Source organism: Mustela putorius, unplaced genomic scaffold (assembly GCF_011764305.1).
Source record: "Mustela putorius furo isolate JIRA1106 unplaced genomic scaffold, ASM1176430v1.1 tig00537248_pilon_pilon_pilon, whole genome shotgun sequence".
Lineage (NCBI taxonomy): Eukaryota > Metazoa > Chordata > Mammalia > Carnivora > Mustelidae > Mustela > Mustela putorius.
Genome location: NW_025422387.1, coordinates 13,445,878 through 13,909,087, shown reverse-complemented (window position 1 = coordinate 13,909,087; position 463,210 = coordinate 13,445,878). Strand labels below are relative to the sequence as shown.

At 47.3% G+C, this 463,210-nt stretch overlaps 8 protein-coding genes, 1 long non-coding RNA gene and 2 other non-coding genes across 24 annotated transcripts; 8 read left to right on the top strand and 3 right to left on the bottom strand.

Moving 5' to 3' along the window:
* Positions 1-52,025: 52,025 nt before the first annotated feature.
* Positions 52,026-55,111, bottom strand: LOC123390146. The gene is made up of 3 exons (XR_006604770.1): positions 54,942-55,111; positions 52,516-54,250; positions 52,026-52,148 (listed from the first exon to the last, which is right to left on the bottom strand). It is a non-coding gene; the product is annotated as an uncharacterized LOC123390146 (long non-coding RNA).
* A 137-nt stretch (positions 55,112-55,248) lies between these two features.
* On the top strand, positions 55,249-77,983 carry MSI1 (musashi RNA binding protein 1). 4 transcript variants are annotated; one of them, XM_045073655.1, is made up of 15 exons: positions 55,252-55,432; positions 55,602-55,642; positions 56,207-56,288; positions 56,387-56,471; positions 59,343-59,384; positions 60,965-61,057; positions 64,640-64,688; positions 65,926-66,008; positions 66,479-66,596; positions 69,214-69,294; positions 70,609-70,665; positions 73,578-73,646; positions 74,452-74,606; positions 75,029-75,092; positions 76,186-77,983. In XM_045073655.1, the coding sequence occupies exons 1-14, from the start codon at positions 55,374-55,376 to the stop codon at positions 75,068-75,070; spliced, it is 1,056 nt and encodes a 351-aa protein (XP_044929590.1). In that variant the 5' UTR covers positions 55,252-55,373; the 3' UTR covers positions 75,071-75,092; positions 76,186-77,983. The 4 variants fall into 4 exon arrangements, with proteins under 4 accessions (XP_044929592.1, XP_044929591.1, XP_044929590.1 ...); XM_045073654.1 differs by having other exon boundaries at positions 55,254-55,432; positions 74,419-74,606; XM_045073657.1 differs by lacking the exon at positions 70,609-70,665 and having other exon boundaries at positions 55,249-55,432.
* An 11,066-nt stretch (positions 77,984-89,049) lies between these two features.
* Positions 89,050-96,016, top strand: PLA2G1B (phospholipase A2 group IB). The gene is made up of 4 exons (XM_004753363.3): positions 89,050-89,157; positions 92,168-92,327; positions 93,050-93,177; positions 95,808-96,016. Exons 1-4 carry the CDS (start codon positions 89,124-89,126, stop codon positions 95,930-95,932), a joined length of 447 nt encoding a protein of 148 aa, XP_004753420.1. The 5' UTR covers positions 89,050-89,123; the 3' UTR covers positions 95,933-96,016.
* Positions 96,017-98,192: 2,176 nt separating this feature from the next.
* Positions 98,193-112,988, bottom strand: SIRT4 (sirtuin 4). Its single transcript, XM_004753361.3, has 5 exons — positions 112,947-112,988; positions 110,071-110,568; positions 106,233-106,527; positions 105,927-106,137; positions 98,193-100,974 (listed from the first exon to the last, which is right to left on the bottom strand). The coding sequence occupies exons 2-4, from the start codon at positions 110,565-110,567 to the stop codon at positions 105,985-105,987; spliced, it is 945 nt and encodes a 314-aa protein (XP_004753418.1). The 5' UTR covers position 110,568; positions 112,947-112,988; the 3' UTR covers positions 98,193-100,974; positions 105,927-105,984.
* Positions 112,989-118,294: 5,306 nt separating this feature from the next.
* Positions 118,295-118,435, top strand: LOC123390160. Its single transcript, XR_006604812.1, has one exon. It is a non-coding gene; the product is annotated as a U4 spliceosomal RNA (small nuclear RNA).
* An 806-nt stretch (positions 118,436-119,241) lies between these two features.
* LOC123390159 lies at positions 119,242-119,382 on the top strand. Its single transcript, XR_006604811.1, has one exon. It is a non-coding gene; the product is annotated as a U4 spliceosomal RNA (small nuclear RNA).
* A 17,273-nt stretch (positions 119,383-136,655) lies between these two features.
* Positions 136,656-182,663, top strand: PXN (paxillin). 4 transcript variants are annotated; one of them, XM_045073684.1, is made up of 16 exons: positions 136,656-136,828; positions 164,071-164,312; positions 171,599-171,825; positions 172,128-172,243; positions 172,610-172,746; positions 172,844-173,045; positions 173,798-173,933; positions 175,621-176,481; positions 177,682-177,957; positions 178,203-178,517; positions 179,144-179,242; positions 179,519-179,689; positions 179,800-179,973; positions 180,774-180,855; positions 181,024-181,172; positions 181,907-182,663. In XM_045073684.1, the coding sequence occupies exons 2-16, from the start codon at positions 164,300-164,302 to the stop codon at positions 182,171-182,173; spliced, it is 3,225 nt and encodes a 1,074-aa protein (XP_044929619.1). In that variant the 5' UTR covers positions 136,656-136,828; positions 164,071-164,299; the 3' UTR covers positions 182,174-182,663. The 4 variants fall into 4 exon arrangements, with proteins under 4 accessions (XP_044929619.1, XP_044929618.1, XP_044929620.1 ...); XM_045073683.1 differs by lacking the exon at positions 164,071-164,312; XM_045073685.1 differs by lacking the exons at positions 164,071-164,312; positions 175,621-176,481; positions 177,682-177,957; positions 178,203-178,517 and having other exon boundaries at positions 136,662-136,828.
* Positions 182,664-187,036: 4,373 nt separating this feature from the next.
* On the top strand, positions 187,037-191,230 carry RPLP0 (ribosomal protein lateral stalk subunit P0). Its single transcript, XM_045073641.1, has 8 exons — positions 187,037-187,150; positions 187,428-187,529; positions 188,686-188,861; positions 188,974-189,061; positions 189,182-189,328; positions 189,440-189,625; positions 190,486-190,626; positions 191,000-191,230. Exons 2-8 carry the CDS (start codon positions 187,476-187,478, stop codon positions 191,159-191,161), a joined length of 954 nt encoding a protein of 317 aa, XP_044929576.1. The 5' UTR covers positions 187,037-187,150; positions 187,428-187,475; the 3' UTR covers positions 191,162-191,230.
* Positions 191,231-192,449: 1,219 nt separating this feature from the next.
* GCN1 (GCN1 activator of EIF2AK4) lies at positions 192,450-252,953 on the top strand. Its single transcript, XM_004753348.3, has 58 exons — positions 192,450-192,496; positions 197,816-197,918; positions 202,124-202,187; positions 202,727-202,858; positions 203,402-203,510; positions 207,118-207,216; positions 207,311-207,445; positions 208,324-208,392; positions 208,515-208,623; positions 209,312-209,386; positions 209,639-209,767; positions 210,539-210,589; positions 210,933-211,031; positions 211,244-211,417; positions 214,022-214,174; positions 215,385-215,477; positions 217,183-217,258; positions 217,414-217,573; positions 218,379-218,568; positions 218,650-218,774; positions 219,523-219,701; positions 220,017-220,110; positions 220,694-220,807; positions 220,900-221,098; positions 221,971-222,126; positions 222,585-222,766; positions 224,048-224,128; positions 224,479-224,622; positions 226,006-226,133; positions 226,351-226,540; positions 226,752-226,822; positions 227,477-227,642; positions 227,993-228,187; positions 229,546-229,792; positions 230,247-230,368; positions 230,702-230,816; positions 231,611-231,790; positions 233,945-234,165; positions 235,398-235,466; positions 235,672-235,810; positions 235,900-236,096; positions 236,297-236,439; positions 237,456-237,573; positions 237,685-237,900; positions 239,623-239,787; positions 241,041-241,202; positions 241,479-241,571; positions 241,790-241,933; positions 242,029-242,298; positions 242,543-242,656; positions 243,079-243,309; positions 245,948-246,141; positions 246,282-246,396; positions 248,351-248,447; positions 248,800-248,948; positions 249,466-249,573; positions 251,429-251,647; positions 252,273-252,953. The coding sequence occupies exons 1-58, from the start codon at positions 192,479-192,481 to the stop codon at positions 252,396-252,398; spliced, it is 8,016 nt and encodes a 2,671-aa protein (XP_004753405.1). The 5' UTR covers positions 192,450-192,478; the 3' UTR covers positions 252,399-252,953.
* Positions 252,954-262,766: 9,813 nt separating this feature from the next.
* Positions 262,767-279,727, top strand: RAB35 (RAB35, member RAS oncogene family). Of its 2 annotated transcripts, XM_045073717.1 has the most exons (6): positions 262,781-262,979; positions 268,567-268,617; positions 271,125-271,248; positions 275,658-275,782; positions 275,876-276,000; positions 277,373-279,727. In XM_045073717.1, the coding sequence occupies exons 1-6, from the start codon at positions 262,928-262,930 to the stop codon at positions 277,499-277,501; spliced, it is 606 nt and encodes a 201-aa protein (XP_044929652.1). In that variant the 5' UTR covers positions 262,781-262,927; the 3' UTR covers positions 277,502-279,727. The 2 variants fall into 2 exon arrangements, with proteins under 2 accessions (XP_044929653.1, XP_044929652.1); XM_045073718.1 differs by lacking the exon at positions 275,876-276,000 and having other exon boundaries at positions 262,767-262,979; positions 277,373-277,479.
* A 620-nt stretch (positions 279,728-280,347) lies between these two features.
* On the bottom strand, positions 280,348-387,445 carry BICDL1 (BICD family like cargo adaptor 1). Of its 7 annotated transcripts, XM_013056610.2 has the most exons (12): positions 386,918-387,445; positions 378,699-378,914; positions 307,253-307,369; positions 306,373-306,384; positions 304,369-304,515; positions 304,106-304,210; positions 297,870-298,049; positions 297,018-297,236; positions 295,788-295,931; positions 289,676-289,806; positions 284,638-284,758; positions 280,348-281,845 (listed from the first exon to the last, which is right to left on the bottom strand). In XM_013056610.2, the coding sequence occupies exons 1-12, from the start codon at positions 387,344-387,346 to the stop codon at positions 281,684-281,686; spliced, it is 1,983 nt and encodes a 660-aa protein (XP_012912064.2). In that variant the 5' UTR covers positions 387,347-387,445; the 3' UTR covers positions 280,348-281,683. The 7 variants fall into 7 exon arrangements, with proteins under 7 accessions (XP_012912064.2, XP_044929651.1, XP_044929649.1 ...); XM_045073716.1 differs by lacking the exon at positions 295,788-295,931; XM_045073714.1 differs by lacking the exon at positions 304,106-304,210.
* Between the last annotated feature and the right edge of the window lie 75,765 nt (positions 387,446-463,210).

Sequence of the window (463,210 nt, the reverse complement as noted above, 5' to 3'; positions counted from 1 at the left end):
TGAATTGCATCCTCATTTCCCTCAGGAGTCTGCTCAGAAGTCCTCTGTTCAGAAAGTCCTTCCCAGACCACCCAGAAGTGAAATAACTCCTCCCTACCCTGACACTCTATCCTCCTTACTGTGCCTTATCCATCTTCATAGCACTTACCACCATCTGTTGTATTAAATATTTATTGGTTTATTGTCTGCTTTCCTTCACCAAACACCAGGGGGCACGGACTGTTTTGTTCACTGGTATGAACCCCACACTTGGCACACAATAGGCATTCACTGAATATACATTAATCCCAACCAAGATCCTGTGAATCAGATACTATTCTACCCAATTTCATATAAGAAAACTGAGACTCTGGGAGGTGTAGGAAATTGACCACAGTCAGAATCTTTACACAGGTGCTTTAGACCCAGACAGTCTGGGACTCAAGCCAGTTCTTTTAACCTCAAAGCCATACAGGGTTTGCTTTAGGTAGAATGATACCAAGCCTAAGAGGTCACCTTGTCAAGTTCATGCTGATCTGAGGCTCTGAAAAGAAAAGGAATAGCTATCTGATTTCTGACATCAGTGGGTTTTGGAAAGAAAAATATTTCAAGTCGTGGGGTCCTTGAGAATGGACAGAACCATCAAATGTGTCCTCAGGGTACTGAGGTGGCAGTCGCCAGCTTGTGCTGCCTCTCACAGTGACCCCCAGCACCAAGCCTCTCTGTGCAGGGAGCCTCCCCAAGGCCACGGCCAGCCAGGCCTGGATTTGACGTCATCCTCTCTGGCAGCTGGCGATGTTTATGCTCATGCTGAAGCCACTAAGGTCTCTGGTGCTCTATTTCCTTGAAACAGGGAGCTGGCAGGTGGACATCGCAATACTAGGGGCAGCTGATGAGGGGAGGCATGGTTGTTAAGACTGGGGGAGGCTTCCTGCCAAGGACAGGGCTTGCTTAGGGGAAAGCTTATCTAGGTACTGCTTGCTATTCCTAATGTGCCTTTTCCCAATAAGAGCACTAATTCCTGGACTAATAAATATTTGTCTGCTAACAGACTAATCCTAGGAACAGACACTGAAACTTTTTTCAAAGCCTACTGCAGGGGAAGCCAGGGTGTTACGACCAGCACCTCCAACCTCTGAATAACTTATCTGAGCTGTTCAGTATCATTAGCTCCTTTTTTTTTTTTTTAAAGATGTTATGTATTTATTTTGACAGAGAGAAATCACAAGTAGATGGAGAGGCAGGCAGAGAGAGAGAGAGAAAAACAGGCTCCCTGCTGAGCAGAGAGCCTGATGCTGGACTTGATCCCAGGACCCCGAGTTCATGACCTGAGCCGAAGGCAGCGGCTTAACCCACTGAGCCACCCAGGCGTCCCATTAGCTCCTTTAATTAGGGAATCAACTGTGTCCCTGGACTGGGGTGGCAGAAATGATCCTCAATGGAACACCCAGTCTAGAGGGAGAGACTGACAAATAAACAGTTATTACAACCCGTGTGACAGGTTCTACAATGGGAGGCAGTGCAGTATAGCATGCACTTTGGTGTCAAGTTCAAGTCCCAGGTCTGTTCCTTACCTGTGTAATCAAGGGGAAGTCAAGTTACCTCTTAGATTTTCCACCTGTGAATTAGAGTCATTACAAGGACTTAACAGAATAAAAGTTATTAGCTAACATTCATTAAGCACTTACCGTCAGGGTGCCTGGGTGGCTCCGTCGGTCAAGTGTCTGCCCTGGGCTCAGGTCCTGGGATCAAGTCCCACATTGGGCTCCTTGCTCAGCAGGGAGTCTGCTTCTCTCTCTCCAATTCCCCCTGCTTGTGCTGTGTGTGTGTGTGTGTGTGTGTGTGTGTGTGTGAAATAAATAAATCTTTAAAAATATATATTTTTAAAAACCCACTTAGCATGTCCTGGGCCCTTCACAGCTACAACAGTCCTATAAGATAGGTGCTATTCTTATCCCTATTTTACAGAAGAGGCAACTGAGGTACAATGGGAGATTAAGCCATTTGCCTAAATTTCACAGCTGAGTGTGAAAGTGACTGAGCCAGGATTCAAATCCAGAAAATCTGGTCTTAAAACTTGCATGTTTAGGGGTGCCTGGGTGGCTCAGTGGGTTAAAGCCTTTGCTCAGGTCATGATCGCGGGGTCCTGGGATCAAGCCCCACATCGGGCTCTCTGCTCAGCGGGGAGCCTGCTTCCTCCTCTCTCTCTCTCTGCCTGCCTCTCTGCCTACTTGTGATCTCTGTCAAATAAATAAATAAAATATTTTTTTAAACTTGCATGTTTAATTACTGTGTGATACTGCTTCAACAACTCAAGTAATGTTAGCACAAAGTGGAATGCTCAAAAATTGTAAACTATTATTATTACTGCCATAATTAAGAGGAGGTGTAAAAGGTCTTGGAAGCAGAGCATAACGGCCTGGATTATAGAGGGGCAATACAGGAAGTCTTTCTGTAGGAGGTGACATCTACGTCATGGCTCCTTCCCAAATAAATATAAATGAGTCAGGGACAAATTTGAATTGGGAGGGAGATAAAAAAAGAGTTTTCCAGGCAGAGAGAAAAGATAAGGGTACTATATCTGGAATTCCAAACAGTGCCTTAAGGCTGGAGGTGTGAAGGCATGGAAGGAGCAAGAACTTAAAGGGTCCTGCAGGTGGTACTGAGTTAAGATTTTATCTGAAGGGTACCGAGAAGGCTTGGTTTTAAGCTAGGAGAGAGATGATCAGCTTTGCAATTTACAAAGATCCCTGGCTGTAATACACCTGAAGGTTTGCGCAGGGGGCTGGCTGTGAAAGTCTGTTTCTTTGGGGGCAGTTAGGGCAGGCAGAATAGTGTAGCTTGCCAGTTAGAGCACCAGATTCAGACCCTGAGCCTCCTCAGTTGACTCTCTTGGCCCTAGCCCTCCCTACTCAGGGACCTACAGCAAGGCACTTATTTCTCTGATACTCCTTTCTTCATTTATAAAGAGGCCAACAACTGGCAATCTTGACAATCTGTTGTGAAGTTAAACGTGATAGTTAAATGGAATGTGGGATGTGCACAGTGAAGGTAACTATTATTTATTTCCATGGCTCCCCCACCCCTCTGAGTAGTTTTTGGTGAGCAGACCACAGGTGTCATCCATCTCTTTATTCCCATAGAACTTGGGACTCAATTATTTCCCCCTACTGGTCCCTGTTTGTGCTCATACACATGTCTGCACCTGAAGCTTCTCTGAGGCTGGCCCCTCCTGGCTAGAAGTGCTCTTCCCACCCTGTTGTCCATCCACACACACACTCAGTCCTCTCCTACAGGCAACCTTTCCTGAGTAAATCAGGGCTCCCTGTTGTGGTCCCTCAGTGATGTTTAAGCTCACTGTACTGTGTATGAAGAACATTCTACGCCCTCATTTACACTCTGAGCTCCAGGACAGCCTCTCCCCTTTTCCCCCCTGATTCTTCTGAATTCCATACAACACAGAGCAGGCATAACAAAATAGTTAAGAACTCATGTTATTGGGGCACCTGGATGGCTCAGTCAGTTAAGCATCTGTCTTCGGCTCAGATCATGATCCTGGGGTCCTGGGATCCGCTCTCAGCTCAGCAGGGAGTCTGCTTCTCCTTCTCCCTCTGGCCCTCCCCCTGCTTGTGTGTGAGCTCTCTATGTCCAGCATGGGGCTCGATCTCACAACCTCATCAAGAATTGCATGCTCCGGGGCACCTGGGTGGCTCAGTGGTTAAGCCGCTGCCTTTGGCTCAGGTCATGATCTCAGGGTCCTGGGATCGAGTCCCGCATCGGGCTCTCTGCTCAGCAGGGAGCCTGCTTCCTCCTCTGCCTGCCTCTCTGTGATTTCTCTCTGTCAAATAAATAAATAAAATCTTAAAAAAAAAAAAAAAGAATTGCATGCTCCACTGACTGAGCCAGCCAGGTGCGTCTCACTTTCCTTTTCTATGTCTCAGTTTCTTCATCTCAGAAGGAGGAAGATACTAGTGCCTACGTCCTACAGTTTTGGGGAGGACTGAATGTGATGATGTGCGTGAAAAATCTCAGCACCTTGTTCAACAAATAGCAATTTGCACTGCATTCTTATTAACCTTCCACTGTTAAGTTAAAAGCAAGGCTGGTGTATGTTATGTGAAATATATCTCAATAAAGCTGTTAAACACAACAAAGCAGGCTACAGAATGTTATGAAATGCATGTTTCCACTTTTTATAAAATGTACCAAGAAATACTGTAAAGACTATACTCACATGTTAACAGAAGTAATGTCTCGGCATTAATTTTCTTTTGAAATTTACTGCAATGAATGTATATCACTTGTGTTATAAGAACAAGGGCTTTTCAGGGGCGCCTAGGTGATGCAGTCGGTTAAAAGCCCAACTCTTGGTATAGGTTCCGATCCTGATCTCATGGTCATGGGATTGAGCCTCCACCTCTGGCTCTGAGCTCAACGTGGAGTCTGCTTGACATTCTGTCTCCCTCTCCATCTGCTCCCGCAATTCATGGTCTCTCTTTAAAATAAATAAATCTCAAAAAGAATTAAAAAAAAACACACAAAACACGGCTTTCACCAAAAAGCAGATTATGAAGTTGCTGCTATTCTTCCCATGAGACCATAAGCCCCATGAGGACAGAGACCCCTTCGCCTCGCGCAGGAAAGACGCTGAACAAACATTGACGCAAGGACTCGTTGGGGGTGTCTCTGGGACCCGCGCCTGCAGTACCGCTCTCTCCCTGTGGGTGGCAGGCTCCGCATGTGCGGGCACCGCCCACAAGTCTGGACGGAGAACAGTAGTGTCTGCGACCTTCAACGTGGCTGTCCGACCTCCGGATCCCTGAAGGAGAATGGGAGGTGGAACCTGCGAGAGGGATAGAGGGAGCCCGACTCGGGCCTCAGGACTCCTCCTCAGTGCCTTGCCTCTGAAATTTTTCCTGCATCTTCCTTGGATTGGAACAAAAAAGAGAAAACTCCACTTCCTGGAGAATGTCCCCACCTCCAACTCACCCCTGAGTGGGAGGCAGACAGGAGAGACTTGACAGGCCCCCTGGATTGGAGGTGGAGGTGTGGGTGGCGGGAGAGAGAGAGAGAAAGAAAGATCATCCTGAAAATCTTCGCCTTCCTTACTCATAACTCACAGGGCACTGCACTTGGCATTGAATAACCGTCCCCACCCAGTAGCTCTTTGATCTTAGGTGGAAGGTGTGTTGGCATCTTCATTTGCAGAGGAGGGCCCTTGTGGCTTAGAGAGGTAGTCCTCACTTAGTGAGACGGAACTCAGCTGTGTTTGATTCCAAATCTCTTCCCTTGACCCTCCCCTGTGTGTCAAGCTGAGATTATCCTTGGAGGGGGTGTGTGCCCATCTAACTTAACATTAAATTATTAATATTAATAGCATCTATCTACCCTACCCTTACTGCAGTACAGGCATTCTACATATATTATCTCATTTAATTTTTCCAACAACCCATGAAGTAAAAAGTACTATTATTCTCATTTTAAAGATGAGGAAACTGGGCCTTGGAGAAGCAAAAATTGACACAACTAGAGATAAGCTTTGAAAGAGGCAAGATGCAATGCACAGCTCTCTGACTCCAGTCTTTTTTTTTTTTTTTTTACACTCTACATCTAGCGTGGGGTTTGAACTCATGACCTGGAGATTAAGAGTCACATGCCTCCTCTCCTCCTCTCTCTCCCTGCTTGCCTCTCTGCCTACTTATGATCGCTTGTCTATCAAATATATAAATAAAACCTTTAAAGAAAATAAAAAACAACTGTTTAAGGGGCACCTGGTAGGCTCAGTGGGTTAAAGCCTCTGCCTTCGGCTCATGTCATGACCCCAGGGTCCTGGGATCAAGCCCCAGATCAGGCTCTCTGCTCAGCAGGAAGCCTGCTTGCCCTCCTCTCTCTGCCTGCCTCTCTGCCTACTTGGGATCTCTGTCTGTCAAATAAATAAATAAAATCTTAAAAAAAAAAAAAAGTCACACACCCCACTGACAGAGCCAGCCAGATGCCCCCAGTACCTGCTTTTTTCTTTTCTTTTTTTTTAAAAGATTTTATTTATTCATTTGACAGACAGAGATCCCAAGTAGGCAGAGAGGCAGGCAGAGAGAGAGGAAGGGAAGCAGGCTCCCCGCGGAGCAGAGAGCCCAACTCGGGGCTCGATCCCACCTGGGATCATGACCTGAGCTGAAGGCAGAGGCTTTAACCCACTGAGCCACCCAGGCGCCCCTACTTGCTTTTTTTCTTAATAATTATCTAAGTATTGGAGTATCGAATAGGTAATACATCTACATAGTTCAAATCACCAAAAAATAAAAATAAAGAAAATAAATAAATAAATAAACAAACAAACAAAAAAATCACCTCCCATCCCTGTCCTCCAACCACAGTCTTATTGCAAAAAAGGTCACCGTACTAGAGATTTCTAATGAATCTTCCCAAGATATTCTGTGTGTAGATGACTACCTCTTACACACTCACCACTGAGTTTCTAAAACACAGGAAGGACCAAGTCCTTTTCTAGAACTGAGTATGAGTCCTCCTCACTGACTCTTCGGACGGCCAGAGGTATGGCCTCCTGGGAGAACCTCTAGGCACTTTATGTCTCAACCACGTAGGTCTTCTCCAAGCTCTATATCATGTGTCATCTTCCCAGCCTCCTGTCTCCAGCTTCTCTCCAACTGTTCCAACTGTTGTGATCTCTCTGCCCTTTGAGGCTCCCCAGTCAGAACCCATCTCCCCTCCCTCTTTGCCCCCAGAGGCCCTACCGCCATCTCTCTCCTTGCACATTTCATTATCCTGTGTGTGATGGATGGTGTGATGGATGGTTGTCTCCCTGTCTGGCTCTCCTGCTAGATTATCAATTTCAGGCATCTCTTGTCAGTGGTTAGGTGGCCTGAGAACAGCACTACCATCCATGCAGTCCCCACACTAACAAACTAGGGATGGGTCTTTCTCGTTGTCTTCTTCCCCTTCATCCCTGCATCTGGTCAACCACCAACTGGATTTTACCTTAGAAATGTCTCTCCTGGGGCAACTGGGTGGCTTAGTCAGTTAAGCATCTGACTCTTTTTTTTTTTTAATATTTTATTTATTTATTTGACAGAGATTACAGGTAGACAGAGAGGCAGGCAGAGAGAGGAAAGGAAGTAGGCTCCCTGCTGAGCAGGGAGCCCAACGTGGGGCTCGATCCCAGGACCCTGGGACCATGACCTGAGCTGAAGGCAGAGGCTTTAACCCACTGAGCCACCCAGGCGCCCCAAGCATCTGACTCTTGATCTCAGCTCAGGTCTCAATCTCAAGGTTGTGAGTTCAAGCCCCACATGGAGTTCAAGCTCCATGCTAAAAAAGAAGAAAATGTCTCTCTCATCTTCTCCATCTCTGCTTTAGTTATGGCCACTGTTCTCTCTCCCTTGGGTGACCCTTCTAAAGCACAATTCTTCAATGGCTTCACAACCCTTCAATGGCTTCCTGTTCCCTTAGACAAATCCCTTATTCTGACCTCCACCATCCTGAAGGATAGAATCACTGCTTCTCTCCACTATTTTCACCAAGGACACATCCCCTGAGCTAGCCTTCTTTCTGTTTCTGTTTCTATTTTTATTTCCAACCTCAGGGGCTTTGTTCATGCTGTTCCCTCTGCCAGGAGTGCTCCTTCTGCTCCTCAGCTCCCTAATGTCTAAGTAACTTGGGAGCTCCGTGACAGCAGGGACCTTGTCTGCTTTGCTCACTCTTATATCCCAACACCAAACACACTGCTTAGTCAATATTTTTTATTTTTAAAAATTCTTTATGTTTCTTTTTAAATTTTATTTTATTTGCTTATTTGGCAGACAGAAATCACAAGTAGGCAGAGAGGCAGGCAGAGAGAGAGAGAGAGAGAGAGGGATGAGGAAGCAGGCTCCCTGCCTAGCAGAGAGCCCAATGTGGGGCTCGATCCCAGGACCCTGGGATCACGACCCCAGCCGAAGGCAGAGGCTTTAACCCACTGAGCCATCCTGGTGCCCCATAGTCAATGTTTTTTAAAAGAAGGTGATTCTGCTTCTTTATTTTTAAGAAGATTTTATTTATTTATTTGAGAGAGAGAGAGCATGAGCAGGGGTAAGGGCAGATGGAGAAACAGACTCCCAGCTGAATGGAGAACCCTATGCGGGACTCCATCCCAGGACCCTGAGATCATGAATTAAGCTGAGATCAACAGTCAGACACTCAACAGACTAAACCACCCAGGTGCCCCCAAATTCTGCTTCTTTAAATTTTGACGCAACTAGGGAACCTGGCTGGCTCAATTGCTAAACTTCTGCCTTCGACTGGGGTGGTGATCCTTGCTCGGCAGGAGGCTGGTTTCTCCCTCTCCCACTCCCCCTGCTTGTGTTCCCTCTCTTGCTGTGTCTCTCTCTGTCGAATAAATAAATAAAATCTTTAAAAAAAATTTTTTTTGACACAACTTTGAGACTCTATCAAGCAATATAACATATCTTCTGTTTTTATCTGACAATATTCAGCACTGTAGGGCTAGAGCCTAAACTCCACCCAGGTAATCTCCACACCCCCATGTCTGTGTCTCCTGTGACAGGTAGTACACTAACAAATACTAATTCTTCTTTAAAAAAAACATTTTTTTTACCTTGAAAATTTTTATTATTATTTTGCTCTTGTTGTTCTTCTAATGACAAAAGAAAATATGCCTGTTGTAAAACTTCAGACAGGAGTAAATTAGAATGTAAAAGTCCCCTGTGGACCCACCCTATAGAGTTATCCTTTGATTTAAATGGCACCTTTAACCATGTTTCTATTTGTAGACTTTGCAGGAGAGGAAGAGAAGAGAACCTGGCCTGCCCATCGTCAGTTCCTCCCCTTAATTCCTATGCCCCATCTCCTCCCTGGTTAAGCACACAGCATCGTTACTGACATTATACATTATCCGTATTGAAGTTGGCAGACATTGGCACAAATGGCTCTGATGGGAGAGGAGGTCTATTTAAACCTCACCTGTGATGAAGGCCACTCTGACACTTCAGTCAGACTCTAGGTCTCCATTCAAGTTTGAGAACATCAAATGAACTTGAACCCTGCTGCAAATTGGTGCAATTAAAACACGTGATGAAATTCCTGGTCAAACTGAACCCAGGTTCATATCTTGCCTTCATCACTTCCTGTGTCACAATTTCTGATCCTTGAACAAGCCAACCTCATTCCCACTTCAGGGCCTTTGCCATTGCTGGGCCCTCTGCCTGGAACCCTCTCCCTCGGCTTGTCATGTAGTGTGCCTCCCCTTCCAGGAGAGATCTTATCTGGTCACTTTCTCCAAAGGTGAAAAGGTGATACTTGTCTTTATCGCAAGGATCATTTTTTAAAATAATTTTTTAAAGTTTATTTATTAAATAATCTCTACACCCAGGGCACCTGGGTGACTCCGTCGGGAAAGAGTCTGCGTTCAGCTCAGGTCATGATCCGGTGTTCCAGGAATCAAGCCCCTCAGGCTTCCTGCTCCCAGGGGAGCTTGCTTCTCCATCTCCATCTGCAACTCCCCCGTTTGTGCTTGCATGTGTGTTTGCTCTCTCTCAAATAAATAAATAAAATCTTTAAAAAAAAATAATCTGTACACCCAGTCTCAGACTCATGATACTGAGATCAAGAGCCACAAGCTTTTCTGACTGGGCCAGCCAGGAGCCATGCAAATGTCATTTATTTTTATTTTTTAAAGATTTTATTTATTTATTTGCCTGAGAGAGAGAGAGAGGGAGAGCACAAGCAGGGAGAGCGGCAGGTAGAGGGAGAAGCAGGCTCCCTGTTGAGCAAGGAGCCTAATATGGGACTCCATCCCAGGACTCTGGGATCATGACCTGAGCTGAAGGCAGCTGCTTAACCAACTGAGCCACCCAGGCGTCCCACAGGTATCATTTTTAAAAAGATATATTTTATTTGTTTATTTGACAGAGATCACAAGTAGGCAGAGAGGCAGGCAGAGAAAGAGGGGGAAGCAGGCTCCCCACCAAGCAGAAAGCCCGATGTGGAGCTCGATCCCAGAACCCCAGGATCACGACCTGAGCCGAAGGCAGAGGCTTCAACCCACTGAGTCACCCAGGTGCCCCAATTTTTTTAAAAAAGATTTATTTCTTGGGGCGGCTGGGTGGCTCAGTGGGTTAAGCCGCTGCCTTCGGCTCAGGTCATGATCTCAGGGTCCTGGGATCGAGTCCCGCATCGGGCTCTCTGCTCCGCAGGGAGCCTGCTTCCTCCTCTCTCTCTCTGCCTGCCTCTCTGCCTACTTGTAATCTCTCTGTCAAATAAATAAATAAAAATCTTTAAATAAAATTAAAAAAAAGATGTATTTCTTTATTTGGGGGGGAAGGGACAGAGGGAGAGGAAAAGCCTCAGTCAGACTCCACGCTGAGTGCAGAACCTGATACAGGGATCAGCTCACTATCCTGAGATCAAGACATCAGGTAGAACCAAGAGTTGGAGGCCCAGTCTCTACCCAGGTGTCCCAAGCATCACTTTCTTTAGTAGCACAATTCATAACCTCTGTTTTTTTTTTTTTAAAGATATTATTTATTTATTTGTCAGAGAGAGAGAGAGTGAGAGCGAGCACAGGCAGACAGAGTGGAAGGCAGAGGCAGAGGGAGAAGCATAACCTCTGTTTGTTTGTTTTGTTTTGTTTTTTAGTTTGGTTTGTTCTTCATCTCTCTTCCATTAGAATGTGAGTTCTTTTTTTTTTTTTTTTTTTTAAGATTTTACTTATTTATGTGTGAGAGAGAACGTGAGCGGAGAGAGGGATGGGGGGGGGCAGACTCCCCACTGAGCAGGGAGCCAGACGTGGGACTCAAACCTAGGACTCTGGGATCACAACCTGAGCCCAAGCCAGGCGCTTAACGAACTGAGCCACCCAGGCACCCCTAGAGTGTGAGTTCTTTGAAGGCATTTAATTTGTTTGTTGTTGTTGTGTCTCCAACACTTTGTGCTGTTCCTGGCGCCTGAATGCTAACACCCAACACTTTCTGTGGTCCTGCTATGTGTTAAACACTCTTCCTAGCATTTTGTAGAAAAAGTCAGTCTATTCTTTAAAAACATAGCAAAACAAAATCCACAGAAATCCACAAACGAACAAACAAATCTCTTTGGAGATTGTAGGTATTATTATTAGCCTCCTCTGCCAGAGGAGGAAATTGAAGTCTTGGAAAGTCAAGTAACATGTGTCCCAGGACAAGTAACTAGAAAGTGGCCCAGGGCAGATTGGAACCCAGGCTAGCCCGCTCCAGGATCCTATCTCCCACCTCAATATGAGTTATCAGTGGGGACCACAAGAGTCATTCCAGCTGGGACAAGATCCCGCAATTGCTCTGTAATAGAGCGATCCAAGGAGCAGGTGTGCTCTGGAGCCCTTTACAAAGGAATTCTCCTCGACTTATTCAAATATCACCGCTTGCTGCTGGGTGCTATGACTCTAGATAGAAGGCCTTAGTTCAAACAAACAAAGGCTTAGCATTAACAATGGAGGTGAAAACAGCATCCAAATTAAAGGATGATCGGTTTCCGCCCACCATTAGGCTGATAAGAGAAACCTCCAAAGTCCTGGGAGACCACACCAGCCCCCCCACCCGCTGACCAGCCGGATTCCCTTCCACGCCCATTTTCTTCCTCCAGAATGGGATGAAGCAGATGCTTCTATCTGAGAAAGCATTGGAAAGCAGTCATTTCCTCTGCAAAGTCCTTCTGATCACCTCAGGCTAAGCCAGCTGCCTCTTCCCCCAGGCGCCTGGTCTCATCCTTCTGCTAGGTTCTATCTTTTTCTCCAGGTTTTCCTGACTGTGGTGGCCTCCCTAAAGGCAGAGAAGGGCTACTTCATTGCTCTTTAATTCCTTCCTCTTGGCTGGTTCACTCCTACTCCCTCCTCAGATTTCATCTTAAAGACCACCTCCTCCAAGAAGCCTTCCCTGGCAACCCCCACAATCTGTATAGCAAACTTCTCTGTGCAATGATCACTTGTTTGCTTATCTAGGTCGCCCCGCCCTCCACCCAAGGGTTCCCACACCTCAGCATCTAGGACTCGCCTGGGGGAGCTAGTAAGATGCAGATTCCCAGGCTCCAACCTCAGAGAGTGATTCCAGAGACTGGAGTGGGGCCTGAGAATTTGCCTTGTAACCACTCACACAGTGATTCTGGTGTGAGGGTCATCAGAGGAATCATGCAATAAACAATTGCATGCTTGAGGGCGGGGGACCGTCATCTTCGTGAACCCCCAAGAGCCAGTCTGAGCCTGGCACATAAGAGGTGTTCATACATGATGGTTGAATGAACGCTTGAATGAATGAATGGCTACCAGCCTTATAATACCTTCTCCAGATACAGCAACTTGAGTTTGACCTTGAAACAGCCACATGAAGGTCATAGGTTTATACTCTGCTGGAACAGGGGTGGGAAAGTGTTGAGACTCGTGTCCACAGGGCTAAATTGGGAACTAAGGATGCTTCTTCTTGACTTGACTTGCAACATGAGCAACTTATTTGCTCTCTAAGCCTCAGTGTCTTCATCTGCAGAACAGAGATGGTAATATTAATAACAATCATACTTGCCTCACAGAGTTTTGGAGAGATGAAATGAGGTAAAGTTCTTAGCACAGTGCCTGGCCCAGAGGTGGTGTCCAAAAACTTCTGGATCCTATTATTATGGGTGCTGTTATCATTACAACTATTTTTTAAAAATATTTTATTTATTGGGGCACCTGGGTGGCTCGGTGGGTTAAGGTCTCCACCTTCGGCTCAGGTCATGATCCCAGGGTGCTGGGATGGAGCCCCATATCGGCCTCTCTGCTCGGCAGGGAGCCTGCTTCCTCCTCTCTCTCTGCCTGCCTCTCTGCCTACTTGTGATCTCTGTCAAATAAATAAATGAAATCTTTAAAAAATATTTTATTGATTGATATGAGAGAGAGAAGGAGAAAATGAACTGGGGTGGGGGTGAGGGGCAAAGAGGGAGAGCGAGGGACAAGCAGACTCCCACGCTGAGCACAGAGCCGTATGCAGGGCGGATCTCAGGACCCTAAGATCATGACTGAGCCAAAACCAAGAGTCAGCTGCTCAACCGCCCCCGCCCCCTAGGCGCCCCATCATTACAACTTTTAGCATCAGAGCTAGAAGCGTTCTCAGATCCTCCAATTCAAGAGCTTCCTGCTCCAGTTTCCATGGATTCCTCTCCTTCCCCAGGCAATCTATAGCGAGGGTCCAGAAGGGTGTTCTATGAACATTCAGAAATAGAGGACACAATTGTGTCTGTTCACATTTCCTAAGAGAACCCTAACTTCTAAGTTAAAGATGGAGAGACTGACACCAGAGAGAGAGAAGGGGCTTTGCTCCAAGTTTCTTCATTCATTTGTTTGTTCATTCATTTATTCACTCTTCATTTCTTCGACCAAGCACTGAACATTTCCCGGAAGGCCTTCTATGTGCCAGGATCCAGAGGTGAACCAGACACAGTCTCTATTCCTTAACCCCTACCTCACACCTGGAGGCCTCTTGTCCTCAATTGTTAAAAGCTCAGTACTTGTATTCTGATTCCTTTGTTCATGCAATGCCCTAGGGGTAAGTTAGGCACTTAGATTAAGTCTAAATTCTTGCCCCAGGTTGAAAACCCTGTTTTACTTTGAAGCCTTTATTTCCCTTCTCCAAACCTCCTTTTCCCCACCTGTAGAAAGGGGGTAATAACGTCTGCAGCCCAGAGTAGTTGTGAGAGATAGATAGGACTTGTAAGTGTTTTATTTTTTTTTTAAGATTTTATTTATTTATTTGACAGACAGAGATCACAAGTAGGCAGAGAAGCAGGCAGAGAGAGGGGGGAACGCCCCGTTGAGAGAGCCCAATGTGGGGCTCAATCCCAGGACCCTGGGGTTATGACCCAAGCCGAAGGCAGAGGCTTTAACCCACTGAGCCACCCAGGCGCCCCTTGTAAGTGTTTTATAGACTGTAAAGTGCTGTGCCAATATTAGATATTACTGGCTGGAGAGAGATGAAATAGAAATCAATAAATAATTAAGAACTACAAAACCCCCTTCCTCTTTTTTTTTTTCCCCAAATAAAATATTCTGTAGTAGGAGCTCTTATGTAATCTGATCAGATGAGTGGTTGGTAAGTTTATTGAAAAAGCCCATCGAAACAGGAAATGGTAAAAGTAATACTTACAACCCTTAAATATTCTATTTTAATGTAAAAATCTATTGCTATATATTCATTCGCCGGTCTTTTGATGTAGGTCCAAAGTCTTGTCTTTGAGCCTGATCTGAGCCAGCTGGTTGGAGTTTTCCCACATCCTTCTTACGGGAACCACTCCCCTGAGCTTCTTAAGAGTTCATGTAGATCTGAAGGCCCTCGTTGTCCAGATTTTTAGAATTCCACCTCCAACCCCATCCTAGAGTCTCTCATTGTCTACACCACACCTGACCCAACTAACTTCCCCTACAATCAGTGTCTTATGACAAAATTTTATTTTTTGGTCATCCTGTATAACCATAGTGGATCAGGCTGGGGCTTTGCTTCTTTCTTTTCTTATTTCTCATCTTTTTTCCCTTATTGATTTTGGTTTAGAGAGAAGGTTTAATTTACAGCAATTATTAGCAAAAGATACAGAGATGTCTCATACGCTCCCCATCCCAGCCCATGCATAGCCTCTCCTGCTATCAAAAATACATTTATTGGAACTGATGAGCCCACATTGACAGATACATCATCACCCAAAGTCCAGAGTTTACATTAGGCTGCATTCTCAGGGTAGTGCGCTCTATAGGTCTGGACAATTGCATAATGACACGTACCAACTAACTTTTAAAGAATCTTTCCAGAGCATTCGACTGGGTTTATGGAAACAAGTTTTCTTTTCCAACTTCCATATTATCAATTTGTCACATACAATGACATGATTTAGTAACAAGAGTAACTGACAGAAGAACTAACCAAGCTGACTCTTGGGAGGCTCACAGTCACGGCGCTAAATTATCAGGAGGGGTTACTGGCTGATCATACTAGGAATGAGTCCTCTAGCCGCTGTGGACATGACATCGTTCTGGGTTTTGCAGGAGGCAAGATGCGTGTTGGTTAATCTGGGGAGTCAGCTTCAGGGAGTTCTTAATCCAGTGAGCTAGTTAATCCAGAAAGCTTCTACTATACCACCTCCTATAATGAAAAGTCATTCTCTGAGTAATTTGCAAGACCAAAGCAGATTCTGCCCTTCCTTCTTATATTTTTTAGTGGTTTTTTATTTTTGCACCTTTAAAATGGGTGAAAGCGTTTTTTTTTTTTTAAGCTAATTAAGAATATACAGTCACATATGCCAAGTGCTGGGTGAATATACTAGACTTCAAATTCTTTGAATCTAGCCCATTGTAATAGGATAGGCTGGACGTGACATAACATGCCGGAGTGGGATAATGACAGTGGAGAGATCCTGGTATTAAGCAGTGGTTCTCAAAGTGCGCTACAGGACCGAAGCAGCAACATCACCTGGGAACTTTTTAGAAATGCAAATTCTCTAGCTCCACCCCGGACCTGCCGCATCAGAAATTCAGGGGTGGGGCTCAGCAATCTGTGTTTGAACAAGCCCTTCAGGAGATTCCGGTGCTCCCTCAAGTGAACAGATGTTTCCCCTCCCAGGCTTATCATTTGGATGCTGTGTGATCTCAGACAAGTCACTGCACCTCTCCGAGCTGTTTCCTCCCTGGAGGATAAGAATGATAACAAAACTACCTTACAAAGAGATTGTGAAGATTAAGTGAGATAATACATGTAAAATGCAAAGTACTGTGCCTGACCCACAGCAGGAACTCAACATTAGGAAGAGCTGATGTTATCATTAGATGTTCACAAGGAGTGGCTCTAATTAGGGGTCAAAACATTTGAGAGAAACAAGAAATGGTGTGAGATGTTTTTAAATGTTTCTGAGCAGCTACACGAAAGCAAACACTTTGACCTCATTCTGTCCTTTTGCCTTTCTAATAAACTTGTTGAAGTAGGTATAATTATACTCTCCCCACTACCCAGATGTGGAGACTGAGGCTTGGTGAGGCTGAAGGACAGCTAAGAAGAAGAGCTAGAAGCTGACCACATCCATGTGCCCCATGTGTCCCAACCCAACCTCTGTCCCAACAGATGCAGGCAGATTGGCAGGTCCCAGGACCAGCCCCCACCCCTCCAAACCACCTGCCCTCCAGAGTCCAGCTGTTCTCCTCCCACACCCCCTGCCCCGTGCAGGAGAAGACTTGAATTTTCTGCAGGAGTCATGGCAGGATTGGTTTCTAGGTTCTCTAGAAGTCAAAACTTTCAACTAATCGCTGCTGCACCAGCATTTCCTGGTTCAGTACCCTGGTCCACTTCCACTTCTGCTGCTTCGGACCCTCCCCCAGCTTCAGCCAACACCAGCATGAAACAGTTTTGAACCTCAGACCAGAACTAATAAATCATTAGTTCATCGGATATTCCACCGGTGGTGTTCCAGGCACTGGGAGGCACAGAGATGAGCCAAACAGACAAGGGCCCTACTACGGAGAACCCGAATATTCAAATGAAGGACACACAGAAGCAGACAAATACTACACGATAGGGTCAGTACAGACACGGGAAAACCACCTGGCTCTGTGAGAGCCCAGAACAGGCTCCTGATCCAGTTCAGAAGTGGGAGGGGAATCCCGGAAGGCTTCCTGGAGGAGGTGACCTCTGCGTTGCTCGAGAGGTGTTCGCCTTAGTGTTTCAGCAATTTCTCATTTTGTGAATGGAAAAATGAGTCCAGAAGAAATTATTTGGCTCATTCATTCATTAAAGCAAGCAAATATTTCCCCAGTATCTCCATTTCCCCAGTACCAGGCCCCGAGCCTGAAGATACAGAGGGGAATGAAGAAACAGCCCTGATAGAAGCCCCAGACACCCAGAGGACCACACCCACTCAAAGCCTATTAGCGTCTTTGGGGGGGGGGGGGTTGTACTAGTTTTTGTTTTTTCTTTTTTAATTCTATCATTTTTTAAAAAAGATTTTATTTATTTATTTGACAGACAGAGATCACAAGTAGGCAGAGAGGCAGGCAGAGAGAAAGGAGGAAGCCGGCTCCCCGCCGAGCGGAGAGCCTAATGCAGGGCTCAATCCCAGGACCCTGGGATCATGACCTGAGCCGAAGGCAGAGGCTTTAACCCACTGAGCCACCGAGGCGCCCCTAATTCTATCATTTAAAAGTCGGGTTATTGCAGTATGTTGCAGGTAGAGTAAAATTCTCCCTTTCCAGTTGTAGAGTCCTGTGAGTTTTGACAAATACACACGGTGCTGGGACCACTATCCCGATGAAGAAAGAGAACATCGTTTGCAGCTTATCCGACTTCCTGGGTCCAAGTTTACCGCCCGATAAACCGCGGAACCCGGGGCAGGTCCTCCCCTCCCTGACCCTCAGTTTCACCATCTGTAAAATAGGGACCGTCAAGTCTCTGTCACATGGATAATGGGAAGATGCCGGGCACACAGTAAGCACTCAATAAATACCCGTTGTCACTGGGATGTCCCTCTCCTTCTTCCCCGGTCTAGCTCTCCCAAGCTCTCCCTCACCCTCTGGGTCTCTGTCTCTGTCTCTAAATCACGCGCGCGCACACACACATACACGCGCGCGCGCGCGCGCACACACACACACACACACACACACACAAAGACATTTTTGAAGCCTCTTGTTTCTCAAAGAGGTTTTATTTATAGGCCGCGCCTCATTGTGAATGTGAAAAGGAGAAAGCCCAGGCCCTGCGTAGACCTTTCATGTGTAAATCAGCCCGGGCCAGGAGCACCGGGGTCACCGGGAGGAGGATTTCACTCTTAATTACTCCCGGAGAAAGCGGGCGGGAGCGCGGCCCGGGCGCAGACTCCACCCTCGTCCGAGGGAGGCCTCGCTGGGAGCCCCGCGCCTGCCGGGTCTGGGCCCCTCGCTCCGCAGGCTGGGGAGCGCCTGCTCGCCGGGCCCGGGTCGGGCGCTTCCTGGGCCTGGCCTTGATTTCTGCTGAACCCCGGCCAAGGCAAAGGCGCAGGTGCCTCCGGGGAGCAGGGCCCCAAGTGGGTTTCTTTGACGCCAAGACGTTTGGACGTGGAAAGAGGGCAAACAGCTTTGGCAGAGTGGGAGGTAGGGAGCGATGGTCTGCGAAAGGGGAGGCCTTCCATTAAAAAAAAAAAAAAAAAAAAATTCCCCCAAAGGTCTTTTATTCATTCTTTCTGTTCCTGTGTAAAAATAGCATGCTCTAGAAAAAAGAAGTCTGGAAGTATTCTTACCGGGCCCTGAATGTTGTTTACTTCTGGGAACGAATTTGGGAGATGAGGAGAAGGACATTATTAACATTTTTAATAACACATTTCTTTATTTTTTGGCTTGGTACAACAACTGTGTGTTGCCTTTCGTAATTAAAAAAGAGATACTTTTCATAATATCTGTGATATGGTTTTCTCATGAGAAAAGAAATTCATAACTAGTGTAAAACACTGAGAAAAATGAAGTATAAAAACCACCTCTGATCCCACCCAAAGAAAGTCACTTTTAATATTTTAAGTATAAGGCCTTTGATGATTTATTTCTACTCCAGGTTTTTCGGTTTTATTTTTGTGTGTTTGTTTTGCATACTTAACACTGCCCACTTTTGGCGCAACTTAACACATTGAGGGTTTTTTCCCATTTGTCTTTTCATGCGTCTTACATATATTTATGTTGTCGGATGGCAATATCTTGAAATTTAAAAATACACAAACCCTTGGGCCCCAACAATTTCACATCTATGCTATTCTTCAGATATACTCAGAGGGGTGGGAAAAGGTAAATAGTACAAATGAGTATGTTCATTGTCCCAGTGTTTATAGAAGCATAAGCTAGCAACAACGTTCATGTTCACCATCAACCTCTATGGTCACGAGTAGGGGATTAATTAAAGTATTATGTCACATTAGAGTAAAATGTTTTGTAGCCCTTATAAGAGAATATCATACATGTCAACATAACCTCAGATTTATACTGCAAGTTTCAGAATAATTTATACTTATAATATATGTATTCAGAATAATATGTGTATGTGATCTATTTATAAATGGATAATCATACCTAAGAGTGTATGCACAGAAAATGGAAAATTTCTGGAAGAACACACGTGAAACTGGTAACAGTTACCCTTTGGGAAAGGAGACTAAGGGGTAAAGAGAGGTCAAGAACTTTTACTTTTCACCTTACACTTTTGTGTACTGGTTGAATTTTTCTCTTAATGTAAGCATACATTTGTAATCTTAAAAAAACTAATAAAAATGTAGCCTGGCTATATATAATTCTAATATATGTTTATTAAAGAAAGTACGATTTTCACTGAATAAACACCAAGCTTATTGAAGAAACACAGCATTGATCAAAGAAAATACAATCCCCTATACCATCCAAAGACAAGCGCTGTTAACATTTTGGTTTATTTCCTTCTAGTTTTATTTCTAAATATATTTTGTTAACTTTAAAAAATATACTTAATGGAAAATATACACAAACGATGCATTTGTACAAAAGTTAGAAAATAAATACCATCAAACCCTGCTATTCAGAAATAACCACTGTTTACATTTTAAAGTATAAACTTTGAATGCTTCCCTGCAGCGTTTTCTTTGGGGAGTTGATTTTGTGTCTGCTTTTTTTTTTTTTACACCATTCCCTCTATATATGTAAATTTGTGTTTTCCTTTTATTCATTCGTGTATTTTTATATCCTTTTCCATGTTAATATAAGTGATTCACAAATATAATTTTAATAGTTAGAAAATATCCCAGCCATAAACAAAGAGTCCTTCACTCAAACATTCCCCTTTTAATGATCGCTAAGTTGTTTCCAAGTTTTTGTGATTATAAACAACTCGGATGAATGCTTTATACTTACATCTTTTCCTCTAAGTCAAATAATGTCCTCATATCTCAGCAGTAGAGTTACTAGGCTAAAGGGTATGTGTATTTTTCAGGCTCGCTCTCTTTATTTTAAGATTTTATTTTTGAGGGGCTGCCTGGGTGGCTCAGTTGGTTAAGCGACTGCCTTCGGCTCAGGTCGTGATTCTGTAGTCCCAGAACTGAGTCCAGCATCAGGCTCCCAGCTCAGTGGGGAGTCTCCGTCTCCCTCTGACCCTTTTCCCTCTCATGCTCTCTCTTACTCTCTCCCTCTCTCAAACAAATAAATAAAAGCTTTAGAAATTTTTTTTATTTTTAGGTAAGCTCTACACCCAGTGTGGGGCTCAAACTCACAACCCCCAGATCAAGAGTGACATGCTCTACTGACAGAGCCAGTCAAGCACTCCTATTTTTCAGGCTCTTAACAAGCATTGTGCAGTTGTTTCTTGAATATATGACAGACGGAGATGTTCTAGAGGGGGAGAAAAGATGGGAAGGGGAGGGTTCAGCTGGCCAAGATTGAGTGGGAACACCTGGAATTTCTATTTCTCTGCCTGTCTGTTGTGGCTTTCTGCTTTCTCTCCTAACACTGGAGCAACTACCCCCAACTGCTGAGCCTTTACTTTGTGCTTTGCACTTTACATTTGCTTCTCATAAGAACCCTAAAAGGTGGGTGGTCTCATCATCCCCACTTCACAGATGAAGAAACCGAGGCATAAAGACAGAACTGTACTTCCTAAGGACACGTAGCTGGTAAGCGGCATGGCTGAGATTTGAACCAAGCAGTTGGATTCCTTTTGCATGAATTTATAGATGGACCAAACTCTCATTTTATAGGTAGAAAAACTGAAGCAAGAAAGGGGATGGGAGCTGCCCAGAGAAATAGTCTAGCTCAGATTGCTGGACACTTTCCCACTATGCTCCATTGTCTGCTCACAGGGCGCTAATCCAGGGAGTCGGGACTGAAGGCACTCCAAAATTCTTTGTCTTAAGAGAATCTTTCTGTGGGGCTTCTAGGTTCCAACAAAACTTAGAGTCTCTCAGAACCACAGCTCCAGCTGTGTGTCTCCCCTCCAGGGCTGGGTGCAGCCTGTCCATCGTTTAAAGAAAGGAGAGAAAGCAAAAAAAAAAAAAAAAAAAAAAAAAGGAAATAGCAGTTACGCACCCACATGCCCAGGCATGGAAGAAATTGGGCAGCCCCAATGCATGTTCAGCCATGGCCATTCCATGGTTAGAAGTATGAAGTTTTTTTTTTTTTAGATTTTATTTATTTATTTGACAGAGAGAGGTCACAAGTAGGCAGAGAGGCAGGCAGAGAGAGAGGAAGGGAAGCAGGCTCCCTACTGAGCAGAGAGCCCGATGTGGGACTCCATCCCAGGACCCTGAGATCATGACCTGAGCCGAAGGCAGCGGCTTAACCCACTGAGCCACCCAGGTTCCCCAGAAGTATGAAGTATTAAGATGAACAGAAAAGAGACGAGTGAAGAGAAGGAAAATGCCCAAAGGAGTGAAGACCACAAAAAAAGACAGTGGAGGAGATGATGTCTGGAAGAAGTGATTTGGAGTCTGCTGTCCCCTCAGGTAAGCAAGAACTCAATACCCTGGGCTAAGTTCCCACTTCAAAGAATTGTAGGGAGTCTGGCTTAGAAGTTCCAGCCACTGCATTTCACAGATGAGGCCTCTGTGTCAGAGAGAAAGAGAGAGAGAGGAAGAGAGGGAGGAAGAGAGAGAAAGACTCTCCCCAGGCCACAGAGCCGGCAAGTGTGGGGTTCCGCCATTGCCTCTGACATTGCCTTCTGTCAAATTGTCCCATCATCTCTTGGCTGGAGGGCAGAGCCCCAGGAGGTGAAGATCTAGATGGGTCTTCCTTGCTGAGGGCTGGGCTATGCTCCCTGCTTGTGTGGATTCAGATGCTCTGATGTCAAGGATGGAGAGGCAACTAGTGGGATGGAAAATTCCAGGAAGGCCAGGACAGTATCCATCCATCCATCCATCCATCCATCCATCCTTCCTTCCTTCCATCTGTCCATCCATTCATTCATGCATTCATATATCTATTGATTTGTCTGTTCAATTGTCAGTCCTTCTCCTCATCCATTTGTCTACCTTTTGCCATCCATGGGACATCCATGGGTATCCATCATCCATGAGGGGGCACTAACCAATAGTCACAGGAACATCTTGGTTAAGAGTGAATTCTGGAACCAGACTCTCTGAATCCTGGCTCCACCACATACAAACTCTGTGTGACATCAGGCAAACTACCTAGCTTCTCTGTGTCTTGGTTTCTTCATCTATGAAGTGCAGATAACAATATCATACCAACCTCATAGTGTTGTTGTTGTTGTAAGTGTTAAACGAGTCAATCCACTTAAAGGACTTAGCTGGTTCATAACACTGGTTATTACTATTCAAGGATGTGCAAAATGGGATCCTGGGTTTGACCCTGGGTGTGGCAGAATACAGAGGCAAATGCAAAGAGTTTGGTTTGAGGGCCAACTCAGGGAAAGTTGAGGTTCTGCTCCTTGATTCACTGCTTTCAGGGTCCTCGTTTGGAGCCCAGTGATGAGACGAGGTCAGAGGGGACCCCTTTGGCTGTGGTCCCCCTTTGGGACAGAGGCATGTATGTCCCTAGCGGCAGGAGGCGTAGGTCGCTGATGGCTCACAGGTGAGTCCCTCTCTGCCGCTTGCCCATAGTTGAGAGGCGCTGTCACGCTGAGGTCAAGCCCCCCTGTCAGGGCAGCTCATGTCCTTAGACTGCTCAACACAGGTGTAAATCCTCAGCCCGTCATGGCAGCTTGGGGCAGCTCTGATGGCTCATCTCAGCTTCTCCTCTCTTCCAGTGCGGTGGCTGAGGGCTCCATGGAGACCGCATCACAGCCTCTATCTACTCCCGCTTCCTGCCCTGCACAGCCCCACCGGGGTTAACCCAAGAACACCTTCTAATAAAGTTCTGCCTGCTAATCTCCATCTCTGAGTCTGCTTCTCAGGAAACTGACCTGTTGGAGAAGAACACAGCATCATTTAGGGGCTGTTCACTGGGTGTAATATACACAGAATTCCTGGCAACGCACTCAGGAAGTAGGTACTTTTTATTACTCCCATTCGCAGATGGGGAAGTTGAGGCACACAAAGGAGCAAGGGTCTGCCTAAAGTCACAGAGCTGGTGTATGGCAGATTCAGGATTCAAACACAGCAGTCAGGAGCTAGAGTGTATGCACTTGACCTCTAGGCTACGCTTCCTAATGAGGTTCTTTTAAAAATATATATATTATTTATTATCTTTTTAAAAATATTATTTATCATCTTTTTAAAATATTATTTATTTATGGGGCACCTGGATAGCTCAGTGGGTTAAGCCTCTGCCTTCAGCTCGGGTCATGATCTCAGTGTCCTGGGATCAAGCCCTGCATCACATCAGGCTCTCTGCTGGGCAGGGAGCCTGCTTCCTCCCCACTCCTCTCTGCCTACTTGTGATCTCTCTCTCTGTCAAATACATAAATAAAATCTTTAAAAAATATATTATTTATGTATTTGACACAGAGAGAGCGAGCGAGCAAGAGAGAGCAAGCACAAGCAGGGGGAACAGAAGGCAGAGGGAGAAGCTGTCTCCCTGTTGAGCAAGGAGCCCGATGCGGGACTCAATCCCAGGGCCCTGGGACCATGACCCAAGCTGAAGGCAGACGCTTAACCGACTGAGCCACCCAGGCACCCCTTCTAATGAGGTTCTGACCGAGCACAGGAATTCAACAGGGGGTAGGGTGGGTGGAGATGTGAGTGTGTGAATGGAGGGGATGCATGTATTTTGGGGGTCACAAGTGCACACATGTACCTGTGTGATTGCATGGGTGCGTGCTCTGCTGGCTTGAGGATGACTGAGCAAGGCGTGTGGGAATGTTATGTGCACAAGGAGTCCCCCATTCATGATCCCACAGGACTCATCTCCCAGGTTTCTCCTCTTTTGTGTTGGTACACAAGAGGCACGAGTGTGTGCATATCATGGTGGGGGCTGGGAGCGGTGCAGGATTTGGATTCCAAAGCCAAATTTCCATTTCCTTATTCCCACCATGCCTCTCGACATTAGGTTAGTTCTAGACCGTTGGAACATCAAGCTCTGTGGAGTAGAGTTGATAAGAGAGACAGGGAAGTCAGAATGATGTGATTGGCATCAAAGGCAGCCACCCCAGCCTTTGGTCCTGCCCCGCCTCCAGTGAGGGTGGCTGGTGTCTTTTACCTCAATTGGGGCCATCTAGCGATGAGTGGGAGAAGGCTGTGGAGTGAAACCTTTGGGTTTGAGTCCCAGTTTTGTCTTTTGGTGTGTGACTTCGGCAACTTACCTCCTCTCCCTGATCCTCACTTCTCCTTTAGAATGGGAGTCTGATAATAGTAGCTACATCACAGGGTTTGTTATAAGGCTGAACACCTCTTGAAATAAAACTGAGCCCATAGTAAGTCTTCAATAAGTGCTACCTTTATTATGATTTTGAACTCATGCCAGGCAAGTAAAGGGCAAAGGAAAGTGCCTGAACTGAAGGCAGGTGCTTAATGGACTGAGCCACCTAGGCACCCCTCATGCCCATTTTGTAGATGAGGAAACCAAGGCTTAGCAAATGAAGTAATTTGCCCCAGGTCACACAGCCAATGAGTGACAAAACCAGATATCAAAAGTGGATCTCAACTCAGTTCCAATGTTCTACCCAGCACAACACAGCTGCCTTCTTGTTTGGCCTAGAAGTTTCTGGGTTGTGACAACTTACCTTGGAAACTCTGTTCAACACAGATATTTTGCTGCCCACATGTTTTTCTCTCATGTTGCCTACTCATAAGAGAATATGTAGGGATTTGCAAGTGGTCAGATTTTAGGGGGAAAAAAAAGTAGACATTTCTCTTTGGGCAGATGGAAATACAAGCGAGACAGTTGAGACAGTCGAGTGGGGAGCTCTTAGAGGAAAATGGGAGGTTCAAAAGGCAATTAATGCTTCTGTCTGAAACTGTAAACAGATAGTTACTGGCTCTGACACCACCAGCACACAGACAAAAGGCAGACAGAAACAGCGCACCACAAGGAAGCTGGGATAGACTACGCCCAGAGTGGAAATTAAATGTTTTCCTGAAAGCAGAAAGGAAAACCATGGTTAAAGCCAAGCCATGACTCTAAGTCTGTGACTCCATGGCAGTATAAGTTTAGTGAGTTAAAGGCCCATAATTTGTACCTAGGTGTTGTGAATCTTAAAGTCTTACTCGACATTCTCTCTTGACCTAAGTTTGTAAAACAAAAGTAATAATTAGAACTGAGTCTTCAACACACACTGTCATTTTAATCATATATATATGTATGTATATGTCTATATGTGTATATATATGTGTGTGTCTATATATACATATATGTATGTGTGTGTATATATATACATATATATGTGTATGTGTGTATATATGGAGAGAGAGAGAGGAAAGTAAGGAGAGAGAGAGAATCACTGACATATTTAGTTAGAACTTGTGGTTGTTAGCAACAGAGAACTGAAACAGATGAGAACAAAAAACAGTTAATTTTTTTTAAAGATTTTATTTATTCATTTCACAGAGAGAGATCACAAGTAGGCAGAGAGACAGGGAGAGAGAGAGGAGGAAGCAGGCTCCCTGCCAAGCAGAGAGCCCAATGCGGGACTAGATCCCAGGACCCTGAGATCATGATCCGAGCTGAAGGCAGAAGCTTAAACCCACTGAGCCACCCAGGTGCCCCAACAGTTAACAATTAAAAAAAAAAAAAGATTTTATTTATTTTTTTGAGAGGGAGAGAGAGCAAGCACACAGGAGGAGGGGGAGCGGCAGAGGGAGAAGCAGACTTCTCCTTGAGCAGGGAACCCAATGCAGGACTCGATCCCAAGATGTGGAGATTGTGACCTGGGCTGAAGGCAGATACTCAGCTGATTGAGCCACCCAGGCACCCCCAAAAATAGTTAATTATTATTATTAATGGCTCACAACTGGATCGAGGCATTCAAAGATTTCAGTTAGTATCATTGCCATGTCTTGGCTCTGCTTTCTTCTGTGGTTTTGTTCCAGGCACACAACCTCCTCCCCAGGATGATAAGATGGCCCTCAGAAGCTCCAGGCTTGCTTTCTACCCCTGGTGGAAAAGAGTTTGCCTGCTTCCAGCTAAAATCTCAGGGTTCCCTCTGATTGGCTGTCCTGGGATCACATGCCCATCTTTCAACCAATCCTTTGGTCAGGCTGAATCACCAGGGTGAAATAAGTCCCATCCAAGGTCCAGAGACTGATATTGGCAGAGAGAGCTCCCCAGAGAAATTGGGGTGCTTTTTCCAGTAGACAACACATGTTCACCATCTGGTAGTTCCTGCCTCTCTGTTAACCAAGCCTAAGGAGAGGCTGTCAACAGGAATAATAATAATAATTAATAATAATAATAATAATAATAATAATAGCTATTTCTTACTGAGTACTCATGATGTGCCAGGTATTATGCTAAATCCTTTCAGACATTATCATTTTTACTCTTCACGTTATCATAGTTACTCCTCATATTTATTCCTTATCATCACCTAACTTCATCAATGAGTGAACTGATGCTGAGAAGATTTTCGGAACTCGTCCAAGTTCATACGGATCGTAAGGAGTGGAAACAGGCAGGCCTTTTCCCAATCCTGTGCTTTTAGCTTCTCTGGGAACCACATTCAGAACTGGTCTGTCTCTCAGAATTGCCAGCTTCCTCCCAAGAGGAAGTTCCAAGGCTTCTAAAGGGCCACCTTGCACAGGCGACCGGCCCGGTGTGGGAGGGCAGATAGCATCCTGATGCTCTCTTGGAGTCGTTCTTGATTCTCAGAGAGCTTGTCCTGGAGCCGCGCCACGGACCTAAGTGCCACGGGCACGGGGTACAGAGAGATTCGACAACAAGAGAAGTCCGATCCAAGGCTTATGGTGGGTTTAAGGGCCTGGATTAGTCCTACCCACCAGGAGTGTAGGGAAAAAGAACGTGCCAAGGAGGGGCTGTGTTAGGTTTGATCCCCTGTTCTGCCACTAACCACTAACTAATGGTAAAAATTCCATTAACCTCGCTGAGCCTCCGTTTCCGAATCCATAAAATGAGCATAACCGCTTCCTCAGAGGGTTGTGAGGATTACATTGCATGCGAGGTAATGCCTGCTTGTCACCCCACTGGTGTCCCATGAAGTTAGTTCTCTCTGCATTATCCCTCTTGCCCGCCCCTTGTGAGATTTAGCAAGGGACACACAGCAAGGAGAGGAAGGAAAGCACCTTCCAACTCTCCTGGCCCCCTCCTGGCCTCTCCCCTTCTCCTCCTCCTCCTGGGTTTGAATCCCAGCTCAGTTGTCCTCTTCCCAGCTTTGTGACCTTGGGTAAGTCCCCGTCACCCCCCTCCACTGAAGAACACACCTCCCTCATGAAAACTCACTCTGTACTTTTGCCTGGCACATGGCTTGTTTATTCTCCGAGTCTGAAAGGGTGAAAGGGACAGAGGCGGGTGGTTTAGGCTGCTTTGGGCAGGGCCTGAGATGTCTGGTCAGCAGAGGGGCCCTCTCCACTCCACTTCCCATCTCCTGAATAATTCATGACAAACAAAATGGCTGGCCCAGACTTGGGTCCTGTCCTCCCTCCTCCCCGGTCTGGGGAAGGGAGAAAAGTTTCTAATTACAGGTCAGCCGCCTGGCTGCCTGTGTTTCCCCCCCCCCCCCCCCCCCCCCCCCCCCCCCCCCCCCCCCCCCCCCCCCCCCCCCCCCCCCCCCCCTCCTGGGCGCTGCACACAGGGGGTATTTAAGGGAAGAGAGGGAGGGGAGGGGCTCAGTCCCAGCCCCTTTCCAGAAGGAACTCAACTCCTTTTGAAATTGCAGCCTGGGCCTCTAAGGCCCAGGGATAGACTATACTGGAGTGGGGAGGTGGCCGGGGGCAGTGTGTGTGGGTGGGGGGTGGTCGGCACTTAGAATCAGCAGGAAGGGAAAATCTCACTGAGGAGCCAGAGTGATGTGTCCAGAAAAATGGCAGGTCAAGGAGGGGAAGACCTGGCACATTTGCCCAAGTCCCCTGGAGAATATGGCCAGGTTGAACTTCAAAAGGAGGATATCCCGACCCCAAAACCATAGCCTCTCAGCTGTCTTTCAGTTTCTTCCCATGTAAAATGGGAAGAAACATAGAACCTACTTGACAGAGTGGTTGGGGAACGGCATGAGAACATATATGTGTAGTGTTCAGCCCACTGAGAGACATACAAACTCAAAAAAATATGCTTCCTCTGGGACGCCTGGGTAGCTCAGTTGGTTGAGCAGCTGCCTTCAGCTCAGGTCATGATCCCAGCGTCCTGGGATCGAGTCCCACATTGGGCTCCTTGCTCGGCGGGGAGCCTGCTTTTCCCTCTGCCTCTGCTGCCACTCAGCCTGCCTGTGCTCGCTCACTCTCTCTCTCTGGCAAATAAATAAATAAAATCTTAAAAAAAAAAATGCTGCCTCCGAGGGGAGGTCAGTAAAGGACGAGGGTGATAGAGAAGGTTCAGGTCGTGGGAGGAAAGAAAAATCACTGATCAGGGAGTTTAGTATAGTGATTGAGAGCAAGGACGCCATATATTTTCAATTAAAAAACAAAACAAAGGGCGCCTGGGTGGCTCAGTGGGTTAAAGCCTCTGCTTTCGGCTCAGGTCATGATCCCAGAGTCCTGGGATTGAGCCCCACATCAGGCTCTCTGCTCAGCGGGGAGCCTGCTTCCCCGTCTCTCTCTGCCTGCCTCTCTGCCTACTTGTGATCTCTCTCTGTCAAATAAATAAATAAAATCTTTAAAAAAAAACACAAAAAACAAAAACAAAAAACCACTAAGGACCCCAGGACTAGGCTGCCTGTGTTCAATTCTGACTGTGCCTCTACAAAGCTGTGTGATCTTGGGCAAGTTGCTGTACCTCTCTGAGCCTCTGGATCCACTCTCTGTAATAAATGGTGACCATTTCCATTGGTGGAGAGTGGGTGGATAAAATTCCAGTCCTCACAGAGCTTACAGCTAGAAAGATGCTCCTAACCAAGTGCATTTACTGAATGCCTACTGTATGCAGCTCTGGCCCGCCCCTACTATATCACGGAACTCATAGTCTACTAGAAAAGCCACACTAATCTAGAACACAGTACCGTGTGTCCACCAGGTACAGGTCCTGTGCACCATGCAGATGTTCCCTCCCCTCAACTTCCCAGCATTCACCCCCATTTTATATATGAAAAGCTCAGAGGTCAGGAACAGAGAAGGGATTTGACGCTAAAGTGGGGATCATTCGACAGCACGGATGAACCTCCAAACGGCATGTTAAGGGAAAAAAGCCAGACACCAAAGAGTATACATTGTATGATTTCATTTACATGAAATTCTAGAAAAATGCAAACTAACCTATGGTGACAGAAAGCAGATCAGTGGTTGCCTGGGAACAGGGAGTGGGGGCTGGCGGGGGATGGGGGGAGGGCAGGCATTGACTGCAAAGGGGCACAGGGGATCCTTTTGGGGAGATGGAAATGTTTTACATTTGACAGTAATACTAGTTCCATGGGTGTAATCATTTGTCAGTGCTCATTGAACTGGACACTGAAAATGGGTGCATTTCACTGCATGTAAATGCTATCTCAATGAATCTGATTTTTTAAAAAAAAAAGAAGAGGGGGGAAACAACTGCATCGGACCTCAGAGTCCTGCAACCTTTCTTGTATTATTTGAATGTCTGATTTCCAATTCATTTGTGGGCAGAAACTAACAGCTTTAGAATGTAGCAAAATGTTCACAAACCCACTAGTTCAGATCAACAGATAGACCTTGGGCACCTTCCTTGTGCTGGGCACAGAGCAATCAGCCCAGTGGGGAAAACAGAAGAAAATGGGCAAAGAGGCACAGTGCGCTGCAGTATATGTTCTGATGGGGTAGGGGAGACATCAAAGGTGCACCTACTGGGCCGTAGTGATGGATACTGCCCCAAGACTGGGCCTTGGGATAGTGAGGACCCCAGGCTCTGGGATCTAATGCCTGGGTTCAAATCCCCACTCTGCTTCTTGACCATCTTATGAACATAGAACGCTTCAGTTTCCACCTCTGGAAAATGGGGAGACAAATAGCTCCAACCTGAAGGGCTGTATGAGAATGAAGGAAGACAGAGGATATCTCATGCTTGATACAGTGTGCACTGTAAATGTCCAATAATTGTTAGCTGTTCCTATCATAAATGAAGAGTCAGGAGCTGGAGGGTGTACAGAGAGAGAATGGGACTCCCTACTCGACCTGGAGGTGGGAGAGGGGTCAGGGATGCTCTCCCAGAGAGGTGATGCCTGAGGATGAGTTGGCCAGTTTAAGTGGCCACAGGGGCAGGAGGGAGTGGGGAACTGCTCAGAGCAAATGCTCAATAAATATTTGCTCAATAAACAAAAAATAAAATAAAGACTGTGCAAGGTCTGCCTGTAACCAGGGGGATAGAAAAGCCTGCCAGGGCAGACTGGGGGGTCCTCAGGAGGCCGGATCTGGGTGGCTGGCCCCACTGGCAGGCTTTAGAGTTTTCTGGAACACAGGACACTCCTTGGCCTGACCCAGCACCGCCCCGTGTGCCCCGCCCAGTGCTCCAGAGGGGATGTGGACACCCCCAGACCTCAGACCTGGAGCCCGCGGGAGGGCGAACGTTGGGGTGGGCCGGCGGGGCGGGGGTCCTCCGGGGCCTTCTCCCCCTAGCGAGAATGGCCAAGTCCCTGCGAGGCGCCTCCCGCGTCCCCGTTGTCCGAGCCACAAAGGGCCCGGATCAATGGAAGGCGGGAGCGGCCGAGGGGCCTCCTCTTTGTGCGGCTGTCTCAGGCCTGTTTGCACCGCCGTCTCCGCGCCCCCATTGATCAGGCATGTGGAAAGATTCCGCCTCCCGGGCTCCCTTTGTGGCCGCGTTGCCAGGCTGCGCCCGGCGTGACTGCACCGCGCTGGGCGCTCCCGCCTGCGGTGGGCACCGGGCTGCGAGACGGGGCGGGGTCCCAGGAGGGCCGGCTTGCCAGATTCAGCAAATAGGAACACCGGACGCCCGGTTAAATTCGAATTTCTGATAAACAACGAGTAAGAGCAAAAATGAAAAACTAAAAAAACAAAACCGAATGCATTTATTTTAGTGTAAGTATGTCCCAAATATTGCATGGGGCATACTTTTACTAAAACAGTATTTCTTTGGGCAACCCTCTGGGGTCCCCTCCGTCTTTGGGAGCTTGGTACTCTATCATTCTATAAACTTTACTATCAAATAAATAAATAATATTTGTCTGAAAATCAAACTTACTTAGGCATCCTGTATGTTATCCGGCGTCTATGAAAGGGGAAGCCGACTACAACTGCACTGCCCAGCATTTATGCTGATACCTCTCCTGCCTTCAGTCTCTGGAGTTTGTTTGCTGTTGCTTTTTGACCATAGTGTCGTAACTGCTGAACTACCCGTTAGAGACGATCTTTCTTTACATGGATTTTTTTTTAATTTGAAAATTATTAACAGTAATTTCCTGATGCATAGTCTACATACATTAATTTGAACAAATATTAAGTGTATCTCCGGGTGCATTTTTACCGAGGCAGACCCCCACGCGACTGCATCCAGATCAGGATATAATGAATCACATCACCCCAGAAGGTTCTCTTGGATATTGCTTCCTATCCAGACCGTCCCCTGTTGGCAGCCACTATTCTGACTTCCGTCACCATCGATGAGTTTTAGTTGTTCTGGAACTTCATATAAATAGAGTCCTTTAGGATGTACTCTCTTGAGTTTGGCTTTTTTCACTCAAATTATGTTTGTGAGATTGTCCTGTGTTGTGGCTTGGATCAGCAGCTTGTTCCTTTTCTCTGCCTGCTGGGGAGGGTTCCATTGTATGGCTGGACCACGGTTGGTTCGACCGTTCTCTCCTTGATGGATGTCTCAGCTGTTTCCAGGTTTTGGCTACTCTGAATAAAGCTGCTATGATCAGACTTGTACTAGTCATTGTATGGACTTAAATATATTTAACCTAAACAATACTATCTGTGAATTCATAGCCTTGGAATGCTAGTTTCATTTTTTACCCCTGCACATTGAATATATAACTATTCCACATGTTTATGTGAGCATTTTTATTTATTTTTTTAAAGATTTTATTTATTTATTTGAGGAAGCAAGAGAGAGCACAAGCAGGGGGAGCAGCAGAGGAAGAGAGAGAAGCAGGCTCCCCACTGAGAAGGGAGCCCCACTCAGGACTGGATCTCAAGATCCTGGGACCTTGACCTGAGCCGAAGGCAGCTGCTTAATCAACTGAGACACCCAGGAGCCCTTATGTGAGCATTTTTATACCAACCAAGCTCACCTTGTGCACCGTCATTGGCCAATGCCGACCTACAGAATCAAGGTTAAGAGAACAGACCGGCTTAGGGTGGATCCTAGGGAAATGAGTTAGCTCCTTTGAGCCTCAGTTTCATCATCTGTGAAATGGGTCATCTGTGGTAATGCCAATTGCCTCACAGGACAGTTGAAAGGTAAAATGGGCTAATGCCATATAAAAGGGCTCAGCACAGGGCTGGCATGTAGTGGTGCTACGTTAGAGTCCCTATCAAACTTTGAATTGATGCCTGCCTTCATTCCACTCTCCTTTCAATCCTTTGAGGCAGGTACTATGATTATCAATCTATTTTACAGATGAGGAAACCGAGGCTTGGGAGACAACTATGCCATCACTTGCCCGTGATGGCATAGTTAGCAAGAGACAAAGCTACCACCCAGTGTGGTTTCCAGACCTGGGGAAACGGGGAGCAAGGAAGGATGAGTCTCAGCGCCTGGAAAAGAGAGCTCAGTGCCTGGTACCTTCTCCTTCCTGCCTCTGTGTCCTCTAACAGCAGCCAAACTGAAGCAAGTGGCTGTGGGGCCTGGGTTTCCCTTTGGAGACTGGAGAGAGCTGGGTTGGACATTTCCAGGAGAGGCCAAGCCTCCTAGCCACAGGGCAGGTGGGAGGACAGGCAGGGCGAGTCTGACAGGGTAGGGGGGCGGGCAGAGGAAGCAGGAAGCAGGAGGAAAAGCCCAACCCTCTAGCAGAGCTGCAGCCACAGCCGCTGGGCAGAGCCAGGCATCAGCTACCTGCCATCTGAAGGGCACGGGAACTGCTGATCTCAGGCGATTAGCATAACAATCCCCGATCTAGCGTCCTCGGGGCCCAAAGCTGGGTCTGCACAATCCCATTTCAAGCCAGCTCTTTCTTTAGCTGGCTAATTATGGGGGGGGTGGTAAGTGAGGGGGGGAGACACGATCTTCTTAAAGGGCCCCTACACCCAGGGCCCAGGCTGGGGCTTGGAGCAGGGCAAGGTCCCAACAATACCTTCAGCTCTGGCAAAGTGTGGATGCCAGCACCTTGGGCCATAGGAAAAATGACTATCCTCACTAGGGATTTCCTGTTTCGACCCTTCTTGGCCCCATTAGTGCACAACTCTTGGGTATATCCTGTTCACAGCTGTATCCTGGCGCTTGGCACAGAGTAGGTGTTCAAATAAGTCTCCAGCACAGAGCCTATGGCTCCAGAACTCAAGATTCTACTTACTGATATAATGAGGCCCCATGCTGGGTGCTAATGGAGAGCACTGAGATAGCCTCACCTTTGCAGGTTCCTGAGGGTCTTCCTTCTGCCCATTCCCACCCTCAGGGTCCTGACACCCCCCCCCCACCCCACCCCTTGACCCTCCAGCCTCCTGGCAACAAAGTCAAAGAGCCACCTGGGTTAGAACAGGCAGAACACAGAGATAGATCTGCGTTTGTCTTTTTTTAAAGATTTTATTTACTTATTTGACAGACAGAGATCACAAGTAGGCATAGAGGCAGGCAGAGAGAGAGAAAGAGGAGGAAGCAGGCTCCCTGCTGAGCAGAGAGCCCTACGCAGGGCTCAATGCTAGGACCCTGGGATCATGACCTGAGCCGAAGGCAGAGGTTTTAACCCACTGAGCCACCCAGGTGCCCCAAGATAGATCTGCGTTTGAATCCTAACTCTGCCACTTATCACCAGCGTAATCTCAGGCAAATATTAACCTCTGAGGCTCAGTTTTTCTCATCCATAAAATGGGGACAACCAAAATTTGCTTCAAACATTGTTTATAATCATTCAGTAAAATACCTCATGGGAGTGCCTGTCACATGGGTGGGGCTCAGAAAATGGGAAACCTTCCCCGCCTCCCATAGAACACCCACTGTGTTACTTGTTACCAATGTGGCTATAGTTTATCGGGTGCCCATCATATACGTAAATTCTCTCTTCGACCCATGAAACGCCTCTGCGAGGTGAGTTCTACGCTATTTGAAGAAAGAGGAAAATGAACTCAGAGAGGCAAAGTGACTTGCCCAAGCCCACTCAGCTAGAAAGTTTCAAAAGGAGGCATGAGCTCAGCTGACCCCCAAAACAATGGCTCTTGGGGGAGGCGTGGAGGGTGATGAGAATTATTGGAGCCACTACCCCTTTTCCATTCAGCCAGCCAGTGACTCTCAGTTCTTTTGATCATGTGTTGTGTGTTGAGCTTTGTGCTAAGAACTGAGGATAGAGCTGAGTGCAAGATGGACATATTCAGTCATTCTGCTCTCCTTGAGTTGACATGTGACAACAATCAAGTAATTTCTGTGAGTGACAAGGGCCTTGAAGAGAGTAAAATGAAATGATTGCTAGACTCATGGGGGTCCAAGAAGGCTTCTCTTGAAGTGCTACTTGAACTTTAGGATAGCCTTTGGAAGATGGGAAGAGGGCAGGAGAGGGTACCTGAGGAGCGAGTGCAAAGGCCCTGGGGCAGGGTGGGGCTTTAAGTGTCTCAGGCACTGAAAGGCAGCTCTGTGGTTGGAGCACAAGAAGAGAGAGTAAGTAAGAGTGGGGTGTGAGGAAAGGGGGGGGGGGAGGAGGAAGGGCCCTAACAAGGCTGGGCTTATGGGACTCAGTAAGAAATGTGGATTCCCTTCCCTTCCCTTCCCTCCTAGCCTACTATTTTCCAGGCACTGGGCCAGGGGCTGAGGGCCTCTGAGTTTCTGCAGGCTTCTCCCTCTCTCCCCATCTCCCCTTCTCTCCCTTCCCCCTCCTCTTCTGAACAGCTGCCCCACCCCCACTGGTCCAGCTCTCCCCTCCCCACCCCATCCCATCCCCTCCCCCTGACAATGAGAACGAACCCTGAGCCCAGCTCTCCATAGCATCGTCCCTTTAAGGAATCCCTAAATCCGGACACCCCTCTCCTCCCCCACCTGAGAACCAATTAGGGTTCCCGAATTCAAGTAGAGGCTTTTGTGTGTCACGTGTTTAGGGAACAAAGCCCTCTCCGGCAGGAATAAAAGCTTCTATTCAGGACCCGGTTTGTTCTCATTCTAATCGTTTCCACTTCAGCCTAGCCTCCTTCGCGGGTTCCCAGGGCCGCCCAGCTTGGCCTCACCTTCCCGCCTCAGCACCCCGCGTTAGAGCCCTATCCAAAGGCAGGTGGCCACAGACCTGGGGCTCAGCCCACCTTTTCTTCCTGAAAGATCATATGATGCCAGCCAGCTCTGAGCTGGGCCCTGCGCTCAGGGCTTCTCATGCTTCTTCCTGCAGGACGGATACTATCTTCAATGCACCAGAAGAAACCGAGGTGCAGAGGGGGTAGGGAACTTGTCTGAGGTCACACAGCTCGTAAGAGGCGGAGTCTAGCCTCTCCAGCATTTTGCTTCCGTACCTTCAGCTGGTCCTAGAGTCACAGAGTGAGGGAGAAGAGAGCCATCATTTTCACAAAGCCCCCGGGACCAGGCACCTGCTGAATATTAGCGACTCCTCAAAATGCCGTGGGAAGAAGCAACAATGGAGGTCAAAGTCACAGAGGAGTGTCTGGCAGGAGGGGAGGTGGAATTCAGGACTCTGAAGATGGAGAGATGGGGAGAGTAGGGGACTTTCAGACAATGGAGCCATTAAGAAAAATGTATTGATATGGAATTGTCATTGATATATTGCCAAGAGAAGAAAGGCAATATGCTGAGTATAACATAATCCCATTTGTGTAAAAGAGAAAGGAAATATCTGCACATAGATACCCACATACACATACTGCATGTCCCTATATGTATATAGAAAACATTTGAAGAAGAATACATACTAAACTGTAGTATCTGTGTTCATTTCCTTTGGGGGAGTACAAATGGGAAGCGGGACAGAGGTCATTTAGTACCATTCTGTGCTGTTTAAAAAAATATATTCTCGGGGCGCCTGGGTGGCTCAGTGGGTTAAAGCCTCTGCCTCGGGCTCAGGTCGTGATCCCAGGGTTCTGGGATTGAGCCCCGCATTGGGCTCTCTGCTCGGTGGGGAGCCTGCTTCCCTTCCTCTCTCTCTCTGTGTGCCTCTCTGCCTACTTGTGATCTCTGTCTATCAAATAAATTTTTAAAAGTCTTAAAAGTTTTTTAAAAAATATATTCTCTTATCATGATCATGTATTTCTTCCATTATTTTTGTTTCATTGAGGTTAACTTCATCATTTTAAAGTGCACAACTCAGGGGCTTCTGGTGGCTCAGTCAGTTAAGCATCTGCCTTCAGCTCACTCAGGTCATGGTCCCAGGGTCTTGGGATGGAGCCCGGCATCGATCTCCTAGCTTAGTGGAAAGCCTGGTTCTCCCTCTCACTCTCCCTACTGTTCCCCCTGCTTATGCTCTCTCTCTCTCTGTGTCAAATATATAGATGAATAAGTAAAGTGTACAATTCCGTTGCATTTAGTGTATTTACAATCTTGTGCAACAATTCCTTCTATCTACTTGCAGACCATTTTCATCACTCCCAAGTCAAAGCCCACACTCATGGAAGAATCAACCCCCTCATTCCACCCTCCCCCAACCGCCCCACAACCACTGACCTGTTTTCTGTCTCTATGGATTTATCTATTCTGGATATTTCATATAAATGGAATCATAAAATATGTGACCTTTGGTATCTGGCTTTTTTCACTTAGAAAAATGTTTTTGAGGTTCATCTGTGTTGTAAAAGGTGTCAGCGCTCCTTTCCTTTTTATGGCTGAATTATATTTCATTGTATGGATATGCCACAATTCCTTTACCCGTTCATCCCCCTACACACTTTTTTAAAAAAAGATTTTATTCATTTGACACAGAGAGAGAAATCACAAGTAGGCAGAGAGGCAGGTAGAGAGAGAGGGGGAAGCAGGCTCCCCAGAGCAGAAAGCCCCATGTGGGGCTCGATCCCAGGACCCTGACATCATGACCTGAGCAGAAGGCAGAGGCTTAACCTACTGAGCCACCCAGGCGCCCCTACCCATTCACTCCTTGAAGAGAGTTTGGATAGCTTCCCACTTTTGGCTACCTTGAAGGGTGTTGCTAGAATCATTTACGTACAAGATTTTGTTTGAATACCTGTTTTCAATTATCTCAGATATATGGCTAGTAAATGGGTCAGAGATAATTCCATGTTAAATTTTTGAGAATCCACCTTAGTGTTTTCCATAGCACCACACCATTTTACATACCCATCGTGTACAGAAGCTTTCAACTTCTCCACATTCTTGCCAACTCTTGTAATTTTCCTCAAGTTTATTGTTTTATTTTTAAAAGATTTTATTTATTTAAGAGAGAGAACAAGAGATCACAAGCAGGGGAAGCAGCAGAGAGAGAGAGAGAAGCAGGTTACCCGCTGAGCAGGGAGCCTGATGCGGGGCTCCATCCCAGGACCCTGGGATCATGACCTAAGCCGAAGGCAGATGCTTAACTGACTGAGCCACCCAGGCGCCCCTTAAGTTTTATTTTGTCTTTTTTTTTTTTTTTTTAATTATAGCCATCTTAGTGGGTATGAAGCGGTATCTTATTGTGGCTTTGATTTGTGTTTCCCTTATGATTAATGATATTGAGCATCTTTTCCTTCCTTCTTTCTATTTTTTAAAGATTTTATTTGCATATTTGTTTGTTTGTTTGTTTTAAAGATTTTATTTATATTTTAGTGTAATATCTACCTCCCCATGTAGGGTTCGAACGCATAAACCCTGAGGTCAAGAGTCCATGCTCTACTGACTGAGCCAGCCAGGTTCATTTTAAAATGAGCCCCCAATACATAAATCTTTAAAAAAAAATTGGGGCTGCCTGGGTGGCTCATTCTTCAAGCATCTGCCTGCTGCTCAGGTCATGATCCCAGGGTCCTGGGATCAAACCCCGAATCAGGCTCCCTGCTCAGCAGGAAGCCTGCTTATCTCTCTCCTGCTCCCCCTGCTTGTGTCTCTTTGGCTGTCTCTCTCTCTCTATGTGTCAAATAAATAAATAAAAACTGTTACAATATTATCAACTATATTCCCTATGTTGTACATTACATCCCATGTCTTATTAATTTATTATTAATTTGATAACTGGAAAATTGTACCTCTTAATCCCCTTCACCCATTTTGTCCAACCCCCACTTCCTTCAGACAACCATCAGTTTATTACAGACATTTTTTTTACTTGCTCTTTGGCCATTTATGTATCCTCTTGGGAGAAATATGTAGCAACTCTTTTGCTCATTTATTTATTTATTTTTGAGTGGGGCTCAGTGTGGGGCTCAGTGTGGGGCTCAAACTCATGAGACCAGGGTGCCTGGCTGGCTCAGTCACTACGGGACTCTTGATCTCAGGTCCATTGAGTTCAAGCGGCACATTGGGTGCGGAGCCTACTTTAAAATTAATTAATTAATTAATCAAAATGGGTTGTCTTTCTATTTTTTTACAGATTTTATTTATTTATTTGACAGACAGAGATCTCAAGTAGGCAGAGAGGCAGGCAGAGAGAGAGGGGGAAGCAGGCTCCCAATGGAGCAGAGAGCCCGACGCGAGGCTCGATCCCAGGACCCTGGGATCAGGACCTGAATCGAAGGCAGAGCCTTACTTAACCCACTGAGCCACCCAGGCGCCCAGGTTGTCTTTTTATTACTGAGTTGTAAGAGGTTTTGTTTTGTTTTTTTAAGATTTTGTGTATTTATTTGTCAGAGAGAGAGAGGAGTGCACAAGCAGAGGAAGGGCAGGCAGAGGGAGAAGCAGGCTCCCAGCTGAGCAGGGAGCGGGATGAACCACTCCATCCTAGCACCCCGTGATCATGACCTAAGCTGAAGGCAGATGCTAAGCTGACCGAGCCACCCAGGAATTCTATAAGAATTCTTTATATATATTCTGGATACTAGACCCTTATCAGATATAAAACTTGCAAATATTTCTTCCCATTCTGTAGGTTGTCTTTTCACTTTCTTGATTACGTCCTTTGATGCACAATCAAAGGATGTTTAATTCTGATGAAGTCCAATTTTTCTTTTGTTGCTTCTGCTTTCAGCACATAACTAAGAATCCATTGATAAACCCAAGATCATGAAGGTTTACCCCTATGTTTTCTGCTAAGAGTTTTAGTTAGTTTTAGACCTTTGACCCATTTTGCATTCATTTTTTAATATGGTGTGAGGTAGGGGCCTAACAGCATTCTTTTATAGGTAGATATTCTATATAATTATTTTAACCCTTGTCTTTTCTGTCTTAACCAATGACCCACAAATTTTTGTGATTATACATTCCTAACAGGAAACAATCTTTGAGCCCATATTGCTAATATATGTAGATTTACCAATTCATACGAAGGTGTCCAATTATGCTGTGATCATAACTATGTTATAAAGCATACACGAAATGAGTTTTTAAAAGATGAAATAGATAAAAATACATCTAGAAGGCCTGGACTTTTCTTGGTGTATTATTTTGAGTTCTGCCAAGGCGCTCAACCCTTTCTGGCACCTGCTGGTCCTGATGACAGAGTGCGCTCAGCAGTCCTTCTAAAGGGGCAGCTGGAACTGCTGTGGTGTAGGGGGGGAAGGAACCCTCCAGAGTGGACCTGTCTTCCCTCTTCTAGGTCAGTAAGTCTGATAACAGAAGGACAAGTGCGGGAACCCTGGCTCTATTTCCTAGTTGTCTAACCTCAGGTGAGGAGCTTTGCCTTCCTGAGCCTCAGATAATAGTCCTCACTTCATAGTGTGGCTGTGAAAGCTCTGCGAGGGTATATGAAGGAATGCAGGGTCTCACACTTGGTCACTGCTCAGTTAACCTTGATCATTATTGACTCTATCAAGGAGCCAGATTCTGACAGACTTTCTGTTATCTTCTGCCAGCTAAAGAATTCAAGGCAGGGGGCGCCTGGGTGGCTCAGTGGGTTAAAGTCTCTGCCTTTGGCTCAGGTCATGATCCCAGGGTCCTGGGATGGAGCCCCACATTGGGCTCTCTGCTCCACAGGGAACCTGCTTCCCTCCCTCTCTCTCTGCCTGCCTCTCTGCCTGCCTCTCTGCCTACTTGTGATCTCTGCCTGATAAATAAATAAAAACTTAAAAAAAAAAAAAAAAGAATTCAAGGCAGGAACCCCTTAGCGGAGGAACTGAAGGAAGAGACAGGAGAGGGAAGCAGGATATAAGGGCCTGACCCCGCTCTCGCAGAGGCAGTGTGCCATAGCCGCTGAGTCATACCTGTAGAGGAGGGCCTGGTTGAAACCATGTGATCTTGGCCAAGTGGTGACACCTCTCTGAACCTCAGTGTCCTCATCTGTCACATAGAGATAATAATAATTATATCTGCATCGTATTTATCTGAGTTCATGCAGTAGCATATGAAAGTGCTTACCCAGAAATAAGAGCTCGATAAACAACAGTGATTACTATTATCTCAGTGCCCCCTCCCTTATCTGCAGGGGATACATTCCAAGAACCCCCAGAAGATGCCTGAAATGGCAGATATCACCAAACACTAGGTACCCTGTGTCTTTTCCTATACATACCTACCTATGATAAACCTTAATTATAAATTAGGCCCAGGGAGTGATAAACAACAAGAATTAATAATAAAATAGAACAATTATAGGGGCGCCCGGGTGGCTCAGTGGGTTAAAGCCTTTGCCTTCGGCTCAGGTCATGATCTCAGGGTCCTGGGATCGAGCCCCACATCAGGCTCTCTGCTCAGCGGGGAGCCTGCTTCCCTTCCTCTCTCTCTGCCTACTTGTGATCTCTGTCAAACAAATAAAATCTTTAAAAATAAATAAAATAAAATAGAACAATTCTAACAATATACTGAAATAAAAGTTATGGCAATGTGGTTTCTTTTTTTTTTTTTTAATATTTATTTATTTGAGAGAGAGAAAGTGAGACAGAGCATGAGCAAGGAGAAGGTCAAAGAGAGAAGCAGGCTCCCCGTGGAGCTGAGAGCCCGATGTGGGACTCGATCTCGGGACTCCAAGATCATGACCTGAGCCGAAGGCAGTCGTCCAACCAACTGAGCCACCCAGGCGTCCCAGCAATGTGGTTTCTTTGTCTCTCAAAATGTCTTACTGTATTAAACTCACCCTTGTTCTTGTGAGGATGGGAGATGATCACATGCTTCTGTGTTGGCATGCTGAGGTGCGTGATGTAGGGTTAGGCTACTATGACTTTCAGAGGATCCTCTGCTTCCAGACCCACATTGGATGGCAGGAAACTGAAACCGCGCAAAGCCAAATGGAGGATAAAGGGAGGGAGGAACAACTGTGCTTGAAGCTTAAGGAGGGTAACTGGTCTACCACAGTATTTCCTTATTTGTTCATTCTGCGAAGATTTATAGAGTGCCTACTGTGTGCCAGGCAAATGATGGAGAATAGGAAAACAGTCCTTAATTTCAAGGAGCTTAGGACCTAGGGATTCACAGACGTTAACCAAGCAGTCCACACACACAAATGCACACGATGACAGGTACTACAAGGGAAAAAGTGGGGAAAAGGCGTAGGAATAAGAGATCAGAGAAGTGATCAGGGAACGTCTCATGAGAAAGGGCCTTTTTTCTTTCTTTCTTTCTTTTTGAGAAAGTGACATTTATGCCCAAATCTGAAAGATGGAAAGGAAGTAACCAAGCGGGGAAGGGAGAGAGGTGTTCTAGAGGTGGAGGGGTGGGGGGACCACGATCAGGCTGGGGTGGGGGGGTCCTGGCTAAGATGAAGGTGCTCCAGGCTAAGCCAGGACCGCAGGCTGGGCAAATGGCAGGGTGCTCTAGGCAGAGGGCAGGGTGCTCTAGGCAGAGGGCAGGGTGCTCAGCAGAAGAAAGTGCTCCAAGCTGAAAGATGGGTGGTCCAGGCTGGAGGAAGCCTGTTCACAGACCCCCAATTGAGAAAGAGCTTGGGAATCCCAGGCTCTGAAAGGCCAATTGACCCGAAGGTGGAAGGGAAGTAGGATGTGGGGGACCCGAAACTGTAGAGAGAGGTGGGAGCCAGACTGTATGGGGCTTTGTGTACCTGAAAGAGTTTGGATTGCATTCCAGCAGTGCAGGGGAGCCACTGGGGCTGGGACCAAGGACAACAGCTGCTGCTTCTGCTTCTTCTTCTTCTTTTTAAGATTTTATTTATTAATTTGACAGACAGAGATCACAAGCAGGCAGAGAGGCAGGCAGAGAGAAAGATAAACAGGCTGAGCAGAGAGCCTGATATGGGACTCGATCCCAGGACCCTAAGATCAATGACCTGAGCCGAAGGCAGAAGCTTAACCCACTGAGCCACCCAGGCACCCCAACAGCAGCTTCTGGATGATCGGAGATGTTATTGCAGACACCTTGCTGAAGAGGTAGTGCCTAGACTTGCATGGTGAACAAGAAGATGGGTAGAAGTGACTGAATTCAAGAGCGGTTTACGGGCTCTGGCTGACTCGGTAGAGCACGAGACTCATGATCTTGGGTCATGAGATCAAACCCCACATTGGTGGCAGAGTTTACTTAAAAAGAAAAGGTGGGGTGCCTGGGTAGCTCCATTGGTTGAGTGTCCAACTCTTGATTTTTGGGTCAGGTCAGGATCTCCGGGTCGTAGGAGCAAGCCCTGCTCCAGCTCTGTGCTCAGCACAAAGTCTGCTTCTCCCTGGCCCTCTGTTCCTCCCCGCACTTGTGCTCTCTCTCTAGCTCTAGCTCTAAAATAAACACAATTAAAAAAAAAAAAAAAAGAATAGTTTGGAACCCGCTTGTACTCAAATTCCACCATCTTATATCTTTGCTCTCTGTACCTCAGTCTGGGCTGGGGCGTGGAGGCGGGGATACTAAATGAGTCAATTAAGATAAATTTTTAGCAGAGGGAAAGGGAGAAGCAGGCTCCCCCTTGAGCAGGGAGGCTGAGGCGGAGCTTGATCCCAGGATCCCAAGATCATGACCTGAGCTGAAGGCAGACACTTAACCAACTGAGCCACCCAGGTGCCCCCTGATGAGCCTTAGTGTAGACCCAGCACCATGACGGACAGTAGAAGCCGTGCAATATTTGGGCAGATGGGAAATAATCAATTCGCCCAACACAGGCACCCCGTGGCTCTCCTTTGGCGATTACCCACTCCTCTATTTCTGCCTTCCTGATCCAGCACACACACTAACCTTCCTTTTCCCCTCCAACCCCATATATTCTCTCTCTCTCCTGTGCCTCCAAAGCTCTCTTAAGTTCCTCATATTTTGCTTGATATAATTAGTCCCTTTAGGACTCATTCAGGAATGTTTATTTTTATCTATCTATCTATCTATCATCTATTTTTCTAAACTCTTACACTCAACATGGGACTCAAACTCATGACCCCAAGATCAAGAGTCATATGCTCTACCAACTTAGCCAGACAGATACCCCAAGAATGTTTAGATAATGGGGCACCTGGATGGTTCAATCAGAGGAGCATGGGACTCTTGACCTTGGGGTCATGAGTTCAAGCCCCACGTGAGGTGTAGAGATTACTTAAACAAATAAAACTTAAAAAAAAAAAAAGACACCTCTAAAGTAAGTGACCCAGTGGAAAAGGCATATTTAATTTGTTCAATGAAAGTGAAGTTGGAAAGATGGAGCCCAAAGTACGACCTGTGTGACCTTGGCCAAGACATGTCTATCTGATCTCTAAGTTTCTCTATCCGTAGAACAAGAAGGGGACATCAGATGTTCTCCATGGTAGCTGTTCTCAACCTTTTGAAATTGGGGCACTCCTGATGAATGGATTCCCATGTGACACTTGCTTCCATGGGCATTCAGATAAGAATGCCCAAGGCTCTATGTAACCCACCTCTTTCTTTTACCCTCAAGAGAGCACGTCTGAAGGCCTGGGAGCAAGGGTGATATTATTTATAGGCATAACCTTGAGTCCCCTCTTCTGCATCTGCTTACTTCTTTTCCTTCTTCATTTACTTAGTTATCTGTTATAAACCAAGTAAAGCATTTTCAGCCTTCAGTAGAGAAAATGGTTAAAAATACCAGACCCGAAGCTAGGGAGACCTGTGTCGAAATCCCCTCTTTGCCACTTCTGAGTGAAGTGACCTTGGGCAAATTGTTGAGCCTTGGTTTCCTGGTCTGTAAAATGGGAGGCTCCTAAGGGCAATCAGCCTCAGTAGGGCTGTGAAGAGGCTTAAATGAGATCATGCCAGAAAGTTCTTAGCACCATCCTAAGCATTTGACAAGGGCTCAGTAAAGTTGTCAGTACCTACTTCTGTTATTAGTTGCAAGTTACATGTAACATACTAGAAAACCAGGATACAATACTATAGATGGAAGACCAAGCTTTTTTTTTTTTTTTTTTTTTTTTTTTTTTTTTTAGTAAGAGAGATGGGGAGGGACAGAGGAAGAGGGAGAGAAAGAATCTCAAGCAGGCTCCACACTCAGCGCAGAGCACAAGGCAGAGCTGGATCTTACAGCCCTAAGATCATGACCTGAGCCCAAATCCAGAGCCAGATGCTTAATTGACGAAGCCACCCAGGCACCCATGAAGACCAAGCTCTTCATAAGATTCCACCAACTGATCTTTTGTGGTTTTCTAACCCAGTCTTGGGGATCCTGAGTGCTGGTGGATTTTCCTGCTAAGATGAGAAACAGGTTTATGGATATCACCCATTCTTTCTTTTCCTGGTTACTCTATCCTTACTCTCTCATTTTAGCACATTATTATTATTATTATTATTATTTTAAGTCAGCTCTACACCCAACCTGGGGCTTAAACTCATGACCCCAAGATCAAGGCTGCATGCTGTACTAACTGAGCCAAGCAGGTTGGCTCCCAACTTTAGCCCCCTTTTAAATTTTAAAATTTTGCCATTTCAGTAGTTTCATTTCCCTTTTACCGAGCTATAATTTTCACAAAATAAAGTGCACAAATTTCAAGATTATAATTTGATAAATTTTTATATATAACCACAACTCAGATTAAGATACAGAGCTGTGTTGCCTACTACAGAGACCATTTAGCACATGGGGCAACTCGATACTTGAAATGCAGCTGGTCTGACCTAAAAAGTCCCATAAGCACAATATATACATTGGATATAGAAGACTATAAAAAATGAATGTAAAATATAACATTGATAATTTTATTGTATATTTATTATATATTATATATTTATTATATATTATATGCTGAAATGCAATGCTTTGAATATATTATAAAGGTAATTTTACCTGTTTCCTTTTACTTTTATTATTTATTTATTTAAAAGATTTTATTTATTTATTTGACAGACAGAGATCATAAGCAGGCAGACAGAGAGAGAGGAAGCAGGCTCCCCACTGAGCAGAGAGCCCAACGCAGGGCTCAATGCTAGGACCCTGGCATTATGACCCGAGCCAAAGGCAGAGGCTTCAACCCACTGAGCCACCCAGGCGCCCCTCCTTTTACTTTTTTTTTTTTTTTTAAGATTTTATTTACTTATTTGACAGAGAGAGCTCGCAAGTAGACAGAGAGGGAGGCAGAGAGAAAGGGGGAAAAGCAGGCTCCCCACTGAGCAGAGAGCCCCATGTGGGGCTCAATCCCAGGACCCTGGGATCATGACCTGAGCTGGAGGCAGAGGCTTAACCCACTGAGCCACCCAGGTGCCCACCTTTTACTTTTTAAATAAGGCTACTAGAAAATTTTAAATTACATATGTGATTCACAGCTGTGAATTGCAATTTATTTTATTTATTTGTTTATTTAGCTATCTATTTAGGGTAAGAACACAAGTGTGGGGTGGGGCAGAGGAAGAGGGAGATTGAGAATCTCAAGCAGATACTGCACTGAGCACAGAGCCTGTTGGGCTTGATTTCACAACCCTGAGATTACAACCCTGAGACCTGAGCCGAAATCAAGAGCCAATGCTCAACTGACTGAACCACCCAGGCACCCTGTGTCTTATTTCTATCAGGCAACACTGGTATAGAAAGATTTCATCCTCCAGAAAATTCTCTCTTACTTACCAGTCAGTATTTGCTTCTTTTCCCCCAAAGATAAACACTGTTCTGACTTTCTCTCCATAGGCTCAGTTTGCCTGTTCTAGAACTTTATGTGGATGGAATCATACAGTAGGTATTTTGTGTGTACTGGCAGTTTTTGATTAACACATTTTTTAAAAAAATTTTACTAACATATAATGTATTAACACATGTTTTTGAAATTCATCCATATACCATTCATTTGTTCCTTTTAATTTTTTGCATCATATTCCATTGTATGCGTATATCATGGTTCATTCATTCTCCTACTGATGGACATTTGGATTGTTTCCAAATTCTGATTGTTGTAAATAATGCTGCTATTACTGTTCTTGGAAAAAATCCTTAAATAGTCTCTTTCAAATTATTTTTACTATGTTTTTTATTTTATTTCTTTTCTATTTGACAGAGAGAGGGAGATCACAAGTAGGCAGAGAGGCAGGCAGAGAGAGAGGGGGAAGCAGGCTCCCTGCCGAGCAGAAAGCCCGATGCGGGACTCAATCCCAGGACCCTGAGATCATGACCTGAGCCGAAGGCAGAGGCTTAACCCACTGAGCCACTCAGGCGCCCCTACTATGTTTTATATTTTAAAATAAATCCATATTCAAAGAAAAAGTCCATATACATAGCAACATGCAATATATACACCACCCTCTTGTTAATGATTTGATGTTAATGGTTTATGGTTTGATGTAAATCCTTTCAGACCTTTTCTTCCACATTTAGAATCATATACTATTGCCGTTAACAAAATTGTCATTTGGTGGTTTGTTTGTTTGTTTTTAAGATTTTATTTATTTATTTGACAGAGAGAGATCACAAGTAGGCAGAGAGGCAGGCAGAGAGAGAGAGAGAGAGAGAGAGAGAAGCAGGCTCCCTGCTGAGCAGAGAGCCTCATGCGGGGCTCGATCCCAGGACTCTGAGATCATGACCTGGGCTGAAGGCAGAGGCTTAACCCACTGAGCCACCCAGGCGCCCCTATTTTTAAATTTTTTTATTAACATATAATGCATTTTGGTGGATCTTGTCTTGGCTGCCTCACCCCTGGAGATGACTGCATAGCTCTTGATCTCTGCCCCTCTTGTTCTAAAGTTTATAAACCAAAACTGGAAAAGATGTAGGAAGAGCCTAGGGAAGACAAATATATGGTGCTCCTTCCACTATTCCCTGATTACCTGTATCCACAGCAGACATTGCTAATCAATCATAGCTTTCTGTCTTTGCCCAGCCCTAGCCACTACTAATCAATAGAAAAACTGAAACCAATTTCCCATCTCTGAAATAATCTGGCCACCTTCCATTTTGCTGATGAATAAACTAGGTAGGACTTAGAGAGGGGAAGAGCCTGCTTCAAGGTCAGAAAGGAGCCCCAGCCTCCTAACTCCCTGTCTAATGTTTTTTCCTAATACACTCGTGGACTCCAAAAACTAAATCCCTGGGATCCTGAAAACCCAGTCTCTAGGGAGAGGACATTTTGTTCCCCAGGCAGAGCTCCTAAATGGAACCGTCCTCCAGCCAGCCCCTCACCTTTATGCCCTGAGTGTAATCAGAAGCCTCTGCCAACAGGCTGGCATCCCCTCCCCCCACAGTCACCACTGACAGACCTGCGGTTTCTGTTCTCCAGGTCTGCAGTTTAGTTTCCCAAAATAAACATTAAAAAAAAAATAAAGGAGGCATGCTCTTAGCATCTTTGCTTTCAGCCCCAGAGTTGTGGAATTATTAACTGACCAGACTAAATCAAATAGTTAATTACAGCAGAGACGCGACTTCAGATGCTGAAACCATAAAACTCCAAAAGCATCCCCCCCTTTCACCAACACATCAAACCGACTCTGGCTGTCATTGGAAGCGACAGTGAGAAAGTGGGAGAGTCAGCAGGTCTGGACAGAGTGTGGGTGTTCTCAGCTGCACAAGCAGAATAGTTTATTTAATTCTCTCCCTGCCTAGGCAAGGGGGAAAAGTCAGAGGGAAAAATAGGGACAGAAGGTAACATCATGTTTGAGTCAGGTAGAGCTGGGTTCTTAAGACTGGCCCCCCCACACTTGCTAGCTGCGTGACCTTGGTCATGTCACTTCAAGTGTCTGAGTCTCAGTTTCTCCACCTGTAAGACAAGTATATTAATAGAACCTACTTTGTTGGATTATTGCACCGATGAAAATGACTTGGTTAAAAAGATATATGGACAACTCTTGTGAATATGAGTCTCTTGATTGTGAGCTCTGTGAGAGTGGGAATAGCTGTCTGTCTTCTTCACCATCGCGTCCTCTAACCCTTGCATGATAACTAGTTCTAGGCAAGTAATTAATAAGCAATTATTAAGCCCCCAGTATAAGGTATGGTCTTGAGGTTGGGGATGATCATGGAAGAGATTGCAAAAAGGCTTACCAAAGGGGCGCTGCCCTTGAGTAGCTCTCATTCCAGCTTAACAGACAGTCCAGTTCTAGTAAGTGGATTGTTATGCATTGAATACGTAGTTAATATAATGTAGTAGTGTCTGGTAGAGATTCTAATATCAGACTTGAGTTCAAATCTCAGCTCTCCCACTTGCCACCATTCTGATCTTTATTGGCAAGTTTACCTGTCAAAGCTTCTGGTTTTGCATTTGTAAATAAGGGCCTACTTTATAGGGTTATTGTAAGGATCAAAGGAGTTTCCTGAAGTGCTTAGTACCATGCCCAGAACATAGTAATTGCTCAACAAATCTTAACTACCACTTTTCTCATCTACTAGGTGACTTTGGACAAATTACTTAACTTCTCTAAGACTTGTTTTCCTGCTCAGTAAAATAAAAATACAACAGTTCCTACTTTGAAGAATTGATGGGAGAATGAAATGAGAAAATCCCTGAAACGTGCTTAGTATGGCATCTGGCATAGAGAAAGTACTGAATAATTTCTAAATGATGATGATGATGATAAAAACCAGGTGCTGTGGGAGAACAGAGTAAATTCATCTTAATGGATAAGCGCTGAGATAAGAGAAAGGTTTATAATAGGTAAGTGATTGGGGGTAACAATTTCATTGAGATAAAATTCACATAAAATGCAATTTACACATTTAAAGGTGTATTTCAACTTTTTAGCACGTTCACCAAATTGTGCAACTATCACCATAATCAATTTTAGAATGTTTTCATTGCTCCAAATAGGAAACTATACCCATTCACTGTAACTCACTTTCTATTTTCATTCCCCATAGAGCTCCCCCTGACCCTCCCAAGCTCTAGACAACCACCAGCTCCCTTCCCATTTCTGTGGATTTGCCTACTATAGACATCTTGTATAAATAGAACCACACAATTTGTGAACTTTTGTTTCCGGCTTCTTTCAGTTAGCATAATGTGTTCAAGGTTCATCCGTGTTGAAGTGTGGATCAGTAGTACATTCTCTCTCTCTCTCTCTTTTTTTTTTTTTTAAGATTTCATTTATTTATTTGACAGAGATCACAAGTAGGCAGAGAGGCAGGCTCCCTGCTGAGAAGAGAGCCCAATGTGGGGCTTGATCCCATGACCTGGGCCCAAGGCAGAGGCTTTAACCCACTGAGCCACTCAGGCGCCCCATCAGTAGTACATTCTTTTTTATGGCTGAGTAATGTTCCATTGCAGAGAGTTGATAGATATTTGGGTTGTTTCCACTTTTTTGGCTATTATAAAATAACGCTGCTTTCATGTACAAGATTTGTGTTGATAATATTTCCATTTCTTGGAGGGTGTACACCTAGGAGTGGAATTACTGGATTATAGGGTGAGTCTATGTTTAAATGAGCATCTGCTTTTCTAGACTGTCATATCCTATACTGTTTTATGTTTCTACCAGCAATGTACAAAGGTTCCAATTTCTCCACATCTTTGCCAACACTTGTCATCTATCATTTTGATTATAGCCATCCTGGTGTTTGTGTGGTGGTATCTCATCATAGTTTTGATCTGTTGTTGTTTTTGATTTGTATTTTCTGATGACGAATGATGTTGAGCATCTTTTCAAGAGCTTATGAGCCACTTATAGACCTTCTTTGGGGCGATGTCTATTCAGATCCTTTGCCCGTTTTTTAAAAGTTTATTTATTTATTTAAGTCCTCTTTACACCTGACATAGGGCTCCTGATCTTGAGAATGAGAGTCCCATTCTCCTCCCCTGAGCCAGCCAGGTGCCTCTCCTCTGCCTATTTTGTTTCAAAAGATTTTATTTATTTATTTGACAGAGAGAGAGAGAGTAAGTACAAGCAAGGGGAGCAGCAGGCAGAGGGAGAATCAGGCTCCTCACTGATCAGGGAGCCCAACACAGGGCTCAATCCCAGGACTCTAGGACCATGACCTGAATGGAAGGCAGATGCTTAACCAACTGAGCTACCCAGGCACCCCTCCTCTGCTCATATTTAATTGACATTTATTTTTCCATTTTTGAGTTATATGGCTTCTTTGGATATTCTTATATAAGTTCCTTATCAAATATATGACTTGCAAAAAAATTTCTTATTCTGTATGTTGTTTTTCCACTTTCTCCATGGTGTTCTTTGAAGCACAAAAGTTTTTAATTTTAATGATGTCTGATCAATCTTTTTAAATAATTTTATATCTTATGGACACCTGGGTGGCTCAGAAACTTAGGTGCCTGCCTCAGCTCAGGTCATGATCCCAGGGTCCTGGGACAGAGCCGCACATCATGCTCCCTGCTCACTGGGAGCCTGTTTCTCCCTCTCCCTCTGTTCCTCTGCCTGCCTGTGCTCTCACTCTTTCTCTCTCATATAAATAAATAAAATCTTAAAACATAAATTTGGATCTTACATTTAGGTCTTTAATTCATTTTGAGTTGATTTTTGTATATGGTGTGAGGTAGAAGTACAATTTAATTCTTTTGCACAGGGACATCAAATTGTCCCGGCATCATTCCTTGAAAAGGCTATTTTCCTTTATCGAGTTGTGTTGGTATCTTAATTAAAAAAATCAGTTGATTGTGAACATAAGGGTTTATTTCTGGACTCTCAATTCCATTCTGTTGGTCTTTTTTTTTTTTTTTTAAAGATTTTATTTATTTATTTGACAGAGGGAGACATAGCGAGAGGGGGAACACAAGCAGGGGGAGTGGGAGAAGGAGAAGCAGGCTTCCAGCCAAGCAGGGAGCCTGATGTGGGGCTCAATTCCCAGGACCCTGGGATCATGACCTGAGAGCGAAGGCAGATGTTTAATGACTAAGCCACCCAGTCGCCCCTTTTCTGCTGGTCTGTAGGTATAGCCTTTTTTTTTTTTTTAATGTTTTATTTATTTGTTAGAGAGAGTACAAGCAGTGGGAGTGGCAGGCAGAGGAGAAGCAGGCTCCCCGCTGAGCAAGGAGCGGGATGCGGGACTCTATCCCAGGACCCTGGGATTGTGACCTGAGTTGAAAGCAGGTGCTTAACCAACTGAGCCACCCAGGCGTCCCTGCAAGTATATCCTTATGCTGGTCCCTTGAAGGTAACTGAATTTGAGCTGGGCCAAATTAACTGGACCTAGGAATACAGAGTCACAGAGCTTCCTTCTCTTTCCACAGTGCTTTAGAATTTTCAAGGTGCTTTCATACACATGAGAGCACCCAAATCTTGCAGCAACTGAGAGAAAACATGGACGCTCGAAAGGCTTAGTGGTGTATCCCTAGACTGACTCAGCCAGAAACAGTGACCAACCTGTCACGTGCTCTCATTACCCTGGCCCATCCCCTCCTGGTTGAGTCCAGAAATTTGGGAGAAGAGAAACAAAAACAAAAACAGAAACAGAGAAATATTAGAGCCAAAATGACAGGAAGTGTGCAAAACACATATTTGGCTCCTAATCAGCTTATGATAAAATTTCCCTTCTCCTGTATGGACAAGACATGGAATGTTCTGGGTAATCCATGGTTTTGCTTGGGTCTTTGCTCCTTCAAAGAATGAAAACACAGTGAAACACTCTCAACACCAAAACCACATGGACTGTAATTTAATCTTTAATTTTGTTGTTGTTGTCATTCTAGAAGACTCTTCAGTGTATTTTAAAGCAATGTTTCTTCAAGAGTGGTCTGGAGAAAACCTCAGCTATCGGCATCATCTGATAGAGGCGCTTGTAAAAAAAAAAAAAAAGCATTCTTCAAATCTCCCAGGCATCCTGTGTCAACTGAAAATCACTGGGTGATTTTTTATGCACATTAGGGTTTGGGAACCACAGTTTTAGAGCAATGAAAGTCAAATTATGAATATCTATTATTATTGCACTCAAGAGATGCAGACATTCTTCTTAAAAGAGAGCTCTGGATCACAATAGTAGATTAATGTACCTCATTCCTACAAGTCTTTGCTAAAACATCACCCCTCCCTATAAATTTACTGATTTAAAATTGCTTATCAACCTCTTCTCCATGCCTCCTAACCTCCCTATCCCCCTTCCTGTCTCCACAGCTGACATATTATTTATTTACCTATCTATTTACCTGTTTGTTAGCTGACTTCTGTCTCTAGAAAGCAAGTTTCACAAAGGTAGTGCTAGGAATACGGCATTCAAGGTGATGTCTGGCAGGTCGCAGGTGTTCAATAAATATTTGTAGAAAGAATGAAGGTACCAACTTGCATCAGAGTGCTTGGGCATAATGTCATTTGTCCCTTGGGTTTCTGGAAAGGATTTTTTTTTTTTTTTTTACACTATAAAGCAAATTATTCTTTCCTTCTTGGAGTGAAGCTTGGTGTGTGTAGTAGGAGAGAGAAAGAGCTGGAATGGCATCCTCTAATCTCCTAATTCTGGAGTCTGGGCCGGTTGCTCTGAAGATCATTTTTCCTTAATACCACTGAGATCCTCAATTTACTACAAGGATCATGCATTTACAGCTGCATTGTCCTATGAGGGCTACCCCTACTGGGAACAAAGTGGACTGAAGCAGCTAGGCTGAGATGAACCTATGGTAGCAGGTTCATAAGTCCACTGTGCCTCAAACCAGGTAGGGACAACAACTAGATGAGATGCTGCCCCTTTTGAAAACCTGAATGAGAATGCTAATCAATGGATCCTATCTCCATGTACCATTCATGCCGCCTCAACTGGCTCTAAGTTAACGACCCTTACCTGCTTCCTATCCTCCAAGCCACGTGTCCAACATCATCAGCACACAAATCAATGCTCACTTGCCCCCCACCCCTGCCCCGCACCTCCCCATTGGGCCCATTTTACCCACAAGGGACCTGAAGTTTAGACCTACCAATAGCCCATTCCCTAACACCTGATTCGCTACCTGCTGACCCTCATCTGTGTCACTCCCAGGACACACCTGATATTCCAGTTTGCAGTGAGGTGGTGAGAAATACCCTGGGTGAGGAGCCCTCCCCCACCCCCAGTCCAGGGGATGCTGAGAAGCTGTGGGGTAAGTAGGACAATAAAAACAGGAAAAAGCAAGTTTGTTTCTAGTGTTATGCGCACAGGGTGGCAGGATATACCTGCTGAGTGTTCCCAGAAGGTCCCCAAGGAAACCATTAACTTGAGTCTCTCACTGTTCTTACATGTGGGGTGGCTTGGGGGAGGGGGGGAAGGTATATTGAGAAGAGGGGGATGGGCACCATTCCAGAGGTCAGGGTTATGCCGCACAGAGCTGCTGTGCACATTAATAAAAGGTAGATGACTGAAGGATGAATGTCAGGGTGAGCAGCAACGGGTTTGTCATCTAGGGTTGTAGCTGGGTTATATAGGGTGGATTTAAGGTAGAGAAGGGGGAAGGAGTGGGAGGTGAGTTGGGAGGGAGGGGCTCCTGTGGCAATGAGATCCCTAGCAGGGATCGGGGTGTGGGGGGAGTGGCTCTCTTGGCCTCCAGCTTTGACCCTTTCTTGGCTGGTCTCAGCCAGGGAATCGAGGAGAGGAGATGGGTCTGATGAGCTGGGGACAGGGAGGGTGGCCTCTAGCCCTGGAGCTGATCAGAATGGATATTAGGGTTCCCGGGCTGGAGGGAGTGAGTTTTGGGGGAGGGCGAGGTGGCTCCTAGGAGCCTAGGGTAAAAGTATGGGAGGGGATTTCGGAGACTCAGGAGATGGAGGCGTGGGGAGGAGGAAGCGAGAAGTGAAGGCGTTTGCCTTCTTGGGGAGTAGGTCTCAAACTGAGGCGGACTGAGAGAAGTTAACTCCAAACGCAGTGGGGAGGCAGCTGAGGTGAGGGTCTTCCAATCCGAAGAGGCTGGGCTTAGAACTCTGCAAAAGAGGTGGGGGGTCATTCGGAGGGGAAGGTGCACAGCGGAGCCGGCGGCCTCCTAAACTGGAAACGGGAGGTTCTAAGCGGCACTGACCTCTCCCCCAGCCTCGGTGGGGAGGACGGGTGAGCGTCGGGAACCGGCTTTCCCGAATCCAAACAGAAGTCTGAGTAGGGCTGACAAGTGAGCCAGGAGTGCGAGAAACAGTGAAGACTCCTCACACTGGGGGGGTGCGGGTGGCATTAAACTGGAAACCCGTACTTGAAATTGGGGGGGGGGTCCTCAATAGACCATACAGGAGGGATTTGGGGGAGCTAATAAGTATAGCAGGGGCCGAGAAGGGATTCAGGAAACTGACACGGTTTCTACTGGGGTGCTGATGGAGTCTTCCCACTCGAGACGCGAGGCATTGGAAGGGTCCCCCAGATTGGATACAGAGGATATGGGACACTGGGAGTGGGCTGAGGGCGGCTGAGGGGCAGCCCTGAATCAGGCTCTGAGGAAATTGAGGGCAGCTTCTCATTCCCACTGGGGGAATGGAGGGCTCTTCACCAGTTGGAACGCGGGGCGCATGGAGGGGGGCACTGGGGCTATCTCCCTCCCGACCCAGGGAGATTGGGGAGCTCTTAAATTCTGGATAGCGGGGACCTGAGAGGGAGAACTAGGGGGTCCCCGATCCGGAACCGAGCTACCTTGAAGGCACCGGGAAGCGCTTCATTCCGGGAGGGCGTTCCCACGGCCCGGCCCCGCGCTGGGGTGGGTGGGGGGTGCGGCCGCGCCCTGGTCCCGGCCCACCTCGGGATTCGGGGTCTCTCTCGCCCTCGGGGACCCGAGAGCCCGGTGGGAGCGGGGTCCGGACGCCGCCGCCTCCGCGGGCGCCCGGGCGCGCGGGCGAGCGCGGGGCTTTATGCGCGCAGGGCGGCGGGGGGAGGAGCCGGCAGGTCGGCCCCCGGCGGGCCCTCCCCTCGGCCGTCCCCGCCCGCCCGCCCGAGCGGGGTCGGGGGAGGGGGCAGCATGGCCTGTCCGTCCGGCCCCCTTCGCCGCGCTCCTCATCTGCCCCGCGCCGAGCGCTGCCGCCGCCGCCGCCGCCGCCGCTCCGCTGCCCGCGCCGCCCGCGGCTCCCGATGGAGACTGACGCGCCCCAGCCCGGCCTCGCCTCCCCGGACTCGCCGCACGACCCCTGGTACGGCCCGGCCCGGCCCGGCCCGGCCTGCCCGGCCCGCGCCCGCCCCGGCCCCGCCAACATGGCCGATCCGGGTCGGGCCGGGCCTCCCCGGGGCCCGGGCCCGCGCCCCCTGCGCCCTGGCGCCCGGCGCTCACGCGGGCCCTTTGTGTCTCTCCTCCTCCCGCAGCAAGATGTTCATCGGGGGACTCAGTTGGCAGACTACGCAGGGTGAGCGAGTCCGGGAGCGCCCGCCGGCCAGGCAGGGCACCCTGGACCCCCCGGCGCCCCGGAACTGGACACCCCAGCCCGGCCCTGCGCCCTGCTGACCCCGGGCGCCCCCGCGCCCTCTTTCGCGCCCCGCCCGGGGACCCCGAGAGCGCAGGGCGATCGGCGAGCGCGCACGGCCCAGCGGGTGGAGGGGAGGAGATGAGGGGTTCAGGGGGCATCGGGGGGGTGGGCTGGGCCCCCGGGACCCGCCGGCGGCAGCGCCAACTCCGCTCGCACCTGCGGCTCAAACTTTTGTGAGGCGGCTCCCGGAGCGGCGGGAACCCGGCCGGAGCCGTCCCCCCTCCAGCCCAGCTCGGCCCTCGGCTTCCTGGAGCCCCCGTGGGCGCCAGAAGGCTCCACGGGAACTGGGTGAGGGCCACGGGGTGGGGGGGGGCAGTGGAGAGTGCGCAGGCTGCTTGGCGCGGGGGCGGCCGGGCCGCGGCGGGGTCACCGGGGGCAAAGGACGGGGGAAGGGGGGAAGGGCGCGGGCCCCGAGCTGGTCCGAAGGCGGGTGTGTGGTTACAGAAGGGCTGCGCGAATACTTCGGCCAGTTCGGGGAGGTGAAGGAGTGTCTGGTGATGCGGGACCCTCTGACCAAGAGATCCAGGTGAGCCCCTCACCCCCTCCTTCTGCTCCCGGCTCGCCCCCCTCCACCGCCACTCACTGCCTTGTAACCATCTGCCTCTCCCTCACTACCGCGCGCAGGGGTTTCGGCTTCGTCACTTTCATGGACCAGGCGGGGGTGGATAAAGTGCTGGCGCAGTCGCGGCACGAGCTCGACTCCAAAACAGTGAGTGGCCCTCCGGGCGTCGGGGGTCCTTTGGGAGAGGGAGGCCGCCGGAGGAGAGGGGGTCAGGACTCTCCCCAGAGGACAGTTGGATGGGGTTCTGAAGGAAGGAAGGAGTTTTCTGAGTAGAAGGGCTACCAAGCTCCGAAACTTTGTCACTAGAGTCGGGGGTGGTGGGGAGTGGAGAAGACTCCCAGGCCTGCGGTGAGATGCTAACATCCCCCAGCCCCTCCCCGTACCTACTAATCTTGGTGCCTCCCGGAGCAGCTTGGGGTGGGGCTAGGTCCCTCCCCTAGCCCAGACTGGGTGAGTCAGGGTTGCAGAGACCCACCCCGTGGCTTCTCTGGACTCTAGTATTTGACTCCCCACCACCACCGTTCCAAACCAATAGCAAAGCATCACTGAGTCCCCCTCTCCTCCCCTCCCCTTTTTGGTCTATGAGCTCCCCGCTTTGTGTGGAAGACAGGAACCTGCTTTGCCCATGAAGGGATTTATGAGAAGGGGACTAGCTTGCCTGGAAACAACCCTTCTGAGGGCTGGATCCGAGGAGAGGCTGCTTTTCTGGCATTCAAACTCCTAAAACATTTTACTGCTGTCCCACTGCTCCCCAGTGTCTTGGGCCCTCCAGGGGGCGCTGGCCCAGGCCCCTGCTCTAGGGGAGAGGGAAAAGGAGAAAGTCAGAGGAGGGGTTACTCTGTGATGGGGTGACCGGAGGCCAGGGGGCTGGGACAGTGTGATCTCTCTCCACACTCCCCCATTCTCCCCCAGCTCTGGGCCTCCCTGCTTGGGTCAGTCCCTGGCTCCTGTTTACCTGTAACAATAGCCGGTTGTGCCCAAGAATTTGCTAAATTACCGCCTGTCCCCAGCTCCTGTTATCTCTGCCCAGTGGCTCCCACTCCTGCTCACAGTAATGAGCAAATGAGGGCAGGCCTCAACTTTGCCGGCTCTGAAAGGATCTTCTTGGCGCAGAGTGAGTGACCCAAGCTGGGAATGGAGAGACAGTGGCCTATTGTTTTTGGTGATTATCTGCCATCAAGCTGCCAGTTCTCCTACCATCCCCTGTCCTCAGAATGCACTGATGGCTTCAGCAGCGCTCAGGAAGCTGAGATTTAGGGACTGGGGCTTGGGAGGGGGGGTGGGGGCGGGGTCATGGAAGATTGATAAGGAGAAGAGAGAAGAGGGAAAGGAGGGTGTGATGGGCATCCTTCTGGGGTTTGGGACTCAAAAAGGCAAGGGCTTTGTGTTTGGCATTCGCTGGCCTGGGTGGGGGGGGGGAGGGAGGTTTATTGTGGGGAGTCTATTTTGGGTTCTGACTTTCACCTTTTATTTACTTGTTGGGTTTTATTTATGTTACCAGCCGTGAGTCAGAGTGGAGGTGGGGTGTGTCAGGGTCGGGTGTGCGTGGGTCTGTGGGACGTGGCTTGGGTACCATCTCCCCATCAGGGTCTGCGCAGGGGGACTGTCTGAGGTGCTCTGGTGGCTGGGGAGGCTGCTTCCAGGAGAAAGAGAAGGATGAAAATGTCCGTAGAGGTACGAAATCACATCTTCAGACAGGGGAAATGGGCAGTTGTGATTTCCCCTGGAGCCCAGTGGGACTTTGGGAGAGAGGAGACATTGCCCCAGCATGGATTTTAGAGGTTCCTTCTTTGTGGGCAGGTCTAGTGGGAGAGCCCAAGGAGGCCGATCCCTGGTTCATGCCATTTAGGCAGAGAGCAGCCAGAGCCAGTTGCCTAGAATGAGGCTGAGTTTTGAACGGAAGGAACAAGGTAGACCTTCCCTGCGATTTGCTGGTGAACTTCTGAGTGATATCCACCCAAGTGGGTGGCAAGAAACTCTGGAATGACCAGGCCCCATCGGTCCTACATTGATCACCATGTCTCTTGCCCTGGCTTTTGCTGTTTATCAGTACCCAGGAGCACCCAGGTGCATCTTGCTTTTCTCCTTTGGTTGTTCACAGCCAAGGGCAAAGGTGGCCTGCTGGCAATAGCACCTTTGTTTGCTCAATGAAGGGCAGTTCACAAAGGGCTGCTTTCACCCCTGTTATCTCATTTGATTCCCCATGGCTGCCCCTGGGAAAAGTGCGTGTGATTACCCCCACTTTGCAGATGAGGGAACTGAGGCTAGAAGGACGGGCAGGTTGCCAAAATCAGAGGCTTGGGCTGGAACCCAGAATTTCTGATGGAGTCCAAGTCCCATGTCCTTGCACGTTACCAGAACCCGCACTCTGATTCACTCCAAGCCTGGCCGCATTTTCGCTTGCAGCCTCAAAGAGAGCTGTGAGATGTCGATGGTATTGAGGGAATAGAACTGAGTCCATTCCTGGTGATTTATGAACTCTCACCTTAAAGCAAAGAGTATTTCCATCCACAAGGCTTCCAAAGTCTGGATTGCATGCCTCACCTAGACAGGTACCTGCATGAAGTCATTTAGGTGAGAAGGGCCCTCAAGTAGTACCCTGTGCTCAAAGGAGTAAGACTTTGCTTACTTTGTTGGGGTTCCTGCTGTGAGCCAAACACCTTGTCAAGTGCTTTGTAAGCATTATCTCAAAGAGTCTGGGGATAAACCCTTTGGGATGGGTGTTACTGTTTGCCTGTTTTGCAGGGGAGCCTGGCCCGGAGGCTCAGAGAGGTTAAGTAACTTGCCCAGGGTCTCACAGCTGGGAAAAAATGTAAGTGGGATTTGAACCCAGCAGCCTGGCACTAGGGCCTAAATGCTGAACCACTTCACTTTTCGGCTAGAGGCTGTGGTGATTCCTGTCCCCTCTGTGTCACCTCTGTGTCCTGGGATGAGAGAAGTCTTCAGGGCTGAAGGCTGTGTGCTTACCCATCTGAAGTGCGAGAACCAAGGTCCCTTTACCTCTCCCTTCTCTTTCAGATTGATCCCAAGGTGGCCTTTCCTCGGCGAGCACAGCCTAAGGTGGGTATGTCTGTGTCTGGGAGGAGTCCTGTTACTTCAGGGTGGGGGTCTCCCTAGCATTCCCATCTATGGGAGATGCTTCTGGAACCTCTGTTGGGAGTGTTTCTGGAATAGACTGGGATGGGAAGACATATCCCTAATGTCCTGGCTTTGTGAATTGAAGACATCCTGCCTCTTTCCATCTGTGCTCTGGGATGAACTGGGAGGGGGCTGCATGTGTTGGAAGAAGGAGGAACCCCTCTGGGGGATTCATTGTCCTGTATTTGAAGCCAGTACCCTTCAGATCCTGAGTCGACTTCTGTCTGACCTCATAGATCACAGCCTCTAAACCCAATGCCCCTGGGGAGGTCAAACCCAGGACAGACACCCCCTGAGGCTGAGCTAGAGTCAGGCCGGGGAGCTGTCTTTAACCCCCAGTCTCCTTCCTACCTACAAGTTTGCTGTATTCAGTTTGCAAAGGGGGAAGGGAGCATGGAGTTGGTCACCTGTTGTCTTTCAACTTGGGTGAGTGACTGCCCTCCCAGTGTTTTCTTTCTCCGGTGTGGTGGTGAGTTTTTCTGGGTGTGTGTGAATTCTGAGCAGTTGAGCTATATAGCATTCAAGACTTTTGGTGCAGGGTAGGGGTCTGAGATTTTATTCCAGGCCTCAAGGCTACTAGCCAAATCTTAAATTTTTAAATGGTTAAATATAGGGGACAGGAAGAAGGGTGATTACAGAGCAGGGAGCGGAGGACCCCTGAGTCTACTGACTCGGGTCCTAGGACTAGGTCCTCCTCCAGGAGATCTCTTTCCCCCTTTGCGAGGGATTGGGTAGGAACCAGGATGCTTTAAGGTCTTGAGCCAGTGGCTTCCACCATGGTGCCCTGCTCCCACCACAGCAAAGGGAGAGGGACAAGTTGTAGGAGACAGGAAGGGGACATCTCTAGAAGGATCCAGCAGAGGGCCTGAAAGCAATTATGGAGCAGGTATTGGAAGGAAGCCGCACCAGGGAGCACATGGTCGGAATTGGGTTAATTCCATTAAGCAGTTTGGTGACAGAAGGTGCTTTAGTGTTAGGATGGGGCTGGGAATTGCTGTGGATTAGCCATGCGCTCCTGGGGTAATTAGGACCATGTGTTCTTCCTAAAACGGGGCTGGGGCCACAGGGCTGCCAGAGGTTGGTTTGGGAGGAGGTTGAGGAGGAAAATGTCGGCGTTGAGTTCAGGGTAGCCCTGTGATGGGCTTCGGTCTCTCTCAGGGGTGCTGGTAGGGGTCTCTGAGTTACATTATAGGTCTGGGTCACTAACCTGCCCCCTTTCCTGCATTGGTCCTTATGGAAGGCATTTTCCCCTACACAGACCCCAGGGATGGAGGCAGGAGGGAGGCACACTCAAGCCAGCCAGCGTGTGGGGTGCACAGCTGCCCATGACAGGCCTAGAGGCGGGGGTCCATGGGGGAGCTTGGTGGGGGGGGGTGGTTCTGAGTAGCTAGGGCCACAGAGAGCTTGTCAGCTGGTGCCCTGGCAGGAGGGCTCGAGCCCCTGCTGGTGGCAGTAGGCCACAGGACTCAGATGCCCACTTTCTCATTCCCTCCCCTTAACAGATGGTGACTCGAACGAAGAAGATCTTTGTGGGGGGGCTGTCAGTGAACACCACGGTGGAGGACGTGAAGCAGTATTTTGAACAGTTCGGGAAGGTGGGTCAAAACCGGGGGTGCTTGCTGGGGGTGCTTTCGTGGGCTATGGAAGCCCTGCAGAATCAGTCAGTACCAGGCAGAGTCCAGCCAGGTCATTCCAATTCTTGCAAAAAAAAAAAAAAGTGAAAAGGGGACTGGGTCCTTTTGTGGGTGAGGCCAGGCTCCTGTCCTGTCTGTGGGCCCCAGCCTCTGGACACAGCCCCAGGGAGAGAAGTCACACAGTAGCTGTCCCTGTTGTTGCCCTTCTCCTGTGTTTTTCTCTTGCTTATCTTCATTCTCCCAAGGGAGGCCGCTCTCCCCTAGCCAGTTCAATCTAGTCACCCCTTAGCCTCCTGGGAGTTTGCACCTGTCCAGGCCATGGGCGGTTGCACCTTCCCCCACTTCTTCCTGGTGAGGATGATAAGGAGGCAATAAATATGATTCCCCATTGCACTCAGCACCCTGCTTGCACAGGTGGGAGCTGGGGGGAGGTGCTGATTCCCTAGCTATTTGAGGGGGGTCACTGAGGAGAGCACCCTAAATTCCTGATCAGGCCCAGCAGATTGGCTCTCAGCTCTGAAGTGCATTGAGCTTAAATTTCTGGACCGTTTAGTTTACGAAGGAGATGTGGCATCGTCAGACAATAGGGTGTCCCCAGAAAGGTGAGTGATGGGAGCATCAAGGCCCCATGGGGATATGGCAAAGAGGGGGCCAGGTTTTAAGACTGGTGGTGAAGGAGGGCTGCTGTGCTTAATGCTTAATGTCCCTGGTCTTCCATAACGTGAGACAGTCTACAGGCTTCGTCTCTACCTGCCCATCGAGGCGTTTTCAGTTGCCTGCTAGGCCAAGGGCGGCAGCCTTGGGAATGGGATGTGAGCTGGGGACTGGGTGGGTTTCCAGGGCCCTGTCTCTAGGGGAGAAGAGGAGAGGGTGGGAGGTCCCTTGGCCAGCGGCTGCAGGCGGCGTGGGGGCCAGAGGCCTAGGCTCAGGCGCCTCCGTGGGGACCCGGGTACAGGACGGAGGGCAGGTCGGCGGTCTCGGCCCCAGAGGGAAGGGCGCTCCTGGGAAGCAGCAGGCCCGCTCGGCTCCGGCGGGGTGTCTTTGTGTCTGAGCGCCGAGCATTAGAGCTCGCACTAATCTGATCCAGCAGCTGTGATTGGAGGCCGCCTGCCCCCGGGGCCGGCGTTGCCATGGCAACCGGGCCCCAGGAGAAGCCGTCAGCGGCCGCGTCTTTTGTTCGGGCCTAAATCGGCGTTGGCATGTGAAACCGGCCCGGGGAGGCCAGGGGGAGCCGGAGAATAGGCTGCCAGGGAGCGAGGGGGACAGCCGGGAATGCCAAGGGCCCCGCGGCGGGGGGCCCCCCGCCCGGATCGAGGGGCCGCCGCCGAGGGGGGAACAATGGTCAGCCGCCATGGCTGCCACTCAGGCTTAGCGGCCGCCGAACTTGGCGGCTCCCACTGGTCAGCAGGCCCTGGCCGCCTCCCCTCCCCCTGCCGGAGCCCCCCTGCCCCCGGGTTCCCATGGAGACCAAAGCCTATTAAGGACACTGGGCTGGGAGCCTCCCTCCCCTCAGCTGGCCCCAGGAGGGGACACCAGTGGGGGTCCCCTGGACCCCCAGTCACTTTCCTTGCTCCATGCCCTGGCCTCAACCCCACTGCCTCGATAGGGGTCTGTCCAGCGAAGGCCGGGATTGAAGGATCTGGGCGGCCAGGAATGGTGCATTTGGATGGTTGGGTGAAGGAAGGCCAGAAGGGCTGTGGATTTGGGCTGAATCACTCTGTGGGTCAGGCAGGAAACTGGAGCTATATAGGATTAAGGAAGTGGGTGTGGCTTTTATTCATTATTTCAAAAATAATTACTGAGTACAAGTCAAGGTGCTAGATAGGATGGCCATCACCATAGCTGACCTGGGCGCTGTCCTCAGGGAACCTTCAAGAGCAAGGGGTATTGGGCTGTTCATTCTCTTTCCCCCATGTGACTGTGGGTAAGCCCCTCCCTAATAAAGGTCATAATAGCTATTACTTATTAAGCACTTACTGTATCCCAGGTAATGTGAGTTCGTGTTACAGGTGCTATGTCATTTATCTCCTCTATACAATTGATAAACACTGTTACACCCATTTTACAGATGAGGAAACCTAGCCCAAGGTTACCCAACCAGCAAATGCGTGATCTTGGATTCCATTTCCAGTCTGTCCTACTTGCAGCCTGTATTTTTATCACAACTGGATTTCTGGATTTCTCTTTTCCATTGTTAAAACAAGAGGGAGGGAAAGATGTGCGGAGCCCAAAGTTTCTGTCCAGTTTGGCCGGTCTAGCTGATTTGGGATTAGATGCAGAATGAGTCCATAAGGATGAGAGTGGCAGGGCTACTCCGGAGCAGGAAGCTCCTTGGGGAGGGGAGGTGTCATTTCCCTCTGAGATCCTCCAGGGACCCCGCTGCCTCCTGGCTTAGTCCTGGATCTCCCAGGGCAGCGTCAGAGACCTGGTGCTGCTTGGCGCCTCAGGAGAGCTGGAGGACCACCCTGTTCAGAGGCTGCCTTCGCCACTTTAATGAGGCAGATAACAGGCTGGAAAGAGAGCCAAGGAGAGTGGAGGAGAGGCTGTACCCAATGGCTTCAGGAACTTTTCCTTCATCCCTTGGGTGTCTGACCATTTGGGGGAGGGTCAGCAGCTAAAATGGGATGTGTGTGTTGGGGTGGAGGGATGGGGATGGGCAGGGTACAGAAACGGCCCTTGATTTCCACCAAGGACAAATCAGACCTTAGCTTAACCCCATGAGGTGGCTGACATTGGCTGAAGAATTAAGAGGACAAGGAGGAAGTACCAGCTGTAGGCAAAGGGAAAGAAATGAGACTGCAGGAGGGAAGCTAAAGCCTTCGGCTGTCCATGTATCCAAGGGGGTGGCTTGAGGGAGTAGCAAGAAGAGAAGACTGGGGTGCGAGGGAGGGGGAATCATGTAGCCCACTCCCCTTCCTCAGCCCCTGCCCCTCCCCCAGTCAGTGGGAGGCAAGCAGTCCAGGCACTGAACTCTACTTGCTTTAATTACAGCCTCTAGCAAAAGGAAACCTCAATTAGAGGAAAAGATCTGTACCAGCAGAGGGGAGTCAAGTCTGGCTGGAGTGGCTGCTGTCCTCCTGGCCTTTTGCAGAAAGGGAAGAGGCTTTCATTGCCCCGTTTCTATCTTGCTCCCATATTTCCTTCTTTAGCACCCACTCCGTGCCTCCTCCTCCTCTCAGGCTTGGTCTAGGATTTGCTGTGTGACCTTGGTGGGTGACTCTACCTCTCTGAGCCCATTTCCTTATCTACAGAATGAGGTTCTTACATTGCCGGGACTGTAGAGAGGATGATGGGGCCAAGTGGCAGGCACGTATTTGGTGCTTCATATTTGCAGGCTTGTCCATTGAGAATCTGGTGGTTGGTTGGGCGGTGCCTTGGCATCCAGGTGGGGTAGCGGTTGGAAAGTCCTCCCCTGCACTGGGAGCAGGTTCAAAGCGAAAGCCTAGCCTGCACGAGAGGCACATGGGTGTGGGAGCCCCTGCTTCGGCTTGTGGGGGGGTACCCTGGTCTCTTGTGGGTCCACCATGGCAGGCTCTGTTTCAGGTGGACGATGCCATGTTGATGTTTGACAAAACCACCAATCGGCACCGAGGTGAGTGTGGCGCCCTCCCCCTCCCCAGGCCAGGCTGGGGGCTTGTGGTCAGTCAGGGGGCTGCAGGTCACAGCTGCCCTTTCATCTTGCCTCCTGACATCCTATCCCCAAGGATCTGCATCCTCTCCGGGGCCTGGTCTTACAGAAGGCTTTTGTCCCGCCGTTTCCTGTGCTAGAAACTCGCCCAATTGCAGACACCCGAGAGGAGCAGAGGAGCAACCTCCCCCTTCCAAACTGAGCCCTCCCCACACACCCCCACCCCCACCCCAGCCTCTGTCTGCCCAGCCTGTGTCTGCTGGGGCTTTACCTTGTCCCTGGTAACCAGAGCTTAGGCCAGGCGCCCCAGGGTCAGGCTGACTGCACAGCCTCCAGCAGTCTGCTCCTGCGTTCCACCCCCACCAGCGGGCTGAGCCCAGCCCCCAACCCCCTTGCCCCTGAACCTGTGAGCATCTGGGCCACAGTGTGCACTGCCTGGTTGTTTTTTTCTCCCGGGGCCTTGCCTTCTGAGAAATTCCATTCCAACCCCTGGGGCACACCCGGGAGGACATGGTTTGTTTCTCCAGTTGCTTCAGGGTGTATTAGCCTGTTTGGGGATTGGGGTATGTGCTGGGGTGGGTAGGTGTGTATGTATGTGTGTATTTGTATCTGTGCGTGCAACGGTATCTGTGTCTGAATATTTGTATGTGTTTGGTGTGTCAGGGTAACTCTTCACGTGTAGAGGGGGCCTTTGTGAGTGCTGCCAGGTATCTGTATGATATATGGGTCCCCAGGTGTGTGTGTGTGTGTGTGTGTGCGCGCATGCGCACGTGCATGTGCACGCGTGTATGGGTATCTGTCATACATATATGTGACCGTGTACAAATATAGGTTTGTGTGTTTACGCTTCTGTGTAAATGTACATAAGTGTTTGCGTGTGCTCTTCCTGCCTTTGGAAAGCACCTGAGAAGGAGAAAAGGCATGTGGAGTGTATTTTCATGATGGCTGTAATGCTTTCTAATTTGCTGTGTGACCTTGGACAAGTCACTTCACTTCCATGAGCCTTGGCTTTCATATCTGTAATGCAGGGGCTAGAAACCCTGCCTCAGGAGGCCGGGAGTTGAAAGGTTCCCAGGCTGTGGGCAGAGGCTTTTGTTAACTCTCAGGCACTGGCCTGTAAGAGAGGAATGCTGGTGTGGTATCACTAGGGGCTGGGTTTTGACCATAAACCCTAGTTTTTGTCCCCACCTTTGCCCTGTAGGGTTCGGGTTTGTCACGTTTGAGAGTGAGGACATCGTGGAGAAAGTGTGCGAAATCCACTTCCATGAAATCAACAACAAAATGGTGAGGAGGGACCGGACCGGTAGAGGTGCAGAGAGAGACGGGGCAAGGGGTTCTCAGAGCTTCTAGAGGCAGGCACAAGGGCATCACAGTCCTTGGGCAGAGCCGGGTTCTCCTACCCCTTGAAGATCTGGACACTGAAGCCTGTGTCTCCTTGTGGTTATAAAACATGGCTGGTGGAGGCAGAGAGGCCCGATTAACCTTTCTCACTCTACCACTTGCCAGTCTCTTCCTTAGGCAGATGACCTCCTGCTTAGAGCCCTTTTCCACATCTGTGCCCGTAGTACCCCCCTCACGGGTTTGGTGTCAGCCACTACGTACGGCCTGCAAAACCATTTACGTAATCTCTGGCACCCAGCAAGCACTCCATGAATAGTATCTATGAACCTAACAGACAGGAGGCCTGCTAGGGAACCAGAGGGTCTGCAACCCTGCTGTCTGGAGGCGGGACTAACCCTCAGGTCTCATTGCAGGTGGAATGTAAGAAAGCTCAGCCAAAAGAGGTGATGTCACCAACGGGCTCAGCCCGGGGGAGGTCTCGAGTCATGCCCTATGGGATGGACGCCTTCATGCTGGGCATCGGCATGCTGGGTATGTGCTAGGCCTGCACCTGTGGCTACTTCCTACCCGGAACTGCTCCCAGGGCTCCCAGGGGCTGCGTAGGTGTTGCCTCTCTTCTGTGGGCTGCCCTCCTGCGTGAGTCCCTGGGCGGGAGTGGGGCCTGAGGAGCTCAAGCTTCCCAGCCCACCCAGGGTGGGGCGATTTGGTTGTGGGGTGCTGCCCTCTGGCGGTAGCCAGAATATGGCCCAGCTGCTCCTTCTTCATCGATCCTTCTGTCCATCTGTCCACTTGTTCATCCATCCATCCATCCATCCAACTCATAGTGATTGAGCAACTATAAAATGCAGAGCAGTGTGCCGGCAAAGAGAGCAGTGACTTTCCTTGGAGCTTTGTGGTCTGGCAGGGAAAACAAGTAAGAATATGAATAAATAGGGTTGGATGGAGTTTAGGGGGCGCAGAGGGCATGGGCGTAGGGAACTGGGACGGAGGTTTGGAGAAGCCAGAAAGAAAGTTCCATTTAAGTTGAGGGCTTTGGGTTGAGTTGGGTACTAGTTGCAGAAGGTCAGGGGAGAAAGGAAGGGTACAGTGTTACAGGCAGAGGGGAGAGCATTTACAAAGACCCAGAGACTTTGGGGAAGGCAAAAAGAAAGCAGCTGCTTCTTGTTCACTCAACTGATACCCACTGAGCAGTTTCTGAGACGCAGGCCCTGCCCTCCTGGGCTTTCCCATCAAGCAGGAGGCAGGAGTCAGTAGGTTCATAGCATAGCGTCGGGAGGCTGTGGGAGATCCAAGGAGGCACCCAAAACCCATCTGGTGGTCCGGGAGGCCCCCTGGAGTAAGTGCAGGGCACCATGAGCCTTGGAAGGTAAGCAGGAGCCAACAGTGCAGGGGGCCCACAACGAGGGGGGGTGACGTCTGAGCTGGGCGCCCCAGGAAGCTCACTGTCTCCCAGAGAGACAAGATGCATACACAGAGAAAGAGAACTGTGTAGAGGAGTCTTTTTGCCAGGAACGGAGGAAGGGGAGCTCTGGGAATTCAGAGGTGGTGGTGGGGGCACGGGGGCCATGGCATGGGCTAGGGGTCAGGATTGGGATCACAGATAAAGTGGGTGAGGAAAGCAGCATCCACACAGGGCACTGTTTTGCTTGAAGTTTTCTTTTAACTCTCTATTCGGAAGTAATTTCAAACTTTCAGAAGAGTTGCAAAAATGTGATACAAAGAATATTCATGTACCTTATGGTTAATACTATATCCCATTTGCTTTTACCCATTGCTCTCTCTGTATGGGTATATATGTGTGTATATATAAATGTATAGACACACACACATAATACACTGGTGGTTTTCCACTGAATCATCTGAGCTTAAATTACATGCATTATGGCCCTTAGCCTGTAAATACTTCAGTGTGTTATTTCCTAAGATTAGAGGTCTTTCGTCCATGAAGCCACATGATAATAATCCACTTCATACATTTATGTTTTTCCAATATTTTAATCTATTTCCCAGTTTGATCAGTTGGCCCAGTAATGTTCTTTATAGCATGTTTTTGCCCCCAGATAGGATCCGGGCTAGATTCCAATATTGCATTCAGTTGTCTTGTCTCGTTAGCCTCCTTCGGTCTGGAACACTGAGACCCGTTTTCTTTTCAAGGTGATTCATTAGCTGGTTTCGCCCCATTTTAAAAATGACAAAGAAGGGAAGAGGGGTTAAGAGACTTGGAACCAGTTAGCTCTGAATGCAAATCCCGGTGACACCATTATTGCTCTCTTTGCTTGTTGTTATTACTCTCTGATTTTTCTGGCAAAGCTGCAGTTACATATTAGCTGCATACATGTAGCTGGAACCAGGGGCTTGTCCTGGAGATAAGAAATAAAAGATGGGGAAGACAGAAAATCAGTTCTTTGAAAAAACCCTGAGAGGTGCTCCTGGCTGGCTTAGTTGGAGGAAAGTGTGACTCTGGATCTCAGGGTTGGTCCTGAGATTGAGCTCTGTGTTGGGTGTGGAGATTACTTAAAATAAACAACAACAACAACAACAAAGCCGTGTTCAGATAATGTTATCTTGGTGCTCTGGGGAAATTGATAAATATTGTAACTAATTGGAGGGAGGAATCTTGTGGAATGACCTCTCCAAGGAGGTGACATTTGAGCTGGGACTTGCACAATGACAAGGACACAGTCACAGGAAAAACTGGCAGGGGGAGAGTGTTCCAGGCAGAGGAAACAGCCTGTGCAAGGTGGAAGGAGTTTGGTGGCTTTGAGAAACAGCAGGGAGGCCAGTGTGCCTGGAGGAGAGTGTGGATGAGGACAGAAGGGAGGCAGGAGCCAGAGCACCAAGGGTCTTGGTCAGGGTTTGGACTATTCTCAGCCAGTGTGGCATCTCTCTGAGCCTCAGTTTTCCCCATCTATAAAATGGGGTTCCTGATAGTACCTGCCTCTTAGGATTCCTGTGAGGCTTAAGGAGAGATTGAAATATGCAGTAAGTAGCCTTAGCCCAGGGCTTGGCATGCAGAAGGTTTTTGATAAATGTGGCTGTTATCTGTGCTGTGAGGTGGGGAGGGAAAAGAGTGGCTCAGATCCTTCCCTGCTGAGCAGGGTCACAGCACTAGGTGAGGCCCCTGACACTAGCCCCCTCATCCTATCAGGTTACCCCGGTTTCCAGGCCACAACCTATGCCAGCCGGAGTTACACAGGCCTCGCCCCTGGCTACACCTACCAGTTCCCCGGTAAGTCCTGCTTGGTTGTCCCTCTGCTGCCAGCATGTCCCCAGTTCCCCGGGCAGTCTGACTCCTCAGGGCGGTGTCTGGGGGTGCATGGCTGGGGGAGGAGGGGTCTGCCTGCTGGAGGCTTGGAAGGAAGGGCATGTCTGAGGAAGAAGCACCTCTCCCCACCCATTCCCTCTCCCACTCCTCCCCAGAAGGTGGGAACCCCCCACCCGGGGACACCCCCCCCCCACGTGGTCCTGCATGGCACGGTTCTCTCTCAGGCAGATCTTTGCCTGCATCCTGCCTTTTCTCCCCTCCTCAGGCCATTCTGAGTTGCCACTTCCACCAAAGAAAGCATCAGACTTGTGGTGGAAGCCTCCCTGAGGGCCAACGCCAGCTGTGTCTTTTATGGTCACACTTACAATGACCTCGTGCTCCGCTGAGTCCTCTAAAGGCTCACAAGACTCTTCACGCCCCCCCCCCCAATGCAGAAAAGCAATCCAAAACCTTGATGATCATCACCCTTATTTGTAATTCAAAAGTAAAAATAACACTAGACCTTAGAGTAGGTGTCAGGAAGCCCAACGCAGCTTTGAATTTTGCCATGATGGGTCTTCAGTGTTGTTTTCTTTGAAATATCAGACATCAAATTTTTGCATGATTTTTTTTCTTTTTCCATTCTGGGTTTTTTTTTTTTTTTTTTTTTTGGTGGGAGGAGCCTTTTTCTTTTTAAGAGAGTCCCTGAGCACTTGCATCCTTTGCCTCTTGGGCTGTCCAGTTTGGCATCCTTCCTCGACATGATGTTGTCTAATCCTGACAACACTCAACGGAGGGACGGACGTCCTCATCTTACAGGTGAGGAAACAGTCCCAGAGAGCAAAGCGACCCATGCTAAGACGACCCATCATCTAGAAGGATGTGGAGCTGGGAACCCAGCCTGAGCCTGACAGGCTCTGAGGTCACGGTTTTTCATCAGTGCTGCCTCGCCAGCTCCTCCCCACAAACAAACAAACAAACACACAGGAGAAGAGGAGGATTCTGGTTGGCATTTTGGTGCAATCTTAACATCTTTTAAGAGACACCAGAACAGTCCCTCTGGCATTGGCCAGCGCCCAGGGTGTAGGTGGCAACTCTGCCTGTTCTTTTTCTCTCTGTCTCTCCTCTGCCTTCTCCACCTTTGCCTGCTGGGCACCGTGCTCTCCCCATCCCAGTTCTGGGGTCCTGTGCATGGCCTCTCCCCCTACCCAGTGTCCCTGTGGGTTCACCCGTCCTCCCTGGGCTGTGCCCCAGGGGCCTCCCCTGGATCTTCCTAAGCTGTTTTACGTTTCATTTTAGAATTCCGTGTAGAGCGGACCCCTCTCCCGAGCGCCCCAGTCCTCCCCGAGCTTACAGGTCAGTCGCTCGGATTTCCTACACCTCATAGGCCACACGGGGAGAAAGAGAAGGACCCAGGGGCCTTCCCTGGGGAAAGCTAGTGGGACCCTTTTCTCCTGTCCAGCAGCGCTCTGGCTGTGGGGACAACAGACTCTGCCCAGGCCCTGGCCAGTCTGTGTAGCTCATGGCCCTGAAGGGTGGGGCATGGGGCCAAGTTCAGCAGATGGAGGAGAAATCACTCATTCATCTATTTGGCAAATATTTATCTAGCGCCTCCCATGTGCCAGGCACCGAGTAGACTAGACTCTGGGATTCAGCAGTGAAGACGCCAGGGCCTCACACTCAGACTAGAGTGGGCCGGGTGGGGTCTTGGACACACTCGGGTGCGCATGCCTCCACTCTGTGCCAGCTGACCCTTGCCGGGAGGGGATGCCCACCTAGTACTCGGAGATCTCAATTTCTGAGGGAAGCCAGAAACCCAGCTTTTGCTTCTGAATGGATTTTTCAATAGTTCTCAGATGTTGGCAACGAATTCGAAATTGTTAAACCACTGCCGGCCAAATGAAACCTTTGTGAGGGCCAAATCCAGCCCTCAGGCTGCCTGTTTGCAGCTTCCGAACAAGCTGCCTGAAGGCGCACTTGGCCTCCTCCGGAGCCATCTCTCCCCCTGCAGCTTTTGCTTGGGACCGGCAGCCCCTGCTTGGGGGCTGGGGGCGTGACCAAGTCTGGGAGGAGGGGCGGGGCATGTGCAGCGAAGGTGGGCTGCAGGGGGTTTCTCTGTTCAACCTGCTTCTCCCCCCACCTCAACCCAGACTCTCCCCCCCAACCTGGCCGTGTGTGGAGGACGTGAGCATGGATGCAGCTTGCGATGACACCTTCCTTCCAAGGGGTGCTCGGGGGGTCCCCCAAAATGGGGAAAGGGGCAGAAAACTAGGGGGCGAGGAAAGGGGAGGGAGTAAAGAACCCTGCAGGTGGCGGGTGGTAAAAGCCTCTCCCTGAGCAGAGTTGGGTTTGACCCGCCATGGGGGTGTTGGAAGGAGGCTTCTTTTCTCCTCATTTCAGAACTTTGTGCTGAGGACCTACTACGTGGGTTACTCAGCCAGGCCCCAGGGGCATGGCAGGGACAAGACAGGGCCAGGCCCTGCTCTCACAGGACGTGCAGTCTAGAGAGGAAACCAAATACTTATTATATAAATGAGTAATTCCTTACAGTTGTGATAAGCAGTTACTCAGGTTGGCTGCGCTGACTTTGTGGAAATGTCTAACCAGACCAAGAACCAGGCACCAGACAGAGCCCAGCCCCTGCCCTTAAAAGAACTGAGAGAAGACAGGTCCTCTCAGCGGCTGGGTTGGTGCAGGGGAGGGGGTTTTCCCTGGAGGCCTGGAGTTTGGACTCTTCTCTTGCCTTCAGGGGTTGTGGGTGTTTCCTTCAGGCATTCAGGAGACATTTATCATGCCAGATGCTCTTCCAGGTGGGGATTCAGCCATGAATGAGACGGACAAGGTCCCTGGCTCCTGGCGCTGGTAGTTCAGTGGAGAGAGACAGCAGTAAATAAGTAGACAAACAAATGAATGAAGTAATTGCAGAGGGTGAGAAGTTCCACAGGGAAAATAAAACCGGGAGATGCTCTAAGGCCTTAGGGCCAAGGGCAGGAGGCTGCCTTAGCGAGGGTGGCCAAGGAAGGGGGACGTCAGGGTGAGGAGCCAATTGTATTGGCTCTTAGGCAAGGCTCCTCCACAGTTTAGGAATCATACTGTCCCCAGACTTTAATCTCCCAGACCCAAGGCTGTTCAGAGGCCATTTCCGGAGTCCCTAGCCCCAATCCAATACCAGTTCTGCGTCAAGGTCACCAAAACAGCCCCACGGGGTGCATTTTGGAATGGGAGACTGTATTCCTGAGGGCAAATGCCAACTCAGGACTCTGGGTGGGGTGCGGCCTCAGGGGCTGCAGTGGCAGAGCCAGACAGTAGAGGGCGCTCACCCACTACCGCAGCCCCAGGGAGCTCCAGGTTCAAGCCAACCCCTTATTTAAGAAGAGGAGCCCATTAGGGCCGCCTGGCTGGTTTAGTCCTTAGAGCATGCAACTCTTGACCTCCAAGTTGTGAGTTCAAGCCTCCCATTGGGTGTAGAGATATCTTAGGGGTAAAAAGAAGAGGTTCCTTTTACTCCTTCAGCATTTATTAAACACCTACTATGTGTAAGACAGGGTGCTGGGCGCCATGGAGGTGGACAGCAAACAAGGATATAGCAGTATCTGTATCTGAAGAAGGGAACCAAGAAAAGGAGCTAGGGGAACTTGGGGGAGATAGTGGTCGTTTTCTCGGGAAACAGAGGGGAGCCCTGAGGCGGGGAATTGGGTGCATATAATTTACCAAGGGTGCGGCCTCAGGAGAGGCAGAAGGGCTGAAGCCCAACTGTGGCCTGGACTGGAGTCTGGCTTCCTCCCGATCCCACCAGGAGCTCTGAGACAGGCACTGCATCTCAGTGTTGGCCCCACCTTGAGGCAACAGGCCTGGCTTCTCATACCCCATGTCAGTCAGCCACTGGCTGCGGTCGCCTGGGGTTGGGTTGCTGGCCATCACCTCCTGGGGGCCTCTGGGCTAGGTGGTCCCATCTGGCCAACGGCACTCTCTAGAAAAGGGGACATCGCTCAGAGCAGCTCAGGGTGGGGTGCCCCACTCCCCACCTTGTGTTGTTCAGGTGTGTCACTTGAGTTTGGGGGTGGGAGAAAACTGAGGTTGAGTCCGTTGCTAGGAAGCTGTCCACTCTCCTACCTTTCTCCACCCATTCTGTGGGTCAAGGCACAGCTGGTGCCCTAAGGGAGTGCCTTCTGCCTCGATGCGGATGCCTCGCTGCCCAGAGGGGGCCTCCGTTGTCCACTCCAGTCCCCTCACCCAGCACACTGAAGTGCCCATACCTTTCCTTTCAGCCATTCCTCTCACTGCTTACGGACCAATGGCGGCAGCGGCGGCAGCGGCAGCTGTGGTTCGAGGGACAGGTGAGGACTTCTGGGGTGCAGGAAGCAGAGGAGAGGTGTTCGGGGCAGAGAAGTCTAGAGGGGAGAGGAGGTAGCTACTGACACCCTTTTTCAGAAGGACTTATTTATTTATTCCTTTGCTCCCCAAGTATTAACAGAGCACCTGGCAAGCCAGCCAGGAAGGAGGCTCCTGTCCTCCAGAGCTTACAGGCTGGTGGGGGCATCAGGTGTGACAGAGGCAGGCATTCTGAAGGACAAGCCTGCTCTGCTGGAGGGAGCCTGGTACCAGAGGTGCTCATAGCCAGAGCCTCTCAGGAAGGCTTCCAGAAGGACACACCCCTTAACTTCCAACTTGAAGGCAAAGTGGAAGAAAAGTGTCCCACACAGAGGCCAGTTAGCCTGGGGGGAGTACAGGATCAGGGCATGTGGAGGATGAGCAGGAGGAACCAGGTCCTGGGAGACACAGAACATTGAAGCAGTGGAGCGATGTCAATTTGGGGAAAATGCACTGGGCTGCCAGATGGGGGAAGTTAGCAGGGGCTCAGGAGGGGAGGCCTGGAGGTCAACGGGGAGGCGACAAAGTGGACAGACGAGCTGGTGGCGGTGGATGGACCTGGGGAGACCTCCAGGGAGTGGACCCACTGTCCCGCTGGGATGTAGAGATAAGGGAGAGGGAAGGCTCAAGGTCATGTTAAGTGGGTGGAATAGGTTTTGTTTGCGGCCGGGGTGGGGGGGGTGTTGTGGGGCAGCAGTGGGCGCCGGGGCTATCACCGTCTTCTTTCTGGGTTGCCAGGCTCTCACCCCTGGACGATGGCTCCCCCTCCAGGTTCAACTCCCAGCCGCACAGGGGGCTTCCTGGGGACCACAAGCCCTGGCCCCATGGCCGAGCTCTATGGGGCAGCCAACCAGGACTCAGGGGTCAGCAGTTACATCAGCGCTGCTAGCCCCGCCCCCAGCACCGGCTTTGGCCACAGTCTTGGGGTGAGTGGCCAGTCCTGGAAGACTCACAAGTTGGAGGAGGCAGAGGTTTTGTCTGTCTGCAGGGGCAGAAGGGGGCTGAGGGAGGATGGATGGAAAGAGACGGTCACCAAGGGGGAACAGTGGGGCTCATCATTCAATCCGTGGGCCAGGCATGAGGTGGGCTCTGGGGATATCACGCAGGCACACTGTCTCTGGCCACATGGAGGCTAGATTCTAGCTCAGGGGTGCCCTCATTTTAACCAGGGTACTGGTAATATCAGATCCCAAGCCCTACCCTAGAGTGTCTTCTCCTGCGTTTGCAGTGGGGGCAGTATGACAGACAAGGGTCTGTTTCTCACCCTCGGTGTTCCTCAGAAGAAAGGAGCCCCTGGGCCTTCTCTGCATCCCTAGGAATTCTAGGATTCAAATTCTTTTCTCCCCAGGGCCCCTTGATTGCCACAGCTTTCACCAATGGGTACCACTGAAGCAGGAAACAGGTGGCAGGAGGTGAGGAGGTGGGCCAGGGTCTGGGGTGGGGGTGGCACTGGGGAGGCTGGCACCGGGCAGCGCCGTCTGGCCCGCAGACCTTGTCCCCATCTTTATGGAGCCCACGGTGCAGGGCGGAGACAGAACTTACATGACCTCAGTGGTCAATGAACCTGAAAAGCTGCTCAGCCTGCTACATAAAAAATGTAAATGAAAACCACTAAGACAGTCCATGCCACCTGTCAAAGATTTTTTTTTAAGATACCTAATGCCCAACATTGATGAGGGTGTAGGGGAAGCAACAGGTAACTTGTCTCAGGGTTTCCAAAGGGCAGACTGGCACTGTTTATCCAGATGTTAAACATTCATGCCCTTGACCCAGCGAGTCCACTTCTAGGCATTTATTTAAAAAACTGCAAAAAATCGGTGTACCTGGCTGGCTCAGTTGGAAGAGGGTGTGATTCTTCACCTCAGGGTCTTGAGTTCAAGCCCCATGTTGGGTGTAGAGATTACTTAAATAAAATTTTTTTAAAAATTTAAAAACTGCAAAACACTGAAATGTCCATCAAAGGGAGAGTGGGTAATAAGTCAGCATATGCATACACCAGCATATTACACAGCCATGAAAACGGGATGCTGTCAGCATACATGCATGTCCAGAGAGAGAGAGAGCGAGAAGGCTGTCCACATGGTCACAGAGGGATCCTGGGTGAACCTGGGGCATTTTGTTTGTTCCTTCCTGCATTGATTCCAACGACCGTTAGTGGAACACTGTTTCAGGAAAGAGAGATGTAGGAGACAGAAAAGGCCCCTCTTATGCTACAGACAAAAATCAAGTGGACCAATGATGAACTTCCAAATTACGTGTGAAGAGGCTGCTTGAGATTAGAGGTTCAGAGAAAGTGCCTCCGAGAAGGCGAGAGGGCGCCACTTGAATAAATCCAGTCATGTAAAAATCTAGGGAAAGGGCATTCCTCACAGGGAACAGAGCCTGAGAAGTGTGTGAACAGAGCTCTGCTAGGAGAGGCTGCGGGCGTTCCAGGAGCCCCTAAGAGAGGCGGGGGCGGAGACAGGTAGCCGCCCTGCGTCCCCCTAACCTCCTGCTGTGTTCCAGCGCCCCAGCCTGCAGCTGACTGAGGACCACAGTGAGCCAGCGAGGGGGCGGGGACACCTCAGCCGCAGCCGCCGCCCCCTCCCCCCGCAGCGACTCGGACCGCTACTGCCTGCCCCCCACTCCCTGGGCCCGGCCCCTGCCCTGCTGCCCCCGGACAGCGTCTGGCTCCCCTACTAACCTCCCTCTCTTCCGCCCTTGGCTCCCCTACCCCACCTGCCCCTCCTGCCCGCTTTTATTTATTTTGGATTAGCCGGTTGCCCCCCACCCCCTTGGTTCTCCCCTCTCAGGTCTGTGCCCCTCCCTTCCTGCCACGCCCCCATAGGACCCTCCCCCCCCCCCAGAAGGCTTTTGTATTTGTGCATAGCTAGAGTGAGGGCGGAGGGGGTCTGCTATAGGCCGCAAGCCCTATGCTTGTTTTTTATTCTGGTTTCCCCTCCTTTTCTCTTTACTTTTTTTTTTTTTTTTTTTTTTTAAGAAACCGTTTTTTAAACTATTTCTAGGTTTGTGAATGTGAAGCCCCAGGCCGCCGGGGGCAAGGGGCCAGGTGCCCCCCACCAGCTGAGAACAAAATGTCTATGTGGGTGTGGGCCCCTGGCCACCTCCCTCCAGCCCTGGAAAGGAGGACAGGGTTGTGTGGGCCAGGCCAAGCCCCTGGAACCATCCCGTCCTGTATCATATGTAAATACTGTGAGGTGAAGCCCCTACCCCTCTCTTAAGACCCCTTGGGGGTGAGGGCATTGCCTCACCCCACCTGGCAAAGGTCTCCCCCTGTGTTTCTGTCTCCTCCTCAGACACCGTTACTGTAAGCTTGCAGGCCTCAACTGTGGCCAAGGCAAGCCCGCTCACTCAGGCCCTAGGGGTCAAGGCCTTGGGCCTGCTCACCCCAAAAACCCAGCGTGGGGGCAAGGGGTGAGGAAAGAGAAGGGCTCGCCCGGAGCCACTGCTGGAAAGGAATTAACTCTCCAAAGGTCTCCCTCTGCCCCCTAGCTAGGTAAGGCCTTCATGGTTTCTGCTCTGAGCCTCCCCCCCCACGAGCAGGCATCTAGGGGGCACTTTGGGAAGGGGTGGAACCCAGGGGATAGCAAAGGGCTTCTCAGGGAACCCCCACATTTTCTCACTGAAGTTTCCCACCAGGATGGTCCCATGGCCAGAGCCCCTTGGCAGCCCGAGCCCCCCCAAGTCCCCTTCAAAGGAAAAAAAGGCTCAGGGTCTGACTCTTCATGAACAGTGAGTGACCTGGCTGGCCCGGCAGGGCTGAGGCCTACCTGCCTGTTGTTGTCCCTCTCTCCCAGGTCTGAGGCTGGGGACCTAAGTTCTCTTCCCTGTCATAGTTCCCATCCCTGAAAACCCCCTTTGGAGAGTTAATTGTCTGTGTGAGGTGCTTAACCTATTAGCCCTGAGAACACAAAGCAATAATCTTTGTTACTGAGATGCGCGGCTGTTCGTGGTTTTGTTTTTGGGTTTTTTTTTTTTTTTTAATGTTTCCTAATAAAAGAGAAGCTGCATTTTATTGGTTTTTATTTTTAATTTTCTACACGTTTGAGCTGAGTCATGAGAGACTCAGCTTCCTTCTCCTCCCTTGTGACCCCATCCCACCCCCTCTGGGCCCCCCCATGGGCTCAGGGCCCTGGAATTCCATTTTCTGATTTGTTTGGGGAATTTTTTTAAAAAGATGTTACACGGTGTTTTGAAGCCAGCAAGTTACCACCCTCCGGTGTCTCTTCTCTCCACATCTGTAACTTCTTTTTCCAGGTTTTATTTTCAGTTTTAAATTCCTAATAAATTATTTGAAAACGGTGCTGGCTTTGTGAGTCTCTTCCAACTCTGTGTACGTTCAGGTCCAAGTACCCCGGTGACAGCCTGTTTTCTCCTACCTTCTGTTCTTCCCCTGAAAGTCTACACTTTCCATTTGACCAGCTTCCATTGACAACTTCTTGAGCAGCCTCAAAGCTTACTGTTGTTGATGACATAGAACTTCATGCCTATTAAGATGGCCATTATTATTATTTATTTATTTATTTGACAGACAGATCACAAGCAGGCAGAGAGAGAGAGGAGGAAGCAGGCTCCCCGGTGAGCAGAGAACCCGATTCGGGGCTTGATTGAGGACCCTGAGATCATGAACTGAGCTGAAGGCAGAGGCTTTAACACACTGAGCCACTCAGGCGCCCCTGGCCATTATTTTTTTCAAAGGGGAGGGGAGGGGAGATAAGTATTGGTGAGGATGTGGAGAAATTGGAAACCCCATGCATTGCTTGTGGAATGGAAAACGGTGCATCTACGCTGAGAAACAGTCTGGTGGTTCCTCAAAAAGCTAAATACTGAATTACCATATGATCCAACAACTCCACTCCTAGGTATATACACCCCAAGGAATTGAAAGCAGGGACTCTCATACTTACACACCAGTGTTCATAACAGCATTACCCACCATGGCCAAAAGGTGGATACCATCCAAGTTTCCAACAACAAATGAATGGGTAGGTAAAAATGTGCTCAGGCCATACAATGGAATATTACTCAGCCAGAAAAAGGAGTGAGGCGCTCGTACATGCAGCAACCCTAATGAGGGCCACCTGGCTGGCTCAGTAGGCAGAGCATGCAACTCTTAATCTCGGGGTTGTAGGTTCAAGCCCCACATTGGGTGTAGAAATAAAAATATATTTGGGGGCACCTGGGTGGCTCGGCTCAGGTCATGATCCAGGGTTCTGGGATGGAGCCCTGAATGAGGAGGCTCCCTGCTCAGTGGGAAGCCTGCTTCTCCCTCTCCCTCTTCCCCTGCTTGTGTTCCCTCTCTCACTGTCTCTCTGTCAAATAAATAAAATCTTTTTTAAAAAGGGGGGGGCGTGAGTGGCTCAGTAGGTTAAGCCTCTGCCTTCGGCTCAGGTCATGATCTCAGGGTCCTGGGATCAAGCCCGGAATCAGGCTCTCTGCTCAGCAGGGAGCCTGCTTCCTCCTCTCCCTCTCTCTGCCTGTCTCTCTGCCTACTTGTGATCTCTCTCTGTCAAATAAATAAATAAAATCTTTAAAAAAAGAAAAAAAGGAGCTTGCAACTCTTAATCTCAGGGTGTGGGTTCAAGCCCCACGTTGGGTGTAAAGATTGTTTAAAAAACAAACAGGGGTGGGCACCTGGGTGGCTCAGTTGTTTAAGTGACTGCCTTCGGCTCAGGTCATGATCCTGGAGTTCCAGGATCGAGTCCCACATGGAGCTCCCTGCTCAGCAGGAAGTCTCCTTCTCCCGCTGACCTCTCTCCTCTCATGCTCTCTCTCTTTAAAAAAAAAAAAAAAAAAAAACCAGGGGTGCCTGGGTGGCTCAGTCAGTTAAGCATACTCTTGATTTTGGCTCAGGTCATGATCCCAGAGTCCTGGGATCGAGCCCTACATCGGGCTCTCTGCTTGGCAGGGAGCCTGCTTCCACCCCCACCCCTTCTGCCTACCTCTCTGTCTACTTTGTAATCTCTGTCTGTCAAATAAATAAATAAAATATTTAAAAAAAAAAAAAGTTCTCTTTCCTGGGGTGCCTGGGTGGCTCAGTTGGTTAAGCCTTGGCCTTTGGCCCAGGTCATGATCCCAGGGTCCTAGGATAGAGTCCCAAATCTGGTTCCTTGCTCAGCGGGAAGCCTGCTTCTCCCTCTCCCTGATGCTCCCACCTGCCTGTGCAATCTCTCTCTCTGACAAATAAATAAAATATTTAAAGAAATAAGAAATATGAATAAATGTTAGTTATCTGTTGCTATAGTCGAATATTTAAAACAAACAAAGAAACAAACAAAAACTTAGCATTGGACCCTTTGCTCCTGTCGCCTTTAAGAGAATCTTAAGAGGGTAAAGTGGAGGGCACCTGGGTGGCTCAGTGGGTTAAGCCTCTGCCTTCAGCTCGGGTCCTGGTCTCAGGGTCCTGGGATCTAGACCCGAATCGGGCTCTCTGCTCTGCGGGGAGCCTGCTTCTCCCTCTCTCTCTGCGTGCCTCTGTGCCTGCTTGTGATCTCTCTCTCTCTTTGTCAAGTAAATTTTTTTAAAAAAGGAAAAAAAAAGAGGGTAAAGTGGAAAAACTGGCTGAAGTCCAAGTATGAGTATAGCTGAATGGTCAGATGTGGGGGTTCCAACACAGCTCTTCCCCTTCCTAGCTGAAGGACATGGAACGGGATCCCCAACCTCCTTGAGCCTTAATTTTCTCATGTGTCGAAGGAGAAGGATAAAGGCCACATATTGTAAGATTCCATTTATAATCCACAGAGACAGGAAATGGATCGGGGGTGGGGGGGGGACAGAGAATGGGGAGTAACTGCTTAATGATTAAAGGCTGGCCTCTGGGGCGCCGGGTGGCTCAGTGGGTTAAGCTGCTGCCTTCGGCTCAGGTCATGATCTCAGGGTCCTGGGATCAAGTCCTGCATCAGGTTCTCTGCTCGGCAGGGAGCCTGCCTCTCTCTCTCTCTCTCTCTCTCTCTCTCTGCCTGCCTCTCCATCTACTTGTGATCTCTCTCTGTCAAATAAATAAATAAAATATTTTAAAAATAAATAAATAAAGGCTGGCCTCTGAGGTCATAAACGTGTTTTGGAACTCGAGGCACTGGTGTCACAACATTGGGAATGTACTAAATGCCACTGAATTGTTCACTTTAAAATGTTTAATTTTATGTTACGGGAATTTCACCTCGATAAAAAGAGAGTGCTCGCTGTAGCTTAGGTGATTGAGAATTAAATGGGACGGCGAACAGGGGATTCAACACCAGACAAGGCACAGAGTAAGTGCTTCGGGTGAATAGTAATTACTGTTAATATCGGGCTGCCCCAGATGCCTGGAAATGTGTGATCAGAGCTCAGTAGCGGCTGCCCCCTCCTGAGTGTGGCCAACAGCTGCCATTCATACCTTCCACTCAACAAATAACTCCCTCAGCATCCACTGTGCACAAGACTATGTGTTAGACCCTAATAGGATGACTAATTCATCCTGCTTTGCCAGGGACTTTCCTGGTTTGCAGATACTAAGTTCCGAGTCCCAAGAACCCTTCCTTCCCTGGAAGAACCAGGACAACGGGTCACCTGAAAGCATTGATTTAGTATGAGTGTGGGGGCGGGGCTGTCAAGGTCAACTGAGATCTGAAAGAAAAGTAAGGGGCACCTGGATGGTTCATTTGGTAGAGCATAAATCTCCACCTTGGACTCCTGACCTCGGGGTCATGAATTCAAGCCCCATGTTGGGCACAGAGATGACTGAGAAGAAAGGGAAGGGAGAAGGGAAAGGGACAGTGGAGGGAAGGAGGAAGGGAAGGGAAGGGAAGAATAATTAGGCAGTGCAGTGGGAGGAGCCTACCAGGAATAGAGCCCAGCCGCAGCAAAAGCCTTGAAATGGGGAGAACCATGAAGCCTTTAATCAAGAGCACAAAGAAGGCCCGTTGGGCCTGGAGTAGAAGGTATCCCAGCCCACTCCATGTTGAGAGGTAGGTAGGGACAGATGAGTCTCTTGGTTGGCTTTGTTTCTTTTCTTTTCTTTTTTTTTTTTTAAGGTTTTATTTATTTATTTGAGAGAGAGAGAGCAAGAGCAGAGGGAAGAGGCAGAGGGAGATGCAGACTCCCTGCTGAGCAGGGAGCCCAATGAAAGACTCAATCCCAGGACCCCAGGATCATGACCTGAGCTGAAGGCAGATGCTTAACTGACTGAGCCACCCAGACGCCCCTTAAAATAAAATCTTAAGGGGCACTTGGGTGTCTCGGTTAGGTGTCTGACTCTTGATCTCAGCTTGGGACTTGATCTGGGGGTTGTGAGTCTGAGCCTAGCATGGAGCCCACTTAAAAAAATAAAAATCTTAAAAAATAAAATCTTAGGGGCGCCTGGGTGGCTCAGAGGGTTAAGCCTCTGCCTTCGGCTCAGGTCATGATCTCAGGGTCCTGGGATCGAGCCCCGCATCGGGCTCTCTGCTCAGCGGTGAGCCTGCTTCCCCCCTCTCTCTCTGCCTGCCTCTCTGCCTACTTGTGATCTCTGTCTGTCAAATAAATAAAATCTTTAAAAAAAAAAATCTTAAACAGAGTTCATACTGGAAGCTTTTCCTCTCAAATTAGGAGCAAGGCAAGGATGCCCACTGTGGCTGCTTCTACTCAACATAGTATTGGAAGTCCTAGCCAGAACAATCAGGCAAGAAAAAGAAATAAAAGCCACCCAATTGGAAAGGAAGAAGTAAAATTATCTCTGTTCACAGATGACATGATCTTATATGTAGAAAACCCTAAAGAGGGGGTCCTGGGTGACTCAGTTGGTTAAACATCTGACTCTTGATTTCAGCTCAGGTTGTGATCTCAGGGTCGTGGCATCCAGCCCCATGTCAGGCTTGTGGGATCGAGCCCTATGTCAGGCTCTGCCCTCAGCAGAGAGTTTGCTTGGGATTCTCTCCCTCTCCCTCTACCCCTCTGCCTGCTCTCTCTCTCTCTCTAAAATAAAATAAATCTTAAAAAAAAAACAACCCTAAAGAGTCCACAAAAAACTGTTAGAATTAATAAACAAATTCAGTAAAGTTGGAAACTATAAAATCAACACTTAAAAACCAAGTACATTTCTACACACTAACAATGAACAATTGGAAAAAGAAATTAAAAAAATATTTCCAATTACATTAGCATCAAAAACAGTAAAACACTGGAACACCTGGGTGGCTCAATTGGTTAAGCATCTGCCTTTGGCTCAGATCCTGATCCTGGGGTCCGGGGATCGAGCCCGCACTGGGCTCCCTGCTCAACGGGGAGTCTGCTTCTCCCTCTGCCTCTGCCACTCCCCCTGCTCGTGCTCTCTTTCTCTGACAAATAAATAAAATCCTAAAAAAGAAAGAAAGAAAGAGTTGGAGGATTCATACTTCCTGATTTCAAAACATATTACAAACTAGTAATCAAAACACTGGGGTATGGGCATATGGACTGACATAGACCAGTGGAATAGAATAGAGAAGCCAGAAGTAAACCCTCACTTACAGGCGCAAATGATCTCTGACAAGGGGACCAAGGCCATTCAGTGTGGAAAGGACAATGTCTTCAGAAACAGTATTGGAAAAATTAGACTTCCACATGCAAAAGAATGAAGTTGGGCGCTTAAGCCATCTACAAAAATGAGCTCAGGGACACTGGACTGGCTCAGTTGGCAGAGCAGGTGACTCTTTTTTTTTTTTTAAGATTTTATTTATTTGACAGAGAGAGAGCGAGAGAGGGAACACAAGCAGGGGGAGTGGGAGAGGAAAAGGCAGGCTTCCCACTGAGCAGGGAGCCTGATGTGGGGCTCGATTCCGGGATCCTGGGATCATGACCTGAGCCGAAGGTAGATGCTTAATGAATGAGCCATTTTTTTTTTTTTAATTTAAGCCATCTCTACACCCAGCATGGGGCCTGAATCAGGAGGTCTTCCCACCCCACAGAGATCAAGAGTCCCATGCTGTTCTGACTGAGCCACCCACAGGCCCCTAGAGCACATGACTCTTAATCTTGGGTCGTGAGTTCAAGCCCCACACTGGGGTTAGAGTTTACTTAAAAAAGGGGGGGTAGCCCTGGCTGGCTCAGTGGGTTAAGCCTCTGCCTTCACCTCAAGTCATGATCTCAGGGTCCCTGGGTGGAGCCCCACATTGGGCTCCCTGCTCAGCAGGGAGCCTGCTTCCCCCCTCTCTCTCTGCCTGCCTCTCTGCCCACTTGTGATCTCTCTGTCTTACAACCAAATAAATAAAAAATTAAAAGTTCAAAATGGATGAAAAACCTAAATGTGAGAACTAAAACTACAAAACTCCTAGAAGAAAGCATAGAGGAGGGCGCCTGGGTGGCTCAGTGGGTTAAGCCGCTGCCTTCGGCTCAGGTCATGATCTCAGGGTCCTGGGATCGAGGCCCGCATCGGGCTCTCTGCTCGGCTGGGAGCCTGCTTCCCTTTCTCTCTCTCTGCCTGCCTCTCTGCCTACTTGTGATCTCTGTCTGTCGGATAAATAAATAAAATCTTTAAAAAAAAAAAAAAAAAAGAAAGCATAGAGGAAAAGCTTCATGGCATTGCAGTTGGTAACAATTTCTTACATATAACCCCAAAAGCACAGACAACAAAAGCAAAAATAGACAACTAGGACTATATCAAACTCAAAAATGTTTATGCTTTAAAGGACACAACAGGGGCACCTGGGTGGCTCAGTGGGTTGAGCCTCTGCCTTCGGCACAGGTCATGATCTCAGGGTCCTGGGATGGAGCCCCACATCGGGCTCTCTGCTCAGCGGGGAGCCTGCTTCCTCCTCTCTCTCTCTGCCTGCCTCTCTGCCTACTTGTGATCACTCTCTGTCAAGTAAATAAATAAAAAATCTTAAAAAAAAAAAAAGATTTAGGGGCGCCTGGGTGGCTCAGTGGGTTAAGCCTCTACCTTCGGCTCAGGTCATGATCCCAGGGGTCTGGGATCAAGTCCCGCATAGGGCTCTCTGCTCAGCAGGGAGCCTGCTTCTCCTCATCTCTCTCTCTGTCTGTCTCTCTGCCTATTTGTGATCTCTTTCTCTGTCAAATAAATAAATAAAATATTTTTTTAAAAAAAGATTAAAAAAATAATAATAAAGGACACAACAGGGGGTGTCTGGGTGGCTCAGTGGATTAAAGCCTCTGCCTTTGGCTAGGGTCATGATCCCAGAGTCCTAGGATCCCAGGGTCCTAGGATGGAGCCCCGCATCGGGGCTCTCTGCTCAGCAAGGAGCCTGCTTCTCCCTCTGCCTACTTGTGATCTCTGTCTGAAATATAAATAAATAAAATCTTTTTAAAAATAAATAAATAAAGGATACAATAGGGGCACCTAGGTGGCTCAGTTGGTTAAGCATCTGCGTTCAGCTCAGGTTATGATCCCAGTGTCCTGGGATCGAGACCCACGTTAGGCTCCCTACACTCTGGAGGGTCTGCTTCTCCCTCAGCCCCTCCACCCCCAACCATGGCTTGTGCTCTCTCTCTCCCACTCTCAAATGATGAAATTAAAAAAAAAAAAAAAAAAAAGACACAACAAAGTGAAAAGTGACCTACGGAATGGGAGAAGATATTTGCAAATGATCTAGCTGATAAGCAATTACTGTCCAAATACATGAAGAACTCCTTTGCTGGATGGTTTGGGTGCAGGGCAATAAAGGTTTGGCTGTTTTGGTACACGGCTTCACGGTGCTCATCTGTACTTGGCATTGGTCATAGGATCCCCTGTGTAAATAAAGCTCTTAGTATCTTTCCCAGCCCAGCATTCACGCAGTGTTTGCCGTTGTTGCTGTGTTGTTTGTTGGTGGTGGTGGTGTTGAAGGGGGCTGTGGGCTCACAGGCAGGTAAGCATAGGTTCGAATCCCAGCCCTATCACTTTCTAGCTGTGTGACTTTGAGCCCGTGACTTAAGCTCTCTGAACCTGTGTCACCAACTGTAGAAAAGGGAAGATGGTGACAACAAGCATAACTAGGTACAAAGATTGTTGCTAGGCCGGAAAGCCATGTATGTGAAGCTCTCAGCCCAGGACCAAGCAAACAGAAGTGCTCAGCACGTGGTATGCCCGTTGCTGCTTTTAAACATTTCCTGAAGGCAAGAGCCTTGTCCTTCGGGGGCGGGGCAGGAGCGACCTTGCTGGAGTGTGGGTACGCCGTCACCTGAAGGAGCCAGAAGTTATCCTTAGCTGTTCTTTCCACTGGAGAGTGTGTTTTTCCCAGGCTGGGAGAAGCTGTGTGAGACACACCTGCGCGTGAGTCTGGGGCAACCTGAGGTCACGGTACAAAGAGTGTAGGGGCCTGGCAGGGTACTGGGTACTTGCAAGGTCCATTCCTCTGCCACCTCTCTGTCCCCTGCAGATGTTTGGAATGTCATCTTTCGCACATCTTTTTCCTGAGGGAGATGGGGTCTGGTAGCAGCCCGACCCCTTCCCCACCAGTGGCTTTGCCTAAGCCCCAGCATGAAATGCACACGGGAAGGTGTTCAGCCTGCCTTTGTGGAAGGCCTCCGGCTGGTGGAGGGAGGAGGAGAAAAGGAGGGATGCAGGCAGGGCTAACCTTCTTTCTGGCCTCAGGGGCCTCCAGCACTCCCACCCACTATACGATTCCCTGTCAGAGGTGACATGGGGGTATCATAAGCACCAGATGGAGCTCACGTCTTGGTCCTGCTGTGTGACACTGGGGCATTCCCTTAACCTCTCTGAGCCTCGATCGTCTTAGTCTCCTCTGCAAAATGGAGTTTTGTAATTGGACGCACCTCAGAGGTTTATGCCAGGTTCTTAGCATGGGACCTGGAAGAGACTTAGTGCTCAGGAAATAGATGCTAACACTATTAGCCTTAGAGGATTTCATAGCACCGATTTCTCCTCCTTCCTCAGACCCCACAGAAACAGTGCTTCTTCCTCTGCTTCATTCTGTCCCCAGAGAACCCGCACAAGAGGGACTTAGTTAGCATTTTGCTGGCCAAGCCTTCCCTTTCCTTGGGCAGCCCTCACCATTCTGGAGGCTAAAGGGGCAGACCCATTTGTCAGGCCAATGTGGGGTCCCGAGCTAACCTTTCCAGGTTAGCTGGAAAGGCTCTCCCAGCGCCCCCTCCACATCTCTTGGTGGGCACTGAGACAGTCTCTGTCATCCTGAACAGCACTGTCCAATAGAGCCCTCTGTGACGACGGAAATATTCTGTATCTGTATGTCACGGCGGCAACTGGCCACATGTAGCTACTGAACACTTGAGAAACTAATTTTTAACATTCCTGAATTGTAATGGATTTAGGTAGCCACATGTGGCTAATGGCTACCATACTGGACAGACATAGAAACCTCAGAAGCAGATGAAGAGCGGGAAGACTTGAAATGATCCCAAGCCGAATGGAGGCAGAGCCAGGGCCAAGCAAATAAATCACTTGCCCTCTCGGCCTCAGTTTCCCCACCTACCTACTAAATGCTGTTTTAGTGTTACTCATTAGCTGAAGAAATTTTCCTGGGGCTCCTGGTTCGGGACAACACACGGGAGCCCTTCCAGATGGATTTTTTCTTTTTTGGCCTGGGTGCGCGCCCAAGGGAAAAGTGGAGAGAGCTGGGATCCCGGAGGGCTTGGGCAGAGGCCGCAGGGTCAGGGTTAGGCCCCTGGACGCGGTACTGACTCAGACACAGCACAACCATGCCAGGCTGGAGGGGGAAGGTGTTCAGCGGGAAGAGGGAGGTGTGGGTTCATGTCCGGGTGTGGCCACGTCCAGCTCTACCTCAGGCTGAGCCTCCGTGTCCTCACCCGGAAGGTGGCCAAGATGCCTCCCTGGACAAGAGACGATTAAACAAATCATGGCGGCATGAAAAAAACGGCACTTTACCTCTGTGCTCTTCCTCCCCTAAACCTTTAACCAACCGTACTGTAATCATGAGAAAAACATCAGACAAATTCTAACAGAGGGGCATCCGATGATGTAGCTAACTGCAATCTTCACGATGGTCAAGGTCATCAACACTAAGTGAATCTGGGGGTGCCTGAGGGGCTCAGTCCTTTAAGCATCTGCCTTTGGGTCAGGTCATGATCTCTTGGTCCTGGGATCAAGCCTCCCCTTGTCTGGTTCTCTGCTCAGCAGGGGATCCTGCTTCTCCCTTTGCCCCTCCCCCCAACTCATGCGCACTCTCTCTGTCTCTCTCAAATAAATAAATAAAATCTTTAAAATAATTTAAAAAAAACAAGAGGGCCTCCCAACTCAGGGCTGTTGCAGAGACCACGTCAGTAGTCAATAGGAGAGCACCAATTACAAAATAGAACATACTACGGGAAATGTCCAGAACAGGTCGATCTATAGAGAGGGAAGGCAGATTAGCTGTTGCCAGGGGCTGGGGCAAATGACTGCTAATGGGAAGGGGTTGCCTTTGCAGGGGGTAGGGGGTGAAAACATTCTGGAACTGGAGATGGTGGTTGCATAGCAGTGAATGTAATAAATGCCCTTCAATTGTTCGCTTTACCTTATTTTTTCTTTAACTTTTTCTTTCTTTTCTTTTCCTTTACAAGGGGCATATGCTCTTTCAACTGAGGCAGCCAGCTGCTCCTGAATTGTTTGCTTTAAAAATGAAATGGTTAGGGGCGCCTGGGTGGCTCAGTGGGTTAAAGCCTCTACCTTTGGTTCAGGTCATGATCTCAGGGTCCTGGGATTGAGCCCTGCATTGGGCTCTCTGCTTGTCGGGGAGCATGCTTCCCCTTCTCTCTCTGCCTGCTGCTCTGCCTACTTGTCATCTCTCTCTCTTTGTCAAATAAATAAATAAAATCTTAAAAAAAAAAAAGGTTAATTTTATGCTATGTGAATCTCTCCTAAAAAAATGCCATACAAACATTTGAGAAGACCCTCCCCCTTTTTTTTTTTAATTCTATGAGTCAGATCCAAGCCTTTGGAACTCCAAAGCCCAGGGTTTCCTTACAAACCCATGCTGGGGAACGGGAGAGGGGGTGGTATTAACAGAGTGGAGAAAAATAAAACATGTGCCTTAGAATCAGGCATGCCTAAGTTTGAGCCCCTGCTTGGCCATTTGCTGGCTGTGTGACCTCAGGCAAGTTACTTCACCTCTCTGAACTTGTTCACTTATCTGCGAGATGCATGACTGGTAGGGACTATTCACTGAGACCCACCATGGAGACCCAGGCCCATGAGAAGATGGGGAGACAATGGTAGAATTAGGTTGAGTGCAAAGGAGGTGGGGTGAGGGTCAAGGTTCCAGAACTCCAGAAATAATCCCTTCCATTAAAAGGTGCTAATGAAAAAAAAAAAAAGTGCTAATGAAAATACATACACTACTTCCAAGGATCCCTTGCTGACAGGGTTTGCTTGTCAGGAAAGGTTATTCCTGTAACAGACAGAGTCAAGGCCAACTCAGAGCAGGTTCAAAACAAAGCAAACACTACAGCCTTATCTTGGGGACATAGTGTGGGTATAAAGAGGGAGGCCATAGGTGACTTTAGTCCTTTCTCTTGCTCAGCAACTTGACAACAAAATGAAATTCCTTGTACTGGCTGCTCTGCTCACAGGTAAGCAAGTCTCCCCAGTCCCACCTCTTCAGTGCTAAGATCTCACTCTTCAGAAATGGGGGCCCCAGCTCACAGGGCTGGCTGGACCTGGAGCCTTTACTCAGGGCTCTCTATCAGGCTTAACAGCACCCATGCTGGGTTCCCTTAAATCCCCCCACAGCTCCAGCTTTTCAACCCTTAGGTCTGAACTCAGATCGCTCTCAGAAGGGCCTGTCTGCCCACCTGAGCAAAGAGAGACCTCTCTCCTTTCTCTCTACCATACAGCCCTGGTATGGAATCTTCCCAGCACCTACCTTTGCCTGCCATTTGTATCTTGGTTTTTGTTGATTCATTTCCCTTTTCAAAGCTTTAATTAATCAGGTAATTAATTAATTATTTTTAAGTAAACTCTATCCCTAACGTGGGATTTGAACTCAAGACCCTGAGATCAAGAGCTGCATGTTCTACCAACTGAGCTAGCTAGGTGTCCCACTTCATTTCCTTTTTATTCTCCACCCCCATAGAAGCATGCACTCCAGGAGAGCAGGGATAGAGCTGTTTGCGCCATTTATTGAATGAATGAATGAATGAATGAATGGAATCAGATACATTGGGATTCAGATCTCACCTCATTCATCCAACCTTCTTTCATGCATTCCACACCGATATCTCAGAGGCTCCAAGGTATCAGGCTCTGGGTTGGGGCTGAGGACTCATAGATGAGCAAGCCGTGCTCCCTGTCAAGGGAACAGACACACACAAGCACGCACGCACACACAGGCGCACACATAAGAAGTGCTTTGTGCAAAGAGCTGAGCTGGCTGGATCAGAGACAGAGGAAACAGGGAGGCAGGAGAGAGGTCTGGAGATGGGCCAAAGTGGCCAGGTCACTCCCGTCTGCTGTCGGTGTGGAGGCTGCTCATAGGGGAGAGTGAGCAGCTGTCACCCTTCCTTCGTCCTGGGGTTTAGTTTTATTTTTAAGATTTATTTATTTAGTTGACCACAGAGAGGTGTGAAGGGAGAGAGAAGCCTAAGCAGACTCCACCCTGACCGTGAGCCTGGCGTGGGGCCTGATCCTACAAACCCTGAGATCATGAACTGAGCCAAAACCAAGAGTTGGATGCTTAAATAACTGAGCCAACTAGGCGCCCCTGCTCTGGGTTTAAACATACGGAGCAGCTCCAGTGCACACAGCAGATCAAGGGAAGAAAGGGCATGACGCTGGGCAAAGAGATGATACCGGTGGCTGATGGAATGGGACCCCAAAATTATATAGTGTCCTCTTCTCTTTAGGGCACCATATCTCACAAGGTATGGCTCTGAAAATGAGGTGAAGGGGCCCTGCTCCCTGTGTCTTCTATGTCAAACTTTGTGCTACAAGGAAACTTAAAAAAAAACCCACCTTATTTATTGGATATTTATTAAGCACCTACTATGTGCCATGTAGTTTCTTTAATTGGTGTGTTGATTATTTCATTTGCATAACTCATCATATACTTACGGAGTGCTTACTATGCGTCAGGCCCTGGGGAATTAAAATTGCCCAGAAGCCGGTCCTTGAATTTATGCTCTAGTGAGTGGGAGGCATTAAATAAACAGATACAGACTGCTAGAGGAATGAGGAGACAATGAACATAAAGAAAAGTGATAGCAGAGGAGCCAGTCAGCTTGGGTCATCAAGAAAGAGGAGGTGGCATTTATTTATTTTTTTTAAAGATTCATTTATTTATTTGAGAAAGAGGGAGTGAGCAAGCAAGGGGGAGAGGCAGAAGGAGAGGGAGAGAGAATCCCAAACAGACTCCACAAGTATGATGCCTGATGCAGGGCTCAACTCCATGACCCTGAGTTGAGGAACTGAGCCAAAACCAAGGGTCGGGCTCTTAACCAACTTCACCACCCAGGCGCCCAGAGCAAGTGGCAACTAAACCAAGATCCTCCAGGTTTTTTGAAAAGTGAGATGACAAGTGTGCCAAGCAGAAGAAACAACGGGTACATGGGCCTTGAGGCAGAAAGGAGCTTGTCCTGTTGAGAATGGTAGACCACCCGTCTCCTGACTATCCCTAACACTCTTGCACCATCTCAACCCTGCCATTCCCAACATAACCCATTTTAGATTCCCTTTACCATGTTCCAATTTTTCCACCCCCTAACACAATATCCGGTTTCCTTCTTTCTTTCATTTATTGCCTTATTGTTTTCCTCCTCCACTAGGATGTAAGCTCAGTGAGGCTATAGACTTTCTACTTGCTTTTGGGTGCATCTCCAGTTCCCAGGGCAGTGACTGGGTCCGTAGTAGGTGCTCAATAAGTATTTGTTGGATAAATAAAGGGAATTCCACTGAAAACATATGTTCATGCAAAAACTAAGATGTAACTGTTAATAGCAGCACTATGCATCAGAGCCAAAATGGATAAGCCCAGATGTCCATCATGTGATGAATGGATAAACAGAATGTGGTCCATACATACAGTGGAATACTATTCAGTTACAAAAAGGAATGAAGTATTGTTATATAGTATAATGTGGATGAACCTCAAGATATTTTGCCAAGGGAAAGAAGCCAATCATAAAGGCTACATGTTGTATGATTCCATTTATGTGAAGTGTTCAGAATAGGCAAATCCATAGAGACAGAAAGCATTTTAATGGTTACCAGAGGGGAGAGGGGGAATGATTGCTAATGGGTACAGGGTGTTCCTTTGGGGGTGATGAAAATGTTCTGGAATTAGTGGTGATGGTTCCACAACCTTGTGAATATACTAAAAATCACTGAAATGTACATTTTAAGTGGTTAAATGGTAACTTTTATGTTATATGAATTTTATCTCAATAACAACTTTTTTTGAAGTTTTACAGAAAGAAAAAAATCTCTACTCGTATTACCAGGTTCCGGCATCCAGCTCTCTTCAGAGGAGGCATCTGGTGGGGTCCGGGGTGGGGGGCCAGAAAGCAGGCAGGCAGTGAGCAGGGCCCCTGGGAGCTGGCAGAGCTGATCAGGACGTATTTAAACTCTGGACGTGTCTTCTTGCAGTGACCGCGGCGGATGGGGGCATCAGCCCGCGGGCAGTGTGGCAGTTCCGCAACATGATCAAGTGCACGATCCCTGGGAGTGACCCCTTGAAGGATTACAATGACTATGGCTGCTACTGTGGCCTGGGTGGATCTGGCACCCCTCTGGATGAGCTGGACGAGTGAGTGATGGATCAGCAGGGAGAGCGGGGTGCCCGTGGAGTGGGAGGAGGGCACAAGCCAAAGATCTCACGAGGAGGCACAGAAAAGGGGTTTGCATATTTGCTAAAGATAACATATTTTCCCGTCTTGCCGTATAAACAAACATACTCCAAGAGGACCCTGAATCCAGTGCTCTATCAGGAGGAAAACCAGAGTGGAGATGTAAAGTAGGAGCGGGTGCTTCTGCCCTCCAGTGGCAGAACATCATAATACAAGACACCATAGCGACAATTCAATTGTCCTCTTCCAGCAATGGTTAAGACTCTCACCTCGTCTTCAGAATATATGATTGTATTATAAACTTGTGACCATTTTTTAAAAATTTTTATTTATTTATTTGACAGATATCGCAGGTAGGCAGAGAGGCAGGCAGAGAGAGAGAGAGAGAGAGAGAGAGAGAAGCAGGCTCCCCGCTGAGCAGAGAGCCCGATGTGGGACTCGATTCCAGGACCCTGAGATCATGACCTGAGCCAAAGGCAGCGGCTTAACCCACTGAGCCACCCAGGTGCCCTCTTGTGACCATTTTTAAATCGCCTTCAATAAATATGATCAAAGGACTTAAGTTTTTTCAAGCCACAGGACCAATATCTTCCAGAGCATGTCAGCTTAATCATCCCTCCATTTTCCCGAGGCTGACCTGCTTCCCGGCACCAGCCTCAGCTCTGTCCATCCCCCTCTCCAGGTGTTGCCAGACCCACGACCACTGCTACTCAGAAGCCAAGAAACTGGACAGCTGCAAATTCCTCCTGGACAACCCCTACACCAAAGTCTACTCATACTCATGCTCTGGCTCTGAGATCACCTGCAGCGGTAGGTTGAATCTTTCGTTGGCTCTTCTCCCCTCAGTAGATAAGGGAGGAAAGAATAGTAATGAGAGCCACCATTTATCAATCACTTCATTGGTGCCAGGTGCTCCTTGAATTCAAGGTGCTCCTTGAATCCTGGCAACACCCTAGGCGATCAGCATTATTATTATACCCATTTTACAGGTGACAAAACTGAGGCTCAGAAAGCTGAGCCAGTTGCCATGGGGCACACAGCTCATAAATGGTGGTGTTTGGTTTTGAACATAGGTCTATATGACTCCAGAGTCTCTGCTCTTAACTGCCATGCTACTCAGCTTCGTTATTTCATAAAAAGAGCTCAGAACTACCATTTATGAGTTCTTTATTACATACCAGGTATAGATGAGATAGGTTTTAATGACCCCATTTTACAGGTGAGGAAGCTGAGACTCAAAATAGCTACTTGCCCCAAATCACACAGCTTCTAAGTGGTAGGGCTTGCATTTGAACTCAGTTGTTTCTATATCAAAGGGTCTGGTCTTAACCACTAAGTTGTGCAGAGCTCCTGATGAAGTACGTCCCTCCAGGGAGGCGGCTGTGAAGAATAGAGGTGAAGGGTATTGTCATGCTAGGTCAGCATTCTGGTTTGCACTACTCTCTACTATGCACCCAGGTCCCACTTTTCAAAACTGTATATACAACGTTGGGATAACCACAATTCAAATCTAGGAGGCCAAGAAAAAAATTACCAGGACTCCCACCATTCTTCTCCCCCTGCTTGTGCTCTCTCTATCAAATAAATATATGAAATCTCTTCTAAAAGAAATTATTGAATGTAAGCAGAGGTACATAATTAAATTGTAGTTAACAAAATTGAAATTCATTTTAAAAGTTATTGTTGTTGTTTCTTTTAGTTAAAAAAGTAAGCAAGGTCAAAGTAATGTAATTTCAAACTCTTCAGAAACATATCATAGAAAGGAGAAGTTGCCTATAATCTTACCTCCCAAAACAAACAGTTGGATATATTGCCTTTCATTTCCATCCATTCATTCATTCATTCATTTATAAACAGTTCCTCATTGACAGTTTTTTTTTAATATTTATTTATTTATTTGACAGAGAGAGACACAGTGAGAGAGGGGACAGAAGCAGGGGGAGTGGGAGAGGAAGAAGCAGGCTTTCACTGAGCAGGGAGCCTGACTCAGGGCTCAATCTCAGGACCCTAGGATCATGACCTGAGCCGAAGGCAGACACTTAATGACTGAGTCACCCAGGAGCCCCAACTTTCATTTTCCTTTCATTAAAATATCTTGAAGGGGCACCTGGGTGGTTCAGTGGGTTAAAGCCTCTGCCTTCGGCTCGGGTCATGATCCCAGGGTCCTGAGATCAAGCCCCACATGGGGCTCTCTGCTCACCAGGGAGCCCGTTTTCTCCTCTCTCTCTGCCTGCTTGTGATCTCTGTCTGTCAAATAAATAAATAAAATCTTTTTAAAAATAAAAATAAAATATCTTGGAAACATTTCTACATATAGATGTACTTAATTATTTTAAACATCTATATAATATTCTACTGTAAGAACATTCTATAATTTTAAAAATATGTGCTATAAAATAGAGAAATTGTCTTGCTAAACTTCAGTAAGGTCAAATGTATAATACTTCATTCCTTGAGTATATGCTTTAGTTTTTTTCATATTGCTTGCCTATGTTATCAGAGATCTATAGCTATATGGGTTTTAAAAGCTTATTTTAAGGGATGCCAGGGTGGTTCAGCTGGTTAGGTATCTGTCTTCAGCTCAGGTCATGATCCCAGGGTCCTGGGATTGAGTCCCACATCGGGCTCCCTGGAAGCCTGCTTTTCCCTCTGCCTGCTGCTCCCCCTGCTTGTGCTCTCTCTGACAAATAAAATCTTTTCTTTTTAAAAATTATTTTTATTTATTTATTTGACAGAGAGAGACACAGCTAGAGAAGGAGCACAGCAGAGGGAGTGGGAGAGGGAGAAGCAGACGCCCTGCAGAGCAGGGTGCCCGATGCAGGGCTCGATCCCAGGACCCCAGGATCATGACCTGAGCAGAAGGCAGATGCCCAACAACTGAGCCACCCAAGCGCCCCCCCCCCGACTTTTTTTAAAAAAGAGCTCATTTTAAGTTAAATAGACGGAACTTTCCAAAAGGCACCTATCACACCTGGGATTGCCAGATTAAACACATGTTGCCCAGGGATGCCTGGGTGGCTCAGTCCTTAAGCACCTACCTTTGGCTCAGGTTATGATCCCAGGGTCCTAGGTCTGAGCCCCGCATCAGACTTTGCTCAGCGGGAAGCCTGCTTCTCCCTCTCTCACTCCCCCTGCTTGTGTTCCCTCTCTCGTTGTCTCTATGTCTCTCAAATAAATACATAAAAATCTTAAAAAAAAAATAAACCCACAATGCCCAATTCAACTTGACTTTCAGATGTACAATGAAGTTTTTAAATTCTACATTCCAAACATCACATTTACTGTTTATCTGATATTCCGGTATTTTTATTTGCTAAATTTGTCAACCCTAAATTTGTATCAATGGAATGGCCACCAGATTATTCGTTAATTCTTCCTGACCCACATGGGACAAAGCAGGATCTGCCTTGGCTCAGTCCTTTCGTCTTGCTCTTTTCCAGACAAAAACAAAGACTGTCAGGCCTTCATCTGCAACTGTGACCGTAATGCTGCCATCTGCTTTTCAAAGGCTCCATATAACAAGGAGCACAAGAACATTGACACCAAGAAGTACTGTAAAAGTTGAGTATCCCTTCTGGAAATCACCATCCCTACATGCCTCATTGCCTTCACCTTAGCCTGTGTCCTCTAATAAAGCACTTTGATGAAAGGCCTCCGTTTGGAAATTGTTTTATTCTCTGTGTCTCTAAGTATCTCCCTAGTTCTTTATAAGCATCATTCCTTCTAGTCTTAGAAATTGATGTGGGGGGGGGTATTTTTAGGAAATGAACACCATGAGTCCTGAATACTGATTAACAAGCACTGATTATTTACTCTGTGCCAGATCGAACTACATAATATAACCTCTGAAGTAATAATCCTACCCCTGTTTCCTTATCCCCAGGGCTGGGGGAGAGAGACCAAAAAAAAAAAAAAAAATCCCTTTAACAATTTTTTTGGTAAGATTTTATTCATTCATCTGGCAGAGAGCAAGAGAAAGCACAAGCACGGGGAGCAAGCATAGGGAGAGGGAGAAGCAGGCTCCCCGCGGAGCAGAGGGCCCTATATGGGGCTCCATCCCAGGACCCCCGCCAAAGACAGATGCTTAACCGACTGAGCCACCCTTTAACAATTTTCCAATGAGCATCTGCTGGGTGCTTATTAAAGGAAATGGAATATACAGTGGCAGAGATTTATTTTTTATAAAGATTTTTATTTATTTATTTGATAGACAGAGATCACAAGTAGGCAGAGAGGCAGCAGAGAGAGAGAGGGAAGCAGGCTCCCCGCTGAGCAGAGAGCCCGATGTGGGGCTCGATCCCAGGACCCTGAGATCATGACCTGAGCTGAAGGCAGAGGCCTAAACCACTGAGCCACCCAGGCGCCCCGTGGCAGAGATTTAAATGAAAAAACGGAATTGTGAGTATTCTGAATTAGCGATTACATCCCAGCAGCCACAGCGTCTTCACAGTGCTTAGCACATCTCACACGCTCATTAAATAACTGTTCAGCGAAGACATCTCTTGGCGCCAAGGTTTGCGGCAATCGAGGAAAAGCCACGTGGCTATATTTACCTCTTAAGATCACGTGATCCCGAGCCCAAAACCGGCATTTCCTTGCCCGCAGGGATTTCAGAATAGGAAATGTGATTGGGTATCTTTTGGACACGTGGTACCCGGTTCCTCCTTTTTTTCCCCTGACACTGGGGAAAAGCGGCCCAGCCCCCGACCCACCTCCGCGCCGTCCAGGCCTGACCCCGCCCCCTCGCGCGTTGGCGTGAGCCGGCGCAGGCGCAGTGGTCGGTAACGGTTGCTCCAGCCCACGTCAGGGTGAGGTAGCGGCGACGGCTCCTCGCGCGGCTTCCTGGGTCCTCGGTGCGCTGTTCTCCATGGTCAGAATCCGGCGGGAAGGAAAGAGTGGGCGGGCCGAGTGTGAGAAAATAGCGAACTCACGTGGGTATGACGTTGGGGTCCACCTTCCTGCGGTGCGCCTGCCTGTGGGTGTGTCGGCCCCACACGCGCCCCTTCCTCCCCAGCCCCATAACGGTTTCCGGTGGGGAACTGCTCCAGGGCTGCCATCCCGGAGAGGGACGAGGGGGCCGGGAAGCTAGGGTGCGGGGAGCCAAACCGGTGCGAGGAGAGGCGAGTGGATGTTGGGCGAGCCATGGGCTTCTGTGCCCAAAGTCCCCATTTTCGAAGAGGGGAAACAGAAGGTGAAGGGATTTTTTTTTTAAAGATTTTATTTATTTATTTGACAGAGAGAGATTACAAGTAGGCAGAGAGAGAGAGGAGGAAGCAGGCTCCCTGCTGAGCAGATAGCCCGATGCGGGACTCGATCCCAGGACCCTGAGATCATGACCTGAGCTGAAGGCAGCGGCTTAACCCACTGAGCCACCCAGGCGCCCCCAGAAGGTGAAGGGATTTGTAGCTCTGACCTCCGGTTGAATGCTCCCCCTTTTCCCGCCTGGTGCTTGCCTGTTCATCGCTCAGGACCTAGTTGGGGGTCACCTCAAGAAGTTTCTTGAGTCTTGCCCTTCTTCGCTCCCAAAGTGCAGTTGCGCAGTCACCTCACGGGGCTTCTATAGATCATTAAAGAAAGGGAGTTCAGAACTGGAGGGACTGGCTTTGGTTACTGGCCGGGTCACCCCAGGTCACCTTGGGCTAGTCACATAAAATCTCCAAGCTTCAGGATCTTCATCTTTCAAAAGAAATAATAGTGTGCAGATCATAGGGTTGTGGGAATTAGGTGAGCCAACGCCTTGTAAAATGCTTCCTACAGTGCTTGTTCCATAGTAAATGTTCCATAAATAACTATTTTCCCAAGGGGAAGGAGAGGCAAGGATACTCTTTATTTTCTTTAGAAAGGCTTTATTCTTCAGGTAAGACTTGGCTTTTGTAATCTTCTGAAAAAAGACGACAGACACACAAAAAGGAATGTAGCTCTGGAAGAGACCCATGCGAGTCTAGTTGAAGTCTTCAGTAGAGGACAGAGTTTTAGCCAAGTGGTCATGGCTGACATTTGCTTACTGTGTGCCAGGCACTGTGCTAGGAGTTTCAGATGCATCCCTACCTTTCTTAATCTTCCTAAAAACCCAGTGAGGTAGCTACTGGTATCCTCATCCAAAGGGACTGGAGATTAATCACTTGCCCAAATTCACATAACTAGTAAGTAGCAAGACAGGGACGGAAATCCAGGTCTGTCTGTATCCTAAGAGTTTCAATCTATATCCCTTTTCTAATAGAGGAAACAGACACACACTCACTCTCCTTTCTTGGACGAGATTAACTCCCCCCCCACCCCCCTTCACAAAGTGGAATTTATCTGTTTAGTGACATAAAGATTAAATAAAAAATCTGGATCTGAGCACTATCTGGAATCCCAAAAAGGATAATATATCTGGAATTAACTATTTCAATTAACCGATAACTTATACCCCATTCCTAGGAGCAGGGATTTTAGCACTGAAAGTCCTGCAACCCAGGAAACCCCCTCAGTACTGGGCAATCTGGGACAGTCAGTACCCTACCTAGGAGTGTTGAATTTCCTATTGGTCCTTAATGGATCCTCTCAGGAAAAGTTTGGCATTCACTGACTGAAGACTGACCCTTACGCATGGCCAAGCATTTCTTACTGGGTTAAGTCATCGAGTGAGCTGATAATGTGTTGTGAAATACTTTGCATAGTGTTTGGGATATAGTGTGCTCAATAAATGTTATTATTTAAGGGAGAGCTAAAAGATAGATAATTTATGACAGTATAAAAGAAGGAATATAAGTTAGTGGGAAATTGGTTTTGAGTGTTATGTACTTGTTTGCCTTTGTGACTTCTACTTACTAAAACTGTGATAGCAGAGCCATAAAAGCAGTTGAGGAAGGTCATGCCCACAGCTACATGCAGCTACAGCTAGAAGGCTGTAACTGGGGCAGTGACAAACTGATAGCACCCACTAGTCAGTTTGTTATTCCAACAGAGGACACTTATAGTGGGTTAGGAACTGCCATGCTGGTAAAAAGCAAAAAGTGAGATGTGAGATCTTTGCAGAGTTTGTCCTGGGACAAATTTTGGGGGAGGAATTCCACCTCAGGAGGAACTATGAACAAAATGAACATTCCTAAGGTCCTGAAGACTTGGTTTCATGAATCATGCCAGCATTAGGAGGTAGAGCCTGCCTCCCTCCCTGGCAACCTAACCTGCTCCCCAGGGCCTGCTGCAGCTTAATCATTCCTGGTATCCTTGGCCAGTTGTACTGCTGGCTTCTAATTCAGGCTTCTTTCTAAGCATAAGCCTCAGACAAATAGGAGGCAGTTGTTCAAAAAGAAAAGAACTGGAAGGAAAGTCTTGGATCTAGTCCTGGCTCTGAAACTATGTTGTATGGCCTTCAGTAAGTCTGGATCTTAGTTTCCCTCAAAATAAAATGAGGGGGATGCATTTAATTTGCTCTCATTCTGTCTCATCTCATGCATGAATCTATGACATTCTGTGTAGAGAGTAAGGATGGAAAATAGCACATTTTCTGTGAGCCACTTGAAGCCAAGAGATTGTATCTTTGTCGCCTTAGTACCTTAATATAGTATCTGTAACTGATATAGTATCCCCTGATGAAATTTGGGGATGAGAATAGCTTGAGATCCGAAAGACCCAGATCTGAATACAATTACTGGTACTGACTTTTGGTAACTGAGCAAATCTGATTCAGAGCACCTTAGGATCCTCTGCAAAAAAAGCTGAAATGAGATTTACAACAACCGTACACTCTTCCGAATAAGCGGCTATGGGAAAACATACAGTTGTGCAGATGAAAATAACTCTGTTGGTTTCAAGATCCTGGATTATCCCTGTTAACTAGAATTTACTTCCTAGGCAGGTGCAGGATGAACATGTATTCCTTGCCCTAATTTTAGACAAAAGACTAGCTAGGAAAGGCTATGACTCTTTCATCTGCTTTATTTTTTGATGAGATTGTGCTGAAAGCTTTAGCCTGGTACAGGCTTGCTGCCTTACTTGGCAGAAACAAATCAGTTTAAGAGCCCACATGTTTCCTCTCTACAGACCAGGTTCAAGGCAAATGTCTCATTCTGGCAGCTGAAATCCAGCATAAATCCTCAGAGAACTGTGTTATAAAGCCCATTCTCTTTTAGCTGATTAAAAAAATATAAACCTACAGCCCACATACCCAGTGTGCTATTAAAAATATTCCTTTATTCCTTCGTTCATAAAAAATTCACTCATACCATTACTCATCTTAAAAAAATATATAAAAATGTTTCAGTTAGAGACACTTAACCATTTGTAATTATAAATGAAGTCATTTTCTTCTCCCCTCACCCCCCACCTTAGTGAGATTCCTGGGTTAGCTAGCACTCCAGAGACTGTTCTGGCCTAAATTATTTCCCAAGCTGTTTCTTCCGCCTGGTGAGATAAAGAGCAAATGAGGGCAGTTTTCCCCTATCCAGAGCAGCCACTGCTTTGAAAAAGTCTTGTCTTCAGGGTCAAATCTCATCAGTCACACTCAAACCTGCCCAGTTCAGAGAGGGGCTGGAGAAAGATGTCAGTTTGCTGCCCTCTACAGGCTGCATTCAGTGAGCTTTGATTAGGTAGAGGAAGAAGGGAGGAATCCTTATCACAGATCTGAAAAGAAAGGAAACAAGTTAATGCTGAATAAGCCCAGAGTGGGTGGGGGTAATGGTTGTGAACATCAGCCTATCATTCAAAAAATAAACAGCTTCTGGGGCGTGTAAAGATGGCCACCACATCTAGTTAAGTGAAAACAGGATAAGATAAAACATGAACAACCTTGGGGCGCTTGGGCGGCTCAGTGGGTTATGCCTCTGCCTTCGGCTCAGGTCATGGTCTCAGGGTCCTGGGATCGAGCCCCGCATCGGGCTCTCTGCTCAGCAGAGAGCCTGCTTCCCTTCCTCTCTCTCTGCCTGCCTCTCTGCCTACTTGTGATCTCTGTCAAATAAATAAATAAAATTAAAAAACAAACAAAAAGGGCCCCTGGGTGGCTCAGTGGGTTAAGCCCCTGCCTTCAGCTCAGGTCATGATCTCAGGGTCCTGGGATCAAGTCCCGCATCGGGCTCTCTGCTCAGCAGGGAGTCTGCTTCCTCCTTTCTCTCTCTCTGCCTACTTGTGATCTCTCTGTGTCAAATAAATAAATAAAATCTTAAAAAAAAAAAAAAACCTTTAAAAAAACAAACAAACAAAAAAAAAAAAACCATGAACAACCTTGATTCAATTTTTGTAAAAAAAAGATTTGGTTATACCAGAATGTTAAACTTTGGTTATCTTGGTGATGGGATAATGGGTGATTTGTATTATATTCTTTTTACTTAATTGTGTCATTTTTTTTTAAAGATTTTATTTATTAGAGAGCACAGCAGGGGGAGTGGCAGACAGAGGGAGAAATAGGCTCCCTGCTGAGAAAGGACTCAAGTCCCAGGACCCCAAGACCACAACCGAGATAAAGGCAGCCACTTAACCAACTGAGCCACCCAAGCATCCCTTATCTGTATCATCTTGATGTTCTATAATATGTAGTATTCTGGTAATAAGAACCTAGTTTAGGGGCACCTGGGTGGCTCAGGGGGTTAATCCTCCACCTTCAGCTCAGGTCATGATACCAGGGTCATAGGATCAAGCCCCCATCTGGCTCTCCACTCAGCAGGGAGCCCCGCCTGCCTCTCTGCCTACTTGTGATTTCTATCTCTGTCAAATAAATAAATAAATAAATAAAATCTTAAAAAAAGAAGAAGAAGAAGAATCTAGTTTAAAAAAATGTATTAAAAAGCCGGCAGCTGGGGAGGGGGGTTGCTCCCGGGTGGCTCAGATGGCTATATATCTGCCTTCAGTTCAGTCACAATCTCCAGATCTTGAGATTGAGCCCCACATTTGGCTCCCAGCTTAGCAGGGAGTCTGCTTCTCCCTCTCCCTCTGCCTCTCTGCCTGCTTGTGCTCTCTCTTCCGCCCTCTCAAATGAATAAATAAAATCTTAAAAAAAAAAGTTGGGCGGGGGGCGCCTGGGTGGCTCAGTGGGTTAAAGCCTCTGCCTTTGGCTCAGGTCATGATCCTAGGGCCCTGGGATCAAGCCCGGCATTGGGCTCTCTGCTCGGCGGGAACCCTGCTTCCCTTCCTCTCTCTCTGCCTACTTGTGATCTCTGCCTGTCAAATAAATAAAGTAAAAATCTTTAAAAAAAAAAAAAAAAGTGGGACGCCTGGGTGGCTCAGTTGGTTAAGCAGCTGCCTTCGGCTCAGGTCATGATCCCAGCGTCCTGGGATCGAGTCCCACATCGGGCTCCTTGCTCCGCAGGGAGCCTGCTTCTCCCTCTGACTCTGCCTTCCACTCTGTCTGCCTGTGCTCGCTCTCACTCTCTCTCTCTCTGACAAATAAATAAAAATCTTTAAAAAAAAAAGTGTGTGTTGGGGCGCCTGGGTGGTTCGGTCGGTTGAGCTTCCAGCTATTGATCTGGGCTCAGGTCTTGATCTCAGGCTTGTGGGTTCAAGCCCCATACTGGGCTCCACTCTGGGGTTGGAGGCTACTACTTTAAAAAGTTTGTATGCTAAGGGGGTTTCTTTGGGGCTAGTAATGTTCTGTTCCTTGATCTAGATGCTATATGTCTTCATCAAACTGTCTACTTATAATACATGCTCTTCTCTGTATGTATAGTATACTTCAGTTAAAATCGTTTTTGTAAAGTGCTTATACAGGAACTCATTCACTCAAAACTCAAAATGGGGCCGCAAGTTTGGAAGGTAGTTTGGCAGCTGCATACAAAACTAAACATACTTTTATCATATGATTCAGCAATCTTGCTTCTTGCTATCTACCCTAATGAGTTGAAAACTTATGCCCAGCAACTTAATACATAATTGCCAAACACTTGGAAACAACCAAGATGTCAGTAGGTGAATGATAAATACTGTGTGAGTGCCCAGGGCAAAGGGACATGTTGGACTCTCTGTACTTTCTACTTAACTTGGCTGTGAACCTAAAACTACTCCAAAAATTAAAGTCTTCTTTTTCCTTTTAAAGATTTTATTTGTGGGGCACCTAGGTGGCTCAGTGGGTTAAGCCTCTGCCTTCGGCTCAGGTCATGATCTCGGGGTCCTGGGATTGAGCCCCGCATCAGGCTTTCCGCTCAGCAGGGAGCCTGCTTTCCCCACCCTCTGCCTGCCTCTCTGCCTACTTGTGACCTCTCTCTCTCTCTCTGTCAAATAAATAAAGAAAATCTTAAAAAATAAAAAAAGATTTTATTTATTTGTGAGAGAGAGCAAGAGCACACAAGCAGGGGGAGTGGCAGGCAGAGAGAGACACGGACTCCCCGCTAAGCAAGAAGCCCAACAAGGGATTCGATCCGAGGACCCCCCCAGGATCATGACCCAAGCCAAAGGCAGCTTCTTAACCTACTGAGCCACCCAGGTGTCCCAAAGTCTTTTCTTTTTTAAGTGGTTGTACTTCTCTAGCAATATACTAAAAACTATTGAAGTGTACAAATTAAATGAGTAAACTGTATGGTTTATGAACTGTATCTCAACAAAGCTTAAGTGGTTGTATTCATAGATTAAAATGGATATGAAGTAGAACACATGCTACAGTAGGGATGAATCTTCAAACTATTATGCCACGTGGAGAAGCCAGTCACAAAAGGCCACAGATTATATGAAATGTCTAGAACAGGCAGAAATAGATTAGATGTTGCCAGGGACCGGGGAATGGTGGTGGGGTTGGGAATGGGGAGTGACTGCTAATGGGTACAATGTTTCTTCTTGGGATGATGATATTCTGGAATTAGACAGTGGGGAGTAATGTACAACTTTGTGAGTGTACTGTAAGACAACTTCGAAAGAGTGAACTTTATGGTACGTGAATTATGTCTCAATAAAGCTGTTATCTTTTTAAAACAGGGGAAAGAAAGCAATGGCAGATTTTGAAAGATTATCTGGGTGGCTCAGTCAGTTAAGCATCCAACTCTTGATTTCAGCTCAGGTCATGATCTCAGAGCTATAAGATTGAGCCCTGCCTCTGCTGGAGCTGGGCGTGGAGCCTGATTAAGATTCTCTCTCCTGGGGCGCCTGGGTGGCTCAGTGGGTTAAGCCGCTGCCTTCGGCTCAGGTCATGATCTCAGGGTCCTGGGATCGAGTCCCGCATCGGGCTCTCTGCTCGGCAGGGAGCCTGCTTCCCTCTCTCTCTCTCTCTGCCTGCCTCTCTGCCTACTTGTGATCTCTCTCTGTCAAATAAATAAATAAAAATCTTTAAAAAAAAAAAGATTCTCTCTCCCTCGGGTGCCTGGGTGGCTCAGTGGGTTAAAGCCTCTGCCTTCAGCTCAGGTCATGATCTCAGGGTCCTGGGATCGAGGCTCTCTGCTCAGCGGGGAGCCTACTTCCTCCTCTCTCTGCTTGCCTCTTTGCCTACTTGTAATCTCTGTTCTGCCTACTTGTAATCTGTCACATAAATAAATAAAATCTTTAAAAAAAAAGATTATCTCTCCCTCTAATTAATTAGTTAACTAATTAAATAATTATATGGATTAGATAGAGAAAGATAGCACATACACAGAACTAAAAATCATAGTCTTTCAAACACTATATATAGCTTAATGCACATTAAAAAAATGAGTTTTAATTAAGGGGTGCACAGGGGGCTCAGTTGGCTCAGCAACCAACTCTTGATTTTGGCTCAGGTCAGGATCTCAGGGTCAAGGGACTGAACTGGGAGTGGCTCCACCCACACTCAGTGGAGAGTCTGCTTCTCTCTCTCTCCCTCTCCCTTTGCCCCCCACCCCGGCTCACACTTTTTCTCTCTCTAAAATAAGTAAATAAATCAGCAGGTTAAAGCCTCTGCCTTCGGCTCAGGTCATGGTCCCAGGGTCCTGGGATTGGCCCCGCATAGGGATCTTTGCTCAGCAAGGAGCCTACTTCCTCCTCTCTCTCTGTGCCTGCCTCTCTGCCTACTTGTGATTTCTGTCTGTCAAATAAACGAATAAAATCTTAAAAAAAATTATTTTTCAATTAATGGGACACCTGGGATGGCTCAGTTCATTGGGTGCAGACTCTTGCTTTCAGCTCAGATTATCTCAGGGTTGTGAGATCAAGCCCCAAGTCCTGCTGTGCACTCAGCGTGGAATCTGCTTGAGATTCTGCCCCTCTCCCTCTCCATCAGCCCCTCCTCCCAGCTCGCATGCCGGCACTCCCTCTCTTCTCTCAGATAAATAAATAAAAATCTTTTAAAAATAAATAAATAAAAATTTATAATAAATAAATAAATGAAATAAACAAATTTGTTTTAATTAAGAATAGACATATATTAAGCAGCCTAGAACTTCTGGGGTGCCTGGGTGGCTCAGTGGGTTAAGCCTCTGCCTTCAGCTTGGGTCATGATCTCAGGGTCCTGGGATCGGTTCTCTGCTCAGCGGGGAGCCTGCTTCCCCCACTTCTCTGCCTGCCTCTCTGCCTACTTGTGATCTCTGTCTGTCAAATGAATAAATAAAATCTTTAAAAAAAAAAAAAAGCCTAGAACTTTCCGTATTTTGTTAGTGCTCTCAGTTTAATGGGAACTGGAAACTGTTATCTAAAAAAGCATTTACCTTTAACAGCAGGATTAGAGTGAAAGTCTGTTTCTGGCTCAGGAGCATCAGGCTCTGGTCAGTGTGGGTCTATCAAAGGCAGCAACTCTCCACAAGGAGAATCCAGTTTCAGACATGCCAAGTCATCCGACCGTGTGGGCCCAATGTTAAGTATCGCGATTGGAAGCTTCTTCTCTCGGGCAGTGAGAATAAACCTATAGCCGGAGTACACCTTAAAACAAGAAAACACAGGTGAGAACTCTCGATGCAGGAAGAAATAAACCAAATACGGAGCCTCTCCGGAGGTCTCCATCCCAAGTCAGATACCTGCAAGGACGATCCCACCACCAAGAGGGAGTCGGCTTCTTTTACACGCCTGCGCACAAAGTCAACCTTGTCAGGGTTCACTGTGTCCCCGAAGAAAACGACGTCTGGTTTCAGGGGGCCTCCACATCGAGCGCAGGATGGGACCTGAAAGCTCTGCACCTGCTCCTCTGTGAGAAAGACGTCGCCATCAGGAGCCAGGCCATGGGCCTCAGCACTCCAGGTGGGGTTCAGGGCTTCAAAACGCTCCTGCAACGCTCTGCGGGGAATCTTTTCACCACAGTCCAAGCAAAGGACCCTGAAACCAAAGAAGCTGACTCAATGGTTGGTTCCGAGGAGGCAGGAAGCTGCCAAAGATGTCTCATCTCCAACCATTTTTAACTCCTCCAACAGCGCTTGCCATTCCCAATGTGGAATCTTTTCCCCATGTTAGGAATACCTTCTCGTGACCTCTAAGTACCACCATTTCTCACTTTCCTTCTACTGCCAACCCATAGAACAAGAAATGTATATCTGTTTTCCTTACTCAGACTCCTTGCTTACCCTGTTGGCTCTCTTTTTTTTTAAATTTTATTTATTTATTTGACAGATAGAGATCACAAGTAGGCAGAGAGGCAGGCAGAGAGAGAGAGAGAGGCGGAAGCAGGCTCCCCGCTGAGCAGAAAACCCGATGCGGGACTCGATCCCGGGTCCCCGAGATCATGACCCAAGCCGAAGGCAGCGGCTTAACCCACTGAGCCACCCAGGCGCCCCATGTTGGCTCATTTTTATATCCTTAGACAACTGCAGATGACTTCCTTAGTGCCCACACCCATGCTTTTCCCTCTCCTCTCCTTCTCTGGGGTGATGGTCGCTGTCTATCACTGTCTCTTTAAAACACTCTTCCCCCTGGTGTCTTTACCCAGTGTCTTCTGTTTCTCCTTTTTTTTTTTTTTTAAGATTTTATTTATTTATTTGACAGAGAAGGGGAAGCAGGCTCCCTGCTGAGCAGAACCTGATGCGGGGCTCAATCCCAGGACCCTGAGATCATGACCTGAGCCAAAGGCAGAGGCTTAACCCACTGAGCTACCCAGGCGCCCCTCTCTTTCTCCTCTTACGTCTCTAATCATGAGCTCCACAAGAGCGAGAACTTTGAGTCCTTTGACCACTGTGCTATGCTCACCACTAGAACAGTGCCTACAGACAGTGGGCATTCTCTAAATAGCTGCTAAAAGAAAAAACAAAAGACGGTTTAGTTGGTTTCTTCTCTACTCCTCAATCTTCCAGCCAGTTTTCTTCTACCTTCTCCACCCTGGGGACTCTCCATTTTCACTGCCACGGTGCCTCTGTGCTGACAGTCCTCTCCCCATATAGGACTCCACTCCTGGCCTCTCTCTCAAACTCCAAGTCATCTTGACTGTCCTGTCCAGCTTACCTCTGTCTTCACCCACCTTCCCCAACTTCTCCAACACTGTCCTTTCTCCAGTTACTTGGGCAGGAACCCTTGGAAAAACTTGTTACTCATTTTGCTCCTTTTTATCTAGTCAGCCTTCAGATTATGTTGATTATTTTACTTAAAAGGCCCCCTATGAGGGGCACCTGGCTGGCTCAGTTGGTGGAGCATGTGATTCTTGGTCTCAGGGTTCTGAGTTCAAGCCCCACCTTGGGTACAGAGATTATGTAAAAAAATACAATCTTTTTTTTTTTTTTTTAAATATTTTATTTATTAATTTGACAGAGAGAAATCACAAGTAGACAGAGAGGCAGCCAGAGAGAGAGAGAGAGAGGGAAGCAGGCTCCCTGCTGAGCAGAGAGCCCGATGTGGGACTCGATCCCAGGACCCTGAGATCATGACCTGAGCCGAAGGCAGCGGCTTAACCCACTGAGCCACCCAGGCACCCAAAAAAATACAATCTTTAAAAAAAAAAAAAAAAGGGTGCCTGGATGGCATAGTCAGTTTAGCATCTGACTCTTGGTTTTGGCTCAGGTCATGATCTCAGGGTTGTGATATCAAGCACCATGTTGGGCTCCACGGTCAGTGGGAAGTCTGCTTGAGATTTTCTCCCTCTTCCGCCCCCAACTTGTGTATACACACACACACACACACTCCCTCAAATAAATAAATCTTTAAAAAACAACTAAAGGCCCCCTACGAAATGACAAGAAGTCTTGGATTTGTTTTACAACATTTTAAGAGACAAGGAGAGAGAGGGTAAAGTAGACATGATAAAATCTTTATATCTGAGTGATGGTACACGGGAGTTCATTATGCTACTTTCCTTTTAGGGACATGTGAAATCTTTATCATGCAAAGAAAGTTTTAATGGACCCATGGCCATCATTAGCTCTTGAATTCCCCTGATACCACCTGGGTCTAGGTCCTTTGGGCTGACCTCCCTGAGTCCTTCTAATTCTGTGTGGCTTTCCTCAAATGCTATTTTTATCATACTGCTTTCTTGCTCAGAAACCACTAATATTCCCCTTTGGTCTCTCACGACAGACCCAAATTGCACTGCACTATTTTCAGATGCACCCATGATTTGAGTCTAGCCTTCCCAGACAATCTGATTTCATAGTAACTCTCCACATAGGCCAAGCCAGACTCTCTGGGCTCTGCAAGTCCTCTTCATTTAGAAAGCCCTCTCCCTTCATTTGCCTAGTCAGAACTGAGCTAGGCTTGGGGCACCTGGGTGGCTCAGTGGATTAAGCCGCTGCCTTTGGCTCAGGTCATGATCTCAGTGTCCTGGGATTGAGCCCTGCATCAGGCTCTCTGCTCAGCAGGGAGCCTGCTTCCCCTTCTCTCTCTGCCTGACTCTCTGCCTACTTGTGATCTCTTTCTCTCTGTCAAATAAATAAAATCTTTAAAAAAAAAAAAAAAAAACCTGAGCTAGGCTTAAGCCACATCTTTCCCATAAAAGCCAAAAAGTTACTCCAAACTTTCCTAAATCTGTTTCTCTGAACTTACAAAACATGCCTATCAAGGACCACATAATTTAATAATTGTATGGAGTTGTTTGTTAAACATGTTCTTTTTGGATCCCTCCCCCAACCCCCAAAAGATCACAAAGTTCTCGTATATAAAGTAGAACATGTTTTATAGGTTGGCTTTGACTCCTCCCTACCACCAAGTAGCACATGACATGTTGTGGGCGCCCAATAAATATTTTATGATTGGCAAGATCTCTGGGGCTTAAAAATAAGGAAATGGTTTCCAATTAGCTTCAAGTTATTGCCAGGGCTACATGTCTTCCTTCCATCAGTATTACTGGGTTCTGACTATATGCCAGGCTGTACTGTGTTCTACGTGTCTAGGCACCAGAGATCTACTGGCTTATAGCCTGTGCTGTTGGCACTTTGCTCATAGTCCCCGCAAGACACCCTATAGGCCACTTGCACACAGTTCCCTTGTAAACAACTTCCTACATCTCTCTTAGGGTATTCACTGGCCAAGGAAGCCTCCTCCAGAGTTGAAGAGTCAGTGTTAAGGACTGGCCCTAAACTGGCCCTCAACCAGTGAGGGATGGGACATGATGGACAAATGCCCCAGCTTCCTTGACTTTCAGTGAGACAGTTCTGAAGCTTGCTCTGGACAGAGGGTTCCTCAAAGGATTGAGGCTCAGTTCCCCAAAGCAGCAACCCATTCCTTAATTTACCCTTTTCTTGGCTTTTCTTCCCTACCCTGTTTCATGTCCCCACTGAGTTTGTTCCTCTGTGAGTTTGCTGGGATCGACTCCAAAATAAACAGTTTGCTCCAAATCCTTTCCTCAAAGGCTAATGAAAACCACAGTGATCAAGACAGCCAAGGTTTCTGCTCTTTCGGAGCACACATTGCTGCATTCAAACTATTTGGAACTTCCTGCACCTGTGCATGCATCCGTGGAGTTCTGTCAGGCGCTGACTCCCTGCTTTCGTGTGCAAGGCATCCACATTTTGGGTCACCAACCAGTACAGCTTTCCAAGTCGCTCCCAATTGCTCAAAGCCCAATGTGCAGGGTTAGGCTGGAGGGAGGAAAATCGAGGCCAGCCTACAAAGTTTCTTGCCCAGTACCGCTGGCGGACTGGAGCACTCCGTAGAAAATCCCCGTGCTGAATGGGTTTCTTGTCAGTGCGGGCGTACAGTCCCACCTTTTCTGACCTGTAGTCTGGGATCCCCGACTCAGTGGAGATTCCTGCCCCGGTCATCACTAGGAGTCTCTTGGAAAGAGTGATGAAGCGCTGTAACTCTTTGACCTTCTCGGGGTCCAGAGGAGGACTTGGTGGCACAAATAACCCAACGGATCCACGTGAGCATTGCCGGCTGACATTCACCACCCAGCAGCTTTTTGCTGCCCTGAAAGTCAACCCACAACTCATCCTCATTCTAGAGAAAAAAAAAAACCTGATGTGAGAAACCGGGTTTTAAAAAGAAAAGCAACCAAAAAACCCAAAACAAACAAACCAAAACAACTACAAAAACTGAGGCAACCATCAACCAATGAATGAATAAATAAAATGGGGCATATCTATTCAATGAAATGTTATTTACCTATAAGCATGAAGTTTTTTTTTTAAGATTTTATTTATTTGACAGGCAGAGAGCGAGCACAAGCAGCGGGAGCAGTGGGCAGAGGGAGAGGGAGAAGCAGGCTCTGTGATGTGCATGGAGCCCAAAACGGGACTCGATCTCAGGTTCCTGGGATTATGATCTGGGCCAAAGGCCGAGGCTTAACTGACTGAACCGCCCAGGCACCACATGCATGAAGTTCTGATATATGTTACAACACAGATAAACATTAAAAACATTATGCTAAGTGTAAGAAGTCAGCCAAAAAGGTCAAATACTGTACGATTCCATTTATATAACTTGTCCAAAGTACACAAATATATAGACAGTAAGTAAATTAGTAGTTGCCAGCGACTAGAAGGAAGAATGTATCAGAACCTTAGTGTTTCAGGGCACCTGGGTGGCTAAGTGGATTAAAGACTCTGCCTTCAGCTCAGGTCATGATCCCAGGGTCCTGGGGATCGAACCCCACATGCAGGCTCTCTGCTCAGCAAGGAGCCTGCTCCCCCTGCGTGCCCCCCTCCTCCCCGTCTCTGCCTGCCTCTCTGCCTACTTGTGATCTCTGTCAAATAAATAAATAAATAAAATGATTTAGAAATAAATTTCTTATGGGCGCCTGGGTGGCTCAGTGGGTTAAGCCGCTGCCTTCAGCTCAGGTCATGATCTCGGGGTCCCGGGATCGAGTCCCGCATCGGGCTCTCTGCTCAGCGGGGAGCCTGCTTCCTCCTCTCTCTCTCTGCCTCTCTGCCTACTTGTGATCTCTGTCTGTCAAATAAATAAATAAAATCTTTAAAAAAGAAAGAAAGAAATTTCTTATAAGGGGTTCCTTAGTGCCTCAGTTAAGCATCTGCCTTTAGCTCAGATCATGATCCCAGCATCCTGGGATGGAGCTGTGGGTTGGACTCACTGCTTAGCGGGGGAATCCGTTTCTCCCTCTCCCTCTGCTGCTGTGCTCGCTCGCTCTCTCTCTCTCACTTACCGTCTCTGTCAAGTAGATAAAAATCTTTTTTAAAAAATTTCTTATAGATTTCAAAATATTAATGGCCTACTCCCAATATATTTTTTAAATCCTTTAATAGCTCATTGTTATTCCATCTAGACTACATCTAAAGAGTCTCCATTGGAGGACTACCTTTTTTTTTTTTTTAAGATTTTATTTATTTATATGTCAGAGAGAGAGAGAGAGGGAGAGAGAGCGAGCGAGCACAGGCAGAGGCAGAGGGAGAAGCAGGCTCCCCGCCAAGCAAGGCGCCCGATGTGGGACTCGATCCCAGGATGCTGGGATCATGACCCGAGCCGAAGGCAGCCGCTCAACCAACTGAGCCACCCAGGCATCCCCGAGGACTACCTTTATAATTTTAGTTACTAACATCCCTTGGGAGACTGTGTGTTCCATAAACCCACTTCCCATTTTCTAAATAAGTACTTCTTCATAAACTAAAGAGCACATTTCAGGGGTGCCTGGGTGGCTCAGTCGTTGGGCGTCTGCCTTCCATTCCAGTCATGATCTCAAGGTCATGGGATGGGCCCCAGGTCGCGCTCCCTGCTCAGCAAGAAGCCTGCTTTCCCTCTCCCACTCCCCCTGCTGTGTTCCTCCTCTCTCTGTCCCTCTCTCTACTAAAAAAAAAAAAAAAAAGAACAACAAAGAGTGCACCTGAATTCTAGTTTGCTAGGTGTTGAAGTCGTTGCTCAGACATTTCAGACTTAGCTTTTTATGGCTCCTTATTTATTAATGTAACTAAGCACATGCACATCTTTTATTCTATCTCTCCCATATTCTATTAGTGTACCCTGAATCGCGGACACAGCAGAATAGAGGGGTCTGGCAGGGCATTCTACCCCAACTTTCTAGCTGTAAAAACAAGGTTTTAACATATTATCTAACATAGTGCAGAAATTCTCTAGTGATCACACCCCGTATGTAAACATTATTTTATGCCTGCCTTTTCAGATCCAGGTTCAGGACCCTGATTTCTCTAGACATTCCACAGCAACACGTGAACGGCTAAACAAATCTGGTCTGGATTCCTGAGACCAAAGGGCTGGGGAAACCCCTCTGAAAACACGCTCTATTAGAACTGCAGCTCCCTGCCAGGTTCCACCAAAGGGCAAAGAGTTAATATAGTACCCCTTACAATATGCCCCTTACAACAAACACCTTCAAGAAACCCGAAGCTCACCCAGAACACACTCACCTTTCACAGCTTAAACGACACTTTACGACTGACTACTTTTGCATTTGGGGAAATGTAGTTCATGAAGAGGAAATGCTGCATAAAAACTACAAGTCCCACAATCCTCCGGGCTTCACAGTTTAGAGGCCCAGATTGTCTAGTAGCGCCACCTGTCTGCGTTTCAGGGTCAGAGATTTTGAACCTTGGTTCGAGATGGGCGGCTGTCTTCTAAACTAACACAGTGTCCCATTGAGAGAAATGGTTAGATTTTCCACACCGGAGTGCTAAGCGCAAAATAATACATCCAAACAGCACTAAGTTAGGAATTCATTCTTAAGATAGAAGCTGTAAAGGTGCCTGGGTGGCTCAGTCCTTAAGTTTCTGCCTTTGGCTCAGGTCAGGACCCCAGGTCCTGGAATCCAGCCCCGCATGGGGCTCCCCGCTTAGCCAGAAGCCTGCTTTTTCCTCTCCCACTCTCCCTACTTGTGTTCCCTCTCTTGCTGTCTCATTCTCTCTCTCAAATAAATAAATAAAATCTTTTAAAAAATAGAAACTTTAATAATGGATTTAGACTAGACTCATACTCAACTTTAGTGATTATGATCCTTTGCACTCACCATGAGGAAATCAAGTTTCCACCTTGCAGCAGTTTGTGAACAAATATCTGAAAAACTGATGTTTTTGGAGTTTATATGAACAACTAGCTCCACACATAATATACAGGGAATAGTGTGTTTGCCCACTTGGCTTCTCCAATTTTATTTCTCCTTCTTTGTTTTTATTAAATTAGCCAACACAATGCCTAGGTCTCACTTACAGATATTCTGATTTAATTGGTCTGGGGAGATGCCTGGGCATCAATCAGTTTACAAAGTTCCCAGTTGTTCCTAACATGTAACCAAAGAGAACCTTTGTTCTCTAGCCTCACCTAAATAAGTTATCAATTTGTGTTGAGAACATTATCAAAGGCCAGCTAACCTGGACCTTGACGATCACTTAAGGAACAACTTCACCCATTTTAAGATAAACTGAAGCCCCGAAGAGTACGATCACCTAAGGAACAACTTCACCCATTTTAAGATAAACTGAAGCCCCGAAGAGTATTCTAGAAGTTGGAGTCAAAGTTTGACTCCTGATCCTCTCACTGAATGTGTGGAGGTAAATATTGGTAAAATCACCCAGGTTAGTGTTTGAGGGTAGGACCTCCAGCAACAGCTCAGATAGGTCACCCTGCTGGGATAATCACCTGACATGACAGCCTTTTGTGCCCTAGTTAACCTGACCACACTGGCTGAAAGAAAGGCCCAAAATATAGACTGGAAATTCTTACTAAGTCAAAAAAATTGTAATCAGCAATATTTTCTGCATTTATGGGTATTTGACCAAAACCTATTTTTTTTTAAAGATTTTATTTATTTATTTGACAGAGAGAAATTACAAGCAGAGAGGCAGGCAGAGAGAGGAGGAAGCAGGCTCCCTGCTGATGCGGGACTCGATCCCAGGACCCTGAGATCATGACCTGAGCCGAAGGCAGCGGCTTAACCCACTGAGCCACCCAGGCGCCCAAACCTATTGAAATGGCAAAACACGGACATTCCCCCAGCCACATTTTATTATGAAAAATTTCCAACCCATATTGTTTTCTCAGTTTGCCAAGTGGAATGAGCATCATTTATTGCGAGACTGCCTGATACAGGGCGATTGTGCTTTTAGGCCCCAAAGAATCTCATGTTCCAGGGAGAAATTAGCTGACTTTTCCATTTTCCTTAGTGCTGGAAACTCATCCGTGGAGAATGAAATCACCCAAGGCAGCTGGTGAAACACACAATTTCACCACACCAGGAATTCAGTGACTAAGTCTTTGATTTGATCAAAGTAAAACAATCTAAAATTAATCAAGTTGTTAATCTCCCCCCGCCCCCGCTAATTTTTCTTACCCTATGGAAAAAAATTGACTATACATCGGCATCAAACAGGACTTTTAAAAATGTCATTTTTGCATCTAGGTGATGACTGTTCACTGAAACAACACTTTGAACATTTCATGTTTGAATTTTTTTTTTTATTAAGATTTTATTTTTAGAGGTGTTTAAGCACCCAACACTTGATCTCAGCTCGGTTTCTTGATCTCAGGGTTGTAAGTTCAAGCCCTGTGTTGGGCTCCATGCTGGGCGTGGTGCCTACTTTAAAAAAAAAAGATTAAATTTTTAAGTGACCTCTACACCCAAAGTGGGGCTCAAACTTAAAATCCTAAGGTCAAGAGTCTCATGCTCTAGCGACTGGGCCCACCAGGAACCTCTCATGTTTGAAAAAAATATATTTTTTAAGATTTTATTTATTTGACAGGCAGAGATCACAAGTAGGCAGAGAGAGAGGTGGAAGCAGACTCCTGCTGAGCAGAGAGCCCTATGGGGGGCTTGATCCTAGGACCCTGGGATCATGACCTGAGCCGAAGGCAGAGGCTTTAACCCACTGAGCCACCGAGGTGCCCTGAAAAAAAGGGTTTTTTAAAATTTTATTTATTTGTTTGACAGACAGAGATCACAAGTAGGCAGAGAGGCAGGCAGAGAGAGAGAGAGAGAGAGAGAGAGAGAGGAAGGGAAGCGGACTCCCCACTGAGCAGAGAGCCCAATGCGGGACTTGATCCCAGAACCCTATAATCATTACCTGAGCTGAAGGCAGAGGCTTTAACCCACTGAGCCACCCAGGCACCCCTGAAATTTTTTATAATAAAATGTTGGGGAGCACCTGGGTGGCTCAGTCAGTTAAGCATCTGCCTTCCGCTGGGGTCATGATCTCAGGGTCCTAAGTCTTTGCATCAGGCTCTCTGCTCAGCAGGGAGTCTGCTTCTCCCTCGGGCTCTGCCTCTGCCCTCCTCATGCTCTCAATCTTTCTCACAAAGAAATAACATTTTTTTAAATAAATAAAAATTTTTAAAATACAATAAATATTAGGAAAAACGTCACTTTCTTGGAGACTGCTTTTTACATCTTAATGGGTAGCAAAAAGTAAAAGTATGTTAGAGAATATAGTTCAGGGAAGAAAGAAGTTCAGACATGAGTTTCTGACAGCTTTCCACTTGCCAAGGACAACAGGCAGTGGGAGCGAAAATTACTTCAAACTTTGTAAACTATGAACATTTCCTTTTTTTTTTTAAAGATTTTATTTATTTATTTGACAGAGAGAGAGAGAGATCACCAGTAGGCAGAGAGGCAGGTAGAGAGAGAAAGAGAAGAGGAAGCAGGCTCCCTGCTGAGTAGAGAGCCCAATTCAGGGCTCTATCCCAGGACCCTGAGATCATGACCTGAGCCTAAGGCAGAGGCTTAACCCACTGACCCACCCAGGTGCCCCTAAACTGTGAACATTTCTATGAAAGTAGCCTTCTTCAGACTCTTCTCTCTGAATTAATGTGTCCAACAAAAAACCTTTTGGCATTAGGGACGCCTCAGGGACTCAGTGGGTTAAGTCACTGCCTTCAGCTCAGGTCATAATCCTAGGGTCCTGGAATCGAGTCCCGCATTGGGCTCCTTGCTCAGCGGGGAGCCTGCGTCTCTCTTTGCCTCTGCCTGCCACTCTACCTGCTTGTGCACGCACTCTCACTCTCTCTGACAAATAAACAAAAATCTTAAAAAAACAAAACAAAACAATCTTTTGGTATTAAAAAAGAATTACCCCCCCCCAAAATTACCACATGACTCAGAACTTCCAATTATACACAGAAGAGAGTTGAGGGGCGCCTGGGTGGCTCAGTGGGTTAAACCTCTGCCTTCCGTTCAGGTCATGATCTCAGGGTCCTGGGATAGAGCCCCGCATGGGGCTCTCTGCTCGGCGGGGAGACTGCTTCCTCCTCTCTCTCTGCCTGCCTCTCTGCCTACTTGTGATCTCTCTCTCTCTCTGTCAAATAAATAAATAAAATCTTAAAAAAAAAAAAAAAGAAAAGAGTTGAAAACAAGGACTCAAACAGATACTAGTATGCCTCTGTTTGTAGGATTATTCACAATGCCAAAAAGTGGAAGCAATGCAGATTCATAGAATAATGGGTGGGTAGGGACGCCTGGGTGGCTCAGTTGGTTAAGCAGCTGCCTTCGGCTCAGGTCATGATCCCAGCGTCCTGGGATCGAGTCCCACATCGGGCTCCTTGCTCCACGGGGAGCCTGCTTCTCCCTCTGACTCTGCCTTCCACTCTGTCTGCCTGTGCTCGCTCTCACTCTCTCTCTCTCTGACAAATAAATAAATAAAATCTTAAAAAAAAAAAAAAAGAATAATGGATGGGTAATAAAATTCCAAACAATGGAATACTAATCAGACGTAAAGAGGAATGAAATTCTGATATATACTACAACATGGATAGACCTTAAACCATTACCCTATGAAATAAGCGTCTCTCTGGCTCCGTAGGAAGAACATGCAACTTTTGATCTATGGTGGTGTATACGTTGGGTGTTGAGATTACTTAAGTAAACTTAAAAAAAGTAAGTAAACTTAAAAAGTAAACTTAAGTGAGTAAACTTTAAAAAAAGTAAACTTAAAAAAAAAAAAATAGCCAGGGCACCTGGGTTGCTCAGTTGGTTAAGTGTCTGCCTTCGGCTCTGGGATGGAGCTCCTTATGGGGCTCTCTACTCAGCTAGGAGCCTGATTTTCCCTTTCCCTCGCACTCCTCCCCAGTCCATCTTGTGCTCTCTCGTGGGCGCTCTCTATCTCAAATAAATAAATAAATAAATTCTTTAAAAAAAAAAAAAGCCAGACACAAAAAATAAAATATTGTATGATTCTGCTTATATGAGATACTTAGAAGAGTCAAATTTGTAGAGACAGAAAGTAGAATAGAAGTTGCCAGGGGCTGAAAGAGGAAGGAATGGGTAGGGGAGTTAGTGTTTAATGGGTACGGAGTTTCAATTGGGGTGATGGAAAAGTTTGTGAAAGGTGGAGTAATAGTTGCAAAGAATAAACGTACTTAATGCTACTGAATTGTATACTTAAAAATGGTTAAAATGGTGAATTTTATGATATATGTAGTTTCTCCAATTTATGAAAAAATCTATTTTGGAGATGATAGTACGCGGTGAATCGGTAGCCAAGTGAACACACGCTGACACAGCCCATTTTTCATCCGCCCCAATTCACTCTATGAATGAAGCTATTAGCATGTTCCCTCCCATAATGCTTTGCTTCGTGCTCCCTCAAAACTTAGTTAAGTGAAATCAAGAAATAAATCCTCAGAAATAGCTTATGCATTTTCGAGGGATCCTTATACGGTTGAATAATTTTCAATCAAATAAGAATTGATGGTTTTTCTATGAGACTCAAACTCGCATTTCTGAAATAGGAACCTTACCTATTGGGGATAATGATTGGGGGCGTTACTCGTTAGCTTTGCGCAGTGGCAGTATCGTAGCCAATGAGGTTTATCCGAGGCGCGATTATTGCTAATTGAAAACTTTTCCCAATACCCCGCCGTGACGACTTGAAATATAGTCGGCATTGGCAATTTTTGACAGTCTCTACGGAGACTGATTTCCTTGGTTTAATGTAAGTGTTTCTGTGCAGCTTTTAAAGATTTTGTTTATTTATTTGACAGAGAGAAATCACAAGTAGTTGGAGAGGCAGGCAGAGAGAGGAGGAAGCAGGCTTCCTGCTGAACAGAGAGCCCGCGAGCCCGATGCGGGACTCGATCCCAGGACCCTGAGATCATGACTTGAGCCGAAGGCAGCGGCTTAACCCTCTGAGCCACCCAGGTGCCCCTGTGTAGCCTGTTTCTATTGGCATTGGTGGACTATGGGGTTGGGGGCGTTAGTTAGGACTTGCAGGATGCGGTTATTATCATTTATTGTTTGCCGAGCCCCGTAACAACGTGCGTTGGTGTAGTTTGTTTTTGGTTTTTTTTGGTCAACATTTTTATTTCTGCCCTAGTAACGTTCGAGATTGCACGGATATCTCCTGAGACCTTTGCCCACCTGGTTCTCTGAACCTCCGCCGGCGGTCACTCGTCTTTTTCTGGTTCATTCGTTTTCCCCGCTTTCAAAACCGCCGCTCAGGTTCTTCAACTCAAAATTCAGGTCTAACCTGGTCATGTCTGTGATGTCATGAGGATTTGCATAAGGTTACCCAGCATCCCCTGCGAATGCATTCTCAATTCCAAAATCTGAATGTTCGACCGAGATGATCCAACAAGCACAAACCTCCGGCGCAGACGGACCTTAACTATAACTGCTAGAAGCAGAACGCATCAGATCCACAAACTCGCTGGCAGTAACTCACCGTCACTGATAAGATAGTTGTCATGCGTGGGGGAGCAGGGTGCGTGAAGGAGTTTTTCAGCTTTGCGCAGTGGCAGTATCGTAGCCAATGAGGTTTATCCGAGGCGCGATTATTGCTAATTGAAAACTTTTCCCAATACCCCGCCATGACGACTTGAAATATAGTCGGCATTGGCAATTTTTGACAGTCTCTACGGAGACTGAATATGCCTGTTTTTAAAAAGCAGTATGAAATGTGTTTTGGTGGTTCCTTATGTATCTCGTTGTTTTTCGTTGCATAACAGTGGGCGGTGAAAATTTGCTCTCTTTATGGGCTCCTTTCTGAAGGTCTGGGTCTTTCTGTTTCATAGTAATGTGCAGTTATTTCCACCAAAGTGTATTTTTCTCGGGTTTATTTATTCATTTGACAGAGACAGAGATCACAAGTAGGCAGAGAGAAAGGGGGATGCAGACTCCCTGCTGAGCAGAGAGCCTGATGTGGGGGTCTTGGCTCATGACCCGAGCCAAAAGCAGAGGCTTAAACCACTGAGCCACCTAGGCACTCCTCACCCAGATGCTTTTATTTTATTTTTTTTTTTTTTAAGATTTTATTTATTTATTTGACAGAGATCACAAGTAGGCAGAGAGAGGAAGGCAAGCAGACTCCCCGCTGAGCAGAGAGCCTGATGCGGGCCTCGATCCCAGGACCCTGGGATCAGACCTGAGCCGAAGGCAGAGATTTATAACCCGCTGTACCACCCAGGCTCCCCTCCCAGATGCCTTTTAAAGCAACTAGTAGGCCAACGGAAGGTAGAGCTGTGTTTGGAACCAAGTGCCCTCACATCTAGGGGTGTACTGGATTCCACGACACCGGCTACCTCTAGTCTTGTCCTATGTTATGAAGGCCAGGGACGTCCCCGGACAGAAGCCTTCGGGAGTCCTACCCTTGCGCATGGCAGATCCAGCTGGACATGGGTGGACCGCCGTGACCCATCAAACACTTTACTGGTCTGTAAACAAAAGGATGTGTATGGGGCGCCTGGGTGGCTCAGTGGGTTAAGCCTCTGCCTTCGGCTCAGGTCATGATCCCGGAGTCCTGGGATCAAGCCCCGCATCGGGCTCTCTGCTCCGTGGGGAGCCTGCTTCTCCCTCTCTCTCTCTCTCTGCCTGCCTCTCTATCTACTTGTGATCTCTCTCTGTCAAATAAATAAACATCTTTAAAAAAAAAAAAAAAAAAAAAAGGATGTGTGGCCCAGGGGAAAACCACCCCTGCGGTAAATTAGACCCAGTCCCTGCTTTAGGGAGCTCACAGTCTTGAGACCACAAGTAAGCAAACGAACAGATAAACTCGGAAATTACAGATGATTCCAGTGCTATGAAGAACAGAAGCAGGGAGATGTGATGGAGCCATCCAGAAGACCAGCCAAGTTCCGACAGCAGCCACTGAGTACTTAACTGTGTACCAGACTACACAAAAAGTCCGTAATATGCTTCATTCCATTTAGTTCTCACAGAAACCACTCTCCATTCCTTTTTTTTTTTCAACAAACAGCTCTATTGAGTTATAATTGACATTCAATAAACCACGCATATTCAAAGCACACAACTTTATAAGTTTTGAGACAATGTACACCCATGACACCATTACTGCCGTCCAGAGAGTGAACACGTTCATCACTGCCCCCAAATTTCTGGTGTTCATTTTTAATCCATCCCCACCTCCCATCTCTTCCCACTCCCTTGTGTCACTATGATTAGCATTTTCCAGAGTTCTACATAAATGGAATCATAGGGTATGTAAATTTTTGAGATTGACTTTTTCACCAAACCTAATGTCCTTGAGGTCCATCCAGGTTGTTGCATTAATCCATAATTCATTCCTTTCTCTCACTGAGAAGCATTCCGTTGATGGAAGTATCAGAGTTTGTTCAATTATTCACCCACTGAAGGACACATGGGTTGCTGCCTGACCAGTAAAGCTCCTAAGAACATTCCTGTACAAGTTTTGGTGAGGCCCCCTGGCTGGCTCAGTCAGTAGAACATGTGATTCTGGATCTTGGGGTCATGAGTTCAAGCCCATAGGAGCATAGGGCTTCCTAAAAAAGGAGAAGGAAAAGAACAATCCAAGTTCTGTGTGAGCATACATTTTTAATTCCCTGGGGCCATATGGGAAATTACATGTTTAGTTTTGTAACGAATTGCCAGATTATTTTCCAGACTAGCTGCATCATTTTACTTTCCATGTGCAGTCTTTTAAAATCTAGACAAGCGGGGCGCCTGGGTGTCTCAGTGGGTTAAGCCTCTGCCTTCAGCTCAGATCATGATCTCAGGGTCCTGGGATTGAGCCCCACGTTGGGCTCTCTGCTTGGCGGGGAGCCTGCTTTCCCCCTCTCTCTCTGCCTGCCTCTGCCTACTTGTGATTTCTCTCTCTCTCTCTGTCAAATAAATAAATAAAATCTTAAAAAATAAAATAAAATCTAGACAAGCCTCCCAGCCTTTCCTCTTTCTTTTATGATATTGATTTTTTTTTTTTTTTTTTTTTTGTAAGAGCTCAAGACAGGTATCTTGCAGAAGTCCCACATTCTGACTTCATCTGATGGTGTCCTGGGGAGGTGTTGACAAACATATTCCTTTGTCACCCTGTATTTCCTATACCCAGGACTTGATTAGATTCAAGAGAAGTTGAAGGGCGTCTCTGTGAACTTTGCACTGCATCTTCCACTGTCAGTGAAGCTGAATTTAAGCACCTGGTTAAGGTAACTGCTCTGCCTCTACTATAAAAGTAATCAGTAATTTGTGGAATGAACACTTGCCATAGAAACCATTTGAGACTAAAAGCCTTTGCTTTCCATGACTACCTTCTTCTTTTTTTTTTTTTTAAGATTTTATTTATTTATTTGACAGAGAGAAATCACAAGTAGTCGGAGAGGCAGGCAGAGAGAGAGAGAGGAGGAAGCAGGCTCCCTGCTGAGCAGAGAGCCCCACGTGGGACTCGGTCCCAGGACCCTGAGATCATGACCTGAGCCGAAGGCAGCGGCTTAACCCACTGAGCCACCCAGGCGCCCTCCATGACTACCTTCTTAAACTACTTCCTGATCAGTCATCAAATCTGACTGAGTAAGATAAATTAATGTCACTCCTTCTCTGGAAAATCCCGGATAGGTTTCCAGGGGCTGAGGGATGCCCTGCGTTCAGGACAGGAATTCGAGAGCCACCGAGAAGCCAATGTATCAGAACTGAGCAAACATGATGGCAAGAAGAGGTCAGTGAGCATTTCTCAAAGGGGCATTCTGGGAAGAAAAAGAGGGGCAGGGCACCGAGGGGGCTTCGGGCTCCCTGCTCCAAGGAAGTCTGCCTCTCCCTCTCCCTCGGCCTGCCACTCCCCCTGCTTATGCTCTTTCTCTGTGTCAGATAAATAAAATCTTAAAAAAAAAAAAAAAAAGTACATACCTTAAATTTTAAAAAATACTTTGAAAAAAAAGAAAAAGGGGGAACATCCTGGAGACCCCATGTTGATTGATTAAGAAATTCAAAAGGAGGCAGGCGTGCTACCCAGAGGTTGAAATGTTGATATAATTGTCCCTGATGGTGTGGTCTGGAAATGCGCCCCAACCATTTCTTTCCACCTTAGCTGGTTTGCCGAGATGGCTGATCAGAGTACTGACCCAGGTCTGGAGGAAATAGAAGATGGTGCTCTTGTGGCAAATTCTGTATTGATCAGAATGTCAGCTGACACTCTGGCAAACACTGACCTATGTGATGTGGTGTGCGTGTGTATGCGTGTGTGTTTGTCTGTGTGTGTGTGATTTTCTTAGAATTTCTAATAGCAAGTAAGTGAAATAATGACTAATTTGTGGGCAAACACAAAAGCATGGGAAAACCACTGAAAAGACGAACAAATAAAGAAAACAAAATAATGTTTTTATTTTAAAAAGGGAAAAGTTAGGCATTCGTTAAGCATCTGCCTTTGGCTTGGGTCATGGCCCTTGGGACATGGGATCGAGCCCCCCATTGGGCTTTCTGCTTGGCGGGAAGCCTGCTTCTCCCTCTCCCACTCCTGCTTGTGTTCCCTCTCTCGCTGTGTCTCTGTCAAATAAATAAATAAAATCTTTTTTAAAATTTAAAAAAATAAAAGAGGGAAAAGTTACAGAACATCCATGTGACATTTTGCTCTCAGCTCTACTGGACTCTTCTTTTGGCTGAGTAATTTGAGTTGCAATGATTTTTTTTTTTTAAGATTTTTATTTATTTATTTGACAGAGATTGATCACAAGTAGACAGAGAGGCAGGCAGAGAGAGAGAGGAAGGGAAGCAGGCTCCCCGCTGAGCAGAGAGCCTGATGTGGGACTCTATCCCAGGACCCTGAGATCATGACCCGAGCCGAAGGCAGCGGCTTAACCCACTGAGCCACCCAGGCGCCCCTGATTTTTTTTTTAATTGCAGTAAAAATCAGACAACATAAAAATAGGTGTTTGAAAGTGAATCCATAAGCTGTTAACATACTGTTTTCTGTTTCACAATAATACTATCTCACAATATTTATTAATTCACAATATTTATTAATTCACAATAATTATTAATTCACAATTATTTCACAATAATTTTTTCTGATTACAAAATTACTGCACATAATTTTGCATATAAAATCCAAGCATTGTATACACAAAGATCCCCCACCATAAGCCTTCCTCTCCTACTAGAGGAGAAAACCACAGGTAAGTGAGACTATTCTTCCAAATTGTTCTATTCCTATGGCAACATTATTATTAACAAACACTGGATTGTATTCTACCTCAGTGCTACTAATTCTTTTTTCTTTCTGCTAAATAATACAATGGTGGCATATTACCTATATCAGTACATAGCTCCCCTCTTCCTGTATGGGTATATCTCACTTCAGCTAACCAGTCTCCTGAACATGGACATTTGACATATTTTCATTTTTCCTGATTAGAAGCAAAGCTCCTATGAACATCCTTGCATGTGCAGCTTTGCCTACTCGTGGGGTATTTCTTTTTTTTAAGATTTTATTTATTTGACAGACAGAGATCACAAGGAGGCAGAGAGGCAGAGAGAGGAAGGGAAGCAGGCTCCTTGCCGAGCAGAGAACCCAATGCAGGGTTCGATCCCAGGACCCTGGGATCATGACCTGAGCCGAAGCCAGAGGCTCTAACCCACTGAGCCACCCAGGCGCCCCTTGTCGGGTATTTCTAGGGAAAATTTCTATAGATCTGATTGCCTGCACAAAGGTCATGCCTATTTTGCATTTGAGAGGTGTCCCCAAATCAGCTCCCCCGAGACTCTTCCAATGTATTCACCCACAAAGCCACGTAGGGAGAGCACCTGGAGAATGTCTGATGTATATGTTTGGATGTCTCAGCAGTTTTCCCGTTAGGGAAGGGAAGAGGGAGGGGTGTGAATTCACATCCAGTTTCAACACTGCTTTGTTCTCCAGCTCCTTTCCAGACAGAGAGCAAGAAAAGACTGTTGGGTGAGGTAGTCCTGGCCCTCCCCACCACACAGGGAAATAGCTTTGGAAACACCAACACCCTCCATGGAGCCAACAGTCATTCCACCCTCGCTCCCTGTTACCCCAGCCAATCTGGACCCCTAACTCCAAGGAACAGAGAGCCTGAGGACCATCTCAGCAAGGAAATGACCCACCAGCCCCCCAAACAATCTTCTTAGTGTTCAAGTCACTTCAGGATATCTGTAAGAATCAGCTGGGAGCTTTTAAAAAATTCTGAAGCCCCGGGGCACCTGGGTGGCTCAGTGGGTTAAAGCCTCTGCCTTCAGCTCAGTCATGATCCCAGGGTCCTGGGATCAAGCCCCATATCAAGCCCCATATAGAGCCCCATATCAAGCCCCGCATCCGGTTTTCTGCTCAGCAGGGCGCCTGCTTCCTCCTCTCTCTCTGCCTGCTTCTCTGCCTACTTGTGATCTCTGTCTGTCAAATACATAAATACAATCTTTAAAAAATAAGTAAATAAAAATTCTGAAGCCCAGGTTGCATCCTAAGACAATTAAATCAGAATTTCTGAGCATTAGTTCTGGGCAAAAATAAATAAAATCATCATCATCATAATTACTTTTTAAAAATTATATATATCATTTAAAAAATTAAAATTAAAAATTAAAAGTTAAGTTTAAAAATTAAAATAAAAAATTTTACATGATATAGGACATTTTACATGATATAGGAAAAGTGCTTCCGATGATGCCTGACCCAGAGTTAAATGCTTTGGTAGGGGTCATAGGACCAATTATCTAAGCCTGGGCGGTGGTCAGGGAAGGCTTCCTGGAAAAGGGGGTAGCTGAGCTGTGAACTTAAAGAGAGCGGTTAACTAAAAGAGAGTGGTTAACCAGGACAGAGAGGATGACTTTTTACAGGAGTTAACAGCCCCTGCAGGGGTCTGGAGACAGAGGAACTAAAAGTCAGCCCCTGAGACTGGAGCTGAGAAGGGAGAAAGTAGCCACACTGGGTCTTTTAATGGGGTTACAAGTCCTGGAAAACTACTGGGTTTTATTCTGGTGTCTTTTTTTTTTAAGATTATTTATTTACTTATTTATTTGACAGAAAGAGTACAAACAGGGGGAGTGGCAGGCAGAGGAAGAAGGAGAAACAGGCTCCCCACTGAGCAGGGAGCCTGATGTGGGGCTCCATCCCAGGACCCTGAGATCATGATCTGAGCTGAAGGCAGATGCTTAACCAACTGAGCCACCTGCGCACCCCTTATTCTGGTGTCCTGAAGGATTTCAGCAGGATGGTGGGAGCCCAGACCATGCCTTCCCTCCCAATTCAGAGGCAGCAGGGCCTTCCTAAGGCTGTGTGCCCCCACGCTCCCGTTCGTGAGCCAGCCCGTGGACTCTCAAGTCAGGACGGTCCTGGCTTTGAATCCTGACTTCACCACTTTGTACCCGTGTGACCTCCAGCCAGTATCCTTATTCATGAGCCTCAGTTTCCTGGCCTATAAAATAGGCATGAACCCCACCTTGGGTTTTTCGCAAGGATTAAATGAGATAATGTAAAAGACTTAACATAGTGCATCCCACCCTTCAAACAATAAATGTTCTAGTATAATAATAATTATTATATATAAATAAGACATAAATATTTATATATAATACTAATTCTAATATAATAATGATTTTATAACAATAACTATTAATATGATTGATAATAGTCCATGATATTGATTCTGCAACCCCTGGGTGACTGGTCAGATCCCTAAATCTGTCTTTTTCTCTCCCAGGCTTAATCTCTCTCTGGTCCTCCCATGATAATTAGAGTTTCAATTTCTCAGGCTTTTTCCTGCATTTTTCGTGTGTGGAATGCACATAACAACCTTGGGAGGCATGTATTTTATTATCCAGATTTTACCATTAAGGTAACAGAGGCTCAGAGTGGTTAAGCCACTTGCCCTAAACCACCCAGCTAAGTATCAGACCTTCAACTTCACACACATTCATTGATAAGGAAACTGAGGCTCAGAAAGATGAGGTTATCATGAGTAAAGCTGCACAGTTGGCAGGTGGCAGGGCTGGGGTTTAAATCCTTGTCTGTCCTGTGACTCCTGGACTCTTAAGAGTTTCCTCCAGAGGGCTGACATGCTTGCTAGGATCCACTCTTTGAACCACCTGGGGAGATAAGCGGGAGAGGCTGGAAGCTTCCATTTTTGCTGCCCTTCCTCTGGGGCTCTCATAAACTCGACCACCAGCCCCTTCTTCTGGAATGCCCTTCTCACTGCCTGCCTCCCATTCTCCAAAAATCAGGTCAGTGTTCATTCTTTTCCGAGAAATATTTCCAAGTCTCCCTTGAATCACTCTTAAGCAGTTGAGTCTCTTTCATGTTAACGTCTGTAGTGTCTTTTTTTTTTTTTTTTTTTTTTTTTAAGATTTTGTTTCTTTGGTAGAGAGAGAGCAAACATGAGCAGGGAGAGTGGCAAGCAGAAGGAGAAGTGGGCTCCCCATAGAGCAAGGAACCTGATTTGGGACTCAAACCCAGGACGCTGGGGTCATGACCTTAGCCAAAGGCAGACCCTTAACCAATTGAGCAGTGTCATTTTTACAATGTAATTGTATTTTAGTTTAAAAATATCAATTCATGGGGTGCCTGGGTGGCTCAGCAGGTTAAAGCCTCTGCCTTCGGCTCAGGTCATGATCTCAGAGTCCTGGGATCGAGCCCCACATCGGGCTCTCTGCTCAGTGTGGAGACTGCTTCCTCCTCTCTGCCTGCCTCTCTGCCTACTTGTGATCTCTCTGTCAAATAAATAAATAAAATCTTTTTAAAAATATCAATTAATTATGAGAATAGGTAAAATGGCAAATGTGGTTTAAACTTCAAAAGATTCAAAGGGGTGTTTAGTGAAATCACCTGCCCACTCCTGATCCCCAGCCTCTTGCTCCCAGCCTTACCCCCTGCCATTTAACACGAATGTTTATGTATTCTCCCAGACCTCTCCAGCATTTAGAAGCATCTCATAAACACCCTTTCCCCATAAATGATACACATGTTACAAACACTGTTCAGTGTTTGTTTTTTTTTAGATCTTGAAGACAGCTTCTTATTAGTATTTAATGATCTTCCTGGATCTCTTCTGTGGCTAGAGTTTTCCATTGTAGGACTGTATGTGGTTTACTTACCCATTCCCCTGTCCATGGACATTTGGTTTGTTTCTAGTGCTTTGCTTTTAAAGATTTTATTTATTTATTTGACATAGAGAGCACAAGTAGGCAGAGAGGCAGGCAGAGAGAGAGAGGAGGAAGCAGGCTCCCCAGTGAGCAGACAGCCCGATGCAGGACTTGATCCCAGGACCCTGAGATCATGACCTGAGCTGAAGACAGAGGCGGAACCCACTGAGCCACCCAGGCGCCCCTCCAGTCTTTTGCTTTTTTTTTTTTTTAAGATTTTATTTATTTGTTGTCAGAGAGAGAGCACAGGCAGACAGAATGGCAGGCAGAGGCAGAGGGAGAAGCAGGCTCCCTGCCGAGCAAGGAGCCCGATGTGGGACTCGATCCCAGGACCCTGGGATCATGACCTGAGCTGAAGGCAGCTGCTTAACCAACTGAGCCACCCAGGCGTCCCAAGTCTTTTGCTTTTATTTTTATTTATTTATTTATTTATTTTATTTAATTTATTTATTTGAGAGAGAGACAGTGAGAGAGAGCATGAGTGAGGAGGAGGTCAGAGAGCGAAGCAGACTCCCCATGGAGCTGGGAGCCTGATGTGGGACTCGATCCCGGGACTCCTGGATCATGACCTGAGCCGAAGGCAGTCGTCCAACCAACTGAGCCACCCAGGCGTCCCAAGTCTTTTGCTTTTAAACACAGCACTGCGGAGGGGCCTGGCTGGCTCAGTTGGTGGAGCATGTGACTCTTGATCTCAGAGTCATGAGTTTGAGTCCCATGTGGGGTGTAGAGATTACTTAAAATCTGGGCTCCTGGGTGGCTCTGTGGATTAAAACTTCTGCCTTCGGCTCAGGTCATGATCTCAGAGTCCTGGGTCCGAGCCCCTTATCAGGCTCCCTGCTCAGTGGGAAGCCTACTTCTCCCTCTCCCCCTGCCCCCCTACCACCGCTGGTGTTCCCTCTCTCGCTGCCTCTGTCAAATAAATAAATAAATAATCTTACAAATAAATAAAATCTTAAAACAAGACAAAACAGCATTGCAGCTAAAGGCCCCCATACTTGAGACTTTGTCAGTTCTGGGAAACCCGTGAATGTCTGTGATGGAGGAGAAAGGCTGCGGCTGGGGTTCTGGTCCTGATCACGCAACTAATCTTACAGCCCAGGCAATACATCTCTTTATGCCTCAGTGTCCCAGCCCTTCTTTCTTTCAAATAAAATTTATCAAACTCCTCTCATTCTAGACACTGGTGGAGAAGAGAAGCCCAGACCCTCTTCTCATAATCCTGACATTTTAATGGGGGAGGAAGGGAGAGACAAATAACCAACAGGTAAACAAATAAATACAGGACATAATGTCCAAAGGTGAAAGTAAATAAAATAAACCGGCATAAAGGGATACAGGGTCTGATGAGGGGGTTGGGGAGTTTGAGGATAACATGCCCAGGATCTGAGGAGGTGACTCATGAAGTGAGATCTCAACGATGAGCAAGAACAGCTGTGCCAAGATCGCGGAAGAACATTCCAGAAAGAGGCTCACAGGTTCGAGGGCTCCAAAGTCAGAACTAGTTTGCTGTGTTCGAGGGATGTGATGGAGGCCAGGGTGGCTGGAGTGAGAAGAATCGGGGAGCCTGGAAAACAACAAGATCTGGGGTGCTGCCTTGCAGAGCCTCGGGAGGATTTTGGATTTATTCCCGGTGCAACAGGAAACTGCTGAACGGGTGAAGCAGGGGAATGACAATGGGACGATGTATGTTTTTTAGATACTACCTTGTGACCCAGCCATACCACTCTTGCGTATTTATGTCTGTGCAAAGACTTCTCTACAAATATTCATAGCCCCTTTGTTCACAGTGGCCCAAACTGGGAAAACAGCCCAAATAGCCATCAACAGGACAGTGGAGGATCAAAGTGTGGTACCTCTGTACACAGGCGTCTTACTCGTAATAAAAAGGAGCAAACTCTTGATACACACGACGTGGATGAATTTCATGAACGTGCTGGGGACAGGAAGCCAGGCGTCCCCACACCCTACAGAAAAGGAGAGAGAAAACATGTTGTATGATTCCATTTACATAAATGCATTATAAAGAAAATGCTGGGGCACCTGGGTGGCTTCCATAGGCTGCCTTGGGCTCAGGTCATGACCCCGGGGGCTCCCTGCTCAGCCAGGAATCTGCTTTTCCTTCCTTTCCCTCTGTCCCCCTCCCAGGCCCCTCCCCAACACTTGTGATCTCTCTTGCTCACTCTCTCTCTCAAATAAAATCTTAGGAAAGAAAGAGAGAGAGAGAGAAAGGAAGAAAGAAAAGGCAAAGTAATCGATAGTCAAAGAAAGCAAATCGGTGGTTACTTGGGGCCAGCAGTCAGGGGCAAGGAATGAAAAGCAGGGGGCAGGAAAAAACAATGGAATGTTCTGTATCTGGATTGCAGTGGGGGTTCCGTGGGTGTATCCACCTGTCAAAGCCCATTGAACTAGCCCACTTGTTACTGGTGTGTCTTATTAGGTATAACATAGGACAGAGAGGACTGGGGATGACTTCCCATTGTGCCCCTGTCAACTTGTGGGCCCATAGCTGACATTGGACATGGAGGATGGAGCAGCTTTGGAGGGAAATCCAGTCCCCTTCACTCCCAGAAGGACCGGACGGTCTCTTGAGATCCTTTCTGCCCCTACAATTCTTGGTGTAAAATTGGAAAATTCCTCCCTTCCCAGGCTTGTCAGTGGATTGTCAGTGACCGAGAAGCAGCCTCACCATCGCCACCTTGTGGGGGAGACTGGGTAACAGGAAGGCTGGAATTCCAGCCGAGGTCTCACTTCTGTTCCATTGTCTGGTTTTTCCTGAGTTCTCTGTCCCCGCTCAACTCCTGCCACTACATAGTGTCCCTGGGCGGTGGCTGAGCCTCGGGAAGTGTCCCAAGCGCCATCGTGAGTTTTGCTATCCCTGAGAACCCACCGTGCTGTGACTTAACTATATATTTCGGGACTCCTGGGTGGCTTAGTTGGTTGAGCATCTGCCTTCGGCTCAGGCTCTTCATGATCCCATGGTCTGACACAGCTAGGGGCAAGGGGCAAGAGCTCTTTGTCAACACCCAGCAAAAGAACTGACAACAACAGTGGACCTGGGGCGCCTGGGTGGCTCAGTGGGTTAAGCCTCTGCCTTCAGTTCAGGTCATGATCTCAGGGTCCTGGGATGGAGCCCCACATTGGGCTCCCTGCCCCTCTGCCTACTTGTGATCTATCTCTCTGTCAAATAAATAAATAAAATCTTAAAGCAAAACAACAACAGTGCACTTAACCTCTGATACAGCGCTTTCACCCCTGGAAACTGATCTTCAGGAAATATTAAAGATACACTGTAGGGGCCCTGGGGGGCTTGGTCATATAAGCAGTTGCCTTGGGGCGCCTGGGTGGCTCAGTGGGTTAAAGCCTCTGCCTTCGGCTCAGGTCATGATCCCAGGGTCCTGTGATCAAGCCACGAATCTGGCTCTCTGCTCAGCGGGGAGCCTGCTTCCTCCTCTCTCTGCCTGCTTCTCTGCCTACTTGTGATCTCTGTCAAATAAATAAAATCTAAAAAAAAAACCCAAACCAGCTGCCTTGTCCCTCTGCCTCTCCCCCTGCTCATGCTCTCTCTTGCTCTCACGCTCTCTCAAATAGATAAGTAAAATCTTTATTTTTAAAACATATTTTTATTTAATTGTTTATCAGAGAGAGAGAGAGAGAGCACAAGCAGGGGGAACATAAGGCAGAGGGAGAAGCAGGCTCCTTGCAGAGCAAGGAGCTCAGTGAGGGACTGGGTCCCAGGACTCTGGGCTCATGACCTGAGCCAAAGGCAGATGCTTAACCGACTGAAACCACCCAGCCATCTTGATAAGTAAAATTAAAAAAAAAAAAAAAAAGGATGCACTCCCATATTTATATATTTTGTATTATGAACACTTAATTTTAATCTTTTAATTGATTTGGTTTTTTTCTAAATTTCTTCTTACTGTGAACTACCGTACAGAAAACTTCCCCATCTATATTATAAGCTCTGGAATTTACTCTTGGAAATCTTTTTCCCCCTTCATCCCTTCTTTCTTTCCAGTGTCAACTGTTAAGACATGGTCTCTGGCTTCCTGAAGTCTAGAGTCTAGCAGGAGACAGAGATCTGCAAATGAGTGCACAGGAACTGTTTAATTATAATTGTCAGGAGTGCATTCCAGGTGCTAAAAAAAGATCTTAATAACAGGGGCCTCGCAGATCAGGGCATGGTTTTCTAAGGCAATGGCTTTTAGGTCGAAATCCCCAAAATAATGATGCCAGCTCACAATTAAAGCTGCACTGTCCCGTGGGGTAGCCACTGGCCCCACGTGGCGGCTGAGCACTGGATGTGTGGCTAGTCAAACTGAGAAGTGTTCTCAATGTAAAATACACACTGGAAAAAAAAAGTAAAATATTTCGGATACTTTTCATACTGATTAAAAATGAGGGGGGGGTGCCAGGATGGCACAGTCGGTTAAGCTTCCGACTCTTGGTTTTGGTTCAGGTCATGATCTCAGGGTCATTGAGAGTGAGTCCCACATAGGCTCCACATTCTGAGCTGCATCTGCTTAACACTCTCTCTCCCTCTGCCCCTCCCCTCACACAGTCTCTCTTATCTCTCTAATTAGTAAGTAAGTAAGTAAATAAATACAAAGTTGAAATGAGGACCCTGGGATCATGACCTGAGCCGAAGGCAGAGGCTTTAACCCACTGAGCCACCCAAGTGCCCTAAATTTAATTTTTTGTAATATTTTATTTATTTGAGAGAGAGAGTGAGTGAGAGAGAGCACAAGCAGGGGGAGAGGCAGAGGAGAGAGGGTGAGGGGGAAGCAGGCTCCTCGATGAGCAGAGAGCCCGATGTGGGGCTCAATCCCAGGACCCCAGGATCATGACCTGAGCCGACCAACTGAGTGACCTGGGCACCCTGGATAATATATTAAGATTCATTTACCAGTTGTTTTCTACCTTTTTATTTATTTGTTTAAAAAAATTACTTATTTGAGAGAGAGAGAGGGCACGAGCTGAGGGAGAGGGACAAGCAGACTCTGTGTTGAGTGTGGAGCCTGATGGGGGGCCTCGATCCCAGGGCCCTGAGATCATAACTTGACTGAAATCAAGAATCTGAGGCTTAACCGATTAAGCCTCTATTAAATGAGGCTACTGGAAAGTCTTAAATTACATCTGTGGCTTGCATTTTGTTTCCAGTGGGTATGGCTGAGCCAGAAAATGCTTGCTGGTAGCAAGGATCATTCTGAGTACTCAATGTGTGGTGCCTCATTTCATCTGACCGTGTCTCTCAGAGGTGGCTAGTATTCATCTTTCTGCAGAGGTGGAAACCTGAGGTGCAGAGAGTAAACAGCTAGAGACTCGCCACCAGCAAGAAGCATAGTGGGGGTTTGAACCCCCGGTGGAGTCCTTCTGCCTAACCAATGTGCACTTAACCTCTACCCCACTCTACTGAGTACCAGTACCACTGTGCTGGGACAGCCATAGCCATCAGAGTGGAAGGAACAGCACAGAGATATTTCATGGACTAATTTTTAATTTTTAAAAAATTTAATTTAATTTAATTTTTTAAAAAAGTAAAAAGAGGGGTGCCTGGGTGGCTCAGTTGGTTGGGAGTCTGCCTTCAAGCTCAGGTCATGATCTCAGGGTCCTGGGATTGAGCCCCGAATCAGGCTTTCCGCTCAGCAGGGAACCTGCTTCTCTCTCTCTCGTTCTGCCTGCCTATTTGTGATCTCTCTTTCTCTGTCATATAAATAAAATCCTTTAAAATATATTTTTTAAGATTTTATTTACTTGACAGACAGAGATCACAAGTAGGCAGAGAGGCAGGCGAGAGGGGTAGAAGCAGGACCCCTGCCAAGCAGAGAGCCCCATGGGAGGCTCCATCCCAGGACCCTGAGATCATGACCTGAGCTGAAGGCAGAGGCCCAAAACACTGAGCCACCCAGGTACCCCTATTTATTTATTTATTTGTTTATTAAAAGATTTTAATCTATCTATTCAACAGAGATCACAGAGGCAGAGAGGCAGGCAGAGAGAGAGGGGGAAGCAGGCTCCAAACCATGCAGAGCCCGATGTGGGGTTCGATCCCAGAACCCCAGAATCATGGCCGGAGCCGAAGGCAGAGGCATTAAACCACTGAGCCACCCAGGCACCCCTCCTATTTATTTTTTTAAATAAAAAAATTAAAAAAGGGGGCGCCTGGGTGGCTCAGTGGGTTAAGCCTCTGCCTTCGGCTCAGTCCATGGTCTCAGGGTCCTGGGATCGAGCCCCACATCGGGCTCTCTGCTCTGCAGGGAGCCTGCTTTCTCCTCTCTCAGACTGCCTCTCTGCCTACTTGTGATCTCTGTCTGTCAAATAAATAAATAAAATCTTAAAAAAAAATAAAAAATGAAAAAGGTAAAAAGAAACAAGTAAAATTGTTTTATCTACTCCAATATATTCTAAATGTTACTGTATTAACCTATAATCAATGTAAAATAGTGTGGCTTTGCTCACCCTTTTGTCTCCCCATTTTCACTCTCCATCTCATATTTCATGCTGCAAATTCCTTCCAGTCCTTCCAATGCACCATGGCCTTTGTCTTAACCATAAGCCTTTGCATATGCTGTTCCAGGCAGCTGGGAATGCTGTGAGGCTATCATTCTTCATACAGGCTTATTTGCTCTTCTGCCTGCCCTTTTGGACTGTATCCCTGGAGAAGGCAGACACCGTATTAGTTTTATTTATCACTGTATCTCCAGCCTGAGCACAGCTCTTGGTCCAGTGCTGGCACTGTTAAATATCTCACCTCTGAGTGAATTGATGAGTGACTTCACTAATTATTTTCTGAATCTTCAATTAAACCAGGAACTATCTGAGGAAAGGGACTGTGGTTTGCTTCATTCCAAGTGCCAGGCATAATGCCCACCAGTCATTCAGCAAATATATATGGAGCGGCCCCTCCTATACGCTGCACATGTAGTAATGGACATGGTTCCTGCCCTCACGTGCTTTTCCTCTAAGAGGATGAGGGACATTTATCAAATAATCTAACCACTACATGTAAATTGCAGGAGTGAGAAGTGTCTACAAAACAGAGGAACATTAAAGGTGTTGGGAGGGCAGGAGATAGCATGACTTGCCTGGTTGTGGAGCAGTCTTGGGTCTTGAGTTTTAATAGAGGAGGTTGTGGTAGCCAAAGGTGAGGCTCCTGGTTCTTCTGCCTTCTAAAAAAGAGCTTGATGATGGGGCGCCCGGGCGGCTCAGTGAGTTAAAGCCTCTGCCTTCAGTTTGGGTCCTGATCTCAGGGTCCTGGGATGGAGCCCCACATCAAGCTCTCTGCTCAGTGGGGAGCCTGCTTCCCTTCCTCTCTCTCTCCCTGCTTGTGATCTCTGTCTGTCAAATAAATAAATAAAATCATTAAAAAAAAAAAGCTTGATGGGCACCTGGGTGGCTCAGTTGGTTAAGCGACTGCCTTCAGTTCAGCTCCTGATCCTGGAGTCTCCGGATGGAGTCCCGCATCAGGCTCCCTGCTCAGTGGGGAGTCTGCTTCTCCCTCTGACCCTCTCCCCTCTCATGCTCTCTCTCTCCCTCAAATAAATAAATAAAATCTTTTAAAAACAAAAAAGAGCTTGGCGCCGAGATGGAGGAATGACAGCTTCCACATGCAGGGTTTTTGGGGCAAGGCTGAACTCTTCCTCTAGGGCAACCCGGGCCAGTGGCTGAACATGCCGGGGATGGGGGGTGGTGGGGGGTGGTGGGGGGTGGGGTGGGGGGGTGAGGGGTGGGGGGGTGGGGAGGGGTCTGGGGCCTGAACACTTCTGCCCAGTGAGGCTCCTCCAAGGAGTTTTAGCTTATTTATCTTTCTCAGATCTGAGTCCTTGCGGGATCCTGTTTCTTCCCCTTTCTTTCACAAACGTTACCTGCCCCACCCCCAACCCCATCTCAACATTTGCTTCCTGGAGAACCAGAGGGTCTTGGGGGCTGGGTTCTGGTGGGCGGGGGAACTCAAAGTTGTGCCTACAGGGCATTTTTATATAGAATCGACAAACTACCCTTGCCCTTTGCAAAGATGGGGGGAAGGGCTGATAGTCATAGAAGCCTCTATGAGAATTAACTTCCATAGTAGCTACCTGGTATCTGGCACTCTGTGAATGGCAGCTGTTACTATTACCTGATTTCTACACATCTCCTCTGGGCTTTGGGGTGGCTGAGGGTGTTTCAGGAAACTGCCTGGACCTGGGTGTAAAGCCCTTGAACTTTTTCCTTTAATGTCTAAGGTGGCATCCCCTCTGCTCCATGTTTTGGGAAAGTTTCCCTCTAGGAGGGTGGACATGTGGAAGATTAAGGGATATATAACTTCAAAAGTGTTGAATCTGGCCCCAAAGTCCGGATTGAGAGCTGCACTGCCATCGGTCCAGAGGGCGGCCCCGAAAAAAGGTCCTCCAAAGGTTCCGTGCTTTTCCTGTACTGACTTAGGGTCCTCCTGGGAGGTGACCTACTGGGAGACAGGCAGATAGAATGGTGGACAAATCTAACTCTCCAGCGGATGGACATGTGATGAGTGAATGATTGATGGATGGACAGACGCAGGTCAGCCTGAGATGTCAACACAGGAGGTGACTTTGAGACGGACAGAGACTGACCACAGGACTTGAAGAGACTGACCACAGAGCCTGAAGGCCAGAGTCTCCCACCTGCCGGCTCGGCCGCGAGAGGGCGCTGCCGCTCGCCCGGCGTAGCCCTCTGCCGGCCGGGCGCGCGCTCGCGGGCCGGCGGCGGGGCGGGGTTAGCGTGAGCACCGGGCGGGGCCAGCTTGCTCCGGGGGGAGACCGTGGGCGGGGGCGGGGCGCGCGTGCTCGCGGGGGCGGGGCGCGCGGCGGGCGCGGGCGCGCGCGGTGGCGGCGCGTTCCGTTCCCGGCCGAGGCTCGCGGCGGAAAAGTTGTGGGGCGGAGAGGAGCGGCCCCGGGACGGGCAGAGAGCGGGACGCCGAGTCGGCTCCCGGCGCCCGCGGTCGCGCCATGGACGACCTCGGTGAGTGAGCGGGAGGCCGAGGGAGGCGGCTGCGAGGGGCGCGCGGCCCCGGGCCGGGCGGGCGCGAGCGAGCGGCGGGGGCAGCGGGATCCCGCCCCCCGCGGCCGGGGTCCGGGCTCTGCTAGCTGAATGCCAGGGTTCCGCTGGGCCGGGATCCCCGGCTGGGCCTGAGTCCTGGGCCAGGCCGGCCTTGCTGCCGTCCTCACAGCTACCAGCCCCCGCCTCGGAGACGGCCCCACCTCCGGACCCCGGACGTCGGGCCATCTCCCAGACCAGCCGTAGGGGCCCGCTTGCACCTCAGGGACCCGCCCCGTCCGCCCCAGGGACGGACCCCCCACTGCCTGCACCAGTTGCCCGCCCCCCCCGCTGTGGGACCCTCCCTTCACACACGGCTCCCCCACCCCCCATTTCACTGATCTGCGGCCCAACTCGGGGAACAACAGCTGCGGAAACTCGAAACTCTCTGTTGGTCCCTCATTTCCAGAACCTGTTCCCACCCCTTTAAGGACCCCCTTTCCAGGGATAGCTTTTTTCATTTCACAAGTTAGAGATGAGCCTCCAGTGACCACACCCCCACAAAGACAGGTTTTTCATCTGTCCCCACTCCCCCCCCCCCAATCCAGGTCTGGGCACCCTGTTTTATGGACTGGTCATTCCGTTTCCCGGCTGCTCTGTCCACTCTGTGGACCAGCCCCTCCCCTTTCCTATCACAGATTAGCCTAATCCTAGAAGAGTAAGTGGAGGAGATATGCCCCCCCCCCCCCCCCCCCCCCCCCCACTGCCGGGGTCTGGTGCAGTGCCAGGGGAATGAAGTGGGAAGTGGGCCCCAGGGTATGGCCATCTCTGGGCTTGTCTGGGCTGGAAGAGTTCCTCCCACCCGGCACCATCCAGCCTTGCTGGAGGCCACACAGGTAAGGAGGACAGGATGCCCAGAACAGAGTTTTACTGTTTTCATGTTATCAGAGCTCCCAAACTACTCTTTTCAGTCCAGCCTTGATCTGGCGTTAGGATGGGGAAAAGAATCTCCTGGAACCTGACGCTAAACCCAAGGGGGTTGATGCCAGGGTTCTAGGAATGCCTTGAGTGGCCTGAACTCGGGAGTGAGAGGATTCACTCTTCACTCTCCCTCCCTCCCCTTCATGCCTGTAGCCAGAGGGCCTTTGAGCTGGGGAGGTAATGGGGGGGGGGTTCTTCTCTGTAGGAGCCTTGTCTTCCTCTGTACTGTGGGTGGCTTGTGTGACCACTGATGCTTTCTCTGTCCCAGGCTCTGAGGAGTAGATTCATCAGACGGCCCTGAGTGGCCGCCCCCAACCACACAGGGCACTAAGTTAAGACTGGCTATCTGTAGGCTCTGGACTTTCAAAGAGACAGGGAAGAGGACCCCCAGCTTCCTTTTGAAAAAGATCAGGGCACCGCCGCCGAGAGAGATCCTGGTGCTGGGAATGGTGCATAGTCCTGCCTGTTGTGCAGGGTGCGATGGCTGCCAAGCATAGTTCTGCCTTTGGGTCAGGCTTGGCACCCATTTTTCCAACACATTCGAGGTTGGCATGGCCTCCAGGCAGGTATTTTGTTCACATAAAAAAATAAGCTGAAAGGAGAGTGGGGGATTATTTTTTGAATCAGTACCTGAAAGTCTCGATGCTTTCCCAGCAGGAACCAGGGAGCAGAGTTACAGTTTCTAAAATGCCGATGTGTTTCTGTTGCTCTTCAACATCCCTTCCACACAGTACTGTTTGAAGGTCTGAGAGAGTTTTGTAGAGTGTACTCTTGGAGTCCAGAATTCCTGTCCTCTGACAGGCTTCCATTTAGGGCCAGGAAACCTGGTGAGTCTTGGGGAAAGTGTATACTGGCAGAGGGGCCTGCAGGAACTAAAATCTGCTGTTTACGGAGTGCTTGCTGTACCTCAGCTTGTCTCCGTCCTCGCTCACAGCAGCCCTTTGTAAGTGCCCCTTACTTAGGGCTCCGGCTGTCATTCCTGTTTGCTTTTTACAAATAGAGAAAACAGACTGAGAGAGGTTCATTGACTTGCCCCAGGTTGCACTGCCATGGAATGACCAAATCATGACTAGAATCGCAGTCCTTGGCTCTTAGATCTGCAGTTCCTGGGTCCCAAGAGGCCTTTCTTCCTGAGGAAGGGGTGAGCAGCGCATGAAGGAGGGGTCACAGGGAGTGGCGGCTGCCACCTGTAACTTCTGTGACCTTTCAGCACACACTCCCCAGTTGTTCCAGGCTGCCTGACTTCCTCCGCCTAAGCTCCCACGCCTGGCTGCCCCGGAGCCCCTGGGGTGGGAGCAGTGGGGTGAGCAGAAAGGGGAGAGGAATTTGCCTCTGTGCTCCGGCCGCATCAGCTGTCTGGATGGCTGCTTCCACGCACCGCCCGTCAGCTGTTTTCCTTAGTTAGGGTGGACACAAAGGCCAGGCCTCTTGTTTTTATTTTTCTCCTGAGAGTGCTCTCAGCTGTGAGCCTCCTGGTCCCTGGAACAGGGGAGAGTTTATGGTGTGTCCTGTGGCAAGGCTAGAGGGGGCAGAGTCTCTGCTGTGACTTTGTTTTTTTTTGGTCTTGAACGTTGGGGAACTCTTCCCTCCCCATAGCGGCTAGTGACAGACACACCATGTGCTGTTTAATAAGTTACAAATTTATAGCTCTTTGGGCAGAAAAACATAAACACTGCCCTTCCCTGTGTGTTCTCTCCTCTCTGTGCTACGGGGTGGCTGCTGGTGGCTTTTCCCATTACTGTTTAGATGCTGGTTTGGCCCGGAGTTCGCTCTGTTGAGTTCTGGCTGGATTTTCCTGGACAGAGTTCCCACAACACTGAGATGCAGTCTGATTACGGTTTCGGACCCAGCTCCTCGCTCTCCTCTTGCTCATGTTCCTAGTGCTTCTGGGGGGCTGTGACCACAGCTGCGGCCCAGTAATGGTCACGTGTGCTTGGTGGGAGACAGGCATCGGACTCAGCACTTCGGGCTATGATCACTGACACTTTGGAGAGAGGGTGGTTTTTATCTCCGCTTTACGGATGGGGAAACGAGCCTCTGGGAGTTCACTGGGCTAAGCTGGGGTTGGAACCCAGACCTATCCCATTCCAGATCTGGCCATCTAAACCAGAACAAGGTTAAGTGCTGGGTGAGGTAACTAACTGGGAGGGGTGGTGAGCCCCGGGCCTGCTGACTGAGGGTTAGCCCCCTGACCCAAATTCTGCTAGTCACCTTCAAAATTTGGGCCGTGGGGGCCATCCTGAATAAATGGCCTCTATGGCAGAGGGCGGGTGCAGTTCAGACCTTGATGGCTTTGCCTTCCTTTCTCTTGCAGAGGGAACAGCCAGCTGTTGGCAATGCCCAGTTGCTGCTAGAATCTGGACATGTCTTCTTTCAGCTTCTCAGCAGTCTTGACCCTCTGAAATACAGTGCCTCATTGTCCTTAGGGGGTGTACTAGGGGGGCAGGGGAGTTGCCTGGGGCATTCCGGGCTATGGAGCCTCCCTGTTTCCATGGAAAGTCTGGACTTTGGGCTTGCCTGTCTGTGGTGCCTCTGTGTGTTGGGCTGGGGTCAGGGCACCCAGCTGCCGGGCCCGCAGCAGAGGCAGCCCCAGGGAGTGATGCTGTGTTCCGCGGCAGGGCCGGGTCTCCTCCTGGGCTGTGCACTAGTGAGTTCCAGAGCTGGGCTCCGAACCCCGGGGTGTTTGATTCTTAAGCAGGTGTGCTTGCCGTGGTGCTTGCCGTGGTGCCAAGCTGTCTGCTGCCTGGGCAGCCCCAGCCAGGGTGGAGAGGTTCGGGTTGCTGGGGCCATATCCCTGCCGCTGTGGACTGGAGGTCTTCCAAGGGAGCCTCACGGTATTCCCTCCAGCTTCCCCAGCAATGGCCGTGCCCTGGGAGGCTGGGTGGGTCGTTGGCTGGAGGGGCCCTCAGAAGGTCAGAGTTACTGCCGGGGTACCGAGCAGTGCCTCTCCCCCATATAATCCGTCTTGCATGGAGTGTGCTGACCCTCCAAGGCTTCCTTGGGCCTTTGCCTTGTTCCAGAAGGAGAGAGTTGAAAAACTCCTCCCACCTTCACCTCATTGCAGCTCTTCCTTGGGTTGTCCTAGTGTTGGTCCTTTCAGTAATAATAACAAACAGCTGTAGAGCTCTTTCCCAGAGTGTTTATTAAGCACTTACTGTGTACGGGCACTGTGCCGGGCACTTTACATGCATTGTTTCACTGACCTGTAATGGCCATAGGAGGCACAGGTTCTGTTATTATTACTGCTGTCCATTTTACAGATGGTGAAACTGAGGCACAGAGAGGGTTAGCCCCCTGACCCAAATTCTGTTTACCAGTGAGTGGTAGGGCTGGGGTTTAAATGAGAGTCGGGCTTGTGACTGTCCTTATACCTCTGTTCATGATACTGGATCGGATCTTGCTTGCCTGTTGGTTTGATTGTTTTCCATTTCTAGGATGATAAAAATCTTTCCTGTCCCCTCCCCACAGCCTCAAATCTCTGATCTCCCCCATCCATCCTCTTCCTGTTCTCTGGGCTTCTTCCCTTTCCTTCAATCTTTCTTGGGATGGGCTGCTGGACACTTGTGACAGGGTCTCCTGCTCAGTGCTCTCCCATCCCTGTCACCTCCTCTCCAGTCACCTGTTCCCCTTGGGACAGAGGGTAGTCCTCTGAGGTCCCTCTTCTTCTTCTTCTTCTTCTTCTTTTTTTTTTTTTTAAAGATTTTGTTTATTTATTTGACAGACAGAGATCACAAGTAGGCAGAGAGAGAGCTGAACAGAAAGCCTGATGCGGGGCTCGATCCCAGGACCCTGGGATCATGACCTGAGCCGAAGGCAGGCCTCTTCCAGGCCTGGTTGGCATCACGCCCTCTGTGCCCCTGACCCACACAGACATGCTCCTGTCTTCATTCAGGTGTTTGGACTTGCTGCCAGTTGGAGCCGGCCCATTTCCAGAGGAGGAAGTAGATGAAAACTTTGAGGTGGAGAATTGAGAGTGTCCTCTGTGAGGGAGAGAGGGAGAGAGAGAATTGGGGGGAGCTGAGTATTCCCAGAAACCTTGACAAAGCTCCTGATAAAAAGGGTGTTCTAGGAATTGTCTCCTCACCCGGGATAGGCCCAGAGCCTCCCCAGCCCCCAGGTCTACTTTGCCTTTTCATTTGGGGGCCTGTTGGGAGTCTCACATCTGGCCTGAAGCGTGCATTCACGTCCTGATAAAGTCTTCCAGCTAACGAATTGATTGCCTAACCCATGAGACTCAGGGCTGGCCTCTCCAGGGAGACCTTGGACGCTAGGCCAGTGGCAGGCAGAACATGTGGTTGGCCAGGCCCAGCAGAGCCCCCAGTGGCCAAGTTTTCCCTTAAAGATGGCCTTTTAATGCTTATTTCTTGTGTGATTGTGGTATTGTGGTCTTACGGGTGAACATTGTCATTGTTAGGTGCATGTTAGAAGTATTTCAGAGTAAAATGTGATGTCTGCATCTCGGTTTGAAATGATACAGTAAAAAAAGGAGGTATATATATATATATATATATATATATGTGCATACACACACATATGTATATATATAGAGAGAGAGAAAGCCTTCAAGCACATGTGTCTGTTTATACAAAATGGCAAAATGTTAATGACTGAGTCTAGGCAGAGGGTATGTGTGTGCTCATTGAAATGGTCTTTCAACTCCTCTGTCTGTTTAGACACTTTCATGATCAAAAGTTGGAAAAAAAGTAGATCATGGTTTATGCCATAGTGGGCTCAGGCTTATTCAGCCGGGAGTGAACCTAAGTGTCTGTCTGTGCCCCTCGGCCTGCTGGGACACTGCGGCCCTGGAGGAAAGACCGGGGTGGGGGGGGCGACAGGAGCCAAGCAGGCCTGGGATGATCGGGACTGGTCACTGTCAGTTGGGGGGCGGGGGCACACAACCACAGTGACCCATGCAGTAAAAAGGACAGGGCCAGCCAGAGACAGAGAGTTTCCACAGCGTGAAGGCAGCCCCCGGGGTTATTTTGGGTGTGGTGACATTAATCAGACCCCGGACGGGCAAGGGAGACACAGGGCAAGGGAGACGCTGGGCTCTGGTCAGAGTTTGGAGAGGGTTGCTTGGGTGGGATGCGGAGCAAGGCTTACAAAAGACTAGCCTCTGGGCAGCTGGAGCCTGGGGGAGGGGATGAAATGCCATTTGCCTCACATCATAAACCTCTTATCTGTGGCCAAAAGAACACCACTAGCCTGTGGGCAGTGTGGGCCAGAGTGGCCCCTGGGCTCTTGCTGGTGGCCCAGGGTCTGGCCCAGGGTCTGGCCGTTCAGTTCTCCAGCCTTCAGGACCCCTCTCCTGGAATCCCCACTCCTGGGTCCCTCTTCTCTTGTTTTGTGCTGACTCAAAGCTTGGGCCACTTGGCCCTCCCGTCTGTTTGGGAGAAATGGCTGGATTCTGGCACCAGTCGCCCCCTTGGCTTGGAGGTCCCGGTGCCTACCAGGAACATTTGGGGCAGCCGTCAGGCTCTTGTAAGGGGAGCCCTTCACTCGAGGGTCTCCTTTGAGACCCATGCGTGCCTGTCGGCATGCATGGACGCAGAGGCTGGCCACTTGCTCTAGCCCAGGGGATCTTCCTAGTGGGGGCTCAGAGTGGTGTGTCATGGCCTTTCTCTGCCTGTTGGAAACGCAGCACGATGTGTGTTTTAAGGGGGGGGGAGGGGCGGTGCTGTGAGGAAGCTGTATGTAATTCTTGGCTGGGACTCAGGTAATTGTTTTAATGAAATGGAATGCAGCTTATTCAGAACTCACTTGGCAGAGACAGCCATGTTCTGTTCTGTTTTCTTGTTGGGGAGAGCAGGGCGCACATTTGCAGCTGTTTTGAATAGTAGAGCCCTGGGTGAGCGTGGAGGTGGGCGGAAGGCTCTGGGGAGCTCTTCTCTGGTTTGCTCATGGATCCTCAGGCTGCTGAGACGCCTCTGGACAGCAGTCCGTGTATCGCTTTGAATAAGCCATGGAGACCTGGGCCTTGCTCTGGATAGGAGAACAGTCCCGTTGAAAGCAGGGTGTAAGCATGAGCTTACGAGAGAAGAATCCTGTTGAAAGCATGGATGGACCTGCAACCTGCCTCTGGTGTCCTTGGGACCTGCAGGAGACGAGGGCTGTGGGAGCGCCCGGCACCAGCAGAGAGACCCCCCGCAGCTGTCCCCCTCACCCCACGTGTCTCTTCCCCTCATCACCTTCTGTGAGCCCTGTACCCTTCCTCCTCACATACCCCATCATCGTACACCTGACGTGGCCATCTGTCCCTTTATCTTCTGGCTCGCTCTCTTTACCCACGGTCCCTTCTAACTTCTTCGTCTTTTCTGTTGTTAACACAGCCTGGGTCCTTCTTTCATGTTCTCTGTTTTGCTAAGAATACGCTCTTTAGCGGACATATTTCCCCCTCCCTCCCTTGAGATCTGCTTCTATAGACACCCCCCTCCCCACTTCCTTCCCCACTTCCTTCTCGAATCCCTTTGTGGGGGCCCACCACTGTGTTTTTCTCAAGATCTCTGCTGGCTCCCTGTTTTGCTCCTAGGTGCCTAGGTCAGTTTTTCTACTTGCGTGACCTCTTTTTTCACTCGTGTGCTGGCAACTCCTAAATTTATATTTCCACCCCTGACGTGGATTCTATTGTCCAGATTCTTCCGGCCTGCACGCCAGCAAAGACCCAGCTCATTTCCTCTTCACTCTCTCTTTGCGGCCTCAGGCATTGTCTGCTTTCTCTGTGATTGTCCCCTGTCTTCTCTTGTCGTGTGTGACATCATGGGCCTTTGCTCAACACTTCGAGATTTAGGCAACGTTTTCGTGTGCTTCATCATTGTTGATAAGATTCTGACCACAGTCCTTTGGAGAGTGGGTGCTAGTTTTCCCCATTTTGCAGATGAGGAAGCTGAACTGCAGCTCCAGGGGCTTAGGGACACACCCAGTGTCACCCAGACCCTGATGCAAGAGCTTGACCCGAGAGCGTCACCTTAGGTCCCCTGGCACCAAACCCATTCTTTTTTTGGTTCTTCATACTGGAACCACAGGTTGGATTTGGCCTGAAGACCTGTGTCACTTGGCCTTCATAGTATTTAAAAATATTCCAGATTACCATTGGATCCTTAAACAACATGGTTTGAACTATGTGGGTCCACTTAAATGTGTGTGTTTTTTTTTAAATAAATGTAGAATAGTTCTATCAATGCACTTTCTCCTCCTTATGATTTCCCTAACATTTTATTTTCTTTAGTTTACTCTGTTGTAAGAGTATATAGTATGTAGTATATAAAATAAGTGTATAAATTATAAATATATGCAAAATATGTTTTCATCGACTACTTCTATTATCAGTAAGGCTTCTGGTCAGCAGCAAGCTATTAGCCGCTACATTTTGGGGGACTCAAGTTGTATGTGGATTTTCATAACTGACTGACACAAGCCACTTATTAAAATGTTGACATTATTAAAAAAAAAAAGAAGTTACATGTAGATTTTCTACTTCTCAGGGAGTTGGTGCCCTTAACTGACTATGGTTGCCAACATTGAAACCATTAAGAGTTACACATAAAAATCCGTATGTTGTCTCTTTGAAGGAATCTCGTTTGGCTGCACCAGATGCCTGTCCTCCAAGGCACCACGGGCTTGGCCTCAGCAGCTCCAGTCCTCTCACTGGTCTTCTCCTTCGCCTGCAGTGAGCTTGCTTGGGGAGGTTCTTCGAATACTCTCTTTCTGCCCCAGGTTTATGGCAAATACACACTTGCTAAATCTAGGGGGCTTCTTTTCTTTTAAGATTTTAAAGATTTTATTTATTTATTTATTTATAAAAAAGTAGAGGTGCCTGGGTGGCTCAGTGGGTTAAGCCTCTGCCTTTGGCTCAGGTCATGATCTTGGGGTCCTGGGATCGAGCCCCACAATAGGCTCTCTGCTCAGCAGGGAGCCTGCTTCCTCCTCTCTCTGCCTGCCTCTCTGCCTACTTGTGATCTCTTTCTCTCTCTCTTTCTCTCTGTGTCAAATAAATAAATAAAATCTTAAAAAAAAAAAAAAGGGTATCTTTACACCCAATATGAGGCTCAAACTCACAACCCTGAGAGCCAGGTATCGCATACTCCACTGACTGAGCCAGCCTGGCGTCCCATCTAGGGGCTTTCCCAAGTTTCATTCTCTGCGTTAGATATGATTTCTGACCACTCCAAGCACTTAGTTTCGCCTAGAGGCTGGATCTTTGTCCAAGTTGCGGAAAACGGCCTCCATACCTGTCTCCCCTCCCCCTCCTCCTTTAAGATCTGTGCAGCTCCTACCTTGAGCAGGCTTCTTTCTGGTTCAAACCAACCAACCTCTTCACCCTCTCACTTCTGTATAACTTCGCAGATCTAAGGTAAATTGGGCATCTTTCCTTTTGTCTCCCCTCTGCCTTGTAGGCCCCTTGAAGACAGGGATCTTATCTGCCTTTCAAGCATCTCTCAGTGCCAAGTTCACCTCGGTTCTCTGCAGTTGCTTAATAAATATTTGATGGTGGTTGATGATTAAATGGATATGAACTGCAGACACCCACTGTGATGCTAGACCTCCAGCAAAGCTCTTTCTCTGCTAGAGAATCCGAGCAAGGGACTGCTGCGTTCTAGGTTGGAGGGGAGGTCGCATAGTCCCTCGGATGGAACATAGCCTCTGACCTCAGCCCTCCTGGGTCTGTATCGTTGCTGCCACTTGCTTTAACGTGTGACCTCGGCAGGTCACTTTACACCCTTAGCCTCGGTGAAAGAGGCACACTTCTTGAAGTGCTTAAAAGTACTCAACAAGGGGGCCAGGGCGCCCGGGTGGCTCCGTCAAGTGTCTGGCTTTTGCTTTTGGCTCAGGTCGTGGTCTCGGGGGTCATGGGATTGAGCTCTGCGTCAGGCTCCATGCTCAGCGGGGAATCTGTTTGAGATTTTCCCTGACTCTCTCTCACTCTCAAATAAATAAATAAGTCCATCTTAAAAAAAAAAAAAGTACTCAGTAAGTGGTGACGGTTGTTATTATCATTCTTCCTTGGAATAATTTAGACTTTGCTTGGGGCCTTGGCCTTCTTTATAGTTGATCTTTTTTTTTTTTTTTTAAAAGATTTATTTATTTATTTATTTGACAGACAGAGGTCACACGTAGGCAAGAGAGGCAGGGAGGGAGCGAGAGGAGGAAGCAGGCTCTCCGAGGAGCAGAGAGCCCGATATGGGGCTTGATCCCAGGAACCCAGGATCATGACCTGAGCCGAAAGCAGAGGCTTTAACCCACTGAGCCACCCAGGCACCCCTTTACAGTTGATCTTGGCCAAAAGGCCAAGAAGCGATGGCCTTGGCCTTCTCTGTCAACTCTCCACTTCACCAGTCTGCTGCCTGTGTTTGCTGCGGCCTTGGTGGCAAACATTTGTTTATTTTTAAATTTTAATTGTTATTTTTAAAATTTTTTTTCAGCGTTGAATAGTAGTAGGTAAAGAGGACAGTGGGTAAAGAGGGCTTGGGGGCGCAGCTCTGCAGGTGAAATGGTTGTCCCCTTGTGCTGGTGGTGTGAAATTGGGTTTTGGTTATAAGACCTTACATTGCCCCAGAGCTTCTTTGGTGGCTTTGATAAGGAAGTGGCTGGTTAAGGAGGTCATTCTGTGGCTTGGTTTATACTGATTGCTCATTTAACACTATATTTGAGAGCTGCCACAGAGAGTGGTCCTGGGATCCATTTCTGGTCTAGCACTGGACTTCTCCCAGAACTAAGAGGCCTTTCACCGGTCAAGGAAGCCATGAAGGATGCCCGTGACATCTCTAAAGCCTCATGGGATGGGTCTAGGTTACTGAGGCTCCTAGTAGCAGTAAAGAAAGGGGAGGTTTTGGTTTTATGGATCATAAACTGAGGTTTTTGTCCATTGAGTGAGCCCAGCTAATAGCAAGAAGCTGGTCCAGTGGCTGGGCTGCCCTGCTTGCCTCTGGGCGTTTTTCAGGGCAGTGGATCTGTTAGGTCAGCCCTGATTGCTTCTCGGCCTTTTGGTTAAGATCAAGTGTTAAGTCAGCCCTGAACCCCTTGGGGAGGTAGAAGTGGCTCAGAGAGTCCTGGCCAGGCTTTTCCTTGTTCTCTGTTTCCGGGAACATTCCTCTTCCTTAGGTGGAATGGGAGCGTCCTTTAGTCTGCACTTGGCTTCCTCTGGATTTGCCATTCCCCGCCCCTAGACTCCTGGCCTGGCTACCCCACTAGGGTGGTTTTTTTTTTTATCACTGCTGAACTCCAGGACAGCCAGGTCACGGTGGTTCTTCTGGGGTGGGCTTGAAGGAGAGGCCATGCCTCAGAGACCCGATGTGGCTACCCAGCTGGGCTTGCTTGGTCACACCTTGGCTGTCTTGGTCCCGTGAGTAGACTGTGGCTTCTTCTGCCTTCCTCAGTAGAGTCAGCCTAGGTGCACCCTTCGGGTGAGCTGCTGGGTAGCGGGTTGGCCATATTTCCACCCCGCCTCATCAGCTCAGATAGCCTCTTCTCTCAGATAGCCTGAACTTTCTAAGAATTTCTGCCCCTTTTCTCTCTTTGGAAGTCAGTACTTGAAGTCATTTTGCCTGCCTGAGGCAGCCACACCGGAAATAAGCTGGGGAAAGAAGAGAAGTGTCACCTGGAGGCGGTTGTCACAGCTTCCTGTGGTCACTTGTGGTCATTTGCTTCCAAACATCCTGTTTGTGCCTCTAGAGCAGCAGGAACACTGACCTGGAGACAGCTGTTGTCTGCCTGACTTCATTCAGAGGCATGGGGGCCAGGGGTGTCACCGTCCATCTGTCCCCCAGGACCCTGGGTTTGCTGGTCACTCTTGATGGTGTTGCTGGTAGCAGCTCCTTTTGCCATCTCTGGCTTGGACGTCATCTCTGCTCTGCCTTTCCTCTTCTCCCCTGCTCCTGCCTGTGCGATTTGTTCTCAGAACTTTCTCTTGGGTGTGATGAGTCAGCACTCCCTTCTCTGTGGTTCTGGACCCATCCAGTCTTCCTTGGATGGCTCCCTGCACTGACAGAGCTCGAAGAAGTCTCAGGATATCCCCTATGGTGTGGGTTTGGGGCTCTCCAGCCTACCACCTTCCTCAGAGTAATGCGCTTTTTATCAATTTATATATTGGACTTTTATCAAAGACGGCAGTTGCACAAGTTTTGAGACTTTCTTTTCTTTTTTTAAGATTTTATTTGTTTAGTTGATAGACACACACAGAGAGGGAACACAAGCGGGGTTGGGGGGGTGGGAGAGGGAGAAGCAGACTTTCCGCTGAGCAGGGAACCCGATGTGGGGCTTGATCCCAGGACCCCAGGATCATGACCTGAGCTGAAGGCAGAGGCTTTAACCCACTGAGCCACCCAGGCGCCCACTTCATTCTTTTTTTATGACTGAATAGTACATTATATGGATATACCGAATTTTGTTTATTCATTTGTCAATGGATGGACGTTTGGGTGGTTTCCGTATTTTGGCTGTTGTGACTAGTCCTGCTACGACCGTGTATGTTCAGATTTTTATTTGCATACCCGTTTTCAGTTCTTTTTGGCTTATGTCTGTTCATTGCTTTTAAAATTTATTTTTCTCTATTGTTGTAAAAGCCTAATAAAAGGACTATAATCATATTCATGTTATCTTTTTTTTTTTGAGAGAAGAAAGAGGGAGACAACATATTTTGGGGCAAGAGTGTGTAAGCGGGGTGGGGGAAGGGCAGAGGGAGAGAGAGAATTTTAACAGGGTCCACGCCCAGGGCAGAGTTCCACACAGGCTCAGTCCTACAACCCTGAGCTCATGACCTGAGAGGAAATCAAGAGTTAGCTTCTTAACCAACAGAGACCCCCGGGTGCCCCATTTTTACTTTTATTATTTATTTATTTATTTATTATTTATTATTTTAATTTTTAATTTTTTAAAAAGATTTTATTTATTTATTTGAGAGAGAGACAGTGAGAGAGAACATGAGCGAGGAGAAGGTCAGAGGGAGAAGCAGACTCCCCATGGAGTTGGGAGCCCGATGTGGGACTCGATCCTGGGACTCCAGGATCATGACCTGAGCCGAAGGCAGTCGTCCAACCAACTGAGCAACCCAGGCGCCCCTATTTATTTATTTTTTAAAGATTTTATTTATTTGACAGAGAGAGATCACAAGCAGGCAGAGAGGCAGGCAGAGAGAGAGGAGGAAGCAGGCTCCCCGCTGAGCAGAGAGCCCGATTCGGGGCTCGATCCAAGGACCCTGAGATCATGACCTGAGCTGAAGGCAGTGGCTTAACCCACTGAGCCACCCAGGCGCCCCCCCACCATTTTTACTTTTAATATTGAGCTGTCTTTTTCTTGATTATCAATGTTATACATGTTCATTGTAGAAAATTTTGAAAACTACAGGGTTGCCTGGATGGCTCAGTCAATAAAGCATGTGACCCTTGATCTCAGGGTTGTGAGTTTGAGCCCCAGGTTGGGTGTGGAACCTACTTTAAAAAAAAAAGCTACAGAGATGCACGAAGAAGGAAATGGTGAAAACTCACAGATCTAATCAGAGAACCACAGTAAATATTTTAGTGCATTCTGTAAAATCTCAGTGCATATATATTTACATAATTTAATAATTTCCACCATTATGCCACCATTACTGTAACATTTACCGTATGCTAGACATTGTTCTAAGTGCCTTACTTAAATTATTTTTTCCCTTCATAACAACCCTATGAAGTAGATATTCCTTTTTTTATTTTTAAGATTTTATTTATTTATTTGAAGAGAGAGAGATCACAAGTAGGCAGAGCAGGCAGAGAGAGAAGGGGAAGCAGGCTCCCCACTGAGCAGAGAGCCTGACTCGGGGCTCGATCCCAGGATCCTGAGATCATGACCTGAACCAAAGGCAGAGGCTTAACCCACTGAGCCACCCAGGCGCCCCTGAAGTAGATAATCTTGTCGATGCCAATGCTAAAGCATAGTGAGGGTAAGGGATTTGCCTGAGGGGAACTCTTGGTACCTGGTAGAGGAGTCAGGGTTGGAATCTGGAGGTGGCTTTAGCCCACTGTGTCCCATCCAGCCCCTTTGATTAGACCCACCTACCTTCCTTCCTTTCTTTCTTCCTTTCTTTTTTCCCCAAGATTTATTTATTTGAGAGAGAGAGCAATGAGCAGGAGGGGCACAGGGGGAGGGAGAGAGAATCTTAAGCAGAGTCCACGCTGGGCACGGAGCCAGACCCGGGACTGAGCCTGACCTGGGGCTGGATCTCCCAACCATGAGATCATGACCAGAGCCTAAACCGAGAGTTGGAGGCTTAACTGACTGAGCCACCCTGCACCCCTGGACTCCATTTGATTCCCACTCAGTGATGCCACTGAGGGCCACTAGAGGGGAAGGAGGAAGGGAGTCAGGCTGGTGTACATGTGTGTGTATCCTGTGTATGTGGATCGCAGTGTGCTTGGGAGTGTGGTAACTTGGGAAAGTGATCAACCAGTGGCATGAGGGGGGTTTGTTAACACTGACCCCCATCAAATTTGTCGAAAGCCACTGGGAGTGTGGTGTGAGCTGAAGTGCCTCCCTCCCTCTGCGTAGGCTTGTGGACCCAGCAAAAGAACAGGATCCTTTCCTGCTCTGTGGCCACCTCTTTGCTGCTTTGCTGCGGAGAGCCAAGGCCTGGGGTCTCCTTCTCAGACCAGCGCTCTGTTGGCTCTATGTCTTATTGCTTTTCAGCTCTTCGATTATTGTCTGATGTCTTCTGGCTTATGTCCTCTTATGTCTTCCTCTGGCTTCCTTTTGAAGGGCTATTTCTCAATGACTGGTCTTTCTCAATTAGAGAGTTAAAATCTCCACGCACGGTTGTGGATTTGTCTCTTTTTCCTTTCAGTTCTTCTTCTTCTTCTTTTTTTTAAGATTTTATGTATGTGTGTATGTATGTATTTTTAGAGAGAGAAAGACTGACCACACACAAGCGGGGGCGTGGCAGGCAGACAGAGAACTGCTGAGCCAGGACCCCCTTCCATGTGGTACTCGATCCCAGGACTCTGGGACCATGACCTGTTGTGAAAGCAGATGCCTAACCACTGAGCCACCCAGACATCCCCTTTTTCCTTTCCGTTCTGTCCATTTTTCTTTCATCTAGTTTGAAGCTGTTATCAGATATGTATGCACTTAGGACTGTTAAATGTTCATGATGCATTAATGTTTTATCATTATGAAATGTCTTTTTTTTTTTTTAAATCTCTGGTGATATTATTGCGTGGAAGTCTACCTTATCTGATAGTAACAGAACCAATCCAACTTTCTTGGTATTAGTGTGTTATATTTTTCTCCACTGTTTCATGCCTCACAAACTGGTAAGAGCTATTAGTTGTACCTAAAGTGTTTCACACAGATAGCATATGTGGAATCTTGCATTTTTATCCAGTCATAATTATCCAGTCATAATCTCTACTTTTTTTTTTTTTTAAGATTTTATTTATTTATCAGAGAGAGAGGGGGGGAGAGAGCGAGCACAGGCAGACAGAATGGCAGGCAGAGACAGAGGGAGGAGCAGGCTCCCTGCTGAGCAAGGAGCCCGATGTGGGACCCGATCCCAGGATGCCGGGATCATGACCCGAGCCGAAGGCAGCTGCTCAACCAACTGAGCCACCTAGGCGTCCCCATAATCTCTACTTTTAATTGATATAATTATATAGATTTTTCTGACATTTGCAATAATTATCAATATGATTGGGTTTATTGGTTGTTTTTTTTTTTCTGGTGGGCAGCAAAGCAAGTTTATTGAGCAATAGCAAACTGATGGTACAAAGCTCCTGAGGGGGTTGTGCCATATGATTAGGTTTAAATCTACCATTTTGCCATGTTTTCTATTTATATATCTGTTTGTTTGTTAATTTATTTCGTGTAAGCTCTGTGCCCAACCTGGGGCTAGAACTCACAACCCCAAGATCAACAGTCACATTCTCTACCTACTGAGCCAGCCAGGTGCCTCTATACCATCTGTTCTTTATTCTTCTTTTCCTGCCTTCTTTTGGATTCATCAAGTATTTTTTTTTTTTAAGATTTTATCTATTTATTTGTCAGAGAGAGAGCACAAGCAGGGGGAGCGGCAGGCAGAGAGAGAAGCAGGCTCCACTGAGCAGGGAGCCTCAGTCCCAGGACCCTGGGATCATGACCTGAGCTGAAGGCTTAACCGACTGAGCCACCCAGGCACCCCTCGCTGAGTATTTTTTAGGATTCCATTGGCTCTCCATCATTGGCCTCTTTAGCCATACTTCATTGGTTTACGCTTTCTAGTGGTTGCTCTCTGGTTTACAGGTGGAACTCATCACAGGCTGCCGTCACACGTGACACCCTTTCGCATACAATGTCAGACCTGACAACAGTATATTTCCATTTCCTCCCTTTCTTGTCCTTTGTGTTACAGTTGCCCTAAGTTTTATTTCTACACGTATTCTGTATTCTACACATACATCTACATCTATATTCTATACGTGTAAAGCTCACACTATGTTGTTAGGCAAATTTATGTCCTGGTACTCTCTGTTTCTTTGTAGAAAGGGCCTTTTAAAATCGAAGGAAATTAATAAAAAAAATGTTTGCAGAACATTTCTTTTCTTCCCTTCCTCTCCCTTTTCAAAAACTTGTCTTTCTCTGGCTAGTTTCCCTGCCCGTGGAGCTTCCCTGAGTGTCACTATTTTTGGGCTCTGCTTTGTGGTTCGGCTTCTGTGCGGCTGGGTCATGAGAATCAATGATGCTATCCAGCCACTCTGGGCTCCCGAGCCCACGGCTGGTGTTGCTAACATGTTCCAGTGCCACGCGTTTCAGAAATCCTCACATTCCAGCTTATGTCTCCTGCCTCGCCTGCCCCACGGGAAGAGGTGTGACAAGATGGGATCTCCCTTTTCTTTCTTGACCTGTCGCTTGCTCGCCCCTCCTCCTCTTCCTCCAGCACCAAGTGAAAGGGCCACCTAGTCCCAGGATCTGACTCTGCCTGGGTTACACAGACCCCTCCAGGTGCCTCCCTTCTGGGAGCCAGCCCACCTCACTGACTCGCCCCCCTCACCTCCCCCCCAGAGGCAGCTAGACAGGCCACACAGTGAGTTTAAACCTTATGTACCCACAGAAGGCTGCTGTGCTCTGGCCACAAAATCTTGTGGAGTGTTCCTTTTTCTTTCTTCTTTCTTTCTTTCTTTCTTCTTCTTCTTCTTTTTTTTTTTTTAAAGGGTGAGCATGGTGCTGTGTTGGGGAGGTGGTGGCAGTTAGATCCCTGTAGAGGGACATTTCTTTGGTTAGAAGAATAGAGCGGCTTGGGCCCTGTGCGCATGCGTCGCCACCCTTCCCATGCTTTGCATGTAGTGAGTGCTCCCGGGGGGCCTAGAAGCTGCACAGACTGGAGTGGTGGGGCAGATCTTTGCTGCACAGGGCTTGGCAGGGGCATTCATTGGTTTAGCACCTGTCCACGGAGCTCCTCTTATGTTCTAGGCTCTGCTCAATGGGAGGCAGTGAAGATGGGTAATAAAGACACACTTCTTGTCCTCACTGAGCTCTCACAGGCTGGTGGGACACAGACACCCAGGCAGATGGCTCTTAGCAGTTGGATACATGCTTTCATAGGGGAACTTCGTGATGCTTTGGGAACTCAAAGGAGAAGGGCCTTGAACCCTGTGCAGAGAATATGGTTGAGGAGGGCTTCCTGGAGGAAATGGTACCCAAAGCTCACTCTTTGTTGTGTGTTTATTTTAACTGGAATGTTGACATTTATAAAGGGCCCAAACCTTCATCCTTTAAGTAGATACCATTCCATAATAAGATTTGGGAATGTCTTACAGAAGAGGGCCCCATCATAAAAAAACACACATTCCTTTTTTTTTAGGTAGGCAAAGCAGATCTTTTTTATCCTCATGTTGTAGAAGAGGAGACTGAAGTGTGATGAGTCTCAAGGGATACGAAAGGATGTAGCGTGGTGAAAAGACCAGACGGTGGTCTAGGCTCAGGGAACAGTCCGTGCAGAGGGCTGGAGGGTGGGGGGCTTGTGTGTGTTTGGGGGTGGGGGGCTATGATTTGGTACCCTGTGTGCTCCCAGCTGATCTTACAAGCTAATCGAATAGCCTGAGCTACAAGGCGCAGGACAGTTACTGTCCTTTGCTTCCTCAGTGGGATGAGCTTTTGGGGTGGCCTTGGAATGACAGCCGAGGCCGGGCCATCTCTGGGGCTTCTTCTGTCTTCTGGCATATGTTGCGCTCTGACTGTGCTGGGGTCCAGTTCAGAAGGGCATTTCCCTGAGAGTTTGGGGCCTGAGATTTAATCCTGGGCCCACTGGCCCACGTGCTCACAGGGCAGGAAGGACCTGGTTCCTGTGATAATGCACTTGGCCTGGTCCCTCTTCCGGAGGGAGGCTGTCAGGGGATGGAGCTACCTTTGTATTTGGATACCAGGGCAGACTTCACCAGAAGAGTGGGAGCTCACAGTATCCTGGGCACTCTGAGGAACCCCGAGCAGACTGCCTGTAGTTTACAGCTCCCCCAAGGCCCGGCAGGGAGAACTCCTTGTTTTCGAAGGAAGAACAAGCTGGAGAGGCAATACTGTATCATTTCCTAAATAGCTACCTTCTGGGCCCCTACAAGATTCACAGGTGACGTGGCCAAGGGAAAAGCAAGTCCCTCAGCCTGGCTCCGTGGCCCTGTGTCCTGCCTGTCCTCAGCTGCTGACCCTTCCGTGCTCCTTCTCGCCCTCGCCCTGCTCCTGCTCCCCCTCGCGTCCTACAGTCTCATCTGTTGCATGTCCACCCTCCCACAGGAAGCAGATGTGGGCCGCCTCTTTTCCTCCCTCTTTCTCCATAGCTGCTCAGTTGCCAGGTCTTGTTGATTTTACCTAGTTTTATCTAGAACATTCCTCCAGGCGAGGCCCCCTCCCTCCCTTCTCTCCTGCACTCACTGTCGGAGTGATCCAAAATACAAGCCTGGTCCTGCCTTCCCTGTTCCCTGCCCACAGCCTTGCGTGGCTTGCCCTTCTAAGGCCAGACTCCGCAACAGGCCCTGGGTCCTTGACTCCTCTTCCACCAAGCCGAGACTTGTACTCTGAGCTCCGGCCCCCTCTGTCTGTCAGGCTGTTTCTCACCTCTGCCTCGGCTCCTCCATCTGCCTGGAAGACGCCCCTCCGTCCTTCTCCTGCCCCAATGCTGATGGTCTCCCGCTAGTTAGTGCTGCCTGGGGACAGACACTGGGTCTTTGTCTCCCCAGCGTGCACCTGTGAATAGTACCTGTTCATGGACATCGTAGGGGCCACCACTGGTAAAGATGAGGTGGCCCCTGCGGGGAGGATGGAGGGACTGGAGGAGGCAGGTGGGACAGGTATGTAGAACTCACCCATTTTCAAGGTTAGTCTTGGATACCCAAGTGGGGCCTCTCCTGCCCAGCCCCCTTCCGGAAGAAATTTCAGTCCCTTAGGATTGAAGGAGAGATGAGGCCTGGGTAACCAGACGTGTCTTCCAGGGACCTGACTTGAGTTGCAGGGGCAGAGAGGCCACTGTCGGCCCTTGTTTCCCACAGTGGCTTCACCTTCACCCCACCCCTTTGGACCATGAATATTATGAACCGTCTCCCAGGAGTAATGCCATGGGGACATGCACAAGACGTCCCATGTGGGGCATCTGGGTGGCTCAGTGGGTTGAAGCCTCTGCCTTCGGCTCAGGTCATGATCCCAGGGTCCTGGGATTGAGCCCTGCCTCCGGCTCTCTGCTCAGCAGGGAGCCTGCTTCCCTTCCTCTCTCTCTGCCTGCCTCTCTGCCTGCTTGTGATCTCTGTCTGTCAAATGAATAAATAAAATCTTAAAAAACAAACAAACAAACAAACAAACAAGATGTCCCATGTGTAATTTCAGGGGGTCTGCGCATCCCTTAGAGGGTTCTCCTCTAAGCGTCAGGTTCAGACCTCCCGGGTCAGGTTAAGCTCCTCTGCTGTGGGGGCTCTCCGCCTCTCTCGCCCTTCAATGGGACCTAGGACTCCTTTTGCCCCATAGGTGGGGCGCTAAACTGAGTCAGCAGGAGGGGGAGTGTGGGGTGAGGTGCAGGCCACACAGAGAAGGTAAGCACTTGTCATGCCTGACACGCAGAGCCCCTGGAGTAAGTCCGGAGCAGGCTTGTGTCAGTGCTGCTGTAAAGGCTGAGCTCTCTGGCCGAGTTAGAGGTTAGAGCCCTGAGATGGCCGTGTGCAACAGGAACTACCTTGGCCCATACCGGGCCTCCTTCCTCAGAGCTTGGATTGTTGGGAGCAGATGGCACCGTGGGGTGGAAGCTCGGACTTTGGACCAGACTCCGGAGTAGACCAGCAGTGAGTAGCCTTCCTCCTGTTGGCTTTGTGCACTGAGCTCCCCATGCCCTGAGCACAGGGCACTCCAGATGCTCCCTCTTGGCAAGTCCTTGAACTCGGGGATGGCTCTGAAGCCAGGGAAAGAGACCACAGTTCTGGTTGGGGCCTGCATAAGCCCGTCAGCTTTGTAGCCAAGATCTTGTTGGCAGAGAGCAGTGATCGGTCCTGGTGTATTAACAGCCGGATCTGGGGTGGGGGGCTGTGTGGGGGAGTTGGGCTGCCTGCCTGACACCTTTCAGAGCACCTTCCTGTGATCACTTGTGGCTTGTAGCGCTGGGTGCCTCTCGAACCTGCTCGGGTGGGGCAGTCAGGGGTGTCAGCTTTGTGGGCGGGACAGCCACTCGGCCCCCATCTGTCATCTGCTGTCCCCTGCAAGGTAGACACGAAGGATATGTACGGACTGTGTGCTTGTGATGCGCCAGATGTGCTTTCTGTTCATTCTCGGAGTTATTCCTCCAAATGGCTCTGGTGAGGCTTGGGGATTCCACAGTCCGCATGATGTAAGGGGCTGTTGTTCCGCCTGTTCTGTAGAAAAGGGAACTGGGCTCAGAGAGGTTCCATGCTAGCAAGGGCAGAGCTGGGACTTGAACTGAAGTTCAGCAGCAAGCCCCACACTATACTGTGTTGCAGACTCACCTGCCTGCTGAGGCCAGGCAGGTGCTGTGCACGGAGGAAGTGGGCCAGAGGAGAAAGCGGGGTTTCTTGCTGCAGCCAGTGGGGGCCCCGCAGGAGCAGACCAGTGTTGCTTGCTCTTCTCACTACTCCCAGAAAGCCAGAAATCCTGGCTCTCAAGTGAAGTCTCTCGATTTCTTAAGACAAACTCGATTTCTTAAGAAGCATAACCACATTCATCGGGGAGCAGGGTGCAGCGTGCGGGCCCTGGGCTGGTGGCCTTTGTTGTATTCTGTGTTGTCTCCCTGAGCTCCCCATCCCCCTCATCTCGGAAGGAGGAGAATCAAAGTTCATTGCTGAAAGAGATCCTGGAAGATTTATCTGGGCCAGTCCTTAGCCGTTTATGACGCCTGTTTTACCAGAAAGATAGGGAGGTGTGGAAAGGAAGGAACTGTGAAATCTGCCCTCGAGAACCCATTCTCATGGGCCAGAGCAGTTCGGGTGCCTGTTCCCTCCTCTAGAGGCCAGTAGCACTTCTCTGTTCTTTCACACTGAGCTGCATGGCTCCAAGGGTGGCTTGGCCCCCCGAGACCTTCCCTCAGAGGACCTGGAGGACCAGGGGAGAGTGCTGTGGCTGCTCTTTGTGCCTGGGTTTTTAAGATTTGTCCCTGTCACATGGAAGCTGGAGTTATTATTCATAGTCTGTGAGATTTGACCCATCTCAACTCTCTTCCTACCTCCACTCAGTTTGGAGTAAGAACATGAGAGAGCCAGACATCCCCTTAGCTTCCAGGTAACCTCCCCCAACCAAGGGACAGTGCCCATGGAGGAAGACAGTCTGGGGAACAACAGGGCAGGGTAGGTGGAGACCGAAGCTTCCACTTTTGAAAAGGAAGAACAGTGGGGTGAGAGAGGGCAGTGAGAGGGTGGTGTTGGATCGCCTGCTAACTTGCTTGGTGACCACTTCCTTTCTGTTGTAGACGGAGACAGGAGAGGCAGCAGCCTTCACTGGCAGGCTTGTTCCGATCAGAGGTTGCCAGGTCATCCATGAATTTTCCAGACACGTGTGCAGAAGCACGGGATTTCTCACCACACTTATCCTTGGGAAGTTTAGACGAGGGGCGTCCAGGGCACAGCCCACTCCCAGGCGCAGAGCGGGCATGACGAGTGAGGAGCGGTGGGGTTCAATGCTCCTGGGTCATGCGGGCCTGCCCCCCCCCCGCCCCAGGCGGGCCTTCCCAGTGACCCCACAGAGTGAGCAGGCGTTCCCTGCCAACACTGGAGAGCCTGGCGGCCAGGGGAGTGAAGGATATAAGTGTCTCCCTGCACGGTCACCCAGATCTGGTCGTCAGAGCATTGTTTCTGTTAGAAGACATTCCATGTGGTTCAAGTCCAACTTCCAAGCAAACTGGGCATCATGGCCCGGCACTGCTGTTGCCATCTGTCCTGGCTCTGCTGGGTTGGATTCCCAGGGCCTCAGAGTGTCTCCTGCAATAAAATCCAAATGAGCAGTGAGGTGGATACTTCCCCCTCCTCCCCATCAATCTTCTGGTGTAACCAGCGGGGCCTGGTGGAGGGAGGCCAGCTACACCGAGTCGAGCTGGAGCGTTGGGACCCTCTGCCGCCTGAGCCCCGGGCCACGGAGTCTTGGTGTCTGCTGGTCATCATCTCAGCTCTGGGGTTGGTGGGCTTCTTGCCCGCAGACTACAGGGTCTTACTTTGGTTCTTGCCTGCCCTGTCCTACTCTGCACCTTCTGGCCTTGCATGTGATCTCTGCCAGTGAGGCCGACAGCCCGGAGGTCTCCCTGGACGCGTTTTGTTTCTGGGAAGTCCGCCTTTCCTGCCGCCTTTTCTATTGTGGTTTTCCAGTGTGACTCTGGTTAGCCAAAGCTGGGAGGACTGTGGCCTGCATTTGCTCCCTCCCTGTCCAGGATGAGGCGGATTTTCTGATGTGGAGAGTTGGCAAGGATCTGGGCTTCCAGAGAAGTTTGTCCTGCCCTCCTCAGGGCAATGGCTGGAGGCGTCCTTCCTCTGAAGATGAGGGACACCATCCCACCAAGGCAAGCCACCTGCGAGTGTGGGGAGCTCTGGAGGGGCTTAGGGCTTCTGTAGGTGTGATGGGCCCTCCCTAGACCATCTGTCCTCTTACTTGGGACGTGCCATCCATCAGTTGTGACACCAGCTGCCAAGTGGCCTCTGGAGAGTTTTGTCTTGCCCAGAACGAAGCGGGTGGCTTCCAAAATTTGTGAGACCATGAAGAATAGGGCTGGATAGCATGAGCCCTCTAGAGAAGTGAAAGTGCCACTGGGGGTCAGCTGGGGAGCATGGGGGCAGCTGGTCCCGTCTTTCTCTTTCTCATCTTCCCCTTCCTCTCAGAGCTCTTGACCATCTCAGAGAATGGTCCCAACTTTTGTTCCACCAGGACAAACACGACAGGTGACCGTAGGGCAGATGAGAATCACCTGCTGCCTGTCCTTCTTCTTGAGGCCATGCCTGGAGCTCTGTGCCCTGCCCAGCTCTTTCTCTTAAGAAAGCAGATTGAGGGATGCTGGGTTGGCTCAGTCGGTGAAGCGTCTGCCTTTGGCTCTGATGATCTCGGGGTCCTGGGATAGAGCCCAGCATCTGGTTCCCTGCCCAGCAGGGAGGCTACTTCTCCTTCTCTCTCTGCCTGCTGCTTCCCCTGCTTGTGCTCACTTTCTTTTTGTCAAATAAAAAAATAAAATCTAAAAAAAAAATAAAGAAAGTAGATCGAGCACATGTGGGTGGACTGATAGTCATGGAGTAGTCTTCAACCCACTTCAGTTTATTTTCTAAAATTACAAGCAAATCATTTGTGAACATCAGTAGTTTGTGAGGGTTAGCCGGCCAGTGGCAACCCTTGACAGCTAAGAGCTAGCGTGAGAACCAGCGTGAAGCGAGCTCCCAACTTGGGCTTGTGTTTCCCTGGTGTGTTAGTGCAGTCTGCCCCTCTTCCCCTAGTGGGAGGTGGGAACAGCATTTACAGAGGGAGGAACAGCATTTACAGAAGGAACAGCATTTTTTACTGGGAGGAGTTAGGCTCGGGTGAGACGTGTGCCTGTCTGTAAAAGGAAGACCTAGGGGCACCTGGGTGGCTCAGTCGATTAGGTGTCCAACTCTTGGTTTTGGCTCAGATTGTGATCTCTGGGTGGTAGGATTGGGCCCTGCGTGAGGCAGAGCGCTCATCACAGTCCGCTTGAGATTCTCTTCCTCTTGCTTTGCCCCTCCCCCACTTGCACATACTCTCCTTCTCTTCCTTTCAAATAAATAAAATTGTCATTTATCTATTTTAAATATTTTATTTATTTATTTGAAAGAGAGAGAGAGAGTGCGAGTGAGTGAGCGTGGGAGGGGGAGGAGCAGAGGGAGAAGCAGACTCCCTGCTGAGTGGGGAAGCCTGATGGCAGGACTCGATCCCAGGACCCTGAGATCATGACCTGAGCCGAAGGCAGACGCTTCATTGAGTGAGCTACCCAGGCGCCCCTCAAATAAATAAAATCTTAAAGGAAGACCTAGGTTGACTTTGGGTTGCAGAGTTTAGCCCAGATGTCTGTCCGTCCCTCCGTTGGCTGTCTAGCGAGTTCAGTGGAGCCCTGAGCAGCTGTCTCCTGATGATCCTCATGCTGCCTTTGCCTGTTTCTGGTGGGGGCTGAGGAGCCACTAATCTGTGTGTGTTCCCCAAATGGTCCAGGCATCTCCCTCTCATCCAGGTAGGAAGGCTGCCTGACAATGAGGTCAGAGGTCAGTGCTTGGGCCAGCCCTGTCTTGTATCATGTCACTTAGAAAACACTCAGGCAGGTCAGCCCAGCAGCAGGTTAGCCTAGACCGTGGCCCTGCCACCTTCTCTGAGTTCTTGAGCTCTGAGGGCCTCCACGTGGGGCTCAGCAATGGCTCAGGACCCTGCCTGCGACTGAGGAGGAAGTGGGGAAGGGGGTGGGGGAGAGAACAGGGAGACCAAGAGCAAGGGACCCCTGAGGGGGCAGCGGTGGAGCAGCACCCCATGGCCAGCCTTTCTGGATTGCAAGAGGGGCTCCAGAGACTGCTCTGGTGACAGGTGGAACAAGGGATGGCTACGGGAAGCGATCGCTCCTCTCCTGCTGGGGTGTCATGGAATGGACGGGAATGAGTTCCTGGAGTCAGGAAGAGCTGCCCTCACCACGGACTCCGCTTGCCTGTGGAGCACACTCACTAGACATCTCTGAGCCTCTTTGTCCTTATCTGTAAGATGGGGTTGTGAGGCCAGTAAGGATTACGCACACCCCCCCCCCCCCCCCCGCCGTCTGAGCTTCTTCCTGTCCCTGTGGCCCTTTCTTTGGGTTCCTTTGTTGCACTCTGCTGGGTTTGGAGCCTCAGTGTTAGGAGCAGAGGCTGCTGTGTCCTGGGTTTGCTCCTCTGGAGGTTAAGAGGCTGAGAGCTTCTGTGGAGTTCGGGCAGCTCCTTCTGTTGTCGCCATTCCAGGTTCAAAGCCACAGGGCTCTCAGACAGCTGTGACTTCCCGGCAGGCAGGAGAGCTGGCGTTGTGGGTGTGGGTGTGGGTGTGGGTGTGGGTGTGGGGGGTGCTGGAGCCCTGCAGTTTCTCTCTTGCCTCTGTCCTTGCTTGGGAGTGAGTTGGAGGCTTCTGGGCTCAGCTGATGTACTCTGAGGAGGACTTGGAAGAAACCCCAGGCACGGAGGGGTGAGGTCAGTGGTTTGCTCAGCAAGGAGGCCTGAGTTAGGGACGGGCCGTCATAGCTCCCAGGATTCCTGGCCACTGTCCCTGGCTCCACCTCTGCCCCTCCCATCCACTGGGAGATGAAAACCAGTGATGTGGGTTTATCTACTGAGCGGTCCCCTCTGTGTCACAGTGGGAGGGCAGAGGAGGGCCTCCCCAGCCACCACAGTGGCTTTTGCATGCTTTGTCATGGATCCCTCACCATGTGTTCTCTGAGTTCTCCGAAGCCCAGAATGATCTAGTTAAACTGCCACCCAGGCTGGTGAGTGGTGGAGACTCGGCCGGGGCCTCTTCTTTCCCCTCTGCCACACTGCCCGGCCTTGGGATGCCCGAGGGTGTACAAAGAGCTATGTGACTGTCCCCACTCCCAGTGCCACTAGAACAGCCAAATTTGTGGTATGGACAGGGGTGGCTTTATGTGTGGACAGTGGTGGCTTTGTGGAAATTGTTCTCCAGAGTCCCCAAGTGCACGTGCAAAGAGAGTCTCCTTGAAGCCTCACTTTTTATCTTACAATTCATTTGCATTTTTGCCTTTGGCTTCATAAGGTAGCCTTGCTTGTTTTAGGGCAATGGTTTAAATTTCTTTCTCCTGAGGCAGTTTGATCCTCAGAATATATTTATCCTGAGGTTCCTGTGCCCTTGGCCCCCATGTGTCCCCTGGGGTGTGTGGCTGTCCCGGTAGAAGATGGAGGGGGAGGCATGTTTAGTATTGTGAATATTGGCATACAGCTGGGGAAAGGGAAGAGAGGGCCCAGTCTGTCTAGAGAGGCAGGTTGCAGTGAGTATGCTCCAGGAGGAGGTAAATGCATGTTTCGGGCTGTATTCTGAGAAGCTCAAGCCCCGAATGCCAGCCCCTGGGCCTCTGATTTTATCCTTCAGGCAGAGGGAGCCATCCGTGGCTGAGCAGTGTGACTCCGCCTTGCCCGGCAAACACCCCCTCCCAGTAGTAAAGGCTCATGGGGGTGTTTGTGCTGCGGATCTAGCGGGAGGGAAGGGAGTTCCTGCCCCAGGAACACAGGGTGTATGGTCTAGTGGGCAATGCGACACACACCAAAAAGGGGGTTCCAAGAAGTACATATTGTGTACAGTATGGTGTTTGCTGTAAGTACAGCTGGTGTTTGCTGAAAGGATCAGAGTTGGGGAACCTGGGCAGGGGGCTGCAGGCAAGGCTGAGAAAGGGGCTGAGCCTGGACCTGGATGCTGGTCTAACCTGTTGATTTGAAAAGAAAGGAAGCCAATAATGGAGATGCACCGGGGGAAGGAAGAATTAATTTGCCAGTGAAGTGTGGGAGCTGGGGACGGTCGCAGTTGTTAGGGTTGCTGTCAGGTAACCTGAAGGGCAGGAGGGAGAGAGCTGAATTCGGGAAATGGCCCAATTGCCCGAGATCAGGAAGCTCTGGCCCATTCTGTGGCCTCCTCAGGCTGTGTTCATTCATCAGAACTTGACTGGCAAAGAGTGGGTAACTTGGGCTGTGAAATCCACAAACATTGCGAAGAGAAGACCGTGGCTTATCCCTGCAACAGGCAAACTTTTGAACTTTCTGTTTGGGTCTCTGCAGGGCAGATGACTCACTTTTGAGCCCCTCCTAACCCCTGGTGGTGATTAGCAGGACTGAGAGGCCCAAGGAGCCGCCCTGCCCAGCGACAGAAACGGGCCGAATGGCCTCCAGGAGCCTGATTGCGGGAGTGGTTGGGAGCTGGTGCGGAGCTGGTGAGGAAGAGCTGAGAAAACTTCCAGCGCCGGAACCTCCTGTTTTTGTATGTAAAGCCGTGTTGAAGGAAATGTGGGATGAGCCTGGAGTTGGGTCCTAGCCTGACCTTAAAAAGAACCGTTTCTGGATGACCCAGAGAGGTGAATGAAATCTGACCAATGGAATGCGTCCACGGTGGTTCTGGGCCCTCTGGGGGAGGGCGGGGCCTACTGATCCCCGACCGAGGGATGAGTTACCGACCACAGAAAAGAGCCTGGCGTCTAGCCAGCTGGGTCCTGCTCCTGGGCCCGCAGGGAGGTGTGCAGGGGAGATCTGGGCAACTCCTCCCGTTTGCCACTGCCTGAGGAAGCCTCAGTAGCAGCCAGGGGCCTGGAGGGGGGGTGAGGTGGGGGCTGTGTGGGTGCCTGGTGCCGTTGGGCTTCTTCCTGGAGCTCAGGGTGACTTCTGGAATTGCCTTTCTGCCATCATTCTCTCAAGTCTCCGGTTACCTGTGCTCTGTGACCTTGGGCACCAGCCAGGACCCAGTAAAGGTGACCCAGCTGGCATACTCATGTTGTATCAGCCCGTGAGGAAGGACTCTTCAGCAGACAGGAAACCACCCTCCTCTGGCGTGTAGGAAGCCCAGGGTAGAACTGCCTCACCCAGAGGGCACCTCCCAGCTTTCCTGGCAGCAGATTGGAGGACTCCGGCCTGCCCCCCCTAGTTTCCCGTGTGTCACCCCCAGCCCACACTTCCTCTGGGGCTGAGACAGTAAAATGGCAGTTCCTGTTGAGCGAGGGATGAGTCAGCGAGGGAGAATGGTGGCTAAATCTTCATAACCTCCAGGCACAGCTATGAAATATTTAAATGACACTAAAGTATTGATTGTTTCTCATCATCCCCTTAGGGAGAGCAGTTCCTGTCTGGGATTCAGATAATAGCAATGCCTTGGATTTAGGCAGACTCCAGAAAGCCCAGAGATGCTATATAAGTCTTACCTGAAATTGTATTCTCTCCTCTCCGGAGCTTGCTCCCAGGAATTGGTTTCTGCCCATTTTACAGACAGGGAAGAGAGGATGACCCACGTGGGTGGTTTGACCTGCTGCCAGGCACTCAGGAGGCTGGGCCTGGAAGCCTTGCATCCTGGCTTCTCCGCACTAGCTTTCTCTGCTCCCTGCTCCCTCCCTGTCTTCCTCTTCCTCACAGCCCCTGGCATTCCAGCTTCTGGGGAGAGAGGCGTCAAACAAGATGGACAAGTGCTCTCCAGGGCTTAATTCTTGGAGTGGAGACAGTTGGTGGACAAGGACCCAAACTGGCAGGGAAGTCCCCTCCCGGAGATAGACCTCCTCATCAGTGTCCAGGCCCTGGGTCCCTGGGCCCTGTGCAGGGCAGAGCGGAGCTGGCCTAATTGGCCTTTACTGGTCACAGATCTGCCTTTCCTCCCAGGACAGTTATCGGGATAAATATACCCAGCTCCCCATTCCTGGGGAGTTACTCACCCAGTAAAACTACCCCGCTGTGGATTAGATTACCTCTGCGCTCACTGCTCAGATGCTCAGGGCTGGGGGAAGGGGGGGGACCCGCCTTCTTGTCCTGCTTCCTTCCTAATCTGGAAGAGTCTCAGCAAAGGGGCTGAGATGAGACCATCCTGGAGGAGCTGGTCCTGCTGTTTACATAACTCCTTCCTTAGGAAGGCCAGAGCCTGTTCATTGCTTGGATCCCTGAGCTTGGGCAGCTTCTCCTCTGATGGTTGAGGCCACGCCCTACCCCCCAGCAGGTGGTCAGCAGAGGGGGCTGAAACTTCGCTTGCCCAGAGTTCTGAACCTAGCAGGGTAGACAGGCCTAAGACTGGGCCTCTCTAGGGTTGTGGGAAAGGGACTTGCGGACCCTCCGCTGTCTCTTTGAGAGTCCAATCTCGTGTTAAATGGCAGGGATGGACAGACAGCTGGCCGCGGACTGCCGGGAAGGCCCTTATGCTATGGCAGCCCCTTGCTTCCCGTGTTGGAGCTCTCAGGGTGGTGTTGGCCGCTCCTTCCTTCTGCTTGTCAGCTCCTAAGGACACTGTGCCAGCCCCTGCCCTGGGTGACGAAAGCTGAGTTAAGGCCTGCGGGAAGAAGGTGGGTGAGTGGAGTCTGGAAAAGATTTGAGTTCTAACTGTGGGCTCTCCTGGGCCTCAAGAATGCAAGGCATTTTGAGGTGGGGTCTTCCTGGAGGCTAAAGGAGCCCACCTCTTCTAGTGGAGCCCGGTGCTGGGAGTGGAGGAGGAGACCAGGTTGAAACCTGGTGGGGAGGCTTTTCCAGGTGGTTTTCTGTTCCCCAGATTGGTGCCCCTAACTGCTTCTCTGGGATTGCAGCATCCTCTGCCTCCGGACTGGGACAGGAAGGGGAGGTGCTTTCTCCTGCCCCTCCAGGGCTACCTTTCTCTCTGGGAGCCAGCTCCCCTCAGGGTAGCATTTACTCAGAGAGTGCTCTCTTCCAGGACAGTGCTAAGCCAGCTCCGTGTCTCCATTTTTTCATGATATTCCTTGCTCCTGTGAGTAACATGGTAGAATTCCGGTCAGACAGACAAGGAAACTGAGGCACAAGCAGTTTGGCCACTGAGCAGTCTGTGTGACTCAATCTCCCTGTGTAAGTTCTCACATCTGGTGTCTTTTTTTTTTTTTTTTTTTAAGATTTTATTTATTTATTTGTCAGAGAGAGAGCGAGAGTGAGCACAGGCAGACAGAGTGGCAGGCAGTCAGAGGAAGAAGCAAGCTGCCTGCAGAGCAAGGAGCCTGATGTAGGACTCGATCTCAGGGCACTGGGATCATGACCTGAGCCAAAGGCAGCTGCTTAACCAACTGAGCCACCCAGGCGTCCCTCACATCTGGTGTCTTTAGAGTCTGGGAGGAGAGAATGGAATAGTCCTGGGTCCTCCCTCACCCCCCCCCCCCAACCCCACTTGAGAGATCCTGGTGGATAGACTTTTATCTTCTGGCTTCTGCTCAGCTCTGGGCGTGACAGTCTTTATCACACACTCTGGAGAGGCCGGGGCTTGGGTAGGAGGAAGACCCAGCCAAGAGTCCAACTTGTTTTTATACTTCATTGGGGGCGGATAGGAGGAAGCCAGTTTTGTGAAAGGGTCTAACTTGTTTTTACACTTCATTGGGGGCGGAGATGGAAAGGGTTCGTTGCGTGTCTTTAACTTATAGGGTGTCATGTGTCAGTGGATCAGCCTAGGTTTCCAGAGCCGTCGTCTGGCCAGGGCTGCCCCTGTCCTGCATCCTCCGCCTGGTTTGGGAATGTGAGGGGCGCAGCTGCGGCTTGCATCCTGGAATGCAGGCAGACCGGCCCCTCTCTCTGCTCCCTCCCTGGGCAGCCAGCGTCTTAACCCCCTCAAACCCTTGGGGCTACAGACCCCCTACCTCCATCGCCCGTCGGGTCCGCGGGATTACGTTTGACGGGTCGCTGGGGCCCGGGAAAGGGCGTCTTGCAGCGTGCTCCGTGCCCGCCCAGGCAGCCTACCCCCAGGCGGCCTGCGGGTCCGAAGGCGCCCCTGATCTGAGCGGCTGCTTGGGCCCCGGCCCTGCCGCGGGGTGGGGACGGGGTGCCCGCGGGCGCTAAGTCTGCGGAGGGGGCGCGCGTCCCTGTGGGTCTCCGGAGCCCCGCGGGGCTGCATCACTCATTGGTCGTGCCTTCCAATGTTCGAGTGCCCCAAGCACGGGTGGCAGGTTTGGCACCTCCTCGTGCGCCTCCCGTAGCTGCTCCGTCCCTCCAGCTCACCGAGCTTTCTCGGGATTGAAACTTCCCCAGGGAGCCCGTGGCTAGGGGCTCCCCGGTCTTCCCGGCTCGAAAATTCCGTGGTTGCGTGAGTTTACCTTGGGTTACTGCGCCCGCCGCGGGAGCCGACGGGCCAATAGCGCCCTCTGGCGGGTATCAGCGGAAGGGCCGCATCCCTTCCCCGCCGGGGCGGAGCTGGGTGTCCTTTGCCCCCGGTGGGCTGGAGACTTTGCACCCAGCCTGCCATCCCCTCCCCCACCTACCTGGAGAGGAGAACCCCTCCCCCTGGCACACGCACACCGGATGGTCTCACCCGGAGACTTCCACTTCCCCTCTTGTGTGGGTGGGAGTGCCAGGACATGCATCAGCTGGCCCGGAGAGGCAAAAAGCCTGCAGCATCTAGGGTGGTTTCTTCCAGAAAAGGGATGGGAAGCCCCAGGGAGGGCTTCCTTCCATAGGGTGGCTTGGGTGGTTCTGGTGGCTCTGACTTGTCCTGAAGGTTTCAGGCTTGGACCCAGAAAATTAGTGGAGAAATGCTGAGGACGTTCGGAGCCTTCCTTAGCCTGGAGAAAGGTGCCCCCCCACAGCTTCCAATCCTGCCTCTGTGTGTCTGGAGCATATCCTACAAACACCTTCTTTGGGGTCTGGGTGGAAGGACTCTGGCTGGACTCTGAGCCTGGCTGCCTGGTGTTTAGAGCTAGATACCAGGCAGTAGGTGCAGCTGAGAACTGGAGGACCCGCCCATGGGGTGCTGCTTGCAAGTGAACTTTCTTGAGCAGTCTTGCCTCTTCGGCCTCTGTTTACTCAAGCAGGGGAGGAGTTCGCTGAGTTTGCAAGGAGACTTTGGCCCGGAACCATTTTGTGGGCTTTCAGGCCATAGCAGCCTTCTACACCCATAGGAGTCCAAAGCAGAGCCCAGAGGCCTCCTTGGCTGCCTCCTATATTCCTGGCTTCCTTCCCTGAGGCGTTTGTGGGGGGCTTTGGGGAGAGAGTGACACTGTGCAGTCACTGAGCAATGTCTAAGGGTGCGGAGAGGGAAGCAAGCTATTCCAGAGGACCGCTGGCACCGGCATGTGCTCTCTCCCACTCGGGCAGACACACATTTGATCGCTTTCCCGCCGGCGTCCACACCTGTCTCCCTCCGACTGGTGCTTTATTACTTCTTTTCTCATGAGGCTTTCCCTTGGCACGTCTCATCCAGATTCTGACCATAGAAGATGTGGGAGTGGTCAGTACGGCGCATCCTACCCTGACCTCCTTGGAGGAAGGTGTTTTTCAGAATGTCACAAAACAAAGAAGATCTGATGTTTGTAGCTTTCCAGGGACTGTAACCCCCACTGCCCTAGGTAGAGCTCCCACCAACACCGTGAGGTAGGAATGATGAACCCCAGCTTGTCGGGGCAGCCGAGGCTCAGGGATGGCCGCAGAGAGTAGAAGGAGGAGCTAGGACTCAAACTCCTGGAATCTTTTGTTTCTGTCCCCTAGGACTCCTCCTTCTGACCAACAGATGTATCGGTGTTTAAAAGACCCCAGTGAAATTGTAAGCTAGACTTAGAGTCAGGGGGAGTGGAGGGGGGTTTGAGGCAGAAGGCAGTGGAGGCCCTCACTCGGGGGGTTTGATGGGATAGGTTATCCCTTTGCCTGAGGGACCCGAGCTCACATCCTCACTGTGTCCTCTCAGCCAGAGGTTGGCAGCATGGGCATGTGACTCTGCCTGCCTGCGCCTCACTTTTACCCTCCATGCTGGTGTTGCTGTGAGGAGGAAGGGAAGGAACACAGCGTGAAGCTCCTGTTATTCCCACTGGGGCTGCACATGGTGCCTGTAGGGTTTTCCAGCTGGCTCTGCCTTTGATGGAAAAGGGGAGACCCTTCCCCTGCCGAACTGGGCCCAGGGCAAGTGGGGATGCTGTGTGAAGCCACGACAGTAGGTGGCAGCCATTCAGAGGCCACTGAGTTCGGCCCCGGACCCCAGTTCCTTTTCTGTCATTACCTAGGCACGCACTGACTGCTTCTAGTTCTGCTTTGCTGGAGACAGGAAGCCAGACTTATCTAGGGGATCTTGCAAGGGGCGGGGGACTGCAGGAACTGACTTTCCTCGGGAGTCAGGAGACCCTTGTGCCGAGCTGCTGGCTCCAGGGTCCTGGGCCTTGTCACAAGCTCCCCCTCTAATCAGCTGGGTAAGAGCTGGGGGTAGGTGTGGCCACCCTTGGGGATAGGAGGGCAGGGCAGGCAGCTGGGAGGTGTGAGACCCCCTTGGTTCCCTCTACCAAGCTGGGGTAGGGTTGGGGACAGGGACATAAGGAAGGATCGTCCTGGGCACCGGCACTCAAGAAGTTGTACCATTGAAATATGGCATCATGTCGTGATCTCAGCAGACTGTTCCAGGCCAGATTTTGGGGGCTTGGGGCTACTGAAGAGCCACACAGTCCTTTCTTTCACTGGCTTTGTTATCTGGGCAGCTTCCACTACCTCTTGAAGCTCCTTTCCCTGCCTGTAAATGTAGGATCAGAATTCCAGCTTTATCCAGTATTAGGGTTCACAGAGAGACATCATACCACGCAGTGCCTAGCGTGGGGCTCGTTACTAGTGATTGGCAGTAGATCCAGCCATATCTGATACATAATATCCTAAGGGTGGGGGCCTGACCCTTCCTGGCCCCCAGCGGGTCAGCAGGAGAGTGAGGGTGAGCCGGTCCTTGAATATGGTAGGAATGAGGGTGTGGTGTTGGGGCCAGGCCCTCTGGGCTGGGGGGCTGTTGAGGGTATCAGGAGGGGGGATTGAAGTTGAGGGGTTATCAGCAGTTCCTATGCCTGCCCCTCTGCTAGGGGAGAACCACGGCCCCCAGTTGGGCGCCTGGTGCCAGGGTAATGGAAGCTTACACTTGATTTGGCTCCCTTCTGCTGTTATAAGCAGAGTAGTGGGGCCCTGGAGCCTCTGGGGCCAGGCGGCTTGCCAAGCTTCCGCAGAAACAGCCTACAGAGCAGTCCTGCCCCCTCCTTAGCTGAGGGGGTGGGGAACCCTGCGCCAGCCTCCACCCAGCCCCCACCTCCCCACCTCCCCACCTCCCCATCAACCTCCAACCTCCAAACCTCCTCCGAATCTCCCCCTATAGCCCAGGGTCTCGGAGGAGTAGGCAGCCTGGGGTTTTGCTTCTGCCTCGGCAGAGGGGCAGGTACCATACCCTGAAGAGCACTCCAGGTGGAGTGGGTGCATTGCTGAGAAAGCCCAAGCTCCTGGAATTTCAGTGGGACCTGGCACTGCCTGGGCCCCTCCCCGTGACGTGGGGCCCCTCCCGCCCATTCTCCCCGCCTTGCCCTGTGGAGTCAGAGTGCTGAGCTCCAGGCAGGCATTTCTGACTTCCAGCCAGCCAGCCGCACAGCCCTGTCGGCAGGGAACGCAGGTGCCCGGGCGCCAGAGGTAGGAGAGCCCCAGGGGCAGCCCAGGAGCCTCCAAGCACCTTCAGCCTTGGGCTGGGGAGAAGAGGTCAGTTTCAGAAGTTGGTTCTTTGCCAGGCTGGTCTGGGCTACCGGCTTCCTGCCCCGAGGCTGGTTATTTCTCCCAGGGGTGGGGCAGGTGCCCTTAGAAGTCATTAGCTCTTGGGTGCAGCGGGCAGGGAGGGCACTGCCACTGGACAGCGTGTTGCCAGGATCCCGGGTTCCTAACAGCTCTCGGCATGTTCTCTCTGCAGACGCCCTGCTGGCCGACTTGGAGTCCACCACCTCCCACATCTCCAAACGGCCCGTGTTCTTGTCGGAGGAGACCCCCTACTCGTACCCAACTGGAAACCACACATACCAGGAGATTGCCGTGCCGCCCCCTGTCCCGCCACCCCCATCCAGTGAGGCCCTCAATGGCACGATCCTTGACCCCTTAGACCAGTGGGATCCCAGTGCCTCCAGATTTATCCACCAGCAGGTAAGGTGGGGATGGGGGCTGGGAAGACAGCCTGAGGCTTTGGGGCAGTAGGAGCTTGCCTGGCAGCAGCTTGGGGAGCCCAGGGAGGAATGGGGGCATATAAGGAGAGGGGCCAGGAAATGGCTGGGTCTCCCAGAGGCCACGTGAGGGGGCAAGTGACCAAGTGTTAATCACCTGTCCCCTGGCCGGAGTGTGGAAATTCCCTGGTGAGACTGTCTGTGAGCAGGAGCCTCCTGGGGGTGACTCGGGTTGTTCCTTTTCCACCGCCTCGGGGGAGGCTCTGAGCATTCTGTTCCCTGCAGCCTCAGTCCCCGTCACCCGTGTGTGGCTCCAGTGCCAAAACTTCCAGCGCCTCCGTGCCCCAGGACGGCGCCGGCCCGCCGTGTTCCCGAGCTGGTGAGGAAGAGCACGTCTACAGGTACTGACGCAGCCCTCTGTGTGCCCCTTCCCCTCCTGCCTGGGAGGTCTGGGGCCAGGGATCAGGCCTGGCAGCAGCCTGCACAAGGTCCCGAGGCTCCTGGCCAGCTCGTACTGCCTTGGGCTGGCTGGGTGGCCTTCGCGCTGCTACCACCACACAGTAGCAGGATTGGGTTGTCACACCAGCTGTGTCGTTGAGGACCTGAGGCAAGACTTCCTTCCTCCCCTCTTCTCACCACATCCCTTCCCCACTGCCCCATCTCTTGCTGGGGGAGACTTCACACCCACTCCACCTTCTTCTCCTGGAGGTCTTGAGGCCACCAGAGCTGGGGGCGCCTCTCATAGTGGCCTCTCCTCTGCCTCTCAGTTTCCCCAACAAGCAGAAGTCGGCCGAGCCTTCACCCACTGTGATGAGCTCCTCCCTGGGCAGCAACCTTTCTGAACTTGACCGTCTGCTGCTGGAACTGAATGCAGTGCAGCATAATCCCCCGGGCTTCCCTGCAGGTAGGACTGGTTCCCTGGGCCCCCAGGGGCCACCTGCTGGCCTTTGGATCCCCAGAGGGATCAGGGCTGAGCAGCCTTTCCCTCTCGCACTTCCAAGATGAGGCCAACTCAAGCCCGCCACTGCCTGGAGCTCTGAGCCCCCACTATGGCATCCCGGAGAATAACAGCTCACTAGGGGGCAAAGCTGGACCCCTGACGAAAGAGAAGCCCAAGCGGAATGGGGGCCGCGGCCTGGAGGATGTGAGGCCCAGTGTGGAGAGTCTCTTGGATGAACTCGAGAGCTCCGTGCCCAGCCCCGTGTGAGTATCGGTGGGCTCTCCTGGGCAGGGGTGGTCTCGCCCAGCCAGCGCTGTGCTCTGGTGACCGTCCGCTTGGCCCAGTTGTCCCCCGTTCCTTCTGTGAGGGCCTGTTGTTTGCCGGGCTCTGGACCAGGCCCTGGGGGAGCCACCAGCTTAGTGGCTGTCTGCATGGGCTTTGGAGCCACAGTGTTAGGGCTTGGGTCTCGGGTCTGTCCTCACTAAGTGTTGTCGCTCAAGCCTTCGTGTCCCTGTCTGTAAAATGGGATGAAGGGATATAGGATAATGGCGAGTACGACCACCTGCCTTGATGGGATGAGACCCAGTAATCCACGTAAAGTGTCTGGAGTGGTTTCTGGCTCAGAGCATGTGGCGCACGTGGCTCATTACTAAATGTCAGCCCAGCTCGGTGTCGGTGTGTCGTTGGGGCAGTCTCACAGGTCTGTACGGTGTTGTCGTGGGGGTACACCGGTGCTTGGGCTCGTTTAACAGGCGAGCTTGAACTCAGGTGCAGAGGACCACAGATGTCCTCCTGAGAAAGGGGCCGGTTGAGCTGCCCTCTTGTCCCAAGCGAGCAGCTCACCTCAGTTTTGTCCCCGCGGCTGAGACTGGGAGCTGGCGGGTTTCTCCGGAGTCGGGCGGGAGGACCCCAGTGTGAGAGCTGAGATGTTGAGACCCTGGAGAGGAGAGGGCCGCTCTGGGGGGACACGGAGCTGGCCTCTGAGGTCCCCGCTGACGCCGTGCCCGCCCCGCAGCCCTGCCATCACTGTGAACCAGGGCGAGATGAGCAGCCCTCAGCGAGTCACCTCCAGCCAGCAGCAGACACGCATCTCAGCCTCCTCTGCCACCAGGGAGCTGGACGAGCTGATGGCCTCCCTTTCGGATTTCAAGGTGCCCTGAGACCCCTCTTCTTCCCTGCACCTCATTCTTCTTCCCCTCTACCTTGGTGTGAGTAGTTGGAGCCCAGGCCCTCAGTGTTTGGGTGCCTCGCCCTGAGCCAGGGACCCTGCGGTGCTCTGACCTCACCAGGGTGCTGGGGAGGGAGGGTCACACCAGGCTTCACTCACAGCTGATGGAGGCAGAGAAGCCCTTAGCAGGGAAATTCCTCCTTCCTGGGTTGCTCCCAGCTCCCAGCCACCCAGGCGAGGGGATCCGGAGGCTGAGACAAAGGGTTCTGTGTTGATGGTTGCTCCTGGTGGGGGAGGGCATTCTCTGCTGGGCCATGTGGGACTGGGATCCTGTGCCTGAGAGGTCATTTGTCCCGGGGCTCTGGGGCTCCGTCTCCCACGCTGGCTGGCTGTCCTCAACAGGTCCCTCTTCTGCCTCTGGCTCCAAATGCACGGGTCTCCTTTGCCAGCCTCCGTCCATCCTTCCCCATACCCTCCACAGGCCCGAGTCCCCACGGGCTCTATCTGTGGGACACCTCCACCCTTCAGGCTCCTGGGCCAGTCCTGCAGGAGGCATCCTTCCCCTCCTGTCCTGGGCCTCTCAGGCCTGCCAGACCCGGGGTGTTTCAGGGTCAGTGTCTTGGTGGGGATTTCTACTGCCTGATCTCCTGCACTTGCTGACTTCACCCTTCCACGTGGGTCTGCCTGGGACCTTTGGGGCAGGAACTAGGGAATCTGAGAAGGGGAGCAAGCCTCCTGAGTGCTCTTGGCCCTGAGGGGGTACAAAGAGTCCCTCCAGCTGGGGGGATGGGAGCTGCCTGGGCCTGTGACCCTCAAGTGCCATTGGTTGTGGGTGGTGAGTGGCCACCATCAGAAACAAGTCCCTTGGACTTTGGTGTTGGTCTTGGGGAGCCCTACACTACCACCCTTTAAACTGTTTTTACTTTTTTTTCCCCTAAGATTATTTGAGCGGGGGTGAGTATGAGCAGGGGGAAGGGCAGAGTGAGAGAGAAAGACATTTTTCAAGTAGACTTTTCGCTGAGCGGGAGCCTGATGTGGGGCTCGATCCCAGGACCCTGAGATCATGACCCAATCCGAAATCAGGAGTTGGACGCTTAACCGACTTAGCCACCCAGGTGCCCCAGTTTCTACTTTCTGAGCCAGCCAGCCGGCGTCAAGGTGCCCACAAGCAGCTGCACTGGTTCTAGCTGTGCTCTGAGATGAAGGTCTTGGGGGATGCAGGAAGGCTAGGATTGTCTGGGGGAGGCAGCCAGGTTGAGCCAGGTTTGGAGGAAGCACAGCCGCGGCCTGTGGCTGACTCTCCCTCAATTGGGCTTGGGCTGACCTTCCTGGTCACTGGTCTCCGTGGTCCACCTTCTGAAGCCTTTTCTCCCTTGTCCCTACTCTGACTAAGGTGGCCCCGCAGGCCTGGCTCAGTGGTGGCTCTCTGCTGCCTGGGTTTGATGGGGGCCAGGGACGTGGAGCCCAGGAAGACCTTTTTGGGGTCTGAGTCTTTCTCAGGCCGACCCTCGTGCTTCAGCTTCTCAGCCCCCTCGGTCTGGTGTTGGTCAGTGTAGTTGGTGGCTCTCAGTACCCTCGGGCCAAGCCCACCCCTTGCAGAGAGCACCTCTCGTCACCTGTCCCATCTCTCTTTCCTCTCCTTTCTGCCTTTTGTCTTTCTCCTATTCCAGACCAGCTCCTCTGCTGTGGCCTTGAGCTCCCTAGGGCTGCTGCCCAAACCAGCTCCAGCCCCACACCACATACCTTCCCCTTCTCCTCCTGGGCCCTCTCTGTTCTTACCATCCACTCCTAAGCTTGCCTCTGGAGGTCCCGCTTCCTCCCAGGAGGTCCTCTGCTTGGAGGACCCCAGTAATGGCCAGGGCCTTCGACCTCCTGTGGCTGCCCTCCAGGTGACCCCTGACACTCCCAATGCAAGGTCTCCCTCTGTGGAGGGCCCTCTGGGGCCGTTTGGTGCAGAGAAACAGTCTCAGGTTTGGAGAGACCTATCAAGCCTCACAAGTGAGGTTTCCAGGGCGCCCCCTTGCCATACACCACCCCGCCAGGCTGGGCGCGCAGGTCCCGAGGAGCCTGGAGACCCCCACGGGCTGTTGGCCAACCCTTTGTACCCGGAGGAAGCCATGGCTGCTGCTTGGGAGCGTCCGTGGGCTTTGGAGGCGCGTGAGATCCCCCACAGAGCCACACCCAGCTGCCCGGAAGTAACTGAGCCAGCTGTCGTGGCCGTGGACCGTCAGGCTATTTTCCCAGATACCTGGAGTCTCACAAAGGAACGTGGACAGCCGAAGCAGAGGGCAAAGCCAGAGCCAGGGGAGCTGGAAAGCAGCCGCCCGGCCCCAGTTGATGAGGAGCAGTTAGGTGGACAGACACCCATGAGGGGAAGCCTGATCAGGCCAACCCTGGGACCCGAGACCCTCAGGCGGCTGGAAGGCACCACCGAAGCTGCCGCCCAGGTCCAGAGGGAACAGCCGGAGCCTCCACCTGCCGTGGTCATGGACACGCCCAACACCACTGAGAGGATTTCCGCCTCCGGCCAGGCAGGCGCAAGCTCGCACGGCTGCTAGGCATGGCCCTCGGCTGGCCCGAGTGTGGGCCGCTCCTGGCTAACCGCATGCGGCCTCCCGCTCTGTGCATGTCTGCTTGGGCAGCAGATTCCAAGAGCACGTGGCCTCAGACCCTGATGACCAGGAGTGGGTTCTGTGGGGTCAGTGGAGCCTCCAGGCCCCGGAAATTCTCTTAGTGACAACCCTCTTCTTGCTTGTTTGAAGGCTCTTTCCTCTAGATGGGCTACCCCTCACCTCTTGATATGATGTGTGCGAAATGGTTAAAAGCATGGGCTTTGGAACCAGATAGTCCTGAATACAAACCACGCTTCCGGTACTTGCTACCCTGTGTGACCTTGGGCAAACCCCCACCAGCCTCAGCTTTCTCGTCTTTAAAATGGGGGTAACAGTAAGGGGACCTCGCTGGCTCAGTCAGTAGAGCATGCGACTCGATCTCAGGGCCATGAGTTCAGGCCCCATGTTGGGTGTGGAGCCTGCTTTAAAACAAAAAAAAAAGAAAGAAAGAAAAAAGAAAATGGGGTTTATAATAGACATTTCCCCCCCACTGTTGTCCAAGGACTAAATGAGGCAATGTCTGTAAAGTGCTGAGAACATAGCACGTGGTACCCTATAATCCGTGGCTGATGTTACTGTTCTTACTGGCTTCTTGCTTAATGAAAATTTTATGTCCTTTCCAAAAACAGACTAGAGCAACAGCAAAAAAACCCAAACAACTACAAGTGAGATTATAATATACACCAGGAAAAAAACTAATTAAAAGATGTACTGGCAGGAAAGATCACATTTTTCTATTACAGATCAAAAAAAGAGTCTTATGCCTTTCCAGGAATGTCTACCACTTATATCCCTAGCCTTTCACATAGTCTTGGAATAACCCTACAAGGCAGCCGAGAAAATACTCTAACCCCATATCAAGGATGGAGACGCTGAGACCCCTGGAAGTGAAGTCTTGCCCAAGGTCATTGCTGACTTGGAGATGAAGTGCCAGGTGGAGGGAGTCCGCTCTGCCCCTGCCTCCGCCTCACCCTCTGCCCCTGCCTCCGCCTCACCTCTGCTTAGCTCCTCTCTGGCAGTTGTGTTCTGCCCTCTCCTGCCCGCGGCACCTGAGTGTGGACTGAGCAGCCTTGGCTGAGCCCAGAGTGGGACAGTGACAGCTTCCCCCTCCCCCCTCAGATCCGCTCTGTGATCAGGAGGAGCCGGGAGACGGGCCACGCACACCCCATGTCCCGGGAGCCCTCCCCTCGCCGCCGGCTGGACCCCGCCACCCTGAGCAGGACCCCTTCCCAGGAGCGGCTCATCGCAGAGCTGCAGGGTCGGCTGGGCATCCAGCCGGAGGCAGAGGAGGCAGCGGGGGCGGCAGGGGTCTCTGCTGAGGACTGGCTGACCGAGGGCGTCATCATCACTGTGCAGCCTCGTGGGAGGCGGGCTGGGGGGCAGCTTGTAGAGAAGGTAGCGAGGAGGTGCCTGGGGCTGGGCCAGGGCCAGGCCAGTAGGCGTCCTGATTCTTGCCCAGGATGGCTGGAGGGGAGATGTGGTGTGGAAAGGAGGGTGGGGGGAGGGTCTTGCAGCCTGTGGCCGTGTGAGGCTGGCCTCACTCTTGGCGCCAGGGTGGGAAGGCCCGGGGGTAGCCTGGGACGGCATGCTCCCTGCTCTGACGCTCTGCTTCGTCTCTCTCCTTCCTTTCTTCTTCCCAGGTCGTCTTCCCTCCTGGCTCCCCCGTTCCCCTAAGAAGAACCTTTCCTCTTCCGGCTTCTCCTCCTCCTCCTGTCTCTTTGCTCCAGCCGCACAAAGACGCCTCAGCCAGCAGCCCTTGTCCCTCGCCCAGCCTGCCCGCCCCCTCTTCCCTGGGGCCCTCCGCTCTTGCCCGAGGTTCCCCCGGGGTCCCAAGTGCTGCGGCAGGGCTTCGGGAAGAGGGTGTGCAGGGCCCCACCCCGCCCCCTCCTGCACCCCACACTTGGAGGTCCGTGGGCTGCCAGACCGACGAGGACCCGCTCTTCCCCCCGATGCAGGCAGGCCTCCCTGTCTCCGTCCCGCTGCCTGGGCCGTGTTCCCGCACTGCACACTTGGGGACACACACACACACTCCCTCTCTGGCCCTCCGTCCATGAGTCAGGACAGTACCACAGTCCTTCCTCAGAGCTTGCCTTGACCCTGGGCCCTCTCAACCTGCTGCGGCACTCCTAGCCCCTTGATGTCAGCTGTCCTCTTGCTTCCCAGTGGGGCTTCTCTCTGCCTGCCCCTTCCCCATGTCCCTTGGTCCTGCCTCAGGCTCCTCTGCGGAAGCCATTCCCAGAAGGGAAACCAAACCTGCTCCTCCCGCTCCGGCCCCCAGGCCAGTACCTGGAAGGCCGCTGTGCTCTCAGCCCTGGTTACCTTCCTTTCCGGTGCCCGTGCCTTTAGTTGGCTCACTTTCTGCCCCTTCTTCATCTCTCCCCGGGCCTCTCTCTCTGGGTCATTTTTCTCTAGACTTTTCCTCCTCATTCTGGTACTGCCGGGGGTGGGGGTGGGGGTGGGGTGGGGTCTTCTTATTTCATCCCAGATTCCAGTTTTGTGAAATGTTCCCTAACGAGGTCTCCTTTTCTCTCTTCCTTAATTAAAAACAATTTTCTTGTCCTCGTTTCCTCCCCTATCCAAGATCCAGGGCCTGGAACAAATGGCGGATGGAGAAGCGTGGGCGGCCGGCTGGCCTCCGAGCGACAGGCAGAGCAGTCCCGAAGGGCAGGACGAGGGAGGGGTCAGTGCCGAGGCGGGGGGCCTAGGGTCCTGCTTGCCTGTTTTCTGGGCCTTGGTAGGCCAGTGGGGTGCCGCAAGCCCCTCTGATTCCCAGCATATCTCATGGATGCCACGCCTACCCTCGGGGCTCGGGGCTCTGGGGGCCCTGGACGACGTTGTACAGCTTGCCTCCGACAGCCCGTCTGTCCAGGCGGGAGAAAAGCCCCCAGTGCCGCGTTGCTGCGAGGCCTCTTCCCCAAGCCTGAAGTCCTGACCGCCTCTCTCCCTGTCTTTGCAGTTCATGGCCCAGGGGAAGACGGGGAGCAGCTCTCCCCCTGGGGGCCCCCCGAAGCCTGGGAGCCAGCTGGATAGTATGCTGGGGAGCCTGCAGTCTGACCTGAACAAACTGGGGGTCGCCACGGTTGCCAAAGGGGTCTGCGGGGCCTGCAAGAAGCCCATCGCTGGGCAGGTGACACAGGGGGAAGGGGAGCAGGGGAGGGAGCCGCAGGTGGCCGGGGTGGGGGGGGTGTGCTCTGTGGCAGGCCAGGGCCCTGAGCCTCGTTCTGCCTCTTTCCCCAGGTTGTGACCGCCATGGGAAAGACGTGGCACCCAGAGCACTTCGTCTGCACCCATTGCCAAGAGGAGATCGGATCCCGGAACTTTTTTGAGCGGGATGGACAGCCCTACTGTGAAAAGGACTATCATAACCTCTTTTCTCCGCGCTGCTACTACTGCAATGGTCCCATCCTGGATGTGAGTCCGGGGGGCCTGGCGGGAGGGCAGGTGTACTGCCCAGTTCTTTCCTGTTGCTGCTGCCATCTGATGCTAAGAGAGGTCACTCATGCTTGAGCTCACACAGCTAGGAAATGGTGGGGTTGGGATTTAAACCCAGGCTAGATTCGGGGCCCTTCTACTCCCTTCCATCTCCCATCCTAGATTCCCTGCTGCATACACTCCAGGGCTCAGGAGCCATGGCCTGATAAATAGAGTAGAGTGCCGGTTTCCTCCCTTTCCTGCTGCGTGATGTGGAGAGAAGCGCACAGCCCCTTGGAGCCTGTTTCTCCACTTACAAGATGGGAGTCTGAATAGAACCCATGACCTTGGGGTGCCTGGGTGGCTCAGTCATTAAGCGTTTGCCTCGGCTCAGGACATGATCCCAGCCAGGGTCCTGGGTTCGAGCCCCACATCAGGCTTCCTGTTCAGCGGGAAGCCTGCTTCTCCCACACCCTCTGCTTGTGTTCCTTCTCTCTTGCTGTGTCTCTCTCTGTCAAATAAATAAGTAAAATCTTAAAATAAAAAAAAAAAAAATAAAAGAATCTATGACCTTAACCACATGGCAAGATTCAGGAGAGAGTATGTCTGGCATGTCAGATCCCTCCATAAACTGGAATTCCCAGTGGTAATCAGAGCACATGGAACACAGACTTGATCTCTGCGTGGGGGTGGGGGTGGGTTTGGGGGGTGAGAAGGACAGTCCTGCCTGTGGGTCTCTGCTGTGGGATCTGTCCAGTGGGTCGGCACCTGGGCTCTGATCCCACACTTTGCTCTCACAGAAAGTGGTGACAGCCCTTGACCGGACGTGGCACCCCGAGCACTTCTTCTGTGCCCAGTGTGGAGCCTTCTTTGGTCCAGAAGGTATGACCAGCAGGCAGATCACCTTGCTGGATGGTCTCCTCCCCCTCCCTTCTCCCTTACCCCCCAGTGCTGGGGAGGCAGGGGCAGGAGACTTTGCTGCCATTAGAGTCAGGATGATTGCATCTCTAGATGCCCTCACTCGGCCCCCCCCAAACCCCTGTTTCTCAGGGTTCCATGAGAAAGACGGCAAGGCCTACTGCCGGAAGGATTACTTTGACATGTTCGCACCCAAGTGTGGCGGCTGTGCCCGGGCCATCCTGGAGAACTACATCTCGGCCCTCAACACTCTCTGGCATCCTGAATGCTTTGTGTGCCGGGTAAGGAGCCCCCCTCATCTGGAGTGGGCAGCTGGGAGAGAAGGTCCACGCCCCCCACCCCCATGTGCTCTCTGGATCTAACACAGGGGTTATTAAAGGGGTGAGCAGGTAGGGGTGCAATTCTTCAAGTTCAGAGGGTCTTGGGCCAGGGCTCACAGTGAGGTTGGGAGAAACCAAGAGGAAGGGAGACAGTGTCCTCCAGCCTTGCCCTGTGCGATGGCCCTGGGACTGGTCATATTCAGCAGAAGGGCGTGTGAGAATGAAATGAAGTAATCTCATACCAGCTTCAGTGGAAACAGGCAGTGGTCTCCAAACTATTCTGGTGGTAATGGGAGTCCATAGAAGTTAGGGATCCAACAAGGCTCTCAGACCACATACGTTTGGGAAACTGCTCACTGCAGGGCTTCTCAGTGCCTTTTATACCCAAGTATGCAGGCTGGTTTCTGGGCACATGTTCCAGCCACCTGCTCAGGAGTCAGACCTCTGTTTGAATCCAGGCTGTGCAGCTTAATAACTGCGTGACCTCAGGCAAGTCACTGAACTTCTAAGCCTCAGTTGCCCCTGTTGGGAGAAAGTAGTAAGTGTTTAGTGTAGCACTGGGCACATAGGAAGTGCGTAGCCAGCGGGAATCATGAGCGTGACTGTGTGCTGCCCATCCCAGTGGCGGCTATCCCAGCCCCAAGCCCCAGCCTGAGCCCCCGACCCTCCGCCCTGCCCCCTCTTCTGCCTGGCAGGAGTGTTTCACGCCCTTCGTCAACGGCAGCTTCTTTGAGCACGACGGGCAGCCCTACTGTGAGGTGCACTACCACGAGCGGCGAGGCTCACTCTGCTCCGGCTGCCAGAAGCCCATCACAGGCCGCTGCATCACCGCCATGGCTAAGAAGTTCCACCCTGAGCACTTCGTCTGTGCCTTCTGCCTCAAGCAGCTCAACAAGGGCACCTTCAAGGAGCAGAACGACAAGCCTTACTGTCAGAACTGCTTCCTCAAGCTCTTCTGCTAGGCGCCTTTCTTGGCTCCTCTGCCCCGGCCCAGCCTCCCCAACTGCTACTGTGACCCAGAGGCCTTGCCCAGAGGTCACCGGGCAAAGCCGACTGAAACTGGAACGCGCGTCCTCGGCTGGTGCAGGATGGCGAGAGGGCCTGCTCTTCTTTCCCCCTGCCAGAGCCACGGCCTTCCGCCTCCTGCAGCCCTCCCCAGGCCGTCAGCTCTTCATGCTCCCCGAGAGGGGGAGGCTGGAGGGCCCCGCCCTGCACCGTGTGTGTCCCCACGACCCCACCTGGCCTGGCCAGCGCCCCACACTGGAGCCGTCTCTTACTCATACTTTGGCAGTGGAGCAAGGGGAAAGGGCAGGCAGGGTCAGATGGGGTCTTTTTTTATCCTTCTCCCTCCATCCCGACCTCATTATCCTTGTCCTGAGAGTATTGGGGGATTCCGGCTCTCTTCAGACAATGCCAGCATAAATCCATCTGTCCAAGGGTGGAAATATTCGAGGGGCCACGGAAGGTTTCTTGTGTTCCTCCTGCCCTTCCAGTGTCCCCAGGCCTAGGCCCCTCCCCCCTCCCCCCATAACGGCTCTGGTTCTACTGAGAAAGGCCTCTCCAGCAATAATGTTTTATAGTCACTTACTCCGCCTCTGGGACGGCGTGAGGTGGGGAGTTTCCTCCTGTGCCTGGACACTGTACCGACTTTGATAGATTTCTACACTGAGGTTTGAATTCATATCGTCTGAGTTGCTTTTACTTCTCTATAGAACATGATTTTGAAGAGATTTTAAAGATGTCCCCTTTTGTACTCTCCTCATCCATGGCCACTGGTCCTGTTGGCGTCGAGGGCTGTGGTGTGGGGTTTGCCTTGTACTGAGGGCTTGGGGTGGGAAAGCAATTTGTATTTTATTTTTTCTTAGCACAAGCAGGTGAACTGGGAGCAGCTCTGTGACTCCCCTTCCTTAACTTCACAGCTCACCAGGACTGTTTTATAAACTGCTGTATTTTAAAACCCCTTCCTGGATTCTACCTGGGCCAGCAAGCTCTTAACTGAAACTGGCTTCAGGGTGTCTTGCCCTTGGGGGCCTAGAATTCTGAACCTCATCCGTCCTGTTCCTGAGGGAAGAGAAGGGGAAAGTATACTTTGGGGGTGCTGATTCCTGTCTAAGTAAGCCATCAGGAGCATTTGCTCCCCTGTGAACTTTTTGGCAACAAAGAGAACCCAGCAAACATCTTGGCCTCCTCACCGCTTCTCTGTGGCTCTTCTGCCTCCTTAGGAAAGCTGGTATCTGGTCTTGTTGATTCCACTGGCGCCATAATTTCCCCAAATTTCCTGCCCTCCCTGAAGACTGGAGGTTTAGGGAAAAGGGCCCAGGTGGTTGCAAGGGGGGGCCTGATAGGATTCGGGGCAGTGGGATAGGATCCTGCTAAAGTAGTGGGACACCCCCAGAGTTCTGGCCCTCACAGATGAAACTGGAGCAGGCAAGCCTGGGGTTCTGGGTCAGCAGAAAGGGGCCCCCGTGGGGTCTAAAGTGAGGAAGATCCAGACCACTCCATTAGCCTCACAGTAGAGGCTGAGCGTGCAGGGGTCTCAGAAGAGGGTCCCCCCCTTTGAGGCAGGACTGGGAGCAGCCCTGGTCTGAGGAGGTCAGCCAGGCCCCTCCAAAGGTCTGATGTCTCCACTTCCACCCATAGGCCTTATTGCTCTGTTTACAGGAACCTGCCCCAGGCCCCTCCCCTAGGGGGACGGGGTTTCTGGGGTCTACCCTCTGGGTCAATGGTTATTTGATGATTTTATTTTATTTTTTTCTCTGTAAACTTCTAACCTGGCTTTTCCCCATGTCAGTTCCTGTGATTTATGCCAATAAAGTTTGCCATTATTTTCACCCATGCCTAGTTCCTTTTCTTGGCAGTCTGAGGTAACAACTTAGTACCAGAAGAGAGACCAAACCTTTTCCAGACTCATGGGGACCATATTGAAGGTAACTCAGTGATGTTCCCTTAATTGAGGCAGAAAGCCCCCTGGGGATGGGATCCCTGCCTGAGCTTTGCTCTTCCCTCAGCAGTTGGTGAGGAGAAGCAGGGGGAGCAGTGTTGGGCCCCGTGTTATGGGTCATGCCCTGCCCTCGTGCTTGGGTGTCACTTCGCTGAGGGAGGGCATTCTCATGTGGGCCTGTGGGTGGCCTCACACTTACAGAACTGGAAGGAGGTTTGGAGAAGAGAACGGACATGCACAACACAGTCCTCTTAGTGAGCTCAAAGGCAGGATGTGAACCCAGGGCTTGCCTCTGCCTGTGTTCCTGCTTTGACCAGACACCACCCCCTCAATGTGTTGGCACCACACCTTAGGTGTGGAACCTGCCCAGTGGAAGTTGGTAAACTTAGAGTGGAGGATGGCTCTCTACTGCCCTCCTAGTGGTCATGTCCATATTTGCATGCTTCCTTCTTGCCTGAGCCAGAACTCCAGTGGGGGGCCCTCCTGGATAGCACTGTTCCCCTTTGAGATGCTTCACAATTTCCCTGTTCTCTGGAATGGTTTTCCAAAAGCAGCATGTTGAATTCTAGTTGGAATCTTGGCCATTTCACAGTGAGCTCAAATGGAAATTACCTTCGACCCTCACCCAAAGGTGATGACGGTTTATCCTTCCTGACCATGTCGAATTTATTTTATTTATAGAAATGGATATGGCACATTTCACTGTAGTTTGCTTTTTCACTCAGCTGTACTTTGTATTTTCCCGTGTCAATAAATATACATCTGCATCATTTTCTAATGGCTTCATGATATTCCATTATATTGATGTACTACAATTAGAGATGGTATTTATAACATCAGAGCCAGGATGTCCTCGGAAAGGTACCATTGAGTGTGTATATACTTGGAAAAGTGCATCTGGGGAGAGACAGCCTCAAGGTTTAGAAGGAGCTGTATAGCATCGTGAGACTCAGGGGCTTTGTACCTGCTTCTAGATTTCAGTTCCCAAACCATTGATTATTAGGGCTTGAGCAAGCTGTTTAACCTGTGAATTTTCTCATTGATAAACGGAAATGCTAATACTGTACCTCCTCAGGGAAAGTACTTAGCACAATGCTGAGCACGCAGTAATACACTGTCATTAAAAAGATCTTAGCAGTAACTGACTCCAACAGTTCTCTAAACAGCTGGTCATCAGAGGCACTAGGCGGCTTTGAAACAAAAATACAGAAACTTCTAACTTGAAAGGGTGAAGATAGAAACACCCCTTCTGCCCTAGGGTCTACCTCAGTTATTACCAGAAAGAAAAAATTATTGATCTAACACAAGTGTTCAAATAAGTGTAGAATGAATGCATAATAAAAAACTAGAAATCCTCCTACATTTCAGGGACTGTGTTAAGACTTAACACGTGGGGGTGCCTGGGTGGCTCAGTGGGTTAAGGCCTTTGTGATCAGCTTGGGTCATGATTCCAGGGTCCTGGGATCGAGCTCTGCATTAGCTCTCTGCTCAGTGGGGAGCCTGCTTCCCCCCACCCCCTGCCTGTCTCTCTGCCTACTTGTGATCTCTGTCAAATAAATAAATAAAATCTTAAAAAAAAAAAAAAGACACGTATCTCATTTAATCCTCATAGCAACTCTAGAATGTGCATACTTCATTTCGCTATTTTATAGTTAAGGAAAAGGAAACAGGATCAGCAAGGTGAAATCACTTCCTAAGATAACAGTTAGCAAGTGGTAGAAGAAGGATATGGATCCAGGTCTTTTTTTTTTGGATCCAGGTCTTCTTACTGCAAACCTTGCATTCATTCAGTCAACAAATACTTATTAAGTGCCTGCTATGTGCCAGGCTCAAGACAAAGGTCTCTGCTTTGTGGAGCTTGCTTTCTTGCAGGGAGAGACAGACAACCAACAACATAGTAAGTTATATAGTGTGTTAGAAGGTGGAAGTGCTAAAAGATAAAAAAAGAAAAAATAGAATAAAGGGGAAGTAGTAGTGAATTTTTGGGTAAATTTAAATAAGGCGATCGGGTAGGGCTCCTTGAGCACATGATATTTGAACCAAGACTCGAAGTTAATTCCATGGATATCAGTAAGGAGTCTTCCGGGAGAGGGACTAGCTATTTATCGCAGGACCCCTCAAGTGGGAGTGTGTTTTGGAAAAACACCAAAGAGCATCGTCTGGCTGGAAGGGAGCGTCAGTAGGAAAAGAATAAGATTATAGGGGTGGAGGTCTAGAGCAGATCCTGTAGGGTCTCGTAGGCAGTTTAAGTTTTAAGCTTTTTCCCTGAGCAAATTCGAAACTTTTTTTTTTTTTAAAGATTTATTTATTTATTTGACAGACAGAGATCACAAGTAGGCAGAGAGGCAGGCAGAGAGAGAGGAGGAAGCAGGCTCTCTGCCGAGCAGAGAGCCCGATGTGGGGCTCGATCCCAGGACTCTGGGATCATGACCTGAGCCGAAGGCAGAGGCTTTAACCCACTGAGCCACCCAGGCGCCCCAAATTCGAAACTTTTGAGGAATTCTGAGCAGATGAGATAATGATCTGACTTAGGTGTTAGAGGGTTCCTCTGCCTTGGTAGGGGGAAGAACAAACTATAGAGTAGACAAGAGACCATGCTGTTTCTAACGCGTGTGCAATTATGCCTCAGCTCCACATCGTACTCTTCTGTTTGCGATTAGACAAAGTGGCAGGAGAAAACTTGAATGCTCAGCGCCCAAGCTCTAGCCCCTGAACGCGAGCCGCTCCAGGCCAGCAGAGGGAAGCAGCTTGGAGACAGCTACTCCAACATGCAGCGGCGCCTTCTTTAACGGCGTTATTTAAAGACGGCTTCCCTTTGGCTGGAGTGGCAGCAATATTACCCAATGGCTGTCTACACCAATTTAGCGTCACTAGATAGGAGTCGGCGCCAGCCAATAAGTGGGGACACTGTCCTCATCTTCTGATTGGCTGTTTCATTCACATATAAAAGGTGTGCGCCGGCGCGCGGCCTTCCTCTCTCCAGGCGTCCTCGTGAGAGGTTCGTGTGGCTGCTGCGGCCGCACGGGGACCCGGCGGCGGGAGAGATGGGTTGAGGGGGTTTCTTTGCGGGTTCTTGGGAGGGGGCGGGTCTGACCCTGTCCGGCCTGGGGCCTCGGCGGTGGCCTGGGCTCCCAGAGTGGCGGCGACGGCGGCAGCCCTAAGTCGGGCTGGGGGGCGTCCTCGCGTGGCCTGCCTGCATAGGCCTCGGCCTTGGAGCCCGATGGGGCCGTGGTGACGGGTGTAGGGGGGTGTCTGAGTTCCTTTCCTCTGCGCAGTGACATCGTCTTTAAACCCTGCGTGGCAATCCCTGACGCACCGCCGTGATGCCCAGGGAAGACAGGGCGACCTGGAAGTCCAACTACTTCCTTAAGATTATCGTAAGTGCGGGGATGGGTCGCCATCGCCCATTATGCTGCTTGGGGCCTGGGCACTGATAGGAATCCTGCCCTGTCATGTGTTGAGCACGTCCTGGGTGCCAGCTGCTGAACGACCGTTTCAGGCAAATCTCGTTTAGTTTTCACAGTCAGCGGAGATCTGCCCCCCCCCGCCCCCCCAATCCTTGTTGCAGGTAAATGGGTTCAGGCAGTTTAAATGGCTCCTGAGATGACACCATTCATACTCTGGTCTGTCTGGTTTCCAGAGAGCACTCATCATCCTTCTGCTCTTCTGTCTCCATTTTGGGAAGGCCCATGAGTGACTCACTACGAAGTGGCAACTTGTTGCATATTTAGGTCCCCTCAAGATACCAAATACCCTGTGAATGTGCGCTCTTGGATGGTCTCCGTGGCGGGGTGGCGGGGGTCTTCCCTGTGCGGAAAGGAGACCCTGTGCCTTGTGGCGCTTCGTCCGTTCTCCCCTGTTGATCAGGAACGTTTTCAGATACACAGAGAACTTAAAAGGATTGTCCAGTCATATCCACAGTTTAGATTCTGCAAGTAATGTTTTATTGTATTTGTTTTACCTCGTGCTTAAAATGCTGTAACCTTGTTTGGAATAGTCATTTTTTCTGTTGATGCAGCTCTTTAATGAACCAGAAACATGTCTTATAATTGGGAAAAATTAAAAATGTTACAATGAAAAAAAGAGGTTGAACGGAGATACCTAATTTTCACCATTCATACTCAGGGTACAAATCTTTTTTTTTTTGTCTTTTTAAAGATTTTAATTTATTTGACAGAGAGAGGTCACAAGTAGGCAGAGGCAGGCAGAGAGAGAGAGGGAAGCAGGCTCCCCACCAAGCAGAGCGCCTGATGTGGGGCTTGATCCCAGGACCCTGGGACCATGACCTGAGCTAAAGGCAGAGGCTCAACCCACTGAGCCACCCAGGCACCCAAGGGTACAAATCTTTGATACAGTCTGTCAATTTTGCAACTCAGGTGGCTCCCAGTGGGAGGAATTGTCCCAATTTCTGAATCACTTCAAAAGCCTAGAAGAAAGGGAGTGAGATGGAAGCCAGTGATTATGGGATTTGATTTCTTTTGATATTTTCTCTCTTTTCTCCTGTTAACCATTGTTTCTGGCTTGTTTTTGTAGCAACTTTTGGATGATTATCCAAAATGCTTCATTGTGGGAGCAGACAATGTGGGTTCAAAGCAGATGCAGCAGATCCGCATGTCCCTCCGTGGAAAGGCTGTCGTGCTGATGGGCAAGAACACCATGATGCGCAAGGCCATCCGAGGGCATCTGGAGAACAACCCAGCTCTGGAAAAGTCAGTTAATTCTTTTGGGTATCTTTGTCCTCCCTTCTCAGAGCCCTTCTCCCCTTTCCTGGAGAAGAATGGTGCTGAAAGGTGACTGTCTCCTGGCAACTTCTCTTTGCAGACTGTTACCTCATATCCGGGGGAATGTGGGCTTTGTGTTCACCAAGGAGGACCTCACTGAGATCAGGGACATGCTGCTGGCCAATAAGGTAAGGAGAGAATCAGGACGGCTAATGGCTAACGAGTTCTTATCACTAATTTTGGCTCCTTAAAAGCATTTTCAACTTGTGTTTGTGGAGAGAAGACTTCTCACTGTTGTTTCCGTGTAGGTGCCAGCTGCTGCCCGTGCTGGTGCCATAGCCCCATGTGAGGTCACTGTGCCAGCCCAGAACACTGGTCTGGGGCCCGAGAAGACCTCCTTCTTCCAGGCTTTAGGCATCACCACTAAAATCTCCAGAGGAACCATTGAAATCCTGGTGAGTGGACTTGGCTTGCCAGTGCTAGCCAGGCAAGTGGTGGGGACTTGGTTTCTGTGGGCTTGCAGGCTGTTCTGGTGTTGACTGCCAACCGTTACCTTGTTCTTTCAGAGTGATGTGCAGCTGATTAAGACCGGAGACAAAGTGGGAGCCAGCGAAGCCACACTGCTGAACATGCTGAACATCTCCCCCTTCTCCTTTGGGCTGATCATCCAGCAGGTGTTTGACAATGGCAGCATCTACAACCCTGAAGTGCTTGACATCACAGAGGAAACTCTGCATTCTCGCTTCCTGGAGGTAAAAGCTGTCCATTTCAGGCCCTTGATTAATGGTAGAGAGCCTGGCCAGTTTCAAACTGCATCCTGGCTACACATCTGAAATTAGCCACATAACCAAGGACAATGATTTAATCTGTTTACTTCGGTTTCCTCGTCTGTAAAACAGCAGTAATAATACAAGGTTGTTGAGGGATTTAATGAATTAATCAGTATAAAGCCTTCTAACAGCACTGGGCAAATAGGGCAATTGTTACTCTAGGACCTGCAGTAAAACCTGAGATTTTGAGTAGTGTGTCCTGAGTCTGAGGAGAAATGAGAAAAATGAGGACCGTGTATAAGTAAATGTTGCCAGGTACCCTGTTTGGGGAGAATTGACTTTTTCTGAGACTAGCTGGCTTAGTTTTTGCCGTTAAAATATCTTTTAATTGATGAATAAGGAGATAGAAGATATAATTCCTTTTTTGTTTTCTTGGACAAATGAAAAATTGTGTTCAATATATATAGTTTTAATTATTTGGAAATCTCAGTAGTGGATGAAATTTACATCTGGAATTAGCTTAACCTTTTTTGTTGTTCTCACAGAACTGAATGGTTAGCTTAGTTTACATCTTCACAAAATTGTGACTTTTGAAGTAAGTGCCATCATTATGGTATAGGAAATAATCGTGTTGGGAAATAATCATGTTGGGAATAGGGGCAAAAAGCGTTTATAAATTACTGTGTCTGAATTACCCTGCCGGAAGCATTTGGTGTGAGGTAAGCGCCCTCTGTGAGACATAGCAAGTCAGTCTTGTCTGTTGCTGAACTTCGCTTGGACTTCACGGTCTTGACTGTAAGTTACCTAGCTCACTTGACATGGAATTTTTTTCCTCCCCTCAGGGTGTCCGCAATGTTGCCAGCGTCTGTCTGCAGATAGGTTACCCAACTGTTGCATCAGTGCCCCATTCTATCATCAATGGATACAAGCGGGTCCTGGCTTTGTCTGTGGAGACTGATTACACCTTCCCACTTGCTGAAAAGGTAAAAATCCCATTAGGACCACAGTGGCTGTGATGGGATAAATAGATGGTAGCATGCTTAGTTGAGTTTAATGATCATATTGTACAAAGTAGATATATGTTTAAGAGTTTCCTTAAGTTGGGGGACAGGGGAGGTGTGTCCTTGACTTTTTAGAAATGACAAGAAACCAGAAGAGGGGTTAGTTGATTGTAAGAGCTGGGTCTAAGCTTACCAGGCCATACCCAAGCTGTCTTGCCTGATCATCTCCAAGAAAGGCTCCAGGGAAGGCTTCAGTGGCTGAGAAGTTGTTGGCCATTGAACTAGAGCTGAGGGGTTGTAGGTAGCAGAGGTTGTGAATGACCATTTTGATCATGAACTTTCCCTCTTGCTTCAGGTCAAGGCCTTCTTGGCTGATCCATCTGCATTTGTGGCTGCTGCCCCTGTGGCCGCTGCCACCACTGCTGCACCTGCTGCTGCTGCAGCCCCAGCCAAGGTTGAAGCAAAGGAAGAGTCGGAGGAGTCGGATGAGGATATGGGATTTGGTCTCTTCGACTAATCAGCAAAAAGCAACAAATTCAGCCAAGTTTATTTGTGAAACAAGGAAATAAAGGCTTACTTCTCTTGAGTGTCTCTGGACTCTTCATTTTGTGCATTTTGAGGTTCATAGTGCTTTGTACTAGAAACTAGAGCCATGGTGGAACAGTAGAGCTTTATTTGAAGTTGACATTTCAGTGTCCTTTTTTTTTTTTTTCTCCTTTCCAGTGTTCTTGTAATTGAGGTGCTGCTTTCCCAGCAGCTGGGATCATGACCTGAGCTGAAGGCTGACGCTTAACTGAGTCACCCATGTCCCCCTAATAACACCCAGCTTTAGCTGTTTTTTTTTTCTTTTTCTTTCTTTCTTTTTTTTCTTTAAAGTAATCTCTACCCAACTCTGGGCTTGAACTCACGACTCAGAAATTGAGAGTGCATGCGCCACGGACTGCCAGCTGGTGCCCCTAACGGAGTTTCTATTCTACCAGAATTCTTATTTCCATGGCTATCTGGCCACTAGCCTGGGTCCCTCAGATATTTTGAGTAGGTGGTGACCAAGATAAAACGTGATTGCTGCAAGGTTGTTAGAAATCTGTACTGGGTCCTGATGGAAAAGTATTTTTTGTAACTAGGTTTACTACAGTTTGAAGGCCATTGCTAAGAGGGCCAACAGCTAAGCTGCACAGACCCCTTTCTTGAGACCGTAGTCTGTAGAATTGACCCGTCTGCACACTGAAAATTAAGACCATGTCCCTTGGACCATGAGGTCCTTTACTGACCTCAGGCTCCCACCCTATGGCCTTGCCTACGTCCCAATCTGGAACATTTTGTCCTGTGCAGCCCCCTCTCCGCTCCACAATTCTTCCCTGGTAGCCAGAGTTCCCCTTTGTTTTCTAACTACATTGTCTGCCACTGGTTACAAGCTCAGGAGAAGATGCTAGTTCGCTGTGTCCCTTTTACCTAGGTCAGTTCTGCCATTTAGGAATCTCGTTTCCTTAAAGAATGTGGCCTTCGCTTGGCACAGGCCATGTGGGCTCAAGCGGGTCGAAGACTACGGGGTGGTACCTTATAAATCTTCAAAGACCTTTGTCTCCCACGAGGCCAGGCTGAGACGGGCCCCGGGGTTGAAGAGCAGGCCCTGGGGGTTGGCCTCCACTGTCCCTGGCGCCGGTTCAGGCACTCCATCCCGCTGCCCGCCTCCTAGCCCGGGCTGTTGCGGCCGCCGTCCCGCCCGGGGGCGCCAGGCCCGGGCCCAGCGGGCTCCTGGCCTCGCCCTGCCGCGTGGGCCCGCGCTATGACCCGGAAGCGCTCCGGAAGCGGTTCCGGAGTCAGCGCCGGCAGGATGGCGGCGGACACGCAGGTGAGGCGGGCGGCTGCGGGGCCAACGCGGCCAGTGACTGGGTGTGGACGGCGGCCGTCGAGCCAGACCGCTCTTGCCGCTGGCTTAGGGGTACTGGGGGGCAGTGGTTGTGGAGGGCTTGGACCCGGGGCCGTCTCCGGCCGACCCCTCGCGGCTCTTGGTCCGGCCCGGCCCGCGCGGCGCGCACTGATCCCGGACTGGAGAAGTCAGGGGCTCCGGCCTGGGCTTCGGCTGCTGGCGCCCGGCGGGGCTCTCCCTGACCCTGGAGTTGCAGAAGTTCACCTTTACGAGTCTTTGCTGCATTTCTCCGCGCTCTCGGGCAGTGAGCCCCGGCCAACGCCGGCTCGTCCTTAAACTTTACGTTCAGCAAACGTTTCTCGAGCACCCACGGTGTGCAGGGACTTAGAGCACAGGCTTTGCATTTATACAGTTTGAGTCCCAGCTCGCTGATTTCCATGAGATCCCCGGCAACTTAGCTAGCTCCGCCAAGTGTCAGTCTTTTCGTCTATAAAATGGTAGTACCTACGGTAGAGGCTTGTGAGGGTTCAGTGAGATAAAGTAGGGCACTTTATACGTTGATGGTTCTTAGGACCAGTGTTGGAAGTAAAAGGACCATTACTACTTTGGAAGAGCCTTACCATCCTTGAGTGTAATACCTCCTAGTTCGGGAAGGACTTGGGAATAACTTTTTCCTCCACCTTAGCCTCGATTGTAGTCACGAGTGTTTTAGAGTGAAAAGACAATAATATGGGAAAAAGAAACCCGTGTCTAAGGGACAGCTTGGCTTACTTGGATCTCCGGGGAGAGGAGACTAATTGATTTTGATAGGGAGGCCCTGAGACTAGAGAGTGAGCGCTTTGGGAACATTTGGGAGTTGTGTTTTGAGAATTTTCTGTGCAGGGGGCTGGTAATTTGTTTCAAGTGTGTTATATTGAATCCTGGAAAGAAAAGCTTACTCTCTTGGGTAACTTGAAAGGGGTTAGGGGACACTGAATGTTTAACATTAATACTCAAGTGGAGAAACATCTCTCAAGAGCTGTGGTGTTCATTATGGTAGCCATGTGGGTATTTAATCGCTAGTTAAGTTAGTTAAAAGTAAATGAAATGAAAATTTTAGTTCTTCAATTGCTCTAGCCACATTTCAGTGTGTGGATAGCTACGTGTGGCTGCTGGCCACTGTACTGGACAGTGCAGAAGAACAATTTCCATCATCACAAGGTTCTTTTGGACAGTGCCACTCTAGAGAGAAACCTGTGATCTCTAAAGCTGTTTGCATCTGGTCACACCAACAAAAGACTTCTCTAAAAGATCTTGGTGTGCATTTCTTCAGTTTTCTGATGGGGCCTCAATTCATTTTCTCATTAAGAGAAAGAAGAGGCTTAAATCTAAAAAGTTCTTTCAACTTTGTGAGAGAAACTGTAGCCAAGAATCTAATATTATCCTAGAAAGACAGCTATGTGGGAATTCTAGGTAGAGAGTGGGTTGTATTCATGCATCTATTTTCGATGTCTCCTCAGCCCTCACTAAAACTAGTAAAAGGTTTTTTTAAAAAAAAGTAATCCCACAGGGATTGGGAGAATGGGAAGCAGACAACACTAGCAAACTTTTAGAAACTACAAAGTGATGAATGGCAAGGATTTAGCAGACCCAAGGACAATGACTCCTAGGCCAACAGTTGGGAAAGCTGAGAAGCAACTTGATTCACATGGCAGAATCTCTGACAGATGAGAGCTGGGGGTATCAGCTAACCTATGGAAATGAGGGTGAGTAGGAGGGGTCAGTTAGGAGGATTGGGTGAAAGCCCTTTTCAGATCGCCAGCTGTCTTTCTCCACCTTGGCAAAAGCCTGGACTTTTTTTTCCCTCAGGAGTGTGTAAAGCAGGATCGCTGTGAGGACTAGTGTAGGAGGCCCAATATCCAAGGAGGTCATCTGCAGAGTAATTCAAGAAACTTGCCCCCAACTGGAGGGTGTGTTTCCAGACCAAAAATGCTCAGCACAATAGATGAAGATAGACTCGCAACAAAGCACATTAGTGTGAAACTTTAGAACCTAGGACACAAAGAGAAGATCCTAGAAGTTTGCAGGGGGAAAAGTCAGGTCTTGTACAAAGGATCAAAAATCAGAATGACACTGGACTTGGTAACAACACTGAAAGCTGGAGTTCAGTGAGAAATGTCTTTGGTAGTCTGAGGGAAAATGATTTCAACATAGTATTCTTTATCCAAACAAACTTAAGTCAGCTGTGAAGCTAGAACATTTTCAGATTTGCAAGGACTTCGCAAAATGGAGGATATGCTCCATCTAAACATAACAAGAGAGAGTACCTTTTCAGGTGATATACTGTGTCCCATCTGTAGAGGATCACCTGCCAAATTGGGGCAGGTCATCAAGTTCTGGGAGAGACTTCTTCAGGAAGGTGGAGTTCTGCCCAAATGTACTGAGATTTAGACAAGTGGCACAAAGTTTGGGATCGAAATGCAAATTAGACCACATAAAACCAGGCAAACTGAGGCAAGGTGGGAAAGGTCATTTATCAACTCCAGGGTAAATAAAGCTGTGTAGGGTAGTAGCACAGTGTATTAAATGGAGGTTGAAGGACACCTGGGTGGCGCAGTCAGTTAAGTGTCTGCCTTTGGCTCAGGTCATGATCCCAGGGTCCTGGGATTGAGTCCTGCCGCAGGCTCCTTGCTCAGCAGGGAACCTGCATCTCTCTCTGCCTGCCTGTCTTTCTCTCTCTCTCTGTCTCTCTGACAAATACCTAAAATCTTTAAATGGAGGTTGAATGGGGCGCCTTGGTGGCTCGGTTGGGCATTCAGCTCTTGATTTTGGCTCCAGTCATGACCTCGGGATCATGGGGTTGGTCTCCACACTCAGCTGGGAGCCTGCTTTAGGTTCTATTTCGCTCTGCTCCTTCTTCTGTTTGTTCGGGTACGTTTGCACATGCTCTCTCTCAAAAAATAAGTAAGTAAATAAATAAAATCTTAAAAAAATTAATTAGAGGTTGAATGCTTATCATATATATGCAATGTAAACACCGACTGCTGAGCTAGCCCATATTATGAAACTGAGGAATTATGTTGGGGAAAAGGAGAGGGTATGAGATGAGGTTGGAGAAAGAGAGCTACTATAAAAGGTAACAAAACGGGGGCGCCTGGGTGGCTCAGTGGGTTGGGCCTCTGCCTTCAGCTCAGGTTCTGATCTCAGGGTCCTGGGATCCAGTCCCACTTTGGGCCCTTTGCTTGGTGGGGAGCCTGCTTTCCCCTCTCTCTCTGCTTGCCTCTCTGTCTACTTGTGATCTCTCTCTGTCAAATGAATAAATAAAATCTTAAAAAAAAAAAAAGTAACAAAACTGAAAAATCAAGTAGTAGTGGCACAGACAAGTTATTTAGAGAATGGGGGTAACTCCCAAAATCATGAGCCAGAATTGGTGAGAGGGTGCCCTTGGGGAGTGAAGGCAAGAGACAGGTTTTTCTAGCAGACGTCCTAGAACTCTTCAGCTTTTTTTTTTTTTTTTAAGTATAGTTGACATGACATTGACTCTTTAATTATCTGCATGTATAACTATAAAAACAAAAGACAGTATTAAAACAATCACTTACGTGGAAGACAGTTTTGGCATGAGTTTACTCATTGCCAGTAGAATTATATCAGGGATTTAAATGTAAGAAAAACTTAGCATAATTTTGTTTCTCTATCCACCCTTGAATCTTACTTTGCTAATAAGACCTGCCTCTGAAATAGTTCCCCTCAGTGCAGGGGATGCAGCTGTGCTAACGTGGATGGCGGTTGAAAGCTAAGGGTTGGTTGGCAGTGGTTTATAGACCTCTCAGTTTCAGGCTTAGTTTCAGAAATGCAGCTGCTATGGCTCTCCGGCCCAGTCTGAGCAATGGCTTCCCTCTGGAAGTCTGCTCTTTTCATCACATGTAAAGTGGGGGGACTGATGCCTACCACAAAGGCTTGTTGGTGGTAGTGGCTGACCTCGTGCTGAGAGAAGAGTAAATGCTCTACACAGGCTCTCTCCCTTAGCCTCTAACTGCCTGTGAGGTGGGTGCTGTTACCTGCCTGGTATACACGGGGAACTGGTGGTCAAGGAGATGACCTAATCTTTTTTTTTTTTTTTTTAAGGTTTATTTATTTATTAGAGAAAGAGAGGGGGAAAGAGTGTGCAGGGGAGAGGGGCAGAGGGAGAGAGAGAATCTTTTTTTTTTTTTTTTTTAGATTTTATTTATTTATTTGACAGAGAGAGATCACAGTAGGAGAGAGGAAGGGAAGAGATCACAGAGAGGAAGGGAAGCAGGCCCCCTGCTGAGCAGAGAGCCTGATGTGGGACTCGATCTCAGGACCCTGAGATCATGACCCGAGCCGAAGGCAGCGGCTTAACCCACTGAGCCACCCAGGTGCCCCGAGAGAGAGAATCTTAAGCAGACTCCCCACTGAGCACGGAGCCCAGTGCAGGGCTCAGTCCCATGACCCTGAGATCATGACCTGAGCCGAAATGGAGTTTGACACTTAACTGACTGAGCCACCCAGGGGGTCCAAGGAGATGACATAATTTGACTGAATTTCCACAGCTGGTAAGAGGCAGAGCTGGGGTTACGTCTCTTGACTTTCTACCCGTCAGCCACTGTGCCCTCACTGGATTTTACATAATCCTGAAAGGGCATTTTCTGTCCTAAGATTTTGGCCTTTTGCTTTGCCTCTTCTTATCTAAACTTTGAAGTAAGGTATATTGACTGCTTGACTGGGTTAAAGAAATACGTGTCACCCCGGGGTGATTTGGCCCACCAAGAGACTTTTCACAATGTCTGTGGACAGTGTAGATTGTCAACTGAGGCAGGAGGAGTGGAATGTTGTTACTGGCGTTGAGGGGTTAGAAGCCAGGAATGCCATTCAGAATCCTACAACGTGGGGTGCCTGGGTGGCTTAGTGGGTTAAAGCCTCTGCCTTCCGCTCAGGTCATGATCCCAGCGTCCTGGGATCGAGCCCCGCTTCGGGCTCTCTGCTTAGTGGGGAGTCTGCTTCCCTTCCTCTCTCTCTGCCTGCCTCTCTGCCTACTTGTGATCTCTGTCTGTCAAATGGATAAATGAAATCTTAAAAAAAAAAAATCCTACAACGTAGGAAGATGGCTTCACAGCAAGAGTTACCCAGCCCTAAATGTCTGCAATGTGGAGGTCGAGAAACTTTGGGTTAGAGGGAACTGCACTGAACTCTGTACCTCCTTCCCCAGTGCATGAACACGCGCGTGCGCACACACACACACACACACACTCATTGTTTTGTAGTTTGCTGAAATTTCTGCTGTGGATTTGGTCTTCACAGGTTTCCGAGACACTGAAACGTTTTGCTGGGAAGGTGACAACAGCCAGTGTGAAGGAACGGAGAGAAATCCTCAGTGAACTGGGGAAATGTGTTGCCGGAAAAGGTATTTATTTTACATCTATGTGGCTGAGAGACGGTTCCGTTTCAGAGTGAATTGTGCTCTCTGTTTAGAACCATGGCTGCAGCTTCCCCTCAAAGCACCTTCTGCCTTCCCTTGCTGTATTTGTTTGTTGTACTGGGCACTGAAACAGTTGGGTTAGCAGAGAGCTGATCCGCTTAGGTACCAGAGGTTTTTTACAGTTTTAACCATTTTGATTGGAAATATTCCCTTTTTTTTTTTTAAATAAAGATTTTTTTTGAAAGAATGAGGAGAGAGAGCACGAGAGCGGGGAGGGTCAGAGGGAGAAGCAGACTTCTTGCTGAGCAGGGAGCCCGATGCAGGACTCGATCCTGGGACTCCAGAATCATGACCTGAGCCGAAGGCAGTTGCTTAACCAACTGAGCCACCCAGATACCTGATTGGAAATATTTCTAAAAGATACCAAAAGTCTTAAGTAATTTATTAAATGCAAAAAACATTTTCTTTATGATTTGGGATCCCATTTTTCCCAGTTTGTTCGATGGAAGTCAGCAAGATGGTGATAGGTGATTTGACCAGTGAAGATTCCAAGGTCAAATTAAGTTTGGAAGATGTCATACTTTGTACTTCCCTCTGGGAGATTCACAGCATATTCCAGGAAGGTGTTCTAAATTTATGAAGCTTTCTTCAGTTCTAACTTTCTAAGGTTCTAACTTTATTAAGCTTCAAATCCAGTGTTTTCTTTTAACCTTCTGTTTAGGATCTGGGGAACACATTTTGAGAAATACTGAGCACGTGTAGTTATCCTGATTCTGTACCGCACTCAGGGCTGTCCCTGCAACCCATTGGGGTGTGTAGGACTCATTTGCCTTCATATAACATTGTATATTGACTATATTGGAACTGGGGGGGGGGGAGGACTAGTTTGCTTTGTTTTTCTTTTTTCTTTCTTTAAGGTTTTATTTATTTGAGAGAGAGAAAGGGAGAGCGAAAGAAGAGAGCACAGGAGTAGGGGCAGAGGAAGAGAGAGAAGCAGACTCCCCTGCTGAGCTGGGAACCCAGCACGGGGCTGGATCCCAGGATCCTGGGATCGTGACCTGAGCCGAGAGCAGATGCTTAACTAATTGAGCCACCCAGACGCCCCTTGGACTAGTTTGCTTTCATCCAATAAATCCTAATTAGCTTTTGAGTTATCTTTTGGTATGTTTTTACTGAATAGCATTGGTTCTCAAAGTGTGGTCCCTGGGCCAGCAGCATCAGCATCATGTCAGAACGTGTTTGTGATACAGATTCTCAGCTCCATCCCAGAAACTCCAATTCAGAAACCATGGGGCTGCAGCCCAGTATCTGGGTTTCAGCAAGCCCTCTAGGTGATTGCTGCGTTTGCTGGAGTCTGAGAATCATGGCTGTGTAGAGTTGGGTCTCCCTGCCCCTCAGCTTTCAGTTCTTGTGAGTAAGAGCCTGCTTCATCCAAGTGCTCATTTGCTGCTTCTGATCCACCACCGCCTGGTTACATACCCAAGCCTTTTAACGTTGCATGTAAATTCCGTCCATTCCTGTTTGTCAGCTTCTAAGAGATTCTCTGTGTTAACGCTTCAGTGCATGAGTTTTATGGCAGCTTCAGAAGTCTCTCTGGTCACTTTTCATAACAGGGTTGTAGTTAGAAAAGGCTGCCTTGTGACAAAGTACTATCTGTACGCACCTTCCGAGCCACAGGGGGTGGCTCTCCTGCCAGTGCTGAATACTGCACTTTCCCATTTTATGGAGGAAGGCGTTTAACATGTGTGTGAAGTTTATGAACTACTCAAGACCTTTTCAGAGTGACTTTTCTCTTTAGCCATCCTGAAGTTCTGGCACTCAGGGTGAATAATATTTGTAAGATGTGTAGTCATCTTTGATGGGCAAGTTGGTGGTGGGAAGTTAACTACTCGCATGAAATCTTTAGTTCTTGGGGCTCCTAGGTGGCTTAGTCGGTTAGGTATCTGCTTTTGGCTCAGATCATGATCCCAGGGTTCTGGGATCGAGTCCCACATCAGGCTCTCTCCTCAGCAGAGAGTCTGTTTCTCCCTCTCCCTCTGTGCTCTTTCTCTCTCTCTCTCTCAAGTAAATAAATAAAATCTTAAAAATTCTCGATTTTCTAATTTTCTGAGTCTAAGGAACTGGGTAGCAATAATCATTCTGGCCTCTCCTTTGTTAGGGCTGTAGATAACCAAGTGAGGTAAGCAAAGGGGGAGAGGTATTTTCTGGTGGGTTGGGAGCTGAAGACTTTCTCAAAGCTGCCTAGCCCTGGATGCAGATGGTTAGTATGGGCCAGCCCATGAGGCCCTGAGTTGCCTCTGAGGCTCTCCTCAGTCCTGCCTTCATGTACTTGAACCCTGAGGCTCACTGATGGAGTGTTTACTGAGCCTTCTCTTTCTAGTCACCAGCCTCTAGTGTAGGTGTCACTGATGAAGGGCTTGACTTGGGTCAGACAGGCTCTGTGTTCTGGCCATCGCCCTGCCATATTCAGGCTGTGTGACCTGGTTCAAGTTACTTAACTTGTCTGAGCTTGTCTCTTTGTTTTGAACATGGAGACAGCAATAGTGTCTCCTTCAGAGGGTTAATGTGAAGAGTAAATGAGAATATGTTTGGACGGTGCCTAACACTGTGCCTGGTTGTGCTGAGTACCCAGTGTATGTTAACTCTCAGCCACGACCTGTTTGCTGGCCCCAGTCACTCTTTTCCTTGGTCACTGAAATAGCCCCCAATCCAGGGGACCAGTATAGTGTTCAGGGCCCTGGAGGGACGAGGTCCCTGCCCCTCGTTCATTTGTCCCCACCATTGGGGTACCTGAGGTGGGAGGTGCTGTGCGAGCCCTTGGCTCTCAGCGCCTCCCGTGGGAGTCTGCTCTACTTTGCAGCTTACGTTCCCCCATCACAGCCTCTCCCTTTCATCTGCGTCCTTCAGTCCGGCAGGCAGAGCCGGCCACAGCTTGGTTTGCCATTACTGACCCCTGTTGTTACAGCCTCTTTCACGCGGCTGGCCTGCTCAGTTTCTTGGGGTTATGTTTCTTCATCTGAAAGTGGCCCGAGTCACATACCTACCTTACAGGGATTAAATGAGGAACCATGTGTCAGTGCTTAGAGCAGGGCCTGGCACCTTGTGAGTGCTAATTAAGTCCTCCTCTTCTTCCTCCTCATGTGTCCCGTGGGGCATTATGCATTCCCACACCTGCGCTTGTGCTCCTGTGGTTAACAGCACACTGTACATCTCTCTCTGCACTTTTCCATGGCCTACGGATCTGTTAGGCCAAGCTGTGTGTCCTTAGAACCTTCGGAAGCCACTCCAGTTAGAGGTGCTCTGCCCTTCTCTGATCCCTCAGAGTACATTAATTTTGTCCTGTTTTTATTATTTATTTTTAAAAAAAAATATGTTATTTACTTATCAGAGAACAAGAGAGCACAGACAGTGGGAGCGGCAGACAGAGGGAGAAGTAAGCTCCTCCCTGAGCAAGGAGCCCAACACGGGACTCGATCCCGGGAGCCTGAGATCATGACCTCAGCCAAAGACAGACACTTAACTGACTGAGCCACCCAGGTGTCCCAATTTGTCCTCTTTTTAAAAACCATTTTTTAGGGGCTCCTGGGTGGCTCAGTGGGTTGAAGCCTCTGCCTTTGGCTCGGGTCATGATCCCAGGGTCCTGGGGTGGAGCCCCACATCGGGCTCTCCTCAGCTGGGAGCCTGCTTCCCCCTCTCTTTGTCTCTGCCTGCCTCTCTGCCTACTTGAGATCTCTGTCTGTCAAATAAATAAACAAAATCTTTAAAAAAAAATTAAAAAACAAAACAAAACAAAAAAACCATTTTTTAGAAGAAACATAAAGAGTTCACATACCTTAGGCAAACAGCCCACTTAATGTCCACAAACTAGACGCAACTGTGGAACCAGCACCCAGGCCTAAGAAGCAGAATTGCCCCAGCGCCCCAGAAGCAGCACTTGCCAGCGTGTTAGACTTTGAGGCCACCGCATCGTCTTACTTTTGTTCATTTAACACATGTCCACCTGAGAACCTTTCTGTACCAGCTGTTTTCCTGGAGTCCGATTTTTCTGTGGGTTTTTCCTCCAGGGAATTCCACCTCTAACCTGCAGGAAGTGTCCCATGGTACAGATCATGTCTGGCAGAGTCCTGGCTCAAGCAGGTGCTCACGAAGTAGTTTTTATTGACTAATCTCTGCATGACGTTTGGTTTCAGATCTGCCAGAGGGAGCAGTGAAAGGGCTCTGCAGATTATTCTGCTTGACGCTGCACCGATATAGGTGAGTCCCAGCGGAAGGCCCTGTGCCTGCAGCCCCTTTGCAAGAGAGGTGGTACAGGAGAGCAGTTAGAGCCCAGGCTTTGGAGCTGTGTCCCATCCCAGCTGTTGGATCCTCGCCAAGTTACCTAATCTCCCTGTGCCTCTGTTTTCCCTATCTGCAGAATGGGGATGGTGCTATTATCTGCCGCATAGGTGGTGGTTAGTAAGTGTAGAGCTCCCAGAACAGTGCCTGCCACTTCATGAGTCTGTACACTGTCAACAATCCTGTGGGTGGAAGGACTTGGCCTAGTTTGAGGCCCGTAGTTAGTGTTCCATAAATGCCAGTATTGCCCTCACAGCCTTGATGGCTCATTTACCCTTACTAGCTGCTTCTAGAACCCTAGGAGGAAGGAGATTTCTCTAGTTATTTCCTAATCCCATCATCTGGGAACCATTGGAATGTAGTATAATCCAGTTTTCCAGAGAAAGACGAGCGCTTGGCTTAAGCTGTATTGTCCCTAACCCGCAGTGATCACCTTTCCCCTTCATTCCAACCGGTAGAGATGCAGCTTCCCGCAGGGCCCTGCAGGCAGCCATCCAACAGTTGGCTGAGGCCCAGCCAGAAGCCACTGCTAAGAACCTTCTGCACTCTCTGCAGTCTTCAGGCATTGGCGCCAAAGCTGGTGTCCCCAGGTAAGAGAGAAAGGTCCGGCCTACCGGGGCTTGCTGGAGTCCTGTTGACAGAAGCTGTTGTAGATGAACTGCACTGAGCAGGTGTGGTGAGCATGTCTCTCTTTCCTCTCTGAAACTCTGAGTGGCGCCAGCAGTCTGCCTGCTGCAGTGAAGGGAGGAGCCAGGATGTCAGGCTCAGTGGACAAACCACTTTCCTGAGGAACAGGGTTGGGAAACCAGTGGAAGCAAATGGCCAGTGGACACTAAATAGGGGAAACCGGTTTTTTTTTTTTTTTTTTTTTTTTTTTTTTTTTGCTGGGAAACCTTTTTTTGCGCTTCTTTAGTTGTGAGTGCTAAGAGGAGGGAATTTGGCTGACAAGGTCTGCATTTCTTGTCCTGAGTGGTTACAGATGATCTATGAGGAACCAGTTTCTGGTTCTGCCCAGTCGTAGGTCAAGCGTGGGTACTATATACCAGGCAGGGCCTTGCGTTGAGCATTTGTCCTCAAGATGGAGGCTCCTTCTCTGCACTTACCCTTTGCCTCCTCTCCCCTCCCCTCTGCAGTAAGAGTAGCGGCTCTGCTGCCTTGCTGGCCCTGTCCTGGACCTGCTTACTGGTGCGCATTGTGTTTCCCTCGAGAGCCAAGCGGCAAGGAGACATCTGGAACAAACTGGTAGGTTCCCTGGGTCTTTGGAGCAGTGAAGGTCACCTCTCTGCACAGAGTTGGGACGTGTTTAAGCACCTTCTCCGGAAAGTGCTCTTCTTGGTGCTGGGTCGCCGAGCGCTTTGAATTGTCCTGACACATGTGATTTTGATGAATGGTCATGAGGGCAGCCTAATGCCATTCATCTGCATATCACATATGTTGGAGCTTCTCTCTCAGGCATGGTGCTAGGCTCTGGGAGTACACTGATGAGCCAGAGAAAGACAGTTCCTGCCTTCGTGGCATATGTGTGGAAGATTTATCAGGCCAGGGCGGAGAAAACAGAGAGAGAGAAAGTAAATCAGAAAATGCAATAATGTAAATCATTTTGTTTTTTTTTCCTGGCTAATCATTCCTTCCCCTATGTTTGGATTTCATTGTTGAACTGGCTGATGGAATGGAATTCTTGCGTTTTTGTTTCGATCCTTTAATTCCCTCCTCCCATTCTGTGCTGGCTTCTTCCACATTCCCTAGCTTGCCTTTCATCATATCTGCTCACCAGAGATAGCCCAAAAGGCCAGATTGGGAGGTTCATTTGAATATCTAGATATGCTTAGTGGAGAACAAGAGGAATGGTCTTATGATTCATTGAAAAGGAGCTGGAGGTACGGCTCTGGTTCTTGGCCATGATATTTGAACCTGTTGCCCGTTTCTGCAAAATGGGAAGAAGTGCCACCTACCCCACCCCCCTCCACGAGTTGTCGTGAAGCAGGGCTCAGGATGGGGTGTGAGAGGGCTGTGGAAACGTACAGAGGGCTGGGCAGCTAAGTGAGGAGTGGCGCTAGAAAACTGTAGCTCCTCTCGCGAAGCAGCGGCTAGTAAGACACAGTGATGGTCCCATCCCTGGGAGCTTCTCCAGCACGCCACTGGGGGTGACATGGAGCGGCCATAAGTGATTAACTGAAGGCTAAGAACACTGAAACCTGGCAGGTAATGGATAGCGGAACTGAACTCCCTTTAGATTATGGGTTTCATTGCTACCTAGGCCTCGTTATAAGATGCTTTATCGTGGCTCCCTCATTGGCTTATTTCCAGTGACCCTAGGTAAGTATGCTTCTGGGTTAGTGAGTGGCACGGGTCATCCCACATCTTGATGTGTTTCTAGGAGCGTGAGATCGTGCTTGTTTTTCCTGTGTCTTAAATCTGGGTTTTTACTTGTTGCCAATGTCAACTGTACATGTGCGTCAGAATGCATTCAGTTGCTCAAGTATCTGTTGAGGGTCTCTACGTGCTGGGCACTGTTCTAGGAGCTGGGCCAAAAGCTGAGAACAAGAAAGGGCACACTGCCCTCTTGGAGCTTACACCTCTTTTTTTAAGGAAAAAAATTTTTTTTTTAGAAAAAAAATTTTTTTTAAAGGTTTATTTATTTGAGAGAGTGAGAAAGAGAGAGAGAGAGAGCATAAGAAGGGGAGGGTCAGAAGGAGAAGCAGAATCCCTGCTGAGCAGGGAACCTGATGCAGGACTTGATCCTGGGACTCCAGGATCATGAAATGAGCTGAAGGCAGTCACTTAACAAAATGAGCCAGCTAGGCGCCCAAGAAATTTTATTTTTAAAGATGTATTTATTTGAGAGAGAGAGAATGCATGTACATAGGGAGGGATAGAGGGGGAGGGAGAGGGACAAGTCAACTCTGTGATGAGCGTGGAGCCCAACGTGAGGCTTGATCTCAAGACCCTGAGATGATGACTGAGGTCGAACCAAGAGTTGGGTCCTTAACCGACTATGGCACCCAGGCGCCTCTGGAGCTTACACTCTGGTGGTGAAGGTAGGCGACACACAGGTCTGCTAATAAGTGGTGAGATGAAGGTCACATAGCAGAAAGGCAGGTAGGAAGATGGAGAGAGTGCAGTACAGGGTGATTGTGGGAGGAGGCCTCAGAGGAGGCATCGTTTGAGCAGAGGGCTGAAGGATATGAACAAACTGTGTCCAGATCAGGGGTTAGAACATTCTAGGAAGAGAGAACAGCAGTGTAGTTGTGAATGTGGTTTCAATAAGCACAGAATGCTATACCTGTTTCCCTCTCTAGCCGTCTGGGTTCCTCTGTTACTGATTCCTTATATGGATAGTTACATGCTCTGTATATACGACTGAACAGGGTTTCTTACACAAACACTAGTGTATTGAAAGTACTTTTTTCTTTCACCTTGCTTCCTTTTTCTTTTCTTAATGAAGATTTATTTATTTTAGAGATAGCGCTATTGGGAATGAGCAGAGGGGACGGGAGAGGGACAAGCAGACTGTATACTAAGCGCAGAGCCTGATGCAGGACTTGATCTCAACCCTGAGATCATAACCGGAGCCTGAGTCAGGAGTCAGCTGCTTAACCGACCGAGCCACCCAGGTTGCCCCCTCTTTTTTTTCTTTAACCAGATTTAGAATTTGTTCCAGAGTAGTGCAAAAAAGAGTTTCTCATTCCTTTTTTTTAATCTTTTTTTAAAGATTTTATTATTTATTTAAGAGAGAGTGCATGAGAGGAAAGAGGTCAGCGGGAGAAGCAGACTCTCTGCTGAGCAGGGAGCCCGATGCGGGACTCCATCCTGAGATTCCAGGATCATGACCTTAGCCAAAGGCAGTTGCCCAACCAACTGAGCCACCCAGGTGCCCAAGAGTTTCTCATTCTTTTTTTTTTAATATTTTATTTATTTATTTGAGAGAGAGACAGTGAGAGAGAGCATGAGCGAGGAGAAGGTCAGAGAGAGAAGCAGACTCTCCATGGAGCTGGGAGCCTGATGCGGGACTCGATCCCAGGAATCCAGGATCATGACCTGAGCTGAAGGCAGTCGTCCAACCAACTGAGCCACCCAGGCGTCCCGAGTTTCTCATTCTTGATGACTGTTTACTAATCATGAGTGGATGTCCTGTAGTATATATAACTAGGCCCCTGTTGATGGCCATATGTTGTTCGCAATCTTTTACTGTAAAAAAAAATGTTCACCTGTCATTTTGTACACGTGCAGATGGAGTGCAGCAGACTTCTTGATAAGCATCCCCTTTTTCTCAGGGTGGCCATTTGCACTGTTCCCCAGTAGCCATGGGTGTTTGTGGTGTATAAAGTCTCTGAGATTTTTCAGTTGAGCACCTATGATGTGTTTCTCTCTGGGTTGGACGGGGAGCTCCATCACAGGCCTCAGTCTTCACTTTCATGACTAAAGTGCCCAGTGTGGTGCCTGCCATTTAGTCAGTATTCAGCAGGTGTTTGTGGAATGAATGAAGGGAAAGTCAAGGCAGGTATGAGATAGGATGCTTATCTTTTTCCTGCAGGGCCCTTACCTCACTGGAATTACATATTCATCTCTATGTTTGTCTTGTAGTATCTTTTTCTTCCTCTGAACTATGAGGTGCATGAAAGCAGGGCCCACGTATGTCCCCTTCTCCATGTGTTTTCTCCGTCTGACTCATAGGTGCTCAGCATATATTTATTAATGAAATGCTTGAGCGAACAGATGTAATGCTGGGACGGGGCCACGTGTCGGCGGTGGAGGGAGGAGGATCTGGCCAGAGTTGAGTGGGCCGATGCAGGTCTTGGGCCGGCTGTGAGGACCCCGGCGCCTCCACTCACGTTTCACGCCCTGACAGGTGGAAGTGCAGTGCCTGCTCCTGCTGGAGGTGCTGGGTGGCTCCCACAGGCACGCCGTGGATGGCGCTGTGAAGAAGCTCAGCAAGCTGTGGAAAGAGGTGCCGGGGGCAGGGGGGTGGTGGGCATTGCTGCCTTTATGCTCCCCCCACCCCATGGTTGTGTGACATGCCAGCTTCGTGCCTTCCTCTTCAGAACCCCGGACTGGTGGAACAGTACTTGTCAGCCATTCTCAGCCTCGAACCCAACCAGAACTACGCAGGCATGCTGGGGCTGCTGGTGCAGTTCTGCACGACCCACAAGGAGCTGGACGTGGTCAACCAGCACAAGGCAGGTGGACTCGCCGAAGGCGAGGAGGGGGGTTTCCTTTTGCCCTGGGCACCCCGGCTCTGGCTGCATCTGACGCTCGTTGATTTTCTCATAAGGGGGCCTGGCCTTTTTCCATTATTAATGAAGTTGGAGGAGCTGGAAAGTTTTCCCTCCAACTCTGTCTTGGGGAGAATCCTGGCAGTCGTTGGGATGGTAATTTGCCTGTGGGTGCAGTGATTTATTCCCACAGCTGAGCGGCTGCCATGTGCCAGGCACCATGCCAGCTGTTTGGGTTGCAGCAGTGAGCCAGGAATCCCTGACCTCGGGGAACTGAGTCTGAGGAGTTGCCGTCAGGCAGAGAGGCCTCTAATTCTATCTGTGATAAGAGCTGCAAAGGAGAAGGGCGGGAAGTGGTAATACCCTCTAGCAGGGGACCTGACCGAAGCCACGGACCAGGGGACACAGCTCTGATGAAGGAACTTCAAGGGTGAGCAGGTATTAGCAAGGTCAGGAGGTGAAGAGGGGTATTTTGGGCAGAGAAAGCAGCCCACGAGAAACCAGGCGGGGAGGCGAGGGGGGCTGGAGAGGTGTGAGAGGCAGCACAGGCTAGCAGGCAGCTTGGCAGCCCGGCCAAGGACTTTGGACTGAATCCCAGCATCTCTGGAAAGCTGTTGAAGGTTTTAAAATAATGAGTGTCGTGATCAGTGGGCAAACTGCGTGACACTGAAATTTGGGCTCTGATTTGTATTTTATTTGTTTATGTATGTATGTATAGATTTCATTTTTTTACTGATTTGTAATTGTTACAATTACAAATTGTAATCTCCCACAAAAGGGATCTTTTAGGTCAGTGGTGACATACTCAGAATGTTGGTCTAAACAGGCTTTGTATTCTCTAGAGTGCCCTGCTGGATTTTTATATGAAGAACATCCTGATGAGCAAAGTGAAGCCTCAGAAGTATCTGTTGGTGAGTGAGAAGTGGACCTTAGTTGGACTAGCTAAATCCAGTTTAAATTCTGATTCCATGCTGTTCTTTATTCTTCATCTGTTCCCACGAGGTCTGGGTGTCTGACCCCTTTCTCTTTCTAGGATAACTGTGCCCCTTTGCTCCGGTACATGTCCCACGCGGAATTTAAGGATCTGATACTGCCCACCATACAGAAGTCCTTACTTAGGAGTCCAGAGAATGTTATTGAAAGTAGGTCACCACCAGACAGGATGGTGGGAGGGGGATGGGTTTCCTGGTACGCTGCGTCTCTGATCCTTGGCAGCAGAAGCGGTGGGGGTGGAGTGAAGTATATATTCCCTGTTTACCTTGTTGGGACCTTGAGAGGGAGATCAGGGGCCCTTTTGAGAATATGTTGAAGGTCATGAGCCCTTTTGCTAACAGGATGCACGAAAGTATATCTGCTTAGAATACTGCGAACAATTTTAGAGGTCTAAGAACCTTTTGGAAAACCATTCAGGTTAGAAACCTCTGTTCTAGGGGCGCCTGCATGGCTCAGTCATTAAGTGTCTGCCTTCGGCTCAGGTCATGATCCCAGGGTCCTGGGATCAAGCCCTGCGTCAGGCTCCCTGCTTAGCGGGAAGCCTTCTTCTCCCTGTCCTGCTCCCCCTGCTTGTGTTCCCTCTTTCACTGTGTCTCTGTCAAATAAATAAAATCTTTAGGGGAAAAAAAAAGGAACCTCTGCTTTAGACAGTATGAACTTGATGGCACTTGAAAGTAGCGACAAAGGTGTGACTGCTCTTGGGACCGTATGAAGATGAAGAGTGGTCAGGGTTCTTTGCAGCTGGACAGCAGGTCTGACGGCATTGGCTGGGGTGTACAGCAGAAATGGGCATTTATACCAGAGACAGACGTGCTGTGTACTTTCTGTCCCCCTTAGCTATCTCCAGTCTGCTGGCATCGGTGACTCTTGATCTCAGCCAGTATGCCCTGGACATCGTGAAAGGACTGGCCAGTGAGTACCATGACCCCTCTCTGACCCCTAGGATGGCACCTTGGGTTTTGGTTGCCATTTTCCCAGTTACTTTAGGAGAAAGGGCAGGGGACAGCTCAGTTTAAAAAAGAAACTACACTTGCATAGTTTCTTGAGCTTCTTTAGGAGAGTACCTCGCTGGGGTGGGAGAGTTGGGAATGTGGAAAAGACTGAGCTGAAGTCCCAGATGGCTTGGCTCTCGGTGGCTTCTGAGCTGCGGCCGTCTGTGTCCAGGTCAGCTCAAGTCCAACAGTCCCCGCCTGATGGACGAAGCTGTGCTGGCACTGCGGAACCTGGCCCGCCAGTGCAGCGATTCTGCGGCGACAGAAGCCTTGACCAGGCACCTGTTCGCGATCCTCAGCGGTGAGCAAGGCTTCCTGGCTGGGGGGGTGGGGGGATGGCTGAGGTGTGGGTGCTGGGACCTGTTGGGGAAGTGCGTCTCCTGAGTCTGCTTGTGTCAAGGCTGTGTGGTTGAGAGAATGCTCACAGTAGAATGTGAGTGTGCGAAGTGAACAGAAGCATGAGTAGGGAGGGCAGTGTAGATGGGGGTAATCTCAGTTTTTTTTTTTTTAAGTGTAGACATTATTGTGTGCATGAAGGGAAAATCTAGAGGGAAACACATCAAAATGTTCATAATGTCTTTGGGTAGTGGACACATGGGTGATTGTAAAATGTTTTTATTTTCTTTATAAACATGAATTTTACTTTATTTATTTCTAAAGATTTTATTTATTTATTTGTCAGAGAGAGAGCACACAAGCAGGGGGAGTGGCAGGCAGAGGGAGAAGTAAACGCCCCAATGAGTAAAGAGCCTGATGCGGGACTCGATCCCAGGACCTGAACCAAACTTGATCATGACCTGAACCAAAGGCAAATGCTTAACCGACTGAGCCACCCAGGCATCCCTAAATGTTTTCCTTCATATTTTTTGTTTCTCAAGTTTTCTGTGAGAACATATTACTGTTTTAGTCAGGAAAAAAAAATCTAGTGAATGTTATTTTAAAGGCAGCTTCACAAACAAAGGCTGCTTCAGGAATCAGAAACTGTATCTTGGTGTCACACACATGACCACATTCACCCTCTGGGAAAATGTGACAGATGTGAATTTTGAATCTTTGCTTTCTCTCCTCTCAGGCTCTGAGGGAAAACTGACTATCGTAGCCCAGAAGATTAGCGTCCTCTCAGGTACAGAATCTCTCCTGGGGTAGTGGTAAGCGTAGTAGTAGATGAGGTGTAATGTAACTGGTGGGTAAGGCAGGTCCTCTATTGGATCTTGACTCCTCTGACAGTCCTGGACATCCCAGCCTGGCTTCCAGGACTCTGCTGCCTTCCTGTGGGGCCAGTGGGACTTGTTTGAGTCTAGCGGGAGACCTGGCTTCTGTGGAGAAGGAGAGATCATCTGTAGGGGGGATTGAGGGAAGGGCAGTGATGGCCAGAGGAGAGACTTGGCTGCTAGGGAAGTGGGCAGCGGCAAGAAGAATCTCGAGTTTGTGGTTTTATGCTGAGCAGGAAATCCCCTGCCTTCCAGGGATCGGGAGTGTCAGTCATCACGTGGTGTCTGGGTCTTCTAGTCAAGTCCTGAATGGGACCGTGGCTGAGCTGTTCATCCCGTTTCTCCAGCAAGAAGGTAACTACAGCATGGGGAGGATGCAGTCAGGACTCGAGCTGATTCTGGTTTTCACCTTCACAGCTGCCATGAACCCCTTCTCAAGGAAGACCTCCCCTGAAGCATTACTGCTTCCTCCCCCTTGTGCTCCTGCTTACTTTAGGGCGCTGCTGCTGGTGGTTGGACGTGGGCCTAAGACACTGAACTGACCAGACTTCTGCTTCTTGCCCTAGTTCACGAAGGCACCTTGGTACATGCGGTCTCTGTCTTGGCTCTCTGGTGTAACCGGTTCACCACAGAAGTGCCCAAGAAGCTCACCGAATGGTTCAAGAAAGCCTTCAGCCTTAAGACTTCCACCTCTGCAGTGAGGCATGCCTATCTGCAGTGCATGTTGGCCTGCTTCCGAGGTGAGATGCCTCTCCTGCGGGGGTGACCGAGTCTTCCGGGCATCCTCACGGTCCCTGGCTTTCCCTTGCTGTCCAGCTTACTCGGCATCACTTCTTTTTTAAGCCTCTGGGAGCATCGGTCTTAGTCATCCACAAAGCCTCGAATTAGTGCCCAGTCTTCACAACAGATTTTGGCTTTTCCCCTTTATCAGATCTCCAAGTTATGAAGCTTTATTCAGAGAGGGCCTGGGTCTAGAACCTGTCACTGTATTATCTGAAGTCATGCGGAAGTGATCGTGAGAGGCCTGATTCAAAAACTCCAGCTTCATAGAAACGTTTTGTTGGACTTAACTAAAAACCAATCACTGCCTTTTCTGTGGTGCTGACAAATCTTAGGCGTGGGTATCCATCTCTTTCCTAAGTAAAGCTAGAGGAAATGTTCCAGTCTGCATAGGAACTAGATCTCCACGGTAAAAATCACCACCTCCGAGATGGCTGGTATTTCCTTTAAAAAAAGTGTACAGTCCTGATGAACTGTGCGAATTATTTATTTATTTTTAAAAAGATTTTATTTATTTATTTGACTGAGAGAAACACTGCGAGAGGGGAACACAAACAAGGGGAGTGGGAGAAGGAGAAGCAGGCTTCCCACCGAGCAGGGAGCCCGATGCGGGACTCGATCCCAAGACCTTGGGATCATGACCTGAGCTAAAGGCAGACACTTAACAACTAAGCCACCCAGGTGCCCCTGATGAACTGTGTTTAAAGAAACATCTAGGGCGCCTGGGTGGCTCAGTGGGTTAAGCCGCTGCCTTCGGCTCAGGTCATGATCTCAGGGTCCTGGGATCGAGGCCCGCATCAGGCTCTCTGCTCAGTGGGGAGCCTGCTTCCTCCTCTCTCTCTCTCTCTGCCTGCCTCTCTGCCTACTTGTGATCTCTCTCTGTCAAATAAATAAATAAAATCTTTAAAAAAAAAAAAAAAAAAGAAAGAAACATCTAGGAGATTGCAGAGTTGCTGATTGCATGGAAGGGTGTCCCTTCTCTGTCCCTTCTCTGATTGCATGGAGGAGTGCCCGTACTCCTCTGTCTTTGCATTTCTGCTGCATTGATCAGTCTTGATTTTTTTCTTTTTTAAAGATTTTATTTATTTATTTGACAGAGATCACAAGTAGGCAGAGAGGCAGGCAGAGAGAAAGGAAGGGAAGCAGGCTCCCCACTGAACAGAGAGCCCAACGTGGGGCTCAATCCCAGGACCCTGGGATCACGACCCCAGCCGAAGGCAGAGGCCCCAACCCACTGAGCCACCTAGGTGCCCCAGTCAATCTTGATTTTATTTATTTATTTATTTATTATTTTATTTTACTTTTAATTTTAATTTTTTTTTAAAGTTTTTATTTATTTATTTGACAGACAGAGATCACAAGTAGGCAGAGAGGCAGGCAGAGAGAGAGAGAGAGAGGGAAGCAGGCTCCCTGCTGAGCAGAGAGCCCGATGCGGGGCTCGATCCCAGGACCCTGAGATCATGACCTGAGCTGAAGGCAGCGGCTTAACCCACTGAGCCACCCAGGCGACCCCAATATTTATTATTTTAAAAAGATTTTATTTGTCAGAGAGAGAGAGTACAAGGAGTGGGAGCGGCAGGCAGAGGAAGAAGCAGACTCCCCATTGACTAGGGAGCCTGATGTGGGACTTAATCCCAGGACCCTGGGGTCATGACCTGAGCTTAAGGCAGACACTTAAATGACTAAGCCACACAGGCATCCCTCAGTCTTGATTTTAGATTGAGTTCTAGATAGCAGAGACTTGGTTTAAACGTTTCTTCAGCTTGAGCTGTTTCTACTTGGTGCTTTTAAAATACATAATAGAAAATAAACCTTTAAACATTTTTTTTTTAATTCAAATCCATGATGTCTTCCAAATGAAATGTTTAGTAGTTAAGAAAACATTGATTTAGCTATAATTTTAACAGATTTCCACTTTATTTATTTAATGGGTTTAATTCATAGGTCAGCGTATTGGTTCTGGTTTTGGAATTGAGTTGGGAGCTTGTATGATATCGGGGGAAGAGCCCCAGAAAGAAATTGGTGGGTTTGCAGTGGCCCTGGCTCCCCGAATCAGCTCAGTGTCGGGGGGCATCTTACTTAATCTCTCTTGGTCTGTTTTCCTTACCAAGCAAATGAATAGCTAGACTATTGGATTTATGAGGATCCTGCTGTCTGTAACATTATGATTGTAGAGTTTGGTTCTAGTTCCCCTACCTCACAGTGTCTGACAAGGTGACTGTAGCATTTTATTCATTCATTTATTTATTTATTTATTTATATTTATATTTATATATATATTTTTAAAGATTTTATTTATTTATTTGACAGACAGATCACGAGTAGGCAGAGAGGCAGGCAGAGAGAGAGAAGAGAGGAGGAAGCAGGCTCCCTGCTGAGCAGAGAGCCCGATGCGGGACTCGATCCCAGGACCCTGAGATCATGACCTGAGCCGAAGGCAGCGGCTTAACCCACTGAGCCACCCAGGCGCCCCGTGACTGTAGCATTTTAGTTGGATAGTGTTCTTCACGAGTAATCTTGTGCTTGATGGAGTGTGTTATAAGGTGCTGGTCCTCTCTCCACAGGTGATACACTTTTGCAGGCCCTGGACTTGCTGCCTTTGCTCATCCAGACGGTGGAGAAGGCAGCCTCCCAAAGCACTCAGGTCCCCACAGTTACCGAAGGGGTCGCTGCAGCCTTGCTGCTCTCAAAGCTTTCTGTGGCTGACTCGCAGGCTGGTAAGGGTCTACACTAATTCCCCATGGTAGCAGATGAGGCCTCATCCAGGGTCCCTGGGAGGAGTGACTTGATGTTGAGGATTTCACAGGACCAGCTTGGTCACTACCACAGTGGGTCAGCCACAGGGCTCCTTGTCATCTGCAGGGATGAGTCTTAGGGTCACAGTGGCATGTGGGAGTATAGTCAGGGGACTCCTGTCACTCTCCTTTGCCCTCTTGTTCTAGTGCTCTGGGATGGGGGTTTGTATATAATGCCCAGACTGACCTGGGTTTAGTATAGTGGGGTATTTTTTAATTGGTTATACATTTCTAGAGTGTGACTTGAAAAGCTCCCCCACAGCCAGTCTTCTAGCCACTGAGTTCCCTTCCCTGGACAGTTTACCATGTCCAGAAATAGTCAGTGTGTAATTGACCAAACACACCAGGTAGCATACTGTGTAAATGCCATATTACATACTGAACAACCCTTGGAAAAGATTCCAAATCGGGGCAGCCTAAAGTGCTTTCTCTGTATTCCATGATTGCTTTAGTCCCACTCTGCCTGCAGATGTACGTGAACTTATTCTTGTGGTTAGAAGTGGAGTTCAGCTCTTCTCATACTTCATTGGGTGCCTTGGCAGGGAGGTGGAGATGAACGTGACCATGCTTCCACACATTTTCAGCTGCTTCACTATAGTGGGAGAGAGGAGATGAAAAAAGACCTCTGTAGTTGAAGACAAAAATGTGGCTTTCAGGCAGTTTTGAAGGAGGGATTACTTTTAGTTGAGGTGTTTGGCTATCAGGAAAGGTTCATGAAGGAGGGAGCATTTGGACTAGGGCCCTGAAGATTAGGAAAGATTTCACCAACTGGAAGGATTTCCACAGCCCAGTGTGAGTTCAAACCAGCCTGAGTCAGGGGAGGCACCGTGTGTGAATGTCAAGTAGTTCAGCCTGGCACCTGGAGTAGGTGGGAATTCCAGGTGGAAAATGCTTGCCTGCGCTCCTGTAGGCAGCAGAGAACCACTGAACGTTTTCACAGAGGCGGTAATACCCAAAGGGCTGGTTGGTTCTCAGAACATGGAGGGAGAGACAGTGAGCCTAGGAGTGACCCAGCCCTGCTGTAGAAGAGGGTCTGTCAGTGCAGAACAACCCCAGCAGCTTCAGGCAGGAGGGGCCCAGCCACGGCAGACAGACTGAACTATGTCGTGGAGTGACCTTTGGTTTCTTGCAGAGGCCAAACTGAGTGGTTTCTGGCAGCTGATTGTAGATGAAAAGAAGCAGATTTTCACTTCTGAGAAATTCCTGCTTATGGCTTCAGAGGATGGTGAGTTACTTAGTTGAACTTACTTTAACTTGAGGTTGGGCCTCAGTGTCTTTGGTGGGTCTTCAGAGAGGACCCGCCCCTGACTGCTTGTTGTCTTGACAGGCAAAAACCTCAGTCACAGTGCTGGGGTCAGCCGCAGTGCCGTTGGCTGCTGTGGGAATGAAGGCACCTCTGTGGGCCATGGAAGGCTGAGGAATGGGGGAGTGGGTTGATTTGTGGAGACAGAGCACTAATGGTTGCGGGGCTGTGATATTAGGTGTAATTATAGCTGATTGGGTAATTGGTGCTGTCTTGGAGGTTTTCTTGTATTACAAGACAGCTGAGAAGCTCTGGTGGAGTGTGGCTCGCTGTACTCCCGGGAGAGAAGGAACAGTTGATCTTTAAGTGTATGTTTAAAATTCTAGGTTGCCTTAGGGGTGTCTGCTGCTAATCGGTGATTTGAAAAGTCTTTTGACTCATAAATCACAACATCCTATTAACGAGCTAAAACTGTTAGTCACTTCTTGATACTAAAAAAAAAAAAAGTCAGTTCTTATATAGGAAATACAATCACGTAATTCAAAAATAAAAGATCCAAGAGGGCCTATTTAATAGTCATACCCCTGCTTTGATCTCTGGCTAGAGATAAAATACAACCCGTTGTATTAGCTTCTCTGTATCCTTGGTATTTTATGTTTATACCAGGAGATACCTTTCTAGATTGGTTCTTCACCTTTTTTACACAAATGATAGCATGTCTGCTGTATGCATTGTGCTGTATAGACTTGGCAGTCATTCTACTCCAGTATGCCTATGTCTTCATCTGTTTATTTTTTTTTAGAACTGCACAGTAATTTTTTTTTTCAGATTTTATTTATTTATTTGACAGAGAGAGATCACAAGTAGGCAGAGAGGCAGGCAAAGAGAGAGAGAGAGGAGGAAGCAGGCTCCCTGCTGAGCAGAGAGCCTGATGCGGGCCTCGATCCCAGGACCCTGAGATCATGACCTGAGCCAAATGCAGAGGCTTAACTCACTGAGCCACCCAGGTGCCCTGCACAGTAATTTTTAATGAAGTAGAATAAAGCATATATTTTTCATTAGTTTAAAATACATGTGTGCATTGTCAGCAAAAACAGGACTTCAGATGAGCTGTACTTTCACATTGATAAATGATAGTCACATTTACATTTTAGTGTTCATTTTCCAGGCTTTCCAGTTCTTTCTGGATGTGTTCTATATATTTTTTTGAAGATTTTATTATCGGAGAGAGCACGCACACGTGTGCATGGTGGGGAGGAGCAAAGGGAGAGAGAGAGAGAGAATCTCAGGCTGACTCCCTGCTAAGTGCAGAGCCCAACGTAGGGCTCGATCTCATGACCCTGAGATCATGAGTTGAGCCAAAACCAAGAGCCAGATGCTTAACAGACTGAGCCACCCAGGCACTGTGCATGTGTTCTGTATTTTAAAGATTCCCTTCTTTTTTTTTTTTTTTTTTTTTAAAGATTTCATTTATTTATTTGACAGACAGACATTACATGTAGGCAGAGAGGCAGGCAGAAAGAGGGGAAGCAGGCTCCCTACTGAGCAGAGAGCCCAATGCGGGGCTCGATCCCAGGACCCTGAGATCATGACCTGAGCCGAAGGCAGAGGCTTAACCCACTGAGCCACCCAGGTGCCCCCATGTGTTCTGTATTTTAAAAACACTTCTGTTTGTCTCCCCTCCCAGCCCTGTGTACCGTGTTGCATCTGACAGAGAGGCTTTTCCTTGACCACCCGCAGAGACTCACAGGCAACAAAGTTCAGTACGTGAAGCTTGTTTACCTTTCCCCATTGGGTCAAGGGGGGAGGCAAACTGTGGCGGGAGCTTGAGAATCGGTGGTGCGTGCACTGTCGGGGGGCTGGCTGCGGAGAGCTCCGCGCCCGCCCCCACCACGGTGCCGTGTCCCTGTGCTTGCAGGCAGTACCACCGGGCGCTGGTGGCAGTGCTCCTGAGCCGCACCTGGCGCGTGCGCCGGCAGGCCCAGCACACGGTCCGGAAGCTGCTGTCCTCTCTTGGGGGCTTTAAGCTGGCATTCGGGCTCCTGGAGGAGCTGAAGGCTGTCCTCAGTTCCCACAAGGTGAGGGCATCGGGGGTCAGAACTGGGGCTTGCTGATGTGCTCGGCCCTCCGGGTTATGCCGAGGGAGTTTGGCTGGTCTCTTCCTGGGCTTTTCTCACTCAGACACTATGTATTGCCAGAATCTTCTGCCCTGCTCTTGAGCTCTGATAACACCTTTGTTTCTTGTAATTCGTAATTCTTTTCAGAGATGCTTTTCTTTCTTCTCATGTATCATGACATGTAGTTTTATTCTTGAGTAATGGAGAAACACTCTGTTTTTAAAGCACTTTATAATTTTTAGAGCATTTGCTACCCATTCTCTCTTTTGCTTTTTTTCATACTGCTATTAAAAGGTAGACAGGCTAAATACCCTTACTTTATATGAGTTGTCCAGGGCTCTGGAGCTGAACTGACTTGGCCATGGGTCTCCAGCCAGTGGTTGGCAGAAGTGACCCCAAAGACCTGGTCCCTTCTCAGTGCTCTTTGCGCCCTCTTTCCCTCCCTCCCTCCCCCCCAATCCTCCTTGAGGGATATAGGCCAGTGACAGACTTGTGGTCTCTGCCTAAGTCTCCTGGCCCAGTTTCTGTGGCTGCCTTTCCCACCATGGGCATCTTAGTTACAAAGTCACTTGTGCTTCCTCCTTCTAGGCACATCTCCCAGCCTGCAGGTCCTGTTTTGGGAGCTGGGCATCAGTCTTCACTCTAGCAGGAGCTCCAGAGAGCGACATGTGTGAAAGGCTGCTGTGTCCCTGCTGCTTTTGTCTCTTATGTGCCAGGCTGGCCCAGGGCTCAGAGCAGTGTGAGCTCATGAGTTGTTCCCTTGTAGGTGCTACCCTTGGAGGCTCTGGTGACGGACGCTGGTGAGGTGACTGAGGCAGGCAAAGCGTACGTCCCCCCGAGGGTCCTGCAGGAGGCTCTTTGTGTGATCTCTGGGGTGCCAGGACTGGAGGGTGACATCACCAACACCGAACAGCTGGCCCAGGAGATGCTGATCATCTCACACCACCCATCCTTAGGTCTGTGCTGGGGGCGGTTACAGGAGGGGCAGGATAAGGGCAGGCGGGCAGAAGGCCTCAAATTGTTCCCCTTTCTTACAGTGGCAGTGCAGGCTGGACTCTGGCCGACGCTTCTTGCCAGGATGAAGATTGACCTGGAAGCCTTCATCACCAGGCACCTGGATCAGATCATCCCTAGGATCACCACGCAGAGTCCCCTGAACCAGGTGATTGGCATGTGGACTAATTCTGGCTCCAGGTCACAGATGCTTCAGTGAAATAGATGCAGGTGTGGTGAAGTGCGGCCTTGGACCCCTTGGGTTGCAAGTGACAGAAAATGCAAAGTGGTTTAAGCATGAGAGGGATCCTCCTGCTTCTGAGTCACGGTATGGCTGGTCACTGTGATGCTCGGTACGGGGACTTAGTTGTTACCTTGAGGACACTGTAGGTGGCAGCTCTCTTGCTCTCCATCTCTCTGTCTCTCCCGTCTGACTCTCATCTCTGCTGTCTGTGAAGTGCGGCTTCATTCTCCAGCAGTCTCCCCTTCTCTCCTAGAGGGGCAGTTGGTACACTTCCAGATGTACAGCTCATCCCCCATCAGCTCCAGTGGAAAGTTTGCATTTTCCAGTCATTTTCACTGGCATGGGGTCTCACTGCCCTGGGTGTCCTGGCCCTGTCTTTTTGAGCTAGGTCACATGTCCACCTCCGGAAGAGGTAGGAATAGCTCTACCTGTGCCATGGACACTAAGAGTAGAGGGGGAATGTGACACCCAGTCAGGGTACTGGTACCAGACCAAGTGGGAAATGCTTGCCGAGAAGGCAGGCTCACACTGCGGCTGTCTACACTGGTGGGCAGTGCTCAGAGAGAAGAGGAGGCACGGTCAAGAAAAAGAGCCGGGGACATTTAGGCATGGCAGGACCCCTCTGCAGTGCCAGCCTTGGCACACCTTGACCGTCTTTGTGTTTGTCTGACAGTCTTCCATGAATGCCATGGGCTCCCTGTCCATCCTGTCCCCGGACCAGGTCCTTCCGCAGCTCATCAGCACCATCACTGCCTCCGTGCAGAACCCTGCGCTGCGCCAGGTGACGCGGGAGGAGTTTGCTATCATGCAGACCCCTGCTGGGGAGCTGTATGACAAATCCATTATCCAGAGGTGAGTACCCACTCGCAGGCTCAGTTGCCTCACGCCTTGATTTTGTTACCTGTAAGAGGGAGAGGCCTCTTTTATAGGGTTAAGGAGTGAATGTTTCAAGGAATAAATGAAATCGCTTATCCATTCGTTGGACAAGTACTGCTCTGTTCCAGGCACGTGCTTAGGCCTGGGATACAGGAGTATCCCAGTGTCATGTAGCTCGCACACTGCTGGGGCATGCAGCTTCAAGGCTAGCTGGGATTTCACGACTGGCGGGAGGCTGGAGGACCTATTGGCTGATTTGAAGCTGGCTGATCACCCACTTTGATGTTTCAGTGCGCAGCAGGACAGCATAAAGAAAGCTAACATGAAGCGAGAGAACAAAGCTTATTCCTTCAAGGAGCAGATCATCGAGCTGGAGCTCAAGGAGGTGAGTGCTAGAAGAGTCACATGTGGGGTGGCTGCTAAGCCTGGTGGCCTCAGCCTGGTGACTTTCCTGACTTCGTGTATACTGTTCCCTGGGGTCATCCTGAGGCCTGTGCACACTCTTCTGACCCTTCCACCAGTCCCGGGTTCCCCTACCAATGGAGGTGCTCAGTAAATGCTTGTTGAATGAATGAATGATTTCTTGGCCTTTTCCAGGCTGCAGTTTATACTGGGGGAGAGCGTCTATAGGAGGGAGGCAAAGGTTTAGATTCTGAAGCCGCATGATTAGAATACCCTTTCCAGCACACTGAGGGACTTTTGTTTTTCTGACATATAAAAGGCTCTTCTTGCCTTTGTCAATAGAGAATCCAGTAAGAAATTACTTCTCCACTGCTGTCTCCATCCTCTGGAAACCAGGTGGCTGTGGACTCTGTGGGAGGCTGGGGAGGCCACATGGTGGGTTTGGGGGCCCAGGTCACAGACTAGAGCTGGCATGGTGCTTACTGTGGGACTGGTCTCTCCCTGCTCTGTGGCGGGGAGGGAGGTGCATTTCCTGGAAATGGAATTGATTTGCTCGTTGATTTTAGGAGATAAAGAAGAAGAAAGGCATAAAAGAGGAGGTACAGCTGACAAGTAAGCAGAAGGAGATGCTGCAGGCCCAGCTGGACAAGGAAGCGCAGATCCGGAGACGGCTGCAGGAGGTGAGTGGCTGTTGTCCCGACAGGCCAAACCCGCTCCTCGCTGTCTGGAGCAGGCCCTGCTGACCTGCCTCCTGGGCCAACTCTGCTTGCAGCTGGACGGTGAACTGGAGGCGGCGCTGGGCCTGCTGGACACCATCCTGGCCAAGAACCCCTCTGGTCTGACCCAGTATATCCCTGTTTTGGTCGACTCTTTCCTGCCCTTGCTGAAATCTCCCCTGGCCGCTCCCAGGATCAAGAACCCTTTCCTGTCCTTGGCTGCCTGCGTCATGCCCCCGAGGCTCAAGGCTTTGGGTTAGTTCTTGTTTGCTGGCTGCGGGCATGGCCCAGAGCAGGTTGGGAGGGGGGCGGGGGTGCTTCTGGGGGCGCTTATGGGGAGGTGTATGGTGGTCTGGGCCTCCGACTTCTGTTTCCATATGGAAGCAGCCTTGGAAGCCCAAGCTGCGTATCCTCAGTGCGGACATAGAGCCGCCTCCTCTCTCCCATTATGTCTGCTGTGCCTTCACTCTTGAGTACGAACTTTTAGCCACTCATCAGTGTGATCTTTCTGTAGCAGTTTTAAAACTAATAAGTCAGAAATTCAGTGGTAATGGGGTTGGTTTGGTGCCATGTGGTCAGGACGTGCAGCCCAGAGCTCCTGAGCAGCCCCATGTCCCTGATAAGGGGTCTCTGTGACCCTTAGCTTTTTGTTAGCTATGGAGCTACGAAGACCAGGTAGGGTGGCTGGACATTATGGTAACTTCACTGTTGGGGGTTAAACAGACTTCCTAGCTTACAGGGGATGTTCCTGTGGGTGAGGCTAGAATCTGGGAACTGTTCTGAGTGGAAAATTGGCACCTTTGGAGCCTGCTGAAACTTATTGGCTGGCTGGGCTTATTATGTGGGAGCTTCAGAGCTTTACCCTTTGCTGAACAACCCCGGGTAGCTCACGTGTGACTTAGTGTCAGAAGGACAGCTCCTGCCTGCCTACCTGCATTCTTCCCCCGACCAGTGCTGTCGCGAAGATGAAATGAGAAATTAGATTGAGGACATTTTGGCATAGCAGGATTGAATACTTTTAAGTAAGAGCATGAGGCATCTTTGCCTGGGGCCCCTGGTTTGTGCCTGGGGCAGATCCCATGTCTCAGTATTGGTCATCCTCTTTGGGTTCCTTCTCTTGGACACAGGCACTTTGGTGAGCCACGTGACTCTACGCCTGCTGAAGCCAGAGTGTGCCCTGGATAAGTCATGGTGCCAGGAAGAGCTGTCCTTGGCAGTGAAGAGGGCGGTGACCCTGCTGCACAGCCACACCATCACCAGCAGAGTGGGCAAGGGTGAGCCAGGTAAGGAACAGGGCAGGGAAGGGCAGTGGGCACTGGGCCGTATGTGCTGGTGCAGCAGGTGCGGCAGGCGCTTGAGCCTCAGTGCCTCCCACCCAGGGCTTCCTGAGGCTGTGGCCTTGGGCAAGTCACTTCTGTTCCTGGCCTTTGTTTCCTCCTCTGAAAAGTGGGGGGTTGGGCCAGATGGTATTCTGTGAGTCTCTGTGACCTCCATTGGGAGTTTGCTTCCCGTTACTGTAAACTGCTTGTGTGTCTTAACTCTCTCTTCCTGGAACTGGGCAGTGTTTGGAGTTGGAGCAGGATTCAGAATTGGGCTACCAGCTGTCATCCTATTCGTGCTTCTGGGCGTCAGAAAGGGCCTCCATCGTCCTTGACCCCCGCTCCACACACTTTGAGGATGGAAACTGAGGCAGCAGCTCTATAGATGTCTGCAAGATTGTGTCCGCTTTTTGCTGTCACAGATGCTGCGCCCCTGTCTGCACCAGCCTTCTCCTTAGTCTTCCCGTTTCTGAAGATGGTGCTGACTGAGATGCCCCACCACAGCGAAGAGGAAGAGGAGCGCATGGCCCAGATTCTTCAGATCCTCACCGTCCATGCCCAGCTGAGGGCCTCTCCCAGCAATCCCCCTGGACGTGTGGACGAGGTTGGCAGGGTTGCTCAGCTCTACCCTTGGTTTGAGGGGGGTCAGGGAGGCAGGGGCTCTCCGTGCTGGCCCATCAGCAGTGCTGGTGGGGTCACAGAGTGTGCGCATGAATGTGTAGCAGCGGTCAAGTGTGCTCTGTAGTGCAGCACTCATGGCCTCAAAGAAGCTTACACGGCTTCTGAGAGTTTCTGACCTGGAGAAATAGAAGGATTTTGTAGCAATTTATTGTGTGAAGTTTTTTTCCTAAGTCAGAAGATTACGCTGATCACTCTGCCTCTGACTTGCTTGTGATTGTGAGATTGGACCTTATTCACTGAAGGGTTTCCTTCTTAACAGATTATGTTCTGAAAGTGTGACAGATTAATGCATGCATATGTTTAAAAATTCTAAGAACACAGAGACAAACAAACAAAAAATAATCGCCCCACACAGTAAGGCCAAAACAGATGGCCCTGCTTCTTTCATATGATCATGTATTCTGGTCTCCCATGCCAGTGGCTTCACGGGCTGTGTAGGGTTCTCTGCTGTGGGGGTACCATGTTTCACTTAACTCTTTACCTGTCGATAGATATATATATTTTTTTAAATTTTTTTTAAGGTTTTATTTATTTATTCGATGGACAGAGATCAAAAGTAGGCAGAGAAGCAGGCAGAGAGAGAGGAAGGGAAGCAGGCTCCCTGCTGAGCAGAGAGCCTGATGCGGGGCTCGATCCCGGGACCCTGGGATCATGACCTGAGCTGAAGGCAGAGGCTTTAACCCTCTGAGCCACCCAGGTGCCCCTGTCGATAGATATTTTAAGGTTGTTTCCAACTTCTCCCCATGTGAGCAGCAAGCACTGTGGTGTGCCCTGGCCCCCTGTGCACCCACATGAGACACGTTCTTGGGCGTGGAGTTACTAGGTCACGCAGCACGTTCTGACCTATAGCCTCACCAGGAGCCAGGAGTTCCCATCCCCCCATACCCAGCACAGCTTCAAATTGTCATTAACTTTGCCAATGATGGGTAAAAGACTGGTATCCCCTTTTTTTATCTGTTTCTCTCCTACTTTTATGAAGTTAAGTATCCCTCTGTTTAGGGGGTCATTTGCATTTCACATTCTGTGAATCTCAAGTACGTTTCAGAATGATCTGTTTGGAGTCTCAGAGGATGTTGGCTGACGGGGGTTGGCAAACCTGACAGGGTTTCCCTGAGAGTGAGAGAATGCTGCTGTTTGTGCTGCCAGGTCCGGTTATAGACCTTCCCCAGAGCCTCACCCTGACTTACCTGCTGTTCTCTCTTAGAATGGCCCGGAGCTGCTGCCTCGAGTGGCCATGCTGCGCCTTCTGACTTGGGTGATCGGGACAGGCTCTCCCCGCCTACAGGTGATCTGGTTTTTAGCTGGCTATTGCTAGAGCTCAGTTTGTGACCCTGAGTTCAGGTCCCTGCGCTTGCGGTCTAGTCCTAGGTCTCTTTCTCAGCCTTCATTTGGATTTGGGCTAAAGGGCTGCTTTTAAGAGAGCCAGCCCGAACATTCTCAGCTAGTGAGGGGTTCTGCCTGGGGCCTGCCACTGGCCTAGGCTGGAGCAGGGGGTTCCCCACTAGGGCTCTAGGATGGGCATTGTCAGTTCAGATCCCTCTCTGGGCTCCTCAGCCCATGGCCCGGCCCACTGTCTGACTCCACAGAAGTAAGTAGTCTGCTGAACTGAGCCCAGCACATCAAAATCCTCTTTAGGTTCTGGCGTCAGACACCCTGACCACCCTGTGTGCCAGCAGCAGTGGCGAGGATGGCTGTGCCTTTGCAGAGCAGGAGGAGGTGGACGTGCTGCTCTGTGCCTTGCAGTCCCCTTGTGCCAGCGTGCGGGACACTGCGCTCCGGGTAGGTGCCCACTCCCTGTGGGGCCACTGTGATATTCCTTGTCCCTCAGTGCAAGTGTTTGAACTGCATGAGGGACATTCTTTTAAATGATCCCATCAAATGATGATGGGAGATACCTCATCAGCACTTGTGTGTCCTGGAGACAAAGAGAAGAAGTCACGGGGCGGGTCAGGGTCATTCTAGGAAGGGAAACAACAAATCAGTTGTCACAGTGTGTCACTGGCTTTTTGTCTTTACTTTAGAAGCCTTCACCTGATTTATAGATATATAAATATACATATGTATGTGCATATATGTATGTATGTATTTTAGAGAAACAGAGTGGGGGGGGCAGAGGGACGGGGGAGAGAGAATCATAAGCAGGCTCCATGCTCAGCATGGAGCGGGATGCAGGGCTCAGTCTCACAACCCTGAGATCATGACCTGGGCTGAAATTAAGAGTCAGCTGCTAACTGGCTGAGCCACCCAGGTGGATCCCTTGGTACTTGTATAGATAGATAAAATTCAGAAGATAAGTTTGCTTTTTCAACCCATCACCTTGTAGTTGGCTTTTCTTAGTGCTTTTGGACCAAAAATTAAAGGATTCCCTTGGAGTCTGAAACAGGGCTTCCTGAATGCCGGTCTGTAGCTCCTTGTTAATCAATCTGTGACAGTTTTCAGTGGCTCTTGGCAAAATATGGGAAGCAATGGCAGTGTGGCAAATTCTCCAGGACAGACAAAGGGAATGTCCCTTTTCTAAAGTTTTGTCCTGCCCATTGAGAGTTAAGTTTTAAATTTTACGTTAAAAAGGATTCCACTCCCATTTGCCCATCATCTCCCAAAGGAAAAGCTGTGCGAAGAGCCAGAGCAGCTAACAAGTTGAGCTGACGTGAGGCTCTTCCTAGCACTGGTCGTATTGTCCAGTGGTGCTTTGTGCAGTGATGGGAGCATTTTATATGTGTGCTGTCCAGTGTGAGAGCCACCAGCCAACGTGTGTGGCTGTCCAGCGCTTAAAATATGGCTGGTGTGACTGAGGAACCTAGAGTTCAATTTATTTATTTATTTATTAAAGATTTTTATTTATTTATTTGACAGAGAAATTGCAAGTAGGCAGAGAGGCAGGCAGAGAGAGAGGAGGAAGCAGGCTCACCGCCGAGCAGAGAGCCCTATGCGGGGCTCGATCCCAGGACCCTGGGATCATGACCTGAGCCAAAGGCAGAGGCTTAACCCACTGAGCCACCCAGGTGTCCCCTAGAGTTCAATTTAATTGATTTAACTCTGAAGCCCCGCATGCAGCTGGTGGCTAGGTCTTGGATCGTGCAGCCTCAGAGGGAGGTGCAGAGGCAGATTAGAAGCTCTTGTGAAAACTCAAGCCTTACTCGGTCCCATCCCACCCCCTCTCAGGGGCTGATGGAACTCCACATGGTATTGCCAGCACCTGATACTGACGAGAAGAATGGCCTGAACCTTCTGCGGAGGCTCTGGGTGGTCAAGTTTGACAAGGAGGAGGAGATCCGGAAGCTGGCTGAGAGGTGAGAACCCCCAGGAGATTGTGTTTTGCTTTTTTTTGTTTTGTTTCGGGTTTTGTTTTTTTTTTTTTTTCCTCCCTACTCTCTTGCCTCTCCCCTTATGAAAAAACTGGACTCAGAGTACTCAGCCTACAGCAAGAGAAGGGCTGGGTCCTCGGGTTTGGTGGGGCAGGTGCTGTAGAACCTTGTCCAACTAGTCCCTCCTTTTGTTCTGCTACAGGCTCTGGTCGATGATGGGGCTAGATCTGCAGCCAGACCTCTGCTCCTTGCTAATCGACGATGTCATCTATCATGAGGCAGCTGTGAGGCAGGCTGGGGCCGAAGCCCTCTCCCAAGCTGTGGCTCGGTACCAGCGGCAGGCGGCAGAGGTTATGGGCAGACTCATGGAGATCTACCAGGAGAAGCTCTATGTGAGTGGCCTGTGCACCCCGCTGTGGGCCGGGCCAGGGGAGGCTGGGTTGGAATCTACTCAGCCTCAGACTTGCTCCGGGAAGGAGTCTTGGAACTCACTGTGGCCCAAGGTGGTTGTCACTGATATCCCACCTCCCAGCTGGCTGGCTGGCTCGCCCTGCTTGGGGTGCCTTTGTCACTGCAGTGCGCTTATCAGCTTCTCTGTTGCAGCGGCCACCCCCAGTGCTGGATGCCTTGGGACGAGTCATCTCCGAATCTCCTCCAGATCAGTGGGAGGCCAGGTATAACAGCCGTCCCAATCTTGTTCCACTCAGACCTTTCGAGATACCTCAGGTTGGCTGGGCTGGGTCCCGAGAGGAGGTAGCATGGAGTCATGATACAGTGGGGGAAAAAGGAAAGACCTCCCTCTGAGTCGGAAAGACCTGAGTTCAAGTCTTGGCTCCTCCTGGGCTAGCTGGGTGACTTTGGGGCAGGTGTCTCCTTTCCTCCCAGCCTCTGTTTCCTCAGAGGCCCCTGGGGACCTTTTTACTGTTCTGTATCTGAAAAGGATAGAATCACATTTGTAGAGTAGATTTACTTCCAAACACCTTCACATTTGATTCTTTTACCCCTTCCCTCCTGTAGCCTGCTCTGGAGGTAGAAGGGTAGGCATTGCAGTCACGTGGGGAAACAGAGGCAGAGCTGGTCCCTGGCCAGGGTCACCCTGTAGGAGGTAAACTCTGGGCAGATGGCAGGTCTCCATTTGAGAAATGGGTTGTTGAGACTATTGTGTAGACTGCCGGGTAAGCACCAGGCAGTGGGCTCCATGCTGTGCTCTGCACCCCAGAGGGAGCTGCTGCAAGCTCCCTTCCCTTGTGGCATGCCGGGATAGAGTCCAGCCGCAGAGGAGGCCCCCGACCAGCCCTTGACCCTGACATGCTCCCCCTTTTTCCCAGGTGTGGCTTGGCTTTGGCCCTGAACAAGCTCTCCCAGTGTTTGGACAGCTCTCAGGTGAAGCCCCTCTTCCAGTTTTTTGTCCCTGATGCTCTCAACGACCGAAACCCAGATGTCCGGAAGTGTATGTTAGATGCAGCCCTCGCGACGCTCAACGCCCACGGGAAGGTGAGCCGTCTCAGCCAGTGTGGGGGGTGGGGGGAGGGCTGGGCCAGGGCAGGAGGCAGGTCTGAGCCGTGTGACACAGGGAGGCTGAGCGCCAGGAGATCTGGCAGGGTTCTGGCACCCATGGAAAATTTCATTTCTCTTTTTTTTGAGCCAAAAGGACCCCTAAAGGGTGTTAAATTCTTTTGAGTTTGCTGCATTCCTGCCAGGAAACTGGGCAACCCGCTGGCATTGCTGGCTGCCTTGTCAAGATGTGGTTCCAAAACCAGGCTCGGGCTCAGTCCTCAGGGCAGAAGATGGTCATGTCCAGACGCAGAGTGCAGGGTTGACGTGAGGTGGGCTTGGCTTTCCAGGAGAATGTCAACTCGCTGCTGCCAGTGTTCGAGGAGTTCCTGAAGAACGCGCCCAACGATGCCAGCTATGATGCCGTGCGGCAGAGTGTGGTGGTCCTCATGGGCTCTCTGGCCAAGCACCTGGACAAGAGCGACCCCAAAGTGAAGCCCATTGTTGCCAAGCTCATCGCCGCCCTCTCAACCCCCTCCCAGCAGGTACCTGCCTCCTGGCCAAGGGCCTACAAGCCAGCTGGGGGTTTGGGACCCCCTGCAGGTGTGCAGCGGGGTGCTAGGGCCAAGCTGGGAATCAGGGCCCTACTTCTCTGCAAGGAGTCATCCTTTCGGGCCGGCCTGGTTTGTAGTGAAGAGTACCTTGAAAGGGAGTTACTTTGTTCCAGTAGATTTTCTAGATATTTTTATTTTTTCTACTCATTTACTAATAGTCTTTTTGTAACTTAGTATAAGCCCAGCACTGGGGATGTCAAGATTTAAAAAAAAAAAAAAAAAGATGGCTCCCTCTGTTGAGTTTCCCCTGATCCGCTTTGCATTCCTTACACACTCCGTTTACTGCAGTCTCCAAGCCATGGTGTAAGGATTGTTGTTTTCTTTTTGGAAAAACATACATACTTTACCCTTTTCCCCTCCCAAAGTGACTTGCATTTTGGATCACCTAGAATATGTCAAATGCAGGTTTACAAAACTGATCAAAAATTGTTTTTTTTAAAGATTTTATTTATTTATTTGACAGAGAGAAATCACAAGTAGATGGAGAGGCAGGCAGAGAGAGAGAGGAGGAAGCAGGCTCCCTGCCAAGCAGAGAGCCCGATGCAGGACTTGATCCCAGGACCCTGAGATCATGACCTGAGCCGAAGGCAGCGGCTTAACCCACTGAGCCACCCAGGTGCCCCAACGGATCAAATTTTGAAAGCTGTTGCTGTACTTTCTCATTAGGCTTCATGAGCTGCGACTAGAAGGCAGAGCTACTCGGTTTGGGCCTGGCCCTGTAAAGCAAGGCTAAATTCCCTGTGCCTCTGACAGGTTAGAAAACTGAGATACTTGGGCCATTTTTTTTTTCTTTTTAAACATTTTATTTATTTATTTGACAGACAGAGATCACAAGTAGGCAGAGAGGCAGGCAGAGAGAGAGAGGAGGAAGCAGGCTCCCCACTGAGCAGAGAGCCCGATGCAGGCCTCGATCCCACGACCATGAGATCATGACCTGAGCTGAAGGCAGAGGCTTAACCCACTGAGCCACCCAGGCACCCCTACTTGGGCCATTTTTAAGAAGGCACAGTAACGCACTTCTCTTTAGATCTTTCTATGTGAGTGGGTCTTCCTGGCGCTTCTCTCACCTGACCAGTCCTCACAGATGCAGTGTGCACCCTGACAGAGCCTGTGTCATCCATGGACATGTAACACTGTTCGCTTATCTGATGCTCTGTGCGATCTGACAGGCTGTGGCTGGGATGGGGCTGGGGGACATCGGCGGTGAGGTGCTGCGGATGGCTGTGGCAACCCTCCAGGAACTGGCAGTGGGTGAGCCACGGCACCGACAAGGCAGGCCTCTCCTGCAGGTCCAGGAATCCGTGGCCAGCTGCTTGCCACCTCTTGTACCAGCCATCAAAGAGGACGCGGGGGGGATGATCCAGAGGCTGATGCAGCAGCTGCTGGAGTCAGACAAGTATGCAGAGCGCAAAGGGGCCGCCTATGGGCTGGCAGGCCTGGTGAAGGGCCTGGGCATCCTCTCGCTAAAGCAGCAGGAGATGATGGCTGCGCTGACCGACGCCATCCAGGACAAGAAGAACTTCCGCCGGCGAGAGGGTGAGTGTCTGAGCTTGGGGCTACCTGGGGTGGGAAGTTGGTCCCCACAGCTGCCGGAGGAAGGAATCGGGCCTTTCCTTCCCCGATGAAGGCCGGGTGTTTATGTGTGTGCGGTGGAGGGAGCAAATTGGGTAAACGCATCCCATCCTGTCCTTGCTGGTGTGGCCTGCTCATTCTCTTTTCTCACTCAGTGTAGAGACTGTCAGCTGAGAGAGAATTGGCCTCACTAGCTGTTAGTGCCCGGAAGTGACAATCACTGCCCTGTTCTCTCCTCCTTTCTGCTCAGCCATATCTGCGCTGTCAGGGAGGTAGAGGGTGCTGCTCCCTCATGGGGCAGCCACCGTAGTCCCACAATGGCCTTGAGTGTTTCCAGAGGCTGAGGCGATGCCAGGGAGGTGATCCTGTGGCTGCCTCCAGGGCACAGTCTTCCCAGCTGTCCCGCCTTCTCCTCCAGGAGCCCTCTTTGCCTTCGAGATGCTCTGCACCATGCTGGGGAAGCTCTTCGAGCCGTATGTGGTTCACGTGCTGCCCCATCTGCTGCTGTGCTTTGGGGATGGGAACCAGTATGTGCGTGAGGTAAGTCCTGAGGCTGCACGTGGGCTCGCCGCCAGCTGAGGCTGCCCCTGGCCGTGCATCTCGGCTCCGGGGGCTGAAGGGGTGGAAGGATCCCCTGCTGGAACCCCCCTGCCTGTACCTTGACACTGGGTACTGGGACGGACTCCTCTGATTCCCAGTAAAGCATTTGCAACTCTCTGAGAGAAGCTCTCCTCAGCTGTGTCTGTAGGCCCTGGCACAGGGTCTGACACAGGAGACCCCCAGTAAGTGTTGGTCGCCAGGAAGAACTTTCGGACTAGCATCAGGCCTTGCTTGGACAAGGAGGCCCCTGAACGCCTTTTCTCCTCCCTTGAGGCTGCAGATGATTGTGCCAAGGCTGTGATGAGCAACCTGAGTGCTCACGGGGTGAAGCTGGTGCTCCCCTCCTTGCTGGCTGCCCTGGAGGAGGAATCCTGGAGGACCAAAGCTGGTGAGACTGCTCCCTTCAGTATCTCTGTCCCAGCCTCCTTTTCTGAAGGAGGCCCTTGCAGGGACCCAGGGAGCCATCCAGGGATCTTGTCCCATGTGTGTGTGCTTCCCAGCCCACGGACAAGGACAAGCCCCTCAGAGCCATCAGGCAGCTCAGTCCTTCAGTCATTTGTGTGTTTTCGTGCAAAGAACAGGCCTCTGGCGGGAGTCATAACCATCAGTGAGGAAGCCCCAGAGCTTTAAAGTTATTTTGTGGCAACTTTTATGACTTTAAAACTTTTTTCCCCTCCCATTAAGCCCTTTTTTAAAAATAAAATATTCTCTGGCATCCTAATATGCAAAACAGATTCAAGCAGAGCTGTTCTGGTTTGAGCAGGGTCAAGACCTGGTGCCCTCGAAGGACCTCCGTCCCCCTCAGTCTTCAGGTTCTACCCTGCGGTTTGAGAAATCACAGATACAAGTTTCTTCATATATGGATAAAGAAACTAGGGCAGAGAAATTCAATGAATTGGCCTTGGGTCACTGCGAGGGCTCAACCAGGTCTTCCCCATCCTGGTCTTGCCTGTTTTCTCTACACCACCTTGTATCACCCCCAGAATGCCATGGCTCAGCAGGCCTCAAGAGTACTGTTCTCACTCTGCTAGAGCCCCCCCACCCCCATCCTCTTCCTGGGGACCACTTTAGCACAGTCTGCAGAGAGGCAGGCTGGTTGTCCCTTGCCCGGACAGCGGGCACGAGTGGCTCCCTGGCCTGTGCTCAGTGACTCCATGCTGGGCCTGTGTTTGCTGTCTGCAGGGTCGGTGGAGCTGCTCGGGGCAATGGCATACTGTGCTCCCAAGCAGCTGTCATCCTGCCTTCCCAACATTGTGCCCAAGCTTACGGAGGTGCTCACCGACTCCCACGTCAAAGTGCAGAAGGCTGGGCAGCAGGCGCTGAGGCAGATCGGCTCCGTCATCAGGAATCCAGAGATCCTGGGTACACTTCTCCCATGGCCCTGGCTCCTCCTCCCATCCCTGGACACTGTGGGGAACGTGCATGGAACAAAGACTTTCGTCCCTGAGGACAGATATATTCACGTTGAAATATCTAAATTCTGGAAAGCGCTTTTTCTAGGATAATTAGCGGGAAGTAGTTTGGAAGCAGTCAGTTTTGCCACTGGTTTGAGCAGTCCTCATTGACTGCAGAGAGAGGGAAACTGAGTCAGAAGCAGACTGACTCTAAGAGAGCCCTGTGCTCTAAGCTGAGCCCCAAGGTCAACAGAATTGAATGACACACTCTGGCCCACATCAGCGTCATACATTCTTTGGGAACTTCCTATTCTGTCTCATTCCAGAAGACGTGATAGAGGGAAAGCTTAGGGAACAGTTATCCCGCTTGATTGTGCTCTTTAGTGTGGTTCTTGATGGAGTGATGGCAGGAGGTTGATTTCTAGAAACAAAACCGAGCAGCCACGCCACCCAAGGCGTTAAATTGTTAAGCTTTGTTGTGGAACATAGGTACTTGTTCAGTGTTGTTCAGCCAGAGTGTTACAAGACTTTTTTTTCATTCAGAAAACAATGTTTCTTATTTGTGTATTTTTGTTTTTCAAGGGGAGAGCAGTTATCCTTGGGTTTTATTTTTTTTTCACAGTGTCTAGCAGCCCTGGGGATTCCTAGGGCTGGGAGCATTCTCAGTCTCTATCAGATGAAGGGAGGTACTTTTGTTTTTGGGAATCCAGCATGGGTGGGTCTTTTTTTTTTTTTTTTAAATTGAGATTTGATTTGCATAATGTTAAAATCACTTAAAATTAAGTATTTTTTGGTTTTTTGGGCTATTTTTTGTATATTCACAAAATTACATAAACATCACTGTCTAGTTCCAGGACATTCCCCCCCACCCGTTAGCATTCACTCTTCATTTCCTTTCCTACCTTTGGGCCTTGACAGACACTACTCTGCTTCTGTTTCTTTGGGCTTGCCTGTTGGGGAGGGATCATTTGTGGCTAGCTTCATGCTCTCAAGGTTCATACTGTAGCATGGGTCAGTGTGCTCTGTTTCTTTTTATGGCCCAATAATCCATCGTATGGCTAGACTACATTTTGTTTGCCAGGTCATCTGTTGATGAACATTTGGGCTGTTCCTGCATACTGGCTGTTGAGAATAATGCTACTATGCACATTTGTGTACAAGGTGGTTTTCTTTGTAGGCGTGTTCAGGTGTCCTGGTTAGATCCCTGGGAAAGGAAATTGCTGGGTCATGGTATGGTAACTGTCTTTCTGAGGCACTGCTAGACTGTTTGCCAAAGTAGCTGGGTCATTTGGCATTCCCAGCAGCGGCGTGAGAGTTCCCGCTGCTGACACTGTTACTGTCTGTCTTTTTGGTTACAGCCCCTCCCGTGGGTGTGAAGTGGCATCTCCTTGTCGTTTTGGTTTGCATTTCCCTAATGACTAACGATGTTTAAAGTCTTCATGGGCTTATTGGCCATTTGCACATCTTTGGAGAACTGTCAAAATCTTCTGTCCCATTTTTTTTACTTGGGTTATTAGTTTTTTTTTTGTTTTGTTTTGTTTTTTTGGTTTGCTTTTTGTTTCAATTTTAAATTGTTGAGCAGCATGGATCTTTCGAGTGGCTGAACTCCCTGGGCTTGTGGAAGAGAGAAGCCAGGTGTTTCTCTTGGCAGTCCTCTTGCTGGGCTGAAGTAGCTGACGCGGACAGCTTGCTCTGTCGGGCCTGAACTTGGAGCATGGTGTGCCTCATTACCGGCTCAGTAGCCTTTGGCGTCTCACGGCAGTTGTTTTGCAAAACCACCCTGGGCTATCGCTTCAATAAGGAGGCAGACAGGGCCCAAGCAGTGCTCACATGAACGCTCAGCCCTGCGGCTGCCCCTCAGTGCCCATGGAAGGTCGCCCCCTGTTGTCCTGCCACGTCAGGCTGTGCTGTGCAAAGGGGTGGTGGCTGCCACCTTCTTCCTTGCGGAGCAACGATTGCTCTTCTCAAGCAGCTGGTTTCCATAGCCGGTGACTTGTGGGCTCCGAGGAGAGTCTCCCTGGACTCCCTTTTCTTGTGTCCCCTGGTAGTTCTAAGGGGACCCAGAGGCTTTACCATGCCTGAGACTCGTGTGAACTAGCCTTTTTCTTGTTTGGACACGCAGCCATTGCCCCAGTCCTGCTGGATGCCCTGACGGACCCCTCCAGGAAGACCCAGAAGTGCTTGCAGACCCTGCTGGATACCAAGTTTGTCCACTTCATTGATGCTCCGTCCCTGGCCCTCATCATGCCCATTGTTCAGAGAGCCTTCCAGGACCGTTCCACGGACACTCGGAAGATGGCAGCCCAGATTATTGGCAACATGTACTCCCTGACAGACCAGAAGGTAGCAGCCCAACTGGGGCTGGTGTAGGACAGACCAGTAGATCCTGGTTTAGGGCGTAGAGTCCTGCGCACAGTAGACACAGGATGGCTGTGGGCTTTTGATCCCTGCTTATGTTTAGGGGAAGAAGACCAGTTTGGGGTGGAGGGTAGAGACCTAGGCTTTCTGGGCATCTGGCAGAGCACAGTGGTTCAAGTTCCTATTAGCTCAGCCCCCTGATGAGGCCTTGCCTGGGCCCCCTCACAGACTGAGGGGAGGAAAGGCTCCGCCTTGCCCTGTCTTGGCAATGTGGCTGCTGTTTTGACTGCTTGTAGTTCTCTTGTCACAAGCATTTGCTTCTGTAAGCCTACAAATTAGAGGAAATTAGCCTTGTTTGGGAGATTTACTTGGTTTGTTTACGTACTCCCCGGGGCTTGCATGTGCGAGCTCATGGTCTCCTACAGCCATGCTTTGCTTGCTGAAGCTCTGGGCATAAGAGATAGAGCAGGCAAATCATGTCGATCCTCGAGAATTTAGGAAATGAGAAAATTGGTGGAACAGCTAATCTTACCCACCACCCTCCAACATTAAAACAGTTAATTATCACTAATGTTTTTTTTGCATTTATGAAATTCTATTCCTGAACATCAGCTTATTTTTAAGTTACAGTGAGCTGTTCACAAAACTGGTGTTTAATAGTTCTTTCATATTTCAACAAGTTTATATACCATAACTTATATAATCCTGTTACCGGTCCTGTACTGTCCAAGGTTTTCTGCTATTTTAAATGATGTTGCAATGAACATAAGGCTTTTTCTATATTTAAAACTGTGTCTTAAAGCCGAATGCTATCCCAAGAGACATAATAAACCTTTTAGAGGGAAGAATGGGAAGATGATGATATTGTTCTGAAAGGAAATAACCAGAAATAATTTCCTAGATTCCAGAGGCTGGACAGGCCTTGGTCCTGGACAAGGGCAAGGGGAGGAAGAGCATTGAACTCTAGCATTGAACAGTTCTTTCGACCTGTTGAGGGTGGGCCTCCAGGCCCTTGTAGGTTTCCCAGCAGTCACCCACGGTCTCCAGGGAGCCAGTCATGGGGGTTCCTGGCCAGGTGCCCTTCCCTGCTGGCTCTGTGAGCAGCCCTGCTGAGCTCTCCTTGTCAGCAGAATGGTGAGGTCAGGATCCATGGCAGAACCAGTCCGGAGGAAGCAGGAGCTGGGCCTCCACCCAAGTCACCTTTTGTGTTGTTGCAGGACTTGGCTCCTTACCTGCCAAGCGTGACGCCTGGCCTGAAAGCCTCTCTTCTGGACCCTGTACCTGAGGTGAGCCTGGGAGGAGAAAGGGGGCAGGAACTCATTATTTTAGTACATGCTTCAGAAGATTGGTTCCTGAGAATTCCTTGTAAGATGCTTTTGCGTCTGTCCAGGAGAAGAAAGGGGACCCTAGGGTCCTCTCCCTGCTCCCGCATGAGCACCTAGTTTTGAGATCCTGCCACTCCTCCCATCCTGGCTCTCGGTTCCCTGACAGGTGCGAACAGTGTCTGCAAAGGCTCTAGGGGCCATGGTGAAGGGCATGGGGGAGTCGTGCTTTGAGGACTTGCTGCCGTGGCTGATGGAGACACTGACCTATGAGCAGAGCTCCGTGGATCGCTCGGGGGCTGCGCAAGGTGAGGACCCAGCAGGCCCAGGGACCAGACCAGGAATGCTGTCTGGGGGCCTTCTGATCCAGGGGGTTCATTCTATCCTTTTGTTGCAGGGTTGGCCGAGGTCATGGCTGGCTTGGGGGTGGAGAAGTTGGAGAAGCTGATGCCAGAAATCGTGGCTACAGCCAGCAAAGTGGACATTGCACCCCACGTCCGAGACGGCTATATTATGATGTTCAACTACCTGCCCATCACCTTCGGGGACAAGTTCACTCCTTATGTGGGGCCCATCATCCCCTGTGTCCTCAAAGTAAGCACCAGAGACCAGGCTGAGGGTAGCATTAGGGAGTGGGGGAGGGGAGGATGCATGTGCTGTCTTTGGAGGCAGGGCTCTCTGCCAGCGGGGACTAGGTGGCAAGAATCCTCATCCTGCTGTTTAGGGGGTCCCATTTCCTTTGGGTCTGGTGCCTTGGGGCCAGCAGCCCTGGGTGACTCAGCCTCTGTGCGCAGGCTCTCGCTGATGAGAACGAGTTTGTGCGTGACACTGCTCTGCGTGCGGGCCAGCGGGTCATCTCCATGTATGCCGAGACGGCCATCGCCCTGCTGCTGCCCCAGCTGGAGCAAGGCCTCTTCGATGATCTCTGGAGAATAAGGTGAGAACTTGGGTGGAAAGACCCAGTGGCTTTGAGTTTGGGGAACTCTGAGAAATGAGAAGTAGAATGCGGCCAAGAAGTCTCTCAATGCTCTTAACCTTTACGTAGCAGCGTCTGTCCTGATTCTCTTGAAAAGTTTGCTTTATGTAGTCCTTCAGTTTATATTAGAATTTTAAACATGAATGCTTTTTAATATGGACATTCGACTTCTGGGCATTGATTCCAAGGACAAATTTGGTCAAGCACTTAAAAAGACATGTCAAGGATGTTTGTTGCAGTGTGTGTCATCATTCAAAAAATTGGAAATTGATTTTTAACAAAGCCAGCCTGTCCCTATGGTGAGGTTTTATTCAGCTATTACAGAAAATGGCGTGAGGGGACTACATTAGCTGACACGGAAGATGCCTCACCCGGTGCTGATGGAATGATGCCGGCCAGCTTCCCACATCGGGTGGGAGTGCTTGTGTGCCTGTTGATGGCCGTGTGTGCGGAGTGTCACCAGAGTATCAGGGAGGCTGCCTTGGTCTTGGGAGTTGGGCTGATTGTTTACACTCACTTTCTTTGTGTTTTTCTGTGTTTTTTGAATCTTTGTTTTTTGATTTTTGCAGTCATTTAAAATAAGAAACCTGAAATCATTTGAAGAGAAATAAACTTTGTCCTTCTAGGCCTCTCTTTATGTGTCCAGTTCTGATGGTCAGCAGTCTTGGTTCCCTGTTAATGCCTCTTTACTCTCCCTCTTCTTCCTTACTTATAGAAATGTTCATATATGGTTTTTTTAAAATGCTGATTTTTCCCATTACTAAAATAATGCATGTTCATTAATAGGAAACGTGAGAACAAGGTAACAGGGGGCAGTGTGAAGAAATGAAGATCGCCTGTACCTTTACTCATTCCACAATAACCACCGTGAATATCTTGGGTATACTTCCTTCCAGCGTCTTTCGTGCCCAGTGCTTGCTTGGGCCCCGAGACCGCCCCTTGCAGCTTTGCGACTCTGTTTTTGGCATCCTCCTCAGGTTCAGCTCTGTTCAGCTGCTTGGGGATCTCCTGTTCCACATCTCCGGGGTCACTGGGAAGATGACCACAGAAACTGCCTCCGAAGATGATAACTTTGGAACTGCGCAGTCCAATAAGGTGTGTGCCTTGAGTTGGTTTCCTGTCCTTGCTGCTGGGAGGCATGTGCCCCGGCACTCGTGCTGTGGAGGCTTCACCACCCCGTGTTCTCCCTTCTTTCCCCTGCTGCAGGCTATCATCACTGCCCTGGGCGTAGACCGGCGGAACCGAGTGTTGGCAGGGCTGTACATGGGCCGCTCAGACACCCAGCTGGTTGTGCGGCAGGCATCTTTGCATGTCTGGAAGATTGTGGTCTCTAATACCCCCCGCACCTTGCGTGAGATCCTGCCCACTCTCTTTGGGCTGCTGCTGGGTTTCTTGGCCAGCACGTGTGCAGATAAGAGAACCGTGAGTTTCTGGACCTTGCTTCTGACCCAGCATCAGAGGCTGGGATGCGTAGGGCCCCCTGTCTAAGAGGAGAATATTTATTTATTTACATAGTCATTCAGTGGTTATCCTTAGAAAGAAAACAGTCAGATATTTTGCCTGCAAGGTGGATTTATTCAGGAATAGCAGAAAATTGCAGGCTGGGACACGTAAGCCGTGACAAAACTATAGGCAACTGCGGGGAACAAAGGAGGGGAACATTCTTTTATAGAGGGAAGGGGGCCTTCAGGAGGGCTGTTGTAAACAAAAGGTCTGTTGGAGGTAACTGGGAGTTTGAAGGATAGTGGCTGTTCAGTGACTGAGTTGTAATGGTCTGTCATTGGCTGGGCTGTTGCTGGGGCAGGAGAAAATCTATCTTCATCCTGCTGGGCCAGTAAAATATGTTTCTTCCTGTTCCGTCTGCAAGGTTCATCTTTTCCTCTGAGTCTGCAGTTGATGAAGAGTGGTAGGGTGTGGGAGTGCCCTGTTCTGGCCTCCTGTATATATGTTTGTTTTTTGTTTTTTGTGGTTTTTTTTTTTTTTTTTTTGGTTAAGTTTTATTTATTTATTTGAGAGAGAGTGCACACACACAAGCGCATGGGGGTGTGTGAAGGAGAGGGAGAGAGAAACTTTAGCAGACTTTGCACTCAGTGTGGAGGTAGCTGGGGGTTCCATCTCACGACCCTGAGATCAGCACCTGAACCAAAACCAAGAGTCAGTTGCCTAACAGACTGCACCACCTTGACACCCCTCCTGACTCCATTCTAAAGGAGGTTTTCTTTTATTTTCCCACAGCAAAGATTTATTACCATCTACTATGTGCTAAGTAGGGCCTAAAACCTGGGGATATAATGGGGAGGAAAGGCAGCCTTACCCTCATCCTCGTGAGCTAGAGGAGATGGGTGTTTTTCAGATCATCCATCACACAGATGTAAACGCAGCTGTAGTAAATGCTGCATGGGCCCCGCAGATGCAGGTAATGGGCCTTTGACCGGCTGGGAGGGGCAGGGGAAGCTGCTCAGAAGAAATGATGCTTGAGGTCAGAAGATGGGTCAGCACTAACGGGGCGAGGTAGTGATGAAAGCCTATTCCACACTAGGGAAAGAGGGCTTTAGATGCATGGGCAGGATGAAGCCAGCAGTAGAGGCTGGGCGGGGCTGCTGGGTCTGCAAGGCCAGGTGGTTCCATGGGTGGGATGACGGCCCAGCCCGGACTCATGATTGCTTCTGCCAGCCCCCTTTGGCCCACTCCCAGTTCCCATCCCTGGCAAGCAAACTGCATATTTGGCTCTAAAGAAGGGTTTGCATGAGGCCTCAGGGAAGGTGGGTTTTTTTCCTTAAAAGCATTTGTGCCCAGTTCAGCTCCCCTTGGGCAACAGTGCCCGGTTAAGTGACTTCTAGGCTATGGTTATCAATTCAGGGAAACTGGCTCCTGTCCAGGCATCCTGTGCTGAGTTTCCTGTTCATATATAAGGTGCTAGCTCTTGCTTTAGATTGCCTAGGTGTGTATGACACAAAAAAGTAATTGTATTTTTGTGTGTTTTACAAGCCCCGGGGCGGCTCTTAAGGGCTAAGAGCATTTGGAGAAGTTCAGTCAGTGACTTGGATCAAGTGCAGGAGGTTCCAGGACCCTCACTCTGGAGCTGCTTTCCGGGTACCCTGGGGTTTGCCCACATTGATGTCCTGGCTTGATCTCTGCTGACAGATTGCAGCAAGGACATTGGGCGACCTCGTCCGGAAGTTAGGGGAGAAAATCCTGCCCGAGATCATCCCCATCCTGGAGGAAGGCCTGAGGTCTCAAAAGAGCGACGAGAGGCAGGGCGTGTGCATTGGGCTGAGCGAGATCATGAAGTCCACCAGTCGGGACGCTGTGAGTGTTTTCTAAGGGCCCCAGAAGTGACCTGACGTGCAAGGCTGGGGGCAGATTAGGGGAGAAGCTAGGGACACTTCATCCTCGGGGACATGCTGCAGGCCTCACTCTGGAGGGTGTTGCTGGCAGCAGGGCTGGACTGGAGTTTCCTTGTCGGTTTCCCAGGCTAAGAATGAAGCAACGTGGAGGCCTTGCGTGGCCTATGGAAATTGGAGATGATCTTTTTCTCACTGCTTCTGAGGCCACTCCTGATTAATCCCTAAAGTTCAGTTAAAATGTATAGTGTCCTTGGCAAGGAAGGGAGCCTGTGCACACACGCTTGTGCTGGGGCTGTAGGAGCGGGAAGGCTGCCCGCACTCTTATGAAGAGTGGAGCAGATGAGTGTAAGTACCCAGTGGGCGGAAGTGCGTCATTTCCAGCAGTGATACTATCCCACAGCAGCCACGTTCAGGGGGCTGGCGATCCTTGCCCTGAACTTACTTTCTGAAGGTGATCCTTGGAACACCCCTGGGAAATGATGGAGCTGGCATAGGGCTCTCAGTTGGCATAAAAGCCAGGAAGTGGCTGACTGGTCAAAATTGTAAGCACATGGCCAGTTGCTTAGCCTGAGTGAGCATCCTCCTCTGAGTTCCTGGTGACTTCCCCCGTATCAGTGTGTTATCAGTATAAGTATTACATTTGGGGGTTTATGTTTGCTTTTGGCAAAAAATACAAAAGTCCCCAACTAGAGCTGTGATTCACTGAATAGTTACTGAGTTCCCCCAAAGGCTGAGACCTTGCTGCCAGTGGTCCTGATTCATAGTGGGCTTTGCCTCCGGTGGGCAGGGGGAGGACTAGTTCCAAAGGGAGCAGAGCTGTCATTAGCCCCGAGGTAAGCCCTAAGATGTCACCGAGGAACGAGTGTTTTGCGTCATGAAACACTTGGAGATTTCCAAGAGGATGAGTGGAGGGAATTGGGGGAGAGGGGTCACGTCGTGCAGAGCCTTGCTGTGGGAAGGAGCTCCTATGGTAGATGGAGAGTATCTGGAGAACTCACCTAAAAAATGAGGCTCCTCAGTTGTAGGTTGCATATCCCCTCTGCTGTTTGATACTTGCTCATTTTCACAGAGTCACTAAGTTAAAAGTCAAGCCAAGGGGGTTTGGAGGTGGTGGCCTGGCTGGGCCGGGGGTCCTCGTCCACCCCCCCACTTCGCTGGCTTCCGCCCTCTCGCTGCTTCTGCTGCCTCAGATACATGGCGCGGGTGCTGTTGCAGGTGCTGTACTTCTCCGAGTCCCTCGTACCCACGGCGAGGAAGGCTCTGTGTGACCCGCTGGAGGAGGTCAGAGAGGCCGCAGCCAAGACCTTTGAGCAGCTGCACTCCACCATTGGCCACCAGGCTCTGGAGGACATTCTCCCGTTTTTACTGAAGCAGCTGGTGAGTGGATCTGCCATGCACCTACCAGATGCGTGGAAGCAACTGTCTTTGTGGAAGCAAAACGCGGGGGGCTCATTCTGCCAAAGCAGCCGCAGTATGGGCCCCCGAGGGAGTGGGTGTGGCAGGCTCAGATTTGGCTCTGTGCTTCTCCGACAGTCAGTAAGTGTGGGTGCACTGGGAGGGGAGGTGGTGAAGCAGGTTGGCGGTGGTTGGTCTAGACAGCTGAGGTGGGGCCCGGAGCCAGCTGCTCAGCGTTGCCCCAATGCCCTCCTGCAGGATGATGAGGAAGTGTCAGAATTTGCCCTGGATGGTCTGAAGCAGGTTATGGCCATCAAGAGTCGTGTGGTGCTCCCTTACCTCGTGCCCAAGGTAAATCCCGCCTGTGGCCAGGCCCCTCTGGCCCAGGAACCTCAGCCACGTGATCATTCCTCAGCCTGCTCTGGAGACCTTTTCCGAGCTCGGAAGCTGGGGGAGGCTGGTGGTGGGAGCAGGGGGCCCCAGAGCAGACACTGTGCTTGGAACAGCAGCGATAGGATCTCCTGGAGCCTGGCGCAGTGGTCACTGAACTGAGGTTCATCGTTCTGCAGCTGACGACTCCACCTGTCAACACCCGCGTGCTGGCTTTCCTTTCGTCTGTGGCCGGTGATGCCTTGACCCGTCACCTTGGAGTGATCCTCCCGGCGGTCATGTTGGCCCTGAAGGAGAAGCTTGGGACTCCGGACGAGCAGCTGGTGAGCGGCACGTTGACCCCTGGCAGCCTTCTTCCAGCCATCCTGGCCTGCCCCAGAGGAGCTGTGCTCAGCCTGGGCATCCCCTGTGGTTTCAGGAGATGGCCAACTGTCAGGCCGTGATCCTCTCCGTAGAGGATGACACTGGGCACCGGATCATCATTGAGGATCTGCTGGAAGCCACCCGAAGCCCCGAGGTGGGCATGAGGCAGGCCGCTGCCATCATCCTCAACATTTACTGTTCGCGCTCGAAGGCTGACTACACCAGCCACCTGCGGAGCCTGGTCTCTGGCCTGATCCGCCTCTTCAACGACTCCAGTCCGGTGGTTCTGGAGGAGAGCTGGGATGCCCTGAATGCCATCACCAAGGTGAGGGGGCTGCAGACTGCAGAGCCGGCTTTGGAGTATAGACCAGTCCAGACGCCCGGAAGACTAGACCCTTAAAATAGCCCACGACGTACCTGTTAGGCAGCCGCAGCGTTGGCCATGCGTGGCCAGACTTTCTTACACTCCCACCCACGCCCCTCGCCCTGCGGTGTTATTCTGAAGCTGTCTTGGGAGGGCTGTACTTAGAGCCCTGACATCCTCTCTGCTCTTTCCTGGCTTCCCACAGAAACTTGATGCTGGCAACCAGCTGGCACTAATTGAAGAACTGCACAAAGAAATCCGCCTCATAGGGAACGAGAGCAAAGGGGAGCATGTGCCAGGCTTCTGCCTCCCGAAGAAGGTGAGCCAGGGCCCCGTGCGGCGGGCTGCAGGCATGTGGCCTTCCTCTGCCTGCCCCCTTGATGCCGGGTGCTGTTCGACCCCTTCCCAGAAGTGTGTTTCTTCCCCATGGTGGCAGTAGGAGGACGGCGTCCATGCCGCCTTCAGTTTAAACTGGGGAGGCCACCTCAGTCAGAGCACGTGAGTCACAGAGGTGACAGCACGTGTACCTGTGTGTGATGGGTGTGCCAGAGCTCTGCTCTTCTCATCACTGCCTAGTCAGGGCCATTTCCCAGCCCCTCTCATGCTGGGACTGTGGCACCTGAACCAAGTCTCTCATGGAGTCGCAGAGAGGATGGCTGACAGGAGGGGCATGCTTTGCACAGGAGACACCTGAGCCCAGTGACTTTGAGATTTGACTCTCACATGTACTTCTCTTGTCAGGGGGTAACCTCCATCCTTCCAGTGTTGCGGGAGGGTGTCCTGACCGGCAGCCCGGAACAGAAAGAGGAAGCAGCTAAAGCTTTAGGTTTGGTGATCCGCCTGACCTCAGCTGACGCCCTGAGGCCCTCCGTGGTCAGCATCACTGGGCCTCTGATCCGCATCCTGGGGGACCGGTTCAGCTGGAACGTGAAGGCAGCCCTGCTCGAGACACTCAGCCTCTTGCTGGCCAAGGTGAGCCACTGATGAGTTCATCTCTCAGTCCCTTTGGGTCTTAGAGAACAGATCTGTCTGCCAGTTGGTGTCTTGTGGCTGCAAGGTGACAGCTCATGAAGGAGGAACAGCGTGGCAGAGAGTGTTGAGACGCTGGGTACTAGACTAACTGTACACACTGGTCAATTCCAGGTCCACCACTTGGTAGTTGTGTGGCCGGAATGACCCTGGGAGAGTACAGGAACCTCCTCACCTGTCTCCTTACCTGTGATCTGGGAGTGCTGCCACTGCCTGCCACGTGCAGTGCCGCGCAGTGTGGGGCCTAGAGGACCAGCCACTGGGCTCGCTGCCTGTCAGCTTTTGAGTGCTGTGCACTAGTGCTCCTTGCTGTTTTTTTTTTTTTTTTTTAAGATTTTATGTATTTATTTGACAGAAATCACAAGTAGATGGAGAGGCAGGCAGAGATAGAGGGGGAAGCAGGCTCCCTGCTGAGCAGAGAGCCTGATTCGGGACTCGATCCCAGGACCCTGAGATCATGACCTGAGCCGAAGGCAGCGGCTTAACCCACTGAGCCACCCAGGCGCCCCTCCTTGCTGTTTTTTGAAGAACTGTTGGTTCAAAGGAAAAAATCCAGGGCTGCGTAAATACGATTACACCTTGTTTAAATATGCTTCTGTTCTCTGTTGCTGCCTCAAAAAGAGGGTTGCAGAGGGTCTGATGAGGAACGAGAGGGAAGTTTGGCACAGTTGGAATAACTTCAGTCTCTGGCAAAAGTATAAGAAGAAAAGAGCCAGCATATTAACCGTTTCTGATAGTTCATGGGGCAATTATTAAGCCCTTTAGATGTAAAAAAATTAGAAACAGAGCCAAGAGTTGTTGTTATAAAAATGGATTTTTAAAAAATTTTTATTTTTATTTATTTAATTTTAAAGATTTTATATATTTATTTGACAGAGAGGGAGATCACAAGTAGGCAGAGAGGAGGCAGGCAGAGCGGGGGGGTGGGGGGAGCAGGCTCCCTGCTGAACAGAGAGCCTAATGCAGGGCTCGACCCTTGGTCCCTAAGACCATGACCTGAGCCGAAGGCAGAGGCTTAACCCAGTGAGCCACCCAGGTGCCCGGGAATTTTTTTTTTTTTAATTCTTTCTTGAGGTTTGGAAACAAAAGCAAGCTTAAAATTTGTAGTTTTCTCTCCCCCCACCCCTTTTGAGGGGAAGGTGTGGGGAGCAACTTTCCAGATAAAACATGACATTGTGAGCATTAGTCTTACTCTATAGAAGATGGGTCTTTTTTAAAAAATTAAGTATCATTTTCATTTTCACCTGTGTTCTGTGCTTTTTTTTTTTTTTTTTTTTTTAAGATTTTATTTATTTAAGAGAGAGAGAGCACACTCATAAGCAGGGGCAGAGGGAATCTCAAGCAGGCTCCGTGGTCATTACGGAGCCTTGATGCAGGGCTTGATCCCATGACCTGAGTCGAAATCACCATCGGATGCTTAACCAACTGAGCCACCCAGGCACCCCTGTGCTGTTCTCTTCTGTGGTGTTTTATAACTCTGTGTACAAATGGAGCCCTTTCCTCACAGACTTTGTCCCTCAGGCCATGAGTCAATGTCATCCATGGCCAGATGGTTCCTACCTCTGATTTACTGGCTTCACTCCATAGTGTGCCTCCCAGCAGCCCACAGCCCACAACCCCAGTATTTGCACACCTCCAAACAGCTGCTTTGATTTTCCCGTTTAACAATAAATAAATCTTCAGTCTTGGGAGGGGTGACTTTCTGAGATCATTTGTTTCATAAGATTGTCCTGAGGGCTCCATGTCCGTGCTCGGCCCGTATATCGACTGCTAAGAAGACGGCACCTGCCCTTCTATACGTAGTTCATTGCCCCGTCTTAGCACTGGAATAGGACAGCCATCATCCTGTCCTGCTCTTTCTTTCCTTTTTTTTTTTTTTTAAGATTATTTATTTATTTGAGAGAGAGCAAGTAAGAGAGAGCATGAGCAGGGGGAGGAGCAAAGGGAGAGGGACAAGCAGATTCCTCCCTGAGCAGGGAGCCTGATGCAGGGCTCAATCCCAGGACCCCGAGATCATGACCTGAGCCAAAGGTAGACACTTAATGGACTGAGCCACTCGGGTGCCCCTCTTTTATTTTTTAAGATTTATTTATTTTAAAGAGAGATGGGGCGAGGGTTAGAGGGAGAGAGTCCCAAGCAGACTCCGTGCCAGGTGCAGACCTGATGCAGGGTTCAGTCTCATGACCCATGAGATCACAACCTGAGCTGAAACCCGTCACTTAACCGACTGAGCTGCCCAGGCGCCCCGGCCCCACTCTCTCATGTATTCGCAGGTAGAGGTTTCAGGTCACTTGTCTATGTGGACTAGTCTCCCTTTAAGCCAACCAGTGGCTCCCTTGGAGGAGGTGGTGGCCGTGCTGGTGGTCCTCTTCCTCTTCCTCCCAGTTCAGAGAAAGATGCTGAAAATGGGACTGAACAGAACCTGTTTGTGCTGGCTCTCCTGTCTTTTGGAACGTCTGTTCCCAGCCTGCATGTGGGAGCTGGTTCCACCCATGGTGGTCTATGTTTGCTTTGTGCCTGTAGTGCGTGGTGGCCTTGGCCTCCAGCGCAGCTGTGCTTCTTGCATGGGTCTCTCAAACAGGTTGGGATTGCCCTGAAGCCCTTCCTGCCCCAGCTGCAGACCACGTTTACCAAAGCCCTACAGGACTCCAACCGGGGGGTGCGCCTGAAGGCTGCTGACGCGCTGGGGAAGCTCATCTCCATCCACATCAAGGTGGACCCCCTCTTCACGGAGCTGCTGAATGGAATCCGTGTCATGGAAGACCCTGGTGTCAGGTGAGGGGCCGCTGGGGCAGTGCTTGGCTGTGAGGAGGCCCGGCAGCTGTCAAAGCCTCCCCGGGCCGGACTGGGCGTATGTGGGCGGGAGCAGTGGTGAAGGAGAGCCAGGGTTTAAGTTGGGTGCATTGGTTCTGTAGGGACACCATGCTGCAGGCCCTGAGGTTTGTGATTCAGGGAGCAGGGGCCAAAGTGGATGTGGCCATTCGGAAGAACATTGTCTCGCTCCTGCTGAGCATGCTGGGACACGACGAGGTACGGCTGCGGGTGGGCGGCGGGGCTGGTGGGCTCAGCTGGTTCCCCTTCTCTTTGCTTTGGTTGGCGTCTCTGGTTTGTGTTAGAAGAACTAGGTATAGTTGCCAATTGCTCAGTGGTAATAATCATTCCCGATGGGCCCATCACTCTGTATGGTTTCCCAGGCATTCAGTTGTGAAGGAGATGGGGTGGGTGGTGTCGGTGTCGGCTCTGATTCACAGATAAGGAAGGTAAGCTTTTCACAGTAAGGAAAGGCAGGACCTCTCATTAACTTGCTGTCTAATCTTCAACAAGCTACTTTCCATCTTTGCCCCTCGTTTCCCCATGTGTCAAATGAAGAGGTTCATTTATTGGTTCAGGAAATTCATTTATTGGTTCAGGGTCTTCACGCAAAGGTGAAGCAGGTATGGTCACGGCCCTTAAGGAATTTGGCTTTAAGGGTCCGGGACAGGCTGGGAGGTGTTAGCCCTGTCGGAGAGGGTGAGACTCACCTGGGGCCGCACCCTGGTGAGGGGTGGAGCCAGAGCCAGAATCCAAGCCCTCTGACTTCTGTGCTGTCTCCTTCATCGGCGCAGCCCTCCCTTCCCCAGTCTGAAAGTACTCATTGGCTGCCCAGTGCTGAGGCAGGTCCCGCAGAGAGTTGGGTCTGTGGGTAAGAATTCTCTCTTTCTTCTTTGAGGCAGTGGTGGGCCCTCTGCTGTGCAGCCTAATTTACATTTGTGAGGCTAATCTCTGGAGTGAGGCCTTTGGTTCACACGTTTTCATTGTGTGCCCACGTGGGGCCAGCCCTTGTCGCTGCTGGGCGTACCACTGCTCTGGAAGTCTGGCCCTATCCCCAGCTGCTGCTCTCTGACTAGAGCCCCCGCCTTCTCTCGGGGTACAGATGGGAGACTGTGCCTTCCTTTGGTCACAGTCTGTCAGGATTTTTACAGGGCCATGCCCAGTGTAAGCAAAAGTTAGTATTTAGGCCAATTTGCATTTCACCACAGTGGAGCTTAAAATAGATCCTGTTGGAGAGAGTGGGCGTCAGAGAGAGCCAGCTTTAGTCTTGCTTGGCACCTGGGCTTCTGCTTGGAGCTCAGAGGCCCAAACTGTGGTCATACCATTCTCCCCCTTCTCAGAGCTTCCCCTGGATCAGCGGGGGCCACCCAGGGTGCCAACCTGGCATTGGCCTCTCAGCAGGCCCTTAGCCCTGATTGGCTGGTTGGTTGGTTTTGGGGGAGGCACATCAGGTTGGCACTTATTAATAACATGGCACATAACTGAAAATCCGCTCCCTCTCTCGTAGGTTGCTGGCTAGGGAGCAGCAAGGAGCAGGCCGCATCTGGCTCTGATTTTGACAGAAAATGCTCGGCTTTCACTTACCTTCCTCGGGTTGATTAGTGGCTTCATTCTGACTTCCTAGGATAAACCCAAATAATAGAGGTGGCTCTAGGGCACCAGCATAGTAGAGAGGTAGCAGGGTGTCGCTCTGGACACAAGATGACATACAGGGTTGGCAGGGGAGGAGTGCTGTGGGGAAAGGAGCTCAGACAGGGTCTCTGGGCCTGCCGCCCCCTCTGGGCCCCTCCCTGCCTCCCAGGGCTGTTGAGACTACTTGAGAGAACACACGGAAAACATTCCGACTTTCTAAGAAGAAAGGTGCTACCTAAACACGGTTATTATTGCTATTATGCTGGTGGTTAGCATATGCACACACACTGGAGTTTTCTAAAATTGAGCGGAGTGCGGGGCGTGTGGTGGTTCACTCCACGCCCAGTGGCGGCTGCCAGGAATGACGGTCCCGCCCTGGCGGCAGGAGCGCGAGTGCCTGGAGTGAGGATGGGGTTTAGAGCTCCCGAGTCGCCTTGTTCTGCCACCTCCCCTGCCCTCCATCCTGGGCAGAGTGGCTGGCCCCGCTGACCTGGGAGCTGGTGGTGCGGCTGTTGTTTCACTCACTTCTGTGCCCCGTCAGGACAACACGCGCATCTCCTCGGCCGGCTGCCTGGGTGAGCTTTGTGCCTTTCTGACTGAAGAGGAGCTCAACGCTGTTCTTCAGCAGTGCTTGCTGGGTAGGTCTCCCCTGCACTGGGGACCTCCTGCAGGGCCCGTCTCCACCCCACCCCACCCCTGCCGCCCAAGGGCCTTCTGGCAGCTAGCCTCTCCTGGGGAATTGAGCTCTTGAAGCAAAATGGAGTTTCCAGTGGTGCTGTAACGCCTTGTGTCTCTGCTCAGAGAACACAGCTGCGAGTCCGAAGCAGCTTGAGAGAGACCTCTCCTTAACTTGCCACATTGGGCAGGGAGGCCGGGTGCAGTGTGGACTGGGATTTCCTCCAGGCCCAGGTTGGGGAGGCCTGGGGGCTTCACGGGTGGTAGGGGCACACTGTAAAGTGCAGGTCGATCCAGTTGTGTCCTTCCACTCAGCGGACGTGTCCGGCATTGACTGGATGGTTCGGCATGGGCGGAGCCTGGCGCTGTCCGTGGCTGTGAATGTGGCTCCCGGCAGACTCTGTGCGGGCAGGTATAGCGGTGAAGTTCAGGACATGATCCTCAGCAATGCCATGGCAGACAGGGTAAGTCTTAGGGGCAACCAGACCCATCCTCTTCCTCCTCCTCTCGCCTAAATTCCACTGCTGTCGCCTTGTTGATGTAGCAGGGGGGGTGGGGTTGGGGGGGATGGCTCAACCCCAGACTGGACAGTGAGAGGCCTGGGTTTGAATTTTGACTTTGTCAGTAACTTTCTGTACCCTTGGGCCACCACTTGATCTCCTTGGGCCTTAGTTCCATCACCTGTAAACAATGAGGAGTTTGGGTGGGAGCATCTAGAGGTTCCTTCTAGGTCAGAAGGTCTCTGAACCCCACTCCTGGAAAGCTGGGATACAGGCTTTGTCGGCCTCCTAGCCAGAGCAGCCTGTCTGAAAGAGAGCTGTCAAAGAGTCTTAGATGTGAAGTTGTATGTGGGGCGGCGGGGGGGATGCTTGTGTGAGGGGCTGGGGTCCTGGAGATTCTGGGGATGGGACAGAGCCTGTCTCTACTGTTCTGAGGAAAGGGCAGGATGCCACCCCAGCCACCTCTCTCCTCTCCCCACAGATCCCTATTGCAGTGAGTGGGGTTCGGGGCATGGGCTTCCTGATGAAGCATCACATCGAGACCGGAGGAGGACAGTTGCCCGCCAAACTGTCCAGCCTGTTCATTAAGGTGAGTGGGGGCAGCCTGTGAGAAGGACCCATGACCAGAGAACCCTGGAAGTATATGCTGTCAGGCTGGCTCTGTCTGGGAGATCTCTGAACCCGTGGGAATGGAACACAGAGGGGTTCTGTGTGCTTTTTTCTCTGGAAGAGTGCCTGACTTCCTGTCAGATTTTCAGGTAGACCTGTGACCCCAAATCAAGTTAAGAACCACTATTTTTATATATTTTTAAAAACATTTCTTTGTTTTAATTTTGTCCTTTCTCAGACATGTGCTGTGGTGTCACATCATGATTTAATTTGCATTTGTCTATGGGTAATGATGTAGAACAAATGTTTTTTTTAGATTTCATTTATTTTTAGAGAGAGTATGCATGTGAGTGGAGGGGCAGAGGGGGAAGGAGAGAATCTCAAGCCAACTCCACACTGAGTGCAAAGTCTGATGTGTGGATCGATCTCATGAACCTGAGATCATCACCTCAGCTGAAGCCAAGAGTGGGATTCTTAACCGACTGAGCCACCCAGACGCTCCTATAGAAAATTTTTATGTGCTTATTAGCCAGCCCTACATTCACTTGGTGGAGTGTTTATTGACATCGTTTGCCATTCTTAAAATTGTATTCTTTTTTTTTTCTGATATTGAAGTGTTGACAGGTATGTATTCTGCACATAAGACCTTTAAGAACCACTCTCTTAGGCATTTTTTTCTAGGCATCTGGATTTAGTTTTTTTAATTCTTTTTTCCTTTATTTTTAAAGATCTTATTTATTTATTTATTTATTTGACAGAGAGAAAACACAAGCAGGGGGAGCAGCAGACAAAGGGAGAAGCAGGCTTCTCATTGAGCAAACAGCACGATGTAGGGCACGATCCCAGGACCCTGGGACCATGATCCCAGCCAAAGGCAGACACTTAATGACTGAGCCACCCAGATGCCCCTAGGCATCTTGATTTAGTAAACTTTGGGATGGACCTGGGTTCAAATCTTAGTAGATCTTTTCTTCCCTGCTTCCTTTTTGCTGGCATGGCTCTTAGCATGGTTATCATGGTGGCTGCAAGAGCCGGACAGAGGGCCCTTGCCACCCATGTCCTAAAGCGTGCTTCTCAAACATGAATGTACAGACAAGTCAGACCCAGAATTTATATTCGAAGAGGTGGGGCCAAGTGTGAGGCTCTGCCTTTGTAACCAGCTCTCGGGTGATATCAATGCTGCTGGTGTGTGGCCCTTGATTGAGTGATGAGGTTCTTGCAGAGCCGGGAGCCCTGCTGCAAGTTCTCAGAGCCCCCATTAGATTGAGCCTGTGTGATGCCCTCACCTTGCACATGGCTCTTCCTTGGTGTTGACTTAGGATCCTCCATGTGCCCGGCTGGGCCAGACCCTCCAGGCGTGGAATTGCATGGGGCAGATAAGATCTGCAGAGTTGAGATGCACAGAAAGCCTGTGGGGATGGGGAGGGCCCTAATTTAGGGAGGGTTGTCAGCAGAGACCTTTGAGGGCAGACACCTGAGCTGAGGCCTGAAGGAGGAGAAGGAGCCATCCATGCAAGGACCAGGGGCAGGCACGTCCCAGGCAGTGGGACCAGCCAGTGTGGAGGCCCCAGGGTAGGAAGGGGCAGGTATGTCTGAGGAAGTGAAAGCCCATGTGGGCCAGGAGTAGTGACCAAAAGGGAGAGTGGCACGAGATGACGTGAGGGGCAGAGATGTCACAGCCTGTCTGTCACCCACCCACGAGGGGAAAGGCAGACCTCAGAATGGAGCACTGGGGTCAGTTTCCTGATGAAGAGGGAGTGTCAGGGTAGAAATAGGGGCTTCCTTGAGAAGCAGACTGGATGTGCCTGACTAAAAGCGCTTGGTCCTCTTCACAGTGTCTGCAGAACCCATCCAGTGACATCAGGCTGGTGGCCGAGAAGATGATCTGGTGGGCAAACAAGGAACCGCTGCCTCCCCTGGACCCCCAGGCCATCAAACCCATCCTGAAGGCTCTACTGGACAATACTAAGGATAAAAACACCGTCGTGAGGGCCTACAGCGACCAGGCGATCGTCAACCTCCTGAAGATGCGGCAGGGCGAAGAGCTGTTCCAGGTGGGCACCTGTGGCTGCTATTCAGCGGGCGACTGTCCTTCTGGGCGGCATCCCCGAGGATCAGGCTCTGCTCTGCCACTCCATATGCCGAGTGTGAGGAGCAGATTGTGGTCAGGTGACCGGTCTGGTGCCTAAAAGCAGTCCTCTGTTCCTGTGGTGTTCAGGTTTCTTTTGGCAACAGAGCCCTTTCTCCAAATAGAGTGTCACATGGCACCCAAACTATGAAGCCAATCCCAGGGGGGCTGCCTGGTGAAACCCAGAGCCCCCCTCACACATTCCTCCACCCCTAGGCACCTTTTTTTTTTTTTAATTTTTAATTTTTTATGTACTCTCTATACCCGACATGGGGCTTGAACTCACAACCCCAAGATCAAGAGTCGCATGCTCCACCGAACAAGCACGGCTCCCTGTGACATAGAGTGTCACATGGCCCCCAGCCCCAGAAACCCTCCCTGCTCCGCCCCACCCCTACTCAGCACATGACTTCGGGGATCCGTCGGACTCCCTTTATTTTGTCAGATTCCGCCACATCTAGTTCTGAGGTTAACACTGTTTTTGCATTGGCTTGGAGAAAACTGCAGTCCAGTTTTCTGACAACGTCTCCTCCTTTCCATCCTCCCCACAGGCCCTCTCCAAGATCCTGGATGTGGCCAGCTTGGAGGTGCTGAATGAGTGCAACCGCCGGTCCCTGAAGAAGCTGGCCAGCCAGGCCGACTCCACAGAGCAGGTGGACGACACCATCCTGACCTGATCCGCCGGCATCCCGGGCCGGGCTCCACCTCTTTGTTCAATGTTTTCATTTTTGAAAATACGTTTGTTCCGATGGGGAGCTTAGGAGATGGCGTTCCCAGAAAGTATTTTAATATTTCAAAAGACCACAGCCAAAGCCTTAAATCAAACCCACACACAACTGAAAATTGCCTCCTCCATCTCTCACCTTTTTCTTTGGAGAAGAGACGAAAAAGCACATGTGTGAGCCTCACCAGGTGACAGCCACGAGTGGACCATCCAGCTGAGCATGGCTGGGTCTGGAACAGGTGGGGCCAGACCTCCAGTTCCTCTCCCCTGCGCTTGAGCTCTGCTTCGGGAGCCCGTGGTACCAGCCTCTGCCTAGATCCTGAGTGGGACACGGCCCCTGGACGTCGGCCTGGGGTTCTGTGTCTTGGTGTGGCTTTGCAGTATTGTGCAACCTGTCGGGGGAATGGGACACAGCGCCCTCACAGTTCACAAGTCGGGGAGGGGTACTGGCTCAAATGCGGGTTGTTTGAAGGAGGAATGTTTAATAAAGGCTTTGATTTAATCTTGATATAAGCAGATTTTTAAAAAAATCTCCAAGCAGCTGTCTAACAGAAAGCTTCGTGCATCAGGAGTCAGGCAAGGCTTGCAGCCTTTCTCAGGAGCATCGGCAGCGCTCTGGCTTCTGGGTGTTTCTCCCATTCTGGCAGGTCCTGCAGAAGTCTGCACGCTTCTCTGTCCAGAGGTCGGGTCTCGGGAGGTGCGCAGCCAGGCCCGTGATCTCCCCGAGTATGGAAAATGCAGGGGTCAAATTAGCCACTTGCCAGCTCTGTCCTAATTCGGAAAGGTGGGCAGCTTCTGGCAGGCTGGTTTTAAAGAGAAGCCCGTCCCCTCTGTGGCGGAAGGATGAACCACATTCCTGGAGTCAGAGGACTTGCAAGAGGAAAGCAAAGCTGCAGCTCAGCATCTGCCTCCTTTATGAATGACTTCCTTCCTCCTGGTTCTTAGAAGGCTCGTGATCCACATGTCCTGTCTGATGGAGCACACCCCTCTCAGCCCGGTGACGCAAGTTTTTCTGGGCTGTTTCCGTGATCACAATACGGAATAAAGCTCTACTGAAATGACTGGCCAGAGCTGTAAAAGGAAGGAAGATTAAATGTGGTGGTAGCGAACTCATCTTGTAGAGGGTCTAAAATGGACCAAAACAATCAAGGCACTGCGTTTTAATGCAGCAGAGGTAGAAAGTAGCCCCGTGACTCAGCACTTCTGATGAGTAAGACAAGGTGACCTCTGAGATACTTCTGATGAAATCCTTGCTGTCTATGCCCGAACCTTCTATGTCACAGGACTTCCTATTTTCTTGTAGCAGGCACGGGCTCAGCTTGCTCAGTGTAACCATAGACTCCCAGGGCTGCAGGGGAGCTGGAGAGGTCGGCTGGGTCAGTCCCCAGAGCCACAGCCGCCAATGGGTGCAGCTTTCGGTAGCCATGGTAACTGTTCCCTGCTACTGGGATTCAGATGGTCATCAGCAGCCTCTCAGCTGCCTGGGGCAGATGTCCAGCAAGCTGTCTGCACATGCGGTCACCTCGGCCACTCAGCCATGGGGCGGCAGATGAAGTTTCTGTGTGAGGGGCCGTGGGCTGGGAAAGCGCGGTGAGCTCTGAGGTGCGGTCTTCAGTGTTTCCTCCAGGATCTTAGAACAGATGCTTCTGTCTGTCTCTGGCATTCAGCCCCCGGTGTGAAGTTGGGAGGGAAACCTGATGTACTGAGAGGTGGAAGACACTCAGGAAGCAAGATCCAAAGGAAAAACACCAGGTCCTAGTTCCAGAAACTGGAGGAGGATGAGAGCTCTCCGTCCAGGACGGATGGATGGCGGCTGGTTCGTAGAGATGACTCAGAGGCTCCCGGAGCACGATGAAGTGCATTCCTTCAGTTCGCAGGGGGGTGTGGGCTCTTGGAGAGTGAGCCTCGAAGGGCTGTCACAGGCCTGACAGCGGAGCAGGCATGGAGGACCCTGTCGGCAGTCCCAGAAACAGCAGCCCTGTGTGGATGCCCCAGAGGAAGTGGTGCTCTGCAGCGGAGAAGCAAAGCCGTTTGCCCCAGTGATCGGCGGAGCCGCTTCCCCTGGGGCAGGCCGTCCGTCCTCTTAAGGCCAATGTGTTCATCTGTCAAATGAAGGATTTGGGACGGAGCTCTGAGACGCTCTTGTTTTCAAAGTTCCAATAGTGATTATAACCAATGACATTTGGCATTTTCTTCTTTCATCCTTTCCGCCTGTGAAGTAGGTTCTCTGTGGTTACTGTTTTCCAGAGGAGGGAATTTGGGAGAGTGTGTAGTCATTCGCCTGGGGTCATATGGCTCATCAATGGCAGTCTGTCCCCAGAGCACATACCCTTGGCTTTGCTCTTCCGCGCTGGCTAGTTAGGCTGGGCATTTTCCGTTCTTCACAGCCGGTGCCTCCAGCCCTTTCACGTCCTTGTGCAGCACACTGCGTGGGTGTCTGAGCAGCTCTGGGGGACTGGCTGGGGCTCCGCGGATGCTACGAGGGCTGATCGGTACCTCACCCCATTCACAGGACACTTTAAAAAGACAGTGACTCCCAGTGACGCTCCAGGGCGGAGACTGCTGTGCTCTACATGCATCCCAAAGGCAATGACAAAATATGCCCCTAGTTAACCCAGGGAAAACGAAACCGAGCCTCTCACCCCTTCTTCACCTAACTCTGGGAGCCTCTGGAATTCTGCGCATCAAGAGTATTTTAAAATGTGGGGGCAGGTGACATGCTTCACGTCCCTTCTAGGAATGAAGCCTCCAGGGAAGTTCCCTTCAGCTCCCTGCTGTGATGCCCGCTTGGGCGCCGGGGCAAGGGGCCTGTGGGACTGAGTCTTCTGTTTGCAGGGATTTGACGTCCTCGTTTTACTGAGAGCAGCTTTGGAAACAAGATCGGTTGTTAGGAATGTTTTTCTAAGTAGGAGTCTGTATGGACGTGTTGTAAATTGCTTCAAGCCTTTCTAGATTAGAACAATAGGGAGAAACAGGAAAAGCCACACTGAAAGATCTAGGTCCTGAGAGGCTTTTAAGGAAACGCAGATGGCGCTTTCGCTCTGGGCCGTGCACTGCTGGGGAGCTGGCTGGACGCGGGGGCAGGCTGGAACCTTAACTTCACCGCTTGATGTCAAGCCAGATGACCCAAGCATGTTCCTTCCCCGGAGCCCATGAGTCCTTACCTGTAGAGGGACAGGATGGGGCATGAGGCCAGGCACCTGGGAGCTGCTTGCTTGGTGGATAATGAGCATTAAAATGAGCCATGTCAACGGGAAGGGCCTGAGCCAGAGGGACCGTGAGCACGACAGCGTGTCCCAAGTCCTGAGGTCTTCCTGCTGGGCCCAGAATCTGCAGATGCCTGGTTAACTTTTGGGGGTCTGAAGTGTAAAAAGCTCCAAACTTAAAATCAAATTCTTCCTGAGAAGTGATGATTACTATGTTTGGACCCATGACATGGCGTGAGAGGTGTCCGCACCGGGCTGGGGGGCTTCCTGTGCCCGGGCAGGAAAACCCTTTACCATCCTTGTCTGAGTGGTACCGGTGAAGCCCGAAGGGACTGGTCCTTGTTTTAGGAGTACAGAAGTGGAGATACAGATGGAAAGGAGCATCTGTAAGTTCTTGTAGCCAGTTGGCTTGTGGAACCGGGAAAAGTCTCTCTTTCTTGATCCTCTGGTCACCAGGCCCAAGGGCCATTCCATAACAATTTGGGAAGATGAATTCAACAAGGGAAACTAGCCCAGTTATTGGCATGCGGTTCTGTGGAGTGACTGACTGGGCTTCACTTTTCCTAAGACACAGAGCCCAGGCATTTCACTGGACTTTGCTAGCTGTCCTCCGGTTGTGTCAGGAGGGTGCTCCGCAGCCTGGCTGGCTGGAAGGGTGGTGTGGATACTGATGGAGCTCAGGAAACTGGAAAAACCAGTCCGAGGATTACCCCTTCAGTGGGTTTCTGTGTGACTCTCCTGTGTGTCCCCCGCATGGAATATGTCTATCACCTTCTCTGAGACCAGTTTCTCTGGTCAAGATGGTATCAGCCGGGCGGAAGCCACGTTAGCTCCTTCTTACCATTCGTACTCTTACCTCATGGGAGGTGGGAGGCCAGGTGCAGCAGTATCTGGTCTAGCATTTCTCAAATATTGGCCTCAGGACCCTTTTACACTTTGAAAAATTACTGAGGACCCCAAAGACCTCTTGCTTCTACGTCTCTTACTGATACTACTGTAGACATCAAAACTGGTCAACTTGTCTAAGCTGTGCTCTTTTAAAAATAATAAGCCCATTACATGTTGCCATAAGTAACCATAGCAAATAGAACTCAGTTTTCCAAAATGAAAGCCATTTTAGTGAGGAAAGCAGCATTCTTTTGCATTTTTTATGTCTCTTTAATGTCTGGATTTTCATGTCTGCTTCTGCAGTCAATCTGTTGCATTCTATCAAGTAGTCTCTCTGGAAACCTCACTGTACACTTGTGAGCAGGCGAGTGTGGAAAAGGCAAGTAACATCTCAGTATTACAAAACTGTTTTCACGTTGCAGATCTTTGAAAGGGTCTTGGCCCTGGGCTTCCCAGGCCACACTTGGAAAACCACAGAACTAATCTAAAATTGGGGAGAGAAATCCTACCGAAGTGACTGGTTTGACCCTGTGTTCTGGTGATAGGCCCCAAACTCGGCCCACACCCCACGGAATGCAAACTTGAGAGAGTTCAACTGCATTATTTCTGATGTTCCTTCTATTTCGCCAGTTCTCCGTGTGGCTTCATTTGAATGCAACAGAGACATCAGTGCCTGCCCTGTCCAGAGAACACCAGGATGGTCCCTGCAAGCAGGGAACTTGATGCTTACTCGATTCTACCTGAGGGGCTACCTGAGGGCGGTTGTCAAGTCTCCCAGAATGGCACCAGACATGCAGGGCTGGGATCATGGCCAGTTTACAGTTCCGTCAAAACTTTCTTTATTCCCTCCCTCTTGGACCAGTGTGTTAGAGGTGTCGCATCCTGACTCCTCATTCAAAGTCCCTGGTGTTCAGTTCCCCCGCCCATTCTCAATTCTGCTTTGCCACCTGCTTCTTCCTACTTAAATGATTGCAGCATGTCTGCCTCTCTCACTGCCTGTGTCAGTAACTTGATTCTACCGCTCACCAGTCTGAAATGTGGATTTCACAGCTCCCTCCAGGCCCCTGCTGCTCCCCTAGAGGCACTGCTGGCTGTCCTAGGCCTCAGGCTCGAGGTCCCCTCTCCTCGACCCTCCCAGCCTCCCCACTGGTGATGCCACACTTCACGACCCTTTGCCAGTTGAGCTCTAAAAGGGTGCCTGGGTGACTCAGTCAGTTAAACTTTGGCCTCCTGATTTTGGTTCAGGTCATGATCTTAGGGTGGCAGGTTCAAGTCCTGCATTGGGCTCCTTGCTCACCAGGGAGTCTGCTGGGGATTCTCTGGCCCTCTCTCTCTGCCCCCCACCCCCGCACACGCTTTTTCTCTCTCTAAATTAATATATCTTTTTTTTTTTTAAAGATTTTATTTATTTTATTTGACAGAGAGAGAGATCACAAGTAGGCAGAGAGGCAGGCAGAGACAGAGGGGGAAGCAGGCTCCCTGCTGAGCAGAGAGCCTGATGCGGGGCTCGATCCCAGGACACTGAGATCATGACCCGAGCCAAAGGCAGCGGCTTAATCCACTGAGCCACCCACGCGCCCCTAAATTAATATATCTTTAAAAAAAACAAAGTGCCCTTAGCTCATGTTCAACCCTTACTACCTGACCCTACTCCTTACCAGCTGCTCAGCCTCCACTTGTATGATCCTGAAAAATACTTTACTTGGCCCCACTCTTCTCTTCATCACCAGTTTCACTTTTCATTCACTGCCCCAATTTTTTAAAAAAATATTTTATTTATTTATTTGACAGAGAGAGATCACAAGTAGGCAGAGAGGCAGGCAAAGGGGGGGGGGAAGCAGTCTCCCCGCTGAGCAGAGAGCCCAACATGGGGCTCAATCCCAGGACCCTGAGATCATGACCCGAGCTGAAGGCAGAGGCTTAACCCACTGAGCCACCCAGGTGCCCCTCACTGCCCAAATTCTTGAATAAGGAACACACCCCGCTCTGCTGTCACTGTCCGTTCTGGTGAACATCTGCATGCTGCTGTCCCTACTCTTCCCTTTAGACACATATTTTTAAAGTAGGCTCCATGCTGAGCATGGAGCCCAGCTCAGGCCTTGAACTCATGACCCCAAGATTAAGACCTGAGCCAAGGTGAAGAGTCGGATGTTTAAGCGACTGAGCCACCCAGCTGCCCCGATATCTGTTCTGTGCCAGAATGTCAGCTCTGTGAAAGTAGAGATTAACAATTTTTATTTACTGCTAATGCTTCCCATCTGTCACCACCTGGTACATGGAAAATCCTCAAATGTGAAGGAATGACTTGTTCTTCCCTACTGTACTTAAGCTCTAAGCTCCATGAGGATGGGCTTTGTCTGGCTCACGTTAGGTCTTCAGTGCCTGGCACCCAGAAGGCGTGTGAGTATTTTTTGTATTCGCAAATGAACCCAGTTGCCAGGTAAATTCTGTGACTGTGTTTTTGCAATACTGCTTTCTCCAGTGGATGTGGTTTGCATATTGTCCTTTGCATCTGTCCTCTCCTGCTGTTACCCTCACACCTGGCTTCCGCAGTGACCCCCTTGAAAGTTCAGCAGTGGAAATCCACTCCGGTGGATGCTTGCACCAGACTACTTTCCTAAAATAAGACGTTGATATTGCTCCTCTGCTCAGAAACTTTCCCTGTTACGGTTTCTTCCGTGCAAACAGGTGGCACCGCAGTCTCCTCTGTAAACTGGCTGTTCAGAACAGCAGGACAGCCCTTCCCATCAGTGGCACATACGGAGGCCCACCTCAGGTCCCCGCGGCTTATAGCTTTGTACATTTATAGTTTCTTTCTCCCTCTCTCTATCCACCTACCTACCGACCCGCCTCCTAGAACACAGCCTACCACTGAACTGTAGTTTAAATAAACATAAAGCAGTGTTTCTAGGGGGCACCTGGCTGGCGCAATTTAGTGTCCGACTTGATTTCGGCTCAGGTCGTGATCTCAGGGGCATGACACTGAGTCCCATGCTGGGCTCCATGCAGGGCTTGGAGCCTGAGGTTCTCTGTCCTTCTACTGCGCACTCCCCACCCCCTGCCCGCCAAATAAAATTAAAAAAATTTTTTTAAAAGCACCCGATGTTTCTAGAGGAAATATGCTCCGTTTCATTCAGGGGACACCAGGCACATATCCTGGCCAATAGGGAATTCCCCCTCGAAACCAAAATTGATGATTCTCAGACGGTGACAGCTGCTGTCTAAATACACCTGTTGTTCAAGGCTCTTAAGTTCCAATTCCATCATGAAATCTTCCCCATCATTTGAGTGAGAAGTGATCGCTCTCTTCCTCTCAAGTCTGGACCCCTCATTTGACAGCTGCTTTATCTATTACATTATCTTGTTTGTAATTTTTTATTTTTAAAGATTTTATTTATTTATTTGACAGAGATTACAAGTATGCAGAGAGGCAGGCAGAGAGAGAGAGGAGGAAGCAGGCTCCCCGCTGAGCAGAAAGCCTGATGCAGGGCTCGATCCCAGCACCCTGGGATCATGACCTAAGCTGAAGGCAGAGGCTTAGCCCACTGAGCCACCCAGGCGCCCCTCTTGTTTGTAATTCTTTGTGAGTATGTCTTACTGCTGAGAAGACTGTCAGCTGCTGGAGGGAAAATGCTCTATTCTACAACTTATGGCATATAGTAAGTGGTAAGCACTCACTAAATAGTTACTGAATAAACGATTAATGCCTACTGTTTTCTAGAAGACATGTGCAGGCAAGTCAGAAATCTGGTCTTCACTATGGCCGATTCAGCATTATTATTATTATTATTTTTTAAAGATTCAATTGGGGCACCTGGGTGGCTCAGTTGGTTAAGCGTCTGCCTTCAGCTCAGGTCGTGATCCCAGGGTCCTGGCATCAAGTCCCCACTGGGTTCCCTGCTCAGTGGGGAGTCTGCTTCTCCTTCTCCCTCTGCCTCCCCTGCTTGTGCTGTCATATAAAACCTTAAAAGAAAAAAGAAAGATTCATTTATCTAGGAATGCCTGGGTGGCTCAGCCGGTTAGGCATCTGCCTTTGGTAAAGGTCATAACCCCTGTCCTGGGATTGAATCCTACATCGGGCTCCCTCTGCTTGCCATTCCCCCTGCTTGTGCTCTCTGACAAATGAGTAAAAAATAAATAAATAAATTCATTTATCTATTTTAGGGAGAGTGCGAGTGAGTGCACAAGGTTGGGGAGAGGGAGAAGCAGAGGGAGAGAGAAACTTAAGCAGACTCTGAACTGAGCAGAGTCTGATGGAAGCTCCATCTCACAGACCTGAGATCTCCCTGAGCCGAAAGCGAGAGTTGGATGCTTAACGACCGAGCCACACAGGTGCCCCTCTGCTCTTACTTTTGAGTAAAAGTATCCTGCAGCCTGATACCAGGAGGCTGCCTTGGAAACGTGTGTAACAGGTGTCTACAGTAGGAAACAGCCGAAAGTATGAATGAGTCCGTGCAAAATGCTCAGGGCTAACAGCATGTTGCTGTTTATCTCACGCCTGTATGTGCCAGATAATTTACGAACCTCTCAGCCTCACAACTATTCTGTGCGGAAATGGGCTCCAAGATGTGATGTGACTTATCCTAAATCTCAGTAACTATTTAGTGATGGGTTCCACGCTCAGTGTGGAGTCTGCCTGGAGTCCTCTTTCTCTCTCTCCCTCTGCCCCTCTGCCTGCTCTCGTGCTCTCTAAAATAAATCAATCTTTTTTTTTTTTTTTTAAAGAAAGGCACATGAGCAGCTCCTCTCGCAGGCAGTACCTTCAGGTTCCAAGCCCATATTGTTTTGACATCACCACACTTGATTCTTAGTTCCTGGAAAAACAACTCAAAACTTGAGTCGAACATTCCATGAGCTGTTCAAGGATCTTCCCGGTGACCTTGTTTATAAAAAAAAAATTGTAAACAACATGAGTGCCTATCAATAGCAGAGTGGTTAAATTACAGTACAAACCTATACCACACAGCTGTTAAATGACAGAATGCCCAAACGTGTTGGTAAAGAGAAAAGGCAACATTCATACATGTATCTGTTTTACTTAGACACAAATATTCATTGAGAGGCAATGATTAATTCATTCAACAAATATTTCTTAGACCTCTTAAGGTGTCCAAGGAACTAATTATTAACAAGGGTTACCTGGGAAGAGTGGGTCTGAAGAAAAAACTTGTACTTTGGGGTAAGCTTCTGTACAGTTTGTTTTTTTGACCATGAGCATTATTACTTCTTATAAAGTCAAACTAAAAACAATAAGACGAGTAGAAATATTTAACAGCTACTTGACTGGAAAAGGACAGGGCTAGAAGAACTTCGAATTCCCTGTAATTCTCTAATCAGAATGGCAGTAGGAGCATCTCACTTTCAGGCCAGGTGGGAACTTACTCCAAAACGGGGAAAAAAACTGGAGCTGATGATAAACCCAATCCCGCTTAACTCCCGGCAGCCCAGGTCTTCCTAACCACACGCTTTTGAGATGTGACTGTGTAGGCGGTGTGAAATCGAAGCCGAGGGAGCTGCTGCTTCGGGCTGCGGGTGCCGCTCACACCGGCTCGGCGTCAAGGCGGACGGGGCTCTGACTCTGGAACTGCCCTCCCCATGTTACCAAGGAGGCAACTCAGGCTCCACCGGGTCACGGGGCCAGGAGGTGATTCAAAGGCCACACTCCTCTCACGCTCCGCTCTGCAGGCGACTCGTGGCCTTCAACACCGGGCAGCCAGCGTCCACCCGGACGTCCCGTCCGCAGGCCCGGGACCAGCACCCCGGAGGCGGCGTCCGTGCGGAAGGGGGCGGAGTGTCCGGATCCCGGGTCTCGAGAAACCGGGAGCTGGGCGTAAACCCCGCCTCCAAGGTCACTGCGTGCCGGTCTTTCCGTCTCCGCAGCGCCTCCGGCTCTCGAAGATGCAGGAGCCAGTCCGTCCCGGGCCCCGGCCGAGCTTCTCCGGCGCTCTCGGCGTCCTTCAGGGCTCCACAGCAACCCCGCTCTCCGAATCCCCCGGCCGCGCACGGCTGCGGCGACGTCCGCCGACGAGACGCAGGGAAGACTAGCCCGCGCCCGCGCCCGCGGGAGTCCGCGGAGCGCCTGCGCGGGGCGCGAGCGCGGAGAGGGCGCGGCTGGCCGCGGCTGCGGCTGCGCAAAGGCGCTGTCAAACGCTGCGCCTGCGCGCTGGCGGGGCGGGGCGGGAAGGAGGGAGGCGGCGGCGGCGGCAGCGGCGGCGGCTGCTGAAGAGGAGGAGGAGGAGGAGGAGGGGGAGAAGAGGGAGGTGTTTCTGTCAGTTCCGGCTGTTTGTTCGGGAAGTGGATCCGCCGCTGCCGAAGCAGCCCGGAGGGAGCTGCGGATCGCGAGGCCAGCACCGACCCCGCCCGCCCGCGCGTGCCTCCCCCGCCCGCCATGGCCCGGGACTACGACCACCTCTTCAAGCTGCTCATCATCGGCGACAGCGGTGAGGGCCGCGGCGGCCGGACGCGGCGTGGGCCCTGCCGGGCGCGGCCCGCGGGGGCCTCGGGGCGGGCAGGCGGGCGGGGAGGTGCCGGCCCGCGCGGGGCGGGGCTGCCTGGCGGCCGCCGGCCCTATGGGCGCGTAGAGGGGCTGCGGGCAACCTCGAGGTGAGGTTGGGGCACCCGGCTTCGGAGCGGAGGGGCTGGGCTCATGGGGGTCGGGGCTGGGGCCCCCGGTCCTCTCGCCGCGCCTGCCCCTGCCTCACGTGTGACCTTGGTCAAGTCGCGCGATGCCTGGAGTTGGAGAGACCCGGGTTCGAGTTCTGGGACTACCAGCTTCCTTACTCCGTGACCTTGGGCAAGTTGTTTCGCCTTTGTGAGCCTCAGTTCCCTCATCTGTGAGGTGGGGACTTGCCTTGCTGGGTGGTATGACTCTTTGATGAGATAAAGCTGGGAAAGTGCTTAGCGCCCAGCCTGGCATAACGTCAGCCCTGGGTAGGTGCTAGCTATTGATGTGATTATTAGTGCTGTTTGTAAGCCTCAGTTTCTTCGTCTGTAAATTGGGGATAATCCCAGAATCTTTCTCATGGGATTACCTTGTACAGGGCCTAGGACATTGCTGCTGAGTTATTACCCGTGTGGTTCTGTCTCCCCATCTGTAAAATGGAGTAATAGTAGCATCTGCCTCTCAGGGCTCACTGAGTGTTCAGTGAGATAATGCACACATAGTGTTGGCAACAGCGCCTGCACGTAGAGAGTGCTCAGTACGTGTTTGCTGCTACGTACTGTATACTAGATGGGTACTGGAGGTGGGTCAGCCAGTATTGCAAAAGGGCTTTGACCACGTATGCTCTCTGGGAGAGCTCCTAGCTCCATGCAGTGCATCTTCTCCAGGGCCTGGTGCAGTGCCTTGCCAACCAGTAGGTGCCTAAAACACATTTGTTGAATGAATGAATGAATCAGTGTTAAGTTCCTAGAAAAGACAGGTTGGTTCCTGGGAAAGGGTGGAGGGTTTTAGAGGTGTTTGGTGTGTGGCAGGTAAGCAGGTTTATGGGGTGACCAGGAGGTCAGGGAGGCAGGCCCTAGGAGGTTTATGGGAGCATAGCTGAGGTGCTGGGATTATATGATGGGGAAGGAGGCTTGGGAGCATGCCAGGTTTATAGACCAGACCTGAGTTGAGGGCAGGGGAGTCATATGACTGAAGGCAGAGGCTAAATTGGTGGTGGAGCCCATGGGTTGTTAAGGAAAGGGGCGGAGGGATGCAAATCAAAGGAGTTGTGAGACGCTGATGGAGGAGTGCTGGGTGATACTGGGCTATAGCTGGCTGTGGAAGTGAGTGGGTTTTGATCTCACTGTGAAGCTAGATTGGGATGTGGTTGGTGGTTTGGATCCAGTGAAGGATGGCTGAGGTTTCTGTGGTTATTGGTGGAAGGGAGAGGTAAGGGGAAAAGTTAGGGGCCAACGAGGGAGATGCAGAGTAGTTGTGGTCAAGGAAGGAGTTAGATGGGTGGAGGGTGGATTCGTTGTGGTTTGAATGAAAGAAAACTAGATGAGCTGTGTAGACTAACCCTTGGAGATGGAGTCTGGCATTCCTCAGGGTCCCGAGACTTACGCTTTTAAAGGATTTGATTTTAGCCCCGGCCTTTGTACCCAGGGGTAGACACCAGGGTAATTTCTCTCCCTTGGAGAGAAAGTAAGCCCACCGCAGTCAGGGGTCCTTATCCCTCTAGGGCTTGTGTGTTGATATCCAAATATGAAAAAGCATAAACTCTGCAAGAGGATGCAGCTTGTTGACTTTTCCCTGTAAAACCGAGGGGGTGGTTCTGGCCCCCTTTCTCACAGTACGTTTTGCCTGCTGTGTTGATTTTTCACTCAGAAGTCAGGTTTGGGAGAAGACTCGCTAAGTTATGTGGCTGGCTCCTAGCCCAGTCCGAGCTTGTAGAAGTCCATCAGGTACAGGAGTCGAAGCTGGACCCTTACGAGCCTGGGAGATGGTAGCCTCGGTTCAGACTGAGCGTGGCACCTGAGCGAGGAGGAGAGGACCAGGAACAGCCCAGGACTGGCTCCTTACGGAGAGGCTTTCAGGTTTTTCAAATGCTTTCATGGACACTCTCATCTGGTGCTCACCTGTTCCCTGTGCAGTTTGTCACATAAGGAAGCTAAGGCTCAGAGGAGCTGACTGCCTTGCCCGAAGTCACACAGCTCATCACAGGCAAAGCCAAGCGTTAATGCACATCAGTGCGATGCGGGAGCAGCAGCTGGTGTCAGGCCTGACGGGCCCTCAATGAGTGTTCGTTTCTTTATTACAAAATCTAGAGTTCTTCTTCCCACTCTGCCACATTGTACATGCTTCTGGAATACATTCCCTCAGCTTTTGCAGCTCTTCTTTATGGCTGAGGTTCTACACTTTTTCCAATGTTCTTCTGACTTTTTAGCACAGAAGTGTAATAGCATTTCGTCTGATCTGTGTGGCCAGCCATCCTCATTCTTAGAACCTGGAGGCTGGAGTGGCTGCCAGAGAACTAGTTAGAGCCTTTCACTTTGCACATGAGTGAGCTGAGGCTCAGAGAGAGGAAGTGACTTGTCTGAGGTTGTACAGTGAGTGGGTGACCGAGCCAGGATTAAAATTGTGAGTGCTTTACTTGAAGGTCTCAGGGACTTCAGCTGTCCAGAACTGAAGCCCAGATAGTGAGGGAACTTTTTGTAGCCCAAAGGAGGAGCAGGGCTGAGGGTGGGGACTTTTGTGGGGGCTTTTTTTTTTTTTTTTTTTTTTAATTTATTTGACACACAGATTGAGAGAGAGATCACAAGTAGGCAGAGAGGCAGGCAGAGAGGGTGGGGGGAAGCAGGCCCCTGCTGAGCAGAGAGCCCGATTTGGGGCTCCATCCCAGGACCCTGAGATCATGACCTGAGCTGAAGGCAGAGGCTTAACCCACTGAGCCACCTAGGTGCCCCTTGTGGGGGCTTTTTGAGGACCCAAGCATCTGTGTAGGCCAAGAGGCAGGGAGCAGGGGAGAGCAGTGATGGTTGAGAGGCATGTGCGGTGTTTGCCGAAAAAAATCTGTCTTCTGCTGCCTGTGCTCTTCGCAGGGTAGAAGGTGATGGGGCTGGACTGGTTGGGTTTCGTGCTCCGTATGGTTCTTGGGAAGCCCTTGTCTTCAGCAGTGCTGAAGGTAGATTGGTACATATCACGTCCTCCCTTCGGCCAGTGCTATGGGATGAATGCAAGAGAATGTTTTCCCGAGGAGGCCTCTTCCAGGGATATTTGAGAGGTCGTTTCTGAGGGTGGGTTTCTCTTCCTTTCAAAGGGAAGAGCAATGCTGGAGATTGGGGTCAGGCCCAGAGCAGCAGTTACTGTGGTGACTGTAATGGTCGTTCTGCAGCCTGGTGGTTTTCAGCAGCTCTGCTGAGCACAGGGGTGAGTGAAGGGGACTTGGAGAGGCCAAGTTGGAGGGCACACTGCTCTTTCCTTGCTTCTTGCAGAGAGAGCAACTCCCCTTACTTTTATTTATTTAATTTTATTTCTTGAGAGAGAGAGAGAGAGCCATCGGTGGGAAGGGGTGGGAAGGGAGGGGCAGAGGCAGAGGGGCAGAGGAGAGGGAGAGAGAACCCTAAGCAGGCTGCATGCCCTGTGCAGAGCCCGACAGCGGGCTCAGTCTCACCCTGAGATCATGACCTGAGCCGAAACCAAGAGTCAGACACTTAACTGACTGAGCCCCCCAGGCACACCTTCCATTTTAGATATATGGGATTCAGATAAAATTTAATTTCAAGAAGGATTCTGTTGCTCCTGAAAGTTTGAAAACCATTGCTTTGGCTTTGGTGGGTGCTGTGCTCATAGCATTAGACGGCAAAGTTGTCAGTATGATCGGCATTTGTTGTTTGGTCCTGAATTCATTCAGCCATGCTTTGTCGGTGTCTGCTGAGTGCTGAGCCCCGCTTCCAGCGCTGCAAATATCCAGGCCAAGGCAGGCAAGATCTGCTTCCTAGAGGAACTCGCAGCTAGTGGCCCAGACGCAGCTTTTAGCTGAGTAAGCAGACCCAGAAGGCTCCAGGAGGAAGCCAAGGAGCCGGCAGGCCTGATGGGGTGTCGCGCTGGCAGAACACTGTGAGGGACCCAGCCCAGGGCTTGGGCTTTCCTTGGGCTCAGCAGGAAGCCTCACCGGGAGGACAGTGAGGAAGTGGCCCGGAGCACGAGCACTGCAGGCCCAGGGGCTGAGCAGCAGGTACTGCACGGGCAGCGCCCTTCTGCTCAGAGCCGCACCCCTGTCCTTGGGAAGGGAAGGTTCACTCCAAGAAATAAGTTCTGGGTGTCTCCGGACAGTTCCCAGAAGAGCGCATCAGAGATTGCTGGCCAGAGAGGATGTCTGGGGTTGGTTAGGTTTCGAGGAGCAACGCGGGAGACGGCCGGAGGCAGCGTCCTCTCCGGTTCTGATGAGCACGTACGGGCTCCAACCCACCCATGTACACTTAGCTTGGGGAGGCAGTTGAGACGCTCGTGGAAGCTCTCCTTCCGCCAGCCGTGGCCGCGCCACCGCTGTGGATCTGACAGGAGGGAGGTGCAGGAGCCCTTTTGGGGTCTTTGGTTCCATTTTCTGAACCAGGTACAGGAAGACTATCCTGGCAGTGTGTATCAGACCGCGCCCCAGAGCCCTGGCTTCACATCGCAGCCCTGTGCGTCCCCGCGGAGGCCCCGAAGGCCAGCTGCTTAGCTTCCCGCGGGCCCGGGTGCCTCTTCAGAGACGGAGTGGGAGTTACAGGCACGTCCAGGGGCCCATCGCACACACAGCTCTGTGGGCACCGATTCTTTCCTTCTGTGGTTGGTTCACCCAATCGGCCTCAGGCTTGGCAGGGGTAGGGGATGGGATAGGGGAGACAGGGCAGGTGCACAGGCTAGTGCTGCTCCTTTTAAGGTAAAGGGAAGCCAAGTTTATGGGATTCTGCTTGCTCTTGGGACAAGTAGGCTAGGGATTGCTGTGGTAAGTGAAATGGTCTGAGCACGTGTGAGCTCTTGGGCTGATAAGTATAAGGCGGACCCTTCCCCCACCAGTCCAGCTGGCAGTGACATCAACACGGGGAGGACGACTGGCAGTTGGTTTGTGTTGTCTGGGCCTCAGTTTTCTCACCTGTAAAATGGCCTCGATAATCTCAAGGGTCCTTTTCAGGTCCACAATTCCTCGTCTCATGCTGCACACAAACCGGGGCTCCACTCAGTGTATGCTTTTCTAGGGACCGTGTGGCTTAGATGCACTTGGCTGTTTCATGTGGCTGACCTTCCCCCTGCTTTATTTCTGTCATTTGGTATCTTCCTCTGGGTCTCATCAGCACAGGGCCTGGGCAGAATCCCCTTTCTCATCTCTCCCCACGGGACTGGGGCAGCTTATCTCGCACCAGGACAGAGGGAGAGGTCAGACGATGAGTGGGAGAGATGGTCTTGGTGTGTGGCCGATCAGAGAGAGAAAAAGCAGCATTGAGGTGGGCGACGGGTCTGCTGAGCTTCTAGGAGTCCGCATTTGGGCGTCATCTCCCTGAAGGACTGGGCTGGAGGGAGGGATGCACGCCCCCCCTCATCTCCTGCTTTCTCTCCCGCAGGTGTGGGCAAGAGCAGTTTACTGTTACGTTTTGCAGACAACACTTTCTCAGGTGAGTGTGCCCCTGGGGTGCTGCTGGAGTATTTTGGGTTTGAGATCCCTTTACCTGGCCGGGCCTTTGCCTGCTGTCTGTCTGCTTCAAAAAATCCTTTTGTGGACCCATCCCTTTTCCACCCAGAGACTTCTTGTGCCCCAGCATTTAAGAGAGAAAAAGAAAAGTTGAATATTACGAGTTGGTACATGCCTGGATAAAATGTCAAACAGATAGACTCACGAGGTAAAGAATGGGAGCCCTTCACCGGCCCCTGCTCTAGTGTCCTGGGAGCTTCTGTCCACCACGGTGTGTCTTCCTGGCTTTTTTCCAACTCCGCGTGCGGAGGGTTGGCAACTGGCCTTCTGCTCTTCCCCATCTCTAGCAGACCTCTGCTTCTTCCGAACGCCTGTGGGTCTTCCTGGGCCGCGCGTGCGTGGGCCTTCATCCTTCAGCAGCCGTGCTCCCGACGTGTGCGTGCTTTCTGGCCGCTTCTGGTTTAAGTGATGCACTAGGTGGAGCGGGTTGTACGTTCATCCTCGTGTAGAAGGGGAGTTAACGCTAACGAGGTCAGGGGCTAAAGGCAATTGAAAATGCCGACTTGCCTTTTAAGGAAGCTGTGCTAAGTGACGCTCCCCCTGAAGCGGTCATAGTACCCCTTGTCAGCTCTGATCAGTGCTGCCTCCTTAGTGTTCGTTTTTGCTAAGCTAGTGGGCAGAACATGCTATCACCGAAGCATGTGTTTTCCCGATCACTGGTGAAGCCGGACACGTTTTTGTTTGTTGAATGTCAGATTCATTGCAGAGGTTTGGCTTGGCCTCTCTGATCAAGGACTGAACATGACTCTGTCTTCAGAATTCGTGTGCTGTGGTCGGGTAGCGCGCTACAATTAGGAAGTGATTACGTGGCAAACACTTCCCTCTTGGTAGAGAGTTGGGTTTGGTCCGACAGCAGCCCTGCGGCACCCCTGGTGTGAAGTCGGGAAGAGTTGTCTGCCCCGTGTGCCCTTGGGCGCCACTAAGTCTCAGACCATCTGTGAAGTGGGACCCCTTGGCGTCCCTCCCACACAGGGTTACTGCGAGGGTTACCTGAGACGCCCGGAGCCCTAGTGCCTGGAATCCCTCCGGCAGTAGCCGCCGGCCGTGGCTGCTGTTCCGTTCAAGGTTGGGAACTCCGGGGCAGGGCAGCTCCTCAGGGTCTGGAGCACTGCTCTTCCTCCTGGTGCCCCTCTTGCTCACTCCTGGGAGCTTTCAGCTCTGGTCTCCCGGGCAGGGTCTCCTTCCCATTTCTACCCCCAGCCTCTTAGTGGAGTCCATCGTTGGTTCTGGGCCAAAGCGTCACAGCAGTTTCTGCCCATCCCACACCCGACAGCTGAATTCATGTCACCCATTTGGGTCTTTGGCAGCTCTTTGCTGGGCTGCCACGCCTCTGCGGCCTTGTCACACGGGCAGAGTTCGTACCAGGGGTTCCTCCAGCTCGGCTCCACCGACACTGGGGCGCTGCACTTCCCCGAGGCGAGGGCTGTGCAGTGGGTAAGGATGTTGAGCAGCAGCCCTGGGCTCCACTGATGTGCTCGGGGCTCTGCCCTCCCCCACCTTCTCCCGGCCTTGGAAATGGTGCCTGTTTTTTCCAGGCCCAAGTGTGGCTTCCTCCCCAAAGCCTTCCTCGATCTCTGCCCCACCCTGAACTTTGACCCCTCCTTTGCAGCTCCGTATAGTTGGGTGTGTGTGGGTCTTGCCTGCGGCACTGTGTTACACAGTCCGCCCCAAACAGAGCAGGAATGTTGCTGTTTGTAGGCCTGGGGGGACACGACAGTGGCTAGATTTTCTCCTCCACTCCGTCTTTCATAGAGATGCCTGAATGAAGTGTTTCCAGTGCGGCTCAGGCTCTGATTCAGACCCTTCAGTGCCGCACTGCCACACACCAGAGAAGGGCCAAGGTCATGAAAACGGCACTAAGACCCTGAGACCTGGGCTCCGGTCCCCCTGCCTGCCTCCCACTGCGGGCTCCACCGCCTGTCACACACCCCCTCCCCGGTTGCTGTTTTTGCTTCCGTCTCCTCTGCCTGCAGCAGTGTTTTCCAACATGCAGGTCGTGACTTGTGTGTTAGGACAGTAATGTGGGTCACTTACAGTGTTGGGAATAGCACAGGAAAAAGAAACCCGAGTGTGGCCTGGGTCTCCCAGCACACTCAGGCCACTGCTGACACGTCGCGGCCACCCCTCTCAGGAAAGGAGCCCGCCCCTCCCCGGTCGCATGCTGGTTCCTCTCCTTTGTGGGGCTCCTCACTCTGGAAACGGGGTGCTTCTCACTTCGTTTCATGGGTCCTCTCGCCCTCACCTCCACTGAGGGGTCCATGGGGTTGTGGGCTTTGTCCTTCTTGTTCAGGGCTCTGTCCCCGGGGCCTGGAACGTGCTGGGCACAAAGAGCCAGCAGGGAGCACTGCGGAGGCCGGGGTCCCCTGTGTGGCTGAGGCCGCATCCGGACGGGGCGTCCCGTGGGCCTGGCTGACGTGCGTGTGTGTGCAGGCAGCTACATCACCACGATCGGAGTGGACTTCAAGATTCGGACCGTGGAGATCAACGGGGAGAAAGTGAAGCTGCAGATCTGGGACACAGCTGGGCAGGAGCGCTTCCGAACCATCACCTCCACGTGAGTCAGGCTGGCCCCCGCCATTCTCACCCCTCGCCACCTGGATTTGGACACAGGTCAGGTGTCCGGGCTCCCTGAAATGTCACTGGGGTGGGCCCCTGAGCTGCCAGGAGGCAAGCTCCTGGCTGGTCACAGTGGCTGAGAGGAGGAGGCGACAAGGTGGGCGGCTGCCCGCAGGCGGCCGGTGGCTGAGCGCCGTGGCTCTGGGGGCGGGCAGGAGAGTACGAGTGAGTCCGCTCACCCCCTAGCCTTCAGCTCCCGGGTATATAAAATGGGAGAACAGGGATGTGGCATGGTCAGTCATAGTGAGTGACTCTTGTTCGGTGCTAGCTGTGACAGCCATGGTCGGCTGTGCAGGCTCCTGTCACCCACCCCGACTTGGAGGAGGCTTCTCTTTTTTGAGAGGCCAGGAAGGAGCACTGGTACATAGGCTGTCGTCGGGAGGCCTCCTCTGCCTCCCCAAAGCCCTTTACCAGGAACCTGGTTCACCCAGTGGGTTGCCCTCCTTTGCTGCTGCAGCACCTTTGTGGTCCCTCGCTGGAAAGAGGGGACCCAGCAGGAGCCCTGGGGACCTGTGGAGGGGCTCTCGGTTCTTGGGCTGTTAATAGAATCGCCTCCAGGAAGGAGCAGGGCTTTGAAGATGGTTTGGAATTTATATTTCTGTTCTGCTGTGTGACCGTGGGCAAGTTGCCTCAACTCTCTGTGCTTCAGTTTCCCAGAGGGTTTCTCCTTAGGGTTGGCGCTTTTTTTTTTTTTAAAGATTTTATTTATTTTTTTGACAGAGAGGGATCACAAGTAGGCAGAGAGGCAGGCAGAGAGAGAGGAGGAAGCAGGCTCCCCGCTGAGCAGAGAGCCCGATGTGGAGCTTGATCCCAGGACCCCAGGATCATGACCTGAGCCGAAGACAGAGGCTTTAACCCACTGAGCCACCCAGGAGCCCCTCCTTAGGGTTGGCTTTAATGCCGAGTCCTCTGTGCCAGGTGCTCTGTGCTCGGGCTTTCCCCAGACGATCTCATTGAGCCCGCCGCAGTCGGCACCGTTGCCTTCTGCATTTTACAGAGGAGGTACTTCTGAGAGCGGGCCTGGCGAGTGAGTGCCGGGGCCTGAGCTGGGGCACCCCTCGGTGTGTGCAGAGAAGGAGGCGCTGTTGGGCCTGCAGTAGTTGCTTCTTTCATAGGCCTCTCCTTTGCCTCCGCCCGAAGTTCCTGTGTGATGGAGGTCTCTTGGGAAAGTGTGTGAGTTTTCTGGCCAGAGATCCCTTTCTTCCCTTCGGCCTGGAAACGGGACAGACCCCAGGCTGCCCACCCGTCTGGAGACTCCTCAGGATCTTGTGTGCGCTGGGACTTTGAGGGACGAGAAGCCCTCACGGTGGAGGCGGGGAGTGTCACGAGGAGACTCTTGGAGGTGCTGCCAGGCAGAGAGAGGGACTAGGCTAGTGGGTGGGCTGCCTGAGCAGGAGGGGCTTCTGTCACTGGGCCAGCGGTGCCGAGCACACGTGCGCCATGGCCGGTGATGCCATAGACCCCTCTGCCGGTGCAGCTCTCTGTGACTGCTCGCTGACGATCTGCCCAAGTCCCCTTGTGTCTTAGTAACTGCCAGTAAGGCCTTAAGGAGGGCTGCTGGGTCTGATGCTCCTTGGGGTAGGAGGGATGGCGTGGGCAGCCCAAGCGTCCAGACCTGAACAGGACCACCTGTCCAGGTCGGGAGGTCTGGGCCCCGAGCCCAGATGTCCTTACTCTGAGCTGGGACTGTTGCTGAGGATTTTACTGAGTTTGTTTCACTTAATCCCAGATAAAGAGTCTGTGACTGTTTCTATTTTATGGGTGAGAAAATTGAGGCCCAGCGAGGGCACAGTTGAAGTGAGGCCCATTTGATGCCAAAGCTCTTGCCGTCTGGTCCAGTCCACAGCTCTGCTCTCTGCTGGCCCCCACCCCGAGGGACTGGGGCTGGCAGATGCCGTGATGTCTCCTGTAGGTTGAAGCCGCTCTGGGAATTCAGGGTGGCCGAGAGTACCGGGCCCGTGGCTGTGAAAAGGGCTCTGGGCAGGGCAGCGGGCTGGGGTGCAGAGAAGCCTGTGGCCACCTTGAAGTCAGCTCCTTTTAGGTCAGGGTGGGCAGGGGATGAACCGCCTCCCCCTTCTGTTGGGGACACTGAGCAGCTCAGCTCGTGGAGGGCAGTATGTGTGTTTTGGGGTGCTTGAGAAGGGGGCAGTGCTGCACAGTGGTGGCTGGGGAGCACGGGCTCAGCCCCCTGCTGCCATCTTGCCGGTCTTGGGGAAGCTGAGGAAGCTCCATCCTACGTCCCTGCTCTGTGCCTCACGAGGCAGGAGGCACTGCGCACACCGTGCCGAGGGGGCACGGAAAGACGACGTCCCGTGAGGGGGTCTGGGGGTCTGGGGAAGGAGGAGGGAGTCTTGGGGGAGAGTTCAGGAGTTGTTCTCAGGGATTGGGGCAGTTGGGGTGTGGTAATGTGGCCTTTTCTGATTCAGGCATTAAAAGAGAAACTGAAACTGCGTCCCGTTAGCCTGACAAGGAGCCCTGTTGTCACCCTGTTTCTTCTCTCTCTGAGGCTGGGGTTTGCTGGCCCAGAGAAGCATGGCTGGGGTGCACGTCGGGGAGGAGTGAGTAACAAGGTGCTGGATGGTGAGGAAAGGAAGCCTCTTTGATGGCTGGCCCCGGACCAGGAGTCAGACGCCGGGACTTCAGCAGGTCACTGCACGTGGCCTCGTGGCCTCAGGGGTAAAATGGCGGCCCTCATGTCTGTCACACCAGGTTGCTGCGAAGACTGGTAGGGCAGGGGGTATAAAGTGTTGGGTGCTGGCCTGGGCACAGAGCTGAGCTGAGCAGGGGTGAGTGGGTGTGATTACTGGTGGCAGTGGTGACAGGAGGCCCAGAAGCACTGGTGTCCCTCTTGTCAGAGCTCTGAGCCCCTGCTCTCGTCCTCAGACTGGTTCTCGCTCTCTGATAAAGCCCTTTCAGCATTTCTTGGTATTTTCAATAGTCTTCAAACGCAGGAGAGCTAGGAAGTGTGTTCCTCTGCTGGCCGGGGACAGTCGCCTGTCGCCCTGGTCCTGGCGCGTATGCCTGCCCAGGTGGGCATGACCTGGTGCTCCAGCAGCAGCAGGTTCGGAGAGCCTGGCCCCTGCCCAGCTTCATGGTGCGGGCTCCCTGGGGCAGCGACACTGTGTCCCTGGAAGGCCGAGCTGTGGCAGAATGAAGCGCGGGGAGACCCCCGCAGGTTCCTGAGGGGGCTGGAGCCCGGGGCGCCGCCGCTTCTGTTCGCAGCCCTGGTCTTCGGCCGCGGCCTCGCACGCTGTCCCTTGGTTTCCTTCTGCCTGTGTCAGGGGCCCCGGCTTGTCACTGAAGGAATAGTAATAATGGTGAAGAGCCACCACCGTTCCTTGACCGTTGGCTACTTACTGACTGGCCCTTGTGGAAACAAGTCATCTCCTTTATCCCTCGCAGCCGTCCCAGGAACAAGTACTCATGTGTCCGTTTTATAGTTGAGGAAGGAGGTGATTGAGGTGCCTGCGCCAACCCTCCTGGGGTTCCACAGCCTTTCAGAGATGGCACCAGGGTAGCCTCTGTACTGTGACCGGGCCTAGAAAGCCTCTGTACTGTGACCGGGCCCAGGTCGCCGACGAGCCGGTTGTGAGGACGCGGCGGCGCGCACAGCCTCGCTGGCTGCGTCCTCGCAGAGGCTGTGGTGCGGGGGGAGCCCGGGGGCTGGCGTGTGGGGTCCACGTCCTCCGTCTGTCCCTCTGAACTGTAAATGCTTCGGTTATGGCGTCTGGAGGGGAATGTTCACGTCCTCCTGCCGTCCAGACCTTCTGGCTGAGCTCAGGCCGGAGGGTCTGCACGGTCGGATGGTGGCACCTCTGGGACAGCTTCTGCCCGGCTGTGCCCGGATGTCCACACCGTTTCCACGTACTCGCTGCCCCCGGCACGGATGAGCCCAGGGTCAGAAGTGGAGAGAATGACGCGCTGGCGGGGCTTCACTACGGGTGTGTCTTCTTGGAGTGGCATTTTACTAAGAGGCTTGAAGAGAAAAATTCTTTCAATGTTAAAACAAACCAAGTGGTAATAGGACATCAAATACAAGTTACTTGCATTTTAAACCTAAAATAAGAACTTCAAAGATGTTTCAAGCTAGTGGCAGACTTGAACAACTTGACCGACCACCTCAGGGCCGCTCCCTCTTCCCCGGTGCTTTGGGGACAAGCATGAGCAACAGTGCTGCTGAGCGTCCTGGCCGGGGTCGGAGGGAGAGGGGATGCTGGGTGTCGTGCAGGAGAGCCTGTGCCCCATCATCGTCTCCCTGAGCGCCATCCGGATGCAGGCAGGCTCGGTCTTAGTGAAGGGGCTACTCTTGTCTAGGCTGAAGCTCTGACACAGATCCTGACCCTGCAGGTATTATCGGGGGACCCACGGGGTCATCGTGGTTTATGACGTCACCAGCGCGGAGTCCTTTGTCAACGTTAAGCGGTGGCTTCATGAAATCAACCAAAACTGTGATGATGTGTGCCGAATATTAGGTGAGGCTGGGCCCCCCGGGGTGGGGACAGTGGCCTGGAGGGTGACAAGGGGGTACTCCTGCAGGGCTGGGCTGACTGTGCTTTGCCTTGAAGTGGGGAATAAGAATGACGACCCTGAGCGGAAGGTGGTGGAGACAGAAGACGCCTACAAATTCGCAGGGCAGATGGGGATCCAGTTGTTTGAGACCAGTGCCAAGGAGAATGTCAATGTGGAAGAGGTGAGGCCTGGGCCCCGGGGACGGGGGGCACGGGAGGGAGTGGGCCCCAGCTCTGTCTCACCGCTGCAATCCTCCTCTCTCCAGAGCACTTGGCTGCCTGACAAAATCTCTTAGTAACTGCCGTTTCTTGGGGCCCACTGGATGCCAGGCATCGCGCTAGGCCTTTTGCAGGTGTTAGCTTGTGTCTCAGCAGTCCTCTGACCTGAGGTTCCAAGTTGAGGTCTGTCACCCAACTTGTAAGAGGCCGAGTCACACTGAGACGCAGCCCACAGCCCAGCCACACAGGGTTCCTGCTCAGGCTTCAGCCTCACTGCCCTCCCCGGGCCCCGCCCGTTACCCCTGTGTCCGCTCTCAAGGCTTGCCCTGGGGCCTTGGCCTCCCTGCAGACACCTGGTTGCTTCCCTGTGGCCTCCAGGCTTCGGGTGGACCCCTGCTGCGCGTCCCCCAGAGGCTCCTGGGGAGACGGGAGGGTCTCCCGTAGAGCTGCTGAGCTTTCGGCCAGGGGCAGCTTCCCTTCTGCTAGGCCTGCTGGGAGGTAGTTGTGAGTCTGTGGGAGAGAAGCGGGACCTTTTGCCACAAGCCTAGCAGGCCTTGCTCGTAGCTTCGGGTGAGTCCTGCCCCGCAGTGTGTGGAATCTGGAGACCCAGGGAAGCCTGGATCCCCCATTGTGTCCTGGACACCCGACTGCACGGTGACAGGGAGCCCAGGTGCCTCGGAGTCAAGCTGGGATCACAACACGGGCCTTTCTGTGGGACCTTGGGCAGTGACTTCATCTCTCCAGGTCGCTACCTGTTCCTTCTATAGATCGGGGTGGGGTGAGAGTCCCTGCCTCCTGGGTTGTGAGCAGTGAGTGATGCAAATTATGTCAAGTGCTTGATGCCTTAACTGGCAGAGGGGAGGAGAGGACTGTGGGTTGGTGGGCATCGGTGGGGGGGGGAATCCACTGGATCCTGGCACCACAAGGACGTCTTAGGGTGGGGTCTGGGGAAGGTTCTGGGGGGATGTGCAGTGCCGTGGCGTGGAGTGGGCAGGCTCTGTGTCCCTCTGGCCTGTCTTCCAGGGGGTGAGGTTCTTGGTCTCTTTAGAGGAAAGCCTGGAAAATCCCTGAGATTGATTTCCCTAAGACACAGCTCTCGGGGCTTTGATGTTGTTCCTTTTTGACCTTTAGAATTGACCAGCTCCTTCTGGAAAGGGTTTGAGGACCTACGTACAAAAAGCCCTCATGAGTAGAAATAGCAAATGGGGAGTGGGGCCCAGGGCGGCGGTCAGGGCGGCGGTCGAGCCGGCGGGCAGCCGTGGCTCCGCGATGGGGCTCGCCACACCGGGGCTCGCCACCGGCTCTGAGGCCCACCCGCCTCCTTCGTCCTCACAGATGTTCAACTGCATCACAGAGCTGGTCCTCCGAGCAAAGAAAGACAACTTAGCCAAACAGCAGCAGCAGCAACAGAACGACGTGGTGAAGCTCACGAAGAACAGTAAACGAAAGAAACGCTGCTGCTAATGCCCCCCAGCCCACTGCAGAGACTGCGCTGCGGCCACTCCCCGGCCCGAGGCCCCGCGGGACTCCTCGGGGACAGTCTCAGTTTCGTGCCGTTATTTAAAGAATTCTTTCCACGTTTTTGTATCGGGAGGCGCCACCGTCGGCACTTCCTCCCCTCCCCCCTGAGTGCCAAGAAGGTGTTGGATGACCTGCCCTTCCCTTCTGGTGCCCCTGCCCCCTGGCCAAGGCACCTGGGCCCGGCGAGGACGCTGCGGGCCGAGCGGACTGATTAACCAGATCTGTACATAATGTATATTGCTTTAACCAGCCGCACCACCCTCGGCCTGCCCCGGCTTCCGCCTCCTTAATGCCAGCCTGCTGCAGTAGACCCGCCCGTCCCCGCCCCTCCCCGCCCCACCGGGCAGCCAGCGGCTTCCTGAGGAGACAGGATCGAGTTCTAGCCACGTTTTTTTACCAACCTGGGCCGGTGGAGCGGGTCTTCTGTGTTACTTGTTCTCCTCCAGGCCGTCGGCTTCTGTCCCTGGCACGTAGGGTCTCCCCTCTCTCTGGAGCCTGTGCCGTGTCTCTTCCCTGCCCAGCTCCCCCCACCCCCATTCCTCCCCTGCCCCCGGAACCATTCAGGCAGCTGGGGGCAACCCGGCCTCGAGGTAGGCCTGGGGGTTCTCATTAGAGGCCTAGCCTTTTGGCTTACAGGAAGACTTGCTCCTGCCTTTTGGTCACCAGATTTCTTGTCCTGCCTTCTAGATGCCTCTGAACTACAAACCCAGGGAAACCATGGCTTTTAATTTATACCAGCCTGTTTCAGTTCCAACAGAAAGGTAGGGGTGTGTTTGTGCAGGGCTGGGGGCTTGCAGGGGCACTGCGGAGCGTTATTTTAATACATAAAATGAAGCCAAATCAAATGAATTAAGTTCCTCACACTTTCTCTTCCTGAGGTTTGGTTGGCACAGCAGCAACTGTTGTGGCCTCCCCACTTTGGGTCCAGTGTTTTTAGAAAAACCGAATGGCTTCCTGTCATTGTGGGGCCAGGCACTTGGCAGAGCAGCATTGCCTTCCTGGCCGTTTCTTGGTGGGAAAGGAGAACGGGCCTCCCACCCTCGTCTGCATCGGCCTGGGGCTTTCCACGGAGCTCTGGGGTCCCTGTTGCGGCCCCGGCACCTCCGAGTGAGGAGTGGGCGCCAGGCGCCGCGGGACTGTGGGGTGCCGCGTCAGCGCAGGCAGCCTTGGGTCATGGACAGGACTGTTCTGGTCCAAAGGTAGCAGGAGGGTTTCTTAGCGGGTGCGAGGCAATGGCAGCTGGGTCTGGGAGCCAGCCGGCTCTGACCCTGGTCCCTGGAGGAAAAAGCCAGGGTCATCTGCACTTGATTACTGTCCCCCTCGGGACACTTCATCATTCACCTTTCCCCTAAAAGGATCACGTAGCCTGGGAGTAATTTATTTCAACACCATGATGTGTTTTGTTAGATTTCCTTTCCTAGGTGATTTCCAGGCAAAGCCCTGATTGGACAATCACATCACAGATCACACTGCAGATTTTCCATGTTAACACTGTTGGTGGGTTTTTAATCAGTAAAAACTGGGGGTTTCTTCTGACCTGTCTCTCTGCTTCCCCAGACTGCCAAGAGCCCATGGTTGTCTGGGAGCAGGCCTTCACTGGGGCCACCTGAAGAGGTGGGGGAGCTCTGGGCCCAGGGACGCGGTGCTGTGGAGGGCGGCCGTGGGGCCAGCCAACAGGCATCTTCTGACTGGTGGGGGGCCGGGAGGGAAAGTGTGGTCTCCATCCTCAGGGCTGTGCAGGGTGACCTGAGGTCCTGGGCAGGATGCAGAGAGCTCGAGACTCCTGGGCGGGCAGCGTACTCAAGTCTGAGTGTTCACGTGACATCAGTGTGGCAGTGCTTGCAGATTCGAGCAATAAGGGGAAGGGGTCCTGGAGGTTTCCAGCCCGGGCTAGAAGCTGGCTATGGCTCTGGCAACTGGACGTCCAGACCCAGGTGGTGGGGTGATTGTGGTGACGACAGTGTGCCTGTCCCACTGAGTGTTACACGCATGAATGGGGGGTGGGGGTGGGGAGACTCACAGGGCTGGACTGACGTCCTGGTGGACCTGATGTGAAATTCCTGTTGAACAACAAAACTTTTAAATGGTTTGCTAGGATTATTTCTGTATTGAAAGTTTCTAATTATGCTTTTTAAAAAAATACTAAAAATAAAGGTTCAAGCTGCCAAATTTTCTTCCAGGGTCTGTTTCCTCTCCTCCAGCTGTGTCGTGGGCGGGCCTGCCTTCTTCCCACCCACGGTATTCAGCTCTTGTTTGTTCTGGTCTGAGTCCAGCACAGGTGCCTGCCGAGGCCCAGGGCCACTTTCAGAAGCCAAGTTTGTTTTCCCCGCAAAAGGTTGGTCCAGTTTGAGCTTCCCCTCCGGTTCGAGGCAGAGGTCGGAAGCGCACGCGGTAAGATGCCAGGGGAAGTGCCCTGTTTATTCTCCGCACGGCCGGAAGGATGCAGTGGAAGCTTTGCCTGCAGTGATTTCTCTGTGGCTCCGAGTTCCTGCCAGGCTGGAGGGCCTGCCCCGGGTGTGGGAAGCAGGACTGGCAGGGCGCCCGGGGTCAGGGTGCGTGTGGAGGTGGGGCCCGGAGTGCTGTCTTGGACAGGATGCCTGCGCCCTCCTGGGGAGGTGCCCCCCTTCCTGGCTGAGTCCCCTCACCAAGTACGAGGAGAGGAGGGGACCTCCCGGAGGTGTGAGGGACTCCCTCCTGCTGTCCCTACAGAACCGGCAGCCGGTGGCTCTGAGCTGCAAGCTGCTTTCTGACCAGAGCCCTCCGGGTCCCCCAATGATTGAGGCAGGAAGCTCTGTAGAAATTCATTTTATTCTTTGACTATTTTCAAAAGAAGCAGTGGTGCGCTGTTTTTCTAAAAATATGCCTTTATAGATTTATATAGAATATGTATATTATAAAATCCGTACATGTATTTACAGGATTGCTACATACAAAATTACAGCACTGTGGTATGTACATATCTATAGGTACATTCTTGCCGCTCATCCCTGCTGTGCTTTTCCCGTGTGAGGGAGGGAGATGATCCTTGGTAAAGCAGCGTGCGGGCTGGCTCAGCCCCGGGGCCTCGGAGGGAGGGCCTCAGCAGAGCGCGTGGGGCGGCTGCTGAGGAAGGCGCAGAAGCAGCAGGTTGCAGGATTCAGCCTTCCGCAGGCCTGGGGGGCAGTATCTGGTGGCATCAGCTCTGTGGTGCCAGTGCTGCCCTCGAGCTGGAGGTGGCTGACCGCAGACCCCTCGGGGGCCATTCTGTGGCCTGGACTCGCTTGGCCAAGCCAAGAACTTGTATGTGTGAGGGGAGTCGGGGGCCGTGGGAGGAGGAGCAGACCCCCCTCCCAGCTCCGGCCGTGAGGGGCGGCGAAGGACTGGAGGGCTGACACCCGCAGAGGCGGCCCGGAGGCCAGGGAGGGAGAACAGTGGCGGCAGAGAGTGGAAGGGGGGTAGGGCAGGGCCCTTCTTCCTCCTGACCTTGGGATGGCGACAGTCAAGCCCCCGGAGAGCCCAGCGGTGGCTGAATGCAAGAGAACAGCCCCGGCTGGTCAGGCCCCGCGGGCCCGGCCTCCTGCCGCAGAGGTGCTCCGGGCAGAGGTGCATGCACGTGGGTGAGGAGCCGCCTCCCCCTTCCTCTCTGGGCCAGAGGAGGCTCAGCCTTGGACCTGCTGTCCCAGAGGACTAGTAACCCCCGTCCCCACAGCGCAGGCCAGCCGGGGGCCGTGATGGCTTCCAGAGGCACGCAGAGATGGCCATTCCTTCTGTTCCCCATATTCCAAAATAGGAGGGCGGCAGTGCCTGGGGTGGGACAGGGGAGCCCCGGAGGGGTCGGCGGGGTGGGCCATGATCTGCTGCTGCGTCTGCGTGGCAGAGCCCAAGGGGCCGCTCCGGGGGCAGCAGGATCCGGGGGCAGCCTAGGCCAGGCGTGGCCTGGCAATAGGGACAGGGCTCCTGCCTGTCCCTCTGTTGAGGGCAGCCATCAGAGGCCGCATGAGCTCTTCTGGATGACTGGGCCCCAGTGTGGGTGGGCAGTGCGGCCGCTGAGCTGGCCCAGGGGAGCCCTCGTGTGCAAGCATGGTGTGCTGGGGCCTCGCACGCTCAGTCCCCTTAGTGTACCCATCCCTGCTGGCCTGACTCCTCCTAAATTTTCCTGAAGAATGAGAAGAGCCGCTTGCCTTCGGCGGTGCTGGGCTCGTCCCCACGCCCCGCGCCGTGGGCCCTGGGGAGGGCAGCAGCAGGCCGGCTCCGTTCCTTCAGGTGCGTGTCCATCAGCTGCCGGTCAATGACCCTGTGCATGTCGTCCTGCGGAGGGCAGAACGGAGGGAATGAACAGGGGCTCTGAGCCGGGGCGGGGAGCGGGGGCGGCACATGTCAGAGGGACGCGGGATGGGGATGAGATGAGATGGTTGAACGGCTGCAGCCAGCTCAGGCCGACCAAGAAAGCAGCAAGTGTAGACATGATGCCTGGACACACAGGAGCCACCGACACCTCCGCCTCCTCAGGGCTGCGGGCTTCCTGCTCGCTTCAGCTCCGAGGCTGACCGCGCCGCTGGTCTGTCCCTGCGACCCAGAGAAGGGCAGGCCAAAGCTGATACTTCTCTGTCTCCACCCAGGCCTTGCCTGTGACTGGCCGCCTCTGCCCGGCCGCCTGCGTCCCTCAGGGCTGGGGGTGCCTTTCCCTTGGCATCCCTCCCTGGGCCCTAGGGTGACCTCTGCTCGCCAGCTCTCCAGTCCAAAGGCTCAGCTCCAGGGACCTCTCTTGCCCCCTCACCCGCTACAAGTTCTACCTGCATCGTGGATGCCCAGGCACCACGGGCTCCCTCAGCCCTGCCCTTGCCCACAGCCAAGCACACTCGCTGCAGCCTTTCGCGTGTGGCTCGGGCCACGGGCATCCCTGTCTTCAGGGCCTGGCTTGCTCCTGCGTATTAGCGCATATCCCTGGCTTCCTCCCTGGGTTAGCACCTTTACCCAATTTGCTAAAGTTGCCTAAGAGATGCCCCCTCACCCCACATGCCTTGCAAGCACAGCAGATGTATCCCACAGAGGGGCCTCTGGACAGAGCAGCACCGCTCTCTCTCCTTTCTAGTGCTTCGATCCTGACTCTGCACAAGATTCTGCTCGGCAAGGGCGTCCTGCTACTAGCAAAGCATGCAAGCTACTGCTTTGGACGTTGGAACAGCCCTGTCTGGTTAACCCGAGCGGGAACAGAGCCAGCATCTGCCTGATGCCTTCAACCCAAAGCCCAGTGGGCTCTGGGATGCCCTGGTCAAGACACCGAACCCCGCGGAGCACGTCCTGCTTGAGCGCTGAACAGCAAGGGCCGCGCTCAGGCCGTGCTCAGGCCGCCACTCGACGAGGGCAGAAGTGGGGCTGGCGCCCCCCGCTCCATCGCCACCTGTGTTCACACCTGCGCTTCTGTCACTCTAGGTGTTCGTTTGAAACAAAGGGACTTTTCTTACCCCATACGGTCCCAGCAAGCAGCGAGTGTGGACCTCCTGCTTCACCCTCCCTCATTCACGTCCTGCTCTTTGCTCACACTCAGCTGCTCTCCAGTACCTCTCCTCTCCGCAGAAGTAGGGGACATACTCCTCCCAAGTCCCAGTGCCAAACCCTGGGCATGGCGCCCCGTGCTGAGGACCTGCTCAATAAAATCCGTTCCCTGCAGCACTATGGGAATGTAACAGGCTCCTTCAGAAAGAAACCCTTTCAAAGTGCTGGTGGTTTTACCGGCCCACTGCAAACCACATCTTTTACACCTTAACGTTCATCAGGGTAAGCCCATGAAACAGATCACTGTAGAACTTCATACACAGGCGTGAACCACTTAGCATTCCACACCTGCCAGTACTTCTGCGGGCAAAAGAGCCCAGTGGTGAGGCGGGAGCACTGAGAAACCAGGGCCGAGGCGGTCAGAAACGGGCCGGCCTGCCAGTCCTGGGCCGCGGCGGTGGCGGGAGGCACGCTGCGGGGGATGGCACGGCACACACTGCACAGAGATGACGCCGGACGCCGGCACACACAACACGGCGGGCCACAGGAAGGCGGGGGCGAGACGGCGATGGCAGCGGGGGACACGGTGGGTGGAATGGGGGCTTGATCTCACCTCAAAGGCAGGAGGGGTGTACAACTAAAGCTGTTGATACGGGAACTGAGAAAGGCCACTAGATCAGAAACCAAAGGAGCCAGATAGTAAAAAGCCCTGAGGAAGCAAACTGTAGCCAGGAGAGAAGAGAGAAGAATGGGCGGTAAGCCAGTGACCGGCCAGCTGCTGGTGGGCCAGAGCCCAGGAGCCAGGAACCATCTCCCAGGGGAGGGGGGTCAAGTGCTCCTGTGGCCAGGCCGGCCAGGCCCCTGGAGGAATGGTGACTGTTAAACTGCCCGCCAGCGGGGGGGGGGGGGGGGAAAGGGGGGCGCTTTTCTTCTGTCTGCTTCGGATCTTGGGACGGGGTGGGGTGGGGTGGGGGTGGGAGGGGTGGGGGGTGGAGACACGAATGGTTACACCCATATCCTGAAATTGTCCGATCTGAATCTCATTAACAAAAAGCAAGTACAGCCTGGCCCAGTGGGGAGCCAAGCTGGGGCTGGGACCGAGGAGGCTGAGGCACTCAAAACGGTGGTCCTAGAGGAGAGGACACACTGACTCATTTTCCCCCAGGGTAGTGCCCTTTGGAAAAAGGAAGCTGGCCTTTGAGAAAGGGAAGGGCAGCGGTGGCCCACATACTTCCAGCTGTGACTTTTCGTCCCACCATGTAGGGCATCTGGGGCCCTCTGTGATAACAACTGTTTCTTTCCAGCTAATTTAAACAGAGTGGAGACGGCCAGCCGAGGGAAGCCCCTGCTCCAAACCTGGCGGTCACTGCAGCCCTAAAATCTGGCACTGCCTGGGGCTCACCGCTCCGGACAGCATCCTCAGGCCTGCTTCCCTGGGGACTGGGGGAGCACAGGCTCCGAGTCTTACCAGGTGAAGGCGGGTTACTGCTCACCCACGTGCGCAGAACCCTCTAGTAACAAACTCTCCTAATACTCTGCCTGGATTCAGCCACTCCTCCCAGAGCCTCGTCTTCCCTCACCCTGGGTCTCAGGAATCTCCTTACCTGCCAAGCCTCAAGCTGCTGCGAGAGGTTCAGTTTCTGCTGAATGGCATCCAGCAACTGGCTGTTCAGAGACATCATGTCCATCTTGCACTTGGCGAGTTCCAGCTCCACAGCATTTTTCCTAAAAACAGACAAGCCGGGTGAGCATGGGCTCCTTGTACCAGAGGCATCTGATTCTTTACCTGGGGCGCCTGGAGTCCAAGGATAGAGGAAACAAGCTGTGACCAAACACAAAACAAATAGGAACTGTGACAGTAACTAGGATGTTTCTTGCAAAGGACTGGGAAGTTCCCAGCATGGGTTCACATCCACTTCAACTGTGGTAACAGCGTGCAGGTGAAGGGACCATGGGTCCTCCCCGTCTCGCAGAGGAGGGGCCCAGGAAGGAGGACAGAGGAGGACTGGAACCCAGAGGACATCAAAGGCCTCGCAGGGCACTAAGGAGAGGCCATCGTTCCCCCATAGGACCCATCCCCAAGGGAGGTCAAGACCTCGTTCTCCCAGCCCCTCCTTTTCAGGAACAACCTCCCCCCACACAAGGGATGTGTCCTAAAGGCACACAGGTGTGCACAAGTAGCCACACAGTGGTGATGATCACAGCCTAGCTGATCACAGTCACCAACAATCAGGGCACTGGTGGTAAATTATGTGATGGAACACAGTCGTCAGTGACAACCATGACATTGAATATTCATTACTCAGGGGGAAATAGGATGTAATGCCGAATGGAGAAAAGCACCCAAGCCACCGTCCGGTATGGTGCTGGCTTGTAAAAGAAAAACCGCCTGTGTGTACTTAAAGGTCATACACAACGTCGGCGTGGCTATCTCTGGCTGATCATGATGGGCTCCCATATACTCCTGCATTTTGTTTTCACATCTTAATGTTTCACATATTACTGTTTGCCTTTTCCAACATTCCTACAACAATGCAAAAGAAAAAAAAATTTTTTTTTCCCGGGGTGGGAAATGGGAACAGAAAGTGCGAGAGGCTGAGCAGCTTCTGCAGAGGCACTGGTTGCCCGGCTGCCAAACTGGGCATTCCTTAGCCCCTGTCATCAACTGCCTTTTGCATTCGAAACGGCAAAGCAGAACCGCCCCACGCGCCGGGCCAGCGATCAGGGTGCACGTCCCAAGGACGGCTGGAGGACCCGTCTGGGGAGGCTGACGGCTGCAGCAAGCTGAGCACGGCTGAGAGGCGGGGCAGTGGGGGAAAGGCACTCGGGGCCACCGCCGGGACCCGCACTTCCCCTCCGGCCTCAAGTCCGATCCATGAGTCACCTCCCCTGACACCTCAGGGCCGCACAACGTCGCCCCACCCGCCTTTCCCACAGAAGCGTCTGGAGAACTCGCACCACCCTGGTCCGCCCGCCGCACTGCGGTTGAAGGGACAGGAGCAGGGGCCGTCCAATGAGCGCCGGCGTCTCAGACGCCTCAGGCTGCCGTGTCACACCCGCTGCCATTGGCTGCTGGCGGGCGGGCGGAAACTCACGCGGCACCGTTGCCATGGACGCCGGGCCCGCCACCCCCGCAGTCGGGAGGAGCCGCACCAACCCCTGGCTCCGGAGACCGCAGCAGCCTCCTGAGCTTCTGGGCGTCTCCGGCAGGTGGCGCCACGAGAAGCCCGGAGACCCCGGAATGTGCTGACCAAGGCCTCCGGGCGGAGGTCCGGCAGCAGCTGTGCGGCCAGGCTGGCAGGGGGTCCCCTTCCTTCCCCAGAACCGCCGCATCCCAGCCTTGGACTGCACCCCAGAGAGCGTTTGCTCACTGGAGAGTCTCGGTGCTTTTCATTCCCGAGAGCCCCAGGCCAGGAGAGCTAAGCCGCAGAGCCTGCTGATTGATACATTAATCAGAATTTTAAGTATTATCTCAAAGGGCTAGAAGAAGTCCTTATTTAAATGAAACAGCTAGTAACCGACTCCTTTTTGTTTTTGTGAGGCAGACTGCTAGCCCCAGATTTTTGCTTTTAGTGACGACTTTTACCTGTAGGTGACGAAGCCATTACTTAACTTTTCTGTGACTCATTACTGTGCAGAATAAAGAACACCTTCAGGTTTCTGTAGCCCAGGGAGAGAGGAAAGTTATTTTTCCCGGGGGGTTCCCACTCCTCACTACGCACTAGAATCATGCGGTGGGGTTGGGGGCACTTCTAAGAAGTAGCTCCAAACCAGGAGATTCAAGCTGAACTGCTCCAGAGAGGGCCCTGGCTCCCAGGGAGTCCCCAGATGATTCCAAAGTGCAGTGCGGATGGACAGAGATGATGTTTAGGAAAGCATCTTGTAAAACCCTTAAGGTCCTACACAAAGTGTGCTTCCCCCAAATTTAAATGATTCTTTAGGTCTGCTGTCTCAATTCTTTTTTTTTTTTTTTTTTTTTTTAAGATTTTATTTATTTATTTATTTGACAGAGAGAGATCACAAGCAGGCAGAGAGGCAGGCAGAGAGGAGGAAGCAGGCTCCCTGCTGAGCAGAGTGCCCGATGCGGGACTCGATCCCAGGACTCCGAGATCATGACCTGAGCCGAAAGCAGCGGCTTAACCCACTGAGCCACCCAGGCGCCCCTGCTGTCTCAATTCTTTACACCAAGAGTTTAATTTCTAAGGGACAGAAAAAGAGCAAACCTGCTGGAGTGATCTAACCGCCTCCCTCAGCCCCAGCCTTATTACACAGGGTCCACGAAGGCCAAGGCCTCACTGCACAATGCTGAGTACCCCGGGAGGACAGTCTGCTCATCAGCTCAGTCGGACACCGGGAGGTTCACTGGGCCACCTTTGGCAGAAGGCAAAGGCATGCATTTCAAGGTTTCACGGGGACTTGCTGGCCTCCCCGGTCCCCCACGTCAGAGCTAGGTTCCACTTATTTTAAGGGAGAGGACTAGACAACTTCTGTTTCTTCCTTCCTGCACCCTGGTACGTTGTCTGGTTGTGCCTCCCGCCTCCTGTGCTGATGGCAGAATACGGTCAGAGCCGGATGGTCAGCTCCCGTTTGCTTGTCTGGCGGAGAGAAGGTGACCAGCCATTCTCTACTTTTAACTCCATTCTGCTTTTTATTCCCGAAAGGCTTCTACAATTAGCACCTTAATTTTACCATTTTATTCCCTAACTGTATGACACAGTTTCACCCTTTGTTATTCATGAAAGTACACTCCCACTCTAAAATATTCCAGGGCTATTCAAGTATTCGCTAATGAATCAAATATTCTCCAGGAGTCCAGTGGCAGAGAGGCCTGGGTTTGTGAGCCTGAGTGTACTTCCTAAAAGAATTGGAAATTGTCAGACAAGGTCACTGGAGGTCCTGGCCAGAGAGGCAAGGGGATGGAAAGGTAGAACTAAGTAATGGAGATGATGAAATGATTAGAGAGCTAGCGGAAGGGAGTGGACAAGTGTGTGTGGAGGTGAGAAGGGGAAAGGTGTGGGGAATTTCAAAGTCAGAAATTAAAATTTGTCGTGTTACTTTTTAAAATGGTATATAGGGGATGCCTGCGTGGCTCAGTTAGTTAAGCGGCTGCCTTCGGCTCAGATCATGATCCCGGTGTCCTGGGATCGAGTCCCACATCGGGCTCCTTGCTCGGCAGGGAGCCTGCTTCTCCCTCTGCCTCTGCCTGCCACTCTGTCTGCCTATGCTCGCTCTCTCTCCCTCTCTCTCTCTTGCTCTTTTAAAATCTGAAAAATAAATAAATAAAGGGGTATATAGTATCTACTTACTAATTTACTTCAAATGGGCTCCTTTTAGTTTGCTGACAAGCAGCCTGTGTGGTAAAAGGAAAGGATGTGGGGACAAGGGTCAGGAGACCTGAGGGGGAGGCCAGTGATCACTGCTGGCCGTGCAGCTGGGGAAAGCATCTCAGTTTCCTCCTCTGTAAAAACTGGGATTAAAAATTTTAATTCTCGCTGTGACTGAGAGGATTCAAGGGTGAAATGTTTTGTAAGCAGTGAAGTGACACAGATGTTTTGAACGTTTGAACGTGTTGCAAAGTGCCCCGCGAGCAGACATTTTCAGTACCTTTTATCTCCTCACAGTGAAGAGGGCAGATTAAATCATGATAAAAAATCATTTGAAGGGGGATGGGGAATATGTAAAATTTTTTTGCCTATGTACCGTCAAATTTTTTTAATGTAAGAGAATGCATTTCTTCTCTGCTAAAGAAAACCCAAAACACTATTAAAATATGACCCAGTTTACAGGGGATACAGGTGAGAGAAAACTGCTGAATGACACTCTGAGGACCCCTCGGACCCAGAATGCGGACAAATCATCGGTGTCTTCAATAAAGAGATGCCGTGTGAAAAAAGGATGGGGGGAACTTAGGTGCATATCAGCTAGACGGGGTTGTGGGCTTTGGAGGCTGATTCTAATCAATTATAAAAGGACATTTATGGGGCAACTGGTTACTAGATGATATTAAGAAATTACTGTAAGTTTTTTCAAGTGTGACGACCTTATTGTGGTTGTGTGTTTTCCATAAAGAGTATCTGGTAGAATCTGTACTGAAGTGTTTACGGATGAGATAAGGGATCTTGTGATTTGCTTCCACACAGCTCCACAGGAACGCGGCCGGTGGGGTGTAGATGAAGCAGTGGCCATGTGCCGATTAGGGTTGAAACCAAAAGACAGGTAGGGAGGGTCCACCTTACTTTTTTCTACTTTTGTGTATGCTTGAAAATGCCCAAAATAAAAAGTAACAAAAATTCCCCTAAAAAAAAGAAACCCCTAAAAATAAAGAAGTTGAGGTAGATCTATATAATGAAATTGGAAAGCTAAGATATACAGACACGCAGAGCATCGTCCCAACAATACTTTAAAAAAACCCAAACAAGCACATACAGCTGGATACACCCAGAAAAAAGAGCTGCACGGACCACACATCTGACCTCCAATAGTAGTGTCTGTCTGGGGAGAAGAGCCAGACTGGGGGTGAGGGTGGCTAGCAGGGAAACGCTTTCACTTTTGTCGTCTTCTGTAGCATTTCACTTTTAAAACTGAGCTCATACTCATGTTGCTTGTGATTAAAGTAAAATTTGACAAACCATGCCCACTCACTTTGCAATGGCCTCGTCGCGGTCCCGGATGGCCTTCTGAAGCTGCTCCTTTGGCTCCTTGTCCTCAGATGTCACTCTGAGTCGGTCTCTCTCCTCCTTCAGTGCAGTCATCTCCACACTCAGCAGCGTCACCTGATGGGAGACCACAGGGATGAATGTGGGGCTACCACTGCTGCTGGCCTGAGGGGTTGCCCTGAAAGAGGCAAAAAGGAACAAGCAGCCCCAGGTGGGTGCTTGTAGCTTCCCGAGGCTCCTGGCTCTGAGAGATGCCCAGCTCTTCCGGAGAAGGGATGCCACAAGCTAGGCTGGAGCCCACTGGCAGGGGTGTGGGGGTGGGGGATGAAGTTCAGCCCCGGACAGCAGCCACAGGGGTCAGATCCCCTTTGGATGTAACATTCCACACCACCACCTCCATTTCAAGGCACTGGCAGGTACTAATGAAGACCACATGTGCATCAAGGCCCTGAAACGCAAGGTTATGGGGGGACTCAAGTTTTGTTCCCAGCCATCTTCCACTCAACAAGGAACCCTGCTATGCACAGGGCCCTAGCAAAGCCTGGCTCCCATTTCTGTAAGGTACTTGATGCAGCCTGGTCACTCAGCTTCCCTGCTCAAAGCCACATGGAATTTAGACACCCATGTGATACCATTTTTCACTCAAGCCTGTTACCTTTTCTGTGGTCCATGCCTCAGTGAATGGTCCCACAGCCTATTCACTGGGGGTCATCCTTTGGTGGTAGGGAACCCTTCCTTGTGGCTCCCTCAGTGACCACAGCTTACCCCACCCAGTGTACAGGAACCCTCTGGACACCTAAGGTTCTGCAGTGGTAGGAAGCGTGTCTCATTCATCTGTGCATTTCAGAGCCTGACTATATGATGCTCAATCTGAAAATGCTTGTGCAGTAGACAACTATCTTCTTCTTGGCTAGTCATCATCCCAAATGCATTCCTCATTGAGGGACACTCCTGATTACATGAGTCTTGGTGAGAAACAGGGGATGCCCTCCCAGTAAGGTAGCCAAAAGGGAGAGACATATCCTTTCCTAGGCACCCAGACATGGAAAGGTGACCTAGATGTGTGAGTCACATTTCCCTGCCTGGGACTGCCATTCTCGAGGGTTCAGCAAAGCCACAGGTCAGGGGGAAATTATTACACTGATAGCAGACTGCTTCTGTGGCCCTACTTCCTATGGCTCATTTCTGTTTTGGAGCTTGGTTCTCCAGCCTTCCTGCTGATTCTGTTAGCTATCAGATTTAATTCCAATACAGTCTCTCTCTTCTTAAGCAGAGAGTTTTTGTTGTTTGCAATCAGAAACCCTGCTTGGTAGAACTTTCAGTAAAAATTTTTGAATGAATGGAAGGGTGGGAGCCCCTTCTCAGTCGGTAGGCTCAGACTGGAGTCAGGATGCCTGGTCCTGCCCTCTTGTTAAATATTACACATACTTGGACACTTTCCCAAGGGAGGATCTATCCGTACGGGTCCAGTCCTCCCACTAGGGGACAGATGCCACCTTTTGGTGTACCCCCCTCTTCAAGTCCCAGGCCTCAACATCTTCAGACAGACTGAAATTGAGCAAAGACCCCAGAGCAAGGCTGAAGATCCAGCTTCCCTGAAGATGCTTCGGACCCCAAGACTGAGGCTGCACAGTGGCCCTCTCCTGGGGTAGAGGTGCTTTGGAAGAAATCAGAGGATGCCCGATAATGAAGGGGCATACAGGGCAATTGTTGTTACTGGGGACAATGGATATTGTACTCTTAGGGTCCTGGCACATGAGCACCAGGTGATCTGTGCTTTCACGGTGGGGACAGCTGCGGTGAGCAGGGCTGCCGGCCACAAGGAAGAACAGGCTGGGGCGCCTGCAGAGACCACAGGATGTAGCCAGTCCCGAGGCACGCAGGCAGCAGGTGAGAAACCCAGCCTCACCCTTCCTACTTGCAGGTTCTGTAGCCTCGTAGGCCTGAAACTCAAGACCCAGAAAGTACCTGGCAGAGAGAGAGCCAGACCTTCTCCAACCAAATCAGCCCTAATGTGGCCTCAGGCTGGCTGTGTGCCAGACAAGGGTTTTGCCAGCTGAGTAAGCTATAGATAAAACAGATAAAACCACATGCGAGGCAAGAAATGCCAAAATTTAATAGGCTCCAGAAAAAACTCCACAAGAACTTTTTGCTTTGGTCTGGAAAACTTGGTCAAGGTAGAGACGGACCATCAGCTATCTTAGAAGTGACAAGGGACTTCCTTCTTTGAGCTGCACATACTTTTCATAAAAAAAGTAAAAAAAGGAATAAAAATAACTAGTTCCCCACATCAGGTTGTTGTGAGGCTCAAATGAGGTAACTGACACCAAGGATGGAGCTCAGCACCCGGCGGGAAGCTCTATGCCCTTCTCTTCCCCACCCCAGCGCAGACCTACTGCTGGGGCTGTTTACACACTGACTCTGGTGGCAGCCACCCCTAACTCCACTTCTCCCACATAAAGTAGGTGTTCTCATGAGTGAACAGGATCAAAGAAAATATCCTGAAGTCATATATCCAGGGTTTTCTTTGCCCATTTGATAATTATTTTTGTGCCTATCCTAGGTAAGGCTTGTGCTAGACGCTTTAAGAGAAGACAAAGAGAAGTCAGACCTCAAGGTCGTCCTCGTGGGGGCTAAGGTTACGTGGGTAGAGATGGAAGCGACGGTGACCAGGACACAGCAGGCCTGAGGGCTCTAGGGAGAAGGGAATCAAGGGTTTGAAGGAAGAAGTGAAACCTGAAGGATGAGTAGGGCTGGTATGCGCAGGTGGCCGGGGAGAGTCTTCCGGACAGAGGCCAAGGGCCAGAGAAAAGGCCCAGATGTGGGCAAGCACAGAGAGTGTGCGCCATGCCCTTTCACAGTCTGTGTTCAATCGACTAAAGCACAGGAGGGGAGATGAAACAACGGGGAAGAGGCTGGATGGCTGCCATGCAGCCAGTCTGTGGGGCCGTGAGAGTTTGAGGCTTCCCGCCATGGGACAAGAAGACGCCGACTAGAACCTGTTTCCAAGCTGTGCTTCAGGAAGATCAATCCAAACCATGTGTGGGGTAGGTGGGCTGGGGAAGTGATGGACAAAGCCATGGTGTGACGGCATGGAGGTCTGAAACACGGCGATGGCTAGGAAGCCGGAGGAGAGAGAGCACAGAGAGATTTCACACAGGAGGGGCCGCCCAGATTTCATCAGTGACAGCCTTAGTGTGCCCAGTATGTGCTCCGCTGCGTGGTCATGGCCCTGTGGGGAGAACTGGCTAGTGCTCCAGTCAAGCCCTATAAAGGAACCAAACACAGGACGGGGACTATTCCTTCCTTCCTTCCTTTAAGATTTCCTTATTTATTAGAGGGAGAGAGCGAGCGAGCGAGAGAGCGTGCAGGTGCACACGCTTGCAGCAGGAGGAACAACGAGTGAAGGAGATGGAGAGGGAAGAGCAGACGCCCTGCTGAGCACGGAGCCCAACGCGGGGCTCCATCCCAGGACCCTGAGATCATGACCTGAGCCGAAATCAAGAATCGGCTGCTTAACCGACTGGGCCCCCCCAAAGGCCCTGGGCCTGGGACTATTTCTCAGTGCACCTCCCACAGCCTGGTTTCGCGGCCTGGGGATCGGTGGCGGGGCTCCCCAGATAACTGGTTTTCCTATTGCTCTGAACATCCTCTCTGCCTCCCAGCAGCTGCTCCAGACCCCAGTGAGCCCTGCCCAGGAGGGAGCAGGAGCCTGCAAAGCTGTGGGGAATGTGCAGGCTATGTAGGGGTGGGAGGGAGCTCTCCATGGCATAGGGGTGTGGGGTGGTCTTCAGGTTTGGTTACAGATTCTTGTCTCAAACATACCTATCAGTTAAAATTAAACCTGGGCTCTCTTTTACTTAAATTTGGATAGGCTTCTGGGGGGCTGGTCACTTCCCCTTCCAGGTCCTACAGCTTTTACGTCTGGCTCAGTTTCCGGAAGAAAAAAAGAACACCGTTGGCGGGGAAAGCAGTGGGCTCGGAGGCCGGATCATCCCTTGGATGAAGCTTCACCCTAGTCTAGCAGCGGTCTGCTGGCACTTCGGTTTCACATAAGTATGTCTGGGCTCTGGCCCCTCCTCCCCGCCGCTCCCCACCCCAAAGAGGACAGAGCTAGTTGGACTCCTCTCAGCATTCTAGGAGAGGCTGTGGAGCCCAAGGGCATCCATCCTGAGCACCTCAGGGTCTAGAGCAGTGCAGGCACCCAGGGAGGGCAAGGGGCCCACTCAGAGGGCCACCGTGTCCGAGGCATGCTATAGTTCGGTCTGTGTCCTACCCGCTGCCTTGGGAGGTCGGTGTTACCCCCATGGGCTGGTTCTGGATAGATGTACTTTGGCTGAGAGATCTGCTGCCTTGTCTAAGCTTTTGGGAAGAGATGACCCACTCAAGAGGCCCAGTTCCATACCCCATGGGGCTGAGCAGAACTCTCTGCTTGATGGCATAAACCACTTATCAGCTGAAGTATTAAGGAGAATGCCCTGGTGGAGACAGGCTTGGAGAGAGCCACGTCCAGACCCTCAGCCACCTGTGCCTTGCTCTGGTTTCTCAACAACGCCCCCAGCTCTTTCTAGCTCTGCTAGTCTGAGAAGCAACGAAACAAACCAGCCAATACCAGAGAGCTGATAAGAAGCTCCCCCACAGGGCGCCTGGGTGGCTCAGTGGGTTGCTCAAACTGTCAGAATCCGCCAGATAATTTGGGCTCTGTGGAAGGTAGCATGTCACTGGAAGAAATGGGAGGGTCATGATCTCAGAGTCCTGGGATCGAGTCCTGCATCGGGCTCTCTGCTCAGCGGAGAGCCTGCTTCCCTCTCTCTCTCTCTGCCTGCCTCTCCATCTACTTGTGATTTCTCTCTGTCAAATAAATAAAATAAAATCTTAAAAAAAAAAAAAAGAAGCTCCCCCACAAAAATTTAAGCGGGTTTAAGTAAATGAAACTTTTATTCACCCAAAGAACGGTCAGATCCACCTTGTCCTGTTTTTTGATTCTTACAGTTTGAAGACCCGAGCTGCTGTCTGGACCACCCCTGGCCAAACTACCGCCTGAGCGACTCAGGCTTTAGGCATGACAATGTCCTCGGCTGCCCAGTTCCATTCTTTGGGGCCTGGGCAGAAACAAGCTACAGCTTTCGAGAGCATTACTCTGGCCTCACTGTCTGTCACTCCCAGAGAGAAGGGTAGAGCAAGAGCTGCACGAGGGTCTCCCAGGATCTTTCAAGAAAATTATAGTAGGATGTCCAGTGGGTATGAGCCCCCAAATCAGTTTATTTCTATAAGGCCCTTTAAATTTAAGAACTACTGACTGAAGCAAAAGCCAGGCTTAACCTCCATCTCTCAGCGACCTGTGGCGGCAGGGAGGGCTGACCAGCTTCGGACGAGGGAGGAAGGGGGCACAGGCTGGGTGGGGGCAGGGGTTAAAACGCTACCTGTTTGGTGTCCCTCACACATGGGACAAAACACTACTCCTGACCCTGTCAAAAGGAAGCGCCTTATTATTTCTAGGACAGAATCTAGAAGCTCCTGTCTGGGTTGGGGGCTGCTCTGAGCGCTTTAGAATATTTCAGACTGGAATACAGATGTCCTTCTCCAGGATTCTCGAGAGAAACGAAATGATGATCAAACAGAAATGGAACAGCAAGAGCAGCAGTAAGTGCTTCTGAAGCTGAAAAACAGGCTGGCAGAGGTGACGGCATTAGAGCGAGAACAGGCCGGCGAAGATCAATTGCTTCTTGGTTTGCAAACTTCCCTGCTTAGAAGCTGCTGGAAAAACATCCGTGAATGTCCTGAGAGCTATGGCACTTCAAACTGTCAGAATCCGCCAGATAATTTGGGCTCTGTGGAAGGTAGCATGTCACTGGAAGAAATGGGAGGGTCAGCTATTTTTATCCCTAACAATTTTACTTTGGGCTAAACCAGAGGGTTGGCTGCTTCTCTTGAAGATGCTCAGCTTACCTCAACTTCAGGTCACTGTCCTCTGAGGACCTGTCAGGGGAGAGCCACTTCTCATATAGACGAGGGAGAGGGAAACTCATGAGGGTCCCAAGAGACCTTGGGGGACACATGCACATTTCCTGCTCAGGACTGAGGACAGGGGTGCTCACCTGACTGTGGAGTTGCTGCAGCTCCTCTAGGCTTTGCCTCAGTTTACCCCTCTCTCCCTCCATGAGTTCCCTTAGGGCTCTTGAGTCCTCACTGGTCTGCCTTATCTGTTCTTCTAAGGAGTCATCGTCAATTCTCCGGGAGCTCTGACAGTAAAAGAGAAAGCCACCACCCCGAGAGATGGTGCAAGCAGAGGTGGGTGCGGTGAGACGGTTAGTGGGAGGGAGGGAGGGGGAGGGACGGGGGGGGGGTAGAGACGGGTTGGTTTGGAGGAGAGCAGGATAAAGGAGATGAAGTGGGAGGTGGAGGGAAAGAAAGGGAGGGAAGGAGGAGAGACACAGGAGGGAAGAAAGAAAGGGTTAGAGGAGAGAGACTCTCTTGCCCAATTTGGATCTTCAAACATTAGCCAGACATTTATTTTGGTTTCAGTCTTCAGGGGAGGGAAGTCAACACCTCACTCTGACCGCTCCCATGCCCCATGATGACCCAGTCTCCACAACTAGAGCACATTCCACAATCCACACAGCACGTTCAGGTAAGGACAGCCACCCTCTCACAGGACTTCATCTAATATGGGGAGAAAGATGTCGACTGTTCTGTAGGAGGACAGGCCCCGAAGAGAGACAACTGCCCGAGAGTCGGGGGTGTGAATGGAAAGTAAGTCTGGCAGAAATCTGTCACGAAATTGGAAGAAATGCCAGTCTGCCCAGGGAGCCCACGGGAACATTCTTCTCCTCCACAAGAAGGGCCACATCTGGAATTCTAAAAGGCCCTTGCTGATCTTCTCAACTTTCTGTGCTCACTTGTGTCCTTTTAGCAGAAGCTCCAGATCTTTAAAGTTTGCCTATTTGCAGCTACTCCACCACCAGGACCAAAGAACTACAGAAAAGAAACTTGCAGTTTACACCTAGATCCAAATTTCTATATTCAAAGCTTCCAAGGAAAGTCCTTGACCTCGAGGCCACCATGGCCTGGACTTAACCATATGAAGAAAGGACTCCACTTGTATGCCAGTGTCTTCGGAAAGATGACTTTGGAACCTCCAGTCCCTGACACTCTGTCCCTCTGCCCGGTCACCAGTATAGACTGCTCTCGGACCGTAAGGGCTCTGACACCGTTCTTGACTCTGCAAGGCTCCCCCTCTGGGACTAACCTCGTCCCCCTGCCCTTGCCTGCAGCTTCCCACCAGCCAGGTTGTGTGGGCTGAGGAGCTTCTCGGCCTGGCTGCTTACCGTGGGCTCCATGCCGTCCACGATGCTCTGTATCAGCCTCTTGAGCTCGCTCAGGGCTGTGCGCAAGCTGCCGGCCGGCACATCCTTGGCAGATGAAGTCTCTGAAGACTCGTCCATCGAGGAGTCCGTGGAGACGGCCGAGTCAGCACTGTCGTTCCCTCGGAGGTGTGAGCAGAGATAGCGAACTTGGCAGTAGGCCTCCCAGAGCTGCAGTCTCAGCTGCCCCACAAAGAACCATTCTTGATTATGGACACTAGAGAACACTGTCCCTGCTCATCTTTTTCTAGCATAGGAACCCAACATACTGACACCCTAGAGACTAATACTAGGAAAAAAGATTTTCCTTTTATAAATCACCTGTCCTAAGAAACACTCGTCCTTGTTCTGGGCCTAGTACATCTATGCAGACTCCCAATTCGTAATTCCCCAGCCCTCCCACCTCCCAAGTGTCATATAAGCACATCCTTATTTAGTTGGTTACTTTGATAGAGGAGTCACAATTAGGGGAGTAAGTGGTTAGTAGTAGTATGAAAAGAAGCCATCTGGATAGATAGTGAGTGTTCTAGAGCCCAGTCAGTGTTAGGGGACGAGGCTGAGGATGAGCCAACAAGCCTCTCCTAGGAGGCAAGGGGGCAGCAGTGAGCCCGGGACAGGCTGTGGGCAGAGTCTACTTCCTGATGGCTCTGCCAGTAGGCCTAGGCTTCCGCAGGTGCACGCCACAGGTCCTTGCGGGGAGGAAGCTGAAATGGTAGGCCCTGTGCCCCAAGAAGGATGGACAGGCTCCCGCAGTTCGGGGCCTGCCCCTGTGGTCCCTGGGCAACCTCACATGCCAGAGGGACAGGGTATCAGCACCTGCTCCCTCTCTTGCTCCAGCTCCTCGGCCTCCATGCTCTGTTCTATCTCGGACAGAAGGGATGTGCTGGTGGCCGCGGAGCTCTGCAGGCTCCTCTCCTCCGTGAGCTCGTCCACCTTCACCTGCAGCTGTCGGTAGGAGAGTCGCGCCTCCTGGAGCTCCAGCTGGCTCTGATGCAACTTTCAAAAGAGACAACAAACGGTCAGTCGTGACGCTTTCCCCAAACGAAAACAAACAAGAAAAACTGATCCCAAACCTGATCATGCTTATATGTCCAACCACCAATTTACAGAAAAATACAGAAGAGAGAATATGCTAGATTACATTAGGGGTGTGCAGGGGGTAAATTCCAGGTTTGGGAAATTCTGCAGGACAAACAGCTCAGCTTCCTTAACATACACATGTTAAGAAAAAAAGAAGAGATAAAGGGGGGACCATAGATTAAAAGAGACTCAAGAGACATATTAACTAACCGTGATGTATAGGCCTATTTTAATTTGCATCTTGATTCAAGTAAAAAATGTGAAGAAACAATTATGACATTTATAAGAGTTAAAAATTTGAACACTGGCTATTTGATATATATATATATTTTTAAAGATTTTATTTATTTATTTGACAGAGAGAGATCACAAGTAGGCAGAGAGGCAGGCATAGAGAGAGAGGAGGAAGCAGATTCCCCGCCGAGCAGAGAGCCCGATGCGGGACTCAATCCCAGGACCCTGAGATCATGACCTGAGCCGAAGGCAGCGGCTTAACCCACTGAGCCACCCAGGAGTCCTGGCTATTTGATATTAAGAAAACAGCACCTGGCTGGCTCAGTCAGTAGAGCACATGACTCTAGATCTTGGGGTTGTGAGTTCCAACCCCATGTTGGGGATGGAGACTACTTAGAAAAATTAAAAATAACCCGCCTTAAAAAAAAAAAAACATTGACTGATTTATTATTTGACAGGGAGAGAGAGACAGCGAGAGAGGGAATACAAGAAGGGGGAGTGGGAGAGTGCAAAGCAGGGAGCCCAATGCAGGACTCGATCCCAGGACCTGGGATCATGACCTGAGAAGAAGGCAGCTGCCCAATGACTGAAGCAGCCAGGAGTCCCTAGAAAAATAAAAAATTAAAAAAAAAAATTGCTTTTTTCTCTTAGTCCTGTGGATATTTTTTTTTAAAGATTTTATTGATTTACTTGAGAGAGCAGAGTACACAAGCAGGGGGAATAGCAGAGGCAGAAGGAGAAGCAGGCTCCCCACTGAGCAGGGAGCCCAACATGAGGCTTGATCTCAGGACCCTGAGATTCTGACCTGAGCTGAAGGCAGATACTTACCTGACTGAACCACCCAGGCATTCCTGTGGCTATGTTTTTTTAAAGTTCTTATTCTTTATTTACAGATGAAGTTATAAATATTCTGGGATTTACTTCAGAATAACATAAGAGTAGATGTAACGAACTTAGGGTAGGACTGGCTGGGGCTCAGTGGTTTGTGTAGCTGGCAATGGGGTGCATGGGCCATCATCACATTATTCTATTTTTGAATTTGTATGAAATTCTCCATATTAAAAAATAAACATACACATAGAAAGGCACACAAAGTAAGGTGATGAAGACTCTCACCAGAATGACTAAAATAAACAACAAGAGAATAATGGTCACCAAGTGCTGACGAGGATGTGGAACGTTTGGGACTCTCACTGCTGTCAGGAATGAAGATGTACAACCACTCTGGGAAGCTGGCAGCGACCACTGCCACTGTCCCACAACCGCAGTCCCACAACCTAGCAGCTCACTTTTAGGTGCATATCCAACACGAACGGCTAGGTATGTGCGTGCAGGGCAAATAGGATGTCTATAGCAGCATTCTTCTTCTTCTTCTTCTTCTTTTTAAATGTTATTTATTTATTTGACAGTGAGCACAAGTAAGCAGAGAGACAGGCAAGGGAGAGGGGGAAGCAGGCTTCCTGCTGAGCAGAGAGCCTGATGTGGGGCTCGATCCCAGGACCTTAAGATCATGACCTGAGCTGAAGGCAGAGGCTTTAACCCACTGAGCCACCCAAGCGCCCTGCAGCAGCATTATTCTTAAGAGGAATAATGGGAAACAATCCAAATGCTAATACAGGATGGAGAGATACAGGCACATGTGGGAATATCATACAGCAGTGAAAAAGGATACACTGCTACTATATGCCATAACCTGGATGAATTTCATAGACATAATGTCAAGCAAAAGTCAGACATAAAACAATTTATAATATGGAATTCATTTATAAAGAATTCTAAAACTTCACTGAGATAGAAAAGATGAAAGTGGAAGAAAGGTCTGCTTTTGAGGAAGTGTCAGGGTATTGATGGGGAAGCAGAAGAGGGAGGCTTGTAGGGTGCTGATAATGGGCTTTATCTTGATCTGGGAGGTGGTCACAAAAGGGTATATACATTTGTAAAAATTCACTGGGATGTCTACTTAAGATTTGTATGCTTTACTATATGTATATTGTATTTCAGTAAAAAAGTTAAGGAAAAAGGGGTTGTTCGGAAAGAAGCGGAGGGTAGGATTAGGAGTAATATTTGGGTAGAAATACCAAGAAGTCCCAAACTCATGAGAAAAGAGGTCTCTGCCTACTCACAGTTTACAGATAAGGCCTAGGCCTGGGAGGGGCTTAAACAGCATGGGAGGCTCGGAGGAGGAGAGGGATGCCAGCGGTGGAGGGAACAGCAGTGCAGCTATCACAACACAGAGGTGAGGGCTCCTTCCCTCTCTTGTGAACCGCTACATCACACCTCTCCGCATTCTCTGGGACCTTCTCTGTGGAGTCCAAACAAGGCCCCGCTGCCTGATGAGGTTACTACTGCCCAATGTCAACGCCACCATGGCCGCTAAGTGCCGAACTCTCCGAGCGCACTCCATCACTACAGTAGCTCTTAACAAAACAGACCCTAACGGCAGAATCTTCACCTGCTCGCTGACCACTACGCACATAGCCACACAGGACACCTGCGCAAGAGCAAGGCTTCCTACTCCTGTATTTACGGACTGCCCACCTACCCCTTTTAAAAGATTTGTGGGGCGTAGTGGCGGAAGAAAGAATTTTCTGGGATTTAGATTTAACTAATTTATCCTTCCATAACACAGGACTTTCGGGGTCACCCCTGTTCATTATAAAGAGAGCAGACATGGTTCCGTCTGTTCCAGACCGCTGGCCAGATAGGCTTGTGGCTCCTGCAGAGATGCAGGCCCTGAGCTCCAATGGGTAGCAGCTCTGAGCTCTGGAGTCCTCATGAGTGCAGCGAGCTGCTTTGCAGAGCCTCCAACCCACTGCTTAGGTGCCCTAGGGCCCTGCCTCTGCGGGTTAGTATCAGACAACGGCTGGCTAATGGCACCAGTGATCAGATGAGCCTTTACCAGGAAGAGTCTGGAGCCTGGCTGCTCTGAGAATGAAAAAGGAGTGGGCAAGCCTGCTCTGTATGCATGGTTCCCATGGGTCAGCAGTACCTGCTGGTCCAGTGGGAACTCCTCCAGCCCCAGTTTTGAGAAAACGCAGAAGAAATTGGGGTTAAAAAAAAAAATTCCTAGGAAGCATTTGGCACAATTACAAATGGTATACTACGTTGGCAAAATGCTTTACAATTATTTTCTAGGCAACTCCACATACATCCCAGCAGGAGAAGTTCAGCACAGACAAGTACAGGTTCTCATGCACTGGACAAAATTAGTTCAATTACTCATGCACACTCGAGGGTGCTTAATTAGTTATAACAGCAAGAGAACCAAAGACCAGGACAGGTCTGCCCTGTCTGGTGACTGACTGATCCATAAACCCATGTAGAAAAACCAAACCAGAGGAGTCTATTAAATACAAGAAAGCCTTAAAATTATAAATATCTTCCTTTGTATGATGAAGATGACACTCAAATATATTTCTATGTATATATAGATAAGGGAAGACACCAAATGCCTTAGTTTAAGCTTACAATATTCAATGCCCCTCAAAAGTTGGCAGAGGTGGAAACACCTCCCATTTCGCACTGAGGGAACTAAGACACTATGATGTTATGTGTCAGAGCAAACTTCATCCTGCAGGCCCTCTGTTTCCTGGGTCACCCCACAGAGTGGGGCCTATGCTTTCTGCTGAAGAAATCCTGGGACAAGGTCCCTGCACCTACCGGTAAGATGCCCAGGGGTGTATGAATTGTAGAGGGCACTTAAGTGATCCTTAGAGGGACGAAATCCTTTACTGGGTATTAATGTCCAGTTTTCTAATTTATTGGGTATTCAACAAGTAATAGTTTTTCTACCTACTGTCAGCCTGAAAAAAAAAAAAAGAGAGAACTGGAGTTGGTCAGCATTAGACATTAGACAATCTGCATTAGACAGCGGAACCCAGCCACATGGTGGCCTAGATTCAAGGGGGCTACACTGGTTATGCAGGCCTGATGCTCGCCTACGCAGCCTTCCTCTCATCCTTTATCTGAAACAAAGGATTAAAATCATGGAATTAGACACATTCCAAGGCCACTAGCTCTGCATTTCACATGTCTGACTTAGACCTCTCAACTACCGCCTGAGTAAGCTGGCATGTTTATTCCTGTATCAGTACAGGCCATTTTAGCAACAGAAAAGGGTTTCTGGACAACACTGGTAATTAACAGCAGCTTAAGAAAAATTTCATTTTGAGCTGAAGGAAAAGAATCACAAAAAGGTGGGAATGATAAGAATTCAGCCCATAAACACATATTCTCCAAATGCAAGTGTGCACTGCCTGATTTGATACAGGCCATGCAAGGAGCGACACTCTCATTGTTGAAAAAGTTCAGCTGGAAGAGAGCAGACGTGCAGACTCGAGGTTGACCTGGGGCTCTTGCGGCCAGAGCGCGCACAGCCCATGGTGTTAGCCAAGGTGCTGGATTGCACACGCTAGTCCTGCTCTTCCTGTCCTTTGGTCCCCGGTTCTTGGTTTGAGATAAGGAATTCTTTGTGAATTCAAGCTAGACTGAAAAGGTCTTAGGCAAGGGTCTTTCCGCATTTTTCTGTACTTCCTTTCCTTCTCCTCCACACTCTACCTGCGCAACCTCAGAAGAGTGCCTCGAAGGGGTTCAGAAGTGCTGGTGAGATGCTGACATGCAGAGGCCCGGCAGGCACTAGACACTGTCACCGAGCACCGCGGGAAGCAGGCCGGAGGGCTCTAATTTCACTTCAACCAAGGACTTAGTACACGAATTTGGTAAATGATTCACTTTTTTCTAAGCCATAGTTTCAGGATGTATGCAAAAGCGCTCTGTTCCCTGTAAAGAAGTATACAAACACTCATCACCCTTAACCACAGCAATCTTAGAATATGAGTTGACTCCTTTCTGTCTTGGAAACAGCCATGAGGCTTTAGCCAGCATCATTTTCTAGTCAACATCTATGGAGGCCTTACTGCGTGCCACATCCCAAGCTGAAGGCACAAAAACCCCAGAGGGTGGAAAACTGCTCGTTTGCCGGTAAAGAGGTTAATCACTCAGATGGCAACTTAGCTGACGGTATCAATAATAAGCGATGTTAGCCTAAGATGTTTCCATATCCCACATCCTGGAGTCTTCCTCTACAGCCAATCGCTGATCCCAGTGGGGCCTGCCATACTGGTCTTTGGGGAGGGACCTGCCTGGTGCTGGCACACATCTGGCTGACCACCGGCGCACGAACGCCGCCACCGCAATCTCTCCCCCTGCCGGACAAACTCCGAGGGCGCCCAGGGGAAGGGGAGCGCTCTTAGCCACTGGCCCCAGGTGCTCCTAGGCCACTCCGGCAAAGCTGCCTTTGTAGCAGATGTCATACTCTGTTTCCGGGGCGGCAAGGAGCAATTATCATTTTGTTTAGGGGATTGTCAAGTGTGAGCCTGGGGATTTAGCTGAGGACTAGGTGGCAGGTCCCAGATAAGGACAAATGTGGCCATGAAGCGATTTCCTTTAGGAAGGAAAAAGAAGCCGATTAAGTTCACAAAGGGTCAGCCTATTCCTTTTCTAGCCACTGTTAGAAGCAGGATGGGAGTCTTGCTGTGTTCAGTGGGCAGCTTTGTGATTTCTGCTCGGTGCAAGCTGGCTAAATGCATCAGCCCGGGAAACAGCAGCAGAGAGCACTGTGAGCCACGCACAGGAAATCACAGGCTCCCTCTGAAACCGCTAGCAGATTTCACAAACCCTAGGAGGCGGAATGATACTCCTCATGTTCCAGTCATGTTAATAGCCCAGAAAGAACTCACTGAAACTGCTCCAGGGGCCAGTGGCTTGAACAAATTGGAAGGATGACTTGCGGGTAGCGATGTATTTGTTTTCAGCAGAGCCAGACTCACCAAGTTGGTGGGTGCCTAAGGAGAACGACAACAGGGCCAGTAGAGAGACCTCGGCTTTACCTTCTCCTGACCCCTATGGTGGTGCTGGCCCATCAGCTTTCCTGCAGGGCAGGCAGCTACGTGCTCTTTTAATCTGGCCCCGGTTTTATAGGACAGCTTCTCTGTCTCAGTACCTGTAGGTCTTTGTCATGGCCTTGCCTCTCCAGAATCAGCACCCGGTCCTGTAGCTCCTCCACAGTCCCCTGGAGCAGGTCATTCTCCTCTAAGGTGGCACTGAGACGATGCTCCAGCTCCCGTTTCCGATCCGACAGCATCTTGATCTGAAAGGGTGGAGAGTCACAAGGGTGGTGTGCAGGAAGGGAGGAATGAGCCCCAAACATGAAGGCCGAGGTTTCCCCAAGTGCTCTGCCCAGGGGCCCGGTGCCCCCATCTCGGAGAGAATAGCTGTGAACTCCCAAGCTAGAGAGAAAGCCCCTCCCTTCTAGAAACCTGTCTGGGAAGGGGTGGGAGAGGAGCTTTGGGAAGCTGGAATGTGGGATGCCAGGCAGAGGAAGGGAAGGTCAGTGCTCTGGAAATTCCACAGATAAGACAGAGAAGGGCTCCACCTTGCCTGCTCGTAACTTCACCTCAACCCCATAATTTATGGGGGAGTGGAACCCAAACTGTGGTTCCATTCTTCCTTCTCAAGTCATGGGCACAGGAAAATGCCTGGAACAGCCTCTTGAGCTGCTGTCTTGTCATACTTTTATAGCTCTCTTCTGTACTTCCTCCCCCTGCTAACAAACAGGTCTGGCTCTAGAGGTCACAGTTCAGACCTGGTTCTCCAAGTTAATGGGGGAGTAGCAGGGTACAGAAACAAAGTAGTGCCTGCCTCAGCCTGTGTCCTGGAAGCAACAGGACATGGACATAAGTAAGTAAATGATTTTAGTCAGTGTCTTTTTGCCTGAGCAAGTCATTTGTGAATAGGAGGAATTTCACTCCTTTTATTAAACAGGCCGGTGTGTTTGTACGTTGCATATCTAGCCAGTCTCAAGAGATATAAATCTTCTTTTAGGAAGGCCTGTCTAGTCTTTTCAATGTCAGTGAGAAAACAAAGGCAAAATGTAAAGAGGTGCCAAATCTCCTGGCCTCAAGGTCTGTAGGCTCAGGAGCTATGCCAGCACTCCATGGGCCAGTGATGCTTCACCCCAACAACACTGCACCGCTAAGGGGCCACTGAAACCTTCCCAAGACCTGCATGCAGGTCCCACTGGCTCCTCCCATCTATCATTTCACTGATGAACTTATCTCTCAACCAGCTTCTTGCTCCCAACATGGTTAAGATGTTCTCCACTCTCCCCAGTTTGGCTTGGAGAACAATCCATTAAGGCGACCAAACATCGGCGCTTTCCTGGGGAGATTTTAAAATGAATGTATAATGTGTCTGAGGTTCTCTGAAATCCACCTTTCCCTCTGCTTTTTGTCTGTTCTTGCTGTCCACACCAGAATTCTGTTCAGAGAGCCCAGATCTTCCCCGGCCACTGATCAATCAGATAGGATGCTGTCCTGGGGAAATGGAAGTATGTGGTCTTTGTGCAGAGAGATCAGGTATCTGGCCAAACAAAGAAATACTGTCTCAAGTGTGCACCTGGGTGAGGGACAAAAAGGAATAGGTCTTTTCTGTGAATGGGGCCACTATTCCCCACACTGAAGCATGTTTCCCGTGTGAAGGAATTCTTACTCTAGTTGATTTTCATTTAAATACCCTCTGACCTTTGCATTTTCCTTCCGTGGATAAGCTTTGTTTCTCAAGTTCCACTCAGTGAACTAATGATTTAATAGTTCTGACAGATAATCTTGGCCCCTTAAAAAAACTTAGAAGTCAGAGCTACATGAAGTAACGTGCTTGACCAACGTCTTACGTTGGTTTTGTAAAGCAGCAGTGTTGCCAGATGAAGCAAGGCATGGACACTCCATCACCCCAGACTATATACCCTGAAACTTGTGATCAAATCTGCCAATTAACATTCCCGGGAATGACCCTGAGTCACGAGGGTCTTAAAATAGTAAGCAGAGGGGAGAGGGAAACAGGCAACTCGAAGGAGTCAGAGCTTGGCAAAGGCAGTTTAATGGCAAGTCATGCACACGAGAGTGGTCACAGACAGGCATGCCAAACCCCACCAGAATCAACTACTTACTTCAAGAACCTGCTGCTCAATACCAGTAGTATTTCCAAGGGAAGGGAGAAAGGAAGGGAATGACAGGCAGGAGAAAAGAGAAGATATTGACAGACTTTAGGAAAAACATCTTCAGGTCATTTCCAAAGCAGGGAAGCAGCCATCTGGGGTTCTCTGGGTCTGACCAGAGGTATCTGGCCCTAGCCTGTGCCTTTAAGTGGAACTTAGCCTAAGGGTTGCTGTCTGGACAATCGGCTTAGGGGCTGTCAGGATCAGATTAAATGGAATACTGAGGGGGAAGCGAAGAGCCCCCCACTTTGGGCCAGTGATAGGACTCCCCTCTTCTAACCTCCCACAGCTGGGTTCTCACAGGGTTGTCCACTAAGTGCTACTTTTTCTTTTCCTCTGGCCCACTGAGGGTCAGAGACCCTGCCATGCTCTGGTTCACACCCTCCACACGGAGTGCTTTCTCTGTATTAACTCATCAAACACAACAGCCCTATGGAGTAGCTACGTCTGTTACCCTCATTTTGTACATGAGAATATCACAGGTCCCATTAAGGTGGGCTGAACTGGACCTAAATAGCATGGAGCAAGGGGAAATTCTCTTTCCCATTGTCTGTTTAGGGTCGGCAAGAACGTTCTTGGACAGATCCACATACTCAGTAAAAGTAGGTCATCCATGGTTTCCACGCACTCATCAGTATCTTCCAGACCCAGTGCATCATGAATCAAATTTTCCCCCTTGATTTTCTCACTGAGACATCTCTCTTCAGAGATTTTAGATACAGCAGGGTTTTGTCTTCCCACTTCAGGGAACTCCTTATCCAAAAGACCTACTGCGGCGTCTCCACTGAGAAAAGTGCTGCCTCTGTAAGCGCGGCCCCGCAGGGCGGCTCACCTCAGCCTGAAGGCTTTCAAGCCTGATGATGTGCTGGTTGGTGGAGGAGTTTTTCTCCCGGAAGTCTTCTCTGAGGGCATGGACTTGCATGGAGAGTTGTCTCTCAACTTCTGATGCCTGCAAGCAGAGGAGACTTTCAGGGGGCGACTCGGAGGCTTCAGTGGATTCAGTGCAAAGGGAGTCTGTTAACATTTTCCTGCCTTTCGTTTCCCAAGTGTCTCTCTGCAACTTCCTACTCTGTGAGGAGCATAGGATGAGATGCTGGCTTCCCACCCCCGGTCCATGTGTTCTTCAGTGCTCAAACAAGACCAACCCCCCTACTTCCACTGCGGACGAGTCAGTCTTGGTAAAGACTGCTTTGCTAGTCAGAGTTAACAGGCCTAGGAATAGTAAGCTCTCAAATGTTCAATACTGTCATGACTACTCTGCACATAGCAGAAGCTGCGCGAGCATCTACTAAACCCAGAGAAAGTCTCAGTGTTTTACATGAAAGAGTAAGAGAGAAACCTAGTCCTTCAGAAACTCCTTTATTTCTCTCCTAGAAATGTCTTTATCTATATTCTCTCGTTCCTTTATTTTCTCTTTATTTCCTCAGCAGGGCCCAAGTAAGTCATCTCTGTCTCCATTGCTCATTTCCATTCAACATGGGCACTATTTGAAGCTCCCTGTCATGTTTGTTAAGATTTTTTATTTTTATTTTTTAAAGATTTTTATTATTTGAGAGACAGAGAGAGAACGTGAAAGAGAGCACGAGCATGGGAGAAGGGCAGCGGGAGAGGGAGAAGCAGACTCCCCACTCAACAGGGAGCCCAATGTGGGACCTGATCCCAGGACCCCAGGACGCCAGGACCATGACCTGAGCTGAAGGCAGAAGCTTAACCAACCAAGCCCAGTTAAGAATGTTTCTTTTAAAGATTTTATTTTAAAGTATCTCTACACCCAGCATGGAGCTCAAATTCACAACCCTGGCATCAATAGTTGCATGTTGCACCAACTGAGCCAGCCACACATCCCGGTGTCTGTTAAGATTTTTGCCATTCGGTCCTCAAGGACATCTCATGCAACTTTACATTCTTGGGGACTGTTGGCTCAGGCACTGATTTCCTACCCTGATCCATTTATTCTCTAAGGCTGCAACACAGCAAAACACCAAAGACATTTAGTGTATCGGCACCCTCTCCTGAATGTGCAGGAGAGTATTCTGAAAGAATGCTTCCTTGCTAAGATCGGAGCTCTAGTCCTTCTCCAGGAGTCCCAGCCCAGCTTCCCAGTATGCACTGGCCCTGAACACTGCCCAGTAGAGACAAGAGCCACAGGACAGGTCAAATTAACTGCCTCAGTGCTTTTTTTTGAGGCCAAAAAAGGGTCAGTAAGCTTTATGAGTTCCTGGGAGAGATCACTGTGTGCTGAAGTGGTTAGGAGGTGAGACGGTAATAATGCTGCTACGGTAGGCTAGCTGTTTAGTGAGGCTCTCACATTAACAGATACATGTTTGATAGTTTCTTTCCCCAGCTTTTTTTTTTTTTTTTTAAGATGTATTTATTTACTTTAGAGAGAGCAGGAAGGTCGGAGGGAGTGACAGAGGGAGAGGATTCCCACCAAGCAGACTCCCTGGCAAGCATGGATGCCGCGCAGGGCTCAATCCCATGACCCTGCGATCGCGACTCAAGTTAAAATCAAGAGTCAGACACTCAAGTGACTGAGCCACCAGGTGCACCTCAACAGTTGTTTTTATCTTCAAGTGCTGTATAAGCAACGGTCCATCTTTGTCTTGGTCCTGCAGATTCAACAAATGTTGCTCCCCTGAACTAGATGGCCGTGTAAGAATCTCAGCCTACAGTTCTAATTTTTAAACAGTTACACATACACAACAAAATAAAACCAAACCACCTCTTCTTCCTTATTCTAAATTTAATTACAGACACCACCAGCTTTTTTAGTTTTCTTAATCACTTAGAAACACAATGTTAGTCATCCTTGCCTAAAATAACGTAAGTGGTATGTACAGAGTACTTACTATGTGCCAAGAATTGTGCTAAATGCTTTAAATGCATTATCTCAATTGTCATAACCAAAGTAGTGCCTGTCATGCTCAATTTACTAATGAGGAAACAGGCTCAGGGAAATGAAAGAACCTGCCAACTTTTCAGTAAACGATGGCATCAGAATGGTAAACTTTGGGTTGTCTTGTCTCCAAATTAGGACTTCAATACAGACATACCCTGTTTGGCTGCACTTCACTTTACTGTACTTTGTAGAGATTGTGTTTTTTCCAAATTGGGAGGTTTGTGGCAACCTTCATTGAGCGAGGCTGCTCGTGCTATTTTGCCAACAGCCTTTGCTTCCCTCATGCCTCATGTGTTGCATTTTGGTAATTCTTGCCGTATTTCAAACTTTTCATCACTATTATATTTCTTCTGGCAATCTGTGACCTGTGATCTTTGATGTTACTGCGGTAGTTGTTTTGGGGTCCCACGAAACACGTCCACTGGAGACAGGGACTTGCTCAATAACGCTGGGTGCGTTCCGACTGCCCCACTGCTCTCCTGACGGCCATTCCCCCATCTCTCACCCTCTCCTCGGACCTCCCCATTCCCTGAGACACAACAATGTTGACATCAGGCCAGTTAATAACCCTACAGTGGCCTCTAAGTGCTCAAGTAAAATTAAGAGTTGCACATCTCATTGCTTTAAATCCAAAGCTAGAAATAATTAAGCTTAGTGAGGAAGGCACATCAAAAGCCAAAAGAGGCCAAAAGCTTGGCCTCTTGCGCCAACCATTACCCAAGTGACGGATGCAAAAGAAGAGATTATGAAGGAAATGACAAACACAACTTTTAGGTGCACTGGAAAACCAAAAAATTCGTTTTACTCACTTTAATGTGTATTAGCTTCTTTGTGGTGGCCTGGAACCAAACTGGCAATATCTCTGAGGCAGGCTTGTACTGCCTTTTTGTATCTTGAAAAGAGTTTTTCCTTTTTCTTTGTCCCACTATTAACCAAACCTTTAGCAGTTTGACCAGTCCAAGTCAGCAAGGCTTTTTTTTCTTTGTTTTCTCCTTCTTAAATGCTAAGAAATTTAATTTAAGACTCTGGAAATTTCTTTTAATAGAACTTAGGGCTCATAAGGAAAATTCCTTCTAATAAACGCTGTAATTTGATTGCCTATACTGAATTCAACTGACAATCAAGGTTTCAAATAGGTTTAGATTTACAAAAAGCACTGGGTAATTCAGGTGGGTGACCTTATTCTGAATATCACCAGCTTGACAGGGATGGTGAAACAACCAAGGCCCTGAGACGCACCGGATCGGCAGTCAGGTTGCCCAAGCTGTATTAGAGATGTTCTTGGACACTAGTCTCCTCTCAAAATGATCTTCCTAGAAGTAAAAATGGTCTCTTCCTATGGGTAGCCTGACTCTGGAGTCAGAGCTCTTAACCGCTAAGCTCCAATGGGTCTCCTTTAAATGTTAACTCCTCAGATGTGCTCAGGGATGGACTATTCACAAAGGCTTTTAACCTACATCTCTTATTTGAATCTCTAAAAGGCCTAAGACACAGGAGTGTCTGGCCTCCTTTTGCAGACAAGGAAGGAGAGGCTGAGAAAAAGTGGCAATGCCTTGGTCTTTGGCTTCGCAGTGCTGCGCTCTCCCATGCATACAGCTACCTCCAGCCACGCGGCCAGTCATTTGCCTGTTACGGCGCTGGAGGGGATGCATCACTCAGAGTGCTAAACCCACTCCCACATGCAAGAGCTAATGTAAATTATTTTCTTCTTCAGAGATGACCTTGGCTCAGATCGTTAGAACGAACAGAATGATTAAAAGCTATTTCTGCATAAAAATTAAGTAATAATCTAAGTTTATACATAACTTTAATGTTCTAGATGCTTTCTGATCAAAGGATGAGGAAGCCTGCAAAGCCAGTCCTAGCTCTATAACGAACTTCAGACCATCTTTGAAGTTCCTCAAGTAGCAGAGTTAGCCAGGACAAAAGTGATCTCTCTAAAGGGACTTGCTCAGCTCCTGAGAGGAGGGATAGAACAATGGAAAGGAAAAAAGTTGAGTGAGATGATCAGGATTAGAGTTCCTATCCTACCATATATATGTGTGTACAGAAGTTAAGGGAGTTGTTTAACTTGAGTAACACTTGGCCAGATTATAGACCTACTCCTCTTTTCCATACTATTACAAAAAGGGCAGGTCTAGAGGAATGCTCCTTTCCCTATTTCCAATTCAGGACCTTGTGAGATTGAGTTGAATCACTAAGTTTAGGGGAAAAAAGGAAGGAAAGAAATAGTACAATGCATACAAATTTACGAGAATTGTGGGAAATGGCAAAAGACCCAAGAATCGGTGGTTTTTCTGCTTTTTTGTTTTTATTTTAAACAAGGTGCTACTGAGAACATCATGTGTGCACAGTTCACTTCTTGGGTTTCCACTGAGGGCAGCCTGTCAAGTGATTTGGCCAATATCATGGAGGTGGTGGGTCAAGCTAAAAAATATGGAAAAACACCGAAATATTTGGCAGCCATATCCTTTATCTCTGCTCTCCCGTTGGCCTTTCAAAGCTATCCAACAGCCAGCAATATTCAGAAGCCATACCCCTCCTGCAGATACAAATTTTCCTACTTCTAGTTTTGGGGTAGCAGTCATGGCCCTAAGACATTTTTTGGTGATCGTGGTAGGGGGGTAATACTGGGACAATTTAGTTCTCTTTCTCCACCCCCCCTTAAAAAGATTTATTTATTTATTTGAGAGAGAAGGAGCACACACACATGGGCAGAGGGAGAGAATCTCAAGCACACTACCCACTGAGCATTGAGCCTGGTACAGGGCTCAGTCCCATGACCAATGAGATCAAGACCTGAGCCAAAATCATGAGTAATCATGAGTCAGATGCTTAACCAATTGAGCCAACCAGGCGCCCTGCCCAATTCAGTCTTAAAGTGGAAAATGGCAGGGACTTACACAGTCACCTTCTCAGAATGATGATTCTGGCTACTGTGCCTGATGATGCAGCCAGTAACAGCTATGGCAAAAATGTGGCAAAGTATGACATCTGTAATCACAGGCAAATATAAGATGGTATAGTTTTAGTTCAGGTATTTGTTCTTTGCTTTTTGAAATCAAAATTTTTTTCCATAATAAGAGTAACAAATGTTCAGAATAAAAATAATTAGAGAATTTAATTGAAATTGAAAGGACTGAGATAAGTTATAGTCCCCATTTATCCTTAGTCATCACTGCCACTCTCCAGTGAGATCTTTAATATCATTCCTATTACAGATATTTCATGTGAGTCCTAGAAATTGTCTATTCATATCTAAAACGTTACAAAAGTTTTGCCTTTAAAAATACATATAGGGCACATGGGTGGCTTAGTCAGTTCAGAATCCAACTCTTGATCTCAGCCCAGGCCTTGATCTCAGGGTTGTGAGTTCAAGCCCTGCATTGGGCTCCATGCTGGGTGGGCATGGAGTTTACTTTAAAAATAAACAAACAAACAAATAAACACACGTGTATTTTTTTTTTAAAGATTTTATCTATTCATTTGACACAGAGAGAGATCACAAGTAGGCAGAGAGGCAGGCAGAGAGAGAGGAGGAAGCAGGCTTCCCACTGAGCAGAGAGCCCAATGTGGGGCTCCATCCCAGGACCCTGAGATCATGACCTGAGCCGAAGGCAGAGGTTTTAACCCACTGAGACACCCAGGCGCCCCACAAACATACATGTATTTTACATCTTTCCAAGCCAATATATAGATCTACCTTATCCTTTTTAACAACTGTTTAGTTATGTGAATATAACATAATTTAACTAATCCCTGCTTATGAACATTTAGAGTGCTCCAATTCTTTGCTATTACAAACACTGCTGCAGAAAACATCCTTGCTTAACCATCTTTGTGCTTGTGGGAGAATATCTTGTAAGTGAATAAATTCCTAAAAGTGGCATTGTTAGGTAAAAGGTAAGCATATTGGGGTGCCTGCGTGGCAATCGTTAAGCAGAGTTAAGTGTCTACTTTGGCTCACGTTCTGAGCCCAGGAACCGGGGCTCGAGCCTCGTATCAGGCTCCCTGCTCAGCGGGAAGTCTACTTCTCCCTCTTCCATTCCCCCTGCTTCTGTTCCCTCTCTTGTTCTGTCAAATAAATAAATAAAATCTTTTTTTTTTTAAAGATTTTATTTATTTATTTGACAGAGAGAGATCACAAGCAGGCAGAGAGGCAGGCAGAGATGAAGGGAAGCAGGCCCCCTGCTGAGCAGAGAGCCCCATGTGGGACTTGATCCCAGGACCCCGAGATCATGACCTGAGCCGAAGGCAGTGGCTTAACCCACTGAGCCACCCAGGCGCCCCAAATAAATAAAATCTTAAAAAAAAAAAAGGTTATGGGGGCGCCTGGGTGGCTTAGTGGTTTGGGCTGCTGCCTTCGGCTCGGGTCATGATCTCAGGGTCCTGGGATCGAGCCCCGCATCGGGCTCCCTGCTCCGCAGGAAGCCTGCTTCCCTCTCTCTCTCTCTGCCTACTTGTGATCTCTGTCTGTCAAATAAATAAATAAAATCTTAAAAAAAAAAGGTTATGAATATTTACATTGATAGGTATTGCCAAACTATACCCCGAAAACATTGCACCAGTTTCTATCCCCACCAACAGAGTACAAATACGCTTGCTTCTCAATACCTTGCCACCACTGGGTAATATGAAACATTTTAATCTTTAGATACTAATTTCTAACACTCATTTTTTTTTTAGATTTTATTTATTTATTTGACAGAAAGAGAGAGACAGCAAGAGTGGGAACACAAGCAGGGAGAGTCGAGAGGGAGAAGTGAGCTTCCCGCTGAGCAGAGAGCCCTACATGGGGCTCGATCCCAGGACCTGAGCCAAAGGCAGATGCCTAACGACTGAGCCACCCAGGCACCCCTATTTCTAACATTCTTATTTCAAAAACATTGTCTTTTTTACTTTCACTGATTACAGATTGGATGATAAAGAAAATGAGACATTTGAGAAACTACTCTAGTTCTGTTAAAGAGTGATGAAAAGCCCAATACTTATATACCCTTAAACTATCTGGAATGAACTCCTTTTTATAATCAGAGTGCTTGGGTTATTATTAATTAAGCCTCAAGTTGGCAAAACAGAATGACTCTGTGTTCCTTCTCCCTGATATGCCTGATTTGGTTAGAGTACCATCTAGGACACATTACTTTCCCTCTACTGAGCAGAGCTATTCTAGGATTTCTTTATGATTCCTTATGGTTAGGCATTTGGGATCTTCCCGTATTTCACAATTATAATAAATACATGTCACTGGTGGGTAAGTAGCACTTGAATAGAAATGCAGTCAACAACCTTACTGTGTCAGAAAGGGAGATGAATATGCTTTAGAAAAGAAAATCTAGGGGCACCTGGGTGGCGCAGTGGCTTAACCCTTCAGCTCAGGTCATGATCTCAGGGTCCTGGGATCGAGCCCCGTATCAGATTCTGCTCAGCAGGGAGCCTGCTTCCCCCTCTCTCTCGGCCTGCCTCTCTATCTACTGTGATCGCTCTCTGTCAAATAAATAAATAAAATCTTAAAAAAAAAAGAAAATAAAATCTACACCAATATAAAACAAAATGGGATTATTATTAGCCTTTGCTTAACTGAAAAATCCAATTATCCAGAGACCTGTATTTTCTTATCTTCCAGGTTTTATTGTGAAAAATTTTCAAATTCATTAATGGGTGCCATGAGCCTACTGACAACATATTACATGACAAACCTTTATTTTGCTCTCTTGATTATTTATAGTAAAATAGTGATAGCCATCTACTAGATGATCATAAATCAATGTAAAAAATTAAATTCGCCTTTTTGTTCTCACTAGGCTTCCATATGCCAATTCCTCCCAAAGGTTTTCAAAAATAACACTCAGAAGTGAGGTTTGTCATGTATTTATATTCTCCTTAATGTTTGAAGACAATAAGACTTTCACTACTACTTTTACAAAGAAAGGCTTCATATCTAGTTATATGGCTTATGGGGACTGACCCTCCTACTGAAAATGACTAAAAATACTGTGTAAACCAGAAAAGACTTCTTGGAAGCATCAAGGAGCTGACAAATACAGTGACAGATCTATGTTAATGTTTCACGTATGCAAATTATTACAACCACCCAATGGAATACAAGCAGTAAGAAATAAACCTAACTACACCACAAATGAATAAGGAAACTACAAGGAAGGACATGGAGAAAATAACTAAACAAAATAACTGGAAAATAGTCTTTTGACTACACTGTAACATTTAAGAGAAAAAGAATATACACGGACATTGTACTGTAGTTAATAAATTTGTTTCTCACAGAGACGGATAAGAGATTCTGACCCCAATCTATGTTTAACAGAATTGAACATATAAGTAAATATATCACATATAATGAGAACAAGGTTCTTCTCTTGCAGAAAAATAAGACACAAATAAGGAAAGAAGAATAGAATGAATTCTGTGCTGCTAGACTGGAATCAGAGATAGCAGTATGAACTTACTAGTATGTATACAAATGGACAAGTTGAGAAATAATTATGGATGTTTGTTAATGAAAATCATTATTAGGCAAGTATCCCAGTGTTAGTATATTTTCCTTATGTCCTAAATCTGTCTTCTGAGAGGGCCCCAAAGTAACAACATCCCAGGGGAACAACTACTGTTCAGATTTGGTTTCTAAATGCCATTCTCTACTAAATGAACCAAGGCTCCTTGGAGAAATGGCTGACTCCAGGGTTGGGGCAGGAAAAACACAAGATGAGCTTGGATTATCTTGTGATGCCGGAAAGAAAGGAAGTGCTCATAAAATGATGGAGACCTACTGAACAGGCATAGGTGCTAAATTGAAGGCGCTCCCAATGGCTAAGACTAAGACCATGTGGTCAATAAAACAACAGTTATGGATGACAGCACAAAGAATAAGAGAAATATTCATGAGTTCATACCGATAAATAAATGAACAAAATAAACGTGAGGGGGAAGGGCAGCTCTCTCTTACAGAAGAATCCCAATCAATAAATGTAGAAGGAATGATGACAACAGAAAATCACCAATAAGTGAGCGTCACAGTAATAAGCACTGCAGGCAGGAACTAGGATGAATGTTATAATGATTGGGCAAAAGTTTGATGAGAAATGGGGTATTTGCACAGTCTCAAAGCGTCTCTCCATAAGATTTATTAATTATGAAGGGAAAAATAGTAACCTCACAGAGGGGAAGCCAAGCAGACAATACCTTAAATAAGAGATAAAAGTTAGTATCACCAGTAAAAAGAATAACACCACACGTCCTCAACAGGGTGCCCTGAGAAAGGCAAAACTACACATCTGTGCTACTGCTATAAAACTGTACCTTGGGCGCCTGGGTGGCTCAGTGAGTTAAGCTGCTGCCTTCGGCTCAGGTCATGATCTCAGGGTCCTGGGATCGAGTCCCGCATCGGGCTCTCTGCTCAGCAGGGAGCCTGCTTCCCTCTCTCTGCCTGCCTCTCCGTCTACTTGTGATTTCTCTCTGTCAAGTAAATAAATAGAATCTTAAAACAAAAACAAAACAAAAAAAAAACTGTACCTCAATCTAATCGTGACAAAACATTAGATAATGTAAGCTGAGGGACTTTTTTACAAAGTAGTTGGTCAGTACGCTCCAAATGTAACGAGTTCAAGAAAAACAAAAACAGACAGGATTTGTCAGAGATTGAAGGAGACAAAACAAAACAACAAAACATCATGACAACTAAATGCGATAGGGGATCTTCAACTGGATCCTGCGGCAGAAAATAAACACTGGTGGGAAAACTGGCAACATCCCAGTCAGTCTCAGTCTGGTGTTAATCTCCTGTAGTGTACTATAGATACATAAGATGTTGACATTAAGGGAAGCTGGAAGGGTCTATGAGAATCTTTAAAAAAGATTTTATCTATTCATTTATTTGAGAGAGGGGGACAGAGAGCGTGTGTGCCCACGTGGGGGGAGGGGCAGAGCGAGAAGGAGAAGCCCAAGCTGACTCCATGCTGAGCCTGATGCGGGGCTCGATCTCACGACCCTGAGATTGTGACCTGAGCCGAAGCCAAGAGTCAGATAGATGCTCAACTGACTGATCCACCCAGGCATCCCATTAAAATTTCCATATTGTTTTTCTAACTTCTCTGTATTTCTAACATCATTTAAAAAAAAAATCAGATTTGTATTGCCCTTAGACATGTGGCAGAAGAAAATAAATCATCTCTGGAGGATGGTACCTCCATTCAAAGTTCAAATTATCTCCACAATTCTCTAATAGAAACAATCAGATTGAATAAAAGATGACTTAAAGTTAAAAAAATAAAACAACAACCAATCAGATTATAAGTAAAACAGAAACAAAGCCAAACACACCCATGAAAACAAGGACCCATGAGCAAGAACCAGCAGAAGCAAATCCACAAAAACTTCAGATCCTAGAATGACCAGATATAAATTGTAAGACAGATGAAACTGCAAGACAACTTTGTTTATTTTGTTTAGATACATAAAAGGTTAAGAACCAACATGTCTAGAAAGAAAAAGTTATAATAACTGAAATTTAAAACCCAATGGGTGTATCAAAATAGAAGATTTCTAAGACATCATTAAAAAAAATAAGTCTGGGGGTGCCTGGGTGGCTCAGTGGGTTAAACCTCTGCCTTCAGCTCAGGTCATGATCCCAGGGTCCTGGGATTGAGCCCCGCATCGGGCTCTCTGCTCAACGGGGAGCTTGCTTCCCCCTCTCTCTCTGCCTGCCTCTCTGCCTGCTTGTGATCTCTGCTGTCAAATAAATAAATAAAATCTTTTAAAAAAAGTCTGTAAGGTCTAGTTTGGGAGAAAGTATATGCAACATATACATCTGACAAAGGACCCATATCTGGAATATATAAAAACCTCTAACTCAATAATAAAATGACACCTAATTTTTTAAATGGGCAGAGAAGTAGAACAGACATGTCACAGAGGAAGACCTATGAATGGTCAATAGCACATGAAAAAATGCCTAGCACCACTGGTCCCCAGGGAAATGTAAACTGAAGCCACCACAAGATAACCTGACACATCCTTAAGAAGACTATAATTCAAAAGATGGACAACACAAAATGCTGGCAATTGTGGAACAACTAGAATTCTTGTATATAGTTAGTGGGAGTGTAAAATGACAAAACCCACTTTGAAAAAAAGCCTTTTAGCTTCTTACAAGCGTCATGAACAGAGTTTAAGAACACATGAAACAACTGAAAAGCAAATTACCAAATTAAAAGACTAATCAGAAGGAATAAGACTAGTCTGAAGGCATTATCCACACAGAAGTGCACAGAAAGAGAGAGGGAAGACAGAAGAGATAGGTCAGCACATGCTCTGTAAGTATAAACTTCAAGTGCATAAAGGGCAGAGAAACTGGAGAGAAAATAATGGCTGAAAACCTCCTAAGTGATGAATGAACCGATTCAATCCTTAAGAAGCCCAATGAAATGTAAGCAAAACAAAACCTAAGGCATAAGAAGTGGAGTAATACTGATGTTTGCAAATATTCAAAGTAAAGCATTTTTAATTTATTTTCTTTTTAAAAAATTTTAAATACTTTATTTATTTGACAGAAAGAGAGAGATCACAAGTAGGCAGAGAAGCAGGCAGAGAGGGAGGGGGAAGCAGGCTCTGTGCTGAGCAGAGAGCCCGATGTGGGTCTCCATTCCAGGACCCTGAGATCATTATCTGAGCCGAAGGCAGAAGCTTAATCTACTGAACCACACAAAGGAAAGCGTTTTTTTAAAAAAAGATTTATTTGAGAGAGAGAGAGTGTGTGTGAGAGAGAGGGAGTATGAGCCGGGGTGGGAGGTGGCGCTGAGCAGGAAGCCTGACTAGATCCAGCCTAGATCCCTGGACTGGACTCTGGGATCATGACCTGAGCTGAAGGCAAACACTTAAATGACTGAGCCACCCTGGTAGCCAAAGAAAAGCATTTTCTTTTCCTGGTCTCTCGTCTTAGGTTGCAACTAGTGTGAAGCATGTTTTACTAATTATTTTAATCTATCTCCTGCTAGACCTTGAGCTCTGGTATCCAGGACATTACTTAACATATCACTGGTGTTTGAGGCATATTTGGAATATTGGATGCACGTTTGGAGAGCAACGGTTTATATTTTCTTATTAGAAAATTACTTTTGGGGGCACCTGGGTGGCTCAGTCGATTAAGCAACAGCCTTCGGCTTGGGTCATGATCCCAGGGTCCTGGGATTGAGTCCCACATCAGGCTCCCTGTTCAGTGGAGTGCCTGCTTCTCCCTCTCCTTCTGCCTGCCGGCCGCTCTGCCTACTTGTGCTCTCTCTCTGTCAAATAAATAAATAAACATCTTTTTAAAAGGGGCACCTGGGTGGCTCAGTGGGTTAAAGCCTCTGCCTTCGGCTCGGGTTGTGATCCCAGGATCCTGGGATCGAGCCCCGCATCAGGCTCTCTGCTTGGCAGGGAGCTTGCTTTCCCCCCTCTCTCTGCCTGCCTCTCTGCTTACTTGTGATCTCTCTCAAATAAATAAATAAAATCTTAAAAAGAAAAAGTCTTAAAAAATAAGAAAATTACTTTTCCTAGTAAGTTATGTTTCATGTATTATGTTACAATAGAGTATCCTCTTTAAACTCTGCAAAGCACTTTACCACTAAGCCAGAGCAAACAGAGAAATTTAACAATTCTCTTAAGCAAAAAATTTGAGATTTTAACAGAATGAAATGAAGTTTTACAATGCTCAAGCCTTTCATTTTATTTTATTTTTTAAGTACTCTCTACACCCAGTTTGGGGCTTAAACTCATGACCCTGAGTTCAAGAGTTGCATGCTCTTCCAAATGAGCTAATGAGGTGCCCCCATTTTATTTTAATTTTTTCTTTTTTTAAGTACACTTTATGCCCAGTGTAGGAGTTTAAACTCATGACCCTGAGGTCAAGTGTCATGCTCCAATGACAGAGCCAGCCAGGCACTCCAAATTTCATTTATTTTTTTTTAGTAATCTCTATACCCAATGTGGGGCTCAAACCCATGACCCTGATGTCAAGAGTTGCATGCTCTTCTGACTGCGCAAGCCAGGTTCCCCCAAGCTCTTCATTTTAATGTTTAAGAGGAATCTGTTTTTCTGAACAACTCGTAGTTCATCACCTATGAAGGAAGAATTCACATAATTCATGTTGTATTCTTGGATTCTCACATGTTTTTGCTGTTACATGATAACACTGTGGCTGGAGACACCTGCTGTGCTGCTTTACTAACTGATATTGCCTTCTTTCAGATACACGGTGTAGGCAAAAGAAATTTTCTCTTTACCTAAAACTTATGTTACAGGCATATGGCAAAGATATTGCTGGTTTGGTTCCAGACCACCACAATAAAGAGAATATCACAGTAAAGAGAGTAAAATGAATTTTTTGGTTTTCCAGTGCACAAAAAAAATTGTATTTACACTACAGTCTATGAAGTGTGCAATAACATTACGTCTAAACAAATTTACTTATCTCAGCTTAAAAATACTTTACTGGTAAAAAATGCTAACCATCATCTGAGCTTCAGCGAGTCCTCTTTTTGCTGGTGGAGGGTCTTCCCTCCATGTTGATGGCTGCTGACTGATCGGGGTGGTGGACACTGAAGGCTGGGGGGCTGTGGCAGTTCCCTAAAATAAGATGACACAACTTTTGCCATGTCAATGGACTCTCCCTTTCATGAAGGGTTTCTCTGTAGCAGGTGATGGTGTTGGGTAGCATTCTACTCACAGCAGAACTTCTTTCAAGATTGGAGTTGTCTTCTCAAGCCCTGCTGCTGCTTTATCAACTGAGTGTGTGGAACATTCTGAATGCTTTGTCATCAACAGTCTTCCCAGCATCCAGGAGCAGTTTCCAAACTCTAGACACCATCACTCTTGCTCATCCACAAGAAGCAAGTCCTCATTGCTTCAAGTTTTAGCACTAGTTTCTAGCGATTCAGTCCCATCTTCAGACTCCACGTCTAATTCTCATTCTCTTGCTGTTCCCACCCCATGTGCAGCTACTTCCTCCATTGAACCCCTCCAAGTCCTCCATGAAGATTGGAATCAACCTCTTCCACACTCTGTTAACATTGCTCTTTTGACCTCTCCCATGAATCAGGAAAGTCCTTGATGTTATCTAGAATGGTGAACCCTTTCCAGAAGGTTTCCAGTTTACTTTGCCCAGACCCATCAGAGGACACACTATCTATGGCAGCTCTAGACTTTCAAATGTCTTTCTTAAATAATAAGGCCTGAAAGTCAAAACGACTCCTTGGTTCACAGACTGCAGAATGGATGTTGTGTTAGCAAACATGAAAACAACATTAATCTCGTACATCTCCATGCCATCAGGGCTCTCGGACAGCCGGGTACACTGCCAGTGAGCAGTGGTACTCTGAAAGGCATCTCTTTTTTTCTGAGTAGCAGGTCTCAACAGCCGGCTTGAAATATTCAGGCAGTCTCATTGTGAACAGAGGTGCTGTCGTCCAGGCTTTGCTGTTCCATTTACAGAGCGCAGGTCGGGTAGACGCAGCATCGTGCTTCAGGACCTGAGGGTTTGCAGAATGGGCAGTGGCTTCTGCTCCGAGGCTCCAGCTGCATTAGCCTCTCACAAGAGAGTCAGCCCGTGTTTCGCAGCTTGGAAGCCAGGCACTGACTTCTCCTCACTAGCTACCAAAGTCCTCCACAGTGTCTTCCTCGGATAGGAGGCTCTTTCTTACATGGACACTGAAAATCATGTTGAGTGGAGCCGCCTTCATGGACCATCTCAGCTGGAGCTTCTGGAGAACTCGCTGCAGCTTCTACACCTGCTGCTGCCCCTCACACTTCTGTGTTATGGAGACGGCGTCTTTCCTTAAACCTTGTGAACCACCTCGGCTACCTTCAGACGTTCCTGCTGCAGCCCCTCCCCTCTCTCAGCTTCAGAGAGTGGAAGGGAGTCAGGGTCTTGCTCTGGGCTCGGCTTCGGCTTCAGGGAGTGTTGTGCCAGGTTTGATCTTCCATCCAGACCATACCCGGCTTTCTCCAGATCAGCAAAGACGACGGTTTTCTTTCTTTATCATTCGTGTGTTCCCCGGAGTAGCGCTTGTCATTTCCTTCAAAATCTCTTCCTTTGCCTCCGCCACTTGGCTAACGGTTGGCGCAAGAGGCCAAGCTTTTGGCCTCTTTTGACTTTTGATGTGCCTTCCTCACTAAGCTTAATCATTTCCAGCTTTGGATTTAAAGTGAGGAGACGTGCAACTCTTTCTTTCACTTGAGCACTTAGAGGCCACTGTAGGGTTATTAACTGACCTGATGTCTATATTGTTCTGTGGCCTGGAATGGGGCAGGCTGAGGGGAGGGTGAGAGATGGGCGAACGGCCATCAGGAGAGCAGTGGAGCAGTCAGAACGCACGCAACATTTACTGATTCAGTCAACGTCTCCTGTGGGTGTGTTTCGTGGCACCCCAAAACAACTAGTGTAGTAACATCAAACATCACAGGTCACAGATTGCCAGAAGAAATATAATAGTGATGAAAAAGTGTGAAATACTGCAAGAATTACCAAAATGCAACCCATGAGGCATGAAGGAAACAAAGGCTATTGGCAAAATAGCACTGGAGACTGGCTCGATGAAGGTTGCTACAAACCTCCAATTTGGAAAAAATCCATTAACTTCAAATTGCAATAAACCAAAAGCACAGTAAAATGACGTATGGCTGTATAAGGATGTTCAGTACATCATCGTTTTTAATAGTAAAACCCTTGAAGCAACCTAAATTTTTGCTATTAGCTGACTGGACGGAAAACGTTAATCAGAGTCACGGAATGCTACAGGCATCTACCTGTATTAATATGGGAAGATTTCATAATGTAATCTAAAGTAAAAAACATAGCACATTTGATTCCAGCATACAAAATTATGAGTGTACATTTATTTATATGCATATATGCATACATACATTCTTCTAGAAGAATGTCTGGAAGGCCATTCATCAAAATGTTATCTGTGATTATCTCTGGGGGATTAGATTCCTATAGATTTCATTTTGGAAAAAATTACTTTTCTGTAATGTTTGAATATTCTACAGAAATATGTATTATCTTAATATTGAGAAAAATTAAGTTATTTTTATTCTTTAAAAATAAGTAAATTCATAAGATACCAACCTAGGGAGAAAAGTGAAAGAAAGAAAATAATATTGTAAACATCAAATCAAGATCAGGATCTTCAGGAATATGAGGCTGGGGAGAATCACCAGTAATCACAGCATGAACTTAGAAAGATTGAGGGGGGAAGAGAAGCTACTCATTTATTTATTTTTTAACTTTCAAGTTTGAAATTTGACAAAGTTCCAAACCCCTATGAGGAATATAAAGAAATATAAGACACAATCTCTATCCTCAAATAGCTGAAGGAGATGAGATGAATACTCATGAAGCAGCCAACGTAAGTCACAGAATAAGTATTTGTATATGTGGCAGATGGTACGAGAAGTACACAAGGAACTTGAGACAAAATATGGTAAGTTTTGAGAGAAGGAAGAAAAAAGTAAACAGCTCGGTGACCTTAAGAGATTATACAACTACTATACCTCAGCTTCCTCATCTGAAAATGGTAATTAAAATATCTTTAAAGTTATGCCAGCATTAAAATGCAATAACACGGACAACATGTTTAGCACACGTTAAATATGTAGTATGTTAGAGCTATTACTATCACTTCTAATAAAGTAAAATCTCCAAACAGAACATGCATTCATTCAAATGAAAACATGCAATCTGAAAGTTAAAACCTCAGAGACTCTGGTTTAAACCCTGAAGAGAGCATGTGATGAAACGGAGGTACGGGTCAGCAAAGTCAGGCCTAACAGGACATGCTGTGAGCAAGCAATGGCGAGGGACTTAAGATCACAGTTAGTTCTTGCCTCCTGTTCCAGTTTCTTCCCATTTTATTACCATTTTTACAAAAGATGAAAATTAACAGTCACACAGAGAATAGTCACATTTTCAGCGATGCTAAAAACTCAGCCCCTGGAGTGAGGCAGGTCTGATGTTTGTTACTTCTGCAAGGGGATGCCTGAGAAAGTCAATGCATGACTGTTGGTCCTGTCTATGCCAAGTATGTGCTCTTTAATATTTAGAAAGTGCACTGTCGTGAAATAGGGGCCATACCTAATTTTGTTTTATTTGAAGTAACTTTAAAATTAGAGCACTATAATGGTTTTATTATCACCCTTTTAATCATGGTCACAAATGTAATCCCGCAACATCAAAGACCAGCAACTCTGGCAGCACAGGCTTAATTGAAAAAGGAAAAAAGGACAAATGTCAATCCACTTTTGTTTCTGAAAGAGGGCCATTATTCAGTGTCAGAGCCCAACTGCTAGATAATAAAAACTATTTCAGAAGCCAGAGAGAAAAGGCTAAATGTTTTTATTTTTAAATGTTCTGTGAGGACTCAAAACAGGCCCAGATATTTCCAATATACTATATTCTCAGAGTTCTGATTCATTCTTTGCCTTTTTTTTTTTTTTAAAGATTTTATTTATTTATTTGACAGCGAGAGATCACAAGTAGGCAGAGAGGCAGGCAGAGAGAGAGAGGAAGGGAAGCAGGCTCCCTGCTGAGCAGAGAGCCCGATGTGGGGCTCGATCCCAGGACCCTGAGATCATGACCTGAGCCGAAGGCAGCGGCTTAACCCACTGAGCCACCCAGGCACCCCCTTTTTTTTTTTTTTAAACCAAAATGACACAATCCTTTGTGCTAACTTGATGGCCTGGCACTTTGCACCAATTCCAACATGGATGGAACACCTGCTTTCTATACTTTGAATCAAGGATGCAGGATGAGTAAGGCTCAGTTCTTGTGGGAAAACTGCCTTGCTAGCTCGGGGTCTGAAACAGAATGTGGTCCTCCTCTACCAGATACCACGCTGTGTGAGCTCAGGCAGACTGCTTAACTCTCCATGTTTTCGCTTCTTTACCTGTGAAGTGGGGATAAAGTGGTAGCTCTCTCAAAAAGCTGTGGTGAGGATGAAATAAGTTAACAGAGGTAAAGTGCTTAGAACAGTGTCTCATATGTGTTAAGTACTCTGCGTGGTAGCACTTGTTGCTACTACTCTCATCATTAGCTCTAATAATTTCAAAGATCAACCCTGACTGAAGATCTGATGTTTAAGTTACTGGCACAAAAAGTCTAAATGATTACATGTAAATGAGGGCAGATCTTAAGCCTAAAGAAAGAGGCCAAGGGAACTTGGCACAGGGAATGATGGCGGGTGGGGAGAATGACAGCTCTAACTGAGGCAGAGTTACAGAAAACTGAGGCACTCTCTTTCATCCGTGGATGGTGGTACGGTAATAATAGAGAAAACCTGGAAGTTCTTAGGGGCAGAGGGAGGAGTGGATACAAGAAGGGAAAGACAGTAAAGGAATTACTATCTAGCTAAACTGAGGCACTGTGAACATGTGTATCTTGAAACAGGCTTTCCTGCTCCCTCAGGGTTGAAAATAGTGAGCACCATGGATTTCCTGCAATGTGAAATATTTACGCTTTCAAAAGACGACTTGGAGAAGAAACGGAGAACCTTTTCATAATAAACAGGAAGGCTGAAGAGAAAGAAGGCAGCTACTTTGAATGATGTTCACTTTATAGTAAAGTTTAATTTAGGACAATGATGGGAAAATGCTGCAGTAAACGCTTACATATCTTTCACTGGAAGATAAATGGTGTCACAGGAACTATTCAGGACCCATTCAGGACTCCCCTAGAAAACACAGGTGCCTCAGAGGCTCAGTCATTAGGTATCCGCCTTCAGCTCAGGTCATGATCCCAGGATCTCCGGATCGAGCCCCACAGGGGGCTCCCTGCTCAGCAGAAAGCCTGCTTCTCCCTCTCCCACTCTCTCTGCCTGTGTTCCCTCTCTTGCTGTCTCTCTCTGTCAAATAAATAAATAAAACCTAAAAGAAAAGAAATTTCATGTCTAATCCTAATAAAGAAAATTCTAGAATTTTTAAGATTTTATTTATTTGACACAGAGAGAGAGATCACAAGTAGGCAGAGAGGCAGGCAGAGAGTGAGGGGGAAGCAGCCTCCCCGCTGGGCAGAGAGCCGGATGTGGGGCTCAATCCCAGAACCCTGAGATCATGACCTGAGCTGAAGGCAGAGGCTTAACCCACTGAGCCACCCAGGGGCCCCAAGAAAATTCTAGAAATTTTAATTTTTTTTTTTTTTTTGGTCTTTTGGCTTCATCAGGGAACTCATCAAGACCTCAAAAAAAGGTTAGAAAATTAAAATGTTCTTATTTGCAGCTGGAGAAAGGTTAGGAAAAAATGGCTTTCCAAACTAGCTGTCACTTTCTCCTTCCCACCACCATAAGAACAAAACTACTATATTACTCAAATTATGCCTTTTTCTTTTTTCCCCTGAACAGGCCCCCATGATTCTGCTTACGGAGTACTCCCTTCTTAGAATGTGTTTACCTGAAAATTTTCACTTGATCAATTCTAAATCTTAACAGCCCCGTCCAGAGAGGATTTCTACATTGCTTTCATAATCTCCCAGGGTAAGATGACTACATTACTCTCAGCACATCTGCACTTAGCACTCACTCTATTTTATTTGTATACATGTCTGTTTTCTCTCTTATATTATAGTGAAGAATTTAAAGACAGGAGTTATTCCTTCTATTTATCAGTATTTCCCTGAAGAAGTACATGACATACAGTAGGTGCTCAAATATTCACTGTATGAAATGAAATGTGATCACCTTAAGTGAATACTTTTTGAGATAGTCAAGCTAAGATTATAGAAAATAGGAGTGGGATTAAGTTAAACCCCAGGAGTGTCCCATTAGCAAAGTTCCACCAGGATCATGAGGGAATTAATGAGATAATTCCCTTTGATTTAAATAGTCCAGCCCCAGTAAAGGGCAGTATTTCCTTCTATAGGTCATCACCATGGCTCATTTGGATTTACTTAGGCTTTGATGTAAATTACCCACGACTGATGGGTGGATTTGCTGTTTGGTGCTTCTACCTGAACCTTCCTCTGCTTTTGTATGTGAAACCATTTAATACTCAGAACCTAAAACTTTTTTCCCTGTACTTTCTAAAAATTTCACTGCAATTCCTTCTTCTAAAAGATTATCATTTCAGGGAGACCTGGGTGGTTCAGTCAGTTAAGCCCCGTCTTCGTTTCAGGTCACGATCCTGGGGTCCTGAGATTGAGCCCCACATTGGGCTCCCTGCTCAGCAGTGAGCCTGCTTCTCCTTCTCCCTCTCCCTCCAGCTTCCCCTGTTTGTACACTCTCTCTGTCAAAAAAATTAATCTTAAAAAAAAGAGAGAGAGATTGGAGAGAGACTAAACCTGAAAAAGGGAAAGATAAACATTTATTAAGCACTTCTTAAGTCCAAGCACTGCTCTAGGTAATGTACAGTTATTTCATTTAATCTTAACAATACTATGGGATGAGTCCAATTAACATATTTTGTAGATGAAGAAACTGAAACTAGAAGAGACTAAGTCACATAATTGAGGTCACTTAATTAGTAAACAAAAGTGCTAGTATCCAAATGTAGGTCTGACCCCAAAACCAATGAAAATGCCACCACATGACCATGCCTAAAGGAAAAGACTGACCTCATATCTACTTCTGGTTAGGGTTAGCAGCAAAAACCAGACATCCAATTGGCACTTCTTCCTGAATGCTTTGAGACTTCTTTCATAATTTATCTCCAGCCCTGACCTCTTCTCTGAATTTCGTTCAGATATCCAACTACCTACTCAACACATCCACCTGGATAGCCAATGTGCATCTTAAACTCAACATGTATAAAAACCGAACTCCTCATTTTAGGGCTTCCACCCAAATATGCTTCTCCTGAGTCCTCCCTTTTTCAGGAGATGGCAACTCCATTCTTCGGAGTTTTAGTCCCAAACACAGGAACCATCCTTGACTCCCTTTTACCCCTAAACCCCACATTCAGTCCATCTACAAATCCTGTGGGCTATACCCCTGAAATGGACCTCAGAAAAGATATGAGTGTGAATGAGTTGGTATCAAAAAAGCTATTAGAACGGTGCCTGGCTTATAATAAACACTGAAGCACTTACTGAGAAAAACAGATACTCAGCAACCCACCACTTCTGTCTCCATTCTTCAACCCTAGTTCCAGCCAGCGTAATTGCTCAGCTAGACTACTGACCACAGCAATCACCTACCTGGTCTGTCTGCATTCAGGCTTGTCCTCCTACAGCTCATTCTCCACACAGCAGAGCGATCCTTTAGAAACCCAAGTCAGATCATGTCTCTGCTCAAAACAGTCTAGAAGCTTTCATCTTACTCAGAATAAAATACTATAAAGTTCTTATAATGGCTTAAAGACTACAAGAATCCTTCCCAACACCAACCTCATCTCTCATCTACTCTCATCCACTGTATTCTCTCGGTTCCACCCATACTGGCCTCCTTGTTGTCCTCAGCCACGCTGAGCGTATTCTTTTTTTCTTTTTAAGATTTTATTTATTTATTTGACAGACAGAGATCACAAGTAGGCAGAGAGTCAGGCAGAGAGAGAGGAGGAAGCAGGCTCCCGACCGAGAAGGGAGCCCGATGCAGGACTCGATCCCAGCACCTGGGATCATGACCTGAGCCGAAGGCAGAGGCCCAACCCACTGAGCCACCCAGGCGCCCCAACGTACTCTTACATCAGATGTGCGTGTTTGCTTCCCTCTGCCCGGCACTCTCTTCCCTTAGTTATTCACAAGCTGTTCAGTCACACACAGAGGTCTCTTCTCAAATGTCATCTCATCGGAGAGGTCTGCCTTGTTTACCCTACCCTACACGCGTCAGTCTCTATTCCTATCCGCTGTTCAATTTTTCTCTATGGCACTTCCTGACATACAGCTCTTTGTTAATTGAGTTACTGCCTCTCTCTCTGCCCTTGATGTCAATTCCAAAAGGGCAGGGACTCTGTTTCATTTGCTGCTCACAACCCCACTACCAAGAACTGTACCAGGCATGTAGCTGACAATTTTGTTCAGTACAGGGAAAACATGCATATATTCACTCATTTTCAACCTTAAGGTTGCCTATAACATACTCCTGAATGTCACATGGAACAAAACAAATTCTATAAAATCTGCATATTACAGAATGAGTTCAGTTTTAAGCAGGAAATTTTATTTTTTATTTTTAAATATAAAGAATTTTATTTTTAAAATCTTTCCTTTTGCTTAAGTAAAATGTACAGAAGACAAATCATGCCAATTTTTATCTTTGCCCTTAGTTATCAATAGTCACAAAGGCTATTATAGTCATAAATTACATATAAAATGGTTTTTTCCCTTCAGATTTACCTTATCTATTATGTCTATTTTGCAAAGATGATTATTTCCTTATAGAAAGAATTCATGGCAAGATTTTTTTCTGAAAAACTATCTCCTACTAAATTTTCAAACACGAAAATGTGGAAAAGCAGGGTTTAATATTCTGGAGACAGCAGCTAAGTAGTTGGGCAATTTCCCAGTGGGACATTTTACCAGTAAATTTGGGCATTTATTGATGAAAATATTTCTCACATCTTGCCTCAGTAACATATATCTTCTGATGGTTGCCATGGAAATAGTAGTAATGCTAAGAAGGATTAGCCCCACAGGTTTTACCACTGGGTGCAGAATTACTTTCTGAGAGGTCACTAGAGAAGCAACATAGATATTATATGGGGACAAAGAGCTGGTGAAACCCCTGTAAGTGGGGAAGAATAAGGGGGGGCTAACTCTTCTCCCAATCAGCACCTCCATTCCTCATCTTAATACTACTATGGCTTGGGGAGCCTCCGTCTTTGGCTCAAGTCGTGATCTCAGGGTCCTGGGATTGAGTCCTGCATCAGGCTCCCTGTTCAACTGGGAGCCTGCTTCTCCCTCTTCCTCTGTGCTTTCTTTCTCTCTCAAATAAATAAAATAAAATAAAATAAAATAAAATAAAATAAAATAAAATAAAATAAACACTACTATAGTTTGATCATCTAAGTTCTGATCCTCTTTCAATCCTATATCCTCCATGAAGCCTTTCCTAATACAGGCTATCAGTTCTTGCTGTCTCTTAATCTACACTTTAAAAAAAGGCCCTTCAGGGGCACCTGGGTGGCTCACTTGGTTTAATACCTGACTGGGTTTCAGCTCAGGTCATGATCTTGGGGCCCCTCATTGGGCTTGGACTGAGTGCAGAGTCTGCTTGTCCCTCTCCGCCCATCTCCCTGCTCTCTTTCTCAATAAATAAAATCTTAAAATATAATAATAATAAATGACCTTCATATCATAATTTAAGAATCTAATGATAATGCCCTGCATAGTTCCCTATATCTAAGCTGAAAGAACAGTTACTGAGCGCCCACCCTGATTCAGGCACCAGTGCTAAGTGCTATTACATGAATTATTTCACTATATCCTCATAATAATGCCTGCTAGACAGGTATTATTAACCCACTATCTAGGTGAATAGCTGAAGTTTGGAGAGGTTAAATGACTTTCCCAATACAAGTTATTTCCTAAAACAAGACTTATCACTAACACTAGACTACAGGCTCCTCAAAAGAAGGGGTAGCTCACCATCTCTTGCCAGTTCTCCAGTATTCAGAAAGGGCCTGGCTCACAACAGATAATCAATTAACAAAAAATGATTTAAAGAAAATCAATAATGAAAAAAATACAAAGAACTACATTTTAATTAAAAAAAAAAAACTTTTGGGGCACCTGGGTGGCTCAGTGGTTTGGGCTGCTGCCTTCGGCTTGGGTCATGATCTCAGGGTCCTGGGATCGAGCCCCGCATCGGGCTCCCTGCTCCGCAGGAAGCCTGCTTCCCTCTTTCTCTCTCTCTCTCTCTGCTTGCCTCTCTGCCTGCTTGTGATCTCTGTCTGTCAAATAAATAAATAAAATCTTAAAAAAAAAAAACTTTTTTTGGTGGTGGTGGGGCAAATGGGTGGTTTAGTCAGTTAAGCATCTGTCTCGGGCTCAGGTCATGATCCCAGGATCCTAGGATCAAGCCCCACGTCGGGCTTCTTGCTCAGCGCAGAGCCTGCTTCTCCACCTCCCTGTACTGTTCCCTCTGCTTGTATGTACTCTCTCTCTGTTAAATAAATAAAATTTCTAAAACACACACACACACACACACACACAAAACCCCCCCAAAACTTTAAAAAATTTTTGTTTAATTTGATCTCTCAAATTACATGAGCACATACATGAGTGGGGGAGAGGCAGATAGAGAAAGAAAAGCAGGTTCCCTACTCAGCAGGGAGCCCAATGGGGAGCTCGATCCCAGGACTCTGGGATCATAAACTGAGCTGAAGGAGGATGCCTAACTGACTGAGGCACTCAGGTGCCCCCAAAGAACTACATTTTATGTGAACAAGCAGGAAGGCCAGAGACTACCCTGTATACGTGTGTGTGTGTTCTCAGAAAATCAAATGTAGTAAGAGACTTATAACAAAGTCCATATACTATTTTGAAAAAAAAGTTTTTTGATCTTATATAAAGCTATAACTATGAACATATTGGTGTTTGATCATCATCAGTTGTGAGATGTTGCAATTCACTTGTTAAAACTAATTACTAATATTAATTATTAATAAAATGTAGTAAATACTTCAAAAATATTGATAATAGCAAATTCAAAAAATGTTTACTTACTATGTTTTCTCCAGCAGGTGAAGAAAGGTATAGTTAGAGGTATAAAGATATAAAGGTATAGTTAGGCCTCTGGGCAAGGCAAACACTGAAGAAACATTGTGAGCATGTGTCTTGATGGAAAAAAGGTGAAGAACCACTAGTAAAAAAGTACTGAGATAGGGATCACATGTCACTGGACCCTAGTCCTAACTGTTCCTGGCTCACCAGCTGAACATAAGCAATTCAGGTAAGCAATGTGGCCTCTATCTCCTCAGGACTTCAAAAACATGGGACAAACCAACATTCCCTACTGCCAGACTATCCTTCAGGGGCAATTAGACATTACTCAGTGTTCTGAGTTGGTGTTTGTTGTATTTTCTTATTTCTTCAGATGGTAAGAGGGCATGAGTAGCTTACTACATGTGGAAACTGCGTAGTGAATTGGCTTTGTGAAAATGAAACCAGTAAGCTTTGAAGCTCAGTTGTCTCCTTCAGAGAAAAATGGAAGGCCAAAGGACGAGTCTGTTAAAAAAAAAATCAGATTAAAAAAACCAGAATGTATTATGTAAACCAGGCTACAAAAAATGTCTCCATGATTTTAAACAGAGTAAGTTGTTCCCAAGCGAACATCAACTTCTCAGGAAGAGTTAAGAGATTAAAAGCATATTGTACTTTCTCAGCTCTTAGTACATAATAAAAGCCCATTTTCTACTTCTTCCAGATGATGGAAAATTGATTAATGTTTGCAAAGGCTTTTAGGTATACAGTGGTATCTTACAGCTAAACACTATTCTATTTAAACTTGTTTCTGCTTCCTTTCTGTCAGTCAACTACCATGTCTATCTGGGATGCCATGAAGGAGATAATTAATTAACTGCAGTCATATAAGCTTGAAAATTCTCAGAAGCAGGGAGGCTTAAAAAGATAGGAATGAAAATTTGGGACATATTCAGACAGAGGCTCATTTAAATGCCAGAATAATTATTCAAGCTAAAGAGAATTCAAATAACATGTCACTTCAGAGTTCCTAGGTGGGAGAGAAGGTGCTCCATGAATCAAAATGATCTTTCCTTAATAAACCTAACATATTAAGAATAAAAATATAACAGAAAACAATTCAAAATAATGTGGTAATACAATACTATTTCAACATACAATTATTGAACATCTACCACAGGAAAGGCAATTATGTTAGGTACTAAATAAGATGCAGGGGCTCCTGAGTAGCTCAGTTGCTTAAGAGTCTGCCTTCAGCTCAGGTCATGATCCCAGAGTTCTGGGATCAAGCCCTGCATTGGTTTCCCCGCTCAGCAGGAGACTTGCTTCTCCCTCTCCCACTCCCCCTGCTTGTGTTCTCTCTCTCTCTCTGTGAAATAAATGAATTTTTAAAAATCTTCAAAAAATTAAAATGTAAAAAAGTCATGAAATATTTGGGATCACATTTGCTAAAATAAAACAACAACACAGAAGCATGTACATAAAACATTCAATTGGTGAAACTTAAGTTCTGGATAGTGAATCCTCAAAGCATACTGAATTAATGCCTTTATGTTCAATCACTGTGAATTTTGACAAATGCTAATTTTATACAATGAGCTCTACCAACAGTTTTAAGCTTTCCAGCCAAACAGCCATAAGAATAGGTTATAACACAGTGTAAAATATAACTTTTAAATTAATTAATTAATTAATTAAATTAGAGAAAGAGAGAGCCCATGAATGGGGGGAAGGTAGAAGGAAGAGAAAATCTCAAGCAGACTCCCTGCTGAGTGGGGAACCCAATGCAGGGTTCCATCTCACGACCCTGAGATCATGACCTGAGCCGAAATCCAGAGTCAGACCCTGACCAACTGAGCCAACCAGGCGCCCTATGAAATGAAGTAGAGAAAATCAAGTCTGATGCTCCCAAGTAAAAGGAAACTGCTTACAGATTCTATAGAGATCGTTTCCACAGAATAAACAAAGTGTAGCTGGTTCATTTATGCTGAAGCAGGAAGAATTAAACTAGCATAAAAGTTATCCTACTGAATATGGAGTAAATTCACAGAAGTCCTGAAACCGCCTTCTGCGGTTACACCTTCTGATCCATTAATTTTAACTACTCGGAATCTATTCTCAGGAATCATCAAAGAAGTCGTCAGAGATTTACGTACCTAGCAATTCCCTAGGTATATATCCTACAGATGTGCGCTTATGTTCACCAGAAGTCAAGATGGTTTATTATAATGGCATTATTTGCTAATAGCTAAAACCTACAAACAACCATTATCAGTAAAATAGGTATGTTATATATTCCTTCAACAGAATACACACCAGAGCAAATGAATTATCTAAAGTATACAGATCAACAAGGATGAAATGTAAAAACAAAATGTTAAGCAAAAGGAGTCAGAAACAAAATAACCCACACAGTGTGATTCCACTTATGCTCAATTAAAAAAAAAGGTAAAACAAAACGGTATTATTTATGAATACATAGCAAGTGAAAACCACTATAAAGTAAAGGAAAGGACTGATTATCATGAAAGTCTGGATAGTGACTTCTCTGGGAAAAAAAGGGTTATTGGGGTTGTGAGACCACGCAGAGGGCTCAGTTAAGCTGTGCCCAATTCCTAACAACCAGTAATAATGGCATAATAAATAAAAAATTTGCTGATCTCTGTACCCCTTCAAAGAAATAGGCATATGAAGCTAACTGGATGATCTTAAGTCCCAAACAGGGTCATAAAATCACATGTCCTGCTCTCTCTAGGGACTGCCAAGGACCAGATGCCCAGCACTGCCAACGCAGCGAAGGAGACCCACTATCAGACTGAAGCTCTCAGACCCTTTTGTATTTAGTTAATTTTGATACAGTTTTAGTTAAAAATATAGTCCAGTCGTATCTTTCTGAAATTACACTCAAGTAGCCTTGACTGAATTTTGTATGTCCCAAGCCTGTCCTATTAAAAGACAATTCTTGGATCACCTGAGTGTCTCAGTCAGATAAGTGTCTGCCTTCAGCTCAGGTCAATGATTTCAGGGCCCTGGATCAGGCTCCTTCCTCAGCAGGGAGCCTGCTTTTCCTTCTGCCTGCTGCTCCCCCTGCTTGTGCACTCTAACAAATAAGTAAATAAAATCTTAAAAAAAGAATTCCTGGTGTATTTCTAAAGAGAGCATATCTCCTCTTCCTAATTTCATTATTAGAGATAAAGTATAATTTCTATTAGTCTGCAACTAGTACTGGCTCATTTTTTGAAATCGTAACAGTTAGTTATGTGGACCAAAAGCATGTAGGAAAGTTACAAAGTTAGTTGGTGATATGCTATTTTCATCAAGATGCTTAATGACCACAAAGGATGAGAAATTGTGTTCCAGTATTTGGTGGTGTTGGAAGAAGAATCAATGCATGAATAAACCATGGACTATTTTCCTTGATAAGAGGAAACATAACTGAAAAGTGGAGAATCAATCTCAAATCACAGCCACAGTCCAGGTGTCACTGTCAGTGTCACCGATAGGACAACCAGCCATGTTGTAATACATTCGATATAACACATTATAAGTGCACATTTTCTAGCCAAAAAGTTTGACCTGAATCCATCAAGCTTTTAATACATAGCCTCCAGTTATAGGAAACACCAGGAATAGAATAGAGAGCTAAATGTCAACTATGAGGGAGCAACCAGACAGATTCAGAAGCTAGAACTTTCTACAGGACAACTGGCCCAGTTTCTTCAATATGTCAATGGAAAAGAGTGACTGTACTAAAATAAATAACACTTGAGGGACCAGCCATAATGCGACAGATATAATGCCTGGTCCTGGACTGCATGTATCTGGATTTGCAAACCAAATGTAAAGGACATCTTTTGAGGTCAACTAGGGAAATGTGAATATGGACTTAGATTAGAATAATGAAAAGTTACTGGAGTGGAAAGGTAGAGATCATAAAAAGCAGGTTACAAAACAGTATGTGCAGTGTATGGTATGATTTATGTTTAAAAAATTATAGTTGCATTTACATATGTCTAGGAAAAGGTCCCTAAAGATTTGCACTAAACTGTTCCAATGGTCATCTCTAGAAGGTAAAAATGTTTTAATTATTTGAATTGTTTCTATTTTCTAACACTCTTCAGTACACGTGTGCTGCTTTTGCAATAATGAGGCGTTAGTTAAAAAAAAAAAAATAACAATCCAACGCTCCAAGGCTGGGGCGACTGGATGGCTCAGTGGGTTGAGGCTCTGCCTTCAGCTCAGGTCAAGATCTTGGGGTCCTGAGATGGAGCCCTGCATTGAGGTCTCTGCTCGGCTGGGACCCTGCTTTCCTCTCTCTCTCTCTCTCTGCCTGCCTCTCTGCCTACTTGTGATCTCTGTTTGTCAAATAAAAAATAAATCTTTAAAAAAAATAAAATAGGGGCGCCTGGGTGGCTCAGTGGGTTAAGCTGCTGCCTTCGGCTCAGGTCATGATCTCAGGGTCCTGGGACCGAGCCCCGCATCGGGCTCTCTGCTCAGCAGGGAGCCTGCTTCCTTTTCTCTGTCAAATAAATAAATAAAATCTTTAAAAAAATAAATAAATAAAATAAAATCTCCAAGGCAGTGAATATTAAGTGTCAAGTAAATGACGATGAGTTACAATGAAGCCATCACTGTGCTAGCATGGTGAGGGAAGCTTTCATGGTGGAGATGAATTATCAGGTGGAAAAAATGGGCATTATTTGGACAGGCAGAAACTTACTTCTTTAACCCATCAGTCAACCTAAAAGTGACAAGTATGTATGGAGGACAGCTTGGCAAGACTATGAGATACTTGGGCCAAAAAACCCACTCCCTTCGAATCCTAGTCAGCTGCTTCTCATTTCTGTCATTGCTCATGATCCAAAAAGTCCCTACCAAGAGATGAGCCCTGATTTATTCTGGCCCCATTTTCCCAAAAGATGCCCTCTCTCTGGCTTCTGAGAATGGAATGTTTTGCTTCTGAGAATGGAATGTTCTAACACAGGTATGTGTGGGGCCTGGTATACACGCACTGGGGTGAAGACAAGATATGGTAGAGGGAATTTTATTTTGAGACTGGCAGGAGAGCAGACTTATAGCTTACAAGCGAATGTGCACCCTCCAGTCTTTCTCTTCTTTGTGTTTTGACCTGATTATTTATACATTCAACAGACATTTGAGAAGCACCTACTGCTTGACACACAAAAGGTTACACACACAAACACAAAAGGAATTGTAAACAAATGCTGAACTCTAGTTAATGAGATAAATTCTGAGGTATTAAGGAAGAAAGTGTAAAAATAATGTCCCCAACTTACTTTGAAATGCATCAGAAAATAAGGAGTGATGGATAGAAAGATGGATAGATGTGTGATTAAAAAAAAATAACAGAGGTTAACTATAAAACCCAGGTGTTGGATAAACAGTTTTTACTGAATAATTCTTTCAACTTTCTGCATATTTGGAAATTTTTAATGTGGGGTACATGGTGTATGGGGAATCTCTACACCTTCTCCTCAATTTTTTTGTGAATTTTAAACTGCTCTAAAAAATAAAGTCTTATTGGGGCACCTGGGTGGCTCAGTGGGTTAAGCCTCTGCCTTCTGCTCAGGTCATGATCTCAGGGTCCTGGGATCGAGCCCCGCATCGGGCTCTCTGCTCAGCAGGGAGCCTGCTTTCTCCTCTCTCAGACTGCTTCTCTGCCTACTTGTGATCTCTGTCTGTCCAATGAATAAATAAAATATTAAAAAAAAATAAAGTCTTATTAAAAACTTATTGTAGGGGAGGAGTCAAGATGGCGGAGAAGTAGCAAGCTGAGACTACTTCAGCTAGCCGGAGATCAGCTAGATAGCTTATCTAAAGATTGCAAACACCTGAAAATCCATCGGCAGATCGAAGAGAAGAAGAACAGCAATTCTGGAAACAGAAAATCAACCACTTTCTGAAAGGTAGGACCGGCGGAGAAGTGAATCCAAAGCGACGGGAAGATAGACCCCGGGGGGAGGGGCCGGCTCCCGGCAAGCGGCGGAGCAACCGCGCACAAAATCAGGACTTTTAAAAGTCTGTTCCGCTGAGGGACATCGCTCCAGAGGCTAAACCGGGGCGAAGCCCACGCGGGGTCAGCGTGGCCTCAGGTCCCGCAGGGTCACAGAAGGATCGGGGGTGTCTGAGTGTCGCAGAGCTTGCGGGTATTGGAACGGGAAAGCCGGCTACAGAGACAGAGCTGACAGTCAGCTCGCAGCTCGGGTTTACCTTGAACCGGTCGCAGGCTCGGTGAGCTCGGAGCGCGGCCGGAGGTCAGGCAGACGGGAGTAACTGGGCGCTGTTCTCTGAGGGCGCACTGAGGAGTGCGGCCCTGGGCTCTCGGCTCCTCCGGGCCGGAGACCAGGAGGCCGCCATTTGTATTCCCGTCCTCTGGAACTCTACGGAAAGCGCTCAGGGAACAAAAGCTCCTGAAAGCAAACCCGAGCGGATTACTCACCCCGGCCCCGGATAAGGGCGGTGTAATTCCGCCTGGGGCAAAGACACTTGAGAATCACTACAACAGGCCCCTCCCCCAGAAGATCAACAAGAAATCCAGCCGAGACCAAGTTCACCTACCAAGGAGTGCGGTTTCAATACCAAGGACAGCAGCAGAATTCCAGAGGAGGAGAAAGCCAAGCACGGAACTCGTGGCTTTTTTCCTGTGAATTTTTTTAGTGTTGCAGTTAATTTAATTTTTTCTTTTTCATTTTTTTTTTTTTTTCTCGCCTTCGGGTAAAATTTTTTTTTTAACTGTTACCTTTTTCTTTTTTAACGATTTTTTACTAGTTTATCTAATATATATATATATATTTTTTTTACATTTTTCTTAGGTGTTTTCTTTTTTTTAAAATTCTTTTCTTTTCTTTTCTTTTTTTTTTTTTTTTTTTTTTTTTTTTTTTTTCTCTTCCTTTTTGAACCACTTTTTATCCCCTTTCTCCCCCCACTCACGATTTTGGATCTCTTCTAATTTGGTTAAAGCATATTTTCCTGGGGTTGTTGCCACCCTTTTAGTATTTTACTTGCCCCTTCATTTACTCTTATCTGGACAAAATGACAAGACGTAAAAATTCAACACAAAAAAAAGAACAAGAGGCAGTACCGAAGGCTAGGGACCTAATCAATACAGACATCGGTAATATGTCAGATCTAGAGTTCAGAATGACAATTCTCAAGGTTCTAGCCGGGCTCGAAAAAAAAGCATGGAAGATATTAGAGAAACCCTCTCGAGAGATATAAAAGCCCTTTCTGGAGAAATAAAAGAACTAAAATCTAACCAAGGTGAAATCAAAAAAGCTATTAATGAGGTGCAATCAAAAATGGAGGCTCTCACTGCTAGGATAAATGAGGCAGAAGAAAGAATTAGTGATATAGAAGACCAAATGACAGAGAATAAAGAAGCTGAGCAAAAGAGGGACAAACAGCTACTGGACCATGAGGGGAGAATTCGAGAGATAAGTGACACCATAAGACGAAACAACATTAGATTAATTGGGATTCCAGAAGAAGAAGAAAGTGAGAGGGGAGCAGAGGTAGGTATACTGGAGAGAATTATTGGGGAGAATTTTCCCCAATATGGCAAAGGGAACGAGCATCAAAATTCAGGAGGTTCAGAGAATGCCCCTCAAAATCAATAAGAATAGGCCCACACCCCGTCACCTAATAGTAAAATTTACAAGTCTCAATGACAGAGAGAAAATCCTGAAAGCAGCCCGGGAAAAGAAGTCTGTAACATACAATGGTAAAAATATTAGATTGGCAGCTGACTTATCCACAGAGACCTGGCAGGCCAGAAAGAGCTGGCATGATATTTTCAGAGCACTAAACGAGAAAAACATGCAGCCAAGAATACTATATCCAGCTAGGCTATCATTGAAAATAGAAGGAGAGATTAAAAGCTTCCAGGACAAACAACAACTGAAAGAATTTGCAAATACCAAACCAGCTCTACAGGAAATCTTGAAAGGGGTCCTCTAAGCAAAGAGAGAGCCTACAAGTGGTAGATCAGAAAGGAACAGAGACCATATACAGTAACAGTCACCTTACAGGCAATACAATGGCACTAAATTCTTATCTCTCAATAGTTACCCTGAATGTGAATGGGCTAAATGCCCCTGTCAAAAGACACAGGGTATCAGAATGGATAAAAAAACAAAACCCATCTATATGTTGCCTCCAAGAAACACATTTTAAGCCCGAAGACACCTCCAGATTTAAAGTGAGGGGGTGGAAAAGAATTTACCATGCTAATGGACATCAGAAGAAAGCAGGAGTGGCAATCCTTATATCAGATCAATTAGATTTTAAGCCAAAGACTATAATAAGAGATGAGGAAGGACACTATATCATACTCAAAGGGTCTGTCCAACAAGAAGATTTAACAATTTTAAATATCTATGCCCCCAATGTGGGAGCAGCCAACTATATAAACCAATTAATAACAAAATCAAAGAAACACATCAACAATAATACAATGATAGTAGGGGACTTTAACACTCCCCTCACTGAAATGGACAGGTCATCCAAGCAAAAGATCAGCAAGGATATAAAGGCCTTAAATGACACACTGGACCAGATGGACATCACAGATATATTCAGAATATTTCATCCCAAAGCAACAGAATACACATTCTTCTCTAGTGCACATGGAACATTCTCCAGAATAGATCACATCCTCGGTCCTAAATCAGGACTCAACCGGTATCAAAAGATTGGGATCATTCCCTGCATATTTTCAGACCACAATGCTCTAAAGCTAGAACTCAACCACAAAAGGAAGTTTGGAAAGAACCCAAATACATGGAGACTAAACAGTATCCTTCTAAAGAATGAATGGGTCAACCGGGAAATTAAAGAAGAATTGAAAAAAATCATGGAAACAAATGATAATGAAAACACAACGGTTCAAAATCTGTGGGACACAACAAAGGCAGTCCTGAGAGGAAAATATATAGCGGTACAAGCCTTTCTCAAGAAACAAGAAAGGTCTCAGGTACACAACCTAACCCTACACCTAAAGGAGCTGGAGAAAGAACAAGAAAGAAACCCTAAGCCCAGCAGGAGAAGAGAAATCATAAAGATCAGAGCAGAAATCAATGAAATAGAAACCAAAAAAAACAATAGAACAAATCAACGAAACTAGGAGCTGGTTCTTTGAAAGAATTAATAAAATTGATAAACCCCTGGCCCGACTTATCAAAAAGAAAAGAGAAAGGACCCAAATAAATAAAATCATGAATGAAAGAGGAGAGATCACAACTAACACCAAAGAAATACAAACTATTATAAGAACATACTATGAGCAACTCTACGGCAATAAATTTGACAATCTGGAAGAAATGGATGCATTCCTAGAAACATATAAACTACCACAACTGAACCAGGAAGAAATAGAAAGCCTGAACAGACCCATAACCAGTAGGGAGATTGAAACAGTCATTAAAAATCTCCAAACAAACAAAAGCCCAGGGCCAGACGGCTTCCCGGGGGAATTCTACCAAACATTTAAAGAAGAACTAATTCCTATTCTCCTGAAACTGTTCCAAAAAAATAGAAATGGAAGGAAAACTTCCAAACTCATTTTATGAGGCCAGCATCACCTTGATCCCAAAACCAGACAAGGATCCCACCAAAAAAGAGAGCTATAGACCGATATCCTTGATGAACACAGATGCAAAAATACTCAACAAAATACTAGCCAATAGGATTCAACAGTACATTAAAAAGATTATTCACCACGACCAAGTGGGATTTATTCCAGGGCTGCAAGGTTGGTTCAACATCCGCAAATCAGTCAATGTGATACAACACATCAATAAAAGTAAGAACAAGAACCATATGATACTCTCAATAGATGCTGAAAAAGCATTTGACAAAGTACAACATCCCTTCCTGATCAAAACTCTTCAAAGTGTAGGGATAGAGGGCACATACCTCAATATCATCAAAGCCATCTATGAAAAACCCACCGCAAATATCATTCTCAATGGAGAAAAACTGAAAGCTTTTCCGCTAAGGTCAGGAACACGGCAGGGATGTCCATTATCACCACTGCTATTCAACATCGTACTAGAGGTCCTAGCCTCAGCAATCAGACAACAAAAGGAAATTAAAGGCATCCAAATCGGCAAAGAAGAAGTCAAATTATCACTCTTCGCAGATGATATGATACTATATGTGGAAAACCCAAAAGACTCCACTCCAAAACTGCTAGAACTTATACAGGAATTCAGTAAAGTGTCAGGATATAAAATCAATGCACAGAAATCAGTTGCATTTCTCTACACCAACAGCAAGACAGAAGAAAGAGATATTAAGGAGTCAATCCCATTTACAATTGCATCCAAAACCATAAGATACCTAGGAATAAACCTAACCAAAGAGACACAGAATCTATACTCAGAAAACTATAAAGTACTCATGAAAGAAATTGAGGAAGACACAAAGAAATGGAAAAATGTTCCATGCTCCTGGATTGGAAGAATAAATATTGTGAAAATGTCTATGCTACCTAAAGCAATCTACACATTTAATGCAATTCCTATCAAAGTACCATCCATCTTTTTCAAAGAAATGGAACAAATAATTCTAAAATTCATATGGAACCAGAAAAGACCTCGAATAGCCAAAGGGATATTGAAAAAGAAAGCCAACGTTGGTGGCATCACAATTCCGGACTTCAAGCTCTATTACAAAGCTGTCATCATCAAGACAGCATGGTACTGGCACAAAAACAGACACATAGATCAATGGAACAGAATAGAGAGCCCAGAAATAGACCCTCAAATCTATGGTCAACTAATCTTCGACAAAGCAGGAAAGAATGTCCAATGGAAAAAAAAAGACAGCCTTTTCAATAAATGGTGCTGGGAAAATTGGACAGCCACATGCAGAAAAATGAAATTGGACCATTTCCTTACACCACACACAAAAAATAGACTCAAAATGGATGAAGGACCTCAATGTACGAAAGGAATCCATCAAAATCCTTGAGGAGAACACGGGCAGCAACCTCTTCGACCTCTGCCGCAGCAACATCTTCCTAGGAACAACGCAAAAGGCAAGGGAAGCAAGGGCAAAAATGAACTATTGGGATTTCATCAAGATCAAAAGCTTTTGCACAGCAAAGGAAACAGTTAACAAAATCAAAAGACAACTGACAGAATGGGAGAAGATATTTGCAAACGACATATCAGATAAAGGACTAGTGTCCAGAATCTATAAAGAACTTAGCAAACTCAACACCCAAAGAACAAATAATCCAATCAAGAAATGGGCAGAAGACATGAACAGACATTTCTGCAAAGAAGACATCCAGATGGCCAACAGACACATGAAAAAGTGCTCCATATCACTCGGCATCAGGGAAATACAAATCAAAACCACAATGAGATATCACCTCACACCAGTCAGAATGGCTAAAATCAACAAGTCAGGAAATGACAGATGCTGGCGAGGATGCGGAGAAAGGGGAACCCTCCTACACTGTTGGTGGGAATGCAAGCTGGTGCAGCCACTCTGGAAAAACAGCATGGAGGTTCCTCAAAATGTTGAAAATAGAACTGCCCTATGACCCAGCAATTGCACTATTGGGTATTTACCCTAAAGATACAAATGTAGTGATCCAAAGGGACACATGCACCCGAATGTTTATAGCAGCAATGTCCACAATAGCCAAAACTATGGAAAGAACCTAGATGTCCATCAACAGATGAATGGATCAAGAAGATGTGGTATATATACACAATGGAATACTATGCAGCCATCAAAAGAAATGAAATCTTGCCATTTGCAAACAACATGGATGGAACTAGAGCGTATCATGCTTAGCGAAATAAGTCAAGCAGAGAAAGACAACTATCATATGATCTCCCTGATATGAGGAAGTGGTGATGCAACATGGAGGCTTAAGTGGGTAGGAGAATAAATGAAACAAGATGGGATTGGGAGGGAGACAAACCATAAGTGACTCTTAATCTCACAAAACAAACTGAGGGTTGCTGGGGGGAGGGGGTTTGGGAGAAGGGGGTGGGATTATGGACATTGGGGAGGGTATGTGATTTGGTGAGTGCTGTGAAGTGTGTAAACCTGGTGATTCACAGACCTGTACCCCTGGGGATAAAAATATATGTTTATAAAAAATAAAAAAAAAAAAAAAATGAAGGAAAAAAAAAAAAAATTTAAAAAAAAAAAAAAAAAAAAAAAAATTTAAAAAAAAAAAAAAAAAAAAAAAAACTTATTGTAGAATGAAGTGTTGGGGAAAATATAAACAGCTTAATGCCTTGCCTACAGCTGGTACTCAGTTCTGAATAAATGTTTGCTAAACTTAGGAAACAAAAAACAAGGTTAAACACAGTATGCTTTAAATTCGTATCTGAAAGCATGTTCTAGAAGAGAAATCTGAACTTTTGCTCAGTTTTAGATCCTCTGATTTTTTTGTCTGCCCAGAGATATGCCCAGACTGTACTCATCACTCAGATGCTATGGGAAGTAAACAAAGGCAAAAAGAACCCCAGGGGCAGAAATGCAATTAGAAGTACTTAAGGGAAAAACAATAAATAAGAGAAAGTGTACCATTCTGTAAAAGAAGCACTCATAAGCACAGATGTGGGCAACTACTTCAGTGATATGGGCATAAACTCTGGATGTAGAGATGAAAGCTGAGTTCTAGATGTAGTAGCTTTCCTACATTCTAGTATGTCATCTAATGTTGGACAAGTCATTTAATTTGAAGTACCTCTTTTGTAAAATGGGGACAATATCCACTTTTTTACCACATAGGGTTCTGATCATGGAAATATAAGTTCTCCAAGTCTTAAAGCATATTTTTTAAAGTAGGATCCATGCCCAGCATGGAGCGCAATGTGGGGCTTGAACTCACAACCCTGAGATCAAGACCTGAGCTGAGATCAAGAGTTGGACATTCAACCGACAGAGCTACCTAGGTGTCCCATCTTAAAGCACAGTACAAACATGAGGTATCTTTACCATCTTGTTAGGTCTAGGTGACCCAAGCCTGTTCCACTTTCCAAAATAATGCCCACCTCATCAGGAAAATAAAGCAAATCATAAATACTATTCCCTTTCTTGGGTTTTATCTACTCCCTTAATGAAGGTTAGAAATTTTCTCTAACTCATGGGGTTACCCTTATTTTTTTATTTTTTATTTTATTTTATTTTTTTTTAAAGATTTTATTTATTTATTTGACAGACAGAGATCACAAGTAGGCAGAGAGGCAGGCAGAGAGAGAGAGAGAAAGAGGGAAGCAGGCTTCCTGCGGAGCAGAGAGCCCGATGGGGGGCTCGATCCCAGGACCCTGAGATCATGACCTGAGCTGAAGGCAGCAGCCCAAACCACTGAGCCACCCAGGCGCCCCCATGGGGTTACCTTTATAATCTAGATCTTCCCTACTTTTTTCAAGCTCAATCCACTGGGCATATAGCTATTAATTCCAAGAATATGTTTCCCAAGTGTTGAAGAAATATTAATTCAAAAGAAGGTTAGTAGATTTTAGTGACAAAAAAATTTGGGAAACATTGATCAAACGGATTTCTTTACTGTAAGACTCACAAAAATCTTTTAGCTTACTAATATACACTGCAAATCTCCAAGAGAGGGATATAGTATTAAATGTTTCCTGGACTCATTTGCCCGTGGAATCTTTTTTATTCCAATCTCTTTTTCGGGACTGATGGTGTAATGGCACACTGGGGAAAGCTCCTGTGAACACTGGAAAATTCTAAACATATTTACATTTCAATTCAGGGCTCCACTGATCACAATCAAGTTAAAAACAATAAAACCCCACTCAATTATAATAATAATAATGCCAGAGACTGTTTTATAGAATGAAGCTGTTGTCCTACCTATTGAGAAGAAAAATGCTGCTAACCTTTAGGTAAAATTACAGCTATGCAATTCGGGGCACAGAGAATACTGCCCTAGGGGTTCTACAGTACACTCCATTCTGTACCTGCTGTGATCTTAGCACGCCTACCTTGTATGCCTTAGAGGAGATCCACCTCGGGCCTCTGACCACAAGCATTAAGAGCCAGTGTTCGAAGGCCCCGCATTTTCAGATCAGGATCTACCTTTTCTCAGCAGGCTTTGCTAGAGCCTCCTCACTAGTTTCTTGGATCAAGATTACTTCAGCTATCCCTCTACCCCCTTATTTTTTTTTTTTTTAAAAAAAGAAGAAGAAGAAGGCTGCTTTTTCCTAAGTGAGCTGGCTGCCCCTGACTTGACTCCTTGCTTACCAGGAACTATGGAATCTGCAGACTTTCTCAATAGCTAGGTTCTTGGCCACCCCTGTCCCATTGCTGCCTATTTTATAAAACAACACATTTTCTTATTTTCAGTATTAATTTGGGGGGAGCCAGTACTCAAATAGGTGACTCACAATGGGCCTTTGAAATAATTGGTGAAGCCAATGAAATAGAAGAGTCAGAAGGTGGAGAGCAAAACCCAGAATTAGAGAGGTTTTCTTATTAGTTAAAACTTCAGTAAGAATGAGACTGGGAGAGACCACCAAAGTGGTATTCCTAATAAAGTTCCAGATAATGTTGGGAGCTACATTCCAATGACCAAATTAATAGTCATGACCTGGTGATCACATAGTAAGAGCAGAACAAAGTCATTTAACAGCTAGTCTTCCAAAACAGCCAATTTCCTGAATGAATTCTGAATTAACAGTTTAGGGTCACAGTAAAGAGGGTAAGATTAATACCCTCCACTGCCTCTATTAAAACTCTGTCTTAAAAACACCTGTTTACAAACATGACAACCAACATTTTAGTGCTTCTGAATCTGAATCTTCTTGCTGTCTGCCTACCTTGTATTATAACTACAAATTTAGAGTAAACAAACCTGCTAATTAGGAATAGTGGTGTTGAGAGATGTTAGCCTTTGTCTTGGATGAAAAAAGCTAGACTAGTCCCATGGGGACCAAAGATATTTTGGATACTAGCTGCACTACACCCAAGAGAAAATTCTGGGGCATAAATTGTTCCACAAGGAAAGTCATATTTTCAACAACACCTGGGGAGTACAAATTAGATGTTTAAAGATTTCAAAGAAGTCTGAGGAAAAATAGCCATGATAGAACACAGAAAGTGATAATAATACAACAGTCTGTGCAGGATCTAGCTGATCAACTGTCTGGGTCTCAGTTTCCCTATCTGCAAAATAGGGATAATATATAACTGACTCAGATATTATTTCTTTTTACAGAAAAGGAAACAATACAGTTGTGAGTCTCAGATTAGAGGGCAGGAAAACAGAACAAACTTTAAAGCACAAAAATATTATTGCTAACCAGTTTCAAGGTAAAGTGGAATAGGATGAGATTCAACCTTTATTTCAAAGGGACGGGATCCATCATTCTCATCCCAATTATTCATATTCTTTATATGATCCCACTTTCCTCATGCAATTCCCATTAGAGCTTCATACCAACACCAGCTGAGCTGGATGTGGGGAAAAGAATAACTTTTTGTAGCCCCAATGCTCTGTCAGGCCACAGCACCAAGATCTCATAATGAGCCCATCCAGAGACAGTAAGTAAAGCAAGAAAGCCGAGCAGCAAGCTAAGGCCTCGTGACGGTGCAGCAGAAACCACCTTCTCACACCCCACTCCAACACAATGCTGGGAAGCCCGGTTGGCTTCCTATCCTTGCTTCAACAGAAATCCATAAAATCCCAAGGTGAAGCAGACTTTTGCTTATTACTAGTGTATTCCTTGTTTTAGGTGCTTTACATTTATCTTCTACTGTTTTTGCCCACCTTTTTTTCACCTTTAAAACATTTTGAAACCATATGAACAAGGCATATAATACCATTTATTAAGTTAAGCTCACTCATCAGTGTTTTGTATTTTTTTCTTACAAGATCTTATTTTGAACAAATCTCTACACCCAGTGTGGGGCTCTAACTTACTACTCCCCAGATCAAGAGCCCCATGCTCTACCAACTGAGCCAGCCAGGTGCCCCTTGTACTTCTGGATATATAAGTCTTACATCTTCCACCAGATTACCTAAGTATTTCACATTTTTTGGTGATGTTTTAAGTAGCATTCTAAAAATTCAATTTCCTCTTGGTGTTGTTAGTATGCAAATACAATTCCATTTGTAGATTCATCTTGAATCTTGCAATCTTCCTAAAGCAACTTATTTGTTACTAGCAGCTTTTTTTTTTTTTTAAAGATTTTATTTATTTATCTGACAGAGAGAGAGAGATCACAAGCAGGCAGAGAGGCAGGCAGAGAGGAGGGGGGGGAAGCAGGCTCCCTGCTGAGCAGACAGCCAGATGTGGGGCTCCATCCCACAAACCTGAAATCATGACCTGAGCCGAAGGCAGAGGCTTAACGCACTAAGACACCCAGGCGCCCCAGCAGTTTTTTTTTTGTAGTTCCATCACAATTTCTACATGGATAATCATGTTATCTGTGAAAAAGACATCTTTAGTTCTTCCTTTCTTTTCTGGATGCCTTTTATTTCTTTTTCTTTCCCGACTGTACTGGCTAGAACCTCCAGGATAGTATTAAGTGCAAGTGGTGAGAACAGATATCCTTGTCTCATTCCTGACCTCAGAGAGAGGTGTTTCACCATTTAAATATAATGTTAGCTGGAGGTTTGTTTGCAAATGACTTTTACCAGGCTGAAAAAGTTCTCTTTTATTCCTAGTCTTCTGAGAGTTTTCATCAGGACTGGAGATTAGATTCTGTTCAGTGCTTTGTCCATGTCTACTGAGATTGATTTTTAGTTGTTAAAATGGTGAATTATATTAGTTTTTGAATATTACATCAACCCTGAATATTTGGAATAAACCTCACTTGTTCATGGTTTTATCCTTTTATATACTGTTGGTTTCAATTAACTAAAATACTTTTTAAAGTTTTTGCATTTATGTTCAAGAGGGATATTGCTTTGTGGTTTTCTTGTAATGCCTGTCTGGTTTTGGTATCAGGGTAATACTGTTTGCATACAGTGAGTTGGGGATATTCCTTTCACTCAAAGTTTTTGGAAGAATGTGTGTAGAACTTGTATTATTGCTTCCTTAAATGCCTGGTCCTGGACCTTTCCTTTGCAGTAAAGCTTAACTACAGTTTCAATTTCTGTAATAGATACAAAGTTAAGACTGCTCCTGAGTGAGATTTGGTAGTTTGTCTTTCAAGGAATTTTTCCATTTCACTTAAGTTAACAGATTTATTGGCATAAAGGTGCTCAGAATATTCCTTATTTTCCGGGCCACTTCCTGCTGAGCCCAATGTGAGGCTCGATCCCAGGACCCTGGGATCATGACCTGAGCCGAAGGCAGTGGCTTTAATCCACTGAGCCACCCAGGTGCCCCCGTACATTCTACTGTTGCTAGGTGAAGTGTTCTACCAGGTCTAGTTTTAATTAGGTTAAGTTGATTAATAGTTGTTTCAAAGCTTGCTTATTTTCTGTTTACTTGTTCTCTCAGTTGAGAGTTGTTTTGAATTGTGAATTTATTTAGTTTTGCTTCTAGTTCTATTGGGTTTTTTTTGTTTCATGTATTTTAAAACTTTGTTATTCAAGCATAAGTGTTTATGATCATAGTGTCCTCTTGATCGAGCTCTTCATTATTATGAAATTACTTTCTCTATCGCAGGTAATATTCTTTGTATTTGATGTTAAACAACGTTGTTACTACAGCTCTTCTTAAAAAAGATTTATTTATTTGAGAGCGAGCCAGTGTGTGAGCAAGAAAGTGAGAGAGAGCACGAGCAAGGGGAAGGGTCAGAGGGAGAAGCACCCTCCCGTTGGGCAGAGAGCCCAACTCAGGGCTCGATTCCAGGAAGCCGGGATCATGACCTGAGCCAAAGGCAGACGCTTCACTGACTGAGCCACCCAGGCGCCCCTTGGCTGTGTTAACATGGTATAACTTTTCATTTATTTATTGATATTGAAATTTTTGATATTTTAAGTTAAAGTCTGTCATCTTATATTTGTATTCTATTTGAGCCATCCATTCTTTGTTCTTTTTTACTGCCTTTAAAACAGTGAACAGTATTTTTACGATTCTTTTTTATCTTGTTTGTTGGCTTATTAGCTATAATTCTTTGTAATGTAAGTGGCTGTGTTAAAAGTGCATAGTATCCATCACATATCACACCCCTTTCACAAAATATATAAGAATTTTACAACAGTATATTTTCATTTCTCTCCTTTTGGCCATGCATTTTATTTTTACGTATGTTATAAATCCCATGATACACTGTCATTTTTGTTTAAAGAGTCAATTATCTTTTAAAAAGTTTTATATAATAAGAAAAAAACCACATTTATCTACATAGTTACTATTTCTAGTCTTTTTCACTCCTTTACACAGAACTAGATTTCCAACTGGCATCATTTTCCTTTTGTCTGAATGACTTCTTTTAACATTTCTGGTTGTGTGGGTCTGATGAATTCAGCTTTTTTACATCTGTAAAACATCTATTTCACCTTCACTTTTGAAATATATTTTTATTAGGTATAAAATTGTAGGTTGACAGGTTTTTTCCCTGCCCCTAGTTCAAACTTTAAAAATGTTGCTCCATTATATTCCCACTTGCATTATTATTATTTTTAAAGATTTTATTTATTTATTTGACAGACAGAGATCACAAGTAGGCAGAGAGGCAGGCAGAGAGAGAGGAGGAAGCACGCTCCCCACGGAGCAGAAAGCCCGATGTGGGGCTTGATCCCAAGACCCTGGGTTCATGACCCAAGCCAAAGGCAGAGGCTTTAACCCACTGAGCCACCCAGGCGTCCCTATTTTTTTTTTTTTTTAGGAGAAATGGGATGTCATTCATATCTTTGTTCCTCTTTAGGAGTGTCTTTTCCTCTGGCTGCCTTTGAAATTTTGTCTTTATTACTGGTTTTGAGCAGTTTATCATGTGCCTTGGTATATGCAGCGGTTAGGTCAAATCAGGAGACAGGAATCACATAGATTAAAAGGAGAAATTTAAGACAAAGAATGAAAACTATAACAGAATAGTAACTAAAAGAAATAAGAAAACCCTATATGGTAACCATAGCTGACTGAGATTACCCGTAAAGGACAAAATAGGGAAGGTTCAGATCTCACTGGAAGATGGTATGATTTAGCCCCCCTGGACAGGAGAGAAGTTTGCTGGTTTGGCCAGGTCAGAGGTAGTCCTGAGTTGCTGGGCAAAAATAAGCTACCCTCTGGAGGAAATGGGAAACAGGTAATCAGAAAGAATGACATGTAGTGTAAGTGTGTGGGTGGGGGGCTGTGAATGTCAGTGGGGGAAGGAAGGCTTCAGAGCACAGGGCCACAGGGAAGTTTCAATTTATGTGTTGAGAACACTGAAAAAAGGACAGGGGTGCAAACACTGCAGAAAGAACATGCTCTGAGGAAGGCTCCACCGGATATCCTCACACCCACTCCTCTAACACCCAGCCTTCACCAGAAACAGAGCTTTTGTCTCCTATAATGTCCCTCCAGCAACAGGGTCCTATATTAAGAAAGTTTAACACCATCCACTTAACTTTAAAAAAGAAAGATGTAGAAGAATTCCTTTTTCTCAGAGCATAGTACTGAAGGGTGCATCTGAAGCCAAAAGATAGTAAACAGATAAATGAAAGTATAGTTTTCTTCATGTTTATGTTTGGGGTTCACTGAACTTCTTAGATCTGTAGGTTTATATTTTCTTTTCTTTTCAAGATTTTATTTATTTATTTGACAGACAGAGATCACAAGTAGGCAGAGAGGTAGGCAGAGAGAGAGAAGGAAGCAGGCTCCCCATGGAGCAGAGAGCCTGAGGTGGGGCTCGATCCCAGGACCCTGGGATCATGACCTGAGCCAAAGGCAGAGGCTTTAACCCACTGAGCCACCCAGGAACCCCATAGGTTTATATTTTCATTAAGTTTGGATAATTTTCAGCCATTATTTAAAATACTTTTCCTGTACCCCCTCTTTAGGAACTCCAAATACACATATATTAGCCCATGTAATGTTGTTCTAGAGCTTACTGAGCTCTAGAAAAGAGCTCTAGAGCTCTATTCTTTCTTTCTGCATTTTATTGTGGATAATTTCTATTACTATGCCTTCAAATTCCCTAATTTTTTCTTCTGCAATGTCTAATCTGCCATTAATTTTATCTAGTGCATTTTTCATCTCAGACATTGTTGTTCAGTTTCGAGAAATTCTGCGTGGGTCTGTTTTATACCCTCCATGTCTCTACTTCCTTTTGAACATACAGAGTGCAAGTTATAACAACTCTAAATGTTCTTCTCTGCTAATTCTAATATCTGTATCAGCTCTGGGTGAGTTTCAATTGACTGATTATTTTCCTTATGATGGAGGTTTTCTTGACTCTTTGCATGCCTTTTATTAGATGCCAGACATTATAAATTTTACCTTGTAAGGTGCTGGATATTTTTGTATTCCTACAACTCTTCTTGAGCTTCGTTCTGTGGTATAGTAAAGTTACCTGGACACAGTTGGATCCTTTTGAATCTTGCTTTTAAGTTTGTTAGGCAGGTCCAGAACACTATTCAGTCTTGAGCTAATTATTCCCTACTATTAACTCAAGATCTTCCCAAGGACTCTAATGCCTCATGAATCACAAAAGTCTTCAGTCTGGCTGGTAGTAACAGTGGCTATCGGTACTACTGTGTGAGAATTGGATACCATTCCTTCTAATCTCTTTGAAGCCCTCGTCTTGAGTAATTTGCTCAAATGGTTATGTTGGTCAATCTCTTCTGAGTGCTCAAGGGAGAACTTGTGCAGATCTCAGTGGTTCTGTGTATCTCTCGTCATTCTGGTTCTCTGTTCCATGAACTACAGTCACACTCGTCTTCCCAGACTCACAGCTCCATGTCAACTCAGGGAGTCTTTTGGGTTCTCCTTCAGTTCCTGCTCCTGATACAAGAGCCTGGAAACTCAAGGCAGAATGAAACAATGCAAGCTCACTTCTTTTGTTTGCCATCTCTCAGGGATCACTGTTCATCATTTCCTGATGCCCAGTGTCTTGAAAACCATTGTTTCATACAGTTTACTATTTCTGTTTTGCTTTGTTTTTAAGTAGGCCCTATGCCCAACATGGGGCTTAAACCTATGACCCCAAGATCAAGAGTCACATGCTCTACTGACTGAGCCAGCCAGGAATACCAGTTTGTCTGGTTTTTTAAGCAGGAAGGTAAATCTGTTTCCTGTTATTCCAGCTTGGCTGGAAATGGAAGTTACCAATATATCCCTTAGAGCTAATTAGAATTCACACATTGCATTTGATTCTTAGGTCTCTAAAGTCTCCAATTTTGGATAAATTTCCACCATGTACCTCTTCAGTTTTTCTATGAAACTGAATAGACCCAGCCAGTTTTTCCTATAGGATGTCTACTTTCTATATGTGTCTCATTGCTTCCTTATAGAACCAATTAATTTGTTCTTTTAACTCAGGGCTGGCAAATTTTCTTTAGAGATCCAGAAAGTAAATATTTGAGGCTTTGTGGGCCACATAATATCTCTGTCATATACCCTTTTTTGTGTATATTTTGTTGTTGTTTTTACAATTTAAAAATGTAAAAACCATTTTTAGCTCAAGGTTTACACAAAAACAAGCCTTGGGCTGGTTTGGCCTGATGGCTGGAGTTTGCTGACTCCTGCTCTCATCTCAGTACTATCTGTAAACTCAAAGTTAAACAAGTTCACACAAATTCATCACAGGTGAAACTGTTTACCTTATACTGCATCTCAATGAGAAGCACATAATGTCTGATTGTCCCTCCATTTATGATGCCAAGACAGATCACTAGGTTAAGATGATCCTTCTATTGTAAAGTTGAAATAATCAAGTAATTTGTGGGGTGATATGTCCAGTTTTCTACCTTTTACCTAATTATTTTTATCATCTAAGGTATTTTTGCCTGAATCAGTAATTTTCTCAGGGGTTGAAATGGTGATCCTCTAATCATATTATTACTTACACAATTATTAGCTGGCATTCTTATGAAAGAGCATTCCATCATCACTTAGAGTTATTCAGTTACCATAAAAAGAAGTGTTCCTGGAAAAACACTGAATTATCTCCTTTTGTCAATATTTAGAGTAATGAGATAATATTAGAGGAATTTTTAATGTTGACAATTGTGTGTGGGGGGAGCTTTCTCTTTTCTGAGTATTATGGACTCAGATTTTTAAATATTCATGTGTATAAGTTAATTACAGCCATTATTCTCCCTAATGCTCCAGTTCTCCCAACTTTTACCAGTGGGACTTCCTTCTAGCAGATTTCTGTGTCCTTCTGCAAAACTCCATTAGTTTATTTTGAATTGAAGTATAATTATTCCATTAGATTGTGAAAGTTTTCTTGTGGCTAGCATAAGATGAAGTCTCAGGCTTACGCTGTCAAGTTCCTACTACCTGGAATTAGTTGTTTTTTCAAAGGGCCCTATTTTTTGTTTTTGTTATTTTCCAGTGGGGAATGCTACTTAAAAAGTAAAATCTGGGTATTAGGGGTACTCATTATTACTAATATTTCATTGCTTCTAGGTCCTTTGAAGACAAAGCTAGGAATAAAAAAATTCATGATGAATTGTACTTATATATTCTGATTTGGGCTTATCTGTGCATCCTAACGCATGCAAAAAAATCCTGTTTTGACCTCTTCCCTGATTACTCAGTTATTTCTCATACCCATTCTCTTCCTAACATCATACTTTCTGTAACTATTGAAGTAATGCTTGCTAAATAAACACTGAGGTGCTACTAATTTTGTCCCCAAGTTGTATGATATTGCATGAGTTTAACCATGAATCTCCCTGAACAAAAATGAAGGGATAATGTCTTTAAAATAATGTGTAGCAACATTTATTTGCTGAGCATGACTGTTATATACATCTGTTATATACCTACAATATATTTTTTTAAGATTTTATTTATTTGAAAAAGAGAGAGATAGTGAGAAAAGAGCATAAGCAGGGGGCAGGGAGAGGGAGAAATATGCTCTCCAATGAGCAGGGAGTGTGATGGGGAGGATCGACCCCAGGACTCTGGGATCATGACCTGAGCCAAAGGCAGACACTAAAGGACTGAACCGCCCAGGCACCCCTACCTATGAGATTTTTTCATCAAATTTTGTAACTTCTGAGCATAAGGCACTATGACTGACACTAGGGATACGAACAAGTCTAAGACGGTCTCTAATGTCACAGCCTCTGGGCCTTTACGTCCAGTTGGTAGCACGAGACATAGCATGAGTACCAGTACAAACGCAACTGCTGTTTACTACACCAGAAAATATGCAAAGGACTTTATACACAGTCTACAATCCTAACAGCTCTGCAAGGTATATAGTGCGAATCTGCTTTTTTTCCCCTTAAATAATCCCTACTTTTCCAGATGAGGAAAATGTGCAATTGCAAACTCTGAATCTCAGCATAGCTAGTGATCAGCAGAGCCAGCATAAACCCAGAGTCATCTAGTGCCACAACATGAATCCATTTCATTATGCCACAGTGCCCCTTAGAAGGAGTGAGGATGGATGAAATATGCCCTGACTTCAGCAAGGTTTAAAGTTTCTGCTTTCATTCCACATCACATTCTTTCAGACACTGACTGTGCTACTTCTGTGGAAGAAGGGCTTACCTGTGAGGTTCCTCCAATGGCTTGTATCCCAGGGACTCCATTTTGTTAAATTCCTTTACCAATGAAGGAATTAAGATACTTATAATGTTGGCTGCTGATACTAAATTAGGCAAGAACAGCTGTCACCAATCCTGGCTTCATATTAGAATACTAATTCTCAACTTTAGCCACACATTATAATCACCTGTTTTTAAAATCCTGATGCCCAGGGGCACCTGACTGGCTCAGTCAGACGAGCATGGGGCTCCTGACCTTGGGGTCATGAGTTCAAGCCCCACGTCAGGTGTGGAAATTACTTAAATAAACTTATAAAAAATAAAATAAAATCTTGATGGCCAGGTCGCATCTCAGAACAGTTAAATGAGAATCTCGGGGGGTGGGGTGGGGTACCCAGCTCAAAAGTGATTCTAATTTGCATTCAGGGATGGACTCAGAGCTTTAGAACACAAGGATAACATTTGCTATGTGACCAATAAATTGAGGGCAAGAAGACAACTCCTTTACAAAAAAGATAAAACTAAAGGAAATGAATAGATATAAACAGCAATTTTAAGTCAGCAAGAAGTATGGAAATAGGTGTTTCCAAGAATCCAGAGTCCATTCCAGGGTAGTTTGAGTAAAGGAGAGACTGTTGTTAAGTTAGCCTGGTTCATGTTAAGTTAGCATTCTCACCTGTGTGGCTCTAAAGATGACACTTTCTATTAGGTCACACTGATTCCAAGTAGTAACAGCTGTCATTATGGGCCAAATGCTTGACATTTTTTCATACAACTTTAGCCTCTATTTTACAGATAATGCATAAAAACATACAAGACAGGTTATGTTTATTTCTAATTTTTTTTTTTAAAGATTTCACTTATTTTAGAGAGAGAGGCAGAGAAAGCAGTGGGAGGGGAGAGACAGGGACAAGTAGAGGCTCGATACCACAACCCCAAGATCATAACCTGAGCCCGAAATCGAGTCAGACATCCAACCAAATGGGCCACCCTTGTGCCCCAAGACAGCTTATATTTATTTCTAAATAAGTTATCTAGACTAGTAGTTCCTGACCACGGATCCTTGGGGGGACACTGAATCTCTGTAAGAATGCACACAAAGCACTGCCTGTAGATTGAATACATCCTATTGTTAAATGCTATTGTGATACCCTACAACCCAGCAATTGCACTACTGGGTATTTACCTCAAAGATACAAATATAGTGATCCAAAGGGGTACCTGCACCCCAATGTTTATAGCAGCAATGTCCACAACAGCCAACTATGGAAAGAGCCTAGATGTCTATCAACAGATGAATGGAATAAGAAGATGTGGTGTGTGTGTGTGTGTGTGTGTGTGTATACACACACACACAGCCACAAAAAAAAAAAAAAATGAAATCTTGCCATTTGCAACAACATGGATGGAACTAGAGGGTAGCATGCTAAGTGAAATAAGTCAATAAGAGAAAGAGAATTATATGATCTCACTGATACATGGTATTTAAGAAACAGGACAGAGGATCAAAGGGAAAGAAAGGGGAAAAAAAAGAAACAAGATGAGACCAGAGAGGGAGACAAACCATAAGAGACTCTTAATCTTAGGAAACAAACTGCGGGTTGCTGGAAGGGAGGGGGGCAGGAGGGATGGGGTGGTTGGGTGATGGACATTGGGGAGGCTATGTGCTATGGCAAGCGCTGTGAATTGTGTAAGACTGATGATTCACAGACCTGGACCCCTGAAGCAAATAATACATTATTTTAATTTAAAAAACCACAATTGTGACTACAGAATATAAATCTTTCCAATATTATTAAATCATTAATAATGTATAATCTTTATACTTTTTATCAGTCTGCACATATTAAAACAACATCTATTATCATGTGAGAGTTAGCAACTTTTTTAAAAATTAAAAAAAAAATTTAAGCCCCCCAACACAGGGTTCAAACTCACCACCATGAGGGCAAGACCTGAGCTAAGACCAAGAATCAGACACTTGGAACATCTGTGTTGCTCAGTGGATTGAGTACCTGATTCTTGATTTTAGCTTTGGTCATGACCTCAGGGTTGTGGGATCAAACCCCACATCAGGCTCTATACACAGCATGGACAGAGTCCATATGAGCAGAGTCTGCGCTCACATGCTCTCAGGATCTTTCTCTTTCTCAAATAAATAAATAAAAACTTTTAAAAAAAAGTTGGATGGTTAACCAACTGAGACACCCAAATGCCCCTGCAATTTTTTTAATATTAGAAAGGGTCGTCTTGTGGAGAAACAGAAACCCTCCCTTGTCAGTGGGAATGTAAAACGGTCCTACAAGCCTTTTTGAAAACCAGTTTGGCAGGGTTTGTGTGTGGGGGGGGTTTGGTCATCTTTATTAAGTTTTTTTAATTGCAGTATAAGTAAATACTGTTGTATTAGTTTCAGGTGTACAACATAGTGATTCAACAGTTCTATACATTCCTCAATGCTCATCATGATAAGTGTACTCTTTAAACCCCTTCACTTATTTCACCCATTCCCCTCCACCCAAGCTCTGGTAACCACTGGTTTGTTCTCTATCTTTAAGAGTCTGATTCTTGGTTTGTCTTTGTTTGTTTGTTTCTTAAATTTCCCATATGAGAGAAATAATATGGTATTTGTCTTTTTCTGACTTATTTCACTTAGTATTATACTCTCTGGCTCCATCCATGTTGTCGCAAATGGCAAGATTTCATTCTTTTTTATGGCTGAAAAATACCCCCCCATATATATATACCACATTTATCGATGGACACTTGGGCTGGTTCCATAATTTAGCTATTGTAAATAATGCTGATAAACATAGGGGTGCATATATTCTTTTGAATTAGTGCCTTTTTTTTTTTTTAATTCTTTGGGTAAATACCTAGCAGTGCAATCACTGGATCATAGGGTAGTTCTATTTTTAATTTTTTGAGGTACCTCCAGACTTTCCCACAGTGGCTACACCAGTTTGCATTCTCAGCAACGGTGCATGAAGGTTCCTTTTTTCCCACATCCTCACAGTTTGGCAGTTTCTTAAACAGTTATATGGAGACATACCATACAGCAATTTTACTCCTAGCTATCTACTTAAGAGAAACAAAAACATATGTCTACATAAAGGCTTATATATGAATATTCATAGCAGTACTATTCATAATAGTTGAAAACTAGAAATAATCCATATGTCCATCAATGGGTGAGTGAAAAAAATGCAGTATAGCTACACGACAGAATACTATTCAGCAATAAAAAGGAACTACTAATAGGTGCTAAAACACAAATGAACCTTGCAAACATTATGCTAAGTGAAAGAAACCAGACACAAAAAAGCTATATGCTGATTACATTTATGTTAAATATCCACGGAAGGTACATCAATAAGACAGAAAGCAGATCAGTGTTTGCCTGGAGCTGAAGGTGGGGGTGGGGACTGACTACAAAAGAACATGGAGAACCTTTCTGGGCATGGGGTGGGGTTACGAAATGTTCTGAAACTGGATTGTGGTGACAGTTGCACAACTCTATTATAAATTTGCTATAAATAACTGAATTGTACACTTCCAACAGGTGAGTTTTATAAAGTGTAAATTATACTTCAATGAGGGTATACAAAAATATTGTAAAAGGTAATTTTTTTTTTTTTAAGGTTTGTTTATCTATTTCAGGGAAAGAGAGGAGCCCAAGCCTGTGCATGAGTAGGGGGAGAGGGAGATAAACAGACTCCCCTTTAAGCTGGATTCCAGGACCCCAAGATCATGACCTGAGCTGAGGCCAAGAGCTGGACGCCTAACTGACTGAGCCACCCAGGTGCCCCTTGATTTGATTTTTATTTTATCATTATTATTATTTTTAAAGATTTTATTTATTTGAGAAAGAGAGAATGAGCAAGTGAGAGAGAGAAAGCATGCAGGAGCAGGGGAGATGGAGAAGCAGACTCCCCGCTGAGCAGGGATTCCAATGCAGGTCCCTAGTATCGTAACCTGAGTAGAAGGCAGATGCATAACCAACTGAGCCACCCAGATGCCCCTTGATTTGATTGTTTTTTTTTTTCCTTGATTTGATTTTTAAAAGGCAAGGGGCCTCATGCTGAAACACTGGAAGCCAGTGACATAGACAATGGTGAAGGAATTTAGCAAGGGTGAGTGTACATTTGGTGATCATTTTACAAAATATACAAATATCAAATCATTATGTTATATACCTGAAACTAACATGTTATATGTCAATATTATTTCAATAATTTTTAAAAAATAGTTAATAAATAAGTAAAATATTTCCTAAGGGAAAACAGAGTGTACATTAAAGGAAGTAAAATATTAATTCTCCAGGTGCATAAAATCTTTCAGTAAACACTCAAATTTGTTACATACTTGGACCACAGAACTACTTTATATGTTTCCTTGACTTTTAAATATCGTTCTAATACTTACTAAGGATCTGTATTTCATACAAGGTGCTCTGCCCTCTGTGGGAGGTGTCCTGAGTGCACAGCCCTTGATGGAACAGAGTCAAGTACATGAATCAACTATAATAGATGGCTGTCACTTATGATGTAAGTGACAAAAGAAGGGTACTTAAGTGCTCCTGCTGGTTAGAAGGAGAAATGAAAACGGGCTCAGGAAGAAGAACAAAGGCCTCATGAAGGAAGTGGCAATTATGCTTAGTCTTAAAGACTGGGGAAAATTCCAGCAGGTGGCAATGGGAGGAGACAATGTGAAGTGGGAAACCACAGGACATCCTCAGCAAACAGGCCAATTTGGTTGCAGCATGGGGCTCAAAAAGAATGGTAGTGGAAGATGAGGCTGGAAATGTGTAGTAGGCCCAGATGGTAAAGGGCTTTGATACCCATACCATGGGTAACATACCATGGTATGGGGTCCCATACCATGGAGCCCCAACTTTGTTTAGTAAGCAGAGGGGGAGCTCCTGAAGAAAATGAGTTTTCTGAAAAGTCCATGGATGAAGGTCATCTGACAATGGGAGAAAATGGAGGGGCGGAGCATCAAAGCAGGGAGATACATATGGGATTACTTCATGGAGTTCAGAGAGCCTCAACAGGGCCTATGGTGGTGAGAAGAGAAAGAAGGGGGCAGACCCTGACCCTCTGGTCCTGGGAAAGAGGGGAGGTTCACCTTGTATTATACTTCATCTTTTGAGGGCTACTGCTTTGCTGCTTACCCCGACTCTCAGGGATTTATCTGTGTCTCCTGCTGACAGTTAAAGTCCATAACTGATATCTTTGGCAATCTGTGTTTCTGAAGACACATTTTTTTTTTTTAAAGATTTTATTTATTTATTTGACAGACAGAGATCACAAGTAGGCAGAGAGGCAGGCAGAGAGAGAGAGAGAGAGAGGGAAGCAGGCTTCCTGCGGAGCAGAGAGCCCGATGCGGGGCTCGATCCCAGGACCCCAAGATCATGACCCGAGCCGAAGGCAGCAGCCCAAACCACTGAGCCACCCAGGTGCCCCTGAAGACACATTTTTGTTCATTCTGTTTTTTCCCCAGACAAAATGATTCTATTTGGTAAATAAATTCCTTTCATTTCGAAAAGCACCACCATATTCAAGGGATGACTTTTTTTTTTTAAGATTTTATTTATTTATTTTGAAAGAGAAAGAGACAGAGAGAGATAGAGAACATGAGTAGGAAGGAGGAGCAGAAGGAGAGGGACAAGCAGATTGCACTGAGGGAGGCAGGGGTTATCTTGCGATCCTACAATCCTGAGATCATGACCTGAACCAAGATCAAGAGTCAAGACGCTTAACCAACTAAGCCACCCAGTCTCCCCAATTTTTTTTTTTAGAGATTTACTTGAGAGCGAGCGAGCATGTGACTGAGTGAGCATGCGCACATGGGGGAGGGACAGACAGAGACTTAAGCAGACTCAGCTCTGAATGCAGAGCCATGCAAGGCTCAATCTCACAACCCTGAGATTATGGACCGAGCCAAAATCAAGAGTTGGACACCTAATTGACTGCGCCAGCCAGGCGCCCCAAGGGACGACTTTTTAATTCAAATCCTGCAGGCTTTAAAATAGGACGTTAATTTTGAAATACTGGCCTCAATCTTATGCTATGTTGAACTTCAATCTGGTTTTGAGGAACAAATCAAATAGTTAAGTAGACTACAAGGCATTGAATTGACATGAAATAAAAATTGGTATACTCTTTACAGAGCTCCTATTAAACACTGAAATTCTTCTTTAACATTTACCAGCTTTTCAAGTAAACAAATGGCATAAAATAAAATACTGTTTAAGTTAACAGAATTATTTTTACTGCAAAGATTTTAAAATATGTTTTTTTTTTTTTTTTTTTTTTTTTTTTTTTTTTTTACAGACTTACGTTTGCGTAAGCCACAGCTTTACTTGCTTTGTGACCTTAGATGAGTCATATCCTCTTAAGGCCTTAGTTGTTTCTTCAAGTGTGAGATCAAACAGACTGGGTAGCAGCTAAGTAACATGGGTTAAGTTGACCTTCAACTATGGTAATATAAAAGGGTTCTCACTAACTTAAAACATTATGTTAGAAATCCAAAGTCAGGGGCACCTGGGTGGCTCAGTGGGTTAAGCCTCTGCCTTCAGCTCAGGTCATGATCCCAAGGTCCTGGGATCGAGCCCCGCATCGGGCTCTCTGCTCAGCAGGGAGCCTGCTTCCTCCTCTCTTTGCCTGCTTCTCTGCCTACTTGTGATCTTTGTCTGTCCAATGAATAAATAAAATATTTAAAAAAAAAAGAAATCCAAAGTCAAATCAGTAATTGCCTACTCTTTTAGTCTTTAGAACATATCAATAAGCCTTTCATCCATTACTGCCATGTGTATGGCACTATACTATTCATTGTTGGGGACAGAAACAAGTTAAAGAGTTCCTGCCATCATATAGTCTAAATCAAAGAAGGGGGGTGCCTGGGTGGCTCAGTCAGTTAAGCATCTGCCTTCAGCTCAGGTCATGATCCCAGGGTTCTGGGACTGAGTCCCGCATCAGGCTTCTTGCTCAGTGGAGAGCCTGCTTCTCTCTCTGCTTGTCACTCCCTCTGCTTGTGCACTCAAAGTCTCTCTCTCTCTCTCCATGACAAATCAATAAATAAAATCTAAAAAAAAATTAAAATAAAACATAGAAGAAAAACAAATAAAAGCATGTATGATATTAGATGGCAATAAAATTTAGACCACAGTCATCATCATTTAGATAAACTGAGTTTGACAAATATCAACCCCAAATGCCCCTAACCTTTGAGGGCAATGTCAAAAATCATGATTACATTCCATGGCTAACCCTCTCCAGAAGAGGCAGCCTGCTGATGTGGAACATGCGCTAGACACAGTATGGCAGGTTTCTCATGCATAGTTCATAATGTTAGTTTTACTTTTGTAAAATAATAATGGAAAAAAGCTCCTAAGAGATGAAGCATGTCCAGGATTCGGCTAATACCTCATTCTTCTAATTCATATGTTAGAAGACGTAGAATTGATATCCATTACTTAGACCTTTTTCATTAACGTAGATGGAAAGCTAGATGCTAAAACATCTCTGACATCACAGTTACGTCTTGCCTGTACTCTGAGCTTGACCAGAACCGTGTCATAAGAGGAGGAATAACTGGTATCCATAGCAACATCACCAGGCTGGGACAATGTAAAAAGCTGTAACCTAGCAACTGATGACGAGAGTTGTGTGTAGGGGGAATTCTCCCAGTTTTGCAAATGACAAACATGCAGCACTGAATGCAACTGATAATACTAGGGCAATGTGGAAAATCTGACTTATTTGTAGAGGGTTGGGAATGTCAGCCTCTTAAAAACTTCAGTACTATGCTGCATAATTTTTAAACAGGAAAAGCAAGCAAACATCTCCTCACTGCCCACAAAAGCAGTGTACAGGGAAAGTACCTTACGCGTCATGACTGAAATGGAAAATAAATTTCATTGCAGTATGAAACATCTCAGCCTCTCTCTAGTTCTCATTATATAGGGGTACTGAATTTTGGTGATGGGGGTAAGCTGCGCCTGTTCCTAGAGAAGGATGGATAGGTTCTGTATGTAAAGAAGGAAGCATTACAAAGCTACTAGACTCATAACACACCATACGAGAATGTCTCCCGAAGAATTCTGTTTGTTTGTTTGTTTTTTAATTTATTTGACAGACAGAGATCACAAGTAGGCAGAGAGGCAGACAGAGAGAGAGGGGGAAACGGACTCTCTGTTCAGCAGAGAGCCCAATGTGGGGCTCAATCCTAGGACCCTGGGATCATGACTTGAGCCAAAGACAGAGGCTTTAACCCACTGAGCCACCCAAGCACCCAAGAATCCTGTTTTTAACAGAGATCATATATACTTGTAGACATCTGGAGAATGAAAGAAACATCAAGTTCAATCCCCTTGTTTTACTGACTCAGAAACTGAGACCCAGAGTGACGATTTATCTAAGGTCAGAAAGTGACAGAGCATGGGCTAGAACTGAGGTCTTGTTTTCCAAGCCAACTCTTCCCATTAAAACATAATGTTATATTTTTTCCTCATGTTAACAGAAACATAAAACAGGACTTTATAGGAATGAGAAATAAATTTCTATTATTATTTTTATCTCTATTATGTAAAACCATTGAGATCTTGTGGTTTATCTTTTACATTAGTGTTATCCTACCTAATACAACCATGAATGGGTCTATCTAACCCCAAGATAATCTAAAAAATAAACCCACTTTAAAAACTTTTGATGGTTCTGGATTAAGTCACAGCATCACAGGAATTTAGCCAAATCTGTGATTATCAGAGATCTTACCTTAGTAAGAAACAAAACACAACAGTTTCTCTGGAACAAAATGGTGTACGTGTTGGGGTCCTGGGTTTTTCAGTCACTTAAGTGTCTGACTCTTGATTCTGGCTCAAGTCATGATCTCACGGTCATGAGATCGAGCCCCAAGTTGGGCCCAGGGCTTAAGTTTCTCTCTCCTTCTCCCTTACCCACCTGTCCCTAAAATAAATAAATAAATCTTTAAAAAAAAAAACCCACAAAACAAAACAGTAGTTTTCCAAATTATGTGGGTTTTTTTGGTTTCAGGTTTTTTGGGGGGGTTTTCTTTTTGTAGAACTCTTTTCCATATGAAATCTTATGAGAAACCTCAATAAACAGATATAGATAAAGGTCATCTTTTATTAATATTAAATATTTTATAAATTTAAATGTATACAATTTTTAAACTCAGTAAGAACAATGAGGCTTTTAAAAAACAATTTAAAATTAGACATTAAGGCTGACTGGCAGCTTTATATAATGTGGATTTCATTTTGATTTAAAAGAACTGAAAACTGGGCGCCTGGTGGCTCAGTGGATTAAAGCCTCTGCCTTCAGCTCAGGTCATGATCCCAGGGTCCTGGAATCGAGCCCCTCGTCGGGCTCTCTGCTCACCAGGGAGCCTGTTTCCCCTCCTTCTCTCTCTGCCTGCCTCTCTGCCTGCTTGTGATTTCTGTCAAATAAATAAATTAAAATCTTAAAAAAAAAAAGTACTGAAAACTTATTCATCCAGTGAAGTAGCTACAGATGCTACCAGTTTTTACACAGCTCACCTTGCAACAGCATATGAAAGACGGACAAGGATATCTTGTCCATTGTCTCCACAAAGGCAAGTTAAGCTGGCAGCACAAATGGAGGTGCCAAATACCTTTCATATATAAAACGTAGCATCATCTATTTCAAGAGAGTACATGGTATCTGTTTTGGTAATGGTTCTTCAAAGTGTTATAAATCCTTAAAAATAATCAAATTTGCAGAATCTTTGAAAAGCAATCATTTTATAAACCACTGGTCCAGATAGACTAGAAGTTCTTTTTCGATTCTGGAAATTATGGCGAGAATTGGATTACTGTCCTGGACTCCAGTGAAGAGCAATACAGAAGATGCTATCAGAGTCAAAACATGACCTGCTTTTCTGCAGATTATGTTTATTCACTGAATACAGATATTTCATTTTTCAAGGCAATACTACTTAGGGGCCAAAACCATGGGTTAACCAGCACAGGTAACAAAAGAGTGAATAGTTTGCTGCCAAATTTTTTTTCTTTGCCAGTAACTCCAATCTTCTTGCCACCTGCAACCCATTTGCCAGGCATAAAATCTAAAGGCCCCACCTGCCCCACATCAGACAGGGTCAGCTCAATTGCTCTAGTTCCAACATGACACACTAAGCTGTCTATAGAGGAGAAGGGAATCTAGATTCAATGTCAAAAAAAGGCTGACTGCCATTGTATTAATTCAAATCTAGGAATATTAAGAAGGGGGCATCTGGATGGCTCACTGGGGTAAGCCTCTGCCTTCGGCTCAGGTCATGGTCTCAGGATCCTGGGATTGAGCCCCAAGATGTCTGCTTGGTGGGGAGCCTGCTTCCCTCGCTCTCTCTGCCTGCCTCTCTGCCTACTTGTGATCTCTCTCTCTTCAAATAAATAAATAAAGTCTTAACAAAAAAGATCTACTCCTACAGTGATTTATCTGAATTTTGGGACTTGCAACCTGCCAAATTTAGAGAATACGCCTAAATTCTAGGCTTTCCTCTTTTGAAAAAGATAATCAGAACTAGCTACAATTATAAATAATACAACCAAACTAAAGACTCCAGAATCAGGCATGGCTCTCTCTTTGGTAAATAATTAGGAACAGGTTCAAAATAATCAAGACATGAATTCACTAATAAAAACCCCCATATGCTGAAAGAATAAGCAATTACCACCCTAATGTGTTTAACCTACTAATTAGCAATAGTACCAATCTGGAAAAAGCTGGAAATGCTGTCTTCATAGTGGAGAGCTCCTAGATGCAGAAAAGCCCCTTTTCTGCTCTAGCTGAAGTGATACTCTCAACAGATCATTTCAGTCCTTTTAGTACACCCTTGACATAAACAGAAATGGCTAAAAGTCGATTCCAACCTTTGGATTCACTTTACTCAGTGATTCTGAAGTTAAGAGGCATACAAGACAATAATACCCAGCAAGTATCAACTAAAAATTAAGTCAAGGAGATAGAAATACATGCGAGGAGATTTTTATTTCTGATCGATTACCCATCCTTGAAAATGTACAAAAACCTATCTTCAAGCCAGTGGTTAACCTGCAACAAGTGTAGGTGTTGGGCAATGTCACTAAACCTCTGATCCTCAGTTTCCTTATTTGTCAAATAAAGAATAATTAGCACTACTTCCTATCAGAGTAGGTACCATGAATTAATGTCATTTGGAAGTTTAAATTACTATTATTAGGTTGGGAAATAATCTTGTTTTCCTAACATCTTTCCCAACATCAGGGATAGCCTGATTAAAAACTACCAAGTCTTTTTAAACAAAAACCTGTAAATAAGGTGGACTTTAAGAAGGAAACAAGTGGGATGACTGGGAGGCTCAGTTGGTTAAGTGTGTGCCTTCTGCTCAGGTCATAATCCCAGGGTCCTGGGATTGAGTCCTGCATTGGGCTCCCTGCTCAGCAGTGAGTCTGCTTCCCCCACCCTCCACCTACCGCTCCCCCTACTTGTGTGCTTTCTCTGACAAATAAATAAATAAAATCTTAAAAAAAAAAATACAGCCCCTACCTCAAATGATACAAAAGCATATTCAGGAATTAAAACTACTTTTGACGAGCAGCTGTTCACAGTAAAGGACTCTAGAAGCAAGGATAACTACATGTCACCCACCTGCAACAGAGCGACTGTGACACTAATGTCAACTATTTAAAAGCCTTTATTTAACCCTGAGAAGGGAACCAGTAAGAAATTTGCTTCAAGAAGTGTGCCAGATGCAGAGCTGCAAATCCCAAATTTTCCTCCTTCAGAGGAAAATTAGTCTTTTCAGGGAAGATTAGCTCCAGCTAGAATGCACACACTGTATTCTTTGTGTGTGGGGAAGATGTTAGAGGCAGACTGAGGAATACAGCTCTCAACAGGCAGGAAACAGACAAAGCACCTGTTTGCACCAACTTCCTCCCACATGTGTCACCTCAGACACCAACTCGGTAAGAGTGGCTCTTCTGGGAGCTTAGAGTGTGGAGGTGGGTGAGAAGGAGACTAGGTGTCACAGAAGGCAGGGAGGTCAGGGAGGGGGAGTGGGCAATCATCAGAATACAGCTCCAACCACGCTGATTAATTCTTTTTTTTTTTTAAGATATTATTTCTTTTTTATTTGAAAGGGAGAGAATGAGAAAGTGAGAGAATGAGTGGGGGGAGCAGCAGGCAGAGGGGGAAGCAGGCTCCCCGCTGAGCAGGGAGCCCAATTCGGGGCTCGATCCCAGGACCCTGGGATCATGACCTGAAGGCAGCTGCTTAACTGACTGAGCCTCCCAAGGGGCCCTGATTAAGTCAATTCTTAGGTAACAACCTAACAAAAGGTACCAGAACTGAATCTCGGGTACTCAGAGAGCTCAGATGGAGACTTCACTCAAAATTTCACCTCAATATTACAGAAATCCATTTTTTCCCCTACTAATGTGAAATTAACATGGATCTTTAAAGGGTAGCTCCAATTTACTAGTTCAAAAACAATTATTTGGTTTTATATTCCAATCTACCCCTCCTCTAGTCTCTGGTCTCTCAAGTGAATATGTTAACCACGAGTCATTTTTAATTTTTCTTTCCTTACTCCCTTTCTCACATTTACTCACCCCATTAACAAGTCTTGTTGGTTCTACCTTCAGAACATACACCCAATCTAACCCTTCTCTCCACATCCATAACCTCCTATCAACTCTCCCCTTGGAGAGTCCCTTTAATGATCTCCATATTTTAGCCCTACAATCCATTCTCCCACAGCAGCTAATACCATCTTTTAAAAACAGTTTTATCAGGGCGCGTGGGTAGTTCAGTGGGTGAAGTCTCTGCCTTTGGCTCAGGTCATGATCTCAGGGTCCTGGGATCAAGTCCCGCATCGGGCTCTCTGCGTGGCAGGGAGCCTGCTTCCCTCCCTCTCTCTGCCTGCCTCTCTGCCTACTTGTGATCTCTCTCTCTGTGTCAAATAGAAAAATAAAATCTTTTAAAAAATAAAAAAGATTATCAATCAGGTCATGATGCTCCCCTGCCAAAACCAGATCACTAGCTTCAAAGCATACTGAATAAAATCCCAAATCTGTATCATGGCTTAGTAAAGCCCTGCATAATCTGGCAGCTGACTATTCCTCTGACCTCATCTCCTTCATTCTTCCCAAGCAAACCATGACCCAGTCACATCAACCTGCTTTCCATTCATTCCTAGGTTTTTCTTTTCTTTTTTAAATTTGAGAGAGAGAGAGCATGAGAGGAAAGAAGTCAGAGGGAAAAGCAGACTCCCAGGCAAGCAGGGAGCCCGATGTGGGACTCAATCCTGGGACTCCAGGATCATAACCTGAGCCGAAGGCAATCGCTTAACCAACTGAGCCACCCAGGTGCCCCCATTCTTAGGCTTTTAAATGCCTGGAATATTCTTGCCCTCCTTTATATCTATCAGGCGTCTGTGCAAACCTCACCTCTTTAAAGTCTCCTTCTCAACAACCCTTTCCAAAATGCAGTTGTCCTTATAGCTGTTACTTTCTCTCCCTTACCTGGTTATATTTTATGTATAGCACTTACTACTTCCTGATTTGTATTATTTATGTATTTCTTTCTTTACCGTCAACCTCCTACATTATTTTAAAACAGGGAATTAAACTTCTTCACCAAACTTCTTCACTGTGCTTCATACAGAACAGTGCTGTCATACATTGCAGGTACACACTATAAATATTTGTTGAATGACTTTTTCTTTTTATTACCAAGTTTATATAAAAACAGTTACATAAGACAAACATGCACCACTTAATAAGGAATTGTCAAGCAAACATCCATTTAATTACCACCAATGCCAAGAAGTAGGATATCCCATAGGCCTCCTTCCCAAGCACCTTTCCGTGATGACAACCATCTCCCCCTTCACTCCTCAGGCAACCATTATTCTCAATTTTGTGATTAAAAATTACCTCAGTTTTCTTTATAGTTTTACTGCTTATATATGATAAGTCTGGGGGTGCCTGGGTGGCTCAGTGGGTTAAGCCTTTGCCTTCGGCTCAGGTCATAATCCCAGGGTCCTGGGATCAAGCCCCGCATTGGGCTCTCTGCTTAGCAGGGAGCCTGCTTCTCCTCTCTCTCCGCCCATCTCTCTGCCTACTTGTGATCTCTCTCTCTCTATCAAATAAATAAACAAAATTAAAAAAAAAATACATGCTTATCCTAGCTAGAGAAACCATGATTCAGGAAAGAATACCTCACTGGTATCTATGTCTATTAAAATTGTGAACCCAAACTGCCTGGTTTCACCTGAACTACAAGTAAATCTTTTTCCCTCATTTTAACATCCTGGCCACCAATCTTCAGATTATCCACACCAGATATCTCTTGGCCTAAGCCCTTCCAGTTTAAAATGCAGGCTTTGATTTCTCCTGGCCTTACACTAAGCCTAACTTCTTGTTAAATTCTTTTATCCCCCTCCCTATCTGTGATTTTGTAATAATAATCTTTTTTGGTTTCATACGCCTTTTGGAACAGCTCTTTTTGTATACTGCCCCCAATATAGCTTCTCCTTTTGGCACAACTAGTAATACCTGAAATCATAGTGGCTAGGCACATGACCACAGCTCTGGCTGTGAGGAAGGAGAGAGAGATCGGTTAGAGACACAGAGCTGCAGGTAAAAGGACTAATAGGGAAGGGCCTGTAAAAATAAAAGCTAAAATACAGCATGATACTGAAACAAGAAGGGGGAAAATAATGACTTTTCTTTTCTTTCTTTCTTTTCTTTTTCTTTTTTTTTTTTTTTTAAAGAGAGAGCGAGAGGAGAGCACATGAGAGCAGAGGGGAGAGACAGAGGGAGAGGGAGAGAGAGAATCTCAAGCAGACTCTGCTGAGTGCAGAGCCCAACGCAGGGTTCGGTCTCATGACTCTGAGATCATCAACTGAGGGGAAATCAAGAGTCGGATGCATAACTGACTGAGCCGTCCAGCCCACAAAATAATGACTTTTAAGGTGAATTCTCAAGAGTTTAGAACCCAGGGCACACAGAGAACTAACTATACATGAGACTGTTCAAAAGCACTCACTATCAGCTTTCTAAGGGAAACCTCTGACTCCTCCACACTACAGACCATCTTGGGTTCTAAGAGTAGATAAGATGACAAAACAGTTGGAGGTAGTGAGGTTTTTTTTGTCCGGAGTGTATGAACCCAGCAAGGGAGAAGGAGGGGAGCCATGATACCCATACCCAAATAATGGCTAATCCTCCCAGGAGACAACAAAGTTTTTTGGTAAAAGCTAAAATGCTGATTTCCATCTCCATCAGCAAGGTCGGAAGACCACAGGGCCAGTCACTCAGAAACTGATGAACATAAAGACCACTAGCGAAACCACAGCACAAACAGGAAAAAACTTGCAGGCTTTAAGTCAATACACAAAGGCTCTCAGAGTGCCTGCGTGGCTTGTTGGTTAAGCATCTGCCTTAAGCTCAAGGCATGATCCCTGGGTCCTGGGATCAAGTCGCATGTCAGGCTCCCTGCTCAGGGGGGAGCATGCTTCTCCTTCTCCCTCTGCATCTCCCCTTGATTGTGCTGTCAAATAAATAAATAAAAACTTTACAAAACTACACAAAACTCTGTCCATTCTGTAGTCACTCTTCTCAATTTATGGAAGATTGGGTTTTTATGCAGAAGGAGTATCTATGAAGACAACACTTGATCTCTAGGCACCTGATTCACCATTATCAGCAGCTTGCCTGTCACACTGTTGACGTCCATGGTCTCTTTGTCCACTGGTTTCCAAACAGCACACATACAGCCTAAGAAGGCATCTGAAACAGCCAAGAGTACTTTTCCACAGAGGGCACGAAAAGGCAGCATATTTTTCGGAAAGTTATAGTTCTAAACATCTCTTTATTAGGTATGTTAGCTTGTCATTTAACAAAAAAACAACTATCTTTTATTGGATGCTCACTCCGCCAGATACCTATTTACAAAAATAAGCAAGCCAGATGTGTATATCCATCAGTCCCTTTTCCCCAAGAGTTTACAATCTAACAGCATCCGTCAAAGAATGCGTTCTCCCATCTCTTCTATGGCTGATTCTTCGCTCTGCAGGTCCTACCTCAAATGTTAATCTCCTCAGGGAGAAGCCTTCCCTACCTACTTCTCAGAATGTGTACCTTTTGGAGACAAAATCTTTAGAGTAGTAATCAAATTAAAATGCAGTTATTAGGCTGGGCTGCAATCCAATATGTTGTTCTTATAAAGAGAGGAAATTTGGGAACAAAGAGTTAAGTACGGGGAAAGAGACACAAGACCCAAGGAGAAGACAGCCATCTACAAGCCAAGGAGCAAGATCTGGAACAGCTCCTTCCTCCATAGCCCTAGAAAGGAATCAACTCTTACAACACCTTGATTTTGGACTTCTAGCCTTCAGAACTGTGGGGCAATACATTTCCTTTGTTTAAGCCACCCAGTCTGCGGTACTTTGTTATAACAGCCCAGCAAACAAATACAGCTTTCTACAACTTTCTAAAATTTTTAAGTTATCTTGGCTCTTCAGTCAAGAATAGATGTTAGGATTTTTTTTTAATTAAAAAAATCCATATAGCATTAGAAATCCATGGGGAAATAAGCAGTGTTGCAACAGTAACCCATATAGAAAACATAACTGTATTTCTATCTCATATCCCACTGCAAAGTTAAGCTCTAGATAAAGATCCAAATGTAAAAAGCCTGAAGTTTTTGTAATTAACATGAGAAAATATCTTGATGACTTGGAAAACAGCAAATAAAGCAGAACACAAAAGAAGAAATCATAAAGGAAATGATTAATAAATTTGACTTCACTGATAGGACACACTTTTGTTTAGTAAAAGACTCCATAAACAAAGTGAAAATATAATAGTATCAAGCACCTGTAAAAACACACTTACACACCAATAAGAAAATAGGTGAAGGATACCAATAGGTGATTCACAATAAACATAAGCACAAAGATGCCCAACCTCACTAGCAATTCATGAAATAAAAATTCAAACAATAAAGATTTTAAAAACCCCGCAACAGTAAAAATTCCATTTCACACACAAGTCACTGATTTTTAAAACTGGACAGTAAGCAAGTGTTGGTGAAGATGTGGACTACCACACACACTGGCACTCACGCACACTGCTAAGTAAAAATGTAAATTTGTCCAATTTTGGAGAGTCATTTGGCAATATCTCGTGAAGCTGAAGAGGTCTTTACTCTTGGACCAAACAATTCCACGCCTAGATTTACCCGAGTAACTCAAATATACGTGCAGAAGAAGGAAAGGTACAAGAATAGTCATATACTTATACATATTCCTATATACTATAGGAAAGTGTGAAATAATTAAAAATTGGGAAAAACTTAAATGTTTACCAACAAAAGAATGAAAACTATATTGTACTGTATTTGCACAATCAAATAATAAATGACTAAAATAAATGAGCTGGAACTGTGTTTATTAATATAGATCAATCCCTAAAACACAACCTTGAGCCAAAAGAATGAGGTATAGAATGATATGAATACGATGCTGGCATTTATTAAATGCTTGAAGTGTGGAAAAATTATTACACATTGTTAATGGATATAGTATACATAATGGAATACATGTTTATATGCATGCACACACATGTATGAGTGTGTATGATATAAACACATGAATAGGAAGAAAAGTAAATGGAAAAATGGAGAAGACACAGGACCATCAAATGTTATCAGTTACATTTTATCTCTTTAAAAAATTTGAATATGACAAAAATGTTAACATTTTACAAAGGTGGATTTGTATTATTCTCTGCAGTTTTCTGTGTGCTTCAAGTATGTCATGTGCTTCAAGTAATCTTTTAAAAAGATTTTATTTATTTATTTATTTATCAGAGAGAGAGAGAGAGCACGTGCAAGCACCAGCAGGGGGAGGGGCAGAAGAAGAGGGAGAAGCACACTCCCTGTGGAGCAGGGAGCCCAACATGGGGCTTGATCCCAGAACCCTGGGATCTTGACCTGACCCAAAGGCAGATGCTCAACCGACTGAGCCACCCAGGCAGTCTGTCATGGCTTTTTAAATGGAAAATGCAAAAATCTATATAGTTATTAAAAAATTATAACCCAGCACATAATAAACAGTCACTAAGATGGGGTATATTCAGTCCTGCAGTCTGAAGCCCTGACCCCTTGTAGAGAAAATGGGATTGTGATTAAGCATATGGTTCTGCTGTTGGTAGGTTTATGGGTGAGGGAAGGAGGGGGAGAAAAGGTACAGATGATATTTCATGAATAAGACTGCAGGGGAAAAGTGTAAGAAAATTTCCTAGCCACTTCCTACAAATTCTAAAACTCTGTATTTCTGGGAAGGAAAACTTCAGTAGCCCCTAAGCAATTTTAAATCCTCCCCCTCCTTTTTTTTTTTAAGATGAAATCAATCATTTTTCCTATGCTTTGGTCAACAAGTGCTCAAGTCTAAACTTAGTGTTTAACAAGGACATGTGAGCAGTTTTATTAGTACAACCTGTGGAAATGACTTATCTCTTACTGAAGTTTCTAATACTACTGAGATTCATTTTGAAAATATCTTATGTCAACTGCTTCAGAAGGCTGAAAAGGCTAAAGAAACTTATTACTGATATCATTATTTTTATGAATCAGACTATTTCTACATTGTTCAAATCACTATTTTGACTTGTTGTCCTACATGCAAGCTCTAAGAAGTTTCCACAGTGCCTGAACTGTGGTATAAGCTGTAAGCAGGTTAAATTAGTGAATGATCACTTTAGGATACTTTAACACTGATCAGAACACTCTGTTATCTTTGCTGCTGCTATTGGGAAGAAAATCATCTGGGGGCAATGAAGGATTCTGCTGTAACGCTAGTGAAAAGTACTGTATTAGGTATCAGAAGGATTCTCAAAAAATCTCCCCTCTAAGGTTTACATTAAAATATTCTTAGGCGACAAGCATGGCCCATGTCTCTCCTCTTCACTTCCTGAAAGCAAGGCCCACTGTATTCTTTCTCTTTTGAGGTAGGATGTTAAGTGTCTAACATGCCCCCATTAAACCCTGTCAATGCCATTGTGGTAGTACTTTCTATCTCAGAAAGTAAACTATACTTTCTCCAAATATGTCAGCCTGAGTTGCACAAAAATGAGACTCACAGAATCTTAGAAGCTAGAAGAGAATTTAGAGGGCGTTTTGTCCAAATGAACAAATAAACTGAAATAATGGTATCCCCAGAGTATATGAAGCAGTGTCCAGGGGATATGAGATGCCATAGAATGAACCTGACTCAACTCCTAGAAGGATCGTTTTTACTCAAATAGTTCTGAGTAGAGATTTAACTGCAACACAAAACATTTTCAGTAATTAAAATGGGAACACTCCAGATTCTTCTGCCTTCAAGTTAGAATTCCAGTGTTTGACTAGATGCAGAATTCCCTTCTATGTGAAGAAGACATGATAATTATAAATCATGACTACCATTTACTGAGCACTTACTATAAGTGCTCAATAATATGCCAGGCACTGTGGTCAGAGTTTTACATCTATTATCTCATTTAATCCTCCTAACACTATTAGGCAATAGTAGTAATTGTTTCTATTTTACAAAGGAGGAAACTAAGCTTAAAAAAGGTGAAAAAACTTGCCCATGTTCACCCAGCTAGTGAACAGAAGAGTTGGTGTTTGGCCCAGGGCTGTCTGGCTCTAAAACCTGTGACCTTAACTGTGGCCTCAGAAATGTGAAACTGAGGCAGAGGGACTGTAAGTCTTAATTCAGAAAATCCTTAAACAAGCCATGTGTCTTTCTGTCCCTCGAGTTTTCCCAGCTATAAAATTCGAATACCTAGCTCTTCCTTCATGATAAGAATCCAGAAGCTCATGAGATATATATACATATATGTTATACACATATATATATACACACACACATACATACACTAAAAAGAAGCTTGGTCTGGGCACCTGGGTGGCTCAGTCAACTGTGTGTCAGCCTTTGGCTCAGGGCATGATCCCAGCGATCGCTGGGATCATGCCCTACATGGAGCTCCCTGCACCATGGGGAGCCTACTTCTCGCTCTCCCTCTCCTGCCCCCCTCTCCCCACCTATTCTCCCTTTCTCTGTGTCAAATAAATAAATAAAATATTTTTTAAAAAAGAACCCTGGTCACATAAAAACTTGTACATGAATGTTTATGGTAACCTTATTCATAATAGTCAAAAAGTGGAAACAACCCAAATGTCCATCAACTAATGAATAAGTAGAATGTGTTATATCCATAGAATGGAATATTCTTCAGCCATAAAAATAAGATATTGATATATGCTACAATGCAGATAAACCTTGAAACATCATGCAAAGGGAAAGAAGCCAGTCACAAAGAATCTCATATGTATGATTTCATTTATATGAAATGTCCAGAACAGGCAAATCCATAGAAACAGAGTGGTTATCAGGGGTCAGGGCATGGGGTAGGGGGTTAGGAGGAACAGAGAGTGACTACTAATGGGTATAGGATTTTATTCTTTGGCAGGGGGTGAAATGTTCTATAATTAAATAGTGGTGATGGTTGTACAACTCTAAATATACTAAAATCAAGTGAATTTTATACCTTTAAAAAGTAAATGTTATGGTATGTGCGTTATATCTCAATAGAGCTGTTTTTAAAAAAACAAAAAACTTGGAGGCCATGGTGGCAAAAGAAATATACTTAAAAATACTTTGGGGGTGCTTGGGAGGCTCAGTCTGAAGAGCATGTAGATCTTGATCTCGGGATTTGAGTTTGAGCCCTGCATTGCGTATGATTACTAAAAAAATAAACTTAAGAAAACCTTGGAACAGAAGCATCACAGAAATATTGTATTATACCTTAGATATTACACGTTTCATGTTTATAAAGACATGTTATATATATCATAACAAAGCCTCGTCTTCTACTACATCTCTCCTAGTTATCTTGTCCAAGGAAAATCTTAATTCACTTCAAAGTACTCAACTCCTCTAGTTTCTGAGTACCCAGTTAATAAAATGCTAAAATACAATCTAAACTGGCTGCTGATGTAAACCCCAGGGGCTTGTCCTGCTTAAAAAGAGAAAGGGAAAAAGCAAAAAAACTCACCAAGGGCCTATATTCAAGGCCAGAAAGGATAACAAGAATCTAGATCTAATGGAAATGATATCCCCCTACACCCTTTTGGGAACAGCTTGTCAGGATTTCCTACAGAAAAATTAGGCAAAGGAACCTCAACTATAAAGGTACTGCTTTATTGAAACAACCATCAACATTGAAATCCTTACCTTCATAGAGTGCAGCATAATATAAACAAATTATCTTACTTTCATCTCAACAATATTTGTATAAGGTACAGATTTTTACTCTCATTTTATAAGTAAGGAAAGTGAGGCACAAGCAAGGTCGTCTAGTCAATGAGAAGCAGAGTTAAGATTCAACATGCATGTAAATTCCAAGTTCTCTGCTCTTTCGCCATGTCATGTTAACATCTGCTTTCTCCCTTCAACTCTCTTGGCTACCTATCTTTCACCAGATCAGAGAGCAGAGTTGAGTTTTTTTCTGCTGACATTATTTTGTAACATGAACTTACTCCCAAGAAATAATTTCCCCTTTAATTGTTCTGGTTTGCTGAATTCCTTGCATAGGTATCCATAAGAAACACTTGCTCAGAATAAGTATTAAGTCAATGCTGTTGAACAAATAAATAAATCTGGCTAGGTGTATCCAGCTAGTTTAATCTTTCATGAATAATGAATGAAGACTCAAAACCTAAAAAATCTTACAAAATCCCTTCCCAGTGGTTGCAAAAGTCTTCAGAATTGAGTCAGAAATGTTGCTACTGAACTGGCCTTGAAATGACTTCTTGAGGAACTGTCCAACTCTTCCCTTCCAGCCAATCAAATGATGATTTAATCCCTAGATGGGAAGCAAGATCTTTAGCTCTACTTATCATCTGGATTCTCACCTTTTGCACAAGTTCATATTTCCTGCAACTAGCTACTTTCCAAGTTATTGGGCATCTCTTTTTTCCCTTCCTTCTTCCTTACCTGTCTCCCTTCCCCTCCTCCCCACCTCCATTCTCCCCTCTACCTCTTCTTCCTTCGCTAGTGGTAGCATTTACCTCACACTTCCCAGTGAGACAAGAATGTACCCAGGAGAAGCAACTATGACAAACTAATGAAGTAACTTCACAGGGTATTACCCATTGAATTAGTGGAAATGCCAAGTATTTACCATGTGCTGCTCTAGCTAAGCCTTTTCCAAAGAACTAAGCAGACCTATGGGATAAAATCAGACTAGAAGTTCATTTTTCTTCTGATAACTGAAGAGTTAATAGTTTTATTTTCAACACATAAGAAGGACTGAAGTACATTATAAATCCAGCTCTTAATTTTCAAAAGTAGGTGGATTTAAAGACTAGGGCATTAATAACATTCCTACATTTGTTAAAAAGGTATGTTCTATATTTAAATTAGATTTCTACCTATTCAGCCCTCAAACTCCTTCCTTGCAATAATTTCATAGTCTTGACCTTGGTTACTTAATTAATACTTCCATGACACCACCCTATAAAGATACAAGTAAAGAATTTTTACTTAATATTAAATAAAAAGAAAAAGTTTTAAACATAGATATGCATATACCTCCTTTCACATTTAAATAATATGAAAAAACGTATGTTCACAAATGTAACATCAATGAAAACCTTTAGCTCTTGTAATTTTCCCTAAGCTTTTCAGTTTAAGGATAGTACCATTTAATATTTGAACTAAATGCATTAACATAATTTTACCCATGACAGACTTTCTCTAGGTAAAGAATCATAGACTTTTAGAGCTTTCTGGAATGTCAGATATCATTAGGCACAATTCTTCCATTTTAAAAATAAAAAACTTCCAAGTTAAGTGTTTGTCAAAGTCTTATAGCTGACTAATGGCAGGTAAGGGAGTTTGGCTCCTGACTCCCAGTTCACACAGTTAAAGTTCTATAGGTGAAAAATATTTAACTTGTTATCAGCCAAAAAGCCAACAAAAATCAGAACTCCTCTTACCATATGTACAACTGACGTTACACTGGTTTCAACTTTCAATATTTCTGTACCATAAATTCTTAACTTGTGACTTACCCTGCTGAGTTGATCCAATAACCTCTGGTTCTGTTCTGATAATTCCTGGACGGCCCGTGTTTTTTCTCGATCTGCTTCCCGCAGATGAACCTGCTGCCTCTCCAACTCATCCTGAAGCTGTTTCACGTCACTCTCCAGCTCTGACACACGCCCTTCCCATTCCCCTTCTCGGTTCTCAAATCGTCTTCGCAGTTCGTGTTTCTCTTGTTCTAAGTGCTGGGTGAGAAGTGAAGAGGATTTAAAAAATGTTCAAAATTCACAGCCTTTTGCTTTTTTCTCTTCTCACACTTTCCTAACTTTTCTTTTTCCCAGCCAGTCAGCACAACAAAACACTCTGACACAAATAGGGAAAAGTTGCCTATTTCATAGCTACAAAAACATTCCTTTCTTGCAAAGTAGGGACGGCTCTGGTTTCACAAAGAGAATGCCATTTCTCTTTAAAATGCTTAATATTACTAAGTTTATTCTCATTCTTGAGAATGGATTGTGGACTTAGGAGTTCAGTTGAAATTGAACAAGTCATCCAATTAACTGGTGAACTATACATTTAAACAACTTAACAGAGTCCTTAAGGCTTCTTTTAGAATCATCTATTATGCTTGGCATAATATCAGGCACTTAGAATCAAGGAATTTTCAGAGATGGAAAGAACTCCAGAGATCCTTCAGATTAACCACCTTTTCTTATAAATGAGGTAACAGAAGATAAGAGGTCAAGTAACAAGCTCAAGGTCAATACTAGTAAAAGGCAGAGCTGAGATTTGTGTTTAAGTCATTGGACTCCGTTAGTGCTCTAAATCACAATTCAGTAAGTATTTGCTGTGATATAAGGTATTATATTTTGATATCAAGCAAGTTCAGCTTCAGATATGCTTTAAATCATGGCCTATTAGCCCTGCATATTTATTTCTGATCCATCCATTCATTCTTAACTACCTACTATGGGTCAGCCACTGTGCTGGGGACACAGTGAAAAGTAAAACAGACAGGGTCCTTGCATTTACAGAGCTTTCATTCTAGTGGGAGAGACTGGTAAAAGTAGAAAGTTGTGTGTGACAAATGGTATGCAGTAAAAATACAGATGGCTTGAAGTAGCAGCTCAATAAAAAAGGATTCTTTTGGGCGCCTGGGTGGCTCAGTGGGTTAAGCCGCTGCCTTCAGCTCAGGTCATGATCTCAGGGTCCTGGGATCGAGGCCCACATTGGGCTCTCTGCTCAGCAGGGAGCCTGCTTCCTCCTCTCTCTCTCTGCCTGCCTCTCTGCCTGCTTGTGATCTCTCTCTGTCAAATAAATAAATAAATAAATCTTAAAAAAAAAAAAAGGATTCTTTTGAAGGAAGTAAGAGTATCTTTTTGTTTCTATGAGACAAATATGGATGTCTCTTTACAGAGCCAAGTACGCTCTACTTAAAAAGCATACTATGTACAAGAAAGCGAAGTCTGTATCCCACAGAGTATATTAAAAAGAAATTAAAGCAATGGTCCTCAATTTGGGGGGTTCTCAGAAAAGCTCTGATATAATTGTTGTAAATATACCCTCCTGAATCCCAAAGACTGTGATTTGTCAAGAATGGGATGAAGCCTAGACATGCATCTATCTGCCTCTCTATATTGGCTCTATAGGAAATTCTGAAGCACTGAAGGTTGATATCAGGCATTGATTGTTTCAACAAGCTAAAATGAGCATATGAATCTTCTTCAGAGTAGTCAGTTATCTTTTCTACTTGGGAAGGTATGCTCTTATTCTATCCAAGTTCTTTGAATATTTTTTGCTTCTTTTGGAAAGCCTTAAGGCCAGTGTATACCTAAACATGAAAATGAAAATCAGTCTGTTACTTCACATCTAATATGTGTCTAGAAAAGAGATCACTCCATTTCGTCCTGTCATTTTATTCTCCTCTTTTGCTCTAAATGACCTGATGTTTCTTTCTTTTTTTTTTTTTTTAAAGATCTTATTTATTTATTTATTTATTTGTCAGAGAGAGAGAGGAGCAAGAGCGAGCACAAGCCGACAGAGTGGCAGGCAGAGGCAGAGGGAGAAGCAGGCTCCCCGCCAAGCAAGGAGCCCGATGTGGGACTCGATCCCAGGACACTGGGATCATGACCTGAGCTGAAGGCAGCTGCTTAACCAACTGAGCCACCCAGGCGTCCCATGACCTGATGTTTCTTAAAGTCGAATTTATCCCCAAAAGATGAAAACATGCCATCACAGAGCAGTCAAAATAATATGCCAAAAAGATAAAACCAGTGATCTGAAATGAAAATTCTGATCACATTAGCAAAGGCAATTTTTATTGAAATCAATATATGGCCTCCCAGGTCGACCACTTCTGGGAGATAACTCACTTGGATATAATCATTCTACTGTATTTGTTGAAAAAGTCACATTATAGTTATATTTTATACAGCCTCTGTTTGGAGCATGCAGGGAAAGGAAGGACAAGGGAGGGACTTCTCATCAGCATGAGAACTTTCTGCTCTATGCTTCCCTCAACATTGCCAAACTCCAAAAATGAAAATGTTTTAGTCACCGCAGAGACTTCAGAAAGATGAAATGCAGAAACAAATGCTAATTGCAATCCTAAAATTGTGATACTTGGTTTTATTCAGTTTTTCCAAAATGAAAAAGATCGAGCAGAAGGCAACAGCAAGAACTCAGTAATCACAGTGTTACTGAGAGGCCAGATAAATTAGGCTTGTGTTCTAAAAGAACAGAGAGACTTAAAAATATTCAGCAAACAGCTGTTAGCAAACAGCCCAACCAAGCAACTAAAACAATCCAATCCACTTGGAGTTGGGGGAGGGTTTGAGACAGGTGGTGCTGATCAGTCTATTCTGTCCTAATTCAGGTTTCCCTGAACACTGAAAAAAATCAATCAAGACTTTCTTATTAATGAACATACAGAATTTAGCCTTTTGTTCAAAGACAGGTTTCCTAGAATTGTATTTTCAACTTAGTGAAATTAACCAGGAAACTCTAGGCAGCATATTGGGACATGTGGAGGTAAGGGGTTGTTCTGTTATTCATTTAATGTTATATTTATTTTGTTATGCATTATTTTAAAAGTTAGTATCTATACCTGAAACTAATAATGTTACATTATGCGTTAACTATACCTCAATAAACAAAAGAAGGAAAGTTAAGATCAAAACTGTCAAGGTCATCGAAAACAAGAAAAGTCTAAGAAAACGTTACAGCAAAGAGGAGACTAAGAAAATCTAAATGCAATGTATTCAGGATGGGATCCTGGAAAAGAAAAAAAAATAGGTAAAGCCTAAGGAAATCTGAATAAACTGAGGAGTTTAGTTAACAACGTATCAGTATTAATTTTTTTCATTATGGCAAGTGTACCATAATATGTTAATAACAGGGGAAACTGGGTTTGTGGCATATGGAAACTTACTGTACTATCTTTCTATGTTTTCTATAAACCTGAAACCATTCTTAAAAAAATAAAAATTTATTGAAACCCCTGAAAAAATGAAAGTTAATACCATTAGCCCATCTAAAATTGGTTGTTACAGAAATTGGATTTCTGCAAAGAATAAAAAAAATACCACCATTCTCCTAAGTCTAGGATATATAATGAAAAAGTACTAATTTTTAAGTGGACCAAGCACTGAATACAAGGAAGGACCTCTGCATTGCCTCTCCAAATCTACTAGTGACTCTCATTATGTGATTATTTTCACTTTACTTATTTGGCCCTTTTAAAAACACTGTACTAAAATCATGAGAATTGGCCTAAGGAAGGGAGAAGAAAATGTAGTTGAGGGAAAATACTACCTTTGCAGTAAGAGAAAATTCATACTCAGCTAGAATAGGAAAAAAGGGGATGTTAAAAATGTTTTTGAAAACTAAATATTTAATTTCTGAAGAAAAAAATATATAAATAAATGCAAGTTACTGTCTTAGTTCATATTTTGGTAAAAAACTAAGGACTTAGTGGATATAAGATTTAAAAGCAAAAGGGCAGAGGTGCCTGGGTGGCCCAGTTGGTTAAGCCTCTGCTTTCAGCTCAGGTTATGATCCCAGCGGTCCTGGAATCGAGCCACCACATTGGGCTCCCTGCTCAGCGGGGAGCCTGCTTCTCCCTCTCTTCCCTACTTATGCTCTATCTCACTACCTCTCTCTCTCTTAAATAAATAAAATCTTTTAATTAAAAAAAAGAAAAGAAAAAGAAAAAGGGCTCACTGTAGATGCAGACTTTTTTTTTAAGTAGGCTCCACCCCCAGCATGGAGCCCAGTCATAGGGCCTGAACTCACCACCCAGAAATCAAGACCTGAGATGAGATCAAGAGTCCAGTGCTTAACAGACTGAGCCACCCAGGTGCCTCCAGAAGAAATACAGTTTAAAAAATAACTTTAGGAGTGGGGCACCTAGATGGTGCAGTCAGTTAAGTGTGGGAGTCTTGGTTTTGACTAGGGTCTGAGATGATGGGAGTCCTGCATAGAACTCCAGGTTCAGCCTGGAGTCTGCTTGGGATTCTCTCTTCCTCGCCTGTGCCCCCTCACTCCCCATTCTCTCTAAAATACATAAATAAATCTTAAAAAAATAACTTTAGGGGTGCCTGGTTGGCTCAGTTGGTGAAGTATGGGACTCCTGGTCTTGGGTTGTGAGTTTGAGACCCAGAGTGGGCATAGACTGCCTAAAAAATAAAATCTTAAGGGGCGCCTGGGTGGCTCAGTCAGTTAAGCCGCTGACTCCTGATTTTGGCTCAGGTCATCATCTCAGGGTCCTAGATTAAACCCCACATTTGGCTCTGGCTCAGCAGGGAGTCTGCTTCAGCATTCTTGCTCCCTCTGCACACCCCCCACCCTGCTCTCTCTCCTTTCTCTCTTTAAAATAAATAAATCTTTTTTTTTTTTTTAAGATTTTATATATTTATTTGTCAGAGAGAGAAGGGAACAGCAGGCAGAGAGAGAAGCAGGATCATTGTGGAGCAAGGAGCCTGATGTGGGTCTTAATCCCTGGTATTATGACCCGAGCAGAAGGCAGACGCTTAACTGACTGAGCCACCAAGGCGGCCCAAGAATAAATGAAATAAAATCTTTAAAAAAAGACAACAATTTAGAACTCTAAGCATATGAAAACACAATTCAGTGAATGAATAAAATACAATATAGTCAATTTAAGGGTCGGAAAAAGATGACCAAATCTTCCAGTCTTTCAAATTAATCCTCATTTTAACCTGAGATATACAGCTAAAAAAATTGTTATCCTTTAAAACATTAAAGACTTTAAATACTGTGCCTTTAAATGAGAGAGCACGGGCGCTTGGGGGGCACAGTGGGTTAAAGCCTCTGCCTTCAGCTTAGGTCATGATCCCAGGGTCCTGGGATCCAGCCCTGCAGGGTCCCAGGATCCTGGGATTTCAGCCCCTCTGCTCAGCAGGAAGCCTGCTTCCTCCTCTCTCTCTGCCTGCTTCTCTGCCTACTTGTGATCTCCGTCTGTCAAATAAATAAATAAAAATCTATTAAAAAAATAAATGAGAGAGCAGTATAAAATTAAGACTTTATGTTTTAAATGACAAAACAAAGTCTTAGGTTTGGCACACAGAATTGGGAAGGTATTCAATATTAACTAATGAATAGGTAGGAAAAAAGTCTTGACAATGGCTTATCGGTCCTGAAGTTAGAAAGGTGCTAATTTTGAAGTAGTAAGGAACAGAGGGGACTAAAACAAGACCAATCTCATTATTTAACAGTCAAGCCAACATTGTCTCAGAGTCCACTCATGTGTTAATCTTTCAAACCAACCTGTGGGAAAATATGTTTGACTCCACTGACAATTTCTGGAAAATTACAATGCTTTTTAAAGGGCAAGTCCTCTACTCTTAAATATGTAATTGAAAATATAGCAGAGTGGTGGTATTAAACTTTAGACAGTATTTTGTCTAAACAGACATTCTAAAATCTAGGCTGCTTAAAATATATACTATGAGGAAAGTTCACTTGCAAGTATCAAATGAAATCTTTCTCTATTAGGTTTTGGTCAATTAACAAGAATTAAAAGAAGGACCTAATTAAAACAAGGACCTAATGACAGTATCTTCATGAAATATTTTTTAATGTACTTCTTGAAAAAACTAAAAATTCTTAATGATAATCTTCAAACATACCTCGAAGAAATAGTATAACTGAACCCTCCAATACTCATCCTCAGTAATGATTAATATTTAGCTTTTAAAAATAAACATTTTAGGGGCACCTGGGTGGCTCAGTGGGTTTAAGCCTCTGCCTTCCGCTCAGGTCATGATCCCAGGGTCTTGGGATTGAGCCCCGCATCCGGCTCTCTGCTCAGCAGGGAGCCTGCTTCCCCCTCTCTCTTTGCCTGCCTCTCTGCCTACTTGTGATCTGTCAAATAAATAAATAAAATCTTTAAAAAATTTTTAAAAAAAGTATACGTAACATAAACTTTACCATTATAACCATTTGTAAGTGAACAGTTGAGTAGTGTTAAGTACATTCACAATGTGGTGCAACCACAACCTCCAGAAATTAGAATAAATTTTTAATACTAGTGTTCATATGGTAACCTGTTGAGGAATGAAGATTTTATAAACTAGTTTAAGAGGTTTAAACGATTTGTTACTGTCTGGTCAATAGCAAAAAGTTAAAGGTAATTTACTCTTTTACAACAGAATCTTTATTGTTACACAATTTAAAAATCTTTTTCTTTCGTTGAAGAAATGTACAAAGGCTCCACATGGAACCCAGGATGTGTGTAATTGCACACTCAGGATTACTCTGAAATCTATCAGTAATCAAACTGACTGATATCTGTTCCTTTCAAGTTAGATGTCTCTTCAATCAAGTCCCTCACTGAAGGAATTTCAGATCACAAGTATAAATCTCTACAGTAGTATTCTTATATACAGTCATGTAACCAAATCCCATTTTCAAAAAAAGCACCCTTTTATTTCTAGACCTCTACTTCAAGTGAAAATTAAACAATTCAATTCATTGGATTGCTTTTTGGCAGTCTACTTATAGGTTTCACAAAACCACTTTTCAGAGAGATATCTCAGGGGTTCATCGACTGGCAGACCTAGTTAACAGGCCAACTGAACTACAGGGCACTCACTGGTTTCCTTTTTTCCCCCTGATTTACTTTTGATATGTCGCTAGACCACAAACACACTTAAATCTTATTACTGAAAAGTTTCTGAATTTACATTCTGACTGTTCAACCAGTAGCAAAGATATGGAAACAGACTAGGGTCAATTTCAGACCTTAGTCAGGACTGTACTATTCTCTTACAACTAAGAATAAAAAGAACTGGTTGCGACCGAACTGGGAAACAATAGTAAAGGCACAGGCAGACAAAAATTCCACTGCCAGAGATGCCCCCCACCTCCTTTTAAAAACAAATCTCTTTAATTTAGAAAGGCTGGCATTCCATACCACTTTCAAGGCCCTTTTCCAATAATGGTAAAGAACAGGCATAGCTCTGAAGAAAGACTTTGGTCCAGAACTAGCAGAAATCTTACAGACACTTTAAGAGGTATTTATAACAGTTAAAGTAATATGGTTCTGGGAGGTTGCATTTAGCCATGGAATTTTGCATGCATGAGGCCCGGAACACAGAATACTGTTTAAATACAAAATACACAGAAATGCCGAGGTCCAAATTAAATCCACTACCAACGGTCACATGCTGAGCCCAGGCTTGCCTGATTTCTGCAATGGAACCACATTTCCTAATCCCTGAGTATTTGAAGGCTATATAAAGCTCCTTTAAGGGCACTTGTTTCCCACAACTCTGAGCTGCCAGGAAGTTAAGACAAGGGCATCTGGAGGCCTTAACGCCAAAACTGGAAGGCTTTAGACTAACACCCTGATTAGAGATTAACTACTCTGAAAACCTGGAGCATATTTTAAATGCTTCCCGACTTCCTCATTTCTCTGTGTGCAGACATCACCTCAGCACTGTATAAATTAGTCATACTGTAAGCTCTATTTTAGATGTAGTGTACAGTACATATATAGAATGGCCCACAGCGGGGCTGGGGCTGTGCATGGACCCGTTTGCTGAAGTCAGATGGATTCAATGTTGCCCTGGTGTGATAACTGAAAACCCTCTAGCCTACCCCTGCCCTCAGGTGATTTTCTGTTGAGGTAGCGTGAGCAAGGAAGGAGTGGGGTGGGTGAGTGGCTCCCGAAGCTGCCGGGAGGGCTCTCCCTGCTTCCCACCCATCCCACGAGGGACGTCCTCACCTCCAGCTTGTCTGTCAGCTCCTTGTGCATCTGCTCGTACTGCCGGCTCATGTCCTGGTTCCTCTCGAGCAACGCCTTGCCCAGCCGGGCAGCCAACACCAGATCCTTCTCCTTTTGCCGGATTACCGACAGCAGCTCGGGATCCTGGGCGGGTGGCGGCTGCAGTCCGGACCCCTCGGCCGGAGGCCCGACCTCGGCCTGAGAATGCTCCCCGGGGTCGGACGGCCTTTCGCCGGCCGCCAGCAGCGCCAGCTCCTCCTCTAACGCCAGTTCCAGCTCCCCGGGGCCCCCCGGGAAGGAGATGAGGGCGGCGGCGGCTGGACTCCCGACTGCGTCCGCGGCCGCGGCGGGCAGCTCCATGCAGCAGGCGCTGTCCGGCTCGGCGGGTGCTGAAGCACGGCCGGCCAAGCCCAGGCAGAAGGCGGACATGGCCCGCGCGCGCGGAGCCCGCAGCGGTGCGGCCCGGCCGGCGCGCGCCAGGCTGCAGGGGGGAGGGGCCCTGCCGCGCCGCTCCGCGCCCCGCGCCTCGCCGCGGCACGCGCCCCCCGGGTCCCCGCGAGCCCTGGGCGCGGCGCGCGCCGGCCCGCCCCTCCCCCGCGCCCGCGGCACGCGCCCCCTCCCCCCGCCCCCGGGCTCAGCTGCTCAGCGCGCACTGGGGAGGAGGTGGGGGTGGCAAAGGGAAAGGCTGAGGAAGGGAAGACCGAGGGGAGGCGAAGCGCGAGGGGAGGTAGCGAGGAACGCCGCTGCCGCTGCCGCTGCCGCTGCCGCCGCCGCCGAGTTTTCAGCCGCCCTGTTGCTGCTGCTGCTCCTGCTGCCGCTGCCGCCGCCGGCCGGGCAGCGCCTCACGGGGCGGGCTGCGCTCCGCTGTCGCTGCGACGCTCGCTGCTGCTGCCGGCGGCCGCTCTCTGCAGCCGCGCTCCATGTCCCTCGGCTCGGCGGCAGCCCCAGCAGCAGCGGCGGCAGCGGCGGCTGCTGCAGGCGCCGAGGCGGCGGCTCCACATCGCGCGCCGCGCAGCCGGCCGAGCTCCTTCCTGCCTCCCTCAGCTCCTCCCGCTCACCGGGCCGGCCGCACCCCGCCCCGGGCTTCCGGCCGCGCCCCCTCTCCCCGCCCCTTGCCGGCGCCTGACGCGCTCCGGCACCTGTTCACCGCGCCCGCGCGGGATTCGCCGGCTCGCGGGTCTCCTCAGCGGCGCCCAGGTGGCGCCGGCAGCCTTAACCCCTGCGCTGCCTCAAGCCCGGGGATGGCTGCGCGCGCCGCCTGGGGAGGCGGCTGGCGCATCCCTAACGGTCGGGGCGGCTCCCCGGCGCGGCCACGCCCCCCCGGCCTCGTTCCCACGTCGGGTGTGGGCCCGCCCCCAGCACGCTCACCTCGGGGTGTGGCCTCGCTCTCACCTCGGAGCACGGCCCCGCCCCCAGCCTCTTTCTCACCTTGGTGCGCGGCCCCGCCTCCGGGCTTGCGCCCACTCGTGGCCTGGGTTGTTTCTCCGAGTTCGGTGGAGATCAGTTTTCTCGCGCCTTACGTGGTCTCCTAGAGGACTGGGGACCTTCTTCCAAGGCCGAGCCCCGGCAGAGACTCGTGGTCATGGAATTTTGGTCTGGGCCCCCACCCTCAGAGCTAAACAGTCAGGAGAGGGAGCCCTAGAGAGCAGGAGGGAGAGGGATGACTTCAGAAACCAGGCATTTTAATGATGATGACTCAGGGATATGAGGGACCAGATGCCTTCAAGATCAAAAGCCCCGAAAGAGAGGGTTATGTTGAGAAAATAACGGAAAAAACTGCTCACCAATGGGAATATGAAACAGAATTGCCTTGATAATGACTAATGTATGTTAGGTCTTAATATGTGCCATGTCTTGTGCTGAGTGCTTTGTACTCATTATCTTAGATAATCCTAACAAGAAACCTATCAAGTAAGTGCTGACCCTCTTTCCATTTTACAGGGAGGAAATTGAGGCATCGAGAGGTGGAGTTATCTGCCCACTAGATCACACCCAGGCAGGCTGACTCCAGGATTTTCATAAGTCCTTATTATTTACTTTTCTTGAGAAGTCTCGAGGAAGAGAAAACGGTAATTTGTGACCAAGATGTCCTGGGTGGATATAGAAGGTGTTATCAGGAAGCTTCCGGCAATGATCAAAACAAGAACTGAAAAGTCTACTGGGAGACTCCAGGCAGTTCTTGCTCTGACCTCACTGGTGATGCTCGGTCTCCTATTTTCAGAAACAATCCCATCTGAAGCTAGAATTGGTCCCTATTCTTTTCTTTTCCTCTTGAATAACAACCCATTCTTGAGTTAGATCATAACTTGATTCTTTTCATCACAGCGAGGTGGAAATTTCCGGACACCAAGAGACTGAAATGGGTCAACTGGCTTCTCCTATTTGTTTGTTTGTTTGTTTGTTTTCTTTATTAAATTCAGAGCCTGTCAATATTCTGGTGTAAACATGAGACTGAACCTCAGGTCTGGTTTTGTTTGTTTGTTGATTGGAGAGGAGGCAGACAATTGAAGGATTCCCTCATAAATTGTAAAGCTAAATTTAGGAAGTCGACCATGGTACTGTTCCAACAGCAGTGGATGTTCTAACACTTTTTATTATGCCTCTTGACTAGAAATTGCGGACCCAGGGTGAGATCCGACTGCAACTCCCTTTGGTCTTTTTTGGTCACAAAAGGACAAATTTCTTCCTAATCTATTTTATAGAGAAACAAATATGAAGAGCAAAAGGGATTCCTAATCAAAAAGAGTTTTAGAGGGGGAAAAAATCTTTCCAGTGCCTTTAATGGAGCACATAAGTTTCATATCTACACAAATAGTAATAGTATATAGGCATATAGGTGTACAAAAAAGAGGGGGTCAGAGCTTTGTCTCTCCTTGATGCAGACTTGGCAGCCTATCTTTCCTGAAAGGTATTTGATTTGCCTTTCTTGAGCTCAGTGGCTCTCCTCAATTAGACTTACTTGTTATTGTGAGAAAGAACTACAGTTAACTCTAGCTCCTGACGATCCTTCTAAACAATGTTCCCCCACCGAAACAGACTAAGAGGTGATAATTTTTTATTATAGATTTGCCCTAAGCCCGATGTTTCTTAGGGCAAAGGAAACCAGCTCAAATTTAGAGAACTATTCAGAATCGTGGACTGTTTTTGATCTCACAACCTCCTTATACTCTTAAAAATTACTGAGGATCTCAAAAACCTTTTTGTAGGTTTAGATATTTATATTTACTTAAATAGTAAAAATTAGAACATTTAAAACATTAATTCATGGGGCACCTGGGTGGCTCAGTAGGTTAAGCATCTGGCTCTTGATCTCCACTCAGGTCTTGGTTGTGAGTTCAAGCTCCACATTGGGCTCCACTCTGGGCTTGGAGCCTACTTTAAATAAATAAATAAAGATACTTAGAATACATCTGTTACATGTTAACATAGTGTATTTTTATGAAAAAATATATTCCCAAATAAAAAATGAGAAGAGTGCCGGTATTTTTCATTTTTACAAATGTCTTTAATGTTTGGCTTAGTAATAGAAAATTGGATTTTTATATCTGCTTTTCCTTTTGATGTAGTGATATTTTATTCAGATTGAAATATACAAAGTTGGGGCAACTGGGAGGCTCAGCCGTTTAAACATCTGCCTTCAGCTCAGGTCCTGATCCCAGGATACTGAGGAAAATCTTTTTTTTTTTTTTTTTAAAAAGGAATATTAAAAAGGAAATCTGGTCTCACAAAGATGTAGTTGGGGAAAGAAGGAATATTTTAATAGCCTTTACAGATCGTTGTGAATATTTCTCTTTGATATTACATTAAAACTTGGCAAGTGGTAGCTTCTTAAACGTTAGTTGCCATGTGGAATCTAAAACATTATCAAGCAAATGCATTAATCTATATTTCATTTTGAATGTATCTTTTAGCCACATATGACTGATTCTGTAACAGCACATATTGGTCATTTGGAAAATATCAGTTCACTAAGCTCTATAAATCTTTCAAATATTGTGACATGTCATTATAGTATATTTAAAAAATCACAGTTACTAATATCATCACTGATCTCATCAGAAAAGTCTTCAAGTATTGGCAAGCTTTCATGCTCAGTGAGTGGCTAAGAGTTTTTTTGAATTCTAATTTCCACTGAAAATCTCTAATATTATCATTGGTACAATACTGTCAATTATTTTCCTTGAAATAACAGGCTTGCTTCATTAATTTTTGAGAAACTCTCTGCTAGATACCCAAATCTGAATGCCATAGTTTGCCATTCATTTGTTCGTTCATTCAAGTAAGAAAGGCATTTCATGACCAATAGGACTAATTCAGCTCACAACTCAAATCATGCTTCATCTCAAGGTGACCACTATACTTGGGCATACAGCAGAGTGCTTCATGGGTACTGCCCATTTTATCACATGGACCATTATAAAAATATGTATGTACTTGCTTTGGTAGCACATATACTAAAAAGAGTTATACTCAAGGGGTCACTATTTAATAAATGTAAGACTAGCTCTGCCCGACCCCCGCCACCTGCCCCGAGCACGTGTAGTGAAAAGAAACAGTGAACGCTGGTACCACTGTCTTGATTCATGCTAATGTATCAGTAGTGTTATCCACCAGTGTTTTCACACCACCAAGGGCCAATGTTAATGCAGTGAAAAATGAAAATAGTTACTGATTAGATGATTGGTATTATTAAGAAATTAGTTTTGCTATTAATGAATAAAGTGAGAGTTACTAGCATTTCAATTATTATGAAAAGAGTGTTTATTGGGGCACCTGGGTGGCTCAGTGGGTTGAGCCTCTACCTTCGGCTCGGTTTGTGATCCCAGGGTCCTGGGATCCTGGGATCGAGTCTCCCATCGGCTCTCTGCTCCCCGGGGAGACTGCTTCCCACCCCACTCCCTCTGCCTGCCTCTCTGCCTACTTGTGATCTCTCTATATCAAATAGATAAATCAGATCTTTTAAAAAAATATTTATTTTATAGATTCCCTGAAAGGGTCTTTGGGACTTTCTGGAGTTAGGGAATCACATGCTGTGTTGGTTTAGAACCATTCAAAACCCTCAGGTCAGTCTTGACCTAGAAGAATGAACAAGTACCTTGCCTACATGGAAATTAGAGCCAGGACTCAAAACCCATCAAAACAAACTTATGAAAACCCTCAGGCTTCTCAGAAGCTAATTGTTTAGTTTATTCTGTGTCATACTAGATATGATAATATCCAAAATATATTCAGCATTGCATTCCTGACATCCTTTCTATGACATCTGATTTAATCCTCATAACTCCATGCTAGTATGGAACACCAATATATATTACTACAGGGTACTGTGATGCTGGTGGTTTAGGCCTGTGCTGACTTTAAAGTGCTTAATAACTATGCCTCACTTCACTTTTTTTTTTGAAGACTTTATTAATTTATTTGACAGACAGCGAGAGAGGGAACACAAGCAGGCAGAGTGGGAGAGAAGATGCAGGCTCCCTGCTGAGTAGGGAGCCCAGTGCGGGGCTCAATCCCAGGACCCTGGGACTATAACTTGAGCCAGAGGCAGATGGTTAACCAACTGAGCCACCCAGGTGGCCTCACTTTACATTTTTATCACTTATATACTTCTTTAAATATATCTGCATTAACATTACTCTTAGTATCTCCGTATTCTGGTTGAACTTGGGTACAACCCTTCTTAACATACCATGGATGGATTTCTGCCTAATACATCACTAAGGGAAAACCATGGAACTGTCTTTCTTTAGAGATCCTGATATGTCCAAATATGACAACACTCATTGAATTTCCCCCAAGTTGTTTATTTTTATTAACATCTTGATCTGCAACAAAACAAAACAAAACAAAACAAAAAACTGGAAAGTGTAAAAGACAAAACATTTCCCGGAAAATTTGTTTTTGAAAAGTCAAGTGTTGAAGAAGCACAAGGAACTGGAAAAACATGTGATAAAGCAGTTCTGTGCTTGGTATTTTCATTCAGCAATTACAAGAGTGTGTGCGCTTTTTAAGTTGTATATTTTATTTATGAACTAGTCGTGGGAACATAAAAGTCTCAAAAATTCCTCAAATGTTACCCAAAAGCTTTTTATATTTTTTGGAGATGAATTGGTTCAACATTTTGCAAAATGTGGTATGTACGCCCCTAGTGATTCTCAACTTGATTTTTAGGGGTAAAACATTAACTTCCATGGCTGGCATTCACCAGCATCAGCCTTTCCTGGTGTGGGAGTGTGTTTTCTCCAGTCCCCACTGCGGTGCCCCACCTTGCCCAGGTGGGGCCCTTCCGAGCCCCCAGCAACCCCCTTCACCAATAGGATCTCACCTTGACAGTCCCCTCACATCTTTCCTCTTACCCCTGCAAGGGTCCTCTCCTGGACCTGGATCTCCATCCCACGCTTCCTTTCACCTTTTCCCCAGACTAACATTCTGCCTGAATTTCCACTTCCAGCCTCCCCATTTCCCCATCCTGCCAAGCAGCTGGTTTCTCTGGGCACCTGGTACTCTACTCATCTGAAGTCTCATCCTGCCCCTGCTCTGACGTTCTCAGCTTCTGTCCCCTCCCACCACTATTCCTGCTCACTTTTTCAGGTGAGAGTTCCCCTCTCCCAAGGATTTGGGAGGTCACCTGCCTTTTTACCTCTGCCCATTATTTCCTCGCTACTGTTGTTTTAAGCCCCAGACTCATCCCCTTCTCATCACCTCCCTTCTCATCGAGCATCTCCAGTCTTTCCCCTTACCAATGAAGAGCATGGACTCCTGAACCACACTTCTTGGACTGGAATCCCAGTTCCACCATTCATGAGTTGGGTGATTGATCTGGGACCTAGATGCCTCAGTATCCTCATTTACAAAATGAGGATAATTGTTCTTACCTAATAAGGTTGTTATAAAGACAAAAAGATTTTTTTTTTTTTTTAGATTTTATTTGTCAGAGAAAGAGACAGCAGAAGGAGGCAGAGAGAGAAGCAGGCTCCCTGCTGAGTAGGGGGCCTGACACAGGCCTGGATCCCAGATGTCACCCAGATGCCCAAAATATATTTTTTAAAGTTTTTATTTATTTATTTGACAGAGATCACAAGTAGGCAGAGAGGCAGGCAGAGAGAGAGGAGGAAGCAGGCTCCCTGCTGAGCAGAGAGCCCGATGTGGGGCTCCATTCCAGGACCCTGGGATCATGACCTGAGCAGAAGGCAGAGGCTTTAACCCACCGAACCACCCAGGTGCCCCATGACCAAAATATTTTTTAAAAAATAAAATAAATGCATTAAGCTAAAAAAAAAAAAAGAGCCAGTTCAAATTTTAAAAATTATAATATAGATAACAATGGAAATGGCAAGATCATAGTGACGTAGAATTAGGATATAGTAGACTTATTGAAAGTGATAATCTGGGGTTCCTGGCTGAGATCTGCCACTGACCAGCTAAGCTAAGTACATTTGAGCAAGGCATTTGACATGCTTGGGCTTTGGTTTCCTCATCTGTATGTTACTAAAGGTGGTCTGGATCACCATCTCCTCATCCTCTAAACCAGTGGTTCTCAACTGAGGGTGATTTTGCCCCCTGGGAACATTGGACACTATCTGGAGATATTTTTGGTGGTCACAGCTAGGAATGGGGGTTGCTTCTTGGCATCTAGTGGGTAGAGTCCAGATATGCTGCTAAATATTCTACAATGTACGGGATAGCCCCACAACAAGAATTATTTGTCCCTAAATGTCAATAGTGCAGAGGTTGAGAAACTGTTCTAAAACAACAAGCTTCTTGCGGTAAGCAGCTTAGTTGGGTAAGCAGCTGACTCTTGATCTGCTCAGGTGTTGACCTCAGGGTCATGAGTTCAAGCCCTGCATTGGGCTCCACACTGGGCATGGAGCCTACTTAAAAAAATAAATTAATTAATTAAATAAAACAAACTTCTGAATTTGGCCATGTTATTTGTCTAGAAGAGATATAAATGGCCATGCACAAGAAGGGCTATGATGTGAGCCCAAGGGTATTTGGGGCTTATTTAGGAATTCCCAGCGGGGAATCAGCCCATCATGGAACCATACCACTTAAGCAAATAAATACATTAAGTAACAACAAAACCTCTTCTGTTTTGGGCTGACTTGCTCCCTATTCTCCCCACCCTCTTCTAATGATGTGGCTGGCTGTCCTCATTGTCCAAACTCATCAGAAAATGACTGTTTTATGTTGGAGAGTTAGCTATTTTTGGTCCTTCCAAAGCCCACACCAAGAAGGTTTTGTGATTTAATTTTCCTGATGTTCACGTTTCCCTGCTTCTTTTCAGCAATCTTGGACCTAAACATACTGCTGATGCGTTTTTGCTGCATATATATCATTCATCTGAAGCTATTTTTAGGCCTTTCCTACTTTTATTTCATTTCAGAATTTGGCAAACATTTGTTATGTCTTGTTACTTCTGCATCACGTTCTGGTTTAATCTGTTTGGCAGGCAAGTTATTTATATCTGTTGATACTGCTCATACTAACAATGTCTTGAGTGAATTTCTCCCATTTTCCCCCTTTATTTTTCTTTGTCCATTTAGAGGAAACCGACTATAGAAATAATATATCATCCAGGTGCCAGGCCAACTGAAGACTTCTGGTAGGTAGATAAGATAACTTTAATCTGTTTTTTATATTTTGTGTTATCATTGCTGCTACTGTCCTTCTTGCTTTTAGTAAAATCTATTGTGGACCCTTTGAGGTCTTCTTGATATCAGAGAAATGGTCATTTTCTGAAGAGCCAAGTTTTCACTGCATGTCCTACAGAATGTAGCTATGTTTGTGTCTGGAGTGTATATGCAGGTGTGAGATATATAGACATGTTACGTGTTCTTGGAAGATAGCTGGAAAAACACACCAGTTAATATAATTTATAATTGACAGGGACTGGAAGAAATAATGTTTATTGATGATTAAATATTTCTATGGGTGGATTAATTTTTTTTTTAATTCACAAATTATAAGGGTGCCTGGGTGGTGCATTTGGTTAAGCACCCGACTTGGTTTTGGCTTAGGTCATCATCTTGGGGTTGTGAAATCAAGTCCTGTGTTGAGCTCTGTGATCGGCATGGAGTTTGCATGAAATTCTCTCTCCCTCTCCCTCTGCCCCTCCCACCCATGTGTGCTCTCTCTCTCTCAAATAAAATAAATCTAAAAAGTAATAATAATAAAATTGCCAAAAAATAATAAAATTAACAAATTATAGGAAAATTCAATGGATTGTATAATTATCAAGGCAGTTGGCCAGTTAATTATTTACTGAATAACCATCAAAAGTTGTTACAGATTTGGAATTAAAATAAGACCTTAGGATTTATGAAAACATAATCCCTACCCTCAGAGAGGATTCCATCATTGCCTGTGTAGGAGAGTGTGGTCAGGCTGGGATCCAAACACTCGGGTTTGTCTGCAGTTTACACCAGAGGAAATACATTATATATAGTGGTTAAGAATATGACCTCTAGGGAAGGACCCAGTTTCAAATTGAGTCTCCCCCAGTTGCTAGCTGAATAATCCTGTGAAATTTAGTTAACCTCTGTGACCACCAGCCATTGTGTAAATATGTTACTTTGTCCCCTAATGTGTTCTTAAAACCTAGCTCAGTGCCTAGCATTTAATAGGTACTGGATAAATTTTTATAATGAATGAAGAATGCATGTAAAGCACTAAGACATTACCTGTATATAGTCAGTGCTCATTCAATAAGATGTTAAAAAAGAATCTTGATCTCAGAATGCCAGATTTATTCCATATAAACACAGTATAGTTTGTATTAAGCTCTTCGTTTACTTAAAACATTCATTGTTCTGCAGTGTTTGGTTATTATATATGGACAACAGAGGCATATATGCTGTGATACTTGACTCAAAAGTTTATAGTTTAATAAAGGATAGAAAACATGAACAGAATTAACTGTAAGGGCACCTGGGTGGCTCAGGTGGAGAAGCACCTGACTCTTGATGAGGGCTCAGGTCGTGACCTCAGGGTTCTGAGGTTCTGAGGTTCTGAGGTTAAACCCTGCGGTGGGCTCTATGTTCAGCTGGGAGTCAGCTGGGAGTCTGCTTGAGATTCTCTCTTTCTCTCTCTCTCCCTCTTCCTTTGTCCTCCCCCTGCTCACTCTCTCTCTCAAACAAATAAATCTTAAAAAAAAAAAAAAGTAAATATAATTATGCAGTTGATGCGTCAACAACATGAGTTGATTTGAGTGGGTCCACCTACATATGGACTGTTTTGGAGAACTACAGTACAGTACTATAAATGTATTTTCTTATGATTTATTTAATAACTCTTTTCTTCTCTAGCTTACTTTATTGTAAGAATACAGTCTAGGGGCATCTGAGTGGCTTAATCTGTGAAACGTCAGGCTCCTGGTTTTGGCTCAGGTCATGATCTCTCTCAAGGTCATGGGATCAAGCCCTGCAATGGGCTCTGTGTTCAACATGGAGTCTACTTGGGATTCTCTCCCTCTCTCTCTCCACCCCTTCCCCCACATGCCATGCATTCTGTCTCAAAATAAATACAATCTTTAAAAAAGATACAGTTTATAATACATATAACATACAGAATATGTATTAATTAACTATGCTATTGGTAAGGCTTCTGCTCAGTGGAAAGCTATTAGTTAAGTTTGGGAGAGTCAGAAGCTATACACAGATTTTTTTCCTGCCCTGGGGTTTGGCATTCCTAACCCCTGTGTTTTTCAAGGTTCAACTGTAAGTAGTGTTGAGTTATAGTAAACAGTATATGGAACACCTTATAAGTTATACTATATATTTCTTGGAATTCAGAGAAGGAAGAGATGGCTAGATAACACTGGCATAAAACTAAAAGTCAGTGGGCCTTTTGTTACCACTATGAGCTGGCAATTCTTTTTTTTTTTTTTTTAAGATTTTATTTATTTGACAGAGAGAGACACAGAGAGAGAGGGAACACAAGCAGGGGGAGTGGGAGAGGGAGAAGCAGGCTTCCTGCCAAGCAGGGACCCTAAGGTGGGCCTCAATCCCAGGACCCTGGGATCATGACCTGAACTGAAGGCAGTCACTTAACTGAGCCACCTAGGCACCCTGAGCTGGCAATTCGAAACAGTGTTAAATGGCAGCAAGCTCTCACCTCCCCTTGGCATGCTTTTGACAATATTTGACAAAACTGATCAAGGAATGGTTCATGAGATTGACTCTTAAAAGGGCATAGAAGATTCCAGGGACAAATATTGAAGGCACAGCAAGTAGAGGGGATAGCTTCTTCAATGACATGGAGGATAGAACATCAAAGGAGGGGAAGAATAAGTTGTAAAAAGGGTAGGTTGGCACTGGCTTGAGGAAGAAGGAAAGATGCCATTTATCGAGTGCCAACTCTGGGTGGCCAAAGGATTGGCTTACATTATCTTGCTTAACCTTACAACAACCCTTACAGATGGTTATTTTTACCCATATACTACAGATGAGGAAGCTGAGCTTTTGAGAGGGTGAGGGTTTTACCCCAAATCTTGCAACCGGTCAAGGATGGCATTGAGAGTTGCTTCAAAAACTTGTGGTCTTTCCATCTATCTAGTGTTGAATGTTAAATCAAGGACAATAGGGGGCCATTAGAGATTTTAAAACTGGAAAGTGGTCTGAATAAAGCTGTAGTTCAGGATGAACTCAAGCTGGAGGTTGGGAATCCAGAAGACCAGCTGGGCTGCCGCTGGAACAGTCTAGGTGGAAGATAACAATGGAAATGAAAAAAAGATATCAGAGAGGTTGTCAAGAAAGAATTGCTAGGATTTGGAGACGGATTGGCTCTCTGGAAGTACAAGTGAGGAAGAAGGAGGATACAGAGATGCCTCTGAGGATACTAACCTGGGCAACAGAATGATGGTGCTATTGCCAGAAACAAGGAAAGCCAGAAAAAGAGAGAGAATTACAGAATTAGTTCCTTTGATTTGGCGATGGCCAAGGACATCTGGCCTAGACAGAGAAATAAGACAAGTATGTAATCAGTATAAATATAGCAATTATAAGAGTGAGTTGTTGATGAGATATTGGGTCTGGAATTGTATCAGTGGGCTAGCAAATGAAGAGTTTTTTCATCTGGAAGGAAGCTTCTTGAAGGAAGTTACATTGATGGAGAAGGGCTAGAATATTTGACAGGAGGAGAAAAGTTCTCCTCTGTGTTTGGATAGCCATTGGTGGAGACCTACTTGTGGGAAATAGAGAGGTAACCATGGCTCCTTGCCTTGGGAATGCAAGTTCCTCTCCTTAACTGGGCCTGTTTGGCCATGGGCAGAGTGACCACTTTCTGAATCTTCCCAGAGTCCCATCTGCAGTAAAGCACATGGGGCTTCTCTTCCTGACAGCCCACTCCACCCACCCACACCCGATCTAATAAAGGAAAGGATTAGGAAGAAAAGCAGTCCTTCCTGATGGGTTCAGAAAATAATTGCCTAAAAGAAAGCTCTATGTGTGTTCTATTATACATTTATAAATGTATAAATTTATAAATCAAGAGTCCACAAAGACTTATATTCAAGAAGACATATGATATTACCCAATTAAAAGAAAAGATGGCAAGGACTTTGAAAACTGGGTACAGAATTTAATTTACTTGAAGAAAAAAACCCAAGCAATACGTCAAAGGTATAAATCTGCATTTCCCTGGGGTCTCAACTGAGTGATTCAGCTTTTTTTAGTAAGTGGGTCAGAAAACTGCTAATCCTATAATGATTTTGTTCAACAGCACTCAGCTGGTAGATTGTTCCTTGCAGATCTAAAAACAAAACAAAACAAAACAAAAAAACACCAAGTATGTTAAGATGGCGAAAGTAGTTGTCAATCCACTATCAAATTGCTTTGTATATCAACCATGAATAATGTATTCATTTTCTTGATTGAAAGCTATCCTTTTAATTGGCAAGTAGGGACAATATGGTATATGGTATAGTTTTACTTGAAATGTTCTGTACTATGTTGCACAACTACGTGGTGTAGCTGAGAGTGACATCGTAGACTAGGGAGTCTTTTTCTTTTATTATTTTATTTATTTATTTGACCTGGGGAGAGAGAGAGAGAAGGAGAGAGCACAACCAGTGGGAGCAACAGAGAGAGGGAGAAGCAGGCTCCCTGCTCCCTGCTCAGCAGGGAGCCTGATATGGGGCTCAATTCCAGAACCCTGGGATCATGACCTGAGCTGAAGGCAACTGCTCAACTGACTGAGACACCCAGCGCCCCTAGAACAGGGAGTCTTAAACAGAATGAAATCTAACAGGACAAGCCATGGCCCTAAATGAGGACAAATAGAGGAGTTGATACGTTGGTTTTGTGGAAACAGAGCTCAGGTTTAACAACACAAGCCACAAGTCAGCATGGAACGAGTTTTTTGTTTTGTTTTGTTTTGTTTTTTAAGATTTTATTTATCTATTTGTCAGAGAGTGAAGGTACACACAAGCAGGCAGAGGCAGTGAGAGAAGCAGGCCCTGCTGAGCAAGGAGCCCGATGTGGGACTCGATTCCAGGACCCTGGGATCACGACCTGAGCTGAAGGCAGCGACTTAACCAACTGAGCCACCCAGGTGTCCCATGGAACAGGTTTTTGTTTGGTTGGTTTTTGGGTGTGTATGTTCTTTTTAAAGATTTATTTATTTATTTGAAGGCAGGGAGAGGCAGAGAGAGACTCTCAAGGAGACTCCCTTGTGAGCGCAGAGCCCCGTGTGACATGGGTCTCGATCTCACGAACCCTGAAATAATGATCTGAGCTAAAATCAAGAGTCAGGTGCTCAACCGACTCAGGCATCCCTGTTGTTTTTTGTTTGTTTGTTTGTTTGTTTGTTTTGTTTTGTTTTCATTTCAGTTGTGGTCAAATACCCATAACATAAATTTTGCCATTTTAACCATTTTAAGGTATTCCCTTCAGTGGCATTAAGTACCTTTATACTGTTAAGCCTCCTTCTCCACTCTCCAGCTGTAGAACTCTTTTTGTCTTACAAAACTAAAACTCTGTTCCCATTAAACACAAACTCCCTGTTCCCTTCTCTGGCCTGCCCCTGGCCACCGCTGTTGTACTTCCTGTCTGTACAAATCGGACTTACTCTACGTACCTCACACAAGGGGAATCATACAGTTTTTGTCCCTTTGTGACTGGCTTCTTTCACTCAGCATATTGTCCTCAAGATTCATCCATGTTGTGGATCTACTGGAATCCCCTTCCCTTTTAAGACCGAATAAGCTTCCATTGCATGTACAGGGCCTGTTTTCTTTTTCCATTCTTCGGCTGATGGACACTTGGGTTGCTTCTGCCTTTTGGCTATTGGGAGTAACACTGTTAGGAACACGAATGTACAAATATCTCTGAGCCCTTTTTAACTGCTTTCGATTCTTTTGAGTACATACCGAGGAGAGGAATTGCCAGATCATATGGTAATTCTATTTTTAATGTTTTGAGGAAGTACCATACTGTTTTCCATAGTGATGGGAGAGCTATTTTTAAATCATCTACATCAAGGTGCATTTATTCTTTCCTTCCTTCTCTCTCATTCTTTCAACAAACATTCCTGAGGACTCACCTTGAACAACAACTGTGCCAGGCTCTGTGAAGTTTACAAATATGACTAGTTTGATGGTACAACAGAGATCTAGAAACCTAAATGACGTCTCAGAATAGAGAGACACAGTCACTCCTCAGCCAGAGCCATGCTTGAATTCAGGGGTTCAACACAATTTTTAAGAGCATTGTCTATCAGAAGAGAAGTTGATTTATTTGAAAGCATAGAAAAAGGACCATCACAGGGATAAATTTCAGGAGTCCTATTAAAATATGGCTCAGTAATGGACTTCTAGTACTACAGAGTCATCCCAGGAAGGGCAGAGTATATCTAAAAACAAAACAAAAAAACCTAAGCTGAGGGACACTTTTTTAGCTCATTGATCTAATTCCCTCTGTTCTCATGATATGTCCCTTTAGCTGTGTGTGTGTGTGTGTGTGTGTGTATGCGCGTGCATGTGTGAAGTAATCTCTACACCCAATGTGGGACTGGAACTCACAACCCCAAGATCAAGAGCACATGCTTTATTGACCGAGGCAGCCAGGTGCCCCTTTAAGCTGTGTTGTGATTGCAATTTGGCTTCTCTGCCTAGGAAGGGGCGGGGGGGGGGATGCTTTAGTCATGCCAATCCCAGCATTGTGATTCTTAAAGAGTTTACGTTTCTCATGATAAATTAATAATTTTGCATCCCAGTCTTGAAACTTGGGCTTTGTAAGCTCTAATAAATATGAGTTCAGTTCAAAAATATAGACCCATTCTTGACGTACTGGCAAAATCAAGCCTTTTAGCTTTTTAGTCCTCTTAGATCATAGACCAGGACCAAGCCATAGACGTCGCTGAGCTTCAGGTTCCTTCTCTGATGGTGGAGATTAAAATAGCGCCCACCATATAGAGTGGCTGTAATGATTAAATAAGTAACTTCATACACAGTGTTCAGAACAGTGTCTTGTACTTAATGGATACAGAGTAACAGTTGAATCTTGTTATTAATGGGGAATTCTCCAAGACATTCTTACCTTATGAAATTTCTTGATAGAGAAAGTCTGACCTTGCAGAGCACATCTTCTTTTCTGTTGGAATCTGCATAATTCTTATTCTCAAAGTGCAGGCGAAGTTGTGAAAGATTTATCTTGGTTGCCTTATTTTTAACCTCTTTTTTTGGTGCCCATCCCTCTGCCTCCAAGCACCTCACACCTGCAGGATTTTCTGCCAAGGCAAGACGAAGCCAGCACCCCCACAGGCGGCACCCCGAGCGCTGGCCTTCATATAACCACCTTGCAAGTTCCTATGGCCTGGCAGGGATACTGTGACCAATATGAGAAATTTATTGATGTCAATGAAGTCATGACTGATAATAATGCATGTGTGTGTTTTAGCCTTCCCAGGAAACTTACTGCCAACATCCTAAATAATGCTCTCAATTTGTAGAATTTAACTAAGATTGGCCTATGGGGGGGCGGGAACCCTTTGGGGATCATCTGAGGCCTGTTTGATGTCACCTTTCAGGTGCACTGTTTCCTCTCCATCGCCTCTTTAAAGAATCCTGGGTCATTACAGAAGAGAACGTCTCCTCTCATGTGAACTGAAGGCATTTCATGAGATTTGCAGGATGCTAGGGAAATACTTGGGCTAACCCAGGAGTTTCAAGGGCAGGTGAGTTGCTGAATAATAAGAAGGAGGTAGTTTGGAGCCGGAGGCGGAAGAGTAATATGAACCAGAGGTGATCCAAGCCTAGGACAGACACGGGCTGTTTCTTTTGGAGCAAACTAGGTTTGGTCCAGGGGGTCTGAAGTGAGGAGAGAGACTAGCCACTAACCACTTTGCTACTTTCTATTTATGAGTCCATATATGAAGCCCAAAGCAGCAGATGGTTCAGAGAATCACGAAATATAACTGAACACTCGGTAAATAGAACATAAAGAAAATGTGAGTGCATAGACTTTTTTAACCTGAGACAGGAGATAACATACCCTGTGTTATTTTACTGGAAGTGGTTGTCTTCAGGTTCTCCAGAAAAACAGGACCAATAAGATACATAGATAAGAGGATATTTATTGCAGGAATTGGCTCATCTGATTATGGAGGCAGACAAGTCCCAGGATCTGCCATGTGCAAGCTGGGAACCAGGAGAGCTGATGTAATTCAGTTTGACTCCAAAGGCCTGAGAACTGGGGCCTGCTGGTGTTAGTTCGGTACAAGTTCAAAGGCCTGAGAACCAGGAGCGCCAATATTTGAGGGCAAGAAAGATGGATGATCCAAGTCAAGCAAACAAAACAAAACAAAACAACAACAACAACAACAACAACAAATACAACCCTCTTCTGTTTTTCTGTTTTGTTGGGGCCCTCAACAGATTAGACTGCATTGCAATGCACCTGCACTAGTAAGGGCGTCGATCTTCTTTACCAGTCTACTGATTCAAGTGTTAATCTCTTTCAGAGACACCCTCCCAGATGCTCCCAGAAATAATGCTTTACCAGCTCTCTGGGCATCTTTTAGCCCAGTCCAGTTGACAAAATTAACCTTCACTGTGATGATCGATTACTCTCCAGTTGCACCACAGATTTTAATTAGAATCAAAAAACTTCCTGAAAATGCTAATTTCCTGACTCTGGAATCATTCACTGAGTTTACTGACTCCGGACTGCTTTAAAAAATTGAAGTGGTGTGTTGGGCCCCAAGAGGCTAAGATGGCGCCGGGTGGCCTTCTCTTCCAGATCGGGAACCCACATGGCGGACCACAAAGGCGCCAAAGTGGCGGTTGCGGTTTCCCATCAGTTTCGTCTCCCGAGAGCCTCCACCCCCCTGCAGGGCGTGTCTCTCCCAACTCCCGCCCACACGGCACATCCCCATTGGCCCCCACTTTGCTGACCTCACTTCCCTTCCCTCACCCCATATAAGCCGCTGCCCTGCTCAATAAAGCGAGATCCTGCTTCGGCAGACCTCCCGAGCCCGGTGTCGTTCCTCTGCGCGTTCTGGGTTCCCGACACTCGCCATCCCGCTCAGCCCCTAGTGGGGGTCTCCGGCCAGCCCGGCGACGCGCCCCACAGTGGTGCAGCATCAGAAATACAAATCAAAACCGCAATGAGATACCACCTCACACTAGCCAGAATGGCTAAAATTAACAAGTCAGGAAATGACAGATGCTGATGAGGATGAGGAGATAGGGGAACCTTCCTACACTGTTGGTGGGAATGCAAGCTGGTGCAACCACTCTGGAAAACAGCATGGAGTTTCCTCAAAAAGTTGACAATAGAGCTACCCTATGAGCCAGCAATAGCACTACTGTTACTTATCCTAAAGATACAAATGTAGTGATCCGAAGGGGAATGTGCACCCGAATGTTTATAGCAGCAATGTCCACAATAGCCAAACTATGGAAAGAACCCAGATGTCCATCAACAGATGAATGGATATAGAAGATATGGTGTGTATATCTATCTATCTATCTATCTACAATGGAATATTATGCAACCATCAAAAGAAATGAAATCTTGCCATTTGTGATGACATGGATGGAACTAGAGGGTATTATGCTGAGTGAAATAAGTCAATCAGAGAAAGACAATTATCATATGATCTCCCTGATATGAGGAAGTTGAGAGGCAATGTGGCGGGGGGGGGGGTTGGGGAGTAGAAAAGAATAAATGAAACAAGTTGGGAGCAGGAGGGAGACAAACCATAAGGGACTCTATCTCACAAAACAAACTGAGGGTTGCCGGGGGGAGGGGAGTAGGGAGAGAGTGGTGGGGTTATGGACATTGGGGGAGGTATGTGCTATGGTGAGTGCTGTGAAGTGTGTAAGCCTGGCGATTCACAGACCTGTATCCCTGGGGGTAATAATACATTATATATTAATAAAAAATTATATTAAAAATTGGAGTGGTGGTCTAGGATGTAGTTTATATAGGACGGCTTGTTTACAGAGGGTATAGCCATGGTGAACATCCAAATATGAATGAATGATACACAAATGAGTTTTTTTAAAGGCTCTTCTGCCTTAGCACTCTATGATAGTTAACCATAAAAACAGAAATTAGGGGCACCTGGGTAGCTCAGTGGTTAAAGCTTCTGCCTTTGGCTCATGTCATGATCCCAGGGTTCTGGGATCGAGCCCTGCACCAGGCTCTCTGCTCAGCAAGGAGCCTACTTCCTCCTCTCTCTCTGCCTGCCTCTCGGACTACTCGTGATCTCTGTCTGTCAAATAAATAAATAAAATCTTTAAAAAAACAAACAAACAGAAATTAGTCTGTGTTAACCTAAGCTGATTCACTATATTGGACATTTATGTCAACATGTAGTAACATCCTCTGAAAGTTTTTGCCCTTAATTTAACACTTAGGTTATTATGGTAATTGGGCTCCTGAGAGATGTTGGAAAACAAATCAGGATGGTTTGTTTCAGATGTAGGAAGTAAAGTAAAAAGTGAAGGGTACAATATTACATCAAAGAGAGTTACAACAGGGGCACCTGGGTGGCTCAGTTGGTTAAGGGACTGCTTTCATCTCGGGTCATGATCCTGGAGTCCCGGGATGGAGTCCTGCATCGGGCTCCCAGCTCCACAGGGAGTCTGCTTCTCTCTCTGACCTTCTCCTCGCTCATGCTCTCTCTCACTGTCTCTCTCTCAAATAAATAAATAAAATATTAAAAAAAAGAAGAGAGAGTTACAAAAGCCATGATAGAAATGAATTTTCTTTTTTTTTAAGATTGTATTTATTTATTTGATAGAGACAGAGAGAGATCATAAGTAGGCAGAGAGGCAGGCAGAGAGAGAGGGGGAAGCAGGTCCCCCACCGAGCAGAAAACCCCATATGGGGGTCGAGCCCAGGACCCCGAGACTATTACCCGAGCTGAAGGCAGAGGCCCAGTCCACTGAGCCATCCAGAAATTATTTGACTTTAAAGCCAAGATGAAGTCTCGAGGACTTTAGTTGGGTTGTGGCAGCTCACTAGATCCCTGTGTAATAGGTATTCCAAATTTGATACAACTGCAAACTGTTAGTCTAAGAAATGAACCCTGGGGCACCTGGGTGGCTCAGTCAGTTAACCATCTGCCTTCGGCTCAGGTCATGATCCTGGAGTCCCTGGCTTCCCGCTCAGCAGAGAGCCCGCTTCTCTCTCTGACCCGCACCCCTCTCTCTCTCTCCCAAATAAATAAACAAAATCGAAGAAGAAGAAGAAGAAGGAGAAGGAGAAGGAGAAAAGAAATGAACCCTAGACGATTTCCTAGGGCTGAGGAAGCCTTTCTATGTTGAAGCTACCTGGAGAAGAGGAGTGAAAAGTTCATTGTTCACACAAGTTCAGGTCACTAACCTTAGTTACCTTCCATTAACTGTTCCCTTGAAATTTTGAGTGAGTGGAACCCTCCTCTGGGTGGGTGCAAATATAGGAGCCAGAGAAGAACAGAGAAATTAAAGAGGAAATTGTTTGAGTAAGGTGTCAGATCAGAACCAGCTGTCTCAGTAAGCTAGCAAGCTTTTATAGCATCAGAAACTTGGAAACCTGTATTCTTCCACTGGGTTTTTTCTTTTCTTGTTTTTGGTACTTCCTGTGTTTACTAGTGAAGCCTCTTTGGAAAATTATAGATTATCTCATTTTTGCCAAAGGGGACAAAGGAAAGGAGATCTTAAATTTGTCCGTGTTTCCACCAATTAAAGGGAGAATTATGGAGAAAGTCAGGGATACCTGAGGGTTTTGTTTGTTTTATTTTGGGTGTTTTTCTTTTTTATTTTTTTTGCCATTTTTTTTCAATGAAATGAACATCAGGCAAGTCATTTAAGATAATAGAATTGTTGTGCCAAACTGAAAACAGATACTGTATCACAAACAACTGTTCTTATAAAAATGAGTGTTCCAAGGGGATAAACTTCTGTTACCTCACATCCCACTGAATATTGAACCCTAACAATGTAACATTTAAGGTTGATTGATCTTTTCAGAACAAATTCTTGGGAGTGTCTGGCATAGTCATCTAATATTATTTAAAATGATCATTAAAAATGAGTTCTCTAGGGACACCTGGGTGGCAAAGTTCTTTGACTGTCCTACTCTTTTTTTTTCCTTTTAAAGACTTTATTTATTTGACAGAGAGAGACACAGCAAGAGAGGGAACACTATGAGAGGAGGAAGCAGGCTCCCCGCTGAGCAGAGAGCTGGATGTGGGGCTCAATCCCAAGACCCTGGGATCATGACCTGAGCCAGAGGCAGACACTTAACGACTGAACCACCCAGGCACCTGGACTGTCCAACTCTTGGTTTCACCTCAGGTCATGTTCTTGGGGTCCTGGGATCAAGCCCTGTGTTAGGCTCCAGGCTTGGTGGGGAGTCTACTTGAGGATTCTCTCTTCCTTTCCCTGTTTGCATTCCCTTTGTCCGTCAAATAAATAAATGTTTTTTTTTTAAAAGATATTATTTATTTATTTGACGGACAGAGATCACAGGCAGAGAGGCAGGCAGAGAGAGAGGAAGGGAAGCAGGCTCCCTGCTGAGCAGAGAGCCCTATGCGGGGCTCCATTCAAGGACCTTGGGATCATGACCTGAGCTGAAAGCAGAGGCTTTAACCCACTGAGCCATCCAGGTGCCCCTAAATAAATAATTCTTTTAAAAAAATGAGTTGTCTATAGAAAGTTCTTTTTGTTATTTATTTTTGAAGACTGCTTCCCAACCACTGTGCTACCGTTCTGCTTATTTTAGGAAGCATGCTTATGATTTCGCTATTAATATATTCAGTATCAATTATCCACTTGCACACAGCTCTGTGTGGGTGAGTTGCAAAGTTGAGAATTTCCTTAAGAAAATGAATTCTGAATTTTAAGTTTACTTTTATCACTTTCCCATTTCATCTGGCTACCTGGGATGAAGAAAAGCTCAAAAGACATCTGCTGCTACTTTTAACTCTTGGCTTGAGTCATGCAGTTTGAATTTAACTTTAATAGGAACAGAAGAAATAAACCCTGAAGTGGATATGTTCTTCCAAATTTATAGGTTCTAGACGAGAAGCCCGAGTTGTTGTTGTTTTTTTTTAAAAATTCATAAGGAATGCACTTTTCATTCCTGTTGTTTGAAATCTCAGAAACAGGTTTCTCCTGCTATCTGAAAGTTTGCTTTATGCCACTTTGCTTTTATGAAAGACTTAACATTGGTACCTATTTCAGTTGAAAGAAATCTGAAGAGAGTTTTTGCGTTTATGAAATGCTAATTGCTTCTTTGCTTTATATCGATTTGGCTCCTCTTTTGGATAGCGGGGGAAACTGTATTTCTTAGTCGGCTGCAACCGGGCCCACAAAATGACATATTATATTCTTAGCAAAGTTTTTTCTAACTCCATTTATCACCCCTTTCCAGTGTCTCTCTTCCCCCTGTCGGCAGCCCCTCTTTCCCCCTTATCATCACAGTGATACCCTCACGAGCCTCAGCATGGTACTGAGCTGGCCCCCTGACTGCTTGAATTTTTTTTTATCCCAGAAACGATTTCTCCAAGTCCTGTTTGTGATTAACTAACCTTGGCAGCTAGGATAACAAAAGGTGAGGCAGTTCAAGCAGCGTGTGGGAAATTTCCTTTACAGATGGTTTCTTTCCCTTTGGTAGAAAAAGCAGAAACTATTGCATGGCATGTATTGGCTCATAGTTAATCACGAGCCAGGTTTAATATCCATCAACTTGACCCTACCAGAGTATTCTGACTTAAGAGATTTGCCTCCTAAATAAAAAATTAAAAAAAAATTTTGCCTCCCTAGGAATATAGTAGGTAGTTCATTCTTGCCTCTTTCTGGGCTTAGAAGGAACTAAGCTAATGAAAAATAAATCTGCTTGGATAAAAACATCTTAGATCTGGCTTTGTGTCCAAAAGAATTAAAAGTAGAGTCTTTTTTTATTTTTTAAAAAGATTTTATTAATTTATTTGACAGAGAAAGAGCACAAGCAGGAGGAGTGGCAGGCAAAGGGAGAGGGAGAAGCAGGCTCCCTGCTGAGCAGAGAGCCCCTCGCTGGACTCCATCCCAGGATCCCAGGACCATGTCTTGAGCTGAAGGCAGCAGCTTCACTGATTGAGTCACCCAGGCACTCTAAAAGCAGAGTTCTAAAGAGATATTTGTATCTTCATGCTCATAGCAGCAAGATTTACAATGGCCCAAAGTGGAAGCAACCCAAATATCCATTGCTGGATGAATGAATAAACAAAGTGTGGTATATTCCAGCCTTATGAAGGAAGTGTTGACATATCCTACAAGATGGGTGAACCTTGAGGACATTATGCTAAGTGAAAGAAAACAGTCTCAAAAAGACAAATACTGTATGATTCCACTTATATGAGGTACTAGAGTGGTCAAATTCCCAGAGAAAGATAGTCAAATGGTGATTGCCAGGGTCTGGGGAGAGGGTAAAAGGAGGAGTTCTTTAATGAGTGTCTATGGAGCTTATCTTGCAAGACGAAAAAGTTCTGGAAATCTGGTGTACAACGCTGTGGATATACGGAACAATTTTTTTTTTTTTAAAAGATTTTATTCAGGGGTTCCAGGGTGGCTCAGTTGGTTAAGCACTTGCCTTCAGCTCAGGTCATGATCTCAGGGTTCTGGGGTCCAGCCCCGCATAGGGCTCTCTGCTCAGCAGCGAGTCTGCTTCTCCCTCTGCCTCTCCCCCTGTTCATGCTTTTTCTTCCTCAAATAAATAAATAAAATCTTTAAAAAAAAAGATTTTATTCATTCATGAAAGACAGACAGAGGCAGAGGGAGAAGCAGGTTCCCCACAGAATAGGGAGCCCAATGCAGGACCCTGGAATCACGACTTGAGCAGAAGGCAAACACTTAATTGACTGAGCCAACCAGGCACCCTATACCAAATGATATTGAACTGTATGCTTAAAAATAGTTAAAATGGGGGCACCTGGGTGGCTCAGTGGGTTAAGCTTCTGCCTTCGGCTCAGGTCATGATCTCAGGGTCCTGGGATTGAGTCCTGTATCAGGCTCCCTGCTTATCAGGGAGTCTACTCCCTCCCTCTCTCTCTCTCTCTCTGCCTCTCTGCCTACTGGTGATCTCTCTGTCAAATAAATAGATAAAATCTTAAAAAAAAAAAAAGGTTAAAATGGAGGGCACCTGGGTGGCTCAGTCTGTTAAGTTGTCCGACTCTTGGTTTCGGCTCAGGTCATGATCTCATGCATCATGAGATGGAGCCCTGCCTCCAGCCCCACATCCCTATGGGATCAGCTGAAGTCTTGCTGTGTGACCCTACCATAAGGTCTCCCTCTGTCTAATCTTGCTTCCTTCATTCCCCTCACTGCCCTGTCCGCCGTCCCCCTACCCATGGGGTGTTCTTGCCAAGAACTTTCTCTAATAAGCTTCCTGCATATTAACCTCTGAAGATGAGAGTCTGAATCCTATCACTGGGCAAGACATCAAAGCCAGCTGAGGTGGGAGCGAGGCCAAGGGGAATCCTGAAGAGGGCGTGGAGGAAGAAGAGGAGGAGTATCAATCTTATCCTTGAGACTGGCTGTGGTGGTGGGGGCTGGGGCTCATCCAAAGGGGTTCCTTCCTCTCTGAGTTCCCCCTCAGGAAGAGATGCCCACTGGAGCCATGGAGGAACCCATTCTTGAAAGCACATGGAGATGTAGGTCCAAGCAGAGCAAGAGATGACTCTGGTAGATACGGGAATGTTCCATGCCCTCTTCAAGGAAGGGCTTGCCACCCTGAGCTTACTGAAATTATCCAAAGCAGCCAATCCTAAACCTACTTACCCAGCCTCCTATATTCCTTCCTATGGAAACCACAATAAAGGCTCTTGCCCGCCTTCCCTCCCCACTCCACCCTCTGGCTATCCATACCTCCTGACTGACCTATTGTTCTCCATGTGGTCCTGCTGGGCACAGTGTACCCCCTCCTCTCGGACACCATGAGTAACCAACTGCCGGTTTCAACGGCATCCATCTCCTGATCTGTTGGCCTCCCTATACCTGAATAATAACAAAGTCTATGCTTTAAAACCCCTGTTGAAGGTCTGGTTACTGTACATTGCAGGGCTGGGTGCTCTCGAAGGATATGGTTGACGCTATGAACCAATAAGTGATGTATGAGGGGTGAGGTTCTGTGTCTCTGTAGCAGGTATCTGAGACTGCAGATGGGGAGCAGCCTTTCTCACGATTACACCCAGAGACCCACTTGCAGATTCTGTGTTTCTCATTCCCTATAAACTTGGGCTCAGTAGAGTAAGGGTTTCTAACTTCTTGGGGAGTCCTTAGGTCAGAGGACACCATACGGACGCCACTGCATTGTACGTTGTGACTATATGTAGTCACTTTGGGCTCTTCTTGTCATTGAACCAAGAGGCAGAGAAAGGGAGATACCACACGGCCCGGTTAATCAGTTCTGATTGCCACAGGGAATTCAGGACAGTGCGGGTGGGACAGAGAATGTCTGGAATCCAGAGGATTCACTAGTGCATCATTTGGTACTTCTATGCTTGGAATGACCATTCATGCAGTTAGAATAATGGTACCTAAGCATTCACACCCCTTGGGGATGAATGTCTGGGGATCCCACCAGGAAAATCATCTAGACCCACCACAATGCTAGCTGTAGGTGAGGGAAATCTGGACGGGTGGTAGAGGAGGGGGATGATAAATGGAGGAGGGCCCTAGCACTAGCTACACAACATTAGAGACTCTGTGTTAGTTTCATATTATTACTGTAACAAATCACCACAAACTTTGTGGCTTGGAACAACACAAATTAATTTTCTTACAGTTCTTTAAGTCAGAACTCCAATATGGGTCTCACGGTATGAAAAGCAGGGTGGCATCTTTGGAAAACACCATTTGCCTTATGTGTATTCTCTTCTTTGGGCATATCAAATGTCACCCCCCTTTATGCGTTAGTTTCACCTCTCTCTTGTACCAAGTCTTAGAGATCTCCAAAGAATGAGAAGAACGATACTGGATGAAATTGATTTCCTCTTTCCTGGGACCCTCCCCCTTACAGAGGACATTTTCATTGCAGGCACAGGACTTCTGAGGGCATGGCTGGAACTCATGTGACTCACACTGGGCTCCCTCCCAGGAATCTGGAATTGGAAATAGAAAGGGATGAAGTTGGAAGAGACCTGGAGCAAAGCGATGTTAATGGCAGTGCTCCAGAAAGAAAAGTTTACAAGCTGCTACTGAATTTACAAAACTGAGCCTGGTTTCTTCCTTTTCTAAATTTTCGTTATTTAACTTTGCCTTTGATGCTGCAAAAGACCTCCAGCATCCCTTCACTGACTTTCTCCTCTGCCTTGCCCTTTTTTTCTTGTTTGGCTTATGCTAGCCATGGGACATTTCTGTGACTTGGAATCAAAATCTTACAACCAAAACATTGCATGCAGCCAAGTTTAACCTTGAGAGAGGTATAAATGACAGGAAGTCTTTGGGGAAATATTTGTCATTTCTTCAGAGGCATCTATAAAAGCCATCACTTTTGTAGCAATGAGATTGAATGTGCCAGCACGGTTTATATTTTATTGTTGTTGTTTTCTAAAGAAACTACCCAAGACTTGTGTTATAAATAAATAAAAGGGGTATAGATTTATGGTGATAGCTATCGCTTCAACATTAGATAAAATTTGAACACATTTCCCCAACTGGACTGGCCAGAAAAAAATATGAGCAGGTGGAAATTTTATTTACCCTTCTCTCCAATCTGATGAGGAAGGCAATAAAAAAGGCAATGGGCAGCAAGAAAGAGAAGGAAAAAAAATAGTCCAGGCGATCTATAAACTGAGTAATCATATTGGGATGCAGAAGCATCAAAAGTGAGAAAAGCATCAGAAGTGAGAAAATGCTAGGGGCGCCTTGATGGTTCAGTTGGTTAACTTGATTTTGGTTTCAGGTTAGGTCATGAACTCAGTGTGGTGGTATCCAACCCCCTGTCCGCCTCTGTGCTGGGTGAGCCTGCTTAAGATACTCTCTCCCTCTGCACCCCGCCCCCCACCACTCTTCTCTCTCTCTCTTAAAAAAAAAAAAAGATAAGAAAAGGCTAAAGAGGGGCACACGTGGCTCAGTGGGTTAAGCCTCTGTTTTCAGCTCAGGTCATGATCTCAGGGTCCTGGGATCGAGCTCCCGAATTGTGCTCTCTGCTCAGCGGGAGCCTGCTCCCCTCCCCCCGCACTGCCTACTTGTGATCTCTCTCTCTCTCTGTCAAATAAATAAATAAAGTCTTAAAAAAAGAAAAGAAAAGAAAATGCTAAAGAGGTTATTTCCAGGAAAAATGTCCTGACATTCAGGGAACAGTCATCATGGAATGATGTCAGACTTAGCTAAGAGGTTTAAAGATCAACTAATAAGACAGATTTTGATAAGGAAGACTTAGAAAAACACTTCTTTTTTTTTTTAAGATTTTATTTATTTATTCGACAGACAGAGATCACAAGCAGGCAGAGAGGCAGGCAGAGAGAGAGGAGGGGAAGCAGGCTCTCTGCCGAGCAGAGAGCCAGATGCGGAGCTCGATCCCAGCACCCTGGGATCATGACCCAAGCCGAAGGCAGAGGCTCCAACCCACTGAGCCACCCAGGCGCCCCTCAAAAAGTACTTCTTGATACCCAAGATGTATATTTCAGTGCAAGGAGCCAACAAGATCACTGTGGGTCTTTATCTCTGGAGAGTTGTGAGAAACTGGCAGGGAGCTCTTACCTATCTGGGTTAGGTAGTTCATCAGATCCTTCTGAGTCCTATGAATCATCCTGGGGGCTTCTTAGGGTGTATGCCCCTCATCATTTTTTTTTTTAAAGATTTTATTTATTTGACAGAGATCACAAGCAGGCAGAGAGGCAGGCAGAGAGGCAGGCAGAGAGAGAGGAGGGAGCAGGCTCCTCACCAAGCAGAGAGCCCAATGGGGGATTCGATCCCAGGATCCTGGGATCATGACCTGAGCTGAAGGCAGAGGCTTTAACTTACTGAGCCACCCAGGGGCCCCTGCTCCTCATCATTTAAATTACTCTTGTAACACGTGTTACATGGTCCTACCAGCACCTGCTTTCTCTCTGTGAGCTCATTCCTCGTCTGTGCCTCTCCAACTCCCTGGAGGGGAGGGTTGCTGGAAAACCTTCATAACTTAGCTCTTGAAGGCCAGACTGCAAACTTTGGATGCCCCTCGCCCTTCAGAAAAACGATGGAAGAATCACAACACGCTCAGAAGTGCGCGAACCTAACAATCTGTCACCCAGAACGTGCTAATCACATGAAACAGTAGCAATCAGCTTCATGGCTACCTCTCGTGAAATGGAAACGTGACACTTCACTGGCTGCTAGGTGGTGCTTAAATAAAGTGGGACATTTCACCTTGAAAGCTTTCAGTGAGTGCTGGGAATCCAGGTCCTGGAAAAACAGAAATATATGTTTTAAAAAAGCTGCAGCCTCCGCATGGGAATGAATTACTTGGTCCTGTGTTGTACAGAGTCATGATCTGGTGCTGTGAAGCCCTTGGATTGGGGCCAAGTGGTGGAAGAATTCAAGTTGTATTTTTACTTGAATTCTATTAAATTCAATTTTTTAATGATTGTGACATTCATATAAAATTAATTATTTTGTGTGTTTTTTATTTATTCTTTTTCAAGATTTTATTTATTTATTTGAGAGAAAGAGAGAGAGAGAGACAAAGATAGAGCATGAGCAGGGGGGAGGGGCAGAGGAAAAGGGACAAGGGGACTCTGTGTTGAGCAGGGAACCCAAAGCAGGACTCGGTCCCAGGACCAATGGATCATGACCTGGACCAAAGGCAGACGCTTAACTGACCAAGCCACTCAGGTGCCCCTGTACTTATTTTTTAAAGATTTTATTTTTAAGTAATCTCAACACCCTAACCTAGGGCTCAAACTTACAACCCCGAGATCAAGAGTTGCATGCTCCAACAACCTAGCCAGCCAGGTGCCCCGGAATTAACTATTTTAAAATGAGCAATTTCATGGTATTTAACACATTCACAATGGTTTGCAACCACCACCTCTATCTAGTTTCAAAACATTTTTATCACCCTAAAAGTAGACCCCAAACCCATTAAGCAATTGCTCCTCATTCTCCTCTTCCCATCAGCCCCTTGCAACCGTGGATCTCTGTTCTGCCCCCAAGGATTTCCCTATTCTGGACATTTCATATAAATAGAATCATACGATCTGTGACCTTCTGTGTTGGGTTTCTTTTACTTAGCACAATGTAATTGGTTTTCATGCTAAATTTAAAAATTCATACTCAGTTCTGCTATTGGAAAATTTTTAAATATGTTTGGAATAACTTGAGTACGTGAATCTACTTTTTCCACTTTAAATATTTGAAATTTAAATGCAGAGCAATTATTTCTAATTCAAATTTATCATCCTCCTCCCCAAAATTTATCATCCCAATGGAGAGGTCTGGGAGTATAAAATTACACTTACTCCAGATTTCAAAGACTTACTATGAACAAAATATATAAAATGCCTCTTTTAAAAAATATTGATTACATGTTGAAACGATAATATTTTGGATATATTAGGTTTAATGAAGTGTACTATTAAAATTAATTTCAACTGTTTTCTTTTCCCTTTTTGCATTGTAGCTACTAGAAAATTTAAAATTATGCATTTAGCTCACATTATATTTCTTTTTTTTATCTTTCTTTTTTTATTTTTTATAAACATATATTTTTATCCCCAGGGGTACAGGTCTGTGAATCACCAGGTTTACACACTTCACAGCACTCACCAAAACACATACCCTCCCCAATGTCCATAATCACACCCCTCTTCTCCCAACCCCCCTCCCCCCAGCAACCCTCAGTTTGTTTTAGCTCACATTATATTTCTATTGGACAGTACTGGTCTGGTCAAAGATCTAACTCAGGCTATACACTAATTCAAAAAGATTATTTTGAGCCCTTACTATGTAGAGTTTTTTTGCTACCATGTAAAACAGACTGGTTAGGAATACTATGTTTGCTGATTTTATTGACCTTTTCTTAAACTTTAGCCTGGGCCAGAAATTGTTGATGAATGAAGTTGAAAGAATTTGAAAAGCATTTCTCCTCCCCTACTAGCTACTGATGCTCAGATTCAGAGAGACAGAATCACTAGGAATGGTCTTATAACCACTAACATTTTTTCAAAGATTTTATTTATTTATTTAAGAGATAGAGAGAAAGTGATAGAGCATGAGCAGGGTGTGGGGGGCGGGCAGACGGAGAGGTAGAACAAGACTTCCCACTGAGCAGGGAGCCTTACACTGCTGATGTGGGTGGAGCTTGATCGCAGGACCCTGGGATCATGACCTGAGCCAAAGGTAGATGCTTACCCAACTGAATCATTTTAAAGCATTAAAATGCTTTAAATGAGGGAAAATAAACAATAGGTACTGGCCTCCTTGCTTTTCAACCCCTAATTTAACAATATACTAACGATATACTATATACTACATCTGTTCACCAATGAATGAGTAATGGGTATTCTCCGCTAGACACTATGACTGATGCTGGGAATTTCAGTGCAAATATACTAAAGCCTGTCTCTGCCCTCATGGAACTTACGTTCCAGGGAAAAGAGGGAGAAAACAAATGAATATGATAATCACAGATTCTGATAAGTTCTATGAAAAAAATATACATATTTGATAAAAAGTAATTTTTATCAAATGATGCGAAGTTGAGGGGGAGTCTTCTCTGTTACATTAGGTAGCTGGGCAATCTTTCCAAGATGTCAGTTGAAGAAAAAAACATACAGAAGAGCCATGGGAAACACACTTGAGGCAGAAGAAGGTACAACAGAAGCTAAGACCTCAAGGTTGGAAAGAGTTTGATGTGTTTGAAGTACACAGAAGGAAAGCCATATGGCTAGGATGCAATGAGCAAATGGGAAAGGGATAGCAGAAGGGGTTGGCAAGCCAGAGCCAGCTGGCCATATTAAGAAATCTAAGTTTTGGGATGCCTGGGTGGCTCAGTTGGTTAGGTGGCTGCCTTTAGCTCAGGTCATGATCCCAGCGTCCTGGGATCGAGTCCCACATCAGGCTCCTTGCTCAGCAGGAAGCCTGCTTCTCCCTCTGTCTCTGCCTGCCACTCTGTCTGCCTGTGCTCACTCTCTCTGACAATAAATAAATAAATAAATAAATAAATTTTATTTTAAAGGTAATGGGGAGCCATTGATGGTTTTAGAGCACAAGAGTACCCCGATGAATTTTTCATACAGATGATCCAATAGTAGTTTCAATGAATAGTTCTGTTCTTTAATGCTGGAAGAACTAAGAACTGATTGATTTTGGTAGGTATCCTCCAATATTTAACAGTATTTTAAGTAATAATCTCATATATCAAGAAACCTTGTACATTTTACATGGATCCTATTTGCACAAGGGACCTAGGGACCTCCTAGGAGATAGCTCTTCAAAAAGAAAGACAAAGTTAGTGACACAAATTTGACTCAAAACAAAGGGGGAGGGCACCTGGCTGGCTCAGTCAGTAGATCAAGTGATTCTTGATCTGAGGGTCATGAAGTCAAGCCCCACATTGGGTGTGGAGCCAACTTAATATTTGGTCGGAGTCTGAATTGGAGCTGGGTGCCCCTGGGAGCTCTGGGAGACTGGGGAGAACATGTCTCATGTTATCTCAGAGGGGAGAGAGAAAGCTGGGCAATTCAACTACCAGCTCCCAACCCTCCCTGTGTGGGGCTGTTTCTAGGAACATGAACTCTCTGTGACTTCTGGGCTATCCCAGAAGCCCGAACAAAGCCCATATTCAGAGAGCCACAGGTGTAGCAATGAGTATGCTTTAGTGTGTAGAGATGAGGGTTGAGGGGCACTGGTTGGGACCCCACAGCATCTACGACAGTAGTGGCTGTGAGCATAGAGAAATTTATCATGTTGATCTCTGTGTTACACTCATTTCTGGCCCCATTTCTTCTTCTTATCATTATGAGATCTGGTTATGTTTTATGTATCCTTGTAAGCTGCCTTAAATCTTTTTCTGGAACACAGAAGAATTTATTTATTGCAAATAAATAAATAAATGCAACAGAGGTCTAACATTTTCTCCTTTATTTATTGACCTTTTCTCCCCTTCTTTGAACTTTTTGGAACAGAGCCTTTTCACTTGTGCTTAGCATTGAAAGCATTTCATTATCGCTCTGCAGAATGGCACACGGCACCAAGAAACACAGGCTGATTATAAACCAGCTCTGTGACCAGACGCAGACACAGAGGCATAGGACTCCCTGGTCTCTTTTTTTTTGCTTCTTGAATCCAGTGTTTAGAATGGTGCCTGCCACACAGTAGGCGCCCAGTAAATACTTGTGAAACGAAAGAATGAGATTTATAGGACCTATATACAGGAAGGCTTCCCACACACCACCCGTTAGAAATCCACCAACATACTGGAATTGTGTGTTTCATAATGCCAAGGTTGCCCTTGAAATTACTATCCTGTGGATTGTACTTATTTTCATGAGCACAAACTTGAAAATAGGGGCTAAAGATAGATCTAGAGGTGGTGCTTTAAAATATATACCCAGCAGATTACGTGCATCTAAAAAACACCCGACGGTAATTCAAATACAGCCTGCTGATGAACATCATCTTTGCTTGTAGACGTCCTTGCAAACTGTTCTCCATAACATCCCTATTGATAAAAGAACTACCAGCAGTGTTGGGAACTGGGCTTCTCAGGATTCTCAGATGCTAGAAATTGAGTGACTGCTTTATATCCCATGAATTAGAAAGAAATTGTTTTAAGTGGTGGGTTACAGTGTTGTAAGTATCTGGAGTTTAGAGCTGTAATATTTTCCCCTTAAGAAACAAGTGCAGTAGTTTTATTTAATAAAGCACTAACTAGAAACTAGAAAGTCTAGGCTTTGTGGGTTGCCTGAGTGGTTCATTCAGTTAGGCGTCTGACTCTTGGTTTCGGCTTAGGTCATGATCTCCCGTCAGCGTCCTGGGATCGAGCTCTGGGTCCTCAGGCTGCCACTCAACGGGGAGCCTGCTTGAGGTTTCTAAACCCCTGCCCCTCCCCTTACCTACGTGCTCCCTCTCTAACATAAATAAATAAATCTTAAAAAGTCTATCCTTTGAAGGAGAAATTCTTGCTGTTCAATTATCCACAAGTAGGTTATTCTAGGAAGCCTCATTTTCACGTAGGTCTTAGCAAAGGAGGAGAGAGATGGCTTGGCACTTCTGTTATTTATGGGTTTTTTAATTAAGACAAAATTTACATAATATAAGACTCATCCCTTGAAAGTGAATAATCTATGGTTTTTAGTACCATCACTATGTTATGCAACCATCAACACTATCCAATTTCAAAACAGTTCCATTTCTCCAAAAAGAAACCCTGTACCCATTAGCACTCACTTCCCTCTTCCCAGATCCTGGAAACCACTGATCTACTTTCTGTCTCTGATGCGTTTGCATTTTCCAGATATTTCATATAAATGGAACCATACCATACATGACCTTTCATGACTGGCTTCTTTCACTTGCTGTGATCATTTCAAGGTTCATCCATGTTGTAACGTGTATCTATACTTCCTTTTTTTTACGGCCGACAAGTATTCCATTGGCAAATGGATATTACCACATTTTATTCATCTTTTATGCCTCAACAGATGCTTGGATTGTCTTGACTTTTTGGCTATTATGAGTGTTACAATGGACATTGGCATACACGTGTCTGCTCAGTCCCTGCTTTCGCTTGCTCTGGGTATATACTAGGAGTGGGATGGCGGGGTCCACTGTGACTCTGTTTAACTCTTTGAGGAACTGCCTGTTTCCCAAAGTAGCTGTACCATTTTACACTCCCACCGTCAGTGAATGAGGGGTTCCATTTCTCCCTATCCTTGCTGACACTCGTCATTGTGTGTGCCTGTTTATTTCATTTATTTATTTATTCTTGTGGCCGTTGAAGTATAGCCATTCTAATGGGTGTAAAGTGGCATCTTACAGGTTACTTCGGTTACTTTTTCGAAAAGCTTTCATTTTCTTCTGTCCTGTCTGGGCCCAGAGACATATGTTCCAGAGCATTCCCTCCAACGTTCTGTTTTGTCTTCTGTCTTCCCTCTTCCACATACTTTGAAATTTTGTTTTGTTTTGTCCTTGGCAACGTTTTATGTTTCCAGAACATTGAGCAGATAGTACAGAGCTGACATATGCTTCTTTTCTCTGCTCTGTTTGCCTTCTTAGTAAGGTCATACGTGAGTGTGATGCATTTGTTACAACTGATGAACCAATATTGATACATTTTTCACTGAAATCCCAGGGTTTTTTTTTTTTTTTTTTTTTTTTTTTAGAGTTTTGTTTATTGGGGAACCTGGGTGGCTCAGTGGGTTTAAGTGTCTGCCTTTGGCTCAGGTCATGATCTTGGGGTCCTGGGATCAAGCCCCTTATTGGGCTGTCTGCTTGGCGGGGAGCCTAACCCCTCTGCCTGCTTTTCTGCCTACTTGTGATCTCTCTCTCTCTGTCAAATAAATAAATAAAATCTTCTTAAAAATCTTTAAAAAAAGATTTTTGTTTATTTATTTGAGAGAATAAGAGAGAGAAAGAGAGAGAGAGAGCGTGTGCGCTCATGAGGGAGGGGGAGGGGGAGAAGAAGAGGGAGGAGCCGACTCCCCACTGAGCAGGGAGCAGGATGCAGGACCCTGGGATCATGACCTGGGCTGAAGGCAGATGCTTAACCAACTGAGCCACCCAGGTGCCCCTGAAATCCCTAGGTTTACGTTAGAGTTCATTCTCGGTGCTCTGTGGTTGTATAGGTTTTGACAAACATGTAATGTCATATTTCCACGATTACAGAACCAGATGGGATTGTTCATTGCCCTAAAGATGGTCCGTGCTTCACTTCTTCCTCTCTCCCTCCTGTCCCCAAACTGTTGGCAAGCACTGTTCTCTTCCCAACTCTTTCTACTGTAATACTTTTTACTTTTTTTTTTTTTTTTTTATATAGCTTTGTCTTTTCTGGAATGTCATGTTCATAAAATTGTGCCATATTTAGTCTTTTCAGATTAACTTCTTTCAATGTGTTTATCCACCTTTTGAAGGACAATTTGGTCACCTTCAGTTTTGGGCAATTATGAATAAAGCTGGTATGGGGATACTCAGTGATTGAATGATGACACGGAGAGGCCAAGGCCATTGAACGCTTTCTTTTCTTTCTTTCTTTTTTTTTTTTTTTTTTTGGACTTTCCTTCCCCAAAGAAGGGGGCCACGCAGAGCCACAGAAGAGACGTCAGGTTTGGGTCAGGAGGCAGAAGCAGGAATGAGGGGAGAGCCTAAGCCAGCTCTACTGGTTTGATAGGAACGGTGAGGCAGGAGGAACAGTTCAGCGCTAGTCTGAATCATTCCCGTGGGCTCTGGTACCTGGTTCTGGCAGGATTCAGGGCCAGGGGCATATTGGCTTGATGTGTGGAAGTTCAAAGAGCAGGCAGGTTGGGGCACGGCCCTGAATCATGTCGTTTGCACGTGACTGGACATTTTCCAGGCAAGCCGTCCACCATTCCTAAGAATTAGCTAGCCGCAGTCCTGGCAGTCTTTCCCTGAGTCTCTGCAAACATCAAAACATCATAAGATACAGAAAAGAGGAGCACCTGGGCGGCTCAGTGGGTTAAAGCCTCTGCCTTCGGCTCAGGTTATGATCCCAGGGTCCTGGGATCGAGCCCCAAATCGGGCTCTCTGCTCAGCAGGGAGCCTGCTCCCCTCACCAACCAACAGCCCCCGCCTGCCTCTCTGCCTACTTGTGATCTCTGTCAAGTAGAAAAATAAAATCTTAAAAAAAAAAAAAAAAAGATACAGAAAAGACAACACATGATCAATACACTGAGTTTCCCTGGAAGGATGTTTGGGATAGGTTCTCCTCAAGCAGATGCTCATATGGAGTTTCGGATGCAAATGCTTATTAGGGGGTCGACCCCTCTGAAAGGAGAGGAAAAGTCTGGTTGCAACACAGGCTTGAGAAAGCCTTGGCCAACCCAGCAGGAAGCTCTGGAGTGAGGCTTGCCCACAGAGATGTCCCGCCTCAGGTGGAAATGGCCAGCCTTTTAGCCTCGGCTTGCTTGGTTAGCAGGTACAGGCTGTTCTGGGAAGGGCATATCCTTGAACGAGGCAGCTTTCTGCCCCTGAGGCAGACCCTGAAGGAGCTAACAGCTGGGGGCAATCCGTTAACTACACACTCCTTGCTTCTGGAACAACAAGTCTTTCTCTGAGGGGGGATTTAGGCGGCGTATCTCTGGGAGGACCACCAGCAACCGTGTTCCAGCAGCCACAGCGGTATCTGGCTTGACCATGTGCTTTTACGCGCTGCCTTTCTTCTCTCGTTTCACGCGCCTCCCCCATCTCCTAGACATACTGCTTTCACCTCCCCAATAAACTACGTGCTTGCACCTAATGAAACCAAGACCTATCCAACTCCCCTTTTGGGGGATGTTCCTAGGGGCAAGTCTGATGGTTTCCGGTTGTATAAATTTACTTCTCTTGAGTTGCATGTACTTAGGGTGACTCAGATTCTGGTTTTCTCAACACAATCCCTGCTTCATTTGTGCCCCGATGCTCCATTTTATCGATGCCCCTTTTCTCTGAAAATTGTCTTGGTTTGGATGGCATAACTGATGATCGTCTTACCACGCTTTGAAGTGCATGATCCCTAATGAGACATGCAGACCAGAAGAGTGGTTAGTTTTGATCTTGAATGCCAACAATTCATTGCTTCTTTAGGGTGAATCATCAACTTTTGATGCTGGAAGCAACTTCTGAACTTGGCTAATCCATTGACTCTTAACCTTTTTTTTCTATTATGATGCACATGGTAGGGCATTCACCTGCTCAATATCCCCATGGGAATTCCCAATATGCCAGCTGTGACTGTGCTCCTTTCTCACCCACTTGGGAGAGCTTATTGAATGCTGGCGAGAATTAGGTTGTTATAGAGATAATGTATTATTTTAAACAAGATGAATCACTCTCAAGCTTTTGTACTTTAACCATTAGCATCAAATCACTCATGACACAGTTCATGACGGATTGAATTTGAGAATTGCTAATCTTGTTCCAGATCCCTGCATTACATAAAAGAGTCATTTAGCCACATGGTGTCCCCATTTTTCTCACCTGGAAACAGGGAGGGTAGACTCCTTCCCTGTCTGGTTGAATTATGGTGGAAGGCGAATGAGGTAATGAATGCAAACGCTCTGGGAAGAATAAAACCTTTGAATGAATGGGAGCCATTGTGGAGGCTATCTGGATGTGGAAAGAGGTAGCCAAATGGGCTGAGAATTTTCAACAGCCACTGCAAGATTTACAAATTAGGACTATACTCCACAAATAAGTGAAACCATATGATAATTGGAAGCGGAGGTGAATCATGAGAGACTATGGACTCTGAAAAACAATCTGAGGGTTTTGAAGGGATGGGGGTGGGGGGGTGGGAGGTTGGGGGAGCCAGGTGGTGGGTATTATGGAGGGCATGTATTGCATGGAGCACTGGGTGTGGAGCAAGAACAATGAATACTGTTACGCTGAAAAGAAATTAAAAAAAAAAAAAAAGGACTATAGGGGGGGCCCCTGGGTGGTTCAGTGGGTTAAGCCGCTGCCTTCGGCTCAGGTCATGATCTCAGGGTCCTGGATCGAGTCCTAAAATCTTAAAAAAAAAAAAAAATAGGACTATAGGTGAATTTGCATCCCCTCAGTCTCCCAGTTTGCACAGAGATTCTTTCCTCAGGATGTTTGCAAGTCAGACTTTTATCATTGCTCTTGGTTGTTACATGAATTCTCTTTACATCTTTAGTAGGGTTGTATTAGTTGAAACCTAAGGGTTGCAAGAGACAAAAATCCAACATGAATTAGCTTGAATACATTGGCCTACATAATAAAACTATGGGAATGTCCTGGTTGGTGTTGGCTACAGGGATGGGCAGAACTTGACACTTGAACATCACTTGACATCACTCCATGCTGCCACCCATATTACTCTCTGGGCTCTCATCTCTATAACCCTGTGACCAGAGAGATAAGATACTCCCTTCCCCCACCATATCCCCTAGAAGAACCCTAAGGAAATATTCTGATTGGCTCACCCTTGGACTTGACCACTGCAGTCCAAGGAATACTGTGTAGACTATGTCAGTTAAGCCAGGTACCTATACCTCGGATCAATAATCCAGGGGCTTCCGGGATCATGGGGGAGCTGGCAGCAGCAGAACTGTGTCTACTACTCAGGGAAAATAAAGTCTTATACATTGTCAAACCTTTACGCCTTGTGAATCTATTACATTTTCAGGGCTATAAATAGTAAATCCTTTCCCTTTCCTTCCAAATGCAAATATTTTGAATATTTTAATGATTGCTTTCCAAAGCCTACTTCCAAAATCATTCTTCAAAGGGTTTGTGCTAACGTATACTCCCACAAACAGATGGTGGTGGGCATTCTTGAATTGTAAACTGTCATGGATCTATACTGGTGGCTCTTGATCGAGGGTGATTTTGCCCTCCCAGGGGATAACGGTGATGTCTGGAGACATTTTTGACTGTACCACAGGGAAGAAGCTATGGGCTTCTGGTGGGGAGGAGGACAGGATGCTGCTAGGCATTCTATGATGTACAGATAGCAGCTCCCGTAACCCCCAAATTATCTTGCCCAAATCTCAATAGTGTTGAGGTTGAAAATCCCTGATCTGTACTGATATATGGTCTTATTTTGGGGTATAAAGCAGTCTCAGTAAGAAGAAGAAGACTTGCCTCTACTTTGGCAGCACACTCTATGGCTGGTTTTGATGTACTGAGAGACACTGGAGGTCCTGTTTTCTGACTTGGGAGGAAAGCACTGAACACAGCAGGTAAAAGTTTTCAAGGTACCCAGCTATGCTGCTTAGAAAACTCAATCTTCCAAGCTCTGCTGGCCGCTTCGTTTTAAGGGTGGTTTTTCAAAGCACTTTAGCAGGGTGCCTGGGTGGCTCAGTGGGTTGAATGTCTGCCTTCTGCTCAGGTTATGATCCCAGGGTCCTGGGATCGAGCCCAGCGTCAGGTTCCCAGCTGTGCAGGGAGCCTGCTTCTCCCTCTCTCTCTCTGCCTGGTGGTCCCCCTCCTTATGCTCAGTCTCTCTCTCTGTCAAATAAATAAATAAAGTCTTTAAAAAAATACAAAATAAATAAAGCATTTATTTAAAGGAGGGATAGCTCTGATTACAAATGAATGTGAGAATTACCAGTGTTTGCTTTATTTCTATTCTGACCTTTGGAAAAGGATACTCATATCCTATCTTTAAGGAAACTTAATAAATGACAAAATAGATTGTAAGAAAACCCCACTAACAGGTCTGGTTTCAGCAAATAGGACAACAGAAAATAACTTAACTAATCTTACCAACTGCTTCTTATTTTCAGAAGTAAAATAAAGAGGTGAAAGAGGGCAGAGACTCTGGCATTAGCCTCCTTCGATTCAAATCTTGGCTCTATTATTTACTATTGATATGACTTTGGGCAAATGACTTAATTAACTTTAATTTCCTCTTCTGCAAAATGGGCATGAATAGTACTTCCTTTTCAGGTTGTTGTGACAACCTAATAGTTAATATACATAAAGAACTTAAAACAGTGCCTGGAACATAACAAATACTATGTAAGTGTGAATAATATTATTTTCAAATCTCTACTACTTTACTGAAACCTGGTGTCAGACTGACATCCAATATGAAGGTTTAAATGATTGGTGATGGCTTAGGATAAAGTGGTGCTAAGGGTCTTTGGGTTTAAGAACATGTGATCTCAACCAGGACAGTACTCCACATACCACTCAGCCCAAGTCTTTTCGATATATACATACAACTCATCTAGGAATAGAAATATCTAGAGTAGGGTTAGCAAACTGGTCTGTGGGCCAAGTTCAGCAAGCCTTTTGTTTTTTATAAATAAAGTTTTATTGAAACCTAGCCATACCCATTTTTCATGTATTATCTAAGATTGCTTTTGCTTTATAAAGGCAGAATCAAGAACTTACAGTGGCAGAGCTGAGTGGTCACACAGAGACTGTATGATTTGTCAAAGCCTCAAATAGTTGGTTCTTTTCAGAAAAGCTTGCAGACCCTTCTCCAGACCTTTGTTAGCCAAAGTATGGCCCCTGGTCCAACATCATCAACATCATCTGGGGGCAGGTTTGAAGCAGAGTCTAAGGTCCCAACCCCAGACCCACTTCATCAGAAGCTACATTTTAACACAATCCCCAGGGAGTTTGTGTGCACAGTAAGGTTGGAAGGCACTGCATAGAAGACACCTGCTATAGAAGGAAGACTTATGGGGTGCCTAGGTGGCTCACTTGCTTAAGTGTCAGCCTTCAGGTCAGGTCATGATCCTGGGGTCCTGAGATTGCGCCCCACGTTGGGCTCCTTGCTCAGCAGAGAGCCTGCTTCTCCCTCCCCCTCTGCCTGCTGCTCCCCCTGTTTGCACTCACTCTCTCTCGCTCGCTCTCTGTCAAATAAATAAATAAATAAAATCTTTTTAAAAAAGGAGGAAGAGCTATTTCAGTGTTCCTTCTAATATCAAGCTTCAAGTGAAGGACTAGTTCATCCCCTTTTTTTCTCTTAAAAATTTATTAATTTTTATGAGATATAATTGACATATAACATTATGTTAGTTTTAGGTGGAAACATAACAGTTTGGTATATTTATATATTGCAAAATGATTACTGCACCTTTCCTTAACACCCACCACCTCACATAATTATAATTTTTTTCTTGTGATGAGAACTTTTAAGATCTACTCTCTTAGATCAAAGAGATCTAATAGTTCAAATATACACTACAGTATTGTTACTGTTACAATTACAGTGTTGTTACAGTATTTTTAACTAGAGTCCCCATTCTGTATGTTATATCCCCAGGACATATTATCTTACTTGATTCTTATTTGTCTCTCACTGATTTGAAATATTAACATTTGGGAATATTACTTGGAATCAATAAATTTAACACTGGAGAAAACCATAGAGATGCCATTTCCTCCTTCCTTCTCTTCTTGGTCCATTTCCCTTGTCTTTGTCACTTTTCAGGATCTATGCGCCTTCACTGTTGGAGAATTTAGTTGTTGTAGTTGTTTGTCTTCTACCCTGAGTAAAACCAAAGAAGTAATACCAGTTTCGCTATAGTCAGTGAACTGGGAGTCAGAAAACCTGAGTTCTAGCCTCATCTAAACCCTGTTCTTGACCAGCTACAATGCCTTATGCAAGCTGAGTCTCAGTTTACTCATCCACAAAATGGAAATAATTTTACCTGCTCAAGGCTATGAGGATGAGTTGAAATATTGCATGTGGAAATGCTTCATCATTGGTAAAGGAACACAACAACATAAGGATTAGTTCTAGATTGCCTGGCACAGAGCCTTGAACATACTAGGTGCCACATAACTGTTGGGTGGATTTTTTTTTCCTATGGGAACTGCTCCAATAAAAGCCACCAGATGGCAGCAAAGAGCAAGCTTCCGCTCAGAGGCTCCCTCTGGTCAGCCCAAGAGGGCTTTAGAAGGAGAAAAAAATTTTTTTTTTTTAAGATTCATTTACTGTCAGAGAGAGAGGGGGAGTGTGCACACAAGCAGGGGGAGTGGCAGGCAGAGGGAGAAGAAGGCTCCCTGCTGAGCAAGGAGACCAATGCAGGACGGGGACCTGAGCAGAAGGCAGGGACATAATCGACTGAGCTACTCAGGTGTCTTTTTAATTTAACTATTTTTTATTTTTATAGAAGGGGAATAAAGTAACTGGTGGTTCTCCTTGGTCCCTAGCAAGCTGATCCCCTTCATTCACTAGCCCCCCCCCGCCAAATCTTCCCTACTTCAAACCCACCCATATATCCCACCATGAGAATGCTACAAAAGCAAGCAAGCATTGAGCGACAAATTGGAAGTGACAGCAATCTTTGTGTTCAGAGCCTGAAGTTAATATGACTTGGTAATGGGGATTCAACCGAAGGGATTTATGAAGTAAATTTTGGGCAAAATCGGTGAAAATCGATGAGGCAATGAAGTATTTAAGCAGATTACTTCTCTCCAAGTTCCTATCCCAGGTGGGCCATCCATTTAGCCATCACCCATTCAACAAACATTTGACTCCAGGCTTGGGAATACAGATGCAGTTCCAACCCTCATGGAGAAAGAGAGAGACACATATTGGGCAAGGAATTCATTACACCTGTGATATGATCCACCTAGAGAACCTGGAAATGTGGTGTCATAGGGTGATTTAATCTTGGAAGGGGTCGGGATGAGCCTCCTGGGAAAGCGATGCTTAAGCTGAGCCCCAGGGATTAGTAGGAGGTAGGGGTGGCTAGTGTGTGTAAGAGTGTGTAAGAGCCGTGGCCATAGAGGTTCTAGTGCTCCAGATGGCCCGAAAGACCTCCATATTTTAGTGTACTCCCGTGGGGAAATGTAGAGTGACCCAAGGCTACCAGGATTCAAGGACAGTTAAGAGATTTCTATTTTATTTATTTTATTTTTTACATCAACCATGCATAACTGAAAAGTCCTCATTGTGTGTGTGTGTGTGTGTGTGCTCTGAAGGCAACATTTCTTCTGTTTACAGCTGGCGATGAGTCGAATCAACTTCACAGAATCTTCATGATAACTGTATGAGCTTCCATCCCTGGAATGGCACAGGACACCATCCCTGTCCTCCGAGGACTGATAATTTAGTTGGAACAATGATCCCCCCCACCCCACACTCCTTATCTTAACATTTCCAGCGCAGCCCGTATGAAACATTTCTACCTTTTGATCATGACCTTCTTGGTTCTGTTCCTATTCCTTGGATCGATCTCTGTCACCTCTTCCCCAACACTCACTGACTAGGAGTTCCTAACCAGCACCCATAGACCATCGGGGGGAAGTAGATAATATTCAGGCTTCCACAACTTGAATGGGGGAAGAAATCCCTTCGTTTATTTTCACTAAGTTCTTACTGAAATCAGCGTTATCTCCTTCCATTATGAACATAGGAAAAAACAAAACAAAACACAAAAAAACCCACAGGAGTGTTAGTAGTGCCTGTGACTCTCACCAGTTGGAGCCAGATGGATCTTGTTGTTTGGTGCATTAATAAAGACACACACACACACACACACGCATGCACGCACTACTATGTCCCAAATTAGCCTTTTGGGTTTTTTTTTTTAAGATTTTATCAAATTAACTTTTTAAAATATTTGATAAATGTGTTTCAATATAACTGATTTCTTTGTGACCCTATATGTTTTATTTCAGGCATTTATAAACATTCTGAGATGGGTCCCTCAGCTTCACAGGACAAAGGGACTCCATGCGCAAGAAAGGCAAGAAGCCTTTGCAGAACCTAAGGGCTACTTGGGCTTGGCCTCAGCTCTTCTCTGTCTAGGACTCCTTAGGACGTCTGTGGGCCTGATGCACTCTTGTCACTGGGGGCCCCTCCTCCATAAAAGATACTAAAAATTACATTCCATGATTGCAGAGATATAACAATGAATATAATCCAGGTGGAATATATTTTTTAAAACATTTCTTTTTCCTCAGCTTTTTAAAAGCAATTAAAACATTTTCATGGGCCCCTAGCACTGGCCACACTATGCCTGATGGCGAAGTTGGCTGGGAGTGAACTCATTCATTTCCATTTCTTTCATTATATCTGTGTCCCAAGGACGCTCCGGTTTCTATCTCCTGATGATGAACTTGACCAACCATTAATTCACCGACTATCCACACTGCTGTCCCCAAGGCATCTCCAGTGCGTCAGAACCAAATGCATCACTCTTCTCTCCAAATTTGATTTTGCTCCTACCTCCCACTTGCACCGCCATCCCCCTGAATGGAGGAACCTTGGGGTCGCCTGTGACTCCTTCCTTTATTCCCTAGCCAGTCACCAAATCCTGCTGCCTTTGCCTCCCACGTCTGTCCCAGGTCCAGCCTCCACGCAACATCCCCCGTGCCAACAACCCACTTCAGACCAGAATCAGTTGCTTGGAATTCTCCCGAGGCTCCCTGATGACTATGCCTGGCTTTCTCCTCTCCAGAGTCAGCTCATCGCCGTTCCAGGATGATCACACCCCAACACGGCTCCATCCTTGGACCCATTCCCCACTGCCTGACTTACCAGTGAGTCCTGAATAGAGGAAGTTTGATAATACCACAGATTGTATTGTAGAGACGAGCTCCCGATGAATTTCCTATTGGATGGAGATCTGGAATCTGCATTTTAAACAACAAACAGGTAGGTAGTTCTTTGAGGGGCAGTCCTTAGACCACACTTTCAAGAAACATTGCAATACCAGATAAATAAAACATGGCTTTCAATTTCCCTCCTGACCTGGCACCAATCTATGCTGTAAACCCTTTTCCTGGGGTGCTGGGTGGCTCAGTCGGTAAGCATCTGCCTTCAGCTCAGGTCATGATCCCCAGTCCTAGGATCGAGTCCCACATCGGGCTCCCTGATCAGCGGGAAGCCTGCTTAACCCTCTTCCACTCCCCCTGCTTGTGTTCCCTATCTTCCTGTGTCTCTCTCTGTTAAATAAATTAATTAAAAAAAAAAACTTTTCTTGTCCCATATTCTGATGATGTCACTTATACCCCCCTTCCTCACTACAGTCTACATTTCTGTACCTTTGCTCATTGTCTAAAATACTTCCTTTTCTCTACTTGCTGAAAACCCCCGCATTTCTTGGGGTCTAGTTCAAGTCTGTCTTTGACACTTCTTGGTAGAAATTAACCACTCCATTCTCTATACCTTCATATCCCTCTGTGCACATTTCGAGAATCACCTTCTCATTGTAGAGAGGGAGTGGGTGGGATGTTTGGAAGATTCGACCACAGTGTGACACGTTGACCAGATCAACCAGAACTCCGAAGAGGAGACATTCTTGTGTCTAATTTGTGGAGAGAGTCACCCCAGGAAGGACTGAGTAGTAGTGTTCCTGGATCCCCAAGACCAGGTTCTTGAGTCTCAGTGTCGGAGGAATGAACACTGACCTGGAAAGAAACAAAGAAGGCAGAGTTTATAAGAGATAGCTTTGTGTGAGGGAGCCAGCAAGAAAGAATATCCCTCCCCGAAGGGGTGGTGTGCAAGGCTTATAAAGGCACTTTTACCAAGGGTGAGGGAATGGGAGTGGTGAAGCATCCTCTAGTCCCACGGTCATAATCGTGCGGTCATTACTCTTTGCCGGACACAAGACAGTCACAGGATGCCTATCTCGGGGTTGACATTCTTTCAGGGCATCTGGGAAATAATACTTGTGCAAACAGGCTCTAAACTGTTACTTGTAATTTTGCCCAAACAACCATGACTCCCTGAAGACTGTTCGCTCTCTTTTGTTCTCTTTCCCTGAAGGAGGCATTTGTCTCTAAGCCTATGGAAACTGTTTTTTGAAGATTTATTTTTCCATGTGAAACAGAGAAAGAGGGAGAGAGGGTGGGAGGGAGAGGGGGGAGGGGGAGGGGGAGAGGGAGGGAGGAGGGGCAGAGGGAGAGAAATCCTCAAGCAGACTCCCCACTGAACGTGGGGCCTGATGCGGGGCTTGATCCCAGGACCCCAAGATCACAACCTGAGCCGAAATCAAGAGTTGATGCTTAACCAACCGAGTCGCCCAGGTGCCCCAGCATATGGAAACATAATTCTTGCCTTCGTGGCTTCACAGGAGTCAAGTCCCTCTTGCTTTCTCAATAGTAGCATGGGCTGGAGGGCAGGAAGAAAACCTTGAAGGGAGCAGCTATTTACTAGCTGGAAAAGCATTTTAGCAATCAGTGTGGACATACTGGCTGCAGAGCAGGGACTGTGTGGAAGCATGAGTACCTGTGCGTACATATGTGTCCACGTGCGTGCACGTGGATGTGTGTGTCCTGCCAGGTTAAGAGCACAGAGACGTGCATTGGGCTGCTTACCCCAAACCTTTCTATGGTCAAGAGATTCATCCAGTTCCCTCAGGGCAGGGCTCTGGAGCATCTGCAAAACTGATGCATTCAAATATCAACCCCATGGGGCACATGGGTGGCTCAATGGGTTAAAGCCTCTGCCTTTGGCTCAGGTCATGATCCCAGGGTCCTGGGATTGAGCCCCACATCGGGCTCTCTGCTCAGTGGGGAGCCTGCTTCCCTTCCTCTTTCTCTGTCTCTCTGTCTACCTGTGATCTCTGTCAAATAAATAAATAAATAAAAATCTTAAAAAAAAAAAAAAACAAATATCAACCCCTTTCTTTTTCTTTTCCTATTTCCGCTGCAAATATGACTGGGCAGGTTTAAAAAAAAGGAAAAAGAGTATCAGAATGCTTTCAGATTCCAGGGCCCCTAATCTAAGCCTCTCCAGTTATAATCTCTGGGCAGGGACCAAGGTCAGTCACCCTTAATAAGTTTCCCGCAAGTGAACCTATTGCATGTTCAAGTTTAAGAACCACCGGTTTAGGTGAGTGGTTTTCTGACCTGGTTGCATATTAGAATTACCTGGATAGTTTAAAAAAAATTCTTAGATTTCAGACTTTACTCCAGATCACCTGAGCCAAAATCTCTGCAGGTGGGATCCTGTATTTTTTTTTTTTTTTTTTAACCTCCCGAGGTGATTCTGGTTTGCAGGCAGGCCTGAGAACTACCGGTTTAGGAAATTCTTAAACTGGTTAAGCAACCCCCGAACAGTGGAATTGAATGTTTTCTGCAGTTCGGAGGTGATTTTCTCTCTGGAATCTGATCTTATATGTTGCTTTTTTTTATGTTGGGAAGGAGAAAAACTCATTCTTGTTTTGACTGCTGTCAGTGGGAAACTGCTTAACGAGTCAAGTCATGCAATTCTGTTCCGTGCTGGGCGCGATGATGATTAAAGTCTTGAAATTGTCTTGAGTGTGGGCAGAGCTGGAGTCGGCTGACTTGTCATTCGGGGGCTTTGCGTTAATCAGCGGGGCAGATGGCTTTTCTGGAGTACCTGATGCTCGTGGACTGCTTTGCACAGCTCCCTTGTGGGAAAAAAAATACCCTTTTCCTCTCCAGGTCATGGAAGAAAATAAGGCACAGAGATTTTAAGGAAGCTGCTCAAGGCTGGATATTTTGCAAGGGTCAAAGTCAAGTCTAGAGCCCCCGAAGTCAGGTTATACCATACAGACTGGTGGGCTGATCGTATTCTGGGTCACTGGGCATTCAGAATAAGCATCTTGGATGACATAAGCCCAAATAGGCACTTGCCATCCTTGTTCTTTTTCAAAATTTTCGTGGTCCAAGTTGGATTCATAGACCAAGCCCATCCCTTAATTGTTCGCTATCTACTTTGCTAATGCAGACCCAATCTAACAAGAATAGGTTAAGTTCTCACTATCAGATGTAGGACCTGGACCTGAGTTATAGGTTCATTTCAAACATTTGTGCAAGGCTATAGTGGGCTGGAGCCAGACCCTCCTGCTAGCCAAGAGCCTGCTGTGTACCTCTCTTCCTACCTCCATGTTCAATGAGATCACATTAATAACTTGAAATTGGCTGTAGTGGGCCTATATAGCACTGAAATCGGCAAACACAACAAAGCAGGTTTTGGGGTTTTGTTTGTTTGTTTGTTTTTGTTGTTGTTTTTAAGCTCTCAAAGAGACAGTTATTAAGCATTTACCAGCATACCATGGGTGCTAGGTCAGCCCAGAAATTTATCTGAACACTTCAGGCTTTTACAAGTGATGGAACCAACCACCAAATACGATGAAAAAGATTGATCTGAATGTCATCTTTAGTATATTCTGTGTTAGATTTTCTTTTTCTTTTTTTTTTTTTAAGATTTTATTTATTTATTTGACAGAGAGAGGTCACAAGTAGGTAGAGAGGCAGGCAGAGAGGGGGAAACAGGCTCCCTTCTGAGCAGAGGGCTTGATGCGGGGCTCGATCCCAGGACCCTGAGATCACGACCTGAGCTGAAGGCAGAGGCTTAACTCACTAAGCTACGCAGGTGCCTCCGAATGTCAACTCCTAAATTTGATATTATTTCTCACCTATCAGATTGGTTCCAAATAATATTCAGAATTGGCAAGGGGGAGTGGAAGAGGTCATTCTCAAGCAGTGTCGAGGGTAACTAGTATAATTTCTGAAGGGCAATTGACAAAGCCGTATCAAAAGTCTTAAGAGGGGTGGGGTGCCTCGGTGGCTCAGTGGGTTAAAGCCTCTGCCTTCAGCTCAGGTCATGATCTCAGCGTCCTGGGATCGAGCCCTGCACAGGCTCCCATCTCACTGGGGAGCCTGCTTCCCTTCCTCTCTCTCTGCCTGCCTCTCTGCCTACTTGTAACCTCTGTCAAATAAATAAATAAAATTAAAAAAAAAGTCTTGAGAGGGGGATGCCTGGGTGGTTCAGTTGCTTAAGCATCTGCCTTCAGCTCAGGTCCTGGTCCCAGGGTCTTGGGATCGAGCCCTGCATGGGGCTCCTTTTTCAGGGGGAAGCCCGATTCTCTCTCTGCCTACTGCTCCTCCTGTTTGTGTGCCCACTCTCTCTCTCTCTCTCTGACAAATAAATAAAATATTTAAAAAAAAGTCTTAAGGGGTATAAACTTTCTGAATTGATCCTAAGGAGCAGTATGCCACATGATTTGCTTAAAAGCATTCACTGCACGGCAAAGGAAACCATCAAAAAACAAAAAGGTGACATACTGAACTGGAGATAATATTTGTAGATCATATATCCAAAAAAGGTTAATATTCAAAAAATATAAAGAACTCTTACAACTTAATAGCAAACAAAAGCAAAACACAAAACAGAACAAAACAAAACAAAAACCCTAAACAATTTGATTTAAAAATGGGCACAGGATCTGAATGTAAATTTTTTCGAAGAAGACATACAGATGGCCAGCAGGGAGATGAAAAGATGCCTGACATCATAACACATCAAAGAAATGCTAATCAACCCCGTAATGAGATCTCTCCTCATACCTGTCAGAAAAAGAAATATGTATGTATGTATGTATGTATGTATGTATGTATGTATTGGCGGGGATTCAAGAAAAGGGAACCCTTGCACACTGTTGGTAGGCATGTAAATCAGTCCAGCCACCATGGAGATTCCACCGAATATTAAAAATAGAACTACCTTATGACCCAACAATTCCGCCTGCATATTTGTATGAAGAAAATGAAAACACTAACTCGAAAAGATATACGTATCTCTATGTTCAGTACAGCATTATTTACAATAGCCGAGATACAGGAACAACCTAGATGTCTATCAATGAATGGGTGGATAAAGAAAATGTGGTGTGTGTGTGTGTGTGTGTGTGTGTGTTACATGGGCTATTACTCAGCCATGAAAAAGAAGGAAATCTTGCCATTTGCTACAACATGGATGGACTTTGAGGGCATTATGCTAAGTGAAATACATTTGGCAAAGAAAGACAAATACCGTGTGATTTCACTTAAATGTGGGGGGAAAAAAAGAGCTCATAGATATAGAGAACAGATTGGTGGCTGCCAGAGGAGAAGGTTGGAGGATGGGAAAAATTGGTGAAGGGGGTCAGAAGGTCCAAACCTCCAATTATAAAATAAGTCCTGGGAGTGTGATATACAGCACAGCAACTGTCATTAATAATACTGTGTTGCATATTTTAAGGCTACTAAGACAGTAGATCTAAAAGTCCTCATCACAAGAAAAAATCTGCAATTATATACAGTGACAGAGATTAACTGGATTTATTGGATGATTATTTCATAATATGTGAAATATCTAATCCTCATCTTGTATACCTGAAACTAATATAATGTTGGATATCAATTATACCTCAATAAATCTAAAAAACTAAAGTAAAAAGAAAAAAAACCAAACCCCCCAAAATACTAGAGTGAAAAAAACAACAACAACAACCAAAACCAAGAAACGCAAAACATTTAATGTAACATTATTTACACCAGTGACTCTCAACTCTACTTGCATGTCGGATTCACTGGGGGTCTTAAGAAGAAGATATCAGTGGTTTTCAGCTGCGGTGGGGGGGACTGGGAAGGTAAGGGAGCATTTGGGACTCAGGGGTATTTGGCAATGTCTGCGGACCTTTTTTCATTGTCACACCTGGGAAGGAAGATACTACTGGCATCTAACGGATAGAGGTCAGGGATGTTGCTAAATAAACATCCTACAGAGCAAAAATTCTCCCTGCAATAAAGGTTTATCTGGTCCAAGATATCAGTAGTGTTGAAGTTAAGAAACACAGGATGGGGCGCCTGGGTGGCTTAGCCTGTTGAGCGTCCGCCTCCCGCTCAGGTCATGATCCCAGGGTCCTGGGATTGAGTCCTACATCAGGTGCTGAGTGGGAAGCCTGCTTCTCCCACACCTTTGCCTCTCTCCACCACTCTTGTGCTCGCTCTCTCTCTTAAATTAATAAATAAAATCTTAAAAAAAACCCCAAACACCTCACCTCACCAAATGGCATACGTGGGCCCTAGTCTAAGCCATTTACAAGAGATACAGATAGATATCTTGCCTGCACATCTGTCTATGAGACAGTCACAGAGTAATCACATTTCATTATTCAGAATGAAACACTATTCAGAGAAAGCATGTTTCATCATTGTGTATATCAAAGGACTAAGAATTACAAGTGTCCAAGTGGAGACTAGTTAAAAAAATTATGGCCTATTTATGCATTGGAACAGCATGTGGCCATAGAAATATATCTAGAATATATTGTTACATTAAATAATAGCTTGCTGAACAAAATTAGACACACACACACACACACACAGAATATTCTGGAAGGATACAGAATGAACCTTCAGCAACAGGAGTAGTACGGTTTTGTTTTGTTTTGTTTTTTTCCTTTTTTACTCTTCTCTACTACTGGATTTTTTTTTTTTTTACCATGGGCATATATTTTTATACAATTCAAAAAAAAACTTTTTAAAGATTTTATTTATTTATTTGACAGACAGAGATCACAAGCAGGCAGAGAGGCAGGCAGAGAGAGAGAGAAGCAGGCTCCCTGCTGAGCAGAGAGACCGATGTGGGGCTCGATCCCAGGACCCTGAGATCATGACCCGAGCCAAAGGCAGAGGCTTAACCCACTGAGCCACCCAGGTGCCCCCAATTCAAAAATTTTTAAATAGATTATAATATATAAACATTTGGTAGAAGTGCATTAATGATATACTACTAAGGGAAAAATTTAACTCCAAGCCAAGTTAGACAGTACAGACTTGTATGTATCTATGTTTAAGTAGGCTCTATGCCCAGTGCAGAGCCCAGTATGAGACTTGACCTCATGACCTTGAGACCAACACCGGCGCAGAGATCAAGAGTCAGATGTTTAAAAGACTGAGCCACCCAGATGCGCCAGTAGAGACTTGTTTTTAAAACATTCATAGGAAAAAGACTGGGAAGTACAAACATCAAAATAGTCCACTGTTTGGAAGATTGGTGTTTTGGTGCTTTTCTCTAGCCTCCAAATTTGCTCCGACAGGCTTGTGATTCTTTTGAAATTAGAAAATTTAAAAACCTACGAGAAATGTTATTTTTCTCTCCGCAAATCTATACACAATTGTTAGGACATTGTGCATAGCTCTCATATAGTAATGTGCAAAAATAATTTGGCTGTGAGTACAATATTTTGCCGGGCATCTGTGCTGAGGCTGGGAAGTGGACCAGCTGGGATGCTGACCCGGCAAGCCCTTTGTTAAAAATGGCCCTTCCTCGACGCATGGCTCCCAGATGCTCTTCATTTTTGGATCCGTCTATTTAATGTGAAAAATGTTTCTGCTGCAGAAATTCATTGTCATCTCAAGTTTATAGAGAAAATATTCTCACGGAGAAGAGTGCCAGTGTCTCAAAAGGGAAGCATAGCCCCTAATCCTTCATTCGATGTACATTTATAGGGTACTGAGTTATGCTTTGGGTATGGTGCAAGAGTTTAGCTTCCAGTGGAAAAGGAAACATTCAAGGTCCCTGTTCTTTTTTTTCTTTCTAAAGAGTTTATTTATTTATTTATTTGACAGAGAGAGCGAGAGCGAATACAAGCAGGGGGAACAGCAGCAGAGAGAGAGAGAGGGAAGCCGGCTCCCCCTGAGCAGGAGCCCCATGCAGGACTCCATCCCAGGACTCTGATTTTACAAGTATTATTTCATTTCATCATTTCAATGAACTTGGGAAGCAAGTATTATTATTATCCTCATTGTTCAGATAAGAAAACAGAGGCATAGGGTGCCTGGGTGGCTCAGTGGGTTAAGCCTCTGCCTTCAGCTCAGGTCATGATCTCAGGGTCCTGGGATCGAGTCCCGCATCGGGCTCTCTGCTCAGGGGAGGGCCTGCTTCCCCACCCTCCCGCCTGCCTTTCTGCCTACTTGTGATTTTTCTCTCTGTGTGTCAAATAAATAAATAAAATAAATAAACAAACAAACAAATAAATAAATAAAATTAAAAAACAGTAAACAGGGGTATAGAAAATTTAAATAGCTTGCTTCAGGTCACCCAGTTAATAAGTGACTGAACTGGGATTTGAACTCTGGTTAGATTTCGATATACCGTCCAACGAGCCAGTCAGATGAACCCTTTGTCTAATGGACCAGCAGCAAAAAGCTTGCTCCAAACTATCCTATCTTTGCAACCATGAGACCCAATAATTAGTATACATCTTTGAGGAAAAAAAATCACAAAATGTGCCTAACAAAATGTGTCAAATACCTTTTATGAGCCAATAGCATGGGTCATAATTTTTACAGTTATCTATCATTTTGTCTTCTCAAAGTTGATTTAAAAAAAAAAGAAAATATCTGGTAAATTCTGAACTTAACAGTACTCAACATTGTATTTCCACTAGTCTGAGCTATCCCTTAACAAAGGTGACAGTGAACAAAACAGTCAGGGAACAAACCCTTTTATACCCAGAGTAGAAGTAGCAGAAATAATTTCTTAAATTGTGATAGCTTTAAACAGTTCTTAGAAGGCTTACCTATTTGCCATTTCACTTGGTTCTGTCAACAGTCCTACAAAATAGATGTGGTGCTCTTCCCCACTCTCTTGGAGTTGAGTATATCCTTGTGACTTGCCTTGAGTAATAATTGTGAGCAGAAGTGATGCCACATCTGGGTGGGGCTTTCATGAGCCAATCCATGATTGATCATACTTTCTTTTTCCTTTGGTCATAGAAACCAACAGACTTCAAGATGGCAGCTTGAGTCCCCATGATGAACCTCTTTCAACATGAGTCGGTATGAGAAAGAGATAAACTTTGCTGTCTTAAGCCACCAAGATTTTGACCTTGCTACTTTGGTCTAACCCAGCCCAGTGGTTCTTAATGGGAAATCCTGGGATGTTTCTGATCCAATAGATGTATGATGGAGCCCAGTGATGTGCATTTCTAACAAGTTCCTGGGAGATCCTTCTGCTCCTGATGCAGCACCACCTTCTGGAAATCATTACATAGCCTACCCTTACTAATTCAGTATTAGTCCACGGAAACGAAAGCTCAAGGCACAACTGGGTTCATTCCTTCATGTACTCAAGGAATATTTACTAAAAGCTTACTACATGCAAGGCACTAGCCTGGCTGGTGCATAATCAATGACAATCAAAAGGGACATCGTCCTTGCCCCCAGATTTTAGAGACTAGTGGTTTTCCCAAGGTTACGCCTCTAGTGCAGGAGCTAGAGGTTAGACTCTGTCTTCTTTCTCATCATCCAGCACTCATTTCATTATGCACTAAACATTAACAATACACCTTGATCGCTATTTATTATTCTCTTCGATATCTTTTAAAGAGGTAGCTTGAGTGGCAACGTAACTGAACTCAAGAGGTTTGCCACTTGGGGTCATATTGAATACAACAGAAGGAAGTGTTGAAAGCAAAGACGTTTTTATTACTTGTCACAGGTAAGGAGACAGGGAGAGAGCTCTCCAAGTACTATCTTCCTGAACATACACTGTATGTTCAAAAAATGATGGAAAGTGGGCACCTGTGGCTCAGTGGGTTAAAGCCTCTGCCTTCAGCTCAGGTCATGATCCCAGGGCCCTGGGATCGAGCCCCCGAATCGGGCTCTCTGCTCAGCAGGGAGCCTGCTTCCCCACCCCCCGCCCCGACCCCGCCTGCCTCTCTGCCTACTTGTGATCTCTGTCTGTCCAACAAATAAATAAAATCTTTAAAAAAATGATGGAAAAATCTGAGTACGATTGTAGTCATTTATAGAGATCTTAGTATTATAATGAGCTGAAGGTAACTTCAGGACAATTCAGGGAAGCTTCTGCACAGGTGCTCAGCTCCATTCCAGCTCACGGGCTCGCTCCGGTAAGGGTCTATCAGGGGAGACACACCTAGCAAGAGGCCATGAGGTAAAAGGCCTCGTTGGTTGTCTCCTTGGCTGAAATGGTTGGTTCTGCAAAACAAAACGTATTCCTTCCCTGCTTTTTTCCCTTCCCCTCTTCCCTTCTGCTGATAGCTTGCAGCATCTTATTGGAGTAGCTTCCCTTTGCATCTGAGCTAACAGTAACTCAGACAGTTTCTTTGCAGGTGGGTTTGCATCTACATGTTTGGAGGAAGAAGCTTCCACAGAGTGGATGTGAGGAATGTGAGGTTCTCTCAGCACCGTGAGAGAGGAGAAAAGAGGAGCCCTGTCTGAAAGAGGCCACGGGAAGAGAGAAATGACAGGGAAGGACTGGGAGACACAGTGATGCGCTGGGTAGATGCTTCTTAATGCTGACGGACTTACTCCCCCGGCTGCTGGCTGGCGGATTGCCCTTCCTATACAGAGCACCTTCACCCAAGGGCACCCCCGTTCCTGGGACTCCCACATCCAATGGGCGACATAAAGGCTCTGAAGGCCTATCCCATCTCCAGAGCTCTTTGTGGGGTCAGTGTGTAATGGAACTAGTGTGTTTGGTCCTTGGGATGGAAACTATGCCCGGTGGAGTTGTCACATAAGAAAACTTGATTTGCAGCAAAGGAGATCTTGGGGAATAACTTCCAAAACCATGGCTCCCTGAGCAAGGGTGAGTGGGTTCCTTTTATTTAAGTTTAGGATGACTATTTAGAAAGCGGAGCCTTGTCATCATAGGGCGAGGCAGGCACAAGCTTGCGCATGCATCTTAAAGAAACATGCCTGTACATGTATTGCATGCTATGTAAATGAGAACTGTGCTCCTCTTCAGGCAGGGATTTTCGTATTATAATGAGGAACATGTAATGAACAGGTCTGGGAGGTCTGGGCTGCCAGAGATCTTTTTCCAGGCAGTCATTATTGCTCAGGGGGTAGTTTTAGTTTCCATTATAGATGCTCTGTCCATCAGGTCTTTTGCTTGAGTTAAGGGTTAAGCTGGAAAGAAGAGGTTAAAGGAAAATGTGGGGAAATGGTCAATTAGGTATAAGCATGTGAGCAAAAAAGGTCAGCTCTTGGGGTCTAGCTGGTGACCAACTCATACCGTTGCTGTGGCTGCCTCACCACCCAAAGCCTGTGTACTTCCCCTCATGTTGCAAGGGTTGACACCCCAACAGCACATTCATTCTTTAATAAACATTCTCTATGCTAATTTCCATCTTAGAGTCAGCTTCCTGGGAACCCAACCTGCGACAGAGAGATTTTAAGGTATCCGTTGTGGGGTGAGTCATCTAGACCTCCTCCTCTTCCGGGGCGCTTGGGTGGCTCAGTCGATTAAATGTCTGCCTTTCGCTCAGGTCATGAGCCCAGGGTCCTGGGATTGAGCCAGGAATCCTGGGTGGAAAGCTGCTTCTCCCTCTCCCACTCCCCCTGATGTCGGAGGCAGGCCCCTGGCCAGGGCCGCCTCCGCCATTAAAAGATGGCGCCTGGCTAGTTGCCAGGTTAGGATTGCCTCATGAGACTAAGCGGAATGCCCAAAGAGGAAGTAAACAGCATTGGTTGCTAGCGAAGTTGTTCGTTTAGGTGCACAGCCTGATTCGCTACCTCCTGTACCCTGCTCGCTGATTGGTCATGTAAGTGTATATAAGTGTGTAGACTTGCGGAAATAGAGAGAGAGAGAAGAGAGAGAAGATGCATCCGAACCAGGGCGTCTTGTTGTCCTTGCGGGGCGAGGGCGATACCCTGCTTGTGTTCTCGCTGTGTCTTCTATTGGATAAATAAATACAATCTTAAAAAAAAAATAACCCTCCTCCTCCCTTTCCAAAGCTTTGGTGAAATTGGTGTTGCTCACTCATGCTTTCCTGGAGACAGTGTTCATAGCGTGTTGAGTAGTATCCCCACTTTGCAAAGACTCCAGTCTACCTAAAACCTCAGAATGTGACCTTCTTTGGAAATAAGGCCTTTGCAGATGTAATTAGTTATGGGTCTCAAGAAGAAATTATCCTGGAGTAGGCATGTCCTTAATCCAATGACTGGTGCCATTATGAAATAAGGAGAAGACACAGAGAGACACAGACCTGGCGAAGGCCACATGAAGACAGGGGCAGAGGTGCTCAAGCAGTCACAAACTAAGGAACACCAGGGCCACCAGAAGCTGGGAGAGGATGAGAAGGATCCTTCCCGAGAGACTTTGGGAGGGAACATGGATGACTCTGAGGTGCCTTCAGTGCTTGCCTCTATTTGGGACCATTAGCCCATAGGACTGTGAGAGAATAAAATTCTATTTTTCTAACCGCTCAGTCTAAAGTGCTTTGTTACTGCAGCCTTAGGGAACGGAAACCATGTTCAACTTGGAAGAGAAAATTGAGGTGACAGCTGACCATCACACAAATGGAAATGAAATGCCCAGTGCTGTGCACGTAGTAGGTACTCAATAAGTGCTTACTGAACGAAACTGAACCAAATGTTAGTAAAGGAGAAAGCAAAATTTATTGCAAGTTATCCTAGCTTCTTGATTTATTTTCTTTAAACGCTGGGCATGTGAGCATCTGCTAATTTGCATACTTACTCATGATATTTGATTCTACCCGTGAAATTGTGGAAGGATCAGTATTCATTTTGGACAATTCTAATAACTCTTTAAAAGTCAGTTACTAATGAGGTCCCTGCACTGTGTCACTATAATGCATGTCCTGATCATTTAAACTAGATTTATAATTTTGAAATGCCCCCGGCCTTTTTTCTTGTCTTCTTCTTCTTCTTTTTTTTTTTTTTTTTTTGGCCTGCCCCTCCTGTCCCCTTGAAGCCCCCAGTTCTATTTTTAGGTGTCTAGGCAGGTAGATAATGTGTGATAGAAGTGATTTAAGAGCTCAGAACAGCATCAAATGTGAGTACCTTTGCTAGAGCTTGTCACCCCAGAGCTGAGTCTATCACAACCATATGCCTCAATTTGCCTTATCCACAAAATGGAGCCCACGCTTCCTTCATAAGTTAGCAGCAGAAAGAGATTAAAGTGAATTATATGATCAGCTCCCACAAGCTCAGCCACTCTTCTGATCATATTTGGAAGTTCTATATCATCTCTGAATCCTGTCCTTGGGTCAACATGGTGCAGGGAGAGTTGTGTTTATTAATGGCCAGAGAAGTAAAATAAATGAGTTTCTGAGCTTCATGTGGGTGGGAAGAGCCCAGAATGAGCCCTAAGACACTTGCTCTGTTTGCTCTGGCCCACCTCTGCAAACATAAAGATGCAAAGCATGAGAATGATTTTCAAAGACTAAATCAAAATGAAAATCTCCAATCAATCAGCAAATTTACCGAGTTCTTAGGTACGCAGGGCAATCTAATAGGGTCTGTTGGAGGACTCACACATGTGGTTTCAATGACTGAAGAGGCACCAGGAGGATCTATGAATACCCTTTAATGTGCCAAGAGAGCCTGCAAAGCTTGCTTTGGGACTTAGGTCCTCTTCAATGACATGTGGCCTAAATTTTCCCCATCTGTTACCCCCTAAAAAAGTAGTAAGTTGTCAATGAGGATGCTTTTGGCATTAGCCTAACTCCAGATGGCTTGGACAATAACAGGGAATTTATTACCTATTTACTCACAAACTGAAATTCTATACACAAGGCTGCCTTCAGGTACGGCTTGAGTCATGGCTTTCAAATGTCTGCCAAGCCCACATTTTCTTCTCATCTCTTCATTCTGACTCTGTAGTGTTGGCATCATCTTCAGGGTTTACCGAATGGTCCTAGGACTGTTCCAGATTCTGCTATTTTTAGCACATTTCACATCTTCATGCCATACCATCCAGGGAAAGAAACAACGTCTCTTCTGAGATCTCTTACACGAGTCCTGGAATTCATTCTCTCACTCATTGACCTGAAACCAGCCTTTGCTGATTCCTGAACCAATCGGTATGGTCAGGAGATAAGAACCAAGGATTAGAAAGCCCTCAGGAGTTGAATATCTCTTGGGCTCCCTTTTTTCAGATGCTACATGGTCTCTCAACTTTCTCCTGTCAGTGTCTCTGCTTCTTTCTTCCTGCATGTCAACTTTCTCTCTCTCTTCTTTTTCTGCATAGAGTGGAAGGTAACCATCTTTAGGCTTGAGTTTACATAGCCTTGTTTAAGAGTTAGTAGAACCTGATGGACTCTCATGTTTTGATTTCAAGTGCTGGGAGAAGTCATCTGATTGGACACAGTAGGGTCAGTTTCTGCTCCTGGTCCCAAAAAATATGGTCAAAGGATTACCTTGTCCAGACACAGTCAAAGGGGACCACCACTAGACTGGGGAATAGGGGGACAAGAGAATTCTCCAGAACGTGGTGTCCACCCACTATAACCTACAGAAAAGTGAACATATGCCCTTTTATGCCAATATCTGGGAAGGGTCTTCAACTCAATAGGCCTGATACACATATTATTTTAATTCTTTGGTTACAAGTGACTGGTCAATCCAAGCCAAACACACACACACACACACACACACACACACACACACACACACATTGAAGGGGTTCAAGGAGGATATGTGACTCTAAAGTGCCAAGAAAGTCTTCAGAGCTTGCTCTGGAGTCCCAGGAGAGAACATTTAATTGGAGTGGGCTGGTCAATACTGATCATAATATTAGATCACTATAATAATGGCCCTTAAAGAACCACACTTTCTTCTGTCCACCTCTTTTCCTAATGTGATGGAGCTGCTTCTTCCTTCAAAAGGGGGGAATCTGGGTGGGGGGGCCTGGGTGGCTCAGATGGTTGGGTGTCTGCCTTCAGCTCAGGCCATGATCCTAGCATCCTGGGTTTGGCGGGGAGTCTGCTTCTCCCACTCTCTCTACTTGTGTGTTCCCTCTCTCACTGTGTCTCTCTCTGTCAAATAAAATATTTTTTTCAAAAGGGGGGGTTGTGTTTATTTTTCCACTCCCTTGAATTGGAGTTGGCTTTGGGGCATGATGGACATGATGTATGAGCTTAGGTCTTAAGAGCTTAGGTCTTAAGAAACCTTGCAAACTCTGCTCTCATACTCCCTGAATCTTAAAACTACCATGCCATAGGGCTAGCCTACTGTAGGATGAGAAGACGCATGCAAGAGAACCGAGGTTCTCCAGATGACAGTACCCACTGCCAGACTTGAAGGAGACCATGTTGGATCATCTAGCCCAGTCTAGCCCAGCCAACTGAGGGCAACCATGTAGATGAGCTTGGGTAAGACCAAGAAGACCTGTCAGATGGCTAACCCACAGGATCAAGATAAATTATAGATCATTGTTATTTTAAGCTTCTAAGTTTGGGATTGTTTGTTGCACAGAGATAGCTAACTGAAACACATGCTCACCCCCTAGATCTGAAGAGGATGAATCTCATCCACCTTTGGTCTTTCACCGGGCATCCTGGATTTTCTGCTCTACCAGGTAGCTGCCCGCAGGCAGGGAGAAGTTCTTCAAAATGCAAACAGAGTGCTGTGTGTTAAAAACAAGTACATACCCAGCCGTAAAAACAAACAAACAAATAAATAAATAAGAACACAAAAAGCCAACAAATAACCACTTTATTTTGCATTGTGCTTCTTGTAAGCAGAGCTGTGTAAATACTCTGAGTACCTATTAGATGTTGTCTTAAACACATACTTTTGGAATAAATTCCGCCAGGACAGACGCATCTGAATTAAATAGACAGAGACTCCAGGCTGTGCCATCTGCAATATTCCACTTCTTCTCTTGGCCCAATTTGAGAACAAACACATACACACCGAACCACAAGAGAACTACTGATTTAGAACAAATTAAATAAAGCAGCATGTAGGATGTCAAGACTGAGCATTCCAAGACAGGACCCACACACCTACTCTTGAGTGTGGAAGCCAGAACTGGCCCGTGTGCTCAGCCACCGAGTACCCCCAGGTCAGAAGCAGGACTGGAACCCCTTTCATTTGTCAAGTAAAGTCTAATATGGTGGTTTTTATCCAGGGCCGACTTGGCTCCCTAGGGAACCCTTGGGGATATCTGGAGGCAATTCTGGTTGTCACAAGTGGGGCAGGATGGGGGGCATGCTAGTAGCATCCAGTGGGTGGTGGGTAGGGATGCTGCTTGGCATCCTACAGAGCACAGTACATCTCCCTCTCCCCCAAACCACAAGGAATTATGTGGCTTAAAATATCAATAGTGTCGTGGTCAAGAAACCCTGATTTAACGGCGTTAGTATTGCCAGATAGAACAGGTGTTGTAACAACATCCCTGGGCCTTAGAATAGTCTTGAATGACAACAAAGCCCTACTGTTTTTTTTTTTTAAGAATCTTAAAAAAAGATTTTATTTATTTAATTGACAGGGAGAGAGGTCACAGATAGGCAGGAGGCAGGCAGGGGTGGGGGGGGAGGCACCCCACTGAACAGAGAGCCCAATGTGGGGCTCAATCCCACGGCCCTGAGATCATGACCTGAGCCAAAGGCAGAGGCTTAACCCACTGAGCCACCCAAGCACCCCTAAAGCCCTACTATTTAACACAGCCTCTTACCGTGGCTTGAAAACCTTACTCCTCACCAGCCATCCTGCTCCTCATTATTTACCCCAGAGAAAAGAAAACATGTCTCCGCACACAACAGCACACGAGAATGTTCGGCAGCAGTGGTAGTTGAGATATCGCCACTACACGGAAGCAATTCAAACTCTATCAACTAGCGAACAGATAAATAAAATGTGTGCTAGCCACGCTGCTTAGCAATCAAAAGGAAGTGATGATGAACCCCCAAAACCACCGATTGCATGATTCTATTTACAGGAAACGTCCAGAAAGGGCAATTTATAAAGACAGAGATTCATGGTTGCTTGGGGCTGGAGTGGGAGAGAGTGGGGATTAATTGTAAATGGGCACGAGAGAGTTTGTTGGAGGGGTGAAAATGTTCCCACACTGGGTTATCGTGCTGGTTGCGCATCTCAAGAAACTCACCAGAGGGGCGCCTGGGTGGCTCAGTGGGTTAAAGCCTCTGCCTTCGGCTCAGGTCATGATCCCAGGGTCTTGGTATCAAGCCCCATATTGGGCTCTCTGCTCAGCAGGGAGCCCGCTTTCCCCTCTCTCTCTCTGCCTACTTGTGATCTCTGTGTGTCAAATAAATAAAATCTTTTAAAAAAAAATTCACCAGAAAGTACTCAGACTGGGTGAATTTTATGATCTGTGATTCATACCTCAATAAGACCTTGCTGTTCAGAGGTCCGGGCCCTGGACCTTGACTTTCCCACTTGAGCTGTAACAGGAAACCATATTTACATCCCATTAATTTATATCCTGTAACCATGTTACACCCTAATGCCTTCCTATTCGCTTTCCAGCTCACAGGCTCAGGGCTACCTCAGGAATTTGAACCACAGGGCAAGGTGGCGCTGATACCTCAGCTTTTCACAGCCAGTCTGGGGAGGCTTACCAGCGTGTTCAAGGTTTCCTTTTTTTTTTAATTTTTTAAAGATTTTTTATTTATTCATTTGACAGACAGAGATCACAAGTAGGCAGAGAGGCAGGCAGAGAGAGAGAGGAGGAAGCAGGCTCCCGGCTGAGCAGAGAGCCTGATGCGGGCTTGATCTGAGGACCCTGAGATCATGACCTGAGCCGAAGGCAGAGGCTTTAACCCACTGAGCCACAAAGGCGCCCCAGTGTTTGAGGTTTCTGAACAGATTCGAAGAGGTTGTGCCAAAATGTGCAGTAAAAACACAATGGCAGGAGATAGCAGTTTTAGGGAGCTCATTTTCCGTGAGAGAACACAGTTCTAAACTGACCTGACTGGTTTATAATCCATTGTAGGACTCGTATTCTCTCCCCAAAGTCCAAAGGTCCCTGGGCTGGGTTCTGCTGAGGAAGGTAAGAGAGTAACTCTCCACTCCATGGTCTGAGGTGCAGGTAACTTTAAAAAACTATTTTTTTGCTGAGAATTCGAATAATGCATGCTCACTACTGAGAACACCAAACAAGACCAAAATGTGTGTGACCCAGAGGTAGCAAGTCTCCCAAGAGAGCAGCTCTTGCCTTGCATCTGCTCCAGGGTCAGGTTCAGCGCTTAAGTGCAATCCTAGGAAACAGGGTCCAGTGATGACATGTCACTAAGTAATACAGCTTTCCTGGAGGTGTTTTGAGAAGGTGGGGGAAGAGGGTAACCTGGCCTACCACATGGCAACGCTTTCTCGCAGACATTCCTGCAAACACCTTTGTTCGTCTCTAAATGTCAGCCTCCCCTCTCCCTTTCTCTTCCTCCTTCCCTGTCTTTCTTCCCTCTCACAACCTGAATTCCCCCTCGGTTTTTATTTTATTTTTAAAGATTTTATTTATTTATTTGACAGATACCACAAGTAGGCAGAGAGGCAGGCAGGGAGGGGTGGGGAGCAAGGCTCCCTGCTGAGCTCCCAGGACCCTGAGATCATGACCTGAGCTGAAGGCAGAGGCTTTAACCCACTGAGCCACCCAGGCGCCCCCCCACCTGCCCGATTTTAGAAAAAACTCACTTCTGACTCTCAACTTGCCTATCCCACTCAAAAAGGCAGAAAAGCTCAGTCGATGCCTCGCCTGACTCTGATCCTGTTTTGAAGGAAGCTGCTCCGCACCCATCAATTATTGGGATTAGTGGTTGGGAGTGGGGGCTGGAACTGGCCCTCTGAGGCTTGGAAGAACGGACGGCGTGTTTCTCTTCTCAGTTCTGCAGTCAGCGAAATCATGTTGGTGGCTTGAGATGGGCTACAGTTGGAGTGTTTACATCACCGGAATTGGCAAACACTAGAAATCAGGGTCCCCACCACCCCCAAAGAGCTTGTTCTTAAACATTTACCAGCACACAACAGCATCCACCCTGCAACACGCGTATGAAAGTTTTACCAAACAAAAATAGGCTTTTCTTCTGCAGAAGGCAGTGCCAGGGGCTGGGGTGGGGGTGGAAGAGAATTTCTGACGCCAAGAAAATAAGAGCTTTTCTCCAAATTGTTACATATATAATGTATACAGAAAGTGTAACTCTCATTTCTTTTTTTTTTTTTTTAAGGTGTATTCATTTATTTTGAGATAGAGAAAGCAGGGGCGGGAGGGGCAGAGGGAGAGGGAGAGAGAATTCCAAGCAGACTCCGCACTGATCAGGGAGCCTGACATGGGGGTTCGATCGCATGACCCTGAGGTCATGACCTGAGCTGAAACCAAGAGTCGATGCTTACCTGACTCATTTCTTTATCCTCTCACAGCTTGTATTGCTCCCAAGATAATCACATTTCTTTATTATTATTATTATTTTTTAGGATTTTATTTATTTGTTTGACAGACAGAGATAACAAGTAGGCAGAGAGGCAGGCAGAGAGAGAGAGGGGGAAGCAGACTCCCTGCTGAGCAGAGAGCCCGATGTGGGGCTCGATCCCAGAACCCTGAGATCATGACCTGAGCTGAAGGCAGAGGCTTAACCCGCTGAGCCACCTATGCACCCTGATAATCATCATTTATTTGAATATATATTTCCCTCATTTCCTCAAAATACATATGAACAGATATTCATGCTATTTGTATGAGATTATACGACTCATCTCGTTTTGTTTTTTTTTTTAAGATTTTATTTATTTGGCAGAGAGCGAGAGATCACAAGTAGGCAGATAGGCAGGCAGAGAGATGGGGAAGCAGGCTTCCTGCTGACCAGAGAGCCCGATGTGGGGCTCAATCCCAGGACCCTGGGATCATGCCCCGAGCAGAAAGCAGAGGCTTTAACCCACTGAACCACCCAGGCACTCCAAGACTCATCTCGTTTATATCATACTGTTTTTAATCCAACAAGGTATTTCCAATATTTTCCTTTCTGTACACAAAGTCATTGTTAAAAAATGGATACATAGTATTTGTGTGGTTCTGCTGTACTTAATTCAACCAACCCCTTACGAATGGCTGTCTGTCCTTTTCAGTTATTATTACTATTTTCTGTTAGGTAAAGGTTTTTTTTTTTTTTCCCCCCTATAAGCTCCCAGAGGAAGAATTGTGGAGACAAAGGGTAGAAAACATTTGCCATTTTAAAAGATACTGCCACATTGCCCTCTGAAAAAGTTTCTGTTGATTTAGATTTCCACTAAAGGGTATGATAGAGGGGCACCTGGGTAGCTCCGAGGATTAAGTCTTTGCCTTCAGCTCAGGTCATGATCTCAGGGTCCTGGGATTGAACCCCGCATCGGGCTCTCTGCTCAGCGGGGAGCCTGTTTCCCTCCACCCCCACCTGCCTCTCTGCCCACCTGTCATCTCTGCCTGTCAAATACATACATAAAATCTTTTAAAAAACAGTGTCTGATAGAATTTTTGAAAAAAATGGTTTTTCAGATAAAATTGAATGCTCTGATTGTTGTTGGCAGCCACAGCTGGGGCTGAACAGCGATGATCTGATTGATTTCCTCATGAGCCTTCTGTTCCCTCTACCTGGTTCTTCTATTCATCGCATTGTACCCACTGGAAATGCCTGTCCCATGTAAGTACATCCTACCTATTCTTCCAGATTCATTACAAATACCCTCTCTAGCTCAGTGGCTCTCAATGGGGGACAGTTGGCAATATCTAGAGACATTTCTGCTGGCCACAATGGAGGTGGAGGGTGCTGCTGATGTCTAGTGGGTAGAGGCCCGATCTATTGCTAAGATGGTGAGGACAATCCCCTCACAATACAGAATTACCCTGCCCCAAATGTCAAAAGTACAATGACTGAGAAATTCTACTATCACCAGGTTAGTTTCTCCCTTCTCTGAACACTTTTTGCTTACTGTCCTTTAGTTTGGGCACATAATAGATTGTTTTACTTTATTGATTACCCTCTGTATCAGTTCCTTTGTTTGGAAGTGGCAGAACTTTTGATTTGAATTAATTTAAATAGTAAAAGGAACTTATTGGCTTACATAACTGAAATGTTCTGAGGTTATGCTAATTTCAAGTGATGCTTAATCTGGTGACTCAAATGATGTCACCAAGAACCCAGTTTTTTTTTCTTCTCCCCAGTTTATTTCCACTTCTTTTCCTTGGATGTGGTCAGTGTCATCCTAAGCTTTCTCCTATGAGTACAGATCTAGTTTTGCATCTTCATACCCTACTGCCCAGGGGAGCACACACGCGGCCCTTGAGAAATGTGGCTAGTCTGAATCGAGATGTGCTACACGAGTAGATTCTATGAAAAAAAGTCAAAGATCTATTAATACTTTTTAAACTGATTACATACTGAAGTGATAATATTTTAGGTAGGTTGTGTGACATTGAATATATTATTAATATTAGTTTCATTTTTTTCCTTTTGCCTTCTCAAATGTGACTACTAGAAAATTGAAAATAGCATATGAAGATGCCTGAGTGGTTCAATTGGTTAAGGGTCTGCCTTTGGCTCAGGTCATGATCCTGGGGTCCTGGGATCCAGTTCCCTCTACCCTGCTACCCCCCCCCCCCCTGATCTTTCTCTATCTCATGCTCGCTCTCTCTTTCAAATAAATAAATAAAATCTTTTTAAAAAAAGAAAATCACATGCAAAGCTCACATTATATTTCTCTTGGCTAGCACTGGTGGAGAGGAGGAGACTCCGCCGAAGATTTCCTCAAGAGTGAGGGGATTTTCTTTTCCACGTGCCCCAGTAAACTTCTTAACTTCTCATTGGCTTGGGTGGGTGGGTCGCTACCTCATTCGTCAACCAATCACTCACTGTAGGGGAAAAGCATGGGGTAAACTGATTGGCTGACGTCAGGTAGCGGCCAGTCTCTGGGGGAGGGATTCCACTAATCCCACCTGAGGTTTCCGGTTGAGAAGATGTAGGGGGAGGAGGCTCTCACAAAGGATGCTTGGGATTCTGTAGGATAACAAACGGTTACTCTTGACTCCTGCATGCTCATTATTTAAAAGTTCACACAGGACGGAAACAAGGACTAAGTCCTTTAGGTTTATGGTCCTTTTACCCTCTCTTGTATAAGACCGTAGAGCAGTTTCCATCTGGGTTGTAAACATCTTGAGATCATGCCTCATTATTCTCCGCATCATCTGTTTATGGCTAACACTCGGCTTTGCTCTTAAGAAGCACTAGCCACTGAGTCGGTGATAGTGGTGATGGTAGAGACTTCCTTGTACACACAGACAGGGGTGTCCCCACGGGGTGGGGGGTGGGGGAGGGGCAAGAGGGGGTCTCTGAGCAGCGCACTCAGGGAGATCTGCCCTGTAGACTAGCAGTGTGGATTCTCAGTATTCCAAGGGGAGGGAGATGGGAAAAGGAGAAAGAAGGAGGAAATAAGAAATAAGAGAATCATCCGAGATTACCTTCAATTGTGTGGTAAATGCTATTTTTGAATTAAAGGAGTCTTGGCAGAGGGCTGTCCAACCGTCAATCACAGGGACAAAGTCATCACCATGTATATACCACAGTGATGTCGGCAGTCAGGTTAGACAACACGGAAGACAGACTCTAAGGGGACTCCCGTTATCCGTGCCCCCTTGATGAAGTCTTATAAGTGAGGTTCAGTGGGGTGAGGTCTGGAGCTGATGACCAAGAAAGAATTCTTGAGACATCTTTGGTGCAAAACGGTGGTTTATTAAAGCATGGGGAAAGTGCTGCCCCGGCACTGTGAGGAGTGGTCCATTATATGCTTGCAAGTTGGGGGGAGGTCAGGAAAGGTCAGGAAACCTTTGGAAGCAAGGTTTCCAGGACCTTGAGAGGCTAGCTATATTTGGGAAAAAGGTTATTCATTACCAGTAATAAAACCTTTATGTGAGGGGCACCTGGGTGGCTCAGTGGGTTAAGCCTCTGCCTTCGGCTTGGGTCATGATCCCAGGGTCCTGGGATCGAGCCCCACATCGGGCTCTCTGCTCTGCAGGGAGCCTGCTTCCTCCTCTCTCTCTGCCTGCCTCTCTGACTATTTGTGATCTCTGTCAGATAAATAAAGAAAAAATCTTAAAAAAAAAAAAACCTTTATGTGAAACCCTTTAGCTGTCTATCAGTGGGCCATATGCTTGGGAATGATTGTCAATACTATCTTGGAGGGTTTAGAGATAAAGTTTCCAAAGCAACTGTTAAAGTAGACTTCAGGATCCTGGTTGGGGGTCGGGGTCCGTCAGGCTAGGATTGCCCTTTGCCCTTAGCAAAGCCTTAATGTGGAGAGTCCCTAGAGGAATGTCACTCTGCCTGTTTCCGAGGACTTGTTAGTGGATAAGGAAATTTAATAATTTTTCTTCTGCCTCTGTTTCCCACATCACCCTGATGTTCATGTCCTAGTGTGATCCCCTCCCCCAAGCATGCGTGGGACCAGTGACTTGCTTCTAACCAAGAGAATGTGGCAGAAGTGATGGGCTAGCACGCCTGTGATTAAGTTACTTACAGATTGTAAGATCGCTCTTGCTGTAAGACTCTCCCTTGCCAGCTTTGAGGAAGCAAACTGCTGTCCTGTGAGCTACTCTGAGGATGGGGCTACAAGACAAGAAACCGAGGGCCACCTCCACCGTAGACCAGCAAGAAACTACCGCTACAGCGTTCAAGGAACTGAGTGTGCCTGCAGCCATGTGAGCTTAAAGCAGACTCCTCCCCAGTCTAACCTTGATACATGAACGCTACCCTGGCCAAACTTTTTTTTTTTTAAAGTTTTTTGTTTGTTTGTTTGTTTTTGTTTTTTTTTAATTTGACAGACAGAGATCACAAATAGGCAGAGAGGCAGGCTGGGGTGGGAGCGGGGGAGGCAGGCTTCCTGCCAAGCAGAGAGCCCTATGCGGGGCTCCATCCCAGGACCCTGACATCATGCATGACCTGAGCCTAAGGCAGAGGCTTTAACTCACTGAGCCACCAAGGCGCCCCCCTCGCCAAACTTTGATTGCATCTTTGCAGAGGAGCTATCTCTGGGTCCAGAGAAATTGTGAGATAATACTTGTGTATTGTTTTAAGCTGCTGGGTTTGAGGTGCTCCATTTAATTTCCAGCAAGCATTCAGAAGCCCTGTATAGGGTTGTTTGCGTTTTATTGAGTGGCAGTGAATAGTAAGAGACTCCAATGGCTTAGAAAACAAAAGTGCATCTCCATAAGTTACCATGGCAAGTTGGGTCCCAATTTCTGTCATGGGCTGGCCGCCATGAATATTTCCAATAAATTTCAAATCTTAACGATTCCTTGTTCCTTGAACAGTCTTAGCTCCAGGGAGTGCAAAACTGGTAGAGAATCTCAGAGGTAATGCCTTTGTGTTAGTGCTGGAAATGGTTTTTACTTGGCAAAGGAAAGTGAGCTGGGAATTATGTTCCTGAAGTCGGAAAGCTTTTATTTTCAAAGTCTGCTTTTTAGACCCCGCTCATGGTGAGCAGAGAGAAAACGAGCTCAGAAGAGTGATCATCTTCAAACCACATCACCCCTTAATAAGAAATTGCAATGCTAAAAATACACCACCAAGCGCACTGATTGAAAGAGAAATGTCTTAATGGTTGTGGAAAATCTTTAGGCCCAGAAAAAATGGTCACATTAAGGCGCTGTCTTGCTTTTGTCTGCAGTGAACACAAGTATGTTGATGCATCAGTCAGTTGTTCTTCCTCTTAAAGCATTTCATGCTAAGTAACAGCAACCCCGTGGGAGTTTACAAAAATCAGTTGATTCCCTGTTCTCTTCTTTCCTGCTCCCTGTGCACTGGAATCTCCCACTCAATGTTTGCATCTTTCCCCTCTTAAATCCCTAGAATTTATTTTATTTTATAGGTGAGCCTTCTTTTTAGGCCATGAAACAATATATTTTTGGAGACATCTATGGTATAAGGAGCATTGTAAAGGAGTTTGAACCTCTTGATTGCTTTTATAATCGAGTGACTCTGGAGGACATCAAAAAGCTTTGTGGACCCCAGGTTTAAAAGAGAAAAGGGAAAATTGTGGTGCCCCTCTTCTGTAAGAAGGGACTAAACTTCTTTGCTATTTTCAGCCTAGCTCAGAGGGGCGCTCCAGGCTGTGTGGGGAGTGGGTGGGGAGTGGAGGTAGGGGAAGGTCTGGCATTGTTCCCCATCCTCCCCATGGGGAGCCTTCCTTGGAAATGAAGGGATGGAGATTCCCTGCCAATAGGGAGGAACCAGAGGCATCTCATTCCCCAGGGGCACCAGGTGGCCCTCTATTTGGGCAGCAAAGTTTTTATTTTTTTTTTTTAATTAAGATTTTATTTTATTTTTTAAAGATTTTATTTATTTATTTGACAGAGAGATTACAAGTAGGCAGAGAGGCAGGCAGAGAGAGAGAGGAGGAAGCAGACTCCCCGCTAAGCAGAGAGCCCGATGCGGGACTCGATCCCAGGACCCTGAGATCATGACCTGAGCCCAAGGCAGCGGCTTAACCCACTGAGCCACCCAGGCGCCCCAAGATTTTTTTTTTAAAGAGAGAGAAAGGTGACTGGGGGAGAGGGCAGAGGCAGACTCCCCATGGAGCAGGGATCCCTATGTAGGGCTCCATCCCAGGACCCTGGGATCATGACCGGAGCCGAACGCAGATGGTTAACTCACTGAGCCACCCTGGGGCCCCTGGCAGCAAACTTGTTGATGTGCTTTCTGAGCTTATACTTGTTTTTTTTTTTTTCTTGGCTGATCTCTTGCATTTCTTCTTTTTTTTTTTTTTTTTTTGATTTTTATTTATTTATTTATTTGACAGAGAGAAATCACAAGTAGTCGGGAGAAGCAGGCAGAGAGAGAGAGGGAAGCAGGCTCCCTGCTCAGCAGAGAGCCCGATGCGGGACTCGATCCCAGGACCCTGGGATCATGACCTGAGCGGAAGGCAGCGGCTTAACCCACTGAGCCACCCAGGCGCCCCTCTCTTGCATTTCTTCTTGACAAAGAATTTTATTTTTCTCTCTCTCTTTCTTTCCTTTTTTTCCCCCAGGATTTTATTTATTTATTTGACAGAGAGAGACACAGTGAGAGAGGGAACACAAGCAGGGGGAGTGGGAGAGGGAGAAGCAGGCTTCCCGCTGAGCAGGAAGCACTATGCCATGCGGGACCCTGGGATCATGACCTGAGCCAAAGGCAGAAGCCTAACAACTGAGCCACACAGGCGCCCCTTTATTTATTTATTTTAAAAAAAGGATTTTATTTATTTATTTCACAGACAGAGATCACAAGTAGGCAGAGAGGCAGGCAGGGGGTGGGGAGGGGGGAAGCAGGCTCCCTGCTGAGCAGAGAGCCCAATGCGGGGCTCAATCCCAAGACCCTGAGATCATGACTTGAGCTGAAGGCAGAGGCTTAACCCACTGAGCCACCCAGGCGCCCCTTTATTTTTGTTTCTTAAGTCTCTGCCACTACTCTCCCCCAAACCCTAAAGTTTTTTTTTTTTAATTGTATTTCTATTGGAATTGCATTCCTTTCTTGCAGCTTTATTGAGGTATAATTTACATATAATAAACACACCATTTTAGAAATACATTTAGATAAGTTGTGACAAATATATACACTATGTAACCTCCAGTGCAATCAAGATATAGAATGTTCTCATCAGCCTCCGGGAGGTCCCTCATGTCCTTTTGCAATTAATCCTCTTCTCCACCCCCAACCCCAGCTGCTTTCATTTTTCCCCTTTCTAGAAAGTTACATAAATGCAAGCCTACAGTGTCTACTCTTCTGTGTCTGGCTTCTTTCACTCAGCATAATGATCTTGAGATTTATCCTTGTTGCTGTGTAAATCAATAGTATATTCCTTCTTACTGCGGGGTGGAATTCTGTTATGTGGGTAGACCACCATGTATTTATCCTGCTTTTGATTTTAATGTTAATTTGGAAAGAAATGGACTTCTTACAATGTTGATGCTTCCTACTTAGGAACAAGCCAAGCCTCTCCATTTTCTTACTCATGTCTTGTGTTTATGTCTGTAGTCAAGCCTTATAGGTTTTCTTTATGTGGCCTCTGCTCTTCTCCTGTTGAGTTTATTTCTAGGAACTTGATATTTTGCTATTACTGGAATAGAATATTTTCTCCATCACATTAGTTCAATGGCTGCTGCTGGTATAATGGAAAGCTCTTGATTTCTCTGGGCATTCATCTTATTTTGGATTCTCTTTTATAAGTGTTTTTGGTCCTAAGAATTTCCTAGTTGAGTCTCTTGGAGTTTTTAAGCTTACAGTCCTACCTGATGATAACAGGATCTCCTTTTCTATGAGTGATATTTACTCTCTTTTCTTATTCTTGTGCCTTTTGAGCAAAGGGAGAAAAATGGGAAGGAGATGGCTGGTGTGTGCAGGCACAGAGACAGAAAGGGGGGGCAAAGTAAAGCAGCCTCAACTCTCACTGTTGGGTGGGCCAGGAATGAATGAAATGGACACCTTGGGACTTAGTTAAGGGTACGAGCTGAGGGAGGGCAGTTGGAAAAGTCCAACTAGGAGTCCATTTCTGATGTCAGAAAAGAGCGTAGGGAAAATTTCTAGTCATGGCTTCGAACATCAGAGAAGGTTTTTTTTGTTTTTTAAATTTTCCCCTAACATTTAAAAATAAATTTTTAAAAATAATTGACATGTAATATTAAGTTAGTTTCAGGTGTAGTACATACTGATTCAACAATTATATACATTATGAAATGCTCACCACCATAAGCATGTCACAATATTATTGACTAACTTCCTTATCCTATACTTGGTATCTCCATGGATTATTTGCTGTATAACCGGAAGTTTATACCTTTTAATCCCCTTCATTCATTTTTTCCATTCAGAGGAGTTTAAAGATTTTATTTTTAGGTCATCTCTACATCCACGTAGGGCTTGAACTCACAACCTTGAGACCAAGAGTCATGTGTTCTACTGACCAAGTCAGCTGGCACCCCCAATTCAGAGGAGTTTTCAAGGAAGAAGGGAGAGGGGAAAGAGCATGAAAGGAAACAAACAAACAAACAAACAAACAAACCACCCCGACAGACCACTCTTCTCATTCTGGCCTGTTCCGGGGGAGGGGAAGTCAAAGTATTAGATGGGACTGTGGGAACTTGAGGAAATCGGAAAACTAGGGTTTGCTAGGTTCATCTTTGAAGGCTGCAAAAGGGAGGTTGGCTAGAGAATGACTGAAGGAAGAGACTGGAAGAAAATTCAATTATGTCTTTTTTGGGAAAGCATGTTCAACAAACCAGTTGCATTTAAAATGTCAGTTGCATCTCTATTATTTCTATTTTAGGAAGGGATCCAATTAAGAGGACACTGGAAAAGGACTCCTCATTTGGGGTGAAAGTCTTGCTATATAGTCTTTGGGAAAACGTCGCTTTCTGACTCGGATTTGGATTTCACTTTTCGTGGCGTGTATTGGCATCACCAGGAAAATAAAATACAATCAAGTATTCTGTATCAGCAAAGGCCTGAGTGAAAGGGGGCTGTACCTGCAGTTACCTGATTGGGCCACTAGATAGCGCCTCGGCTTCGGTGAGGCAAAATGCAAAACAAGGCGAGGTGCTTTAGGCGCTGGAAAGATAAGGAAGCCACTCACTGGGTGAAGTAGTTTTGCAGGCGGGAGCCTAAAGCCTATTGGAAGTGAAGTATAGGTGTTTATTAGGCAGTGTGCTATGAGCGTGACCTGGAGAAATGCCTGCATTTCGTAGAAAAGATTCATTTGCTCACGCAAAGAAAATGCAAATAAACAGACACAATGAGACACTGCTTGATACCCGTTAACATGGCTATTATAGAAAAACAAGCACAGAAAATAACAAGCATTGGTGAAGATATGGAGAAATTGGAACCCCGGTGCATCGCTAAAATGGTGTAAAATGGTGTAGTCTGGCAGGTTTGGCAGTTCTTCGGAAAGTGAATACAGTACTACCTTGTGATGGTGCAATTTCATTCCACCCCTAAGATGCCCCCAGGACTTGAAAGCAGGGACTCAAACAGATGCTTGGATGCTGATGTTCATAGCAGCATTATTCCAAAACAGTCAAGAGGCGGAAACAACCCAGGGATCCACCAACAGGTGCAGGGATGAACAAAATAGGCATACAATGGAATGTCTGTCAGAACAAGGGCTGGAATTCTGATACATTCCACAATGTGGATGAGCCCTGAAAACATCGTGTTATAGGAAATAAACCAGATACACAAAAATAAATATTGTACAGTTCCTGGGTGCCTGGGTGGCTCAGTGGGTTAAAGCCTCTGCCTTCAGCACAGGTGATCTCAGGGTCCTGGGATCAAGCCCCACATTGGGCTCTTTGCTCAGTGGGGAGCCTGCTTCCCCCCTTCTCTCTCTGCCTGCCTCTCTGCCCACTTGTGATCTCTGTCTATCAAATAAATAAATAAATAAAATCTTTTAAAAATATATTGTACAATTCCACTTGCATGAGTCACCAAGAATAGGCAAATTTGTAGACCTGGGGAGAACAGAGGGTACCAGGGACTTGGAGGAGTGGAGAATGGGGAGTTAGTGTTTAATGGGTGCAGAGTTTCAGTTTTGCAAGGTGATGAATTCTAGAGATGGATGGTGTCCCAACACTATGGAAATACTTAATGCCACTGAACTGTGCAGTTAAAAATAGTGAAGAAGGTAAGTTTTATGTTCTCTGTAGTTGATCAAAACCAAAAAATAAATGAAAAAAAAAATACAACTCTGCAAGACTGGCCAGTGTCTTCCCCAATACACATGAACCCCCAAATAGAGATCCTGGGTTTTTCTACAAAGTGATCTTAATGACCAACAAAATACACTCTTTTCTACCAGCTCCATGTTTTGTGTTTTCTTTCTTCCCAAAGTTCTCTCGGCTAGATCTGCTTTTGGGGACTGGACAGCCTGTCTCAGCATCCGCATATACAGAGCTGAAATAATTCCTGCTGTAGTCTCTCCAAGGGTTTTAACTTTATTAGACAATGTTGAATAAGAGAACATCATAAAGGCAGTCCAAGAGCGGAAGGAGCAGAAAAGTGCAACTTAATGTAATTTACTGTGGAAAGAACCAACCCAGTTAGTTTCAAAGGATGAAATTGCAAAGACAATTCTTTTTAATGAGTACATTTTTAGTCGTTAAAAAGGAGTATCTTTGACCTAATCTCCCACTATTCTTGTCTGCATTGACTCTTCTTCAACCTTGCTGGTTGTGGTAGACCCAACAGTGCCCCGCCCCACCCACAAAGTTGCCCATATCCTAAACCTCCCCCACCATGCACATTTGTTACAACTGATGGACTTACATGGACAGGTCATCAGTATCCAAAGTTCACACTTCTCATTACTGCTCATTCTGGGGGCTGTACATTCTGTGGGTTTGGACAAATGCACAATGGTGTGTATCTATCATTACGGTATCAAACAGAACAGTTGTGCTCCCCTTAAAATCCTCTGTGCTCCACCTCCTCAGCCCACTCTCCCAACCGGAGGCAACCACTGCCTTTTTTTTTCTTTTTTTAACTGTCTCCATAGTTTTGGAATTTCCAGAATGTCATATAGTTGGAATCATAGTGTGTAGTCTTTGCAGATTGGCTTCTTTAACTTACTGATACAACCTTTAAGTTTCCTCCATGTTTTTTCATGGCTTCATAGCTCATTTCTTTCCAGCACTGAAAATATTCCATCTTCTGGAATGTTCCGTGGTTTTGACAGTTATGAATGAAGCAGTTTTCAACTACTTTGGATAAATACCAAGGAGGGTAATTGCTGGGTTTGTACGGTAAGAGTGTTTAGTTTTATAAGCAACTGCCGAACTCCCAAAGTAGTCGTACTGTTTTGCATTTTCACTAGGAATGAGCAAGAGCTCCTGCCACTCTACGACGTGGTTTTGGTGGTTCCTGCCGCTCATCAGGTTTTGGTGGTGTCTGTGCTCTGAATTTTGGTCATTCCAATAGGTATGTAGTGGTATATCACTGTTGTTTTGATTTGTACGTCCCTGATGACATAGGATGGAGAGCCTCTTTTCATTTGCTTTTCTGCCATCTGTATATCTTCTTTTCTTTCCCCAAGATTTTATTTATTTATTTATTTGACAGAGAGAGAGAGCTAGCGCAAAAGTAGGCAGAGAGGCAGGCCAGGGGGTGGGGGTGGGGAAGCAGGCTCCCTGCTGAGCAGAGAGCCCGATGAGGGGCTCTATCCCAGGACCCTGAGATCATGACCTGAGCTGAAGGCAGAGGTTTAACCCACTGAGCCACCCAGGCACCCCCTGTATATTTTCTTTAGTGGGGTGTCCCTTAGGGTCTTTGGCCTATTTTTTATATTGGATTGTTTTCTTATTGTTGAATTTTAATTGTTCTTTGTATATTTTGGATCTTTATCACATGTGTATTTTACAATTTTTTTTTTAAGATTTTATTTATTTATTTGACAGAGATCACAAGCAGACGGAGAGGCAGGCAGAGAGAGAGGAAGGGAAGCAGGCTCCCTGCTGAGCAGAGAGCCCGATGCAGGACTCGATCCCAGGACCCTGAGATCATGACCTGAGCCGAAGGCAGCGGCCTAACCCACTGAGCCACCCAGGCGCCCCTCACATGTGTATTTTGTAAATGTTTTCTCCCAGGCTGCAGCTTCTGTTTTCATTCTCTTGAACTCTGTAGGGACTTGATGGCATTTTATCCCCTAGTTGTTCTTAGGAAACAGTTCTTGTGAATTAGGTGCCTGCATTTCTTGCATTATATATGGACTGGAGATTATAAAACACTCCTGAAATAGTGGGCTGAGGAATGAGAGGTATGTTTAGCAGTTTATAGCATGTTTGATGAAACACAATTAACTAACATGCCCAAGCGTCATAGAAAAATTGTCTAGAATCAAATGATAGGAAGTCCAATTGACAATTAATAGAACTTTGAAAATTGTATCTTTCCTTGTTAGAAGCTCTGTCTAAGGTCAAAGAAGGAAAACATAAATTGAAAATCACTCATTCCTGGGCACCTGGGTGGCTCAGTGGGTTAAGCCGCTGCCTTCGGCTCGGGTCATGATCTCGGGGTCCTGGGATCGAGCCCCGCATCGGGCTCTTTGCTCAGCAGGGAGCCTGCTTCCCCCTCTTTCTCTGCCTCTCTCTGCCTACTTGTGATCTTTCTCTCTGTCAAAAAAATAAATAAAATCTTGAAAAAAGAAAAGAAAAGAAAAGAAAATCACTCATTCCAAAACAAAACAAAACCAAAAAACCCTCATTCAAACTCAGAGAAAATATCTGGAAAGCAATGGTGTTAGAATGAAATTTCTGACAATCTCTTAACATTTTCTTAATATTTAAAAATCTGGAAAACTTATTTTGATATGTTTGTGAGTTCTGTTGGTATAAATAAAGTGCATTGAGTGTATTCACTGGGAAATTTCACATCATGCCGTTTTAACAGGTGGATCTCTATCCAGGGCTGTCCTTCCCCCTACCAGGGGACATTTGGCAATATCTGGAGACATTTTTGGTGGTCACCACTGGGAATGCCTGCTGGTGGGTGGGACACCTAGTGGTGGGAGGCCAAGATACTGCTAAACATCCTATAACACCTGGTTTCATGAACCTCTTGCTGTTTTTCCTAACACAGTAAAATGTCTAATTAAAAAAAAAATAAGTGACATTTGAATGTGACTTGAAAGTGTCCCTTATACCAGCGGTGGGGATACATCTCTGGGAAAACAGGCAACACCTTGGCTATGGCTTCTTAGAAAGCACTCAGTTAATGGTAGTTGGTTATCTGAGGCTA

Bases quoted from the DNA above. Each gene is read 5' to 3' on its own strand.
- PXN (XM_045073683.1), top strand. The intron at 173,934-175,620 runs GTGCCCTGAGAC...CTCCTATTCCAG, and splicing joins CCTCCCTTTCGGATTTCAAG to ACCAGCTCCTCTGCTGTGGC. The intron at 180,856-181,023 runs GTATGACCAGCA...CCTGTTTCTCAG, and splicing joins AGCCTTCTTTGGTCCAGAAG to GGTTCCATGAGAAAGACGGC.
- MSI1 (XM_045073654.1), top strand. From the start codon at position 55,374: ATGGAGACTGACGCGCCCCAGCCCGGCCTCGCCTCCCCGGACTCGCCG. The intron at 70,666-73,577 runs GTCAGTCGCTCG...CTTTCCTTTCAG, and splicing joins AGTCCTCCCCGAGCTTACAG to CCATTCCTCTCACTGCTTAC. The intron at 73,647-74,418 runs GTGAGGACTTCT...CTGGGTTGCCAG, and splicing joins AGCTGTGGTTCGAGGGACAG to GCTCTCACCCCTGGACGATG.
- GCN1 (XM_004753348.3), top strand. The intron at 211,418-214,021 runs GTGAGATGCCTC...CTCTCTCCACAG, and splicing joins CATGTTGGCCTGCTTCCGAG to GTGATACACTTTTGCAGGCC. The intron at 215,478-217,182 runs GTGAGTTACTTA...CTCCCCTCCCAG, and splicing joins GCTTATGGCTTCAGAGGATG to CCCTGTGTACCGTGTTGCAT.
- SIRT4 (XM_004753361.3), bottom strand. From the start codon at position 110,567: ATGAGGATGAGTTGTGGGTTGACTTTCAGGGCAGCAAAAAGCTGCTGG. The intron at 106,528-110,070 runs GTGCAGGAAGTT...CTTTGGTTTCAG, and splicing joins CTCCACGGATGCATGCACAG to GGTCCTTTGCTTGGACTGTG. The intron at 106,138-106,232 runs GTATCTGACTTG...TCTTGTTTTAAG, and splicing joins TGGTGGGATCGTCCTTGCAG to GTGTACTCCGGCTATAGGTT.
- RAB35 (XM_045073717.1), top strand. From the start codon at position 262,928: ATGGCCCGGGACTACGACCACCTCTTCAAGCTGCTCATCATCGGCGAC. The intron at 275,783-275,875 runs GTGAGGCTGGGC...TTTGCCTTGAAG, and splicing joins TGATGTGTGCCGAATATTAG to TGGGGAATAAGAATGACGAC. The intron at 276,001-277,372 runs GTGAGGCCTGGG...TCGTCCTCACAG, and splicing joins AGAATGTCAATGTGGAAGAG to ATGTTCAACTGCATCACAGA.
- BICDL1 (XM_013056610.2), bottom strand. From the start codon at position 387,346: ATGTCCGCCTTCTGCCTGGGCTTGGCCGGCCGTGCTTCAGCACCCGCC. The intron at 297,237-297,869 runs GTGCTGATACCC...TTTGTGGGGCAG, and splicing joins TGGAGCAAGAGAGGGAGCAG to CTGAGACTGCAGCTCTGGGA. The intron at 289,807-295,787 runs GTGAGCACCCCT...GTCTCCCATCAG, and splicing joins TGCAGCAACTCCACAGTCAG to GTGACGCTGCTGAGTGTGGA.
- RPLP0 (XM_045073641.1), top strand. From the start codon at position 187,476: ATGCCCAGGGAAGACAGGGCGACCTGGAAGTCCAACTACTTCCTTAAG. The intron at 187,530-188,685 runs GTAAGTGCGGGG...TTGTTTTTGTAG, and splicing joins ACTACTTCCTTAAGATTATC to CAACTTTTGGATGATTATCC. The intron at 189,329-189,439 runs GTGAGTGGACTT...TTGTTCTTTCAG, and splicing joins GAGGAACCATTGAAATCCTG to AGTGATGTGCAGCTGATTAA.
- PLA2G1B (XM_004753363.3), top strand. From the start codon at position 89,124: ATGAAATTCCTTGTACTGGCTGCTCTGCTCACAG. The intron at 89,158-92,167 runs GTAAGCAAGTCT...GTCTTCTTGCAG, and splicing joins ACTGGCTGCTCTGCTCACAG to TGACCGCGGCGGATGGGGGC. The intron at 92,328-93,049 runs GTGAGTGATGGA...CCCCCTCTCCAG, and splicing joins CCTCTGGATGAGCTGGACGA to GTGTTGCCAGACCCACGACC.